Below are 467,266 nucleotides of genomic sequence, written 5' to 3'. Positions count from 1 at the left end.
GATCAATTGTGTCAAAATTGACTTGTTTGATTTTGTTTAATAGAGATGAGGTCAAGACCAATGATGTCTTTAAAAAGTATTACATTTTATCCCATGTTATTTTTAAGGCCTAAAAGTCAATCTAAGATATGCTCTAAAAATGCCGTCATCATTTCTCTCTCTCTCTCTCTCTGTGTGTGTGTGTGTGTGTCTCTCTCTCACACACACAGACGTGCGTGAGACAAGTGAGATGTGATGTGAACTGTCTCGGTCAGAGGAAATCCAGCATGTAATCCTGCTCAGCTCATCACTTTGAGACCTGAATTACGTAACACTCGGCACACAGGTACAACTGCCAGATACACACACATCCAAACTAATTCATAATACCACGAGTTGTGCTAACACATTTAAGTAAGATGTGAGATTTGAAATGTGACCTTAAAGTACATTCACACCTGATGCATATTGCACAAAACTGGAAAGCACTTTCTTGATCTATTAAGTGTAACTAGATACCGGATTGAAGCATTGAGTGCTTTAGAGGATAACTAATCACAGGACTGGCCAGGTTAGAGCTTTCAAAGGTTCGAATGTTACTGTGTGAACTGTGTTTTCTGCTATGTGAAATAGTCTGTGTGACACTGAAGACTGGAGTAATGGTGCTGAAAATTCAGCTTTGCATCACAGGAATAAATTACATTTTAATATATATTAAAACAGAAAACAATTCTTTTAAATTGTAATATTTCACAATATCACTGTTTTACTGTATGTTTGATCAAATAAATGCAGCCTTGGTGAGCAGAAGAGACTCAATTCAAAAACATGAAAAAAGACCCCAAACTTTTGAACAGTATACAAAGGTCTTTATAGAAAACATATAATCATACAATGCCATAAACAATAAGAACAAAAATAAGAGAGTGAAACAGAACTAAAAAAAGACAATAAACGCATGAATAAAATAAAACAGGACCAGCATAGCCATATAGAAATTCAATAGCATCAGACATATTGATAACACAATATGATTCCATTTGTTAACTACATCAATTAGCATGAACTAACAATGAAAATAGATTAACAAACACTGTAAATAATATTACTCACTATTTACTTACATTTACTAATGGGACCTTATTGTAAAGTGTTACTGAAATATCATGCTAGAATCTTTCTAATGATGCTTGTTGACCAAGAGTCTTCCTGGTTAAACTAGTTAAGGGATATAATCACATGAGCACCCCCCCCCCCCCCCCCCCCTCTTTTAAAAGACACCAGCAGTGATATTTGCTCTGTGTGAAATGTTTCATCATGATCTGAGATGGGTGTATTGTGATCCGGAGGGACAAGGAGGATGTTTAATGAGGAGTGTTTCCTGCTGTTCAAGTCTGCAGTGACAATGATGATGGTGAGAGAGTTGCAGAATCAAGTAAACGTCGGACTTGGACACAGAGAGCGTTGAGATCTCCCTTTGTGTCCCAGCTCAGTGTGTGTTTGCCCTCGGCACACGAGTGGACAGAGGCTTTCTCCAGTAATACCACTGAAAACACTGCGTGTTTACCTCCTGCATAATGAAGGCTTTCTCCTTTCAAACGCCGTGATCTCACATAAACACCTTATTGTTTCTTGAATGTTTGCTGAGGATTAATTAAAAAATATTTTTTTTTATTGAATCCTTTTAATATACTGAGAGAGAGAGAGTTGAAAGCCACGCCGCTTAATGATGCACACTCTTAAAAACAAAGGTTCCAAATGGATGGTTTAGCATCAATGCATTTGCACCGTTTTCAGTTCCACAAAGAATCTTTCAGTCAAACGTGTGAAGAACATCTTGAGAACCCTTTTCCACTATAAAGAACCTTTTGTGGAATGTAAAGATTCCATGAATGCTGAAGATTCTTCATGGAACCATCGATGCCAAATAAAGAACCATTATTTTTAAGAGAGCAATGAATCACTGCTGAGCAGCTTAGTGGAGTTTCTTCATTGTTGAGAAAATCTCAATAAATGCAAATTTGAATCTGAAAAAGATATCAAAAAGCATAATGTTCATTTTTCGATCCACTGCAGTTTGCATAACGCGTTGGAAAATAGTGGGGGATTTACTCGGCAACCTGCCATTTTAGGGAAAAACTAATTTAATTGTAATCATGGTCTAGTTTTATGAACTTTTTAACAGATAGACAACTAAGGGTTATGGTTAATTGCGTTTCATCGGACACATTAAAAACTTATGGTTCACCAGAAGTGAACACACTTTTTTTTACACACAAATGATTATCAGAGTTCCCAAGGTGAGACTTATTTGGTAAAATATGCAGATGATACTGTTCTTCTTTCTTTGCTTTCACATTTAGACCAGGAAAATGGGCTGGGTTTTTTGTTGGTGGAACAGTATGAAACTGGATTTGAATGTCTCAAAGACTAAAGAGATGCTCATTAATTTTAGTTGGCTAAGAAAGCACTTGCACTTCAAACTGTGATTAGTAATGGGACACAGGTGAAAGTAGGGGAATATTAGGGAAGATTTTTGATAACATGTTGAAGCTTGATCCGAATACCGGTTTAAAAAATCCCATCAAAGATTATTTTTTGTTGAGGAAACTGTGTATTTACAATTCATTTGTTGATAGTGTTCTGTTTTGTCTTTTTCTTTTATATGCTGGTTTTCTTCACTGTCTATGAAGAACAAAAATCATCTACAATCTTGGAGTCTGAATTAACTGCCACAAGGGGATTAATAAAGCTCTAAACTAAACTAAACTAAACTAAACTAATTAGCCAACCTGTGCAGGTCTGTCTTCTTTATTTCAATTTTTTTTCACGTTTCTCAGAAGCGGAAGTCGTCATAGTTGGGTAAACTTCTACAGTGGTGAATGAAAGACTACATTATATTTTTCGTGTTCCCATTTGCTCAAATAGCAAAAACAAAACAAAAAATGACCACAATAGTGGTTTCACAACTTTCAAAAGAGGAAAAAGTATAGAGAGAGATTGATAACGGTCAATTTGACCATCACTCCCACAGCCTCTGTATTAGAAACACCCTCACAGCGTTACATATAGTTTTTTGTCATTTGATGCATAGCCTAATATAATACAAATGATAGTGTTATAAATGTATATACATAAAATATATATATATAAAACTTTGCAGGATTTGCGTGGATTAGTCTGTGAAAAAGGTCCATTGGAATAATGTTTATATAGTGGAAATGTGTTTGTGCCCAAGTGTGATAGGTATCACTTGAGTAGGCCTACAGTTTAAAGTGCCATGGTATTACCATCTGATGATACCATGTAGGCTATGGTAATGCTTTTAGTAAGCGTAGGCTATAATTAGTTCTGGAGGTTGGTTAGAGAATAAAACACTGTCTACGTTGACGCATTCATTTATAATACTCTACTTAAAATATCGCGCTGTAGACAGTTGAAGTAACGACAACATGGGGTCTTCTTCTCTTCACAGAGTCTCAAACTGAAGCGTCTTTTCACGCTCACCTGAAATGCTCATGAATATTCATTAGAGCGCGCTCACATTGGTCGATTATCCGGTGACGTCGGCATTAAGGCGGGAATAACCCGAAACGTTTCTTCAGTATTCGCAAGCAGTCCTGCGCTGCAGTGAAGAGACACGCAGAGAAGAGAAACACTAACAGACCAGCTTCAGTTTACAATAAAACCTCAATACAGGAGAAAACAAGTGATAGGTGTGATTTCACAAGCGTTTCCTCGGGGTATGGTTTCATTCTCAGCTGTCTCATCATGGATCTAGTGCAGTTTTATCACCCGGAATCTTTTTCCTTCCCTTCTGAGCAGAACAAGTAAGTAACTTTATTAATTTACAACTTTATAAGGACATAATCAGGCTTTTATATGTAACGTTGTATAAACGTTGAACTTCATTAGGTGTAACTTTGTAATAGAAAAGTAGCCTATAACTGTATAAAATTCATACTAGGCCTATATTTACTATAAAATGTCTAAAATATTCTTGTACTGATTGAAGGTGATATATTAATTTATATTATGTAGTAGTTACAATAACAAGTATTTTGGTAGAAACTGTTACATTTTTGCAAGTGCACACGTGACTAGATGAGCAACACACACAACACTCATATATGTGTGTGTGTGTGTTACTCATCTATAAGTCACGTGCGCACTTGCAAAAATGTAACAGTGTCCACCAAAATACTTGGTATTGGTAATATATATTTATATACTATATAATAAAACGTGCTCATGAAAAAAATGTAAGAAGAAAGATTTGATCTTATGGTAAATATTCGTAGATAATAGATACGTTCAAGACTGATCAGTTTTATATAGTTTAATAGTAAATGGAATAAAAGTGTTTTTCCATAAATCAGCAACTTTAATATCTGTAAAAACTGTTAATAACTGTCAATCATCAGACCAAGATTATTTAAAAACAAACGTTCCAATAAGAACTTAAAGAATACAATAAGAGAACCTGTTTAAGTTCCACAGTGTCATTTTGTACATGATGTTTTTTTTTTTTTGGAAGTTTTTTTGAAAACCATCATGCTTTAAAGGACCCAGAAACCAATACGTTGATCAGAAGAACATGGAATGTACCATCAACAATTTATCAATCTTAATTTCTTGAGTTATTCCTGTGTACTGAAAGGCATGATATTAGTTGCGGTGCTCTAAACCTCACTTTGAAAGAGTTGGAAAAATCCCAAATATAATCCCACTGTATACTGTATTTACGTAATAAGGACACGTTCTGGCTGCGTTCAATGACCATCTTACTGCAATAGGATTTGCTATGAGTGAAAGAGTCACAGGTAATTCCTCTGGATCCCATACAAAAACCCTGATGGGCTTTAGGATCACGTTACTGGCCGCCGCACACTGTGTGTGTGTGTGTATGTGTGTGTGTGAGAGAACAGGTGTGTTCAGTTGCTGTGTGGCCTGTAAACACTACGTCTGACATAGTGGGAAATATTTAATTGTGCTGATAAAAAGGAAAACCACTAAATTGCTGTTCCGTCAGATTGCAGCTCTTTTCAGGTTTCATGTACTGTAAAACAAAACATCCTGGTAAATTGTCTTTCTGTGAACCATGGCTAATAAAAATACAAACATAATGAACATAAACAGTTTGTAGAACGTGCACAGTGTGACCTACACAAGGACAAAACACCATCAGGGTAACACACACACACACGTGACGTTAAAACAATGCTAGTTTTAAAGCTATATTTAAACAATAAACAAAACAAACACTTCCATTCAAAAGTTTGGGGTTGGTTAGAATATGTATCTTCTGCTCAACAAGACTGCATTTTTTTATCAGATATAGTAAAACAACAATATTCTGAAATAGTATTGCTATTTAAAATAACTTTTTTCTTTTTGAATATCTTTTAAATTGTAATTTATTCCTGTGATCAAAGCTGAATTTTCAGCATCATTACGCCAGTCTTTAGTGTCACATGATCCTTCAGAAATCATTATAATATGATGATTTACTGCTCAAGAAACATTTCTGATTATTATCAATGTTGAGTTGTGCTGCTTCATAATTTCTGTGGAATTTCAGGATTTTTTGATAAATAGAAAGTTGAAAAAAGGAACATAATTTATTAATTAATTTTGTTACATTTTAAATATATTTAGGCTATATTCTGATCAATTTAAGGCATTATTGATGAATAATTTATTGCAAAACAATCTTTATAATTTAAATTAATTGTACTGTTTTTCACTGTAAATTTTAAGGTGACTCATATTTTTTACTTACAAAACCAATGTATTTTGTGTTTGAAATCAGATACAACATTTTTCTATAAAAGAATATATATTGTTAGAGTTTCATTATAAATTATAATATAATTTATATAACCACAACATTTATGCAGTGTTATGCTCTAAAATTACATGTATTGTCTGGTTAAATCTGTTTTTTAAATATAATTTATATGCATGTATACCTAACATTTAACAGTGTAATAGTAATTAAAATTAACTGTAAATTTAATGTAATAAAGAAAATGCACACATGTATTTGTCCCGGTTTCTCAATTTTTATTATTCATCCCTGTTTCTTAATTCTCATTATTCTTTTCATTTCCAAAGCTTCCTGGACCTGGTGTCGATCAGCAGCCACTACATCAAGACCGAACCCTCAAGCCCTTCGTCCCTGTCGGACAGTCTGACCCAGCACAGTCCCGGGGCGTCGTCGGACGCTGGGAGCAGCTTCAGTTCAGTAACTAAAGGGAACCCAGCAGGTCTGGACTCGCCTGGGTCGTACTCTGGGGTGGAGGCGGGGCTCAGGCCCCCCGGCGCCCCCTGCAGGCTGCTGGAGGAGGCGCCGGTGAAGAGTGGACACGGGCTCAGCTCAGGCCCCAAACGCCTGTGTCTCGTGTGTGGAGACGTTGGATCTGGGTTCCACTATGGAGTGGCTTCCTGCGAGGCCTGCAAAGCCTTCTTCAAACGCACCATTCAAGGTCAGGATCACAGTTTCCACAAAAATATTAAGCGCTACTTAAAGGGATAGTTCACCCAAAAATGAAAATTAGCCCATGATTTACTCACCCTCAAGTCATCCTAGGTGTATATGATATGACATTGTTCTTTCAGACGAATACAATCGGAGTTATATAAAAAAATGCCCTGACTCTTCCAAGCTTTATAATGGCAGTGAATGGTAGTTTTTGTTTTGAAGTCCATCAAAGTGCATCCATCCATGATAAAAGTGCTCCACATGGCTCCGGTGGGTTAATAAAGGCCTTCTGAAGTGAAGCGATGCGTTTGTGTAAAAAAAAATTCATATTTAACACGTTTCAAAGTAAAATTCTAGCTTCCGACCAAACGCAGTCTACTTGCGCATAAAGCACAACTTACGCAACTTACGACGTCAGAAGTAGCGTAGTGCGTCGTGGCGTAGCGTAGCATTACTCGCATAAGTTGCGCTTAGACTTAAGTGGAATCTGTATGTTCGTTTGGCCGGAAGCTAGTTATTTTACTTAAAAAGTTTTAAATATGAATTTATCAAACGCATCGCTTCGCTTCAGAAGGCCTTTATTGACCCACTGGAGCCATGTGGAGCACTTTTATAATGGATAGATGCACTTTGATGGACTTCAAAACATAAACTGCCATTCACTGCCATTATAAAGCTTGGAAGTGGCAGAACATTTTTTAATAAGAATAGGAATAAGTGAGTAAGTAAATCATGGGGTAATTTTGAATTTTGGGTGAACTATCCCTTTAATATTAATAATAGCAAACTGTTGTCAACGTTGATAAAAGGTGTGTTTGTGTGTTTGATACACACAGATTTAGCTAGATGCATGTTTTTGGTCCTGAATCTGATGATGTCTGTCTGTTTGTCTCTCTCAGGTAATATAGAGTACAGTTGTTCGGTCAGCAGAGATTGTGAGATCACTAAACGGAGGAGGAAGTCCTGTCAGGCTTGCCGCTTCACCAAGTGTCTGTCTGTGGGAATGCTGAGAGAAGGTGAGTGTGTGTGTGGATGATTCTCACAAAAACTGGCACATTTCAACGCAAAATCTAAAGGCAAAAATATTCGAAGAAGGAAAATTAATTAATTATTTTCATGAAAATTAAGAAACTGTAATAAATGCGTCAGGATTTTCTACTATTGAGTTTTTTATTTATTTAAATGATTCAAAATGATAATTCCCAATGAACTCCAATTGCTGCAATACAATGATTTTCAAAATTAAGATTAGTATAAATACAATTTTAACAATTGATATGTTTAGATTGTGTCATTGGTTCACATTACAGTAAGAGAACGGACAGGAATTGTGGTGGTAAATATGCTTGATTGATTCCCATACAAATCCTAATTACGTATAATTATATGTTTTGTTGGATTTCATTATTTGCGGTCAGCATTTTGTTTTCTGCATCAGAGCATATTTGGGTTATGACCCACTATTTGAGAACTACTGCTTTAAGCAAAAAATTTTTTTGATGATACGGGCACGTTCTTGACAGGTTTTGTGAGAAAATGTAGTGCGACACACTATATGAATGACAATACATGCAGGTTCTTTTGATTTGTTTGGCTATGAAAGCATCTGAGATCAAACACATATATATTGGGCTTCTGGAATTTACTTTAGTGCTTTCACATACACAACCATAGATATAATAATTATATTCAGATAAAACTGAAGCAGTCAGCAAAAAGTGTGATATTAGTGCAGGTGTGGAGTCGTATTTTTGCTGCCCTGATTTAGTTTCAGTGCACCTGCTTTTTCAAAACGCTGCCAAAATAATTAGTAAAAATCAAACGGATGGAGATCTATTTCAGCCGAACTGTATATTTTATTATAGTTGTTCTACAAGTTCTTTTTCTTATCCCATAATCTACATTTTTAGACACAGCTGTCACGGGTATTACTTTTGACATGTAATCATTTAGCAGACGCTTTTATCCAAACCGACTTACAAATGAGGAGAACAATAGAAGCAATCAAACCAACAGCAAGGCAACAATAAGTGCTGTGTTATGGGTATGATCTGCAGCACAGACGATGAGAAGCAGAAGTAGCAAAACAGACAGTCTTTATTCAGAAATCCTAACACTCAGGAGATTTCAAGGGAAATGTAGGAGAACTTGCCAACCACAATAAACCATAAACGAGCATAACTGAAACAGGAGTTTAAACACTCACCGGCCATTTTATTAGGTACACCTTGCTAGTACCGGTTTGAACCCCTTTTGCCTTCAGAACTGCCTTAATTCTTCGTGACTGATTCAACTATATATATATATATATATATATATGATGCAAAAGTCTCTAAGTGCCATCTGAAATTTTCTTCTAGATTGATCATTTTTAAATTACCTATTAATTGTCATTTAAGTGAAATTACTTAACTTAAATATACAAGCTTTATAAAAATGATCATTCTAGAAGAAAATTTCAGATGGCACTTAGAGGCTTTTGCATCTGAACTCTTCATATATATATATATATATAAAAGTTTTAGATTATAAAAATATAAATTTTATATTAATTTAATATGATTTTTCAATTTGTATTTTTATATATTTATATATTTTTTATTTCATATTTTGTCTTGCATACTTATATTACAATATTATTTACATTAATTGTTATGTGTGTGCAAGTTATGTTTTTGTTCATTTTTTTTGGTTTTAAGGATAAATCTAAGAAAGTTTTGTGAGGCTTATTATAATAAATTAATAATTTATATTTATATTGTTTATTTCATATTGTTGTCTTGCATACATGTATTACAACATTAATGTATTCACATACATTGTTATGATGCATTACAAACCTCTCTGACTAGGTCTATACTTATATTTTTAATAAAGTAAATTCTAGTAGTATCAGCCAGTTTCTGTGTATTTTGTAATAAAGAAAACGATCCACACATTCAGTGGCGGACTGGGACAATAATTCAGGCCGGGAATTTGACTCCACTGCCAGGCCACCTCTGCTGCTGCAGTCACCACCACCCTATTCATGTAATCTACTGGACTGATAAACTTGTAGGCTAACCCTATTAATGTAACAGGTAGACTACCAGATGCAATATAAATGAATAAAAAAATAACCCTTAAAAACTCACTAGGAATACACCATTTATACTACCAAACCAATGACAAATAGAAAATTGGCTTTTTAAAAGAGATAATAAGAGACATTCACATGTTGAAATATTTACATTTTATGTATTTTCAGTGCTCAAAAGGGGTGGGCGATATGGCAAAAATATAATATCACAATTTTTTTCAGAAAAATCACGATTCACGATTTTATCACGATTCTTTTTTTAATGTTGGTTTTACTATTTTGTGACTGAGCATTACAGCCAAACTAATGTCCATATTTTAAAAACAAAGCCTTAGGTAACAAAATATAAAATAAAAAAGAATAGCAGACAGGGGCGAAGATATTTTTTTGTCATTTTCTTTGTTATTAAATATTAAGATCAAAGATACACATTACTCATACACAACTTAATATACAAATTAAATAAACATTTGCTTTATGTTTTCAGCTACAGTAGGTGTATTTAACAGTAGCATTGAAGAAAGTAATTAAAATAACAAAAATAACAAATATGAAAATAAAACAAAACATAGACTTCACTGTATAAATTATACATTGATACTTATTAAAGCTACTATTAAAAATTATCAGTCAGGAGCAGTGAGTGATTTTCTCTTTGCATTTTGTTGTTTTTTAACATTAAAGGGATAGTTCTCCTAAAAATGCTATTTGTCATAAGTTACTCTCTCAAGTTGTTTTAAACTCGAATAAGTTTCTTTCTTTTGTTGAAAATAAAAGTTATTTGGAAGAATGTGGGTAACCAAACAGTTGATGTACCCCAGTGACTTCCATAGTATATTTTTCTCCTATGGAAGTCAATGGGGACCAGCTACTGTTTGGATAGCCACATTCTTCAAAATATTAATATTAGAAAAATATTAGAAAATATTAAAAGGAAATTAATACAGGTTTGGAATAACATTAGCGTAAATAATGAGAGAATTTTTATTTTGGGGTGAACTATCCCTTTAAGGAGAAGCGGCATCGTGTTTACTATTTTACTACTGTCTCTTTAAGAGTTGCGCGCGACGCGTCTATTATACACGCATTTGACAAGCAGATTTTCTCTAAATTTTCTCAAGTTTGCGTTCACTTTAGACATAACCGACTTTGTTTATGTAAACCTTGTGTGTATTTGACAGTATTAGCACAATAAGACTCAAAGGATAACTTTGTCCAGTATCCAGGCGCTGGTAGACAGGCTTTTAGTGCATGTGAACTTCACATGTACGCGCTGAGAAACGCACACGTTAGAACAGCGCATCAGCACGCGAATTAAATGTTTAACCGACAAGGCATTAAAGCACATGCAAATTATGAACTTTTGTAAACTGCAGTGTCCCGTTCCGCAGCGTGTACGTCGCGTTGTTCAGGATGTTGGGACAGAGGCGCCAGAACAGCAACTGATAGAATGCACCACGATTCTACGATATTTCTTCAAAAGCAGATCATGGAGACATTTTAATCGTCCACGATCAAAAATCGTCATATCGCACACCCCAATGCCAAATTATTATAAATATAATGTAAATGTAATCTTGACCGACCTGTTCCCTTACTGGCGAACATGGCTGGGATTTTGCAGCAGCTTGCTGCGTCTGCATTCGTAGTTGCACACCAGCCTATCACATGCCAGGCTGATGGTCTGCACAGCGGCAGCCGGCAGGCCAGAACGACCGTCAGGCCACCGGGAAATGTCCCGGTGCTCCCGATGGCCAGTCCGCCCCTGCACACATTATATAATTTACATTTACAGAGTCTACATTATTTTCTTCATTGTGTGTGTGTGTGTGTGTGTGACTCCAGGTGTGCGTTTGGACCGGGTGCGAGGAGGACGGCAGAAATATAAGAGGAGGATTGACTCTGATTCCAGCGTGCACCTCAGCGTACCTCCACCTTACAGAAAACCCCGTAAGAAGCACATTTCACCTCAGCCAGACACATCTGCGTCTCAGTATGTGTGTTCATAATCTCCCCTGGCTCTTTCTTTAGCATCCTGCAGCATTCAGGGGGAGAATCAGGTGGTGACCCTCCTGTTGGGGGCCGAGCCCGAGCGAGTGTGTGCCATGCCTGACCCCGCGCTCCCCGACAGTGACATCAAAGCCCTGACGACCCTGTGTGACCTCGCCGACAGAGAGCTCGTGCTGAACATCAGCTGGGCCAAACACATACCAGGTACACACACTCGAAACTCACATGCCAAAGAGACTTAAATTACACACACACACGTGTTTTATCTACTATCTGTTTTGGATACAAAGAGATAAAGTGCTGTTAGTTCAGATGTGTGTCTGGTAAAACAACTGGAATGTCAGATCATTAGATGTTTTCAGAGAATAAAAATGTCTTCCTGTATTCGAGACGTCTGCCCTTTTAGCTGTTCTAAAGACACACATTTATGTATCTTAATAAGGACATCTCATAGACTTTTGTCGTTATTAAATGTATTTACTACAGACAAACTCTAACACTTACACACACACAATCTTGTACATCTATCTTTGTGAGGACATTGACACAATGCAATGTCTAGCTCCTTACCCTAACCCTACCCATCACCTGTCTAACCCGAACCTGAATTATAACCTTATCCCTGAAACAAAGTCTTGACCCTCAAACTGGCCTTTAAATGGGTCTCAGGAAGTGATGACAGGACAAAATGTCCTCACTTTACTCTCTTTGACCTCACTCCTATGGTCTAAAACTCAAACCGGTCCTCACAAAGATAGTTGTACAATTATGTACACACACACACACACACACACACACACACACACATACACGCATACAGAGAACTGGCCAGCACCTGTTTTTGTGTTGATACTGACCTCTATAGTAATGCTTACAAAACAAACCACAAAACCAGGTGTGTGTGTGTAATTCTCCATAACACGTGACTGATTATATGCCATAGTTTTGTGCACTGGATTACAGTATTTGGTAAATAAACACCATAAATTCACATATGGACAGAGAGAATGTGAGTGATTATTACACACATCTACATGAAGACACACAACAGACTTCAGTTGTTTTTATATGAGGTTAATTATAATGACTACAAAAATAATAAATGAAAAGCAAAAAATATTGTAATCTGTATTTTCTAGTAAAAAAATATATAAACATCCTTAAAACAAAATGAATTTACTTGGGAAAAAAATTGTGTAAGATATTAAAACTTATATCTTGATAAATTGATATATACTGTACAGTATGTGTTTATATTATTATAAAATGTTAGTTGTTTTAATGGTGGATCTTTTTGTAAGGAATATTATTATAATAAATATTATATATTTGATAGGGATGCACCAATATAAAAATTTTGGCCGATACCGTTAACCGCAAATTCTTTATATTTGAAAGCCGATAACCGATAAATTGGCCAATAAATATAAATCCAAGTTTTTATATAATTTTTGAGAGATCAAAATCACCATCACCATCAAAATCCATGTCCCAAGCACACTATTATAATGATATTCTCATAATTTTATGTCGCCTATATGACAGACTTGCGCTGCACATGTTGCACTTAACTGTATATTTCTTTTTTGAAGTGATTCCAGTCATATTTCAAGCAAGTCAAAATCACCATGGCGAACAGTGCACATCTGAAATATCTCAGCTTTATCGGTTTTAATATATAATATATATTTTCACATAACATTTGTGCAAGGACCATTTCATAAAATATTATATATAAATATTATAATTGTTATAGTTTTATATTAGTTGATATTTTTCAATAATTTGATCATTTTTATATGTTTTGTCTTGTGCAATTTTGCTTCTCAATTGAATTAATCTTGTCTTAAGGATGTTTAGTATTTTTTTAACTAAAAAAACAAAACATTCCTTATGATTTGAAAACATTCAAAAAATGTCGCCTTATTTTTACTATTGTCAGGCTTAGCTCACTTCTGCGAACAGCTTTGTCCCCAAAGTGTAACGCAAGCATGTTTGTGTGTGTGTGTGTTTGTGTTTGTGTGTTTTATATTCACATGAGCGGTTGTGTGTGTTCATGTCAACATTGAAATACTATGTCTGTGTGTGTGTGTGTGACAGCAGCATTGTCTCTTCCCTGGCGTCTGTAGCAGGATGTACAATAGAAGATGACATTGCTGATTTAAATGGCTCCAGGGTTGTTTATTTGCGTTGTTTGAGTGTCATGAGGGCCCTTTGATTCCGTTAACACGTTTCACAGACGTCGATACGGCCGCGTCTCCAGCGCACAGCGTGAACCCGCGATCGATCAGCGCGGAGATGCAATCAGCTAATGAACGTCACTCAGGAGGAGAGAGAGCGAGAGATACGAGTCATTACGGCCTCTGATAAGCATCAGTGATGGGTGAAAAAATCAAATCAAAGCTCCTCTCCTCCCTCGCCACACCAAACTAATCACTGGCTTTTTAATTAAGTGTGAGAGAACGTGAATGAGAGAGATTTGTCCGTCATTGACGTGGTTCTTCAGGGGACAAACCCCTGTCACACACACACACACACACACACACACACACACACACACACACACACACACACACACACAAAGCTGTCTTTCCTAACAGAGGTCACAGTCCAGTCTGAAACTGAATAGAAATTAGCTCTAAAATAAGAAGGGTTTTATCTGTCATATTAAAATCTTATTTTATGAACTGCTTCAACATCTCAGAGGCAGGTGTTAATTAGTTATATAGCTAATTATGTACTTATTTAGGTGATTAGTTGTTTTAGTTTGTTTATCTGATTAGTTGTTTAGGAAATTAGCTGAGTAAGGTGAAATTAGAAATACTTTATCTAGATAATAGATATTGATTGGTTATTTAGCTGAATATAGTTGATTAGGATTACTTATTTAGCTGATTAGTAGTTTAATTAGGTGATTAGTTGTTTTAAATATGTTAGAGCTGGAGGATTCTGGATAAACTGAGAATCACAATTTTTTTTGTTTCAAATAGAGATCACGATTCTGAACAGAATCTAAACAAAATAACATGTAATTTACTAGAGTTTCTTACAAAATGTTAATTGCTGCAGTCTTGTTTAAAGGGGTGGTTGATTATGATTTCACTTTTCTAACTTTAGTTAGTGTGTAATGTTGCTCACCAACCCTAACATTTACATAAACCCCACCCCCTGAACACGATTTATAGATTATCAAGACAGAATATGCTATTCAGTGACTAGAAGATATCTACACATAAGCTACATAAATTCATCAACTAACCATTAAGAAATGTCCTGTTTCTTCTACATGTTGTCACTTCTTCTTGAGTCTCTCCATCATTGACTCTGTTGACATCATCTGACTCCGGTTTGAACATTAAAGGCTAAAAGTTTTTTAAAATTTTCAGTGCATGTCTGTGTGATGTAAAATGACACAAGCTGTTGAAGCCCCGCCCACTGTGCCAGGAGCAGCAGCTCATTTGCATTTAAAGGAACAGACACAAAACGGTGTGTTTTTGCTCACCCTCAAAAAGTGACAACTTTAACATGCTATATAAAAATATCTGTGTGGTATTTTGAGCTAAAACTTCACATACACACTCTGGGGACATCAAAGACTTATTTTACATCTTGTGAAAAGGGCATTATACCACCATATAAAGTCCCCCTGTAGTCAATAATTTTATCCCTTTAAACTCATTTTTGATCACCAAAATGACATATTTAAAGGAACTGTATGTAAGATTGTGGCCAAAACTGGTACTGCAATCACTTTCAAATTACTGTAGAGCAGTGTATCCCCTCCCCCTCCTCCCTGACTCGAGGTTGCCAGATAGGCTGCAGGATCCAGCAGGAACGTAGGCTGACACGTTTGTAGCTGCAGCTGTGGTAACTAGAGCAGAGCTGGCAACCCGGATGCTGAAACACTACTGACTTCGTGATTGGTAGATAGGTGGAGGGTGGGGCATCAGGCCAAAACACAAGATGACAACATCAACATCAGTTGAGGGCTGCAACTATCACTTTTAAATTACAATATCCTGGCCGGACTACTGTTGTCAGTGATATAAGTATTTGAAATGAACATGATTTCTTAATGTCTAGTGACATATCATGGCCATTTTATGATTAATTGAAATACATTTCTTACATACAGCTCCTTTAATCGTTTTTTCCTTGAATTTTTTTTTCTTCATGCCTTAAAATAGTTTGAATGTAACTCTACACCCTTTCCTCATTTAGTATATGCAGTTCTATGAATATGCAAATGAGCTCCGCCTCCACTCACTCACACCAGCTCAGAGATCCACTCGTTGACGATCACACGTTGATCTGATTGGTTACATGGTACTTTCTGACGTCAGAAACACCAGCGATTTCAAACCGTGTTTTTGAGACTGTGTTTGTTTAACTGCAGTTTTAAGGAGAAAATACTCAGCAATGGTGTCGACTTATGAATTCACGCATGGTTTGTCTTAAAGCATATTAAAAACACCACATAGACATATAAACTACATTAAAAGCTTGATTTTCACCACAGGGGGACTTTAATTAATCGTAATGAATTCTTTTTTTTAAATCGGTTTGAGTGAATGATTCAATGACTCACTCATAAATACTTCACTTGTTTCATCACTGGATGATACAGCAATTTTTTAAAAAGGTTTAATAGACATAGGAGAATCGTCATTTAGTAATGAGATCATGATCTTTTAACGATTAATCATGCAGCTCTAGTTTATGTAGTTAAATATTTGTTTATTTAGTTATTTTTTTGTGTTGTTTACTTATTTTTACATTTAGCTGATTATATAGATAAGTTTAGTTATCTGATTTAGTTCTTTCAGTAACACTTTACAGTAAGTTTTTATTAGTTAACATTAGTTAATGTACTAACTAACATTAACTAATAAAGAACAATTAAAACCATTTAAAAAACAATGATCTGATCTATAATCTGAGCTTCTCTGATCAGTAACTCATCATTCCTGCAGGTTTCTCCAGCCTCTGTCTGTCCGATCAGATGAGTCTCCTGCAGAGCGCTTGGATGGAGATCCTCATCCTGCGAGTGGCTTTCAGCTCGCTGGCCTGCGATGACAAGCTGGTGTTTGCGGAGGATTACATCATGGATGCTGAACAGGCGAAATCAGCCGGTCTGCTGGAGCTCCACATGGCCATATTACAGCTGGTGCGCAGGTACAGATCCATGAGGCTAGAGAGAGAAGAGTTCGTCACTCTGAAAGCCATCGCTCTCGCCAACTCAGGTAAATGATACGGGTACTTTTTTTGCAAGGAACGTTCAACCCTTTTACACAAAAACATGCTTTAAACAAATGCAGCTAATAGCATTCTTAAAGGTGAAGTATGTAGTTTCTGCGACACTAGTGGCACCTTGGGGAATTACAGAAATAAATCATATTTTTAAAGGCATACTATGCAGTTTTTGTCAAACAGCGACCTCTAGAGTCGTTGTGGAGTACTTGTATTTAACGTTACTGTCGTAAATACCAAGTGTAAGCCCGACTGAGTGGGACTCTTGACCGGTTCCTCACGCGGTCAGTTTCTCGTTTTCTTTTCCTTGACTCTTCCGACCACGATTTCTCCGTTTTCTTCGTCGACTCTGCCATGATTCACGTCTGATATGCGTGCTAGTGTCTTCCATAGAGGCTGCTTCATATGTTGTTGATGTATGTGACGTCGTGCCGTAAAGCAAGTCGTGATTCTCGCGAGATTTGTCGGGGCGCCATCTCTCAAACCTGCATTGCTGGTTTTGCCAACGGCGCATTAGCGACTTAGCAATTAGCAGTCTTTAGACCCATTAGCACACCCGCCTCCCACACCGGAGACCCCGGTTCGAATCCCGCTCGGGCAGTCAACGGCAGCTGTCAGTTGTAACGCGACGAGCAAACCTCCGTAGGTTAGACCATTGGTTCCCAACCTGGGGTCCCTCAGGGGGGCGCCAGAGTTCACAGGGGGGGGCGCGGGAGCAGATATGCTTTGAGGTGAATAAAGATGCATAAATGTTCCACTAATAATTTTATATAAAAATATTTTTTCAAAGGTTTTAAAAAATCATATGGTTACAATGCCGATTTCAATTACAATTTCGTTATTTCAAATGTAGGTGCGTTGCGCGTGGCAAGCGCGCTCATAATGTAAGAGACGCTGGCGCGACCACGACATTGCCCAACATCAAATGGCAAACATAATGCAAGCGGAACGAAACTGCTCGTTATTGTGTGGTTGAAGGACCGTTTATCAGTTTGGACCAGTGCAGCGCGAGCCGATCGTGATCATGCGACACTGTTACTACACAGCACTAATAAGAGATCCAGTAAAGAAAGCATTTGAATTCGCCACTGAAGTAATAACATCGCTGCGAGATCTAGTGAGAAACATTCACATTTCTCCGTTATTAACGGATCAAACAGCGCTGACGTGGAAACCTGGAAGAAACATTGTGCCATGAATGTACTATCCAGTATCCACAGATCAGCAACATTCACCATGGATTTACTGTAGTAACACTAACTGCACCTATGGAAGTTTGGCAGGAATAGTAGGCTATAATGCTTTCAAGTAACATTAAGTCGGTTTTATTTTTACATTATGAATACAATTGCTGCCCTCAAATGTTAATCTGAAATAAAATAAACCAATTGTTTATAACTACTACAATATTACATTTAATTTTTTCCAAGGAGCTGTTTTGTTTTATATGCTCATAAGAAGAGTGAATTATAGCTCTAGAATTGCTCAAAGTTAAATAATATCATACTTTATGATGTTAGCTTTAATATAAAAAAAAAGAATAAAAAAAATGAAATCAAGTAAATTTCTCAGCCTCTGAATTGTGACTCAATTCTCTTTCCCCGCCATTGACGGAAATTTCCGGCTTTCCATGTTTTCACTGTTATGTCGTAGGGGGCGCTATTACGCATCTTCTGAAAGAGTACAGAATCTCCTGATCAAAACACAGGAGAAGAAGAAGCAAAAATAAGTGATATCATATGTTAGCAGATGCATATGTACAATAATGCGATAATCAACATTAAACAGAATATAAATTGAAACTGTCTAATGTTACTGAATGAAATGTCGACCCAGGATGAGCTACAGGACTGTGAAGCTTTGGGAGTGTTGATGGACTCGATCTACTCCATCTGTGTTTTGATCATCGTTCTGAATCCGATCAAGACATGGTCTGTGAAAAAAACGTGATTTTCTCAGCTTTTTGCTGAAAATTTAGCTTTTTTATGAAACTTACCAATATTCAAGTGTTGAAAAAAAAGGGATACATGAAGCTAGAAAACAGCTTAAACGCAGAGGGTCTGTTCTTTCTTTTGATGAATTGCATGTTCAAATATTCATATAACAAAATATTCTGTCGGCCATGAAACTTTTATGAAAAATAATAAAAAATGCTGGTGGTGGCTGGCAATTTTTTTTTTTAAACGCTGGCGCGGAAAGAGTTAAGCTGCGAATTGATTGACAGATCGGACCGCTCTCAATGTGAGACTCGATGTTTACACTTTTGGGGGAAATAAACCCATTAATGGCATACTAATAGTAGTCAATGAACAATAAACTGGGTTAAGAGAATGTATTTTAACATAAACAAATCTTACATACTTCACCTTTAACACATTTTCATCAACATATTATTGCAACACACTACATTATTTACTGTCAATTTTTGAATAAATGCAATGCAATTTATTGAAGACGACAGTCAACACCTGATGTTTTGATTCCCTCTCTCAGACTCGATGCATATAGAGGACGTGGAGGGCGTTCAGGGTCTTCAGGACTCTCTCCATGAGGCTCTTCTGGATTACGAGTGTGTCCATCACAGGGAAGACCCTCGACGGGCGGGCAAACTCATCATGACCCTCCCGCTCCTCCGCCAAACCTCTGTCAAAGCCGTGCGCCGCTTCTTCAGCATCAAGCAGGACGGACGCGTCCCCATGCACAAACTCTTTCTGGAACTTCTGGAGGCCAATGTCTGATCCTTAACCCGATTGGACCATCAAACTGAGGTGACAGAAACGTCTGAAAGGACGAAAAAGGGGAAAAACAGGCGCGTCATGACATAAAAAAATAGTACAGGATATACTCCAACAAATACAGTTTCACATAATTGAGGATTGATTTAACTAACAAAAAAGAAGTTTCAAATATACACTACTGTTTAAAATTGGTTGTTAATTTTTTTTAACCTTTCTTTTCATCAGAGAATCCTGAAAAATACATCAGTTTCCACAAAAATCAACATTTTTGTTGACTGTTTTCAACATTGATAATAATCAGAAATGTTTCTTGAGCAGCGAATCGTCATAATAGAATGATTTCTGAAGGATCATGTGGAGTAATGATGCTGAAAATTCAACTTTGATCACAGGAATAAATTACATTTTAAAATATAAAATATCTAATACTTTTTCTCAATAATTGACTGTATTTTTGATCAAATAAATACAGGCTTGGTGAGCAGAAGAGACTTTTTCAAAAAATAAAATAAAAATCTTACCGACTGATGGTAGTACATCAGTAAGTGCTGGATGTGAATATCGTTGAATTAATGGTGAACTTTATTTATAATGGTTTGTATTTATTTAATTTATTAAAGATAAAGAGCATTTAATTTGCAGATTTTTTTTTTCAGTTTTCATAAGAGTTCTATCATAGTAGAGAGAGTCAGCCTTGCCAAATACATAATAGTCAATTATTACTCTCCTGACACAAATATAAAGGAAAAACAGTGTTCAGCAACATCTACTATACACACAATTTTCAATTCAAAAGGTCTCAGAGATGCAGTCTAGACAGAAATATGATGTGTAGATTAACAACATTTAAGTGTGGAAACATCAAATAACAGAGGCGTACCAATGCACTTTTGAAATTTTAACTTATAGATTATGTACTAACATAGGATTTTTTAAATCTCCAGATGCTCATGAATATATCTGCACAAACTAAGCTTTTTTTTATTTATTCCATTTTTACCACCTTTTACCACATGAACCTTTTAGCACACCAAATTAAAAAGGCTCTTGCTCATTAAATGACTGAAAAGAAAGGCCATAGCAATATCTGTTCTCAGCCATTCACAGAGATGTGAAAGTATGTTTTGAAGCAATAACTGAATGTTGGTTGAATTCATCTTTAAATTAGATAGTTCACTAAAAAATAATCTGACATTTACTCATTCATGCTGTACTGTTCTGAGACATTTCTTACATGTGGTTTTATGTAATATTTATGCGCTGATTGTTGTCTGTCAGTCATTGTGATGATCAGAAATGAATATGTTTACCGTAATAAAGGAAACACTACAAGATAGAATTAATGTGAACGGGACAGACTGATCTCTTGTGAGTTTGTTAGTCACATCTGCACCAGTTTAACAATGACTGTCATTCTCTGATGGCGTTTACTCTGGATTTCTGGGTGTGTTATTTACGGCAGTCGCAGTTCTGTGTGTGATTCTCACTGTTTCTGCTTGTGAAGGTTTTGTGGATGTTGTACGATGCTCTCATGAACAATAATGTAAGTTTATCTTCTCGTTATCTGTTTGATTATATGAAATGACTTTTTTTTTTTAAATAAATGGCAAAAAATATATAGAGATATTCAATGATAATGCATTAAATAACGGACTTGACATCTGTGTTTTTCGTCTTTGATTTGTTTTTCCAGCAGAAAGTAAGCGAACGCCGGTCAGGGTTACATTCACCAAAAACAAGCAGATTATTTAGCTTATGAGCTGCGTCACATTAATTTGTGTTCAAACCCCAAAAATTTCTAATTATATTATTTATTTTTGGATTATGGCAATCTGATTGTTTTCTTTTCAGATAAAGAGCTGCATGACAAATATAAACATACAAGCGTATATTTGACTCCAAACACTCAGAGATTAGCAAATATTCCTTGTAAATAAGCAATTACTTTATTTGTGTTCGCTATCACGGTCGTTTGGTGGGATGTTCTTCCAGTGACGGTGATTTTGATCATCTACAATAAGATCTGGTATTCTGGTTGGCTGCTTACCGGTGTCCAAGTCAAAAGAGTCCAGTGTCTGTTGATGCGTCTCGTCAATGTAGGTCTGGAATTTAATTTCTCTGAGAAAGAGAGATCATTGTGATGGCTGTTGTACCTTTATGTCTATGAATAATCAAGCTAATCGATGCAGATAAATGAACAGCATGTCAGACAGCTCCTCCTGCATCATTTCACAGGCCGTCAGGAACCATCAACACATTAGTCTCTCTACACTGAGGGTAATTAATGAGGCTCGTATAAAAGATGCTTACACTGGAAGAATCCTGTACGGCTCTGCTAACAGAATGAAAATGTAAGTGTGTGTGTTGGGATTGTGGGACAGATCCTGCTCTGAATTTCTGTGACTAGCACTATCTTTGTAGTTGGGAAAGTTAACAACTAATTTTTTTACATTTTCTGAAGCATGTGAGTGATGCATGCCTGTTGAAAAGTCACTGCCATGATGCTGGTGCAAGGGGTCTTCAACCTTTTTCAGGCCTTGGACCCTTTAGCGGACAAACCACAAACAAACCAAACCAAAACTGCTCCGTCCCGCCCAGGCATGAACTCTACAAGAGGCTGAAGGTGTCCTGTGGTCTCTGGCACTGAGACGTCAGCAGATCCTTCAAGTCCTGTAGTTTGAGGTGGAGTGGACTTGTTGGTCCGGCACGTCCCACAGGTCTGGGGAATTTGGAGGCCAGAGGAACACCTTGAACTCTTCATCATGTTCCTCAAACCAAACCATTATCGTGAAAACCGTGATAATTTAAGTTGAGAAAACTTAATTTCTTTAGGTGTTACCAATTGAAGTAATTTTTTTAAGTTGATCCAACTGTTCACTTTTTACAGTGCAGTGTTTAGGAAGTCACGTGTGTCAAATAAACGTCCACATGAATGACCGGACTCAGGGTTTCCCAGCAGAACATTGACCAGAGCGTCACACACTCCCTCCACCGGCTTATCGTCGTCCCACAGTCCATCCTGGTGCATCATTACCCTTAGATAAATGTCGCACGTGAACACGTTCTTTTACATGTGATGTTAAAGAAAACGGGACTCATCGGACCAAGCGACCGTCTTCCACTGCTGCTCCGAGGTCCAGTTCAGACACTCTCGTGCCCATTGTAGGTGCTTTGGACAGTGGACGGGTCATCATAGGATTGTTCTCCATATGCAGCAGATGCACTGTGTGTTGTGACACATTTCTCCCATAACCATCACTGAAATGTAGTGTGCCTCAGTAGACCTTCTGTTGACTCTGACCAGATGGGATAGCCTTCATCGCCCTCCTCGTGCATTGAAGAGCCCAACACCCTGTTGCCAGTAAATTCTGGACTGTTGGTAAATTCTCAGCACTGCTGACAGAGATACTCTGACCCAGTCGCTCTGCCATAACTATCTGGCCCTCGTCAAAGTCGCTCAGATCTTTATTCCTGCCCATTTCTCCTGCATCCAACATGATGATTATGAGAACTGATTGCTTTCCATATATGACTCAACTCAATGAGGCCTTGTTAGGAGAATTATCAACAATATTCACTTTTTTGCTTTACCGCTGTGACTGGTGGTCATAATGTTTGGTTAAATATATGTGTGTTGTTGGACAAAATGTGAAAGTATCATTATTTTTACTCATAAATTGAAAACTGAAATTCTGACAGCTTGATTTAGCGTGTGCTTGTTCTGTCAGTCTGTAAGCGAGTTAGTGTGATTGTCTGTGATTAATTACATCTGCAGATGATTTTATCCCAGAGTGCATTAATTCACTAATAAACCCTCGGTGTCTCAAACGCGACCAGGCGAAACATGGAATGCTGATCAGGGAATTAATGGATTAGCATTTTAGCGTCATGATAAATTAAATCCGCTCTGTTTGATATAGTGCGCATCGTGCACCGGGAACTGACTCATCTAACTTACCGGCCTCATATATCTGATGATATATCAGCAGAATATCTCATGAATATTTCATTTTAAGACTTGCTGAAATCATCAGAAAGTTGACTCATCATTAAACGCGTTTCGTAAATGGCAAGTCAAAATTGTTAAAACGATTAGTATTTCTTTTATTCTGTATTTCTCTGCATGTTTTTATTATAACAAATATGGCAGAGACAAGTTTCTACTGAGAGCAATCCGCACCATAGATGTATCTATGATGTGCACTTTAATCCGCACTGGCCTCTAGTGGTTACGATACGACATTACAGCAAACCTCAATATTCACTCAATGTGTTTGAACAGAAATATACAGACAAATAAAAACCTGCTCTACACAATGCAAATCATCTAGCATATTGGACTAATAATTAATTTGAATATACATACAAACATCTGTTAGATCAAAAGTATTGCCCTCAATATATGGTTTTAACTAGATAACAAGAAGTTAACAGCAGTGTTGTTTTAAATCTTTGATATCTTTTAATATTTTGAATTGGTTTTTATTTTTATATTTTGTTTTCATTTTAATTTTAGTTTAATGTTGGGTAATTTTGTTGGGCTTAATGTGTGTTTTGTCGTTTTTATTACTTTCTTTTTAAAATGTTGATTCTATTAAGTTTTTGACAACTCAAAGCATGTTGTGGTGTTCTCGTAAACGCTGGTTCGAGATTCATATTTTGTAAATCAAGTGGTAAATTGTTGTTTTTTTGCGCAAACAAGCACTCGCGTCGATTCATAAAATTGAGGTTAAACTACTATAGTCACATAGATTTGCCTACTTTTATGATGTCTTAACTACCTTTCTGGGGCTTGAAAGTGGTAGTTGCGTATCTGTCAATGGAGGGACAGAAAGCTCTCAGATTTCATCAAAAAGATACATCGTTTTGTGTTCTGAAGATGAACAAAAGTCTAACGGGTTTGGAATGACATAAGGGTGAGTAATAAATTACAGAATTTTCATTTTTGAGTTAAAACTAACCCTTTAAATCCCACATGAAGTAGAATGAAATTGAAAGATGTGTGTCAGCTCAAAAAAGATGTTGTAGTTTACATGTTAATATCTGATCTTGTGAAACATAAGACCAGTAACCATGTTAAAAACAGTTACTTTAGTGTTTACAGGTACTGGATGAAAAGAGCAAGTGAGACAAAATGTGTGTACCAGGTAAAAAGGGTTTGTGTGTTCACTGGATTGTATCATAATGACACGGTTTTACTGCGGTAACTGATCTCTCTATCACCTCCTGTTACCATAGAGCCCTGGAGTACAATTACAGCTGCAGAGACACCTTACACACACCGTTACTGTCCTTTCCACACTCGAAGAGGCACCTCGAAGAGACGACAAAGACCGAATAGCTTCATTTAAGTGTTTTCCCAATGCACATCTATAAAATGTTTCAGGTCAGCTCTCATGGTTGATTCTCCGGTCCGTTTGAGGGCCCTGTCTCATGTCACACACACTCCTGGGGTCCCTGAACCCCTATGAGAGGAACCACGGACACAGACACTGGTGAGTGAAACTCTTTGTGACGTTTGCTCGTTTTATTTGAATTGTTTCATGCCACTGTGTGCATTTGACCTCTGAGTTTGGACACAGATGAGATGCGTACAGCTTTATTGGATGCTGTCATTTGGACTGAAATAAAGAGAAGAAAACATCAGTCCATCAGATCAATATTTCATTCTTTGCAGTGGGTCAAGATGCTTTTTTAAAAACCCACTAGTGTTTAAATGCTAAAAAGCAGGATGATGGACAAATATCAAACGTCCTCACCTGGAAGAGAGAGATATGGAGCAAACGTGTCTTGTTACAGAGACCTCTGGCTATGTGATTACTGCTAAGAAAGATCAGGACAGTGAAACTAGAGAGATGTGACGTTCAGGCTGTTATCAGACTTCAGTACTGGAGTCCTGCACACACAGTATACAATGAATACGACCCACTATGAGGTCACATGATTATTGCGTGTTATTGCCGTCCAGTTGTCATCTCAGAAATAAAAGTTATTTAAAAAAAATATTTCAGTAACGCTTTACAATAAGGTTTCATTTGTTAACATTAGTTAACATGAACTAAGAATGAGCAATGCTTCTACAGCATTTATTAATCTTATTGCTAATGTACACATTTACTTAAGGGTAGCCTAAGGCCTAGTTTTACAGAGAGAGCTTAGATTAAGCCATATTAGGCCTTAGTTCAATTAGGACATTTAAGTAGCTTTTATAAACATGCCTTAGAAAAAGAAAAGAAAACATCACTGAGACAAAAAAAAATATTTAAAAAATGGCACTGATACGATATATTTTAAGATATGTCAGTGCAAGTTGCTTTCATTTAAAACAGATCTGTTTACCAGATTTAAGTTCCGTTCAGAATACATAAATGCAAAAGTGCATGAAATGTTAATTAATATAGGCAATATGACAATTGTCCTCCCTGACTGCTTGAATCGGCTGTAAAGCAGTGTTGTGTTGTGTTGTGTGTGTCTGCTGCCATGACCTCAGGTGTCGAGGCACCCACTCCTGCCGGTGGTCGTCTGGGTGCAGGTGCGGGAGGTTCACCGTTCTACCGCGAACTGTGGTTCATCGTGCTGATGGCCGGAGTCGCGCTCGTGCTGTTGGCTCTCATTCTGGCTTTAGTTTTACACAAGGCTTTGAACAAACCACCGTTCACCCGAGAGCGGCCGCCGCTTGTCCCACTGCCACTGCATCGCCGCAGCCCGCTGACCAACTTCCCAGCCAGCAACTCCTACCTGGTGAGGCCAAGACCCCTTATTTTTTAAGGGATTTTTAGATAACAGCAATTACTTTGACCAAGAGCCGATGATCAGGGCCGACTGTCAACCCGACCGGGTCGTCGTCGGTTCTTACAATTGATTGGTTGGGTCCTTACATGCGCTTCGTGAGGCACACTAGCACACACACGCAAGGTCTCTCGATCGCTCCCTCTCTCTACACGTTCTTCCCCCGGTATACGTAGAATCCACAGCTAGATCAATGAGAAGCCCTATGATTACAACGACCATCATTTGAAGTGTCACACAGTTCTGAAATTATCGTACATTATAGGATTTTTTCCATTATTGATCGTAGCCTACATCGTACAGAGGTCAAAATTATCGTACAAATACGATAATTATCGTACATCTGGCAACACTGATATGATGGACACTTTACTATCCCATGAGGCCACGGAGAGGATTTGTGAATGGCAGTGAAGCAACACAACTGATGCTGTAGGTCACATGACAGTGACAACATGGTTAATGTAGTAGCCTACGTCTTATATTCATGCTACACACACTTATACTACATACTGTTTTACCGGTCGTGAAGTATAATAACTTCAAAATAAGTAGCCTATAATCAAGAGAATATGCGATTTCAGATGCAGCCAATGTCTGTTGAATGTTTTGAAGTTATGACCGTCTAAGTTAACGCGACACTAACACATTAACAGATTAAAAAATAGTGAAGTTAAACAGGCTCTATTTGACACTATGAATTACCCGTAGCTTAAACCAGGGTTGCCAGGTCTGCGCTTTTTCCCTACACCATGGACGACAATTAATGAGTGAGTAATTAATGACAGAATACCCCTTTAAATGCTGGATATACATGATTGTCATCATTAATACAAAGCCAACATCACCTGATCATATTTTCTCTTGGCTTTTCTTTCACACTTCTGGTTTTGAAGGACTGGTCTTGACTACACCTCTGCCTGTGTCTCGCATTTTTAGACGCAAATACACGTCCTGTCATTTGTCAATTACACAGTTACAAAACCTTTTAGACTATAATGCTTTTACATTGAAGCATGGATTTACCTGTCACCCGAAAGAGTTCTTCACTGTCATTAATGCAATACCTTCTGGCATAAAAATGCTGATGAGATGCTCCCTTTCTTATGCTAAAGTTAAACCAGCTCTTCCCACTTTATTCATTGGAGATATTAATTTTAAAAGTGTTCATTGTGCTAACAAGTATATACGACAGGTCGTCTTAATGACATGTTATCCCTGTCAAATTAAAAGAAATAAACTAGATCACATGTTTAATAAGAATACTGTAAAATATCTTAGAACAGATTATTTGAGTTTTCCTATTCCTCCTAAAGCAAAAGAAACGCACTTCAAAATTTTAAATGAAATCTATCCTTCTAACAAACTCTTTAATCAAAAATTTAATATAGATATTATCCCCTGTTCTTTCTGTAATAGCCACTCTGAAGACACTGACCATATCTTCTTTACTTGCAATTTTTCTACAGTCTTCTGGATATCAGTTCAGGACTGGTTGATAGAAAAGGAGGTGGTTGTTGATGGTTTTGCGTTTACTTTACAACATATCTTATTTGGAATTCCCAAAGACTGCTGTGCTCATTTTTATTTGATCAATAACATTGTAATAATGGCAAAATATTTCACTCACAAATGTAGATTTTTTAAATCCCTCCCACTACTTGTTGTGTTCAAAAATGACCTAAAGTGTTTTTCTAAAGCCCTTGAGAGAATGAGAGGTAGGAGTGCGATGAAGCTGATTGATCTTTTGATTTCATATAAATTGGTGTGATATTGCCCCTTAATTTAATTTAATTTATTTTTATTTATTGTATTTATGTATTTTATTTATTTTACCCTAAGTGAGATATAAGCTATGATTTCAAATATGTCTATTTTCTTTGTCTTTTTTAAGTAATTTTTTGGTTAAATTGTGTTGAGCCTTTCATTCGAATTTTTTACATACTGTAGTATGATTACATTTGCCTTGGTTGTATGTATATTTTTGTATTCAATAAAAAAAGAAAAAAAGAATAAAAATTACAGTTACACTATGACCAGAGTTTAACCCTTCCATTGCTCCGTGCCTTGACCTGCTTTAAAGGGCAGGAACTGTATTAGGCCTTGTTTCCTAAATAAGTTTGATTAGCATATTTGAAGTGCACTGACAACATTTAATACTCCTATGTTCTATCTTTCCTGAAGGAATTCTGGTCAAAGTCCTGAAATAATTCTTCACCATTTATCTATGAAATGTTAATGATATGTTTGTTCCTCGACACAGTTCGACATGGTTCCAGAAACGGTGGGCTCTCCGAACAGCGTCACACTGAAGGCCTTCACGATGCACATGGAGGTCAGAGCTTCATTTTATGCACTGTTACAAAAAGACCCATATTTTGCAGATTCAACTTCTCAATTTTGAAATTATATGTATGATGAACAATAAATAAAACAACAGTAAACGGTCAAAACAAAACAAAAAAACATTAAATCTTAAAGTAATTTCTGCACGACTAGCAGCACCAAGTGGAGTAAAAAATAAGTTGTCTCTCCATATACAATAGTACACTTTAAAAAAAATTGAGCTAACTTCAAAGAAATTAGGCAACTTTTAACTTTTTAAGTTAACTCAACTAATTCGCTCCAGTTAAAGTCAATGTAAATACTTTTGCTCATCTAATGAGTAACAGATAGTATTTTGAGCTTAAAAATTCTTGTCAAGGCAACTAAAAAAAAGTAGTTGAGCCAACTTGAAAAATAAAGCAACCTATCACACTCATTAGTTAACTCAACTAATTTGCTCCAGTTGAGCCAACTTAAAAACTTTTGTTCATTTAATGAGTAACAGGTAGTCTTTTGAGCTTAAAAATTCTTGTCAAGGATGTATAGAATGTTTAGTATTTAGCAATGCAAGCAGCTACAATCCTTGTGATTATGAAACCAAAACTATGATGTTCATGATATGAATATTATTTGCCTCTTAAAACCAGAGGCACATATTTTACCCGGGCAAATATTTGCATATAAAAGTTCAAATGAGATGCAAATATACACCTCAACACACACATCTCAAACATGGTGCTGATCAACAACTGCAATTCAGTAAAAATATGAACTCTGAACCATATGACAGCTAAATAACAGTGATAACAGCAGCAGCATAAATCAAGCCAGTAAATGCAAAGCAATGATCATTTTTAATAATAGTTACCACATAATATTTTCAAGCTGCAGTGCATGCTGGGAAATGGCACAACATTGTTCAATGTAATACATTTTTACAACTACTTTTTTGTCGTTAAAAAACATATTTTTAAGTTCAAAGACTACCTGTTAATCATTAGATGAACAAAAGTATTGGAGCAAATTAGCTGATATAACTTAAGATGAGTGTGAAAGGTTGCCTCATTTTGTTTAAGTTAGCTCAACTTTTTTTAAAGAAACTTGAACATTATTGAACAAACTTGACATTTAAATTAGTGTTATTTTAGTAGTTTTAAGTTTTTTTAAAGCCTAAAAAATATAGTTTTTATAAATGTCTATATAGTTGTTATTAAGGTTTAGTTAGTTTTAACTTAAGCTAAATGAAAATTAGAAATGTTGCCTTAGTAAATAACTAAGTGAAATAAAATAAGTTTCAGTTTTTGTAATTTTGTTTTTGTGAATGAACAAAAAAATCGTAAGCTTAAATCATCATATTTTAATAAAAAAATTATAATATATATATATATATATTATATTATAATGTATTAACATACTTTATTTTATGCTTGGTGCCTCCTAAAGTTCGTTCATAAGATTTCATTCAATAAAAAGTCCTTTCAGGAGGTGATGAAGCCTCTTCTCAGATGTTCTTCTGTTGTTCAGGAGATGATTGAGGGTAAAATGGTTGATGAAGACGGTTCTGCGGAGGGTGTGGTGACCGTCTCAGGTCGGTACGCACAGAACGCTCTACAGCGCAGCGTCAGTCAGTTCATGGACAAGAAAGACGAGGAAGCGTGGGAGCCGCACTTCAGACGCCTCGACAGCGGCCTGGTGAGAACATCAGGATTTATGATGCACTTGCTGCTGCTGGAAATGCTTTAGCTTTGGCTGATATATGATTTTGATTGTCAGTTTGAAGGTGAGGAGTTTGTGGACAGCATCAAAGGCTTCAGCACAGTCAGGAAAGAACACACCATGTTCACGGACACTAACCTTTGACCTTCATCATGACCTCTGACCCTCATCACATATGAGAGCGGGATCGGCACTTTCTCCAAACATCTGATATCAGAGGAAAATAAACTGAACTATGTTTTGGTGAAGTCAGAGCCGCTCTGGGACTCTCGTCTCTATGGACCTGCGACACTAATCGTGTCACCAACACAGACAGGAGGAAATCACAGCAGGCCAAAAAAACAAAACAAAAAACAGGTTCACATCATTATTGAACCACTGACTTGAAACTAATGTTTCTGTAAGATGGCAAACAAGTATTTTTCAAAGTTGGCTTGAATGCAATATTTGTTTTAACTGAACATTTCTTTTTCTTTTTCTGAATTTTCTTTTTGTTGTTGTTATGGCAGATGTAATATTTAAGCTTTAAAGTACAAGAAGTCACTTGATATTAATATATTAAAGACAACTTTTCATTAAAACTTTGTATAAAGTGATTATCCATCTGTTAGACGTCACCATCCCTTACATTTAAACTGAAGTTAATATTTGCTAATATTTGCACTCAAGCAGTTGATTTTATAATAATATATGATTCAATTTAACTGATCTTTTCTCATTTTTATATATATATATATATACAGTGCAATGCATAAGTGAATACACCCATGCTAAAGTTGACTAAAAAGAGGAATAAAAAATCATATTTTGGAAATTGAACTTAATGCCTTAATTTAAAAAATTAGGAAAAATCCAACCTTTAAGGACACCAATTTTCTTTGTGAATGAATAATGTATCGTAAATAAATAAATGTTCTTCCTTAAAATACATGGTGCATAAGTGAGTACACCCCTATGTTAAATTCCCATAGAGGCAGGCAGATTTTTATTTTTAAGTATTTAAAAAAAAAAAAATTTAGGATACTATGCATCCTGATAAAGTTCCCTTGGCCTTTGGAATTAAAATAGCCCCACATCATCACATAGCCTTCACCATACCTAGAGATTGGCATGATTTTATTTCAGTTAGCCTAAAAGCTAGTTTGATTTGCATTGAGAGATGATCTTATGGAAAGTACCCCATGCCAATCTCTAGGTATGGTGAAGGCTATGTGATGATGTGGGGCTATTTTAATTCCAAAGGCCAAGGGAACTTTATCAGGATGCATAGTATCCTAAAAAAAACAAAAAAAAAAAAACTTAAAAATAAAAATCTGCCTGCCTCTATGGGAATTTAACATAGGGGTGTACTCACTTATGCACCATGTATTTTAAGGAAGAACATTTATTTATTTACGATACATTATTCATTCACAAAGAAAATTGGTGTCCTTAAAGGTTGGATTTTTCCTAATTTTTTAAATTAAGGCATTAAGTTCAATTTCCAAAATATGATTTTTTATTCCTCTTTTTAGTCAACTTTAGCATGGGTGTATTCACTTATGCATTGCACTGTATATATATATATATTTTTTTTTTTTTTTTTAAATGTAACAATTTTTTGTTTGGTTTCTAAGGCTTGATTCATTTTCTTTTGCATAATTTGCATATTTAAACATAACATTTCAGGAAGTATGGGGATTTTTTTAATATAGTGGGTCATTTCAAATATTAACCATAACACAAGCTAACATACATTTTACTACTCCATGATCCCACTTTTTATAATCAAGCAATTCTGGGACAATGTTGTTTGACACACTTGACATTCAAATATTGGGGTTCATGCTCCCTAAAAATGGACAAATTAATGGGTTAATTGTGTATTTTTTTGTATTAGACAAGCAACCCCATGATAAGGAAAGTATACAACTGGACGCAAGTTATAAAATATTTTCAAGAATTACATTTTACAGTTATTTTCTTTAAAACATCTTTATGAATCTGGCCCGTTGAGAGGCACTGAAAGACAAATGCACACCGGGGTTTGATGAACAGAACAGATGCTTTTATTTGAAAACTGCCCTGCTACATACAATGCATTATAAAATACTAATTCATTAATGTTGCATTAAAAATAAGGTACAAAATTTCATGCATTCAAAAAGGCAGCGTTTCATTATTGCTTGTATAAATATATAATCTCTAGTTATTATAGTACGTGTACCCTGATTTACTGTGCTAATGTTCCTCAGAATCAGGCCACGACAACCTGACGACACAAACAAGAGCTGTAGTTCAATATTTTATGCAAATGTCGTGTTCTGCAAAACCGTTCCCTTTTAGATCAATTGAAAGTGCGTGAAACGACTTTTTCGTTCTGAATGCTTTACAAGCATAAAAACGACATGGACCCTTTTAATGCGAGGATGCATGTTCATCTGGGACACGAGACAGTCGAGTGCTTTACTTGCATTAACATAAAAACGACACAACAACTGACTGATGAAACAAATGAACACATCCTGTAAGTGTTGATAGTTCCCCCTCAGAACAGACTGATTTAGACCGAGACGTGAGATGTTTTCGTCCTCACATGCAGAAACTGCTGAGTTTAAAGGACTAGTTCACTCAAAAAAAAAAATGTCGTTCCATACCCGTATCCCTTTCTTTCATGGAAAACAAAGATAAACACTATCAAATGACTTCAGAAGATTTGGAATATGGCACACGATCCGTATGGACCTCTTCTATAATGCTGGGATATTCTTCACCTTTCCACAGAAGAAATAAAGGTTTGGAACGACATGACGACAGATTTTTATTTTTGAGTGAAATAATCCTTTAAGGTTGTGCGTCTGTGGGAACACATATGAACTCAATCTCTCCGTCAAAAAACAACATTCAGCTTTTACAGTCACACATTCAAAAATATCACCTCCGTCCGGTTTCAACAAAGACTAATAAGCCAGAGACAATCATTCAATCTTGTTACAGGACCTCGGTGAAGACAGACAGACGTGTTCATCTCTTTATGAGTGTTTTAGCTCTTCGTACCTTATCCTTCCTCCACTGTTGATATCTCACATCATCACAGATTTCACTTCAACTGGCAGCAAATACACGAGCCGTTCGCTCCTCGTCATCTGAATATTAATACTGTCATAGAGATGTTAGAAGCACAAACCCTAAAGCTGGCCAAACACAACAAAGACCATTTAGTATGTGGCAATGAAATGAAATATTATTATTCTGTTATCAATCGGTTCACTCTGATATGATTTTACAGCTACATAAATGACCTACACAAATATTTTCAACCTGTCTTTGCTGTAAAGTGTGCTTTCAAATCATAAGAAGCAGCTCAAAACGTCCTGAAAACTCATTTCATCTAAAGAGATCTAGATCTGCACTACAACAAACTCATCTGAATATGATGCAAACATGCATGGGTTACGACAGCTGCACTGTGATGAAAAGATATCAACTACAACAGAGGAAACTTGTCGAAACATATGAACTGCATTAAGAAATAAACTAAATACTGCCCTCAAGCTCACACACAATAACATCTACACCAAATAAAACACATTCAGACTGAGAAATAAATGCCACTGGCGGTGTAAATTCTGTGCATTGTTAGAGAAGAACATCATCTGGAGAGATGCAGATGACCAGATGTCCACTGTACCGATGAGATGCGCTGGTTTTCCGCTCTGGAAACTCTATGTGGGACACAACACTGAAACAACAGACACGATTGGACAGATCAGCGAAAGCTTAATATATTACACTAGCATTCAACAGTTTGGGGTCAGTCAGATTTTAAAATAATAATAATAATAATTGAATACTTTTATTCCTCGAGGATGCATGAAATTGATCAAAAGAATTATAAATAATTATAAAATATTCTTTATATTCTATAACAATATAAAGGCATTTATAATGTTATAAAAGATTTCTAATTTCAATTAAACTTTCAATTCATTAAAGAATCCTAAAAAAATATATATATCACAGTTTCCACTAAAATACGAAGCAGCACAACTGTTTAACATTAATAATAATCAGAAACGTTTCTTGAGCAGCAAATCATCATATTAGAATGATTTCTGAAGGATCATGTGACACTGAAGACTGGAGTAATGATGCTGAAAATTCAGCTTTGATCACAGGAATAAATTACAGTTTAAAATATATTTGAATAGAAAATTGTTATTTTAAATTGTAATAATATGTCACAATATTAATAATTTTACTGTATTTTTGATCAAATAAATGCAGCCTTGATGAGCAATAGAGACTTCTTTCAAAAACAAAAAAATCTGTCAGATTTTAAACTTTTAAACAGTAGTGTATATATAATTGTGTTTTTCTGTATATTATATTGTCTTCCGTAAGAGAAAATAATGTTTACGAACACACACACAGCACAGAGACAAACACAACACACACAGACAACAAAAACATATTCTACACATTTGTATTTACTTGGATAGTTTGGAGAAAAACGTATCCACAGAAGTGAGGTAAATCAGACAAATTCTCCCTTTGTGGATGTCCTTATATGGAATAACTAATTATAAATACAATTTTAATGTTTTTTTTGTTGTTTAATTTTACTCCGTTAGTGTTATATGAAATCAACACACCTCTGTCTCCTGATCTCTCACACCAGTGCTAAAGGTCAAATGAAGCGAGAGTAAAACATAAAACACACAAGATCAATGAGGTTCAGAGTGACAGTGATGGAGATGGATGAGTGTTTCAGGCGTCTCTGATACCTTTGAGGATGTAGTCGGTCAGAAGAGCGGGAACCGTGTCACTGTCCTCGCGCATGGCATGAAGAACTGCAGAGAAACACGGATACATGTTCAAAAACACACACGTGGACTCTCTTTAAATCTGGAATTATTATCAGAACATTTAATACTTTTATAACAATGCATTCAATATTAAAATCAAATATTACACATTACACACACACACATATATATATATTAGGGATGTCGATTTAACATGTTAACGATTTAAGGGAAAATAAACGCATTAATATTAATGCATTTAACGCACACACCTGCCCAAGACCAATGTAGTTCATATTACATTTCATAAAGTTGATTGGTGACGAACATGAAGCAGGGTAACAACACACTGAGTGATGGAGCCAATAGAAAAATAGCCTAAAATTCAAGATATCAGGGCAAAAATGCCCCAGTATGAGTTGTCTCACATTTCTTGAGCAATATCACACGAGCAACGAGTACAATATCAAACGAGTGCTGTTTTTATCCCGAATAGCATGAGTGCAAATGTGATACTGATTTTATACAAGAGTTGTTCAATCAATAAGAAGTTAATATTGTTTTATTTTAGACACAATATTGTCTGCTTTTGCTTGTGCTCCATTTCTGAATGAATCTGTTTTGAGCGAATCAATCGGGTGAACCACTGATTCAACGGCCCATTTATAAAGAGAGCCATTTACAATGACTTACTCATTTAGACATTTACACCTCTTACTGGCAGTTTTAGTTTCTTATTTAGAAAAAAAAAATCATATTTACTGTTACATATTAATAAAAAACACATTAAAGGTATAGTTCACCCAAAAATGAAAATTCTGTCATTTACTCACCCTCATGGCCGTTGAAGCCTAAAAGTTTATGTGTAATAAATTCTATGTTGAAACAAATATAATATTTATTTCTAAAGCTACTTTTTGTAATGTCTATTTGATGCTTTTCTAATTAAACACAATAACGACTTTATCTTTTGGGGGTAATTTCTCAACCAAATTTGATGAGCGACTAATCTGCGATTAATTAACTGACACATCATGTAATTAGATTATATTAGAGTAATAAGTAATATTTTTAAATTGCACACGCATTCACGTTGACTCACTCTTGGTCAGGATCTGCAGGTCTTCTACAGACGGTGCTCCGTTGCTCCTGTCATACGGGATCACCGTCGTCAAATACTGAGACAAAGAACAAACAAAAAAAGTAAAAAATCTAAAACAACAAAGTCCATTTTAATAGATGGATAATTTAACTGATTTTTCAAAAAATGAAAGAACATGGAAAAAAATTATTCTTGGAGAAACATACAGTATTGTTACACATATAGGAGACGTTCTCTACACACATTTTGGGGGGAAATCTGTGGATTTGTTAATAGTTTAACGCCATGCCAGCTACCCTGGCTATATTCATGGTGAGAAAGTGATTAAAAAAAGAACGATTAAAATTGTTTTTTTAATCTGGTCTTACTTCTTTAAAAATCTTTTCATAAGAGTCAACAAAAAAAGAAAAAATTCTAACAGAGTTCAGTTAGAAGGAAAAGTTACAGTTTAGAAAAAGACCCAAATATATCCTATTCATTCTTTTTCTTACTTGAATAGGGTAAAAATTTAACCTTTAGATATCACCATGAAAATTACTGAGTTGATTACTTACATCAAGACAAACAGAAAATGTATTACAAGTTTTTTTTAATTGTTTGTTAACATGGACAAACCGTGCATAATTAATTACAGATGTGCTAATTTGCATAAATACCACAACAGATCTAAACATTGGATCTTGTTGACATATAACAGTAAAATACTTAATGTTAAGGTCTGAATGGAACCCATTTAGGCTACCCATGAGCATTAATACATAGAGGCAGGAAGAAGTACTTTAGAAACCAGCCTTTATTAATTATTATTGCAGGGATGGGGTTTGGGACAATGATTCAACAAGACATTTTCTCCTGGCTATACCCAATGTTTAGATCTGTTGTGGTATTTATGCAAATTAGCACATCTGTAATTAGATTATGCACCGTTTGTCCATGTTAACAAACAATTTCCAAAAAATTGTAATACATTTTCTGTTTGTCTTGATGTAAGTAATCAACTCAGTAATTTTCATGGTGATATCTAAAGGTTAAAATTTTGACCCTATTCACGTAAGAAAAAGAATGAATAGGCGTATGAATAGACTATATTTGGGTCTTTTTCTAAACTTTTCCCTAATGGGTTTCTTCTGGACTTTTTTTCCCTTACTCAGGACATATTGAGGATACAAAATCAGTTGAGTTTGCTTCTGTTGCAATTTGTTCAATGTTGACCCCCATTTTGGCTTAAAATGACTGGACTATTGTTATACACTGATGATCCCATTCAGATCCCATTTCTTTAGGATGTAAGTGTTTATAATAGGTTTGAGGTCTGAAGGTGGAATTGGGCCTAAAAAGGTAAAATGTGTTAAAGGAAGCTGAAGTAGTATTGATATATGAAAGCATTATGAAACTAGTAAAAACATTGACAGACGTGAGGCTCTGCAGAGCTTTGGATTTTGTGGATTTCTGTGGATTTTGTGTGGGTTTGCTATTAGTAATTCTCATCCTTACGGTTCCTGGCACATACGAGCGGTCGGATCTCTGCACTCCTGTGGGCTTTATCTTCCTCTTCTTCTTCAGCAGCTCTCGATGCTCTTTCTGTCGGTTCTGCACGTCGATGAGAGCCGAGATGAACGTGTTCTTCACCTCCTTCTCATAGTCCTGCTCCTCCCGGACTGCCAGCTGATCGATGAGCTCCTCTGAGAAACCCCGGATCTGACGCTCCACCTCCTCGAGACGCTCCAGCAGCTCAGACACACACAGACCACGCAACCCTGAAATACAGAACAAACAACTCTTTCAGTCATTCAAAAAACAGACTCAAGCTTATCTCCACTTCTGCAGCACCATTATTTCATAACACCCTTCATTTCAACACTCCAGTTCTGTCTGAGATATAAAAGATATGTGTGAACATCTTCCAACATTACAGAGCTCAAAAGGTACTTGAACAGTTTCCATCTGACATTTCAGCAAAATCAACTAGATTACACCAGGGAAATTTCTCATTTCTACATACTGCCACAAAAAGTACTATGCTTTTAATTGTTTAAAGTTCAACAATTATGTGAATATTCGTGTGTATAATATGAATATTCGTGTGTCGAATATAATATTAGTATATTCGTTTAATTACTTAACTGTCAGGAATAAAGAAAAAAAAGCAATAAGAACAGTGAGGGTTTTCTAGTTTTCTATATCATTACATTATATTTTAGTGTTTATACACATACTCTGGGACGAAAATAAATAGTTGTACAAACATTTAAATTGCACATAAGGCAGTTTTTATATCAATGTTTTAATAATATAATTATGTTTTTAATCCAATTTGTTGGTGAAACAAACATTTAAATGATAATAAATTGTAATAACTTTCATGACAGATTTATTCAAACGTACATTCAATAATGAAGACATCTCTAGGATCAGGTTAAAGGGATGGTTCGGAGTAAAACCAACCTAGGGTCCTTTGCACCATGACCTCGAGCCAAACACCCCCCAGAAGCCTTTTTCCCTTGGTCGAACATTATTAAAGTTAGAGCTTATTTAGAGATATCAGGCGAATGGTTTAGTGCAGGCGCTAATGGATCCAAGTGTGTATCTCGTAAATTACCCCACTAATAATGCCCAGAATTGTACCAAACTTATACAGTAGCACAAATAGTTTCTGTACTCATAAAACGAGGCATTGGAAAGTTTGTAAGTACATCAGAAGTTTATTTAAATAACACTTGCCTGACGGCTCATGGGCATTATTAGTGGGGTAATTTACGAGATACAAACTTGGATCCATTAGCGCCTGCACTACGCCATTCGCCTGATATCTCTAAATAAGCTCTAACTTTAATAATGTTCGACCAAGGGAAAAAGGCTTCTGGGGGGTGTTTGGCTCGAGGTCATGGTGCAAAGGACCCTAGGTTGGTTTTACTCCGAACCATCCCTTTAAGTAAAAATATAATGAATTTGTAATATAGTGCATTTATTTATCAAAACTCTCCTCTCTAGAGATCATTTTACTAGCTAACTATCAAAGCTAGTCAATGAATGGCTTATCTGAGGTAAATGTGACATTATTCTCAAGCTGTTTTATTGACATCTTTCCACGGTTGAAACACCGATTGAGTGATTACAAGATACAGGATTCGTTTCAGTAAGTTGTACTGTATCTTTCAGCATACCTTCTGATGTTATTTAGTCTTTAAATAACATCAAAATTGCTGTTTCGGACAAAAACTTTCAGGGGCCCAAATTTCGGTGCATCATTAATACATACAATAATTGCACACCTTAATTATCTAATGCAGGGTTTCCAAAACTAGAACTTGTAAGTTGATGAAAATCTAATTATTAATTAAATCATAAAAAGTTCACATTAAAACAAATAATAAAAAATAAAAATATTAAATATTTTATTTGTTTCCCTGATATGCCATGTGACCATTAACCGATAACAGAGAAACATGAACGTGCGAATGCGATGTTAAATTATTGAATTTCGGCTTCGGCTGACAAAAAAAAGAGTTGTGAATAAAGACATGCAGTACTTACGTTCCTCGCAGCTGCTGCTGGATGTCGAGTGTGTGAGTGTGTGTAACTCATGCGACATCATGGAGAGGTCAAACTGAGATGGACTCTCATGTTCCTCGTCATCTGGAGACTCCTGCATGATCTCTTCAATCTCCTCTATCACCTGATTAACACACACAGGTTATGGAGATTAATGTACAGGATTGACCACATCTGTCAAGAGTCAAGACAAGTCACATTTATTTATATAGCGCTTTATATGCGCAAAATATGCGGCGTTCACACTGCTGACGCTTGCAATGAGAAACATCGCAAAATCGTCGTCATTTAGGAATAAGATTGCATGGGTGTTTGAATCGTATCATGATCTTTTAACGATTAATCTGACTATGACTGGCCCTCATTAATATACTCTCAAAGGGAGTGTGTTTTGAGTGTGAATACCTGTTCTGCAGTAAACAGCGGCTCCTCGTTCACACAGGAGATGATGATCGTGTGCATGTCCATCTGATCCCTGATCTCTTCGTCATCAGACACGTCAAGATTACGGACCTCCACCGTCTAAAACACACACACACACACAGTGTGAGCTCTGTCTGCACGGACTGAAGGGAAAGATGAATGGATGGACAGATCTCACCTCCTGAGGTCGGAGGTTCAGTGTGGGCAGGTGTAGTGAACGAGTGTGAGAGGTTTTCCAGTCCACTGGCATCACGTTGCCGTAGTTCTCCGTCAGAGCATTCCATATCCTGTGAAATAATATAAGAAAATAAATAAGACAAACAGTATCTACAACCTCTAATAAGGTTCATATATGCAGGTTATTGCTTTCTAAAATTTAACCCTGTAAAGCCTAACATGAAATAATAGTCAGAAATATATAATGAAATTAGTTTATTGAACATTTAGACAAAATATAAAAAAGTTTTGTATCATATTTGATACACCAGATTTGTATGGCTTATATATAATATAGTGAGAATATAGAGCTCATACTTGAGGACGAGGAAACATCTAGGCCTATTTTTTTTTCAGTGGCCCAAACTGAGCATAAATATGCAATTTGGTGCAGATGTTGATATTTTTATGCCAAAAAAGTAAGATGAGATTCTGACAGCTTGTAATGTAAATCAGGGATCTTTATAGCAGTATAACAGATTACTTACATAAAATGCATATAAATATACGTTGCCTCCCTGTATCTCTTAATAATATGTCTTAGTACGATGATATTTAAATACTCAGTTTTATTATCACATATAATATGGGGGGGGGGATGTCTCAATTGAGACATCTCTCAATCTCAATTGAGAGATGAACAAAAAAACTGTTCCTAAAAAGCCTGATGTTTCATATTTGATGCTCACATTTTAACATAAAGTTAAATAAAGATGATGTATGGATAATCAAGTAAACATAAGTTGCTTCAGTCCATTAAGTGTTCATCTTAGAACTTAAGTAACTTTTATATTGTTAATGGTTTATGAAAATAATTAAAGATTTCAATTTTATTTGTGTGACACTGATACGACCTTTACAAAATACTGGAACAAAATGGTACAAAATACTGGAACAAAATGGTACTTAAATGTATTTCCAAGAATATCATTGAACTACCATGGTAAATGTCCAAAAAATAAAAACGTTAACGTTACATTATTTTATAAAGAATCACAGCCACAAATGTGACTACTAAATATGACCACAAACTAATTTTCGACAACAGGGAGTTAAGTAATTAAAACGGCAACGTGTATATTTATATAAACTTCTTTACAATATAATTATATATATTACATGATATTTAAAGTAATAATCTTATTTTGAGTGTGTTGTTGTCACTCACTCGTCGTCGCGCAGCAGCTCGTGCTCGCTCACGGCGCGCACAGAGACGCTCGTGCACGCGCTGCTGGAGTGAGGGAAGCTCGCGCTCAGCGTCTCGTCGAAGGATGCGAAGCTTTGGATCTGCGGGGAATTCTCCGGTTCCGCGGTCCAGCTGGTGCTCGAATCGGCCGCTTTGAATTCGTTAAAATCCTCCCAGTCTTCATCGAGCGGAGCGACCGGGGCCGCCATAACTGTGGGGAACGGCCGAGACACAGAGAACGCGCGCGAGGGGGTGGGGCGACGCTGCCACGCAAACACGCGTAATCAAAGCCGCTTTTTTGATATTTGATTTATTTATTTGTGTGTAAATCTCCTTTTTATTTAATTATAAGTAGAATACTATCATTTTTTAATAATAAATTGAAAATACACCAACGTAGAAACTAATTAAATATAAAAAAAACGCTGCCACGCAAACACGCGTAATCAAAGCGAATCAAACGCTGCCACGCAAACACGCGTAATCAAAGCGAATCAAAGCCGCTTTTTTGATGTTATTTATTTATTTATTTTTGCGTGTAAATCTCCTTTTTAGTTAGAATAATTTAAAATAGTCAAGTCACATTTATTTATATTGCGCTTTTTACAACACAGATTGTTTCAAAGCAGCTTTACAGATATAACAGGAAAATTATGTAACAAAGTTTGTTTCCAGAAGAAAACAGCGTCACAGTCCAGCTTAAGTAAGTTCAGTGATGTTTCATTTTTGTTGTAAAAAATTATTAATTTAGTTCATTTATATATATAGCCGCTCTGGAGAAAACCGTGATGTCATCGTCCAGCTCAGTTCAGTTCTCATAGATCAATATTATTATTGAATATTAAATTTAATGTGAACCAAAACTCCATCAGGAGGCAGAATGGAGAAAAAACCTTGAGAGAAACCAGGCTCAGTCGGGGGGCCAATACACCTACGTAGAAACCTTATTAAAGCTAAAATAAATAAATAAAATAACTAGTTAATTTTTTTTTGTTCGTGTCTTAATGGTGATAATGTAAAAACAGTATTCTTTGAAGTAGTCTACATTATAGTATCAGGTAAAATAAATACCATTGTATTACCATTCATTCATTCTATACTATTACTATACCATGGTGCCACCACAGTACTTTTAGTAGTGGATTATTCTTGTAACAAAGGTAACCAAATATTCTGTAAAGGTTTAAGAATTGGTAACTACTGTTCAAAAATGTTAGTTTTTTTGTTTAGTCTTGTGTCCCCATGCAGTTCAATGTGAAATGCCTCATTATGTTTCAAAACCCTGAATGCTTTATTGAAAATATGCATACATAACATTTCCTACACAACAATACAAAACAGTACAATCACTTTTGAAATAACACATTTAATGCAAATGGGATGCCCTTCGGACAGGAGCAGTTATCGTGACGAAAACCTCTCGCACATCTGATTCACAGTCAAACATGAGAGCAACACACCTGCAGTTAGCTGGAAAAAAGAGACCCTCTTGCATATGGTTAGTAGAGTAACAGTACTACCCCCATCATCATCATCATCATCATCAAATGCATTAATAGTATGTCTACTGCTGTAATGAGCAGGCTTGTTTTTAGTTCTTTAAAACAATGAGGAATAGCCAAAGAAAGTAACAAACTGCTCTCAGATCAGCTAAATTAACAGCAAAGACGTGTCACAGTGCACAAGCATCAGCCTGGTCCAAGCAGCAACCGATTATTGTTGAGATTTTATTAGATGTGTATTTGCTAATGGCACAAAATGGTCCTCAAGTAAACAGGCAAAATTCAATGAAAACCATAACAGGCAGATGTTGCCGAGCAATGCAGAGATTTCACTGAAGCCATTCTATATCAAAATCCATTTTTACAAATCTTTAATAACTAAAATAGTCATTGGAACAATAGAATTGATCATGAATTGCTCTCAAACAATTGCTTTTATAACGAATTTCTCGTAGCGCTTTAGCGCCCAGCTGTTAAGATTCATAAAGTTGGCGAGGGTAAACCCTTAAAAATGTTTAATAAAGTGTTTGATCCAAGTTTAGAAAAGATTGTGAAATAATCTGGACATCCATTTAAACTTCCACCTGCGAGGCAAAGGCCGGGGCGTTTAGCACCATCTTATGACTGCGAAAAGCATATGTGGATGTTAATAAAATTATAGTTAATGTAATAATATACATGTTTAAAAAAAAAAAAAAAAATGCTAACAATGCTTAAATAAAAGATTTAAAAAAAGAGGAGACAAATGATCTGGTTATAGTTTAATATAATGATACAGAGATAAAGTCAACCAAAAAAAAATAATAATAATAATATTGTAAACCAAAAAAGTAACAAAAACTTCCATAAAAACAGGCAGAAAAGCATTTCTTTTCAAACATTTAATATCAGTCCATAGCAAATATTTATTTCTCTCCAAAAAGGGGGACTCAAATGCTCGATGTTTGGTGTAAACAGCTCAGATCAGGGAATTTAATTGAACTAACGCACAGGCAGAGATGAAATGGTTGTGGATATGTAGTGCGGTCGGACACGGTTTATTTTAATGCTGGTATGGCTGCTGCGAGAAACATTATATCTGGGGTCTCAGCTCAAATGTTGCTGCATAGGTCATTTAAACGCCACAAACTCCTCATCAGGAGCCGGATATCTGATTGACAGTTTGAGTGTCACAGTATCTTTTCTGTTTAAAGCTGTCGGCACGTTTTCACGCACGCTCTGAACGTGCATCTCGCTCTCAGAGTCACGTTTCCGATCAATTTTTCTAACTAATATGACAGAGTCTCTCTCCTGAACGCCACCTCTAAGGTAAGTGGTGAAAACAAGGAACTTTGCTAATAGGTTTCTTTAAAAAAAAAAAAAAAAAGATACAAAATGGTTCTCAAGTTTTTGTTCCACAGATGAAGGTCTCTGGGGCTTCGGCCAGATTCTGTTAAAATGATTAATACAGCTAAACAGGGGACGCACTCACGCTGGTGTGAAAATAGTGCCACATGCGAACGTACACCAACTTCAGGCACATTTGAAAACACACACACACACACACGGCTGTGCTACAGGATGGAGGCCGAAGCAGAATTTGAGTCCAACACTCAAACTCTCAGAGATCAGAACGTGACCTCTGACCCCTGCTGATGCGTGACGTGGGCCCGGTGGAAACAAATGCTTTTGTGTTCTGAAAGATAAAAAAAACAAAAACAAAAAAACAGAAAAACTACAGCACTCCATCATCAACACTAAAAGCCCAAGCTGATCAACTGCTAAAGGAACAAAAGAGAATTGCTAGGACTAGGATTTCGTTTTAAAAAAAGTGTTGTGTCCTTTGCCGCTGGAGGATTGAGAGCGAGAGGAAAAACATTGAGTGTGAGTTTAAACACCCGGCCGAACCCTGGTCACCCACCCCGGCGCTCGAGCCTGATGGGCGGCATCTTGTCTTCGGGCCTAATGTAAGGGTTATAATGTGGGAACACGATGGGAAAGAGATCAGATCCGTGGTTCTCTCCGCTGCCTCCGGACTCCTGAAAGCGAGGCTCTGGATCTCTTTCGCGTTTGCACTCTTGTGTGTCGTTGTGGAGGAGGGCAATGCTGTAATCGTGTTTTTCTCTGGTGGACTTCGCATATCTCTTGTAATAAGAAGCCGTCTGTTCCAGGGCTGCCATCAACTGTCCATACTGTTGCAACTCTCTGAGAAAATGAGAGAGATTGACATGTGATTGCAACACTTTTACTCAGCAAGGATGCGTTAAATTGATCATGTGACAGTAAAGACATTTATGATGTCACAAAAGATTTTGGTTTCAAATGAATGCTGTTCTTTTGAACTTTCGATTCATAAGAGAAAAAATGCATTTTCCACAAAAATATTAAGCAGCACAGCTGAACTAGACATCTATAATAACAATAAATGTTTCTTAAGTAGCAAATCGTCATATTAGAATGATTTCTGAAGGATCAGTAATGATGCTGAAAATTCAGCTTTGCATTACAGGAATAAATTACATCTTAAAATATATTCAAAGAGATCCGCTCAACAGGCAAATTGAATGAATACATAAAAAAAAAAATATATATATATATATAATAATAATAATAATAATAATATATATATATATATATATATATATATATATATATATATATATATAGAGAGAGAGAGAGAGAGAGAGAGAGAGAGAGAGAGAGAGAGAGAGAGAGAGAGAGAGAGAGAGAGAGAGAGAGAGAGAGAGAGAGAGAGAGAGAGAAAACAGTTATTTTAAATTATAATAATATTATTTCACAATATTACCAGTTTTACTGTATTTTTGATCTAATAAATGCAGCCTTGGTGAATATATAAAATACTTTTATTCAATAAAATTTGAATGGTAGTGCATATAACAGTTTTACAACTTAACAACATAAACAACATAATTACTTAAATTATTACATAATTATTTAATATTTACTCCAGACCGTTTTTTAAAGTTAACAGACTGTACTAACAAAATTCTTGTTAAATTATGATTAACGGAAGTACTATTCATTGGTAAAAAAGCTTCAGTCACAACAATATGGTTAAGAACCTGTTTGACTGACAGCATAATGGCTTTTGTAAGTCCCAGTCTTTAGAACAGCATTAGAAATACTGCTATAGTGACAGAACACTGTTTCTGTCCCTGTTCCAGAAAAGTTAGCTCATGCATTCATGACTCAGTCACTCGCAATGCACGTCCGGCAGCCTCAAATGAGATTACGTTGTAACAAAGTAGTTAAAAAAGGCCTTCAACAATGCTTAAAGTCAACATAAAAAAAGATACAAATTCACAAAACCTATTGTACTTCTGTAACATAATGTCGTCATATATGTTGAGCATGTGAACGCAATGGCCAATCAGAGGCGTTTAAGAATCCATTCAACGGCGCTCAAAATGCTAGAGGGAAATGCTGGAATCATCACATTTTTAAAATTTCAGTACCGTACCGAAGTCGGTACTTCTGACAACACTAATGATTGCTGCAATAAAATGTAAATGTTTTCAAAAAAAATTGAGAATTTTTTGAAAAATAACTTTTGATAATATAATAATAAATAATTGTTAATAATTATATAGTAATAATAATAACAAATAAAAAAATTGACTGGATTGTGAAAAGTTGAAACAGGAAAAATACAAAAATTAATGACAATATTTTTTTTAATGACATGCTGAAACCAGGAATATGTTCCACAGTCAATCCTATTTATTTAAGAATGTTATTGAAACTCATATTTAATTAAATTATTGCTGTCTTTATTGTCAAGTATTATTGAGAATGATAGTATTTTTTGCTTGTGCATCAACTAGGCTGAAACCTAAAGATCACCCAGTGAACGAAGCAGTGTAATTCTGTGACTGGATAGTATGTCTGTACCATTGAGGCCGTCCAGCTCTTGTGCGTCCAGGAAGGGTGCGGGTCCCCAGATTCGGACTGTGCCGTCATCAGAAGCACTGGCCATGAGACTGGGAATACACGGGTTCCAGCTGACACAGTTCACTGTGCGTGTGTGTCCCGTCAACTCCACGATCGGCAGCTCACTGCGCTTGTGCCAAATATATACCTTATGATCTAAGGAGACAGAGCGAGATTGAGTGACACTCAATAAAAATACACCCCGAGCAAAGAAGCGGAGGAATAAACTCAGTTACCTTCACTGCCGCTAGCGATGAAGTCCTCGTTGTGTCCACCGAAGCAGGAGTGAATGGTGTAGAAACCCTGTGTCACACCCTGAAACTTCCTGACCAACACACGGTCCTGTAGGTCCCAGAGATGAACGCCCTGAGACAAACACTTTGGTTAGGACACAGTGTGAGACACATTTGCTTATAAACACTGAACATGAGTAAAACATCACAATATGAAGATATAAAGATAACATTACTGCAATACAATTTAAAGCCATATTCTCAAATAATTTGAAAATTACTTAAAGAAACTATTATTTAAAAATAACTACTATGAAAAAACTATCATTCAATTATTTTAAGAATTATTAATAATCTTTAACAATTATTAAATTATAAAGCAAATAAGGGTAACATCGCTGCAATAAAATAAAATATTCTCGAAAATCAAAATATATTTTTTTATAAATTATCAATAATTTAAAAGCTAAAAAGGCATACAAATTAAAGGTAGTAAACATGCAAGTATTGCAGCAATAAAATAATATCTTCAAAATGAATGAAAATCAACTTAAAATTAATTAATGAAAAATAATCAAAAAATAATTTTTATTATTATAATATTTAATAATAATTATTAATGAACTACTATTCTTTTATTGTTAAAACATGAATTTAAAACAAAGTAAATGAATTAAGGTAAGTTTGAGACCCATATGCTTACCTGAGTTGCAACATTTAACAAAGCTAATCTTCCATTCTTTGAAACAGTGAAAGACATTATAGGATGATCCTCCTGAACTCTAGAGTAGAAACAAAGAGAGAAGTGAAAGTTCAGACACAGTTTCCAAAACTCAGAACCATCTGAAAAATGAACAGCTGCTTACATGTTTCTGTCTGTTAGGTCCTCGAAACTGTATCCCCGGATCCGCTGGTGCGTGTCAGAGGCGAGGACAGTCCGGCCGTCGTTCATACACCAGAGGCACTGCACACGCACGCCTTCCCACGACTCCAACAGGTTTCCGTCAAGATCCTGTCCAAGCACAACCAACAAATCAACAAGTCAAGTCACCTTTATTCATGTAGTGCTTAATACAAAGCTGCTAAAATAGTTTTAAAGGGGTGGTTGATTATGATTTCACTTTTCTAACTTTAGTTAGTGTGTAATGTTGCTGTTTGAGCATAAACAACATCTGCAAAGTTACAACGCTCAAAGTTCAAAGCGAAGTAAGATATTTTCTTTTACAGAAATCGCTTTTTAAGGACTACAACAAACGGCTGGTATGGACTACAATGAGCTTCTTCAGGAGTTAGTGACATCAATAACCCTAAAATTTAGGTGCACCGAAATTTCGGCCGCCGAAAATTCTCGGCCGAAATGGCATTATCGGTTTCGGGACGAAATAAAAAAAACAGCCGAAAACGTTTAACCGAAAATGAATGTCACCCGCCCCTCCCATCCGTGCGCAAGCGCTTAGGTTTCACTCACGGTCGAGCTGTTATCACGCGTCTGCCTATCAAAGATTAAGCATGTCAGAGGGCTGTCACTTATTGCACAATCGATCGGACCAACCAACACAAGTTTCGAAAACGAAAATAGGGAATCGATTTTAACGGCCTTCTCTCGGAGCGCGTCCAGCTCGTCACTATACGCTCGCAGCGAATGCACACAGCAACTGCAGGTTCTGACACACACACACACATAGCCTATTTCTGCATAATATAGTGCATAATATGTAGCCTTCAGTAATGCTTTTCATTGATGTTATGGCAGTCCACATTGCTGACTTGTGCGCGTCTCAAGCGCCCTCTTTACGGTCGTCCTAACGGTGCGTGTCCACTGGCACGATGCGAGCAGAGCGGAGCGAGCGTTTTCAATTCATTCCTATGGAAGTCGAGTTTCACGCTCGCGCAATGCATTTTGGGATTGACAGTGGACCGGAGAAAGCGTTGAGAGCGACCGAGAGCGTCAAAATGTTGGACAGTTCTCGACTTTATGCAAATATCAAGCGAAAAACGCGGTCGGCAGCCAATTGCTGTGTGGTTCGGGATGTGACGTCTGTTTTGAGAGTTTAAAAATATGCAAATTGTGCCGGAGTTTATGCTGTATTTAGTACGCAAATCATTTTGTTTACAAATTAGACACTTTGCAGTTGTTACATGTTAAAGATTTTATTTTGGATGTGTTCATTGTGATTATATTGGCTGGGTTTGTAAAAGTTTATAAAATTGAAAGGATCTTTGCTTGGTGCATTTGGAAACAAAGCTTGTCTATTTCTAAATGTAATCGTGTGCATCGCTGATGATTATACTGTCCGTGTGTTGAAAAAAACTTCGATCAAACACACTCGCAACAGACACACCCCAAAGCCGAGACGTTACAGCGTTGCCAGCAGCACTGAGCGGAGTTTTACCGCTGTAGTGGACACGCACCGTAATGCCTGTTTAGTTGTCCGTGGATTTGCCTATATTTGGCGTTGAAAACGGATCAACGCCAAATATAGGCAATTTACTAACGATTCAATGAACACTTAGCCTATGTCTCAAAAATCGAACAGGATTTATTTTTCACAAAAGTGACAGCCCTATACGAGGGGACACCAAAGTTACAATATGTAACATTTGTTCTGCAAAAATCTCCAAAATTGTGGATTTTTTTTTGCACAACTTTTAAAAAACTATTTTATTTGATGGAACATAAAACTTGAAGAATAATATTATTTGGTATTATTTATTGTTAAAAATATTTTATGTTTTGTTATGTAACTGTTAATAAAATCTGATTATTATATTGTGATTTTTCATTTCAGATCCATTAAATTCAAGCAGTATATACGTTTTTAAAAGAAGCCATTTTCGGCTTCAGTTTCAGTTTTCGGCCAAGAGCATCCTAAATTTTCGGTTTCGGTTTCGGCCCAGAATTTTCATTTCGGTGCATCACTACTAAAATTTACATAAACCCCGCCCCCGGGAACGCGATTTATAGATTATCATGACAGAATATGCTAATCAATGACTAGAAGATAGTTAACTACATATCAGCTACATAAATTCATTCAATTTTCAGTGCATGTGTGTGTGAGGTAATCTAAGCTGCTTAGAATGAGCTCTTATAGCTCCGCCCCCTGTGCCGGGAGCAGCAGCTCATTTGCATTTAAAGGGACAGACACGTTTTTGCTCAGCGCGTTTTTGCTCTCCCTCAAAAAGTGACAATTTTAACATGCTATAAAAAATCATCTGTGGGGTATTTTGAGCTAAAACTTCACACACACTATGGGGACATCAGAGACTTATTTTACATCTTGTGAAAAGGGCATTATATTATAGGACCCCTTTAAAGCAGCTTCACAGTAATAAACAGGAAAATAACAATCAGTAATCCAAAGTGTGAGACAAGATTCTAATTCTGCTGTAAAAAAAAAATCTGCTGAAGCTCTAAAAAGACAATAGTGTCATTATTCAGCTCAAGTCAGTTCAGTTCAATAACTGTAAAGTCCATCATTACCAAGTTAAAGAGAAGCCTGTCAAATCCTGACAATCAAACCCCTTCAAGTCCATTTTGAACTTACACATTGGTAAAACTGCCCTCTCTGTCCTCCTGTAACGAAGCGCTTGGCGTCGGGGTTCCAGGCGACACTGGTCAGGCTGTCCTCATGAGACTGACTCATCTTTGTCCGCAGTTCTCCTGTCTGACCACCAGGTGGAAGAAGAGAGTCAAAGGTCAGAGTTGGGCTAAAATTAAAGTCTTTACGCTGTGTTTGAAATTGAATACTTCCTAACACTACATAGTATTCGAAAAGACTTTACAGTTTTTATAGTGAAACATCCCCGGATGACCTACTACTTCCGGTGAGATCTTGAAGTGTGCATATGATGGACACTTTACTATCCCATGAGGCCACAGGAGAGGATTTATGAATAGCGGTGAAGGGACGCTATTGACGCTGGAAGGTCACATGATAATGACAGCATGGCGGATGTAGTACGTCTGGAATACATTCATACTATATAGAACGTACTTTTTTTAAAGTAAGTTCAAATTCAAATGTAGTGCTTACTCAAACAGTATGTGATTTCGGGCGCAGCTTCTGTCTACATCTAACACACTTCAGTGGTGAATCAACCAAAATTGGGTTTTTAATAGCAAATGCTGATATCTTTGAGAATTTAAAGACGATTTATTACACAATTTAATTTAAGGATAGTAAATAACACAATGATAACATGGCTGTAATAAAATTTAACACAACATTGTTCAACAATCATTAAAAATACATATGAAAAATAATTAATAAATAATAATATAATAATTTTTAATATTTATTATTCTATTGTAAAATCTCATTTTAATTTTAAAGATAGTAAATAAATCACTGCTACAATAAAATTTAACAGTATTTTCAAAAATAATTGAGAAGTAAATTAATGAATTTGAAAAATCTGAAATAATTTTTTTATTTAATTCTAAAACAAAAAATGTAGTAAATATAAGGATAATATTACAATAAAATCAAATAGTACTTTCATATTAATTCGATTTTTTTTAAATGATTGAATTTGAAAAAATTACAAATCAGAAAAGTATGAATAGTTTTAAATTACTATAATATATAATGATCATTATATTATTTAATTTTATATTTTCATCATTATTATTAATAAACTACAGCAAAAAAAGAACATCTTTTTTGATTTAGGATATTGTAGTAATGACATAACATGTCTAACATACGTTTTCTCTTTTTTACTTCCAACAAAAGAAGCTTCTTGCAATAAATTGAAGAGCAAAGGTTGTGTATTACACACCTAATCAATGCTTTACCTATGTATTTCATCATTTTCAAGTAACCAGAGAATGATGGAAAGTGCCATATAAACCTTTAGCCTCAAATGTGGCTGAATGATCCTATCGTGCTTTATAACAATTCTACATCAGTAAACAAAACGATCACAAACAAAATAATAATCCACATCCAGTAAAATTCATAATACAATCAATTAATAAGATAAAAATACTGAGCCAAAAGAAAATCTTCATGTGCAATCGTCATCTTGTAAATGCAACAATGACTTGAAGGTAGCATTAGATCAGCCCAGATTTAGATTAGCATATTCTGGCAAATCAAAATACAAATGCACTGTGTTTACCTGAACGTTCCACAGCCAGAGCTCAGAGCAGTCGTCTGGACCACAGGCGATCAGGTAAACGTCATCAGGACTCCAGGCAAGATACGACACGCCGTACGCGTGACCCTCCAGAGTCCGTAAGAGCTTCAGCTGATGCGAGTCCTGTGTGTGAGAGTGGATATTTATACCACACCATCCCACTTCAAACAGAGCTATTCAAGATGTCAACTCTCACTGAAAAAGTTTGACTCCCGAGATGCTCAAATGTTTCGTTGCATGTCCACGTGAAAGACGTCCTCACTCACCGGCTCCACCTGCCAGATGATCACGGTTGTGTCCTTCGAGCCGGTGGCGAGTTTAGTGCCGTCGTTGGAGAACTTGCAGAACCAGACTTCATTGCAATGCTCTGTGAGGATCTGCTGTGTGTAACAGGGAAACTGTTTCCTGCAAACACAAACATGGAGATGTTGAAATCGTTGAGAGCGGAGGAGGGTGTGGTGTGTGTGTGTGTGTGTGTTGCGTTCGAATGTGTAAACGCAGCACACCTGGTGCAGACATGATCCAGCAGTAAGGACACAGAGTCCAGACTGGAGTCCAGTTTGGTGTTGTGATAAAGGCAGCGATCTCTCTGCATCTCCACAGCCTGTCTGAGCAGCGTCTGCAGCCGCCGAGGAGGCAACATCACAGAGGGGGGCAGGTACGCTAAACGATACACACAAACACATGAGTAGAATTAAGATAGATTATATGAAGTTAATAGAAAACAGTGAAATATTGTGGGTTGTGCTTGTTTTCTAGGCTATACGCTGAAGACAACAATACCCTCAAATATGAGCTAAATCTGACAAAATGTCCATTTTGTTGTTTTTTTTCTTTTTTTTTCTAAAAGTTCAAAATCATTAAAGGGGTGGTATAATGCCCTTTTCACAAGATGTAAAATAAGTCTTTGATGTCCCCAGAGTGTGTATGTGAAGTTTTAGCTCAAAATACCCCACAGATATTTTTATATAGCATGTTAAAATTGTCACTTTTTGAGGGTGAGCAAAAACGCACCGTTTTGTGTCTGTTCCTTTAAATGCAAATGAGCTGCTGCTCCCGGCACAGGGGGCGGAGCTTCAAGAGCTCCTGTCCTTTTACCTCACACAGACATGCACTGAACATTTCAAAAACTTTTAGCCTTTTATGTTCAAACCGAAGTCAGAATGATGGAGAGACTCGAGAAGTGACAACAGGACATTTCTGAATGGTTAGTTGATGAATTTATGTAGCTTATGTGTAGTTATCTTCTAGTCATTGATTAGCATATTCTGTCTTGATAATCTATAAATCGTGTTCCGGGGGTGGGGTTTATGTAAATTCTAGGGTTCATGATGTCACTAACCCGGGAGGAATGTCGTGTAGTCTCTACCAGCCGTTTGTTGTAGTCCTTAAAAAGCCATTTCTTTTAAAGCAAATATCTCCCTTTGCTTTGAACTTTGAGCATTGTAACTTTGCAGATGTTGTTTATGCTCAAACAGCAACATTACACACTAACTAAAGTTAGAAAAGTGAAATCATATTCAACCACCCCTTTAAAAAAAATCTTAATTCTTATAAGATTTATATTTATTATACACAGAAATAATAGAAGTTTTATAAAAAATAAAAAACAATTATTATACAAATAGAATATTCATTTAAAATTACAATATAAACAATATAAAAACATTATTTTTGCATATAACATATAACATTACTTAAAGCAGTGATTCTCCAGATGGGCCATGAGATAACTTAAAATTAATTTAAATATATTAATATAATTCATATAATGTAATGAACATAGCACCAGCTCTCTCGTACGTATACTGTGAGTGTCTCGGATTTGGAGCAGCCCAAGCTGTTTCTTATTGCGTTCTGTGAAATGCAGACTCAAAACACCCAATCGCTTCATGAACATGGGATACGCAAACTACATCTCTCAGCTGGATAAAGAAAACCTGTGTCGCTAATATAGTGTTGATGGATGACGATTGTAATGAAGGTAAAAGATGATTACAGTGACATATAGGAGTCGTACATTAGGCATGGGCGAGTCTGTTATTATGTGCGTGTTTAAGTACACATGGGCATCAGACGCTCCAAACAAACACGATTGCTTGATCTGGATTGAGACACGATTGAGGATCTGTTCACTGATGACATTGACCCGCCTTCAGATTGCACATCCTCATATTACATATTGCCAACTGTACTATCAAGATTATCCTGAACGGATTTTTTTGGACTATAAAGTTAAGAATGAAATGGTCTCTGCTTCACTCCAATTGTCGCGTTTTCTGTCACCATTTGACATTTTTCTCCCCAAAAGCTGAAACGATTGTTTATTCAGCACGCAGTTTTTCCGTGACTGTCCAAAGCATGTGAATATGAGGCACGCATTTGCTTGTCAGCAGCTAAACATCTGCCATAACATTCCATATCGCTTAAAAGCAGGGTTTTAAAATGATGATCAGGTTAGGCGCAGTGTGAAAAGCCCTCAGGAGACTATGGTATGTCCTCACATATATATCTCTGTAAATGTGAGTGTTTGTATACTCACCCTGGAGCTTGTCCAGTAATCTACAACGTGATCCAGCGCCTTTTCCCTCCCATTCCGCCTTTGCCTTCAGATCCTCAGCATGGCTGCACATCAGATACCTTAAAAACACACAGCAAATCAGAGAGAGCCATCGACACAGATCACAGTGATTTTCATAGTACAAGATCTATAAAGAGCTCAATAGTAATACATTTGAGCAATTAGGGCTAAAGGAATTTCCCTTGCAGTGATTTTGAGTGGCTAATTGTCACATTTTTAAAATGATTTATTTTTGCTATATAAATAAGTGTTACAATGTGGTCAACAGGCACGAAGATGGGGATTCAAAAACAAAACAGGCTTTATTAATAAATGAATGAACACGCAGGAGAATAATGCAAACAATGCATAAACGAGAACTGAACAAGAACAACTGAAACAGGGCTATATAAACAGGTGTAGGAAAGTAAACTAGACATATGTGAAACTAATATGTAACTACATAAACAAATAAGGACATAATCAGTAACCAATGAAACCGAAACTAAAGAGAGCGGGGAAACAGGAACTAAAGGAAACAGAACATAATGTCAAAATATTGGTCCACATAACAGAACATAAACCTGACAATAAGCTTGTTGTACTATTGTTTGTATAGTGTACAGTTATTTCCAATCCTCAAATCTGACTAGACGAGAGGCTGAGACTGTTGATATTTCCCAATAGTATTACAGTATCAGACCAGTGCTGACGACATTCATGGGAAATACTCTTAAATGTTGACAGGATGCTCCAGCAAATATTTCACTTTCCTATTTGGACATGGCAAACCTTTTTTTTTTCATGAATATATGACTTGCCCTGAAGAAGTATAGACACAGGTAATTGCATGTGCTCATTCTCTCTCTCTCTGTTTAGACTTGTTTAGTGCAAATCAACAGAGCCTCTGTACAAATCACAATTGTACACGGAGTCTTAAGAACAAAAGAGCCAGTTGGCAGAAAAGATGTGTTATCATTATTAACGTTCATTACACATGCATGAAGTGTAAATCAAGAACGGCATAGCCTTATGGAAAAAAACAAGAAAACACGTGAACATCGCAGTTGTGGCGGTTACTTGCATTCCTCTGTGGTTGGCTTGTATGTATCATGGTATTACAATATTGTGGTTACCACGACAGCCATATAAGCAATAACAAATAAACCCTTTAAGACAGAGAAATTGTTTATTATTAACAATGGCAAGTATGTTAATGTGTCATGTTTAGTACCCGCTGAGCACGTGGATTCGATCAGTGTTGTATTTCAGTGGAGTCAACTCTCCTCTCAACACTTGCAGAGCTTCCAGAACTTTTCCATCCTCCAAATACTCCAGATACTTCTGCTGTAATAGCAGAAACTTCATCCGCTAGAAAGAAAGAGAGAAAGACTCACTTCAGTGACCCAATCATTTAACATACACATGGCAGAATAGTCCACTTTACATTCAAACAACAGTCAGAGCTAATATGGAGACACAACAAAAGACATGGTTACAACTAAAATGGCACAAATAAACCTGAGCCCCCTTTGAAGGACACAGACAATGTGAATGCAAAGACAACATCAGTTACAACTTAGCTTAGTAACTATAAACTAATAAATATTTACAGAACAGGAGATTCACTGAACTGCATCAATAAGCTCATGTTTTACCTGACAAACAACAATCCTTTAGACATAGAAGATGAAGTTGACATTTACACTCATTTACATGTTAAGAGAAAGAACATTTTATGAATAATTAACTTGAAAGCGGCTCTTCAAAACCAAGCCGAACTAAACACTGTGTGTCAAACAAAATCAATCATAATAAATAAATCTAATTTCTTATGTTTGTTTGTATCAGTATTTATTGATATACTGCTATTCTGAATGCTATTTACACAAAATACTTGTGTTATTTCATGATTATTCATCGCATTTCAGTGGAAATGTATTTTTACCATAAGCTATTTGAGGTAAAAAAAAAGTTAGAATAAACTTTAACAGGATAAACTGAAATTCACTGTTTCAACAACTTCTGCTCACAAATTTGAAGGCTGCTACTGGATCACTGAATGTAAACATCATATTACGCAACTATGCATCACTTTACAAAGCGCTTCCGACCTACTAGCTACGTTCCGCCTCAAGAACATATGGTGCAACCAAACTTAATACAGTTACAAACTAGCCAGTACTTACTAAGCCTTTAGTGTGGGCTTGACGTTCCAATTTAAGAAAAAACATATGACAACCCTATCCAGAATGATTTCTACAACACTTGTTCCAGATGAAGCTTCGGAAGCTTTCAGCATTAAGAGTGCATGTGGCCGGTGGTCTTACCACAATAGCGTTGGGTGAATGCATCAATGCTTTTAGCTCATTGAGGTCGTTTTCAGCCTGTGTCACAGAAAGAAACAGAAGCATCAGTTCAGCATTTTGTGGAAAAATACCATCAACCATATTACAGTCACACCACATAGATTTTACTTTAAAACCTTCAAGCTTAGTGACAAAATAAGTCAAGTCAACTTAAAACTCAAAATGGTTTGAATGAAATCTAATAGCCCCAAAAAGTATCCGGACACTTTATTCATACTTCAGTTCTCTGAATGTCTTTGCACTAGTTAAAAATCAAAGATTAAAAATCAAACTTTAAACAAAAACTGATAAAAATGTGCAAATTATTATTTATTTTTTAAAAGAGCAGCACAAATTCCATTTATAAGATGAAAAGAAGCATTAGGTGTTTGTAAAGTTGCCTGTATAAATAGAAAGGAAACTAGTAAAGAATTAGATGGAAAAACAGGATTCATCTTTTCCACTGTTAGTTCAGAAGACAAACAAAAGAAATCCCCAAATCCACAGAAGTGACTGAAACGGTTCCTCAAGCCAGGAGCACAATTTCTACATAGTTTGTTTTATCCCACCACAAACTCTCAAAAAGTCAGCATGATTATTGTTTCTGCCTGACATCTTAGAAAAGTTTCAATGGTCAAATAAACCTACTCCTCCTTCCTGTACAAAACACAGCATATCTGGATTGTTTTTATTTTTAAACTACACTGCAGACAAATATATGAATCCACTTTTCAAATGACCCCCGACTTTTCTTTCAGTTTGGTCATGAGGTGTAAAGGAAAGGGAAAGACCTGCAATCATGTACTTAAAAAAAAAAAATCATACCTGTGGTTAGAGAAAGAATGGCTGAATTCACCATGGAGCCAAAACCAAAACTCTCTATGCATGCAAAACCACATAAATCAGAAAGAATTAAGGTCTCTTTTGAAGGACCTTTCACAGCTCCCTCATATACATATTTACATGACCTTTGACCGGACGTTCACCCATCAATCAGCATGTCAGACCTTAATAAACATGACGCATTCTACGCCAATAATGTGAATTTTCCAAGTGAAACGAGATATTTAATGAGGAAAAAGGAGTCACTTTATCCATTGGGAACTGACTGGATTGGCTGTTTTTTGTTTTTTAATTTAGCACCACAGCTACCATGGATATATTCATGATGAGAGACAAGTGGGGAAAATAGAAAAAGTACAACAAATCAACAACATGTAATAAAAAAGTTTATTTAAAGTGTAAAGTTTATCTTTGATTTAAAAAAAAATTATCTAAAACTAAATCTGGCCTCACTCATTAAACATAAGAATTCAAAAGTGGTTGGAACATTAGCCAAAAGTAAAAGACTAGTTATCAGAGTTTCCCAGACACATTTCCCATTTAACAAAATCCATGCTCAAATTTCCAGAATTTTTCAGATCATATTTAGCATAAATGTCATTATTTTTGGTATATAGTACAGTGACAGTCATCTGTAAATATTTGTATTTTCTCTGCTTTATAAGCTGCATGTGTTCACCTCTGACACATCAGTTTGATACTGTAAATGTGGTTTGATGTTGCACGATCACCAAAGAGCACAGTCTGATTCAAGACGATCCTCTGCTCCTTTATCAGTGTCTGGTTCGAGTGTCACGCACACATTCATTTAATGAAGTTCAAAAAAGACTTGCTTATGGTAAAGACACGTTTTGCATAATGAAACTGTGCACTCAGTCGTGTTCAACAATCACTGAACTTTTGCCATGAAAACTCTCTTGTATGACAGATTCATTTTTAGAAAATCTTAATTTTATATTTTAGAAACTTGAATAGAAACACAAATATTTTTCCATACTGTTTTCTTTTTTCCATCCTTATCCAGACCAGAAAATTACTCTGATTCAAATTCCATTATTTTGCAAACTGCGTAGGAACCCTGTATTACTATGAAAGATTAAAAATACAAACATATTATCTTTAACATGCACTGATGCATCATGCAAAATAAAAGCACGGAATGCAATTAAGAATGCATTGAGAAAGTACATGGGGTAAAACTTTGATAACCACGATAACAGTGACTATCTTTCCTGACAACTTTGAATCTAAACCATAAAAATGACATATTCCCCCAGTTTCCCCCAGATTAAATGCATGTTTGAGCTGTTTTAACTAGAAGCAACTTGCACTAGCATATCTTAAAATATATGCTATATATAACCTGCATGTATTCACCTCTAACGCATCAGTTGGATACTGTAAATGTGGCTTTGTTGTGCCATTGTTTTGTACTCTCAAGGCACATTTATAAAAGCTACTTAAATGTCCTAATTGAACTAAGGTCTAATCCTGGCTTAATCTAAGCCCTATCTATGAAACCAGGCCTAAATATGTCATGTGGAATAAGCTCACCTTGTCCCATTCCCCTTCCATGACGTGGTTCCGAAACTTCGTGGCTGACGGATGCTCCAATCGACAGCCAGATTCCTGCATCAACAAATCCACCGTCTGACTAAAAGAGAGACAGATAACACATCGCTCATTTATTACACCTTTATCAAATACCATAACAAAAGCTTCACTATTTCTATTTGCCATCTTTGAGAAAAACCAAAGCTAGTTCTTCAAGTATTGTTGCCATTTTAAGTTAAAAGGGCAACTATTAAACTTAATGAAGGATGGCACTTAATGAATTTGTGTTTCTAACACTGATTATTATACTAACAGTTTCATTAAAGCAATAAGACACTGAGGCCCTGCTACGTAATGAAAATAATCATTTCTGAAGGGGTTCTGGGTGATTTTGTGTGCGATTACCTGCGGCACTCGGCCACATCACAGTTAACATCAGAACAGCAGCACTCTTACTTGTGTCATATTGCTTTAATATAGTCATAGTCATCCTCAGTTATTCACTCCTTTTTATTAACATATTTTTAGGTTAACAAAGACAGAAAGCCCAACAGACAAGCTGAAACATGTTGATGCAGTGAATAGGTCGTTACAGGTGAAGGTTTCTAGAACAGAGTGAAAGTGTTTTGAATGCAGGGTCCCACAGAATGACGTCATGCTATGATTACAAAAGAGAGAGAGAGTGTGTGTGTGTGAGGGGGGATGGGAAGGATGTTTGCAGTTTTCTTGATGTTTTCGGCTCGTCTTGTAGTCTAGTTCTTGGATGTGTGTGTTCAAGCACAGTGATCTGGATTGTGACTGTTCAGAATTCATGTTTGAGGTCTGAATCTGAATGGCAGCTGATGGATTTAGCAGATCTTCACTAAAATTAGATTCAGCTTCTTTCTAATGTAAACCAGCTGCTACACACACACACACACACATTCCACAGCCGCCATTAAAACGCAAAAACACACAGAGGATGTCATCCTGATTTGATGTAGCATAAACACGCATATGTCATGTATTAACAGAAATATGCTGATTTTAATTAATTCATCTTAACATTTGACACCACTAAAGCAAAAATATGCTTTCGGGCCCCGAGAAATACATGACACACACACAGCTGTCATCTGTGATCGCACCTCTCTTTGTTTGTATCTGTCTGACATTCTGGTTGAATTTTAGATATTTGTATATTATTTTGTCGGGGTATAAAGGTTGTGATTGTCATTAAACACGACATTAAAAGATCGACGTCGTTGATCACATAACGGCTGCTAGTTGAGTCGCGCGCTCGACCTGTCAAACCGGGTTTTACCAGAACCGACTCGGTCCGGTTGTGCTCCTCATTACCGCAACACTTACTTCAGCCCTAAACCGTGCAGATGCTGTCCGATGAGGCGGATCACATCCTCCTCCGTCTGAGACAGGCGCTTTTTCTTCTTCAAGGAACCCGAACTCGTCCCGGAGGCCCCCGAAGCCGAGCCCGCGTTGCACTGGAGGCCGTTGGCATCTCCGTTCGTTGTGCTGGCTGGGTGGTTTTGCTCCTGTCCAGTCCCGTTCGACTGCATGTTAGTGCCGGTTCGGCTGAGATGGGTCGCTAATGGCAGGCCCGCTGAAGCCCCGGGCTCTCCTACTCCCTCCGCCGCCGAGGCTCGGTGCTTCTTCCGCGGGGGCGGCGACGCTCCGCCGGTGTCCGAGTCGGAGGAGGAGGAAGCGGAGGCCAGAGTTTCCTCACCGAGAGCGGCCGTGGTTAGAAGCCGGTGAAGCCCGGGGGAGGGGAAAGAGGCGTCGGGCTCCCGCGGTCCAGTGCGCGTTTTGTACGAGGGTCGTTCGTGTTGTTGTTGTTTCTCTCCAAACAGCTGCAGATCTAATGGCGTCCAGACGCACTGACGTCACCGGACATTCCCCTGCTGCCTCACTTCCGGACGGCGCTCCAACCAAAAGGGGGCGCGCAGAGAAACTTAGCATCAGAGACTATTAATTCATCAATAATTATTTATGATAATTTATAGGGAGTTTTACAGAGAACAGATGATCAGAACAGCGGGCCTGTTAAAAATCCTTACAGTCACCACAGTTACCATTCACAACCAATCCCAATCAACCATCCATCCAAGATCCATCCAACAAATCATCCATCCATTTTAATCTTTCTACGGACTACCCAAGTGTACAGTCTACATAAGACTGAAATCTTCTCAATTTTTCAAATTACTCAAGGTTTATAACCTTCAAATGTCAAATATGCATTACTTTTGTAGTTACAATTATTTCCCTACTAAGGTTATTGGATGATTCGAATTCAACAAGAAGGTACTAAAGTTTGGCTCTGTTTAATGTACCTTGTTACGAGTCATTAAATCATTCTTCTCATTTGGTCAAACAATAAAACACTGAGAATGGCATAAAAAGCTGCTAAATCCACAATCTACAAAAAATTAAAATTCACACACAATCTGAGAGCCGTAACAATCTGATCTATAACCAAGATTTTCACAGAGTATACATGAGACAAACCGAATGTTTGAGCGAGACCTGGAGATGTTTGACTATAAAAAATGCCATTTGCTTCGGTAAAAAAACATTCTGACTACACGTCAATAGTAATATGGTGTTAGTGTGATGTATAAACTATATGTAAAATAAAAATAGAATAAAACACTCTGCCTTCTGTTGATGCTCATAATGTACATTTCCCACGCTCTGTTCAAAAGATGTGTGTCATCTGTGTATGTTCATGTGTGTGCCTTTAATCTGACAGTTTCTGAAAAGTGCTGTTTAGCTCCTGATAGTGTGTGTTTTTGTGTCCACAAATGAATATTACAGAATTTCCATCATGGTCTATTTTACGATTCATACTTATTTTATGTGCTTAATATAGCCAACAATTCAATGTTCAATTCAATTCAAAAGTTTACTGTAATCTATGAGCCCATCCTTATCATATGGACGCATACATTCTTTATCAGCATTTCTTTACTAAGGGAATGTGTATAAAGTATGAAAACACAACAGACCAGATGGTGTACTTTTGATCTGTTGCAATGATGGAAAGTGTGTTTTTAAAATATAACAAATGATGACAAATTCTCAGTTAATACAACCTTTGGCTGTGGATGCTTCTGAATTCTTTTCTTTTTTTATGTATCTGTTTCAGAGCTGTTGCCTGTTGGGAAGTGCATGAACTGTAGTGCTCATTTGGGAGACACGGGTTTGTGTCTCCTCTCTGTCCTCAATAATTTACTGTCCCCTTTCCTTTTTTATATCAATAAAAAGTGGAAAAATCACAACATAATAAAATATTAAAATAAAGTGTCAATGTCCTAGTCTTCATTCTTCTCATGATTTGTCTAGTATTTGATGTGGGAGAGAGACTGTGGTTGTCTTTGCTACAGGTTTGTCTTTGCCCTTCATGAAGAAAGTGAGCAGTTCTCCTTTTCCTTTCACGAAGATGGGTCCTCTTTTGACGAAACGGAAACCATACTCCTTCAGGATGTTGTAGCAGTCCTCCACCACCTGGGGAGCACCAACACCATGAAAACACACACATCTGTGTTAGAGCCAGAGCTGAGTGATACTGTGAATATTTATAATGTTCCTTGAAGTCAGTGCCATTAGGCTAGTTTTGCATCCGAAGTATAAGTATGTTAAGACAGAGATGTTTTAATAGAATCTCTAAATTACATTTCTGTCACAAAAATTGCATTAGAGGTGGGAAGTTAAAGTCATATAATTTCAGACTGTTTTAAAATTGATTCAATGATTTATTTAAATCTTCACTCAAAAATGTAGAGGTCTCCATGCAGGCAGCAATAAAATAATAAAACAACTTAAATATTATACACTGTATTTTATATATGAAGAGTTCAGATGCAAAAGCCTCTAAGTGCCGTCTGACATTTTCTTCTAGAATGATCATTTTTGTCAAGCTTGTATATTTAAGTTCAGTAATTTCACTTAAATGGCAATGAAAATTACCTATTAATTGTCATTTAAGTGAAATTACTGAACTTAAATATACAAGCTTGATAAAAATGATCATTCTAGAAGAAAATGTCAGATGGCACTTAGAGGCTTTTGCATCTGAACTCTTCATATATAGTTTATATATATTAATATATTACTATATATATTTAAATTGGTGCTGCATATAAATAATGTTGATTTAATATTGATTAAATATCAACCTTCCTTACGTTTTCGTGAAAAACAGTGTGGAAAACATGCCAATATTTGACTATATGTTAAGTTAAAATTTGTATTTTAATATAATTTATAACTATATTGGCCAATTAGTTTTAAATACATTTTTAATTATAAATATATTCACTTTAAAAAATAAAATAAATAAACAACTAAAACGTATATCACCTGTATGTTACCCATCACCCCAGTGGACTCCATACGACTGGCCACGTTCACAGTGTTTCCCCAGATATCGAAATGAGGTTTGCGCGCACCAATCACTCCAGCTAACACACTCCCCTTATTCAGACCTGACAATAAAACACACACATGATGGATTTTCAAGCTTTATGAGAATTTTTTTTTTTACTGTACAAACTGTATATTCTCTCCCCTTACACTGACCCTATCCCCAAACCTATCCATCACAGAAAACTTTCTGCATTTTTTCATTTTAAAACATTACTTAGTATGATTTATAAGCGGTTTTCCTCGAGGGGGCCAAAAATATCCCCACAAGGACAAGGATTTTGGATATTGCTATCTTTGTGGGGACATTTTGTCCCAATAACATGGGGTTTACCAGGAACACACACACACACACACACACACACACACGCACGTACACACGCCTCTGCTGGGTTTTCATGTTATGGGGACTTTCCATCGCCATAATGATTTTTATACTGTACAAACTGTCTATTCTGTCTCCTTACACTAACCCGACCCCTAAACATAATTTAGTATGATTTATAAGCTGTTTTCCTCATGGGGACCAAAAGAAATGTATATATAAAAGTAACATAGGTCTGTATTTCTGTTTGCTGACCTATGCGAAGCATGAAGTTATTGAATGACTGTTTGTTTAGGTTTCCAAGTATGACTTTCATAGCCAGCGCAAAGTCTGCCAAATCAGCGAAGTGTTGCCAGCGCTCCAGGATGCACTGATCCTCAATCTGTATCACACACACACACATCATCATCATCATCAGTATCACAGACTCCATTGTTGTAAGCATTATGCGCTATAGAGTGTGTTGTGTAGCGCACATTGCGGTCGGCGTATCCGTTAGTGTTGCTCTCCGGCGTCACGCCTGAAGCCGCCATGTATGTGCTGCCGATGGTCTTGATCTTCGTAATGTGGCGAAACTCAGTGCGATCCAGAAGCTACTCAGAGTCAAAATACACATCACAAGTTTTAAAGAGAATTTCTGCTGAACAAATGATGAGATATATAAAGAAATAAAGAGCAAGAGACACTCACACTGTCAAAGTCAGAGATGATCTCATTAAGGATTCGGAGGCATTCTATCCCTCCATTGTTTATAGTCTCCTCCGTGTAAAAGTCAGAGAAGTTGGGAATAGAGGCGAACATCACGCCGATCTCATCATACGACTGACTGTAAAGTTCCTGCAATAGACAAATAAACATCAATATGCACATTTACAGTTTTTTTTATTCGCTTTGGTACTATTAGTGCAAGTATGTGGTAAAACCTCACAACTGTTAGTACAAAACTCAAAGCAGATCATCAAAAAGTCTGTTTTTTCAAACATGTAATCACATGTTCAATTGACAACGCACAAAATTACACATTCACTTTTTCACCACACCTAATCAGTGTGTCATCAAAGAAATACCTTTCATATGAAGTAATTGTCGTTCACAATGCAATGCTCACAATACTTTTGATATGCTTCTCATTTGATTTGCATAAATACATTTGACCAACTGAACTTAATGGTTAATCACAGAACCGTTTGGTAAACCTATAGATTTTCATTTCAGCAATATACAGTATATGGATTTTGAGAACTACATACAGTAAATAAAATGTGTGTTTGTACGAACATATAAATTACGTGTAACCACACATGATGAATACTCGTTTTTGCTAATTGATTTCACATAGTGGTAACCACAATTGGTCACCATATATAAAAGTGGGGGTGTAAACACTGGCAATTTCTTTCAACATGGAGCAGGATAGACAGCAAGGAAGAGGAAGAGCTCGTGGACAAGGGATCTGTCAGAGAGGTGGGCATGGGCACCAACAGAGAGGTGGGCACCAACAGAGAGGTCAGAGAGGTGGGCATGGGCACCAACAGAGAGGTCAGAGAGGTGGGCACCAACAGAGAGGTCAGAGAGGTGGGCATGGGCACCAACAGAGAGGTGGGTACCAACAGAGAGGTCAGAGAGGTGGGCATGGGCACCAACAGAGAGGTCAGAGAGGTGGGCATGGGCACCAACAGAGAGGTGGGCACCAACAGAGAGGTCAGAGAGGTGGGCATGGGCACCAACAGAGAGGTGGGCACCAACAGAGAGGTCAGAGAGGTGGGCATGGGCACCAACAGAGAGGTCAGAGAGGTGGGCATGGGCACCAACAGAGAGGTCAGAGAGGTGGGCATGGGCACCAACAGAGAGGTCAGAGAGGTGGGCACCAACAGAGAGGTGGGCACCAACAGAGAGGTCAGAGAGGTGGGCATGGGCACCAACAGAGAGGTGGGCACCAACAGAGAGGTCAGAGAGGTGGGCATGGGCACCAACAGAGAGGTCAGAGGTGGGCATGGGCACCAACAGAGAGGTCAGAGGTGGGCATGGGCACCAACAGAGAGGTCAGAGAGGTGGGCACCAACAGAGAGGTGGGCACCAACAGAGAGGTCAGAGAGGTGGGCATGGGCACCAACAGAGAGGTCAGAGGTGGGCATGGGCACCAACAGAGAGGTCAGAGAGGTGGGCATGGGCACCAACAGAGAGGTCAGAGAGGTGGGCACCAACAGAGAGGTGGGCACCAACAGAGAGGTCAGAGAGGTGGGCATGGGCACCAACAGAGAGGTGGGCACCAACAGAGAGGTCAGAGGTGGGCATGGGCACCAACAGAGAGGTCAGAGGTGGGCATGGGCACCAACAGAGAGGTCAGAGAGGTGGGCACCAACAGAGAGGTGGCCATGGGGCCCGTCAAAGGGTTGGTCATCAGAGAGAGGGAGGCAGAACTGTTGTCTCTAATGAAGTCCGGGCCATCATTGTTGATCATGTGGTGAACCGAGGCCTTACTATGGCAGAGGCTGCCAGATTAGTTGATCCAAATCTAAAAAGATCAACTGTCAATTCTATCATCCAAACTTTTCGCCAAGAAAACCGGTAAGTGTGGAGGATGTAAACTATTATATTTACAGTAAATTGTAATGCATGTAAATTCATCAGACATGTTACAGTATTCGTACAGTATGATCTATTGACAGTATACTCTGTTCTATGCTTAGAATTGACAGAAAACCCCACAGTGGTGGCCGTGGCCGTGTGCTGACCGACCAGCAAGAGTGGGCAGTGGTGGAAATGGTGAGGGCCAGGAATGATATACGGCTGTCAGAAATAAAGCAGGCAATTGAGGAGAACAATGACACCTTTGCCAATGTGGCATCCATCAGCCTACCAACAGTAGGCCGTCTTTTAAAGAGGCACCAGGTATCAATGAAACACATTTACCTGGTGCCTTTTGAGAGAAACAATGACCGGGTGAAACAACTAAGGGCTGAGTATGTTCAGGTACTGCACTATATTTATTGTTACTATTCGATGCATCACTTACAGTATGTCATATGTATATTGGAACAACACTGTAAAAAGAACTAACCAAAATATATTTTTTAGAGGGTTATGGTGCTTGACGCTGATGTGAACCATCACAAGTATATTTTTGTTGATGAAGCGGGCTTTAACCTGGCCAAAACTCGTCGCCGTGGACGGAACATCATCGGCCAACGGGCCACTGTCCAAGTGCCTGGACAACGTGGAGGAAACATCTCCATGTGCGCAGCTATCTCTGAAGATGGTGTCGTAGGACGTAGGCCATTACTTGGCTCCTATAATGCTGCACATCTTATTGAGTTTCTCAATTAAATTGAGCCGGCCTGTCAAGGTGAAGGGGTCACCTATGTAATTGTGTGGGACAATGTCACGTTCCACCACGCAGAGGTAGTTCAAGCATGGTTTCAGGCCCATCCCCGATTCATGACCCTCTACCTGCCTCCATACTCTCCTTTCCTCAACCCTATTGAGGAATTTTTTTCAGCATGGAGGTGGAAGGTCTATGATCGTCAACCCCTTGAGCGTGCCACCCTCCTTCAGGCCATGATGATGCATGTGATGACATCAGTGTAGACCAATGTCAAGCATGGATTCGTCATGCCAAAAGGTTTTTTCCAAGGTGCATGAATAATGATAACATTCATTGTGATGTGGACGAGAATCTATGGCAAAATGCTCAAGACAGGCTTGATTGATCCAAATGAATGTAATGTGTGCACTAAATGTTATGTTTTGTTCTCATTTAGTTACATTTCATTATAGAAAGTATACCTATGTTACACTTATATCTGAAAAATAAAAACTAATTTGCCCAAATGATTGTAGAAGATGTCTTCATTGATCCTTCACTTGATTACACATAGGATGGATATTTTGGAAATTATAGATTATGTAAATGTTGGGTAATGTAAGTGTATTGCCTAATGTGAAAACTGTGTAATCTGTTTGTTATAGTACCGTAGCATATTAATTTCAGCACTTCTAAGGCCGATTTGAAACATGTATCTTGCATTGTTTGCTGTTGGATGAACTGATTGTTAAAAGTACTAAATTGAAAGAATCATCATACTGTTGATGACAAACAGATCATACTGTTGTGTTTCGGTGATTAAACCAAATGTTCTCATTACATATTACAATAATCTTGTGTTTGAAACAATGATTAGGTGGACTGAAAACATATGCAACTGACTGAAAGCATTACATCAGGTTTTGAAAGAATGACTAGCTGCGTTTCAAGTGTGATCAGTTTGGATTTTTGTACTAGGAGTTTTGAAAATGTACACCTTACTTGTGAAAATAGTACCAAAGCGAATAAAAAAAACTGTATTAAGGACTAAACGCATTACTCTGTATCCAGGAATATACTCCCATACTTCATCTCGCTTCTTGGAGCCCAGGAAGTGTTTGGCCACGTGATCAGGAAGCATGTTAGTGACCAGCGCCTCGTTGTACGTTCTCATTTCGTACACCTTCTCCTTCTGATCGTGCACCTCAACCTTCCACAGAAACAGCTTACGGGACTGTCGTTCCACCTGAGAGAGAGAGGAACAAGAATTTATATGCTAAAACAGAGGAGAGGAAATAAATAAATCGAAAACGAGATGATTCATCTTAAAGGAGCACGCCGACTTTTTTGGACTTTAGCTTATTCACCGTATCCCCCAGAGTTAGATAAGTCCATACCCTTCTCATCTCCGTCTTCTAACTCTGTCTGACGCACCCACCGCTAGCCTAGCTTAGCACAAAGACTGGAGGTAAACGGCTCCAGCTAGCATACTGCTCCCAATAAGTGACAAAATAACGCCAACATTTTCCTATTTACATGTTGTGATTTGTATAGTCACAGCGTGTACAAATAACAAGGTCACATGAGACACAGCCATCTTCTAACCGTATACATACTGGGAACTATATTCTCAGAAGGCGAAGCGCTGCTACTTCTGCGGAGTGATTTACTCCAACTCTGAGTGAAGTCTCTGCTTCTCACCACGGCGCTTCTCAGGCGCTGCGAGCAAATCACTCCGCCCAAGTAGCAGTGCTTCGCCTTCTGAGAATATAGTCAGAAGATGGCTGTGTCTCATGTGACCTTGTTATTTGTACACGCTGTGACTATAAAAAGGGTATGTATGGACTTATCTAACTCTGGGGGATACGGTGAATAAGCTAAATTCCCAAAAAGTCGGCGTGTTCCTTTAAGGGGTTAATCCCAATAAATGAATTTCTGATAAATGTAAATGTTTAAGCTGTTGTCGGACATACGTGGCGTGCAAAGTAGTAGAAACTCATCATCATGATGATAATCATCACGGTCAGCAGATATCTGGTGGGAACCACTGAATACCTAGAGAGCCACAGAAAATAATGAACAAATCAGGTATTAGCCAACTTTTTCCACTTTTGTGAGCGGCATTTCAAATGCAAAAACATTTAATTATTGCATTAAATCACTAAACTGGGTGAAAAAAGCAATAGAAATACACTATAAAAAGAACTGTGCTGTATTTAGTTCTCAGTCTCCTTTCTGTGTAAATTTGGCTCATTATAGATTGTGCCTAATTCACAAAACCCTGTTTAAAAGACATGTGTATTGTTATTGATCATAGCAGCAGTAACTCATTAAATAGTGATGGAATGATGGAGAAGAGCATCAAAAGAGCATTAGAGCATACAGTATATACAGACACAACAACTATTCTAAGTTAATTCCCTTCTGAATTCTACATTTAAAAAACATCAAGTTACAAATCTATACTATATACATTAGTGTTCAAATATCTTCTTTTTTTTAAAGAAATACTTTTATTCGTTAAGTGTTCAGTAAATCAATCAGAAGTGACAGTAAAGACATTTATAATGTTACAAAAGCTTTATATTTCAAATAAATGCTATAAATGCTGTTCTTTTGAAGTTTCTATTCATCAAAGAATACTACAAACTTGTATTGAGGTTTCCACAAAAATATGTATATATATTTTAGATTCTGTACTCTTTCAGAAGATGTGTAATTGCGCCCCCTACTGTATAACAGTGAAAACACAGAAAGCCGGAAAATTATGGCAATGGCGGGGAAAGAACCTTCATTCAAAAAGTAGTGTAACTATAAATTATATTTTGTGTAAATACAGCACTCTTCGAGTATTCAAGTATTTCTGGACTCAAGCTTGAGCTCAACTCACCTGTAGTCCAGGTAGCGAATGAAATCGTAGATGTCGTAAATGTACATCCAGCTGTGGATGTTTACAGCACCTGTTACTATGGTAACCAGCAACATGAGCGCCAGCTTGACGACATGGCTGAGCTGTACGAGCATGACGGTTGCCACCAGAGAGAGCACTGATATGTATCCGTAGTGTTTGGGGTTCTCGGCACATCCGCCGTCACCCAGAGACTCGAGCGTCACGCCGGAAGTGGAGTTCAGGAGCAACAGGGGGAGCTGAACACAGCTCAGCTAACAAAAAATAACAAGAATCTGACATTGAATCTTTAAAAGCCTAAATTTCATAATTGAATTGAAGAATGCAACAGAATTGCACTTGAAGTCAGACTTCCAACTTGCATGACATCCTACAAACATGCCAATCACAGTGAATAATAACAATAATTGGAAAAGAGGTGAAATGTGTTTTATCTCACCATATCAGCCACTTCAGCCATGGTCAGAACGAATATGGCGGCCATGGCCCATGTGTTACGAGCCCAACGTGTGCGGTCGATCCACAGCGAGAAGGACACCAGCCTCCGGGAGAAGATCTGATACACACACACATCACAATGTTACACGTATGGTCTTGAAGCATTAAACTTACTAAAATTTTTAAAAAAAATAAACAAGTAAAATAAACAAATCTAGATAAATAGCTAATAACTACATATATTTATATATATTAGATAGAGGTTATGTTTAGTTTTATTGTGTTTTGGTTTTATTTTCTCTTTTTGCCTGTGTTACCGGTTATAGACTGTGTCTACAATCGCCCTTTATACCCTTAAACAGGGCACTAATTGAGGGGACAGCCATTTGTAGTGGTGTCCGAAACCATAGTGGACGTTATCAAGCGCACTCATTCAATCCTACAATGCACTGTAATAGTGAGTGTACAACCGATGTACGATAGAAAATTCCCATAATGCACTGTGAGAGTCGCACGTCAAATGAATTCTCGCGTCTGACCATAAGATGGCGCCCGCAGGAGAATCATCCATCCATCCATTCTCCAAACCGCGGGTCCAATGTGGGTACAGCGTAATATCATACGGGTATAAATTAATTTTTAATTGATTAAATTGTTTAATTAAGGTTTATACATAGTGTCCATGACACAGTTTAAGATAAATATTTTCATCTCACTACTGGAGCTGCCAGTATTCTAAGTTTCAAACTATTATTACACAACAAGCACAAACTATGCAAAAGCGGCAGCCCTTCAGACGCACTCAATTCAAAATAAATTCACTTGTTTTCATTCACTCCCTTAAGTGAACTACACTAGTGGACTAATGTAGGGGATAGTGAATGAGGGTATGGGGGAGATTTCGGACACAGCCTTAGTTTCCATAGTTACTCATTAGTTCCACACCTGTTCTTAGTTCTGTTAATTACTCTGTGTGTATTTAAGTCTCAAGTTCTCACAGTTCTTGGTTTGGTGATGTTTGTCATTAAGTTTTACGTGGTTGTTTTGCTAGCTTTTTCCTGTGATCTGTGTGAGTGTTTCCCTTTGGATTTTGGACTGATTAAAGACTGTTTTGTTGATATTCTTGAGAAGTGATGTAAAGTCCGATTCATTTCCGCAAACTGGTTCAAAAAAACAATTAATTAGTTTCTTACGTCATCACGCAATGAGGTCACTACGCATTTCTTTTTTTAACAACTCAGAGTCATGTTATATCAAGGAAACATTCAAATAAAGTAATCTGTGTGAACGCATATTGCTGATTATTGCCTTTCACTCACTTAAGTTAATGGTGTATGTGGTCACAGTTTCATTTGCGGATCCTTTATGTCGGATACGACTGACCAATATTGATTAGCCTACATCTTGGAAAAGATTCCTAAATGTTTCGCATCTACAGCAAACATTAAAGACAAACTACATAGTATATAGTCTTTTAAACTCCTTGATTTCACTTAACAACTTAAAATATAATCTACATGCACAATAAACTATAGTAACACTTGTTTACATCTTGTTTACATTACAAAGGTTTTTGCAGGTTTTAATAAAATGTTATTTAATAACAGTAGTCATAATAAGCATATTTCCAGTACGTGCCTCAGGCTTGCATATATCGTCAACTCACTCATCAGACTCCTCTGTAATCATCGGCAAACTTCGACAGATGGTTGAACCGTCTTTTTTCGGTTCTTTTTGAGTCGGGCGAGCTACTTCGGCTGTGCGTCTTGAGTCATCATCCCGAAATTAAAATTAGATTTGTGAACTGGCTCGACTGGTTACTTCTTGAGAACCGGCTCAAAAGAACGATTCGTTCAAGAATCAAACATCATTGTTCCTAAATTGTGCGATTTACTGCAAACCGAACGTGATATGAATATGAATAAGATATGAATATGATATAAAATATGAATAAATACTACAATAGTATAAATAAAATAATATAAAATACTAAATATATAAAATACTTATATATGTACCAAGTATATAAAATACTAAAATAACACTGCTCTCTCAGGTGAATCACATTCAGCTTATATTTAACCCCAAAGCAAAAATAAAAATAATTAACATGCAAAATGTTATTTCTTTTTCTTTTGATTTTGGGGTGAATTATGACCTAAAGATGTTGTCATGGAATTCACTCTTTCATCTACTGCTGTGATGTTGAACCAAAGTCCCTTTCAAGGAAAGTCTGTTCACTCGGCGGCCATATTTGCAATGCCTCCGGGCAGCTAGTTCGGGCATACAAGACCAAGTCCTGTCTACTTGAATGGGGGAATCCTGAAATCTCAAAAGCTGCTTGCTGAACTCACAATTAAATAATATATTTCAAATCAGCAACAAAATCTGATATGAACGATCCCATAAATGTTGTTTCTTATGCCCAAATAGCGCTAAAAAAGCCAATTAGCGGATTATTCCGTCATGTTGTGCATTGAATTTCTCCCATTCATAGGTAATATGAGTGCACCGTCTTTGTATATCTAAAGTCTTTGGTTGAACTCACTCGAGGAAAGATGGCCGCAAGTGAACACAGAGTCAGAATCAGAAGTAACAGCTCACCAACAGCCAGAGTCACGTAATTCACAATCAACCTGTCAGAAATCAAGCAGACATGTAACATTATTACACAGCAGAAGTGTTATTTTTAATAAAATGTTACATGAGTACATTGATACTGATATCATTTATCACGTTGTATTAGTAATTAATTATTCATGAGCTTCACTCACTGCGGATCTATGAGCATTTCCATGGCTGAGGTGAAGATCAGAACCACACAACAGCAGATGAACGCAACACCCGTCTGTCTCTCCTTCTCTGCCGAGTAACGAGACTCCAGATCAGAGTCTTTAAACCTCAGAGAGAGAACATCCGTCTTACTTTCCTTCAGACTGAGAGAAAGAGAGAGAGAGAGAGGGGGGGGGGGATGATGTGAAACAGGGGCATAGAAGCAAACCACTGGGTTCAATTAAGAATAAACTGTCATTACGTCTCCTCTCTCTCTCTCTCCAGCAGAGCTTTATTCAACAGTTGGTTCAGATGCTCGTCCTCCAGTCCTTCATCTGTCATACTGGCCAACTGTAGCTGCTGAAAAACCAGACGCACAAGTCAAAGGTCAAGACAGACAGATTGACAGACAGTTAGATAGATAGATAGATAGATAGATAGATAGATAGATAGATAGATAGATAGATCTCACTTGTGTTTCTGACTCCTCAGGTGTGTTCTTTAATGATGTGCAGCTGTCGCTGGTTTCTGTGGTGTTGATCATCTGAGGAAAGTTTGAGATGAGTTTGAGATGAGAACAACAGATCAGAGAATATGAATGAAGCTCATGATACTCACTGTGCCGTTGCTCACTCCGTTTGTTTTGTGTGTTTCTTTGGACAAGCACACCAGGTACGTGTCAATGCCTTTCTCCAGAAGATACTCGCAGCGTTCTCCTCCACTGCCCTCCTCCAGCTCAAACTCACCATGCAAACAGTCCTTTGTGCTTTGAGAGATGTGTACACGCCTGCAAACGCAGCAGAAACAGATTCATCCACATTGTAATTCAACAAGAAACTAATTGTTTAAATTGTAACAGATTTGAGTTGATCTCACCCAGGGATTCCCCCTGACTCCATCTTGTTTGCCACCGTAACATCAGTGGACCAAACGTCGAACTGCCAGCGCTTCTGTCCCAGGACTCCCCCCAGGACAGTTCCCGTGTGCACGCCGACACGCATGTCCACTCCTGTCTGGGTTTTTTCACGGACGTAGCTGAACACAGGTGAGAAGCATATGAGCCATTTGGACTGTCTGTTTATAGCTGATTATTTAATTTTATTCAATTATAAAATCTATAATAACTTTTACAAAAATTGTATTTTAATTTTACATATTTGCATTTATACATTGAATATATAATATAAAATATAAATATGTAAACATTATTAAACAAATTAATATATATATAATATACAGAATATATATATATATATATATATATATACATTTCTGTTGATCTATTTTGATATATATTCGTTGTATGATTTATAAACATGTAAACTAGATTTAAATTTTTTTTTATAGTTTATATAATAATGTTTATAGTTTATATGATATATTTATTAAAGATATTTTTAAAAAATCTAAAATGTTTTTGTATAATTTTAAAGATTAATAAAAAAGCCTTTGAAATTATACAAAAATAAGAACATTTTTTATCATATATAAATTAGTATGTAATGTACCATAAAATTTTACTAAAAGTAGTTTAGTAAAAGTATACGTATATATATATACAGTAGAATAAAATTCTAATAAAAATCCTATAAAAATTGTAATATAAAATAATGTTTTCAAATGAACAATTATTATTATAGGTATTACATATTTGAATAAAAGTAGGTCAGCACAGAATTACTATATCAGCACAACAATTATGAAAAAAATACTGTATATACAATATATATATACACACACACACACACCTTTTTACATGATTGCTGTGCTAATGTAGTAATTTATCTACAGCCAGACACCTATCATAGCATAAAGTTGATCATCATCAACTTCAGACCTCACTTTACCTACTGTAAATACATGCCCCTCATTTACTAATAAAATACTTTAAGTGATTACTGTGAATGTACAGCACTAAACTAATGAAGTGCCCTCTTTTATTCATATTTGATCAAATTCATCATAGCGTTTCAGTAGATAAAGCGTCTCCCAGTTTATTGTATAATAAAGCCCTTCCCACTCGTGGAAGCCCCTCCCAGTGGGTGTGCGGATTAGATAAAAGGCTTGTTCGACTTGAACCGGCGCTGCACAGACCGATCGGTTTATGACATCAAAGTACTGCGAGAGCAATTCAAAAGCATAAGGAGCCGTCTACTTTCTATTCGCTCTCGCGGTACTTTGATGTCATTCACTGATCGGTCTGTGCAGCGCCGGTTCAAGTCGAACAAGCCTAAAGTTTCTCATATATTACAGATAAAACCCCTCCCATATGGCATCCACCCAGTGATTGGATACTGCAGGTAAAGCTCCACAGTGATTGGATACTGCATGTAAAGCTCCACAGTGATTGGATACTGCATGTAAAGCTCCACAGTGATTGGATACTGCATGTAAAGCTCCACAGTGATTGGATACAGCAGGTAAAGCCCCTCCCAGTGGGCGTGTACTCACGAGATGGCATCCACCATAGACAGGCCCATCATAATGGAGCAGGCCGCGTGATCTTCACGGTAATCTGGCAAACCGCAGATACAGTAATAGCAGTCTCCCAGAATCTTGATCCTCAGCTGGTGGTGTTGCTGTTAAAACATACAGTCAGATAAGAAATAAAAGTGCCTTGCCATAAGAGCAAATAAACTGCGTGTGGAAGTGTCAGTGTTTCTTGTATCCTTAATACTGGTGATTATATGCACATTTGAACCATGCAAATTGCCCATAACATATGCTTTTGTACTCTTTACGGCTTTTTTTGGTGTTTTCTTTACAAGGTGGACATATATAAATGTTTAAGATGTGTGTGTTGGCTGTTTTTACTCACTGCTGCTAGTTTGTCGAAGCGAGCAAACAGTTCGTTGAGAAGTTTGACAAGTTCTTTCGGAGTCACGGCAGACGACAGCTGTGTAAAACCTACGATATCTGCGAAAAGGATACTGGAAGAGAGAGATCATTACATTAGTGAAAAGTCAGCCTGGTTTAAGTCAACATAAAATGACAACCTGTTTTATTTTTCTGAATAAAACAAGATATTCAGCAAGGAAAAATATGTAGGTTTATTTATTTATTTTTTATACAATCATTAGGACCAATTTCTCAATACTGTTTCATTCATGGACTGACAATGTTTTTGAGTGTATTGACAAATCTGGGTGAATCTTTTGGTGAACAGATTGAAAATAATCACTGTGGTTAATCAAAATCCCAGCACTTGTGGTAATAATAGAAGACAGGATGAAAATCATGGACCGTTAGTGTTTTACCTGACATTTTCGTGGCGGTACATGTACATGGTGTTGAACTGCTGAGCATCTGATTTCTGATTGGCTTCTTTTTTCATGCCCTGAAGCATCTCATCTGCTATGTGCTTCGGCAAGATGGACAACAACAACTCCTCCTAAACACACATATAGAGAGAGTACCTGTCAACATTAACATTTTTTAAATGTTTTTGAAAGAAGTCTCTTCTGCTCACCAAGGCTGCATTGATTTCATCAGAAATACAATAAAAACAGCAATATTGCGAAATATAATTACATGTTTTCTATTTGAATATATTTTAAAAAGTAATTTATTCCTGTAATCAAAGCTGAATATTCAGCATCATTACTCCAGTCTTCAGTGTCACATGATCTTTCAGAAATCATTCTTTCATGATTATTTGCTGCTCAAGAAACATTTCTGATTATTATTAATGTTGAAATGAATGATCAATTTAATGCATCCTTGATGAATAAAAGTATTACCTTCACTCTTTTTTTAATCTTATCTTATCACAAACGTTTGAATTAAATCATTGTTTCCACAATAATATTAAGCAGCACAACTGTTTTCAACACTGATAATAATCATAAATGTTTCTTGAGCATCAAATCATTCTGGAGGTCGGAACATGTGACACTGAAGACTGGACTAATGATGCTGAAAATTCAGCTTTGCATCTCAAGAGATGAATTATATTTTTAAATGTATTACAATAGAAAACAATTCTTTTAAATTGTAATAATTTTTCTAAATATTGCTGTTTTTACTGTATTTTTGATTAAATAAATGCAGCCCTGCAAACTTTGTCAGATTCAGTATTTTTGTCATTTGGTGGAGCATCAACAGGTGTGTCTAATGTTTGAAACATTTTTTATGTGCTCTCTCTAGTTCACGAACAAAAGAGTGTTGTGGGATTTTGGGAGTTTGGGAGCACATTAGTCTCTTGATGCGGTTGCCATAGAGAGCTAAACCCGTCAGCTGTGCTCTGATTGGCTGAATGCACTCAACTCCCAGAAGCCCCCACTGCTGCTATGGCATTCTGAGTTTGATGGGGTATCTGGAGAGTGGAGACCATGTGACCACACAAGCAAGTCGGACAGAAAGAGATGCTGACAAAAAAGCAATTAAACCGGAGTTCTCTGATCAGTTTGGTGCCAGCGATTAAGGATTCAACTGAAACACTTAACAGCAAATAATGGAACATGTTGTCAATGTGAATGGGGTAAGTTGTCACAAGGGAACCTGCCATTAAATTGCAAAATTTTAACAGTAAAAAAAATATGAAACATAATCCAATTCAACAGCAAAAACGTAAAAGGTAGCATACAAAAAAAAAAAAAAAAAAAAAAAAAAAAACCTTGAAACCGTTTCCCCATAAAACAATACGCCCCTATCAATATTGCTGTTTGTTTGAATGGTCCAAAATAGCAAAATTGGCATGAGTGTTTTGGAAAACATTTTAAAACAGTTTCTATGTTTGAAATTCAGTTTTGTGAAACGAGTGGACCAGAAATTACACTTCTCTAGATCTGGAAAAGTAAAAGATGGTAAGCCATCTAGAGGAGTGGATTTTCTCCTTTTTTACCTTTTCCCCAAGGCACGCACACACACACACACACACACACACACACACACACACACACACACATAAATACTTGCTGTAAGATGTACATTGGATTATCAGTCATTTAAAAAAATATATATATAAAGAAAATCTGTAATCTAGTTGCAAAGTTTAACTTGATGTACTAAAAGGACTAAAACTGAAATACAAATATATAGACAGTTAAAAAACTAATAAAAATTGCAAAGACACAAAGCTAAATTACTAAAACTTAAATAATTTAAAGTATTAATAAAAACGATAACACTTTACAAAAGGTTTCATTAGATACATTATTCAAATACATTAGTTAACTAATAATAAACAATACATCTACAGCATTTATTAATCTTAGTTAAAGTTAATTTCTATATGCACTAATACATTATTAAAACCAAAGGTTGTTTTTGTTAACATTATTTAAAACTCTGTGAACTAACAATGAACAGCTGTATTTTTATTAATCAACATTAACAAAGGTTAATAAATGCTGTAAAAATGTATTGCTCATTGTTAGTTCATGACTAATGCATTAACTAATGTTAACAAATTAGACCTTATTATAAAATGTTACCATAAAAGCTATAATAATATCTCAATCTGCTAAAATAACACTGTTGTCAGAACACAAATCAATTTATTATAACCTCCTTGTTTTCAAATAAAAATCTTGAAAATTAAAAAGTAGAAAGTTATTCACATCTAAAATAAAAATATAAGTTGATATGAATGTGTTTTGGTTGCACCTAAAACTAAAATGACACAATGTTTTGCTATAAACTAACACAAATATCACTATGCAGCTCTTAAATAGCAAATAAATGTAAATGTTTGGATGAACTAACCCTATTGCAGTATTTTAATGAGATATTATTTATATAAAGGATAGGACTGATCTTAAAACTTAGTTACTGTGTGACCAACATAAAATAATGTGTGATGGCAAATTTGGACTCTTGGGTCTTTAGTGTCGCTGCTGTGACAATAACAGCAGCCTGGGGAATGACTTCATTACTGCAATAAGAGTGGCAACAGAACACAACCTGCTCTGTGTGTGTGTGTGTGTGTGTGTGTGTGTGTCCTTGTCTCTATTCTGCTCAGATGTGCCAATAACAGGTAACAGGACACAAGGGCTCCAGAGCGGAGCTCCACCACTGAGCCCAATTAGAGCATCTCTGTACTTTCATTACTCACACACTCACAGACATGGATTAAGCATCCGGTCCACTTATTAGAGAGATCATTTGTGTTTGCAATGCATGTTTGTGTGTACCTGTTGTTGACCCTGTTCCTTCAGCGTTAGACTGACTTCCAGAGATTGTTTGGCCTCTAGGAACGCCGTGCGGTACTTGCGGTCGGCCATGAAATATGACATCACGCCCACCAGCACAGCAGCAAAAAACAGCATCAGATTCGCCACAAGCTACGAGAAACAACACACTTCTGCTTGAATATACACACTCCAGCGACACAGAACATTATGTTTGTTTATATGGAAAATAGATGCCTGAGTGATGTTTTTGAGCCTGTCCTATGACGTCAATGTACAACTGTTTCTTCCAGTCACATTAGTGACCCTGGATCACAAAACCAGTCATAAGTCGCACTGGAGTATATTTGTGGCAATAGCCAACAATACATTGTATGGGTCGAAATTATTGATTTTTCTTTTATGCCAAAAATCATTAGGATATTAAGGAAAGATTATGTTCCATGAAGATATTTTGCAAATTTCCTACTGTAAATATATAAAACATTTATTTTTGTGAGTGAATGCATCACAATCGCGAACATAAATGGACAACTTTAAAGGCGATTTTCTCAATGTTTAGATTTTTTTGCACCCTCAGATTCCAGATTTTCAAATAGTTGTATCTCTGCCAAATATTGTCCTATCCTAACAATGCATACACCAATGAAAAGCTTATTTATTCAGCTTCCATGTGATGTATAAATCTCAATTTCAAAAAATGTACCCATGTGACTGGTTCCAGGGTCACAAATACCGTCACATTACATAAGATCCTTCTGTGAGCTCCACCTCTGTGATCATGATATGAAACACATGACACGTTTCTCTCGCAACCCTCGGGTGTCATAAATCACAGTTTAGAGACTGATAGCATAATTATACCACAGTACCACCACAGTATTGTTTATAAGGTTTGGTCAAATAAAAAACAGTTAATTTACATTAAACATATATTTAAAATTTTGGAGTTAGTAAAACTTTTTAAAGTGTTTGAAAGAAACCTCTTAAGCGCACCATGGCTTTATTTATTTGATCAAAAATACAGTAAAATTTAGCAGTAATTTTGTAAAATAATAATACAATTTAAAAGAACTGTTTTTCTATTTTAACATATTTTAAAATTTAATTTATTCCTATGATCAAAGCTGAATTTTCAACATCATTACTCTTCAGTGTCACATGATCCTTCAGAAATTTGCTTCTCAATGTTAAAAACAGTTGTGCTGCTTAATCATTTTGTGGAAATGATCTTTTGTAACATTATAAATATTACAAAAGATTTATAATGTCTTTCTCTTTCATTATACAATCTTTTGTAACATTATAAATGTCTTTACTGTCACTTTTGATCAATTTAAGGTATCCTTGTTAAATAAAAGTATCAATTTCTTTTTAAAAAACCTCTTACTGAATGGTACTGTATGTGTACATTACATAATATTATATTAAATATATTAAAGTTTCCTATAAAATTGAAAAACTGTTTTTATAGATATTATAATTGAATAAAATGATTTCACATAATGTATACGTTATCATGTGAAGTACCATTTTGATATTACCCTTTACAAAAAGTACTGTGGCAGTAACAATAATATTAGATTTGATAAACACCATGGTAAAATGATCCCAAGATATCTGAAAATGGTAATCACCTCTACAATAAAGGTACTGTGGTGATACAATGGTACAAGGAAGTGCATTCAGAACCATGATATATAGGCCTAGCTATCTGTGGCAAGTCTCGAGTCCCACGGAGGCCCACAGGAAGGAGAAAAGGAGGAGTGAGGACAGTGAAGGACGAGAGAGGACCAGGCCTGGACTATTTATGTCTGTGAGGGACTGCCGCTTTACTTTCGTTTTGTTGTTTGTTTATTTTATTAATAAAATATGATGTTGAACTTTCGCGTATTGCCTCCTTCGTCCCTGAGCCTTTAAACGTCCATACACTATAATTACTCCAAATCACTGTAAATCATTTCTTCACTTACTGAAAAGTTTTCGTCCCTGTTATTTGAAGTAGGAGTATCTGATTATGTAACCTGACAAAACAAGAAGTAGTCTAGTGTAAGTGTGTTTGTGTCACCTGTCTGATCAGCACTGTTAACTGTAGCTTTTCTTGTTGTCTCTGCGCAACAGTGAACCCCAGCAGCAGCGTGTGCGCACAGCACGAGAGCGCGCTCAGGAGCGCGATGTGCGAGAGCGTCAGCGGGAGCGTGAGGAAGAAGGAGAAGATGAAGAATATCTGCCACCCGACCGTGTCACCGGCCTCGTAAAATCCCGCGAAGTTCAAACTGAAGTAGCACAGCACGTGGACCGTGATGAGCAGCCACAGCGCGTACGGCACGAGGCTCCGGGACACGGCCTCTGGCAGCAAACGGAACCGGGACACGATGTAGAGCAAAATATCCGAAACCAGTCCACCTGCCGCCACCGCGAGCGTGTTGAGTTTATCCTGAGAGTAAACAACCGCGCACATGATGATCACATAACTGTTGAACACAGCCGCGAACACGATCAGCACCAGTAGCGTCTCCTGCCGCTGGCGCAGAAAATACGTCTGATAAACTTTCTCGAGAGACTCCGGGTTAAACTTAAGACGCATGAAACGCGGCAGAGACAGAGACTGAAACCCGCCGGACCCACGCGTGTGCGGCTCCGCCACGGTAACCGTTACCGGACCGTCCTGAATCCCGTTCACGGGCATACTGCAGCTCCAGTCAAGTTTCACGTGTTGTAATAGACTACTGCTATCTGTGGTGGATCCGTCACGGCTGTCCGGGTTTATTCCGCTCGGGTTTGAGTTGAAACACACCGGAGAGGTTCAGTCTGTCATTCCTTAATGATCTCCGGCTCCGTTTCCATGACAAACACATCTCGAGCTGCTCTTCCACATCCTTTAATCACAACAAGAACGAAGCAGAAACAAAGTAAATTGGTTACAGTTACAAAAAATGTTGGTCATAAGTTATCATGTCTTTATAACACTAATAAATGATTAACAATTCAATATTTAAAAAGTAGGCCTACACATGACCACATAAATTTGCTTAGATTTTAATCGTATTTTCACCACAAAAACGCTAGTGTTCATAAAAATAAAAAAAAGAGTATAGCGTTTGCCTCGGTTATTAAGCATTTAATGTCATAGCCGATAACGTGAGGTATCAAATTTTCATGTGATAATTGCTTAAGTTTTATCACGGTATACGGTATTTTCACGATATTTTTTTTAAGTGCTAGTCTAGAACTGGTTTAATAACTTTTTTTCTTATAACAAAAATAACATTTAAAAACCATTAAGTAGCCTAATACATAAACATTTATAAAATAAACAAACGTTTCAAACATGTTAAATTGCAAAATAATTATATATAAGAATTATTATAAAGAACAATATGTATCACTTTACAATAAGATCTCATTAAAGTTAGTTAAGTAAAAAAAAAAAAAAGTATAAAAATAAATCACATATTAACTCGAAGCATTTTAGTATTCAGTGCTGCGATGAACACAATTGCGAACACAAAAATCTGAATGGCTGTTTAAAATCATAGACAGTAAAAGAAATGGACACAGCGACCCCATTGGATTCAACGGAGAAAAGTGAAGTCAATTAGAAGCTCTCACTTCCTGATGGCTGAGCGACTGCGCAGACTCAAACTGAGCTTGACGACGTAGATGTGACGTGAGCAACCCGTCTGTCTTCTAGTAGCTGTGCCAAGCGAAATCTAAATCATTCCCTTCCGAAACTTGCAGAGACGGAGAGTGTGAGTAGGAGGTGTCCATGAGCTTGGAGCAGGAGCAACTTTTGCTAAGTATTCTGATTAATTATTTTGTCATTTTGCCTCCACGTCCCCCTGATTGCGCGCAAGCTTCTCCTCCTGTCCATACGGTAATCTCTCTACTGTGTGACAGAGAGTCGCGTGGTTATGACGCAATCGTTAGCCTATTTTTACAAAAACTGCTTCTACGGGGCCATAACGTATAAGATACAAGGTAATGGAGCCTTTTATACATTTTCGTGTTTCTTTAGAAATAAATAATGGACAAATGGAGTCGTTAAACGCCTCAGATGTGAAGTTATTCGCTGTCAAAGTGACGCCAAAATGAATGGGAGTTAATGGAATGCTAACAGCAGGTGATGGTCTGCTAATCAATGGCGGCGCCCGGGGAAGCTTCAGTTTCCGTCTGAAAGATTACCCCCTTATTTAAAATACTGTTCGGAAACAGAAAGTAGCACAGCTGCTTTGTTTACAGGGTAACCGGGGTAACCGCTGCATTTCTGCTGTTCCATCAGCGCCATCTGCCTGTCAGAGAGTGGAAGTGCATTTCCGCCATGCGCTGCTCATGTGTGTTGGGGCTTGTTTATATCAGAGTGCACAGCATAAGGAGGTATTGTGCAATTTAACAAGTTGATGGGAAAAGTATTTTTAAAATGCATTCAAATAAATCGGAATAATTCATTATATATAATTATTCACAGTATTTTGAAGTGCCCACAATAACAATATTGTGCATGTTCATTATCGTGGTATATCGTATTACCGTGTACTACGACACAATGTAGTTGTGGTCTGACTAACTGCGCCAAAAAAAAAATATTCACTTGACCAACACAGATATGATTGTAAATACATTAAATTGGTTTAAAGGGATAGTTCACCTAAAAATAACAATTGTGTCAATATTTATTCATCCTTATGTTCCAAACCCATATGCGGTTACTTTCCTCACGGAACACAAAAATAGAAATGTTCAGATCTTTACACAGAATTTGCCATACAACAGCAACTAGGAGCTGTCAAGCTTAAACACAAACAACAGCAACAAAGAAACACCACAAATGTATCATAGTCCATAAACTGAATAAACAATATTGTATCTTACCTGATTAAGGTGGAAACTTGATTTGTTAGGCTCCCATTGTTATTGTGGCAAAAGACTAACATTTCCTGTTATTCTAATCCCACCCCCCCAAAAATACATTTTAAATTGAAACTGGATTATATTAACTGAGATTTACAATTACTGCTTCTGTTAAAGGCAAATATTCCATCTTGTAGTTTTGGTAAACAATCCATGCGTCACTTATGGTTTTCTAATAATCTTCATGTTAAACTGTCAGTATCAAAACTGAACCTCAGCAACAAACAGCTCCAGCTCTCTCTCTCTCTCTCTCTCTCTCTCTCTCTCTCTCTCTCTCTCTCTCTCTCTCTCTCTCTCTCTCTCTCTCTCAGAGTGTTGCTGTAACCAAACCCAACTCTTTCCAGGTTGCTACAGTGTGTTCTCATGTGAGTATAAGGCTCATACTCAAGGGAACTATACAGAAATGTGTTGTCGCACTAAGTTTTCTATCCTATCAAATGTTGTAATGATCCATATTTAATGGGATAGTTCACCCAAAAATGAAAATTCTGTCATCATTTACTCACCCTCACGTCGTTCCAAACCCATAAGACTTTAGTTCATCTTCAGAACACAAATGAAGATATTTTTGATGAAATCTGAGAGCTTTCTGTCCCTTCATTGACAGATACGCAACTATCACTTTGTCACTTCATAAAATTCATAAGCTAAAGAGATTGTAAAACTAATCCATATGAATTGAGCTGTTTTCTGAAGAGAATTTTCCATTCTGTTTCCGAATTTTCTGAAGAGACTTGGTCGCTTTATATGATGAACAGATTTAATTTAGGTATTAATTATTTTCACATATAAAGATTCATCAATTCATACATCAGTTGTAGTAAACAGAAGCTCTATCATGTTCGCTTGATGTGCGAAAAAATCAATGAGGTTCATTCTTGTGTGACGCAGGTTCAGTTGAGCTGCTGTTTATGTTTGTTGATCAATGTTTATATGTGAATAAAAGCCTAAATTCAATCTGTTCATCATATAAAGTCTAAAGTCTTGATCAAGTCTCTTCAGAAAATTTGGACAAAACCGCTCAATTCATATGGAGTACTTTTATGATCTTGAAGCGTCAAAGTGGTAGTTGCGTAGCTGTCAATGGAGGGACAGAAAGCTCTCAGATTTCATTAAAAATATGTTAATTTGTGTTCCGAACATGGACAAAAGTCGTACGGGTTTGGAACGACACGAGGTTGAGTAATAATGACAGAATTTTGGGTGAACTATCCCTTTAAGGCTGTTAATCTTCGTTTAATTCATTTCTTTTCTTATCGTTTTCTTATAGAATCATAGAACATTCATGTTGCAAAAGCATTAGTAACATTATAAATGTATTTTTCATTATGCCTGGTGTTGCACACAAACTCATTTGTGTGAGTTTCTATACTTGCAGGACTCCACATCCGTCACAGGCATGAGCTGCAGGAGTGTAAGTACAGAGCTGTTTTATTGAAACATTTGACCTTTCTTCTCCAGTTACACTGATAAAAATTATTAAAAGTAAAGTAAATACTACAGAAAAAATCTAAACAATGTAATTTACATGAAAAAGTTAGTTCAGGCAAGAATAAAAAAAAACTAAATTTTATATTAGTACTCAATTCAAGCGTGTAGAAATGAAAGCGTAAATATCAACGTTATAAAATGAGGTAAAATTACTCTTCTGATACTGGTGTTCCCATCATGCATTGGGCCTTGAATAATTAATAAGGTTGATTTGTCACTGTTTTCCAGCTGTATTTACACTTTTGTGGTTAGGATTAGTAACTTGCCATTTTGTGACATTTGGAGTTCATTTTCTACTCAAAATGACACATTCAAACACCAAAGCGATCCATCAAATGTTACCGTCATTGTGTATTGTCTACCAAGTTTTGAGGTCTCTGCGTTCACATAACTCATAACTTCTGAAATGTAGATATGGTGTTTCACACAATATCAATTGTATTAATTACTTAGATGTTTCTAAGTAAAGCATATATTTAAAAAATGTGGTTTAATTCAATGCTATATTGTTTGAGTGAAATGTATTGCAAAGGAAACTTTTACCTTTTACTAGCCAAGTTAAAATTACTTATTTTCTTTGTTACTTTCACTTAACTTAGTTAAGTAGAGTTTACTTAATTCCATATGTGTGTGAAATATACTTAAAAAATATTCGTGCAAAAACTTGCCAAAGAAAAATTAAGTCGTTTTTACTTTTAGTTGTGATCCTCATGGCCGCTCGGTCGAACACACGGGGCTGCAAACTCTTCCTTTTGATTTAGTTTTAACAGAATGTGTCCTGTTGTTAAAGCTTAAAAGCCAAATGAAAACAGGACTGAACAAATGAATGAAGACACACCAAGTAAATACTGTTTGATAAATAATACTAATACCTTTTCTATATGGGAATTAATTTAATATTTTCTTCCAGTTTTTTTAATGAGATTTTTGAAAAAACAAAATCACTCCAAACTCATTTGTATTGTAATACAATTCATGTATTTTAGTACCTTTAGCAATTGGTGCTACTAATATAGACACGTACACGTTCTTTTAAAGAGGTATTAAAATAATGTTTACGAAAAAAAATTGGCCTTAAACAAAAGAAAATACTAGTAAGAGGAGAGAGATAAAAAAATATGTGAATAAATATTGCAGTGTAGAGGACAAGAAATTCATTAATACAAAGGCTGGTTCAAAATGGATAATATCAAAGCATGACAATTATAATTGATGATCATTATGAGACTTAAGTGATTGTTATAGCACCTGTAAAAATTCTGAAGAGACACATTTGAGAATATTTCATGCATATATATATATATATATATATATATATATATATATATATATATATATATATATATATATATATATATGCATAAGCGTTTAAAACAATTGTTCTGCTTGATGAATGAAACAGAGGGGACATTATGTTCAAATTCATGAAATGTGTCTGTATATTTTACATTTATTTATTCCTTCACAGGTGATCACAGAAGATCACAGATAAAAATTTTCCCTCCGCCACATTTGAGATATATAGCACAGCAGTTTGTACAACTTTAGAAGATCCCAACGTGTTTAGAATAAAAATATTCAACTAGAATTGTGTGTATAAAGTACATTCAGAATGTTTGACTAATGAGTCATAATAGAAAAACATTCACACATAACATCTGTGAACAGGACACACAATCAACATCATTTTCTTAGAATAAAGTCCAGTCATTTTTTTTTTTTTACATTTCACAGAAATAGAATAAAATAAACGATTGTATGAATCAGTAGACTGGTTTCTAATGAAATCTAAATTGAAAACATTCATTGTGTCATTGTCTTTGACTTTGCAAGTACAGCCTTAACACATTTGCTTTTTACAGACATGAGGTTTTGTTCTGGGATTTAACTTTAGACAAAAAACTAAAACAAAAAAACTAAAATTATATTAAGATATCATTGTCACAGAAATTGTTTCATCTGGAGGCGTTTGTTTTATTTCTATGATACTCATGATGACTTTAAGATCATTTCAATCCCCGCTGAAGACTATGTACCGTACGTGGTTAATGATTCAACCAAAGTTCATTGCCTGTCGCCCACAGGCGGGTTGCGTGCGCAGTTCCAGCGGCCCCTGGCGGTCAGAGCGGGTAGTGCGGCACGCTGATATGCTGGTGGAACGCGCCGTGGTGCGCGCCGTACAACAGCTCCGTGGACGCGCCGCTCAGGCCCGTGCACAGCGGCTCATGGTTACTCAAGACCGTGGACAGATATTTAGCCTCTTCTGTGAGTCTCTTCACCTCTTTCCTGAGCGCTGCGTTTTCCTTCTCCAAATTTTCACTCTCCTACATCACAAAGAGAAAACAAAAGATATTGATTTAAGCTCCAGAGGTCATTTTCTGAAGAATATTTAAGCAAGTATTCATTCAACAGGGCATGAATTTTGAGTTGCGTCCTCTAGAGGTCCTCAAAGTTACAAACACCGCAGAATTAGCACACACTATCCTATTAATCATGGATTACACTCATTTCTGACGCATTTATGAGCTTTTCATAATACTGGGTAATTAGTAATCCTGGGTATTGAGTATTCAAGATTTCATGCTGTACATTCACGGTAAAGGGATTGTTATCATTTACTCACCCTCTTGTTGTTTCAAACCTGTATGAGTTTATTTCTTCTGTTGAACACAAAAGAAGATATTTCAAAGAACATTAGTTAGTAACCAGACAGTTGACAACACCCATTGACTTTCATAGTAGGAAAAAAATGGGTGCCGTCAACTTTTTGGTTACCAACATTCTTCAAAATATCTTCTTTTGTGTTCAACAGAAGAAATAAACTCATACAGGTTTGAAACAACTTGAGGGTGAGAAAATTAATTTTGGGGTGAACTATCCCTTTAATGAGGTAAGAACTGTTTGGTTTATGGTTGGTTGTCTGTTGCTAAACATGGGTGTTTGATGCTACTATTTAGGGTCAGCGGGGGACCTTGTTAAATGATGTTAACCTAAGGTTTAGCGTTTCATGTATAATATTTATAAAATGTCAAAAGTCAAGTCATTTTTGTTTGTATTGCAGTTTTCACAATGCTTCAAAACAGCCCTAAGGAAAACTCCCCTACAGATGAGGAGGAATCCAAGACTCAACTGCATTGTCCTCTGCCAGGCACACATCTACATAAATGTCCACAGGTACATTTTTAACAAGCTACATGTCTAATAATAGAGGGCTAGAAATGGATGTTAGCGTGCATATGTTCATTGGCAATTATTTTTAGTTCGTTTAGGGGGTCATGAAGGTTCCCGCTCAGCGACGTCACCGCGGCCTATGATCTGCAGCTCGACTATCCGCTCCGATGCCTTCCAGTCACTAGGGTAAAACCCCTCTGACAAGCGTCATTCAACTTTATCTGCCCACGGCCTATAGCGACACATTACCAGAAATGATAACTGAACACTCCCCTTGACGGCCCACGTTTCTCAGGCAGGCCTCAACCAAAAAACACAAACGAAAAAGAAGACACTACAGGAAACGTGTCATACGGAGGGAAATTTCAGCTTCCTGTTTATCAAGCATAGCCGTGAAGAGTGAAACCACATACTACACTGAACACAGTGAGTCTCCCTTACACAGAACTGAGTTGATGACTTTCCTCTGTGACATATTCAATTGTGATAAAAAAAATCATATTAATTTTTTTTATTATTTCATATCTTTAGATTACTATAATGAATCTTAGATTAGTTTCAATTAATCTGTAATATCAACATGATGCTGCTCTGGATACTAACACTGCATGCTTCTCATTTAAAATAAACTGAAATGGCAAGAAAACCAGATTTAAGACTATTGGGTTTTTCTCTGGTTTTGATGATGAAACGCAAACAGATGCACACAAGACATGCACACCAGTGTTGTTACTGTTAACGAAAATATTAAAAATAGTTTTCATTAATTGAAGTAAAGCTGAGATAAAATCAAATAGATGAAAAACCTAAATAAATAAGAAATGAAAATTAGGACTGTTGCCTTGGCAATTAACATTGAAATAAATAAGTACTAAAATTACTAAAACTAAACCTGAAAATAAATTAATGCTAAAGAGATAATAATAATAATAACATAATTTTAGAAATTAAACAAAAAAAATGAATTAAAACTGAAAATAATAAAGATCATTTAAAATAATAATAAATATGACCTTTACTCAATAAAAGGTAGGTGTTTACACATCAGGATATCAAGCATTATCGGTGTAAACACTAAGTATTCATATCTGCTGATGTGTGACCTATGTGTGCATTTCTCAAAAGCTGTAAAACCTCAAAATCGAAATGATATGCGGTTCCTGTTAAGTGGTATGTTCCTGTCGGGACAGCGTCTCCCACTTTGCGTTTAACCGGTTGAGTTCAGGGGAACTCACATGAGGTCTGTGTGTGTGTGTATGTGTGTGTGTGTGTGCTATCAGATAACTGTTACTGAGAATTACAGCGGGGGCTGTCAGGACTGACAGCAGGTCAACTAGCTAATCAAACCAATCTCTTGCTGAGAGAAAACTGCTACTGAGTTCACTTTGATATCCGCATTTGTTCTGTGAATCAGACCAGATCTCATTCTCAAGCAGAATCCCTTCAGTAGATTCACACCAATCACTAGTGTATAGAAGCTTATTTAAAGGTATAGTTCACTCAAAAATATAAATACAGGTTTGTTGTTTTGGCTGAGGGATGTGGTAGTGCAGCCCTTGTTAGAGAAACCCGGTCTAGACCCTTCTGTCCTTTAACATTTTCGTCCTATTTCTAAACTTCCTTTCATGGCAGAATTCCTAGAAAATGTTGTATTTTGACCATGGAAACTGTGTTGGTCTTGTCTTAGACCTGAGTGTGGCGTTCGACACGCTGGATCGTGTCCTTTTGTTAGAGCGCCTTGAGCGGTGTGTGGCGGGGTAAAAGGATTAGCCTTATGTTGGTTCTGTTTAGGGATGCACCGATATGAAAATTTTGGCCGATAACCGATAATTCTTTATATTTGAAAGCCGATAACCGATATATTGGCATATAAATCTAAATCCAAATTTTTATATAATTTTGAAGAGCCTGACCATTAAAAGGCATGTCCCAAGCACACAATTATAAGTTCTCATCATAATTGTATGTAGCCTATATGACAGATTTGCGCTGTACATGTTGCACTTAACAGTATTGATCTTTTTTGAAGTTATCATATTTCAAGCAATTCAAAACCATCTTGGCAATCAGTGTGCATCTGAAGCGTCTCAGATGAAGGAATAATCCTTTATTTATCTGCTTTAATATATCGGCCAAATTTTCTCATCAGGCCGATACTGATATGATGGCCGATATATCGTGCATCCCTAGTTCTGTTCTTACCTGAGGATGGGACATTTGCGGTAAAGATTGGGAATCATTATTTTGATGCTGCTCCTGTAACTCATGGGGTACCTCAGGGCTCTGTTTTAGGGCCGTTACTTTTTTCCTTTACATGATTCTGCTGGACTCTATGTTTAAAAAATATGGCATTTCATATCATAGTTATGCAGATGATATGGAGCCGTATATCATCTTTTAAAGCAGGAAGTAATGTGTCTGCTGGATTGCCTTGAGGAGGTGAAAAAGTATGTTGTGTTTGCCAGTACAGAGTAGGGGGCAGTTTTCAACCTGTTTAAAAAGTCATGCCACTAACTTAGGCGTTGCTTTTATAGCTTTAAAAATGCTTTAAAAAGAAATAAATCAATGATTGATTGATTGATCATCTCCTCTCAGCTGTATCTATCATATCATTTCTCTCACATTTTCATCTGCTCATTTTCAAACTTAGCGTGCCATGTTTGATGTCTCACAGTTCTCATAACTAAACGTGACGCAAAATTTGAATGTGCGGAAACGTGAATGAAAATATCCTGTTTTGTGTTCCAGACAGTCAGGTGTGGAACGACATGAGCGTGAGTAAATGATGACAGAGCTTTCGTTTTTGGAAGGACTGTCCTTTTGAATCGATAATAGAGCTTGGAGGATCTATTCTTGTAGTTGATGTACTGATGTAAAGATGAGCATAACTGGGTCTGTTCTTGTGAGTCCTTAGAACACCATGTGCAGTTATCAGAGGAGAGAAAGGACATGAGTAATACCAGAGGGAAACACCCATATAAGACAGTCACACAGATGCTGAATGAAAGTGATAGAGGGTTTTGGATTTGAGTAAGAGCCAAACACAATCCAAACGGTTTGATAACTGTTAGACAGGCGTGTGCTCGGGTTAAGAGCACAGTCATTGAATGTACGGATGCAAAGCATCACAATTCTGTTAGCAGACCTAGAATAAGTCACGCAGATTTGAGGATTGTTGTTGTTGTTTTCTTGATAAATTACAGAGAATTTACTAGGTGCCGCTAGCTGAGCGGTTCACCCACGCCATGTAATTAATGCCAGAATCTGAAGCAAACAAGACCAGAGCCACAACAAGTGTGAAGCACGACAGAAGCCATGACGCATCACCACATGGTCAGTAAAGCTTCATGTAAATACAGAGCCGATCAGCATAACGCCTGTAACACAGCTGGACGCAATGATGCTGGATGCTCTTCTCCTCTTGGATTTGTCATCATTTTATTTTCGGTTTTCTTAAAATGTTTGTTTGTTTGGTTGTTTTTCCTAAAAATCTATTTTTTGTCTTCCTAAACCTTTTTAGGGTCTGTCTGCCCAGCTAAAGCCGCAGCCACACTACACTTTGAGCATGCGAAATGCCAACGGACACTGCAACGGTTGCACAATGACATGCGGCGTCTGTGTCATATCAATCTTCAATTGGTCACACATCTGTACATGATACGAATTCGCAGGTCAGAGTTCAACATACTTTAACTTTGGAACGCAGCAAAATGCAAAACGTCTTTGCTTGTGCTTGCATTTCCTGTCGCCTGCATTTGTATTAATATGAATGGAAGTCAATGGAACGAAAAGTGTGGTGTGAACGAACGATGAACAGGGAACGTTCTCATAACTTCCCCAACATTCTGGCAAGGTTCTCTCAAAGTTATGAACAAACATTCTTCCAGTAATGTCAATAGAATGTTAGTTCAAAGTTATCTGGTCTTTAATAATGTTCTCAAAACGTTAACATCATCTATAAATCGCTCATGGAATGTTTTTTTCGGCAAATTTTTTAAATGTTACTACTTGTTTCAGAATGTTCCAAAAACATTCAAAAGTAACGTTTTGTTCTGCAATATGGAACGTTCACATAACCAAGAAAATAATGAACGTTCAGAAAACATTCATAAATAGGCTAATGTTATCATTAGCCTACTTAATGGGAACGTTAGCAAAACGTTCTTAGAACATGTTTTTGTTAGCTGTGTGTATCTTCTGACTGTTCAGATGTCACAGTTTGCTGCACGAAACAATGCATTGCATGTCTGCTTTGTTGCAGAGCTGCTTATACGAGTCAGTTAGAACGTGTTTGTGTGGAAATGAATGCATCAGGTGTGTGTGTTTGAAAGTTCTCACCAGGTGCAGACTGTCGGCTTTCTGCGTCTGTCTCATTCGGCTCTTCTGCGCCGCGATACGGTTCTTTTCTCTCCTCATGACTTTCCTTACGTCATCCGACGAACCCTAAAGATCAGCACACAAGAGTTCATGCGTATGTCAGCAGAAAAACACAACTTTAAAGTTAACGTGAATGGCATTTGCAACACATTTTACTAGATGCTTTTCGTCATGATAGAATGGACCGCCACACATTTCTGAGGAAGCTTTTTGACCAGGAGGCGGCTGAAGGTCCAGAGCTTGTTCACGTATCCCAATGGAAATGTTTTTTAATTTCAAATCATATTATTATTTGCAATTTTTGCCGTAACTTCTATAATGTCAAGTGGCATTACATCACTGTGTTGACTATTGGCAAGAATTTAGCCTAAAAACTTATATTCCATGTCTGCACAACCTACTGCAGGTGATATCAGCCGAAAAGGAAAGTTGTTTCAGGGATACTATATTTGTATGTAACTTTTTGAAATGACATGCACCAATTAATTTTGCACAATAAGACCAAGAACATTTTTCTCCATCAGTGTTATTTTAGTATTATTTAATAATATTTTGAATTAGCTTTTATTTTTATGTTTTCTGATTTCTTTTAATTGTAGTAATTTTGTTTTGTGCTTTTGTCATTTTTAAAAAAAATGTTTTTTTAAATACTTCTAAATAGCTTTAATTCATTTTAATTTCCGTTTCAGTATTAGTAATTCGGTCTAATTTTGGTCTAAATTGAACTTTTTCATCTAACATTTAGATTTTATTTTTATTTCAATTACTGAAAACAATTTTTAATGGTTTAAGTTTTAGTTAACAATAACGATAACACTGTTGTCCATTAAACATATATTTTTTAAAATTTTAATATGCACCTTGAGGTCTGCACGTTTATCACATGTGGTAGACAGGTGACATTTTCAAAGACAGAAGGCAATCTTTTCCCACAACCCCTGTTTGCAATGACGTTCTTTTCTGAACCCACAAGAATCAGTGACTTTTTCCATATGACAAATTCACCAGAATTAGAGACCCTCCTCGAGAAAATGTGTGTGTGTGTGTGTGCACTGTCTATGAGTAGCTCAGTTTCAGGTGAATTTAGGATGGCATTTACTGTCATCCAGCTGTTTCATGATGAAAGTAGATTTGTCAATGAAGCATTTAGCTGCAGTTTACAAAGCTTTAAAGTATTTGCAATGAATCAATTGGTACTTATTTTTAGTAAATGTGCAAAGTCAGTTCAAAGTGTCCAAACGGTGTTTGGTGTTTTATGCCCCCAGCGGCGCCTTCCAGGCAGCGAGGGGATGGGTAGGTTTAAGGTTGAGGGTAGAGTTAGCTGCCTCTAAGGAGCCATTGGGGGCTTAAAACACCATCGAGCTGTCCAAACACTGAGGCCACTGCATTTGCATGCATAAGGCATGTAACCAAAACATGATTTGCACTGTTGCTATGTCTGAATCATGCACTCTCGGTGATAAACATCTCTATCGTCCGTCGCGGTTGGAGAGGATGTAGTGGCCGTTGAAGTAGATCACCTCTGCTCGTATGGCCTCGAGCCATCTTTAACGGCAGTTTCACAATCACTAACATTCTGTCAAACTCTCTCTCTCGCTGCATGAAGCTGTGTGCAACTCAATAGTTCTAGTCGGTTGCTCAACACTAAAGCTGATTACTTTTATAAATGTTGACAAAGCATTTCAGGGTTACGGTAGTATGTGTTTGGACTGAAGGTACAAATCACCACGAGCCTCATGACTTCCATTCAACACAATCACAATCATCTTTCATACACACATGTGCAAACCATAGAAACATGCTAGCACTCTTACTCACAGACAGAATTGGAAATGCATGTGAAATCTACAGTACAATACGTATTTAGATGTCAATCATATCATATTCAACTTAATATTTAAGTTTTGTACATGTTATATCCCATCTGGTTAGATGCATGTTGCATCATTTATTTCAACATTGACTAATTTAATTAAATTCAGTTTAAGATAAGTCATTTATTTCTGTGATAATTTTTTTTGTTTTTATCACTTTAATATATATATATATATATATATATATATATATATATATATATATATATATATATATAAAATAAAGTTAAAATGTTTATTTTTTAAATTATATATATATTTATTGTGTATAATTGTATTTTTTATCGTATTTATATATTTCTTTAATTAATTATTATTTGTAATATAATTAAAATGTTTATATAATTTTAACTACAAAATACATAAAAATATAATAAAATGAATAAAAAATAAATACAATTTATTATTATCATATATCCTGTATGTTTGTATTTCTAATATACTTAAATAAAAAATCTATTTATTTATATTATTTATCATAATAGTAATAAATAATGTAAATAAAGTAATGTTTTAAATGCATTTCCAGATGCATGGTGCTGCTGGTTAAGCCTCTCTTACCTGTCTGTTGCCCGGTGAGGGTGATTTGGTGTAGCTGGTGTCGTTATTGTCAGAGCCCTGAGCCATGCCACTTCAGTCCCTGTGAAACCTTTGACCTCCTTCAGAGTCTGTCTTCTGCTGGTGTCTTTCTCTCAGCCTGTGTATCTGTCTGTCTGTCTCAGTCTATGTGAGACTGCATGTGTTCAGAGGAGAGACGTGAACTGATGGCGGTCCACTGACGAATGAGTAAGAGACGGCAGCACTCGCACGCTTTCTTTCTCGCTCTGCTTCACTCCTCCTCTCTCTCGCCCTGCCTAATTAGCGACGTGTGATGTGGTCTTAGATAGAAAACCTCTACTGCACTAGACTGGAAGTCACATGGTTCCTGGAAACTTTGCATAAAGAGTCTTATTCGCAGCAGAGCTGATGAACCTTCACAAACAGGACAGACAGTCGGAGTATCACATCATCTCCACATGCATGCATGGTTATTGGCCTCAGAAAGTATTTTGGAAACTTAAGCAACACTTGAAAATAAGAATGGCATTGCATTAGATAAGAAAAAACATATGAAATAAAGTGCCATTTACATTAAAGAATGATCAGCACAAGCATATTTTTCACATTTATGTGAAAATATTCATATTTTGCTCAGAAAAAGAGGTTGGTTGGGTTTTAAATGCTAATACAATAGATGAAAATGCTGAAAATAAAATATATTGTGTGACTTTACATTAGTTTAACCGACTACATGCATCCATTAAAAACACAAGCTGATTAAAAATCATTAAGCAAAAATTATGTTTAGTGTCCAAATATTGTTTGGAGCCACTATAATATCTGTTTAACTTCCTCTGCGTTATATTTAACTCTATCTGAGATGAATTAACACTGCCAAGTCTGCTGTGTAGTAATGTTGGCAGACAGCATCCCTGTCTTTGTGTGTGACATTGAGATGCAGAGAAGGACAGAGTGATGGGTCTCATTTCTAAACTCATCAGTGGTGTTTACCAAGTTAAGCATCAGTATTCCTATTGCTCATGCTGAGGGTTAGTAATACTAAGTGTCACTTCACTGCTTAACTCACAGACATGAATGATTTCTCATAAGGTCAGTGTTTTAAGAACACCCTAACAACCACATGCTAAAAATACTAGCTCTAGTATCATAGTGTCAGGTTTTTGTCACGTTCATGTCTTGTTCCGTTTTTCGTTTTGTTTTCATGGTTTTTATTCTCACCATTTGCCTGAGTTTTAGTTCATTATTGGTTGTCATGGTTTCCAATCAGTTCTCACCTGTTCCCTGTTCCGTTAATGATCTTCCTCTGTGTATTTAAGCCCTGTTTCTTTTATTCATTGTCTTGCGTTAAAGGTTATGGTGCAGTGCTTGAAGTGGCACGGAAGAGGAGAATGTGGACGCGGTCATGGCTAGGGAAAAGAGGAATGCCAATTTTGCGAATAGAGCTTGAGGTAAGAAGTTTTAGCGCCATGTCGCATTGATCAATACGCCATTTCACATTGCATTTTTAATGGCTAGTCGACGTAGGTCGTAGCAACGAACACACTGTGAGATAATCATGCTAAATTTCTGACACTGTCAGGTTTACACTGGCAAGCTCCTCTTAACCTTCCCTCAGAAAATGAATGAAAATATGACTCGATCAGATGCCGAGCTCGTGAATCAGTGTATCGTGTACACGAATCTGGGCACTGTTAAGAACCCTGGTTCACTACACATTGGGACAGTGATTACTCAATTTCCTGTGACATGATGATGTAGAACGTCACCGCTGGTCTTTTTGATATTATTTGTTATGCCATTTAAACAAATCACTTTGTTACATATCCTTACAACATGCAGCCAAATATTAATTATAAGTGTTAGCTACCTGTCTAGCAATGCGTTTTAATGCTGACATATAAGAAAAATCTTTTCAAATCTTCTATCGCGTGTCATTATTAAGTTGGCTCGTGCGTATTGTTACGTTCCTGTGCACTGAAAGGATTTCGCGATTGAACAAGCCCTTAAAATGGCCGACTAGGGAGCTGATTGAGCATATTATTATATTTTACTTTATTTTATTTGACTTCTGTTTTATTTTATTTGTTAAATAATACTTTAATAGTTTCACCACTCAAATATGAGCATTAAAAATATTTTTTTTTATTTTAATTCCTTTGTTTAATAATACTTTGCACTTTACCTTATTACATTTTTATTAGTTTTATTTTATTATTATTACAATACCTTGCTATTACATCACTCATTTCACATGTATTGCACTGCACATGCAGTTATGTAATCAGTTTTGCTTTGCCTTGCCAGTAATTAATTGAAAGACTCTGAACTGCCAGAGAAAGGCAGAGCGAGAGTGTGTGTGAGAGGGAGGTGAGAGGTGCTTCCCCTTCTGATCTGGACTGTTTCTGCAGGTGTGCACTTATACATTGTATCACTTAAGCTCAAAAATTCCATCTGACTTCACCCTCCACATTACCATAGATGAACACCGCCAGAATTTCTTAAGCAGCAGATTTTCATAAACTCTGTTGATGACAGATCTCCCACCAGAAGTCCGCTAGCGATCCAGTGGCACCAAAAACAGAGCAGTTACTGTCAGTGATGCAAATGACACCCAGTGCCAAGCAGTGAAAGCAGAGATCTTCACATTTAGAGAGATTTCCCCAAAATGACACCGAAATTTAAACAAAACCAGCCTCAGCGTTTCTTGTTTTCCTCAGCGAAAGAAACCTGGAATTTCTGAGCTTTATTTTAATCATATAGCATATATACAGCGGCTGATGTAAACTGTGAAGGAGCAGACAGAAATGTTTTGATCGTGTTTGCTAATGCTTTTATCACCATTAATATTGCTCATTGCAATTAAACTGCTCGATTCAGAAGAGGACATTCGTGCTAGCACTTTAATAAGCGATAAGACTTAAAAACGCCAGATTTACTAACAGCTTGTGCCGGCTCAAACCCTCTTTTGGCATTTAAAAAAAAATTACTGTCAGGATTTACTAAAGACACGCAGTGAAAAATGAACGCTGAAAAAGGCGTGAACAGGGTTATTTTTGCGGCTGACATTATTGCATATGCATTTGTAGGAGTTTCCCATTCAGAGGCTAAATTTATGGGAGGAGAGTTTTTAGATGAATCATGCAAGATGAATTACAAAAGTTTGCGCTTGTCAATTTACTGGTATTCACAATATTATTTACCGCCCCCCCCCAAAAAAGCACGTCTTAAACCAGACGCTAGTTTGCGCTGCTCTTGCTAGATTGTGTTGGTCATTATAGAAATGATGCGGCTGTGTCTGTGTTCTTTCATTTGTCAGTAGATCACGCGCTGAACCTTCTGCACTTTAATGAAATTGCGTTCTCATGCTAATTTGCCCTGTTTAGTAAATCTGGCCCCCCAGACTGATAAAGAACTCCAGAATATAATATTATAGACTTTGGGTTGATCTCTTTTGATTTGGGCCAGATGCTTAGCAACACCCTAGCAACCACTCTGAACACCATAGCAATGGTTTAAATACTAAATAAGTTGTCAGACCAACTGCATGTTTGGCATGTTTTGCATGGCTAGAGATACTCATTCCTTCAAAAAAAAGTAAAAATATAGTTTATAAATGTGAAAAAAATAGCATATTTACATTAATATTTATTCATTTGGCAGACACTTTTAGCCAAAGCAACTTGCACATATATAGCATATTGTTTCTATATGTTTGTGAAATTAAGACCAGATCATATCATACAGTTTTGATATACAGTTCTGTTCAAATGTTTGGGGTCAGAAGTCTCTCATGCTCACCAAGGCTGAATTTATTTAATCACAAATACAGTAACAGTAATATTGTGAAAAATCATTTCAATTTAAAATAGCTGTTTTCTTTCCTGAATATATTTGAAATGTAATTTATTCCTGTGAATTTTCAGCATCATTACTCCAGTCTTCAGTGTCACATGATCCTTCAGAAATCATTCAAATATGATGATTTGCTGCTCAAGAAACACTTATTATTATTATCAGCGTTGAAAACAGGTGTGCTGCTTTATATTCTTGTGGAAACTGATGCATTTTTTCATGATTCTTTGATGAATAGAAAGTTCAAAAGGACAGCATTTATTTTTTGTAACATTATGAATGTCTTTACTGTCACCTTTTGATCAATTTAATGCATCCTTGATGGGGGGGAAAAACAACTTACTAATTTCTTTCAAAACAACAACTAAAAAAAAATCTTGCTGACCCTTAACTGTAGTGTTTGCATTTCTAGTTGCATTCCTGGTTGTGTTGTCATTTGCTGAGCGTGTAGGATGCGACAGGAACAGATCTGAAGGGAACGGATGCACTCAGATGAGAATCTGAGGATGATGTCTGTCTAGTGATCAGAATTCAGTGCAAGGCCTTGTGACAAAGCTCTGACTGATACGTGATGTGTGTGTGTGTGTGTGTGTGTGTAGGTGGAGTATATCCAGTAAGCGCAACACAATAGCAAAATATCCATTGACATCTCTGTGGCTTCTCATCTTACTCATTACACACTGCCCAAAAATATGCAATGACTTCAGACGATTAGTTAAATGTGTTCGGTAACGACTTTCCCACATTGGTCACTGCGCTAACAGAGAGATCTGATCCGATCCGATCCGATCCAAGGTCGATTCGAAAGCAGACAGAAGTGCAGTTTGTTTTCACTGCATCACTTTGATTTCACTTTAAACTTAAAGGCAATTAAAGGAATATTTCTCCCAAGCAAGAACATTTATAATTTACTCCCCATTATATTTCTTTTGAATATATATATATACATATACAGTTCTGTAATGACAAGTCTCTGAGAGTTTGGCATGGTAATGGATAGGACAATGTTAGGACAATACCCAGCAAGCAATAGCCGTCATTTCACTGTCTAGGTTAACTATAGACCCGATATAGTCCGGCTATGAGTGACCCACGTCTTGCCAAAATAACCTTGAATTTGGTTGCATGTCGTTTTTGCCAAAATAATTTGCGAGATGTATGATATTCCATCATGTAAGCAATGTGCATTTTCATTTCTTTGTTATCTGATGACTAGTCTATTCTTGGGCTATGGTTTAGACTTCTATTAAATCTTCACTGACTGCCCAAATTTTGCCTTGTTTTAGCCTAGACGTCTGGGCTGTGTTTGGATGGCTATTAGACGTCTTTTAAACGAAAAATTGCTTAATTGGCAGCTTGTGCCAGCGCAAAAAAAAACACTGTCAGGATTTACTAAAGACACGCAGTGAAAAATGAACGCTGAAAAGGCGTGAACAGGGTAATTTTTGCGGCTGATCTTATTTCCATACGCATTTGTAGGAGTTTCCCATTCAGACGCTAAATTTATGGGAGGAGAGTTTTTAAATGAATCATGCTAGATGAATTACTAAGGTTTGCGCTCGTCAATTTACTGGTATTGCGCCATTATTTAACGCCCAAAAAAGCACGTCTTAAACCGGACGCTAGTTTGCGCTGCTCTTGCTAGATTGTGTTGGTCATTATAGTAATGATGCGGCTGTGTCTGTGTTCTTTCATTTGCGTGTCGTCAGTAGATCATGCGCAGAACCTTCCACTCCCATCTGCGCTTTTATGAAATTGCATTCTCACGCTAATTTGCCCTGTTTAGTAAATCTGGCCCTTGGTCTTTGCAGACTAGATCTGCTGCTTTTAATGGTTAGAGAGTCAGACTGGTAACCCAAAGGTTGTGGGTTCGATTCTTAATACCGGCAGGAAAATGTTGCTTGGGGAGTGAATCAACAGCGCTCTCTTCCACCCTCAATACCCACGACTAAGGTTTAAAGGCAAGACACCTAAATGCAATCACTCCCTGGGTGCCGCAGTGAATGGCTGCTTTCGGGTGTGTGTGTGTGTGTGTGTGTGTGTGTGTTCACTACTCACTGCTCCTAATGTGTGTTCACTAACTTGGATGGGTTAAATGCAGGGAGGTAATCTATCAGCCGGAAACTGAAGCTTCCCCGGGCGCCGCCATTGATTAGCAGACCATCACCTGCTGTTAGCATTCCATTAACTCCCATTCATTTTGGCGTCACTTTGACGAATAACTTTACATCTGAGGCGTTTAAAGACTCCATTTGTCCATTATTTATTTCTAAAGAAACACGAAAATGTATAAAAGGCTCCATTACCTTGTATCTTACGTTATGGCCCCGTAGAAGCAATTTTTGTAAAAATAGGCTAACGATTGCATCATAACCACGCGACTCTCTGTCACACAGTAGAGAATTACCGTATGGACAGGAGGAGAAGCTTGCGCGCAATCGGGGGGACGTGGAGGCAAAATGACAAAACAATATAATCAGAATACTTAGCAAAAGTTGCTCCTGCTCCAAGCTCATGGACACCTCCTACTCACACTCTCCGTCTCTGCAAGTTTCGGAAGGGAATGATTTAGATTTCGCTTGGCACAGCTACTAGAAGACAGACGGGTTGCTCACGTCACATCTACGTCGTCAAGCTCAGTTTGAGTCTGCGCAGTCGCTCAGCCATCAGGAAGTGAGAGCTTCTAATTTACTTCACTTTTCTCCGTTGAATCCAATGGGGTCGCTGTGTCCATTTCTTTTACTGTCTATGGTTAAATGCAGAGGACAATTGACCCTTCGCAGGGAGTTTGATTGACAGGCGATCTGACCAATCATAATCCGCCATCTGCCGAATCCGCCATTTTTGTCCGACAAATCAGTCAGGAGAGTTAGTAGATTAACGTCGGTGGACTTGAACTTTAGAAACGGAGTGTACTGACGTCTTTCTGCGGTTAAAACAACATTCCTTCTTATGTTCATTCATGTTTATTTGATGGTATAAATTAACTAGAAGGAAGAGATGATCGGTTCCCGAGCAGCTTTAAGAGGCTCTACAGCGATCTGTCAGACACATCAAAGAGCCACAAAACGGTATTTATTGTTTAAATTTCTTTAAAAAATGACCAAATTTGAAAGGTGAGACTTTGTTTCATATCAAAAGTAACCTGGTCTGTCCTGTCTGTCAGTGTCCTCTTTGCTCCGCGATGTATTTTTCACTGCGTGAGAACATGGTGTGGCGTGAGAGCGGCGTCACTTGTCGGACATAGCAACAGTAACTAAAGGGGGCGGGTCTTTGCGAACGGTCAGTTCCAGGTATGGGTTACACATCACCACTGCTGCTGCAGACGGGACTGCCAATACACACAGGACACGCTGCTGTGAGCAAGAAACGCCCAAAGTATACTTAAGCCATCCGTTCCGTGATGGTCCGCGTGATGTAAATTTCGTCCGTGGACGGCTGCGCACACTGTCCGTTTTTGTGCCCGTGCAGACGGTGTGCATACAACAGCGCATGTGCGAGTGACTCGAGCGCTTAAAAAGTCTTTCCACGCTCACGGCCAGAGTAGCCTATACTTTGAAAAGCTCACACACTCAACTGTGCACAAGACGGAGCCGAACACATGAATTACCCGTAGCAGATCTACACAGGTGGAGCTGGGGGAGGTGGAGGGTTTCTGAAAGCGCGCTGTAAACTGCTACAGCAAATGCTGACCAAGTGTTTGAAGGTTGAGCAGCGAGCTCATTGGCTACTGATACAGCAGGAACCAATCAGCTGTGAGAACAATGTGATTGCAAGCAGACTGAGTTAAGGACCTATCAGCCTGTCATCTTGAGTTTCATGACAGAACTTTAGATTTTTTTAAGCAGTTACGATGAATCAGATTTTCAGCTGCACAAAGATACTTAATGTATGCATAGTATAATGTATAATATATATATATATATATATATATATATATATATGTGAAACAAGTAAAAGTGAGGCTGTGAGTGTAGAATGTACAGTGTGTTCTGTAGGTTATAGCCTACTAATGCCATAATCAATTTTCAAAACCTCTTAACCTTAACCTTTAAACTGGAATTTTAAGGGTACATTTAAACTTTTAATATTTTGTCAACAACAACCAGGCAGAGAAAAGCTCAACCCACTGAACATACTTTTTTCCATCACAGCCTCATTTTCATTCAAGTCCAAATATGTGTTTATATGACTAAGGTCCTTTGCAATGATTTGTCATTACAACTCATGGATGATTAAACAAACATGATTAGAAACATTTGGTGTCGAGTTTAGACAGCCATTCTTTAGAATATCAGTTAAATATATCAGAGCTGAGCACTTACCCAAAATTCCCATTGATTACCAGTGCTTTTCCAGAACAGATTCCCACATGGGTTTGAGATGCAAAGATGTTCTGGAAAAAAAGAGGGGAATTTTTTTTTTCTACATTATATGATTAAAAATATGAAAAATGTAAAAGGTAAGTCTATTGATGAACGACTAACTTCATTCATTCATTAATCGAGGAGTGTTAGAACAGACATCAGAAGCTCATTGAGTGTTTACATTTATTTATTGTTAATTGTACAAATTGTACATTTACTCATTACTTATTGTACAAATAAAATATTCTCTTAAAACTTTTGATGCTTGATTAAAAGACTTAAATATTGAAATACTGAACAGCCTGCCGCAATGCAGAACAATTAAATAAATAAGAATAAAAATGAAAAGCTGAATTCCTAAGTACAACAAATATTGACATGCTGAAATATTAAATTACTGAATAACATACTGAAATAAACAAAACAAAAAATATTTAAACAGTGACATGCCGAAATAAATAAGTAAACGAGAACACTGAAATAACCTGAAAAAATTAAAAATAAAAATTGAAAAATGCAGTATTCAAACACTGACTAAAATAAATGAGAAATTGAATTGCTAAATAAAAACCATTGTCACACTGAAATATTAAATTACTCAATAATTGAAAATAAGCACTGCATGCTGACATTAAATAAATATGAATGCACTGAAATACTAAAAACAAAAATTGTATCATACTGAAATATTAAATTACTGAATAACCTACAGAATAATGGAAAACAATGCAAATATATATATATATATATATATTTAAACACTGACAATAAAAAAAAAATGAATACACTGAAATATTAAAAACAAAAATTATTGAATTATTGAATAACCTACTGACTAATGGAAAATAAAATGCAAAAATTGGAATATTTAAACACTGACATGCTGACATTAAATAAGAAGAAACTGAAATACTAAAAACAAAAATATTGGAATGCTGAAATTACTGAATAATGGAAAATAATAAAACAGATTTTTTTTTTAACAATTGCATGCAGAAATAAATAGTAAAGCTCTGAAATACTAAATACAAATATAATGATATACTTAAAGGGATAGTTCACCCAAAAATGAAAATTCTGTCATCATATACTCACCCTCAAGTTGTTTCAAACCTGTATGAATTTCTTTTTTCTGCTGAACACAAAAGAAGATATTTTGAAAAATGTCTGTAACCAAACAGTTAACTGGAACCATTGACTTCCATAGTAGGAAAAAAAAATACTATGGAAGTAAATGGACACATCAACTGTTTGGTTACAGACATTTTTCAAAATATCTTCTTTTGTGTTTCAGCAGAAAAAATAAATTCATACAGGTTTGAAACAACTTGAGGGTGAGTATATGATGACAGAATTTTCATTTTTGGGTGAACTATCCCTTTAAATAATAAATGACTGAATAACCTACTGAAATACTGACAATGAAAGGCAAATACATATCAAAACACTGAGTTGCAGAAATACTGACCACTGAAAACTCTAAAAATAAAGATTAAGGTAAAGTGATATTAGATGCATTATTGACCTCCGCTTAGAAACGCAGTTTTTAGGTCATTGCGGTCGCTCTCATGAGTGATTAAGAGCTGTTTGTGTTGAAATCACACAGTTCCTGAGGTAGCACTCAGTGGCACTCAACCAACATTTTTTTCTCTGTCTCATGTGCTCGCAGAAACAGGGTGAGGAGCAGATTCTGACAACCGCCCACGTGAGAAACATGTTCTGCCAAAAAGACGCATTTTTAAAAGGCTGGAACTGCTAAGCAGAAGGTCAGACATTTGATCAAAGCAGCTTTCAGAGCGAGCGAGTCTGAAGCCAGAACTCAGGAAAGCTGATCAACCCAATTCTGACGTGACAAAAAGTACTAAAGACAGAAAATGAACAAACAACAAGCAAGCGTTAACCCACTCAACCCGCCTTAGCGAGAAATGATGAGAATATAAGGGAAAACTACAAATGCATGTAAACTTTAAGCCAAACATTTCACAAATGATAAACCGATAGATTTACCATTCGATATAAATGCCATAAACGCATCTGAATGCATTGTGGTTGTCAACTAGTTGTGTCATAAGTGTCCAAATACACTGCACTATGTATGATAAAATTGACATTTCTGAAAGGAGGAAAAATAAACAGGATTAATGGGAAACATAGATGTAAGTCAAAGGAAACCTCGGTGGAAATAATCTTGTTTTTGTCATGTAAATTTCTCTGACAACATCTAATTTCCACAAACAGAGTTTTTCTGAAAAACAATGAAAGTGAAAGAGGAAAAAGGAAAAAAAAGAGAGAGAGCGAGAGAAAGGGATGCATGTATTAAATGTACAAAATTTTGAATAATGAAATAATATCGAATCAATCCAACCATCCATTAACCATATCGCATATCCTGCCGGAGCTTAATAATGTAATTATAAAATTAGACAAAATAAAATAAAATTTTAAATAAGATTTTTTTTTTTTTTTTTTAAATAAGTACAAATATAATAAGTAAATAAAATATAATATAATATAATAAATACTTTAAAATAATAAATCAATCAATAAATACTCGTAAATTGTATTTGAAAAATAGGTTTTATTTCAATGTGCTCTCTGTAACATTATTTAGTAACAAAAGTGGCCGTTCAACAGACACTCTGAGGATAACACGTCATTCACCACATGATGTGATGGCACAATATAAAAAATGGCATATAATAAACGAGTATAATATATATACAATGCAAACAGATGTAAACAGTCCGTCCATGGAGACGCCAGCGTCAGTGAACAGTGGGGTTTAATCAGACAGCGCCACCTGGAGGCTTCTGGGAGAACGGTCACGCTCCAGATCAGATCAACTGACAGATCACGTGTTTCAACAGAACAGACACGCCGTTGAGAATATGTACATGTCCTTTACAATAGTCTGTGGGGTCGGAAGTCTGTGAGCTTCCTGGCTTAATATCCATACAAATCTGTTCCCTTTTTCTCTTCATGGTGAAATCGACACTGACAATGGTTGGTTCCTTTTAAAAGAAATCCCAGAGCACAGAGAGTTGTGGAGCGGTTCCTCTTACGGTTCAGTCGGACAGCTCGGCTCGCTGCTCGTCACTCTCGGGGCTCTTCACGCTGTCGGTGCGGACGATGCACGTGGGCCGATGGCGGTTGAGCATCACGATGAGCTGCTGTCTCTCTGATTTCAGCTCCTCGATCTGAGACTTCAGCCCCGAGTTCAACATCTCCAACCGCTCCGACTCCTAAGAGGACCGAGCAAAAAGCGTTCGCTTAATTATACTGCCTCACACCACAACACATCTTCATTATAGTGTTCATGTTACTGGTTATTTACAAAGGTTTGGGGAATTCAAGTGACATCTCTGGTATTTACATAAAACAATTATTTCATCTCTCAATTGATGTCATAAAAAGTAAACATCATAAAAATGGCATGCATAATAATTAAGAGTATCCATTTTTTTTTTTTTAAATAAACTGATGTTTTAATGACTTTTTAACCTTCACTAGTTAATTTTAAATTGTTTTATGAAGTGGCAAAATATAAAATAAAAATAAAGTAATATAAAAATGGCATGCATAGAAATTACACAAGTGTCAGATTTTTTAAATAAAACATTTTAAATAAATAAAAATTCTTTTTAATAAAAATTCTGTTTTAATTATTTTTGTATCTTCACTAGTTTTTTCAAATAGTTCTGCAATGTGACAAATTAATTTTAATAAGCACAAATATTTTATGTAATATCTCAATTAATAATTACAAAATAATAGCATCATAAAAATTACATTAAAAAATAACATTTTAAATATATTTTTGAAATAAAACGATGATTTAATGACTTTTTTACCTTCACTAGTTCATTTTAAATAGTTTTATGATGTAGCAAAAAAAAAAAAAGTATTTTTTTTAAATAAAACATTTTAAATTAAATTTTTAAATTAGATTTTACCATCACTAGTAAAATAGTTTTTTAGCTAGTTCTAAAAGTCAAATTACATTTTTAAAAGCACAAAAACTCCATGTTATCTCTCAATTAATAATTACAAAATAATAACATAAAAATGGCATAGATAAAAATTACACCAGCATCATATTTAGAAAATATTATAAAAAATGACATTTTAAATATATATATTTAAATAAAATTGTGATTTAATGATGTTTTTACCATCACTAGTTCATTTTAAATAGTTCTGCAATGTGACAAATTAATTTTAAAAAGCACAAATATTCCATATAATCCCTCAATATCATATCATAATATAAAAAAATAATAATCACCCACTGCTACTGTAGTCATTAATAATAGTAACATGTAATATGAGTAACAAGAACACTGTAAAATAAAGTTTTACTCATTTTTCTTTGCCCAAAATTACAAAATCTGAAATATTAATGAATTTTCACACTCACTTTCTGGAGAAAGTCAGTTCTTTCCTTCTTTCTGTTCCGACAGCGAGCGGCTGCAACTTTATTTTTCTCTCGCCTTCTTTTCTTGCGATCATCGTTGTCACCTTCCTGTGGTCAGAAAGTACACGTGTCAGTTTACAAATCTGCTTTTAGTGTAAACCGAACCATTATAATCAACCTATGAGCATTCTCACAAAAAAAACGAATAATTGGCAGACAATGGTGTCCACCAGGTGTCGCTCTTGACCAGGGAGTAAAAAAAAAACTTTCAGAGGAACTTCACAAACAATAGAACGTCAGTTTCACTTTCTCAAACTATTGCACATACATGTCGTTACCTAAAACTGTTTTTGCAATTCTGCAAATGTGAATGAGCAGAACTGATATCTGGAGCTGTTAAATGTGATGTTCGGTTCTCACCTCCTCACCCTGGATGACGTCGAACGGTCTCTTGGCGTGTCTGTTGAGGATGAGAGGAGACAGAACGGCGCCGAGGCTGTAGAGCTCTGCCAGCTTCAGCTGGTCTGTCAGGGTGGTGGAGGGAATGCCAGCCAGAGGACCGACACTGGGAAGAGACCCGGCCGTGACCATCGGATCAGGGATTTGACCAGGCATCATTGCTGCTTCAGAAAGAGAGAGAGAGAAATGTCATTATTTTTGTTGATCGTGCATGAAGTGCCTTTTACAGATACAAGTGCAAATGCATGTGCATTAGGCATTCATTTAAAAATAAAAATAAATGTAAAAAACACACACTTTATTGAGCTTTTAAAAAGTTTAAGAATTTAATTCTATTCACATTTATTTGTATAGCATTTTTCACAATGCATGAGTCCACATTAAAATTTAAAGTGATCTGTTATCAGACGTAACTGTCTTATGTATTTCAGAAATGTACATGTACAAATCACAGTTAGCTAAAAATGTATTAATTTAAACAAGAAGAGTTTGTTTTTGCTTTGGAATAAGTTTACTAAGGACTGATAATGTGTGTTTTCAGTGGAAAGTCACAGAGAATAATGAAGTTTCCATAAGAGGAACGTAACACAAACTCTGTAAATCTGCTTCTTAAGAGAGTTATAGGGAAACTTCAAGATTCCCAAGAGCAAAAACAACACCTACGCATGTTCAAAACCGAGGCTTAAAACAGCTCTTGAATTGTCTGTAAAGGCCATTACAGGATTATGTAACAGTCAAACATGTTTCGCAGCAGCTAACGGCTACTTTCTGCATGCCTCTCGACTAAAACTTTCCTAGCACTGAAAACTAATTGTGTTTGTGCAACATTTCTGCATGCCTTTTTGGTGATGATGCAAGTCTTTCTTTTTGCATTTGTATTTTGACTTTTTAGAAGTGAATTATTAAGTGACTCAAATAAAAAGGAGATTCGGTAACACTTTACAATAAGGTTTTATTAGTTATGAACTAAGATTGAACAATATACAGCATAGTGTTAGGTAATATTCATTTCAACATTTGCTAATACATTATTAAAATCAAATGTTGTATTTGTTAACATTAGTTGATGCTTTGTGAACTAACAGGAACAGCTGTATTTTTAAGAACTAACATTAACAAAGATGAATACTGTAACAAATGCATTGCTCATTATTAGTCAACAAACGAGACCTTATTGTGAAGTGTTACCTGACATTCTTTTCAACAAAGAAAACAATTAGAATAGATTTACATAAATATATGGAAGTATAATTCAGGTGCTTATGACCATGTTTTAAAAAGTTTTAGGTGTTTTGCAGCTGCCTTCAATAATCCTATAGTGTGATAAATTAATTTTAAGTACAAATACAACATGTTAATGCATGTATAAAAACATAAGCATATAGAAATGTTGTTGCAGAATAGTTTTAGATGGAGAGTTACACGTGTGTTACAGATTTAACCATTCAAACGCGGGGTCTCAAACTTTTCAGGAGCCCATCGAGACCCTCAGCCAACCCAATTAAAAGCAAGATTAGCAAAAACTTTCATTAATAACTTTCTATACTGCTTAACAAATCATTAATGTATATATATATAGAGAGAGAAAAAAAATACATTTTAAATATATTTTTGGATTTAAACGATAGTCAATTGAAGTAAATGCTGGGTTGTTTCAACCCATGTTTGGGTCAAATATGGACAAACCCAACCGCTAGGATTAAAACTAACGTTAATTAAAAAATGTAAAGCAACGGTTGAGTTTGTCCATATTTGACCGTTGAAACAACCCAACATTTGTACATAATGTACTTTATTGTGCAGTAAATAACCTGGGTGTTTCAGAAAAATACATTCTAGACATCAGTGATCCATGGAAATAATTTTATTCTTCTCGAGGTTTTATTTCATCTCATTGTCATTGCACTTAACGTTAAATGCAGCTCGATCGACCTTTAAAACGCGTCTTATATCTTGTCCAATTCAACTCCGCTCTTCTGTGCACGATTTTGCCAAATGTAAATGTATAAAATAACGTCAGGATAAAGCACTTACTTGTTTTGCTCTGGGAGTTGGCGGTTACTCGTCCGTTCAGCTCGTTTGTGTGTTTGTGGTTTGTTCTCGTTGCATCAGCGCGTTTATGTATCGCTGCGTGCGGTGGAATGCGGAACTCTCCGTTGAGTGACGCCAGCAGGGAAGAGCGTTAGGCCCCGCCCATAGCAACCGAAACAACACAACACAGCAGCGCGGGACTCCCTGTGTGTGTGAAGCGGGATATCCCGTCAAAGCATAAACAATTCAACATGATGAGCTCATATGTTTATCTCTCTACAATTATGAGTTTCAGTAATCAACCCACTAAGTTATTGTTGCCTATTTTCCTATCTTGTTATGTTTATGTTCCTATGTTTGAAAAAAAAAAAAAGATGTGGAAAATCTATTTGAATTCATTTTATGATAAAATGTGTAATGTTATGTTACATTGTTATATTTGTTTCTAGGCACTACTGTACTGGTAGGGTTAGGTACTGTATTGTCTAAATATTTAAATGTTTTATTAGGCTATATTATTATTTTATATAAATCGACCCGTTTTGAAAACCCTTGAATGTTTGAAAACCTATGTTTCCCTTGAAGCCTATGCTATCACAAAACAAACAAACAAACAAAAACCTATTTAAGAAATATACACTAAAGATTGTTTTCTATTAAGGCCCGTTCACACCAAGGATGATAACTATTATTATTTTCTGTCCTTCCAAGCTACGCAACTACCACTTTGATGCTTCAAAAAGTTCATAAAGAGATGGTAAAACTAATCCATATGAATAGATTGATTTAGTCCACATTTTCTGAAGAGACAAGATTGCTTTATATGATGAACAGACTGAATTTAGGCATTTATTCACATATAAAACATTCATCAATTCACACATCCGTTGTGGTAAACAAAGCGCAATCATGTTTGCTTGACGTGCGAGAACCAATGAGGTTTGTTCTTGTACAAACGTTTGAATAAATCAAATGTGAATAAATTACTGGCAAAATAGTGGTAGTTGCGTAGCTGTCAATGGAGGGACAGAAAGCTCTCAGATTTCATTAAAAGATCTTCATTTGTGTTCTGAAGATGAACGAAAGTCTTACAGGTTAAAACTATCCCTTTAAAGAGCTTAAGCATTTAAAGCGCCAGACGACAAAACTGCAACGTGCTTATAATCAACAGAACGATATTGTGCGCTAGTGTAGAAGCTAAAATGATCATTATCTTTACAGTTATCGTTCTTGGTGTAAATGTGCTAATGTCCATTAGAATACAGTCAGAAAGTCTTTGTATTGTATAAAAAAAATGTATTCTTATTTTACAGAAACACAGTGTAAGTACACGTTTCCAAGCAGAACACCTCTCAAAAGTTGATAAAATAACCAATATCTTGTTGAAGATAATGCACTGTTGACAGTTTGTGGTTATGAAACGCAGGTGTGAATTGCAGCTGTGGTTCCTCTACTATAAAACACCAGTTTGAACTTGAGAGAAACTGAATTTACATACACATACAAAATCACTTTGGTTAAAAGTAAGTCTCAAAATATTTAAAAAAAAAGGCAAATAAGGTGGAAAAGGGCAAAAATGACTCTGAAAATGGTTTGTTATGAGAAAAGCAGGCACTTTCTGTGATATTTTATCTAATGCAATGACAACTCAGACATTTTATGTGTGGCTTAAATGTCTAAGTATGAAGATATTTGTGTATTTGAGATCCAAGATAAAATACAGACTTAAAGTTGATGACACCCATTGACTTCCATAGTATTTTTTTTTCCTATTAAGTCAATGGCTCCAGTCAGACGTGATTACCAACATTCTTTAAAAATACCTTCTTTTTGTGTTCAACAGAAGAGATAAACGCATATAGGTTTGTAACAACATGAGGGAGAGTAAATGATGACAAAATGATCCCTTTAAAACAGCTCCGGTCCGATGCAATATATCAGCAAGGTTTGGGCAAACTTGTCATTGCATTTTATGAATTTATAACTGACTTTCTCGCTCCCTTTCCTTAAATTACAGTGTTTTACATGTTACTGCAGACAATTTATTGCCAGATTTAATAACATTAAATGTTATTGCTACTTTTAGAAAAAAAGGTTCAATGGGGTTCTATAGAGCTCAATTTTAAAGAACCTATATAGTTTCTATAAGGAGAAATGCATTAAATGACTGCGTAATACTTTCATGTTTAATGGTTCATTTTTTTTCTAGTGATATAAAGTGTTTACAGTCTAGTGATAAAGTATTTGTAAAGTAGGCCTATGTTTTCTAGTGATAAAGTATGTTTATTAAACCAAAATTTATTCATCAAACTAAATCAATAAAATGATCTCATGATGGGAACCCCTAATAGATTCTATAAATGATGCGCCTGACAGAACCCTTTAAGATTCTATACAGAAGCTTTTCTTCTAAGAGTGTGAAATTTATCATTTTATTACACGACCCTCTCAATATTTGACTGGTCAATCATGACATTCTCTGGTCAAACAAACCATATAACAGACAGCTGTTCTACATAACTGATTTCATCTCAAATAATAAAATAATTTTCACAATTTCAACAACTTTTATTGTGCAATGATAAAAGACTACTTGATATCACACCCACAGGCACATGAGAGGGAAACTCATCTAATAAAAAGGGCATTTAATGAGCATCTCTCGTTTAAGTATGGCTTATATGTATATGAATAAATCCATCCAACTGCTTCCTGGATATTTTGCACTGAAATATACAGCCAGACCGCAGACATGATCACCTCTGTGCCTCACCTCTTACACACAGACAAACTTCCTCTTCCACATTTATTCTGCGACAGCATTTTTGTATCATCAGAAGAGTCATCAAGATTCATAAGGCCTGGAATTTTCAGTCTCAAGTTAATTTTAATGCATAAGAACGTCAATATGCGGCTTTTTTTAAAGATTCATCACACAAAAAGTGCAGGAAAAAGTGCAGAAATATAAACTACCCAATATTAAGGACAAAAGAGTAAAAATGGCATGAAACGTGACCAGACATGATTACAGCTCAATTCCTCCTTCAATGGCTGTACATTCATATTCAGATCCTGATGAGCAATGCTGAGTACAACACTTCTGCATTTCAAGATCGTATTAATAAACTCAAGACAATGATAAAGACTGAGCAGCAACCAGACATTGTTCCAAACACAAGCCCAATTCCGACCCTGGAAATATGATATAATTGGAAAGACACCAACACAAATCAATTATGGCCAATGCACATTTATTCACTATCCACACACTTAAACAGGAGATAATGCTGCAGTATCAGTAATAGAGTATCAGTATCAGTAATAGTAATCAGTAATAGTGCTTTCATATTGCTTATCTGCAAAAGATTATTTCCTAGAGCAAAAATATGGTGGGTTTACAATGCCTTTGCACTCCTGAAAAAGTTGCTTTGTGTTTCTCTCAACATTTCATTTAACCAGGACAAAAACCTTGTGTATTGTTTGTATTGCATCACTAGTTAACATCAGGATTTAAATATGAACTCCACTGACATCTAAAAATTTGTAAGTCAAATGTAAGGGAAGTAAGTATTGTTAAAAACAAAACCTAATTCAAGCTGTTGTGAACATCTGACGCACCAGACATCCGGCTGGCTATACACTTCACTATATGCTGAAAACTAAGTCATGCAAAAAAAAAAAAGTCCAGCAGGACATCATTTTATTTCGGCCGGTTGAATCATTAGCGGTCCCACATGTTGACTAATCCACAGCTGAACCTGAACAGACTGATCGCACTGTCTATCAGGCCAAATAACTCGTATCTATTTCCCTTTTTATCCTTTTATATTTGAACAAAGTGGCTTACCTTAAATGTTTATATTGTGTTTGTGCCAAGAACACAATGTGGGCTGTCTTCCAAGAATGGCATGATCTGTGCTTCACTCAGGTGTGTGTGTGTGTGTGTGTGTGGAAAGAGAGTTTCATCATATTCCAGTTTAGATAAACAATGATACAACTGAACACTGACGCATGTTATAATATGAGCAATTATTGAATAGGCTATTAATAATCAATGATTTAATGATTATTTGAAAATAATAAAGAATCCTTCAGTATATATATATATATATATATATATATATATATATATATATATATATATATATAGGCAACACTTTACAATAAGGTCTCATTTGTTAATTAATTAATGTATTAACTAACAGTGAACAATATAGCCTACTTTTACAACATTTATTAATATTTTTTAATGTTAATAAAAATACAGCTGTTCATATAGTTCACTGAATATTAATGTTAACAAATACAACTTGATTTTAAGAATGTATGAGCAAATGTTGAAATTACTATTAACTAAGATTAATATATGCTGTAGATGTCTTGTTCATTCTTAGTTGATATTAACTAGCTGTTAACATATGAAACCTTATTATTATTTAATTTGAACATTTTAAAATGTGTGATGTAAGTTTGTCAGTCAAATCTGTGACACTGACCAAGTTCATTTTTCAGTTCAAACTATTAAACTGCAAAATTGAATGCAAAATAGAAGCGTTTTTATTAATGGCCTTGGACTTTTTATGGAAACTTGTTTCTGCCACGAAATAAAATAGACTTTTTATCTTAAAAATGTGACGTCTCACAATTGGGCGTTTACATCTCGCAATTCTGACTTTATAACTCTCAAATATGAGTTTATATCACGCAATTGCGAGGGGGGGAAAGTCGCAATTACCTTTTTTTATTTTGTATTCAGTGGCAGAAACAAGCTTCCATACCTTTTGGACCTCACTGTAAACTGCAGGTAACTAAACACAAAGGCATGCATTTCTACAATTAATGTAGTTTTTAGAAATAGTTCTTAATTTAAAAGCATAACTTATGCGTTTAACATCTTAACTGTAGACTACGCAGTGTTTAGCATCGCAAGTAAAGTTAGAGGGTTTAAAGACACACACGATGTTTTCATTTATCCTTGATATTTTTACAATTTTGCAGTGGGGCAGTGTCCATTTTATTCGAACAGTCTTTTTCCCGTTATATGAAACCATTAAATGTTCAAAATCGACGGTAGATACCACAAGCAACTCCAGCGAAACGTTTTCGATACAAAACAGTTCCCGTAACCTACCGAGAGCGTCTTCGCTCCTCTCTCTACTAGATCTTCCGGGAAAACCTTCATTGGTGAAACAGGACTCTACTGTTTCTATAGTGACTGAACAACAAGTCATTTTCATTACCAAATATGGACACGGAAGTAGAACCACGAGAGAAAAAAACTGCGTGGCGTGCAGATACGCAGTGACGTCAGGCGCTTTACGTTGCGTCCCAGGCGTAGCGAGAACGTTCCGACTGACCGTGACAACAACCTACAACCTCTGTATCGACAAATCGCTGCGGCTGAATCTCGTTGCACAGAAACCTCAGAAAGAAATGGATCGCGAAAACTCGGTGAAAGGATCATGTGCACATGATAGAGACGGATGAATGTTTATTCTTTTTCGAAACGATTTTCCTCGCAGACATTGCATGTAAATGAAAGAATGTGCTTGAATGGGAGGCTTTAAATTCTGCCCTTTTTTTAACCCAAAAGAGATAGATAGATAGCCTAAATAATAATAAAAACATCTACACGTTTCCTAATTGTAATATCAATTCTTTGTTTATTAGAAACATGCCAGACAACAGAAAAGGAAGCAGGAAGTAAAGAATAATAAATAAAAATGCATAATGAATTATTTATTTTTTTGCCACCATGGTCAGAATAAAAATTTTTGACAATACCAAAAAACAGTTAGTCACGGACTTAGGCACGGTGTAACAGACTGCACTGTACATCACCACATCAACTGATACAGTTACATGTACCTACTGGTACAAAAGTGCATGAAAGCATGTCTTTCACATGATGAACAACATACTCAACAATGTCAACATCTGGAAGAAACAAACAGGGACTTCACTGGATGTAAAGATCACATTACATCTACTGCACAGCATCCACTATATATTTTTGTAAATGTTGAACATGTCAGACTCATTTATGAAAGCATTTTTCCGAGGGGTTTTCGGTTCATCCACAGAATATTTCACACCCTTCTTCCTCAGAATATTTTACTCTTAAAAATAAAGGTTCTTTATATGGTTCCATTAAGAACCTTTAACATCCACGGAACCTTTCAATTGCACAAAAAGTTCTTTAGATCATTCACGTTCTACACACTCTTTGGGGAACTAAAAAAGTTCAGTTATGGCATCACTGGGGAAAACCACCTTTGGGAACCTTTATTTTTAAGAGTGATGTGCCAGAACCTTCATAAAGTCTTCAAGATTTCTTTGGCTGCATTAGGTTTGCCCTCTTTGCCAGTGTCATGCTTCTCCTCATCTGCATCGCTGAAGCTGAAGACGGGCACGGCGTTGTTGCTGCTACAGGTTGGGCTGCATGTAGGCGAGCTGAGAGGTTCTAACCCTCCACCCATTGACATGTACAGGGTTTCCCATTCACTCAGGCCCAGAGAGCTGGTGAGGTCGATATCTGGCACTAACAGATCCATGTCATCGCCGCTGTCCATCACGTTGCTAATGTCTTCCATGGACACATCCCTCATGTCGATGTACGGTTCCACCTCAGCGGCGCCCAGTTCGGCACTGGAGCACAGAAGGACGTCCGAGTCCCCGGAGATGGCAGTGCTGGTGGGGTCGAGCTGCTGAGGGGAGCCGGGCACCTGTTCTGGGGATGCGGTGGGACCTTGAGTGTGCTCGTCCTGGGCTTGGGTTTGTTCCTCGGTCTCCGCCTCCCTCTCCTCCGCGAGTTTACAGTGGGGTTTGTGAGCAGAAAGGATGAGTTCGAGTCGTTCTTTCTCCTTTAAAAGATTGGCGATCTCAGACTGCAGAGCTGCTTTGTCCTCCTCGAGACTGTCGGTTTCCTGGACATATGCAGATTATAGTCATATATCGTGCACAAAGTCATGTTTTTGGACGAATAAGAGTGTAGATTATGGGGATTTGTAAACTTACAGCTTGGAGACTGTTGGTTAGTTCTTGCCTACGATTTCGACACTTGGCGGCTGCGAGTTTATTCCTCTCTCTTCTGATCCTCTTCCTCTCCTCTTCCTCTGGAGAAAGCTGAAATGAAGAAACACATTCGCTTATATATATGTGTGTGTGTGTGTGTGTGTGTATATATATCATCGCTAAATGCATATTTTAAATTAGTGACTCTATATTTATTTATCTGTGGTTGATATAAACATAATTGAGTGACAGCTAGTGTACAAAAAATGACTTAAATTCATGCATATATTAAACAAATTTGACCTAAAATTTACTACACTCTTAAAAAATAAATGTTCCAATAGCAGGGTTTTGCAGCGATGGCAAATAATATTCAATTTTAGGAACCTTTAAATGAACAATTCTTAAAAGAAACATTTTTTTCCCTTCCGTTCATGTTCTCATTCCATCTGAATGACTTTTTTCACTATAAAGAATCTTTTGTGCAATGGAAAGGTTCCATGGATTTTAAAGGTTCTTCATGAGGATGCCAGTAAAAAAATCTTTATTTTTTAAGAGCGTATAAAATTTAAAACAGGGAATTATCCTGTCCACGGATGTAAATACATGTTGAAGTGCTTTCTACAGTCAGTTGAATGTGGAATTCTCTAGAAAGCCCATGCATTAAACACATATCAAATATATAACTAAGCTTAGCGATAATAGTAAAAAAAAACAAAAAAAACACATGTATTTACCTGATCTTTCACCCCCTTTCTCCGACCAGTAAAGGTCTTTCGAGCTGGTTTGGCATCTGTGGAGTGAGATGAGCTCTGTGGTTTCTCGTGTCTGCAGGGTGACACTGAAGAGATGTCAGTCGACAGGACCATCCACTTGAGATCTGGAGCTGAAGCTACAGCAGTGACCGTTGGAACAAAGGGAGCATCAGCATCCTTCAGAATACCTGTCTTCTGAGAAGGAGCATGAAAATGTGTTCATTATGTATTGTTCATAGCAAAATTGCATTTAATACAAATGTTGGTTGTATTCAAGAAATAGAATCAAATAAGCATACATCAATAATCAAATAGTCCATTTAGATTACATTCTAGGTAAACATGCAATTGATTACCTGCGTATCCTTCATCTCAGCAGCTGATGTGTGCAGCAGCTGTTCTGCAGACACCTGAGAAACACTCGCGGTTTTAGGCATCACTTCTGCCAGATCGCTACAGGAGATGCTGGGAACCAGATCAATATGTGACTAATGTCAACAAATGCTATTCTGCAGGGTTTTTTTTTTTTTATATTAAAAAAAAATCTAGATTGAGGTTACTACGCTAGGAGGCACCAGCCATCCGCGCTGCTTGTCTTTATAGTGAGGCAGATTTTTATGAATGAAATCTGTGAGACTGTACCACTGATCCGGAGGGGAGACAGTTAAGCACGAGCCAAATATATATACGGCATTTCATAAATATCCCTGGCACAAAATGGTGCTCATTTTAACTCAGTATTTTATGCATTCACTTAAAGTGCCTAATACGTAAACTTAGGTTATTTTAGTTAAGTTATAGGCTAACGCTGCAGCTTTCACATGAATGAACAAGATACGTCATTTTACGTGCCTAGTTTGCAGTCTGTCTTTTACATCCCTCTGTGAGGTTACGATTTACGATTAATATCTTTAAAAGATGGTTCATCTGCAGGTGCGTGATTGTCTCACGAGGAATATTATTATGCATTTGCCATTATCAAAGTATGCAAAATGACAAGAATTAAACAACTGAAATAATTGTTGCGATAATTCAACCGCGCCCTTTCTATTAAAAACTGTGATTTTTCGTATCCCTTGTCAATTAGAATGATGGATCTCCCACTCAAAGCGCTCCAGCAACAACCCTGTCGCTAATGTGAGCAGCCAATCAGAGAGCAGCGTGTCATGACCATATTTGGCACATCCGGTGTGGAGCCTCTAGCTGCAGCGTTACTGCGGCACAGCCTATTTTTATCATATCACATTTAATTCAGTGACATTCTTATGACGACATATTCGCCAAGCACCCAAAATATCTAAGAATTTTTTCATGAAAGTTGGCTATTTCATAACTGTCTGCTGACAGATATGATTATGTCTGCTATGAAGGATCTGCACAAACAATAAATCAAAGGCTTTCTATGCTTTAATGAACACTTGAACTGCAAGAAAACGCCGTTGTTCTTCTCCATAACCTGTGTGAAAATCTCTATTCATAGCTCAGATGAGGTAACCCTGCTCTCGGAGGGCGCGTGACTGGGGCCTCCCTTCTGTCCACAGTCCAAGAGTTTCCCGGCAGATCCGCCCCTGGTTTCTGATCTGTGAGGCTCATGAAAGGAACAGCTATAGGGTCATTTGCAGGAGGGTCATTACACAATATAAACAGCATCCAACAACGGAAATCTATCGCCATTTTTAAATGAATAATTGAATAAGAATATTATTTTGAAAATAAATTCCAGTAACTATATTATTATTTATTATTATCCCCCATGAGTATGGCCTGTCCTCAGTCCTGCATGTGTTGCTAACTCATAATGACATAATCATCTTTAGAATATTCTTCAAGGACATTTAAGTGCCCCCCCCAGCACATTTTCTTATGTGTTTGTCACAAGATGATCTTAAATAATCACTGCATGAGTTTTGTACAGTAAATAATTGATTATTTAAAACCAGATATGTGTAAAGATATCAGCAATAAAGTGTCTAAAAACACATTGTGGTCTCATGACTTGCGCACAAGGCTATAGCATTTATATAGAAAGGCTAAATAAAATAAACTGTAAAATCTTGTTAAAGGCGTAGTTATATAAACATATGTGAAGATTTAAAAAAATCAGGTTGAGATGGCACAATGAAATTTCTCATTCTTACTTTAAAAATAGGTAGGCTATATTTGTGGATTGACCCTGGAGTCAGTACAATAACGGCATCTTTATAAATGCATAAATAAATCTGAATAAATGCATCTTTCCAGTAAAATAAAGGTTGTATTTTTATTTGTCAAATAATTATATGTATTTACTGTTAATATTGATGGAAGACTTTCGTTGCTGAAAGGCGAAACTTCAGTGAACTTCATTTGCAGACGCTCGGCTCGGGTGACAGTGACGTCAGTGGGAGGGGCGTTGCTTAGACAACGAGGAAGTTCAAACAAAACACGAACACAGTAAAATATGATGACATCACATGGGAACGCTGATAGAGCTGTTTTCGTTTGTTAATCAATAAACTACCGTCAGTCATGTTTACCGTAGCCAATGGCAGAACATTAATAAAACAAGGCTAAACACGAGCAATTTATAAGCAATCCAAACATTAGAAATTGAGTGGCCTCATTACTTTTATTTTAAACACAATATAGAATACATTAATAATAATAATAATAATAATATATTATTTAATAATAATAATAATAGTAACAACATATAACGTAACGCCTAATGTGCACATATTAAATGTAATTTAAATGTAATCACGTTTTTTAAAAAAAGTTTGAAATCTTACATCACGTGATTGTTTATTGGTCCAGTGATGCAATACAAAGAGCTAAGAGATGAACTCAGCATTTTATTAAAGGAATCCCTCAGTAAAGGTGCGAAGGCAGGTTACAGTGGAAATATGTTCCTCCTCCGTCATTGGTGTGACACGCCTTTCATTGCGGTGTGTACGAACACAACCCGAGGCAAAGAATGTTTCAAGTAAAGTATGAGATTTAACAACATTGAGTGTCTGGTAAACATAGTGTATATTTGAACGTGTATTTCAGGGTTTGGATCAAATAGCCTAGTTTTTAAATTAAACTAGTCATTTAAATGTCATTATAATATAAATTATATTAATACAACAGGCTATTATAATACGGTGACATTAGAACTGATAGTACAATTCAAAATGGTTGTAAGCTGAGTAGTTAAAAAATTGTTTTTAAAACAATGAAAGTATTCTCGAAGTCTCTTTACATAATGCTGTAGCTTCACTGCACAGAGTGTTTCCCATCAGCGCTCCGCCTCTTCAGGATGCATTCCATATAAGGTAAATGACGTCGTGGGATACCCTGCTATGGAACGTCATGGATTCCACTCCGTTTTCACTCAGAATGTTCATTTGCGAACGTTTTTGCAAACATTTTGTTACGTATTAAGCTTATAAGTGTTTATTAATTACGTATCGATCATATAATCAGTAAAATGCTTTCCCGGAGACGTGTTTTTCTAACGGTCTCTATGCAACCACTGAGACTGTGAGTCCGACGCAACGCCCTCCTCTCTGACGTCAGTCGAAGCCTCCCTCATATAAACCCCGCAGAGCTGAAGAGCGGCACTCAAACTTTGGATACCGAGAGCAGACGAACAGGGAACTAACACACCGAGGCTCTTAAACCCTTCTAACTTTCTGGATACATTCGCGTTGGATAGTTCTTGCTTCTCGACTTTTGACAGGATGATGTTTACCAGCCTTAACGCGGACTGCGACGCGTCTTCCCGGTGCAGCACGGCGTCGCCGAGCGGCGAGAGCGTCGGTTATTACCAGACTCAGGTACATATTTGACAGTTATCATTATTGAATTCACTAATGTAGAATTATTCAGTCTTAAATGATGATATATTTGTAGTTTGTTTATGTATATCTCAAGTATTTAAATTATATTATAGAAATAAAAAAACTAGGCTGCACTCTAAAAAAAAAATGCTGGGTTGTTTCAACGGTCAAGTATGGACAAACCCAACCGTTGGGTTAAAACATGTAATTTACAATTTTAAACCAACGGTTGGGTTTGTCAATATTTGACAGTTGAAACAACCCAGCATTTTTGTAATAGTGTGTAATAAACATAAACTAAATAAATTAGTTGGGTAATATATGTTAAATCAATCATTTATAATATCTGCCATATATTAAATGATTTCTTATTTACATTTTAGGATTTCACAGACCTGAGTGTCTCAAGTGCCTCTTTCGTGCCAACTGTCACTGCGATCTCTTCTTGCCCGGACCTGCAGTGGATGGTTCAGCCCATGATTTCATCTGTGGCGCCCTCCAACGGCGGAGCACGACCTTACAACCCGAACCCTAACCCAAAAATGAGGGTCACTGGAACAAAGTCCAACAAGAGAGCCCGAGAACAGGTAAATAATGCACTGACTTTGTTTTTAGGGATCGATCAGCCAGTGCACCTACACTTGTGAATCAGTTTGCAGAGTTCAGAAAGTAAAATATCCATGTTATTGCTTCCACAGCTTTCTCCAGAGGAGGAAGAAAAGAAAAGAGTCCGCCGGGAACGAAATAAGATGGCTGCTGCCAAATGCCGCAACCGCAGACGAGAGCTCACTGACACACTGCAATCTGTAAGTATTTCGCAGATCTTTGTGGAAACGCCTCATTTACGCAACACATTAAAAGTCTAGTGTCTGACGTTATTTGATTTTTGTCTGTAACAGGAAACTGACATACTTGAGGATGAGAAATCTGCTCTTCAAAACGACATCGCCAACCTGCTCAAAGAGAAGGAGAGGTTAGAGTTCATCCTCGCTGCACACAAACCCATCTGCAAGATCCCCGGAGACATGGACATCAGCTTCCCGGAGGCGTCTGTCTCACCCATCACCTCCCATTCAGTCCCTGAGATCCACAGCGTCACTACCTCAGTAGTTTCCACAGCAAGCGCACCGGTTACAACCTCTTCCAGCAGCTCGCTGTTTTCCAGCACCGACAGCTTCAGCTCCACGGTGAGGATCTCAGACCTGGAGCCCACCTTGGAAGAGTCTCTGGAGCTCCTGGCCAAAGTTGAGCTGGAAACGGCTCGCTCTGTCCCAGACGGGGACCTGTCGAGCTCCATGTACACTCAGGACTGGGAGCCGCTCTACACGTCCGCTAACAGCGACCTGGAGCCCCTTTGCACACCCGTCGTCACCTGCACCCCGGCCTGCACCACCTACACGTCTTCCTTCATGTTCACCTACCCCGAAAACAACATCTTCCCCAGCTGTGGGCCGGTGCACCGGAGGGGCAGCAGCAGCAACGACCAGTCCTCCAACTCCTTGAATTCCCCGACCCTCCTCACTCTTTGAGAGCTCACTATAGACACTTCGAATTTATATTTCTGTCACACAACTTGATATAAAAAGACATTGCAGGGCTATGGAACTGACTCTATCAAGCAATCACGATTGCTTCCTATATTTATCTGAACCATATATGCCTGCCAAATGTAGCAAGATAAGCATGGATCAACTGAATTTTTTTTTTTGTTGCATTAATGATCTGGTTATTATTGTTAATATAGTTTTTTTGAGTTTACTGGTGCTAGATTTCAATTGTTGTATTAGTGCGTTCTAAGCAATAGAGAACTAATATGTTTTGACTTCACGGTTGATTTCTGAATGTGTGAATTTCATTTACTCAAATGTGTGCTGCCTAACCATTGCATTAAATGGTCTGACGTCCAAGTATGAAGTTTTCTGTGAAAACGTAGTCTCTTTAATTTATGGGATTTTTATTTTTGTACTGAATTGTGAACTTGCGAATTGTTTGCAAAACTAGAAACAATAAATATTAAATGTATACAGAAAAGGATTTGCTTGTGTGAATGTGACATACTTTTATCGCAGACAAGATTTATTGACAAAATGTTTCAACTGCACTACGGTACAAACGTTTGGAGTCAGTAAGATTTCATATATTTTGTTTTAAAGAAATATAATGCTTTTATCCAGCAAGGATTGGCTGAAGAAAGTGACAGTAAAGACATTTATAATGTACATATTTAACGGTTTTCAAAATTCAACTTTGCATCACATGAATAAATTACATTTAAATATATATCTAAATAGAAAAAAGTTATTTTTAAATTATTATAATTCACAATATTACTGATTTTACTCAATTTTAGATCAAATAAAAGCGAGAATAAGAGACTTCTTTCAAAAACATAAAAAAATTGTCCTGACCTCAAACCTTTGAACAGTAGTGAATGTCTAGTAGTATCACAATCTTTTCATAGTCATACTTTGTCCTAATATTGAGGTACGCCCTTCGAACCACACCTTAATGGTGAATGGGCATCAGGATTATTTCCTATTAATGTTTAACTGTGCTGTGTTCTGCTCTGGTTCAGACGTAAGTAGTGCTGATAAACATCAAATCAATTAATCTGAATAAATCCTAAATGTCTCAAGACTCATTGAAACCCATAACCAGAGCCCATTACGATTAGTTTGCATTATTTTATCTACTAGCCCAAAGTAATTTCAGCGGAAATGATGTTTCTCATGTGCGTAAGAGACAGTGACGCAAGCACGCCATTATACAGAGGTCACTTCCTTCCCCTTTCACACTTATCGCGGTTGCACACTTAACAAAACGTGACTGTGACCTCAAGAACATGAAGATCTTCTTCCTTTTCTATGAGCTGTATGCTTTTTATGCTGACTTATCTCATCATTAAGTTAGTGGCTATTAAAATGATACTTTTTAATAGCCACAGTTTTTAATAGCTACATTTTTACATTTGTTACCAAACAAGTATTCATTACTTCCATGAGCTCATTGTTTCTGCCTTAAAAAATCACATTTTTATGTATTTCTGAAATACATGACTTCACTCTATCACTCTAAATTGTAATGTGGACTCATGCATTTTCTGTAAAACTGCTTTGAAACGACGTGTATTGTGAAAAGCGCTATAAAAATAAATGTGAATTGAACTGAATATTAAAAAAGAGGGACAGAGATGCTGACAGAACAAAATTTAGTCAGCAAAAGACTAAATAAACGTTAAACATTGGTAAAGCTCAAAACTACTGCTTTGTATCTCCAGCAGCAGACACAGACGGTCCGTGAGATTGTGGCCCTGACGTGAAATCACGTAGCATGTAATAATTCCCTGTCTATTAATACAATCGGCAGACCCCAGAGAGAGGCAGAGACAGAAATAGCAGGTGCGCTGCTTCACCATCAGCATCAACAGCAGTAAAATTAGACCACGGTGACGCCGACCTGCGTCGATGCTGCAGCCCAGGGGAGGGAACAGACAGGCAACGTACGCTGGAGAAAAAAGCAGGAGAAAAGGGAAAAAAAGCAGAGAGAATCCAGGCTAAAGATAGACCATAATGCACTGCTCCCTCCCCTCACTGATGAAGACACACAGTTGGATCGCCGCCATTTTCTATATCATCTGGTGGATAATCACCAAACTAAGGCTCATTCAGATTGGCTGTTTGTTTAGATATAGACACATTTATGAATGTATAGCTGCTATAGATACTAGGACATGATTGATAGTTAGAATATGTCACACTGATTTTACAGTAACCCTTCACCCTTCACCCAGAGATCATATACAGTAATAAATATGAGCAGCTGTCTGTATATTGCATGACATCACACTTGTGAATAAACTTAGGTCCACAAAGGCTTGGCTTTAAAGCAAGGACCTATTTAGCTGATTTTCAATATGAATGTAATCCTCCAGATGAATGCAGATTTGACTGATTGTTCAGATCTTTAAATCTCTTTGAAGGTATCTGAGCAGGTCGCTAATGTTGTGTCAATGGCAAAACCTCTCTCCAAGGAGACCAAAAATAAAGTGCAACAAAATATGAAAAAAATTAAATATTGCTAATTTCAAGGGTAATTTCAGATTCAGCTGAATGACTTTCTGATAAACTGATTTTCAGGGGTATTTATATGAGGGAATTGTTCTAGACAGTGTGATGACATTCATTAATGGAAAAAAACTAAATCTAAACAAATTATGGATTTTACATATTAAATAAAAAAATAAAAAAGTAGCTGTTAATAATGCACGGGGGTCAAGATACCATAACCAGTGGTGGTAGTAAATGATTAGATGTAAATGTAATTGGATTATATTATGTTTTAAAATACTCGTAATCAGACTGCAGTTTTTTATGTTTAATTATGTTATTCTCACAATCAAAATAAATAAATAAAATTAAGTTCATGGCTCTCCGGTGTCGGTTAATGCAGGTAAACAAATAAAATCGTTTTTAATCTTTTTTTAGTAAGTGTTTTATTGTTTAATTCGTTTTATTTATTTTAATTTTTTATGATTTAACTACTTAATAGCTTTTCATGAAACCCCTGCAGTTCCATCATGAACTGGGAAACCATGTAATATTTAATGCACTTCATGCTGTTGATAACAAAGAAAGGCATACATTTTCTTTCTTTTTGTATTTTTATATCAATATGTTACAAGATTATCCTATTCAAACCAATGTGATAAACAAGTTAGGTCAAAAGTAATCTAAAAGCAATCGAAAAGTAGTCAGATTATATTACCTTAAACGTGTGATGTAATGGAATACGTTACTAACTAGAATTTTTGTCGTGTAATTTGGAATCAGTAACGACTACAATTTTTAAGTAATCTAGCAGCACTGATCATAACTTAGATTAAAATCATATATTTTAAATAAAATCTTCAACCACAGTATTTTCAAGTTGTTGGCAGTGTTGTTTTCAAGCTCAGTGCATCTTTCCACCGTTTATTTTAGTTTTTTTACACTAAATATGAGCAACAACACTCACCTCAGAAACAGTGAATCCAGCTACAGTCTCTGCTGAGGCAGTAAATACAATTCCAGATAGACCTGGAATAGAATACTGGTAGATCAAGTCTTAAAGGGGTGGTTGAATATGATTTCACTTTTCTAACTTTAGTTAGTGTGTAATGTTGCTGTTTGAGCATAAACAACATCTGCAAAGTTACAATGCTCAAAGTTCAAAGGAAAGTAAAATATTTTCTTTTAAAGAAATAGCTTTTTAAGGACTACAACAAACGGCTGGTAGAGACTACACGACATTCCTCCCGGGTTAGTGACATCACCAACCCTAGAATTTACATGAACCCCGCCCCCAGGAACACGATTTATAGATTATCAAGACAGAATATGCTAATCAATGACTAGAAGATAACTACACATAAACTACATAAATTCACAAACTAACCATTCAGAAATGTTGTACATGTTGTCACTTCTTCTTGAGTCTTTCCATCATTCTGACTTCGGTTTGAACATAAAAGGCTAAAAGTTTTTGAAATTTCCAGTGTATGTCTGTGTGAGGTAAAAGGAAAGGAGCTCTTGAAGCTCCGCCCCCTGTGCCAGGAGCAGCAGCTCATTTGCATTTAAAGGAACAGACACAAAATGCTGAGTTTTTGCTCACCCTCAAAAAGTGACAATTTTAACGTTATATAAAAATATCTGTGTGGTATTTTGAGCTAAAACTTCACATACACACTCTGGGGACATCAAAGACTTATTTTACATCTTGTGAAAAGGGCATTCTACCACCCCTTTAAAGACCCACTGAAGTGCCTTGAAACACACAGTATTATTCAGTGTGTAGACAACTTCCACTGAAGCAGGAAGACAGGGCGAGACATACCGATCAGCTCCTCCCCAAATAGCCAATAGCGTTTTGTTTATATCACAGCTCGGCCAAAGCCGTTGAGCTCGGTAAAGCCGCAGTTCCCTCCTAATCCCTAACCCTTTCTCCTCATAATCTCCTCCATATCGCTTTAAAAAAGAGCATTCTGTGCAGAATTCAAATGGGTCCGATACGTTTTGTGGTCTGCGCCGAACTATCTGCTATTGTGTTTTTGGACCGAAGCAGACTGTTTGCGTGACACTAACGTGAAACCAGATTTCATTCCCTTTAATGGAAAGCACATTTACACTGTCTGAATCGTTCCTTATCCCCTATAAAGTGCACATGTAGAAAACAGTAAACGTGTGAACAAGTGACCGATTTCGGCTGCAGCTTCAGCATATTTATAATGTAGGGGGTGGAGCTTCAGATTCCAGAGAGCATTTGATTGGACAGAACATCTGATGTAAAAAGCTGAAATACATGTTATCATGAAACATGAAGCTTGATGTTATCATTGATATTGGCAGAAGTGAGACACTGTAAGTTTTCAATGCTTATAGCTTATAAATGCGAATTTTGTCATTGTTTTGGAGCACACTAGCTTATAGATAACACAACAGTAAGGCTAACATATTCATACATTTTTTATGGAAAATATACATAAAAGGACTTCACATGAGCATTATTTTGTCCGCCAAAATTGAATTTGTTTCGTTTTGTCACATACGAGGGTATTTTGCCCTGAGTCCGAGCAAATTTCAGACCTTGCGTCAGAATGGATCTCAAAAAGTAAAAGAACAAACATTTTGTATACAGGATATGTGCAACGTGTTCTAGCGACGTCTGCGCTACACCCTGCTTCTCCACGAGCTGGCGCTCTCGATACACAGAGAATCGCAGAGGCAGTGCGCGTGCGCGGAGTGAGGAGTGCGCAGGCGCAGTGCGCAGCTCGACCCGGGCCTGCAGTAGTGGAGCGATCAGCTCGTCATGGCGCGGTTCCGTGTGCTCTCGCTCTCTATCTCGCTGTTGTTTGTGGTTCATTCCGTCGTGTCGATCTCATTTTACCTGCCGGTGCGCAGCAGAAAGTGTTTGCGGGAGGAGATCCATAAAGACGTGCTCGTTACCGGAGAATACGAGATCAGCGAGCAGCCGAACACGAAAACCAACCTGAAGGTGACGTCACTCGACACATATACAGGATTAACGATTATAACTATTCACACAAACAATCGTTACACGTATAATCAACTATTACATTACGTTTGACTGGAGTTTTCAGTTAATTTGTGATGACTGTAACGGTTGTGTGAGTTTAAACTCAAGGCCTTATGTTAGCGCTACATGGCGCTTCCTGGTTGGACGGTGATTTAATGATTTAATTAACTTCGTTTTTAAGCTGGTTAAATAAATTAAAACACTTGTGTAAATGATATTTTGCCTTTATTTAGCAATATAAAGTGCATAAAGAATAAATGCGGATGTAGTTTTTGTGTTTTCCTTCGGATCTCATTCACTCTAGTTATAACACGTCAGTCTTACGTCCATACTCACATGGACATATATGTATTAAGTAAATATAATAACTATTAAAGCTTATAATATACATAATAGTGTAAGAAGATTTAACTAAACATTATTGATCAGTGCTGCATTCATTAATCATTTAATTATGATAATAACATATTGGTTACCTTTCTGGCCTTTATAATGCCTTTTGATCTTACATAATAACTGTATAACGTTAGATGTTTCATATATATTTGTCTGCTGTTTGACTTTTACTGAATATCGAATGTTGTAACCCTGTTAGATCACAGACTCCTCTGGACACATCCTCTATGTGAAAGAAGATGCATCCAAGGGCAAGTTTGCCTTCACCACAGAAGACTACGACATGTTTGAGGTGTGCTTCGAGAGCAAGTCACCTATGGGTGAGTGTTTCACACATCCTCACACTTCTCCAACTGATGCTTTTGATAAAACCATAGGTCCTTGGCTGACCTTTGGTCAGCTTAAAGTGATATTTACTGTTATTACTATGGGAAGTACATGTAACATATGTAACAGGGACACTGTAGAATACAGTGTTACCAAAATCTGAATGAATTCAGAATTGATGTCTTTGTTTTAGGAACTGGAAGAGTTCCTGACCAACAGATCAACTTGGACATGAAGCACGGTGTTGAGGCCAAAAATTATGAAGAGGTTTGTTTGCTTTGTTTTCTCATGCTTAACACAAGCTGATTTTTATTTGCTATTTTATATCATTTGTCGATTTCAAAATTCTAGATTACACTGCCATTCAAAAGTTTAGGGTCAGTAAGATATTTTTGGATGAAGTCTCTTCTGCTCACCAAGGCTGCATTTATTTGATAAAAAATACAGTAAAACGGTAATATTGTGAAATATTACTACAGTTTAAAAGGGATGTTTTTACATTTTAATAGTTTTTGAAATGTAATTAATTCCTGTGATCAAAGCTGAATTTACTCCAGTCTTCAGTGTCACATGATCCATCCTTCTTTATCCTTTACTTTAAGCAAAATTGGAATATTGCATAAAACATTTGGGAATGAACTCTGATACATTTTTCAATATAGAAAGTTCAAAAGAACAGCATTTATTTGAAATAGAAATGTTTTGTAACTTTATAAATGTCCTTACCGTCACACTTGATTAATTTAATGCATCCTTGCAGAATAAAAATATTAATTTATTTAAAAAATAAAATAAAATCATACTGACCCCAAACTTTTGAACGGTAGTGCACATTGTATTTGGAGAGTATCTACACCTACTTTTGCTGGCAGATTTGTAGCTGTTGTTTTGAAGTCATCCTGATTGTGCCACTTTGTTCAGATTGCCAAGGTAGAGAAACTGAAGCCCCTGGAGGTGGAGCTCCGTCGGCTGGAGGATCTCTCTGAGTCGATTGTCAATGACTTTGCCTACATGAAGAAGAGAGAGGAGGAGATGAGAGATACTAATGGTAAGAACTAACCCACTGAAGTTTCATTCCAGCTCTTAAGCAAGATTGGATAAAAGGCCCTGTTTAAACCTGGTATTAAGATGCATTTTGGTCGATCGGATCCCAAGTAGACGAGGGAGACACATACCCATTTACACCTGGTGTTTTAATTCATCTCTTTTGTTCACTTTCAATCACTTCTGTCCTGATTTCTTCGAGGGGAGGGTCTATGAGTGGGTAAATAAATGGGCTTTCCAGATGTTTCGATCTATTGGATGAAATAAGCTCACGCAATTTACACATGAATGTGAAAGGAAACGATAGAAAAACACACGGAGATCATCAGCTTTAGTTTCTGCTCTGACAGCCACAAGACCAGCCGAACGCTGTGAGTGTGTGTTAGACATCAGGAGTGGTGAGAGAACATTGAGCTTGGTACGTTTTTCATCTTCAAACCAATCTTGGGTCTCCAGCTAAAGTTTAAATCCCGTCTGGCTAGAGCTCTTCCCATAATGTTCCCACATTAGATCAGTAGACGGAGAGTAGACGGTCTTCTGTGGCTGTTTGAACACATTCGACCACGGGCGTTAACACTACGAAAGCAATCCGGGCAAATGCCTTTTCAACTACCTCTGGAAGTGGTCGAAAGTGGACGAGCTCAAAACCTTTTAGACCCCGTTTACAGCTGTATTTAGTGTCATCCACTTGTGATCCAATCGACCAAAACGCATTTTAATACCAGGTGTAAACAGAGCCTAAGTGTCTTCTAAATGAACCAATATCGATATACATGCATTATTTTGTGTAAGAATCGTTTCTGATGTCCTGTCGTGTTTTGCAGAGTCCACCAACACACGCGTGCTGTACTTCAGCATCTTCTCGATGTGCTGTCTGATCGGTCTGGCCACGTGGCAGGTCTTCTACCTGCGCCGTTTCTTCAAGGCCAAGAAGCTCATTGAGTAAAATCTGCCTGTACAATCAGGGACCCAGAACTACTTCCTGACATCAGAACCTCCGGCCCCTGACATTTGCTTTGCCTCGGCGATCTGTTCTGGTCACCACAGGCGACCTGAAGTTTATCGGGAGTGGACGTGCATCAGGGAATTCTCTGGGGAAGCGTTTGATGCTTGACGGCCAAATTGTCTTTCAGTGCGTGTACATTTTTGATACAAGCTTGCTCAGTATCATTTGGAAAAAAACACCCAGTCTTTCAAATTTTGTTCTGATTTTTTTTGTTGTATTTATACTAAATGACAGCACAAGCCCCTATAACTGATAAAAGATGCGCTCCTGTGAGAGAAACTTTGCGGTCATCCTGTCGGTCATTGAATGTGTGTGTTATTAATTATCATTTGGAAGGATAGAATGATTGCGTCAGCCTTTAGTCACGAAGTTCTCATGAACTGGTGTGTTTAGCTGTCGTTCAAACACAAGTAGGAAGACTTGTTTTGAAAATGCAAAGTCCCACTCACTGCAAGTGAACTGAGCGAACGCACATCAGAGCTTCAAGCTGACGTTTAACATTCTGACGTTGAGAAATGTACTAATTTTCTTTTAAAGCAGTTTTATTTTGGGGGGCCAGAATCTCATTTTAGTTTGTTCATGGGAAAGCCTGAGTTCATCTGTAATTAAAGTCTTTATTTGTTGATTGTTCGTAGTTAGTTTCTCCACAGACTGAATAAATGTTCAATCCAGCTGGACTCCTGCAGTGGGCTTGAGGTTAAAGGTGTGTAAATGCCATCATTGCTGCCCCATCAATTCTGCTGTCTTTAATGGTTTGATTTGTTACAGGATCTACTCGTGATTGACAGATCAAACTAGACTTTTAGTTTTGGATTTTCTCTTCTTTTCAAATGCTTTTATGGAATAGTGGTTACACGCGTCCTGGGTGGAAGATTTGGATCAGATTTATTATTATTATTATTATTATTTGCTACCAGTGGTTTAATTCTTTGCTCCAGTGTTCAATCTTTTTCAGCAGCAATGTTTTTTCTTCTGATTAATTTTGGTGAAAGTGGATTTCAGAAATATAATTGGCTTGTCATTCAATAAAAATTGTTAGAAAATTATTTTGAGTGTTTGTCAGTTATTGTCGAATGAAGTTGTGATGTAATCTCGGACTTGACAGTCATTATCATCTGAGAGAATCGGAACATTTTAAACAAATTTTGAAGTTTGTTAGATTAATCATATTATAACCAATATATTTACACATTTTGAATAAAGATGGGAAAATAGAGGTAATAAAACAATTTAACTATTAAAAGCAAAGTTCAGCATAAACAGTATATAATAATTACAGACATGCTGTATTTAGCCACATAACTTGAAATCATAGCATACAATGCCTTCTACATAATATTTTAATAGGCAACTCGGTGGATACATTTGTGTGAAACGATCATTATGAGATGATTAATATTAGGAGCAATAACATTGCACAAAACCTGCTTAAATACTTTTTGTTTTAATTGATTGCTTTTGATACCAAAATATTAAATGTTCCTGTTTCTTGAATGTCATTAGAATGATTTCTAAAAGATAATGTAACGCTGAAGAGTAATGATGCTGAAAATTCAGATTAAATCTTAAAATATATTTATTTTAAACTGTAATATTTCACAAAATTAGATTTTAATATATTTTTGTGTATTTACGCTTATATTGTGAGCATGACAGACTTTAAAAAGAAATCTTACCAAACCCAAACTTTTAAAAATCATAAACCACCATGTTTTATATAGCCACCACTTTTAAATGGTAAATAAATAGCATACAGTGCATTGTGCACAATATTATAATAAGCTACCTGCTTAATTTTACATGCAGAAAACTAATTCTACTCAATCCCATTATAAAAATACATCCTTTTTTTAATTTTCAATTATTCTTGATTGTTTTTCATTTAAAGAGTGTTATTGTATATTAGCTGATTTCAGTTCCTAGCATCATACAATTAAACGAATGTACATTTTTGAATGTAATAAGATTTCATATTTTTATATACTATTTAATAATATAATATTTATAGGATTTTTAATTTTATTATTTGCAAAAAATGAGTTGCTAGATGTAAAATATGGGAATTGAGATGATAGTGAGTGTTGATGTGGATGGACGGTTGGTGGGGCTGTTACAACACAGTCCTGATCGCCGCTAAACAGCAGAAGAAGAGCCGGGCTCGCTCATGACCCGGAGGAGGTTCTTCTGTTTGGTTCCGTGTGAGGGTTCAAGCTGTCAGAAGAAACAACTCGCTCTGATCAGAGCTTTACTGAGACACAAGACAAAATGCCCGGCGCCGATAAAGGGACGGATCTGTCCGAGCGCATCGAGTCGTTTCTGTCCGAGCTGAAGCGCTGCGGGAGCGGGGCAGGATCTCTCCGGGGCTCCGCGGAAACTGCCCGAGAAACGAGCGCTTTACTCCGCAGAATCACCGCACAGGCCCGCTGGAGCAACGCCGGTGAGTGAGAACCGTGAGAACCCGAGATCGGATCAGAACCAGAACCCGAGCGATGCTCCAGATGCTGCTCGGATTTTTTCTTTTCTTTCTTTCTGTTTTTTATTGCTGAGAACGGAAATATACAGAAAAATAAGCATACAGCACTTATTACCTATCAACTACAACAAAACAATAGAAAAATAAATAAATAAATATAATAATACAAAAAATTAATAAAAATAATCTTGCCATCCTATGACTTCATTAATTGTGAATTTTGTAGATGTACATAAAATATGATCATCCTCATGTGAGGGACACCCATTCTAAAATTAAAAGGCAGCTATAGCCTATATTTTCATGTAACGTTATACAAACTAATACATAGGACGAAAAGTAAATAATTATTTATTTATTTTAATTATTAGTTTTATTTTAAAACTTAGTTTCTATTTAGTTACATTGTTTTTTACATTAGTTAAAGTTGTTTTCTACTTACAATAGAAATCTACTGTAACTTGAATGTAATATTTATTGCTAATTTTATTATCTATTATATCTATTGTCTAATATCCATTTTATTATCCAAGTAGTTTTTTATTATTATTTTAATCTAAAATTGTTTTTTATTTTAATGTAACTTATTTATTTTAATCTATTTTTTGTTTATTTATTAAAATATTTTTTATGGTTTATTTAAAAAAAATTGTGTTTATATTTATTTATTTTAGTCTATTTTTTTTATTTTTTTTAATCTTATTTCTATTATTTATCTTTACATTTGTAAACTTTTCGACAACTATTTTTTTTGTTTATATGTATTTATTTTAGTCTAAAAAAACATTTTATTTTAATCTTATTTCTATTACATCTGTCAACTTTTCGACAGACACCCTAGCACTCCCCGGGCCCCAGTTTGATCCCCCCTGGTTTAACAGGATCTTGAATTCTCCGGTGTCCTCTTTCAGGTGAGCTGATGGAAATCATCCGGAAGGAGGGCCGGCGGATGACAGCAGCCCAGCCGTCTGAGACCACCGTCGGGAACATGGTCCGCAGGGTGCTGAAGATTATTCGAGAAGAGTATGCGAGGTGAGGCACTCAGGATGTATCCGAAATAGCCCATTTAACTGTATTCGCTCTTCCCTTCCACTAATATATTACGCTTGAAGGAGTGAACTACAGAAGTTGAAATGGTATATGCATCATCTTTGGTACACGTGCTAACATGTTCTTTAAATGTCACTCAGACAAACCAACAAACATGGCCATCCAATCAAGTGTCAGCATTTCGTCAACATGAATGACAGATGACAGTTATAATACCAATTTTGTCCACTGGGAGTCACTGGAAAAAGAACGATTTTAGGTCTAATTGTTTTCCATCAATTTGTTTTCCTGAATTTTTCTTTATTTCCTTTCTTTATAACTATCATGTATTTTTCTAAGCGGTTTCATCAAATCCTATCATCACTGTATCAGTGGAGATTACAGACTGTTAACTTTGCAGTACAAGTATATTTGGAAAGATGCACAGTTGACACCTATTTGCTTACATTAGTCCCCTATATTAGTTGTCGGGACGGATTTCGCGGGAAACGGCATACTTTCATCATTTGTCAGCACGTTTATGCATAGGCTATCTGTAAATAAAGGAAAGAAGGTCGGTCCACTACTGTATGCAACGAAAGTAACTTGAAGCCTCAACAAATTGATCCTTGAACTGAAAAGAGTTTACAAGCGAAAAGGGAAAGCGACAGTACCGGTAGTAATAAAGCACGAATCAACATCGTTTGCATAGCATCACAGTGCAATGTTTATGTTGGCAACAATGTCAATCTCTAAAGAGTTGGAATATTAGCCTATACATTAAATAGCCTTGCTAAGTATGTACTAGTTTCCACCGTTATCTATGAACAGCAATTGTCGGCATTGACGGCAAAAGGCTACAGAATATTTTGTTTTGTATTGACAGGTGCAATATTTTGAAAATCGGTAATATTTTTTTTAATTACATTTATATCTGCATCTGTCTCGAGCCGCGAGCGTCTCATGCAGGCAGTGTGCAAACTCTAACCTGTTCACATGGGAGCCGAAATAAAAACGGACACGCCACGCAGCTGAGCTGATGGAGATTTGCCGTTCGATCGGTAAGATAGTTAACCTCGTTTAAGCCTGCATAGCCTACTACTACTACTACTACTATTTAACATATTAAACATCACATAGTCACAGGCTAACTTCAGCGCGCATGGCACAGTAATAAAGAAGTAAACCACAGTAAAGGGGTGAAATAAGTGTAATTGTGATTGTCAAAACATTTGGTAACTAAATAGAATTATAATGCAGTTTTTGTTATAATAACAATTATTTAATGACATAAGTAAAAATATAATAAATATGTAATATAGTGCTCAGCAAAATCTCCTCTCTAGCTATTTTTTCTATTCAATTAACATGCTATGGTCATTAAATGGCTTTCCTGAGCTAAATGTAACGTTATGTGACATAATTGTTCTCCTGCTGTTATACTGACCTCTTTCCATGGTTGAAAAACACTAATTGGTCGATATTATGTACACTTTCGGTAAGTTGTACTGCATCTTTAAATAAAAAAGTAACAGATGATCAAACCGAGCACTTGACTTCAACGTGCACTTGAACCATAGACTGTAAAAAAATGTTAGTGACAACATGTTACAATGTTTACATTGTACAATGACTAGTATAGGATACAGTTTTTATTATTGCTTGACAAAAATTTCAAGATTTCAATTCCATTCTTGTGATTTGATTCCGATTTTGATTCAGTATTGACTATTTTGGATACATGTTTATTTAAAAAAAAATAATCTCACCTAATGCTGTAAAAACAGAGGGCCCAATCTGCTGGTATTATTAAAGGTTAAAAATAACATTAAATTAAATATAATGCAGTTTTTGTTATAATAACAATTATTTAATGACATAAGTAAAAATATAATAAATATGTAATATAGTGCTCAGCAAAATCTCCTCTCTAGCTATTTATTCTATTCAATTAACATGCTATGGTCATTAAATGGCTTTCCTGAGGTAAATGTAACGTTATGTGACATAATTGTTCTCCTGCTGTTATACTGACCTCTTTCCGTGGTTGAAAAACACTAATTGGTCGATATTATGTATACTTTCGGTAAGTTGTACTGCATCTTTAAATAAAAAAGTAACAGGTGATCGGTTCACGTGCACTTGAACTGAGGCGCTCAGCGATCTGTCACGTCACATTTACAAGCGCCAAACGTATTTTTGTCTGAATTTCGTAATAAAATTGACGGAATCTAAGAGCTGAGAATTAGTTTAATATTAAAAGTACCTCTTTGCTCCGCAATGTTTCTGTGCGTGAGAAAATGGATGTGTGGCGTGAGAGCGTGTGAAAAGTGAGAGTTGGCAGCCCTGAAACAACGTCAAACTTGGCACTGCACTTACTCGTGCCCGTAGCAAGACACCTGTCGAATTTGAAATCCATCGGACTAACGGTTCGAGAGATATGCGGTTAACAGACACACACACACACACACACACAGACAGACAGACAGACAGACAGACGTTTCTGTAATTTATAGATAGATAAGCCACTTAGCACTTACTTACCTTATGACATATTTTCAGATATTCGTCTTTCATTATTGTGAGTTTTTGATGTTAGCTGCATTGTAGTGACACATTCGCACTGATAAGAAGGAGAACATCTGAAACATCGAGTAAGTTAACTTATATCAGCGCGTTTCAAACACAGACGGTTTCAAACCATCAGATTCATCCGCGCCGAACCACAACTCGCATAATTACCAAAACAATATTCCTCCGCAAGCAGTTGCAGTTTACGCTTCAACCGCTAGAGGGCCTAAAGTGACAGTGTAGCTTTGAGGTTAAAAAATGTACAAGTATCAGCATACACGTTTATGAACCTGATATAGTGAGTAAATTATAGCAGAATGTGAATCATCAGAGATCATGTGTCTCTCTCTCTCTCTCCTCAGGTCCAGAGGCAGCAGTGAGGAGACGGATCAGCAGGAATCTTTGCACAAGCTGCTGACGTCTGGAGGATCCAGCGAGGACAACTTCAGACAGCACTTCGCTCATCTCAGAGCCAACGTCATCGAAGCCATCAACGAGCTGCTGACAGAACTGGGTGAGAACCCAGAACCAGAGCAGTGGATAAACTACAGTCAAACCAACAATTATTCAGACACCAGATATCATTTTTGATATATTTTTTTACTTGTGGGTACAGGACACTATAGTTAATTTATGTAAGTGAGGATAGCAAAATAAAGTAAACTGACATATTATACCCAAAAATTCTTCGTACAGTGGACTACCAGTAAAATTAATAAAAATTTGGGACCAAAAATTATTCAGACACTTAAGTGTTTTTTCTTTAATTGCTAATGCTAACTTTTTACATCACAGACTGAACAAAATTGAGCATTGCTTGATAATTGGTTGACTTAAATTCGTATTTTCTTTTTGTGTACTTAAAGTTAACAGCTGACAGCTATTCAACCTAATTCATTTGTGAGACGGTCTAACAGAAGGATGGACAAAACCAGAGAAATATCAACTGATTTGATAACTCAGTTCTTGACTAAACTAAACTTCTAAACTATTGCGAATAAACTGTGATAATGTGAGAAATGTTGAAGGTATCTGAATACATTTTGGTTTGACTGTGTATGTTCTTGTAATGCTAAATATGATTGATTGAAATGTTTGTGTGTGTTTTCAGAGGGCACCACCGACAACATCTCCATGCAGGCGCTGGAGCACATCCACTCCAACGAGGTCATCATGACCATCGGCCGCTCCAGAACGGTGGAAGCTTTCCTGAAAGACGCCGCGCGGAAACGCAAGTTCCATGTCATCGTTGCAGAGTGTGCGCCTTTCTGTCAGGTGAGAACATGCTCGCATTCATTGTGTTTTACTAAAGCGGCTCTCGCAGAAAACACATCTCAGTCCTGGCGGATTTAGTAATAGCAGAAACAGACAGCCAAGAATTAACAACACTGTCATTATACATTACAATAATGTTTAATTATTATTGAATATTATTATTATTATAAGATTATAATTATTAAATATGATATTATTTAATAATTTATAATATTATGAAATAATATAAATTATTATAATTGTTGACATCATAATTAGAATGTAATAATAAATAATCAACATTTTAATATATTATTATTATAATTATGTTCTTGTCATTAATACATAAAGTATAATAATACATTAATAAATTATTAATAATAATATATTTAAACGTTTAATAAGTTTAATATTTTATATATATATATTAAACTTAATTTCATATTTATATATAAATAATATATTAATTTTTTTATTATATTGTTAAATAATATAAATTATTATAAATATTAAAAAATAATACTAATAATTATAATGTAATAATAAATAAACATTTTTATATATTATTGTCTTGTCATTAAATACATAATGATAATTGTTTTAATAATATTTAAATGTTTAATAATCTTTTAATATGATATATATTTTAATGACATTATATTTAATACATTTTAATAATTATACTATAATAAATATTAAATAATTATTAAACATTTTAATAATATTATTGATTTTTTTAATCATTATTAATAAATGAATAATATATTAAATTTTACTATTTAATTTTTTTGTTATTATCTCAAAATATTTTTTTTTATAATTATTTATTTATACTATTAGTATTATTTTTATTTATATATATATATATATATATATATATATATATATATATATATATATATATATATATATATATATATATATATATATATATAAATATATAAAAAGTTTTATATGAAGGTTTTAATAGGTTAACTTCAAATTTATTTAAGTTTTTTAAGCAAGTGTATTTGGTGGTGTTGTAAATTTTCAGGTCCTTGAAAATAACTCGACTAAACTCACATAAACTCCTTTTCGTCCATCAGGGGCATGAAATGGCCACAATTCTTTCCAAAGAGGACATCGAGACAACGGTCATCCCAGATGCTGCCATTTTCGCTGTAATGTCAAGAGTCAATAAGGTGAAATAACGGATTGGTGCACCAACAGAATATTCAAGATATAACAGTTATCCTAATTGCCTAGAAATGTACACATACTTAAAACAGTATTGTTTTGTTTCCTGTTAGTCACACACACAGGCATTAGTGTCTTGATGAATGCTGAAAGCGCTTGTTTCCGTGTGTGTTGTCCAGGTCATCATCGGCACACAGACGGTTCTGGCTAACGGGGGTCTGCGGGCTCTTAATGGCACACACACACTGGCTCTGGCTGCAAAGCATCACTCGACTCCTCTCATCGTGTGCGCTCCCATGTTCAAGCTCTCACCACAGGTATCTGACACACCGTACAATCACACACACACAGTGCAGTCACTACATAATATCCTGAAAATGCTGATTTGTGTCTTTGTTGTTGTAGTTTCCCAATGAGGAGGACACGTTTCACAAATTTGTTTCACCACATGAAGTTCTTCCCTTCACTGAAGGTAATGTCACACGGCATTTTACTCCTTTTTAATGAAATGATTTACAATTTTACACATTCAATTAAAGGGTATAGCACCTGTTATTTTTTGTTTGTATTATTAAAAGAGGCCATTTGATGCTTTTTAATGTTTACACCTGATCATGTATTTTCTCTGATCGGATAGCTATCCGTTTTTGAAAAGACCAGGTGTAAATGCACACAGAAGTAAACACTGAGAACATTAAAGTAAGTGATTACGTGTTTATTTATTGTGTGATTGCCGCCAAAGCCAGAGAATTAATGCGCTGGCAATATAAAAAACAAAGACGAGGATGCGTAAAAAGCCGAGTTTTAAAACATTTATGATACGAGCCCTCATGTTTTGCTTGTATATAGAGCTGTCACTGTAATACTTATGAGTTCTGACACATCACTGTCCTTTACTGACTCCTTTCACAACTGTCTTGATAACGTCAGGTATGTAAAATCGTTGAAGTGATTCCCATGAGCACAGAATTATGACGAATGTTGCTCTTAGTGACATAAAAGTCGCATTAATTCCTGATATGACTGTTCAGACTGAGGTCGCATTGCAAAACATCTGACCTGCATCTGATTTACTACCACATATGTGACCCTGGATCACAAAACCAGTCACGGGTCGCACGGGTATATTTGTGGCAATAGCCAACAATACATTGTTTGGGTCAAAATTATCGATTTTTCTTTAATGCCAAAAATCATGAGGATTTTAAGTAAAGATCATGTTCCATGAAGATATTTTGTAAATATATAAAACATTTATTTCTGTGAGTGAATGCAGCACAATCGCCAACATAAATGGACAACTTTAAAGGTGATTTTCTCAAGGTTTCTATTTTTTATTTTTTTGCACCCTCAGATTCTAGATTTTCAAATAGTTATATCTCGGTCCTATCCTAACAAACCATACATCAATTGAAAGCTTATTTACAGAGCCCGACCGATATATCGGCGGGCCGATATTATCGGCCAATATTAGGCATTTTCCAAACTATCGGTATCAGCATTTATAACGGCCGATAAATGAATATTTAAAAAATAAAATAAAAGCGGACGAAACACCCTGCAACCATGTTATGAGTGTTGGCGCTGCATAGTTTGTCCACCAGAGGGCACTCTACAAGGAAGACTGCTAACATCAATGAGCTTGGAAATCACAACGAACTTATTCTGCCTAAATAAAGTAATGATTACTGTATTTATAACTAGCATATCTGTAGTTCCAGTCCCTGCATTGTAAAATGTAAGTTAGGCACGCGAGGAGTGAACATTTAGACAAACATTCAGAAAAAGTATCAAACATAGCAGCTAGCCTGTGCATAAAAATTAGCTTTTCTTTTACACGCGTGTGAAATCCAAGTGTGGGTTGCTGACTTCCTTTAGCCGCAGCATTAACGAGTCACATAATGTATTTAGTGCATCACTACGTAGTAGACTTTAGAAGGCAGGCAGCAAATGATGATTGAAAATGGTTTGTTGTAGCTTGATGGAATAGATGGATAGAATTAAAAGAGTGCAGGTAAAGGGATAAGCAAGTTGACATTGTAATTATAAGGTAGCTTATAACATTGACATTTGGCATACGCTTTTATCAAAGGCGACTTACATTGCATTTCAAGGTACACATTTACAATCTTATCAGTTCTTCACACACACACACTATTACATAATTGAATTATTACTGTCAATATTAATAATAATAGTTGACTTTTTTTGTTCAAAGGACTTTGTTTCATATCTTAAGTTTGTATTTTTATACATTATATTTATCAGAACTTTAATATATTCTGTTCTGTTGTGACAATAAAACAAACAAGTTTATTTTTAAACTGCATTATCATATTATTTTAGTAAGGCTGAGGACTCTTAAATAATGACAAATAACTAATGTTAGGGAAAATCTGTTCATGTTTTGTTACGCGTTTCTGGATTTTTAAAAAATATATATATCGGCCGATATATCAGAATATCGGATTTTTAAATCACCAAATATTTGTATCGGTATCGGTCGGGCTCTACTTATTAATTCAGCTTTCATGTGATGTATAAATCTCAAATTTCATAAAATTGCTCCATGTGAGTGGTTTTGTGGTCCAGGGTCACAAATGAAAATTGAAAAGATCATGTTTCATGTGATTTGTGCCGTTCACACAGTCATGACAAAAAGTTTTCAATGCATTTACACCGTTCTGCCCATCAGGGGCATTTCGAGCGAATTATTACGCAAAGCAACTAGTTCAATTGATTGAATTTCGAAAAGCTTTGTTTCTCCCATCACTACATTTAAAGCATGATAACCTATTCTAGTACAGCCAATAAAAAAACAAAACAATGACCTTTTAAAATGGCATCATATGGCCTCTTTAATAATGCTGATCTATTAAGAAGGTGAATATGAATCTGAAATGAAATTTGTGTTTCCAGGTGAGATCTTATCTAAGGTCAACGCTCACTGTCCGGTATTCGACTACGTCCCTCCTGAACTCATCACACTGTTCATCTCCAACATCGGTGGAAACGCTCCGTCGTACATTTACCGTTTGATGAGTGAACTTTACCACCCTGAAGATCATGAACTTTAAGTCTGGAAAATAAAGAATCTCTGACTCACATGTTTGTGTCACACTTTGGCTTTCAAAACTGTGTAAATAATATTTAAGTTAGATCCACACTGTAATATGTTTCTAAAGTAAAGACAACATTCACATGTGTGTGTATTGTTTGACATTTAATACACCAAAGATATTCTGCAAACAGTTTACAGAAAGTTGCATTTTATAAAATTCATTTGTTTTAAAAATTAATCCAAAAAATGTGAAAGCACAAAAACAAAGATGTTCAGAATGATGTCAGGAGAGACGCTCTGCATGAAGAGTAGAAACGCTGCAGCTCAGTCGCGATCGATCGCTCGAGTGTTACTCAGCTGTGGGGGAAGAAACACAAGTATTACAGAAGTTTGATTCAAGTGCTTCACTGCGATCACATGTGAGTTTGCTGTACCTGCTTTGTGTTTTGGTCCATTTCAGAGCACTTCTGGGCGGCACTGCCACAGCTGGATGGTAGAAGGTACAGTCTGCTCGCTTGCACTGCGCCGCAAATCTACACGGCTGCAAAACAAACATTAAGGGATATGAGCAAATTAATAAATGCATGAGTCAAAATGCATTAAAACAAGATTCAAAAATTGAAATTTGTAATAACATGCTCACGATAAGTTAACGGTGTCAATTTTGATTTAATGTTGACTCGAGTATCAGTTAAAGTTTGGAATAATAACGATTTTTTTAAATGTTTTTTTAACATTCTTTACAAAAATGTTTAATTTGTTAACATGAATAAACAATAACCAATAAACAATACTTAAACAATAAACGACAAAAAGTTAACAATACTTCTATAGCATTTATTAATCTTAATGTTAATTTATTTACTAATACATTAAGATCCAAAGTTGTGTCTGTTAACATTAGTTAATGCACTGTAAACATTAACGGTATTAATGTTAATAAATGCAGTAAAAATATATTGTCCATCGCTACTTAGCTAGTTAATGCATTAACTAATGTTAACAAAAGACCTTATTGTAAAGTGTTACACTAAGAAGTCTCTTCTGCTCACCAAGACTGCATTTATTTGATCAAATACAGTAAAAGTGATATTGTGAACTATTACTACAATTTAAAATGACCGTTTTCTATTTGCATACATTTAAAAATGAATTTTCAGCATCATTACTTCAGTCTTCAGAGTCACATGATCATTCAGAAATCATTCTAATGTGTGTAAATGTCCACATCAAATTTCAGCTTTATCTGAGGTTGTTTCTCACTGACACTGTTTATGATGTGGAGTTGAGCAACTTCAAGAGTCAAAGTGAAACAGGCTGATGTGAAACTCACTTTAGGGTGGTAGAACGGACACTCCGGCTTTTTACACTCTGGGAAGAAACGGCACACACTGCTGGCCTGAGCTGGAGCTGGAGCTACAGGGTCAAAGGTCACAAGGTCAAATGTTAGCGGCTGTATCAAAGTGCCATTTTGAACGCATCCCCATGTATTTGATCTGTCGTACACACCTGCTCTTGGAGGGTTGCTGTTGACTCTTCGGCTGACGTGTGTGAACGGACAGTCTGGTTTGGAGCACTTCGCATCGAACTTACAGTTTGGATGAATAAACAGACACTTGTCTGCAAATTTACAGTTAGGAAACAGTCTGCAACAGAAGCAAAAAACAACATTTACATACAGTCGCTGCATATAAATGACCAGTTGTTCTTAAGGAGGCCTGTATAATTAGGATAGTTCTGAAGGGACTGGATTCTGGAATCTACTGCTGCTTTAATGTATATCTAATGAGTGATTATAATCAAGGGATTAATCAATATTTTTCCTTCTAAATATCAAATGAGTTGAATGACTTCTCTAAGCTTATGAGATTTTACTTATAGAAGTTACCAGTGTGATTGCTGAGGGTCTGGCCCATGCAACAGAGCTTGCTTATTCAGCTTCCAGAGATGAAATATGGACTCGTTTCGTGTTTGAGAAAGGTCTTCAACGTGTTAAAACATATATCTGTTCTTCTAGCTCACCATGACACCTATAGGTCACAAGGGTCATTGGAACCAATAGTTTAAGTGACCATTTCTTAGTTAAAGCATTTACTTTATGGTTCTATATTAAAGTGTCCTCTCACTGAGAGAAAAAACATGTTATCTGGATGTTTTGGGAAGAGTCTCCTGTTGATAGTTAGAGCCCGACCAAATCCAACCTTGAAGAAGCTGTGTGTCTGTGTGTGTGTGTGTGTGTGTGTTATTATTCTTGACCCCTGAAGCAATGAAGTAGCTTAGACCTTGGTGAAGGGTATAATTGCTGAGTTTGTTGTAAATGAGTCTTGAAGCTGATTTCTGCCTGATGAAACTGCAAACTATCTTCTTAATTTTCTTAATTCTGACTCTCGTCTTAAATTGACTGCAGTTCTAACTCCTGTGGCCAGTTGCATAAACTGTTAAGACTAGTCTTACAAGTTAGTCATCCAATTTTATTCCTTAAAACTGTTAATAACTTTTTAAAGTCAGTAACAAAAACGTAGATTGGTCTAATTTGACACCGAACAGTAAGACTGATTACCCCTAACTAACTTCTAGATGATCATACTAGTTCTTAAGACACAGTCTTAACATAATGGCTATGTTTATGCAACTGGTCCCTGGTCTTAATTAATCATATCTGGTCCTTGGTTCCTTAACTGTAAATCCCCTAATAGTTCAGTCTCGGCGCTCATGGCATTAGATGCTAAAATGGTCTTGAAATATATTGTTCAAGGCAGTGGATTTGATACAAAAACTCACTGATTGTGCTGGCAGTCCAGTGGTTATTGTTCAAGCGAACCGGACTAAAGCGGTCTAGAAGACAATATTCCTCATTTAAATAAATCCCGGCCAAGGCACAATAAATAAAAAATAAAAGGGCGGGGCCTGGTGGAGTTGAGTTAGTAGTGTTGAAACTGGCTGTTATGGTAAGGGCCGTGACATTTCCAAACATGGTGGAAGCGGGTGACCAATCAAAACACACTGGTCCAGTCGACCAATCAGAGCACATTATGCTTTTCAGAAGGAAGGGCTTCATAGAGACAGGAACTACACAGAGCTTTACTGACAGACTGGGAAGAGGGGTGCTGCAAAAATGTCAAATATTTGAACAGTTTTTGAACATTTAAGCATGGAAACCTATTCTAGTAAAGCGTAAAAACAAAAAGGGCATAATATGGCCTCTTTTTCTCTGTTCTCACTTGCACTGTGTGTTGGGGTGATGGTACAAACACTCGTCTCCGCTCTTGCACGCAGGCCAGAACTTGCAGCGTTCTGGAAGTTTCTGCCGTTTAGCCTGAACCGGCTCTACGTCCATGTCCTCCACCTCATCCATCTCTCTATCTGCAGGAGAAAGACAGAGAGAATGAGGGTGAGCAAGGCACACATTGGAGAGGAATGTTGACTAAAGCTGGAATAAATGAGTCATGTGACTACATTACAAGAATGTTCTGGGTTTAGTATTAAAATTAAACGGGCATAATGTCCATTACCACAGAAAAACAATGGGCAATTCATTAATAACCCTAACTTGTAACTGATTAATAAAAACAGACATTCCTTCATGGTTGTGCTTTATAAAACATTTAAGGGGATACATTTTCCAGAAAATATAATCGCATTGTGATATATACAGTTATTGCTGAACAAGATACAAGATCCCTAAAACATGAGTATCTTCATCTTACCGCCAGTGTTTAGAAAGTCAGTGCCGAGTCTGAGGTGGATGTCAGGTTTGGGTCTGTTATTTTCCGGAAGGTCAGAGGTCGTGTTGAACTCGTCCTCAGGCTCCATCTCCTGATCTGTGCGGTTGGCTAACGGACTGGGAACTCCATCTAATGTCACAATGAACTTTGGACTTGAGCCACCCGCAACCTCCGCTTTCTCTCTGTGCGGGAAGAGAACCGGATATGAGCACCAACCTCAAACATTTGAACAATACTGTATATTTGGGGTGTTTTGTGGATGATTCTGCATCGATGCAGTAATAGACCATAATCAAATATTGCCTACTCACGTTTCTCTGACGTCATTCATCACATACACGCTTGTCTCACTATCGTAAAATGGCGGAAGGAGGGAAACACAAAAGCGAGTAATAAAAAAGGCACCACTATTTTAACATTTACAGTGTGCATTTAAGTACACTACTTGACAGATTCATGCGCTTTAGTAGTGTTTATTAATGTTCCTGTCGTCTGCTGTTCAGATTTAAGTGTTGTTTGACTACATTCAGGGAGTGTACTTTCTTGGAGAAGACAAAATAAAAAGGGAGTTCATATATCTGACTGCTTGTATTCAATGACGAAAATGTAGCCATGTGTAGTGATATTGCAACGCATCATGATATCGAATCGAAGACACGATAATCGTAATCGAATTGAATTGTGAGACCAGTGACGCTTCACACCCCTACTGTATATGGATAAAAATATGGACCCGAATGTTGTTTTTGATTGAAACCTGTATGTCATACCTGGCCTGCACCATTCGAGATGTGGTGGGCGGGTCTTCATTCTGACTGACAGGAGTAAGCCTGCTCCTGACTGGTGGAGTCTGTTCCAGCTCTGGTTTCCTCATGATGAATGAACGCGAGTCCAAGGCCTTGACTCTCGCCGCCTCTAAGACCTGCAGCTCTGCATCAAAACAACCACAAATCTGAGTTAGTGACCCAAAGTTTTGGGGTTGCTAAGATTTTTTTAAAGTTTTGCAGCCATTCTAATATGCTGATTTGCTGCTCAATTTTTTTTTCTTATTATCAATGTTGAAAACATAATTAAAAAAATTCAGAATTCTTTGATGAAGAGAAAGTTCACAAGTACAGCATTTATTTAAAAGATTTTTTGGAATAATTTAAAAGTCTTTACTGTCACCTTTGACCAATTTAATGCATCCTTGCTGAATAAAAGTAAAAAACAAAACAGCTTCCTGACCACAAACTTTTGAATGGTAGTGTATATTCAAATGACTAAATGCCAAATAAAAACAAACTGGTTCGTTGCTTTACATGTTGCTCAGATAGTCTCTTCCTGTCTACGTGGGCGGTTTTCCATTCAAGTAAGCTGCACATTACGGACCATACAGTCAAAGGTCTGGCAACCTGAAACTATTGAGCATCAGAGAATGTGACTGAATGACATCCATAATACAATTAAGATGTACTTTGCCATTAAGAGGTCAAAATGAGGCCATCTCTCTCACCGTATTCACTGAGCTGCTCTTGGCTGTCCTCGTCTGGAAGCTCCAACTGCAGACGAGATGCTAAAGGTCTGGATTGGGCTGCAAAACACACAAGAGAAAGAAATGTGAAGTCTGATTTCTAGTTCCTCCTGACGACACAATATTTCTTTAAGCAACAGATTAAACTCACTATTGTGCAGCGTATCCTGAGGAATGAGAGCGTGCAGGTGCTCCTGGACCAATCGGATTGCAGCATTACTCATCTCGTCACTGGCCGAACGTGTCCGTGGCGCTACAGGGACCGTCTGCCGCTGGGGAACTGGACATGAGAATATAGACCAAAGTTACATTAACTAAAACTAATAAAATTGAATTGATTGTTAATTGAAATAAAGCTGAAATAAATTAAATATAAATATTAGACATAATTATTTAAATGAGGAACATTGTGACGTGTTCGTTCTCGGAAAAAGCTCAGGGAGTTCAGAAACAGTGCGCACTGATATCGAGAATAACTCCCTTTAGACTGACTTTGTGCTTTGGAACTTTTTTCATGATCAAACAGCAACATTACACACTAAAGAAAGTTAAACATGTAAAAAGTATAACAGGACCCCATTAAATTAAAAACAAAAATGAGAAAAGTTACCTTGGCAAATAACTGAAATAGGTTATAACACTAAAATTACAAATGGAAAATATATGCAAATTAAACCTGAAATAAAAATAAATTGAAACCTAAATAGTAAAATAAAAAAGACAAAAGTTATAAATATGTAAGAAGCTAATTCAAAATATTAAGAAAAAAGTTGAGACAGATCGACTCTCAAATATTTAAGTCAATAGGTCAATTCAATATTTAATAAATGTACTGTTAAGTTAAAACAACTGTTAGGGCCCGAGCACCGATGGTGTGAGGATCCTATTGGAATTGCTCTGTTTATTGTTAATTGTAATATTAAATGCAAACGTTGAACCTGTGTATGTAGTGGTCTTGCTGATGGATTGCTGAGCTTCTGAGATTGCTTTGAGGATTAGATTTTTGTTGGCTTGTTTGGCTGGTGGGAGAGAAGGCCTGCGAAATACACACAAAACACCAATTCTTTTTTAGGACTAAATAAATCTTGGCAATAATATCCCAAAACATCCTTATTTCAAAAATGTCTTTTCCATTATTTCAGAGGGGGACGTACTTGCGCTCAGGTTTCGATGGCAGAGACACTTTGCTGGCCATACCATAGTCCTCCTCATCTTCATCCTCCTCCTCATCCAGATCGTCAGCCTCCTGCCCGCGGTGGTCATGACCTCTGTGAACCCGGACCACTGAACTGGCCATGGGCGCCTTTCGTTTCCGGTACAAATCCTATACAAATGGCAATCACTGAGGTGAAGAGCTGTAGCATCAGAGAAGGACTGAACTGATGTTTCAATGAATTGAAATTCACTCACCCTGCTGCTCTCTGCTGAACTCCTGTAGCCCCGCTCATGGCTGGAACCTGACCTTTCCTGACCTCTCGTGACGTCTGTGGATCTGTAAGCGTCCGCCGTCCGTCTGGAAGAATCCACCGCTGGCCGAGGCCTCTCTGCTGTCGATCGGCTGTATAAAGCCTGTGTGTGACCCGAGGTCAAGCTCTGCTCCAGAGGGTCATAGCCAATGAGGTCATCGTCCAGGTCAGGCTTGATGTCAATCACAGCTTCAGCCGATGCCTCCATCAGCGGTTTGACAGCGGATGTGAGTCTGGAGGGTCTTTCAGAAGAGCCTCTCCTACTACAGTGAGTTTGTAATAAACGGTTATCATGATTAAGTCAAATGAAAATAATAATAAACTGGAAAAAATACTGATGCAGTGATGCCGTTTTTAATACTCAACAGGTGAGAGAGTTATTTTATAAATTGCCATATGAAGCTCTCTAACAGAGTTGACTGTAAAGCATTATCTATTGTGAAGGATCATTTCATTATGGTTGTTGTTGCGCTGTGCTGGAATTTATCTTCAAGGAAGTAATGTGTCTATTAATAGCTAAAGCTACAATAACATCTTAAGCAAGAGATCCTTTCCATCTAAACTGGTTATATCTCTTAAGCCTATAGTGAATGTTTTATGAGCAGCAGGATAACCATATTCATCCGCACAGTCACACAGAGCCGAAGCACAACCATATTTGTGTATTTTTGCCACAAAATACATGCAGTTTTTACACGCTAGAGGGCCAAAATTAGCATAGTCTACATTTAAAATAAGAAATAAATTGTAATACTATTGTATAAATACAAATATTTTATATAACTGTTAAATTACAATACTAATATTTATGTCAAAATGTCTTCATTTTCAAATGGTGAACCATCAAGCTTTTATTTTGATGGGTTGCCAACAAATAAAAATATGCCCTGCCAAATTGACTGTGAGTTAATTTACATGTATGCAGTTTGAAACCGGAAGTGCATATATCATGTAATTAAAGGGATAGTTCACCCAAAAATGAAAATTCTGTCATCATTTACTCACCCTCAAGTTGTTCCAAACCTGTATGAGTTTCTTTGTTCTGCTGAACACAAAGGAAGATATTTGGAAGAATGTTTGTAATCAACCGATCTCGGTCCCCATTGACTTCCATAGTAGGAAAAAAATATACTATGGTAGTCAATGGGGACCGAGATCTGTTTGGTTACAAACATTCTTCCAAATATCTTCCTTTGTGTTCAGCAGAACAAAGAAACTCATACAGGTTTGGAACAACTTGAGGGTGAGTAAATGATAGTGCTGTAGCGGTGCGTCGATGACGTCGACGCATCGACGTCAAAATTACGTCGACGTCATATTTTTTGCGTCGACGCTTCTTTATTATTTTTTATTATTATTTTTTGTACCATTCCCGGAGGTACAGCTCGCCACACACACACCGCCCGCCGTGTTATTCTGTCATGTTTTCTCCCTTTCTTTCCAAACCGCGACAAACGCCAGTCTCCTTTCTCTGCAGAATGTGATAAATCCGCTCAACCAATCACAGCGCACCATTCCACGCATTGTAAACAGTAACGGTGGCGCTTTGAATACACCCGGCATCCTAGTTTTCCTTATCTACTTTGCACTTTTTGATCAACAAACAAACAAAAAAATGAATACATTTGACGGCATTGATGAACCTGTGGTGGATTCTGCCGTAGGGAAGAAACGTAAGCCATCGAAATCTAATAATTTACGTGAGGAGATTAACAAGATGAGGCACGCGGGAGGAAGAGAAATGCCGACTGTTGCTTGTTCTCACACGACAGCGTCAAACTTCTGTCGAATGCTGACAAGTTAACCCCAGGGGATCTTTTAAAAAACTTTCAATTCTTGTTTAGTCCAGTACGTGCTAAGATTAGTATTGATCGAGTTCAGAGGCTGTCATGTGGATCAACTTACTTTGTTGTGTATTTTCAACAGTTTCAATATGAAAAATAACTTTTATATTGATTCAATGGATTAATTGCATTTAAAAAAAAAACGTATCATGAATTTATTGCATTTTTGGGAAAAAATAATCTGTTTTTATAATAAATCTTTGAAAATCAAAATCTGGATTTGAATTATTTATGTTATTATAACCTAAAGATGCTATGTGAAAGTTTGAAACAGAAAATAGTGGTTTTCATCTTGCCACTTTCTTGGTAAAGAAAATAATTTTTTTACTCAAATTAATCAAAATGGATTTATCACGTTTATTATTCAGAAGTAAACATTGTAGCTGACAGTGTTTATGTCAGAATGTTTATTTTTTAAACCACAACCTTCTAAGTGCTTCTTTTACTGATATATTTAACAATATCTTTTGCATTTCTCATCCAAACAATGTCAAACTTGGCACTGCACTTACTAGTGCCCAGACAGCTGTCGAGTTTGAAATCCATTGGAGTAACGGTTCGAGAGATATGCGAATAACAGACAGGATAATTAATTCAAATTAGTCGTTAGATTAGTCGACTAATCGATAAAATAATCGCCCGACTAATCGTTTAATAAATAATCGTTTACCCCAGCCCTAGTAAATGATGACAGAATTTTCATTTTTGGGTGAACTATCCCTTTAAAATGTCAGGCTGTGTAATTTGACAATCGCACCAAGCCATGTCCCGATATCAATTTTATTTTGCCATATCGTGTAGCCGCAAGTCAAATTCACAGTGATTTGCTGATCCACTCATGAGAATGAAATACCTGGTGCGGTTCTCGTGTGCGGAGCTCGAGATGCGTCCCTCCACCTTATCAGAGCGCGAGCTGGAAACGGCCAGAGCGCGAGGCTCCGCCCCCCTCCTTTTGCTTTCCACCGGGATGCTCGTCTCCGAGTGCACAACAGGTGGACTGACAGATGTGGGCTCTGCAAAAGAAAAAAGTTCAAGTAAAAATATGCACTATGGGATGCAACAAGTCACATGATGTGAGTGTAAACAACGTCTCCAACATGAATCATACCAACTGCAACCGATCTCAGCTTCTCCAGAACACCATGTAACCTACAACGCAAATTTTTTTTTTAAATCTTTGCTTTACTGGGTTTAAGCAAACTGTTTTCAACATTGATAATAATCAGAAATGTTTCTTGAGCATCAAATCATCATATTAGAATGATTTCTGAAGGATCATGTGACACTGAAGACTGGAGTAATGATGCTGAAAATTCAGATTTGCATCACAGGAATAAATTATATATATATTGAAATCCAAAACAATTATTTTAAATTGTAATAATATTTCACAATATTACTGTTTTATTGCTTTTGATCAGTCTTGGTGAGACGCATTTTAAAAAACAAAAATAAAAGTCTTAGAGACACCAAACATCACAATCTAGAGAGGGAGACTTTCACCTACCATACAGTGAACTTGATGGTATTATTTCCTAGAAACAAGGACAGATCGTCGGCCATTTGCTGCGGGTTCTTCTTATTGGCCACCATGACCATGATGTAATCCGGAAGCTCCTCGTCTGACAGAGACAAACAGGTAAAGTGTTTAATCCAGTGAACCATCATATTAAACAGCTTAATACAGTTATAATACAACATAATTTACACATGCATGAGGATGGAAGAATTGACTGCTAATCTAACCCTGGATAATGATGATCACAAGTAATTTGTTTAATTTATTCCAATTGTTTAAATGTAGTTGCTGCTTTCTTAGTTTACTCAATACTGTTATATTACTTAATGCTACTCATTTTGCTGGTTTATTTACTCTATTGTAATTTGACATGGCAGAATATCTCTTTGCACTACAAATATAAAGTTTCTGTCATGCCAGTCAAGGTGCAAGAGTAAAAACGTAAGCGTCTGTAAGTGTCATTTCGATCTGATTCTCTAGAAAACTTACTGAACTTCCTGTTTTGCAGACAAGATTTTCCTGTTACAGTTTTCTGGAGAAAACACTACAAATAATAACTAATGAAAACTCAATACAGTTGATAGATCCTGTTGATCTGGACTTCTTACCCACATAAGCGCCGAGCTCCTGCAACTTTCCTTTGATTGCGGCCTGAAAAACATTAGATTACAATATTACAAGAGAAAATGATTAAATAAAGAACTTTGTCTGCACTGATGCATGAGTATTAAACAGACAAACAATAAGTACCACCAACCTAACCTTGACAAAGCACTGTGGTAGTGCTATTGTACAAGTGATGCTATCACATTACAATAACATGGCATTTTAAAATATGTAAATACATGGTAAAATAAGCTCATTTAACATAGTTATTACATGGTATTCCCAACGTCCTTCAGATAACACTATGGTAACGTTACTTAGTGAACATATGTTATCAAAACACACAACCGAACAAACTCTTTACTCTATTTTAAAACACAGAAAACATTCTAAACACGCTCAATAAAAGAGAAACGGTGATAAAAGACAAAAAACGAGCAATAACATTCACACGCACTTAACAGCACACATACATTGAAACAACTGATATGTAGGTAAGCTAGCACGCTAAACAGCGCAGAATTCAACGCGTTGTAAAGTGTTTACCCTTATTTTCTTGCTAATCTCCGTTCCGATCTCCATATTTATTTGGTGTGTTGCTTTTCTTCTGATTAAGATAGAATTGAAACTAATAGAACATAGAGAAATAAGAAAGAGGAAGAGTTTTGCTGTTGCTAGGCCTCGCGTCCGGCTTGTCTATTCATTCTGCGCATGCGCAGCCCAGTAAACTCGACAGAATAATATTTTTTAATTTTATGATTTTTTTATTCATTAATTAAAATTTGAACAAATTTACGAGTGAGCGAAATCTACACTAATTTTTTTTAATGTGTTTTGGACACTTTTGCTTTGAATCCCAAAATTCAAAGTGCCTTTTGAAAAAGTTCAAATTTATATCCCTTTTGATATAAATAAAGCTACTGCTAAAATTTGATTCGCATTGATTAATAATTATAATAATTACAATTATTGTTATTATTATATTTAGTGTTTTTAGTTTTACTTTATTATATACTTGATGATTAGACCAAATGAGTCATTAAAACTTTTATAGAAAATGGTAAAAACGTTTTTGAAAACAACATGGATAAAAAAGATTATAGGAACATGGCGCATATTTTAAACTTGATTTTTAAAAATATTTCTCCACCTTATTTGTCAGTGACCCTTGATACGAATTATTATTGTAGTCTACATATTTTTTTTCTTTTTTTTGTTGTTGAAATTTTGTCATTTTTCACCTTATTTTCTGTTTTCTTCATCAATATCTATGTTTTTTATATAATGTTATTGTTATATAATGTAAATATTACATTGTAATCTGAATTATGTACAAGTTTGTAAAATGAAAAACAATTTTAGCGTCAAACCTCCTGTCCGCCAGGTTGCGCTAATGCGCCCACATACACACTCGCTTTCTCTCTCACACACAAACACGCGCATGTCTTCAGCTGTCAAAAAGCTTAAGTTTGATGCGGTTAAGATATTTAGGCATAAATTAAATAATCGAGAGTGAGAATATGAGCCGGATAAGTTTTTATATCTCTAACTTATATAATGTATGAATAAAGTGACAGCGAGTTAGATCCGCGCTAGAGAAACGCAGATGAACTGATACAGAAGGATACAGGGGGATTTTCCGGACAGGACAGGATGAGCTGGTTCGGTAAGAGCGCACTGATCGGTCTCGGTGTCAGTGTGACTCTCAGCACCGGCCTGATCGCAGTATTGATCATTAAAGAGGCTCTCAGGCGGAGAAACAGACGCCTTTTGCTGCACAACACGAGCTCCGGGTCGCAGAATGACGCAGGTATGGACCAAAACACCATATACATCATCATCATCATCATTTATGGGGAAATACTATATACATAAACAAAAATGGGCTAAAGGGAAAGCCAACTTTTTGTTATTTCAGATAGATATGAAAAATTATATTGAGTTACTAATTGGGTTGAAAAATAGTTAAGCAACACGCAGTAGGTCTCTGTGAAGCTTTTATGCTATTTATATGATGATCTCATACCTGTTCTTTTTTCTGTTTATATTATTTTCTTTCTTTTTACTTGTATTATTATTTTATAAAGTACACTGTATATTTTCTTTTCCTATTTGTTGATATTTGTTTCATATTTTTACACTATATGTCGGATTTTTGTCATATTTATTATTGATACTTTGCAGTCACGTGATATCTGGCGGGCAACGAACGCGGTTAGTGCATCCAATCGCACAACAACTATCTGGCATGTCGTGTACACCTCAAAACACCAACTTTTGTATATTAAAACTGGCAACGTCCTGGCAAGATCCTTGATTAGCTTACTGGTTTTCGTTGCTAGAGAATGACGTTCTTGCCCGCCAGCCAGTACAACTGACGTCACGTGCAAAGTATCAATTGACTGGCATTCAATAATAATAATAATAAAAAAAAAAATCATAATTATGTTCTCTCTGTTTCTCTCAAAACATTGTATATCACACGATAAATATGATCTGGCACACTGTACACATGTATATGACACTGATGAGCTACTCTCTGTGTGTGTGTGTGTGTGTGTGTGTGTGTGTGTGTTCAGTGGACTCTGCGGCTCTTTCTGCAGCAGTGAGGGGTTTGTCTCCTGAGCAGCATGTGGAGCTGAGGAAGACTCTGGATGAGGTGATGAAGAGTGTGTCCAGTCTGAGGAATGAGATCGCAGAGCTGCGTGAGGGTCTGAGGGACATCACCACCACCATCGCTGAAGATGTGAAGTGTGTGATCAGTGTTTCTTCTCATCTGATCCTCTGTCACCTCATCTCATTTGAGTCTCCATCCTGTCTCATCTGACTCTCTGGTCTCACGAGTCTTTCTCGTCTTGTCTGACCGTCTCTCCTCTCATTCTCTCTTTTGTCTCGTCTGATTTTCACTTGTCTCATCTGAGTCTCCTTCCTGTCTCACCTGACGCGTCTCATTTAAGTCTCCATTGTCTCAGCTGACTTTCTCTCCTCTCCTTTCATTCTCTTTCTTGTTTCTTCTGACCTTCTCTCGTCTCATCTGAGTCTCGCTACTGTCTCACCTGACTCTCTTGTCTCATTTGATTTCCTCTTTTCTCCTCTTATTCTCTCTCTCGTCTCATCTGAGCCTACCTTATGTCTCACTCGACTCTCTTGTCTCATTTGAGTCTCTATTGTCTCACCTGACTGTCTCTCCTCTCATTCTCTCTATTGTTTCTTCTAACTTTCTCTTGTCTCATTTGAGTCTCCATTGTCTCAGCTGACTTTTTTCTCCTCTTATTCTCTCTCTTGTTTCATATGACTTTCACTTGTCTCATCTCAGTGTCTCTCCTGTCTCATCAGACTCTCTCATCTCATTTGAGTCTCTCTTGTCTCCATTCTCTCCTCTTATTCTCTCTCTTCTTTCTTCTGACTCTCACTTGTCTCATTTGAGTCTCTCTCTTTTCAGGAAGACTGTGGAGGAGAGTCAGAGATCGCGGCGTCGGCGGACGCTCATGCCGAGGGAACGCTCTGAATCTGTGAGCTCCAGCTCCATTTATTTCACCGCCAGTGCCGGCGCCACCAGTCAATATGACGACAGTGAAGTCGGGTATGTCACAGTGTCACAGTGTCTCAGCCCTATTCGTACGGGACTAGTTTAACATGGAGAGGAGGGGTAAAGTAATAATTACCAGAGCTTCTCTGTGATTTTAGTCCCGTCCGAATGTGCATCTCAGTAATCATTAATGTCAGAGAAGATTACGGCGACTTTTACCTTCAGTAAAAAGGTCCGGAAAAATGACCTCAGGTAATCCTAATCCCGTGCGAATAGACCCGCTGTAAACATGTACGTAAATATTTCGTCATTTCGAGTTTAAAAGTAGTTTCAAGTATGGAGACGCTTGAAAAAGCATTCAGTTGTGTTCTAGACGCTGGGACAAAAACTCAAGTGTTTTCCACACACCATTCAGGTCAGAAAGAAGATCGAAAGCACTTGTTAGAGGCACGAAACTTCTTTTAGCGTTAGCTAAGTGCCTATTACCAACACAATCCAATCTGAAGTTCATTAATACATCATTCGACCGGACATAACTGTTTTATATATAGAAATATAGATTATATGTGTTTGCACACGTGATATCAGGAGGCAACGTAATACACACATGACGACAGGAGTGACGGCGGTGTGTAAATCGAGTTACTCTCCCACTTCTGCTAGTTTTACTGAGATATCTTATCCCGTGCGAACTGGCCATTAATATTACAGACGTCCTGTGGTAAATTACATTACTCCATCTACCCTAGTAAAGTTTATCCCGTCCGAATAGGGCTCTAGAGCTGCGGTGTCACACTTGATGTTTGTACATGCAGGATGATGTGTAGCTCTCGAGGTTGTGTTCATTTCAGCAGTTGAGCTCTTCCACAGATACTCCACGGCATATTCCAACGTTGAGTCCGACTACACGGACAGAGAGACGGATCGCGAGACGGATAAAGATGGGGAGGATGATGGCAGAGACTCGGATGAGGAGGAAGAGCAGAGCTGTGCCACGGTGCTCACGCTGCAACAGGACGATTCGCAGCTTGAGGAAGAGGATGATGAAGATGCCGGGCTAATGGTGGACACTGTAACGTTCAGTCCCAGCCCTGAACTCTCCCTCCTGCTCGCCCAGTGTGATCTGCTGCATGCAGGGGACTCTGGGAAAAAAGCAGAGGGCTTCAAGCTGCTGACGGAGAACAGACCACTGGTGAGCAGCTGATATGTAGAGAGCATTTATTTAATGATAACCAAAGAGATGTTTCTTGAGCAGCAAATCAGCATATAAGAATGATTTCTGAAGAATCACGCGACACTGAAGACTGAAAATTCAGCTTTGCATCACAGGAATAAATTACATTTTACAATAAATTTAAACAGAAAACAGTTATTTTAAATAGTAATAATATTTCACAGTATTACGGGTTCACTGTATTTTTGATTAAATAAGTGTAGCCTTGGTGAGCAGAAGAGACTTCTTTCAAACAGAAAAAAAAATCTTATCCACCCCATATTTTATAGTACAAATTCAAAGCAAGTGGCAAGTTAAAAAAAAAAGAGAAAAAAAAAAGTTTATTTATTGTTTGAAATGATAAAACAATAAAAATAAAGCTGAATCATAACTGTAATAAAAATTGTGTTTCTTTGTGCATGTGTGTCAGTATGCTGATAACGTGGAGTTTATGTGGCGACTGGCTCGTGCCTACAGCGACGTGTGTGAGACGACAGACAACAGAGAAGAAAAGAGAAACTACGCAGAGCAAGGTGAGGAAATATTACGTGACATTTCGTTCCAGTCACACACTAGGAAGTGGACTACACTTCCTAACATCATGCTTTGTGAGAAAGTCACTGCCCCTGCTGAGCATCCTACATTAGGAAGTATTAAACACTCTCTAGGGACCTTATGAATTGGATTGCAGCTTATAATGTACTGTAAATGCACTGACCTTTGACCTTTTGACACTTAAGGTCATTATGAAGCCGAGGCAGCGCTGATGAGGAATGGACTGAGCGCAGATTGTCACAAGTGGTATGAAAACAGCACACACTTTCTCCTATGGAAGCTTGTTTCTGCCACAGAATATTTTTTTTTTATTTTCGCAACTTTCTCTCACAATTCAGACTTTTTTTTTTCTCACAGTAGCGAGTTTATATCTCACAATTCTGAGTTTATATATAAACTTAGAATTGTGAGGGGAAAAGTCAGAATTGTGAGATATAAACTCAGAATTGTAAGAAAAAAAGTCAAAATTGTGAGATATAAACTCGTAATTGTGAGAAAAAAGTCTGAATTGTGAAATATAAACTCGTAATTGCTAGAAAAAAGTCAAAATTGTGAAATATAAACTCGTAATTGCTAGAAAAAAGTCAAAATTGTGAGACATAAACTCCTAATTATAAGAAAAAGTCAGAATTGTGAGATATAAACTCGTTGTAGTGGCCGTTCGTCAACAAAGTAACAAATAAAAATCTTAAGTCAAAGTTCAAATCAAACAAAAACAAAAGGCCACTGATGCACCGTGGGTTTTGGTGTACGCGGGTGGGAAAAACATCAGGTCCAAACAAGTATTTAAAATTCAACAAAACGTGGTTTATTTTTAACTGAAGTCGAGCAAACACAGAACAAAACAAATTTCATGTGCCTCTCCCGCTCCGGTAAAAAAACCATGTGCCTAACCTGGTGCATGCTAGTTCCTGCCGTGCGCTTAGCTAAATAACCCATAGTGCCCCCTAGCGTGCTTGAAACGAACAAAACAAAGAATAAACTAACAAAACACTAACAGAAATTTAATCATAATTAAATAAAAAAATAAATAAATTTATCATAATGAAATCTAAACACATTACTAAATAGCTCCAACACTCCGGCCCCTAATTGTGCATTAAATCACAATTACATCAATCTCCCAAAGGAGCTATTCACTCAACCCTAACCTATAACTAGATATAGCATATCATACATCAGCTTCGGTTTCCGGTCTTCCTTGTGGTGAACCTAAAACAAAACCAAAGAAAGATAGAGACAAAAAGGGAGAGAAAAAGCAAGAAAGAGAGAGAGAGTCCATGGAGTCACACCCCTGCTTCCAGCAGCAGACAGAGCTTGGTCACTGGCCTCTCCAGAATGCTGGTTCTTGTCCGAAGGCGCACAGAACGCACCAGGCCCCTTGCATCTGCTCTCACATCCAAAATTTTCCCCATCAGCCAAGATCCTCTTGGGGCGGTGGCATCTGCAATGAGGACGATGTCTCCAGGAGTGAGACTTCTCCTTGGTCTTATCCACTTTTGTCTCTCTTGCATTATTGGTAAGTATTCAGCAATCCATCTCTTCCAAAAAAGTTCCGCCATGTATTGTGCTTGCCTCCACCTCTTCCTGATGTACAGATCACTGTGGTCAAATAATCCTGGTGGCATGACTGGCTTGCCTTTTAACGTCAGAATGTGACTAGGTGTGAGTGCCTCCAGGTCATCTGGATCATCAGAGACCTTTGTAATTGGTCTGTCATTTAATATGGCCTCAGCCTCACAAAACACAGTATGGAGTCCTTCATCGTCCAGAACTTGTTGTTTGAGAACTGAAGTGAGAACACTCTTCACTGAACGAATCAAGCGCTCCCACACACCGCCGTGATGGGAAGCTGCAGCTGTGTTAAAGTTCCACTTTATGCCATCCTCAACAAAAGCTCTCTGAATGTTTCCATGATTTAACCCAGCCAGACTTTCTTTCAACTCCCTGTTGGCTCCGACAAAGTTTGTTCCATTGTCAGACCTGATGGAGGAAACTGGGCCTCGTCTACAGATGAACCTCCGGACAGCATTTATACAGGAATCTGTATCCAGCATATGTGCCACCTCCAAATGCACAGCACGACTGGTGAAACATGTGAACAACACTCCATACCTTTTAAGAAGACTCCTGCCTCTTTTAACGTCGATAGGCCCAAAATAGTCGACTCCTACGTCCGTAAAAGGGGCTCTATCAGGCAACACTCTTTCCTCAGGCAAGTCTGCCATCTTCTGTTCAAGAAGCTTTCCTCTATTGCGTCTGCAGACCACACATTCAGATATCACCTTCCTGGCAGCGGAATTTGCATTAATGATCCAATACCTCTGACGCAGCTTAGCCAGTATGTGATTTCTTCCTGCATGTCCCAGTTGATGATGAATATGGCGCAGAATCAGTATGGATACATGCAGATCTTTGGACAGAATGACAGGATGTTTGGATTCTACTGGCATTGCTGCTCGACCCAGCCGACCACCTACTCTGAGGATTCCATCATCCATCACAGGATCTAGTCTGTACAGCGGACTCCCCTTGGAAACACTATTACAGCCACTCTTCAATAATGCAATTTCAGCTTTAAACTTATGTTCTTGTACATACTGAATGATTGCATATTCTGCTTTCACAAAATCTTCAGGAATCAGACTCTGTCCTTTGAACATGGCTTTAAAGCTCTGAATTTTCCTTTCCACTGCAGGTCCTTGAGTCTCCAGCTCGTCCTTGTTGAAGTCTGCAGAGGCACACAACTCCTTCCTCTTATGTCCCAATAACACAAGAGCTCTCTTAAGCCTCAGCAACCAAGCAACAGACCTTTTTAGTTTTTTCCAAGATGAAAAGTAACAAAGCAGGCGATCTGTGGCACACTCAAAATCCACAACAACAGAGTTTGCTGTCAAATCCCTTTTGACCTCTGGGTCATTTACAGGAATTGCATCGAGCTCAGCATCCAACTTAGGCCAAACCTCCTTTGGCTCACAAAGAAATTCTGGACCATTTATCCATCTCCTGCCTTTCAGGAAAGTCTCTGCCCTCATTCCTCTTGATGCATCATCTGCCGGATTCTCCTTTGATCCGACATATCTCCACTGATGAACACTTGCTGCGTCTCTGATGAAGGAAACTCTGTTTGCGACAAAAGTGTGAAATCGCCTGGTTTCATTACAGATGTATTTAAGAACAGTTGTGCTGTCGGTCCAGAAAACTGACTTCTCCAGTTTCAGTTGCAACTCCTTTTGAAGCATTTTATCAACTCGGACTGCAAGAACCGCCGCTGTGAGTTCCAGTCGAGGAATCGTTGTCTGCTTTAATGGAGCAACTCTGGCCTTTCCCAACAGAAATGCAACCTGAACTCTGTCGTTCCTTTTCAGTCTCAAATACGACACTGTTCCATATCCAACTTGGCTGGCGTCGGAAAAGTGGTGAAGCTGTGCTGCATCAGGATCTCCAAAATCTCTGGATTTAATACAGCGATCCACATTGAACTCAGCCATCTTCTGGAGATCCTCCAACCATTCAAACCACCTTTTAGAGAGGGAATGAGGAATGGCATCATCCCACCCCAAGCCTCTTCTACAAAGCTCCTGTAACAACAATTTGGCTGGAATAGTAAACGGGGCTAAAAATCCTAAGGGGTCATACAGTGAGCTGACCACTGACAAAATACCTCTTCTGGTCTGTGGCTGTTCCTGTAATGAGGTCCTAAACTTGAATTTGTCGGTTTCAATGCACCACTGTAGTCCCAATGCTCGCTCCATTGGAAGTTGGTCCGTGTCCAAATCCAGCTCCATCACTTCCTTGGCTCTACAGTCTTCAGCAATTGACAGCAACACTGTTCGGCTGTTGCTGATCCATTTGGAAAGATTAAATCCTCCTTTGTGACAAAGTGCAGTCAGATCCTTAACCAGTTGCACTGCTTCCTCCTCTGAGGCCACTGATTTCAAGCAGTCGTCAACATAAAAATTGCTTTTGACTGTATTTACCACTTCATGAGGGAAATGTTGGGCATTATCAACTGCAGTTCTCCTCAATGCATAATTTGCACAACTTGGTGAAGATACTGCTCCAAACAAATGTACTTTCATGCGATGTTCCTCTGGAGAATGTGAAGTATCTCCACCAGGCCACCAGAGAAAGCGGAGAAAGTTGATATGCTTTCCAGAAACATGAACTTGGTGATACATTGCTTGAATGTCGGCCATCACTGCAACAGGCTCCTGTCTGAATCGAACAAGGACCCCGATTAAAGAGTTTGTTAAATCAGGGCCCTGCAACAGCTGACAGTTCAGTGATGTCCCTCTATATGCTGCTCCACAGTCAAAAACAACTCGCAGCTTGCCCTTTCTGGGATGATAAACCCCATGATGAGGAAGATACCAAACATTTCCATCACTCTGCTTTAGTTGATCAGAAGGCACAAGCTCAGCATATCCTTGCTTCACCATGTCATTTACAAATGTGATGTATTGTTCCTTGAACTGACCATTCTTGACAAACTTTCTTTTCAAGCTCTGGAGGCGCTGTTCGGCAACGCGACGATTGTTTGGCAACAGGGGATTTTCCTCCTTGAAAGGTAAATCAATGCAATAATGGTCTCCAATTAACTTTGTGGTGTTGTTCATGACGTTCATAAACTTTACATCCTCTCTGGACATTTCAAGCTGCTCATCCGACGACCTCTCATTAAAGTCATAGTTAAACTGTTTAACCAGCATTTCCTGTAGATGTTCAACAGAGATTCTGTTTGATGTTACAGCAGAGTAGTCACTTTTATTCCTGTTGCTCCCACCACGAAGTGGACCATTAACGACCCAACCAACTCTGGTTCTGACAGCATAAGGTCCCTCATCCTGGCTGTTGATTAGCTCCCAGGGCTCAATCACTTTTGGTGCATCCGTTCCAATGAGCAAATCAATGCCTTCATCAATGTCATGAAGCTTAACAGCATTGAGATAAGACCACTGTTCCAAATCTTCTTGTCGTGGAATATTGAGTGTGGAAACAGGCATATCCTTTTGCGTTAAGACGCCAGGTAACTCAATAAAATCATTCATATTTATCCCAGATACTTCAAGACCGGACAGCATATGAGCATTTACAATCTTCTTTTGACCCATTGTTCTTAACAAAATACTTGTCCTTTTACCCTTTACATCCAATCTTTTTGCCAAACTATCTGTACAAAACGTTCCCGAACTCCCGGGATCCAAGAAAGCATATGTCTGCACAGTTTTGTTGCTCCTCTGGCTCTTGACTTTGACTGCAACAATAGAAAAAATTGAGGCATCTTTGTGACCAGCCCCAATATGGCCACAAGTCTGAGACACTGAAGGTGAAGCATTTGTTGAGCTCACAGACTGTTGATTGGAGGATGTTCCTTTATCCTGCCGCTCTATATGAAGAACACTTGGGTGATTTTGGTGACACACATTGCAGTCCAAACGTTTTCTACAATCTTTACTCATGTGGCCCACTTTCAGACATCCAAAGCAGATTCCTTTTTCTTTAATGAAATTAATCTTGTCCCTGTGTTCTTTCATTTTGAACTGTGAACATTGATCCAATGAATGATTACCTTGTGTACAAAACAGGCAATTAAGAGTAGAGTGTCTGGAATTGTTTCCTGTATGTTGAATTATAACTCCTTCTTTGACTGCAGTGACATTGGTGGCAAAACTGCTCCCTCTTTTCCTTTGTTTGAAGTGACTGGCATTGGATGTTTTGGAGTTGGTGAGCTGTAGGTCTTGGATGTTACCAAAGACTGGATCAGAAGCAATCTTGACTTGTCTTTCTATAAATCCTACCAGATCAGTGAACGTTGCTCTATCACCTCTTCGTTCTTGCAGATCACAAGCAACATTTCTCCACTTTTCCCTTAATTTGTAGGGAAGTTTCAAGATGATACTCCTCATGTTTGATGGTAAGTCCAGCTCTTTCATGTGCATCAAGTGTTCTGTTAAATTTGCACATCCACGCAGAAACAAAGAAAATGATTGCAACCCTTTAATATCCTCGCTTTTAACAGGTGTCCAGTTAAGTATCTTTTCCATATATGCAGCAGCAATTTTGTGTTCATTTCCAAAGTGCTCTGCATGAAGACTTTTGGCTCTGTGGTATCCCTGCTCTGATGGTAAATGCTGACAACTGTGCACCAGGTCCTTTGGCTGCCCCCTGGTGTACTGTTCAAGAAAATGTAAACGATCACTCCATTTATCTGTTTTAGCCTCCACCCCATTTTCAAAAGCTCTGATAAAAGATCTGTATTGGAGAGGGTCTCCATCAAACACAGAGATGTTCCTAGATGGGAGGACAGCACACAGATTTTGTTGGACAAGCAAAGCAGCGATGTCATTTTGTTTTTGCATAATGTTTAAAACATCATTTTGATAGTTGTCAGTCAAAGCTTGGGTCTGATGGTGACTATGTCCCATGTGCACTCCGTTTACAGTTTGCATCACATGAACTGGAGCATCAGCCTTTAATATCATTTCATCCATTTGTTTACTTTTTCTTTGTTTAGGCTTAACAACTGGTGGTTGGAGTCCAGAAGCAGACAAACCAAGAGCATGATCATTGCCATTCATGATATCTGGGACAAAAGTGTTGGCGTTGGCATTTAAATCACTTACTCCTCGTGGCTTATTCCTTTTATAATAAGAATTCATGCCGTCTAAACATTTTGAGCCACACTGTGACCTGGTTTCCAAAACATGAAGCTTTGCGTTTGTTGCTGCCAATTCCGTTTCAAGCTCAAGTTGCTCCATTTCTCTCCTTAGTTTTTCCTGTTGCGCTTCTATTTGATGTTTCCTTTTCTGCGCAGCGATGCGCTCCTCGAGCGCTGCCCTGTCGGCCTCCGCTTTAATGCGCGCAGATGACGTCGAAGAAGTCCGTGATAGTTGAGAGTGTGCATTTTCAAAGCTCGCTTTTACACTTGAAACGTTGGAGACACTATCTTCAGGATTTACTTCATCAGCATTACATTGATCATCAGGAGTATCTTTATTTTGCTCAGCACGTGAATCATGCGCGTCAGAAAGCCATCCTTTTACCTTAGTAAAATCACGATATTCTGTCATTTTGTCCGTGAAATATTTACTTTGTCTTTCAACTTCATCTTTGGGCAAAGGTAGACTCATAAAAGATTTATGGACATCATGTGCGTCTTCGCAACACCTTACAAACACAGAAAGCTCATTCTTTATTGAATCAACATTTTCCTTTGATGTCATTAACTCATTCATGTGTTTCATACACTTTTTGGCATGTTTGCATTTTTCACTCCTTTTTTCCTGGAGTGTCATCACACTATATTCTATACCTTTAGCAGACATTTTAACAGCTCTTTTTGGCTTTTCAGTATCGTTTGCACCAACGTCGGACATTTCCGTTTCTTTTATTTATTTTCCTTTTTTTGTTTGCAAACAAATCACACAGTTCATTGATGCACAAGAGAGCAGGTTTGCAAAATACACGATGATTATTGATCATCAGATCCTCTTCATTAAAACAAACACACACTCCCGGACTTTTTATGCATGAATGAAGGCACGTGGCCATGTAAAGGTAGACGTGTGACATTCAATCGATTCCTTGTGAAATACTGTCAAACTCCACTCGTTTGGCCGTTTTCCATTACGGCTCTAAACAGTTATATCACTGACTTACCGGTTTCTATTAAGAAGGTTGAACGTCTTGTGTGGTCTGGGCCAGAATGCGTCCTGTCGCCCCCTCGGCTGAGCAATGCTTAATGTCTTTTTATCCATAAATCCACATCCAAGCGATCCGATAAGTCCAGCATTGAAGAGTTCAAAGGCGGGTTTTTTACTTGATGTAGTGGCCGTTCGTCAACAAAGTAACAAATAAAAATCTTAAGTCAAAGTTCAAATCAAACAAAAACAAAAGGCCACTGATGCACCGTGGGTTTTGGTGTACGCGGGTGGGAAAAACATCAGGTCCAAACAAGTATTTAAAATTCAACAAAACGTGGTTTATTTTTAACTGAAGTCGAGCAAACACAGAACAAAACAAATTTCATGTGCCTCTCCCGCTCCGGTAAAAAAACCATGTGCCTAACCTGGTGCATGCTAGTTCCTGCCGTGCGCTTAGCTAAATAACCCATAGTGCCCCCTAGCGTGCTTGAAACGAACAAAACAAAGAATAAACTAACAAAACACTAACAGAAATTTAATCATAATTAAATCAAAAAATAAATAAATTTATCATAATGAAATCTAAACACATTACTAAATAGCTCCAACACTCGTAATTGCTAGAAAAAAGTCAAAATTGTGAAATATAACCATGCAGTTGTAAGAAAAAATTCAGAATTGTGAGATATAAACTCCTAATTATAAGACAAAAATGTCAGAATTGTAAGATATAAACTCGTAATTGCCAGAAAATGTAAAAATTTGGAGAAATATTCTTGGAATTGTGAGATAAAGTTATTACCTTTTTATTATTATTTGTTTTTAATTCTGTGGCAAAAACAAGCTTCCATACCCTTCACCTCTGCTGTATGAGATGATTTATAATATCTGTAGTTCATAATACATCGGCACTCTCTGTCAGGTTTGCCGTCCTCGCACGCTTGTCTTCACAGTACGAGAGCATTCACGGAAAACTGAAAAGCGGCCGCGTTCTGAAGGTGAGCCAGTGATCTCAGATGAACACGAGTGTCTTCCTTCATTGACTTCAGGCGTGTGTGTTTAATGACTGTGTTTGTTCCTGGATGTTCTGACAGGAGCATTTGGATCGAGCTTTGGCTCTGCGTGACGATGATCCGACCTGTTTCTACCTGCTCGGCCGCTGGTGTTTAGAGGTCAGTTCAGACTGATCAAACAATGCCAATCTCAGCAATAATTAACAAGCCCCTATTGCATTTTTTTCAGATATTACCTTTCATTTAGTATGCAATACAGCTGTTTGTGAACGTAAAAGGTCTGCAAACATTCAAAGATAAAAGTTATTGTCTCCCAAAAGAAAGAACAGATTCTAAACTGCCTGAAACGAGTCGTCAGTAATTCCAGTCTTATTTCCTGCTTGAAACAAATTTGCATAATGCCCACCTATGGTCTTTATTGGCTGCCCACGAACAACGAAACCCTCGTTACTGTTCATATCACTGTGTTTACAAGTGCTGAGGAAGATCTGGTGCTGAAATTCAGACATGGTAATGGGCATTTGGTTTCTGTCACACACTGTAAACCAGGGTTCACCAATCTCGGTCCTGGAGGGCCGCTGTCCTGCAGAGTTTAGCTCCAACCCCAATTAAACACACCTGAACCAGCTAATCAAGGTCTCACTAGGCATACTAGAAACTTTCAAACAGGTGTGTTGGAGCTGGCTGGAGCTAAACTCTGCAGGGACAGCGGCCCTCCAGGACCGAGATTGGTGAACCCTGCTGTAAACGGTCGACCAATCACAACAGACTGGGTCGTCTGACCAATCAGAGCAGAGGAGGGGTTTAGAGAGGCTGAATCCTTGATCGAACCATTTTAGACACTGAGAACAGAGGTGATGCTGCAGAAAATTAAAGTGTTTTTTGACCTTGGATGCATGTAAACCTACTGTAAGAGAATGTTAACCACTTTCAGACGACTGTACCAAACCCTCATAAGATCTGTGTGTGTTGTAGGTGAGCTCTCTGGGTTGGTTGGAGAGGAAAGCTGCCGCCACGCTTTATGAAACTCCTCCTACATCCTCACTGAATGAAGCTTTGGAGAACTTCCTCAAGGTATCGATTGGTCGCTAGTCTTTGATCTGTATTATGAAGTGATGTGGGTCTGAGATTTACAGCTTCATCAAACATGCTCTGATGTTTCCGATCGTCTGATCTCTAGGCGGAAGAGTTAAATCCTGGATTCTCTAAAACAGTCCGGCTTTATATCGCCAAGGTATTGTCTACACAACACATAATGGGTTTATTCTTCAAGACATGTCATTCTCTTAAAGGGACAGTTCATCTAAAAATGACAATTGTGTCACTGAGATACACTCATGTCATTCCTTTAAATATTTGTGAATTCTTTAAAAATGATTTCTTATTGGAATAAGATGCATTTATATTCTTTTGTTTTCAGTGTCATAAGGAGCTCGGAAACGTGTCAGAGGCCAGAAATTGGGTCCAGTTATCTCTGAGCACACCAGCAGGAGCAAATGAGGTGAAGTGCATTCGTACTCTTAAGCCCCGTTTACAGCTGGTATTAAGATCGGATCACAAGTAGACGAGGGAGACACATACCCGTTTACACCTGGTGTTTTAATCCGTCTTTTTGTTCACTTTCAATCACTTCTGTCCTGATTTCTTCGAGGGGAGGGTCTATGAGCGGGTAAATGTATGAGCTTTTCAGATCTTTTGATCTAATTCTCTCGCGCAATTTACACATGAACACGACTGGAGACAACGGAAAAACACACAGAGAGCATCAGCTTTAGTTTCTGCTCTGACATTCACAAGACCAGCCGAACGCTGTGAGTGTGTGTTAGAAACAGGAATGGTGAGAGAACATTGAGCTTGGTACATATTTCATCTTCAAACCAAACTTGGGTCTCCAGCTAAAGTTTAAATCCCGTCTGGCTAGAGCTCTTCGCATAATGTTCCCACATTAGGTCATTAGACGGTGTTTTGTGGCTGTTTGAACACATTCGATCACATGAGCGTTTACACTACAAAAGCAATCCGATCGAATGTGTTTTCAAATACCTCTGGAAGTGGTCAAAAGTGGACGAGCTCAAAACGTTTTAGACGCCGTTTACACCTGTATTTATTTAGTGTCGTCCACTTGTGATCCGATCGACCAAAACGCATCTTAATACCAGGTGTAAACAGGGCATTAATAGTTTCACTAGGATTGGCAGCATTTGGATTCATCATGTGAATTTTTTTGTTGTAGTTTTAATTTCTCAGATTGATTGTTGTTTCTTCAGGATTCAGACAGCGCCGCTCTACAGGAGGAGCTGAAGGCTTTGATTGACAGCACTGCTGACCTATCGAAAAGCAGTATCGATCATTAGGGTGGGGTCTAATGAAAACTGTGATCTAATTTCACCAAATATTGTGCTCTATTTTATTTATTTAATGTCTACAAAGGATGTGCATTATTAAAATGAATAATTTCCCTCCAGTAATCTGAAAAAAAAAAAAAAAATTATATCTAAAAATTATTTACTATTGTTCACATTTCTACATAAAACGCTACATTTAATTCCTTTAAAAAAATATGAAGGTAACTCAGATCATTCCTTGTTTTTTTTAATATTTAACCAGGCTGTTAAATTATTTAACCGTCTAATCAGTTACATGATGTTTATGTTTGATTTCATTTAAAATGAAGTGAATTCCTGAAATATGACAATAAAATTCCACAATTGTCTCAGTATTTTGCTGTTTTTTCCCCCCATCTATTTTAATGGTTCAATCCTCTTTTGGCATATACATTCAAACAAACACACTTTTATTAGTTTAACAGATAAAACGCTTTATGAGTAGTTTTATGTACAAGAAAAAGTTTCAGTCCAGACAAAACGCACAAATATAACAAAAAGCTGTAAATAACAAAGAGGTTGACGTCACACTAAAGAGCAAATAATTACACCAGCTCAAATCACTCAGATCCATCAATCTGCACGTATGTAAATAAATCATGAATTTCACTCTCAAGGGTTCACTCTTTTTCCAAAGTATAATTCCAGACTAAACACATTTCAACCATTTTAAAGGAGTCTCTTCTCCTGCTGATGGTCTCGTATGGCTCACAGCAGTGCAGGTCGTTTCTCTGATCTGTGCAAGTTTCAGTCTTTGGCATCTCCCACTCCATCAGCATTAATGGCAAACATGGCCTCCGACTCAGGCAAACATGGGGAGTCGTAGATCTTACATATCCTCGTCTCACCTCGACCCTTCCGCAGGTATAATCTACACGAGAGACAGACATTATTAATCTATAGAGCATATGAGCATCGATCGCCACCATCGTACACTGCTAAGTCTTACCGAGTAGTCGATGCGTGTGCCAGAATGTTTCCTCCAATCGGCTTCTTGGGATCTGCAGAAAACATGGCCGCTCCGTCCACCTGTGCTACCACCTGGTTAGTGATGACAACGGCCACGCCAAACTACAAACGAGACAACACACATATCCATGAGCTCACGTCATATACAAGACACTAATGAAGGACTAGCTGTGCCACTTAAATTAAATGGTTAATTTATTTTTAAAAAATGCAAATTGATAAAACACTGTTCAAACTGACAAACATGTAAAACTTATTTAAATAGTTTAATGTTTAAAAGCTTAGTCAAATGTACATAAATAAAACGTAAAAAAATAAGATATTTAAAACTATTTAATGTTTAAAAGTGCAGTTAAATGTTAGAAACTAATGAATCACTTAAAGATATTTAAAACTTGTTTATTCATGTCCAAAAAAAATGATGTAAATGCAATAAATTCATAATTTTTTTTTAATGCAAACAGTTCAAATATAGGAGTATATAAATATATATAATTCTTATCAAGGTTTTAGTTAACTAAAATTAGAAGCATTAAAAACACATTTTTGTTAAACCGAAAATTATTTTTCATTCTTAATTTTGTATTTTTTTTTTTTTATCTAGTTGCCAAGGTAACATTCCTCAACATTTCTTTTTTTTAACTTGATGTATGAAAATAAACAAACTAGACAAAATAAATGGTAACTGTACTTAAAGCCTGTATATAATGCATTATAAAATGTAAAAAAAAAAAAAAAAATCCTCTTAGATTCTGCAATTTGTGAAGAGCTGCTTTACCTCATCGGCGAGACGGAGCAGCATGCGCAGAAAGCGTCCCAGATGCCCCTGACGGGCAGACAGCTCTCCTCGTCCAGAGTAATCTGTCCTGTAAAGTGCAGTGGCGCTGTCTACGATCAGCAGAGCGTATCTGAAGACAGATTGAGAATATTTCAGCACGTGGAGCGAGTGAAAGCAGTCTGGAGTCAGTTTCTGGCTGGATGTGTGTGTTACCTGGACTCAGTCATCATAGCGGAGGCCTGATACAGCAGCTGCGTCTGATGGTCTGTGTTGAAGGCCCTGGCGTACGCCACATTATCCAGCACGTCACTGCCCACCAGCCCGTACCTGACGCAGAACCAAACACAGAGGTCAATGTTTTGCACATACTGGATTCATATGAGTGTTTAGAAAGCGGCTCTGACCTCTCCGCTACAGCCAGCAGTCTCTCGGGACGGAAGGTTCCTTCAGTGTCGATGTACATGGCTTTTCCTTCCCCACCGCCCTGATCTATGGGCAGCTGAAATGCAAAGTTCATGTTTTAATAAAGATAAAAGTTACTGTGTTTACCAGATTTACATGGTTATTTAGTTTAACAGGGGTTAAAATACTGGATATAACTTTGCAGAGTTCTTGTTAAATCTTGTTAACATACATTTTCACAGACAAGGTTTAAGATAGTTCCAGACTAAAATGCATGTTTGAGCTGTTTTAACTGAAAGCAACTGGCATATAATATCAGTTCCATTGTTTTTTTCTAAGGCACGTTTATAAAAGCTACTTAAATGCCCTAACTGAACTAAGGCCTAATCCTGGCCTTTAATTTGTAATTTATTTTAAATGTACACTGTGTAGGAATTTCTCCCATCTAACGGTGAAATTGTATTTTGCATTCAAACGAATAGTGCTCTCTAGCGCCTCGCTTTTTCAAATACGTGTTGCAACTACAGTAGCCGTTATGTACCAAGAAGCTATGACAACATGTCTTCCAATAGCACTTCGAGTTTTCTTTCGGGAGTTGAGGTTCGTTATTTTGCTTTTTTGGCGACGAGGATTCCTTCTCCTGTGGCTCGACATAAGTATGATCCTGCATTATGAAGTACCGTGCAGTGCAGCCTTTCAAATTTGCCGGGGCAGTGACAAGCGCCTCTCTCTGATCTCCGTTTCAGCTGGTTTCAGTCACGTGACTCTGGCTCTGAACGGAAACGCGTTGAGGTAGGCTAGTGCTTTTTGTCCCTCTCTGCTATTATAGTTTTTCAAAATGGCGGAATGACACTGAAGCCTCCTTGGACTTTGGACCCGTCCAATGTACATAAAGATACGAAATTCTTCGCTTACGAGGATAAGTCCGATCATTGGCAGAGGTAATTTTACACCAATGAGGACATATTTATGAATAAAGACATTGATTTTAGCTAATAAAATACTTAAACTACACAGTGTACCTTTAAAGATAAATTTCAGCATCATAACTCTATCCTTCAGTCACATGATCCTTCAGAAATCATTCTAATATGCTGATTTGCTGCTTAAGAAACATCTCTGTTTATTATCTATAAAATTTTGCTTCATATTTTTGTGAAAACTGTGATACATTTTCAGAATTCAGTGATTAATAGAAAGGTCAAAAGTAACATCACAAATGTCTTTACTGTCAATTTTGATCAATTTATTGCATCCTTGCTGAATACAAGTATTGATTCTTTTTTTTTTTTATAGGAGGAAAAATAATGTGTGTTACCTGGCAGGTGACGGCCAGTGTGTGACACAGCTGCGTCTTTCCAGTGCGAAACTCACCAAACATCTCAGTGATGGATCCCGTCTCGAATCCTCCTGCGCAACACAGACAGAGAAAGATTCAATCAGGTGATTCAGTATAAAGTGTATTATTTTCTGCCTGACAGTTCAGTTCAGTGTCTCACCCTGCAGGAGTTTATCAAGCTCTTTAGATCCTGTGGAGATCTGGATGATTTCAGCTCTGCGCTGGTGGAACTCAGTCGCTGTGGTGAATCCCATAGGAACCATCTTAGCAGCCTCTGTCTGTTGGTTACAGAGTTAGAGGTTTGTACAAATCACTAACACATACAGTGAGGAAAATAAGTATTTGAACACCCTGCTATTTTGCAAGTTCTCCCACTTGGAAATCATGGAGGGGTCTGAAATTGTCATCGTAGGTGCATGTCCACTGTGAGAGACATAATCCAAAAAAAAAAATCCAGAAATCACAATATATGATTTTTTAACTATTTATTTGTATGATACAGCTGCAAATAAGTATTTGAACACCTGTCTATCAGCTAGAATTCTGACCCTCAAAGACCTGTTAGTCTGCCTTTAAAATGTCCACCTCCACTCCATTTATTATCCTAAATTAGATGCACCTGTTTGAGGTCGTTAGCTGCATAAAGACACCTGTCCACCCCATACAATCAGTAAGAATCCAACTACTAACATGGCCAAGACCAAAGAGCTGTCCAAAGACACTAGAGACAAAATTGTACACCTCCACAAGGCTGGAAAGGGCTACGGGGAAATTGCCAAGCAGCTTGGTGAAAAAAGGTCCACTGTTGGAGCAATCATTAGAAAATGGAAGAAGCTAAACATGACTGTCAATCTCCCTCGGACTGGGGCTCCATGCAAGATCTCACCTCGTGGGGTCTCAATGATCCTAAGAAAGGTGAGAAATCAGCCCAGAACTACACGGGAGGAGCTGGTCAATGACCTGAAAAGAGCTGGGACCACCATTTCCAAGGTTACTGTTGGTAATACACTAAGACGTCATGGTTTGAAATCATGCATGGCACGGAAGGTTCCCCTGCTTAAACCAGCACATGTCAAGGCCCGTCTTAAGTTTACCAATGACCATTTGGATGATGCAGAGGAGTCATGGGAGAAAGTCATGTGGTCAGATGAGACCAAAATATAACTTTTTGGTCATAATTCCACTGTTTGGAGGAAGAAGAATGATGAGTACCATCCCAAGAACACCATCCCTACTGTGAAGCATGGGGGTGGTAGCATCATGCTTTGGGGGTGTTTTTCTGCACATGGGACAGGGCGACTGCACTGTATTAAGGAGAGGATGACCGGGGCCATGTATTGCGAGATTTTGGGGAACAACCTCCTTCCCTCAGTTAGAGCATTGAAGATGGGTCGAGGCTGGGTCTTCCAACATGACAATGACCCGAAGCACACAGCCAGGATAACCAAGGAGTGGCTCTGTAAGAAGCATATCAAGGTTCTGGCGTGGCCTAGCCAGTCTCCAGACCTAAACCCAATAGAGAATCTTTGGAGGGAGCTCAAACTCCGTGTTTCTCAGCGACAGCCCAGAAACCTGACTGATCTAGAGAAGATCTGTGTGGAGGAGTGGGCCAAAATCCCTCCTGCAGTGTGTGCAAACCTGGTGAAAAACTACAGGAAACGTTTGACCTCTGTAATTGCAAACAAAGGCTACTGTACCAAATATTAACATTGATTTTCTCAGGTGTTCAAATACTTATTTGCAGCTGTATCATACAAATAAATAGTTAAAAAATCATACATTGTGATTTCTGGATTTTTTTTTTTTAGATTATGTCTCTCACAGTGGACATGCACCTACGATGACAATTTCAGACCCCTCCATGATTTCTAAGTGGGAGAACTTGCAAAATAGCAGGGTGTTCAAATACTTATTTTCCTCACTGTAGAATAACAGATAGCAATAGCCATGTTTCCACTGTCGGGCCAAAATTGAGCATGCTAGTGTGTGTCAGGGCCAGTCGTGTTTCCACTGTCACTTCTGGCCTTTTCGGGGCTTCCTCAGGGGGCAACGGCCAGGGGTTTTTGGCCCGCCGAATACTTTGGTCCAAATCGGGCCAACTGGGGCAAGAGGAGTGGTCATGAACAAAGGTGGAGTTTACCTGAGTCAGGAGACAGTCAACACTGCGTTATCGTACCAGTACCAAGCATTCAACATTTAAGACATTTTAAACAATTTCCAATTACCTCACGCAGACAAGCACTAAAATTGTTCTGCCTTTTATGTTTAAACTGGAGTCGGACAATGATGGAGAGACTAAAGAAGAAGTGACAACATGTAGAATGCAACAGGACGTTTCTGAATGGTTAGTTGATGAATTTATGTTGCTGATGTGGAGTTAACTATCTTCAAGTCATTGATTAGCATATCCTGTCATGGTAATCTATAAAATCGCTTGTGTGGGAACTGTTGTAAGATGCCTACAGAGTGACATGCTATTGGATTTGTGTTGCGTACTGTATTGCATGTGAAAAGTCACAGAGCAGTGTGCTCGACTACAACAACTCTTCCTCTTCTCAACATGGACTGCGTGTTCCTGGGGGCGGGGTTTATGTAAATTTTAGGGTTGGCGATGTCACTAATCCAGGAGGAATGTTGTGTAGTCCCTACCAGCCGTTTGTTGTAGTCCTTAAAAAACTATTTCTTTAAAAGCAAATATCTCCCTTTGCTTGCAGATGTTGTTTATGCTCAAACAGCAACATTACACACTAACTAAAGTTAGAAAAGTGAAATCATAATCAACCACCACTTTAACCATTGTGATAATAAATACACACGTATTTATTTTTTCCTAGCGTTAGTCCCGCTCATTTGCAGGGTCCACTTCATCTGAATTATCTGCACACACACACACACATTGGATTTGGCACAGGTTTTACGCCAGAACTCTTTCCTGATGCAACCCACACTCACACACACTCCTGCATTTTTATTGGCTGGTGAGTAGACATAGGTCATAGCAGCGAACACACTGTGGGATAATCATGATAAATTTCAGAAAATTATAACAGGCCATCTTTGGTCACAAGACAGTGACAACGGACCTCTCTCACTGTACGATGTAGGACCAGCGTTTAGGAGCCACGCCCACAGAAACCGCCATGATTGGTCACGATCTTTGGTCTGGGACAGCCCAAAATCATACAATGTGTACCAGGCATTAGACAATGTATGATTTATTTGGTTTCATCTGTCTCTTCCCTGTGCCTTTGTTGATACTGGACTAACGCATCCGCATACATTATAAGATGTGTCCCAATTTACATAATTATGCATGATTCTATGACATTTTGTAGTATAAATAGTGCGAGTAGTGTTCACACTAAAACTTTCAAAAAGAAAAAGTGCACTTTAAATACCTGGATGATGCACTTAATTAATCGAAAAAAAAATGAAGTGTGGAATGTTGGACACTCAACTATCGCAGCTTTAATTATGTAGCAGAGGGGCTATCAGACTCAGACGTTGAATGACTAAATAACCTTATAAAATTCATACACTATATGGTTGAGTACATAGTGTATGAGTACGTTGTGTATAAATGAGGGCTGGGGGAATTAAAAAATAACGCAGCACTTTTTTTGGCCTCGTTTTAATGGCTTCCTGTTGCGGCTGCTATTGAAAAGGCCGAAAATATGCCGTCCCACCCCTCCGTGTTCGGCGATCAGGTTTCATTCTCGCGCAGCTTTTATGAGCGGGTCTTTTTCCGCTCCGTGTGTGTGTGTGTGTGTGTGTGGGTGCGCTGCTGTGCTCTCTGCTCAATGTTCCGCTCCGTGTTTACGCTGCACGTTCTGCTCTGTCGTTAACGGCCCAAACGCTCCAATCATGTTCCGATCACGCTCTGGAAAAGCAAAGTCCGCTCAAATAACGTGAAATTTCTCAGTAGTAGACTTCTGTTTGCTGAGCTGTTTGCTAACAATGGTAAAATGACCTGCTCTGATCACATGCTCTGGTAATAATAGCTTTGTAGGACTATATTTTATTTTGATAATTAGTAAAAAAAAAAAAAGCTTGGGGGAAATGCAATTAATTACAGCAAATTGTGCAATTAATTAGTTAATTTTTTTTAATCGATTCCCAGCCCTAGTATAAATGCATAGTGCATCATTTGGGACACAACTATAAATTAGATATACCCTGGTTAACTGGTATCTGTTTTCTGTCTGTGAGCTCCTTCAGTTGCTTTGGCTAAAAGGATAACAGTATCATTAGATGGGACAGATCGCTCAAATCTCCTCAGATCACATAATTTCGCGGAAAATTTATAGAAATGCTCATTCTTTATAAAGAAATGTTATGTAAACATGATATTTTAGAAAATATTTCTCTAAATGTGTAAGGCTTTGGACTTAAAAGCCTTAATGGAGTTGTTTTGTGCATTCCTGTGACCTGTAAATGGAAGCAGGTGCAACTGAACAAGCATGTGTGCTATTTTTATGTTGTCTTTTTATACAGTTGTAAGTCAGCTAGCCCCATGCTGGTAAAATGGTGGGGTTGTGTGACATCGTTCTATGAAGGCGTGTTAAGTGCGTGTTTTAGGGTAGCACTGTGGGGTTACTGAGCCGCTGAGGTATGAGGCTATTTGCCCACGCCTGGCACGTTATTAGCCCTGGCTCGCACTGTCCCGGCAGTGGAAAAACAGCTAATGTTGACCAAGGTCTCACCAGGATCTTGTCGGCTTTGGCTTCGCTGATTCCTTTGATGTGCAGCAGCTCTTTCTTGGGCGCGTACGCAACGGCCTCCACGGTGTGAAAACCACCATCTTCCAGCTTCTTAATGTCACTGCTGCTAATGCCACACTGCTGCAGAGAGATTTACAACAACATCATCATCAATAAACATTTAAACATCAAACCATGTTTGTGTTAGTATCTGCCACTGCAATCGTACCTCCAGACGGGAAACCGGTTGTGGCCCAAAACTTTCCTCTTCCTCGACCTCGCCCTCCACCTCCACCCGGGATGCGTTCCTCATAGCCATATTTACTGCTCCAAAACACATTACACTTGTATATTATTATAAACCACTTGTGATGCTTGTAGATTAAGACTTCCCAAATTAATAATACACATTATCATCTTAAGAAATTGAATGAAAAGCTGTACATTTACATTTAAACCATACACTTACATAACTTAGTTGTAAACGAATGCATTTATTAGCCTAACACCAAATCAAGGTTCAAACTCAACTTTTGACCAATGCTTTAATGACTTTTCCATGCGCATTGTGACAACTAGATAAGGATTTACAAAATTTACTTACGAAAACGACAATATTATACATTTCTGGACATGTATCAAGCTATTATTTGAAATACCTACATATATTAGTAAGGTAACAACACATAAAAATACGTACAGTAATGGTATTAGATGGTAATACCACAGTACTTTGATATATAGCATAGTTTTAACATAGTATTCCAAGGTACCTCTGAGAATACCATGGTACTATTAGAAGTACCATGGTATTACAATCGGACACATCAACGTTACTGCTATCTAACGTTAATAATCAAAAGCACAACGCGCAAATTAACTAACGTTAAACTAATGCAACGATAATCGATTATTTGTCCGTTAAAGATACTAAACTATGTTTCCCCACAGTGTAAGACACTAATTTAGTCTGATCAGTCTAATGTGTTTTAAAAACCCCACAGAACACACACACACACAACTTATAGCGCTCTCATCGACATAAACAATCGACATAATCATGTTCTCACTCAATAGTTCATATAAATGTGTCAGAGTAATCTTGTAGATGTGTGATTATTTCATTTAAATGTTTAATATCGTTGTTTTTGTCACTCACCCGTTGTTTCTGTTGCTGCTGCTCTGTGCTCAATCTGAATTTTCCCGCGTGCCGCCGTCAAGCCACGTCACCAACGTCATGACGCCATCACGTCAACGATGTTTCATAACATCACAATCCGTTTTTTTGTTGTTGATTTTCTTTTCTTTTATATATATATATATATATATATATATATATATATATATATATATATATATATATATAATGTATGTTGAAATAGACCTCGCTATTCGAAATGTCACCCCTTTGTATAACATCAATTCATACTGACAGGTTTGAGGGCTACCAATATCATACCATTATTTTAGAATTAAACCATTGTGATTGATATAGATCGTTTCAAAAGTCTGTGCAAATGTAATAAAAACTCATAGGGTTCATAGTGTAATTATTTTTTTCAGGGTTTATGTTTCTGATCGTCAGTAAAACATGTTAGCGCAAACACAGTCAAAGGCATCACAGAAAGTTAAACATGTAGGGCTGTGTATACCTACCGATATCAATAGCTAATGCGCGACTGAAAGACTGAAAATATAGCAACCTATTGTCTGCATTTCTACATTTATGCAATTAGCGGACACTTTAATCCAAAGCCACTAACAAGAGGTCTGAAGTTCTAAAGTCTGATTAAAAATCATAAAAATGTCCTACTACTATTTTAGTACAGTATTCACCTTGCCCCAGAAAATAAACATGCAAAAGATAATATACAGTGTAAAACAAATACATTAGTAGCATTGTATTATAATGAAAACCTGCTAAGTGCAGTCATGAAAAAGAAACACACTGTAGGATATGAAGATTATATTATTATTCAGCAGGGTTGTGCCCCATTCAGAACTTAATTGGGAACGTCTATAAAACTCCAGTTTAGTTCCTAAATTGTAACTGAGGTAGCAAACAGGATGCAATAAAGCAAATTTCTCTTCCTGTAAATTTAACTTCCTGTGTGCCGTCAGCAATTCAATTCAAACTCTTTAAAAATTCAGAAATCAGAAATAGCTACATATGTTTACAGAGGAAATTTGCATTGAATTCACTATAATACTGCAAATGAATGTAAGGTATATAGACAGATATGACATCTCAAATGCACAGATGCAGAAGACATTCAGATGGTCTTTTTGGCGGGTGTTGGTATTTGGTTATCGTATGGGTTTTCTGTGTTGGTGTCTTCAGTAATGTCGCTGTCTTCTTTAGTGGCCGAGTCTCCAAAGAGGCTGCTCGTTTTCATGTAATATATGAACAAGAAGAATCCTATAAAAACACAAGCATGTAATACAAGTTGAATGTTGCATGTTTATTATGCATATTATGCATGTTTTATAGTATATTAGAATAATGTCTAATTCCAGTAGACATTTTCCCACAAACATGCTGTGAACAGGGATTTTGTTTCATTTTTTTAAAAGTGTATTTATAATATAACATGCCCGGCCGGCCTATGAAAACTAACATCTTCACCCTTTATCCAAATATTATTAAAAATGTGTTAAAGATTTTGTGAGCATATTGCGTATGTCATGATTCCTGTCTTGTATCCCCTTATGTGTGGACTTTTATGTTATTTCCTGTTCTGTGCCATGTTTTGTAGTCCTTTGTAGTTTTTCTTGTTGATTAGTTTGTGATTGTTCCTAGGTGTGTCTAGTTCGCCAATCTCCCCTTGAGTATATATATACTCAAGTATTTCTCATGTTCTTTGTCTGGTGTGCTTACAATGTAAGTAAATTTCCTGTGAAAATTTTCCTTTAAGCATTTTATTTTACTATGCAATAAATAAATAAATAAATAAATAAATAAATAAATACATACATACATACATACATACATATTACTATGCAAAAAAAAAAAAAAAAAATCTTAAAAAGGAACATTTTCACAGGAAATTTACTATTAGGCGTTATCACAAATAAAACAATTCACTCCAAGCACAGCTACGCTATAATGGTGGCTGTTTCAGTAAAGACAGGGTATTGGATCCAGGTGCAGTTTGACATTTATTATTAACAAAACAGTCAGAAAGTAAATCCAGGCAGAGCATAACAAGAAACCAGGCATTCAAAGAACAAAATATTGTTCTCCCCTCATATTTAAACTATTAAAAAAATCTAAAATATTTTCCTCATATTTTGATGGTTTAATCAAACTTGCAGGGCCATAAAAACAAATATCCTTTTGTGGATCCAAGTCTAATGGGTTGTTTAAAAAGTCATATTTACACTCTTAAAAAAAAGGTTAAATGGGTTTCTCTGTAGAACCCTACGGTTTTGACTCAATTTTAAAGAACCCTTTATGACCACTACTGGACTGTAATATAATTAATAAAATATAATATACTGGTAATACATTATAATATAATGGTATATAATCTATGATCTAATGTTTAAGAGCTCTACAGTTAAATGAACGCATGTTTTAGCCCATGTCTTTCAGCTTTGAGATTGTCTATATGCTAAATGTTGTTAAAATGATCATTTTAAAGTGCTTCTATTATTCTTTTTTGAATATTACCTTTCATGTAGAGTGTAATATAGTGGTAAAATGTAAAACGTCTGCAAAGTTTTAAAGATCAAAGTGCATGACAAATAAAGTTATTGTCTTCCAAAAGAAAGAACAGATTCTGAAGTGCTGAAACGAGTCGTCAGTAATTCCAGTCTCACTTCCTGTTACATACCTATGTAACAAATTTGCATAATGCCCGCATATGGTCTTCATTGGCTGCCTGCGAACGACGTCTACTTTGACCCTCAAACACTGAGCTTAGACTGGAAGAGTTTGGTTTGTGTGTCGACATGTTGGGAAGAGGCTGTTTGAGGATTTGCGCTGGAATTAATAAGGAAAAAAACTACGCCATTGTCGTATCACTGTGTATCAAGTGCTGAGGAAGAGCTGAAATTCAGATATGGAAATGAACGGTTGGTTTCCGACATGCACTTTTACTGGTAGACCAATCACAACAGACTGAGCCATCTGACCAATCAGAGCAGTGTAGTCTCGCGGAAAGGAGGGGCTTAGAGAGACCTGAATCTTTGAACAAACTGTTTTCAGACTCTGAGAAATGTATGCAATATATGCATTTAAATTTTCAGCAGAAAAGCTCTCACCTTGGAAGGAGTTTAGTATGGTGAATATGTAGTATGAGGGCAGCCTCAGACTTCCGTAGCTGAAGAAAGTGAAACTCCAGGTGAGTCCCAGCATACAGCAGAGGCCCAGGATGGTGTTGATGTCAAAGGAGGCGGTTCCTGAGCGTTTCACCGCTCCAGCTTTGTTAAACTTGCTCACCTTCAGCATGGAAAGCCATCGCAGCACCACGATGCAGGTGCAAGAGGTGAAGATGAAGACGAAGCAGTAATAACCGATGTTCACGACGTAGTGGACAGTGTTGTCTAAAATCCAGCACCTGCAGGGAAAATAGTGCAGATGGTTAAAGTTGACAAAATGACATCTGTTTGTAAATGCTCATAACTATTTACTATATACTTCCATAATGTGATGTACTATATGCCAATTGAATCATGAAACATTTCTAAATTTGATTACTGACCATTATTTTCCACACCCACAAAGTTTATTTTATTGACTAAATTTAAACCAAATCTGATTTTTACTTTAAAGTTTACACATCTAAAATTATTCTAATAGTGAGTAGAAAAGCAATACTTCAACTTAATAGAAAGTAAATATTTTCCCACTTTTTTAAGTACACCTGTTTAACTGCTCATTAACACAAATATCTAATCAGCCAATCACATGGCAGCAACTCAATGCATTTAGGCATGTAGACATGATCAAGACGATCTGCTGAAGTTCAATCTGAGCATCAGAATGAGGAAGAAAGGTGATTTAAGTGAGTTTGAACGCGGCATGGTTGTTTGTGCCAGACGGGCTGGTCTGAGTTCAGAAACTGCTGATCTACTGGGATTTTTCACACACAACCATCTCTAGGGTTTACAGAGAATGATCCGAAAAAGAGGAAATATCCCGTGAGCGGCAGTTCTGTGGGAGAAAATTCCTTGTTGATCCCAGGGGTCAGAGGAGAATGACCAGACTGGTTGATAGAAAGGCAACAGTAACTCAAATTACCTCTCGCTACTAGCGAGGTCTGCAGAAGAGCATCTCTGAAACACACAACACTTCAAACCTTGAAGCAGAAGAGCATCTCTGAACACACAACACTTCAAACCTTGAAGCAGAAGAGCATCTCTGAACACACAACACTTCAAACCTTGAAGCAGAAGAGCATCTCTGAACACACAACACGTCAAACCTTAAAGCAGAAGAGCATCTCTGAACACACAACACGTCAAACCTTAAAGCAGAAGAGCATCTCTGAACACACAACATGTCAACCCTTGAAGCAGAAGAGCATGAACACACAACATGTCAACCCTTGAAGCAGAAGAGCATGAACACACAACATGTCAACCCTTGAAGCAGAAGAGCATGAACACACAACATGTCAACATTGCCTGGTCTGATGAGTCTCGATTTCTGCTGCGACATTCATATCGTAGGGCCATAATTTGGTGTAAACAACATGAAAGCATGGATCCATCCTGCCTTGTATCAGCAGTTCAGGCTGCTGGTGTAATGGGTATTTTCTTGGCACACTTTGAGCCTCTTAGTACCAAGTGAGCACCGTGTAAATGCCACAGCCTACCTGAGTATTGTTGCTGACCATGTCTATCCCTTTATGACCACAGTGTAACCACTTCCAGCAGGAAAACACACACACACACATATATATATATACATATATATAAATGTACAGTGAGGAAAATAAGTATTTGAACACCCTGCTATTTTGCAAGTTCTCCCACTTGGAAATCATGGAGGGGTCTGAAATTGTCATCGTAGGTGCATGTCCACTGTGAGAGACATAATCTAAAATATATATTTTTTTATATTGCAGTGTTCGGTGTTTTGCGGTGATGCGCTATGAAATTGTTGTGTGGCAATTTAATTATAATAGCCTATCACTTTAATAATAAAAGTAGCCTTCCCTAATAATAATAATGATAATAATAATAATAATAATACAATAATACTAGCCTACTAATAATTTGATATATAAATTGGAAATGCTAAATCTTCTTGATATTGATAGCTGATGCTTGTTTTGACAATATCTCTGGATAGGCTACATGATCGTCCATAGGCGCAACCCGGCACGAGGATTTATCGCGCTGATTCGCGCATATTTCACACGTATAGTGTGAGCAGTGAAGTCGCAGCTCGACGTTCGGACCGTACAGTGTGAGCACATAAATCCTGAGCTTTGGCTTTACATCGCATGCGATCTACTCGTTCAGTGTGAGTAGGTTCCTTGCTGAAATCGCACAGACATCGCACAGTGTATGCCCGCCTTTACGGAGTCTGTGTTTGTGACAGTATGGCTGCCATTATATTTTAAGAATAATGTCTCATCATATTTTTGGGTCTACTTACATGGTTACATTGCTTGAGTCCGTCTGTATGGTCTGTTCACCATATTTGCCAAGGATGAAAATGATACTGACAACAACAGCAGGAGGAGCTGAAACAAATAGTTGACAATGCAATTGTGGTATAAGAATCAATAGTCTGGATAGAGGATTAGATCAGACCTTAGATCTAGATCAGATTTAGTATTTTATCTGTACATATGACATGAATTCTATGTGCATTTTATATCCCAGGATGATGATGATGATGATGCCAGGATGCTGCTATTATGGTTAAGGTAGTCTGAGTGGTTGCTTACTGGCCCATGTCAAAAGCCTTTAAGTTTATGGGAATTTTGCCAGTCAAAATTGTGCATCTGATCAAAAGCCACATAATTCAGCATGCATATGTAAAGGATTTTGAACTCACCCCACCCAGCCACAGAGATCTTGAGGATGTAATGTTTGATGACGACTGAGTGTTTGGCCATCTGCAGGCAGAGGTGTAAAGCCTCCACCGCAAACCAGGAGAAACTGGCCAGCAAGCTGTAGTGCATGAATCCAGCCATGACCTTGCAGGCGCTGTGGCTATTCGCACGTGCAACATATTCATTAGACAGGAAGGCCAGGTTGAGCAGAAACAGCGCCAAAAAGAGATTCATCAGCACGTGGGCTGAATTAGTGGCCTTCGCTTTCCTGAAATTTAAAATGCACAAACGAAATTAGCATTTTGGATCCGTGCTTTGTGAATTAAAAATGTTTCAGGGTGAGTTGCACAACTAAGGATCAACTTTGATTTAAATATTTGATCCTGGTTTTAATTTAACAGCAGGTTAGTTTATGCTGCATCCAAATGACATACTTCTGCTTTAACCCTTAATTTGTGCAACCCACCATATTCTGAGTTTAGTACAAGTCAAGCTCAATTCACAGCACTTGTGGCATGTTGTTGATTAAAATGGATTAATTCATTTCCCACTTTTTTTTTTTTAAGTGAATGGGGCCAATCTGTTAATGTTAAAATACTCAATGTTTACAAGATGTAAACAACATGATGTTAGTGTAAACAAAATTGCTTATTAATCTTTTCTGGGCAAAGTTATATGCAAGTTTGTGGCTTCATTGCCATGACAATGCAACACCTAAAACGCAGAGAACAACTTTAAAGCTCTTCACTTTCACCCCATTCACTTCAACTGTCAGTGCTTCAGCATAACATTTTACATGAATCCAAAACACTTCAGTTTTCTTGTAATAAAACATTTCAGCATCACGTTTTCTCACAGAGTCTGAAATGGTTTGATAAAGGATTCATTCTCTCTAAACCCCTCCCTTCTCTGCTATATTACACATTACATGAAAGATAATACCTAAAAATCATAATAGGTGCACTTTCAAGAAATTTAGAGGAAGCATAATGATTTTTTGTAAGATTATTTGGTAATCAACATTACGCCATAAATGCTGTCGACTGATGAGATCATATTGGGGATCTCACATTTGTGAACAGTGGTACAGAGACTCATGTCTCACCTTAAGAGGAAGTGAATAAATAATCCGACTCCCAGGAAAAACATGGAGAGGCCGCAGCCGATGTACGTGATGTAGGTGAGAGCGACAAGGTCACTTTGGGAAATGGTTTCTGGAACCGGAGCCTGTATTAAAACATTGTTCAGTTACACAGGTCTGTCTGAACGTTTGCAATACCACAAATGTAGTGAAATAAATAAACATAAATCTGAAGGGGGCAGAGAACCTACCATAAGCACAGCGAAGAAAGTCAAGTGGTTGCAATTACATGTTATCTTCTTTCCATCAGAAACAGTAGTACACCCTTCAGATGTCCAGTTTGGCTTATTTCCTATATGAAAAGGAGGGACTGGTTAGTTTTGAGTTGATTTAGAGAGAGTTAATGAATGCTAATTGGCATCATGGCTGATTTATGATTAGAAATCGACATTCATGCTCCAAAGCATGGCTTGAAGTATTCAGACTCTAGTTCTCTATATTTCTACACTCAAAACATTTTTTTGAGCATTTTTGTTTTAAGATTTACAATTTTTAATTGTGTAGTAAAATTCCATAAAATTGAAATGAATAATCCTTACATATTATTCATATTATGAATTAAGAATTTTAAAAGAGTAAACAAATAGAGCTTAATAAAACATTTTGTTTAAATCTTAATGGAACAAGGGAATGGACCATAGTTTAAGTGATTCATATTCATAAAATTTCATTTTTAATTTATGAATACGAATCACAATAGACAATTCCCTTGTTCCATTAAGATTTAAATAAAGTGTTTTATTAAGCTCTAATTTTTTTTACTCATTTAAAATAATTAAGAATAATATATTCTTGATATACTGTATGGATATTTATCATATCCATATTCCATTTAATTCAAAATATTTAAATATATAAAAACACAAAAGCATCACAGACCTTTTCCATCCCATGCGTGACAGACAGGAGTTCCCATCATGCTCTGCAGAGAAATAAATAAGAGATTTAGAAAATAAGAATATTAAAAAATACTTTTTCCCATGCATCATACATTACCTCTTTATTGCTGAAGGCCAAACTGATGTTTTCAGTCAGATTTGAAATTTGCGCCCCCATTTCGATTGCATAAACTTCATTCCCCAAAACTGTACTGTTGTTTTCATCCTTTAATAAAAAATGAAATGGGATTGTTTTTTTTGATCGCTGAGAAACAGAATCAGGCTTCTATATAGAAACATTAATTTTCATTAATGAATAGATTAAATAAGATCAATGTCAGAAGTGAAACAGGCATTTAAATGTTCAGGATACTCAGGTAACTTTAATTTTATTTTAAGCCACACATTATATGAATACAGGTATTATTGATTATCTGTTTGCAAGAAATTTGGTTTCATTAAAATCACCAATTTAAAAGAATGTCTTGTGTTATGATGCACGAGTTAAAATCATTTAAGCGCAGTGTAAAACTCGACAAAGCCTAGTTTTCCAGGTGTAGCATGATAGAATCACTGAAATGCACTATAAACCTTTATATATATTTTGCAATATAAACATAACTCTCTATAAGCATAAACTCTGTCAGTATGAAAACAAAACACAAGACAGCCTTTGTAGTTAAGCATTAATGCTTGTGTGTTACCTGTGCGTACGTCATGAAACAGGCCTAAGCTTTCATTTTTCTGTATACAGGAATTGAAAAATCAAAGTTTTCTTTTATACCTTTGACATGTTGGGAAATCTGAACACACCCAGAAAAGCATTTTCACTTTTGTTGAACGCTTGCAGTGTGGCTTCCTTTGGAATAGTGAAAGTGTTGGGATAATCTTTCAGTATGGAAAAATCATCTATAACCTGTAAACATAAGGCGATTTCAGTACATTTTTGTCACCACATTATGCAGAGTTAAACAAGATGTGTATATGTTTGTCATCTTTACACTTACTCTGATGCCAGTTTCTGCAGAGTAGATGAAAGCAGACTCCTTGACATCAGACATACTTTGAATTTTCTTTAAAACCCCTTTAATGCTACCCATGGAAATAGATGCTATGGTCAAATTCTCCATGAGAGACAGCAGATTGGTGAGATTTTTCATGGCCACTCTGAACAAGATACAAAATGATTTGTGTTTTATTTCTCTGATATAAGAGAAAACTAAAAAGAAAATGGTACAATTTACAACCATTAAGACAGCAGGTACTACATAGAGGGTTAGATGGGATAAACCCCTGTGACAACTAGCCCCGGTCTCCCCTATTTAATATGTATAGAATTGCTTATTATGAAAAAAAACAAAAAAAACTCATGTATATCCCCTAACTGGAATATTAAGTACAGCAAGTTATGATGGAAACCTCCTGAATATGGTCATTTATTTTACAATTTAAAAGATAAACTGATGCCTGGATAATAAACATTATCTAAAAAAAAAACAAACAAAAACAAAAAACTGACAAGACTGAAATCATGTATGTTTAAAAAAAGTACTTACGCAGCTGCCCCAGCATCTGTCTCTCTTTTATTAGTATTATTAAATAGATTTGCCATTGCTGGGGGTATATTTTGGATTTCTTCCACCTTATGAAAAGGACTTCCACACTTCAAACAAGCTGCAGTTCCATTAACGATCCAAATGGTGTTAATTTTACTTTCATCATCTGCATTATCATCTGTGTAAAAACATAAAAATGAAAAGAAAACAAATGAAGATATGATTATTAAGGAATGATTAAAAGCAGTATATACAGCATTGTGGTTAAATGGCACTTTTAGTGTGTTCAAAAAGTGATTAAAGCAGAAACGTCTGATTTAGAAAAATAGGCATATTGAAGCACGTTCTTACCCCTGCAGCTGGAATCATATGTTGCATTCTCACATGCGTTTGTGGTATTCAGGCAGGTCATACTACAATCTTACATACACAACACACAAAATTATAGCATATACAGCAGCTGGTGACACTCTTATACATCTTTAAGATCATATTTAGACTGTTGGGATAATACTTACTTGTACTGTAGAATTGTTCTGGAAGGGTCCAATTACAACCTTTATTAAAGAGAACAAAAATATGAACTTAACAGATACCTGAACTGCGCTTAAAGTGAATGAATGTAATTTCAGTAAATTATTTTAAAGAAAACTTTCAATCAACACTACATGGATTACAAACTTCAAAACTGAATGGTTTGTAATGATCCAAGGGAAAATTAGTATGTGGCGTTTTGGCCAGTTACTTTTAAAAGAAATGCTTTATCGCAATTTTGAGTTACTCTTTAAAAAACGAATCGCATTACTTTTTATGGTTGTACACTTGTACACTTTCAACCACTTTCGGAGGTGGACGATGTGACTACAGTTACATTTGTAATGTAAACCCATACAATTTAAATACCAAGAGTTTGCTTGAGTACTTGTGAACAGATCAAACAAAATATTGACTACCTTTAGATACTTACAATTCTTTAGATCCTTCTTTAAAATTGTTCACTTTCCTTTTAAACAGATGTTTATAATTAAGTTTAAGTTTTTAGAATATGACAATAGTCGAAAATGTTTTCGAATGCAGGTTGTTTGTCAAGTAAAGTAAACTTCAACTGATATTCTTTGCTCAGTGAGGTTATCATGTAAATATTTTTTTTCTGTATTGTTATCATATTTCTAAAAGCAGAGCAAATAAATATAAAAAATACTTTATGCACCTCCTGTGATCCAGTTTGTCCAAGTGCCATTATTGCAGGTCCCATTTATTATACAGACAAATGAGGATGTAATTGATCTGCTTATGGTGAGATAGTGTCCAGATAAAGACACAGTATTTTCTGCAAAACAACAGGTTAAAAAAAACAAGGTCACTCTGGGCTAAATATAAATAACAAATCATACGATTTTACAAAGAAAATTCACAGGTTTTCATTATAGATAGTGGTGCAAAGCAGTTCATAAAAAAAAAAAAAAAAAAAGCCCAAATACGTTCAGACTCACCGATGCTAAGGTTTCTGTATGAAAAAACAGTGATGTTGCAAAGTTTGTCAGCTGAAAGACACATACAAAAAAAAAGAACATGTTAAACTGGCCATCAAATTCAAATTCGCCTTTTTGGCATAAAGGGTTATTTAAAATTGAGTCAATAACCCTAGGGTTCTATATGGGAACCAATTGAACCTTTTTTTCTTAGACTGTAAAATTTTCTTTTTTTAAATAATCCATTACACTCAGATCTACAGTAGTGGCCAAAACTGATGCCTGGAGCTCGATTAAGCCATCAAATTATGAGGAAAATATTCAATATTTTTTTATATTTTAAATATGAGGGAAGAACGAAACGATAAATTTGTTTAAGGTTTTTATAAGACAAAAATTATTTGGCAAAAAAGGTTAAACTATAGCTACAGTTTTTTATTTTACTATACAAAAAATGCTCACATGAAACAGCATATACAGTACAACACAATTAGTCATTAATATTTAATATTCGGTTCTCTCTTTTTTTTTTGCATGTGTTCATAATTTCTTTGTATGACAGCCTGGTCAAAAAACTATGTCCACACAATTTGGCGTTTTTATTGCGTTATTACAATTAAAACAATTGATTCAAGCACAACTACTTATGCTTACAAAATCGTTAAAAAAAAATTCATTATATTTGTATAAAGGGTGAAGACGTCAATTTTCCTAGGCTGGACATCCCTTTTGGCCACTGCTGTAACAATACGGAAGAAAAGATTTGTCCATTTTATCGCAACTTCTAAAGATTATTCCTGTCCAGTATTGACCACTGCAAACTTTAAAGCATGTTTAGTTAATGACAATGAGATTTTAGACCTATTATACACTGTTAACATCACAGAAGATTTTGGTTTTCCTTTTTCTTAGTTTTGTAGATGAAGACAGGTAAAACAAAATACATTTTTCAAGGGACGTTTATACAAGTATGTAGAAAGTTTCTCTCTATACTATGGTACTTAGACTACATTTGGTTTCTCCTCACCTGGAGATGCAGAAGGACTGAACAGAGGAGCAGATTGGCCCAATTGGTTCCAGTTATCTTTAATGCAATTACCTATGGAAAGGAAAAATGATAAACAATATTAATAATAAATAAACAATTAGGCCTGCTACATAATAGCAATATTTACCCACTACATTCAATATTTTAATTAACATATTTCATGAACGTGTCTGGCTTGAATCACCTGATTTCATGTATCCCTTGAAACCATCTGTACCGAGTATGAAGATGCCTGGCCCATCAGTTAGGTCTATATTTATGGGTCTGTTTCCGTTTCCGTTTCCGTTTCCGTGTCCGTGTCCGTGTCCGTTTCCGTTTCCGGTCTGACCTCTAGCACATATGCAGAAGAGGGCAAATATGAGCAGGAGACCACAGTTATTCCACTTCATCCCTGACTGGATTTCCAGGTTCCTCAAAAACATCTGAAGAGCTGCAAGAAGAAAAGTGTAAAACATGAAGTGCACAGTGTTCTGCTTTTAAATTCGAATGTAAATGAAAACAACTGGCAAAAACATTTTGGAAAATCACTGAACGTAATAAAATGTTTAGATGGAAGCTTTTGTGCTGCAGAGCACAATGCTTTCCTGTCCTTTTTAAGTAATGGAAAACACAATCTCTGGCAATTTGTAACTATTTTACATTTTTACATTGTTGGCTCATTTGTGTGTTTTCACAGAATCTGCTTACGCCCCAGTGACGGGTTGTATAGGAGTGGGGTAAGGGGGTAACCTTCATGTATGATTCATGTCATACGAATTTATACGAAATCACCACCTCGTAACATACTTACGTTAGTTATTTTAGCTGTCCAAAAACAGTCCTTTATGCTGCTTGATATTGCAATATTTGTTATCTTATTATTTTAATTTATTTTCGTAATCATAAACACACTGGTTTTTAGCACAAATAGTCTCACACATTCACAGAAAATACTAATAAAAATAAATACTTTACAGCAAAGTATTTCTGTATATTTTTCTAAAAACATCACCGAAAAAACAAAGTGAATTTTTTTTTTCTTCAGAAAGTGAATTCTACATTTTGATTGAACTTTAAGTCTTTTCACTTTATTGCTGCAAGTGATACAATGAAATGTTCCAGTGCAATTGGACTAAATATCATCACTCTAGGAAAGCCGCTTGGCCAATCAGATTAAAGGATCAGAATTAAATGCTTTTATACCATGAAAAAAAAAGAATGCAATATCACATTCTCTGATACAGTGATATGTAATGAGTCAAGCATTTAAAATAGATAAATTAACATTAGGTACATTTACATTTAGCAAATGTTTTTATCCAAATTGATTTTAAGATATATTTTCTTTTTATCATACTAGCAGTGCCACTGCCACAATACAAAATTTCAAGAGTAGTACAAAAGCATAACATTTTTTTTTTTTTTTTAAACATCACAGTTTTTTTCCTTTACTAATATAACTGAAACAAACTTCTTACCTGGTGAAGAGACGTTGAGTCTTTCCAAATACTTGTGTCATTTCATCAGATATAGATGGAACTTCATTTTGCATGTAGCATTTCCTCCCTCCCGCTGTGGTTTTCTGTTTTTGTTAACCACATCTCTTCATGCAAACCAGCTAACGGAGAACAGCGGGACGAGACACCGTCATAATCTTTACTGTTAGATGATTATACAAGCAAAGAGTTTCGGCAGGCTTTCCAGGGTTAATGTTGTAAAGTTGAAGGTAAACATGAGGTTTATATTCAACTGGACAATGACGCACAAGAGAACAGGCATCATTATATGAACACAAGCATCAACAAACATGATAAAGAAGCAAATAAGGTGATAATAAATGTGACAGTGAAATATAAATACAGAAATGTTCAATAGACACAAGTCATGGATTTTAAATGTTGTAGTTTTATATGAATGATTATTTAAAATAACAGTGGTTTGACATGTTGGTATATTATTTGACAGTTTTGTGTTTAGTAAAAAAAAAAAAGATTGTTTACATTTTACATTATTGCTTGTACTTGGTCTGCTGATTTCCCAAATTGTTTTTTTTTATACATATATATTTTCAACTTTTTTTGTAGTCAGCACATTTAAAGTATGTGTGCCTACAAAGAAACTGACTTTCAAGAAACTTTCCCTGAAAAAGATTTACAAAGAAATATATTTGGTTCACCGTTTGCATTAATTATTTATTTTTTTAATTTATTGAGTGTTATTTTCATTATATTTTATGAAATTGTATCAATAGGATTTTTTAAACTTAGGAAATTTAGTAGTTTGTAACTTTTTACAGTATTCACAGTGACTAACCGGGACATTTTCTCCCATGTTGTGGTTAAAATGTAAAGTATTACTGACATCACTGATGATTTACTATCACTGTCATTGTTACCACAAAAGATCAGTACAACTGATTGTCACAAATAGCAGAGATAAAATCGCAGTCTTACAAACACAAACATACTCCTGATGCCTAACAACGAATTAGTAAATAGAAACCCTTGTTCATTTCAAGCTCAGAGTAAACGGTAGTTCATCTGATTAACAAATGAGGGATTAGCCATAGCCGAACAAATGCAACCTTATCAGTTTACGGGACATTTTAAAAGGCTTTCTGTAGAACTGAAACACACAAAAAATATTTTCTTACTTAGAATTTTTGTCTTGTTTCCAGTCCAAATATCAAAAATGATATTTGGAGATGAAGAATGATATTATCAAAAATAAATCAAGATGCAATTATGAGTAAAATGCCATAAGATATTATGTCTTGTTTTCCAGGGGGAAAAAAATCTAAATGAAGTGAGATTTTAATTTAAGAAAAATAATCTTAATTCAAATGGAAACAAGATTATTTTTCTTACCCCATTGGCAGATCATTTTGCTTGTTTTAAGCAAAAACCCACTTCATTTTGATTCCCCCCAGAAAACAAGACTTTACTTTAATAAATGCATCTTTCTTTAAGATTTTTTTAGATATTTGGACTGGAAACAAGCATCACGATAATTTGACAAATGACTTGCAACATTTACACCTTATTTTTCAAAACAAATATTCTTTGAGAATTACTTTAGTGTGATGTATGAAAGAGCAATATCAGTTTAATCATGTTTATGAACTGCTGCCACTAATTCTGCATACTGTCAATCACCTGATCTGGATCATTTAAAATTCCTCCTTTTGTCAATATTCAGTACACATTTTGTGTTGGTAAATGGCATAATAATTCAAAGCTTGACAATTTTATTTCAACATTCTTAATGCAGTCTGATATGTATTTGACTTTAACCCTGTAAAGCCTGACATATGAAATAGTTTTAATCTTTTTTTCTTTTTCAGTTTGTCAAACCTTTAGACAAAACCTTAAAAGTATATAGTATCACATTTGATGGATCAGGCTTTTATAGCTCATATACTAAGAATATGTAGCTAATTCTTCAACAAATCAATTTTATTGAGGCCAAAAAAAAAAAAGAAGCAATTTGGTGTAGTTGCTGATATTTATATTGCCAGAAAGCAAGATGAAATTTTGACAGCTTGTAATTTAAATAAGATCTTTATCTACAGACATAAATAAAACAGTCACATAACAGACAAAATACATATATTACTCTATCTTCAAATAATATGTCTTAAGATGGTATTTAAATGCTTAGCTTTATTATCAAAGCTCTGTATTATTTTTTATTGTAGAGGGCAAATATAACATAATGCAATATAATGATGATTGAGAGATGAACAAATAACCGTTCCTAATTTGATACTCACATTTTAACGTGATTTTCCTAAAAAAAAGAAAAAGATGGATAATCAAGTAAACATAAGTTGCTTCAGTCCAGTAATTTTCATTAGCTAATAACACTATAAAAGTGATTCTGATTATAAGAACTTATAAATAATTTTTACATGCTAAAAATGTATATGAATCATACTGCAGAAGACATGCATGTGGTAGATTGTTCAACAGGTTTTTCAGCAAAGTTTTGAACATGTTGATCATTTAGAGGCCTTAGAAACTTGCATATCAAATATGATACAGTAGGCATTATGCATGCATTACCTTATCATGGTCATATCATCCTCAGCTCATAAAACAAAACTTTTAAAACAGTGTTTAAGAATTCATTAGCTCTTTGTTTTGTTTTCTTGTTTGTGTGCTGTGTTCTGTCATTCTGAACATTTCCTCTCTTCATTTGTAGTGCTGATTCTCACTAATATCGGGTATAATGCCAGGGGTCATTGCAGGGCCGTAGCTAGAGGATTCGGGGCCCCCTGAAAAAATATTGATGTGGGCCCCCTCCATCAATATCATATACTGTAAATAGATGAGCATGGAGGCCCAAATATAACAGAAGATGGTGATGTTGTTGTAAAACCTTTATTTTAAAAGTTAAATGTTTATATAAAAATTACAACTAATAAAAACTAACAAAAAGCAAGAAATTGTTGAATAATAATAAAACCAATTTTAAAAAAGTAACAGCAAAATGTTTTTTTTCCCCCCATCAGTCTGTTATAATTCATAAATCAAAAAGTAAACATTTAAAAATGGACAAGAATGCAGTCAAATTTAAAAAATAAAATCATTTATTGTTTTATTTTTTAATAAAGATAATATGGAACTGGTAATATATTATTAAATAAAGCTAATAAATGTATTCATCCAAGTGCAGTGTGTTGTATTCGTGTTTTCTTGATGTAATAAATACTTCATCAGCCAGCAGGTCAGGTGCATAATGCAATGCGTCGTGACTCGTGTAAATGTTTTAACTCTATGTACATTAGTGTAAAAAGAGGAATTTTGACCATGTAATCATTCGGTCGATTGTGGTGCGCAGCGATAAAGAAAAGTGACAGTACCCGGCCGGCAGGCTTTAGTCGACGGTAGTTTTCTTATTCCAAGCGAAATAACAATGCAACCTGTCTTTAAGAACGTATTGATCGACTGGGATAAAACAACTCTCCTGGCCTCCCTCTCCTTCTTTTCATGGCGTTTCTGGTACCCTGATTTATGTTTTCTTTTCCCCGAAAGTTTCAGTCAGTCAGTCTCCTGCTCTTCCACCAAGTTCATCGTTGACTTCAGGCACTGCCGCCTCAACTCTGATTGGTTCTGTTCACGAGCTGGGGTGGGACTTACAATTTTATTGGGTCCATCTGATGTTTGTCACTGACTGAATAATTAATAAATACTTTAGATCGGACTAAACCATTTTTAGGGAGGTAAGAGAAGCAGATATTTGGAAAAAATATTTAACCAAATTGCATGTTTTTCTGGTTTTCATTTAAATCTCAGGCATGCAACTAATATAAATATTATAATTATTTATACAACAGGGGCCTATATAGTATAACTGCTGGATTTTGTGGGGCCCCCTGGGCAGCGGGGGCCCCTATAATTGTCACCACCTTTCACCCCACTAGCGACGGCCCTGGGTCATTCTATGAAACAGTTGCTAGAAAATATCTTTCTTAATTTTTTGATAAGACTTTCTTCGGTTTTCTTTTTCATTTCTTTATGAGCTAACAAATCATTGTTACATTTATATGTTAATATATTTTGGAATGTACTTTCAGAAAGGTGTTCAATTTGACCTTTCAATTCTCCTCAGAAAGAGAATGTAATGCTGATATTTCGATGCAGTGTCAGGGTTTCACCAGTAGAGCACGCCATAACATTTTTTTTTTGGACACTGTGAAGTGAAGTGACTGCCCTGAAAGAGGAAAATAAAGTTTAAACTAAGATCTGACCTCAATAAATAAGATTTTAAGTATTAGACGTAAAAAAATGTCCAACCCTGACACAATTTGTTCAGATTGATTACAGTTATTATAGGACACACATAAACTCTTTTGTTTGACATTTGCAGGGACACATATGACTCAACACACATCTGAAAACAAAACTGCTTATCTCACACCTCAGGAATGTGTGCTGCTTTATTTTCTATTTTTAGAGCCCAGTTGTATTTGTGGTCCTAGGGTGGTTTGACATCTGTTTTTTTCAATGAACTCGCACAGGTTTATAGGGTGCAGGTGCTCAACACAGGAGATCCCATGGGACCCTATTGGATGCCAGGCTGCAGTTTGCTGACATCACCTGTCGCCATCTTCCCTTCGGGCTCCGGCGGAGGGTGGAAATGTTTCCATTGATCCGGAGCTGCTGTTGTTGACATCATCTCTGGGATTTCCAAAGTAGTGTTTTCTATGCACACACACAGGCTACCTATATGTATTCATACAGAAGCTTCTTTTTTTTTTTTTATACTTTGGCAAATTTAAATACTATATGATTGCAGCTACCAATAAGAGTAGCTGTAGTTTTGGTACTCTCAGCTGCGTTTAACACTATTTACCATCTTAAAATCTTTGACGTTTGTACAAAAGTGGCAAGGAACATGAGCCTAAAATTGCCAGTGCCACAGCATTTTAATTGTGTAATTACAAATAAAAAGTAGCTGTAAAGTAATAAAGGACATTATGGTAATGCCAAAATTGGTCAGATATGGAGTGACATGAATAGTCTAGTAAAGAGTTCAACAATATTATTGATCTGCCTGCATTGACACCATTGTATGAGAACTGAACTGAGCTGGATGATGACATCACGGTTTTCCCCAGAGCTGCTGTACAGCCAAAACAAACTTTGTTGCATTAGTTTCCTGTTTATCACTGTAAAGCTGCTTTGAAACAATCTGTATTGCAAAAAGCGCTATATAAATAAAGTTGACTTGACTTATCTCTAGCATCAGTAGGCTAATTAACTAATTATATCATCTTGAAGGTGAACTAATGAATAGAAACATTCAAACATCAAATTTAATAATCATCGGTGTGCCTCAAGGTTCAGTGCTTGGTCATCTTCTTTTCTGCATCTACACAACCTCACTGGGCACAATCATAAAGGCACATGGCTTCTCCCACCACTGCTATGCAGATGATACACAGCTCAATCTTTAATTAAACCTGATGACCACACTGGGCCCTATTTTAACGATCTAAGTGCAAGGTCTAAAGCTCAGGGTGCAAGTTCACTTAGGGCGTGTCCGAATCCACTTTTGCTAGTTTAACGACGGGAGATGAGACTCTGATAGGTCTGATTGGTCATGGACTATTCTCATAATGAGTAATGGGTGTGTTTTGGGATTTACGTGCGTTAAACCAATCAGAGTCTCATCTCCCATTCCTTTTAAATGCCAGTTGCACTCGCGCCAAGGCAGATTCGTTATTTACATGACGGAATATGATAGTGGAAAGACCGAAGCCGTCTCCAGAGCGCAAACGGATCTGCTCGTGCGCGAGGTAAAAGTGCGCAAGCAGAACATCTACGGGACAAGCCGGATTCCACCATATCTTTATGTACACAATAATAATCTTTTACATTGTAATCCTTTTATTTTAAATATGTGGCATGTTTTTGTGCTGCTGTGCGTCCCTGTGTTTAATAAGCAGAGTGTATGCGCGTTGTGGACCCGCCTATAGGCGCACATTAATAACGTGCTTTTTAAATAACAAAAAAATAAAAATTGCCCCATTGACTTTAGACCATGTTTCAGTTGGTCAATGGCGCAGTCTATTTCTGTTGCCTCAAAATAGCAGCGCGCCAACAATGTGCCAGAACACACCTCGTTTTCAGACCAACACGCCCATGGGCGCACAAATGGGCGCAAATGCATTTGCTATTTAAAGGTGAACTAAATAACTTTTCTACCTTAACCGAACAGCTTCGGAGTCATTGGAATAGTTATATGACTTTTTTCGGGTTGAATGGTGGTCGTCTCGCACCCCCCAAGCGCTTGTGAGCCGAAAAACCACCCTTGCAACTTTGGGCCGACGGGCAGCGTCAGGAAGTATTGCGTGATATCAGGTCTCGCGATGTAACGAATTGCTTTACGGCAAAAAAATCTGCTAAAATTCTGTCATTATTGCGCTCCCTCACGCTGTTCGAACCCGAATGAAGAAGACGTTTTAAAGAATGTCCCATCTGCTTTGATGTCATTGATCTATAGCCTCTGGTATCTGAGAGTCGCCAACGAGTTTTTCGACAGTGTTGTCAAATATCTATTCCGAAGCTGTAGGGGGAGCTCTATAGAGAAACCTTCGAGCAAAAAGAGAGAATACAGCGAAGAAATTCCCGAAACTGCATAGCCATGCTTTAAACAACATGGCGCAGGATGTGAAAATGATAACTGCGTCGGACTGAAACTAGCAAAAAACACTTGCATCGCGCTTGGCGCTGCATTGCACCAGGTGTATGATAGGGCCTGTCTCAGTTCGTATCTCTGCTTGCCTTTCAGACAACTCTGAATGAAGGATGAAGGAGCGTCATCTGCAGCTCAACCTTGCGAAGACGGAGCTCCTTGTAATCCCTGCAAACCCCATCAGTTGACCACAACATCACTGTGCAACTGGGGTCCACAACACTAACCATCCAGGACAGCAAGGAAACCGGAGGAAGTGTTTGAAGACCAGCTGAGCTTTTCCACCCACATCTCAAGCAGATTTGCGCTCAATAACATTAGGAAAATCATACCCTGCCTGTCAGACTGGACTACTGCAATGCTCTACTAGCAGACTTTCCAACCAGCACGACTAAGCCTCAGCTCATCTAGTCTTCAATCAGCCTAAGAGAAATCATGTCACACCCCTCCTGATCTCAGTTCTAACGCTGGCTTTCAGGACAAACCACTAGAATAGCTCCCCCTATAATTCAACCCACTACTATAAAATGTATGCTCCCTCCCACCAGCTCAGGTCACTGAATGAGAGACGTCTTGTTGTTCCCTCACAACGAGGCAAAGAGTCACTCTCCAAAACCTTCACTCTCTCTCGGTTCCTCTCTGGTGGAATGAGCTGCCAACCTCCACCCGAACTGCTGAGATCATCACATCTTTTAAGAAGCGAATGAAGCGACTTCTTCCACAAGCACTTAATGATTTCACACTCTTAAACCAATGCACACACAAAAAATATGCATTTCTTCTCTTCTCCAGCTGGTTCTGCAGTTGTCTAATAAACCTGGCATTGTGTACTACGATTATTGGCTCTTTGATGAATGCTTTGCTCTTCTTCTGTAAGTCGCTTTGGATAAAAACATCAGCTAAATATACATGTAAATATAAATAATTTCTCATCTGAATAAGCAGAGAATATTACTGTAGAATACTATACACTGATATTTGTTTTTTTTATTTATTATTTTTATACTATTATAATTTATAGCATTTATTAATATTTTGAATTCACTTTTATTTTTGTTTTAGTGAATTTGTTATGTGCTTTTTTATATTTATTTTCTATATAGCTTTTATCATTTTATTTATTTATAAATTTATTTCATTTAATTTTTATTTCAGTTTTCGTTTAGTACTTCAACTTATTTATTTCAGTTAGTTGGTTAGTTAAAAAATGTTTTTCATATAATATTTTATATTTTACTAATAAAATATTTTATTTAAGTTTTATTTCAATTTATGATCTTTTAAAATCGTTTTAAAAAATATATATTTTTAGCTAATAACAACACTTTTTCAAGTACTGTATGAATTAGAAGTGTGACTGTCTTTTACAGGCATCCTAAACGGTAAGATCTCTGAATACTGTGGTCAGGGCAAAACAGGCAGAGATTTTCTTACAGAATCTTCCTAATAAATCAAAGATTGGACTTAATATATCTGTATAGGCACAAGTCTATTGCCAGTGTGTCTTTAAGTTTAAAGCAGCCTGCTGTACCAGTGCATTTGAAAATAATCTAATTAGCTTTAAAAAAAATGCTTTATTCATTAAACTGATTATATTTATCTAGATCATTGAGACTGCTAATTGCTTTGCCAGTTCCTTCTGGTTCAAAATTGACATAATAATCTGTCTACCTTGAAGCATGACGTCATGCAATCTTACAACCATGATGTCACTTCTGATTCGTCTCCGGTTGTGCTCATTCATCTGGGGACTCATTCTTCTTGTTAGGTGAATCACGCACTGCTCTACACACATCTAAAGTTTAAACACAGGAGAATGACAAGTTAAAACCTTCTGGACCAGTTAGACCCCAAATATGATGTTGTAAATGATAAATGTGTGATATATAGATTGTAAAATGGCTCAAAACTAAAATTAGACATAAAATAGGCTGCAGCTAAAAAGACATGGTAACACTTTATTTTACAGTGTCCTTGTTATAATGTAATTATACATTTAAGTACTCAGTAATATTAAGCAACTACATGTACTTGGGTTAGGGTAGGATTAGGATTTGGTTGAGGGTTAGTTGCATGTAAGTATGCATAATTTACTGTTATTACTATGGTAAGTACATGTAACATATGTAACAAGGACACTGTAAAATAAAGTGATACCAAATAAAAAAGTAATCAAAGACATTAACAAGTTGTTGTTTTTTCATGAGAGAACCAATGTAAACAACCAAACTGACAGATGTCGAACAGGAGCTACGCAAATATTAGCAGTGAATCTTAGCAAACACTGTTGCAGTAATACAAATATGTGTGAACAAACACAGAAGTATGAATTTTACCCTCAGAGCAAAAAGTGTGTTAATGAAGGCCTGTTTGTCACACAAAATACTTCTTAACATGAGCAGACCGGCAGCAACAACATCATGTTTGGCTAGCATTTGGATGACTGACAGAAGCCTAACCACACCCTGTTTTAGCAATTGTGGTTTGTTACTAGGAGTCCACGTTGTTGCTCGGCCAATCAGGTTGAAGAGAAGTTGACCTTCTGCTGTGGGTGTATCCCTTCAGGGCAAAAGAGAGCAGCCGCAAAAACATATGAATGACTGAGAGATCGTCATGAGCAGCCAATGAGGACGCAGCACGGATCTCACCAATCACAGTTGCTTTCTGTTCTTCCGGACAGTTACCAAGTCACTGTTACTGCCTGAGTAAGCTGGGGCTGCCTGCTATTGGTTGAAAGTGCAGAAAACTCAGCGCCTGATTGGCTGAATTAACACACACCGTTGCTAGGGAGCTGCACCAATCACAGAGAGGCAGAAGTCAGCTGTTTGGTTTCTAGGCAGGATTTACTCACTGAGATGTTTTGGCGGGAGAGCGGGGAGGAAGGAGGGGGCTGTAGGGTGAAGTGGAGCATGTGATGTGTTTGTATGTGTGTGTGTTTTGCTCTTCCTCTTGTAGGATCTTTCTGATGCAACATGCAGTTGTGAGGGAGGTGTCTCCAGGGCCTCTTGTGATTTTTTTTTTTTAACAGGTCTTTACTATGAAACAAGAACCAATGATGTAGCTGTTGCCACGGAGGCAGCGCCAGCGTTTGTTTTGCCTCGCTCTCATCTCTCGTACTTCCCCATCCACAGTTACCGTAGAAACAGAGTCACTTTGAGTCTATTTCAATCCTCTTCCTCTAGTCAGTGATTTGTCTCTACCTTATCCTCATCTGAAACCATCCCCGCGTTTCAGCAAAATGAAATCCCTGCCAGCAATGTGTCGTCCTGCACTGACTAATGAAGTTTGCATGCAGGCTTAAAACAATCGGACAGGCTTTTATAAAGCTTACACACTATAAACTAAAAGTTGCTTACATGTTAATCATCACATTCTTTTTTAGAGTTTTCTAGAACAGTAATTCATCTTTAAATTAGCCATTGCGATCTCAAGGTTGAGAAGCGCAGCAACAGTGTGTGCAGGAATGCTGAGCCCAACGGCTGTCGGAAAGGATGATGTCATTGCAAGTGAGTGAGAGGAAGACTGTAATATTCAGGTGACTCACTGCCCATTTACAACAAGTGCACTTCAACTGTGCACTTAAATTCTGGCTTAGGCGGAAAATATGCATGCACAAAAATGGAGAAAGTGTACAAACTAATCACAATAATAACTTGTAAGGTTGACAGATATCAAGGTCAGTGTATATGTCCAGTCCACTACAAAACAACAAAAGAAAAACAACAAGCTTTCCTGTGGATATTGAAGATTTGCATGGACAACAAAATCTAATTAAATTTGGAGACAAGTATTCCTCAATCCATGAAGTTCTTTCTTTCATTGAAAAAACTAAAAGTGAATATATTTACGTCAATAAATAAAAAAAGATCAATTTACACACACACGTATGTAACCAGTACTCGACCATTCTCTGAGCGGGATTCGGTCTCTGGTGTGGGAGGCGCACGCGCTAACAAGGACAATAAAGACAGCAGCCTCTAGCATCAGAAGCTAGCGTGTTGAGGCCAGGGTAGTGAGGTTTACACACACAGCTCTTACTAGTCTACGTCTGTTAAACTAACCACCCTAATCCTCACTCCCATCAGGGTCACGGCACCAATTGAAACCGGTCCTTCTCGACCCGCTCCGAGCGGGATTTGAATCGGCGTGTCTGGCGTGGGAGGCGGGTGCACTAACAAGGACACAAAACAGCAGCCTCTAGCGTCAGTCTCTAGCGCGCTTCTTGAGGCCAGGGTAGTGAGGTTTACACATACAGCTCGTACTGGCCTACGTCTGTTACATGCATACACACACACACACACACACACACACACACACACACACATATATATATACAGCATATATATGTATATACTCACACATACAGTGTTAGGGTAATGCATTACAAGTAATGCTAGTAAGGTAATCAGATTACTCTTTTCAAGTAACGAGTAAAGTATAGTATAATGCAGTAAGATGCAGAGGTTTTTACCTATTTTTTTCAAGAAAGAAAGATTTTTACAGTAAGATTTTTTTTTATTGCAAAACAAACAAGCAAGCCCAGCCCAGATGAAGAAAAGTAGCGCAAAAGTAATGTAATGCATTACTTTCCATAAAAAGTAACTAAGTTACGGAATTAGTTACTTTTTATGGAGTAACGTAATATTGTAACTCATTACTTTTTAAAAGTAACTTCCCCAACACTGAACTGGAGTGGCCATTGGGAGAATTGGGAAAATTCCAGGTTGGCCGCTCAGTAATTGGGGCGGTAGTACCCGGTAGTACCACTTCAACATAAAGTCAGTTTCACATGGGATGCGGAAAGCGCAAGTCTCTAGAAAGCATACTCCATACTTCACACACACAAAAAATGTGTGTTACATTATTAATAATTGTTAATAATTTATGCTATGCATTAAAAAGTGTCATTTTATAGATGAGCATAATCTAAATTTATTTGACTTTTTAATTTGTATATTTTTCAGGTGTGCTTGTCAATAAGTTTGATGGTAGAATGTTTGCTTAAAAATTTGAGTATGCTTTTTTGTTATTTATCTGTATATAAGATACAGGGGGTGGTCTTGGGCATTAAAATCCCAGCATTGGAAGCATTGTGTAAACTATTAAGAATATACTTTATAGGCTACTCTCAATAGTTTACACAATGCTTCCCGGAAGTACGCAATCTGTCATGTGATTGATAACTTGCCAAACACAGCAAAAAGTATGTAATTTCAAGCATTAACAAATCCTCCAAAAATATTCTATCGCTGTTAAACATCTGCAGTAATATAAATAGTTGCAATTTCCAGTTGGAAAACGTTTCGTCACAATAAGGCTGTCAATGGAAGCACGCTTTTCTCAAATTTTGATTAGTTTAAAGCACTTTAAAGTTATTCAATAAATCAACATCAAAAGCGGCATTAAATCGTTTTTTTTTTTTTTTTTTAACACGACCACTAATCTCAAAAGTTTGAATGGTTTAATGTGATAAAATTGCTGAAACGCTCCGTTTAGACATAAAAAGAGACTGACAGAGTCAACACACAAACCCTAAACTGACCTTTTCCCTCGGGCGGGCACCAACAACACACCGACTCCCGCCTCTTTGGGCTAATTATCATATCATGTTACGTCAGCGGAGATGGGCGGGACTTTCGCCGCGCTCGTGTCCGATACAAACAACTCGAGCGGAGGGCGCAGAATGAAAACGGAGCGAGTCTGTGTTAGTAAATACAATCAGAGTGAAGACGGAATAAAAGAGCTCTGACACAAAAAGCGGAATAAAAACAGCACTGACAGACACATTCAAGCGCTGGCGGTGAGTGTCTCCTGTTTCTGTCTCATTTGCTCCAGTTTCATTCTGTAGTTTTGGATTTTGGTGGTTTGCTCTATTGAAAGAAGAACTGAAGTGACTGTTTTTGTCAGTAAAAAAACAAACAAAACAAAGTTTCAGTGTTTTTGATCTGTGAAAGAAAGTGTTGAATTACAGAATAAAGATCATAATCTAATACAATGAAATATTCCCAATATGATGGTCTGATTCAGATGTCCATCTAAACTTTAAAAAATCTGAAATATCAAAGAGTGACATTCACATCAAGTTTCATGCCTTCGTGATGCTTTCAGGTTTGGCATTACCTTATGGCATTACATTTTGGTTTGTATTCCCTGCTGAAAACAACACCTTAACCCAGACTAAAATGTTTTTCTAAATAATTGGAGGGATTGATGTGGTCTTCAATTGTTTTTCAGCCCAACCCCCCCAATACCAGCCAACAGACCAGGCTAACCAAGCAAAGACCGGCAAACCATATTGGGCTGGTTCACAGCAGGGATTAAGAGTGTTATTCGCATTGATATGTATCTGTCCATGTGATAATCAATCTGTTAACACAATTATAATTTACAAATATAAAATATCTTTGTCTTTTTGACTTCAGACTTCATGCACTGCAAACAAAGTACACATCTATGCATTTCTGAAAACTCTTCATGCAACTCTTTATGCTTTGTCAATTTGACCAATTTCACTGTAACTGCATCTGTACTTTAACTCTCAACTGATCAGATTATTCATGAAGTCATTAACTGACTTGTTATGATGGTACAGATTTGAAATGTATTGTTTTCTGGGAAAACTCTTTTGAGCACAAGCCTTAAACTTCCTCTACATTTCTATGAGGCTCCTTTGAAATGTTGCCGGTTGACGTTTTAGCGGTTTGGGTTGTGACTATCTTAGTCATCTCACTGCACTTTGATGCCAGAAGTTGCACTCATGTGCTGATCAACTGTCTGACCGTAATGATTCATTGTTAAACCAAATAAAATGCATGTAATAACTAAAACCTATTTACATCAGGCGTGTTTGGTTGTTCTTGTGAACGTGGGTGAGCTCTCTGTGAGATTCAGTGTTTGCATAAGGCCAAGTGTTCCTAAAATGCACTGGAGAGGAGAGGGAGGAAAAACAATGCTCTAAATGCAAATTATAAAAGGCTTAGTTAATATGATAACTGTACATGGTTTGGGTTAGGAAACAAATAAGCTTATCAACTTTTAAAAGGGAAGATAAATCACCATGTTTTATGTTGTTTATGTCCAAAACTGTGCGTCCAATCAAATTTTGGGACAAATTCTTCATCTGTCACTTAGTAGTAAACCAATAAATAAACAATATATTGAAATGTTTTATTTTGTTTACTTTTGTAACGAATCAACATTTTTGCCGCCACTTAATATCCCATGTTGAATATGGGTTCTGAAGCAAAACCACTGCACTAGAAAGAAAAACAGAAACAAACTAACTTTTTTGAGGCCCTGTGTAATATGCGGAAAAAAACGAACAGCATGTGAATGCCATTATGGCACTGAGTGACAGTCTGTGTTATATTTCATGGCAGATTTGCTGACTCCGCCGATGGATGATGAGGAGGAGGAACAGCTTCCTCGCTGCTGTGAAACACCACTAAGAATCAAGAGCTCAGAGAACGGAGACGCCCACCGTCGAGCGGTTAACAGACACACACGCTTTGAAGACAGATCCACGCAGACACTGAGCTCTGTCCTGAATTCAGTGAGAGTCGGAGATATGGCACCGTTCCAGGGTTCAGGGAGAGACACATCATCGCCCTGTGGAGCTGTGGATGCCAGGACTGCATTCAGGGCTCACTGTAGATCCAGGGGCCTTGCGTCACTTTCTATGGCCCCTGGGGCTCCAGGGCCAAGAGCACTTTTTCATGGTAGGGATACATAATATGCATCATATCATTATATGATTATATCATATGATTATGAGATTGTATTATGGCCAAACACAAATTTAACCTCGTTCACATTATAGTGCCAGAACAATTTTTCCCCCCATTTCTTTATATGTATATATTTATTAGGGATGCACAGATATGCAAATTTTGGCCGATTCCGATAACCGATAATTCTTTATATTTGAAAGCCGATAACCGATATATTGGCCGATAAATCTAAATCCACATTTTTATATCATTTTTGAGAGCCTGATTACAAAAACAAAAGTCTCACCATTAAAGCCATGTCCCAAGCACGAAATTATAATGATGTTCTCATTATAATTTTATGTCGCCTATATGACAGATTTGTGCTGAATTTGATTTGAACAGATTTGAAGTGACTCCAATCATATTTCAAGCAATTCAAAACCAGCATGGTGAACAGTGCACATCTGAAGTGTCTCAACTGAAGCAAATATTCCATTATTTATCTGCTTTAAGATATCGGGCAAAAACAATTTCCGGGCCGATAACGATAACATAAAAAAAACCTATGTAGGCCGATACCGATATATCGTGCATCCCTATATACATAAATATATAATATAATACAGATAAATTATACAGAAAAACGAATTAAATTAGATTAGAAAAACAGATAAATTATACAACTTTATAATTAGAATTAAATAATAAATAAAAAACTATACCTAATGGAATTTTCAGTGGCGTTTTTGCCCTGTGCATTTTTATTTATTGACCTTGGATCGCATGTAAAATTTTGTTGAACCTGAAGTTAAAAATTAGACCAAAGTACTAAACTGTATTAAAGATATTGATTTTCATTCTTAAATATTTTATATAATATTATAATATATCCAGAATAATTATTATTATATCACTATACAATAATAATAGAAATATGGCTTTTCTCTTGAAGGAAATGCTGGATTTCGTGCACATTTCCCCGCGCTGTTCGAACCTGTCCTGGATGGCGTACAAAACGTCGAAGAAAGGGAGGCCGACGAAGGGAGACCAGAAGAAAAAGAAGACGAACGTGACATGGGAATTAGCGTGGAGATTCAGATTGGACGTAAATTGCGTGAAATGGGGGATCAGTTTCAGCAGGAACATCTTCAGCTGGTAAGAGTGACTTCAGATCATGCTAGTCAGGTTTCCTTTCCTCACGGCCGATGTGAATCAAATGGGTAAAAGAGTTGCACAGGTGTGTGACAGTCGGTGGTTTCATTGCAGTGGTTTCTGTCACACTGTGCAATGACACCATCATCTGTTGTTATTTCAATGCCTCTCATGCAAATGCTCAGAGGGAGCAATGACATCATTATTGGTTTGCTCATCCTGTTTACTCAAGTTCTCTTAGATTTTATCAATTTTACTTGAAACGATGAATACATAACATATACATATACATATACATATACAGTACACCAATAACCTTTCAGGAATGATGGAGGAGTTTAATTACTAGATTATGTCTGTATAGCAAACTTATTTATAAAGGCTGCATGACTATTGAAACATTATTATTTGGTTTTAATTAAGGTTTGTGATAAAATCTGATTAAAGTGTTTATCTGGGTAAGTAAATAAATAAGAACAATATGGGAGATACATGTCAAAAAGTTTTGTAAATTAACTTTTTATTATATAATTTTGAGAAGTGCCACATTTTATCATGTAAATATGCCCATCGGAGGATTTTTTACAATGATTTGTTGTAGATGTATTTTAAAAAGTACATTTAAATTACAAACAGCAGATGAAGACAACTTGGTCTTGTTTAATAATATGTGACTTTTTGTTTTTAGAGGTAAACATTTTCCATGTGTGAGACTTATCTAAGTTAACATTTACCCAAAGTGACTTTTACATTTATAAGAGAGGCATATTAACTCACACCCTCTACATGATTTTAGATTTATCAAGGGTTTGAAAGTTGTCAAGTTCAGCATCTACACAGGCTGGGTATAGTTTGTGTGTGAGCTCAGAAAGAGGATGTGAAGTGTGTTTATACGGCAGGCTAAATTTAGACAGACTAAAATTCCACGTCAGCGGACATGTGACCACAATCTCAAATGTAACACCTTCTTTAGTAACACTGTGTGTGTGTGTGTGTGTTAAATGCTGAGCCGCTAAAACTGAGATGTCTTAATGAACATGCAGATTGTACGCTTTATAGACCACGGAAATGCCGTCATGAGATCTGATACAATCAAAAAGCTGAAACTTCAAGTTCTCACAGATGGCCCGAAGGGCGGTTGAATAACTTAAAAACTTGAAAGATGACAATACAGTTAAAAATAAATGGGTCAGAATAATTTAAATCTAAATTACTCTTTTACATCTAGCATGCCTTCGGTAAGAGTAGTCGCTTATGCAACGTACTGCAATAGTCCAGGCTGAACTACAACACCGACTTACAACACAGATGGTCTGACTGCTGATTGGCTGCTTAAACTGTCCATCAGGGGGATTTAGAGGGAAGGGGAGGAGTTTGAAGTGAAGCTTGAGGCCACAGCGCCATCTCATGGCAGATACCTGCAATTTAAAAACAAACATGAAATCAACATTGACCCTATTTACTTTCTTAAAGGAATAGCTCACCCAAAAATGAAAATGTTGTCATCATTTACTCACCCTCAAATTGTTTACAACCTGTATGAGTATCTATCTTCTCCTGAACACAACAGAAGATATTTTGAAGAATGTTCAGTTGACGGTAGCCATTGTTTTTTTTTTTTCTCCTATGGAAATCAATGGTTATCGTCAAGTGTTTGATTACCAACATTCTTCAAAATATCTTCTTTTGTGTTCAACAGAAGAGAGAAACTAAAACAGGTTTGGAACAACTTGAGGGTGAGTAAATGATGACAACATTTTCATTTTTGGGTGGACTATCCCTTTAATAGACGCTCCTGGTCTTATTGTGCATTATTTATTTAAAACAACTTTGCTTTTTGACTGACAGGGAAAATGAAGTCATTGTTTTAGGCAACTGATGTAAGCAATGCAGCCTTCACTTGGAAATATGTCAAATTATTGAAGAAAAATGGGTTGTGAATGTCAATTCAGTTGTTATATTTCACCTACAACAGATACTTCACCTGATGAATAATCATTTTTGTTTTATTTTTGTGCAGTTCACTCACAGGGGCCAGTTGGGTTTGTTCCAGCTAGTGACATCGATCTACAACTTCCTTTTTCCTCAAGAAGGAGCCCAAAATGCAAGAGCCCAGAGATGAGAGGCCACAGCCCAACTGTTCAGGACCCAAATGAGTTTTACACAGCACTGTAAGATCGCAGATCTGGATTTATGTGGCTCAAAAACTGTTGTGGAAAGAAGGTTGCCGCTGGTCAGAGACTTCCCTCCTTTTCCCGAAGAAGCCATTCTCAAAATGGAGCATTGGAGTAAATTTTCTGCAGGTTGCATATCAATATAAAGATATTCATATTCTGCCTTATGTTTTCCAAACCTACGTTCACATATGAGCGGATCTCAGCGCAGTGAATGCCTTAATAAAACCCTCAGAAGAAGGAAGAACTGCTTTACTAGGCAACGAGCTGTGAGAATACTCAAGGTCCACACTTATGTGTGCGTTTGAGTATTTGTGCTGACTTTAATACAACTTCTGAACTCTGACCGAATCTTGATCTTTCCCTGCTGGTGTATCACGGATAGTGCTTAATTCACTGCTGTTATCAGTGTTATTGGGACAGAGTTGAAGGACAGAACAGATGTGACGATACGTAATCCAGAGGCCAGTAACATGCATCAGAAAGAACTGACAAAGTTTTGTTTAAATGCAGAAAAACAACTTGAACATCAGGTTGTACTACCTGTATATCAATAATGAGCCATTTCTGAGAACAAGAAGACAGATATGATTTTTGTGATTTTAAAATGCTGAAGAGGATCATGTTTTCTCGTACCACAAAATCAATTTTCCAATTTTACCTTTTCTGAAAGATTAGTTTGCCTTAATGAATTAATTCTGCTATTCTGCTGTCATGTATCACATACATTGCATAATGACATGAATTCTCTCAGGCACTGAAGTATTACTTTATATATCAGTGTTTAAAGCATCTCTATAGAAATTGGTGATTATCAAAATGTGCTCAAAGAGCAATACACCAAATCATCTTTTACAGTTCAACTCAAGCGATAAATGCAATCAATAATATCTAACAAATATACAAGTTACATAATGAGAATTAATCAAAGCTCTAGGAAGAGTTGTGTTAGTATGTATATCAATCAATAGTTATTATAAAGAGGTTTTTATAACTGTTAATGTCTTAAGAGGGAAAGTGTCCTATAGATAGCAAAAACATGCTTTAATTAGAGGGATAGTTCACCCTAAAAGTAAAATTACGTCATCACGTACTCACCCTCATGTCATTCCGAACATTCCTGTGTAATTTTCTTTCTTCGCCGCTAAAATGTTATCGATCGCCAGTTTAATTTTGGCGCGAATAAAAACATTCTGTGAGGGATTGAACAAACGACAATTTTTTTTTTGAAAATTACATGTGATATAGGACTTTTATATAGTGCATGCCAAAACTCGTTTCATCCGCGTAAAATTCTATACGACGCCTGCCCGGGTTTGTATATGATGACAGATTTTGCATTTTTACGTGAACTGTCCCTTTAAGGATAAGGACAATAATGAACCCATAGGTAAATTCGATTTAGAGCGGCGCTGCAGACAGATCGGTGTATGACATCAAGTTACTTTGCTACTTTGCTGTCATGCGCTAATCGGTTTGACTGCTCAGCGCCGCTTTAAGTCCAACACACCTGTAGATTTCTACAGAAATGTCCAGTGAGACGGCCAGATCGCATCACGTGACTGGCTCATGATCTGGCGCTGATATGAATATTTAAGAGTTTGTATATGGCGTGCGATAAAGCGGGGGAATTTATTTTATATATTTGTAAACCCATATTGTAAAGTAAAAATATAAATATAAGATAAATAATTTAAGTTATAAAGATAGATATCGTTCCATTGCTGGTTTCTTAAATGCTTTCTTTCGTGGTACAATCTACTGAGGTGCCTGTACTTTGCGGTTTACAATTTAACATGGTTTGCTTGTGCATTATCGATAGATTTTATAACGTAATGTCGTCAGTATAGTGTTGGAGACCATGAAGACGGTGTGAATAGACTGTCAGAGTCCACAAATCCACACGATTCCTCTGCAATTATTCCGATTTCAGACCATTTTATTTCCTCACCACATTCCACGGAGGTGATGTTCCAGTGCTGTGATGTATTGTTGTTCTTCTGACAGGTGTGCCTCAAATGCTTGTGTATTGGGAACGATGACACTTGCAGACAATCAAACAGCTGAAGGTGCCTTAGAACAGCAGGCCAATTGAGGACTTGATGTTACCAACACACTGGGCTTCAGTCACGAGCACCCAAACAAACACGTGAACACATAAGAGAACACGTACTGCAGTTGGATGAGTAAATACCTCCACACAAACCACAGGGAGCTCAGACTATCAAAGAGAACAGGCTGCGACTGCTGCCTCATTTATCTGAAATGCCCTTTCAAATGCACTTGTCGTCAAATGAGTAAAATATGTTAAGCTGTTTTTACTTTGTTTGGAATGTGTACGGGACGTTACTGCTGGTTCTTTTTTTAATTTTGTTACTTAAAATAATTATACAGTTTGATAAATATATGAAATGCTGTTATAAAATTGTGAAATAAGATGTCTTTTTTTACATATATATGCTGTCATATAAATGCTGACACTTTTTCTGCAATGTCTACTGCATTAAAATATTTATGAATACTCATTTGAGAGCTCTATTTGTGATTATATATATATATATATAAACATTCTGCTACAAATGTTTTAATTTTTAAAAACAAATAATATAACAGAAAAGTGCTTTAGATGTTAGAGTTGTTTTAATCATTACAATTGTTCAGATAGACTTTACAGAACTTTAAATATAGGGTCAAAATACAAAACTGTATAAAAATATTGAAACATTTTTCAATACATATTACTGCACAGATGGAAACCAACATTGCATATTTAGCTGTTCTTCGGTTTCTATCTGGAAACGGATTCAGTTCCTATTCCTGTTTCCTATTTCAAATAATACTGAAACATTCCTCGTTCCAATAGGTTTCATTGAAGAATTTGTCCTATATTCCATAAAAAAAAGTGCAAGATTTTTTTTTTTTTAACATTAATAATTTAAATTGAAAATAGAAATTGATAAACTAATTCAAAATTAGAATATGTCCTATTGAGATGATTAATCAATTAATGAACACCATATGAACAAACAAAAAAACACTTAGTCCCTGGATGTTATAGACATTTGACACAATCCAAATAAACAAAAATATTACATCCTGATTCAAATGTCACAAAGGTATGTCATACTTTCATTCTCAGGCAAAATAAATCGAAATTCAAGGCTGGTTACAAACTATAAAACATAAACAGTGTCACACAAAAAAAGTTACATGCTACACGATCCATTTTATGATCACATTAGAGTTTGGCTTCAAAAGCTTGTGCTGGAGATGTTTCCAAATGGCTCTAAAAACACAAAACACATCATTAGTAAGATATCAGTGAAACGGCGCCCCCTGACGGCATTAAACCAGATTCATGCAAACATCCACTGGAGGACAGTTAGTGTGTTAGTGGATTAAATAAGGGTTAAATGTTAGTATAGACCAAACAACGAATCTATAGTTAAACACACACACATGAAACATCGTTTAGTATGCTTTTTAAGAGATTTTAATTGCGAGAACTCAGGAAATGTCCTCATAATCCACGTTTACGTTGTAATACCACTGTCATTATACAAATTTGTGTTCTCATAAATCATATAAACAAGCACACACACACAGACACAAAGCTCATGGGCGAAGCGTTTAGATAGAGAAGACAAAAATTATTAACATTGGACTACTGAGATCCAATTGATTGGACACTGAGAATCAAAAGCACATCTGAATCACTTTATAAGCGATAATTAAAATGAAGCTATCAAGTGTGAATCAGACGGGCTAATCACATGTGCCGCCCATACCTGAACCACAGTGCGCAATAAAATCAGGCAGTGATTGATTGGTCACATGTGTGTGGATGGAAGGAGAGACGTCCCACTGTGATCTTGAACGTATGACCTGCCCAACGCTGCCTGTACACACACATACACACACACACACACTGATCTATGAACAGATTTGAAGAGGACGGGTTGAGTAGAAATTGGGGAACAAAACGAGCAGAGAAACAGGTTGATTAAAAAAAAAAAAAAAAAAAGTGGAAAAGAGAATGGCATAAGTGGAAAATTGGAAAGGGAAAACAGGAAAAGTAGAAAAGAGAGATGAGATGAGTGGAAGTTATGAACCAAAGCAGAAAGAGGATGAAATGAGTGAGAAGAGGAAAGCGAATTTCACTACCACTGAAATGATGTGTGTGATGATGCTGAAAATCCAGCTTTGACATCACAGAAATAAACTACATTATAAAAAATATCAAATAGAAAATGGTTATAGTTTACTGTAATATCATTGCACATACATTACAGGGAAATTGGAGTGTGAATGGGATGCGTGGAACAAGGGATATAGCGTGTAAAGATGAGCAGGAGTGATAGTGAAGAACAGGATTGAAGTGTGTTTATAGGGCTGGTATTTCCCACGTTTCATCCAATCACAGCGCTGGAATGTCAACACAATAAAAAGTTCAAAGAAACTGCTGGGATCCTGCTGTGAACCTTTGAAACAAAAGCTAACAATCCAAACCGACCAACTAATAAACACATTTAACAGTCCAATTGAAAAGACTGGAGTTCAAGTTAAAACACAACAACACAGAAACATGAGGAAGAAACAACAGGAGTCATTTTCTCTAGCATCTGCTAGTGATGCACGATATATCGGCCACTATATCGGTATCGGCAGATATATGTTCATTTTTAATGTTAACGTTATTGACCCAATAAGAACATTTGACCGATATATTAAAGCGATAAATAATGTATTATTTCCTTCAGCTGAGACACTTCAGATGTGCATTGTTCGCCATGATGGTTTTGAATTGCTTGAAATATGACTGGAATCACTTTGAAAAGGAAAATCCAGTTAGTAGTTAATAGTTAGTTAAATAGTAAACATGTGCAGCGCAAGTCTGTCATATAGGCGACATACAATTATAATGAAAACATCATTATAATTGTGTGATTGGGACATTACAAGACTTTGTTTTTGTAATCAGGCTCTCAAAAATGATGTAAAAATTTGGATTTAGATTTATCAGCCAATGTATCGGTTATCGGCTTTCAAATATAAAGAATTATCGGTTATCGGTATCCGCCAATATTTTCATATTGGTGCATCTTAGGGACATCACATGTTAGTGGCTGTAAACAGTTATCTGCTGCATCAATCGGCCAAACAGGAAACACACATTTGCAGGAAACACAAAACATGACCTTGTTCCTGGATGAGGAGGTCATGTTAACCGTAATCTGCTTTCTATCACAAATATCTCTCATAAAATCTTAATGTGTAACTGTTTTGCAAGTTTGGTTTGATACTTACAGCTGCCAATGCTTGCTCGTTTGCCAACTGTCTGCGCAGATCTGACTTAATAAAGGCTGAGATAAAGAACAGAAACACGAGACACACATTACGATGGCGTTAACATTAACATCTATCTACTGTAATGACTGATGCATCCTGTGAGCTCTAGTCTATTTGAATTGTGTGTGAATATAAATGGATGAATCCCTCAAAGAACATGTCCAGTTCATATTTAATTCCAAAAATCAACAGAAATAAGATTTTTTTTATGCATTGCAAAATAATTAAATATTTCCTAACTTACAAATGCAATAAATACTGAATGGCCCTAAAATAGATGTAATTTTAATTAGGCAATATATAATAATAATTATTATTAGGTTTAATTTCCATGGGTGACACATCCATGATGATCCATCAAAGGGTTTGGCTATGTTTACGTGGAAGATAATTCTGGTTGGACTTTTGAGATATAAGTCATTGCTCAAAGAGAAAGTAAAAACTTTGTACCTCTACACATCAATGTTATATGAAGGACTATATAATTTCTCCACATGAACTCTTATTGCCTGGAAAATGTGTTGAATATTAACTAGGAAGTCTTTAAATGATCCACAACAACAATCTGGATAACTGCAGCGAACATTATTATTGTAATTATATTAGATTGTATAATATAATTTTATAACATGTGACAACTTTCCACCCTTGTCTTGAGAACACAGTTCATCTGACTAAAATCTACCTCAAATTGAATCTAATGGGACAGGCGAGTCACTGAAGGGGTACCGAGATCCGGTTCTGTGTTTGTACTGTTAAGTATTTTTGCTGTACCTGTCCCAAAACAATGTCACTTATTCTATATTTACACAATCCAGTGTTTTTTCTGTGTGTTTAATAGCTCATATATTAACTGAAACATTAGAGGACACTGCAGCTTTCATAATGTCACTCATGCACATGAATGTTAATACAATGCTTTCCAAGAAGCATTATCATCACCGGGAATCAAAACGTTTGAAAGCAACTACAGTTCATAGGACCAGAGTAAAAAATACAAAGCAGTTCCTCAAGTGTGAACTCTGTACTGGATCAAAGAGGAACAACTAGTCAGGTAGACGAGCATTGAGCGATCTGCACCTGTAATGAAGGTTCCTATCAGCAGGAAGGCACATAAAAAGAGATTTCCAGTCAGCGTATTGAACGAGTCCATAATTTTCCCCTGACAGATCGTAAATATGATCCCAAATACCTGTAGTAAGAAACACAATGTCCATTAGGGTTGTTGGCAACTTTATATAAACTCTATAAAATAATATAAAACTCCAAAAATAAGACAACTGGAGCCTAGGGGTGTGACGAGACGCTTACTCCACGAGACGAGACGAGACACGAGATTGGGTTCACGAGAACGAGACAAGACGAGATTTTTACACAATTTTTAAGAAATCCTCAATGATGAAATATATGAATGGAAAATAGTCTTTTATTCAACTGAAAATCACAAAATGCAAAACAATTTAGGTGCATTTTGAAATCAACTTGTAATGAATGTTATTTTACTTCTATTTTAATGAATTCTATGCAGTAAAGGACATGCAAACACTGCAAAATGTTTTGCTATAAACTCTACCGTCTGGCTTCTCCCCTGTACGATTTCACATGAGAAATCTAACTCCTTTCCACAAATCGAACATAAAAAATAAATAAAACAGTATAAATAAAATAAATATAAATAACTGAAATAACACTTTAAATGCAAACAGTGTGTATCCATAATCAAAGTACTGCTCTCTCAAAACTACAAGTTCAAACAGAAACCAATTTTTTCTTCAAGCATGAAAAAGAGATAAATTAACTACACAGAACAGACTAAGATTATGGTCATGTTCTTTTTCAAGAATATAAGCATGTCGACGATTTCTGGCAGCAGTTGAGACCTTTGGGCAGTAACTAGGGCTGCACGATATGAGGAAAAGCTGCGATGTGCGATAACATTGTTTAATATTGCGATGTCGATATGACTTGTGATATGTGAATGTTAGCTATACTGTTCCCATGTCTTAGTGCTTTAATAGGTTCTTTGCGCGATAGGTCAAATGTTTATTACCTGCCTGTTTCAGATTACACTATTTTAGCGCGATTTTGGCACGATCCGTTTCGTGGAGATTCGTAAAGGACAACGGGCGTCGGGACGCAAGATTCGATCGTTTCATTTCGTATAGTGTGTCATAGTGGGCGACAACCTACGCGTCTGCGATGCTTCAGGACATCACGACAGAAAGACTAGCTTGTTTAATTTTAACGGTCCTCCACGACGGGTTGAGTGTGAGCGAGAGTGAGTGTGCGCGAGTGAGTGAGAGTGCGAGCAACAGTGAGTGTGCGTGTGTGCGCGCGCGAGTGAGCGTGTGTGTGTGTGTGTGTGTGCGCGCGAGTGAGTGAGTGAGTGAGCGAGGGACAGTGAGTGTGTGTGTGTGCGCGGAGTGTGTGTGTGATTGGCCCGGCACACAAATGATTTAAAAGTGGCAGGGGCATCTTCAATACTAATTTCACCCTCATGCTGCATCACGCTGACATCACAACAACTCACGAGACAAAGTTTCACCTCGACGAGAAATCTCGTCGCGTTTTAATCTCGCGAGATCTCGTAACACGAGATCTCGTCACACCCCTACTGGAGCCTCTTATAAACAGTTTATAAAACGCATAATTCTGGTCCTTGCTGCTGATTGGTCAATAGCAATGTTTTATTTAACATGAAGCTTGACTATGACCGCTTCAGTGAAAATATCTGAAGCCGGGCTGAGGCTACAGGAGTTCAGGACCCTGGAGTCAGGATTCAGGATCAGGATCGTTCCTATGTTTGTTTCCTAGTTATTCTCCTTGGTTACTGATTACATTCTTCAGTAGGGGTGTGACGGTTAGTATATAACCGTGAGACCGACGGTTATAGTTGAACACCGTCATTAGAACTCTATAAACGCCAAAACCGTGTTATTAAAATATTTTTTACAAACATTTTTTATCATAGAGAATGTTTAAATACTAATTAAAAACAATTGTTAACAGTCTGTGTCATTAATGGTCTACGTCGTTTCCAACTGTATTTGATTCTTTGCCAAGTACCCCCTGACCGACCGCCAATCATTTGAGATAGAAATAAAAGCTATGATATAGTGATGTGCCATCATTATGAGATTTATTAAACAAATGAAAAACATTTGCAATAATAAACATTAGCAATGAACATTTGCAATGGCGAGACATGGTTTTTACCACTTAATGAAGTTTTGCTTTGTAGAAAGCCTTTCTTTAAAGCGAATTTCGTTTTGTACAAATTGTATATTAATTTGAATAAATGTTTAATCAACCAATTGCATGTATTTAATAAATAAAAAGCAAATATAGGAGACAATATAATAACCGTGACATCGAGGCTCCGATGCGCCACGTTCACTTGCATTGCATTGTGAAGTTGAACTAGAGCGCATCTCATCGTAAATGAATGAAACTCAGCGTAGGCCTATGCCTCATACATTAGCATTAAATATCTTTGCTGCATCCTTTCTAGAACAGACAAGGGCTTTCTTGCGGCTCGCATCAGCAGAGCACTGCATCGTCCATAGACCGCAAAACAATCAGCGGATGGCGGGCGGGTGCGGCTTTGAAATCTGGTCAAAAAACGTTGGTGCTGATGATGAGTTTTGTGATGCGGTTGCGGATGAACTAATACCCCATCCGTGTATCTCTATTGATAACAACATTGAACACTACACAAATATTAATTTTATTCAAACTAAGTTGTCCTATAACAGACGAGCGTCGCCCCCATCAGATTTGAGACCATCTGTAAATATTCTCCTTATATGCGTGATGCAACCAGAATTCATAATCGATTTAAAAACTCCTGTAGTCTGAGCCTGTCTTTAGAAACATAATACAAAGAGGTTTTGACAGTATATTGTTTATGTATTTCAGCAAAAATAACTGTTTATTTTTTATTTAATGAAGTATGAGAGACGTTATGTCCCATCATTCACCTTTAAATGGTTAGTTCATCCAAAAATGAAAATTTTGTGTCATTAATTGCTCACCCTCATGTAATTCCAAACCCGTAAGACTTTCGTTCATCTTCAGAACACAAATGAAGATCTGTTGAGCTTTCTGTCTCTCCATTGATAACTACGCAACTACCACTTTCAAGAACCAGAAAGGTAGTAAAGACATCATTAAAGTAATTCACGTGACTTCAGTAGTTTAACCTCAATTTATTTAAGTGCTTTGTTTAAAAAAAAAAAAAAAACGTGATTTACAAAATATTAATCTCCAACTAGCGTTCATGTGTACGCATGCATGTTGTGTTGACACGAGAGCGAACATTTTTACGTGAACGCAGCTCGGAGATTAAATTATGTTTTTTTGTGCAAACAAAGCACTCGCGTCACTTCAGAAAATTGGATAAAATTGGTTTGGAACGACATGGGGGTGAGTAAAAGATGACAAAATGTACATTTTTGGGTGATCTATCCCTTTAATTTTGATTTTCTTGTGTAATCCATATGGATATTTATTTGGCTAGCCTTTTTTTTGTAATGTTTTTAAATAAATATCACACACATACCTGTGCGGAGCAGTTCAGAAGTCCTGAAGACGTCCCCTCAGACTCTGGGTAAGTCAATTCGACGGCAAACTCAAAACCGAGGGGAAGATAACCCGTCATGAAGAACCTGCGTCAGTAACACACAAACAAAAAGATTTTGGGCAAAACGTTTTGCGTTTTTCAAAAAAAAAATTAAAATGAGAAAATATATGTATTTTTTTGTTGCAAATTTCATCTGACCATTCACAGCATGAACAACAGTAAAAATCTTCTCATACCCGAGGGTTCCCGCTGTGATAAAGACCACCCACAGGTGACCCAAATTCAAGGTAAAAGCATAAATCACCATGCCCACCAGGGACATCAGATACACAGCCAGAGTGGTTTGTCTGTGGAGACATCACATAACAGAGACATGGGACAAATCCTTCATCAGGATCCAACATGTCCTAGTATGACTGAAGGAGTGAGATCATATCATTAATAGCAGCTGAAAATAAATGTAGATCCAGTTGCTTTAGTACAATAGCATCTGCTAGATATCTGGGCATTTCTTCAACTATTAGCACTTTCAAAAATTATATTTTTTTTGGATGGTTAAAGTAGTTGGTTTTGGTGGAAATTATGGCACAACTGTGGGACAATCGTAATTTGTGTAACAAAATATAATTTTCACATTTATATAATTTATGATTGCTTTACACTTTGTTTAGATCATGGGTTTGCTTTAAAAATGCTATATTTTTATAATGGATTTTCATATAATATATATATATATATTTTAAAAAAAAAGAAATTAATACTTTTATTCAGCAAGGATGCATTAAATTGAATTGAAATCCGTAAAAATAATATTAATAGAAATTCTAAGTGTTTCTTGAGCAGCAAATCAGCATTTTAGAATGATTTCTGAAGGATCATGTGACACAGAAGACTGGAGTAATGATGCTGAAAAACCAGCTTTATCACAGGAATAAATTATATTTTAAAATCTATTCAAATAGAAAACAGTTATTTGAAATTGTAACAATATTTCTCAATACGACTGTTTTTACTCTATTTTTGATCAAATAAATGCAGCCTTGGTGAGAAGAAGAGACTTCTTTCCAAAACATTAAAAAAAGTGTACAGATCCCAACCTTTTGAATGATAGTGTATGTAAAAGGCATTTGAAAAAAAAAAAGCAAAACTGTTTTAAATGAATTCCATTGACACAAAACGGCCATTAATTGTATTATTAATCTGATATTTCAGTTCAGTAGTGTGAGTGTGGTGGTAAGTGTAAACAAAGCTGAGTAAAAGAAACATCACAATGCCCAGGAGGGGAAGACATGCTGCATGGGGTCAAATGCACTGAAGCAAAAGGTCACCGAGGCCTAGGTTCATGGATCAAAGAGGCAAACACCTGGAAAAACACACTAAACCAAAGCATATGAACAGACTCACAGGGGGGAAAGGACTCAATAATACACTTATCTTCAAGGAGGAATGAAGACAAATATTTATCAAGCACTGTCACTGCCTGAAGGACATTTGAAGATTGGTTAGGATTGAAGTCCAGCCTCTTACTTGTATGTCTTAGATCGGTCTAACCAGATTCCACAGATGAGGGAACCCACCATGCCAGCGATCACGATGGTGAGGCCGATCCTGCCGGCGTTCACCTCCTCTCCCTGTTAAAACCAGAGCAAACTTTCTCTGTTTTACCACAATATGTCAGACTAAGGTCAGTTCTTCTGGATTAATGAATAAAAGGAAAAATGGAAACCCACAAACTTCCACCAGTAATGCTAATGATGAAGTTAAAATTCACTGGAATCAATTCAGTTATGTAAATTGAGTGTAGGTCATGGGCGCTCATGATTGGTTGGACAGGCGGAGGGGCTTACAGGATAGTGTTCAATGATCATTCGGTTGAGAAGCGTACTGACAGCATAGAAACAGCCAACATTCAGCCCTGAGGAAAGACAGATGAAGTCAAAAACATAAAAAAAGCATTTTTAAAAAGCCTGCCAAAAAAGACTTAACACAGAACATCTGGATTCAGACTATAGATTTGATGTGTATCTAGTAAGCAGTAAACGTATTCACATTTCTGAAGCAGCTGTGAAGACATAAAGAGCTCTGCATTCCTGCAGGTTTATTTCTGTCAATGTTCAGCCAGGTCAAATGCAGCTACAGGCTTCTCGTGCCAGTGTTACACAGCTGTTTGTGTGTGTGTGTGTGTGTGTGCAGATGGATCATAAACTCAGTGTGCAGCGTTAATGTAGTATATGCTCACCAAGCAAAGCAAAGATGACAATTCATTCGTTCAGCATTAGCTTTTTACTTTAAAAAAACCCAAAAAACATCACGAGCTAGACATAAGCATATCAATCAATCAATCAATCAATCAATCAATCAAATATAGAAATAATATATTTATATAATATACCAATTTTTTTATGTTTTAGAAAGATCTCAGAGGATGCCTTTATTTGATAAAAAAATCTGTAAAAAACACTAATAATGTTGAACATTATTACAATTGAAAATAACTGTTTTCAATTGTTATACATTTTAATCTATTCCTGTGATTAAAGCTGAATTTTCAGCATCATTACTCCAGTCTTCAGAGTCACATGATCCTTCAGAAATCATTTTAATATGATGATTTGCTGCTCAAGAAACATTTCTGATTATTATCAGTGTTGAAAACGTTCAAAAGAACAGCATTAATTTGAAATAGAAATCTTTTGTAACATTATGAAAGTCTTTACTGTCACAATTTAATGTGTACTTTCTAAATAAAAGTATTAATTTCTTTCTTTTTCTTTCTTTCTTTAAAAAAAAATAAAAAAATGTAATTGTGGTCTTACTGACCCCAAACATTTGAATGGTAGTGTATATTTGTATATTTATATTAGTGTATATCACTTAGATTTGGGTATCACAATATATATATATTTGGGTTTAAATACATAACAAGTCAAATTCACAGCAATTAATTAAAACATGATGTAAATAATATTTTATTTTAGACAGACAGGAAAAATAACATGGCTGAAGCTGCTGTGTAATCCTTGGCTGTCTGGTTTGGGACTAGCAGGTTTGAGGAACTGGTGCGAAAACAATTTTAACATTACCGCATTTTTAGCACCAGCACCCTGTTTACGATATTATGGATCGAGTCCCTTCAGTGTAAGACTATGGATTTTTTTTTTTTTTATAGTGCACCATGTGACTATGACTGTAATAAAAGCACATGCGTGATTGGAGGAATCATTTATGTCTGAAGTTTAATAATTAGTGTTAGGAGCATGTTCGAATCACAAACCCCAAGTATGAGCAACAGTAATAGAGATGTTTACATTAGCAAACAGCACTGACTATAGAACTATTCATGTTAAAGCTCTCAGTAACAAACTATGACTGTGTTTAAATGGCAGCAAGCATAATGAACCCCAGTTTGAGGTCTTGAATGGCTCCGTTGTGCTCAGAGAGATATTCACCATAAGTGATGACGAGGAGGATGAAGGCTTTGTTGCGGAGCAGCCTGAGAATGGAAGCTGTATAGGAGTAGCTCTCCGGAGAGATCTGCCGAGCCGCGGCCTGAGAGTGGGTGGGAGGGATCTCCGGACGCTCCTGAAACACTGACAGGAACATAAAACACAAAATTCAAACTCATCCAATCACCAAAACTCTTCATTTACTGCAGCACTGATCTGAGTCCAGTTTCATTGTGTAACTGGACACTACAGCTCTCAAGCTTACTGTTCAAAATAGTTTTCAGTAATTCAAATTAAAATGAAATTAAAATGAAATATTAGATGAAAAACTAACTGAAACAAATAAGTACATGTAAAGTACTAAATAAGTTCCTAGTACTAAAACTACTAAAACTGAAAATTAAAGCTAAATAAAGCTATAAAAAATAATAAAAACGTTGCATAATAAAACTATGTACAGGAGCAAATCACAAATTTACAAAATCTTTAACCAAAACCTATTTTTAAAAAATAAATAAAATCTAATTCAAAATATTAATAAATAATATAATAGTAAATAAATAATACTAAAATAACACTGCAACCATCATAACAGCAAGGCTGTTCGTTTAATATAAAATATAAGAAGGCTGTAACAAAATATAGGCAGCAAAATAATGCCTTCTAGGATACACTCTTTTTGGGGAAAATGTAAGACAGGATTAATGCATTTTCAGGCAATCCCAGAATGCATTGGAAAAAATTCATCCAAGATGCCTAGTTTTTGATACAAAGCTAATATGTTTGCTAATTTAAATCATTTAAAAAGAAAAGAAGTTTGAAAGAAGTGAATGCTTAAATACTAAAGAATGAAATGATGGTCAGTTGTGTCAGTGTGTTAAAGCGAATGAATTCACCATGTTATAACATCTGGGAATGTTTGTGTTGGAGTAAAAATTTAGCCTGCTGTCCCCAAAACTGCAGGTGACTGAACTCTGTCATGTTTGCTTTTTTTAAACATGCACTAGACATTAAAAACTCTGCAGTGGGATTTAAGCTGTAGAAACATTAGACAGAAACACTAAAATCTGCTAGACTTGTTATTAACCAGAGAATTAAATAACAGACCGCCTAAACTGTTTATTTCAAGGGAAATTAAGAAAAAAGTTCACCTAAAAATAAAATATGTCATCATAACTCACCATCATGTTGTTGCAGGCTGCATGAGTTTGTTTTCTTCCATGGAACACAAAAGGAAAAGCTAGCAGAATAACCCCAGGTGTTCATTGATATACAATCAAAATAAGGAAGGGAGCTCCAAAAATTACAAAAAGCACAACATGATGAATTAAAGGATTAGTTCACTCAAAAATGAAAATGATCCCATAATTCACTCACCCTCAAGCCATCCTAGGTGATTATGACTTTCTTTTTTCAGCTGAACACAATTGGCGTTATATTAAAAACTATATACATCCTGGCTCTTCCAAGCTTTATAATGGGAGTGAATAGACTCTGAGTTTTTGAAGTGCATCCATCCATCCATCATAAAAGTAATCCATACGACACCAGTGGCTTAATAAAGGCCTTCTGAAGAAAAATATCTATATTTATAACTTTATAAACTATAATCACTGGCTTCCGGGAACGGCCATATGCAAGTCGGGAGAGTGACCTCTGACCCGACGTACGATGTATTGACGAACGCAGAAGCGCAGAGGATAGAGCAAAACAAAAATCACGAATTAGAAGTCTAAAACGAATTTTTTTAAAAGAGAAATGTCGAGGAGCTTGAGTTTGTTGCCCAGCACTATTAGTTTGAACCGTGAGAGCGGTCTACTCTCACCTAAGATTACACTACTCCTACATCCTACATACGTCATGCGTAGGGTCAGAGGTCACTCTTCTGCCGGAACTAGACTTGCATACGGCCTAGGGGTGTGTAACAATACATCGATATGGATCGATGCATCGATCAAACGTCTAACGATACGATGCATCGACGCCACACGTAAAATATCGATATAAGGTACCTTTATTTTGACACTCTTCACATCCTCACATAACGTCCGTCTACGCATTTCTTCCCCAGTGTGTCTTTGAAACATTAATCTCCTCAGCTGAAATAGCCTGACAAGATTGACTGAACCCTAAACACGTTTTGTCACAAAGGCCGGTATTGTCCATTGTCAAGGGATCATGAGTTCATGTTTTACAGCAGAAACAGACAAGCACCCTTGGTGTTTGTGAACACATCCTGATAAGTCCGTTTTAGCGAATCAGCGCACAATATTCAGGTCAGGTGACAAGACTGCTAGGCACTTCGAAAAGACGCACTAGCTGAGAGGAGTTTCGTCAAAGCTGACTAAAAGTGATCGAGGATGGATAATTTCAATGAACTTGATGATACCTAAAAGCTGAAACGGTTTCACAGAACCTTGCTAAAGCGTTGGTAGTTAGAGGTGAGGGAAAAGCTCCCTGTAGTGCGTGTACATTAATCACAACAACAAAGTTTGTCAGGCGTGTATGTCAGAGGACGTTCCAAAGATTAACTGAGTGTTTTATTATATATCATGGCAATTACTTGGTTTTGTTTAACTCTGAAACATGAAATGTGGAGTCATCTACTTTTGTCAAAAAATGACTATTGGAGTTATCTGCCTGTGCAATTTTCACAAGTTTAATAAAAGTTTAATAAAAAGTTAATGTTATATATTTTGGTTGCATTTGTGAGTTACTGGTTGTGTAAACTTGGCACATAATATCTAAAAATCGATATAGCCCTGAATCGAATCGTATCGCAGAATTTTGATTGAGGTATCGGCAAATATCGTATCGTGATGAACTGTCCGATTTACACCCCTAATACGGCCGTTGCCGGAGGCCAGTTATTATAGTTTATAATGTTATAAATATGGATTTTTTTCTTCAGAAGCCTGAAGCCATATGGATTACTTTCATGATGGATGGATACACTTTTTTGAAGATTCAAAAATTCGGACTCTATTCACTCCCATTATAAAGCTTTGAAGAGCCAGGATATTTTTTTAACATAATGCCAATTGTGTTCAGCTGAAAGAGGAAAGTCATAATCACCAATGATGGCTTGAGGGTGAGTGAATTATGGGATAATTAATTTTGGGGGTGAAATAACCCTTTAACAGACAGACTTTGAATAAATTCAAAGTCATAAGGAAAACTTTTATGCTACTTTTGTTGAACTTTTAACAGGCCGTAACATTTTCTAAAATACCTCCTTTTGTGATCCATGGAAAAATAAGTCATTCATGTCTGGAATGACATGAGGGCGAGTACGCTTTTGGCATGCAAATATCTTATGCAATAAAATCTTCTTTTTATTGTCTAGGCAAACATTTTAGCTTGTGAGAACAGAACTGAATGCACGTGAGTGTTGCTCAAAATGTGACAGGAGGCTTTGTGGTCACGTCATGATAAAAATCGGAAGCTCAGCATTTAAAAGGCCACATAAAGGCATATAAAGAGTGAGCAAAATATGTTGAAAAAAAATCTCATTTCCCCTTCTGTCATTTGTACTAAAGGTCAGATAATCATCAAGCAATAACATGCTCCATTTCCACTCATACAAGCAGACTTACAATATAACAGGCACATTGATCATTTATATATTTGTATGCATAACTATTAACAAATTTATGTTTTTGTACATGCAGGAAGAACACAGCAAGACTCAACAGAAGAGAAACAGAAACAGACACACACTAAAGAAAAAGAGGAACAGACACACAGTAAAAAACAGTCAAATATAATCACACCAATCTAGTGAGCAATCTCGCTGCCTAATGCCTACACAGGCTTCTGCCTTCTAAGATAGCACCCTAATCTTCACGGAAACTCTCTATATAGGGAGCAACTCCACGTGCCACACAAATAGACTTTTTTTAATCAAGTTTGATTTAAGCATTTTTCTAAGATAGTTTTCAATAATCAAACAATAATCAATTTTAATTTGATTCATTTATAATCAATATTTTTCTTGCATTATTTGCTATCTTCGATTTATGTTTCACTGAATTCATCACAATGCATTGTGGGATTGTCTTTTCTGTGAAGGACATGTGCATTATTTTGGCTAAAAGAAGATATAAGGCATCATTATAATTAAAGGGATAGTTCACCCAAAAATTTTAATTCTGTCATAATTTACTCATCCTCACGTCGTTCCAAACCCATACAAATTTTGTTCATCTTTAGAACACAAATTAAGATATTTTTAATTAAATCTGAGGGATTCCTGTCCCTACATTGAAAGTCTATTCACCCAAAACTCTGAAGCTTCAAAATGTCCATAAAGAGATTGCAAAAGAAATCCATACGAGTCTTCTGAAGAAACTTGCGTGATGAACAGACTTTAATTTTGAACTGAGTTTTGGGTGAATAGACTTTCAATAGAGGGACAGAAATCTCTCAGAATCATTAAAAAGTTAATAAGATGAACAAAAGGCTAATGGGTTTGGAACGACATGAGTGAGAAACTGATGACATAATTAATTTTTTTTGATGAGCTTTCCCTTTAATTTCTATATCTTTTGGAACAACCTTCATGTCAGGAGCACGTTTTAAAATACTCCCTCGGTAAACAGCTCACTATGTTTTGGAATAGAACAATATTGTGGCAATAGTATAACTAACGTTTGCACTTACCAATGACAACCAACACAAATAGGAATGTGGCCAAACCCGCTGTTATGTAGAACATGACTCTGATGTGAGACGCTAACTTGTCCAGATCGTCCACATTTGGAACCAGTATTGGTGGAACGAGGAAGCCGATTGCAATCCCCAACTGAAAAACACAAACATCTGTGAGGTTCAAAATGAAGCAGTGCAGGACATACATACTGAACACAAGTACATAAACGTACATAAATTGCTTGATTTCAAACAAACTTGTGATTTTAAAATTGCACTCGCTAGCAAGGCCTTGATCTACATGGGACACTAAAGACTCTCATGAAATTATATGTGGTTGCATAAACATCACATTTATCAACATAATTGTTTCAACCTGCGCTCATTCTTAATTTTTCTTGGCTTTAAACAGAGGTTTTCAAATGGGTTTCAGGAACCCATGGAAAAGTTTAGAGAAAAATAGCATGAACAATGTAAAAAAAAATAAAAAAATTTATATATTATATAAGTTTAGGGGCCAGATTTACGAACAACTTGTGCCGGCGCAAACCCTCTTTTGGCGTTAAAAAACTACTGTCAGGATTTACTAAAGGCACGCAGTGAAAAATGAACGCTGAAAAGGCGTGAACAGGGTCATTTTTGCGGCTGACATTATTGCCATATGCATTTGTAGGAGTTTCCCATTCCGACGCAAAACTTATGGGAGAGTATTTAAATTAATCATGCAAGATGAATTACTAAGGTTTGACTATAGTCAATTTACTGTTTTTTTGCACCATTATTTATTATTCTTAGGTATGCAAAGATCACATTCTCTAGGTGACCTTATAATTGTGTTAAGATTACATGTTAGACATAGTTGTATATGATGAAATATATTTAGGATTTAATAACTATGTCTAACATGTAATCTTTCATGTAATCTTTCATCACTGTCAGCAAACATATGATGCTCTCTGAAAGACACACTGAAACACAAACCTTGAAAGAGTAAGATAAGCTTCAGTAAAGCTCAAGCTTCAAGGTTTGTGTTTCAGTGTGTCTTTCAGAGAGCATCATATGTTTGCTGACAGTGATGAAAGACTGTAAAGCAAAGGTTGTGAGGATAGCCCTTATATGGGTGTTTTAGGCAAATGACCTTGGGACCTTGCACCTTAGAACAAGTTTAAGGACAAATTCAGGGGTGTACGCATGATGTGATGTGAAGTTATATTATGCTTTCTATTGACAGCTGTAGTTTTTAATGTTTTTTATCAGTGTTTCCCAACCTTTTTTGTGTGTGTGTGTGTGTGTGTGTGTGCCACAGAACAGTTTTAAATTTGCATTGCTTCAAATGGCATATTAAAACTAGATATTATATTAAAAGTAGTACTCACATTCAATGTGAAACTTGAGTTTAAGTCAGGTAGGAACACAATAAGGTCATATAGGTAGCTATATGATGTTGATGGTGATTTTTTTTGGATAATTTCCAAGGCACAGTGGTTGGGAAACACTGCATACATTTAACAGTTCTCCTAATGTTGGGTAGACAAAAAAGTTAATGTAAAAACCTCATATATTAAAACATTTGAAATATTTTTCCAAGTAATATTTCATAGTATTTTTACAGTATAAATTGAGTCTTTATACATGAAAATATATAGTTGTCTTTTACATTTTAGGAAGGGGGTCCCTCGCAAGAGGATCATCTGAAGGTCCATGGCATTAAAAAGTTTGAAAACCCCTAGCTGATGAAAAATAAAGACTCAGACTCAAATGTGACCCTGGATCACAAAACCAGTCATAAGTCGCACTGGTATATTTGTGGCAATAGCCAACAATACATTGTATGGGTCAAAATGATCGATTTTTCTTTTATGCCAAAAATCATGAGGATATTAAGTAAAGATCATGTTCTATGAAGATATTTTGTAAATTTCCTACCGTAAATATATAAAACATGTATTTTTGTGAGCGAATGTAGCACAATCATTAACATAAATGGACAACTTTAAAGGCGATTTTCTCAATGTTTCGATTTTTTTTGCACCCTCAGATTTTCAAATAGTTGTATCTCGACCAAATAGTGTCCTATCCTAACAAACCATACATCAATGGAAAGCTTATTTATTCAGCTTTCAGATGATGTATACATCTTAATTTCAAAAATATGACCCATGTGACTGGTTTTGTGGTCCAGGGTCACAAATGAGAAATCTCAACTTGGCCAAACATTGGCTCAACCAATGATGAAAGATTGTGGGAAGGACTCTCTGTTTGCGGACCAATAGCATATGAGGCGTGTTCAGGATACCTGTGTGGAAACAGTCATTATTTTTGTAGTTACGTTTAATGCCGCTAGTGGCGCAGAAATTCCGCTTTAATTTTCACAGTACAGTACAGATAAATGAGCAATGACTTTATTCTTTTGAAACCCACCTGATTTCCGAAGACCCCGATGGAGCATGCAGTGGACACCTCATTCGACCCGAACCACACCGATGCGATGCGCGAGGGCATCCCGAGAATAAACACCTGAGCCACGGAGCACATGAACTGACCCAAAATTGTCACGGGGAAAAGGTCCGGTCTCGCGCTGGCCACCTTGATCCACGTGCCAGCACAATTCAGAGCCGTGGCCACGAGCGCGATGACCCTCAGACCTTTTTTATCCAAGAGCCACGAAACGGGGAAAATGAGAGGAATGTACGTCAACATGTAAATCATGGACATCCAGTCAATGGCGAAAGAGTCCACGCCGTAGAAGCGCATGAAGATATTGTTGATGATTCCGTATTGAATCCATTGATACGAGTTACACAGCGAATATGAGCTGAATAATAACACCATGATCCATCTCTTTCTATATAAATGCGTTTCCGGCGGTGGGTTGTGATGTTCAAGACTCACCTCAGCATCAGTCATGGCTGCTTTTGAGAAATATATATTATCATTTACCTCTCCTTCCACTGACTTTGATTCATCTCCCATTTTCACTCGATTCAACCGCGTTCAGAACTTTTTCGAGGTAATATTCATTCATTCAAGTTGAATCACAAATGTCATGTTGAGGATAGTTACGCCTGTCAATCTACTGGAACTCAGTGCGGTTCTATAAGTCATGTCAAACTCTGTTCTGATTTAATACTTACTTGACATGACATACTAATGATATATCACCTGAGTTTAAATACTAGTGGATAAACTTCCCATAATACTTCGATGTATGTTCATCCGCTGCTCTCGCACGAGAAACTCTTCCAACATTCGTTGAAAGTTTCGCCACAGTGATGAAGCTTCTGACGTAGAACAATAACTAACTAGATGAGAAATTACAAACGAAGAAATGCTAGAAAGGGGCGGAGCTTAACTGTAACGCTGTCATGTGACAAGTAGAAAAACTTACCCTAAATATTTTCTTTCTTTCTTTCTTTCTTTCTTTCTTTCTTTCTTTCTTTCTTTCTTTCTTTCTTTCTTTCTTTCTTTCTAGTTGTAAATCTAAGACCAAATAAAAAAAGAAAGCATTTAAAAAAGAAAGAAAGAGGGGAACTCGTTACTTTCGTAAAGACTTAACATACTTTTTTCTTTAATTCTTTCCGAGTTAGGGACATGAAGAATTATTAAGCAATTTTATTAAACACGAATACACAAATGAAGCCAAATCTAAGCGCACATCACAATGGATATATAAAAAGTACTTGACGGTGGTACAGCAAAATGTGCCATTTGTTTAACAAATTAAACGCCATCTAGTACATCACGTGGTATCTGTTACTTTTCTCAGCGCTGTCAGGGTGAACAAGTCGGTTGTTAGGGCAGAGTAATTTATTGAATTATTTTACAGAAATGCCTGGTGTGTATTTCGCTTTTTATTCCATTTACCAATCCTTTAAATTAATATATTTAAGATTATCATTATAATTTTGCCCCAGTAAGGTAATAAAAAAAAAACTTTGACCTTTGAATGCGACTCAGAGCGATCATTCTACTTTATGATCCGTCGAGCGCCTCCTGGAGGAGAACACTGTTAGTCGCATCGAACAACATTAATCGCATAGAAAACATTTAAATTAGTTCCTCTAATGCCTCCATTTAGGTTTTGTGGCGGATAAAGCGGAGAAGGCGCCCTCTGCTGGGATGGAGTTAGGCTACTGGTGAAGTTTGTCTAGGCCTTTTTTCTTTATAAATTATACATTTAAAACAATTGATGGTAACACTTTATTTCGATAGTCCACTTTAGACATTCTACTAACTATAAGTAACTTTGCAGCTACATGTCAATAACTGTCATTAGAGGATTAGTAGACTGTCAGCTTAATATCTGCTAACTCTTTATTTTGTTTGTCCCCCAACAGATATTTTATTGACTATAAGTAACTTGGCAACTACAAGTCAACTTATTCTCCTAACCCGAACCCTAACATCTAACCATAACCATCAGTCTACTACAGCCTACTAATACTCTAATGAGAGTTAGTTGACATGTAGTTGAAAAGTTACTTATAGTTTGTAGAATGTCTAAAGTGGACTATTTAAATAAAGTGTAACCCATTTGATCATTTGCTATATTTGTTGGTCAAAGCTATTTTTTGTTACTTTGGTACACTTTCATATTTTTTTGATCTTCAACATTTCTGTTTATCACAAACAAAAAGAAAAATCTGTGAGGTGTGAAATACATGATTGAAAACAATATTGTCTTCACAGTCATGTTTAATAATGACAAAATAATGTAATAATGAAATTCTGTCTTACATTCAGCAACTTACAACACATTCATCAGAGAGGAGTCTTTATTAAACACTTTAAATGTGAAAATTAATTTTAAGCTTTTCTGAAACCAGGGATAGAATAATGCGTAAATGATGGGATTAATGGTGGAGTTCAGGAAGAAAACCATTACAGTAACATCTCTGACATTAAACAAGTCATCATTACTGTACGGAATCACTAAAGAACAAATATAATATGGCAGTAAACACAGGAGAAACACAAAGACCAGAATCCCCAGCAGTTTCGCAGCTTTTCGCTCTGATTTGTCACTGACTCTGTTTTTAGAGGATTCTTTGCTGTTGTGAACCTGAAGAGCTCTTATAGCAGTCACATGTTTCCTAACAATGACAAAAACACGAGTGTATAATATTATGATGAGTGTACATGGCATAAGAAACACAACCAAGAGATCAATGAGGGATGAAACTCCATCAATAATAGCAATACACACTCCTGGACACGTGACAGTGAAGTTTCCATTAATGAAGAGCAGAGTGAAGTTATAAAGGAGTGAAAACAGCCAGTTAAATAAAGTTGCTATGCAGATCACAGTGGGTGAGATTTCCTCTGAGTAAAAAAAAGGAGAACGTAAAGCCAAAAACCGATCAACTGCAATTAGAGCCACAGTGTGAACAGACACGCTTGTTGCTTGAAAATTCACAATTTTTAAAGCAGAGCACATCACTGGTCCAGAAATCCAACACGACTCAATGACCCAAGACAAATGAAGCGGCATCACAAAAACTCCGACCAGCAGATCAGACGCAGCTAAAGAGAGGATGAGGATGTTAGCAGGAGTGTGGAGCTGCTTGAAGTGACTAACAGAGATGATGACCAGCAGGTTTCCACACACGGTCAGAAGAGCCACAGCTGCTGCGGCCACATACAGAATCACATAGACAGAGAAAGAAACAGATCTCTCTGGACAGGAATATTCCTGACAGTCATCAGTTTGGTTCACTGCTGTAAGATTCATTCTAAAGTATTGTTCACTGTTACTTCCTTTATATAAAGTTCAGTACATAACAACATATAAAGATATCTGAAGATGCTATTTGTCTCTCCAGCAGCTCTGAACTGCTCCTCACTGAAACACAGTCACTTCTGGAGGCTCCACAACAAAGATGTGCTACAATCTATGTTGCTTTTTTATACACTTGACATGTTGACTCTTTCCAAGACTGGCAGCATCAAGGGAGAAGAACATTCAGCTGGGAGATCAACTGATTTACAGTCACATGGAATTCATACAATAACATAGATGGGCTTAGCCAATATGAAAAGTATAAATCAAAAACTAAGCTGTTAAAAATTCTTTAACATCCTGATGTAGGCCTACACATAACCTTTCCACGTTTACTTCTACGTATTTTCACACATTACTATCCGATGAGGCCACGGGAAAGGGTTCATAAACGGCAGGGAAGAAACATGCATATTATTGTAAATCACAACAACACCAACATTGTGTCATACTAACTGGATAATGCATGTTAGTATGCTAAAGACAATTGTGTATTAGGCAATGGGCCAGTTAGAAAAGAGAAGCAACAGTTGCTCATTCAGTGAAGCAACAAACATCACAGTTGTTATGTAACCCACAGCTTGAGCACAAGCGCCTCTCTTCTGTATAATGGTAACCACACAAAATTCTCCAACAACTGAAACTTTACTAACTCTTCCATATAGCTGAACATTAAACACTACAGTAAGTCTTTCTCTTTACTGTAAAACACACAACAAATTACTCTCCTAATTCAGTCTCAGAACTACAGAACTACAGGTCCTCTGTCCAGTTAGTTATGTGAACAAAAATGAATTCTGTAGCCCCAACACAAAATTATTCCAATTACACAAAATTAAACCTCACTGGTTCTTCCGGAAGCTCAAACGTTGCTGCGTAACATGAGAATGAACCTTATTGGTTCTTGTGGAACATGATTGAGCTTCCGTTTACCACAACTGATATGTGCGTAGATGAATGTTTATATTTGAATAAAAGACTAAATTAAATCTGTTCATCATATAAAGTGATCGAATCTCTTCAGAAAATTTGGACTAAACCGCTCAATTCACATGGATTAGTTATACGATCTCTTTACAAGCTTTTTGAAGAGTCAAAGTGGTGCGTAGCTGTCAGTGAAGGGACAGAAAGCTTTCAGATTTCATTAAAAATATCTTTATTTGTGTTCCGAAGATGAACGAAAGTCTTACGGGTTTGGAACGACATGAGGGTGAGTAAATGATGACAGAATTTTAATTTTGGGTGAACTAACCCTTTAAACTGAACTCAAACAGAGTGGCTGCGTCCAAAATCGCATACTCTCCGAGGTACTTATTTTGAATAATGGTATGAATGTGTATAGTATGAATATAATCTGGAGGTACTACATTCGCCAGGCTGTCATCATCATTTGACCTACAGCATCAGTTGCGTTGCTTCACTCCCTTACAAAAAAGAATTATACTTCAAGTTAATTTTATGAAGTATACTTAAGTAATGTTCAAGTATATTTTTAAGTATACTTTAGGTAGTAAGTATACTAATATCAATGTGCACTTGTAGTAAACTTGTAAGTGTACTATTTCAATACTGCTTGGGACTAAATTGGCCCACTTTTAGTATATAAAAGTGTAACAGTAGTAAACTTTAAGTACACAACTAGGTTTCTTATTTGTAATGCATCTGTACTACAAGTGAACTTATAAGTATACTAGTAGTGTACTATTTTAATACAAGTAGTAAATTTTTTAGTTTATGACACTGAAGTGTACTCTCAGTAAACTACTATAGTTTAGTAGTTTTTACTGCAAGTATACTTGTAAGTTTTCTTTAAGTGAACATAACATTATATGTATAGTTTATTTATATATTATTTTTGCACTTGCAGCATAGGCCTACTACTATGTTCAAATATCATTCTTTACTTGAAAAATACCTTCAACTGTACTTTAATAAAAAAAACAAAAAAACATTTTATTAGCTTCATGCATCCTTTTTTATCAACACTTGAATGTCAGTAAGTTTCATAAAGAAAGGCAACATTTTAAACAAAAAGGTTGAGAAAATCAAAACACAGATGGAGTAGATCGTGTCCATCACCCCTAAAGCTTCACAGTCGTTTTCTCTTCACGGGTTACGCTTCATTTCATTTGGTAACATTAAGCAGTTTTGATTTACACGCTGTTTAATGTTTGATGATCACGTTATTTTACATTTGAGTAAGCAATCTTCTATCACTTGTTTCACCTTCTTCTTCAAAGTAGAATTAGAGTAAATTCCTACACACTACCAGTGGACTAGCCTACACAAAAATTCAGATACGCAGAATTAGAAACATATCTGTTTTATATCAATATTCTAATCAATATTTTCAAACAATGTAAGTTTCATAAGACTGTATATGAAAAACTATGTAGTAGTAAAGATAGTAAAGAGTCCATCATATGCATACTTCAGAGTCTCGCCTGAAGTAGTAGGTCATCCAGGTACTTTTTGTCAACTCTTTTATGAGTACTGTGAACTCAGAAATACTTCTTTGTCACATTTTCACCTTTTTAGTAAGAAAGTAATGCTATTTCAGATGCAGCCAATGGGTTTTTGGTTAAATGGCTGAAATAAGGTTGAAAAGTGTGAGTGTCGTCCGGATCTATTCTTCAATTTAAAGAACTTTAGAATTAACGGCATTACAGTTAAACATTTATCAGTTAGTCTGATCTTTTTTTGATTAGCCAACATTGATTATCCCCTCAGATTAACTTTTTTGGTGTGGATATTCGATGGAATAATACAAAATTGCAAAATGCCGCAAAAACGTGGGGATTTGTTGAATTCGCATTATGCCTGATTCCTGCGAAAGATAGAAAATACTATCTAACGAGGAATGAACTACAACAAACATTATGAAAATAACCATAAAACATACAATAAATCTTTCAGTATTCATTATTTCCTTGTAAAAATGTAAACATGACACAATAAAAATGCAATGGCAATGCAATGGCATATCCACAGCCAGCAAATGAGAGGTCCATAGAGCCTGTTGTCAAAAAAGATCAATGTGTGATACTGATAACTGAACTGTATTTCGGCAATATTTGAGGAAATGATCAATAGCTGTTTTGTAGTCAAGACTCATGTTTAATATAACAAAATAATGTAGGCCTTACATTAACCTTGACAAAATATATATATAAAAAATAGACAGGAAAAAACAGGAGAACATTTTGTCTTACATTCAACGACTTACTGCACATTCATCAGAGAGGAGTCTTTATTAAACACTTTAAATGTGAAAATTAATTTTAGGCTTTTCTGAAACCAGGGATAGAATAAGGCGTAAATTATGGGATTAATGGTGGAGTTCAGGAAGAAAAATATTACAGTAACATCTCTGATAAAAAACACATCAGCATTACTATAAGAAACCACTAATGAACAAATATAATATGGCAGTAAACACAGGAGAAACACAAAGACCAGAATCCCCAGCAGTATCGCAGCTTTTCGCTCTGATTTGTCACTGACTCTGTTTTTAGAGGATTCTTTGCTGTTGTGAACCTGAAGGGCTCTTATAGCAGTCACGTGTTTCCTAACAACGACAAAAACATGAGTGTATAATATTATGATGAGTATACATGGCATAAGAAACACAACCAAGAGATCAATGATGGATGAAACCCCAACTACAACAGAAACACATACTCCTGGACACATGACAGTGAAGTTTCCATTAATGAAGAGAAGAGTGAAGTTATAAAGGAGTGAAAACAGCCAGTTAAATAAAGTTGCTATGCAGATCACAGTGGGAGAGATTTCCTCTGAGTAAAAAAAAGGAGAATGTAAAGCCAGAAACCGATCAAATGCTATTAGAGCCACAGTGTGAACAGACACGCTTGTTGCTTGAAAATTAACTAATTTAAAGACAGAGCACATCACTGGTCCAGAAATCCAACATGACTCTATGAACCAAGACAAATATAGTGGCATCACAAAAACTCCGACCAGCAGATCAGACGCAGCTAAAGAGAGGATGAGGATGTTAGCAGGAGTGTGGAGCTGCTTGAAGTGACAAACAGAGATGATGACCAGCAGGTTTCCACACACGGTCAGAAGAGCCACAGCTGCTGCGGCCACATACAGAATCACATAGACAGAGAAAGAAACAGATCTCTCTGGACAGGAATATTCCTGACAGTCATCAGTTTGGTTCACTGCTGTAAGATTCATTCTAGAAGAAACATCCAACTTCCTTCATATTCCTTCACTGACTTCCTTCACATAAAAAATTAGTAACCACAGATAAAGATCTCTGAAGATGCTATTTGTCTTTCCAACAGCTCTGAACTACTCCTCACCGAAACTCAAGTCACTCCTGGTGGCTCCATAATACCAGATAAATATGGGCTAAAACCCACGCAGCCTTTTATACACTTGTTGACTCTTTCCGAGACTGGCAGCATCAAGGGAGAAGAACATACAGCTGGGAGATCAACTGATTCTGTTCATCCAGAAGAAAAGAGCTAAAGAGTGTCACATAGAACTAAACGTGGTTATGAAGCATATTAAATGTTCTGCTATTCCAACAAATCTCTGTCTGAACACACAGCTAGTTTTCAAAGGCCTTCATTAGAGGAAGATGATCTTTGACCCCAGAATGCTGTAATTACAGCATCTACCAGCAGGGGCTGACCGAGCCACACTAAACAACCAAACCTTCACCTTGAGCTAAACTGGAGGTGGACAAAATAAAAACACAGGACAGCATCTACAGAGTGGTACAAGTATGATGTAAATTTGTTGACCAAAACACGGAAAAGAGTTAGCATTTTAGCACTTCCGGTTTCATCGTCCCGATGTCAAAGGTTTTTTTGAATGGGGTTCAGTGGAATTGGTTAAATGGCTGTAAGAAGGTCTGTGGTGAACACAAGCTCAAGACACTTTCACATATTATTCTACTTCATAAAATACATCAGTGTTATCCCACTCGTGGTTTTTGTTAAAGCTGTTAAGTGTCTTGAAAAATTCATAAAATTGTGTTCATCTGTGAAAATTATCTTGATGGAAAAGCCTGTGGAAAAAATCCTATAGGGTTTTTGTCAAAGGGAAACAGTGTGATGCCAGATAAGTCTCTAAGATGTCTGCTAAAAAGCCTAAATCTGGAAAACATTTAAACATCTGATAAACATCTTAAGAAGTTTTTAAATACATTCTAAATCATAAACATGTTAAAAAGACATTTTCTAAATGTCTATTTAACATCTGACAGGAAAAGACTTAGAGACATATTGCAGATGAGCAAACACTCTAAAAAACACATCTTGCAGATGTTAATAAGACATCAACGTCTCCATGATGTACGTGTGCTATGAGGGATTCCGGTTGGCCAACAAAGTAACGTCATACCTGCACATCTCTATAGGCCGTCTCTGTGTCTCTGTCTTTAAGTTGCATTTGAACATATTCCCCCGGTTTCACAGACAAGGCTTAAACTACTCTTAGACTAAAATGTATTTTTGAGCTGTTTTAACTGAAAGCAACTGCCACTGATATACCTTAAAATATGTCAGTGCCATTGTTTTGTCTTAAGATGCACACCAGTAATGTTTTTTTCTAAGGCACATTTATAAAAGCAACTTAAATGTCCTGATTGAACTAAGGCAAATCCTAGCTGAATCTAAGCCCTGTCTGTGAAACCGGGCCATTACGTTTTAAGATGTTGATATTTAGTCTACTTTTAATATTATTTTATGAAATCACATTGGAAATGTATTTATTCTTATAATGAAGGCATAGCCTAAACTAAACAAGAAAGAATCTGGACTTTAAACGGAAAAGATTCTAGGCCCTATTTTAACGATCTGAAACACAAGTATCAAACACGAAACGCAAGTAACTTTGTGGGCGGATTTCGGGCGCGTTGCTATTATACCGGCGGGATAAATGACTCTTGCGCCCAACGAAAATCTAAAATGGGTTGATCTGAAGTAGCTACATTACTCATAGGTGTGGTTTGGGCGTAACGTGAAATAAACCAATCAGAGCGTCATCTCACATTCTTTTTAAAAGCAGGAGCTTGTTCCATGGCGGCTTGCTATTATAACGGCGGATTTTTAAAAGACAGAGAAGTGACATTGTATGGGGAAGGGAGAACCCCACCCAAATTAGCTTCGTTAAACAGGAGTATAATAATTTGGGTAAATGTGTAAGCTAGATTTATGCCTATTTTTTCACATCTTCATGGACACCACAATGATTTCCCTCGTGTGGTAATATTTTTCCAAAATATAATTCCAAAGTGTATGCGCGTTGTGCACATGCTACATTATGGCCAAGCATGCGCCCTTAAAATAGCATCTGAATAATGCTCCACAGACTAGGTTTTTCCTGGTCTGTGGCGGAATTGTTTTCTGAAACTACAAAATAGCATCAGGGAACGTTTGCGCTGGAACACGCCTCCTCTTTTCGCTGAACCGCCCCCGGGAGCACAAGTTCATTCCCTAATTTACCGACGTGCGTCTGTGGAGGGAAAAGTCCGCTGTGCGTCGGGTGCAAAATAGGAATGATACATGCGTCAGTGTACAAAGTCATTTGCACTGGGTGCAAGATAGGGCCCTCTAAACCTTTATTTCGTATCAGGCTTAACACGAAAGCGTTTCACTTCACAGTAGCGTCTCTCTCTCCCGGTTTAGGAGCATCTTCTTTACATGGTAATGGTCGGTCCAGCCCAGCTCTCTTTAGAATTTACGGCAGTATAGTGGCACATATTTACACTTAAACACATATTTATCAGTTTGTCTGAACTTTTCTGATTAGCCAATGTTGATTATCCCCCTCAGATTAACCTTTTTTGATGAGAATTTGCGTTAGAAAAAAATACAAAATTGCAAGCTGTTGCAAAAATATGGGGATTTTTTGAATTTGCATTATGCCTGATATCTGCGATAGATAGAAACTAGACTGACAATGTGTCCCACACTCCACTCAATGTACAAAAAATTAACAAACATTATGAAAATAACCATAAAACATACAATACAATTGCTCTTACAGTATTCACTATTTCATTGTAAGCATTTAATAACACAATATAACACAAAAAATAACAAATAACACAATATAAAATGCAGTCTGTATTGGCATATGCACAGCCAGCAAACAACAGGTTTCAAATGCGATCACGTGTATAGGCTACTCTGGGTCAGTCTGTTGCCAAAAAAGGTCGATATGTGATAACTGAATTGTATTTCGGCAATAGGCCTATTTGAGAAAAGATACAGTAGCTGTTTTGTAGTCAAGACTCATGTTTTATATATAACCTATTTTTTTAACCTATAGACAAAGTACATATACAAAAATAAACAACAGGGAAAAAAAGAGGAGAAACATTCTGCCTTACATTCATTGACTTACTGCACATTCATCAGAGAGGAGTCTTTATTAAACACTTTAAATATGAAAATTAATTTTAAGCTTTTCTGAAACCAGGGATAGAATAAGGCGTAAATGATGGGATTAATGGTGGAGTTCAGGAAGAAAAATATTACAGTAACATCTCTGACATAAAAGAAGTCATCATGATCATATGGAATCACTAAAGAACAAATATAATATGGCAGTAAACACAGGAGAAACACAAAGACCAGAATCCCCAGCAGTATCGCAGCTTTTAGCTCTGATTTGTCACTGACTCTGTTTTTAGAGGATTCTTTGCTGTTGTGAACCTGAAGGGCTCTTATAGCAGTCACATGTTTTCTAACAATGACAAAAACATGAGTGTATAATATTATGATGAGTGTACATGGCATAAGAAACACAACCAGGAGATCAATGAAGGATGAAACCCCAACTACAATATAAAAACATTCTCCTGGACACATGACAGTGAAGTTTCCATTAATGAAGAGCAGAGTGAAGTTATAAAGGAGTGAAAACAGCCAGTTAAATAAAGTTGCTATGCAGATCACAGTGGGTGAGATTTTCTCTGAGTAAAAAAAAGGAGAGTGTAAAGCCAGAAACCGATCCACTGCTATTAGAGCCACAGTGTGAACAGACACGCATGTTGCATGAAAAGTAAAAAAATTGAAAACCGAGCACATCACTGGTCCAGAAATCCAACATGACTCAATGAGCAAAATCAAGTGAAGTGGCATCACAAAAACTCCGACCAGCAGATCAGACGCAGCTAAAGAGAGGATGAGGATGTTAGCAGGAGTGTGGAGCTGCTTGAAGTGACTAACAGAGATGACGACCAGCAGGTTTCCACACACGGTCAGAAGAGCCACAGCTGCTGCGGCCACATACAGAATCACATAGACAGAGAAAGAAACAGATCTCTCTGGACAGAAATATTCCTGACAGTCATCAGTTTGGTTCACTGCTGTAAGATTCATTCTGAAGTACTTGGAAAAAACACTTAAACATAGTGTTGTTCCCTCTGACTTCCTTCATATAACCACATGCGTAGCCACAGATAAAGATATCTGAAGACACTATTTGTCTCTCCAGCAGCTCTGAACTGCTCCTCACCGAAACACAGTCAGTCCTGGAGGCTCCACAACAAAGATGTTCTACAATCTATATTGCCTTTTTATACACTTGACATGTTGACTCTTACCAAGATCAGCAGCATCAAGGGAGAAGAACATACAGCTGGGAGACCAACTGATTTACATAGTATTCATACAAAAACATAGATGGGCTTAAAGGGTTAGTTCACCAAAAAATGAAAATGATGTCGTTAATTACTCACCCTCATGACGTTTCAAACCGTTTCAAACCGTAAGAACTTCATTAATCTTCGGAACAAAAATTAAGATATTTTCATAGAGCTTTCTGACCTCCCATAGACTACAATGTAATTGCTACTTTCAAGGCCCAGAAAGGTAATAAAGACATTGTTAAAATATTCCATGTGACAACAGTGGTTCAACCTTAATGTTATGAAGCGATGACAATACTTTTTATGCACAAAAAACAAACAAAAATAACAACTTTATTCAACAATTTCTTCTCGTCTACCTCAGTCTCCTATATGCTGTTCATGTTAAAATTACAGTACATCTCTGTATTGGCTGATGCTGTTCATGTGAGCACCACAAAGCATGTGTGTGATGCTGACGCAGGAGCTGGCCAATAATGAGGCGGCGTTCTGACGTAGAACCAGGAAGCGCTGCACTGTGTTGTAATTCATGTAGTCCCAACACAAAATGATTACGGTTACACAAAACCTCATTGGTTCTTGCGGAAGCTCAAACATGCTGTGTAACACGAGAATGAACCCTTAGGTTCTTGAGGAAGCTCAAACATGACGTGTAACACGAGAATGAACCTCATTGGTTCTTGCGGAAGCTCAAACATGCTGTGTAACATGAGAATGAACCCTTATAGGTTCTTGAGGAAGCTCAAACATGACGTGTAACACGAGAATGAACCCTTAGGTTCTTGAGGAAGCTCAAACATGACGTGTAACACGAGAATGAACCTTCACTGGTTCTTGCAGAAGCTCAAACGTGCTGTGTAACATGAGAATGAACCCTTATAGGTTCTTGAGGAAGCTCAAACATGACGTGTAACACGAGAATGAACCACATTGGTTCTCGCACGTCAAGCAAACATACTTGAGCTTCCATTTACCAAATCTGATGTGTGCGTTGATGAATGTTTATATGTGAATAAAAGCCTAAATTCAGTCTGTTCATCATATAAAGCGATTGAGTCTCTTCAAATTTTTTTGACTAAACTGTGTTTGATTCGAATGGATTAGTTTTACAATCTCTTTATGAACGTTTTGAAGCGTCAAAGAGGCAGTTGCGTAGACTGCCTGGTTGTCTGGTTTATTTGCTTTGTTCTCAGCTGACATGTGGCATTGCTATGGCAATTGACTAAATTTACTTATTTTTGCAGTTGAGTCAGAGGTCACTGGAAACCTCACTGACAGATGTGCAATTATATCTGCAATATAACTGATCACATTTTTTTAATGCTGTGTAATGACTGAACCACGCAATCATATTTTCATATCAAAGGCACAGACTGATTCAATAATACATGACAATGTTTAGAACATGAGTGTGTGCTTGTGTATGTCCTAAAGCCCTCTTTCTCTGAATATTATCCTGTGTTGCACTCAAAAATAGAATGTTGGATTTACTTAAAGAAGCTATGTCAAGTGGTTCCACACAAGTTGTAAGAACTAAATAAAGAAATGTATCACTTGGAATGTGAAACTAACTAACTAGGCACTGTCTTAAATGGCACGCTAAACACTCACTAAATCAAATTTCTTTTCACTCACTAAATTTCTTCCTAATCAAATCAAATCAAATCAAGTCAAAGTCTCTGAAATGAGTCGTCAGTAACACCAGTCTCACTTCCTGCATAAACCTACTTTGAAACAAATTTGCTTAACGCCAGTCTATGGTCTTCATTGGCTGCCCATGAACAAGGTTTAGTTTGACCCTCAAACACTGTTGCTGAGACTGAAGAGTTTGTTTGGTGTTGTTGACATGTCGAGAAGATTTTCTGTGCTACAAAAGCAAATCCACTTTGCATGCACTTACCAAAGGATGAGGACTCTCGATCAGATTGATACTGTAAAACTGATGTCATTGTTACTGTTCGTATCACTGTGTATCAAGTGCTTAGGAAGCCTCCGGAGCTGAAATTCAGATATGATGATAGGCGTTTTATGTTTAATAATCTGTTATGTTGGAAGTTTGAAAGGGTTTTTGTTATGGCTGAGTTTTGGGGGGTTACCATTGTAGGGAAGAGTAGAGCCTGTGATCAGGTTCAGGATTGGCCTAAACAACCTTGTGCTAAGACTACATATAGCCTTATTTATTATTACTGTGTACACTTTTTTTATTAATTGACTTTTATTATTACTAATTAAGTTAGTTTAAAAATCTGTGGTTTTAATGATTTTATGTATTTCAATTAAAATTCAGCTACACAAAATATTTTAAGTGGATTTATTGCTTAACTTAATATTGAGAAATGTTCTCTTTATGTTGACACAAATGGAATAATGGGTCAAGTGGACCGTGTGGGAAAACTCACAGTGCTCCAGTTCAGCCCTGCATATTGGCCTAAATGATGCTGATATATGAGAGATGTTGATTGCATTATGAACAGAGAAAAGATAAGTTAAGTCTCTACAGACTCTTTGTCGTCATTACTTACATTTAAGTTATAATATTACAGAATTGATTATTTGAGTCAATATAGAATAAAAACCTTAATGTCAATACCTAAATAGCGATTATGTTGTTTTTTGTTGTTGTTGATTTCAATGTATGCTTGTTTAAATATTCTATCATGAAGTACAGAAAGCTACATTTTAATGTTGTTGGTTTACATAAAAATGAAGTTATGAGTTATGCGCTATGAGAGGGTTGGCTACTATATCTATAAAAAAGGCTTTACATGACATGAAATTGCAGTCAAATGTCATAAATGGGAAAAGTCATTCACGTCCTTCACTTATATTGTCTTTTCAGTCTGTTCGCTTCCAAACTGAGAGAAATGTGGCTGTGCAAGGGATCCATTATATTTACATGTTAAATGTGTGGGACAAAATTGACGTATTTAGAGGTTTATTTTTCATTATTAAACTAATACTGAATATAATGTATATTAGTCATCAAGATGCCTAATTTCACCATAACATTTTATTTACTGGAAATGCACTTTTATAATATTTCGAGTGAATGCAATCAGGGAAAATACTATTATATATTGTAAAAAAATAAATAATAATAATACAAAAACAGTATTACAACAATAAACAACATGATATAATTTAAAATGTTTATTACATTAACGTTTTGTAATACATTCAAATAATATAAGAATTACCGGTTTGCAATATCAGCATAATGAGCTGTTTTTGTACAGCTAAACATAACTTGAAGTGGGTGACACCAGAAGTATTGAAGTTACAAATGGCCGCATCTGCTTTTACGTTTAAAATATGAGTCACTGATTACACACACTGATTACTGATTCAGTGACAGTGTGCAAGCTGTTGTGTCTAACACAATTCTGGATGTTCAGCAAAGCAGAATTATGAGTATATCTATGCTGGTGTAACTATTGCCTTGAGCATGGGGGACCAGGGTCACAATTTCAGTAATTATAAGTAAACATATATATTTAGGTAATTGTCTTACGGTCACTAACACTAATTTCATAAGTACATGTTTATTATATTCAATAATTCATTTTTTTACATAAAATAAGTGAGTTGTATGACTCATATTGTTATACAATACTGTCATGATTGAAAACAACATACATGTCTTCACAGTCAGGTTTAAAAAAAAAGCCAAAATAATTGGTCTTACATTCAACCACTTACTGCACATTCATCAGAGAGGAGTCTTTATTAAACACTTTATATGAGAAAATAAATTTTAAACTTTTCTGAAACCAGGGATAGAATAAGGCATAAATGATGGGATTAATGGTGGAGTTCAGTAAGAAAAATATTACAGTAACATCTCTGACAAAAAACACATCAGCATTACTATAAGAAACCACTAATGAACAAATAAAATATGGCAGTAAACACAGGAGAAACACAAAGACCAGAATCCCCAGCAGTTTCGCAGCTTTTCGCTCTGATTTGTCACTGACTCTGTTTTTAGAGGATTCTTTGCTGTTGTGAACCTGAAGGGCTCTTATAGCGGTCACATGTTTCCTAACAATGACAAAAACATGAGTGTATAATATTATGATGAGTGTACATGGCATAAGAAACACAACCAGAAGATCAATGATGGATGAAACCCCAACTACAACAGAAACACATACTCCTGGACACGTGACAGTGAAGTTTCCATTAATGAAGAGAAGAGTGAAGTTATAAAGGAGTGAAAACAGCCAGTTAAATAAAGTTGCTATGCAGATCACAGTGGGAGAGATTTTCTCTGAGTAAAAAAACGGAGAATGTAAAGCCAAAAACCGATCAACTGCTATTAGAGCCACAGTGTGAACAGACACGCTTGTTGCTTGAAAATTCACTAATTTAAAGACAGAGCACATCACTGGTCCAGAAATCCAACATGACTCAATGAGCCAAGACAAATATAGCGGCATCACAAAAACTCCAGCCAGCAGATCAGACGCAGCTAAAGAGAGGATGAGGATGTTAGCAGGAGTGTGGAGCTGCTTGAAGTGACTAACAGAGATGATGACCAGCAGGTTTCCACACACGGTCAGAAGAGCCACAGCTGCTGCGGCCACATACAGAATCACATAGACAGAGAAAGAAACAGATCTCTCTGGACAGGAATATTCCTGACAGTCATCAGTTTGGTTCACTGCTGTAAGATTCATTCTAGAAGAAACATCCAACTTCCTTCATATTCCTTCATTGACTTCCTTCACATAAAAAATGAGTAACCACAGATAAAGATCTCTGAAGATGCTATTTGTCTTTCCAACAGCTCTGAACTGCTCCTCACCGAAACTCAAGTCACTCCTGGTGGCTCCATAATACCAGATAAATACGGGCTAAAACCCACGCAGCCTTTTATACACTTGTTGACTCTTTCCGAGACTGGCAGCATCAAGGGAGAAGAACATACAGCTGGGAGATCAACTGATTCTGTTCATCCAGAAGAAAAGAGCTAAAGAGTGTCACATAGAACTAAACGTGGTTATGAAGCATATTAAGTGTTCTGCTATTCCAACAAATCTCTGTCTGAACACACAGCTAGTTTTCAATGGCCTTCAGTAGAGGAAGATGATCTTTGACCCCAGAATGCTGTAATTACAGCATCTACCAGCAGGGGCTGACCGAGCCACACTAAACAACCAAACCTTCACCTTGAGCTAAACTGGAGGTGGACAAAATAAAAACACAGGACAGCATCTACAGAGTGGTACAAGTATGATGTAAATTTGTTTACCAAAACACGGAAAAGAGTTAGCATTTTAGCACTTCCGGTTTCATCGTCCCGATGTCAAAGGTTTGTTTGAATGGGGTTCAGTGGAATTGGTTAAATGGCTGTAATAAGGTCTGTGGTGAACACAAGCTCAAGACACTTTCACATATTATTCTACGACACTCGTGATTTTTGTTAAAGCTGTTAAGTGTCTTGAAAAATTCATAAAATTGTGTTCATCTGTGAAAATTATCTTGATGGACAAAACATGCATCATAAACTTTTGTTTTGTTGTTGTTTTGATCAGAGAGCTTGTTTTATGCGATAATCCAAAAGCCTGTGGAAAAAATCCGATAGGGTTTTTGTCAAAGGGAAACAGTGTGATGCCAGATAAGTCTCTAAGATGTCTGCTAAAAAGCGCTAAATCTGGAAAACATTTAAACATCTGATAAACATCTTAAGCAGTTTTAAATACATTCTAAATCATAAACATCTTAAAAAGACATTTGCTAAATGTCTATTTAACATCTGACAGGAAAAGACTTAGAGACATATTGCAGATGAGCAAACACTCTAAAAAACACATCTTGCAGATGTTAATAAGACATCAGCGTCTCCATGATGTACGTGTGCTATGGGATTCCGGTTGGCCAACAAAGTAACGTCATACCTGCACATCTCTATAGGCCGTCTCTGTGTCTCTGTCTTTAATTTGCATTTGAACATATTCCCCCGGTTTCATAGACAAGGCTTAAACTCGTTTTAGACTAAAATGCATGTTTGATCTGTTTTAACTGAAAGCAACTGCCACTGATATACCTTAAAATATGTCAGTGCCATTGTTTTGTCTTAAGTTGCACACCAGTAATGTTTTGTCCTAAGGCAAATTTATAAAAGCAACTTAAATGCCCTGATTGAACTAAGGCCTAATCCTAGCTTAATCTAGTCCAGTCTGAGAAACCCGGCCATTACGTTTTAAGATGTCATTTATTTTCAATATTATTTTATTTAAACTGTACTATACAGCCTACATATTGAAAATGTTTATTCTTATAATGTATATAGCCTAAACTAAACAAGAAAGAATCTGGACTTTAAACAGAAAAGATTCTAAACTTTTATATATACAATAGCTCTTACAGTATTCATTATTTCCTTGTAAACATTTAAAAATAACACGATATAAAATGCAGTCTGTATTGGCACATGCACAGCCAGCAACTGTGGTTTCAAATGCGATCACATGTATGGGTCCATATTAGAGCCTGTTGCCAAAAAAGATCAATGTGTGATACTGATAACTGAACTGTATTTCGGCAATATTTGAGGAAATGATCAATAGCTGTTTTGTAGTCAAGACTCATGTTTAATATAACAAAATATTGTACATTAACCTAGACAAAGTATATATATATGAAAAATAAACAACAGGAAAAAACAGGGGAAACATTTTGTCTTTCATTCAGTGACTTACTGCACATTCATCAGAGAGGAGTCTTCATTAAACACTTTAAATGTGAAAATTAATTTTAAGCTTTTCTGAAACCAAGGGTAAAATAAGACGTAAATGATGGGATTAATGGTGGAGTTCAGATAGAAAAATATTGCAACAACATCTCTGACATAAAAGAAGTCAGCAATGTCATATGGAATCACTAAAGAAGTAATATAATATGGCAGTAAACACAGGAGAAACACAAAGACCAGAATCCCCAGCAGTATCGCAGCTTTTCGCTCTGATTTTTCACTGACTCTGTTTTTAGAGGATTCTTTGCTGTTGTGAACCTGAAGGGCTCTTATAGCAGTCACATGTTTCCTAACAATGACAAAAACACGAGTGTATAATATTATGATGAGTGTACATGGCATAAGAAACACAACCAGGAGATCAATGAGGGATGAAACCCCGTCTATAGTATAAACACATTCTCCTGGACACATGACAGTAAAGTTTCCATTAATGAAGAGCAGAGTGAAGTTATAAAGGAGTGAAAACAGCCAGTTAAATAAAGTTGCTATGCAGATCACAGTGGGAGAGATTTTCTCTGAGTAAAAAAAAGGAGAGTGTAAAGCCAAAAACCGATCAACTGCTATTAGAGCCACAGTGTGAACAGACACGCTTGTTGCTTGAAAAGTCACGAAATTGAAAACTGAGCACATCTCTGGTCCAGAAATCCAACATGACTCAATCAGCAAAATCAAATGAAATGGAATCACAAAAAGTCCTGTAAGGAGATCAGACGCAGCTAAAGAGAGGATGAGGATGTTAGCAGGAGTGTGGAGCTGCTTGAAGTGACTAACAGAGATGATGACCAGCAGGTTTCCACACACGGTCAGAAGAGCCACAGCTGCTGCGGCCACATACAGAATCACATAGACAGAGAAAGAAACAGATCTCTCTGGACAGGAATATTCCTGACAGTCATCAGTTTGGTTCACTGCTGTAAGATTCATTCTAAAGTACTTGGAAGAATCATCTAAACGTCATTTAACCCCCTCTGACTTCCTTCATATAACCAAATGCGTAACCACAGATAAAGATATCTGAAGATGCTATTTGTCTCTCCAGCAGCTCTGAACTGCTCCTCACCGAAACACCGTCAGTCCTGGAGGCTCCACAACAAAGACATTCTACAATCTATGTTGTCTTTTATACACTTGACATGTTGACTCTTTCCAAGATCAGCACCATCAAGGGAAAAGAACATACAGCTGGGAGATTAACTGATTTAGAAAAGTGTGATACAAAAACATAGATGGGCTTATACAGGCTAAAAATGTATAAGATCAAATACTTCTAATCTTTGAATCCTGATGTATGTAATCATCGCTGTATTCAAATATGCCTATACTTTCCTTTGAAATACTATGTGAAAAGTTCCTCACACTTTATTATCACATGAGGCCACAAGAGAAGATTGGTAAATGGGAGAGAAGCAGCATGCGTATAGAGTAAGACACAACATTCATCTGACACCGCCCTGTCGGATCACATAGGATACCACAGACATGTTGTCCGAGCGGACTAGCACATGGTGATCCTGTATGAATGGGAGGAAGCGCTTGAGCGCGTTCTCGACCGCTATCATCTCCAAACAGTTTATGTGGAGGCATTTCTCCTGGTCTGACCACAGGCCAAAGACCGGTTTGCCCTCGAAAGAGCGCCCCAACCTGAGGTGGAAGCGTCCGTCGAGATAACTTTGCGGTGTGAGATGGCTCCCATTGTCACTCCCCGCTGGTACCAGTCGGCCGCTAACCAGGGCTTCAGTGCTGAAAACGCAGCTCTGAGTCACTCTGATTCGAATGCCGCCGGAAGCCCAGGCTCTATGAGGCACTCGGGCATTCAGCCAGCGTTGTAGCGGGCGCATACGTAACAGACCCAGCTGAAGCACTGCTGCAGCTGAAGCCATACAACCCAGCATCCTCTGAAATGTCTTGAGAGGTGCGGTGCTGCCCGGCTGGAAGGACGCGGCCAGGTGTCGAATGCAGCGCGCGCGCTGTGTCGACAGGCGGGCCGTCATTGCCACAGTGTCCAGATCCAAACCCAGAAAAGAGGTTGATTGACTGGGCACTAATGAGCTCTTGGTCCAGTTGACCGTGAGCCCCAGGCTGTCCAGGTGGCTTAGAAGCACTGTTCTGTGGGCGATGAGTTCGGCCTCTGACTGTGCTAGAATTAGCCAATCGTCCAAGTAGTTCAGAATTCGCATTCCCCGACCCCTCAGGGGAGCGAGAGCCGTGTCCATGCACTTCGTAAATGTACGGGGTGCCAACGACAGGCCGAAAGGCAGGACGGTGAACTGATATACCTGACCGTCGAAGGCGAATCTCAAGAATGGCCAGTGACGGGGTATTATCTGGATCTGAAAGTACACGTCTTTTAGATCGAGAGATATAAACCAGTCCCTCGGGCAAATTTGCGTGAGAATTTGCCCGGTTGTGAGCATTTTGAACGGTCTTCTCATAAGAGCCTTGTTCAAACATCTTAGATCCAAAATTGGTCTGAGAGCTCCGTCCTTCTTGGGAACGAGGAAATAACGGCTGTAAAAGCCCGACTCGCTCATAGAAGGGGAAACCGGTTCTATAGCCCCTTTGCACAGAAGTGTAGCTATTTCTGCTCGAAGTAGATGTACTACTTCTCCATTCACTCTCGTCTCGGTACGCGCCTGAAAGCGCAGGGGGCGGCGAGCGAACTGCAGAGTATAGCCCTTTTTTACTGTGCTTAGCACCCATTCTGATGCGCCTGGAATAGCTTCCCACGCTTTGAGTGTGAAGCCAGGGGCAGAATGGCCTCCGGGCTCTGATTGCCGCGCGTCGCGGGCTCGAGAGCTCGAAACGGAGGGGTGGGCGCAGTGCGCGCGCTCTTGGTGCTTAGATACGGCGGATCGCACGCAGCGATAGCTGGCCGTTTTACACACGGTGTCCCGGTGGCTTGGACGGGGAACATATAGTGTGAGGCGCGACGCGCGAGGGCGGCGTCGGGGCGAAATGTTCGTTAGTATGTGTGAGTGCTCGAAGGCGGGCACAGGACTTTCATTTAAAACATGACCGGTCGTGAGAGGCCGTGTGACAGAGCGGGCAGTGAGTAGGTGTGGGCACAGTGAGGTGGACACGTGACCTACTTTTAACACTCGAGCGGCTTCTGCCTGCTTTGTGAGAGTGGGCTCTGTGAGAAACACGGGATTTATAGTGCTTGTGTGCAGGGGTGAACACGGAAACGTGGGCACATTCACTGCATTTGAAACACATACGGCGTGAGCCGTGCAACCAGACATTATGCTAATTTGAGATTTCTCTGGGTCGCCGTGAGAACGGTGGTTGAACTTGGGTGAACAGCTCTAGTTCTCCAGCTCCGGGAGAGCCATGGTGGAGATGACTTGATGGAGGATGACCGACGAAGATGCAGCCACCAAAGATGGAAACACTGGCGGAGCCAATGAGCTGGGCTGGGTGCAGCTGGTAAACTGAAGACGCTGGACAGATCCTTACAGCGTGTTGGAGATGAAGAGGGGATGAAGGACACCAGCAGTGAAGCAGTGATTTGAAATCACTGAGGTGTTCACATAACATGCAGTTAGATTACAACCTTTAAACAATATAACATCACATATAAACTTTTTCGTAGTTAAGACTTTGAAGACTTTGGGCCCTATCTTACACCCGGCACAATGCAGCGCCAAGCATAAGTTTCAGCAAGTTTCAGCCTGACGCAGTTATCATTTTCACGTCCTGGGAGGTTACTGAGCATGACAAGCCGGTCCCCAGTCTCTCTGAGGGGGAGCGCGACTCTCCATACTCTGCTTCTTAACCTCCCTAGATCTTGAGGGACCGGGGAGAGGTTGGGTGGCCGATGGCCCCTGCCCTTGAGTGCGGCGAGGAAGAAACTGGACAAATGCTTCCTCGTGTTTCTTAACTTCTCTAAATCTGGTGACTACAGAGTTAACTGCATCACCAAATAAACCAGAGGGGGAGATCGGGGCATCAAGTCAAAAGACTCTCTCTTTGTCTTTAATGCCAGACAGATTGAGCCACAGATGCCTCTCCGTGCTCACCAAAGCAGACATCGAATGGCTGATGGCGCGGGCCGTTTGCTTGGTGGCACGAAGAGACAGGTCTGTGGCTCTGCGAAGCTCAGTGAAAGCTTCCTCATCAATAGTCCCCCCCGCACTCAAATCCTTCAAGAGGTCAGCCTGGTATGCCTGTAACACCACCATGGTGTGCAGCGCAGCACCAGCCTGACCTGCAGCTTGGTAAGCTTTACCCACGAGAGCCGACGTTGTTCTACACGGCTTCGAGGGGAGGGTAGGTTTCTTCAGCGAAGATGCAGACCCAGGCTAGAGATAGCTCGAGAACGTCTCAACCTGGGGCATCTCCGCATACCCACGTGACTTCGCACCCACGATAGTCGAAAAAGGTGACGTCGAAGGCACGAGGATACGCGAGGTATATGGTTTACTCCATGATTTAGATAGTTAATCATGGAGGTCCTCGAAAAAGGGGAGAGACTGATGTCGTGGTCCCTCCCCCTTGCCACCGGACAGAAACCTATCCTCTTGCTTACTGTGTTTGGGGGTCTCTTGTTTGCGAGGTCAAGCTGTAACCTGGCCACCGCGCGAGTAACCACCTCGAGTAATTCCTTGACGGATTTATCATCGTGCAAGGAACGCTCAGAGAATGGCTGCTCGAAGTCCGCAGACCCAGGAGATTCATCATCGTCCCTCGCGTGAGCCGAAGAAGCACCGGAGCGCACTTCGGGATCACGAAAGGAAACGTGGATCTGGTGAACGAGCAAGCGAAAGGGACGGACCCGTCTCTTGCTAGTTAGCCAAATTCATTTGGGAGCACCACGATGGTAATGCGGGTGCGGACTGAAAGTAGCCAAGACGAGCACAGAGCATTTTGACAGTGAATAATTCGCAATGCTCGCACTCGCTTTACTACATTGCAGCGACCGCATGCTCCTCCCCAAAACACACAATGCAGTAAGCGTGTGTATTAGACCCCGAAGCCGCCGCCAGGCGCCGCCATTTGCGCCATTTAGAATTTCAGCCGCCGCCAGCCAATAATTTCGTAAGCCAAATTGAGCCGCCATCTGATAAAGTTTGGCTGAGCTGGCTAGAATTATTTGCATCAAATAATAATTCTATCACATAGAGACATACACACATGAAATATATAAACAATACACGAGATCTATTTTCCCACTGGATTCATAACAGCACAGTCTTGTGCTCGTTGCTACGATACACAGACTCACAGTGAATTGACGACCAATTAAAATTGCTCGTTTTCCATACAGAAGAAGCGATGCATTTATTTCTCGCACTGAGGTGAAATGGCGGAAAGAAGCAAGCAAGGTAATTTTGATCTCACTTCTCACATACTTTCCTAATTCCTACTTACTTTTTTTTTTTTAACTTAGGCCTACCCAGACTTTTGTTAAATCTTCAGGGCACGGTTGCACAAACACCTGAATCAAAGATTGATGTTATGAACCAAATATTCTGGAACGGAGAGATTTATAGCACTGAACGTGATATTACTGCAGTAACAAACCACTGTTTCTAATTCACGATGCATGCTTCAGTGTACATTGAAGTGAAATGTGCAAAACTTTGTCTAAAATAATACTGATAACAGTGTGTGTTTATATTAAGGCGAGACACGGCAGGCAAAAACATCGTTTTTTTTTTTACTGGTCAATTTTGAGATTTTTGGATATTTGTCTTCAATAACATGTCTTCTTTCAGACTTGAAAAAAAAGACTTTCAGAGTGAAAAAAAGTCCGAAATACACATTTAGGTCTTTATTTTACTACACTTCGTCTGTTTGCGTCTGTAGATTTCTCATAAATTCAACAAAAGTTTGCGTTCTTAATCAACATACTTCTCCGCGATCTCTGCCGTCACCCTCTCATCACATGCACCGTTAGGAAGCTCTCTCTCTCTTCTGTAGAATCCTGTTGGATCCAAATATGGTCATTTCCTTTTTATCAGCAACCAATCGTGAAAGTAAAAATCATCTGTAGACATGAAGTGGCAGCTTCAGCCATTTGCAGCTATGAAAAGTTTGGCGGCTGCAGCAGCCATTTAGGTTTTGGCTGAGCCGGCTAGCCAGCCAATAACTTCATCAGCCAGCCATTATTCTCAAAACAAATGGCTTCGGGCTCTAGTGTGTATCCAGTTCTGACATAGGACGAGAACATGGAGGGACACAGTGCTTATTCTGCTGTTGACTCATTTTTAACCGGATTATTTATTTTAACTTGTTGAGATGAGAAAGAGAGGAATCTGCACACCACCAGTTATGAACTCCTAACAAAGATCTGAAGTGAGTTTTGTAGAGAGATAGACGCACTGACGCGCTTTTGAAAGGGAACAGCCAGTTAAATAAAGTTGGATAAAGCCACAGCTGCTGCGGCCACATACAGAATCACATAGACAGAGAAAGAAACAGATCTCTCTGGACAGGAATATTCCTGACAGTCATCAGTTTGGTTCACTGCTGTAAGATTCATTCTGAAGTGCATGGAAGAATCATCTAAACATAGTGTTGTTCCCCTCTGACTTCCTTCATATAGCCACATACGTAACCACAGCTCTGAACTGCTCCTCACCGAAGCACCGTCAGTCCCGGAGGCTCCACAATAAAGACATTCTACAATCTATGCTTCCTTTTATACACTTGACATGTTGACTCTTTCCAAGATCAGCACCATCAAGGGAGAAGAACATACAGCTGGGAGATGAACTGATTTAGAAAAGGGCTTATACAGGCTTTCAATGTATAAAATTAAAAACTTCTAATCTTTAAATCCTGATGTATCGCCGTGTTCAAATATGCCTTATTTCCTTTTATATAGTATCCGAAAAGTATCTTAACTACGCTTTGCTATTACATGAGGCCACAAGAGAAGATTCATAAATGGCAGAGAAGCAGCATGAGTATAGAGTAACACACGACATTCATGGCAGATGTAATCTAAGGCCATTACGTTTTAAGACGTCATTTATTTTTAATATTATTTTATTTAAACTGTACTATATAGCCTACACATTGAAAATGTTTATTCTTATAATGTATATAGCCTAAACTAAACAAGAAAGAATCTGGACTTTAAACAGAAAAGATTCTAAACTTTTATATATACAAGAGCTCTTACAGTATTCATTATTTCTTTGTGAACATTTAAAAATAACACAATATAAAATGCAGTCTGTATTGGCACATGCACAGCCGGCAACTGAGGTTTCAAATGCGATCACGTGTACTCTGGGTCCATATTAGAGCCTGTTGCCAAAAAAGATCAATGTGTGATACTGATAACTGAACTGTATTTCGGCAATATTTGAGGAAATGATCAATAGCTGTTTTGTAGTCAAGACTCATGTTTAATATAACAAAATATTGTACATTAACCTAGACAAAGTATATATATGTAAAAAAACAAACTTTTTTTTTTCATTTTGTCTTACATTCAATGACTTACTGCACATTCATCAGAGAGGAGTATTCATTAAACACTTTAAATGTGAGAATTAATTTTAAGCTTTTCTGAAACCAAGGGTAAAATAAAGCGTACATTATGGGATTAATGGTGGAGTTCAGATAGAAAAACATTGAAGCAACATCTCTGACATAAATTAAGTCAGCATTACTGTACGGAACCACTAATGAACAAATATAATATGGCAGTAAACACAGAAGAAACACAAAGACCAGAATCCCCAGCAGTATCGCAGCTTTTAGCTCTGATTTGTCACTGACTCTGTTTTTAGAGGATTCTTTGCTGTTGTGAACCTGAAGGGCTCTTATAGCAGTCACGTGTTTCCTAACAATGACAAAAATATAAGTGTATAATATTATGATGAGTGTACATGGCATAACAAACACAAGCAGGAGATCAATGAGGGATGAACCCCCATCTAAAGTATAAACACATTCTCCTGGACACATGACAGTAAAGTTTCCATTAATGAAGAGAAGAATGAAGTTATAAAGGAGTGAAAACAGCCAGTTAAATAAAGTTGCTATGTAGATCACAGTGGGATAGATTTTCTCTGAGTAAAAAAAAGGAGAATGTAAAGCCAGAAACCGATCAACTGCAATTATAGCCACAGTGTGAACAGACACGGTAGTTGCTTGAAAAGCCACAAAATTGAAAAACGAGCACATCACTGGTCCAGAAATCCAACATGACTCAATCAGCAAAATCAAATGAAACGGCATCACAAAAACTCCGACCAGCAGATCAGACGCAGCTAAAGAGAGGATGAGGATGTTAGCAGGAGTGTGGAGCTGCTTGAAGTGACTAACAGAGATGACGACCAGCAGGTTTCCACACACGGTCAGAAGAGCCACAGCTGCTGCGGCCACATACAGAATCACATAGACAGAGAAAGAAACAGATCTCTCTGGACAGGAATATTCCTGACAGTCATCAGTTTGGTTCACTGCTGTAAGATTCATTCTGAAGTGCATGGAAGAATCATCTAAACATAGTGTTGTTCCCCTCTGACTTCCTTCATATAGCCACATGCGTAACCACAGCTCTGAACTGCTCCTCACCGAAGAACCGTCAGTCCCGGAGGCTCCACAATAAAGACATTCTACAATCTATGCTTCCTTTTATACACTTGACATGTTGACTCTTTCCAAGATCAGCACCATCAAGGGAGAAGAACATACAGCTGGGAGATGAACTGATTTAGAAAAGTTTGATACAAAAACATAGACGGGCTTATACAGGCTTTCAATGTATAAAATTAAAAACTTCTAATCTTTAAATCCTGATGTATCGCCGTGTTCAAATATGCCTTATTTCCTTTTATATAGTATCCAAAAAGTATCTTAACTACGCTTTGCTATTACATGAGGCCACAAGAGAAGATTCATAAATGGCAGAGAAGCAGCATGAGTATAGAGTAAGACACGACATTCATGGCAGATGTAATATGTCTGGATTGTGTTCACATCAGTTCAGTTCAGTTTATTTCAGTTTATTTGTCATTGTTACAGGATAACAACGAAATGTTGTTAGAGCAAAAACAGACAGGCATATAGTTTTAAGTTGTTCACCCATTTGCCTTATCAATATATGTCCCCATAAATTAAATTACCCATGACTTTGTACCTAATTTAACTCCCCATAAATACCCCTAGAAAACCCCATAAAGTGCTATGTCCAAGTGCATGGTGCAATTAATAAATCTAATAGAGGTAAGGTTGATGGAGTGTTTTTGCAGCAATGCAAAGTCCAGGTCACAGGTATTGAGGGTGTATGGACAGAGACATTATGTCACAGAGGGATGTTTGATGGGGAATGGGGGTGTAGACTGCCCATTAAGCAGCCTGACTGCATGGGGGTAAAGACTGTTGGCCAGCCTGCTGGTTTTGGCCCTGATAGATCTATATCTTCTCCCCGAAGGCAGTAGTTGGAAGAGGTGATATGCTGGATGTAAACGGTCCTGGAGGATGTTCTTCACTCGGTTCATGCAGCGGGAGGTGTACACAGTTGGAATGTCTGGGAGGATGACCCCAATGATCTTTCCTGTGGCTCTCACCACTCTGTGTAGGGCCTCCTTCTCTGCGCTGGTGCAGGCAGCAAACCACACCAGTAACCCATAGGTCAACACACTCTCCACTGCACAGTGGTAAAAGTTGACCATGAGTCTCTGGGGCAGTTTTGTCCACCTCAGCTTCCTGAGGAAGAAGAGGCGCTGTTGGGCCTTCGCTGTGGCAGAGGCAATGGTTTTCCCCCTTGACAGATCCTCCGTCACAGTCACACCTAAAAACTTAAAACTAGAGACCCTCTCCACCACCTCATTCCCAATGAGGAGTGGAGAGTGGTTTAACTGTCCAGTCTTGCGGAAATCTACGATTTCTTTGGTTTTCTTTGTGTTGAGGGTCAGGTTGTTGCTGCTGCACCATGCCGCCAGCAGTAGGACCTCTCGCCTGTATGCAGTCTCGTTATTCCCGGTGATGAGGCCGAGCACTGTTGTGTCGTCGGCAAATTTTATTACGTAGTTGGATGGGGAGGAAGAACTGCAGTCGTGTGTAAAAAGTATGTAGAGAAGTGGGCTGAGCACACAACCCTGGGGGGCCCCGGTGTTAATGATCAGGGTGGAGGACGTGTGCTTGCCTACTCTGACATATTGTGTGCGGTTTGTTAGAAAGTCCAGTATCCAATTGCATAATGTGGTGCCTAGTCCAAGTCCATGTAGTTTGTTACGTAGTTTGTTTGGCAAGATTGTGTTAAATGCTGAGCTGAAATCGACAAAGAGAACCCTCGCATATGTGTTCCTGTGCTCTAGATGTTCTAGCAAAGTGTGTAACACAATAGCTATGGCATCCTCTGTTGACCTGTTCTTCCTGTATGCAAACTGGTATTGATCTAGTGAGGGCAGTATGGCAGTTTTTATATGTGTGATGACCAGTCTCTCAAAACATTTTGCAATGATGGGGGTGAGTGCCACTGGCCTGTAGTCGTTCAGGCTTCACATAAACACAGCTACTTTATTAAACATCTTTTATGGTCACAAAATAAGTGCTTCATAGCCTACCGGCCCTGATAGTAACATGATTATTTTTGGAGAAGTAATTCATTAAGCCTATTGTTGAAAATATCTAGGTGTAATGATTATAGAACTCAAACAGCTAAGTGATTTTGCAAAAGTATTCATTATTTCTGAGTAACAATAAAAAATAAAATAAAGAACTGACATGACAAAAATACAGCCTGTATGGCCGTATATACATCTAGTGATATATAAAAAATGTTTTATTATATTTTTAAGGGGTTGTAAGAACGACGAAGAGTTGTACTCGAAGAACTTGCTGAAAAAGAAAAGAAGACCTTTTCTCAGACGACGTTGCACGTGCGGAAGAGCAAAGTGCGAGTGAGCAGTAGACGTGAGATTGTATGGACGGCCCTTCTATGAACATGGTTTGAATGTATTTTATTAAAGTCTTCTGGTCAGCGCCCTTCTTAATTAACATTAACTAAGATATTAGATCAAATTCATGTGCCTACTCACCAATCAGGCTAAAGCCTTGCGCTTTTCTCTGTTCACATAAATACGCAAATCGTACAAAGTTATGAGTGAATGCTGCCATTTGATGCGCAAACATAGACTAATGGGTGCTTCTCAAATGGAAGGCTGTGGCTGCTTCAAAAAGCTTACAAATGCTGCCTTCGGAGGACGCATTCCAAGGTAGGAAGGCATCAGGGCACATCCGAATCCAAAGTTAGATTCACTTTCTGTCTCCTGAGATACATTCATCTGATCGATTTTTGAAGACAGCATAGATGTATTCCTCGTTACCTCTGATATCCCACAATCCTGTGCTTTCCATTCTGTGACAGTTAATATGAAAAATAAAGATGGCGTCTGACATTTGCGGTTGGTTGTCAGTTTGTGTGTAAATGTACATTTTTAAACCAATGCTTTCCACTTTTGATGTCATTTCTGTCGAGAAATTACTTTTGTCATAATTAAATATTTGATTAGATTCTATTTGCTTGCTCACACCACAATGACAGCAGAGCACATGGCGAACTGTCAAACAAAGCCATGTGACAACGAACATAATGACAAGAAAACAGGTGAATCAGACCGGAGACATGACAGCACCCCCCCTTAGGGACGCCACCTGGCAACCCTGGGAGGGGCTCACCTCGTCGCCGACTGAAGTCCTCGATCAGCGCCTGATCCAAGATGTCCAGAGATGGAACTCAGCTACTTTCCTCTGGGCCGTATCCCTCCCAGTCCACGAGATACTGGAAACCCCTGCCCTGACGTCTGGCATCTAGTAACTTCCTGACAGTGTACACAGGAAAGCCATCCACTAGACGAGGGGGAGTTGGGGGCAGGAGTAGAGACAACAGGGTTTAGGGAAGAGCAAAACACATGTTTGACCCTGTTAACATGAAAAACAGGTTGAACCCGACCAAGAGTAAGAGGAAGCTTGAGACGAACCGCCACTGGACTCGGGACCTTAGTGATGCAGTATGGACCAATGAACATGGGGGCAAACTTTCGGGAGGCCACCCTGAGAGGCAGGTCCTTGGTGGATAAACATGCCTTCTGACCACACACATAACGAGGGGAAGGAGTCTGAAGGCGATCGGCTGCTGCTTTGGTTTGTCTAGAGGTCTGGGCCAGGACCAGGACCTTCTCTGCCTTCCTCCAGGTGCAACAACAGCGCTGGATGAAGGCTAAGGCAAACCAGCAGCATTGGATTCCTGTGAAGGAAACAGAGGAGTTTGGTAACCAACAGAACACTGAAATGGTGACAAACCCGTAGATGCTACCAGCCGGGAATTTTGGGCATTTTACACCCACGTCAACTGTTGACACCAACAACTAAGATTCTGGGAGGCCAAGCAGTGGAGGGCTCTTTTGAGATTCTGGTTGGTTTACTCACTGTAACGAGGTTCAACAGTTATGGGAAGAAGGAGGCGGGAACCGGCGAACATTCAATATATTTTAATGACAAAAATAAACCAAATACAAAATGAAAGTAAAAGCCAGCAGCCCCTCACAGACGACTGCTGGCCACACAAAACAGAAACAAAACACAACATAAAATCAGGCCTGTCCTCTCTCGCTCTTCACTGTCGTCGCTCCTCCTTTATGCTTCCGCTCCTCCGTGAGAGATTCGAGACCGGTGCGTCTCGCAGGTGTCGCTCATCAGAGTAATCACGCCACCGGCCTCATGCCGCTCTCTCACGGCCCTCGGCCTCGTCCTGCTCGCCACATACCCCCATCGCCCCTCGCAGGCCGGGGGGTACCCACGAGACTGCGCTCTACTCCCCCCCCTCCCCCTCCTCCGGGGAGACCGAACACGGCGGCTGCGGTACCTGGGGGTATGGACAGACGAGGCGAGAGAAAAGGAGACGGAAGCATGAGGAGCGACAGAGACGAGAGAGGGGAGAGAGGAAAAAAATAAATAAAAAATTATTAGTCCGGTTCCCACAACGCGCTGCCATCTGGCCCTGCACCAGCTGGGCGATCTTCTCCGCGGTGCCTGGCGGTGGCGCTGGATAGCCCTCGGTGGACGGCACGAGACTCCTCCGCCGCCTGTTGGACGGCGACGGCTCCTTCGGATACGGGTAGACGGCAGGAATCCCCCGTTCCCTGCTCCTCCCCATCATGGCGGACGACAGCAGGCTCCGGCCCACGGCGAACGGCGGCGACTCCTCCTCTCCCTCACGGACGGCAGCCGTCCCTCCAGCACCCAGGCGGCCAGCAGCGAGCTCGACCGTCCCCCCGGCAACTCACTCCAGCGCACCGCCTCGAGCGTCCATGGCGACGGACTCTGCTCACCATGCTCGATGGCACCGCGGATTCCCCACAGCGGCGAGGGCTCTTTGACAGCGCGTTCCTCCTTCTTCCCGGGTTTCGGCACCAATGTAACGAGGTTCAACAGTTATGGGAAGAAGGAGGCGGGAACCGGCGAACATTCATATATTTTAATGACAAAAATAAACCAAATACAAAATGAAAGTAAAAGCCAGCAGCCCCTCACGGACGACTGCTGGCCACACAAAACAGAAACAAAACACAACATAAGATCAGGCCTGTCCTCTCTCGCTCTTCACTGTCGTCGCTCCTCCTTTATGCTTCCGCTCCTCCATGAGAGATTCGAGACCGGTGCGTCTCGCAGGTGTCGCTCATCAGAGTAATCACGCCACCGGCCTCATGCCGCTCTCTCACGGCCCTCGGCCTCGTCCTGCTCGCCACACTCACACTGCCTGTTGGTCTGGGGATGGAACCCTGAGGACAGACTCGTAGAGGCCCGAATCTGTCGGCAGAACACCTTCCAAAACCGTGAAACAAACTGGGGTCCCCTGTCGGAGGCCACATCAACCGGTTGGCCATGAATCCGGAAAACATGGACGACCACCACCTGAGCTGTTTCCTTGGCTGAGGGAAGCTTGGGCAAAGGAATGAAATGGGCTGCCTTAGAGAAGCGGTCCACCACCGTCAAGATCACAGTGTTACCACTTGAGGGTGGAAGGCCAGTGACAAAATCAAGGCCCAAATGTGACCAAGGATGAGAGGGAATGGGTAAGGGCTGGAGCAGACCAACGGGTGGATAGTTCAAAGTCTTGTTCTGGGCACAAGTATAGCAAGCCAACACAAACTGCCTGACGTCCGGGCCCATGGAGGGTCACCAAAACCGCTGGCGGATGGCAGCAAATGATCTCCAAATTCCTGGGTGACAGGTCTGCTTGGATTTGTGTCCCCACTGTAGGACTTCAAGGCGCAGTACTGCTGGCACAAAGAGTCGACAGGCAGGTAACTCCCTTGGCACCCTCTGCTGATGACGGGCCTTCTCCACTCGATGCCCCAGGGATCCCACCAACACTCCTCTAAGGAAGATAGTCTCGGTCAGTGTTTCACCCTCGGGGGCCCCGAACAGCCGAGAGAGGGTTTCGGGTTTGACATTCTTAGATCCTGGTCGGTACAAAAGTGTGAAGCTAAACCAGCCAAAAAAGAGTTCCTAGTGGGCCTGATGAGAAATTAACCTCTTGGCTGAGCAAATATATTCAAGGTTTTTATGGTCAGTCCAAACTAAAAAGGGTTGTGCCGACCCCTCCAACCAGTGGTGCCACTCCTTCAAAGCCAAACTGACTGCCAACAGCTCCCTGCTACCAATGTCGTAGTTATGGTCTGCTGGGCTCAGTCGATGGGAGAAGTAGGCACAGGGATAAACCCTCCCATCCTTAGGGGACCGCTGAGACAGGACCGCGTCTTGATAAAGAAGAACCCCGCACCAGTAGGCGATGAAGAGGGACGGATGAGACCGGCATTGAGGGAATCGTGAAAATACTTGTCCATAGCCTCTCTTTCTGGACCAGACAGGGAATAAAGACGACCCTTGGGCGGAGAAGTGCCTGGAAGGAGGTCAATGGCGCAGTCATACGGCCGGTGAGGAGGTAGAGACGTGGGCTGGGACTTGCTAAACACCTGGAGAAGATTTTAGTACTTCGCCGGGACCCCGGTCAGATTCGGGAATTAGAAGAGCCCTCAAATGGATTGTGACCGGCAACAGGTTGCGAGACAAAGGGTAAGACAAAGCGCCCACCAGGATCCCCATCTACTGATTGGCCTTGGCTTTTAAAGGACACTTAATGGCTTGGCGACGAGGCTGGAGAGCAAACACCAAGGAGCATTGAGAAATGCCCGACAGGAATTAGGATCACCGTCGTATGGTGGGGGGTTGTTGGCATGGGGCTCTGGTTTGTGGTGAGGAGGGGGGGTTCAGCAGAAAATGTATCTGATCTGACTGATGCAGCGTGTGAACCAAGGGCGTAGGTTTGATTTTGGTGGGGACGGGGACATCCCCTGAAGCTGAGCTGCATCTGTCATTAAAGGGACAGTTCACCCAAAAATTAACATTCTGTCATCATTTACTCTCCCTCAAGTTGTTTTAAACCTGTATGAATTTCTTTCTTCTTCTGAACACTAAAGAAGATATTTTGAAGAATGTCGGTAACCAGACAGTTGATGGACCCCATTGACTTCCATAGTAGAAAAAAAAACCTCAATACTGGTTACCGACATTCTTCAAAATATCTTCTTTTGTGTTCAGCAGAAGAAAGAAATGCATACAGTTTTGAAACAACTTGAGGGAGAGTAAATGATGACATAATTTTCATTTAAAAGTGAACGTACAGAAATTAACTGTTGGCATATTTGTTTCACATCAATAATGTCCAGTTTGTCCTGTTGGACATGACACACAGCAATACTGTTAAGTGTCACTTGTGCCATTGTTCTGAGCCGTGTTTTCAGTGTCCTAAGAGCACTGACACTTCTTTCAGCCTCAGCTGATGAGACTGGGATGACAAGGGTTTCAACTTCATCAAACATTCCTCTCATTTCAACAAGACCAAGCAATGTTGTGTTTTTATGTTTTATGGGGACTTTTTACAGACATAATGATTTTATACTGTACAAAGGTATATTATATCCCCCTACATTAACCCTGCCTATCACAGAAAACTTTCTGCATTTTTACATTTTCAGCTGTTTTCCAAAAATAAATAAATAAATAAATAAATCCCCACAAGGACAAACATTTCGGATATTGTCATCTTTGTGGTGACATTTTGTCCCTATAATGTAGTGTTACACAGACACACTTAAGCATACACAATCTCTCTCTCTCTCTCTCTCTAACGATTGTTCGCCACTTATCCCGCGATTGTAATACAGTAGTAAAAACTGAATTGTCCCGCATTTTTGTGCACAGAACTGTTGATTTCTCCCTAGCTTACCCGCATCTAGGTTTCCTTCGAGCATTACCGCTTCACACCAGAGCCTCTCACAATTTAGATAGAAAAAACAAAGCCAATCAGTTTAGCGATGTGTGTTAAGCAGGCGGGACTCAGATATATATTAACCATTTGTGTACCATGAATTGCGCATTTTTCTCAGAACGCTCTTGAGATTTTAATCTAAATGAGATGTTTCCTGATTAAATAAAATAAGCCTAATACATAAAAACCACAAGACACAACCAGACAACAGTGGTTATATATTTATATTTTAAGTTCTGATCGAAATTTTTGCTAGGGACATATCTGATGAGAGGCAAGAGACTGAAGCGGAAAGACGGGACCAGTGAGCTGAAACCCAGCCGGCAGCAGAGAGAAGGCCTGGAGAGATCGACAGAGGAAGATGCACAAAAGAAAACAAACGGCACTGGAGCCTCAAAACAGGACTGAACAAGACACCACTGGAGTTAAATATTAACAGGCTGGTCGAAGCGTAGCGGGAAGCAAACACAACGATCTGACACAAGACAGAAGACATGAGGAGAATAAATAGGGTAATTAACAAGAAAGGTAATCATTAACAGGTGCAGGGACGGAGCAGTGATGATGAATGAGAGGGTGGGGAAACAAACCACATCACAATGACAGCAAAGCACGTGGCGAACTGTCAAAACAAAGCCATGTGCTCCGAGACAACAAACCACACAGACAATGAACATAAGGACAAGAAAACAGGCGAATCAGACTGGAGACATGACACCTAAAGCTGCCTATCTCAGCTGCCATGTCATCAAGCGCCTTCGAAGGCCGCCTCAATTTTAAGGATCCTTATGTAACGGGACTGTAAGTCTCGCCTCGTAGGGGAAAATTAAAACACTACCTTGGAAGACTTAAAAGCGAAAGGATCTTAGTCCCCGCTCCAGTGCTTTGAGCCTCAATATGCAATATGTTATGTATATGTTTTCTCTTACACTATTTTATACTACAGGAATAGGTAGCGTAGGCTTCAGGTGAGTATGTCGACACGGTGGATTCCTGAAGTGTATGTGGTGAAAAATAAATTGAAATTCACATCCCCACCCACCTAATCCTAATAGTGCAAGTGAGACGCCCCTACCCCAAGGTAAGTTAAAAAAATAACTGTCAAATGTCTTAATTTGATCAACTGGTAATTTATTTTCCTTCTCTTTGTAAATTATATTTCTGTTGGAAGGATCTGTTTCAATAGCATAAAATACCAAAAAGTAACAAAAAAAATAAAATAAAAAAAACACAGTTTTGAGATTGTTTTGTTTTCTTGAAAGATCTTCAAATAGTTAACACTTTCAAAACAAGCCTCTTTTAACACCTCAAAAGTGTTTCCCAAAATTAATATCAGTATAGGGCACAAACTTATTTACAGACAACACTGGATGTAGATGACTCTTATAGTTCAATCCAAATGATTCACTTCATAAACTCACTCCACTTAAATGACTCACTTCTAACAACTCATTTCGAATGTAGGTAACCTTGAAATCACTTAAACGATTCCCATGAATCAATTTTATGATTCAGTTTCCAAACAACTCAGTTATCACAAACACAGTTCAAATTGACAGTTGAAACCCTCAGTTTGTTCAAACACTCAATTCAGTTCACACTATATCAGTGAAATGTTCATGTGTGTGTGTGTGTATGTATCGAACTGTAGTACCAGTCTGTGGCAACGACAACTTTGATGTGATGACTTGCGATGACTTGCAATGACTTGCGATGACTTGCGATGACTTGAACAACAGCTGTAACGATTTAATGAACAGCTGAGACAGGACAGTGAGATGTCGTAAGAATGGCAGGGCAAATAAAAAAAAAATAAAAAAAATAAAAAAAACACAAGAAAGTTTCAGCGCGGCCCAGGAAAAAAACTCAGGAACTTTCTGGAACAAAATGGCGCAGCTCAGCCAGCTCGCACGCGACACGCATAGATCGAATGATCTGAATCACACACAAAAATGTCTCTCAAAAACAAATCTTCACCATTGACGATCGTCAGTTTCCCAAAAACGAATCACTCCTTCAAGTTCGATCGATCAGCTCACTTAAGCATTCTCGCGCACTGAAAAGTGCACTCAAATGATTCTCAAAAAAAATAAATGTCTCTCGTTCCAACACGGTCTGTAGATCAACAGCAGGACGCTCAAAAATTCTTAGTCAGACTAACGGAAAAACAAGTGTTCTGAATGAAACTCACGGCTCTAACGTTAGCAACTCTCTCTCGTGCTCTCAGCCAGTCTCCAACACCGTTCTCCGTCCGATGACGCAATCAACCAAACCTCTGTTTCAACTGCGTCTACAGTTTCACATGACAATGTTGATGTACACTAAACTCACGAAACTTAATCCGAACGTGCACCACTATTTTACATTAACAGCTTCAACGGAAAAATATCGACTTCTTGTACAGCAATCATGGCGTGTCGTGTCTCTCTCGTAAAACTATTGCGCTCTCTTCTTCTTCCCAGACGTCTTTGCATCTCCCGCGAACACGCCAGAGAAAGAAAAAAACGTCAAAATAAAAGTCCCCATAGAGAAAAATACCTCTGTTACATTCCCCCCTGCTAAACCCTGCCATACCATCGACATCTCCAGACAGCCTGCCCCTGGAACATAAACAGAACACAATTTAAAAGTGCAACATTGTACAAAATACATTCTTTTCAATCTCAAACAAGTTCATACATATTTCTCATCACAACCTCAGTTAATTTTTTCTTCTTTCTACCTTATTTCATAAGATAATCAGCTCTATACCTCACAGGTAATTTGCCACGATTTTGTCTTTGAGAGCGTCTGAGCTCTGGAACATTTTCACATTCAACATCTGAAATGTCAGCATCATCAGAAACTTCTTGTACTCCCCACTCTACTTCAGAGACCACATCTTCCACTACATTCTCCTGTTCTTGTGTTACACTCCCTCTTTGTTCTACATCATTGGTTTCCATCTGTACCACCCCTTTATCTTTACTCTGTCTATGTGCAGTGGCTGGAAAACAAACAAGATCTGGGAATTCGGTTTCGGAGTCTGACTGGTTTACGGGTCTACATGTGGTTGTACGTGGCGTACTAGGTGACAAAGGAAAGGTGCAGTGACGGAGCTGATCTCTGTGTACTACTCTGGACGGACCCCCCTTTTCAGGTTTGATAGTAAATACAGGTATGACTGAATGATTCTGCTTTACTACAATGTACGGTGCATGTTCCCACTTGTCTTGAATCTTATTTCTGCCCCTATGTTTGTGATTACGTAGCAACACACGGTCACCAGGCCTTACAAGCGCTCCAGAAGATTTGCGGTCATACACTCTTATCCGTCTCTTGGAAGCTTCCTGTGCGACCATATTTGCAACTTCTACGGCAGTCTTTAGTCGACCATGATGACTCTTCACCCATTCGTCCAAGTCTTCTGCATCACTTTCCTCAACATCCTTTCCACCTAACACATCTAATGGAAGGCGCGCATCCCTCCCAAACATCAAGTAAAAGGGAGAATAGCCAGTGGATGAGTGGACGTGATTGTTGTATGCCATTACCAGCTCAGGTAGGTGAGTTTTCCAGTCTTTCTTTTTCTCAGGTGTCAATGTTCTCAGCATATCATGCATTGTGCGGTTGAACCGCTCACACTGAGAGTTTCCTTGAGGATGGTAGGGACTTGTACGACTTTTTCCAATACAATAGGCTTTACAGAGTTCCTTGATCACTTGCGCCTCGAAACATCTTCCCTGATCTGAATGCAGACGAGCTGGGCACCCGTAGCAGACGAACCAATGTTTGATGAGGGCCTTTGCAGTAGTACTCGCTGTTTGGTTCTTGGTTGGGACGGCAACTGTAAACCGGGTAAACATATCAGTTAGAACCAGTACATTTTCATACCCTCCTGAGGACATTTCCAGCTGAGTATAGTCCATTGCCAGCACTTCTAAAGGAGCAGTGACATTGCTACAAGTCATCGGAGCTCGGATTCTTGGAAAGACATCCTTTGCAAGGGTACATCTTTTACACTGTGCTAGCCATCCTTGAACATCCTTAGACATTTTAGGCCAATAGTAGCTTCGCCTCATCAGTGTCAGAGTACTCTTTTCTCCGAAATGACCCCCATGCTCATGTTGACTGTCATAAACTGATCGCTGTAATGGGACCGGAACAACCAGCTGCTTAATTTTTTCTCCATCCCTTGGATCAAGAATGCATCTAAACATCACTCCGTTATGCAGTTGAAGACGTTCAAACTCTCTGTAAAGCTTTTTAGACTCTGGTGGCATACTCTGTTGTTCTGTCCTGCTTAGTTTTTTCTCTTTGAACAGTGCATTGTACACGGGACCCATCAAGGCATCAGTTCTTTGCAGCTCCCTTATTTCATTCCAGCTGTAACCATTCAGCACTTTCTTGATGGACGCTTGTACAGCCACTTGAACCGCCACTTGAACGTCAGTCTCGCCCTGCTTTGACTCTTGCGCGGGCCACAGGCATGCACGCACTTCCTCAGAGTTCAGTCTGATGAAATCCTTCTCTGTGTCTTCCTGTTCAGGAACTTCACTGGAGGGAATCCTCGACAGAGCATCCGCATTGGTGTTCAGTCGTCCAGGCTTATACAGAACCTCGAAATTAAGCTCCGCTAACTGGGCCACCCAGCGTTGCTCAACTGCACCAAGATTTGCGGTCTCCAGATAACGCAGTGGATTATGGTCAGTGATTACAGTGAACTTGGAGAACATCAGGTACTCTTTAAATTTTTCTGTTGCAGCCCACTTAAGGGCCAACAGCTCCAGTTTGAATGCACTATAGTACTTGTCATTCCGCTCTGATCCTCTCAGGCCTCTGCTAGCAAATGCAATGACGCGCTCTGCTCCACCTTGTTTTTGGCTCAATACAGCTCCGAGGCCCTGTTGACTTCCATCTGTAGTGAGGATAAACGGAAGGCCAAAGTCGGGGTAAGCAAGGACAGGTGGTGACATCAGGTATTGTCTCAATTTGTCAAACGCAGTCTGGCATTCGCTACTCCACATGAACAGTTCAGAGGCTCTCCTTTTGTCTTTGCTGCCCATCAACGCATGCAATGGTTTTGCTATTTGAGCAAACTTTGGTACGAACCGCCGGTAATAACTCATGAATCCGATCAATTGTCTCACTTCTTTCACACTTTTAGGCACAGGCCAAGCATCCAAGGCACTAACCTTTTCACTGTCGACTTGGATTCCGTCAGAGGAAATCACGTGACCCAAGAATTTTACCTCAGATCTGAAGAGAAAGCATTTGCTTGGTTTCAACTTTAGGCCATGCCGCTTCAGTCGATCAAAGACCAGCTCTAGTCTCTCACAGTGACCCTTGAAGTCTTTAGAAAACACAATAATATCATCAAGATATATCAAGAGGACATCGAAGGTCAAATCCCCGAGCACTACTCCCATAAGGCGCTGGAAGGTGGCTGGCGCGTTGCACAGCCCGAATGGCATCCGCGTCCACTCAAACAGCCCAAACGGGGTAGTGACTGCTGTCTTTTCGCGATCACGCTCATTTACAGCTACCTGGAAATAGCCGGCCGTAAGATCTAGGGTGGAGAACAGCTGAGCATTTCCCAGTGCGTCCAGAGATTCTTCCACTCTGGGAAGTGGATATGCGTCTTTGCATGTGACTTGATTTAACCTCCTGTAATCACAACAGAAACGCACACTGCCGTCTTTCTTCACAACTATTACTGCTGGGGATGCCCAGGGACTTGCACTCTCCTTAAGGATGCCTTGTGAAACTAGATCCTGCACGTGTTTTTTTAATTCTTGGAAAACATGTGGTGGTACTCTACGGTGCCTTTGTTTCACTGGCGGAGCATCACCGGTGTGAATGTCATGCGTAACTGACTGTGTGTACCCGTAGTCATTGTCACTTTTGGAGAATATGTCTCTGTACTTTGCCAACAACTGGTTAAGTTCCTCTCTTTGTGCAGGGGTGAGCTTTTCGTAATTCACCTGGACTGGTACTGGGGGGTTATCAGAGATTTCGACTGCTTGGACATGCGCCACTCGACGGACATGAAGGGTCCCTTCCTCCTCCTCAAACTCTAGTGTATTCTCAGTTAACACCTCCTGTGGTTTAGACACTACTGCCACTCTGCATCTTGGGTTAAGTCTGATTGTCCGCTCGCTCGAATTCATGACACGTACAGAAACTTTACCACCCTCAGTTTTTGTTAGCACATTAGCCACTAGGAGCCCCTTGGGTAGACTCACACCAGTGGTGGGCTCAATTAATACTTGGCACTTCACTTTAGGTGGCACTCTGCAACGACCTTCAAACACCTTTTCACTTAGTGGAGGAATGGTGACGGCCTGTTTTCCACCGACTTTGACAAACCCAATCTTACCATCAGGACTCAGGGTTTCGGTTTTCTCCACACTGGCTAACATCCTTCGTATCTTTGCTTCTGCAGGTTGTCCATATTTGTTGGCTGACTTCACATTCTCTCCTGTGACAAACACTGACTTGAACTCACTGATTATATTCATTCCAATGATTCCTGAAAGTCCTTTTATCTCCTCTGCTTGTGAGCTTGTGTCTGTCAGCACAAAGATGCATTTTCCTGGGAGAACCTTCCCCATACACTCCACATCAGCTTGCAGACATCCTAGAACCGGAATGTCAAGTCCATTAGCTGCAGTGAGTCGTACCCAGTGAGCAGATGACAGTCTCAGCTCTTGTTCTCCGAAGTGCTTCCTAAAGTGTGACTCTGTAATAGTGGACACTTCTGAGCCTGTATCCAGTAAGCAGTTTGTCTTAACACCAGCTATTCTAACTTCAACAGTCAGACAATCTCCAAATGCACCACTTTTCAACTTCTCTGTCACGTCGTCAGTCCATTCAGCTGTATGACTTCTTATCATAGATGGCCCAGGGCTGGTTTGAGCTGTACTTGATGGAACGTTTCTTGTATTAGTTCCTGGCATCACTGTAGAACGTCGGGACTGATCAGTTACTGTAGTTGCTTCAGTACCTTGTGGACAGTACCTGCTAGTGTGCCCAGGTTCACCACATGAATAACAGATGTATCTGCCATCACTGTCCTTTAGGGGTTGTCTTTTTGGACGACTCTGTTGAAGTTGTACTCTGCTATTACTGTGTACTGCTTGGTAAAGTTCATCTTGACGGGCGGCAATCTTCTGTATAGCTTCGTGCAGTTTTTCCAGTGTTAACGCAGAGGAAGCTTGCTCTGCATCAGCACTTACAACTCTGACACGGGGGCTGTGTTTTGGAATGTCTGGCGTTTGAGTCTCTTCTTCTTCAGCCCAAGTGATTGCGGCTTGCATTACCTGAACAAAAGTCAAACTTGCATCCTCTTTAACTCGCCTTTTCATCTCACGCCTCAGAAAATCATCTCGGAGGCCCAGGACAAGTTGTTCTTTTAACACACTTTCGGCCTCTGGAACTCTCTGCGCTGAACTCGGCTGAGTCTTTCTTGTAGGTCATATGCGTATGAGCGTATCATCTCACCTTGCATTTGCTTTCGTTCGTAGAAATCTTTCAGTCTGGTTCCAATTGGTACTTTGTCTCCATAGGTGTCTAGTAGGACTTGAAAGATATCATCGGTAGATTTTTCACCATCACCCAACATGAACCTCACAGTCGCTTTGGCCTCATCTTTGAGATGCTGTTTCGCCAACTCTACACGATCTTCTGCAGGTACTCTCATCACTTGGAAGGCAGATTTCATTGATGCAACCCACTCTTCAACGCTCAACTCTCCAGTTTTGGTCGAACGGCCACTGAACTCTGGCAGTTTTCTGTCCCTTGGAATATAAATGGTAGCTGGGGGTGCTTGAGCGGTGGCTTGATGCTCGATGACAGCTCTTGCTAGTGACAGGGCTTCTCTTTGTTCGGTTCTTGCTTGGTCGAGTGCTCCAGCCTGCTCGGCAAACCGCCTCTGCATCTCTGCCATCTCCCTCTTCAGTTCCTCAAACTCTGCCATTCTTCAGCTTGTAGGCCTGGGACTTGTGACACACAAAAAAAAAGGTAAATACAGTCTAATTCTATCCTGTTCGTGACGCCAAATGTAACGGGACTGTAAGTCTCGCCTCGTAGGGGAAAATTAAAACACTACCTTGGAAGACTTAAAAGCGAAAGGATCTTAGTCCCCGCTCCAGTGCTTTGAGCCTCAATATGCAATATGTTATGTATATGTTTTCTCTTACACTATTTTATACTACAGGAATAGGTAGCGTAGGCTTCAGGTGAGTATGTCGACACGGTGGATTCCTGAAGTGTATGTGGTGAAAAATAAATTGAAATTCACATCCCCACCCACCTAATCCTAATAGTGCAAGTGAGACGCCCCTACCCCAAGGTAAGTTAAAAAAATAACTGTCAAATGTCTTAATTTGATCAACTGGTAATTTATTTTCCTTCTCTTTGTAAATTATATTTCTGTTGGAAGGATCTGTTTCAATAGCATAAAATACCAAAAAGTAACAAAAAAAATAAAATAAAAAAAACACAGTTTTGAGATTGTTTTGTTTTCTTGAAAGATCTTCAAATAGTTAACACTTTCAAAACAAGCCTCTTTTAACACCTCAAAAGTGTTTCCCAAAATTAATATCAGTATAGGGCACAAACTTATTTACAGACAACACTGGATGTAGATGACTCTTATAGTTCAATCCAAATGATTCACTTCATAAACTCACTCCACTTAAATGACTCACTTCTAACAACTCATTTCGAATGTAGGTAACCTTGAAATCACTTAAACGATTCCCATGAATCAATTTTATGATTCAGTTTCCAAACAACTCAGTTATCACAAACACAGTTCAAATTGACAGTTGAAACCCTCAGTTTGTTCAAACACTCAATTCAGTTCACACTATATCAGTGAAATGTTCATGTGTGTGTGTGTGTATGTATCGAACTGTAGTACCAGTCTGTGGCAACGACAACTTTGATGTGATGACTTGCGATGACTTGCAATGACTTGCGATGACTTGAACAACAGCTGTAACGATTTAATGAACAGCTGAGACAGGACAGTGAGATGTCGTAAGAATGGCAGGGCAAATAAAAAAATAATAAAAAAAATAAAAAAAACACAAGAAAGTTTCAGCGCGGCCCAGGAAAAAAACTCAGGAACTTTCTGGAACAAAATGGCGCAGCTCAGCCAGCTCGCACGCGACACGCATAGATCGAATGATCTGAATCACACACAAAAATGTCTCTCAAAAACAAATCTTCACCATTGACGATCGTCAGTTTCCCAAAAACGAATCACTCCTTCAAGTTCGATCGATCAGCTCACTTAAGCATTCTCGCGCACTGAAAAGTGCACTCAAATGATTCTCAAAAAAAATAAATGTCTCTCGTTCCAACACGGTCTGTAGATCACCCAGAAAAACAGCAGGACGCTCAAAAATTCTTAGTCAGACTAACGGAAAAACAAGTGTTCTGAATGAAACTCACGGCTCTAACGTTAGCAACTCTCTCTCGTGCTCTCAGCCAGTCTCCAACACCGTTCTCCGTCCGATGACGCAATCAACCAAACCTCTGTTTCAACTGCGTCTACAGTTTCACATGACAATGTTGATGTACACTAAACTCACGAAACTTAATCCGAACGTGCACCACTATTTTACATTAACAGCTTCAACGGAAAAATATCGACTTCTTGTACAGCAATCATGGCGTGTCGTGTCTCTCTCGTAAAACTATTGCGCTCTCTTCTTCTTCCCAGACGTCTTTGCATCTCCCGCGAACACGCCAGAGAAAGAAAAAAACGTCAAAATAAAAGTCCCCATAGAGAAAAATACCTCTGTTACACTTAGAAGGCAGCCTTCGATTCAAGTCCTTCATTCAGCTCATTTTGAAGGATGCATCAAGTGTTAAATCATCCACAATTCTTTGCATACATTCCAATTCACGAATAAGAACTGATGGAAAACGAGTCGGCACTGAACTTGTCTGAATTCATTTTGAAATGTAAGACAAAAATAATGTTTTCGGAGATGAAGGCATACATGTAATCTTTTGTTTTGGAGTAAATTAATCACTTAACACTAAACTGCCAAAAATGTAAGCCAATGGGAGACCACAGACGATTGCCATTCACTTTATTGTATTAGTAGAAAGTCAGTTAATATAAAGAGTTTTAATACAAAATTAAGTTTTAATGGTATTTTCCGTGGGGGCGGGAACGTGTGACGTGGCCATGCACACTTACAAGACCATCTCACTCTAGCATCTATTGCTGAGGAAGACTCTACAAGCCTCTAAATTACTGGACTGAAGAAGGACACAGATTCACTAGGATGCAGCCTTCAGTTTGAGAAGCACTCTGTGACTCTTACGATTCGCCTCCCATAAAAGCATTGATTGTAATAAGAAATATTTAAAAAATCTGAACGGTTATGCGAGTTAATGAAATGAACTGAGCCTTGTGAGGCTTGAAATCACTGAGATGTTCACATAACATGCGGTTAGATTGCAACCTTTAAACACTATAACATCACATATAACATATAAATTTTTTTTGTAGTTAAGACTTTGAAGACTTTGGGCCCTATCTTGCACCCAGCACAATTGACTTTGTACACCGACGTATGTATCATTCCTATTTTGCACAAAGCGGACTTTTCCCTCCACAGACGCACGTCGGTTAACTAAGAAATACACTTGTGTCACCGGGTGAAAACCTGGCAAATCCAAAAAGATTCCTCATTGGTTCTAAATCTGGCTCTGTTGAGTGTTGGCCATAACGAGTGCCAGCTGAAGCAAATCAGCTGCGCTTCATTGAAGCATGTGCTCAGGAAAAGGAGCATAAAAAGGGAGTGTTTGAGCAGTGTGGGGGGACGGGTAGGCAGCAGTGTGTGTTCTGACAGCGGCGGTGAAATAGGAAGGCTGAAGGTTTAATGCCGGATCGGAGTTCTACTGTGAGATTCCCCGAGGCATGCTCATTTAGTGAGTTTTCTGAAGAAACCACAAACAGCAACGCAATGAAGTGAGAGAGGAAACCACTGCAGGATATTGAGTGATTCACCGAGGAAAAGTTAAGTGCACCCTTCCATTGATTCCCTGTTGAGAAAACCACATTTGAAGATTGACCATCACCAGTGTGCAACTAACCTTTGTTTGCGGGCAGTGTGTGTGATCTTGTTGACAGAACGAAGCGTAGTAACTGGAACAGCTGGGAGGATCGCTGATGTGTTCATGCTGATCTTCTGAAAACATTATTCTTTGAGTCATTCACCCTTCAGAGAGAAGAGAAACGAGTCGATTAATCACTGTGGAGATGAAGTGAGTTTGCAGTGTCTGAAAGAGTGAAATGCGCACGTGTGAGGATTTACAAGAGTGATTTATGCACAAGTGTGGTGAGATCAAACGACTGCGTTTCCTCTGAAACTTTGATGGATGAATATTGACTTATGACTGTGAAGATTCCTTCAAATTGATCTGTCTAAAGCTGTGTCCAGGTTCCCACTTGAGTGTACGGTGTAGAGGGAAAGAGCTCAACGCACCCCGAGTACCACACTCCACGAGCACTGTCTCTCACGTCCACGAAAGTCCAGTCTCACGAACTCTTCCAACGATGCCGCTCCGCTACGCACGGAACGAGAGTAAAGGCGGGTAAAATACCACAGTCCTGTCTCACTTGTTATTGCCTGATCCACCGTTACTGTCTGTCCCTCAGAAGAGGTGGGGAAGCTGCTGTTCATTCGATCGGCTGTCCTAAGAACATCTTCACGAGCCGAATACTTACCTGCTCTGTCCGTGGGGAAAGCTGAAGGCGAGAAGAAGCCTCTGTCCATCCTACAAGCACATTCTGATGAGTCAAAGACGAGAAGAAGTCATTGTTCCACCCATGAGCCAGTAGAGAAGAGGAATATTTCCCCCCCCCAGTTCCTCTTCCCAAACCGGGTTCCAGCCATGAACATTCTCAGCACTGTTTTTATTGTTTTAAATGAATAAAAACTGACCTTTAAAAGTCATTCTGTTGTCCGCCTCTTGGTGTCCTCTGGTGTCTGCTCCTCCGGAGTGTGGTAATCGTCCCTCGGCCCTAACATCGGTTACACTTGCGCTCCCCGGGGTGGTTCAGCGCAAAGAGGAGGCGTGTTCCGGCGCAAACGTTCTCTCATGCTATTTTGCAGGTTTAGAAAACAATTCCGCCACTGGCCGAAAAAAAACAGTTTAAAGTCAGTGGCGTGTTGGCATGTTATTCATATGCTATTTTAAGGGCCATAATCAATGTAGCGTATGCTCAACGCGCATACACTTTGATTCTCTCATCTACACACAGACGCAGCAGTTATCATTTTTGCAAATCATACATTATTACGATAGATTATTATAAAAGCATACATCTAGCTTACACATTTACCCAAATTATCATACGCCTGTTTAACCGAAGTTAATTTGGGTGTGTTTCTCCATCCCCAACGTCCCTGACGAGAACGTCGGTCTCCCCGGCTGTGAACTGCTCCTCGTGCGCGCCTGGCAAATCCGCCGTTATAATAGGAATCCGCTTTAGAACAAGCGCGCCTGCTCTTAAAGGGAATGTGAGATGACGCTCTGATTGGTTTATTTCACGTTACGCCCAAACCACACCTATGAATAATGAAGCTACTTCAGACCAACCCATTTTAGATTTGCGTCGGGCGCAAGAGTCATTTATCCCGCCGGTATAATAGCAACAGTGCCCAAGACCCGCCCACAAAGTTACTTGCGTTTTGCGCTTGATACTTGCGTTTCGGATCGTTAAAATAGGGCCCTTTATCTTTGAAAAACCCTTTTGTATTCATAGGCTATAAATAAAGCACTATATTCAATAATTCTAATTATTAATTTCATTAAGTGAGATTATTGAACTATTATTGCACCCACTTACATTGTTATACAATTTACTGACACAATGTGTTCGCTGTCATGTTTAATTTGAAAAAAATAATAAAAACACATTAACCTATGCGAAGTACATCTGAAAAATAGACAACATGAAAAAGTCTGATGTAATTTTTTATTGAATTACATTCAATGACTTACAGCACATTCATCAGAGAGGAGTCTTTATTAAACACTTTATATGAGAAAATTAATTTTAAGCTTTTCTGAAACCAGGGATAGAATAAAGCGTAAATGATGGGATTAATGGTGGAGTTCAGTAAGAAAAATATTACAGTGATATCTCTGACATAAATTAAGTCAGCATGTTCATATGGAATCACTAAAGAACAAATATAATATGGCAGTAAACACAGGAGAAACACAAAGACCAGAATCCCCAGCAGTTTCGCAGCTTTTCGCTCTGATTTGTCACTGACTCTGTTTTTAGAGGATTCTTTGCTGTTGTGAACCTGAAGAGCTCTTATAGCAGTCACATGTTTCCTAACAATGACAAAAACATGAGTGTATAATATTATAATGAGTGTACATGGCATAAGAAACACAACCAGGAGATCAATGATGGATGAAACCCCATCAATAGTAGAAACACATTCTCCTGGACACATGAAAGTGAAGTTTCTATTAATGAAGAGAATAGTGAAGTTATAAAGGAGTGAAAACAGCCAGCTGAATAAAGTTGCTATGCAGATCACAGTGGGAGAGATTTTCTCTGAGTAAAAAAAAGGAGAGTGTAAAGCCAGAAACCGATCAACTGCTATTAGAGCCACAGTGTGAACAGACACGCTTGTTGCTTGAAAAGTCACAAAATTTCAAACCGAGCACATCTCTGGTCCAAAAATCCAACATGACTCGATGAGCCAAGACAGGTGAAGTGGCATTACAAAAACTCCAGCCAGCAGATCAGACGCAGCTAAAGAGAGGATGAGGATGTTAGCAGGAGTGTGGAGCTGATCTAAAATGGGTTGGTCTGAAGTAGCTTCATTATTCATAGGTGTGGTTTGGGCGTAACGTGAAATAAACCAATCAGAGCGTCATCTCACATTCCCTTTAAGAGCAGACGCGCTTTGCTCTAAAGCGGATTCCTATTATAACGGCGGATTTGCCAGGAGCGGTTCACAGCCAAGGAGAGCAACGCTCTCGTCAGGGACGTTGGGGATGGAGAAACCCACCCAAATTAACTTCGGTTAAAAAGGTGTATGATAATTTGGGTAAATGTGTAAGCTAGATGTATGCTTTTATAATAAATTGTCTATCTATCTATCTATCTATCTATCTATCTATCTATCTATCTATCTATCTATCTATCTATCTATCTATCATAATAATGTATGATTTGCAAAAATGAAAACTGCTGCTTCTGTGTAGATGAGAGAATCAAAGTGTATGCGCGTTGTGCACACGCTACATTCATTATGGCCAAGCATGCGCCCTTAAAATAGCATATGAATAACATGCGCAACGCGCCACTGACTTTAAACTATTTTTTCCTGGTTAGTGGCGCAATTGTTTTCTAAACCTGCAAAATAGCATGAAGGAACGTTTGCGCCGGAACACGCCTCCTTTTTTGCGCTGAACCGCCCAGGGAGCGCAAGTTCATTCCCTAGTTTAGCGACGTGCTTCTGTGGAGGGAAAAGCGCGCTTTGCGCGGGTGCAAAATAGGAATGATACATGCGTCAGCGTACAAAGTCAATTGCGCTGGGTGCAAGATAGGGCCCATAGTGTTGTTCCCTGTGACTTCTCTCATGCAAGGATTCATGGATTCAAATGCAACAGCTTTGAACTGCTCATCATCTGAAACAGATTACATTGACTTCTGGAGGTTCCATAATAAATACGTACAATCTATGCTGCCCTTTATACACTTGACATGTTGACTCTTACCAAGACTGGCAGCATCAAGGGAGAAGAACATACAGCTGGGAGATCAACTGATTTTGTTCATCTAGAGGAAAAGAGCTGAAGGCTGTAATACAGAACTCATTCAAAGACATATGTGGGCTTATATGAAGCATATGCAAACTTAAAAAAAAAAAAAACAAAAAAAAAAAACAACCTAATATTTGCAATGTACAACAAATTTTGCTTGCAAAATAATTTTTTTATTCAACTACTTTTATAGGGATAGTTTATCCAAAATTCCCCCAAAAAACTTGAAGTGGCCTTCAAATAAGACACTCATTCACTACCCATATAGCAACATTGTGTAGGCTCAGATCTACCCCACACCTGACACAGCATTATAATTCAGCCCACATACATGCAGTAATGGCACTACGGCAGTCTGCTCCTGTTTGCCAGACCTGGGCCACAAGCATCAATAGTTACCATCAGCAGTTAGCCAACATCACCTGATCACATTTTGTTTTGGTTTTCTTTGCTATTGCAGAGTGTTTTACAAAGACATTGTTACAGCTGGCAGAGAAAAACTAAATATAAAGTCCAAGAGCCCAACTAAAGGAAACACGAATCACCATAATGGTGAAACTAGAGCTAAACTAAATCTATCTAAATGTAGATACAAATCCAAATGGCCCGCGGGCTGCCAGTTATAGGCTTAACACACTATAAATACTCTTTGTAAACAAGAACAACTTATCAACAATGGAGATGTTTGACTGTTTTAGCCTTGAGGTGAAAGACATAGAGATAGCAGAATTATGCATTTCTGTATGCGAATATACACTATATTGCCAAAAGTTTTGGGACATCTGCTTTTACATGCACATGAACTTTAATGACATCCCATTCTTAATCAGTAGGGTTTAATATGGAGTTGTCCCATGCCCCCTTTGCAGCTATAACCGATTGAACTCTTCTGGGATGGCTTTCCACAAGGTTTAGGAGTGCGTTTATGGGAATTTTTTACCATTCTTCTAGAGGCGCATTTGTGAGGTCAGGCACTGATGTTGGACAAGAAGGCCTGGCTCGCAGTCTCTAAACCTAGACTTGTCCATCGGATTGCCAAACAGAGAAGCGTGATTCGTCACTCCAGAGAACACGTCTCCACTGCGCTAGAGTCCAGTGACGGCGTGCTTTACACCACTGCATCCCACGCTTTGCATTGCACTTGGTAATGTAAGGCTTGTGCAGCTGCTCGGCCATGGAAACTCATTCCATGAAGCTCTCTACTCACCGTTCTTGAGCTAATCTGAAGGCCACACAAAGTTTGGAGGTCTGTAGCTATTGACTGCAGAAAGTTGCTGACTTCTGCGCACCTCAGCATGTGCTGACTGTGATTTTACGTGGCCTACCACTTCATGGCTGAGTTGCTGTTGTTCCCAATTGCTTCCACTTTGTTATAATACCACTAACAGTTGACTGTGGAATATTTAGTAGTGAGGAAATTTCACAAATGGACTATCACGGTTTCACGGTTGAATTCAGTGAGCTCCTGAGAGCGACCAATTCTTTCACAAATGTTTGTAGAAGCAGTCTGCATGCCTACAGCATGTGCTTGATTTTATACAACCTTGGCCATGTGACCATGGAAGTGATTGGAAAACCTGAATTCAATGATTTGGAGGGGAGTCCCAATACTTTTGGCAATATAGTGTAACTTTGCATTTGTACTGTTTGTATGATTTTTGTAAAGCCAAACAGTATGACATTTAGATGTCCATTCAAAACGTTAAACTTCCATAGATTATAGATTTAGGGCCCACAACTTAAACGATTTCAAGTATTTATTTGTTTATTTGTACATAACTTGGGCTTCCAGCTCATAAAACCCACGAAAACAGGATTTCATAAAATTAGAATATTACATGAAATCACACAGTAATTACACAGTGATACCATGGTCATTGAACCAGGTTTTGGTTCTTTTGGCAGTGTGGGCAGGTGCAAATCCTGCTGGAAAATGAAGGAAGCATGAAGTGCTCTGAAAATGTCCTGGTAGACGGCTGCGTTGACTCTGGATTTAATAAAGCACAGTGTTATAAAGCACACTCTTTTCTGATGAGAGCAAATTTTGCATCTCATTTGGAAACCAAGTTCCAGAGTCTGGAGGAAGAATGGAGAGACACACAATCCAAGATGCTTGAAGTCCAGTGTGAAGTTTCCACAGTCTGTGTTGGTTTGGGGAGCCATGTCATCGGCTGGTGTTGGTCCACTGTGCTGTCCACTCAACGCAGCCGTCTACCAGGACATTTCCAGAGCACTTCATGCTTCCTTCAGCAGACAAGCTTTATGGAGATGCTTCCTTCATTTTCCAGCAGGATTTGCACCTGCCCACACTGCCAAAAGAACCAAAACCTGGTTCAATGACCATGGTATCACTGTGTAATTACTGTGTGATTTCATGTAATATTCTAATTTTCTGAAATCCTGTTTTCGTGGGTTTTATGAGCTGGAAGCCCAAATTATGTACAAATAAACAACTAAATACTTGAAATCGTTTAAGTTGTGGGCCCTGAATCTATAATCTATGGAAGTTTAACGTTTTGAATGGAATTATGGAAATAAATAAACTTTTCCATGATATTCTATTTTTTTTGGAAAGGGTCTGTATATGATAAAAAAAATTTCAAACAACATAGCAACCAACAAACATTCAAACATTTTACTTTTGATAAACATTGCAGATAATAAGCTCATGCTTCTTGAATAAGATGCCTGGTTTTATTCATCACAATATAAGATAATATAATACTATTGAAAAGACATTATTTAACAATAATGATGAAAAAGAACATCAGGAAAAACTAAATATACAACTTAAAAGCAAAGACATTTGTTTGACATTATTCCTTATTAAGAGCTTAAGGAGAGCACATTCATTAGAGAGGAGTCCGTGTTAAATACTTCAAGAGTTAGAATTATTTTTAAACTTTTCTTAAACCAAGGGTATAACATAGCGTAAATAAGCGGATTGATAGAGGAATTAAGGTAAAAGAGAATCAAAACACTGTTGATATCGTTATAAAATGAGTCATCTCTTAAGAAATTTGTTAAAGAAAAAATATAATATGGCAGCAAACACAGGAGAAACACAAAGACCAGAATCCCCAGAGCGAATGCGGCTTTTCGCTCTGATTTGTCACTGACTCTGTTTTTAGAGGATTCTTTGCTGTTGTGAACCTGAAGGGCTCTTATAGCAGTCACATGTTTCCTAACAATGACAAAAACATGAGTGTATAATATTATGATGAGTGTACATGGCATAAGAAACACAACCAGGAGATCAATGATGGATGAAACCCCGTCTACAATATAAAGACATTCTCCTGGACACATGAATGTGAAGTTTCCATTAATGAAGAGCAGAGTGAAGTTATAAAGGAGTGAAAACAGCCAGCTGAATAAAGTTGCTATGTAGATCACAGTGGGTGAGATTTTCTCTGAGTAAAAAAAAGGACACTGTAAAGCCAAAAACCGATCCACTGCTATTAGAGCCACAGTGTGAACAGACACGCTTGTTGCTTGAAAAGTAACAAAATTGAAAACCGAGCACATCTCTGGTCCAGAAATCCAACACGACTCGATGAGCCAAGACAGGTGAAGTGGCATCACAAAAACTCCGACCAGCAGATCAGACGCAGCTAAAGAGAGGATGAGGATGTTAGCAGGAGTGTGGAGCTGCTTGAAGTGACTAACAGAGATGATGACCAGCAGGTTTCCACACACGGTCAGAAGAGCCACAGCTGCTGCGGCCACATACAGAATCACATAGACAGAGAAAGAAACAGATCTCTCTGGACAGAAATATTCCTGACAGTCATCAGTTTGGTTCACTGCTGTAAGATTCATTCTGAAGTACTTGGAAGAATCATCTAAACATAGTGTTGTTCCCTCTGGCTTCCTTCATATAACCACATGTGTAACCACAGATAAAGATATCTGAAGATGTTATTTGTCTCTCCAGCAGCTCTGAACTGCTCCTCACCGAAACACAGTCACTCCTGGAGGCTCCACAACAAAGACGTTCTAGTCTTTTATACACTTGACATGTTGACTCTTTCCAAGACCAACAGCATCAAGGGAGAAGAACATACAGCTGGGAGACAACAATCTAACAATCTCTCTGGACAGGAATATTCCTGACAGCCATCAGTGTGGTTCACTGCTGTGAGATTCATGTGAAGTACTTTGGAGAGACATCAAGTCTTGGTATTTCCAGCAGAATCAGTCTCAGTCAATCCTCAGTGTAAAGGGTTTGCGTTGTTCCCAGTGAGATGGATGTTCTGAGACAATAATGTTCTGCTGATTTTTATACATAATAATCACTATAACTTTTTTTCATTATTTAAAACTCAATGCACAAGTGTTTCCCACTTTTAAAACAAAAAACAACTTTCCACTATGTAGTTACCGTATTTTTTACAGTTTTAATCGGATCTTTGTCAAACTTAAGTCACCAAAGTTATATTTACGTAATGTGGCACTTTCATCCAAAGCCATTTGGGAAGAATTTGAGGAGAGAGAGAGACCAGAGTGATGTAAAAGACATGAAAGTGACACAAATATATACAGTTATTCCAGAGAGCTGTGTAATAATAAGTTTCTGTTAATGTTATGGCCATGAATTGTCTCTTTTTGAATATTAATCTTTGCAATAGCCTACTTAAAGGGTTAGTTCACCCAAAAATGAAAATTCAAACAAACAAAAATAACGACTTTATTCCACTATTCATTTCCTTCTCTCTGGGCCTCGTAGTGTTTTTGCGCAGCGCGTCTGTGTTACACGTCATCACGCATCACACACATGACCAGCGTCGGCCAATAGTGAGCCTACGTGGTGACGTGTAACACAGACGCGCAGCGCAAAAACACTACGTGAACCAACTAGAGGCCCAGAGAGAAGGAAATGAATAGTGGAATAAAGTCGTTATTTTTGTTTGTTTTTGCGCACAAAAAGTATTTTCGTCGCTTGATATAGGCCTACTTAAGATTGAGCCACTGTAGTCACTTGGACTATATTAACGATCTCTTTAATAACTTTTCTGGGCCAGCAAGTTTCGGTCACCTAGCAGCCTATGGAGAAGTGATCAGCTCTCAGATTTCATCAAAAATATCTTAATTTGTGTTCCGAAGATGAACGAAGGTCTTACGCGGTTGGAACAACATGAGGGTGAGTAATTACTGACAGAATTTTCATTTTTGGGTGAACTAACCTTTTAACTCAGACAACATTTACTCGGACCACAAATTGAGTTTTATTAATTTCAGAATTAAAAGAAATACACCTCTGGATTAACCACATATAAACTTATATTTGCCATCATTTATCGCCACATAAACATTTCAGCTTTTGGGTAAATATATATATATATATATTATTTTGATTTTTTATCCTTTTTTTAAAATATATATATATATATTTGAGATATATCTAATGACAAAAAAAGATACATGTTTGCCTTACACAATAAATGAATTAGGCAGCTCGTTAGCAAGCATTTTGCATTTGTTACTCATTTTTGTAAGTTACAGAAAGCAACCCTGTGTGTGAGCAGGTCAAAGGTGAACCGTCTGCCATTAGAGCTGAGCTGAATATGCAACTCCACATTTGATAATATCTCCATCTAGTGGATATTTCCTTTCACAATGAGTCAACTGGGTAAACCTGATTTAGCTTGCGTTAGTGACTACCTGTTCAACCCTTTGTACTCTTTTTAGGTTATATAACATTTGTGTAACACAACATCATAGAGACAGACAAAAATGTAGTAACATTGTAAATTTTAAATCATTGCAGCATCCATTTCAGAATAATTTTACAAAGAATTTTTGGCACAGTGAGACAGGATACATGGTTCATGATTAAAAGATTAATAAGATTAAAAGGAATTGGGAAGCTTTACATTCTCCTGGATATGAGAGACTTTTCTGGGTAATATAATGAGCTGAACATTTCTGTAATCCATTTTTTGGATTTTGGATCAACCTTTTCATTTTCATATATATATATATATATGTATGTATGTACTTACACAGTGGACATGAATGAACCTGACACTACCAGTCAAATTTTTTTACTCATTCTTTATGACTATTTTATATATTTTAGATGAATAGTAAAGTCATTATAGCTATGAAACAACAAATGGAAGTAAATTATGTAGTGACCATAATGTAAAAAAAAAAAAAAAAAAAACTTTCGGTAACACTTTAATTTAGGGTCCAATTCTTACTATGAACTAGTTGCTTATTAGCATGCAAATTACTAGGATATTAACTGTTTATTAGTAATTATAAAGCACATGTTAATGCCTTATTATGCATGACAATATTCTACATCCCTTAATCCACACAATACCTGAACTTAATAACTACCTTACTGACTATTAATAAGCAGTAATTAGTAGTTAATATAATTTTATAAAACTTTGTAATATTATACATTTTTTATTATTGCATAGATATTTATGCATTAACACAATTTTTATTTGTCTACAAAACTAATTTTGAACATTTAAGCAAAAGCCTTCAGATCAAAAAGTTAAGATGATGAGAAATGGTTTCAAGTGTCAAGTATCTAATGTTTTGACTGGCAGTGTATTCACAGAGTCTTTCTTCAAATAAAGTGTTTGAAAACAGTTTAAAGGTCAAGTGCCCTTAAACATCTTTATAGCAGCAGTTTTATACTGACTGACAGAGATAAAATAAAAAAAAACATTCATTTGTGCCATTTTCAACCACTGAAAATGTATCTTTAGGGTATTTTACTATAAGGAATGCTTGCTTCTAGAACAATTCAGATGGGTGGAAAATGCACAGAGCTGACAATGGCATCATTATTGGTTAACAGTGGCCATGTTAAAATAATTTTCTAGGTTAAACAAGTTAGTTTGCCCAAAAATGAAAATTTTGTCATCTATTCATCCTCAAGTTGTTCCAAATCGGTATGAATTTCTTTCTTCTGTTGAACACAAAAGAAGATATTTTGAAGAATGTTAGTGTCACAAGATGAAGAAAATGAGGATGAAGGAGAGTCCAAAAAGGGTTCAATAAACAAAAAGGATCCTTTAATGACAACAAACTCAGGTAATCCACAAAGATAAAGGCAAAGTGACAAACTAAAAGTCCATAAAAAAAAAAAAAGATAACCGAGTGTTCATGAAGGTTGGTAACCAGAGACAGTTGATGGGCCCCATTGACTTCCATAGAATGAAAAAAAAATCCTATGGAAGTCAATGGGTGCCGTCAACTGTCTGGTTACCAACATTCTTCAAAATATCTTCTTTTGTGTTCAACAGAAGAAAGAAACTCATACAGGTTTGGAACAACTTGAGAGTGAGTAGGCTAAATGATGACAGAATTTTATTTTTAGGGTGAACTATCCCTTTAAGCTTTATGTACAGTCTCTGTGGAATGTTGTAACTCAATGCATTGTTTTTTACTTTAAACTAAAAAAACTAAAAAAAAATTTTCTGTGGAAATGGATTGCACACCAAAGATGCCCTTCATAGAGTTAAACTGTTATTAAATATCCCATTAATGACAATATCTTAACTGCAGCTAAAAGTCAAGTCAAGGCAGCTTCTCTTGGTGACAAACCTCTCCAAGTCATTAACAACATGCCAGTGCAAATGCTGCGGGGCATCAGATGGAGTTGACACACACTCATTTTTTCTGAGACGCCCAGACAATCAAACCAATAATGACAGCCACCACAACCAGAATAGCGATGAAGATGAAAATCTTCTTGCGGAATGACGTCTACAGGGAGCAGAAGAAATGAGTCACTAGTATAATAGTCAATTTAGCAATTGTCAATTTAGCATTTTTAAAAAAACAGTACATTTAATTTATTATAGCAATTTATTTAAAAAATATTTAATTAAATAGTAATTTAATTAAAATATATGAATGCAATATACAATATATCAGTAAAAAAGTAGCATATGAGTAGCATAAGCGTAGGCCATACAAGTACAAGAACTCAAACACATGAGTGCAAGGGAAGCTTTCAAGCAAATTACAACTTAAATTTGCATCTGTTTCTCAAACAAAGCTATTGTATGACTTAGAAGCTATTGTGAAGATTTGGAATATAGTACAGAAGTCATATAGGCTATTTTCATGGTGCATTTTTGTGCTTTTTGGAGCTTGACAGTGTCCATCTACTTTCATTTAGATGAATTTCTCCTTTTGTGCTCCACAGAAGAAATAAAGCCATACTGGTTCGAAATAACGTGAGGGTGAGTAAATTATGTACCTGGTAACTTGCTGCTCTATTCAGATTTTGTGTTGCTGACTGCACATGGATCTCTGCGGTCGATACATTGGCCTCTATACTGTCTGCAAGACGAGAGGGAGATAAAACATCTCAGGGTTAAACACAGAATCAATTTCTTTCCTACAGTGAGAACTGATCAAATATTCTGACTCCGTTATTTGCATAAAAAAAATATTATTTTAACAACATTGTTATTTATGTTTACATTAAAATGTTGTTTAAGGATAATGCACAGTCCCTCAGAACTTCATTAAAAATCCCTTAGTGAGCAATATTTCATCATTCATTCAGTTATGCATCTCAAAGTTTTGGTGGGTAGCACAAACAATGATGCAAACGGTTGTAAATTGGATGAAATATGCAATACATGCAAACAACACCAATAGGTGCTTGCTAATAGCTCATGTCATTAAAAGTTTAGTGCTTGAACAAACAGTCCCACTGAGCCGGTGTGTGTGAAGCCTCGCAGGTCTTCATTATCAACATCTGCTTTTCCCTTTAACACCTTTAATTGCACTTTCCTGTCTAAGAGTTTCATCACTAAACACACACTCCCTCAGAGCCAAGTCTAAACAAAAACACAGATTTTATTTTAATTGAAATATATTTAATATAATTATTAAACAAGTATCATACTTATTTATAATATATAATTAGTGTATATATATATATATATATATGAGAGAGAGAGAGAGAGAGAGAGAGAGAGATCTCCAGGCCAAATCTGCAATTATACAGGAAAAAAAGCTAAAATATTGTTATAAAAAATACATTTTCCTACAATCTTATTAAGCATCTAGTTAATAGACAGATGCTTACAGAAGGAGAGATTTATTTACTGTCCACAAGATTGTGGCTCATAAGTCACAGGACAGCCTACATGTGTTTACTTTTCAACAATTAAAGTACACATGAGCACATTAAAGCATTTGGAGAGACCTAAGTTGACTAGACATCAGTGTTCAGTTTGTTTAGTGAATGCTGTCTTCCCAGTGCCAGTCCTAGACTTCTGGAGGCCCTAAGCAAAACTGTGAGAGAGGGCCTCTGTCAGTGCGTAAAAAAAAGACCCCCATCTGTTTAATCTGTTCTTTCAGAGCAGTTTCACTGTCAATCAATAACAGTGAGTTGAAAGCCGCCTGGGGAATAGTGTCTCATTTGCAACTTTTTTAGCATCATGCATGTTCGGCAGGAGGCTGTATATCACGGCAGTGGCGTTACATGATTTAACTGATTTGGATGTTAGGAAGGACATAGGAAAGCCAACAGCACACCACTTGACAACGCGTTTTCATAATCATTGGAAGCCAAAATCAAAACGAAACTGATTCAACTTCTATTAATCTCACAGCCCTAGTCTTAAAATTAGATTTAAAAGCTATTTGAGAGCAAGAGGGCCCCCTGGTGGTTTGGGGGCCCTATGCAACTTGCGTACTTTGCATATAGGGAGGACCGGCAATGTGTCTTCCAAACTCAAGTGTCCACCAGCAAACTTTTTAAACAGTTTATTTGGCCTAATATATGTTCGAGAGTCAACTATTTTGACTTGGGTCAGTAACCATTTAGCATTGCCCTGATAGCCTTCTTGTATATCCTAGCATCATGTGGGAAGAGCATCATGTTTTGTAAGTGTAAAAAACTAGTTACCAATCATGTCTCCCTGTTCATGCACCATCATGCCCAGATCTCTGAAGATGTCATTAATATTTGTAATGTCCGACTGAAAAACAAGAGTGTGTGTTTTACACATGCCTTAACTATTCAAATTGTATTACATTAGCACAATGCTTGTCAATTGTAAGATTAGTAGTTCTTTGATGAGTTGGGGTTTGAATGAGTCTCACCTCCAGCTGTCTGATTGCTGATTCTCTCTCCTGAATGAGATGCAGATCTTCTTCTGTGAAATTCTCCTCATAGCTCTGAGTTTGAGCCTGAATCTCACTAAAAACACACACAGAGAACAGTTTTTTTTAATGCATAAATGTGACAGGACAGCAGAGATTTAAAGTTCCCCTATTATGCCATTTTAAAGGTTCTTCATTTTGTTTTTGAGTTCAACTACAATAGGTTTACATGCATCCGCTCCAAGGTCAAAAATCACTTTAATTTTCTCATAATATACATTGTAACATCTCTTCTTTTCTCTGTTGTCTGAAACGGTTCGATAAAGGATTCAGTCTCTCTAAACCCCTCCTTTCAGACAACCGGCTCTACTCTGATTGGTCAGATGGCTCAGTCTGTTGTGATTGGTTGACCGCTTACAGTGCGTGTTGAAAACTAAACGGCCATTACCATATCTGAATTTCAGCTCCAGAGGCTTCCTCAGCACTTGTAAACACAATGTTAAAGGGTTAGTTCACCCAAAAATGAAAATTACCCCATGATTTACTCACCCTCAAGTCATCCTAGGTGTATATGACATTCTTCTTTCAGACGAATACAATCAAAGTTATATTAAAAAATGTCCATCAAAGTGTATCCATCCATTATAAAAGTAATCCACAAGGCTCCGGGGGGTTAATAAAGGCCTTCTGAAGTTAAGCGATGTGTTCGTATAAGAAAAATATCCATATTTAAAACTTCCATATTTATCAATATTTACTTAATATCCATATTTATCAACTAACATGACTAGCTTAGTGCAAATTTTTCTTACACTAACACATCGATTCACTTCAGAAGGCCTTTATTAACCCCCGCAGAGCTGTGTGGATTACTTTTATGATGGATGGATGCACTTTGATGGACTTCAAAACCATAAACTGCCATTCACTGCCATTATAAAGCTTGGAAGTGCCAGGGCATTTTTTAATATAACTCCGATTGTATTCGTCGTGTACACCTAGGATGACTTGAGGGTGAGTAAATCATGGGGTAATTTTCATTTTTGGTTGAACTAACCTTTTAAGGACAGTAATGATTGGGTCGGTTTTACCGTATCAATTCGAGCGCGGGAGATCTCCAGGAACAGGATTGTGCACCCCTGCATTACATTAACCCTCTGGGGTCGGCTGTCGTGCCGGCGTGACAAGCTCGATTTTTTTCTTATCAGTGCAAAAGAGACTCAAAATACTCAATATAAGTGTTATACATCATTCGATCCTGTTAAGTGTCAATTATTTTTGTGTGTATACTCACAATAAAAACAAAGTGTTGTGCTTTTCGCCAAATAAAGAAAAATGAACATGATGCGAGTTCTGCTTTCTCTCTGTTAGTGAAGTCCATTTTGAAACACGTCCGAAAATGAACTGTAACTCAGCGAATACTCAGTCACACAGGCACGAGAGATATGTCTTTATAAAGCTTGAATTCTCTTCTTTTAAATGAAGTAATTTATATAAAAAACAAATATTCTCTGTTTATGTAATCTGTATGAAAAGAGAAAGATGTCAGTCATTCTCATTTCAGCTCATTATCTGCTAATGTGAACACGCCTACGGAGAGCACGTGCTATTCAAATGCAAATGATCTGAGGCAATCCATTCAAACCTGTGAACGCCCACATCAACTCCATAAAACACATCAAGTTTAATCAGCTTAACCCTCTGAGGTTGGCAATCAGGCCGGCGTGATTTGCTCGTTTTTTTTCCTATTAGTTCAAACGAGAGTCCAAATACTCTGTTGACTTTGATCTTACAAACCAGTTTCATACATCAATCGATCCTGTTAAATGTGTATTATTTTTGTGTATACTCACAATAAAAACAAAGTGTTGTGCTTTTTGCCAAATAAAGAAAAATAAACTCAAAGCGAGTTCTGCCTTCTCTCTGTCAGTGTAGTCCATTCTGAAACGCGTCCGAAAATGAACGATAACTCAGCGAATACTCAGTCAAACAGACATACAGACACACAGGCATGAAGCTTGAATTCTCTTCTTTTAAATGAAGTAATTTATATAAAAAACTAATATTCTCAGTTCATGTAATCTGTAAGAAAAGAGCGAGATGTCAGTCGTTCTCATCTCATCTAATTATTTTTAATGTGACCCCGCCCACGGAGAGCGCACGCTATTCAAACGCAAATTACTGAGGCAATCCACGCAAACCTGTGAAGGCCCCCATATCAGCTCGAGAAAACACAAGTTTAATCAGATCATTGTACTTGTTTACACCGTCTCGCAGCGCTGTGAGGAATAATAATAATGGAAAATGTACCTCAGAAGTGCGGGTATTTCGAGGAGCAAGGATCCGACAGAGCTGAGGAATACTGAAGTAAGTTTTTTTTCCTTCTCAAGTGAATCGCGTTTCTGTTTGTGAATGAATGAACGGCAGAGATGCGCGCTGTTTACCACAGCTCGCAAAAAGACAGTTTAAATCGCGTTTCTGTGTGTGAATGAATGATGATGTTTTAGCAAACTGTATTGCTATACTGAGATGAGTAAAAATCGACTGAAATATGTTGAAATAAAATGTAGGCTATTTGTATAAGCAACGTATTAAACTGCAAATTAACATTTATATGCCCTAATATTTCATAAAAACAACGTTACAGTCAGGCGTTTCTGTGTGTGAATGAATGTTTTGCTTTTAGCAAACTGTATTGCTATACTGAGTAAAAATCGACTGAAATATGTTGAAATAAAATGTATTTGTATAAGCAACGTATTAAACTGCAAATTAACATTTATATTTCTTATAATAAAAACGAAAGACCTATGTTACAGACATATGAAAGACAACATTTCGTTGATTAGTTTTGGATAGATTATACATTTTTACTGTAAAATATCTGCCACCTCAAATAAGCTTTTGTTTGCCAATTTTTGCTCATATGTTAAATATAGTATGTTTTGTCAAAAATAAAGTAATCAAATAATCAATCAAATCCTTAACTTTGAAATATGTATGATAAAATGTATACTTTAGTTTTTACAAAGAAAGATTACACTTGAATTGTTGTTGTAATTGTAACCTTTTTAATAAAAAAATATATTTACAAGGTAGATGTAAACAAACTATTAAAAGGTAAATATAAGCCTTTTCTTTAAATAATTTTTATTGTGTTTTATTAGTGACAAATTTGGGGAGAGGATAAATATTCCAAAACTGAAAATACAGTATGAGAATTAACTGCACAATTACTAGACATGTTTTCCTTGGATATTATAGGCCAATTTGCAAGCACAATTTGTGGAAAAATATATATTTTTTTAGATGCTTCCAACTGTTGCTCTTGCATTCTTTCTTGTGGCTATAGGTGACACACCTGAATGAATGGCTCATTAAGTATGCGGGCCCCATTGTCTCCTCAGGTGCGAACCACTAAATATGCATGATGGTGTCATTGGATCGTTGACGCCCACTCGAATATTGCCTTTCCAAACAGAAAGTGCTTTGCAAAATTTAAATCAATGTATTGTGTTATGTGAATGATAAGGCAGGGTGATTTTCACATCATTTTGAAGAAAAAACTCTAGGCGACATCCATTAGTCAAAAGTCTTATTGACACATATTTAGTATGTGTTTTGTGGCCTTATTTCAGAAACTTTAGTTTTTAGTTTTTTCAATGACCATGCATAAACATTATTCTCTCAAAAATAAAAACATGTACATACATGTTGCTCACATATTATAGTAGCCCTGTTTGTGCTAAATAGAGTGTAATGACACCTTTGCCATTAATATGTTTATAAGCAACTGAAAAAAGCACAAATGTCAGGGCATGTCAAAACATCTCAAGGACCCAAAAACACCTTAGACCCCAGAGGGTTAAAGGGTAATGTCCGAAAAGCATAATGGGGCATCTTAAAGTCAGTGTCTAACCTTTTAAAGGGTGACGCAATTCCTCCAAAGTCATCATTTAGATCACCAGCCTGTAGGCAGAAAGAGAATTCTTTGAGAAATCTGCAACATGCCAATATGCCACCTTTTATTACTCAAAAAAAAAAACATCATTATACTTCAAGCAAAGGATCATCTGCAGTATAGAATGATACTGCAACTAAATTGTGATTCACAATCATACTATATTAGATGCATCCTAGTCTCAGCTTCAGACATCACGCCCATGAACTGTTGGCTTAAGCTCACAAAACGGGAAACACTTCGGACATTTCGAAGTCGTCATCTGATTGGATGAATTAGACGTGCGGCGTGTTCTTTAACGGTCCGCCTGGAAAGCAGTCATGATGCCAAACCTCCTCATGGTAGAAGAAAGCCGTCGAGTTTACAACTGTGACAATAAGCGCTTAACAGTGTCAACTAAACACTGGATTTTAAAAAATATGTAAAGTTTATGGCTCCATTGTTGCAGAAAACTTGCACAACATTCTTGATTGAATAATTTAATATATGCACTACGGTCTGTATCGCAAAGACATTGACGTTACATTTTCACGCCCCTAAACATGATGCTGAACATGATGCTTAACAAAACGAACTGTGATTGGTTGCTTTACATGTCAGCCGGCCTCTTTGTGCGGTCCTTGGCCAATAAAAGCTGCGATGCAGTCCAGACCTTCTGCTGTCAGTCTGAAGGTCTGGCTATGCAAGACTAGATGCATCCTAACTGGGGAAACACGTGGATTTAAGTAGTGTGTATTACTATCAAAGAAATGGACTATAGAAACTGGCCTTTACACGTTAGATATTTGTGTCTGTATAAATCAACAAAGCATTTTACCTTCAATTAGGTGGATAATATCAATTTATTTATGTAATTCTTTCATTACAATTGTAAAAGATGACACTTACTGAAACTCTTGAGCTCGCACGGACACGTTCCACAAACTCCTTCTCTTTCTTTGCTACCTCGCGCTGAACTTTCTGGAAAACACCCAGTGCGTTGGAGAATTCAGTGATGAGACGCTCTCGCTGGATTTTTCTTTGCCGCTGTGTAAGAAAAGAGGAACGTCACATTTTAACTGTACTGGTATAGGTATAGTTCAACCAAAAAATGTAATTAGGTAAAGTCAATGGTAATCCAAAGCCATTTAGTTATCAAGATTCTTCAAAATATATTCTGTTGTGTTCCACAGAAGTAATAAAGTCATACAGGTTTGGAACAACATGAGGGTGAATAAATGACAGAATTTTCAATTTTGGGGTGCACTGTCCCTTTAAGTTAATACTGTTATATGTCAATGTTTAAGCCCTATCCCAACACTGAATATTTGTATTTCTTTACTTATAAAACAAAGTTATGGACGCTGAATGTTCGACCATATACAAATTCTATAAAACAAAAGTCTATTTAAGTACTTTCATAGGAATTACTGTGGTGAATTTGAGGTTATACAGTGGAACAGTTTGATTTCTGTACCTGTTCTGGGCTCACAGGTAAAGAGCTGAAGTCTTTCATGTATTTATCTGTCACTTTAGCAAGATGATTGACATTCTGCTGTTTCTCCTGTCTGTATGTTTTGACAAATAAAAACAAATATATTTTGTATTTACATATATAACTGTTTTATTTATTTTATGCGTGATAAATTAAAGGGAAGGGAACTAGCTGCTTGTATTCGACTCACAATGTTTGTCGCAGGATAGTCGTGTCTTGTGCTGTTCCAAAATGTCTCATCATCTGCTGGATTTCATTAGCTGGTAAAAAAAAAAGAAAAAAAAAGGCAAGACCTAAACAAACTGGATAACCACTTTTAAGCACACCTCCCATGCTATTGGGTTATGTAAAAGTGTGTATTATGGTTTTTCATAACCATCCATTTATTATTGATTCCTCTTATACTTGATTTTACATGTTGTGGTTAGTACATGTAGATTTTCTCATTAAACTGCATAACATAAATATGGCCAACATTTATGTGCAATGCACGCTTCACAAGTAACTGAAGTTGTGACAAGAGAAACCAGACAATTAACTTTTCCGGCAGGGTTAAACGCCCAGGTGAAGACTAATCTAGACATAATGTAGTAGTTTAAAATGGTCTTGTTCCTTGCAAGGACTGAATCAGCAGTTTTCTAGTTAGTTTTAGTCCAAAATGGATGGTTATTTAAAATGTATTTGGCAAAACCAGTGATTCAAACTCACACTTTTTATGTAACATTTATGCAAACAGTCCACACATCACATAAATAAAGAGGTATAGAGTAAAATTGACTCACTCAGCAGTGTTATTCTCTGGATATTTGAACTTATATTCTGTGCCAGCAAATTTGCATCAACTCCGCTTGACCCAGACATGATGGAGATCACAGAATGAGTCACCAAACCTAGAAAGATTACCGATGTTAAATCACATGTACTCTCAGGGATACTATCTCTTTTTCTGTATGTATAAATATATAGTAGCTATATATATATATATATAAGGTTCGCATTCTCTATATATTGATATATAAAACATTACATAATATATTTTTTTCACATAGGCTATATTGCTTTAAATTGCTTATTTACATTTTTTTGCTTTGTGAATTCTGTCCTCCAATAACATTCAAATGTATCTGTGTGCTATAGTTCATACATTCATACAATAGTATAATGAAGATTTTAAATGAAATGTAGAATTTTTCATAAATGTCATGACGGGACAAGCGGTCACAAATTGTTTGCTATTTTATCATAATGATTTTACTGTTGAAATGTTTCTATAAAGCCTAATGTGTTGCCTCATGGTTCCCATTGTGACAAGTTACCCCATAGTGTGACTACGTGCCTTGGTTTACTCACATTAGTTATTAGTTCGATAATGATTCGAAAAAATCTAGAATAGTGTTGTTCAAACGTTAGCAGGCTAACTAATGTTTACCGACCTCCGCACCTGCAAAACGAAAGAATGCGGAAATCACAGCGCCTAAACTCACAAGCACATTCATTTATTATAAAATTAGACAGTTTCTATATTTACTAACGCACACCAAACATACACCAAGAATGGTCAGGAAAATGACATTGTCGTATTGTTAAATAAATGTTCAGATCACGAGCTGTCAAAGACTTTCACATTGAATGAACTTCAGAACCAGCGACGTTTGTTCATCTCTTCACTGACTTTTCCACGTAAAATTACTCTTAATTAAGTCAACACACTTGCACTGTGTATAATGACATGCCTTTTACTTTGATATGTACTTTCGATGTTCAGTTTACCTGGATTTCCTGAGTGAAACTCTGAGCCCTCAGCTGATTTCTTGACGCCTGAGTCACGTGATTTCTGTTCAATCTTCCGCGTGCGTTCAGGAATATGCACTACACATTTTCAGTCGCAAATATTTTATAGCTGTCTCTAAATATAGAACACTTACCTTAGTTAAAAAATAAATCATAACTTGTTCTTGTGTTTTGTGTGTGTGTGTGTGTGTGTGTGTGGGGGGGGGGGGGGGGGGGGGGTAACTAGTTAGCAAATAAGAAGCAGACTTTAATATTATGTTATTTCCACATGTGTTAATTAGGCTTATCATTAAAATTCACAAAGACAGTTACAGTAGGCTACTCTTCACACTCTGATATCTCCTAATTATAATGTCTTTCATTTTTGCGAATTGTAATTCTTAACAAAGAGAATGAAGCATGTATAAAGATTGAAGAATTTTTTTAATCAAAAGGCCAAGAAGATCACCAATGCAAACATATTTTTGTAACAAATACATGCATTTTCATATTAACAGTCTTCATGAAACAAGTTAAACTGGTTAGTTGATGTCTGCAGTATTTTTAAGCTAACAATAAGCTTCACTGACCTTTTGAACCAGGGGTAAGATATTGCATATATAAATGGATTAATGCATGAATTAGTGTAAAATAAATACAGTACAGCAGAGACGCTCACAGATGACTTTTGAAATTGTTTGATATTAAGCATACCTATATACCAGGGAACCCAGCAAATGAAATACACAAAGACAATTGTGCTCAATGTTTTTGTTGCCTTCACCTCTGATTTCCTGGAGGATTTTAGATTTTTCTGAGAGACTCTTTTCTTTGTAAATTTGGAGATGGATTTTGCTTGTCTCAAGGCCACTGTCAGAATTCTTACATACAGGATTAATATCACTATACACGGAGTAATGAAGCTCACTATCAAGTCGGCTGAACCCCAGGCATTGCTGATAGCAACTGCACATTCTCTAAAACAGATCACAGTTGTCCCCGTCAGGTTTAAGTTTCCATAATTCACTGATACAAGATTATAAAAGATGGATGCAGCCCATCCTAAACTTATGCAGATCAGTGTTTTTCTCATTGTCATTTTGGACATATACAGGAGTGGATCACACACAGCAAAATAACGATCAACAGCCACAAGAATGATGTTCATGAGGGACACAGACAGAAGAGTGGACATAATTATATGAAAGATACGACAGTGCGACTTTCCCATGTAAAAACACGAGTTAATGCTCCTGACGCTTTCAACAGGCATCACACAAATTCCCACCAAGAAGTCAGATCCGGCTAGTGAGAGGATGAGGAGGTTGGTCGGTGTGTGAAGCTGCTTGAAAACTGTTATAGAGATGATGACAAGTAGGTTTCCACACACCGTCAGCACAGAGATTGTAGATATGTACAAGAAAAACAATACATTGACATAATTCAAATGAAAGTCCAGAGAGCAGCTTGTATTCCAGGAAGGAAAGCAGTGATGCTCAAGATATTCCATGGAGAAAGCCTTCACTGCTTTAAACTTCAATGCCTATGTGATATGGCTGCAGATCCAAAATCCTAAAGATGATTTCACTGCCAGTTTGCTTATATAAGTCCAATGACAGGTGTCGTTTATGGGAGTGACCAAGAATTTTAAGCATTCTACAGTCATGAGAGTTTACAATTACCATACAACAACTACAATCTATTTTTATGTATCAATCTTATATTGTGTCATGTTGATAAAAAAAGTAATATTGCAATTAAAATTAAATCCCCTGGTTTCACAAACAAGGCTTTAAAGGGATAATTCACCCAAACATTTAACTTCTGTCATCATTTACTCACCCTCAAGTTGTTCACAACCTTTATGAATTCCTTTCTTCTGATGAACACAAAAGATCTTTTGAAGAAAGTTGGGAACCAAACAGTTGATGGGCCTCATTGACTTCCCTAGTATTTTTTTTTTCATACTATGGAAGTTAATGAGGCCAATAAGGCCTAATCCTGGCCTAATCTAAACCCTGTCTGTGAAACCAGGCCTATACTATTTGTTTTGGATTTACTTATTGTGCTCTTGGATACATAATTGCAATTTAATTCCTGAATATTCCTTCCTAATAGAAAGGACTCAGACACACACACACACACACACACACACACACACACACACACACACACACACAAAGATCAGCTACTTATAACAAAACAAGCTATTAGCGCTGTAATAAGAAAGCAGAGGATCACAGTCTTAATTTTTTGAGATATTAGAATTGTTCGGCTACTTGATTTCATTCTCAAAAACCATAAAATGTTAGTAAATAAGTTTTTTTTGTGAATATCTGTTAACTTTCATCAGTGCATGATATTTGACATTATATAAGGCTTTTAAAGGTGCTCTAAGCGATTTTGGGTGACGTCAATTCTTGTTGACCGCCAAAGTATTGTCAAACAAAACAGAGGCTAGCTCGACCCTCCCTCCTCCTCATCCCGTCCCCTCCCCCTCCCTTCACGCATTCCTTCTCCTTTTCCCTCTTCTTTGCTATTTGTTCATCGGAACGTCGTCTCTTTGGTCGTGTGTCGGCCATATCAAAATTCAAGAGAATATAATTCTAACGTTAGTAGTTGTCTCCCTTGACTTTATCGGACTTCATGCCTCCACATCCCCCCGATTGCCTGCGAGCTTCTTCTCCTGTCTATACGGTAATTTATCTACTGTGCGACAGAGAGTCGTGTGGTTATGACACAATCGTTAGCCTATTTTTACAAAAATGGCTTCTATGGGGCCATAACGTAAGATACAAGGTAATGGAGCCTTTTATACATTGTCGTGTTTCTTTAGAAATAAACAATGGTCAAATAGAGTCTTTAAACGCCTCAGATGTAAAGTTATTCACTGTCAAAGTGACGCCAAAATGAATGGGAGTCAATGGAATGCTAACAGCAGGTGATGGCTTGTTAGCCAATGGATGCCCCCATAGAAGGTACGCTTTCTGGATGCCGGATTACCCCCTTGGGGTTATTCGCTCGGTGCAAGACTCTACTTCCGTTCTACTTCCGCTCCCTTGAGTGTGTGGGTCTGTACTTCCGGCAAGATGGCGATGTTTTACACCAGATGTCTCCAAGACCTGCCCAAGCTACCTGCCCAAACCATATCAGATGTCCACAGACTCGTCCGAAAGGGATGCACTGTCCCCAGGAGTAAACGGGAAAAGGGGTTTACTCCGGGGGTTCAAAAAAAGGGGTTCAAGTTTTATTGACAACTATGAAGGTAAGTTTGAAATTGACAGCAAAACACATTCACATTGTGGTATCGCTAACTAGCTAGCAGTAGCTATGTAGCTAACATTTAGGTCAGTTGTCCTGTAGAGATTTTAGATTTGTAGAATTATCAATTGTTTTTAACGTTTAACGTTTTTTAGTTGAGGTGCATACGACCAAAACAAAAACACAGCACCATGAAAAAGCACTAACTTTTCAGAACGAGAATAAACGATTCAATCGGGCGCAGAGAAAACATAACCTATTGCTATCGGACACTACGTTTAGACAGCTGTCAAGTTAGAATTAGTATGAGATTGTCAGAGGTGGGCCTACCGAATAGTGGTTTGAGTATTTCTTTTTGGTTTGTGTTGTAATGTATTGGGTCAGAAAACTAGAGACAAGTACTCACCAATGGCGATCAAGATTATTTACCACCCTTTTCTGTGCATCAGGCTGTTTGATTGACTGTACCGTGTTGAAAAGCATTCCAGTGTGTTTTGTCTAACATTACTTACATGAATGATGTTGAATTCCCACAGTGTCAAACAAAGTCCCTGCAGGGAGGGTGACCGTCAGGGCTGTATGTTATAGGTTAATGAGGAAGCATGAGAAGCCTCACAACCTCAGAGTAGGGGGGAAAACATGTTTAACCAGTTCAAGTCAGATTCTGGGGGATTTTTGTGGCTATAGTTGGTGATGTGGATGTAGAATAACAATAATAAAACTTAAGTCTGTTTATTTGATTTAAACCTGAACTATACTTTCATGGACACCCCAGAAACTGGTTGTTACTGCTCCCGTTCTTTGGAGCATACGTTTAAGTAGGCCTGTTCATGATGGGTACATTAGTCAGTGTGAGGTAAGAGCTGATTTTGTACCCTCAAAATCTAGGCTATACTAACCTGTTCAATGCTTTACTAACACTGTTGTTCTAACTGTATATAATACCAAGAAAATCTTTTAAGAGATTAGTGAGGCTGGCTTATTTGTTCTGGTAGCCTAATGAATCATACCGCTACTATTTGAATAGTTAGCCTGCTCTGACCTCTCACCTTTAGTGGGTTTTTTATAGTTGTTATCTAATGACTTAGTCTAATTGTAATACTAAAATCATGTTTTATTCATAGATTACTTTTGAGGACAGCTCACCAATTCAAGTTGCTGTGGCTGAGTGCTCCTGTGTGTCTGGAACCGCTCTCTGCAACCACAGTGTTGCACTACTGTATCAGACTACGAAGTACTCTACGTTGCAACTGAAAGCAGTACCGCCTGTCCTCAGCTGCACAGAAACTGAGCAGCGATGGCATAAACCACGAAGACTGGTAAGTACTTAAGAACTTAGGCTAATCACAAATTGTTGATTTGTTCATTTATGTTTGAAATTGGATATAAACTCTACCCACCTTGTTTAAAAAGCACAATGAAGACAAAACAAGCGCATCATTACCACATCTATTACAGTTAGCTATGGTAGCTCTGCCAATCGCATTAAGAGGGGATTGGAGAAACTTGTGAAGCCTGTCTGGTTGTAACGGTCACCAGCTGGAGTGCCCTTGAGAACCACCAGAGGGCACTCCACACCAGACTCTCCTATTCACTCACTAACTACATTTCCCATAACTCACTGCCCGGACTCATCATCTCTGATTGCATTCACCTGTGTCTCTTCACCTGTGTCTCATCACCCTGTTAGTCTCAACCTATTTATACCATGTTCACTCATTCACACACTGCGAAGTTTTGTTTGTGTTACACTGCATCTCTGAGCGTTTTTCCCTGGTTTTCTTGTTTCTTGGTTTTTTGGATATCTTGCCTTGTTCCCTGGATTACTCTCTTGCCTCTGGTCCCTGCCTGTTTTGTTGGTTTGTTTATTTGTTTGTTTGGACTGCTTACCTGTGTTTCTACCATTGCCTGTTTATTGGATTTCGTCTTTGGATTACCCCTCATTAAAGCTGCATTTGGATCTCTACCTTCGTGTCTCGGAGCAGTGCGTAACAGAAAACTTCGCCACACCCAGATCCAGCAGCTATGACCTCCAGCAATCCAGCAGTACGGATCTCTCCTGATCTTCCCAGCATGAGCCGGGAGTTCGCTGAACAGATCGCGGCCTTGGCCCTGGATAGCCTCGATCTGTTCCAGTACACCTGGGGGTTTGTTCCTCTCGCTGCCTCTTGCTCTCTAGGTGACGAGGCAATTAAGTTGTGCTACCGGCTGGGGGCTAAGGAGGTCGACCCAAGGGAGCTCCCCGATCTCTCTGGTCTGGATTGGAGAGAGGCACTCTCCAGATGTCTGGAGAGCTTCCTTCCGTGGCACGCCATGTCACCGTCTGCACTTCACGCCAGTCCAGCCGAGCCCGCACTTCACGCCAGTCCAGCCGAGCCCGCACTTCACGCCAGTCCAGCCGAGCCCGCACTTCACGCAAGATCTGCCGAAGCCAAGGCAGTATGCGTCATGCCCGCCGCCCCTGAGACTGAGAGCGTCATGCCCGCCGCGCCTGAGACAGCAAGCGACATGCCCGCCAAGCTAGAGCCTTCACCACTGGTCTCGTCCAGCACAGAGCCCTCTTCACCACTGGTCCCGTCCAGCACAGAGCCTTCTTCACTGCTGGTCCCGTCCAGCACAGAGCCCTCTTCATCGCTGGTTCCGTCCAGCTCAGAGCCCTCTTCGCCGCTGGTCCTGCCCAGCTCAGAGCCCTCTTCGCCGCTGGTTCCGTCCAGTTCAGAGCCTTCTTCATCGCTGGTCCTGTCCAGTTCAAAGCCCTCTTCATCGCTGGTCCTAACCAGCTCAGAGTCCTCTTCGCCGCTGGTCCTACCCAGCTCAAAGCCCTCGCTGCTGGTCCCGTCAAGCTCAGAGCGTGCTGATCCTGATCCAGAGACTGTTCACGTCACTTATGCCGAGCCAGAGCTTCACGTCAGTCCTGCCGAGCCAGAGCCAGAGCTTCACGTCAGTCCTGCCGAGCCAGAGCCAGAGCTTCACGTCAGTCCTGCCGAGCCAGAGCCAGAGCTTCACGTCAGTCCTGCCGAGCCAGAGCCAGAGCTTCACGTCAGTCCTGCCGAGCCAGAGCCAGAGCTTCACGTCAGTCCTGCCGAGTCAGAGCCAGAGCTTCACGTCACGTCCGCCCATCCAGAGTCTCGTCCAGCCGAGACTGAATCTGTTCCTGAGCCTGAATCTAATCCTGAGCCTGAATCTGATCCTGAGCCTGAGCCTGAATCGGTTCCTCTTCCTCTTTCTACGCCGGTGTCTTCGGACAAGATGGCCGACTCCACGCCTGTGTCTTCGGACAAGATGGCCGACTCCACGCCTGTGTCTTCGGACAAGATGGCCGACTCCACGCCTGTGTCTTCGGACAAGATGGCCGACTCCACGCCTGTGTCTTCGGACAAGATGGCCGAAACCACGCCTGTGTCTTCGGACAAGATGGCCGAAACCATGCCTGTGTCTTCGGACAAGATGGCCGAAACCACGCCTGTGCCTTCGGACAAGTTGGCCACCGCCGAACCAGTGTCTCCGGACAAGATGGTCTCCGCTGAGCCGGTGTCTGGTCCTGAGCCAGTGTCTGTTCCTGTCCCTGTGTCTGTTCCTGTTCCTGAGCCGGTGTCTGTTCCTGTGCCATGGTCGCCTGGAAGGTCGTCTCCTCCCTGGCCGCCTGAAGGCTCGTCTCCACCCTGGTCGCCTGCACAGCCTGCTCCGCCCTGGTCGCCTGCACAGCCTGCTCCGCCCTGGTCGCCTGCACAGCCTGCTCCGCCCTGGTCGCCTGCACAGCCTGCTCCGCCCTGTTCGCCTGCAGAGCCTGCTCCGCCCTGGCCTTCCGCCCTGCCGGAGTCTTCAGGTCCTCTTCCGCTGCACGGGCCTGGCCCGCCATCCCGCCCCCAGGTCCGCCTCCGCTCCACCTCCCTCCTGGAGAATTTTGAGCGTCTGGAATCCGCTCCTTAAAGGGGGGGCTATGTAACGGTCACCAGCTGGAGTGCCCTTGAGAACCACCAGAGGGCACTCCACACCAGACTCTCCTATTCACTCACTAACTACATTTCCCATAACTCACTGCCCGGACTCATCATCTCTGATTGCATTCACCTGTGTCTCTTCACCTGTGTCTCATCACCCTGTTAGTCTCAACCTATTTATACCATGTTCACTCATTCACACACTGCGAAGTTTTGTTTGTGTTACACTGCATCTCTGAGCGTTTTTCCCTGGTTTTCTTGTTTCTTGGTTTTTTGGATATCTTGCCTTGTTCCCTGGATTACTCTCTTGCCTCTGGTCCCTGCCTGTTTTGTTGGTTTGTTTATTTGTTTGTTTGGACTGCTTACCTGTGTTTCTACCATTGCCTGTTTATTGGATTTCGTCTTTGGATTACCCCTCATTAAAGCTGCATTTGGATCTCTACCTTCGTGTCTCGGAGCAGTGCGTAACACTGGTGTATTAGTGTGGTTAGTTTGTGATGGTATGTTATGGTGGCTAACCAACTTCTGTCCTTAAGTTTTGTTTGTTTGTTTATTTGTTTGTTTACTTGATAGGGTGTGAAACCAGGCAGAGTGGGTAACATGGTCTTCATCTCAACAAAACCCAAGTCAAGATCCAAGTGTGCAAAACCCAAGTGTGACGTGTCCGAGGTCACAGCTCTGCAGAGAACCTTGCAGAACACATCCGCAAAGGTGGGGTTCAGACAGCCTTTATGAAGAGGGGGCTGGCACTGGAGCCAGTAGCTATTCAGGAATATACTCACATTAAAAACGTCAACTACTGGCCATCAGGATTTGTCATCCATCCAGATGCTCCCTGGCTCGGATCCTCTCCAGATGGTGTTGTTTTTTTCCAGAACGTGAAGAGCTATGTGGACTCTGGGTACCTGCACATGCAGAGTGGTGCCTTGTGCCTGAAGCCAGGCCACAGCTACTATTGGCAGGAGCAAGGCCAGCTGCTTATCACCGGAATGCAGTGATGCGATTTTGTTGTTTTTGCAGAGGAGGACCTTCTTGTTCAAAGAATTTATAAGGATGTGGAGGTCGCTAGGGTTATAAGGGAGAGGGGGATTATTTCTATTTCTTTCATTACTTGATCTGATCTTTTAAAAATCAATGGTTCATTCAATTAGTTCTGTTTCAGTCAGTTGATAAATGTTCTTGTTCTGGTTTTATTGTTCATCTTTATAAATCTATATGAAGCCTGAACTAATTTTAGGTTTTATTGTTCATCTTAAAAACCTTCCCCCTCTCCCCTGTTGTCATCGGCCCTCAAACCAGTTCTGTGTCTGATTAGTTCAGATCTGAGCTCAATCTCTTTGAGACAACAGTCTCATTCCGGCAACTTCATCTTCAAGTTAACTTCTTTGTATTCAACGTGGGAGCAAGTTAATTTCTTTGGATTCAACATGGACCACACCAAGAACCCAAACGAACGCTTCAGCCAAGAATCTCAAAAGTCTCCTGCATCTGGACTTGTTCAGCAACCAAAGTCAATGCAATTACCTGTTCGCAGCCTTTAGATGCGTTTCTAAATTATTGTGCCCCTTTAAGGTGACCCGGATTCTCTGATGTTTCTCGTAGGTTGTGGTTAACTGATTGTAATCTTGCCATTGTCTTTTCTTCTCTCTCTTTCTTCACTTTTCTTTACTTTCTTGATTCTGTAAAAATTCTAAAAATAATTAAACTATTTAAAACAATCCGTTATAATCCGTTAATTATAATCTGTTAAAACCCCTCCTTGAACTGCCACCTTACTGTGGTGGAGGGGTTTGAGTACCCGAACGACCCTAGGAGCTATGTTGTCCAGGGCTATATGCCCCTGGTAGGGTCTCCCAAGGCAAACAGGTCCTAGGTCTCCTCAATCCCACCAACACGTCTTCCATTGAGGAAGCAGAGGCTGAGGGCTCGGAGGTGGTCTTGTCCATCACCCAAGCTGAAGTCACAGAGGTAGTCAAGAAGCTCCTCTGTGGCAAGGCACCAGGGGTGGATGAGATCCACCCTGAGTACCTCAAGTCTCTGGATGTTGTGGGGCTGTCTTGGCTGACACGCCTCTGCAACATCACGTGGCGGTCGGGGACAGTACCTTTGGGCTGGCAGACCGGGGTGGTGGTCCCTCTTTTTAAGAAGGGGGACCGGAGGGTGTGTTCCAACTACAGGGGGATCACACTTCTGAGCCTCCCCGGGAAAGTCTATGACAGGGTACTGGAGAGGAGAATACGGCCGATAGTAGAAGCTCGGATTCAGGAGGAACAGTTCTAGCTCTATACCCTCTCCAGGGTGCTGGAGGGTTCATGGGAGTTTGCTCAACCAATCCACATGTGCTTTGTGGATTTGGAGGTGGAGGGTGCTCTGGGAGTATGGGATCCGGGGCCCTTTGATAAGGGCTGTCCGGTCCCTGAACGACCGGAGCAGGAGCTTGGTTTGCATTGCCGGCAGTGAGCCCTTTGTCTCCAGTTCTGTTCATCATTTTTATGGACAGAATTTCTAGGCGCAGCCAGGGGCCGGAGGGTGTCAAGTTTGGGGACCACACGATTTCATCTCTGCTTTTTGCTTATGATGTTGTCGTGCTGGCCCCATCAGACCAGGACCTTCAGCATGCACTGGGACGGTTTGCAGCTGAGTGTGAACCGGCTGGGATGAGAATCAGCGCCTCCAAATCCGAGGCCATGGTTCTCAGTTGGAAAAGGGTGGCTTGCCACTTCAGGTTGGTGGAGAGTTCCTGCCTCAAGTGGAGGAGTTCAAGTATCTTGGGGTCTTCTTCACGAGTGAGGCAAGGATGGAACTGGAGATTGACAGACGGATCGGTGCAGCTTCTGCAGTAATGCGGTTGATGTACCGATCTGTCGTGGCTCAATTTACCGGTCAACCTACGTTCCTACTCTCACCTATGGTCATGAGCTGTGGGTCATGACCGAAAGGACAAGATCCTGGATATAGGCGGCCGAAATGAGCTTTCTCCGCAGGGTGGCTGGGTGATCCCTTAGAGATAGGATAGCTCGGCCACTCGGGAGGAGCTCAGAGTAGAGCCGCTGCTCCTCCACATCAAGAGGGGCCAGCTGAGGTGGCTCGGGCATCTGTTCTGGATGCCTCCTGGGCGCCTTCCCTGGAAGGTTTTCCGGGCGCGTGCCACTGGGAGGAGACCCCGGGGAAGACCTAGGACACGCTGGAGGGACTATGTCTCCTGGCTGGCCTGGGAATGCCTTGGTGTCCCCCTGGAAGAGCTAGAGGAAGTGTCTAGGGAGAGGGAAGTCTGGGCATCTCTGCTTAGACTGCTGCCCTCACGACCAAGCCCCAGATAAGTGGAAGAAGATGGATGGATGGATAATTATATATATATATATTTATTTTGAGCTAATTTGCTACATCTTTACAAATCTATACAAAACCTGAAGTGATAATTGTTCAGTCGGTGTTGAGATTTCATTGTTCAGTTTAAACAAATCTCTATAAAACCAGAGCTAATGTCACTAATGCAGGCCTACAATTGACCTGAGACCATACCTTTTGTACTGATTGAAATTAGAGTCCGAGTGTAAAAAGCTATGTGGATTGTTGATATTGGATAATTGAATAAGTGTTGTTCAATATTTCCTTATTAAATTCTACATGTTCTAATGTCATCTCTGGTGCATTTTAATTTCAAGTCAGTAAAAACCCAAAGCTAATGTAATGATGACAATAACACAAATAATGTTTTTTAAGAAGCAAGATAGATCTTTAATTCATTGCTGAGTTGCCCATGCCTTTACTAACGGCCCATTCTGATAATTGACCAGGAAGCAGGCCACACTGAACAATTCATCAACGTTCCTGCATATTGACAGTGGTATGTCCTTGTCGAACAGTTTGTTCTCTTTCACTCTCCTTATGCACCTCTCCACATGCACTCTCAGATGTACAATTAACTGTGTCTGTCTGACATCCTCTCGACTCATTTGGCGTTTGTTGCTGAGAAAGGCAGGCCGGTACACCTTACAAGGAGCAAGGTTGTCCACAACAAACCTTTTGTCCACCATGATCACCATACCTCACTTCAAAAGCTTTACAATCCCAGACAGCTTGAAGATCTCGTGATCACTCATAGAGCCTGCATACAGTCCAGACACAAAGGTGCCAGCATCATGGGGTGCCATGCCAATCATGACCTTGAATGTAGTGTGCGATTTGTAGGTAGAGAAAACCTCACTCTGAAGGAGCAGAGAGGATGGCGTCTGACAGAATATCTCTGTACAATCAAGGACCACCTGTGTATCAGAAAAAGCTGCAAACTCAGGTGGCAGGTGAGCTCTCACTATGGAGGGAATGGAGGAATCCAAAGGTGCTGACTTCCCAGCAGGCAGTACAGGAAATGAGTTCATGTGGAGATGATCCGACTTGCAGTAGTGCGGTGAATGCTGAAACTCTCTGCAAGGTCCCTGATTGGAAAACCCACTGACAGGTACATCAGGAACAGCAGAAACTCGTCAATGGGTCTCAGTTTCTGTTGAGATATAAAAACAAAAACCTCTGTTTAGTTACCTTGACATTGACATTGTTATTACAAAGTATAAATCAGAAAATAATACCAACATCAGCTGGTTGGCTTTTACTTTTTAGTAAGATGTAGTTAACTCCACAAACCAACAGGGGCAATTACGAAATAAAACAGTTTGTACTTTCAGAGTTACGCCCGTTTCACACATACTCCGTTTGCAGTGCGTATGCGGTGCGTATTTTTTCCCGTACCCATGTTAACAGGTTAGAGCTTTCACACTGCACGCGGATGCGGTCCGGCGATCCGTTCCAGGTGCGGTGTATATACAGCAGTGCAGTGATCGTTTCTGCGATCGAAAATAGATCGAGTCTATTTTTGCTGTGCTGCATGCGGAGAATTAAAGTGACATCGCATGGTTTGTGGTCAAAATGAACACAGATTGAAATGAAAATATAATAAACTCACCATAAATGCATTTAATTAAATAAAATGTAGTAATCTCACCATAAATGTATTTAATTAAATACTACTATTTTTCACAGTCATCCTTTTAATTTAAGACCGGGGTAAAGCAAGGAAAACTATAATTTACAAGGATGATGCATGAAAGCTGACTTCTTTGTTGTAACGTGACAAAACGGTACATAACGGCACACAACAATGAAGTGCTGAGGCTGTCACCCTCTGAAAGGCAAATCGCCTCTCTTGAATCCTAAAAACACTCGTGAAAAATGATCTCTCTGGTAATTGAACTCGTAATGTTGTCTCTCGCTCTCGCGTTACAGCTTACAGCACTTTTCACACTCTATTATCTCCTAATTATAATGTATTTTAGGTTACAATCAAGCGTAGTGTTAGTTCTGGCAGGTCACGTTAGTCAAGCTCGCATCAGCTGACTCTCAACTGATCCACATCTACCTATAGGAATACGACGCCAATCACTGTATACATAAGCGAGAGGCGGTATTAACATTAAGTGACATGACATCTGACGCACAGAAGCCAATGGCACATGTCACTATGCATCTTGGCACATCCGGTGGCACATCCGGTCTTCATTGGCATGTGCCAGTGGATAGTGGCATGTGTCACTGACATTATTGACATGTGTCAGTGGTGGATAGTGGCATGTGTTACTGACATTGCGACACACTGACACTGACATGACACCTGACTGCCACCGAGTCGCGGAACATGTCACCGTGTTGCGACACCTCCAGTAGTGACTGACAGATTAATCGAACACCTATAGCCTACTGACGTAATTGTGGCACAAAATCCTAAATAAATAGCCTAATTTTGTGATATTTAAAATATCAATTAAACGAATTAAAGTGCATTAATATTTTTTCAAACGTGTTATTTGTGTCACGTCTGTATTTGATTGGTATGTGCCACTGAATGTTTTGTAATACCAGTGCTACTTTATGTTGTTTATCTCGCAAAGTCACAAACTGCCCATTCTAGGAAAGACACGAAATAAATCCATCATGGGTCACTACGAATAACGTATTAACAGTTGCGTCCGTCACTGTAAACCTTTATTTTTGCGTGATGCTGCACAGACGCACGCCAGTAGGTGTCAGTATAAGTGAGTGTAACACTGGCCAGCGCAAGATTCTCATCTGAGAGGAACAGGATGATATTGGGACCGGGCTTGGTGTGTGGGGCTGTATGGGTGAAATGTAGGGCTGGGTATCGTTCAAAAAATTTCGATACTGATACCGATACCGATACCTTGATTTCGATACCGGTTCCTGAACGATACTTTTTTCTATACCAATTTTATGAAATCCATTTTAACAAGATTACATAACACATTACCTCAGAAAAACTTTGGTTTTATTTTTTCAGTCTGACTCATGCTCCTTAGCCAGTGCACAAAGGAACAAAAAAAAGCACAAAGGAACACAATTTTTTTTTATAAAGAGCTCATGCTCACCAAAGCTGAATTTGTTTGATCAAAAATACAGCAAAACTTGTAATATTGTGAAATAGTATTACAATTTAATATCTTATTTGAATATATTTCAAAATGTAATTTATTCCTGTGATGTCAAAGCTGAATTTTCAAAATCATTACTTCAGTGTCACATGATCCTTCAGAAATATGAAAACAGTTTGCTGCTTAATATTTTGGAAACTATGGTAATTTTTTTCATGATTATTTGATGAATAAAAATTTCAAAAGAACAGCATTTATTTGAAACGAAATCTTTTGTAACATTACACATGTTTTAAGGTCACTTTTGATCACTTTAATGCATCCTTACTGAAAAAAAATTCTGACTAACCAACAAATTTTTGAACGGCAGTGTACATTCGAATGATCTGATCAGTAGGTCATTATTGCAATATAAACACTGTCAGAGTGATTTCATTTACCAGTCGAAGACGGAGCAACTTTCTGCTATTATGTTTACTCCGTGCACTGTCAAGGGCTTCATCATATTTGTCGTGTTGTGCTCGCGTCTCATATGTGTGCGGAGAGTTTGTGTGTGTGTGCTCGCGTCTCAATTGAAGTTGGAATGGAGATGATGTCCAGTAGCTGTTGCTCAACTTCAGTAACTACTTGTCCTCTCCTGTCACGTGCAGGTTTTGTTTGAGATGAAGTGCTTTGTCTAGTCTCTGACAGAATAGCTTGAATGCGGGGGTGGGCTGGAGAGGGACTAGCTCGGGAGTGGGGTGTTGATGTGATTGGCCCAGATGGTGGGGTTGGGGTGTTACACCTCTGTGATGTTGAAGTTGCTGTGCGCTCCACATCCTCCTCTATTGCGCTCAAATAAATGGGGTCCTGTGTGTCGTCCAGTGGCTGTACTGGATCCAGTGAACATCTTGAGCTAAAATGTAGTAACAGTGGTCATTGTAATAATCAAGTAACACCTAACTTTATACAATTAATAAACAACCTGTGTGTATAATGTAAACAATTAAATGTTTTGTGCTAAGAAGTTATTCAGTATCTCTATTACCAAAACAAGGAAATTAAAGTACATACTAACCTTCTTGGATGCAAATGAGGCAGCAGAAATGACATTTCTACCTCATATTTCCATTCCTTGACTGTCCCACCTGCAGAGCCACTGGGAGGATTCTTTTGTTTTTTATGCTTTACAAAAGCATCTCTCAGGACTTTCCACCTTCTTTTGCTATCATCACCTATGAGGAGTAAATATAATCTCATCAATACTACTAACACTTTGTTGTAATATTATTACTACTATATTATTATTACTCATTGACAATGACATATTTTTCTTTCTGACACAGATACCTTTCAGCAGGAGAAAGCTTTTCTAGCCTGGCCTATCAATACCGTGTGGGGGCAATTACTGTGTGCTCATCTGTGCACATGACGTGCAGTGCCATTGAAAAAAGGATGATGGCAACCCACATTCCTCCACCAACTGAGGACCAGTGGAAAGCCATTGCTTCCAAATTTTGGAGCAAGTGGAAATTTCCAAACTGCTTGGGTGCGATAGATGGGAAGCACATCACCATCAAAGCACCTCCCAATTCTGGAAGTCTGTTTTTCAATTATAAGAAGACATTCTCCATTGTTCTTCCGGCACTTGTGGATGCAGACTACAGGTTCACCTTCATCCAGGTGGGAGACTTTGGCCGGGCCAGTGACGGGGGGGTGGTGTACGCCTCTTCGCGGCTTGGCAGGGGCATGGAGCCCAAAACACTGAATGTGCCCGAAGACACCCCTTTACCAGGTGTGCAGGGTCCCATGCCCTACATCATTGTCGGAGATGCAGCATTTCCTTTGAAAACATACCTTATGAGGCCTTTCCCGGGTCATCGTCTCCCAAGGTGGTGTGAAAACTTTAATTACCGACTGTCCTCGGCCAGAATGGTAGTTGAGTGTGCCTTCGGCATCCTCACTGCGAGATGGAGGGTGCTGCTCTCAAGGCTGCAGATGACACCGCACTATGTGGACACTGTAGTGATGGCTTTGTACATCCTGCACAACTTCCTCACCAACCCATCGCAAAACCAGAGATGGCAGAACGAGGCAGAACAAACTGGAGACAAGCTGCTATTATAAAGAACATGGGAGGGAACAGGGGCAGCAAGGATGCCTATGAAGTGCGTGAGAAATTAAGCACATTCTTCAATTCTCTGGAAGGGAACCTGTGATCACATCACAACATGGTTATGGATCCATGGCATGCCAGACTTCGATGTGGGAAAGTAGTGTTCATTGTAAATTTAACAACATGGTTTTCTGTTCCTGTATATAGTTTGTCATGTTTGTGTTGTGTGTAATCTAAAACGTTCTGTGTGGCACTTCAGTTAATGACCTGCAAACATCCTTTCTCTGTTCCTAATTATAAGAATCATCTTAAATAAAGAATGACATGTTGATCTCTACAAAACAACTTATTTATATTATCACAGTCAATAGGCCTGCACTGAAAACAGCTTTGTTTCATAGTCTGTTGGGTGACTTGTGTTTTGAAAGGTAGGGGAGATTTTTCTGTGGCATGTGGCAGATGAACACATCACTTCAAACAAACTTTTGAAATGCTAATTATATTGTTAGGACAATGTAATAGTGACAAAAATTACACAAAAATAACAACTTGACGTTGACATATTCCAACGAACAAATAAAACTTTGCAGGGCTTGACATTAACACCCACCAATGAATCCGCCAAATGCGGGTGGATTTTGCTCGTGGCGGGTAACAGTCACTCCAACTAGCCACTTTGGCGGGTTGAATAATTGTAGTCTTTTCAAAAGGCATCTGAAATAAGCCATATTACAGTGACACTACGACACTACAACTCCCATGAGTATTACATGCACACAGTGTTGCCTTGCACGCTAGTGACCGACAACACAGAAACGAAGAGACAGCTAGCTGCCCTGCTGGAGTTACGTCGTTGGATCAGTGTTGCCAACTTAGCGACTTAGTCGCTATTTTTAGCGACTTTTCAGACCCCTTTAGCGACATTTTTTCAAAAAAGCGACTAGCGACAAATCTAGCGACTTTTTGGACAAACCTCAGTAACCTTCAGATGTTGCCAATACTGTCCTGAGAGCGCGAGGTCTTGCTTTCTCCCCGCCGTCACTCTCTCTAGCTGCGTCTACTTGTTCAGTGAATGGCTGAGAGGAGCAGCAGCACGTTCATCTGTTGAGCGCACGGCTGCTGACAGACGTGAATGAGTAGTGTTTTTCCACGGACTTATCACTTATCTGCTTTTCTTTTGTTTTATATTTAAAGAATTTGGTTTAACCATTTTAATTTACTTTCTTTTCTTGTGCTTAATACTTGTAATACTCACTATCCCAGAGCTTTAGTTCATCCGGTTCCCGAACTCTCTCAATTCAGATAATTTTCCACATAGGCATATAAAAAATGTAGTATGTATTTTCGTTAAAATGATGTCTCACTTGCAGGTACCTAAAAAAATCATCTTTTCTCAGTCCATAATCTTTCTGTAGGGTTTCAAAACTCTGGAATGCCCCTTTGTGAATAAATGAATAATAAGTAGTTAAACCTTTTGAGATCCGTATCTTAAATCTGCCATCGATCCTGTTTGGTGCAAAGTCTGAATCATAGGCACACCATCTCATAATTTTAGATGCTTCTCCTAATCTGCAAATTTTAACTATTGTCTGCCAGGACTTCAGAGAGCTGCCTGTTATAGAGTCTTCCAGGATTTCCTGTTCTTCTAGTAATTTGCTATCACTCAGTAGGGCTGTTATTGGGATTCCGTTTAACATTGTACTTTCTATTTCTTTCCATGCTGCAGTGTATGTTGATGAACACAGGCAGACTAAAGGTCTCAGTTGGGCTGCATGGTAGTAATCCTGTAAACAAGGAAGGACATTCCACCCTTCTCTTTTCTTAATTGCAGTGTCTTAAATTTAATTCTGGCCCTTTTCCCTTGCCACAAATACCTTGCTATCTCTTTCTTTCTTTCTAACTGCAAACTAAATTCAAATTTTGACAGTTGGAGAGGCTCATTAGACTTCATTAGCTGCCGCTCTATGTACTATTTCTAAACAATCGAGACTTATTTAAGCTTCCCTTCTATCTAATATTTCTAAACTGAAAACCTTCAAACTTCTACAAACTTTTAAAACTACTTAACTAAAACTTAAACTAATTAAAACTGAAAACATTCAAACTTTTAAAACTGCTAAACTAAAACTTAAACTAATTAAAACTAAAAACTTCAAACTTCAAGCTTTTAAAAATTCTTCAAACTTTCTGGCAAGGCTTTTTCATGCCAACTTAAAGTTTGCCTACAAACTTTTTCATCTAGTTCACTATATCACAGCTACCCGTTCTTGTCAGACAAAAAAAAAAAATATAGGAAATGAGAACAGCTTTATTTGACATTCGGCTATATTATATTATATATTATATTATATGAAATACAGTATGTGGAGCATTAATTTAGAGAGAAAACACATTAGGCAGGCAGAAGGCAAGTACGAAGCGATTATGTCATGAATATGCTAATTGACGTATGACGTCATCTAGCGACTTTTAGGGAAGGTGTTAGCTACTTTCCTGTGAAAATAGTTGCAACACTGCGTTGGATGCCGGTGGAGCTATGTGGCTACATATGATACATGGTTTTATTTTTAAAAAAAGGAGCTTTACACACAACCTTATCAGAGCTAATGATAATGACCTGTATTGTTATACATTTATGTAGTCTTGATTTGGGTGTGTACAGTGGTTTTACATTTTAAAAGGGTTGTAAATCTAGTTCAAGTAGATTTTAGCACGCCATAGTCAACTTTTATCAGGTAATTTCACAACAACAAAAATGTGGCTAGTAAAAATGCTGTGTGGCTAGTAACTTTGCAAAACCACTAGACACATTGGCTAGTGAGCAAAAAAGTTAATGTCAAGTCCTGAAACATTGTAGGTCAATTAGTTAATTAATTACGTGGTGAATGGATTTCTGAATTTATGAAATGCAAGTGCAAGCAGGAGACAGCAGTAGGTGTTTACTCACACCTAAAGTGTGTGCTGGTTGACAAATAATAAAGGAGGGATAGATAACGTACCTGAAAAGATCAGTAGGCTATAGATGTTTTTTCTACACCCTGCACCCTCAAACTTCGATCGGAGCTGAAAGACCACATGTAGGCTACCGGTAAGTTGCCAATGACAAAACATGCACATGTAGGCTATATATCGTAAACCTACCATTACAATCAATAGCTGTGGCAACTGATCCCATGCCTTCTCCTTTTTTTGTTGATCTTTATAGCAAGGATCCTGTGGATCGTACAGTTGTCGGTGTTTCTCCACTTCTTCAATTAATCTGCCGTCGTCCATCGTTGCAAACTCGAAGTGTACTTGAAAGTGTCAAGTCACGTGATTTGGATCACCCTTGTTCGACATAGGGGGAGAGATTAGTGGAAGGCCTACTTCATGTTAAACATAAATATAAAGCCTACTGATAAAGACACCGTCGGCAGTACTGACGGCAAAATAGACTACAGAATATTTCGTTCTGTATTGACAGGTTTTTATTATTATTTTTTAAAATTGCATTTATCTGAATTTATGTCAAAACCTATGACTTTCAAACATCAAAATGTCATTTATTAATATGTATTCGTGTCAAAATAACATATAAACATCTTTTCCTATTCTATTTTGCCTGGAAACGCTTCCAACACCTTTGCGTGTCGCGTGAAAAATAGGCGTCGGTTCTATTTCTAGCATGCAGGCGTTTTCCGCGCGGCACGAGCCTCGCCTGAGAGATGCGCGTCATGCTAGGGGCGCCACTCATCCATAGGGGCGCCAGAGTGAGTGAACGAGTGAATTTTTATTTATTTATTTATTTATTTTTTAATTTAAATATAATATTTTAAAACCATTCATTCGAAATACTACCAAATAAAGCAAAAAAAGTCCGGCTCATCAATCTTCCTCCGCCCAGCGAGTGCTTGAAGTTAGTGATGGGCGGATCGATCCTGAAGTATCGATACTTCGATACTGACGTGGTATCGAAAAGGATCGATCCTCACATAAAAATATCGATCCAAATGTGTGTTTTTTTACCAGTAATTTTTTATTAATTTAGCATAAGCTTAAGTGGAAAATAAGCTTCTAAGTGTAAAAATAAGCCAATGTTAGTGGATAATTGTGTAGGATAGAACCTTTTCTCCTAGTCATTTGGATACAAGACGAAACCAATCAATCACAGAGAGCGTTCGATGCTAGTGCTCACAGGCCCAGTGCGTTTGGGAAACGAAGCCTTGCTTAGATGACAGAGAAACAATCTGGAGTTATTTCGCAATAAACAAACCAAAAGTGTACATAACGGTTCAAAATGTTGACATCAGTAAGATTTTTTAAATTAAATTAATATTTTTATTCAACAAGGATCGATGCATTAAATTGATCAAAAGTGACAGTCAAGGGTTTTACACTGTTAAAAAAAAAATCTACTTCATATAAATGGTGTTCTTTCAACTTTGTTCATCAAATAATTCTGCATAAAATGTATCATGGTTTCCACAAAAATATGAAACTGTTTTCAACATTGATAATAATAAGAAATGTTTCCTGAGCAGCAAATCAGCATATTAAAATGAATTATCATGACTGGAGTAATGATGCCGAAAATTCAGCTTTGATCACATGAATAAATTACAGTTTACTATGGCATAGAAAACAGATAGCCTATGTTAAATTGTAATATTACAGTTTTTACTCTATTTTTAATCAAATAAATGCAGAAGAGAATTAAAAATCTTACAGACCCCAAACTTTTGAACAGTAGGCTAGTAGGCTATAACTAGTTTTGTAAAAGTCACTGACTAATTACAGGCGAGTTGAGAGCACAAATCACAAAATATTTAGGCCTAGTAGTCATGAAAACATATTCAGATTTAGTATATTAATGATGCATTCACCTCATAAATCATGACACACTGCTCTAGCACAGGAAAGTGCATACAAGTTCAAGTGCATGCTTTTAAAATGAAAAAGTATTGGTATCGGTATCGATATCGGCGATACTGGCCCTGTATTTACTTGGTATCGGATCGATACCGAAATTTGCAGTATCGCCCATCACTACTTGAAGTGCGTCAGAAACAGAGCGCGCGCGCGATCAGTTGTTGGTAATTTGTTGTGTAGCGTGCGCGACGCCGCATCCAATGTAGACAGCCTCGTAGAAACGGGCCTGGCAGCTCGCGCCAGTTCTAGACACGGTGAAAGTTTCCTGATTGTGACGGATGGACGAATTTACATGACACATATTATAAATGAGCATAGTCTGCAATAGATACAGTGCCAAAAAGAGAAGAGGATGAAAAGGGGTAAAAACAGAGGTAAAGTGATGTAGTGAATGAACAGTTTATCTAATTGCATAGGAGTAAGATACTATAATTTCATTTTCATGGCAGTTATTTTTACCTTAAACTTAATGTTAGCAGTTGTTCTGAGTTCTCCAGAGGCCCCAGACTGTGTGATTTTGTAACAATCAAGTCAGTTTTAAGACGCATTTTTTATTATCACTTTTTTATTTTTTCATGTTTTACTCTACAGTTGTGCAGTTTTGGGGGGGATATATGGAGCTATTCTTGTGCCAATAAAAATGAACGTAGCTTTTCAAGAAACTAATGAAAATATAAATTGAAACTAAATAAATTACACATGACCCTTCAGAATTCATTCTAATATTCTGATTTATTATGAGTGTTGGAAACAGTTCTGCTGCCAGCCTATTTGATGAATAAAATGTTAAAAATAACTGCATTTATTAAAAATTAAAAAAAAATATTTTCTAATTATATAAATCTTCTTTACGATCACTTTTTTTTATCAATTTAACACATCCTTGCTGATTAAAAGTATTGATTTATTTCAAAAAAAGAAAGAAAAAAATTACTGACCCCAAATTACTGACCAGTAGTGTATATTGTTGTTATGAAAGATTTCTATTTTTAAAACATTTTCTTCTTCTTTTTTTTTTATTCATCAAAGTATCCTAAAAAACTATCACAGGTTATGAAAAAATATTAAGCAGCAGAACTGTTTCCAACTTTGATAATGAATCATCATATTAGAATGATTTCTAAAGGATCATGTGACACTGAAGACTGGAGTAATGATGCTGAAAATTCAGCTTTGCATCACAGAAATAAATGATCATTTAAAGTATAATAAACTGAAAACCAATTATTTTAAATTGTAATAATATATCACAATATTCATTTTTTTTCTGTATTTTTGATCAAATAAATGCAGGCTTGATGAGCAGAATATATTATTTAGCCTATATATATATAGGCTAAATAATCATGAACACAATGACGGGGTGAAATGGGCTGTGATGCATGGGGCACCAGGTAAAATCTTGCCTAGGGCAGCAAATTGGTCAGGGCCGGCCCTGGTTGCATGTAATTATGCATAATTTACTATTATTACTTTGGTAGTACATGTAACATATGTAACAAGGACACTGTAAAATAAAGTGTTACTGTCTTATTTTTGGGAATTGTTATTCTAAGAAAAGAGAATGAAGGATGTATAAAGATATTTTTAACAAAAGGCCAAGAATATCTACAATACAAACATATTTTTTGTAACAAATACATGCATTTTCATATTAACAGTCTTCAGGAAACAAGTTAAACTGGTTAGTTGATGTCTGCAGTATTTTTAGGCTAACAATAAGCTTCACTGACCTTTTGAACCAGGGGTAAGATATTGCATATATAAAGGGATTAATGCATGAATTAGTGTAAAATAAACACAGTAAAGCAGAGAGTTTCACAGGTGACTTTTGAAATTGTTTGATATTAAGCATACCTATATACCAGGGAACCCAGCAAATGAAATACACAAAGACAATTGTGCTCAATGTTTTTGTTGCCTTCACCTCTGATTTCCTGGAGGATTTTAGATTTTTCTTTGTAAAGTTGGAGATGGATTTTGCTTGTCTCAAGGCCACTGTGAAAATTCTTACATACAGGATAAACATCACTATACATGGAGTAATGAAGCTCACTATCAAGTCAGCTGAAGCCAAGGCATTGCTCATAGCCACTGCACATTCTCTAAAACAGATCACAGTTGTCCCTGTCAGGTTTAAGTTTCCAAAATTCACTGGTACAAGATTATAAAAGATGCATATAGTCCATCCTAAACTTATGCAGATCAGTGTTTTTCTCATTGTCATTTTGGACATATACAGGAGTGGATCACACACAGCAAAATAACGATCAATAGCCACAAGAATGATGTTGATGAGGGACGCATACAACAAAATGTACATAATTATATGAAAGATACGACAGTGCGACTTTCCCATATAAAAACATGAGTTAATGCTCCTGACGCTTTCAACAGGCATCACACAAATTCCCACCAAGAAGTCAGATACGGCCAGTGAGAGGATGAGGAGGTTGGTCGGTGTATGAAGCTGCTTGAAAACTGTTATAGAGATGATGACAAGTAGGTTTCCACACACCGTCAGCACAGAGATTGTAGATATGTACAAGAAAAACAATACATTGACATAATTCAAACGAAAGTCCAGAGAGCAGCTTGTATTCCAGGAGGGAAAGCAGTGATGCTCAATATATTCCATGGAGAAGGTCTTCACTGCTTTAAACTTCAATGCCTATGTGATATGGCTGCAGATCCAAAATCCTAAAGATGATTTCACTGCCAGTTTGCTTATATACTGTAAGTCCAATGACAGGTGTCGTTTATGGGAGTGACCAAGAATTCTAAGCATTCATACAGTCATCAGAGTTTACAATTATCATACAACTATAATCTATTTTTATATCAATCTTATATTGTGGCATGTTGATTAAAAAAAGTAACATTGCTATTAAAATTAAATCCCCCGGTTTCACAGACAAGGCTTTATCATTTACTCACCCTCAAGTTGTTCAAAACCTGTATGAATTTCTTTCTTCTGATGAACACAAAAGAAGATATTTTGAAGAATGTTGGGAACCAAACAGTTGATGGGCCTCATTGACTTCCATAGTATTTTTTTTTTCATACTATGGAAGTTGAAAATGAAAATTTACTATTTTACTATGATTTTTTTTTTGAGATATTCGTATTGTTCGGCTACTTGATTTTATTCTCAAAAACAATAAAAGGTTAGTAAATAATTTTTTTTGTGTGTGAATATCTGTTCACTTTCATTAGTGCATGATATTTGACATTATATAAGGCTTTTAAAGGTGCTCTAAGCGATGTTGGGTGACGTCACTTCTTGTTGACGTTTGAAGTATTGTCAAACAAAACGGAGGCTAGCTCGACCCTCCCTCCTCCTCATCCCGTCCCCTCCCCCTCCCTTCGCGCATTCCTTCTCATTTTCCCTCTTATTTGCTAATTGTTAATCGGAACGTCGTCTCTTTGGTTGTGTGTCGGCCACATAGACTGTAAAAAAGAAGTGAGAAGTGAAGCCGCCAGTGTCCCGATATGGTGCTGACATCTCGGGACCTGAGTCTGCGCAGTACTGAGCAGGAAGTAAAGCCACGAAATCAAGGCCCCGCCTTCACTCTCGCAGAATCAATCGCAAGCACACGCTCCTGAACTTATAAAAAAATTAATTATAGAAATTTAGATATTAAATTTAAAGCTCCAATCTCCTCCTCCGAAGATCCCGGAAAAAAGTCTGTTGGTGCTTCAGTGACTACTTTTTCTTTATTGAACACCAAGAACGGAACAAAAACAGAATATACATCTACAATAGCATTGGTAAATACAGATAAATGAGTGGTCGGCCATATCAAAATTCAAGAGAATATAATTCTAACGGTAGTCGCTGTCCAGCACATCTCTCCTCTAGCTAACTTCCCTCTTCATGCTTCTCTCTCCTCCACTCCCAGTGCACGCGCACTAACCCCCCAACCCCCACCCCCAAATCATTCTTTTCGGTTATTGGCTGGAACACTGTTTGTTATGTTTTGTGGTCCAGGTTGGCCCAGTTTGTTTTTGTTGCCGTTTGTGGAGCCTGGGCTGTCTACAGAGACTGCGGTTTTTTTACAGTGTGTTCAGGGGACAGGCAGCTAGCGGACAGTGAGGAGATGTTTGCTGTATGTGACAAAAAATGTTTCATTTTTTCAACAAAAATATATAAAAATATATTTGATCTCATTCAAAAAATATGTATTAGAAATTATTTGTTTTCTCCAATCAAATAGATATAGATTTAATTATACAATTTTTTAAAATACAAGTTAATAGAAATTATTTATTTTAAACAAACAAAAAGATATGGATTTAATAAAACATGTTTCCACTAAGGAACATTACTTAATATTTAATCTTGTCCAAAATCTAATAAAAAAAGACAAATAATTTTCATTACATCTGTATTTATTAACTTATTATACATTACTTCCACACATCCACAATTTCAGTACTCAAGTGTCAGATTTTCAACTTCTAAGAGCTGGCAAACACTGACCTTAGAAAACAACAGCCTTAAGCGAGAACAATGGAGAGATCAAGGTGCCCAGGAAGGTGAAGGTGTGGACCCTCTCCATGCAGTCTCCGTTGATGTAGAGGGGGCTCTGATCTGCCCTGTGCTTTCTGAAGTCCAGAATTATCTCCTTTCTTTGCTGTGTTCAGAGTCAGGTTGTTAGCCAAGCACCACTTGGACAATTCCAAGACCTCTTCTAGGCTGACTTGTCTCCCTCAGAGATCAGCCCCACCACCGTTGTGTCGTCAGCAAACTTCAGTATGGTGTTGCAGATGTGGACAGGTCTGCAGTCGGTGGTGTAGAGGATGTAGAGCAGTGGGCTCAGCAAGCACCCTTGTGGGGAGCCCTTGCTCAATGTTCGAATGGAGGAAAGGTTGGGTCCAAGTTTAACTGACTGGGGTCTGTTAGTAAGAAAGTCTTTGATCCAGGAGCAAGTGAGTGGGTGGAGTCCCAGATCAGACAGTTTGCTGACCAGGATGTCGGGAATGATTGTGTTGAAGGCTGAGCTATATTCAATGAAGAGCATCCTGACATAGCTTTCTCTGTGCTCCAGGTGGCTCAGTGTGTGTAGGGTGATGGCTATGGCATCCTCAGTTGATCTATTTGCTCTGTAAGCGAATTGGTGGGGGTCGAAGGAGGGAGGAAGGCAGTCTTTGATGTGACCCAAGACCAGCCGTTCTAGGCACTTGGTGATGATGGGTGTTAGTGCCACTGGGCGGTAGTCATTGAGGCTGATCGTATTTGATTTTTTGGGTACAGGAATGATGGTGACCGACTTCAGACAGGCTGGGATAGTACCCTGTGTCAGGGAGAGGTTGAAGATGTTAGTGAAGACCTGTGAAAGCTTGTCAGCACAGGCCCTAAGTACTTTCCCAAGAATACCGTCGGGTCCTGCTGCTTTCCTGGGGTTCACCCTGCTGAGCACCTCTTTCACATTTTCACATCATGTACCTGCACAGTCAGTGGTTGAGCTGGTTGAGGCTGAGGTGGTGTGACTGCAGACTGTTGGGCTGGGGTCTCAAAGTGTGCGAAGAAGGTATTCAGCTCTTCCGCCAGTGCGTTGCTTGAGTCCACAGCTGAAGATGGTGATCTGCTGGATACCCTGCCATACCTGCCGAGGATTGTTATTGGAGAGGTGACTTTTTATTTTTCTCCTGTAGTCGGACTTGGCTTTCCTGATACCTCTCTTCAGATCAGCTCTGGCAGTGCTGTATATAGTACTTTGTTTCCTGACCTGAAGGCGGTATTGCAGGTTTTTTTGAGTAATGACTTGACTTGGCTGGTCATCCAGGGCTTCTGATTTGGGAATACTCGGATGCGTTTATCCACCATAACATTCCCTGTACAGTACTTGATGTACGATAGCACAGCCTCTGTGTATACCGCCAGGTCCTGATGTTCAAAAACACTCCAATCAGTGTGTGTGAAACAATCTTTTAGCTGAGGAAAAAGATTGGCCAGGTGGTGATCGTCTTTGTCAGTGGGGTTGTGCTTCTTATGAGAGGTTTGTATGCGGGGGTGAGAAACAAACAGAGGTGGTCTGAGTGACCTAAGTGTGGAAGCTGTGTGACTTTGTATGCATGTTTAATGTTGGTGTAAACATGGTCTAAAGTGTTTTTCCCTCTGGTCGGACACTTTACATGCTGATAAAATTTGGGCAGGGTAGATTTCAAGTTTGCCTGATTAAAATCACCCGCAATAATGTGTATGCCGTCGGGGTGAGACTTCTCTTTGTAGCGGTGTCAGCAGGGCCGTAGCTAGAGGATTCGGGGCCCCCTGAAAAAATATTGATTTTTTTCACCCCCCACCACCCTCCACCAATATCATATACTGTACAATAGATGAGCATGGAGGCCCACATATAACAGAAGAAGGTGATGTTGTTTTTAAAACCTTTATTTTAAAAGTTAAATTTATATAAAAATTACAACTAATAAAAAGAAATTGTTAAATAATAATAAAATCAATTTTTAAAAAGGAACAGCAAAATAATGTTTTTTTCCCCATCAGTCTGTTATAATTCATAAATCAAAAAGTAAACATTTATAAATTGACAAGAATGCAGTCAAATTTAAAAAATAAATTGAGCGTCAGCGTCAGTTCTGGCAGGCCAGGTAGTCAAGACGCTGCTAATGCTGTTTGCTAACAACACTGTCCCGTCAGCTGATCTGCTCCAGCTGAGCTGCATTAGCTCGTTAACTCCCCTCGCTGCTCAATGGCCAAAGCTCAAACAAGGCGCCCTATTTAAAGCACATTCAGTTGCTCATACATGCTTGCTGCTCGCTTCTGCTGATCTGTACGCTGGTAAAAAGCTGATTAATTCCTTTATCTAGCTTGTTTCTCAGAAGGTGGCTTAGTCATCTCTTCATAGCGCTTACACTGTAGACTGTCAAAACAGTTCAAAGACAGATAATTCTAGGTAACAGCATGTTTTAGCTATTGTGGTCTTGAATAGTCATTTCAGTAATTAATAAATAATTTTTACCATAATATAATTACTAAATTAGGGTGGCTCAGACGACACCATTCGAGACGCTCAATTTCTGTTTTGGGGGGAATAGCTCATCCAGTCAAAATAATGTGAGAGCCCTTATGCTGCTGCTGCATCCCCTCATGCTGATAATGCTGTCCCTATATGCGGCTGCTATCTCCTCATACTGTGCTGTCCCCTGACTCTGCTAATTCATGAATGGTCAGGGGACTCATCTGATCAGAACATACTGCTGCTGCTGTCCCCTGATTCTGCTAACTCATGGGTGGTCAGGACTCATCTGATTATAACATATTGCAAATTATCTGTGTATATTTGTAGATTACTAAGCATATAAATTGTTAAAATAAAATCATCCTCTGTATCTCAGAGGATTGCCAGGTGTGGTTTTGTTTGGGGGGATATTTTAGCTCTCACAGTCCTAAACTGTGTGAGCGTTCCCTAATGCTGCTGCTGCTGCTGTCCTCTGACTCTCTGCTATTTCATGGTGCTCATGAAAGGTCAGAGGACTCCCTGAACAGAGCCATACTGCCAAATTTCAATTCAGGAACATCAACCTGTTTGCAATCTATTCAATATAAATTCTTTAATTATTTTTATTGTCTGTGTTCTTGACTTAATGGACCTGGCAGAAAGTCATTTATTGTCTTATTTTTTAATAAAGATAATATTATTAAATAAAGCTAAAATGTATTCATTCAAGTGCAGTGTGTATTCGTGTTTTCTTGACGTAATAAATACATCATAAGCCGGCAGGTCAGGTGCATAATGCAATGCGTTGTGACTTTTTAACTCTATTTACAATAGTGTAAAAAGACAGGAATTTTGACCACGTAATCATTCGCTCGATTGTGGTGCGCACCAATAATGAAAAGTGACAGTACCGGCAGGCTGTAGACGGTAGTTTTCTTATTCCCAGCAAAATAACAATACAACCTGTCTTTAAAAATGTCTTGATCGACTGGGATACAATAACTCTCCTGGCCTCCCTCTCATTCTTTTCATGGCGTTTCTGGTACCCTGATTTATGTTTTCTTTTCCCCGACATTTTGTCAGTCAATCTCCTGCTCTTCCACCAAGTTCATCGTTAACTTCAGGCCCTGCCGCAATTTATACTGCCCGCGAACCTGTCAGTATTTGCATGCTTCGTGTCAATTGGCCAGCTGTCCCCAGCTGGCGTTAGCCCATAAGATTTCAGGGAAAGTGGAGAAGGGAGGAGTTCCCATATACGTCACAGCTGACGTAATGTTGAGTTACCGCTTTGAAAGGGAACCTCTTTTAAGCACACCTCCCATGCTATTGGTTTATGTAAAAGTGTGTATTGTGGTTCCCTTTTGAGAGGTCTCTCCTATTGCGTAAGTAGCTTAAAAAGTATTGAACACATGAAGAAAGGGAGGTGCAAAAAGGCATGGAAAGCCAAGACAACTGCTGAACACTTACAGTAATTAAAAAGCAATCCAGCCCCCTGTCAGTGGAAATGAATAACAGCTGGTTCAGTCCCAAATGATGGCCTACAAAAAGGTCTCATTGCCAAGGTGTCACACAAGACACATCTCATGATGGGTAAAAGCAAAGAGCTGTCTCAAGACCTTCGCAACCTAATTGTTGCAAAACATAATGATGGCATTGGTTATAGGCGCCATTCTAAGCTTCTGAATGGTCCAGTGAGCACTTTTGGGGCCATAATATGGAAGTGGAAAGACAATAATTTCACCATAAATTTGCCTCGACCAGTGCTCCTCGCAAGATTTCTGATAGAGGAGTGAAAAGAATAATCAGAAGAGTTGTCCAAGAGCCAACACCAAGTTGTATGGTGTTTTTAGGGTAATGTGCACTGCCATTTCTCCTCCAAATATGGTGTGTATTATGGCATCCAAACAGTTCAATTTTGCTCTCATGTGACCACACTATATTCTCCCAGTATTTCACTGGCTTTTCCAAATGTTGTGCAGCAAACTTTAAATGAGCTTCAACATGCTTTTTTTTCAGTAATGGAGTCTTGCGTGGTGAGCGTGCATACAGGCCATGGCGGTGGAGTGCATTACTTACTGTTTTCTTTGAGACAACAGTACCTGCTATCTGCAGGTCTTTTTGAAGCTCTCCACAAGTGATCCTTGGCTCTTGGACAACTCTTCTGATTATTCTTTTCACTCCTCTATCAGAAATCTTGCGAGGAGCACTGGTCGAGGCAAATTTATGGTGAAATTATTGTCTTTCCACTTCCGTATTATGGCCCCAAAAGTGCTCACTGGACCATTCAGAAGCTTAGAATGGCACCGATAACCAATGCCATCATTATGTTTTGCAACAATTAGGTTGCGAAGGTCTTGAGACAGCTCTTTGCTTTTACCCATCATGAGATGTGTCTTGTGTGACACCTTGGCAATGAGACCTTTTTGTAGGCCATCATTTGGGACTGAACCAGCTGTTATTAATTTCCACTGACAGCGGGCTGGATTGCTTTTTAATTACTGTACGTTTTCAGCAGTTGTCTTGGCTTTCTATGCCTTTTTGCGCCTCCCTTTCTTCATGTGTTCAATACTTTTTCCCTGTGTCATTTCACATTATTACACATAACTTAATTTCTGAACTTATTTTTGTTTGTTTCTTTGTATGTATGGCTTACTTGGGTTGTTACCAACATCTGGTGAAAATTTCATGTCAATAGCACCTTTGGAAATATATTTACTGAGAAAAATGATGACGTGTTCAATACTTATTTCCCCCGCTGTATATAATGTATAATATATATGGGAACTGTAGTTCGTGTAAAACAGGACCGGATAAGTATCGGGCCCAAGTTTTATGGGGGTTTTGTGCTTATACATTTCATATCGAAAGTACCCTAGAATGCAGAGCAGGGACTTGTAGGTTGTAAAACCTGATAAATGTGGACGGCGAGGCCCAGCCGGCTGCCGCACAGTTATCTTCGATGGGTATTCCACTTGACCAAGCCCAAGACAAGGTCATGCCTCTTGTGGAATGAGCTCTAATGCCTAAGGGGCAGTGAAGGCCCTTAGATTCATAAGCCAGCGCTATAGCGTCAACTATCCAGCGCGATAATCTCTGCTTTGAGACGGTGAGACCTTTGGTCCGGCCGCCAAAGCACACAAAAAGCTGTTCTGACTGTCTGAACGAGGCAGAACGCTCTAGATACACTCTGAGAGCCCTGATGGTACAGAGTAAATTCGTGTCTCTTTCGTCCTCTGGTGAGGAAAGAGCTGCTAGGGAAATAACCTGTGCTCTGAAGGGAGTGGAGAGCACCTTAGGAATATAACCATGCCTTGGCTTAAGGACGGCTCTGCAGTCGTTAGGTCCAAACTCAAGACAGGACGCGCTTGAAGACAGCGCGTGTAAATCGCCCACTCTTTTAACTGAGGCGAGGACCAGTAAAAGAGCGGTTTTGAGCGAGAGGTGCTTCAGGTCAGCAGACTGAAGTGGCTCAAACGGGGCGCCCTTCAGTGCTTCCAGGACCGTGGAGAGGTCCTGGAAGAGGGGGGTCACGAAGAGTTAAGGAAGCGGACAACGAGGTAGTTTCTTCCTAGTGATTGTCCGGCCACAGGAGCATGAGATGCTGTTATGACCGCCACAAAAACTTTGAGCGTGGAGGGGGTGCAACCCGCGTCCAAAAGCTTTTGTAAAAAGGCGAGTACACTCGGTATCTCGCAAGAGTGGGGGTTCAGGCTCCGAGCAGCGCACCAGCCAGAGAACACCCTCCATTTCTGAGCGTAGAGGCACCTGGTTGAGGGCGCACTTGCTTCAGTGATGGTTTTCAGCACCCTATCCGGGAGGCACCCGGGTACCCATTGAGGGGCCGTACGTGAAGGGCCCATAAGTCTGGACGGGGATGCCAGATCCTCCCGTTCGCCTGTGTGAGGAGATCTCTCCTCAGTGGAATCGGCCATGGGACTGATTTCAGCAGTTGTGTCAACTCGGAGAACCAAAGCTGGGTCTTCCAGAGAGGGGCTATAAGAAGCACTGCACATTTGCTCTCCCTGATCCGTCTGATGACCTGAGGTAGCATCGTGAACGGAGGAAAAGCATACAGCGGACAATTCGGCCATTCATGGGCAAGTGATGAGGCAATATTTGGATATGAAAATAAGCGTCTTTCAGATCCACTGAGAAAAACCAATCTCCCGGGTGAATTTGCGCGAGGATTTGTTTGGTCATCAGCATTCTGAACGGGTGCTTGCTCAGCGCTTTGTTCAAGTGTCTGAGATCTAGGATGGGTCGGAGACCGCCATCCTTCTTCGGGACAAGGAAATAGCGGCTGTAGAAACCCGGCTCGCTTTGCGAGGGGGAAACTGTTTCGACAGCTCCCTTCTCCAGCAGTTTGAGTACCTCGGTGCGGAGAACGTGTGAAACGTCTTTTTCTCACTCTTGTCTCGACCACGGCTGAAAAGCGTGGGGGTCTGCGAGCAAACTGTAGCGAGTAGCCTCGTTTTATTATGTTCAACACCCATTCTGATATGTCGGGGATAGCCTCCCAGGCTTTGGCCCGTATATAGCTAGGGGTTGAATAAAGGCTGGGGACGGGCCATCAGGTTGTCTTGAGCTTTTGATGCCGTGTGAACAGCGCTCATAAGCGGGGGCGCGCGCTGCACAGCGGGCGTACCCATAGTCACATTTCCAGCGTGAGCTAGAGGGAAAACTGATGTGGGAACAGTTTTTATGTGTAGAGGTGTGTGTACTGAAGAGTGGGCACACAATCTACGTTTATTGTCTCTCCCGCGTTGGCTGGGGGGAGAGTGAGTATCGAGTTGACAGTGTTTGTGTGTAGGGGTGCGTGTTGTAAAGCAGGCACACTCGCTACTTTTATTAAACTTCCAGCGTGAGCTGGGGAAATATTTATGATTGTGGGAACAGTGCTTGTGTGTAGGGGTGCGTACATGACAGTAGGCATGCGCGCTACATTTATGAAACTTCCAGCATGAGCTGGGGGAGTGTTTGAGACTGTGGGAACAGTGCTTGTGTGTAGGGGTGCATACATTGTCATGGGCACGTTACCTACAAGTGACACAGACAGAAAAGGGCTCTTTTCGTGCTTTATCTGTGTCGCTGTTAAAACGCCGTTTGTTTGCAGGTGAGCGTGTTTCATAACCGGCCCATTGACTGCAATATAGACATTACCGGCCTGTGAGGAGGGAACTGGGGAATGTTTGAGAAGCTTTAGAGAGATTGGTCCGGCCTCGGCGGGACTCAAATTCTCAATTTTTCTTCCTGTGGCTAGGAAGGCTTGCAAGGCTCGGGGTCCAACGCAATCTTGGGTCAGGGTCCCCGCCTCTCAGGGAACTGCTGGCGCCTAGCGGAGCGAGAGCGGTGACGGACTTCAGTCGCTGGGCGGGGCTGAGAGGCCGTCGGTGCTGCCTTCACTTGCTGAGGCGGCGGCACCTTCTTCTGGCGGCTTGAAGCGGAGCTGGAGCACTTTGGCAGAAAGTGGCGCATAGCCTGCGACGCCTTCTGAGCCTCGGTGAAGCGCTCAGCAAATCCTTTGACGGCAGGACCAAACAGCCCACTAGTAGAAATAGGGGAGTCAAGAAACGCTGCCTTATCTGCATCCTTCATATCCGTCAACGTGAGCCAGAGGTGCTGCTCATGTACTGTCAGGTTCGCTATGCTACGGCTGATGGATTGGGCTATCGACTTAGTTGCCCGCAGGGCCAGGTCTGTGGCGCTGCGCAGATCCTTAAATGCCTCCGGGTCAGGTCCAGACTCGTCCATAGAACGGAGAAGCTTCGCCTGAAACACTTAGAGGACAGCCATCATGTGAAGTGCCGACGCAGCTTGACCGGCGGCGGCGTATGCACGGCCGGCAAGAGCTGAAGTAGTGTGGCAGGGCTTAGACGGATGCGAGGCTTTGGCGTTCCATCCAGCAGCAGTGGGCGGGCAGAGGTGAGCGGCCACGGCCTCTTCGAGGGGAGGAATCGCCTCATAGCCCTTGTCCTTCGCGCCGTCCACAGAAGAGAGCGTCGAGGAAAAAGAGTGCTTTAGGCGCGCTGAGTGTGGAGCCTTCCATGACTTAGTGAGCTCGTCGTGTACTTCTGGGAAGAACGGGGTGGGTCTCTGCTGAGGGGCGTGCCGGCGCCCCTGCAGGAACCACTCATCTAGTCTGCTGCGTGCAGGCTCTTCCGTGGAAGACCAATCGAGCCCGAGGTCTTCGACGGCCCTGCTGGTTTGAGTCGAAGGTGCGGGGCGGGAAGCGGAGCCTGCCCAATCGTCACAGTCGGATGCAGCGATAGAAAGGCTGTCATCCTTGTCCTCGTCGTCATCCGACGCTCCGAAGGAGACGAGACCTGCCGCACACATAGAGGGGCGTTGGTCCGCCTGCGTGAACTGGACAGGCGAGGGGGTATCATCTAGAGAGAGCGAGGCACGCGGGGACTGGGCCGGAGTGAGATCGCTCGTCTCCGTCCGCTCAGGCATCCTTTGTGAACGGTGCTTTTTCTTGCACGGCTCGAGCAAAGGCAAAGAGAGAGCGGAAAGGGCGGGGTCGTCCTCGGTGAAGATGGCAAAACGAGCCCGCAGTGTGGGGAGATCCATCAGGTCGCACTCAGGACAGCCGCCCTAGGCGAGTGCAGCTTCTGCATGGTCACAGCCCAGGGCCTCTGAGGGCCTCTGCACGAGGCGCAGTTGGTGCGTGGCATTTGAAACAACGCCCGCAGAAATGTCTCTTTTAGAAAGGTGTGTCGCAACGGCGAACACACAGCTTTGAAAAGGATATGGCGCGCCGGATGGCACAGCAGAACAGCGGGCTGAAGGCGGCGAAGCCAGCGTTCTCAAATCTGCAAAGCAGGGGCTTATTCCGCTGGATTGCTCGTCAACAGAGACGAAGGCTTGTATTCCAGAGTCAGCGAAGTGGTGATTCACTGAAGGAGATTTTAATCTGAGGTCCCTGACGGATGATGGGCTCAATTTATAGCCTCTGGCCACGCCCATTCTGGCGGGCTCTGACGTGTCAGGGCGCGAAATGCCCTGATTGGTTTACGCGTCTGAGCTGCCCTGTCATAGGTTCATGCAGTTGCCGCAGCACAGCCAATGACCGCTCTCGCCGTTCATCTGTGTATGCTGTGCAGCTGCACTGCGTTTTAAAAATTTGGCTTCAATATTCTTGAGAAAAGGAGTTTTCCTATAGCCTAAGCTACTTACGCAATACTCGTTCCCTCATCTCAGGGAACCGAGATTACATTAGTAACCGAGACGTTTTTCATAACCATCCATTTATTATTGATTCCTCTTATACTTGATTTTACATGTTGTGGTTAGTACATGTAGATTTTCTCATTAAACTGCATTACATAAATATGGCAAACATTTATGTGCAATGCATGCCAACTTCACAATTAACTGAAGTTGTGACAACAGAAACCGGACAATTAACTTTTCCAGCAGGGTTAAACGCCCAGGTGAAGACTAGTCTAGACTAGTAGTTTAAAATGGTCTTGTTCCTTGCAAGGACTGAATCAGCAGTTTTCTAGTTAGTTTTAGGCCAAAATGGATGGTTATTTAAAATGTATTTGGCAAAACCAATGATTCAAACTCACACTTTTTATGTAACATTTATGCAAACAGTCCACACATCACATAAATAAAGTATTGAGTAAAATTGACTCACTCAGCAGTGTTATTCTCTGGATATTTGAACTTATATTCTGTGCCAGCAAATTTGCATCAACCAGACATGATGGAGATCACAGAATGAGTCACCAAACCTAGAAAGATTACTGATGTTAAATCACATTTACTCTCAGGGATACTATTAACGTATATTGTTCATACGTTAGCAGGCTAACTAATGTTTACCGACCTCCGCACCTGCAAAACGAAAGAATGCGGAAATCACAGCACCCAAACTCCCAAACACATTCATTTATTATAAAGTTGGACCTCAACAAAACCATGGGCAACTGCCTTCGTCCGTGAAGGGGCTACAGCTGCCAGGAGCAACTCCACACCATCAGAGAGAAGCCAGCTGTGCCTAGCACGCGACTGGAAGATGCTGGCAGACATTGGGAAACAGCTGGTATTCCCCTCAGAGATTGCCACTACCTCCCTGAGGCCTGACTTGGTGATCTGGTCCCCCTCCACAAAGAAGGTATACATAATCGAACTCACCGTACCCTGGGAGGATTCCATGGAGGAGGCATATGAGCGGAAGTACCTGCGGTATGCCGACCTAGCCGCCGAAGCAAAACATTGTGGCTGGAACGCGGAAGTCCGCCCAGTGGAGGTTGGGTGCAGAGGGTTTGTGGGAACATCCACCACAAAACTGCTGAGGGATCTGGGAATTAAGGGCCAGAACCAGCGCACAGCCGTTAAAGCTGCATCAGAGGCAGCAGAAAGAAGCAGCCAGTGGCTCTGGCTGAAGAGGAACGACCCCAGCTGGGCCCCCAAGTAGTGTGCCAGGAGATAAGTCTGCTTTGGCGTGAATCAGGGAACAGGACGTCTCTGCCATGCACAGTCCCCTGAGATGTCCGCCAAGGACACCTTGACAACAAGGTGACTCTCAAGGCTAATTGGACTTGGGACGCAAGCTGAGGTCTGATCAACCTAGAGCTGGCCACCTCTGGGGAGGGTGTATAGTGTCAAAGGCCGAAACATCCCATGACCCAGAGGAACACTACTGATGATGCGTCCCGTAAGTCCAATCCTTCTCACGAATTTACCATCCACCATTCACCGACAAGTCCACCAGTTACTCGCATGTGCTCGCACAGGGAGTCTCCATCTCAGCCTGTGTTTTCTAGAATCTGGACAGTCTCTGTATTTACTGACACACACCAAACATACACCAACAATGGTCAGGAATATGAAATTGTCGTATTATTGTTAAATAAATGTTCAGAAACACGAGTTGTCAATGTCTTTCACATTGAATGAACTTAAGAACCAGCGACGCTTGTTCATCTCATCTCTTCACTGACTTTTCCCCGTAAAATTACTCTTAATTTAGTCAACACACTTGCACTGTGTATAATGACATGCCTTTTACTTTGATATGTACTTTCGATGTTCAGTTTACATGGATTTCCTGAGTGAAACAGCTAATTTCTTGACGCCTGAGTCACGTGATTTCTGTTCAATCTTCTGCGTGCGTTCAGGAACATGTACTACATATTTTTAGTCGCAAATATTTTATAGCTGTCTCTAAATATAACACTTACCTTTTAAAAAAAATTAATCATAACTTGTGTTTTTTTTTTTGTGTGTGTGTGTGTGTGTGTGTGTTTTTTGTGGGCAAACTAGTTAGCAAATAAGAACCAGACTATGACCAGACCAGATTATGATGTTATTTCCACATGTGTTAATTAGGCTATTCATCATTAAAATTCACAAAGACAGTTACAGTACTCTTCACACTCTAATATCTCCTAATTATAATGTCTTCTATTTTTGCGAATTGTCATTCTAAACAAAGAGAATGAAGGATATATAAAGATTGAAGATAATTTTCTGATCACCAATGCAAACATATTTTGTATTTGTATATTAACAGTCTTCAGGAAACAAGTTAAACTGGTTAGTTGATGTCTGCAGTATTTTTAAGCTAACAATAAGCTTCACTGACTTTTTGAACCAGGGGTAAGATATTGCATATATAAATGGATTAATGCATGAATTAGTGTAAAATAAACACACTACAGCAGAGACGCTCACAGATGACTTTTGAAATTGTTTGATATTAGGCATACCTATATACCAGGGAACCCAGCAAATGAAATACACAAAGACAATTGTGCTCAATGTTTTTGTTGCCTTTACCTCTGATTTCCTGGAGGATTTTAGATTTTTCTGAGAGACTCTTTTCTTTGTAAATTTGGAGATGGATTTTGCTTGTCTCAAGGCCACTGCGAGAATTCTTACATACAGGATAAACATCACTATACACGGAGTAATGAAGCTCACTATCAAGTCGGCTGAACCCCAGGCGTTGCTGATAGCCACTGCACATTCTCTAAAACAGATCACAGTTGTCCCTGTCAGGTTTAAGTTTCCAAAATTCACTGATACAAGATTATAAAAGATGGATCCAGTCCATCCTAAACTTATGCAGATCAGTGTTTTTGTCATTGTCATTTTGGACATATACAGGAGTGGATCACACACAGCAAAATAACGATCAGTAGCCACAAGAATGATGTTGATGAGGGACACAGACACAAGAGTGGAAAAAATTATATGAAATATACGACAGTGCGACTTTCCCATATAAAAACATGAGTTAATGCTCCTGACGCTTTCAACCGGCATCACACAAATTCCCACCAAGAAGTCAGATACGGCCAGTGAGAGGATGAGGAGGTTGGTCGGTGTGTGAAGCTGCTTGAAAACTGTTATAGAGATGATGACAAGTAGGTTTCCACACACCGTCAGCACAGAGATTGTAGATATGTACAGGAAAAACAATACATTGACATAATTCAAATGAAAGTCCAGAGAGCAGCTTGTATTCCAGGAGGGAAAGCAGTGATGCTCAAGATATTCCATGGAGAAAGTCTTCACTGCTTTAAACTTCAATGCCTATGTGATATGGCTGCAGATCCAAAATCCTAAAGATGATTTCACTGCCAGTTTGCTTATATAAGTCCAATGACAGGTGTTGTTTATGGGAGTGACCAAGAATTTTAAGCATTCTACAGTCATGAGAGTTTACAATTATCATACAACTACTACAATCTATTTTTATGTATCAATCTTATATTGTGTCATGTTGATTAAAAAAAGTAATATTGCAATTAAAATTATATCCCCCGGTTTCGCAGACAAGGCTTTAAAGGGATAGTTCACCCAAAAATGAAAATTTTGTCATCATTTATTCACCCTCAAGTTGTTCCAAACCTTTATGAATTTCGTTCTTCTGATGAACACAAAAGAAGATATCTTGGATATTGAGAAGCACCCAAGATTCCCTATGACTCTGTTTCATGGACTCTTATTTTGATATTCTTTTGTCTGGTTGTGCCTATGTTCAGTTCCTGTGTATTTACTTCCTGTTTCCCTTTTCTCCATTGCTGTATTGTTAGTTTGTATAGCAACGTTTATTACCATGACAACTAATCTTCTACACCTGTGCTTAATTTAGCCCCTTGCCATCTTGTGTATATAAACCCTCAGTTATATTTTGTTCTTTGTATTGTGTTAATGTTTCCTGCTGTTGTTTCTATGTGTGGTTTCTGATGTTTATTAAATGACAGGACAGGACAGGACAGGACAGGACAGGACAGGACAGGACAGGACAGGACAGGACAGGACAGGACAGAGTATCGCCATAAACTCTCTGCCTGCCCTGTTATAGCCAAGGAGGCTGTTCTTGAACCCTTTGTCTGCCCAGTCATGGCCACGGAAGCCGATTCTGAACTCTCTGAGCTTCCAGTCACGGCCACAGAGGCCGATTTTGAACTTTCTGAGCTCCCTGTTATGGTCATGGAGGCTGTAAATAATCTCTCTTTGCTGTTTCAATTTGCCACGGTATCCAGCATGGCCAGTACCGTCATGGTTCCATGCTCCACTGTTTTCAGGATCACTGGCTCCCGTTGGTCTTCAGCTTCGCCTGCTCCGCCATGGGGGTCTTCATTTCCGTTTGCTCCACTGTGGGGGTCTTCAGTCCTGTCTGCTTTGCTGTGGTGGTCTTCTGCTCCGCCTGCTCTAGCCAGAGAGTGACACACATAGTATTACTACCAGTGAGATGAATAAGGTTTAGGGCAAGTATTGACAATTTATCAGCATTCCGGATGCAATATGTATTTTGTCATGCATAAAAGGGTGGTGCAGGGATGATGTATTTTTGTAGGCAAAAAACCCAGAAACGAGTTAGTATTTTAGCACTTCTGGTTCCATTGTCCTCCCCAAGTCATTTTTTTTTTTTAAGTGGGTATTTGGTTAAGTGCTTGAAATAAGATCTGTGGTGAACACTAGCTCATTTTTTCATGTTTTATTCTACCAAATAAAATGCAGCAGTAATACTCTCTAGGGATTTAAAAAAAAAAAAAAAAAAAAAAAAAAACCTGTAACTTGTCTTGTAAAAGGTGGTAGCTAACAAGTGTCTAAATGGGTCTGTACAGAGGTTGTCGGGGACATTAAACATCATCAGGCCGAACAGGAAAACTAATCTATACTCACAACTCTGCTTTCACAGCCACATACACATACTGTTTATAAATGTGTGAGGATTTCCTGATGTTTGCTCATACAGGCCTACTAAACGAGTGGGCTGTTTTTGGACCTGGTATTTATGTACAGTTTATATTTAAAATAGTCACGTCTGCTTCAGAATGTACTAAACTAAGATGGGTGGACTGCTTTTGCTTGTTTGTTTTTTTTAAAGATTGAATTTTTATACAGGCCACTGTTTTGATATTTTTAACACATGAAACACATTGTATTTTACACTGGTCTTTATATATGTGAGGTCAGATCGCAATTAAATAAAGTCAAACAGTGAAAACATTGATATCAGACAAGTTTGGTTCAAATAGTCTCCTTGTTATGAGAAAAAGGTTTTTTTTAAACCATGGGTAGAAAAAAAAAACATATATGATGGGGTTTATGGTTGAGTTAATGTAACCTAACCAGACAAACACTTCAAAAAGAGCAATTGGGGTGGAAATGTTGATGTAGGGATTCATCATAGAGCAAATAATAAAGGCAACCACGACCACATCTAGAGTTTTTGCTGCTTTACGCTCAGATCGTTGAGAGCTTTTAAACACATTCTCATTTTCATCATGATTTGCCTGACCGATTGTTCTTACATGTTTTTTGCAACTATAAAAATCCTTACATACAGTCCAACCATGTCAGAACAAGGTAAGAAAAAAGTTTGTAATGTGTCTAAGACTAACCACAGTTTACTGAAAAGTGGACTGCAACTTCCTATACAGTGTCTTGATTTAATGCAATTTGTATTTAATGTTATGCATAATACAGAGTAAGACACTATAAGTGTGCCAGAGATCTGATTTTAGATCACCCTTTAATTTATCACAGAATAAACATCTGATTTTACACTGTCTTTTATGTGATCTGCAAAAGGAAGCATCAGTGTGCTGCACAGTGAGATCAGAAATCGAAATCAAACAGTGAAAACAGTGATATCAGACGAGTTTGGTTCAAATATTCTCATTGTTATAATGAGAGAAAGGGTTTTTCTAAACCATGGATAGAAAAGGCCATATATGATGGGGTTTATGGTTGAGTTAATGTAACATAACCAACCAAACACTTCAAAAAGAGCAACTGGGGTGGAAAAGTTGATGTAGGGATCAAGCATAGAGTTAATAAAAAACGGCAGCCAGCAAAGAATAAAGGCACCCACGACCACACCGAGAGTTTTTGCTGCTTTACGCTCAGACCGTCGAGAGCTCTTAAACGTGCTTTCATTTTCATGCTGGTTTGCATCACCAATTGTTCTAATGTGCTTTCTTGCAATTACAAAAATTCTTGCATACAGTCCAACCATGACCGAACAAGGCAAGAAAAAAGTTAGTGACGTGTCCAAAACGGACCAGAATGCATTGAAAAGCAGAAGGCAACTTCCCATACAGTATATGGATTCAATATATTCATCCAGTCCTTCCACATTAGTTACACTAAACCATATGAATATAATGCAGCCATGCTCCAACTTATCATCACCATGACCCATGCAACAGGGATGGTTATTCTCGTAGGGTATTGAAGTGGATAACACACAGCCTGATGTCGATCAATAGCAATAAAAATGAGATGAAAAATAGACACAGATGTGAGAAACATGTCGAAACTGGAGTGGAGCAAACAGTAGGTATCTCCATAGTACCAGCAACCACTGACAGTACGGATCATACTGAAAGGCATGACCACCAGTCCAATCAGCAGGTCCGCGAGAGCCAGAGACATCACCAGGATATTAGTGGGAGTCTGAAGCTGTTTGAAGTGCGCTATGGAGATGATGACCACCGAATTTCCTAGAATAGTCACAGTCGTCACCGACACCAATATGAGATACAACACAGTCTGAGTGGACACAAGGTGTGTGCCTTTAAGACAAGAGTTGTTCACTGCAGGAAAACACAACTCGGTGGGATCGTATTCTTGTGAAGATAAATCCATCCTGCCTGTCTCAGAAAACAGAACCTATAAAATGCTGTTTTATTTAGTCTAGTTAGGATTTTAAATAGTCTTTATACTCTTCTCTGACCCTCCCACATCATCACAAGGCAACAAATGACAATCAAGGAGTTAAAATATACAAAATGAAAGACATTATTTCAAATTTCTGTTTTGTCCATTACTCAATAATCATTCATCTTCGTATATAAAAATGTATATTTCAAATAAAATTGTGTAAATGACAGGATAAATGAAAGCTATACCATTTATCTCATGGCAAATCCAAAAAAATATCTGGAACTAATGAGCAAAGATGGCAGGAAACCGTTCACATTGTCAAGATTCCCTATTGCTGCGTCTCAATTCGCCTACAGTACTTATATTACGCCCTAAAAGTATGTACTCTTTTTGTGAAGAAAAAGTAGATACTTTTGAGTGTGTTGCAAAAAGTAGACAAGCTTTGGGACATACTATCACGTCATACAATTGCGCTTTAATGGTTGCTCTCTGTCGCATCCTGTCATGCAAACTGGCCTGTCAGTCATCTCGTCACAGTTAAAATCCTCCACATTTCATTTCATTTAATTTCATTTCCTACCGTATCGAAGATCGAAGATATTGATCTGCAGTCGCGGGTCTTTCATGCAGAGACTTTCCTCATATTAATGCATAATGATGCATTTAAAATTTAATGGCCAAACGGATCTTTATAAAAGTCCACATTGTTATTGCAGATGGAATATAACACGGATAACATTAAATAAATATTTTTTTTTATCTTTCTTTATCTGAACCTCTCACCGTCAGTTGCGCATATCTGCCATGTTTTGTAGTTTTTTAACACTTTTTTTCTTGTGTTTGTAGTTACTCCTCCTAAGCCCAATGGATTGTGGGCAATATTAGCCTTTAGAGTGTGCACGGATCTACACTTCGAAAATCCACTGGAAATTGTAGACAAACTTATTTCAATCTCACATACTGTTTAGGATGGATAGTATGGACATTGAGACACAGGGTTAGTCTCTGTTTCATGGACTCTTATTTTGATATTCTTTTGTTTGGTTGTGCCTATGTTCAGTTCCTGTGTATTTAGTTCCTGTTTCCCTTGTCTCCATTGCTGTCTTGTTAGTTTGTATAGCAACCCTTGTTTATTACCATGACAACTAATCTTCTACACCTGTGCTTCATTTAGCCCCTTGTCACTTTGTGAATATAAACCCTCAGTTATCTTCTGTTCTTTGTCTTGTGTTAATGTTTTGTGCTGTTGTCTCTATGTAGGCTATGGTTTCTTATGTTTATTAAATGTGATTTCGTTGTTCTTCTGCATCAAGCCTATTTTGTGGCCTTTAGCCTGCGTGTTTGACAGAACACAAGACCTGCAAGAAAAAAAAGGCATGGATCTAGTAGCAACCTCTCTCTTTAGCCTTCGCCAAGGTGACAGGGCCATTGAGGATTTTGTAGAGGACTTTTGTGGACTTTTAATCTGGAGGATTTTAATGACGTGGCACTTAAATACATTTTTCGCATTGATTTAAATGAACATATATTTTGTTTCATACCTCAACATACCCCTCACTGGACTTTTGTTCAGTATATTGACTTTGTCTTAATGCTGAGCGGTTCGTAATTTTCTGTTGGAGTTGCTGATGAGTAAGTAAACGCCATGCCAGAGTCTCATCTCATCACGTCATGGCTGCCACATCAGAGTCTGGAAATATATCAGGTACAGTACTTGGCAATTTTTTCAAGAAAAGAAATCTCTTAACTTGTGTAAACTTTATAACCCTGTCAGTTAGTACATTACTATTAATGGTTGAAATTAACAACGGATTGCACATAAGGTCGTTTTTATAATACAAAAGTTATATTACTACATTTTTTAATGATATAATAATGTTTGTACTCTAATTAGTTTTTTTTAAATATGAACGTTTAAAAAGTGGCTCATTAACACATGTTTACATGACCGATTTACTTAAACATATATTAAATAATAAAGAACAGGTTAAATAAAAATATAATGAATATGTAATATAGTGCATATATTTAGCACTCCTCTGTGGAGTTCCTTTATTTAGTTAACTATCAAGCTATGTACATTGTAATGGCTTTTCTGAGGTAAATGTAACAGAGTGACATGTAAACAAGCTGTTTTATTGACATCTTTCCTCAGTCAAAACATTGCTTGAACGATTTATTGTCATAACTCAAAAGGAAAAAGTCAGAAGGATCCAAATGCGAGTGAACAGTGAACAGAGAACTGGGGCAGGCGGATTAATGTGAGAATGAAACACAGGTTTTAATTTGGAAACATGAAAAACTGAATGAATTCTCCTGTAAGCAGGAGGGAGTTTGAGGCGGACTGCCACTGGGCTAAAGATCTTAGTGACAGAGAACGGGCCGATAAATTTGGGAGCCAGTTTATTACTAACGGAGCGAAGAGGAATGTTCTTGGAAGAAAGCCACACTTTTTGACCAACAACCTATACGGGAGGCTTCAGCCGGTGGCGATCGGCCTGAGCCTTGGTGCGCGCTCCCACCTGGAGGAGAGTCTCACAGGCTCTTCTCCATGTGTGACGACACCTCTGGACGAAGGCGTGAGCAGAGACTTCGGATTCCAGACTAAGAAAAATAGGTGGCTAGTAACCTAGACTACACTCAATCGGGGAGAGGCCAGTGAACGAAACTGGTAACGAGTTATGGGCGTACTCAACCAAAGAGATTAGCTGGCTCCAGGAGGAAGGATTCCAGACATCGTAACACTCTTTCTAAATCTTGGTTGGCTCGCTTAGCTTGACCGTTAGTCTGGGGATGAAACCCAGAAGACAGACTAACACTCGCCCCCAGCAACCGACAAAACAACCACCTGTCGGAAACCATGTCTGTCGGGAGGCCATGAATGCGAAAGACGTGATCTACAACAGTAACCGCTGTCTCCTTAGCTGAGGGTAATTTGGGTAAGGGAATAAAATGTGCCGCCTTCGAGAACCAGTCCACTACAGTCAAAATTACTGTATTACCCCTGGAGGGTGGGAGGCCCGTGACGAAATCTAGCGCTATATGGGACCAGGGTCTCGAAAGGACAGACAGCGGTTGAAGAAGCCCATCTGGAGGTCGATTAGAAGTCTTACCATGGGCGCAAATTAAACAGGCCAAAACAAAATCCCGAATATCACGAGCCATAATGGGCCACCAGAATTGTTGCTTGACCAAAAAACTGGTACGACTAACTCCTGGATGACAAGCCACATTGGAACCATGACCCCATCTGATAACGTCAGACCGGACTCCCTCCGGCACGAATAACCGACCCGGTGGGCAATCGGGCGGAGGCATTTCCCTAAGGTCGTGCGGACCTTCGATTCGACCTCCCATGTGAGTGTAGAGACAATAAGTCTCTCAGGTAGAATGCACTCGGGAGTAGATGGGCGTTCGGAGCGATCAAAAATATGAGACAACGCGTCGGGTTTGATGTTTTTGGAACCTGGGCGGTACGAGAGCGAAAAGTCAAAACGACCGAAAAAAGTGCCCACCGAGCCTGCCTGGAGTTCAGTCGTTTGGTGGACCTGATGTATTCAAGGTTCTTATGATCGATCCAGACGATAAAAGGTTCCCCTGCTCCCTCTAACCAGTGGCGCCATTTTTCCAATGCTAACTTGACTGCCAACAACTCTGTTACCAATATCATAATTACGTTCGGCAGACGATAAGTGATGAGAAAAAAACGCGCAAGGGTGCATCTTGTCGTCTGCAGGAGACCGCTGGGAAAGTACTGCGCCTACCCCCACCTCTGATGTGTCGACCTCCACCACAAACTGACGTGAAGGATCAGGGGCTACGAGAATGGGAGCTGAAACGAAGTGGCTCTTGAGGTTGGTAAATGCCGCTTCCGCAGCATTAGACCACCTGAACGTCGTTCCGGTGGAGGTCAAGGCGGACAAAGGAGCGGCTAGTTGGCTGAAATTACGAATAAAACGGCGGTAAAAATTGTCGAATCCCAGGAACCTCTGCAGGGCCTTACAGGAATCTGGAATTGGCCAATCAACCACAGCCTTAACCTTGTCAGAATCCATGCACACTCCCCTCGGACGAGACAATGTGTCCACAGAAAATGGAACACTTGGTCAAAAAGGTTCTGCAGAGATTAGACTCGCCGGAATACCTCTCTGGTGTAGGAATGCGCGGTTCCAGTTGGTTGATGTTGGGTGGATCTTGGGGAACGGGCGGCGGGGGTGGCACAGTGGGAGCTCTCAGTTGTTGTAATTGAGAGGTGAGCTCGGACACCTGCGTTACCAGAGCCTGTTGCAGTTGCTCGCGAGAATTTCCTCTAGTCCAGGCGAACTCGCTGAATCCATCGCTTGGTCAGATCGTTCTGTCATAACTCAAAAGGAAAAAGTCAGAAGGATCCAAATGCGAGTGAACAGTAATGAGTTGATTGAAGAAAGACAGAAAGAAGAGATGCTGGTCAGAGTCGAGGTGGGCAGATGTAGAATCCGGGCTCGGTAAAGCAGGGATGCAATGGGCAGAAGTAGTCACTGGAAAAGCAGCAAATCCATAAGGAAACCTCGCTGATGAGCCGCACCCATACACACAAACACGCACACACATAGCGAGGGCGAGTCAGTGAACCCATGAACCGTGACATTTATGAGCCATGATACATTTCGGTAAGGTGTGGCCTACTGTATATTTCAACATACCTTCCGATGTTCATTCATGTTTTTTCATGTGATAATTAGTATTAAATTCTTCTTTTTTTCATCATTCGGTATGCAATATGTATTTTATGTCATGCATAAAAGAGTGGTGCATGTATGATGTATATTTGTAGACCAAAACCCAGAAACGATTTAGGATTTTAGCACTTCCGGTTCCATTGTCCTGAAGTCAGTGTGTATTTGCTTAAAAAAAGGTCTGTGGCAAACACAAGCTCATTTTTCACGTTTTATTCTACGATATAAAATACATCAGTAATACCCTCTAGGGATTAAAAAAAAAGAAAAGCTGTTACTTGTCTTGTAAAAGGTGTTTTTTAACAAGTGTTTAAACGAGGTTGTCGGGGACATTAAACGTCATCAGGCCAAACAAGAAAACTACTCACAACTTCACTTTCACAGCCACCTTGAGTGTATAATTGTTGTATAATTGAGTGTATAATTCATAAAAGTTGTTCATTTGTGTAGATTATTCAAATTAACAAAACATGTAAGTATCATAAACTTTTGTTAGCCACAGAGCTTATTTTCTGCAATAATTCAAAAGCCAAGGGAAAAAATCCTATTGGGTTTTTGTCGAGGGAACCAGGGTGATGCGAACTTCTGGGTTGGCCTAAAAAAACCAAAACATCTTTACTGCAGCACTTTATGCAAATACTGTTTATAAATGTGTGAGGATTTCCTCATGTTTACTCGTATACAGGCCTACTAAACGAGTGGGCATTTTTTGGACCTGGTATTTATGTTCTGTATGTTTGTTTAAAATAGTCATGTCTGCTTTGCAATGTAGTGAACTAAGGTGGCTGGACTGTTTGTTTTTTTGTTTGTTTGTTTTTACAGATAAAACGCATTGTATTTTACACTGTTCTTTATTTATGTGAGGTCAGATCGCAATTAAATAAAGTCAAACAGTGAACAAATTTGATATCAGACAAGTTTGGTTCAAATAGTCTCATTGTTATAATGAGAGAAAGTGTTTTTCTAAACCATGGGCATAGAAAAAACATATATGGTGGGGTCTTATGGTTGAGTTAATGTAACCAAACCAGACAAACGCTTCAAAAAGAGCAATTGGGGTGGAAAAGGTGATGTAAGGATTCATTATAGAGCCTTTCGTTTTTGCAACTATAAAAATCCTTACAGTCTAACCATGACAGAACAAGGTAAGAATGTTTGTAATGCGTCTAAGACTAGTTTACTGGAAAGTAGACTGCAACTTACAGTATTTTGTTTAAATGCAATTTGTATTTAATGTCATGCATAATCCACAGTAATACACTGTAAGTGTGCCAGAGATTTGATTTGATTTCACCCTTATTTATCACAGAATAAACCTCTGATTTTACACTGTCTTTTATGTGATCTGCAAAATGCACAGTGAGATCAGAAATGGAGTCAAACAGTGAAAACAGTGATATCAGACGAGTTTGGTTCAAATATTCTCATTGTTATAATGAGAGAAAGGGTTTTTCTAAACCATGGATAGAAAAGGCCATATATGATGGGATTTATGGTTGAGTTAATGTAACCTAACCAGACAAACGCTTCAAAAAGAGCAACTGGGGTGGAAAAGTTGATGTAGGGATCCATTATAGAGTTAATAAAAAACGGCAGCCAGCAAATAATAAAGGCACCCACGACCACACCGAGAGTTTTTGCTGCTTTACGCTCAGACCGTCGAGAGCTCTTAAACGTGCTTTCATTTTCATGGTGGTTTGCATCACCAATTGTTCTAATGTGCTTTCTTGCAATTACGAAAATTCTTGCATACAGTCCAACCATGACAGAACAAGGCAAGAAAAAAGTTAGTAACGTGTCTAAAACAGACCACAATGCATTGAAAAGCAGAGTGCAACTTCCCATACAGTATATGGATTCAATAAATTCCTCCAGTCCTTCCACATTAGCTTTTGAGTACACCAAACCATATGAATATAATGCAGCCATGCTCCAACTTATCATCACCATGACCCATGCAACAGGGATGGTTATTCTCGTAGGGTATTGAAGTGGATAACACACAGCCTGATGTCGATCAATAGCAATAAAAATGAGATGAAAAATAGACACAGATGTGAGAAATAAGTCAAAACTGGAGTGGAGCAAACAAAAAGTATCTCCATAGTACCAGCAACCATTGACAGAACGGATCATACTGAAAGGCATGACCACCAGTCCAAGCAGCAGGTCCGCGAGAGCCAGAGACATCACCAGGATATTAGTGGGAGTCTGGAGCTGTTTGAAGTGCGCTATGGAGATGATGACTACAGAATTTCCTAGAATAGTCACAGTCATCGCCGACACCAATATGAGATACAACACAGTCTGAGTGGACACAAGGTGTGTGCCTTTAACACAAGAGTTGTTCACTGCAGGAAAACAAAACTCAGTGGGATCGTATTCTTGTGAAGATAAATCCATCCTGCCTGTCTCAGAAAACAAGAACCTATAAAAATGTTATTTAGTCTAGTTAGGGCTTTAAATACTCTTCATGTTCTTCTCTGACCCTCCCACATCATCACAGGGCAACAAATGACAATCAAGCACTCATTAAAAATTAAGAGAAAAAAATATATGCCAGTCACGACAGGATTTTATTTTCGAAATACACTTTTAAACGCAAGTATTGGGCTTCAACTTACTCAAATATCTAATGATACAAATAAATAAAAAATAAAAAAATCTTCATGGTTCAAATGTTGAAATATCTTACTAAGATGTGATTCTATATATTTTATACTCTTCTAAACAGAAAATTACCATGGTGAACCCTGTTTTGAACTTTCAACCAACTTTAAAAAAAGTCTAGTACGTTACTGCCGCTTGTCAATCGCAGCTGTCACAGTTGCTTGGCGACAAGAACAACCCTTCGTAGGCTAGACCGTCCCATTTAACAATGCTCATTCCAACCTTTGTGGCCTTCAAAGGTGTAGCCTTTGAAGTCAGTGTCCTTCGAAGGTTGCAGCCTCTGAATTGGGATGCAGCTTATATCTCTGTTTCATGGACTCTTATTTTGATAATCTTTTGTCTTGTTGTGCCTATGTTGAGTAGTATTTAGTTCCTGTTGCCCTTGGCTGAATCTGACATCGCCCCTTAAACCCTCAATCACTATTCCCTACATTAGTCCATTAATAAAATTCACTTGAAGGAGTGAATGAAAATGAGTGAGTGAATTTGGATAGCCGTTGAGAGTACATCGTCTGTACCCTCGTTATTGCGGTGCAATGTGGGATAGAATGAGTGCACTCAATTACATCCACTATTGAGAATGAGGAGATGTCGTCACGACACAGCGCCCCGCCCTCAGAGACCGCGTCATCCTCCCCTTTCCGCCATTTTGGGAGGATACCCGCCAGCGCCGTTCATTGGGTCTCATTCATGAAACACGAGCAGAACGAATTTTTGTGTAAATCGTGTGTAAAGTGGTTCTGGCGTAAATTTTCGGATTCATTAAAATGTTCGTATTTCCCAAATGTTAGTTGGTACGAAAGAAATCTACACCTGCTCCCAGCCACGCGTAAATAGTACGTTTAACATCCGAACGTTTTGCTCATTAATAAACTGCATTTTAATTCAACGTAATCGGGTACATATTTACACAGCATTTTGAAAAAGTATTATATATAGTAATTACATACGGTTTTTCTTTTTACTTGTATTACGAGAGCCAGTAATAGCATCTGCAAACGGAACACAAGTCCACAAGTTTTTTTTTTTTTTATATTCAAGCTGTTTTTTTTTTGTTTTTGTTTTTACAAGTCCGCAAGTTACAAGTGTTGCAGTCAAGCTTCATGTCGAACCATTTTCTTTTCACTTCTGGGACTGTTCGATTAAAAGATGAAACTCCATTAACTGCATCTGTAATATGCTGCCATGCATTTTTACCTAAAGCATGTAGCCTATTACCTAAAAAAATCCTTTTTTTTTAGGACCTGATACGCCACTATGTACGCTTGAAAATAAAATGTGGCGTTTTGAATGAACTTCTGATAATAAAACTTCAATTTCTGCATCTGAGAAATTTCTCTTCTTCATTCGCTTTTTTTTTTTTTTTTTTTCCAAAATTATACATGTAATAATACAATAGCATTCGCTTTTGAGAAGACATGTTGAAATCCTTCGTTTCGTGTCATAATATGATGCCCATATATAGCTGTCAGTCGGTTTTAATTGGCGGGATTTATGGTAATTGAGAATGAGCGTGCACGCGCGTCCCATTTACAAGTGATTGGAATTCATTAACCCACACACACATTTCACTATCAAATCTGACGTTTACGAAGTATTTGTGAATCAGGAGAAGAATTTTCGGGAATGTCTCTTTACGCGCAAATCACTCACATATTTACTCGTATATTTACGAATGTTTCATGAATGAGACCCATTGTTTGTATTGGTAGTAGAGGAGGTTGTCGCACTATTTTAGAATGCCTGGAAAACACTGATGTGTAAAAAAACTGCTCCAGTGTCTCACACGATTGTCGTGGAAACCGTAGCAACCATGTGTTACAGTTTTTTCGTATTTTAAATTTTAAAAGTAAAAAAAAAAAAAAAAAATGTTTGGCATTGGTAGTAAGTTTCTCCCTGTAAGGACCCTTTTCTTTTGCCGCATTCATCTCCATTTCTTAATTTTCTCGTAATTTCTATTATAATTCCTCGAGCCGTCTTTCCTGCTCCGTCTCTGTATTGCTCTTGCACTGTTGCCCCTGGCAACCGATAGCGTATCCTCCCAAAATGGTGGACGGGCTCAATTCGTCACGTGACCGCAAGCTACCTATGAGTATGTCCTCATTCTCAATAGTTTTGGACATCACTGCAAATGGCTGTCCCCTCAAATAATGCCCTATTTGAGGGTATAGGGGGCGATTTCGGATTCAGCCCATGTCTCCATTGCTGTCTTGTCTTTCTATAGCAACCCTTGATTGCTACCATGACAACTAATCTCCTAAACCTGTCCTTCATTTACCCCCTTTTCCTCTTGTGTATATAAACCCTCAGTTATCTTCTGTTCTTTGTCTTATGTCAAAATTTTGGGCTGGTGTCTCTGTCTATGGCTTCTGATGTTGATCAAATCTGATTTCATCGTTCTTCATCGTTCTTCTTCCGTTCTGTTAGAACGGTGTCGTGTTAGCGGCCCCTAAGTTAATAACTAATGATCTTCACAACGGAAGTGAATCAATCAGTCATAACTTTAGCTGGAAATTATTTTATCCTAGAGCTGCTGTAAAGCCAAAACAATCTCTGTTACTGTAATTTCCTATTATCACTGTAAAGCTGCTTTGAAACAATTCATATTGTCAAAAGCGCTATATAAATGAAGGTGACTTGACTTGACTTCTGTGCCAAGCCACTTTTGTGGATTATCACATCTAGCCAGCATGTGACAGAACACAAAACCTTCAACTAGGGATGGGATTATTGCATCGAAAAATGATTCAGTTTCGAAGCGTTCAAAATGCAGCACGCTGGTGACACCTGCTGGTCAGAACAGTGTAAATGAAACAAAAACATGGGCCAAACATGCATACACCTTTTACAAACCTATAGCAAATGTTTTATTGAAAGTAAAATCTATGAATGTCTGTATAATATGTGTTCTTTTAACAATTTTCAGGGCTTGTTTCGTTTGTTCCATGGCTCAGCTAAACAGGCCAATAAGAGACTATTAACTACTATTATTCCTTTTAATTATACTAATGTCTCATTAAAATGTCTACAAATGTATAAAACTGATGAGAGATCAGGTAAAAACCATACACACTTGTTCAATGGTTCGCCGCTAGGGGGCGATCTCAGTGAATCCGCATGATTCATGTGTTCACAGAGACCGCCCAACAGCGGTGAACCATTTAAATTTCTAAACGTTTCGAAACATTTATGACGTAACGATGCCTTGTTTACTGAAATCACGTGAGTTTGGCAGTTTGATACATGCTCCGAACCACTGATTCGAAACAAAAGTTTCGTAAAGGTTTCGAAGGTTCATGAAGCAGTTTTTCGAAAGCACCTATCACAACCTTCAACAAAAGAAAGCTTGGATCTAGCAGCAACCTCTCTCTTTAGCCTTCGCAAAGCTGACCGGGCCATTGAGGATTTTGTAAAGGACTTTTGTGGACTTTGTATTCAGGTTGATTTTAATGACGCGGCCCTTAAAGACATTTTTTCGTTTTGGCTTAAATTAACATATGTCTCGTTTCATGCCTCAACATACCCCTTACGGGACTCTTGTTCAGTATATTGACTTTGCCCTAATGCTGAGTGGTTCATCATTTATTGCTGGAGTGGCTAATGAGAAACTCGACGCTCCAACAGTAAACGTCACGTCAGAGTCTCGTCTCTTCACGTTATGGCCGCCACACCAGAGTCTCGTCTCGTCATGATATGAACTTTCTGTCTACCTAGTCACTGTCACTGTTTTGAACTTTCTGAGCTCCCTGTTATGCCCATTGAGGCAGTAAATAATCTCTCTATGCTCTTTTTCAGTTTTGCCACGGTATCCATCATGGCAAGTACCGTCACTGTCCACTGTTGTCTTCGGCTCCACAGTCGAAACATTGCTTGAGCAATCATTTGAGGCATGAATCATTTTGGTAAATTGTAGCCTACTCTTTCAACAAACCTTATGATGTTCATTCATGTTTATTTTGTGTTATAATTAATATTAAATTAATATTTTTTCCATAATTCGGGATGCAATATGTCTTTTATGTCATGCATAAAAGAGTGGTGCAGGGATGACATAATTTTGTAGGCCAAAACCCAGAAACGGGTTAGCATTTTAGCACTTAAAGTTCCATTGTTCTGAAGTCTGTTTGAGTGGGTTGTTGGTTAAGTGCTTGAAATAAAGTCTGTGGCAAACACAAGCTCATTTGTTCATGTTTTATTCTACAAAAAAAAAAAAAAAAATCATCAGTAATACCCTCTTGTGTTTTAATTTTTTTTAATTTGTTTTTATTGTTACTTGTCTTGTAAAAGATGGTTGCTAACAAATGGGACTAACGTGTCTAAATGGGACTACAGAGGTTGCAAATTAAATGTCATCAGGCAGAACAGGAAAACTCATCTACTCACAACTCTGCTTTCACAGCCTCCTTGTGTTTATAATCAGCCTCTTGCAAACTATTATAACTCTAAATTTCAGGGAAAATGTTTTTAAACAAAGACTGAACGAGTAACTTGTTGGAAGCTTAGTGGTGATGCGATCATGGTGTAGTTTGTTTATAGTCTATGTTTAGGTTTTGACTTCCGCCGGCTGTCTTTACACTTGAAAATGTATAAAAGTTGGGTTAATTTGTGAAGATTATCATGATGAACAAAATATGTGAGAATCATAAACTTTTGTTTGTCACAGAGCATATTGTCTGCAATAATCCAAAAGGAAAAGGAAAAAAAAATCCTATTGGGTTTTTGTCGAGGGAACCAGGGTTATTCGAACTTCCCGATAGGCCTACAAAAAAACATCATTACTGCAGCACTTTATGCACATATTGTTTATAAGTGTGCGAGGATTCCCTCATTTTTGCTCATACATGCCTACTAAATGAGTGGGCAGTTTTTGGACCTGGTATTTATGTATGTTTATGTTTAAAATACAGTCATGCCTGCTTCACAACATACTGAACTAAGATGGACTTTTGCTTTTTTTCTCTAAAAGTTTACATTTTTATATAGGCTTATCTTTTTCACAGATAAAACAGTTGGGATTTTACACTGTTCTTTATTTATGTGAGGTCAGATCGCAATGAAATGGTCAAACAGTGAAAACAGTGATATCAGACGAGTTTGGTTCAAATATTCTCATCGTTATAATGAGAGAAAGGGTTTTTCTAAACCATGGGTAGAAAAAGCCATATATTATGGGGTTTATGGTTGAGTTAATGTAACCTAACCAGACAAACACTTCAAAAAGAGCAACTGGGGTGGAAAAGTTGATGTAGGGATCCATCACAGAGTTAATAAAAAACGGCAGCCAGCAAATAATAAAGGCACCCACGACCACACCGAGAGTTTTTGCTGCTTTACGCTCAGATCTTCGAGAGCTTTTAAATACATTCTCATTTTCATGATGGGTTGCCTGACCAATTGTTCTTACATGCTTTTTTGCAACTACAAAAATCCTCAGATAAAATCCAACCATGACAGAACAAGGCAAGAAAAAAGTAAGTAATGTGTCTAAAACTGACCACAATTTACTGAAAAGTAGACTGCAACTTCCTATACAGTATATTGATTCAATATATTCATCCAGTCCTTCCACATTAGCTTTTGAGTACACCAAACCATATGAATATAATGCAACCATGCTCCAACTTATCATCACCATGACCCATGCAACAGGTATGGTTATTCTCGTAGGGTATTGAAGTGGATAACACACAGCCTGATGTCGATCAATAGCAATAAAAATGAGATGAAAAATAGACACAGATGTGAGAAATAAGTCAAAAGTGGAGTGGAGCAAACAGAAAGTATCTCCATAATACCAGCAACCACTGACAGAACGGATCATACTGAAAGGCATGACCACCAGTCCAAGCAGCAGGTCCGCGAGAGCCAGAGACATCACCAGGATATTAGTGGGAGTCTGGAGCTGTTTGAAGTGCGCTATGGAGATGATGACTACAGAATTTCCTAGAATAGTCACAGTCATCGCTGACACCAATATGAGATACAACACAGTCTGAGTTGACACAAGGTGTGTGCCTTTAAGACAAGAGTTGTTCACTGCAGGAAAACAAAACTCAGTGGGATCGTATTCTTGTGAAGATAAATCCATCCTGCCTGTCTCTGTCCTGTTTTTCATTTATTTAGTCTAGTAAGGGCTTTAAATACTCTTCATGTTCTTCTCTGACCCTCCCACATCATCACAGGGTAACAAATGACAATCAAGTACTCAAATACTAAAAATAAATATACAGACTGAAATTACATTATTTAAATGTTCTGTCTATCTATTAATAATGTTTATACCATAGACTGTAAAAAAAATATGGACGTAGTGTCCGTGACGTCCCCCGTAGGTTTCTGAAGAGCATTTTTTCCCGGATAACCGAAAATGGGCAAAAAGCCGGGGATTAGCTGAGGTGACGTGACGCTAACAGACAGCAGACAAACGGCTAGTAGTGACAGTAGTGACAATCCACCTGTCACTCAAGTGGCCACGCCCTTAATTATGCAGAACTTTAAGGCTTCATACAATTTAAATTGATGAGTCATAAAAAAATTCACCCCCCCTCACAGTTTTCATGAAGGGCAAAATTAGCTATATAGATCAAAACCACTTTTTGTACCAGGCTGTAAACATTTTTTTTCTCCTGCTAAGTTGGGCATTTTAACATGGGGGGTCTATGGGATTGACTCTAGCGGCCAGTCGATGAATTGCAGTTTAATTCACTTCCGTTTTGAATTCAAGAGAGAGACCGGAAGGTTGCCGCTTGGTTTATACATATAAAAGTATGGTTATAATCAGTGTTATTTTTTGTCATTGAGATAGTTGGTTTAGATAGGTTGGATAGATGGTTGTGGTTTGCTTTTGGTGGATCTCATGTGTGACAGATTGCCCCACCCTCGTGCCAGTAAACACGTGATCAGAATGAATAAATTAATGAGGCATTTATTTAGCACTTTTCTTTTGTACTACTGTACACCCAAAGTGCTTTACATTCATATCAGGGGGTCTTCTCCTCAACCACCACCAGTGTGGTGTGGATTTATGAATGGAGGTGTAGCGACACAACTGATGCTGGTATGTCACATAATAATGACAACATGGTGGATGTAGTACATCAGGATTACATTCATACTACACACATTCATACTACATAGAACATACTTTTTTAACGGTCAAGAAGTAAGTTCAAATTCAAATCTAGTACTTGCTCGGACAGTATGTGATTTTGGACACCGCTATAGTTTTCCCAGGAGGTCTCCCATCCGGGTACTGACCAGGCTCAACCCAGCTTAGCTTCAGTGGGTAACCAGTCTTGGGCTACATGGTGATATGGATGAGAAAAGATGTCACTGCCAGAGGGAGGGGAAGTTTTTTTTTTTTAAGATTATGAGGGCATTGGAATAAAAAACAAAACAACAACAAAAAAACATATGTGCACAGAAAAATTATTTATAATAAATGCTGCAAAATTCCATATAAAATTGTCAAAATTGTTAGTTATATTTATTTTACTTCAAGTAGTGAAAATGTTACTTGAAGATTTTAGTTTTAGTGTTTAAGTTAACTATAAAAACACTGGCCTAAATTAAATAGTGTAAATGACTATGCCATTTTATCCCATTGCAAAGCTGAAAATCCATCCATTTGTTACAAGCAGAACTGATTATGGTACTGATCTGTTTAGTGGCCTCCCCAAAAGACAAATACATCCTATGAATTAAAATGCAGCACCATGGATCATAACATATCACCCCATGTTTAACAGACATCACTGGTTAACTATATACATATATATATATATATATATATATATATATATATATATACACACACAGTGGGGAGAACAAGTATTTGATACACTGCCGATTTTGCAGGTTTTCCTACTTACAAAGCATGTAGAGGTCTGTAATTTTTATCATAGGTACACTTCAACAGAAAATCACATTGTATGATTTTTAAATAATTAATTTGCATTTTATTGCATGACATAAGTATTTGATCACCTACCAACCAGTAAGAATTCCGGCTCTCACAGACCTGTTAGTTTTTCTTTAAGAAGCCCTCCTGTTCTCCACTCATTACCTGTATTAACTGCACCTGTTTGAACTCGTTACCTGTATAAAAGACACCTGTCCACACACTCAATCAAACAGACTCCAACCTCTCCACAATGGCCAAGACCAGAGAGCTGTGTAAGGACATCAGGGATATAATTGTAGACCTGCACAAGGCTGGGATGGGCTACAGGACAATAGGCAAGCAGCTTGGTGAGAAGGCAACAACTGTTGGCGCAATTATTAGAAAATGGAAGAAGTTCAAGATGACGGTCAATCTCCCTTGGTCTGGGGCACCATGCAATATCTCACCTCGTGGGGCATCAATGATCATGAGGAAGGTGAGGGATCAGCCCAGAACTACACGGCAGGACCTGGTCAATTACCTGAAGAGAGCTGGGACCACAGTCTCAAAGAAAACCATTAGTAACACACTACGCCGTCATGGATTAAAACCCTGCAGTGCACGCAAGGTCCCCCTGCTCAAGCCAGCGCATGTCCAGGCCCGTCTGAAGTTTGCCAATGACCATCTGGATGATCCAGAGGAGGAATGGGAGAAGGTCATGTCGTCTGATGAGACAAAAATAGAGCTTTTTGGTCTAAACTGCACTCGCCGTGTTTGGAGGAAGAAGAAGGATGAGTACAACCCCAAAAACACCATCCCAACCGTGAAGCATGGAGGTGGATACATCATTCTTTGGGGATGCTTTTCTGCAAAGGGGACAGGACGACTGCACCATATTGAGGGGAGGATAGATGGGGCCATGTATCGCGAGATCTTGGCCAATAACCTCCTTCCCTCAGTAAGAGCATTGGAGATGGCTCGTGGCTGGGTCTTCCAGCATGACAACGACCCGAAACACACAGTCAGGGCAACTAAGGAGTGGCTCCGTAAGAAGCATCTCAAGGTCCTTGAGTGGCCTAGCCAGTCTCCAGACCTGAACCCAATAGAAAATCTTTGGAGGGAGCTGAAAGTCCGTATTGCCCAGCGACAGCCCCAAAACCTGAAGGATCTGGAGAAGGTCTGTATGGAGGAGTGGGCCAAAATCCCTGCTGCAGTGTGTGCAAACCTGGTCAAGAACTACAGGAAACATATGATCTCTGTAATTGCAAACAAAGGTTTCTGTACCAAATATTAAGTTCTGCTTTTCTGATGTATCAAATACTTATGTCATGCAATAAAATGCAAATTAATTACTTAAAAATCATACAATGTGATTTTCTGGATTTTTGTTTTAGATTCCGTCACTCACAGTTGAAGAGTACCTACACTGTAAAAAAAAAAAAGTTGGGTCAACTTAAAAAAATTAAGCAACTTATCGCAAGCTCTTTTTTGAGTAAACTCCACAAACGGGGACTGAAGTCCACGCAACTAAAAAGATTACGTTAAAATCATAAGTTGCTTCAACATAAATAGTCATGTTTAGCTAATGAATAACAGAACAAAGTATTTTTAGTTGGCTGAACACAAATGGGCCTATTATCTTATAGGCCTATATTGATTTATTATATATTATTTAAATAGTTTAATTAAATAAGAGACAGACCATAACACGAGTCAGATAACTTTTTTTATTTAAACAGTTTGTGTCTGATGCACAACAATGACATTATCGTAGCAAGTCTTGAATTTGTTAACTCAATGCATGGTACTTACCAATGCATGTTAAAGAACATTAGCCTGAAGGTTCAGTTCACCCAAAAATGAAAAGTCAGTCATCATTGATTCACCCTTAAATTGAAATTGAAATTAAAATGAAGATATTCTGAAGAATGCTGGTAACTAAACAGTTGACAGTAGCCTTAAAATACTGCGGCAGTCAATGGCTACTATCAAATATTTGGTAGTAACATTCTTAACAATATCATCTTTTGTGTTCAGCAGAAGAAATAAACTCATTCATGTTTCGAACAACATGAGGGTGAGTAAATGATGAAAGAATTTTCATCTTTGGATGAACTATCCCTTTAAAGCTAAGGTTGAAACCAATTAATACTTAACATTAATCAATACATTGCCAGAGCAGTATTTTTTTTTTTTTTTTGGTCATTAACTATAAAAGAACCAGTGTCCAGTGGAGGAATGTCACACAAATTTTCCCATGACATTTGCAAAATGGCTTTGTCTTGCAGAGAAGGTACCTCCAAGATCCATGAAAATCTTCTGAATTACTTTGAAAGTATACTTCAGTTCTTTTGGATAATCCATATTCAGTGCATTCATGAGTCCGAACAAGCGTATACTGCTGGTAGATCTGTAATGTCCTCAAGAACAATGGCCTCTTCCAGTATAAGTTGGTCAGAGTTGGTAGTGATGTAACAGCGGCATCTTCGGCCACAGTAAGGATTCCGATCTCTACATCTTTGGTGCCGTGGTCTAAAGGATCAGTATCCTGAGAGAATAATTCATGAGATAGGGGTATTAATTGAAGTGTAAATTTAAAAATAATAACAACATTATTATTATTTATGTTGTTGTGTAAATAACCTGAATACATGTAAAACATAAATAGATTAAAAAATGACCAAGAAATGAAAATGGTAATTTACCAGACGCATCCTGGGTAAACTTGTAGTTTTCATGCTGGAAAAGTGGCAATCCCTCAAGATTTGTTGTTTTCTGACGTGTGGTAATGTCACTCACCTAAAAAAAAAAAAAAAAAAAAAAAAAGTTTTATTTTAATCTGCAGATGCACTATGACCTTAACTCTTAATAATTTAACATAGGGATCTGCTTTGGGAGTTAAATGTATACAGCACACCCAAAAATGATAATTCTGTCATCTTTTACTCTTCCTCATGTAATTCCAAATCCATATGACTTGGTCCATAACAAAGATTTTTTTTAAAGAATGTACAGATTGCTCTTTTACATACAGTGGAATCAAAAAAGATGTAAAATCATAAAATTTGTCAATAAAGCATGCACAGTTTCCCAATTGACAACTGCATGAAAAACAGACTGATGTCATAATTAAGTTTATGATATTGATAACTGATATTATAAAGTTATTTACTTACTATTTTCCTATCTATATGTGTTAATTCAAAGTAGATTCTCATGGTCGACGTTACAGATACACGAAAACACCATGGAGATCTGTAAAAAACGAGTCAGTTGGAATCACCACAAAGTTTTACTACTATAAGTATTCCTAAAATGTTCTAAAGAAATAATAATTAATAATAATCTTTAGAAATAATAATTAAAATAATAATAATATTGACAGTTGCTATTAAATGGTTTACCTCATCCTTTAGAAAAAGTGCAGGTGGCAGGCCATCTCTCTCTGAACTCCACAACTAGTGTAAATACATAATGAGCAAACATCTCATTTGATATGACAAAACATTCAGTTGATTATAAAAATTATAAATACCAATACCCCATGTTCAAGTCCCTAAAGGCCAAGTCAAGTCTAGTTTGTACCTTTTTTAACAATATTTCTTTCAGCTAACCTAGTAATTGTAATTAACAGTGTTTTAAACTTTCAAAACGGATTTCTACTTCAAAAATGTCTAACATAGCACATCAATTATTACTTAAATCATTAATGAATTAGTTTAAAATAAAAATTTTATTCACAATAAAAAATATTATTTTTAAAATACATAACATTATGCCATTTGGAATGCAGGGAGAGTCACCACGAGAAAAAAAAACTAAACGTGCTGTGTATTTTGCTGTAGTTCTAGGCAGTGATGGGTAATGTAGTCTTCCAGAGAGCGCCGGCGGTAACAGTAAACAACACAAAGAGCAATATTCCCGTCAGTGTGTCGTTAATACATACCTGTGACTCTTTGGAAACGCTGGATTGAATAGGCCGGATAACATCAGCATTGGCCTCTTCCAGTATTAACGTTAGTTGGTCAGAGTTGGTAGTGATGTAATAGCGGCCTGTAACAGTGATGGTGAATTACATCAGGCCATCAGTTTGGGAAGAGCACAGAACATCATATATGACAAATAACATACAATCGATTATAAAAATGATTAATACATACCAGTGATTCTGCAGAAACGCTGAACTGAAGGCAGCACTTCGCTACCGACTTCTCACCAGCTGCAGACAGAGACCTAACCGCCGAGTCTCACACTGGGCATGCGTTCAGGGTTCAAACTGCGCACGCGCTAACAAAAAACGCGGACTTCAATGAAAACTAAAACGATTTAGTTTGAACAACAAAACATTGTACGTTTTCATCATTTAAGTAACGAATTTGTTGAATCAACTTAGTATGATGCATGAACACTTCCAAAAAAAATATCATTTTACTGTTTTATGTTTATTTGGAGAACTTTCAGTAAGTTGGCTTTTTTACAGTGTAGGCTATGATAAAAATTACAGACCTCTACATGCTTTGTAAGTGGGAAAACCTGCAAAATCGTGTATCAAATACTTGTTCAAACACTGTATATGTACACATACAATACATTTTCAGCAACAAGAAAATCATGTATTTCTGGCCAGCAGAGCAAATGCCATTGACATGAATAAAAACGCTAAGGGATATCTTTCTCCTGGAAGGCTGATTTATAGACCTCCTTGGGTTAAAAAAAAAATACTAAAACCTACTGAAGAAATATGCACTAAGCTTTACACAAGCATACCACTTTTAAATGTGAACTGAAAACTGATTAAAACCTAAAAATGTTTGAAACAAAATCAGAATTCAAGTAGGCATTTCATTATTATGCATGCAATTTGTATTTAATGTCATGCATAATGCACAGTAATGCACAGTATGTGTGTCAGAGATCTGATTTTAGATCACCCTTTAATTTACAGCAGTACAGATTAAATCTGATTTTACACTGTTCTTTATGTGATCTGCAAAAGGAAGCATCAGTATGCTGCACAGTGAGATCAGAAATCGAAATCAAACAGAGAAAACATTGATATCAGACGAGTTTGGTTCAAATATTCTCATTGTCAAAATGAGAGAAAGGGTTTTTCTAAACCATGGGTAGAAAAGGCCATATATGATGGGGTTTATGGCTGAGTTAATGTAACATAACCAGCCAAACACTTCAAAAAGAGCAACTGGGGTGGAAAAGTTGATGTAGGGATTAATCATAGAGTTAATAAAAAACGGCAGCCAGCAAAGAATAAAGGCACCCACGACCACACCGAGAGTTTTTGCTGCTTTACGCTCAGATCGTCGAGAGCTTTTAAATACATTCTCATTTTCATGCTGGTTTGCATCGTCAAGTTTTCTAGCATGCTTTTTTGCAATCACAAAAATTCTTGCATACAGGCCAACCATGATCGAACAAGGCAAGAAAAAACCTATTAATGTGTCTAAAGCCCCCCACAATGCATTGAAAAGCAGAGTGCAACTTCCCATACAGTATATGGATGCAATAAATTCCTCCAGTCCTTCCACATTAGCTTTTGAGTACACCAAACCATATGAATATAATGCAGCCATGCTCCAACTTATCATCACCATGACCCATGCAACAGGGATGGTTATTCTCGTAGAGTATTGAAGTGGATAACACACAGCCTGATGTCGATCAATAGCAATAAAAATGAGATGCAAAATAGACACAGATGTGAGAAATAAGTCAAAAGTGGAGTGGAGCAAACAGAAAGTATCTCCATAATACCAGCAACCACTGACAGAACGGATCATACTGAAAGGCATGGCCACCAGTCCAATCAGCAGGTCCGCGAGAGCCAGAGACATCACCAGGATATTAGTGGGAGTCTGGAGCTGTTTGAAGTGCGCTATGGAGATGATGACCACCGAATTTCCTAGAATAGTCACAGTCATCGCCGACACAAATATGAGATACAACACAGTCTGAGTGGACACAAGATGTGTGCCTTTAAGACAAGAGTTGTTCACTGCAGGAAAACAAAACTCGGTGGGATCGTATTCTTGTGAAGATAAATCCATCCTGCCTGTCTCAGAACCTATAAAATGCTGTTTTATTTAGTCTAGTTAGGATTTTAAATAGTCTTTATACTCTTCTCTGACCCTCCCACATCATCACAAGGCAACAAATGACAATCAAGCATTCATTAAAAATGAAGAGTTAAAATATACCAAATGAAATTACATTATTTCAAATTTCTGTTTTGTCCATTACTCAATAATCTTTCATCTTCGTATATAAAAATGTATATTTCATATAAAATTGTGTAAATGACAGGATAAATGAAAGCTATACTATTTATCTCATGGCAAATCCAAAAAAAATATCTGGAACTAATGAGCAAAGATGGCAGGAAACCGTTCACATTGTCAAGATTCCCTATTGCTGCGTCTCAATTCGCCTACAGTACTTATATTACGCCCTAAAAGTATGTACTCTTTTTGTGAAGAAAAAGTAGATACTTTTGAGTGTGTTGCAAAAAGTATACAAGCTTTGGGTCATACTATCACGTCATACAATTCCGTTTTAATGGTTGCTCTCTGTCACATCCTGTCACGCAAACTGGCCTGTCAGTCATCTCGTCACAGTTAAAATCCTCCACATTTCATTTCATTTAATTTTATTTCCTACCGTATCGAAGATAAAATGCAGAAGCACGTTGATCTGCAGATCTTTCATGCAGAGACTTTCCTCATATTAATGCATAATGATGCATTTAAAATTGAATGGCCAAACGGATCTTTATAAAAGTCCACATTGTTATTGCAGATGGAATATAACACAGATAACATTAAATAAATATATATATATTTTTATCAGGTTAAGCTTTGATTGGTCACTCAAACCTTTATCTGAACCTCTCACCGTCAGTATCTGCCATGTTTTGTAGTTTTTTAATACTTTTTTTCTTGTGTTTGTAGTTACTCCTCCAAAGCCCAATGGATTGTGGGCAATATTAGCCTTTAGAGTGTGCACGGATCCACACTTCGAAAATCCACCGGAAATTGTAGACAAGCCAGAAGGCATACTCTTTTCAACATACTATGCTTTGGGACAAACTTATTTCAATCTCACATACTGTTTAGGATGGATAGTATGGACATTGAGACACAGGGTTAGTCTCTGTTTCATGGACTCTTATTTTGATATTCTTTTGTCTGGTTGTGCCTATGTTCAGTTCCTGTGTATTTAGTTCCTGTTTCCCTTGTCTCCATTGCTGTCTTGTTAGTTTGTATAGCAACCCTTGTTTATTACCATGACAACTAATCTTCTACACCTGTGCTTCATTTAGCCCCTTGTCACTTTGTGAATATAAACCCTCAGTTATCTTCTGTTCTTTGTCTTGTGTTAATGTTTTGTGCTGTTGTCTCTATGTAGGCTATGGTTTCTTATGTTTATTAAATGTGATTTCGTTGTTCTTCTGCATCAAGCCTATTTTGTGGCCTCTAGCCAGCGCGTGTGACAGAACACAAGACCTGCAAGAAAAAAAAGGCATGGATCTAGTAGCAACCTCTCTCTTTAGCCTTCGCCAAGGTGACAGGGCCATTGAGGATTTTGTAGAGGACTTTTGTGGACTTTTAATCTGGAGGATTTTAATGACGTGGCACTTAAAGACATTTTTCGCATTGATTTAAATGAACATATATTTTGTTTCATACCTCAACATACCCCTCACTGGACTTTTGTTCAGTATATTGACTTTGTCTTAATGCTGAGCGGGTCGTAATTTTCTGTTAGAGTTGTTGATGAGGAACTCGACGCTCCAAAGTAAACGCCACGCCAGAGTCTCATCTCATCACGTCATGGCTGCCACATCAGAGTATGGAAATATATGTCAGGTACAGTACTTGACAATTTTTTCAAGAAAAGAAATCTCTTAACTTGTGTAAACTTTATAACCCTGTCAGTTGGTACATTACTATTAATGGTTGAAATTAACAACGGATTGCACATAAGGTCGTTTTTATAATACAAAAGTTATATTACTACATTTTTTAATGATATAATTATGTTTGTACTCTAATTCGTTTTTTTTTTAATATAAACATTTAAAAAGTGGCTCATAAACACATATTTACATGACTGATTTACTTAAACATATATTAAATAATAAAGAACAGGTTAAATAAAAATATAATGAATATGTAATTGTCAGGGATCACAGAGGATGCAGACAAGATGGTAAGGTTAATGCTTTTATTGCAGATAGTGCGGAGATGCAGACAGAAGGTGAGTTAAAGCAACACAGAATAACAGTGAATGCTTAGCTAGTTGGTAATGTCTTTCTTTCTCTTTCTCTTGTAGATGATTTTGGGTAGCAGGCTGAAGAGGATGGCAGGCAGGATGGAACGGAGAGGAAGCGTAGCAGGTAAGTATCCAGGTAAGTGAAAGGGAGTCTGTGGGTCATGTTACGACGAGACCAGACCCTGAGTGAAGGGTGACTGTGGATTATATGGGGAGTGCTGGTGATGGGACACAGGTGACGGTGATCAGTAATCAGGGGATAGTGAACGGGTGACTTGATGAGAGGGCGGAGAGAGGGAATGAGTGGGCGGAGGTGAAGATGAGCGTGGTGGTGGAGATGGAATCCTGACAGTACCCCCCCCTCCCGAGGCGGCTCCTGACGCCTGAGAAGAGCACTGCCGGCGGCGAGGTCGACCCCGACCTCTGGGTGCTGGACAGTCAGGATGGTCTTCGTGGAACTGGGATAACAGGGCTGGATCCAGGATGTCATCGCGAAGAACCCAAGAACGTTCCTCTGGCCCGTAGTCCTCCCAGTCCACCAGGTATTCCAGGCGGGGACCTCGCCGCCGGGAGTCCAGGATGGTGTGGACACGGTAGACTCGTTCCTCTTCTACAGGAACGGGAGGAGGAGGTACGTCCGAGGAAGAGCCATCTGTGGGAACAGGAATGACAGGGTCAGTGAAGGGTTTGAGCAGGGACACATGGAATGAAGGGGAAATCCGATACTGGGGAGGAAGGTTGAGCCTGTAAGTGACTTGGTTCAACTGCCTCTGGATGGTGAAAGGTCCGATGAATCGAGGACTCAGCTTACGGCAAGGCAGTCGGAGGGGGATGTCTCGAGTTGAAAGCCATACCTTCTGTCCTGGCCGATACTGAGGTGCATCAAGTCGACGACGGTCCGCATGTTCCTTGTGCCTCCGAACTGCCTGTTGGAGGTGCACGTGAGCTGAGTCCCATACCCTCTCACTCTGATGGAACCAGAAGTCGACAGCTGGAACCTCCGAGGGCTCACCCGACCAGGGAAAGAGTGGAGGCTGATATCCGAGGATACATTGGAAGGGGGTGAGCCCAGTGGTGTTCTGCCGAAGTGAGTTCTGAGCGTACTCCGCCCAGGGGAGGTAGCGGCTCCAGCTGTCCTGGTACTGATGGCAGTATGTACGCAGGTATCGTCCAATCTCCTGGATCTTCCGCTCAGTCTGACCGTTCGTCTGAGGGTGGTAACCAGAAGAGAGGCTGACAGTGACCCCGAGGAGCTTAAAGAAGGCGTGCCATACCCGGGAGATGAACTGGGGTCCCCTGTCCGAGACGATGTCCTCAGGGATGCCGAAATTCCTGAAGACATGATTGAAGAGAGCTTCTGCGGCTTCAACGGCTGTGGGAAGACCAGGTAGAGGAATTAGTTTACAGCCCTTGGAGAACCGGTCCACAATGACGAATACGCAGGTGAAGCCCTCTGAAATGGGTAGATCAGTCATGAAATCTATACTTATATGGGACCATGGTCGCCGAGGAAGAGGTAGTGGCACTGGCTTGCCCTCTGGGAGCCTCCTCGGGGTGTTGGTTATGGCACAGACTGAGCATCCGCGGACGAATCGGGATACATCCTGGGAGATGGACGGCCACCAGTACCGTTGACTAAGGAGCGAGAGGGTACGCTTGCTACCCGGATGTCCAGAGCCCGGAACGGTGTGAGCTGAGTCCAGAAGGGGTGTCCGAAGATGTGGAGGTACGTAGATGCGCCCTTCTGGACCTCCCGGCGGAGCGGGTTGGTGTGCTACTTCCTGGGTGATCTGTTGGTCGATGTCCCAGAGGATGGGACTGAGGATCATGGCTGGAGGGAGGATAGGTTCAGGATGAGGGTCGGCTTGAGATGCGTGATGAAGCCGGGAGAGTGCGTCCGCCTTACAGTTCTTACTTCCAGGTCGGTACGACACTACAAAAATCAAACCGGGTAAAGAAGAGAGCCCAGCGGGCCTGACGAGGGTTCAGTCTTTTGGCTTTTCTGAGGTATTCGAGGTTGCGATGGTCCGTAATTACCTCGAACTGATGGTTAGCTCCCTCCAGCCAGTGTCTCCACTCCTCCAGGGCCAGTTTGATGGCCAGCAGTTCCCGGTTGCCGATGTCATAATTCCGCTCCGCCGGGGACAGCTTCTTGGAGAAGAAGGCACATGGAAGGAGTTTACGTGACTCACCCTGCCGCTGAGAAAGGACAGCTCCTACTCCTGTGGAAGAGGTGTCCACCTCCACCACAAATGGAAGATCCGGATCTGGATGGACGAGGATAGGAGCTGTGGTGAAGGCTTCTTTCAGATGCTGGAATGCTTGAATGGCGCTGGGGGATAAGGACAGAGACTTGGGCCGGCCCTTGAGAGCAGATGTGAGAGGAGCACTGATCTGACTGTAGTTTTGGATGAATCGTCTATAGAAGTTCGCGAAGCCCAGGAATCTTTGAAGATCCTTTACTGAAGAGGGTTGTGGCCAGTTCTGAATGGTTTCCACCTTCCTCTGGTCCATTTGGATGCCGTGTTGATTGATGATGTAACCCAGGAATTGTACGGTAGAGATATGGAACTCGCACTTCTCCAACTTCAAGTATAATCGGTGCTCTCTTAGTTTCTCCAGGACTTAGATGACATGATGACGGTGCTCTGACATGGAAGATGAGTAGATGAGTATGTCGTCAATGTAAACCACTACGAATCGGTTGAGGAACTCACAGAGGATTTCATTCATGTAGCCCTGGAATACTGCAGGAGCGTTGGACAATCCGAAGGGCATAACCCGGTATTCGTAGTGGCCTGAGGGGGTCACGAAGGCGGTCTTCCACTCGTCCCCTCGTCGAATTCGAATCAAGTTGTAAGCACTACGGAGATCAAGTTTTGAGAAGATGCAGGCACCACGAAGCTGTTCCAGGGCGGCTGGGACCAGAGGAAGGGGATAACGGAATTTTATGGTCTGTGAGTTCAGCTGACGATAATCGATGCATGGCCGCAAGCCTCCGTCCTTCTTGGCCACGAAGAAGAAACTCGAAGCGGCAGGGGAGGTAGATGGTCAAATGAACTGCTGCTCCATGGCTTCCTTAACGTACTCCTCCATGGCCTTCTGTTCCGGGATGGACAGAGGGTAAATGCGGCCCTTGGGAAGGATGGCTCCGGGTAGCAAGTCGATAGCGCAGTCCCATGGCCGGTGAGGTGGTAACTTCGTTGCCAGGACCTTACTGAAGACATCCTGGAACGCCCGGTACTCCACTGGGATCTCGACTTGAACCTGAGTCTCTGGGCTTTCTACCGAGGTAGAACAGACAGGGAAGCTGATCTCACCCATAGATGACTTGGAACGAGCTGAAGGTCGAGTTTTCTTGATAGAACTAAGACAGGATACGTGACAATCTTCACCCCAACGAAGAACCTCTCCGGATTCCCAGTGGAGTGTTGGCTGATGTTGCACTAACCATGGGCGTCCCAGGATGATATCTGCGGTGGACTCCTCCAGCACCATAAACGATATCTCCTCAGAATGCAAACAGCCGATACGAAGAATTAACGTGGGAGTGAAGTGACGAACACGACCTCGTCCCAGTGGCTTGCCTTGAATGGTTTGTATGGGAAGATCTTGGGCAAAGCGACGACGGCGGATATTCAGCTTCTCGAGACACTGGGTGGATATAAAGTTCCCCGCTGACCCGGAGTCGATGAGAGCTTGTGCTGGGAGACACACAGAAGACGTCAAGATATGTACTCTGGTACGGTTTAATGACTCAATTTTAGGGGTTAGCTGAATTGAACTTACCGCCGGACGTGGTGGGCGAACGGGACAGGTACTGAGGAAGTGCTTATCCGATCCACAGTAAGGGCAGAGGTGGTGCTGAATTCTACGCTGGCGTTCAGCGGGTGATAGATGAGTGGAGTCGACTTCCATAGGAATTGGTGCTGGAGGAGTGTCGGAAGTGACCGTGGGCGGAGAACTTACAGTGGGTACTGACTGATCACAAGCTGAGAGACGTTGGGAGATGCGGATGGATTTCTGAATTAGATTCTCTAGACCCATGCTGTCCTCATACACGACCAGCAGATGGCGGATGTTAGGGTTAAGGCCATGTCGAAATGCGGTGATCAGAGCAGTTTCGTTCCAGCCACTGGATGCGGCTAGAGTTCTGAACTGTAAGGCAAAAGAACTCATCGATGAATTTCCTTGACGGAGATTATACAGTTGATCGTGAACAGACAGATCAGAAACAGTTTGACCAAAAACCTCCTTGAAATGCAGCGTGAATTCAGTTATGGATTTTTCCACTGTAGATTCAGAATTCCACAAGGACTGAGCCCACTGAAGTGCTGGGCCAGAGAGGAGAGAAATCTTGAAGGCGACTCGGGCTGCATCGTTGCGAAACAGATGTTCGTTCATGGTAAAATAGAGCGATGTTTGGAGAAGAAACCCACTGCAGTTCTCCGCCTCGCCGGAGTAGGTCGCTGGCCGGGCCATGGGACTCGCTGAGGCAGTGAACAAAGCAGCGGGTGAATGTGGAAGTGGACGTGTTGACATGGATGGAATGGAAGTAACGGATTCCGCTGGGAAATCCGTGTACAAGTCCTCAGAAGACTCCGCCTTCTGCATGTTGGATCTGGTCTTCTGTCAGGGATCACAGAGGATGCAGACAAGATGGTAAGGTTAATGCTTTTATTGCAGATAGTGCGGAGATGCAGACAGAAGGTGAGTAAAAGCAACACAGAATAACAGTGAATGCTTAGCTGGTTGGTAATGTCTTTCTTTCTCTTTCTCTTGTAGATGATTTCGGGTAGCAGGCTGAAGAGGATGGCAGGCAGGACGGAACGGAGAGGAAGCGTAGCAGGTAAGTATCCAGGTAAGTGAAAGGGAGTCTGTGGGTCATGTTACGACGAGACCAGACCCTGAGTGAAGGGTGACTGTGGATTATATGGGGAGTGCTGGTGATGGGACACAGGTGACGGTGATCAGTAATCAGGGGATAGTGAACGGGTGACTTGATGAGAGGGCAGAGAGAGGGAATGAGTGGGCGGAGGTGAAGATGAGCGTGGTAGTGGAGATGGAATCCTGACAGTAATATAGTGCATATATTTAGCACTCCTCTGTGGAGTTCCTTTATTTAGCTAACTATCAAGCTATGTACATTTAATGGCTTTTCTGAGGTAAACGTAACAGAGTGACATATAAACAAGCATGTCATGTTATTGACATCTTTCCTCAGTCAAAACATTGCTTGAACGATTTATTGTCATAACTCAAAAGGAAAAAGTCAGAAGGATCCAAATGCGAGTGAACAGTGAACAGAGAACCGGGGCAGGCGGATTAATGTGAGAATGAAACACGGATTTTAATTTGGAAACATGAAAAACTGAATGAATTCTCCTGTACGCAGGAGGGAGTTTGAGGCGGACTGCCACTGGGCTAAAGATCTTAGTGACAGAGAACGGGCCGATAAATTTGGGAGCCAGTTTATTACTAACGGAGCGAAGAGGAATGTTCTTGGAAGAAAGCCACACTTTTTGACCAACAACGTATACGGGAGGCTTCAGCCGGTGGCGATCGGCCTGAGCCTTGGTGCGCGAGACCTCTGGACGAAGGCGTGAGCAGAGGGAACCGTGACTTCGGATTCCAGACTAAGAAAAATAGGTGGCTAGTATCCTAGACTACACTCAAACGGAGAGAGGCCCGTGGACGAAACTGGTAACGAGTTATGAGGGTACTCAACCAAAGAGATTAGCTGGCTCCAGGAGGAAGGATTCTGAGACACCAGACATCGTAACACTCTTTCTAAATCTTGGTTGGCTCGCTCAGCTTGACCGTTAGTCTGGGGATGAAACTAACACTCGCCCCCAGCGACCAACAAAACTGTCTCCAAAATTTGGATATAAACTGGGGCCCCCTGTCGGAAACCATGTCTGTCGGGAGGCCATGAATGCGAAAGACGTGATCTACAACAGTAACCGTTGTCTCCTTAGCTGAGGGTAAACAAGTCACATTGGAACCATGACCCCATCTGATAACGTCAGACCGGACTCCCTCCGGCACAAATAACCGACCCGGTGGGCAATCGGGCGGAGGCGTTTCCCCTTCTAAGGTCGTGCGGACCTTCGACTCAACCTCCCATGTGAGTGTAGAGACAATAAGTCTCTCAGGTAGAATGCACTCGGGAGTAGACGGGCGTTCGGAGCGATCAAAAATACGAGACAACGCGTGGGGATTGATGTTTTTGGAACCCGGGCGGTACGAGAGCAAAAAGTCAAAACGACCGAAAAAAGTGCCCACCGAGCCTGCCTGGAGTTCAGTCGTTTGGCGGACCTGATGTATTCAAGGTTCTTATGATCGGTCCAGACGATAAAAGGTTCCCCCGTTCCCTCTAACCAGTGGCGCCATTCTTCCAATGCTAACTTGACTGCCAACAACTCTCTGTTACCAATATCATAATTACGTTCGGCAGACGATAAGCGATGAGAAAAAAACGCGCAAGGGTGCATCTTGTCGTCCGCAGGAAACCGCTGGGAAAGTACTGCGCCTACCCCCACCTCTGATGTGTCGACCTCCACCACAAACTGACGTGAAGGATCAGGGGCTACGAGAATGGGAGCTGAAACGAAGCGGCTCTTGAGGTTGGTAAATGCCGCTTCCACAGCATTAGACCACCTGAACGTCGTTCCGGTGGAGGCCAAGGCTGTCAAAGGAGTGGCTAGTTGGCTGAAATTACGAATAAAACGTCGGTAAAAATTGTCGAATCCCAGGAACCTCTGCAGGGCCTTACAGGAATCTGGAATTGGCCAATCAACCACAGCCTTAACCTTGTCAGAATCCATGCACACTCCCCTCGGACGAGACGATGTACCCCAAAAACGGGACTGACTGTGCATGAAACGTGCACTTCTCCACCTTGACAAAAATCCCATTCTCGAGCAACCTCTGCAGCACTCGCCTGACGTGTTGAACGTGTTCCTGGAGAGAAGAAGAAAATATCAATATGTCATCATAATACCTCTCTGGTGTAGGAATGCGCGGCTCCGGTTGGTTGATGTTGGGTGGATCTTGGGGAACGGGCGGCGGGGGTGGCGCAGTGGGAGCTCTCAGTTGTTGTAATTGAGAGGTGAGCTTGGACACCTGCGTTACCAGAGCCTGTTGCAGTTGCTCGCGACAATTTCCTCTAGTCCAGGCGAACTCGCTGAATCCATCGCTTGGTCAGATCGTTCTGTCATAACTCAAAAGGAAAAAGTCAGAAGGATCCAAATGCGAATGAATTTGATTGAAGAAAGACAGAGAGAAGAGATGCTGGTCAGAGTCGAGGTGGGCAGAATCCGGGCTCGGTAACGCAGGGATGCAATGGGCAGAAGTAGTCACTGGAAAAGCAGCAAATCCATAAGGAAACCTCGCTGATGAGCCGCGCCCATACACACAAACACGCACACACATAGCGAGGGCGAGTCAGTGAACCCATGAACCGTGACATTTATGAGCCATGATACATTTCGGTAAGGTGTGGCCTACTGTATATTTCAACATACCTTCTGATGTTCATTCATGTTTTTTCATGTGATAATTAGTATTAAATTCTTCTTTTTTTCATCATTCGGTATGCAATATGTATTTTATGTCATGCATAAAAGAGTGGTGCATGTATGATGTATATTTGTAGACCAAAACCCAGAAACGATTTAGCATTTTAGCACTTCCGGTTCCATTGTCCTGAAGTCAATGTTTTTATTTTTTTTTAAGTGGGTATTTGCTTGAAATAAGGTCTGTGGCAAACACAAGCTCATTTTTCACGTTTTATTCTACGATATAAAATACATCAGTAATACCCTCTAGGGATTAAAAAAAAGAAAAGCTGTTACTTGTCTTGTAAAAGGTGGTTTTTAACAAGTGTCTAAACGAGGTTGTCGGGGACATTAAACGTCATCAGGCCGAACAAGAAAACTAATCTACTCACAACTCCGCTTTCACAGCCAGCTTGAGTGTATAATTGCTGTATTATTGAGTGTATAATTCATAAAAGTTGTTAATTTATTAAGATTATTAAAATTAACAAAACATGTAAGTATCATAAACTTTTGTTAGCCACAGAGCTTATTTTCTGCAATAATTCAAAAGCCAAGGGAAAAAATCCTATTGGGTTTTTGTCGAGGAAACCAGGGTGATGCGAACTTCTGGGTTGGCCTAAAAAAAAACACACATCTTTACTGCAGCACTTTATGCAAATACTGTTTATAAATGTGTGAGGATTTCCTCATGTTTGCTCGTATACAGTGGACATTTTTTGGACCTGGTATTTATGTTCTGTATGTTTGTTTAAAATAGTCATGTCTGCTTTGCAATGTAGTGAACTAAGGTGGCTGGACTGTTTTTTTGTTTTGTTTTGTTTTTTACAGATAAAACGCATTGTATTTTACACTGTTCTTTATTTATGTGAGGTCAGATCGCAATTAAATAAAGTCAAACAGTGAAAAAATTTGATATCAGACAAGTTTGGTTCAAATAGTCTCATTGTTATAATGAGAGAAAGTGTTTTTCTAAACCATGGGCATAGAAAAAAACATATATGATGGGGTCTATGGTTGAGTTAATGTAACCAAACCAACCAGACAAACGCTTCAAAAAGAGCAATTGGGGTGGAAAAGGTGATGTAGGGTTTCATTATAAAGCAAATAATAAAGGCACCCACGACAACACCGAGAGTTTTTGCTGCTTTACAGTCAGATCGTTGAGAGCTTTAAAACACATTCTCATTTTCATGATGGTTTGCCTGACCGATTGTTCTTACATTTTTTTTTTTTTGCAACTATAAAAATCCTTACATACAGTCTAACCATGACAGAACAAGGTAAGAATGTTTGTAATGCGTCTAAGACTAACCACAATTTACTGGAAAGTAGACTGCAACTTACAGTATTTTGTTTAAATGCAATTTGTATTTAATGTCATGCATAATCCACAGTAATACACTGTAAGTGTGCCAGAGATTTGATTTTTAATCACCCTTTAATTTATCACAGAATAAACCTCTGATTTTACACTGTCTTTTATGTGATTTGCAAAATGCACAGTGAGATCAGCAATCGAAATCAAACAGAGAAAACATTGATATCAGACGAGTTTGGTTCAAATATTCTCATTGTCAAAATTAGAGAAAGGGTTTTTCTAAACCATGGGTAGAAAAGGCCATATATGATGGGGTTTATGGTTGAGTTAATGTAACCTAACCAGACAAACACTTCAAAAAGAGCAACTGGGGTGGAAAAGCTGATGTAGGGATCAATCATAGAGTTAATAAAAAACGGCAGCCAGCAAATAATAAAGGCACCCACGACCACACCGAGAGTTTTTGCTGCTTTGCGCTCAGATCGTCGAGAGCTTTTAAACACATTCTCTTTTTCATGCTGGTTTGCATCGTCAAGTTTTCTAGCATGCTTTTTTGCAATCACAAAAATTCTTGCATACAGGCCAACCATGACCGAACAAGGCAAGAAAAAACCTATTAATGTGTCTAAAGCCCCCCACAATGCATTGAAAAGCAGAGTGCAACTTCCCATACAGTATATGGATGCAATAAATTCCTCCAGTCCTTCCACATTAGCTTTTGAGTACACTAAACCATATGAATATAATGCAGCCATGCTCCAACTTATCATCACCATGACCCATGCAACAGGGATGGTTATTCTCGTAGGGTACTGAAGTGGATAACACACAGCCTGATGTCGATCAATAGCAATAAAAATGAGATGAAAAATAGACACAGATGTGAGAAATAAGTCAAAAGTGGAGTGGAGCAAACAGAAAGTATCTCCATAATACCAGCAACCACTGACAGAACGGATCATACTGAAAGGCATGACCACCAGTCCAAGCAGCAGGTCCGCGAGAGCCAGAGACATCACCAGGATATTAGTGGGAGTCTGGAGCTGTTTGAAGTGCGCTATGGAGATGATGACTACAGAATTTCCTAGAATAGTCACAGTCATCGCTGACACCAATATGAGATACAACACAGTCTGAGTGGACAAAAGGTGTGTGCCTTTAAGACAAGAGTTGTTCACTGCAGGAAAACAAAACTCAGTGGGAACGTATTCTTGTGAAGATAAATCCATCTGCCTGTCTTAGAAAACAAGAACCTATAAAATTCTGTCCTAGTTGGACAACTGGTATTTAGTAACTTTAACAGTGTGAGAAGAGGCCCTTAAATACTCTTTATCATCTTCTCTGACCCTCCTACGTGACGAGGCAGCAAAAAACAGCTAAGCACTTGAAATACAGTTTGCATTATTTCAGCTTAATAATTCTTCATCTTGGTGCATACACTACCATTCAGATGAAGTTTGCATACACTACCATTCAGATTGAAATTTGTAGGATTTTTAATGTTTTTGAAAGAAGTCTCACTAAGGCTGCATTTATTTGACCAAATGCTTAATATTTTTGTGGAAACCGGAATACACTTTTTTTTTAACATTTAACTTTTTTTTTTACTTAAAAGAACAGCATTTATTTGAAATACAAATATTATATCATATAAATGTTTATATAACGAACAATTATATAAATATTTTAATATTATATCAATATATAATACATTACAAATCTTTATTGTCACTTTTGATTAATTTAATGCATCCTGACACTTTATTTACCTGTTTATTGGTTCATATCTAGCACTCAACATGGACCTCAAAGATACAAATGGAAGATTTATTAAGATCATTTACAATCCCATAATGCATTGCGATATACTCAGTAAAATATATCCAGGATGTTGAATGAAGTGAGAAAAGTGTCCATTATAGTTCATTCCAACACTGAAAAGAATATTAAAAAATAAAATAAAGTTTCCAGGCTTTAGAGCAAGAGCAAAATACTATTTTTTAAATCTTGTTTATGAATTTAACCCTATATTCTGGGCCTAATTCTTGCCCTTAGCATTATGTCCAATTCTACACACAAATGTTTTATACAAAAACACAACAGGAACACCATATTAAAAGGCCATTTAATTTTCTATAAAATTTTTCATTCATATGTTAATTTAGTTTGTTTTAACTCCATAAATTGACTTTTTTAGCTTCACTAGACATCTTGGTTGTTTGTTGACTATTATCTAATTAGCACAATCACAATGATGCAACTCCAGGCGCTCTGAGGTGCGGGTGAATGTTTTCACTCCTGTAGGGATCAATCAGAATAAAGTGTGATTCTTTTGTAGTTTAATGAGGACAGGTGTAAATGTGCCAATAAACAGCAGAACATATTGCAAACATGTTTAACACGTTTAATAAGTCCCTCTGCTCACAATCCTTTTTTAGATGAAGAAAACAAAACAAACGTAGTTATTTCCACAGAATTTCTCTAGAGACAGGTATGATGTCAGTTTCACTGGAGGAATCAAAAATTATTATTATTATTTTTTTTTTTGATTTTCAAAAAAGATTTTTGAGCATATTGTAGTTGTACACTACTGTTCTGAACATATTATATGATGTGCAGCTTAACACCATGTTGTGGGTAATGCATTACTAGTAACATGACCTGTGGGGACATGACAAAGGCAGGAGACACTGCTTGCATTAAATTTTTTATTGATTTCAGAAAAAGAATAACAAATCAAAAATAACATAAACAAAGACACTAAAGGTGACCCTCCTCACGGAGGTCCCTCACCAGAACTGACTCGAACAGACAAAATAAATTATATTATACTGAAAGGTTCAACCATTTCATAATAATAGGTAATTTAAATAAAATGTACACATACATAATACATATATAAACTTAAATGAAAATAATATTCAAAATACATTAACATAAATTTTACAAGGAAAGAAATACAAATAATAAACAATACATTTCTACATAATATCAAAATAAACACAATGAAACAATAACCCCCTGCTCACACTGGGAAATGAACTATGCCTACACTACCCAGAATTCCTTGGGATGGCATAAAATGAGGAACAGGAAGGCCACACTTCCTAGTAAACCCCAATCCCCGGAACTATGCTGCAGACATGAACCCAGAAGGTACGTTTTGAAAATGGGGATATAAACTAATATAGTTGATGTAAATTCTAAATAAAGAAAATAAAGAATAAAACTCTGGGTGTCTTTTGTCATCAGTCTAATGTGCACCTTAGACTAGAAAAAGTTACCAAACTCATATTTCACCAAACAATGAGAAACAAACAAACATTTATGCAAAAAATATAAACCAAACAAACACAGGGCATACACCGGAATCAGGGGTAACTTATGACATCGTCACAGCGAGTTAGTCAGATCAACAAAACAGTTTTAGTTTTTCAAGTAACGCATTCATTTTAAATTTAGAGTTAATTTTTCAAATCAGTAACACAAGTTACTGTGTTTTCCCATTAATTGACTGACATTTCTCCTGTCCTCATGTTGAGAAAAATCGGGACTAAGTGCTGAGGTGTTGTGTGTAAACATGATGGTTATTGTAGTTCTAAAATAAATGTGAGCACTGAGCAGGTATTTACTCATTTCACTTGCACCTAAAAAGGTAGGGCTGCGTCCGTCTTGGCCGCAAAGCAGCAGAAGTGGATGTAATCTTGATTGAGAGCGTCTTCGATATACTCCTCCATGGCCTTCTGTTCTGGGATGGAGAGTGAGCACACTTTTCCACGGGGCACTGGCTCACCCAGTATCAGGTCGATGGCACAGTCCCATGATCTGTGTGTTGAAAGTTGTAAGGCTCTTTTTGGGCAGAAGTCTGCAAAGGGGGAGTATATATACAAAATATATTCCTGGCAGATTTTGTTTAGGCGTTATATATATATATATATATATATATATATATATATATATATGTATATATATATAAAAGATTGATGGAAACTGCATTTCTCATCCTTCAGGAAGTTCTAGTCATTTTTCCTGGAATACTGAGGAGGCGTTGACCAGGCCATACGGCATGACGCAGTACTCAGTGTCCTGAAGGGGTCACAAAAGCTGTCCTCCACTCGTCCCCCTCATGTACCCGGACCAGCGGGGACGAGAGATTTACGGAAATATCCACTTCTGGGACGCACAGAGTTGCTGGCTCATGCACCTGCTCAGACTTTTCCTTAGGCTCGGGCTCTGGGGCGATGATAGGCTCAGAACTCTTGTCTGGCATACTCATTGTGGCAGGCTCTGGCTCTCCGTCTGTGGTGGGCTCTGGCGTTCGCTCTGTGCGAGGCAGCTGGGTGGGCTTTGGGTCTGGAGTGGGGCTGGAGACGTCCTCCTAAGTGGGGCAGATGGTGACCCACAATTCAATAGGACCCACTCCACAAATGCAGCGAAATCTCCTCAATGACCATTTTCACTGGCAGGCGTGCCATAGTGGGTTATGCCAAGTTCACACTACACGATTTTAGTGCCGATTTTAACTCACAGATTCAAGTTTTGCAAAATCGCAGACAAATGCTTGAAATCGGCTGGCAAATCAGTGCTCGTTCACGTTAGTGACAATCATGCAGTGTGCATTTATAAAGAAGCAACCTGAGAGAATCGACGATGCGTCACCGACGCCTGTGAGATATTTGGCATGCTAAATATCTGGACCTGTCTGCGATTCAAAATGTGAAATGTGTTCTAACTGAAAATTACATTGGCGATGACCTACAGCCAGGGTCCGAAATTAACTTTTTGGCTCACCTGCCACGGGGACTGATAGATGAAAAATCCACCAGCCAAGCATTTTTTACCGGCCAAAATAAAAAAAAAGCCTTTTTTTGTCACATATAGGCCTACATTCATTTCAGTACATTTAATTGAGATAATAAGGTATTATGTTGAATACATAAAAAATTGTCCAGAGCAAAATTTGAAATGTATAATAAAAAAAATCTATATATTGATCAAAATTAGAGAAATATATGAAATATTACTATCATTGGGGTGAAATAAAAACTTTTTTTGTCAGTTTTGTTACCTGACTCATGTGGAAGGGAAGGCAGAACGTACTCGGTTACTTACGTAACCTCGGTTCCCTGAGAGATAAGGGAACGAGTATTGTGTTGCAAACGCTATGAGAAAACTCCTTTTCTCGAGAAAAGAACGGCCATGGTGTGTAAAGCAGAAGCAGCCTGGCCAGCGGTGGAGTATGCACGATCCGTGAGTGCTGAAGACGTTCTGGGGTGCGTTTCCCGAAAGCATCGTTAGCCAACTATGGTCGCAAGTTCCCTCGTTACCAATAGAGTTCAATGGACATTGCGATGAACTTGCGACCATAGTTGGCCAACGATGCTTTCGGGAAACGCACCCCTGCACGGCTTTTAAATGAAGAGCTCGTCTTCACTGGATGATGATGATGAAGTGTCCATGTTTTCTCAGCTGTCGGCTCGAAAGTTTTGGAATGTTGAAGCTCTGAACGTCACAGACGTCGCAAATTCGCGTCGTGGCTGATGTGAATGGTTCTGATGCGAACTATTCACACACGAACTATTCGCTTTTCCGTTTCGCTTTTTCGTTACGCATCCGGTGTGAAAGGGCCTTTAGATGGGTGCGCGGCCTTTGCTCTCCTTTGCATTCCAACTGCCAGCAGTGGGAGGACACAAATGGGCGGCGACCGCTTCTTCCAGTGGCGGGAGCTTCACATATCCTTTTTCCTCAGCGCCATCAACAGATGAGAGCGTTAAGAGGCAGAAGAGCTGAAAAGGGCGCGCTGAATATTTCATATTTTGGTATGAACATTCACCCGCCAGTGTGGCGGATAGCCTTTGAGATTTACTCGCCAAACGGAAAATCTACCCGCATTTGGCGCTTGGCGGGTGTTAATTTCGGACCCTGCCTACAGCCATTTAGAGAGCAAGATACAGGGCAGCGGGGAGTTCGAGGAGAGGTTATAGATCAGAATATCAGAATTAATTTGCGTACACAAAGTAACATACAGGAGATCGCAGGAGCAAATTAACAAACAACTACATAAAGCAAAGATGAGACCGAACAAAGAACTGAATGAATTGAAGGCTTAAATGCACAGACTGAGTAATTAATGGAAAACAGAACGTGCGTAAATTAGGAACTATGGAAACTAATAATCCATCTGTCAATCTCCTGTTCCATCCTTCCCTCATTCGTGAACAAGACCCCAAGATACTTGAACTCCTCCACTTGAGGCAGGACTCTCCACCAACCTGAAGTGGGCAAGCCACCCTTTTCCGACTGAGAAAGATCGGTGCAGCTTCTGCAGTAATGCGGTTGATGTACCGGTCTATCGTGGTGAAGAAGGAGCTGAGCTGCAAGGCAAAGCTCTTGATTTACCGGTCAATCTACGTTCCTACTCTCACCTATGGTCATGAGCTGTGGGTCATGACTGAAAGGACAAGATCCCAGATACAGGCGGCCGAAATGAGCTTTCTCCGCAGGGTCGCTGGTCGCGCCCTTAGAGATAGGGTGAGGAGCTCGGTCACTCGGGAGGAGCTCAGAGTAGAGCCGCTGCTCCTCCACATTGAGAGGGGCCAGCTGAGGTGGCTCGGGCATCTGTTCCGGATGCCTCCTGGACGCCTTCCCGGGGAGGTGTTCCGGACACGTCCCAACGGGAGGAGACCCCGAGGAAGACCTAGGACACGATGGAGGGATTATGTCTCCTAGCTGGCCTGGAAATGCCTCGGTATCCCAGCGGAAGAGCTAGAGGAAGTGTCTAGGGAGAGGGAAGTCTGGGCGTCTCTGCTTAGACTGCTGCCCAGGGATAAGCGGAAGAAGATGGATGGAAACTAATAATCACAGGCAAACTAGAACAGGGAAAACAGAACCAAAACACAATGACACAAAACAGACATAGAACTACAAGTTAAAGAAACACAATTTTCAGTTTTACAGGATGAATTTTGAGCGTTTAAGCTTTTGAATGATACCTAATTTATGATGATTACAAAAATATGTAATAGGGAAAAAAGGCAATAAAAAAGTGGGACACTGACAGGTTAACAGACTGCATTCTTTGTTTTTTGCAACTCAGTATCCAAATAAAGGGAAAATCTCATGGGAAAAGCTCTGTTGTTGACAGGTGAAGGATGTAGTGACAGTAGTGAGGCAAAGCAGGAGGGGTGAGAGATATAAATATGTGCTTTCAGCACATTCACTCTTGCATGGACAGGTAAGGTCTTTGTCATAAATGTCTAATGGTATTATTTCTGTTGAAGCTGCAGGGCTGATAATGTTTTTGTGTGGTTATAGCTTTGAAATCTGATGTAATAATTATTAGTGGTATTTTATTGCGGGGAAAATCACATTGCTGTTATGATGAAAAACATGTCATTGTTGGCTTATGAATAAATGTAAAACATTTTTTCTTTTTGTTTTAAACAGACCATGTCTAGATATGGACCTGAGACTGGGATTGACCATGGGCCTGTTCTCTGCTTTGAGTCATTCAACAACTCATGTGTTAAATTTATCTACCCGTCTGAGATTCAGATTTTGTTCTATTTGTTCTTCAGTGCCATAGCGCTTACCACAGTATGTGGAAACCTGCTGGTCATCATTGCCATCATTCATTTCAAGCAGCTGCACACGCCAACAAACTACCTGATCCTGTCGCTGGCCGTGGCTGATCTGCTAATCGGAGGCTTTGTGATGCCTCCCAGCATGCTGCGCTCTGTTGAGACTTGCTGGTACTTAGGAGACATGTTCTGTAAAATACACAGCAGTGTTGATATTATGTTATGCATCACATCTCTCTTGCACATATCTTTTATCTCTATTGATCGCTATTATGCTGTATGTCACCCTCTTCAGTACCGGAATAAAATCACACCACCCATTTCCCTCATTATGATTTCCCTATGCTGGGGTCTGGCAGCCTTTGTTGGATTTGCTATGGTTTTTCTAGAACTCAACATTTTGGGTTCAGAGGAGTTTTATTTTGATAATATAGCTTGTAAGGGAGCATGTATTATCTTTCAAACCTACGCAGCCAGCACCATTTCCTCAATTCTTGCTTTTGGCCTTCCTGCAATAATCGCTGTCTGCATATATCTAAAAATTCTTCTTGTTGCACAAAGACAATCAAAATCTATACAGCATTCAGCACATGTGGGCAAGAAAACCAGCATATCTATAAATAAAAATGAGGGGAAGGCAACAAAAACACTTGCAATCATCATGGGGGTATTTTTTGTGAGCATTGCACCCTTTTTCTTCTGTAATCTAGTAGATCCGTATCTTGATCACACAATACCTCCGGCTGTATTTGATGTTTTGTTGTGGATTGGATATTTGAATTCTCTGTGTAACCCTTTTGTGTATGCATTCTTTTATAGATGGTTTAGAAAAGCTCTAAGAATTATTCTTTTGGCCAAAATATTTCAAGTTAATTCTTCTCGACTTGACTTGATGTAAATACGTGATTAGAAATGACAATTGTTTGATAAATAATATATAAATGTAAATAAACCAAAATATCCTGGATATGTTTTATGTGTCCACGCTATGTAACTAGAAATAATTACACCCCTGTACAATAACCATGACGCAAAATAACCAGATCACACATGCATTATTTATAACCTAAACATTTGAGTAAAAAAAAAAAAAAAGTAATGTGAGATCAGAATTTAGGTATTGCATTACTTTTTTCCCCTCACTGAGCCAATACATCAAAACTGTGCAGGTTAAATGTAGACTATATAATGCTTTATAACATTACATGACAAATGTGAACTAATGTCAAAGTGCATCATGTATCATGCTTTGAGACCCATCCATTACTTGTATACATAATGTTCAGTTTTGTAAGTAATTCTTAATATTTTGATATGTCAAATAAATCACATACTGTATTCTCAATATTACATAATACATTTATTTTTATGTTTGTCAAGAATAGAATTTTCTCCTAAAACCCCCCCAAAAAAACACTTTGTGCAACTTCCCAAGAAACACAGGAGGATGTAGCCTCAGCAAGTGAAGCCTCCTCTTGTTGTAGAAAATTCAATTAAAGATATCCAAAATCCAATAAAACAATATATATATATATATATATATAATACAGTGCTTTCAGAAAGCATTTAATCCTTTGCATTTTTCACATTTTATTTGAAATACTCTTTATTTAATAACACAATAATAATATTAATACACACACACACACACACACACACACACACACACACACATCCTTGTATATGTGGTTTTCATAACAGAGGACTTTGTGATGTACAGATCCAGCAGCCGAATGAGACCCAGGCCTATTATTGACCCAGTCGATCAGTTACTGCAGCTTCATCAGAAAAAATGTGATGGGAATGTTTAACCCATTAAATCATGGCTCCCTGGAGGGGAGATTAATTATAGTCTATGTGACTATGCACTAATACTGAGTGGCGCTTCTTTCACTGCAGGAGTGGTAGAGGAGGACCCTTCCCCTAAACATTTTTTTTTGAGGAGGGGGGCAGTGTGCATCAAGCCCCGGTGGCCACAGAACTTGGCCCACCAGTTCCCAGCACTTCCCAGTCCAATGATCCCAAGTCCAGAGACTCCAGCCATCATGGCCGCCATGCCAGAGTCTCCAGCCGTCATGGATACTGCACCAGAAGCTACTAAGGCGGTCCCTAGGTGTTTAAGACTGGCTTCCAGTTTGGTGGACCCACCGCTGATGTCTGTGCGAGCAGCTGGCATCCCGGTAGTCCCAGCACTTTCATGTCCGGCGGTTCCAGAGTTCCTACCACTGTCGTTTGCACTGCCGGTGACGGCAACAGCCATTCTGTGTGTCTGGGCGTTCAGTTTCTACCGAAGCGGCAGCACCTGATTTAGTTTTGCCTGAGGCGGTGGCATCCACTTGTGAACTCTCAGTCTGCCCTGAAACGACCTAGAGGTCGTCCATAAACTCTCAGTCTGTCCTGTCACGATCACAGAGGTCACCTATGAACTCTCGGCCTATCTCGTCACGACCAGTGAGGCCGTTCTGGTCCCGAGTCTTGGCCAAGGAGACTGAGCGTTATTTCTGGTTTTCCGTGTCATGGTTTTGGTCTTCTGCTTGTCTCCCTGGGTTTCCCTGTTTGCCTGTGTCTTGGACTCTGTTATTATCTGGATTGATTGCCCTGTGGTTTTGACCCTATGCCTGTTATATGGATTACGATTTTGAATTACCCTCAGTAAAGCTGAGTTTGGATCTCCAACCCAAGTCTCAGAGCAATTCGTAACAGATACGTTGTAATACTCATGTCATTACACAAATTTGTGTCCTCATAAACCATATACAAGAGCACACACACACATGATTCATCAATTTCGATAATGACAATTATGCAATTATTTACCCTCTCTCATGTCGTTCCAAACATATATGCAGTTATTTTTGAGATAATGCTTTAAAGCTGACAATAGGCCATGATATTAGAGGTATACTGCCCTAACAAAAGCCAAATTTAGAGCAAATAGATCTTTATTGATTTATGCGCATCCATACTCTCATTTTCTTTATAGTAAAATGGCAGTGACGCACAAAGAAAATATGTTATAGACAGTATACATAAAACGGAAATTGTAACGTGAGCACGCAAAAAAAAAGGAAAAGTTTCTCATGCACACGCAACATTTTCTTGTGAGCACAAGATAAGTTTCTCATGCGCACTCGAAAGTCTGTATATTTAGAATTTTTGCTAAGGTCCCTTAGGGGCTCCGTAGGTAATTTCTGGTGAAGGTTAAATGAAGCTTTGTGAAACACCGACACATTCCTCTCAAGCTTTTCAACATGTGACGGTGTACGTTGTAGCCAACTGGTGGTCAAAAGAAAGAATAGCACCTACCAAATGGCTGTGTCCCGTTACAATCCATAGTTTCACTTAAAGGGTCATGAAACCCTAAACTAAATTTTCTGAGATTTTAACAGAGGTATGTGTGTGGAACATCGTTGAAGACAATGTTAGCATCTGTTTGATTTAATTATAGGGGAAAACTGGTTAATTTAAATGTTTTTTTTGTTATTTTCATATTCCGGGATTAAAATCTACATCGTGTCCACGTCACAACACTATAGTACTTCGATGACTCGTCTGTGTCTCATAATTATTCATGAGAATGAGTTTTCTTATCCTATTAGTAGACACTGTCTCTTAAAGGTGCAGTATGTGAGATTGACAGCTAGCGGTTGAAATGGGTACTGCAGTCCAAATTCAAAATATTTGACAGAGGAATATTTGCTCAAAAATATTTGAGAGAGGGAAAACTTGCGCGGGTTCCCAGATTGAGGTCACGCAACAGGAACAAGGGCAATTGACAATGGAATGCGAGACTTACACTGTAAGTTCATGAGTTGATTTATGATGAGTTGATATCGCGTTTTAATATGCTCCCGTTCATAGAGATTTTTAGATGGTTGCGGAGGCTTTTCAGGTGGGGTAGAATCTGCGATCTTTGACCAAGTTTGTTCGCTGGCTTCCATGGCTGCAATATGCTGTGTTTTCTGCCAACTGGCAAACTATGGTGGCGAAATACTATTGGGTAAATTGGCAATGTGCGGTATCACACACATCAAAACAAAAACAGACATTCCGACATGGAACACACATTTCAAAGTAAAATATCTGGCTGTAGCATTGTTTTTCAGAGAAACAAGTATGTGAACTCAGCATGTTTCCTAAATATCTGCACACATATTACGCTATTTTTATGCTTTAGTACAGTCAAAAACTTAAAGGAGCTGTATGTAGTTTTCAGCGGCCTCTAGCGGTGATGTTTCAGATTGCAACCAATAAGTTTACAAGCGCGTGCTCTTACGCGTGCTCGAATTTATGAGCGAGCACATGGGTACCGGCCAGACTGAGACGCAACACACAAAGCATCCCACAACATGCTGGAAACTCAGGTAAACTCCCACTGCAACGTTACAATAATAGGCTACTTTTATCAGCTTGACGTTGAACTAATGCTCCATGCTCGTACTATGATAAGTATGGAACCCTATCAACCGTGCCGAATTTTGGCACTGCAAGCACCACTTCACATTTTCTTCAGTAAATGTACATTCTAGGTTTGTAGATAAGGTTTCTCCATGATTCAAATGCCCTGCCGATGTTGATCCGTGTTTTTTACCCGAAGTTCATCCGATTCACGTCTGGCCTTACGAGCTTCAGCAGGAAAAACACTTTTTTTTTTATCAATATGTGGAGTTTGTGTTGGAGTCGGTGTTTTGCTGGGCACAGGTCATTTCTTAGTGTTATCAGACATGTCATAAGTTGCATAAGTCATAAGTCCATGTCATAAGTTGCAGTGTCGTCGCTGTTGAGTGCAAAGTCAGTAGGCTAGACGAGTCGAGAGGCTCGGGAGCGCGCATGCAGGTGACGTCACTGGCGGTAAATCCGACCCGGGACCTTCACATAAAAATAAGAATACTTGCTTTCAGAGGTAAGAGCAAAACCCGCAAAGTGGATAATTTTAATGTGAGATTACAACCCCTTCACACACAGGCAATAAAAAAAAGGATTCGTTTTGCTAAAAAAGCTACATACAGCACCTTTAAATACAGCACCTTTAATTATTCATGACACCACATGGTGCTTTCTAGTACAGATGTGTCAAACTGTGAGATCGCAGCGGCATAATAGATGAGAGCGGTGTTCATGGGTAGCAAAGTGTTTGTTTTTCCCCGCGATGCTGCCATGCCTAGACTCTGGCTATCATCAAGAGACACATCAAAACTGTTTGTTTGTAGCAAGCATTTTTCTCGAGAAGTGAATGTGTTTTGTCGTTTAAAAACCTTTATAATGATCATGTTAGCTTATCTATAATGCGAGATGGGCACCGCAGTTCAGAGAATCGGATCTGTCGGACGTCAATTCATCCACTTCTCTCGAAATACGTGAAAGTTACTGGCGAAGTTGGAGAAGAATAGAGTAAACTTTATAGTTACTTACACAATGTGTTTCTGATATGAATAAAACACATCATCAATTTATAATTGAAAGGATTGATATATCGATGCTTTCTGTGTTACAGACAATGAGGTGACAACAGGTGTAATGCTAATTAGAGAAAGCACTGCATTTTTTTCTTCTTTCTTTTGTCCATCATAGAGATAAGGCCATCCAATTGGTGAGAAAAGGGATGTACTATTGGGATTTTGCTTTACTATAAATCTGGTCTCTCAGACTCCATAAGGTGCCTTTGCCACTTGAAAAAAAGAGGTACGGGTCTGGATGGTAAAGTCATGCTATACTGAACTTTGTTTGCAGATAAATATAAAGTAATCTGTGATCATTATTTCATCGAAACCAATTTACAGTTTAGACTTTCTCTTGTTTTTGTTTTTTTTGTTTTTTTTAATATGCCTTAACTGATTTTATTGTACATTTGCTATTTGTGTGCAATTAGAAAACCAATTTAAAAGCTTATACTGTCATTATGATTACAGTAGTATAGAACAACTGTAATATTTGATATACACAATAAGCTTAAATGTTTGCTAGTGTTGGCAGCTAACCTTTTTCTTTACTACAGATCGGTGAATCAGAATTGTGTAAATGGATGCGCAAATCAACATCAGCCAATATGGAATCCTGGAAAAGCCTTTTCTTTGTTATGAGCTTAGTAACACGTCTTGTCAGAAGTTTGTCTATCCTTTGGAAACTCGAATATTACTCTACATCCTTTTTAGTGTCTCGTCGATTGTCACAATCATGGGAAACCTGTTGGTGATCATAACGGTCATTCATTTCAAGCAGCTTCACACACCAACTAACTACCTCATCCTGTCGCTGGCCGTGGCCGATCTGCTTGTAGGAGGAGTTGTGATGCCTCCCAGCATGCTGCGCTCCATCGAGACGTGCTGGTATCTGGGAGATTTGTTCTGTAAAATACACAGCAGTCTTGATGTGACTTTGTGCACTGCATCGATTTTAAACCTCTGTATCATTTCTTTAGACAGATATTATGCCATATGTTACCCCTTTCAATATCACAGTAAAATGACATCACTGGCCACACTAGTTATGATTATTATCAGCTGGACTGTTTCAGCTGCTCTGGGGTTTGGCATGATCTTCATGGAGCTTAATATTCTTGGCATTGTAGATTTTTACTATGAGAACATATATTGTGATGGAGGCTGCTTTGTGTTTCAGAGTAAAGCTGGAGCTAGTGTATTCTCATTAATCTGTTTTTATGCTCCCGCTTTTGTCATGCTCTGCATGTATCTGAAAATCTTACATGTGGCTAAAAGGCAGGTGCAGGCCATTCAGAGTGTGAATTCTGAATTAAAAAAAGAGGGAAAAGCCACTAAGACTTTAGCCATCATCATGGGGGCGTTTCTGACTTTCTGGATTCCCTTTTTTCTTTGTAATCTTATAGATCCCTACATTGGGTATTCTGTACCTCCACTGCTGTTTGACTTGTTCCTGTGGGTCGGCTACTATAATTCTACATGTAATCCCATAGTGTACGCCTTCTTTTACAGCTGGTTCAGAAATGCATTCAGAATCATTCTATCCAAAAGAGTATTTCAGACTAATTCTTCAAGAACAATGCTGTTGTAATAATGAAACACTTAAAAAAATGCATTTCTTGATGTTTCACTTTTTGAGTAGGCCTAGTACATATATTGCAATTTAACTGAACCTTTCTCAAAGGAGTGCAAAACTAATCTGTTTTTTAAGTCTCTTGTAAGTGATTGTTTGTGTCTGCATATGAGTGCTGGATGTCTTTGCATTCAGGGCTCTTCTGAGTCCACCAGTGTTGATCTTTGGCCCTCTCATGGACCCTCATAAATTAAATTCTAATAAAGTGTGTAAAAACATCATGGTCAGTGCTAGAATAATAATTAATAACATATAAACCGACCCGTACACATATTTCTAAATGGCTGTGCATTTTATATCATTTTTTTATTAACAAATTCAACATGACAGAAGCACCAAGTACATATTTCAGAAAATTATTTTTAAGATGTAAGATGTACAAAACACGTTTACTAAGGTATTTGTAATTATACTTATTGTAGTTTGTCAACTGTAAATATTTCAGGTTATTTAAAACCAAATAATATACTGTATTTCATTTTATTTAAATAATTTTCAACTTGCTCAACTAGTTTATTTTGGGGGGTGTTTACGTGATTAGGTATAATTTCTTGAATGCAGTGGTTCTCAAGTCTATTTCTACAGGCCCATCGCTATCTGACATCCAGTCAAGTTAGTACAGCACTCAACTATTGAGCTGATGAGTTGAATCAGCATGATAGATAAGGGAGATTTCCTATAGGAATGCAATGAGAACCACTGCTTTAATTAATCTGCTGTTACAACAAACTTGGTTTTTTGATGGCCGATGCCGATATCTTAAGAGAGCAGGATGGCCGATGGCCGATATAAAGCCGATATTTTTATTATATACTTTATATTTATTTGAATTAATATTTTATACATTTTAAATAAATTAGAAAACAAATCTTTAAATTAAACATGCTTAGATGGCAACTTCTTGAATCTGCAATCCTATTACAGTATTTTTCACAAATAAAGTAATTGTTTAAAAATATATGAATATGTGAATAAAAAGGAAGTAAACACTGTAACATTGCACTCAGTAATCTGGTAATATTGTGCACACTGGTAATCATATTTTTTCAAATAAAGACAAGGTAATGCTACTACATACAGCACACAGTTAAAATAAATGATGTGAATATGACACAGTGGGCAACTGGATATAGCACAGCATATTAAATTTTCATTAAAATGAAGGATTTAAAGTTTTTCGATCGCGTCTCCTGTGAAGCTGATCTTCTGTTTGCATTCACTCACTTTGCACGGACCGACCGTCACTGCAGGCTACAAATGCACACTTCACAAGATATCACAGCTGGATTCCATTAAATCTGCAAGGTTTGTAAAATTAAATGTTTATTAGATATTCAGAGATTTGTTTAAATGATGTAGATGCGCATTTGCTGAATGTTGACAGTAAATGAGAAAGTATTTTAGCCTAATTGTTTGCCTTTTCTTTAAAAAATAATTTAAAAGCAACACTTTACTTTTTCGCATACCATTTACTTTCTTTGTTTACCAGTTCTGTCTTATATTCTGTCTAGTATTAGATATGACTGACAGAGATCGTAAACTAATGAAGACGGAGAATGTGAGTGAGCGCTGTGTGATCAGGCAATGCTGTTCTCTTCTCAGGCACTGTGCCCGGTTGCATAAAGCACCTTAAGTGTAATTTTCCCTTAAGTTCACCCTTATGTTTCCCTTAAACCTAAGGGTGTTGCAGAAAAAAAACCCTTAAGTGTTACTTAAGGGTTTCTTTAAGTGAAACGTCATTAACCCTTAGAATTTCCCTTAAATGCTGTTTTTTCACTTAAGTAATCCCTTAAAAAGCATTAAGTGTTGCATAAAACCCCTTAACGGTCATTTCCCTAAGTATAATGTAAGGTTTGGAAATCGTAACCTTAAGAGTAACACGGACAAAAATAAGACGACATGGCTGAATTTATGGAAACAGCTGAAGATCATTATGTGCCAAGAAGAATTTTTAGGGATAGAGAGAACCCTTTAGACCATCTTAGCAATGAAAAATTGTTGCAAGAATAGCTACCGATTTGATCGACGCGCAATGTTTGACATCGCTAACAAACTAGACAGCGACCTTGACCATGTCACACATCGCAACCACTCTTTACCTGCGGTGTTACAACTGCTTATAGCACTCTGTTTTTTTCCAACTGGGAGTTTTCAGACGGTAGTGGGAGATGTTTTCCACGTGCATAAATCGGCTACCATTAAATAAATGTACAATTAGTGTGTATCGGATCTTCAGGTGATATTCTCAATTCATTCAGTTAACGGACACTCTGAGGTAAAGTGACTGCAGACTTAGCAACGATTATATTTAATTGTACAGTACAGTCATAACATAACGTACAGACATTATCTTAATTCCATAATGTCCTTAAACATAACAATATTGCTGTGTCCATAAACTGAGAAAGTGCGCGTCCGGTGTGCGATACCTCGAGTTGTCCTAGACGCGACGCGGCATGTTAGTGTTTTACATTTACATTTACATTTACATTTAGTCATTTAGCAGACGCTTTTATCCAAAGCGACTTACAAACTAGGTCTAGATTAAGCGAGTCATCATGAAGAGGCAAAAACAAAAACAACGCAAGAAGTGCTCAAGATACGAAGTTCAGGCATTATTCAGAGTAGCATAAGCCCGATAAGTGAGGTTTTAGAGGGAAGGGGAGTTTTTTTTATTTTTTTATTTTTTTATGCGGTTAAGTGCTCACGGAAGAGATGGGTTTTCAGCTGTCTTTTGAAGGTTGTCAGGGATTCTGCATTCCGGATGAGGGTGGGGAGAGCGTTCCACCAGCATGGAACTGTGAATGAGAATGTTCTGGAAAGTGATTTTGTGGCTCTCTGTGATGGAACCACGAGACGTCGCTCGTTGACCGATCGTAGGCTTCTGGTAGGGATGTAGGCTCATAGTAGTGAGTGAAAGTAGGAGGGAGCTGAGCCTGTGATAGATCTGTAAGAAAGCGTCAATGCTTTGAACTTGATGCGAGCAGCGAGTGGTAGCCAGTGCAGAGAGATGAACAGAGGAGTGACGTGGGCCCTCTTGGGCTCGTTGAAGACGAGACGAGCTGCAGCGTTCTGGATCATCTGTAGAGGTTTGGTTGCACATGATGGAAGTCCAGCCAGAAGAGCATTGCAGTAGTCAAGCCTAGAGATGACCAGGGCCTGGACGAGAAGTTGTGTTGCATGCTCAGTTAGGAAAGGCCTGATCTTCCTGATGTTGTACAGTGCAAACCTGCATGATCGAGCTGTCTTTGAAATGTGATCTGTGAAGGTCAGCTGGTCATCAAACGTTACTCCAAGATTTCTGACCGACCTTGATGGGGTGATTGATGATGAATCTAGCTGGATAGTGAAGTCGTGCTGTAGAGACGGATTGGCAGGGAGGACGAGAAGCTCAGTCTTTGCCAGGTTGAGCTGCAGGTGATGTTCCTTCATCCATGCCGAGATGTCCGCCAGACAGCTTGAGACCCGTGCAGCCACTGTGGGATCATCTGGTTTAAATGAGAGGAAGAGCTGTGTGTCATCAGCATAGCAGTGGTAGGAGAAACCGTGTGCTTGTATGATGTGTCCCAGTGATGTGGTGTAGATGGAGAAGAGGAGGCGACCAAGAACTGAACCCTGGGGAACACCTGTGGTCAGTCGATGAGTTCTGGATACCTCGCCTCTCCATGCGACCCTGAAGGACCTACCTGTGAGATAGGACTCAAACCAGTGGAGGGAAGTTCCTGTGATGCCCAGTGATGAGAGGCTGGACAGAAGGATCTGGTGATTCACAGTGTCGAAGGCAGCAGACAGATCCAGGAGAATGAGGACTGAAGATTTGGAAGCAGCTTTTGCGATCCGTAGGGCTTCTGTGACCGACAGTAGTGCAGTCTCAGTAGAATGCCCTTTCTTGAAGCCAGATTGGTTGACATCTAGCTGGTTGTTTAGAGACAAGAAGGATGTTACTTGGTTGAAAACAGCTATTTCAAGTGTTTTCGCAATGAATGGTAGGAGAGAGATAGGTCTGTAATTCTCTACATATGATGTGTTTAGCATTGGTTTTTTAAGCAGTGGAGTAACCCGAGCCTGCTTGAATGCTGTAGGGAAGGTGCCAGTATGGAGGGATGAGTTGATGATGTGTGTGAGTGCTGGGAGAAGTGTGGGAGAGATGGCTTGTAGAAGGTGTGAGGGGATGGGGTCAAGAGGGCAGGTGGTAGGATGACTGGAGAGGAGAAGTGTAGATACTTCTTCCTCGGTTAGCTGAGAAAAGGTGGACAGAGGGTTATTGGCTGTGGAAGGGGTCAGTCTGGGTTCCTGTGTGTGTGGAGCTGAGAACTGACTGCTGAAAGTTGTTGTTTTGTTGGTGAAGAAGTTCGCAAAGTTGTCGGGAGTTAAAGAGGAGGTGGGTGGTGGTGGAGGTGGACAGAGGAGAGAGTTGAATGTCTTGAAGAGTGATCGTGTGTTGGAGGAGCTGTTGATCTTGTTGTGGAAGTATGAAGATTTTGCAGCATGAACATCACCAGAAAAGGAAGAGAGGAGAGATTTATACATACTCAGGTCAGATGTGTCTTTTGATTTGCGCCATTTCCTCTCCACTGCCCTGAGTTCGGTCCGGTGTTCTCGAAGAACCTCAGACAACCAGGGGTTAGAGGGAGTAGCGCGTGCTGGCCTGGAGGAGAGAGGGCAGATATTGTCTAGAGAAGAGGTTAGAGTGGAGCATAAGGTATCCGTTGCGGTATTCACATCCAGAGATGAGAATTGTGAGGGTGGGGGAAGAGAAGAAGACACGGCAGAGGAAAGATGGGAGGGAGAAAGTGAGCGCAGGTTTCGCCTGAAAGTGACTGGTGGGGGGGTTGGTGGTGCAGGGGTAGAGAGATGTAGACTGAAGTAATGAGGAAATGATCTGAGACATGGAGAGGTCTCACCAAGATGTTGTCTGTGATGCAGTTGCGTGTGTAAACCAGGTCCAGTTGGTTGCCTGATTTGTGAGTACTTGTGGTGATGAGACGTTTGAGATCGAAAGAGGCTAGGAGAGAGATGAAGTCAGTTGCATGCGGCTTTTCGAGATGGATGTTGAAGTCACCGAAGACTAGAAGTGGGGTGCCGTCCTCAGGGAAAGAGGACAGCAGCACATCCAGCTCCTCTACGAAGTTACCCAGCTGACCTGGGGGGCGATAAATGACTACAATATGAATCTTATTGGGAGTTGTAAGTGTAATAGCATGATATTCAAATGAGTTGTTGTTGCATAGAGAGGAGAGCGCTGAGTATTTCCAATTGTTAGAAATGAGAAGACCTGTACCCCCACCCCTCCCAGACTGGCGAGGAGAGTGAGAGAAAGAGAAGTTGTTAGAGAGAGCAGTAGGGGTTGCTGAGTCTTCTGGACGAATCCAGGTCTCAGTCTTGCGTATCTATGGCAACAATAGACTTTTATAACGTGAATCCAGGATCGCTGTCGTGAAACATTTAAATGTTTCGCGTATCTTCGCAGTTTTGCGTATCTATGGCAACAATAGACTTTTATAACGTGAATCCAGGATCGCTGTCGTGAAACACTTAAATGTTTCCCTTACCTAAGAGAACCGTTTAAGAGATTATATGCAACACCCTTAAGTTATTCTCTTAGGTAAGGGGAAATCGCCCCTTAAGTATCATACTTAAGGGAAAAACTTAAGGTGCTTTATGCAACCGGGCACTGGTGTTCTCAGCACTATATCTGTATAGTGTTAGTAGACCATTCAGTCAATTAAAAAAATGCTGATTTATTCAGGAATAAAACAAGGTTTTAAAAAAGGAAATTGCTTGAATTTTGCACGCCAGACACCACTTACGAGGCTCAATCAACAAACAACATGCCGCGGGGCAACGCTGTAGCTGACACTTCATTTAATAGAGATCAGTGCATTGGCACAAATTTATGACTTGACCAGAATGAAAGCTTTAAAGGGGTTCGCAAACCAGACGAGAAGCGCAGCACTAAATTCGACGACTGTCCGCACCGCCCAGTTAGGACTCAGGAGCTGTTCAAAATCCTGCCGCGTCGCAGAGCACCACTAAGGGGATCACACCGGACGAGAAGTGCAGCACTGCACCACACTAAAATTTGAACACATTGGCTGTGTCAAAAGTCGCCCCCTGTACCCTTAAATAAGGCGCTATTTGAAGGGACAGCGATTTTGTAATGGTGTCCAAAAACATAGTGGACGTTATCGAGTGTACTCATTCAATTCCACAATGCACCACAATAACTGCTAAAGAATACCCATGCACTGTGAGGGTCATGCTGAATGAATTCCTGCATCTCGCCAGAAGATGGCGCCTGAAGGTGAATCATCCATTCATTTTCCAACCACTGGTCCTTTTTAATTGATTAATTGTTTAATTAAGGTTTATGAATGCTAGTTTCCATGACAGCATTCTAGATAAATATTTTCATTACTACTGGAGCTGCCAGTTTGCTAAGTTTCAAATGATTATTAAACAGCAAGCACAAACGTCTCAGGTTACGACTGTAACCTATGTTCCCTGAGAACAGGGAACGAGACACTACGTCAGAATGACGCTATGGGGAACGCCTCAGGCGTGACAGGTGTCTGAAATCAAATATCATCTCACAGCAATCATGCTGACCGGCGACAGCCCGTGAATCATTAGCGTGAATGATTAACGTGCAACCTGCAAGTATAAAAGGGGCGCTTTGCAAACATGACAACATCCTATCGTCTGAAGGGACTGTTGCAGGCAGGCCCCGAGGCATGGCAGGAAGACGTAGTGTCTCGTTCCCTGTTCTCAGGGAACATAGGTTACAGTCGTAACCTGAGACGTTCCCTTTCGAAAGGGAACTCTACACTACGTCAGAATGACGCTATGGGGAACGATATACCAACGCCACCATGCTAAGGGGAGTGCATGCCAAAAGGCAGTGACAACTGTCAGAACCGGCAATTCAAATGAACGCTAGTACCACTCACCCCCAGGTCACACTGAGCTGTCAGTGACAGCACTCCCTACGGTCATAGCCCAAGCTAAATGACACCACAGAAAACCTCCATAAACATAGTTTAGTGAAAGGTCTACCTGGGCCTGCTCAAGGGCCAAGGACCACAACTTCAACTTCTTAGAAGGGGTCCCTTCTAGGGAATGTGGCTAGGGAACCTGAGGAACCCCAGCCAGTCACTATTCAGGGGAACGTGCCGCCTGAAACGCCACCAGGCAGGCCTGACCTGGTGTCACTATATAAGACACTACAGTCTGGCCACTTCCTGTCTGTCCGAAGACAGAGCCTCTGGACACTTGCCTTTAGGAAGGCATCCAACCCGAGGGACTGTGAAGCAGGCAGTGAACCACTCGGACCGGATCTCAGAGACGGGATATCCTGGAGAGTATGACTCAGCATAGTGCTTTACAACCCTTGCCAGCGAGGGGAGTTTCTCTACTCAATCCACGGATCAACTCAGTGTTTGTGTTTCAAAACACTGAGGAGGCCTGTGAGGGCCTAAGGGCTGATCTAACTGGGAGGCCTCAAGAGAGGCCTACGACCGACTGACCAGACTCAGGAGACCACATACTCATACTGACCCTCAGTGAGGGGAGGAGCATTAGATCTACCTGGTAGGCAACCAGGCTGTAGCAGGAAAAAGAGGTTCCAGGAGGGAACCCGTAGCAGAGAATAAAAACTTGAGTCGAGCCAGGGCGCAAGCTCACCTTCGCTAGCTGCCTGATAAGGTCTGCTAAACTGAAAGTAAGCGGCCACTAGCTTACAAAAACCCAGCACCACTGTGAAACTACTCTCAGGGAGACCTGGAGAGGCCTTACTACCTGACAACCACAGTATGTGGGAGCTCACTTTCAGAGAGGCCTGGTGAAGCCTACTATCTGATAGCCACAGAACGTGGGAGCTCACTTTCAGAGAGGCCTGGGGAGGCCTACTACCTGACAACCACAGTATGTGGGAGCTCACCTTCAGAGAGGCCTGGTGAAGCCTACTATCTGATAACCACAAAACGTGAGAGCTCACTTTCAGGGAGGCCTGAAGAGGCCTACTACCTTAAAGACCATGCTAAGTGGAAACGCACAGTAAGTGGGAGCTAACCCTCCAGGGAGGCCTGGTAAGGCCTACTACATGACAACCACAGTATGTGGGAGCTCGACTTCAGGGAGGCCTAGTGAGGCCTACTACCTGATAACCACAGTGCATGGGAGTTCACTTACAAAGAGGCCTAGAGAGGCCTGCTACATGACAACCACAAAACGTGGGAGCTCAACTTAAGGGAGGCCTAGTGAGGCCTACTACCTGATAACCACAGTGCATGGGAGTTCACTTACAGAGAGGCCTGGAGAGGCCTACTACCTGACAACCACAGTATGTGGGAGCTCACCTTCAGAGAGGCTTGGTGAAGCCTACTATCTGATAACCACAGAACGTGGAAGCTCACTTTCAGAGAGGCCTGGAGAGGCCTACTACCTGACAACCACAGTATGTGGGAGCTCACCTTCAGAGAGGCCTGATGAAGCCTACTATCTGATAACCACAGAACGTGGAAGCTCACTTTCAGAGAGGCCTGGAGAGGCCTACTACCTGACAACCACAGTATGTGGGAGCTCTCCTTCAGAGAGGCCTGGTGAAGCCTACTATCTGATAACCACAGAACGTGGGAGCTCAAGAAAAACCACATTAAGTGGAAACTCAAAGTATGATGGAACTCAACTCCAGGGAAGCCTGGTGAGGCCTACTACCAGAGAACCATGACATGAAGGAGCTTACTTTCAGGGAGGCCTGGAGAGGCCTACTACCTGAAAACCACAGCTGACAGTGGGCCAGACTGGCAGTCCAGTTGACTGTCTATGGGGCTTTGACTTCAGGGAGGCGTTATGAGGCCTACTACCTGATAGTTCAACCTCAGGGCCACTTAGTACCACAGTATGAGGGATTCAGCCCTCAGGGAGGCCTAGTAAAGCCTACTACCTGATCCCCACAAAAAAATGTGGGAGCCCATCTTCAGGGAGGCCTGAAGAGGCCTACTTCCTGAAACGGTCTAATCAGCTGGATGTGTACTGCTGCTGGGGACTCGCCTAACAGGGAGGCCCGGTCGAGCCTACTAGCTGATAGCGAGTCTTTCTGCTACTTTAATGAACACTGCTGGAACCATACTAATAAAAAACTTTCCTAAAGTTTTGACCTAGTGGATGCTCCACAATGTTGTGACCCACCTCCGAGGAGGCCTGTTAAGACCTACTACTCGGTAGTGAGTCTTCTGCCCGAACTACCAGGGCCAACCAACGAAGGTGAGCTGGCCTAGGAGCCCTATCTTAGGGGCTACCCGGTCAAGGAGGCCTGCTGGGGCCTACTACCTAACTGTGCAGCCTTCAAGGCAGAAAAACTGTTACTACAGCGCTTACAGCATCCTGGTACCTAACCACATCGCCAAAGGCAGTGTACTCAGCACAAAGCAAAACCCTCATAGCAGGGGAGTACAACATACGCCACTCTGCCTAGTGGAGGCCCCATTTCAAGGGCCTACCTACTAAATGCATGGGCGTCAGCTCATGGCAATGCCCTGGCTTCAAGGGAGCGGAGTTCAAATACCGGAATGAAATGTAGTTAGAACTCCCTGCTCAACCGGAGCCATCGTGGTGTGAGGTAGATAATACAGAGCTGAGAATGGATTACTCAAAACTACCCCGCGTTTAGTGGGGGAGTAACACCATATGCCCCTGAAATGTTAGACAGGGAGCGGGCCTGCAAGTGGCTCCAAAGGGTAACAGGGATTTGTCCTGTGCCCAGCCTGGGGAAGCGGGGCTTGCTTGCAAGCCAACCAACCTTCACCCCTCGTTCGAGTGGTTCAGCTCAACGGGCTGAGTGGAGCCAGCTCTAGAGGCCTAATCCAAGTAGCTCTGTTCGGCAGGGTCTGGCAAACTATCACATCGCAGAGCGAAAGACAGCCTAACCCTGCCTGAAGGATCATACCTCAACTACCACCCTGCATTACTCTACCACCCCTGAATGCAGTGAAAGGGGCGGGCCTTGGCCAACAACTCCCATTTAAGGGAGGAGGCTGAAATCTAGGGGAGGAAGCCTAACACATAATGAATGTGGCAGCTATACTTAGCAGAACGCCTCCAACATCCCAAACCTAGCCTAGGCCAGCTACAGAGGCGGCCCGGGTTAGGGCCGACCTACAAGCATAGATCTACCTGAGAGCTCGGAGGAGCCACAGCCTACTTGATTGAGAGGCTGTAAAACACTCACCTACTGACACCTTACAGAGCTCAGGGGAGCAAAGTACTCAGGATACCAATGTCACAAACCAATAGGTAAGACATAAGATCTATCTGAAGCACCAGCGTCAGTCTAAACCTAAAGCAAAAAAGTTATTTTTTTTTTTTTTTTAGGAAGACCAACTACTCTACCCCAGGGTGGCTAACAGCCCTGCGGCTAAAAAGAAATGAGCGGTGGCCCACCACGCATAAAAAATGTTATGACAGGAAGGCCATCACATACTCAAAACGGAAGCCAATTTTCCTTGAGCTTCTCGTTAGATCGTTCCAGCCACCAACTGGGGAGGCTTCAAGTCTCCATACTTTACCTTTTTATTCTAAGAATGACCCCTAGGTCTATACAGGGAACAAGGATTCTGTAGAGAGATACAAATAAGTGTTAGTTATACACACAAATTCTCCAAAAACCAAAAAAGTTCACCTGCGGCGTGCGGAGTGAAGACTTCACCAGAAAGGTCTCAACGAACCTGGGGTCCACCACTTTTACATGCCTAAAAGAGGCACTCACATCAACCAGTTGCTACGGCGGGCCATCAGAACATAGTTCTCATCATAGGCCCAACCCCAGGACTGGTGTAACGCAAACGCCTGGGGAGTAAAGAAGAGGGAGAGGGCCGGTAGAAAAAGCCCTCCAGGGAGGTCATACCCTTACTTCCGCTGAGCGCTGCTCCGCTTGCGCTGAATGACCTCCCTTAAGTCCCTCTTCTTGCGGGAGGCTCGCCTTCTCTGCGTCCTACTCCTCCCTGGAGGGGGCGCACGAGAGGCAACACTAGACCTCTGGCCCTGTCTATGGTCCTCGGACCAAGACGGACCAGGTCCTCCCGCCTGCCTGGGCCGGGGCCCGGATCTCAGCGGTATACAAGTTTTAAATGCGGCTGAGCGCGCCTTCGCCTCCCTAAACTTTCCAACCACCGCCTCAACGGAGGTGCCGAAAAGTTTAGTGGGCGAAACTGGTGAATCAAGGAGAAGGGCCTTTTCCTTCTCCCCGATATCAGCCAAGTTGAGCCACAGATGCCTCTCCGTGGCCACCATCGCCGCCATCGACCGGCCGATCGCGGCAGCAGTCTGTTTAGTGGCCCGGAGAGACAAATCTGTGGTCCGGCGCAACTCAGCGACCGCCTCAGGGGACAGCCCCGTCCCCTGGTCGAGATCCCGCAGCAGATCAGCTTGGTAGGCTTGGAGCACTGCCATGGTGTGAAGGGCAGCACCAGCCTGACCTGCTGCCATGTACGCTCTGCCATTCAAGTGAGCCGTGACTTTAAGAGGCTTGGATGGCAGAGTCAGAGCTTTTAGTGTCGACGCCCGCCCAGATACGAGATAGTTCGCAAACGTCTCGTCAATGGGCGGCATCGACACATAACCATACTCCCCGATCCCCTCAACATCAGCGAAATTACCCCGCTGATGTCGATGAATACGGGCCGAGTATGGTTTCTCCCATGCCCTCTCGATCTCAGAATGAAGATCCGGAAGGAATGGGAGGCTCCGTTGAGCTGGTGGTCTATGTTCAGGGAGAAATCGATCGTCTAACCGGCCGCGAGCGATCTCTTTCGCTTTTCACTGATCTTATGAATATCTTTAAATCATTTTGTAGCCTACCTGATTTTTCTGGGTACAAGTGAAATAGTATTTCTTTATGTAGTTTAGATATTGCCTGAAATTATAATAAAATATAGTTAAAGGGTTAGTTCACCCAAAAATGAAAATTATGTCATTAATGACTCACCCTCATGTCACTCCAAACCCGTAAGACCTCCGTTTCTCTTCTGAAGACATCTTAAGATATTTTAGCTTTATTCCGAGAGCTTTCTGTCCCTCCATTGTAAGTCAATGGACGTGTCACTGTTCACGTCCATAAAGGTAATAAAGACATCATCAAAGTAGTCCATGTGACATCAGTGGGTTATTTATAATGTTTTGAAGCATCGAAAATACATTTTGGTCCAAAATTAACAAAAACTACGACTTTATTCAACATTGTATTCTCTTCCGGTCTGTTTTCCATCCGCGTTCACGAGTCCACATTGACGCTGCTGACGTAAGACGCTGCTGACGTGTTATCTGGTGCGTCAATGTGGACTCGGATGGAAAACAGTGTCTGTCAACACTCGTGGGCGGGGCCTGTGGCTTTAGTGACATCACTAAAGCCACATTCTGAAAACAGGTCGTTGGGAGACACTGCGTATGATTTATGGGGATTAATAAAAAAGGAGTGAGTGAATTTTTATCACTATTGGGTAGTTGTGTACACATACTGCCAACATACATTTATGTCCAAACAGCATGCAAAAGTGAATTTTGCATAATAGGTCCCCTTTAAATTCTAAATTTCAAAATAGCAACATGCATGGCAGTCCTTTCATGGAATGACTCCTATCAGAAGGTAATTCTTTTTAGTGAATTAACTTTTCTTTTCAGAATAAAAAGCTGTTTAAATGAAGTGCAGTTTCAGGGCCTTGTTGATCTTTTGAAAGGCATTTTGTTGACTGTTAGGAAGACTATGTTACCTTGGAAGCTCAAATGTTGTGTGATTTGACAGGGGGGAGGTTGTTATGAAACTCTTGTGCTATAAATGTGCAGCACTCAAAATCTGCTTCATGATGTAGTTTTGGTTTATAGAAGGAAAGGTAAGAACATGGATGAGTCTGTGAAACAGATTTCATGTAAATTAACTGACTTTATGACTTTCTTGACTTTATTCAGACATTTTATGTTCTAAATTTTATGTAATGATCATAACATTATTGAAATTTATGTCCTTTTTTTAAACAGAGAAGCTGAATTGTGTAAATGGACGTAATAATCAGAAGCCAAAACGGAATCCTGGAAAAGCCTTATCTTTGTTATGAGTTTAGTAACACGTCTTGTCCGAAGTTTGTCTATCCTTTGGAAACTCGAATATTACTCTACATCCTTTTTAGTGTCTCTTCGATTGTCACAATCATAGGAAACCTGTTGGTGATCATAACGGTCATTCATTTCAAGCAGCTTCACACACCAACTAACTACCTCATCCTGTCGCTGGCCATGGCCGATCTGCTTGTAGGAGTAGTTGTGATGCCTCCAAGCATGCTGCGCTCCATCGAAACGTGCTGGTATCTGGGAGATTTGTTCTGTAAAATACACAGCAGTCTTGATGTGACTTTGTGCACTGTGTCTATTTTAAACCTCTGTATCATTTCTTTAGACAGATATTATGCCATATGTTACCCCTTTCAATATCACAGTAAAATGACATCACTGGCCACATTAGTTATGATTATTATCTGCTGGACTGTTTCAGCTGCTCTGGGGTTTGGCATGATCTTCATGAAGCTTAATATTCTTGGCATTGAAATTTTTTACTATGAGAACATTAAATGTGATGGAAGTTGCACATTGTTTCAGAGCAGAGCATCATCTACCGCAATGTCATTGGCCTGTTTTTACGTTCCCGCTTTTGTCATGCTCTGCATGTATCTGAAAATCTTACATGTGGCTAAAAGGCAGGTGCAGGCCATTCAGAGTGTGAATTCTGAATTAAAAAAAGAAGGAAAAGCCACCAAGACTTTAGCCATCATCATGGGGGTGTTTCTGACTTTCTGGACACCTTTTTTCCTTTGTAATGTTATCGATCCCTTCATTGGGTATTCTGTACCTCCACTGCTGTTTGACTTGTTCTTTTGGGTCGGATATTATAATTCAACATGTAATCCCATAGTGTACGCCTTCTTTTACAGCTGGTTCAGACATGCATTCAGAATCATTCTATCAAAAGCAATATTTCAGACGAGTTCTTCAAGAACAACACTGATGTAATAATGAAACCGATCATATGCAAATTCATCTCTTGATATCTTTTTTTCTGATTGGTGCATAATGCAATTTTCTTTTATTGAATTTTCTATGAGATTTCTTAACTGAACTTTTATACTTAAAGAAATGCAAAACTAATGTGTATTAAGAAAACCAATCCACCAGTGTGGATTTTTGCCTATCTAAATTAAATTAGAATAAAGTTTGACTGTGTGAAAAATACACGGTCAGTGCTATAAAACCTCTCCCCTCCATAAATACACTTTCGGTCCCACTTTATATTAAGTGGCGTTAAGTACTATGTACTTACATCAAAAAATAAGTACAATGTACTTATTGTGTTCATGTTGTATTGTAAAACACTTTTGCTGCTATTGAGGTGTGATACGGGTAAGGTTAGGGACAAGTGTGGTGGATTGGGTAGGTTTAAGGTGTAAGGGAAGGGTCAACTGTGTAATTACAAATGTAATTACATAAATTATTTACAGCTGTAATTACCTGCAGGAATTTTTAAAATGTAAGTACAATGTAAAAACATGTAGTTACACAATAAGTACATTGTATCAAATGATTAATTTCAATGTAAGTACATAGTACTTAAAGCCACTTAATATAAAGTGGAACCACACTTTCAACGTAAACCTTAAAAGCACATGAGACAAGATGAAAAATAATTTGACCCTTATGCCTGGCTCACACTATAGTGTGAGGCAGGCATTAGGGTCAAATTCTTTTTCATCAAAAAAAACAAAACAATCCTCATCAGTTGAATGTATATTTATCATGTGGCAAATTTCCACATACAATTATTACATTAATAAAGCTGTATGAAATCATGTCTGTTGGATGTAATCAAACTATGTCTATCTGAATTATCACAATTATATTGACCTAATGTAATTTTTCTTAAAATCAAACTGAGCGTAATCGGTTACTAACGTAACCTCGGTTCTCTCTAGAAGAGGGAACGAGTATTGCGTAAGTTAGCTTACGCTACGGGTAAAGTCATCTTTCCTCGAGATATGAAGCCAAAAAATTATCCTTAATTTTTATAATCTTGTCAACGCAACTGCAGCAGCCTACCACTGAGCCTGGCGTGACGTGGCGCCCTCACGCGTCACAGCCCGCCAGAAGGGGCGTGGTTTAGCGTATATTAGGAAGGGCTCGGAGGCTGCTCCCCTGGTTTTCGTCGACTGAAGCGAAAGGAGCTCGTGGCGCGAGAACGGCGGGTTACGCAATACTCGTTCCCTCTTCTAGAGAGAACCGAGGTTACGTTAGTAACCGATTACGTTCTCTTACGAGAGGTTCTCTTGTATTGCGTAAGTTAGCTTACGCTACGAGAACCCCTTGTCAACTCCGTGCGCGCCTAGCATCCACTACATGAGTCCCAGGGGAAGTCCGGGGAACACCGAAAGGGGAAACAGGCAGCCAACAGAGTGGGCCAGCACATGTTCATAAGCACACAGTAGGGGGTGTAGAGCGGCTTGGCCGGTCTATACAGGACTAACACAACCCTTTATAGTGCAGCTCAACCAGGAGAGCTAAATCGAGTAAGGGCTGTAGAAGCCGGACCTCATTTCGGCTGGAGGGACAGTCTCGATCGCACCCTTCGCCAGTAGGGTGGCGACCTCCGCTCTCATGACAGGGGCATTGCCACCGACCATTGTGAAGTGGACTCCCCTGAAGCGGGGAGGAGACCGCGCGAACTGGATTGCGTAGCCGAGCCTGATGGTCCTCGCGACCCAGCGGGACAGACCGGGAAGCTCTAACCAGGCTCCCAGAAACTGAACCAGCGGGGTCATACGGACCACAGACGTACCGTCGGTGGTGCAGCGAGGCGGAATGACCGGCCCAGGCGTGGGTGGCATAGCGGCCCGGTGCGGGGGCACGGTCATTAGCCGCGTCCTGCCAGAGGAGGCCAGGGGAGGACCAGCGTCCCACGGGGGCATGCTCTGGCAGGGGTCTGGCGACAGAGGGGGATGAGAGTGGCGGGGCTCGTGAGCGGCGCGCACTGTCATCCGAGAACTCTGTGTGCTCAGAGATGGGGGTGTGAGTTCTTTCTTTAACCATTTTAGGGTGCTGCCCGTCGTGGGACGAGCAGCGGGAATGGGATAACCAAGGATTCTCCCCCGGCCCTCCACCGGGGGAAGGAGCGGCCCTGCTACCGTCTCCTGAAAAGAACTCAGTGCCATCTCTGAGCAGCCCGTCTCAGGAGCGCCGCTTGGCCTGGCGTTTAGCGGGGCGCGGGGCGGGAGAGGACTGTGGCGCCTTCCTGCGGCTTCCTCCACGACGCGACCCGGAAGCAGCGGACTGCTGGGGCCGATCGGGAGGGGCGGGAGCCGCAGGAGGGCGCCCTCGGCGGCGAGCAGGCTGAGGCACCTGTGCCGACGACTGCGCTGCCGGAGCAGCGGGCCGCCGGGGCAGGACATGTTTTAAAGCCTCAGTCTGCTCCTGAGCAGTCGAGAACTGCTGGGCAAAGTCCTCGACTGCACCGCCGAAGAGGCCAGCCTGGGATATGGGGGTGTCGAGGAACCGGGTCCGCTCGGCCTCCCGCATATCAGCCAGGTTAAGCCACAGGTGTCGTTCCTGGACCACACATGTGGACATCACCTGACCCAGCGAGCGTGCGGTCACCTTCGTCGCCCGGAGAGCGAGGTCGGTGGCGGCACGCAACTCATCGAAGAGTGCTGGGTCAGTCCTCCCCTCGTGCATGTCACGTAACAACTGGGCCTGGTAGACCTGCAGTGTCGCCATGGCATGCAGTGAGGAGGCTGCCTGCCCCGCAGCTCTGTAGGCCTTCGCCACAAGGGTGGAGGAGAACCTACAGGCCTTGGAGGGGTGCTTTGGGTCGCCACGGGAAGAAGCACTCTGAGGACACAGTTGCATCGCAACAGAGCGTTCAACCTGGGGAACCCCAGTGTACCCTTTAGCAGCCCCCTGATCGAGAGGAGGAAAGGCGGAGGAGGTCGCCGAGCGATCACGGGAAGACAATGGTGCCTTCCAGGACCTCGTGACCTCCTCATGCACATCCGGGAAGAAAGGTATTGGGGTTGGGCGGCGACGAGGGTCAGCGGCCGCTCCCAAAAACCAATCATCCAGCCGCGAGCGCACTGGACCAGGTGGCGGGGACCACTCAAGACCAATGGCCGCGGCTGCCCGGGAAAGCATGGCCGTCAGCTCGGGATCAGACTCGGGCAATGCTGGGACACCCGAGGGTGGCAGCACAGCCGAATCGTCACTTCCCAAGGACTCCTGCCCACCTTGTGATGCAGCGATCGACATACGGTCCTCCTCTGGAGCGCCAAATGAGACATGCGGCAAGTCAGAGGACTGTACCGCAGGCTCATTTGAAACACTCGCGGTTTGCACGGCGCTAGAGGACGGTGTGGAGCGTGGAATAGTCGGCGCTTTGTTCCACACCGTAACCCTCAGGTCACCCTGGCCGCCAGCCGAAGTACCAGCTCTCGTGGAGCTCGTAGATCGGGGTGCGGGTGAGGGGACTCTACCACGAAGGTCATTGAGTCTCGATCGCAACCGTGCGATGGGCATGTTCCCGCAATGGGAACATGACTCATCCACAAACGCTGCCTTAGCGTGTTCAACACCCAGACACACAAGACAGCGATTGTGCCCATCAGAGTCAGACACATACAGACCGCAACCAGAAATACACGGGCGAGGCATCTTTAAAAAGACGTGCCGCGTGCAATGCTCTTTTGTGAAAGGAGATTTCTCCACAAATGTTGAAGCGACCAGGGAGATGAACACACAAACTCTGGCAAATCACTGCACAGATAAGCAGGGAATGTGCACTCGCTGGAACTCGCTGTCACACCAACACTTGGAGAGAGGCTCGTCTCGAAGAGAATGAAGAGATGAACTCAGAATTGGCTGTGGAGTGAAGAATCAACTTGGCTCCGAAGCGAAAACATATCTGCATGTTGCTCGCGCACTTCCTTATATACCCCCTGCGTGGGGCGGAGATACGCTATGCAAATTACGCAGACCCATGGCATTTCATTGCCATTGGCTCGTTTTATATACTCGAAGATGATAGGCTTTCTAAGCGAAACCCCATTCGTCGTCATCCGACGTAACTCGGAGTGACAACGAAAGGGAACAATAATACTATGGAAGTCAGTGGGTGCCGTCAACTGTCTTGTTACCAACATTCTTTAAAATATCTTCTTTTGTGTTCAGCAGAAGAATGAAACTCATACAGGTTTGGAACAACATATGGTGAGTAAATTATGACACTATTTTTCATTTTTGGGTGAACTATCCCTTTAAAGCAGGCATGGGCAAACCCAGTCCTGAAAGGACTGCTGTCCTGCAGAGTTTGCAACCCTAATCAACTAATAAAAATCAATAATAAATAAATAATAAATCAACTATCCCTAATAACTCCTGAACCAGCTAATCAATGTCTTCAGGATTACTAGAAAGCTTCAAGCAGGTGAGTTTTCTCAGGATTGGAGCTAAACTCAGCAGGAAAGTGGTCCTCCAGGACAGAGTTTACCCATCTCTGCTTTAAAGTAATATATTTCACTGATACATTAAAAATCCGTCATCATTTACTGTCCCTCAGGTCATTCCAAACCTGTATGACTTTCTTTCTTATTTGGAACTCAAAAGAAGATATTTAGAAAAATGTCTGTTTTTATTTTTTGTTCATACATTGAAAGTCAACAATCCAATGTTGTTTTGACCCCAGCGTTGCATGGTCTGACGAGTCTTGGTTTCTTAGTGCAGCGTGCAGATGAAGGTCTGAATTGAATGCAGTGTTATTTTATCAGTCTCGTATTCTGTCCAGTGTCCAAACACACCGCGTCATCTACGTCAGGTGACCTGTAAATGCGCAAAAACTGTTTCCATTGCAGTCTTGCGAAATTTTTCTTTTTCGAATTGCCTGAAAAACCACCTCATGCGAGCGGAAAAACTTTTTTGCGATAAATGGGAGTTTTTGCAAAATTGATGTGTTTCTGTTGGCCGTATTCTCAATTCGCAACTTCAATTTGCGCAATTTGAAGGTTAATGGAAATGCGGCTATTAAGATACTATTATACTTTTTATTATTATTTTAATTTAGTATTTATTTTTTATTTTCTGTTTTCATTCTAGTTGGTTTTAGTCATTTTATTGTTTTTGTCATTCTAATCAGTTTTTGTTTGTCAATATCATTAGTTTTATGTGAACACCACAAATCCATTCTGCCATGGTCCAACGGTTCAGGCTGATGGTAGTGTAATGTGTCTCCAACCCATCCATTGATCTTCAAATCAGTTTATAAATAATTTTTCTCTATTTAATCTCCTGGGCTCATGTTGTTTTTGTAACTATGGACTGGTGTACAGGGGTTTCCTCGAATTCGTGCGTATATATGAACAAGACTGAGCAGCTCTGAGCCCATTTAGGAAGTTAAACTAGATGGGCATGTACTATGTTAACCTTTCTCTGGATATTGGCCTTTACCAACCTATCATTTACAAAATTATTTTGCTTATCCTTTGCCTTATTACAATTAAAGAAATCATCTCATCTGGAGTAGACGTGATGATGTCAAATGTGACTGACACTGAAAATGTGCTTCTCTGCTATCCACTCCTGCTGGACTCCTGTCCTAAAGTGCATCGTCTTACTGTAGTTAAAGGGGTGATGAACTGAGAAATCAAAGTTTCCTTGAGCTTTTGACATATAAGAGATCATCATACTATAATAATATCCTGTAAGTTTCAGAACTGAAAACTACCTTGTTAGTCCAATAAAAGCTTTTATAGACATCAGGCTCAGCAAACGACTCGTTTTTCAAAGTGGGGAACTATGACGTCAAAGAGGATAAAACACCGCCTCCACAAAAGAAGATCAACGCCTACTTCAACACGGCCTATTTAGCCCCGCCCACCGATTCGCCCAAACATGCTAAATAACATAGGACGACATGATGATTGCTTACCGGATCGAGCTACTTCCAAGCAATAAACATGCTGTTTACTAAATATTGTGCAGCGCCAGTTTGTGGAAGAAGACAGTCATAAGCTTCCTTCGGATTCCAGCATGGTTAAACTTTATTAAATCAGTCAATCACAATTTCCCGACACGGATCTGCCAGCAACATGTAAGTAACCATGTGTATTCTAATGCCTGATCTGCGATCAGTGATTTCGGTGTAATTATTCAAGTTCAGATATTTCTCTTAAAATCGTTCAATACTGTTTATGCATCAGTGACTAAACGATCAACTTCACATAATTTCTCGTAGTATTATGAAAATAATCTTTTTTTAAACTGTTATTAAATTATATAGCCTAGCCTACAGAAAGCGATCAAAGAACGATCCCTTTCGCCCAAGCTGTCAATCAAACAGCACAGCGCGAGCCGCGAGAGCTTATCTGGACACTTACCAAACTCGTGATGACATAATGACACTGTTACACTACACAACGAAGCTCTTACTGTGTATTCACATCGTGTTTGCATTGTGATTTGGTGTAAGCATTTGTGAGAGTGCAAAAATTGCGTTGCAATGATAAGATCTTTATTCACGCGATCAACCGACTGTCTGTCATCTGCTCAGTGCTCATCATGCTGCAACCTTTCATGTGATGGAATAGATTTAAATATAATGCTTTAAACGATACTTTTCACGATTTGTTAATCTCGATAGCTGTAATAGTAAAAACGTAGTAAAAGTTTTCGAGAGAGTTCCTGTAATACTAGCTATTTCATTGCAAGCATGTCAGCCAATCACAGCAGTGGGCGTTTGCACTGCAGTCTCACAGCAGACACGCCCCTTAAAACGGAGCGTTCAAATCTGAGGCAGAAATCAGGCTTGGAAAAATGGCTTTTATTTATAAATTATGACAATTTTTTATGTAAAAATCATACTAACATTATAAGGGCACCCCAGGGAACATTATAAAATAATAAAACAATCCAGTTCATGACCCCTTTAAAGTGGCAATGTATATTGTCATGGTGCTGATGATCCTCACAACAGTTTTTGGGAATCTGCTGATCATCATCTCCATCACTCACTTCAAACATCTACAGTCTCCAACTCATCTGATCGTTCGCTCTCTGGCTGCCAGTGATTGTCTGCTGGGCTCTTTGGTCATGCCGTACAGCATGGTGCGATCTGTTGAAGGCTGCTGGTATCTGGGAGATTTTGTTTGTAAAGTACATTCTAGTTTGGACACGACCTTCTGTATCTCTTCCATACTGCATCTCAGTTTAATATCTATTGACAGGTACTGGGCCATTTGTTATCCTTTAAGATACAAAATGAGGGTCACAAACAACACTGTGACTGTATTTACTACATTTACATGGCTGTTTTCATTTGTGTACAGCTTTTCTGTTGTGTTTACAGTGATAAATGCAGTTGGAATAGAGATGCTAATATTGCAGATTTCCTGTGTGGGGAATTGTGTTCTGTTTTTTAACAAACAGTGGGGTATTATATGTACAATTCTCACATTTTTCCTTCCTGGAACGATCATGAGCTCTCTTTATATGAAAATCTTCCATGTTGCAAGAAAGCATGCAAAGGTTATGTCAGAAAGAGTGACTGTGGCGGCAGCAGGAGGGTTGAAGAGCCAAAGCTCTGCACAAAGAGAGATAAAAGCAGCGAAAACTCTGGCCATTGTCATGGGTGTTTTTTTGTTCTGCTGGCTGCCTTTTTTTACTGTTACTGCTCTTGACCCTTTTTTCAATTATTTAACCCCAGCTGATGTTTTTGAGCTTGTAATTTGGTTTGCATATCTTAACTCCACTTGTAACCCCTTGATTTATGGATTTTTCTACCCTTGTTTTCAGAATGCGTTTAAGGTTCTTACATCCACTTATGTCTGTGGCATCAAGGATTCAAACACCTTGACTTTTAAATGAATACGACACTGACACTTATTTCAGTGATCAACAGTGATCTGTGATCTGAATATTTTTAGTAATCTCGGGGAAGATGAGGGGCTTACATGACACATGCATGGCTAAAATCAATGTTCAAAAAACTTTTTTTTTAATATTTTTGGTAACACTTTATTTTGATGGTCCCTTTTGAACATTCTACTAACTATAAGTAACTTTGCAACCACATATCAACTAACTCTCATTAAAGTTTTAGTAGACTGTCTGCTTAATATCTGCTAACTCTTTCTTGTGTTGGTCCTCCAACAGACATTCTACTGACTATAAGTAACTTTGCAAGTGCATGTCAACTTATTCTAACCCTAACCCTACCAGTCTACTAATACTCTAGTGAGAGTTAGTAGACATGTAGGTGCAACATTACTTATAGTCAAAAGAACGTGTTAAAGGGACCATCAAAATAAAGTGAAACCATATTTTCATAGAAATTCTAGAAAATTCTAGAACTATGTTCAGAAAAATACGTTCAGTTATAATACAACATATAGTCTGTTTTTTTTGTTTTTTTTGTTTTTAAATATGTGTTATGTTGATTTTTAATTGAATCGACACATTACCTTTTATTATTGAAAAATAAGTAAAAAAAATTGCCGTCTACTGTCAAATCCTTCAAAAGGTATTATATTACCTTTACATCAAATTACAAGAAACAAGTTGACGCTGCTGTGAGGGTGTTTTTTACAGTGGCTGTGGGAGTGACGGTCAAATTTACATATTTCTCTCTTCTGACTGACATTATGAATATCTCTCTCTTTTTTTTTCTCTCTCTTTTTGAAAGTTGTAAAAACACTATTGTGGAATTTTTCTTTTGCTATTTGAGCGAAAAGGAACTAAAAAAAAAAAAAAAAAAAAAAATAGCCTATTTAATGTAGTTTCTCATTCACCGCTACAAAAGTTTACCCAACTATGACCACTTCCGCTTCTGAGAAACCCAGAATGTGAAAACGGTCCAGAGGGATTTTAAAGACACTCCGTGCTTGTTTAGTTATAGGCTACTTGTGCTGTCGAAGTTCAAACTGTATATTTGCAATATCACACTCGCAATCGTGTGATATGTCTCCAAGCAGATATAACAGTGTTTAGTAATTTTTCTTCTATTTACAAGTGGCATTGTTGACTCATTAATGCTTTTTGTATTTCTGTATTCCCCACCACAATAAATTCAGTGTGAAATATCATAGCAAGCACCAAATGATGTTTTATTTAACAAAGTTCGGGAGGAGCACTTCAGATAATTAAACCTAATTAAACACCTGTGGAGCACATTCAGATAATCAAATCTAATTAAACACGAGTGGAGCACACTCAGGTAATCAACCCAATTAACGAGTTAAGAGGTGTATATACAGAAAGCGTACCTCCGTACATAAGTTACAGTACTGTTCAATGGTTTCAGTCCCTCCTATTCCTCCATGGTTTTTCCCTATACCAGATGTAGATTTAGGCATTCATAAGGAAATCAAAAATAAATCAAAGGAAGTAGCAGTGAGGGATATTGTTAAATATTATCTGGATATGCATTTTTCTGACCATACATTCATATTTACAGATGGTTCCAAGGATCCAAAGACAGGACACACTGGGTCAGCAGTATATATTCCAAATGGGGTAATATGTCAGGAAAGAATAACAGATAATTGATCAGTATACACAGAGCTGGTTGCAATTTTGTTGACCTTGGAATAGGTAGAGGGAAATGATTCTCTAAACCGGACCTTTTAATAATTCCTGCCATAGAGAAATGGACAATAAGGCAATGCCGCCCTCTTCACGCGAAGGAACGGGCCTTCCTCCAGCGTCAGGCCGCCGCAGCAGGCCCTAAGTAAGCCGCGCCGCAGATTCAGTCCCGGCCACTCCACACTCTCAACATCTGCCGGGACAACTCCGTGAGTGCTCAGCTCAAAACCTTCTCGTTTTCTGTCCCCGGTTGAACTTCGCATCGCTTCAGTTGTTGAATCACAAGCCAGTTATGTCATCTGGATAACGTTACTCATTTTGATTGGGGAATAGGCAACACGTTTTTCTGTACAAATGATTTGCCGTCATTAACGCGATGCTTCCTCGTGGCATAAACTCACACGTTGACGTAAACAGTAGGTCGCACATTTTGTCAATAATAACCGACTGCAGAACCGCAGAACCATACGTCATAGCAGTGTGAGGATGACAGCGCCAGCCTAACAGTCTGATGCCGGAAGTGGGCGGAGTTCAGGTTAGACAGTAAAAGGACAGTAAAAGGTTAATTGTTTGTTCATAAAAGATTGTGACTGTTAATTGTTTTACATGTTCAATATATTTGTTTTATTTGTAATAAATGATTATGGCAGAGCAGTATTGTCTTAATTATTCTTTATTGCTTAAGAAGTGGTTAGGTATATCGCTGGTTTGAGGTGATAAATATTCTACTAAAGTGTCGTCTTTCTGGCTCCTTCAGACACAGAAACCGCTGATTAAATAGATTCATATATGTTGTGTGTGCATACTCTGTAGTGAAAGTTTATCTAGCCCTGTACAGCCTCCTTTTTTAACATATGAAATCATTAATTACTCAGTCGGCACATACAGTTGCATGAAAGGGCATATTCAGGTTACCATATTTCAGCAATAACACATCAGAAAATGTTGTAATGCAGGATTTCGTTCAAGAATTAACTTATCTATACCTCTACGTGCTTGTTTTTTTTTTTTGAGAACTTGTGAAACAATAAGGAAAGGACACCCCCAGTTTGCTTTGTAGGCACATACCGTTGCATATTCAGGTTACCATATTTCAACAATAACACATCAGAAAATGTTGTAATGCAGGATTTCGTTTAAGAATTAAATTATCTATAGGCCTACCTCTACGTGCTCGTTTTTTTGAGAATTTGTGAAATAATAAAGTAATGACATCTACAGTATGCTTTGTAGGCACATAAAGTTGCATGTTCTGGGTAACATATTTCAACAATAACACATCAGAAAATGGATTAAAATGTGTTTGTGTGTATTATATATATATATATATATATATATAGAGAGAGAGAGAGAGAGAGAGAGAGAGAGAGAGACCTATATATATATATATATATATATATATATATATATATATATATATATACATACATACATACATACATACACTACTGGTCAAAAGTTTTAGATCGGTAAGATCTTTTATGTTTTTAAAAAAAGTCTCTTCTGCTCACCAAGGCTGCATTTATTTGATAAAAAAAACAATAAAAAAGTATTATTGTGAAATATTATGACAATTTAAAATGAAATAAGAACATTTTCAATCTCTCAACCCTGCTCAGTTTCTGTTGAGCTCGGGATTCCTATTGGACAAGTTGAAACCATGGGTTCAGCCTCGTCCATTGAATTCTGGGCATTAACTTGGATACAGTTGATTTCCAGGCCTCACTGCATAAGGAAAATCGATAGGATATTTCTGATCTTGTCCACCTTCCCAGACAGTCTAAACTGTTCTAAACGCGAACTGCTATCTTTTCTCGGCCACTTAAACTTCAGATGCGCATAATCCATAGACTGTAAAAAACATATGGACGTAGTGTCCGTGACGTCACCCGTAGGTTTCTGAAGACCGTTTTTGAAGCCTAAAGTGGGCGTGGCCGACCGTCGCCATCTTGGCAGCGTGTCACTCCTGAATTTATTTATTTTTACAGTCAGAAAATGAGCTGAGGTAACGTGACGGCTAACAGACAGCAGACAAACGGCTAATGATGACTAATGACCACAGCAGCGGGAATCCACCTGTCACTCAAAAGTGGACACACCCTTAACTATGTAGAAATTTAAGACTTAATATAATTTAAACGGATGAGTTATAAAAAAATTCACCCTCCTCACAGTTGTCATGAAGTGCAAAATTAGCTGTATAGACCAAAGCCACTTTTTTCTCCAGGCTGTAAACATGTTTTTTTCTGCTGTAAAGTTGGGCAATTTAACATGGGGGAGATGCAGATTTGACTCACTTTTGCAGCCAGCCTCAAGCGGCCAGTTGATGAATTGCCGTTTATTTCACTTCCGTGTTGGTTTCAAGAGAGAGACAGGGAGGCTGCCGCTTGGCATAATCCTGCAAGGATTTTATCTCTCACCTACTCTTCCTCGCGCCTTTGATTAACGCGCAAGAAGACTTGATTTCCCAACGGACACAGCGAGAAATCCCCCGGCCGGGCTTCCGAAATTCGTCACTCCTCTGTCAGTCGGTAGGGCCCAACACCGTGAGCTGCTCCCGTCGGAGGCTACATGGGCCCTCTCGGTCGGCAGTCTTCGATCTTGCTGCTCCCTGCCCATTGGTCGGCAGAGCTCACCCGTCTGATGCCGTGAGCTACTCCCGTCAAGAAGCGGCGTGAGCCCTCCCGATCGGGCATTTCCAAATCTTGCTGCTCCTCATTTGTCAGCCAGTAGGGCCCGTCCGCCTAACGCTGCAGTGAGCTGCTCCCGCCAGAGGCAACACAGGCCTTCCTGGGCGCGTGCCCTCCCGACTGGTTGTTCCAAATTATTACTGCTCCCAGTTCGTGGGCCAGCAGGAATCAAATGTCCAAGCTTCTTCTCAAAAGATTTCTCCCCCGGACAGCACGCCAAATATGCATAATCTTTACTCCGTTTAATATGATGTAAGTGTGAACTCGTGAACCACTTACTAAGGTCACTGATCTTATGATTTTTTTTTTTAAATCAGTTTGTAGCCTACCTGATTTTCTCTGTACAAGTGCAATAGTATTACTTGTATTAAATGTAGTTTAGATATTGCCTGAAATCATAATAAAATATATAGCAACAGCCACCATTTCTGATAAGGTGGAATAAGTATTATGGTGGATGTTTCTAGAAATGAAGGCTATTTTGGGTGCTGTTGTTGTTGCTATTTTACAAGTACACATTTTGTACATAAAAAAGTGTATTGTAAACTATGATGTATAAAAAGGTATTTTTTCTTTATATTTTAAATTTCAAAATAGCAACAAGCATCGCAGTCCTTTCATGGAATGACTCCTATCAGAAGGTAATTCTGTAAGTGAATTAACTGTTTTATCAGAATAAAAACCTGTTCAAATGAAATGCAGTTTCAGGGCCTTGTTGACCTTTTGAAAGGCATTTTGTTGACTGTTAGGAAGACTATGTTACCTTGGAAGCTCACATGTTGTGTGATTTGACAGGGGGGAGGTTGTTATGAAACTCTTGTGCTATAAATGTGCAGCACTCAAAATCTGCTTCATGATGTAGTTTTGGTTTATAGAAGGAAAGGTAAGAACATGGATGAGAGTCTGTGAAACAGATTTCATGTAAATGAATTGTTTTTATAATTAAATAACTCATAAGATTTCAGTATCATATTTATTCTCCTAAATTGGTAATTTAAGTGGCACAGAAACAAAATTATTTAAAAGTATTTTTTATATTTTTTTTATATAACAACATGGTTTTCTTGACTTTATGCAGAGCAATGCTGTGTATAGTTTATGTTCTGAATTATATGTAATGATCATACATTATTGAACTTTATGTTGCAGGCTGAAATTAAGTTTCCTCTTGTTTTAAACAGAGAAGCTGAATTGTGTAAATGGACGTAATAATCAGCAGCCAAAATGGAATCCTGGAAAAGCCTTTTCTTTGTTATGAGTTTAGTAACACGTCTTGTCCGAAGTTTGTCTATCCTTTGGAAACTCGAATATTACTCTACATCCTTTTTAGTGTCTCGTCGATTGTCACAATCATAGGAAACATGTTGGTGATCATAACGGTCATTCATTTCAAGCAGCTTCACACACCAACTAACTACCTCATCCTGTCGCTGGCCATGGCCGATCTGCTTGTAGGAGGAGTTGTGATGCCTCCCAGCATGCTGCGCTCCATTGAGACGTGCTGGTATCTGGGAGATTTGTTCTGTAAAATACACAGCAGTCTTGATGTGACTTTGTGCACTACATCAATTTTAAACCTCTGTATCATTTCTTTAGACAGATATTATGCCATATGTTACCCCTTTCAATATCACAGTAAAATGACATCACTGGCCACACTAGTTATGATTATTATCAGCTGGACTGTTTCAGCTACTCTGGGGTTTGGCATGATCTTTATGAAGCTTAATATTCTTGGCATTGAAGATTTTTACTATGAGAACATTAAATGTGATGGAAGTTGCATATTGTTTCATACCAGAGAGGCAGCAACTATAATGTCATTGGCCTGTTTTTACGTTCCCGCTTTTGTCATGCTCTGCATGTATCTGAAAATCTTACATGTGGCTAAAAGGCAAGTGCAGGCCATTCAGAGTGTGAATTCTGAATTAAAAAAAGAAGGAAAAGCCACTAAGACTTTAGCCATCATCATGGGGGCGTTTCTGACTTTCTGGATTCCCTTTTTTCTTTGTAATCTTATAGATCCCTTCATTGGGTATTCTGTACCTCCACTGCTGTTTGACTTGTTCCTGTGGGTCGGCTACTATAATTCTACATGTAATCCCATAGTGTACGCCTTCTTTTACAGCTGGTTCAGACATGCATTCAGAATCATTCTATCCAAAGGAGTATTTCAGACTTCTTCTTCAAGAACAATGCTGTTGTAGTAATGAAACACATTAAATGCAAATTCATTTCTTGATATCTTATTTTCTGATTGGTACATAATGCAATTTTCTTTTATTGTATTTTTTATGCAATTTCTTAACTGAACCTTCATACTTAAAGAAGTGCAAAACAAATCTGTGTATCAAGAATCCTGTAAAATACACCAGTGTGGATTTCTGCCCATCCTTTTGAATTAAATTCTAATAAAGTTTAACTGTGTGAGAAATGCATGGTCAGTGCTATAAAACCTCTCCCCTCCATAAGCACACTTTCAACGTCACTCGTCACTACAGAGACAGCACTCGTAAAAGTTTTAAATTATGTTTTAATGGCTACTGACACGGGTGACTCTGTTGTACTGGTGCTTTTGGATTTAAGTGCTGCATTCGATACTGTTGACTATGATGTCCTGCTTTCTCGTCTAGAGCACGTTGTCGGCATCAGAGGAACTGTTCTAAGTTTGGTTCACTCATACCTTAAAAATAGAAGCTTCTCGGTCAATATCTGAGGATGCCATTCGGGTGTGTGTCCCCCTGACTTGTGGGATCCCCCAAGGCTCAATTTTGGCCCCTTTATTGTTTTCCCTCTATATGCTTCCTTTACGCTCTATTTTTATCATTGCTATGCAGATGATACACAACTTTACTTGCCCCTGAAGCACAAAAATGGCTTGTACTCTGTCAGTGCCTGTCTTTCCGATGTCTAAGCCTGGATGTTGTTACATTTTTTTAATCTAAATGAGAGTAAAACAGAGATCATCATGTTTGGCCAAAACATTTCTCATTTAAATTCTGGTGTCTTATCTTGGGTGTCTTATTTGATAGTGCACTTAAATTTGATAAGCAAATCAATTTAGTGGTCAAATCACGTGTTTGTTTTTTTTTTGTTTTTTTTTTACCAACTAAGAGCACTGGCTAAAGTGAAGAGTTGTCTTTCTTTTAAGCACTTTGAAAGTGAAATCCATGCTTTTATTTCTTCTAGAATTGACTATTGTAACGCCCTGTATTTGGGAATAAACAATTCTTCCTTATCTAGATTACAAATGGTCCAAAACGCAGCTGCAATACTTTTAACCGGTGTTCGCAAATGCAAACATATTACTCCTGTTTTAATGTCTTTACATCGGCTCCTAGTCCACTCTAGAATTGACTTTGCTTCTGCATGTTTTTAAATGTTTACATGGCCTCATCCCCTCGCACCTTTCAGACTTGTTGTGTATACACCATCCATTGAGAACTCTTAGGTCTGTCAACCAGAGTTTGTTAACTGTTCCAAAGTCAAAGTTAAGGGTTACCGAGCTTTTTCCATAGCAGCACCTAAACTTTGGAACAGTTTACTGATTCATATTAGAACTGCACCAACATTACATATTTTTTAAATTAAAATTAAAAGTGTATCTCTTCACTGCTGCCTATAACTTGTGATGTCCCGTGTTGCCTGTTGTTGTTTTGTTTTATTTTATTTTTGTTCATTGTTTTTGGTTAGAACATTGTACAGCACATTGGTCAACTGTGGCTGTTTATAATTGTGCTTTAGAAATAAATTGAGATTGAGAACGTAAACCTTCAAAGCACGAGACAATATGAAAAAGAATATGACCCTAAGATACAAATCTATACAACTGTCCTTTTTTATTCATTTTTTAAATATACGACAACATAAATTCTGCATGGCGGTCAAAAGTGGTAAAGCACTAAGTACTGTATATCTTGACTATCAGGACACCTGAGACTGCGCTCTACTCCCCCCCCCACCCACCCTCTCTTCCGGGGGGACCGGTCACGGCGGCCGTGGCACCTGGGGATATGTATAGACATGGCGAGAGAAAAGGAGACGGAAGCATGAGGAGCAACAGAGACGAGAGAAAAAAAAAAATTCTTGGTCCGTTTCCCACAACGCAATGCCATCTGGTCCTCCATCAGCTGGGTCTAGGTGCTGGATAGCCCTCAGTGGACGGCTCGACACTCCTTCTCCGCCTGGTGGACGGCGACGGCTCCTCCGAGTTCGGGCAGTCAGCAGGAGTCCCCCGTTCCCTGCTCCTCGCCATCATGGCGGATGGCAGCAGGCTCCGGCACGCGGCGAATGGCGGCGAATCCTTCGCTCCCTCACGGATGGCAGCCGCCCCTCCAGAACCCAGGCGGCCAGCAGTGAGCTCGTCCGTCCCCCCGGCAACTCACTCCAGCACACCGCTTCGAGCGTCCATGGTGATGGACTCTGCTCACCATGCTCGATGGTATCGTGGATTCCCCACAACGGCAAGGACTCTTAAAAGGCTGTGTTTACACTTGGCATTAACATGCGATCACCGTGATCCAATCAAGCAGATCGGATCATAAACCAATCAGGACACTGTGCGTTTACACCTGTCCACATCAAGTGGCTTCTGTATCTGGATAACAGATCGGATCTCGCATTTCCGAAAAAAAAAAAGAAAAAAAAAGGATGGCTCCGGTGCAAAGTCAACCTGAAGTGGTGGGTTTTCTTTTAAAAACAGTTTTCAGTCCGGGGACATTTTACAAATCTTGCAAAATGAGGAGGATGAAGAGGCTGCAAGTACTACATGTAATAATGTGGATAGATGCCATAATGGAAACGGAAACGAATGGGTCCGAGAACATTGCCAGCTGTGGTGGGACAAATGTGCGTTCTTTACAGAAAATGAATGGTTCTGCAACTTTCGGGTGCGAGGGCAAACATTTCAATATATTTGCGATGTACATCGCACTCGACTGTATCGCAAAACCACACAGCTCTCAGTTCCGGAGAGAGGAGGGGTAATAAAGAGAGTGGGCGGGGTTTTGTGTGACGTCCACCTGTGAATGCAGACACGATGGCTGGATTGCGTTTACATTACACTGAGATCCGATCACAATGCGTCCTCGACTACCTCCGAACCCGGACACGCTGATATATTGGGATGGGATACCATTCCGATCAGAAGCGCGTTTACACTTGTCTTTTCAATGTGTATGTGGACAACATCCGGATACTGGTCGCATGTTAATGCCAAGTGTAAAAGCCAGAGGTGGGAGTAAGTCACACATGTGCAAGACACAAGCAAGTCTCAAGTCTTAACCTTCAAGTCTCAAGCAAGTCCAAGTCTATTTTGTGAAAAGCAAGTCAAGTCAAGTCACTGCTTTATGTCAAGCAAGTCAAGTCAAGTCATAGCTTGGGTCACAAGTCACTGGCAAGTCATACAAACGTTTGATGATTTCACTGAATTTATATATTAAAATAAGTTAAAACTACAGAAGTTGTGGACTATGGTTTTATTTGCAACTTAAAAAAAAAAAAAAAAAAAAAAAAGCATTTCCACATACAGCTGAGTGGTTACTACAATAAAAATCTAAAAAATAAAAAATAAATAAAATTTCAAACTACATAGCCTAAAATGGAAATGTAACTGAAATTAGGCCAACATTAAAGCAAAAAAAAAAAAAAAAAAAAAAATACCTCAAACATTGCAGAAGACCATTAAAAGGTAGGCTATTGAACAATTCACAATTCAAGTATAATGGTTCTTATGCCACCAAATAGCATTCTTCAAACTGGCATCCCCTTTAAATAAGTTATATATTTTTAATTATGAAGTTAAAACCGCCAATAGGTGGCGCCAAATCACCGTCTTAATGTACGAGTCATAGAAGCATTCATTCAACTGATTTGTTCAAAACGGCAGATTCGTTCTGGAACTAAGCAACTAGGTCACTGAATCACAAATATCAGAAAGATAACTCTTTCTGTGGCTTGTTTGGAACTATTGTCATTGGAGAAATAGAGCAAAAACAGAGAATATTTGGAATATTATGTCTAAAATGTCACATCACAATATTCACTCTTTGTTTACTGAACTGTTTTATAAAATCATTATCACATTTGCAATCGCGTCAATATTCTGGAAATATTTTTTAATATCATATGTTATAGGATAATTATAAAAATAACTCATACTAGGGCAATTTTTCCACCACATTTTGAATTTTGGGTGCATATTAATTCTGCTGGCATTTTGCCCCCAACCACCTGATAACATCTAACCCTGTTTTAAGAGAAACATAAAACACAAAACATGAACAGTTTTCTATGTTGTTTTTTTGTCACTGGAAAGAACAACATATTTGGCTTTAAAGCATGATTGGAAAGAAATGTGGCAAATGTTACACAAAACATATGCCATCATTAATTATAATTTGAATATTGACAACAGTAAGCTACATTTGAAAACATAATTGTGTATAAAGAGGCATGCTGTTTTGACCAATATTCTCTCTAGATTTAAAGATAGTCAAATTAACTATAACAAACAGGTTAAACAAGCCATAGCTTACTTTTAGACGTGGTGAATGTTCCAGACTGTTCGACTGTTCGAGGTTGTGATGGTCGTCAGATATCCCTTGCCTGTTATCATGCGTACAGCAAATCTTCTTGTATGAATATGGTCAATTTCTAGTGTTTATATCCAAAAAGAAATGATGCTGGCCTGGAGATGGTTTTGTATTTAGCGCGCGCTCACCGCAATGTATGTTTTTTCCTGGGCTTGTGTAAATCGATGATTTATATTAAAATGTATATCAAGTCATTCTCGAGTCATACAGTTCAAGTCAAGTCAAGTCAAGTCTCGAGTCATTGGATCTCAAGTCAAAGTCAAGTCGAGTCATTTTCTTAATTTAGTCAAGCAAGTCTCAAGCAGTGGTGTAGTCTAGTTTTTTGTAGTGAGTATACTGTAATATACCAACCTAGCCTTAGATGTTATATGAATATGGTCCCTGAAGCACAGGTTTAATCAGCTGACAATAAAAAATAAAAAAATTAAACATTATAGGCACAAATACAAATTTACTTTTAGAAATGGTGTTTTTGAAAAAAAAAATGGTGTTATTGTTTTGGCAAGTTTAGGCTACTCTTTAAATTAAAACATGTATGAAAACTTGTGTGATATTCCCTTAAAATAACGTTTTAATAGATTTTATTATTATTATTATTATTATTTTAAAATTCATTTTTACTTCTTTTTCATGTCTTTGAGTTAGACCGAACTTTTATTTTGGTGGGTTGTAGGCATTTGAGTTTCTGTGTGTTTTAATAAACTAATATTATTATTATTAGGCCTACTTGAAGTATACTCTACTGTGCAATAGTAATATATTTCTGTTATAATTTCTTCAAGTTATACCGAACTTTTATTTTGACAGGTTGTCGTAAAGACATTACAGTTTCTATGTGTTTGTATATGAAACGAATGAATGACTTTTATCAAATGAAATGGTGAACTTCTCGTGAAGTGACTCTCATAGCAGCTCTGCGATGAAGTGCACATGTAGTAGCTCATGTCTCAATACAGTGAAACGCTGAAAACACCACGAGCGTGATCACTTCGTGTGTGTGTGTGTGTGTGTGTTTGTGTGTAGTGGAGCACACATTGAGCGCTCATTCATTCCCAGAGACGCGTAGAACAATTGCAGTCTCTTTTAACTTTAATATTCACAGATACTAGTCCATATCGAGATTTGGTTCATTGTACAGCCCTACTTTTGATTTATTCATTCAAAAATAGCCAAATTCGGTGACGTTCTGCTTAGCAAGCTCCATTTGTGACTGGATTCCGCGATTCGGTGTCGCTTCGCAAACACAGACGGGGTGAATTTATGAATGAAAGTGAAAGTTCTGACACAAAACGAAGTTGTTACGCATCCTCACGATTTTTTAATGGGTATACGGAAATCCTTGGCCTTTTCTAGTGGGTATACGGCGTATACCTGCGTATCACGTAGACTACACCACTGGTCTCAAGTCCTTAAATTTGCGACTCGAGTCTGACTCGAGTCAAGTCATGTGACTCGAGTCCCCCATCTCTGGTAAATGCAGCCTAACAGTGCGTTCCTCCTTCTTCCCGGGTTTCGGCACCAGTGTAACGAAGTTAGATGTTGTGGGAAGAAGGAGGCGGGAACGTGCGAACATTCAACAGACTTTAATACAACAAATGAAACAAATACAAAACGAAAGGGACGACTGCTGTCAAATATAACAAAATAAAACACAACGTAAATCCAGGCCTGGCCTCTCTCGTTCTTCACTGTCATCGCTCCTCCTTTTATGCTTCTGCTCCTCCGTGAGAGATACGAGACTGGTGCGTCGCGCAGGTGTTGCTCATTATCAATCACGCCACCGGCCTTGTGCCACTCTCTCACGGCCCTCAGCCTCGTCCTGCTCGCCACAGTGCAGAACTATTTCCTTCCGCCATCAAGGCCGCATTAATGCACGGGCTTACCTGGGCTGAAGCCCAGGGGCCTCCCAAGTTCAGGGGCCTCCCATGTTCAGGTTCATGATGAGCTGAAAAGGTCATATTGTTTTAACTTGTCAGATTTTGTCGCTCTATGTCGCTAGTCGCTTGTGGACGTTGCTGTCGCTATAATGTTATTGTTATGGTGCGTTCACACCAAACGCGAATAGAGCGTCTGGCGCGAGTGATTTCAATGTTAAGTCAATGTAAAGACGCGTTTACGCGCGTCTAGAGGTCCCGCGGCGCGAATGAGGCGGACGGTGCGTGTCCACTACAGCGGCAAAAGTCCGCTCAGTGCCGCTGGCAACGCTGTAACGTCTCCGTCTCCGCTTTGGGGTGTGTCTGTTGCGAGTGTGTTTAATCTAAGTTTTTTTCAACGTATAATCAGCAGCGATGCACGCGATTACATTTAGAAATAGACAAGCTTTGTTTCCAAATGCACCAAGCAATGATCCTTTCAATTTTATAAACTTTTACAAACCCAGCCAATATAATCACAATGAACACATCCAAAATAAAATCTTTAACGTATATAACAACTGCAAAGCGTCTAATTTGTAAACAAAATGATTTACGCACTAAATCCAGCATAAACTCACTGAGACTGTCGACAGTTTCTTTTCCATGCATCATTTTATTATATCCATGTTTGTGATTAGTTACATATAAAACAGTGAAATCGCCCTCGAACTCTTCTGTCTCCTGCACTCGAGACGGTGACGGGAGCTGAGCTCCACTGAAAGGCTTCTTTCCTATTGGTTGTCGCTCGCGAAAATCGCTTCTCATTTTATAAAGTTGAAATTTAGTTGCTGTGTGTGGTTGTTAAATAAAGTGTGTTGTGTTTATGTGCTCAGTGATATGTTAATAACAATATTAAAATTGAAAACAATACTGTTGTAGGTCTCGAAAGAAATTAATGCATTCTGTGATGTAGATTTCCTAGATATTACACTTTTTTAAAATGACACTCTATAAATCGAGGGGATGGGGGGCCTACAAAACCTCTCAGCCCCAGGGCCTAACATTAGGTTAAGGCGGCTCTGTCCGCCATCGATTTAAATCTCAAATGGACAGTTTGACAGTTGAGCCCAAGCTAAAACGTTACTTTAGAACTAACGTTAGGATTATGGTATTATGTTACTTTAGAACTAGTAACGGAGGAACGTTGAGTCACTTCATTAGAGTAGAGTATTATGGTATTATGAGAGAGAGATCGACTAAACGAGTGTATTACATGCATCTGATATAGCATTCATTCTTCAGGTCGATGAAACAAAGGTTATTTAAAAAACAATGATGCAACTTTCACAAAGATATTTTAATAAAAAAATAATTGGAATTGTAAAAAACACTTAGCATTTATTTGATTTTCCTAATTCGTTTAATTTAGTGCTTCTCAGTCCATCCAGGCCCTTCGCTAATCTGACACACAGTTAACTTAGAGCAGCACTTAACCTTTAAGCTGGTGAGTTGAATCACTGTTAGACAAGTGAAATATCCAAAACATGAAGTGCAGATGCGCCTATAGGATTGAGAACCAAATGAATCCCTCGCTGCTACAGCATAGACATCACATGCATACATGCTGTATAAACATAATAAACATGCTGAATCATTGCACGAAAGAAGTGCCATTTAAGTCCACAACATCTGATAAAGTTCACTAAAACCAAAAATCTGCTATGATGTGTTTTGCATGCCTTATTCTGCCTTCACGTGCTATCGGATTTTCGCAAATGCGAGTTTCCTAGTTAAAAATTGGACATGAATGCTCTCTCAAGAATTTCACCTTGTCTTGTTGTTACAATTATACATGAATGATCATTTGAAGCATATTGTATGTGTTATACACAGCGAAAGTAGCCTGTATTTGACACATTCCAGAATTGTCAGCAAGCTGAATATCTAGATAGCTCGGTGAATGTTTATGTGGTTGTCAATGAATGGGAAGGTAAATATAATTTTTGCTTTAATAATTTTTTTTCTCCAATAAACAGGCAAGAATAAATTTGGTGTACTCCATGATTCATGTTCTTTCCTACAACAAAGTTCTTTAATGCGACAAGCTCGTAATCATAACTTCAGAAGTGGGGAAATTTATGATAGCATGTGAAGGCAGAACTAGTACACTCACCGGCCACTTGATTAGGTAGACCTGTTCAACTGCTCATTAACAAAATATCTAATCAGCCAATCACATGGCAGCAACTTAAAATGCATTTAGGCATGTAGACTTGGTCAAGACGCTCTGCTGAAATTCAAGCTGAGCATCAGAATGGGGAAGAAAGGTGATATGAGTGACTTTGAACATGGCATGTTGTCGGTGCCAGAAGGGCTGGAGTATTTCAGAAACTGCTGATCAGTGACCTCATCACACCACTTATTGACCTCAAAATAATAGTGAACTATCACTTTAAATCATATGATCAAGAAGAAGTGATATCATTGGACTCCTCAGCGAAGCCATGTATAAAGTTTGACGTTCAATTCTCAATTCACATTTATAATTTGTTAACCAGATTTTTCAAATACGTTCACCACATCACATGTTAGTTACTATTTGGGTGTTTGTTTTGAAATGTTATTTGGGTTATGTTTTGAAATGTAGGTTTTGTCCGTATTTAGTTTATTCCAAATTCAGCCATTGTTGAGATGCAGCTTCAGAGCCTTGTTGCGCTTTTTTGTAGACATGTGGGAAGACTGTAACCTTGGAAACTCAAATGTTGTGTGATTTGACAGTAGGGAGGTTGTTATGAAACTATTGTGCTACAGTATATATGTGCCCTCTCTTTAGCTTTGGTTCATTGTAGAAGGAAGGAAAGGTAAGAACATGGATGAGAGTCTGTGAAACAAGTTTCCATGTAGATGAACATGATTGGAGTATTGTTCCAAAAATAAAACTTCAGCGCAGATTTATTCTCCTATATGGTCAAGTTAAGTATTGCATTTAAAATCCATTGAGCTTTTAACATGTAATTCATTCATAAAGATTAATAAATGTAGCTGCATTTTTGAAGGCTGGAATTGACTTCACTCCCTTGTTTCAAACAGGGAACCTCCAGTGAGTTGTGTAAATGGATGCACAATTCAACATCAACCAAAATGGAATCCTGGAAAAGCCTTTTCTTTGTTATGAGTTTAGTAACACGTCTTGTCCGAAGTTTGTCTATCCTTTGGAAACTCGAATATTACTCTTCATCCTTTTTAGTGTCTCTTGGATTGTCACAATCATAGGAAACCTGTTGGTGATCATAACTGTCATTCATTTCAAGCAGCTTCACACACCAACTAACTACCTCATCCTGTCGCTGGCCATGGCCGATCTGCTTGTAGGAGGAGTTGTGATGCCTCCCAGCATGCTGCGCTCCATCGAGACATGCTGGTATCTGGGAGATTTGTTCTGTAAAATACACAGCAGTCTTGATGTGACTTTGTGCACTGCATCAATTTTAAACCTCTGTATCATTTCTTTAGACAGATATTATGCCATATGTTACCCCTTTCAATATCACAGTAAAATGACATCACTGGCCACACTAGTTATGATTATTATCAGCTGGACTGTTTCAGCTGCTCTGGGGTTTGGCATGATCTTCATGAAGCTTAATATTCTTGGCATTGAAGATTTTTACTATGAGAACATAAAATGTGATGGAAGTTGCATATTGTTTCAGAGCAGAGAGGCAGCGACTATAATGTCATTGGCCTGTTTTTACGTTCCCGCTTTTGTCATGCTCTGCATGTATCTGAAAATCTTACATGTGGCTAAAAGGCAGGTGCAGGCCATTCAGAGTGTGAATTCTGAATTAAAAAAAGAAGGAAAAGCCACTAAGACTTTAGCCATCATCATGGGGGCGTTTCTGACTTTCTGGACACCTTTTTTCCTTTGTAATCTTATAGATCCCTTCATTGGGTATTCTGTACCTCCACTGCTGTTTGACTTGTTCCTGTGGGTCGGCTACTATAATTCTACATGTAATCCCATAGTGTACGCCTTCTTTTACAGCTGGTTCAGACATGCATTCAGAGTCATTCTGTCTGGAAGAATATTTCAGAGCAATTCTTCAAGAATAATGTTATTGTAAATGTGATATCACAGTGATCCAAGCCATATGTGTTTATTGGAACTTAATGAAACAAGACATTCTGCATTTGTTCATCATGTTTGTTAGCTCTCACATTGCTGTATTTTGATACCTGGTGGACCTCAGAATTTTGCCTCAGCAATGCAGAAATAAGGTCCATCTGCAATGTTTCCTGATCATCCCCTGATTCATAACTCGCCCACACCGCAAAAACTGATATGAGTTTATAATAAGTGTTTTTTGCATCATTCAGTAAAAATAGCTCTTTATAGAAAGTGCACTTTGAAGATTTTTAGACTTGGTTTTGGAAATTTAATCTTGAATAAAAGTGTATCATTTCACATGGAAGTGAAACAAATGCCACTGAAACGAGACAAAGTACACTTATTTTCAAGATTCATTCTCTAAAAACAAGTCTTAATATGTTATACATTGTTTTTTTCATATGTTATGCATTATTATATATGAGCGGAGGATTTTAGATACTTGGAACATCCCAGCTGGCATTCGACTGACCTTAAACGTTTAAATGTGGTTGAAATAATGTCAGTTTATGGAAAAACATTAATTCAACGTCAAAACAATGTTGAACACCAAATGGTTGAAATGGTGTTGTTAACTCACTGTGGATTCAACATAGAAATATAAATAAAATTTGAGTTGTACGTCAAATCAACATTATTTTTACAACCATGACTTTTAAACATTTTGTTGAAATATATCAGTAGAAAAATAACGTTGTTCCAACATCCAAACAATGCTGATCAATTAACTGTTGAAAAAGTGTTGATGCATGAATAATGATACAACGTTGAAAGATCAACTCTGAATTAAACGTTTGTTAAGTAACATTAATTCAACGTCAAAACAACGTTGAACACTAAATGGTTGTAGTGGTGTTGTTAACTCACGGATTCAACATAGAAATAAAAATATTTGTTTTAGTTGTACGTCAAATCAACATTGTTTTTTTACAACCATGACTTTTAAACATTTTGTTGAAATATATCAATAGAAAAATAACGTTGTTCCAACATCCAAACAATGCTGATCAATAAACTGTTGAAAAAGTGTTGATACATGAATAATGATACAACGTTGAAAGATCAACTCTGAATTAAACGTTTGTTGAGTCGTGATAAAAGCGCTTTCTAACGTTACATCTTTTCTTTTTTTTTTTTTTTTTTTTTGCATAACACATTTGTTACAATTTGCCGAAAAAAGAAATTGATCTTGTAATACATCATTTAGATACAATTCATGTTTTCATAAGGAATAAAAAATAAAAATAAATACACATCAGCCAAAAGAGAATTGAGACGCTTTCTACATCTCCTGGCGTACTTTGAGAGCAACTCCAGTCTGATTGATCATTTTGGAATATCGTTCAACACAAGAGCTTGATTGGAGGACGGCGGTTGTCCATCACACAACTGTGATTCTATTGGCTCTGACGGTTCCAGACAACACCCGATTGCGCATGCGCGAAGTGGGTCTGTGTTGTCATCGTCAGGCAGATTCTGACCTGGACGGGTTCGGAATGAATTTGGTGGTAACATCTCAAACGGTAAGCAAAGTTTTTGAAGTCACATTTTATAACTAGAAAATTCCTAAATAAATGTTGTGTGTGCCTGACTCTGTCACATATATTAATATGGGCGTCGTGACGTCATACTTGGCGTGGCGGCCATGTTGATGGCCTCGCGAATGTAAACATACAGCAAGTCGAACGAGGAGAAACAGAGTAGGGAGAAGAAAAGAAAGAAAAAAGATGCTAGAATCCCGAAAAGGATGTGGAATTTACCGGGATACGTTAAATGGGGAAACCAGGGACCAGTATGTGGACAAATTTTCCTGTAAAATATCCCGTATTTTAATACCTTACTCTCATAACATTAATGTTAGCCCTTCCATCGGACCTGTCAGTCTCTGCACTGTTGTCCTGTTTCTACCCCCTTGCCCTTTCAGCGAAACAGATGTTTTCAAAGCATCGTTTTGCTTACTTGAAGTCAACCTTAGCGTGATATTGGCCTTTTTAAGATAACAGCGTGGTTGTTGTGAGAGCACGATTTCATGCCAATCTGTAAGCAAAGTCACGTTAGACCTAGCTTCACAACTCGCATAGTTAATGCTGCAGTTTTGTAGTACGAATTTTTGCTGTCAGCAGAGGGATAGCAACAGAAAGATGAATGTTGAAATTTTCATTTTTCGGGATATTTTATAGGAAAATACTATACGGGAAGACAGCGGGACAAGAGCTCTGCTGGAACAAGTTATGAAGTGAAGCCGGCAAACACTGAAGAAGAGCTTGAAGCTTTAGAGAATCACTTGGAGGACAAGAATGAGGGAGTAGAACTGGTAAGTTTTAAATAATTAATCTTGTAAAGTGCTGGCAAAGTTTCATTATGACAATTGGCTTGTTCACTTTGGTGACCACTACAAACTCCTCGTCCTCATCATGTGCCTGCTTTGTGGAGGTCTGACTCTGACCACATTTTCTGGTTATAATTTTAATTTCTTGTTTCTTGTTCTTTTCCGAGTAAACAACTGAAGATGTTGGGAGGCGTTGATGCTGCAGACCATGTGAAGAAGTCAATGGCTGCGTAAGTAACTTTATGTTCCTTTTTTGCATTAGTTTACAGTGATGTTCCCTGTCATATACTGTCATGCACTCCCCCCACACACCCACTTACTCACTCTCTGCTACATTTTCATAATGAACTTGATTGCAATATAATATTCTAATATAAATCTGTTTAACCATGGCAGAACTATGACAAATAAAATGATGGCCATAATGAGCCTCAGAGGAAGAAGTGGGAAGGTTGCCTTCATGAAGACCCGTCTCTACAAGATAATCTGTGGTGAGTTTGCTTTAACATAGTAGTTTTGTAACAGTGTTTTAAATAATTGAATATAGTAAGCAGAATAATAATTCATAAGAAATGAAGAAATCATTTTAGTTGGAGGACTCTACAGAGCATGGTCAAATATTATATACAGTACTCCATTCTGGGCTCTAGACTAACTTCTCTACCGGCAGCACTGGTTACTACCAACTGCCTTTTGTTGCTTGCCCAAGCACATGATTATCAATGACCTTGCACATTGATCAATACTAATTTATATACTTGAAACATTGGCAATTCCACAAAAGTTGATATTTGCAAAATATTTTAATTTGAGAGGTTAACGTTTGCTAATACTGATCTGTTTCCCCCCCCCTCATCAGACGCTGTCTTGAGCTCATTTGATACAACTACAACAAAAGTAGACGAATACATGGCCAAATACTTGAAATATGCACCAGAGAGGATAGGTGGCGGTGGCAGAAAGAAGTAACAAGAAGGGAAGATTTAACCAGCCGTGTTCAATGTTGCCCAATGTTTGGGCCGTTTTTCTAAAGGTTAAAGTTCGACACGTGTAAAATGATGTTGTGTGAAATGTTGGCACACTTGCAGCCATGCAATAAAGCATGTTTCTTACGTCAGTGAAATGTCTTTATTAATCTTCTTCCTGGTCTTGCTTTGACCAATTGGCTTCTTCCTAGCTGACTGTTCAACGTTGATTAGATTGACGTTGTAATGACATTGCTATTTCAACGTTGATTAGATTTGCAAAATCTAAACTAAAATCAATATTGATTCAACGTTGGCAAATTCACCTATGTTGAGAAACGTGACGTTGGAATGACATTGCTATTTCAACGTTGATTAGATTGACGTTGGAATGACGTTTCTATTTCAACGTTGATTAGATTGACGTTGGAATGACATTGCTATTTCAACGTTGATTAGATTGACGTTGGAATGACGTTGCTATTTCAACGTTGATTAGATTTGCAAAATCTAAACAAAATCCAACGGTTATCCAACACTGACACCTGACGTTGATTCAACGCTGACTCTACGTTAAAATGCCAGCTGGGATTACAAAAAAAAATATTCATTAAGAATTGGATTTTTTTGCAGAGCAAAGACCTACTTGTGGTAAAACTGCATGATCAGTGCTTAATCCAGTCTATCTCTGTCACACAAACTGAAGTGAATATACATAAGCAATCTCATGTTATAAAAAGCCTTAAGTGAGTTTGTTCTTGTGTCATTTTTGGCCAGTGTGTAAACAGAGTGAAGAAATACTTAACTTCAACTACACTTACAACAAGCTCAGTCTTAAAGACCCTATCAAGATTTTTATTTTATTTTTTATTTTTACAAATTCAACTTTTTTTAGTGTGTAATGTTGCGGTTTGAAAATGAAAATGGTCTGAAAAGTTACAAAGCACAAAGTTCTAAAGGGAGTTATTCTCTATATCAGAAAGCATTGTTTCTAAACTCCCTGAAACGCCTCCATTGTAGTTCTGAGTTTTCTTCCAAGAACGAACATGTCACATTGTCACAATATTCCTCATTTAAATAATTCACGCCCAAGGCATATACAATAAAGGGGCAAGGCCTGGCTGAGCTGCCTTAGTAGTGTATTGAAATGCCCTGTCCCAAATGGCACACTTCATATTCACTTTCGGTCTTGTGGACTTACAATGGCTGCCACGTGCGCATGTCCGTTAAGTCTGTGAGACCGAAGAGTGTCCCATTTGTCATTTTAGGCCTCAGAAGAGTGCTCGCGAGCGCCCCCTTTGAGGTCGATATGCGCCCTCGATGCGCACTTTTGCCGAGCCCGCACTGATGCACTTCTTCCCGACAGTCAAAGCGGCATTACATCACGAAAGTGCGGACTCATAGGAAGACCACGAGTGCTTAGGGTGCCATTTGGGACAGGGCCAAACTCGTGTTTATGGCAAGAGGCGTGACATTTCCAAAACATGGTGGAAGCGGTTGATCAATCACAACACACTGGTCCAGCTGACCAATTAGAGCACATTGTGCATTTTGGAAGGAGGGGTTTCATAGAGACAGGATCTAAACAGGGGATACCCTGTACAATGATGTAACTCGCTGCTTAACCACCATAGTATGATGCATGATTGTAGAAAGTCACAACTTTCCCAAATATGGTCACACTGGTCACACAATAGAAATGGTCACACTTCTGTCGTTTTAACATTATAGTTAATTTACATAACCAATAGAAAGCCGTTAATTTTTTTATGTTTCTATATTAACGTTAATATGCAGTATTTGGCATACTTCCATATACATAATGTTCATTCTGTCAGCTTTCTCCACATAATGTAGTAATGAACTTAGGACTACTTCACTGTTTTGTTCCCTGTTGATTTTTAAACATGACTTATGTAAGTCCACGTCATACTAACAAGAAACTATGCTTCTAACCACAGCTCGAGAGAAGGGACGAAGACTGAGGCCTTGTCCACACAGAGATGCATTTAGCTGTATACGTAAAAATTTTGTATCGTATCTGCATTTCATCCAGGCGGATCCGGTGGTTTGTGAGCCTAAAACCGCTATTTTTTTTTTTTAAATCGGGTTCCAGAGTGGATAAATCTGAAAACGACACACTTGTGTCAATGTGCGGGGCGGGCTTTAGCATATTGTTAACTGCTGCGAAGCAGTGTAGTCTTTAAGAGGAGACAGGTTATCTGGTATATTTTTCTGGTGATATGAAAAATCGGGTACATTTAGCAATATAGCTAGTGAATTATGTATATCAGGGGTGCCCAATCCTGCTCCTGCCGATCGACTGTCCTACACAGTTCATCTCCAACCCTAATCAAACACACCTGCCTTTAATTTTCAAGTGATCCTGAAGACGTTAATTGGTTGCTTCAGGTGTGTTTGATTAGGGTTGGAGATGAACTGTGCAGGACAGTCGATCGGCAGGAGCAGGATTGGGCACCCCTGATGTATATGATGTTATGAATATTACGATGTTATGATGAACTAAATGCTTTTCTCCACTTACGTTCTATGATGTTCAAAGCATTTCTAAGGATGCAGATTTTTAGAAGGCAGCTGTCTGACTCATCGTGTAGCGTTTACTACAGTAAAGTTGCGCCATTCTCTCATGGCCCTCAGCCACGGCGGCCGCGGCACCTGGGGGTATGGATAGACGAGGCGAGAGAAAAGGACACGGAAGCATGAGGACCAACAGAGACAAGAGAGAAAAAAAATTCTTGGTCCGGTTCCCACAACGCAATGCCATCTGGTCCTCCATCAGCTGGGTCATCTTCTCCGCGGTGCTTGGCGGTGGTGCTGGATAGCCCTCAGTGGATGGCTCGACACTCCTTCTCCGCCTGGTGGACGGCGACGGCTCCTCCGAGTTCGGGCAGTCAGCAGGAGTCCCCCGTTCCCTGCTCGTCGCCATCATGGCGGATGGCAGCAGGCTCCGGCACGCGGCGAATGGCGGCGAATCCTTCGCTCCCTCACGGGTGGCAGCCGCCCCTCCAGAACCCAGGCGGCCAGCAGTGAGCTCGTCCGTCCCCCCGGCAACTCACTCCAGCACACCGCTTCGAGCGTCCATGGTGACGGACTCTGCTCACCATGCTCGATGGTATTGTGGATTCCCCACAACGGCAAGGACTCTTAAAAGGCTGTGTTTACACTTGGCATTAACATGCGATCACCGTGATCCAATCAAGCAGATCGGATCATAAACCAACCAGGACACTGTGCGTTTACACCTGTCCACATCAAGTGGCTTCTGTATCTGGATAACAGATCGGATCTCGCATTTCCGGAAAAAAAAAAGAAAAAAAAAAGGATGGCTCCGGTGCAAAGTCAACCTGAAGTGGTGGGTTTTCTTTTAAAAACAGTTTTCAGTCCGGGGACATTTTACAAATCTTGCAAAATGAGGAGGATGAAGAGGCTGCAAGTACTACATGTAATAATGTGGATAGATGCCATAATGGAAACGGTACAGAGAAACGAATGGGTCCGAGAACATTGCCAGCTGTGGTGGGACAAATGTGTGTTCTTTACAGAAAATGAATGGTTCTGCAACTTTCGGGTGCGAGGGCAAACATTTCAGTATATTTGCGATGTACATCGCACTCGACTGTATCGCAAAACCACACAGCTCTCAGTTCCGGGAACGTGCGAACATTCAACAGACTTTAATACAATAAATGCAACAAATACAAAACGAAAGGGACGACTGCTGTCAAATATAACAAAATAAAACACAACATAAATCCAGGCCTGGCCTCTCTCGTTCTTCACTGTCATCGCTCCTCCTTTTATGCTTCTGCTCCTCCGTGAGAGATACGAGACTGGTGCGTCGCGCAGGTGTTGCTCATTATCAATCACGCCACCGGCCTTGTGCCACTCTCTCACGGCCCTCAGCCTCGTCCTGCTCGCCACAGTGCAGAACTATTTCCTTCCGCCATCAATTTAAATCTCAAATGGACAGTTTGACAGTTGAGCCCAAGCTAAAACGTCACTTTAGAACTAACGTTAGGATTATGGTATTATGTTACTTTAGAACTAGTAACGGAGGAACGTTGAGTCACTTCATTAGAGTAGAGTATTATGGTATTATGAGAGAGAGATCGACTAAACGAGTGTATTACATGCATCTGATATAGCATTCATTCTTCAGGTCGATGAAACAAAGGTTATTTAAAAAACAATGATGCAACTTTCACAAAGATATTTTAATAAAAAAATAATTGGAATTCTAAAAAACGCTTAGCATTTATATGATTTTCCTAATTCCTTTAATTTAGTGCTTCTCAAGTCCATCCAGGCCTTTCGCTAATCTGACACACAGTTAACTTAGAGCAGCACTTAACCTTTAAGCTGGTGAGTTGAATCACTGTTAGACAAGTGAAATACCCAAAACATGAAGTGCAGATGCGCCTATAGGATTGAGAACCAAATGAATCCCTCACTGCTACAGCATAGACATCACATGCATACATGCTGTATAAACATAATAAACATGCTGAATCATTGCATGAAAGAAGTGCCATTTAAGTCCACAACATCTGATGTTCACTAAAACCAAAAATCTGCTATGATGTGTTTTGCATGCCTAATTCTGCCTTCACGTGCTATCGGATTTTCGCAAATACGAGTTTCCTAGTTAAAAATTGGACATGAACGCTCTCTCAAGAATTTCACCTTGTCTTGTTGTTACAATTATACATGAATGATCATTTGAAGCATATTGTATGTGTTATACACAGTGAAAGTAGCCTGTATTTGACACATTCCAGAATTGTCAGCAAGCTGAATATCTAGATAGCTCGGTGAATGTTTATATGGTTGTCAATGAATGGGACGGTAAATATAATTTTTGCTTTAATAATTTTTTTTCTCCAATAAACAGGCAAGAATAAATTTGGTGTACTCCATGATTCATGTTCTTTCCTACAACAAAGTTCTTTAAAGCGACAAGCTCGTAATCATAACTTCAGAAGTGGGGAAATTTATGATAGCATGTGAAGGCAGAACTAGTACACTCACCGGCCACTTGATTAGGTAGACCTGTTCAACTGCTCATTAACAAAATATCTAATCAGCCAATCACATGGCAGCAACTTAAAATGCATTTAGGCATGTAGACTTGGTCAAGACGCTCTGCTGAAATTCAAGCTGAGCATCAGAATGGGGAAGAAAGGTGATATGAGTGACTTTGAACATGGCATGTTGTCGGTGCCAGAAGGGCTGGAGTATTTCAGAAACTGCTGATCAGTGACCTCATCACACCACTTATTGACCTCAAAATAATAGTGAACTATCACTTTAAATCATATGATCAAGAAGAAGTGACATCATTGGAGTCCTCAGAGAAGTCATGTTTAAAGTTTGACGTTCAATTCTCATTTATCATTTATAATTTGTTAACCAGATTTTTCAAACACATTCACCACATCACATATTAGGCAGACAAAAGTGTTTAGTATTGTTGTTATTGTTGTACTATTTGGGTGTTTGTTTTTGAAATGTTATTTGGGTTATGTTTTGAAATGTAGGTTTTGTCCATATTTAGTTTATTCCAAATTCAGCCATTGTTGAGATGCAGTTTCAGAGCCTTGTTGCGCTTTTTTGTAGACATGTGGGAAGACTGTGTAACCTTGGAAACTCAAATGTTGTGTGATTTGACAGTAGGGAGGTTGTTATGAAACTATTGTGCTACAGTATATATGTGCCCTCTCTTTAGCTTTGGTTCATTGTAGAAGGAAGGAAAGGTAAGAACATGGATGAGAGTCTGTGAAACAAGTTTCCATGTAGATGAACATGATTGGAGTATTGTTCAAAAAATAAAACTTCAGCGCAGATGTATTCTCCTATTCGACATTTTTGAAGGCTGGAATTGACTTCACTCCCTTGTTTCAAACAGGGAACCTCCAGTGAATTGTGTAAATGGATGCACATTTCAACATCAACCAAAATGGAATCCTGGAAAAGCTTTTTCTTTGTTATGAGTTTAGTAACACGTCTTGTCCGAAGTTTGTCTATCCTTTGGAAACTCGAATATTACTCTTCATCCTTTTTAGTGTCTCGTCGATTGTCACAATCATAGGAAACCTGTTGGTGATCATAACTGTCATTCATTTCAAGCAGCTTCACACACCAACTAACTACCTCATCCTGTCGCTGGCCATGGCCGATCTGCTTGTAGGAGGAGTTGTGATGCCTCCCAGCATGCTGCGCTCCATCGAGACGTGCTGGTATCTGGGAGATTTGTTCTGTAAAATACACAGCAGTCTTGATGTGACTCTGTGCGCTGCGTCAATTTTAAACCTCTGTATCATTTCTTTAGACAGATATTATGCCATATGTTACCCCTTTCAATATCACAGTAAAATGACATCACTGGCCACACTAGTTATGATTATTATCAGCTGGACTGTTTCAGCTACTCTGGGGTTTGGCATGATCTTCAGTAAATATTTTTACTATGAGAACATTAAATGTGATGGAAGTTGCATATTTTTTCAGAGCAGAGAGGCAGCGACTATAATGTCATTGGCCTGTTTTTACGTTCCCGCTTTTGTCATGCTCTGCATGTATCTGAAAATCTTACATGTGGCTAAAAGGCAAGTGCAGGCCATTCAGAGTGTGAATTCTGAATTAAAAAAAGAAGGAAAAGCCACTAAGACTTTAGCCATCATCATGGGGGCGTTTCTGACTTTCTGGACACCTTTTTTCCTTTGTAATCTTATAGATCCCTTCATTGGGTATTCTGTACCTCCACTGCTGTTTGACTTGTTCCTGTGGGTCGGCTACTATAATTCTACATGTAATCCCATAGTGTACGCCTTCTTTTACAGCTGGTTCAGACATGCATTCAGAGTCATTCTGTCTGGAAGAATATTTCAGAGCAATTCTTCAAGAATAATGTTATTGTAAATGTGATATCACAGTGATCCAAGCCATATGTGTTTATAGGAACTTAATGAAACAAGACATTCTGCATTTGTTCATCATGTTTGTTAGCTCTCACATTGCTGTATTTTGATACCTGGTGGACCTCAGAATTTTGCCTCAGCAATGCAGAAATAAAGTCCATCTGCAATGTTTCCTGATCATCCCCTGATTCATAACTCGCCCACACCACAAAAACTAATGAGTTTAAAAGTGTTTTTTGTGTCATTCAGTAAAAATAGCTCTTTGAAGAAAGTGCACTTTGAAGATTTTTAGACTTGATTTTGGAAATTGAATATTGAATAAAAGTGTATCATTTCACATGGAAGTGAAAAAAATACAGTACACTAATTTTCAAGATTCATTCTCTAAAAAAAGTCTTAATATGTTATACATTGTTTTTTTTCCATATGTTATACATTACATTTTGTTTCATGGGATTTTAGATACTTGGAACATTAAAAAAAAATATTCATTAAGAATTGGATTTTTTGCAGAGCAAAGACCTACTTGTGGTAAAACTGCATGATCAGTGCTTAATCCAGTCTATCTCTGTCACACAAACTGAAGTGAATATACATAAGCAATCTCATGTTATAAAAAGCCTTAAGTGAGTTTGTTCTTGTGTCATTTTTAGCCAGTGTGTAAACAGAGTGAAGAAATACTTAACTTCAACTACACTTACAACAAGCTCAGTCTTAAAGACCCTATCAAGATTTTTTTTTTTTTTTTCAACTTTTTTTAGTGTGTAATGTTGCGGTTTGAAAATGAAAATGGTCTGAAAAGTTACAAAGCACAAAGTACATTCCAAAGGGAGTTATTCTCTATATCAGAAAGCATTGTTTCTAAACTCCCTGAAATGCCTCCATTGTAGTTCTGAGTTTTCTTCCAAGAACTAACATGACACATTGTCACAATATTCCTCATTTAAATAATTCACGCCCAAGGCATATACAATAAAGGGGCGAGGCCTGGTTGAGCTGCCTTAGTAGTGTATTGAAATGCCCTGTCCCAAATGACACACTTCATATTCACTTTCGGTCTTGTGGACTTACAATGGCTGCCACGTGCGCATGTCCGTTAAGTCTGTGAGACCGTAGAGTGTCCCATTTGTCATTTTAGGCCTCAGAAGAGTGCTCGCGAGCGCCCCCTTTGCGGTCGATATGCGCCCTCGATGCGCACTTTTGCAGAGCCCGCACTGATGCACTTCTTCCCGACAGTCAAAGCGGCATTACATCACGAAAGTGCAGACTCGTAGGAAGACCACGAGTGCTTAGGGTGCCATTTGGGACAGGGCCAAACTCGTGTTTATGGCAAGAGGCGTGACATTTTCAAAACATGGCGGAAGCGGTTGATCAATCACAACACACTGGTCCAGCTGACCAATTAGAGCACATTGTTCATTTCGAGAAGGAGGGGTTTCATAGAGACAGGATCTAAACAGGGGATACCCTGTACAATGATGTAACTCGCTGCTTAACCACCATAGTACGATGCATGATTGTAGAAAGTCACAACTTTCCCAAAAAATGGTCACACTTCTGTCTTTTTAACATTATAGTTAATTTACATAACCAATAGAAAGCGGTTAAATTTTTTTTTCATTGTATTTTTTACTATGTTAACGTTAATATGCAGTATTTGGCATACTCCCATATATGAACTTATAAGTCCTATAGGACTACTTCACTGTTTTGTTCCCTGTTGATTATTTAACATGACTTATGTAAGTCCACGTTACACTAACAAGAAACTATGCTTCTAACCACAGCTCGAGAGAAGGGACGAAGACTGAGGCCTTGTCCACACGGAAACACATTTAGCTGTATACGTAAAAATTTTGTATCATATCGCCGTTTCATCCAGACGGCTCTGGCTGTTTGTGAGCCTGAAACTGCTATTTATTTTAAACCGGGTTCCAGAGTGGATAAATCTGAAAACGACACACTTGTGTCAACGTGCGGGGCGGACTTTAGCATATCGTTAACTGCTGTGAAGCAGTGTAGTCTTTAAGAGGAGACAGGTTATCTGGTATATTTTTCTGGTGAAATGAAAAATCGGGTACATTTAGCAGTATAGCTAGTGAATTATGTATATGATGTTATGAATATTACGATGTTATGATGAACTAAATGCTAAAGGATCAGGGCCTGAATTTCATTTTAGAAAATGGGGGGGAAATCCCCCCTTAGGTGATTCTTATGGGGGGGGGGGATTTTTAATTTGATGGGGGAGTTTAGACCTTTTTTTTTTTTTTATTACATTTATCTCGCCTAAATGTATGCTCACTCATTGCATTTTTACAATGGGGTAATTTTGTTCTTAAGAATTTACACAAATCAAGGAAGCTTGATTTCAATCTTTGAATTAAATTGAAAAAAGTAGCACAAATAAATACAATATAATAAAGATACCAATAAAGAGAAAAGTTTTTGCTTAGGTCTAACACTATAGTATTCAGAAATACTACAGAGACTGAATAAAGTAATCAAATGTAAAATAGCACTGGGTAGTATTTTAGTCCTGATTAAATTAAATACATAGGCAATTAATCCGGATTCCTTAAAATTAAAGCTATGTTTTGTTGTTTTGACAACCAAATTAATGACAGACACATATGGCTGCTGTCCCTTTAAGAGCTATTGCATGGATCCTGTTTTCATTATACGGTCACGTGCGATTTATTCTTATTTAAGACATAACCGACTGTGTTTAGAGGATACTCACCAAGACCGAAATTGACATAATTTTCGCATGTTTTTGACTGTTAAAGCGATATAATCCACGAAAAATAACTTTTGTTACCCGCGAGCTGTTTGTGAGGCGGCTTTACTCTATGTATGTGTGCAGAGAAAAAAAAAAAACATCTCTCAGACAGCGCGCAAGTACCGAATAGTTTTAAATTGCGTGAATGTTTAAACTGGTAAGACTTAAAGGCACAATATGTATTTTTTTTTGCTTTAAAAATATAAAAAAATCACTATATCTATGTTATATATTTTTTAAAGTTGTGTATTTACATTTTCCCGACAGTTCCAATTAACTTCTAAATCCAGATAAATTAATATTTTAATTCGAAGACACGGACCGTGTCTTTATTTCCGTTATGTCGCAGTCAATGGCGTCATATCCGCGTTGTCCCTGGTTTCCGCTCGTGCTGCCATGGTAACCAGAGCTATGAACCAGAGCCCTCTGATAGTAACCAAGACGACAGATGTGGACCACTGTTCGCAATGTCTATTTGCACGCTGTTGTTGTTTCGTTCAAACATTATGGACCATGGCAAGCAGACTTTGGATAAAAAAGGAGAACTAAAACGAGAATCAATATCAGCGCGGTGTTTTCGAGATGCCGAGAGCTCCCATAGACAGTATAAACGAGAGCTCCACGTCCGAGACTTCGACTGCTCCTACATGTACTTTATTAAACAGGTGAGCACATTTACATAAAACTAATCAATGTTATATAGTTCAACAATGATAAAATGTCAGAATATGATCTGTATGTTATTCTAATGTTGATCTAGCTTAACGTTACTGCTAACGTTAGTCTCATACAGACAAACTAACACATAAGTTACATTTCAACACATTCAAATGCAGTTTAGTGTGCTAGTGTAATGTTAGACCAAGTGAAACAGCGCTGCGTTACCTCACAAGTTTAATTTGTCTAATAAACTGACCTGTGAGTAGTGATTCTGCGTGTAGTTCGGTAGAATGAAATGTCCATATTCCTTTTATATCCGCGGGACTCGCGTTGCGTGTGGAGCTGATAGCTGTCTCTTAGCAATCCCGACCTGCTTCATATCACAGTCATGATAAAAACATTGATGTATTCAGTCATCCATAAACATTATTAGATCGGTCGGCTTGACGTTGACGACAACATCCATAATTCTTAGCAAATGTTGCGTCATCAAACTACGTCTTTGTTATTGTAAATAGGTTAGCGACCCCTAGTGGAGAAAAAATCCCATACTGTACGTTTAAAAAGACGTGCAAATGGTAAACTTTAGTTACTCATGATGCAATGCTGGCCCGATTATGCAAGTGACAATTCCGTCTATCCCGACTCCCGAAACGCGAGAGTGTATTATCGCCGCCTGCAGCACGCTTAACGATTGCCTTGTGCAACCCATTTTGAGAGACGAGAGATAGAAGATGCAGCACCGCTGAATCACTCACGCTGTTTGTGAAATTGCGTCTCGCAGACAATTTTAAAATGACTGATTTGATTTTATAATCTGTGTGGATTCATTTACTAATACAACCTACATGCTAAAGTGAATCAATGTTTGTGGGAATTTCCCGCATTATAAATGGGAGACCTGTGGGAATGATTAAAATTATGCGCAATACCCGCAATCCTGCGCCGAAATTCAAGCCCTGAGGTTGCAGATTTTTAGAAGGCCGCTGTCTGACTCATCGTGTAGCTTTTACTACAGTAAAGTTGACAGAGTGGATCAGGTAGTCTGAGCTTGTTTGATTGAGTGGAGGCGGGACTGATTCGCATATTCATGAATCTGCATATACTAAATAAAGCAAGTATTACATTCAAGCTAGTTTAAGGAATGAAGACATTATTTCATAGGTAAAAACTAAATATGTAATTTTGGTGACCAAAGATGAGTTTTAAGGGATAAAATTATTGACTACAGGGGGACTTTAAAGACTAAGCATTTTATTTACTGATTCTATTCATATTTAGTCACTTCCCTCAATGCAAGGCAGTGTGAATACACGTCTCATACATATGTTGAGACGTGAGCTTAAACAGCTGGTGCGCCGACAGCCCAATTCTACTTTATTAGAGGTGAGGAGTGAAGCCCTCCGATGGGAGCAGGAAGGGATGCCGGGGGGTGTGAGGGCCCGAAGTTTATCCGTTCCAGTGGCACATAGAATTCAGTATGGCGTTCACGGAGATTCATGGGTGGGTGCTCGTAGTTCACCCCAGACGTCCGAATTGGGTGAGTTAAGGGAAATGCTGAAAGCACAGCAAGAGCAGTTAAATCGCCTCACTCAAAGTTTCGCTCGACTGTCAGGCCCAGAGATGCGTAATCGAGTCCCTCGTAGTGGACCTATAATCTGTAGAAGGTGTCAAAAACCAGGCCATTTTGCCCGAGAGTGTAATGAGGAGCGGGTTCTTCAACGCGCTCCTCATTCCACCGTACCTATTGCTGGAGATAGGCAGTTATCTACTTCCGTGCAGTCGGAAAACTAGTGCCCATCGAGCTGCGGAGTCACAGCTCGATTGGGGACATTACCGGCTCAGTTTTACCGACGGGTTCTGTTTCGGCGTCTAGTTTAATGTCGTCCTGTCCTCATCTTGTTGTTTCCATAGGTGGAGTATCGGTGCCGTGCTTGGTTGACACCGGCTCAATGGTCTCCACCATTACAGAAAGCTGTTTTCAGCGACAATTTGCAACATGGGGACAGGAGCGACTTAAGTCATGTCAGTGGTTACAGCTTCGCGCCGCTAACGGTTTTGCCATTCCTTATATTGGTTACATAGAGCTGGATATTGAGCTCTGTGGCCAAGTCGTTTCCAATTGTGGGGTTCTTGTTGTTAAAGATCCTCCTGGTGGCTTGTGTGATCGGATTCCAGGGGTCCTTGGAATGAATGTTTTAAAACGATGCTACCAGGATCTCTTTAGTCAACATGGCCCCGCTCTCTTTAACTTGCCTGATGTGTCTAAAGCTCCGCAACTTGTATCTCAAGCATTACAATATTGTAGTGTTAATGTATCTGGCACAAACCATATAGGTAAGGTCCGTGTACGGGGCCGTAGGCCTTGCCGTATCCCAGGGGGCATGCTTAAATTTGTTCCGGCAACTTGCTCTGATGAATTCTCTGTGGGAACCGTACTCTTTGAGCCTCCTGAATCCGGTTTGCCCGCTGGGTTATTGGCTTCTCCTGTAGTAGTTCGGGTGAGCCAAGGGACAGCTTATATACCTGTTGTTAATGTTGGTGTGACTGATGTAGTGCTCTATCCACGGTCAATTATGGGCACGTTGAGCAGTGTTTATGTGATCAGTTTACCCACAGGTGTTACAGAGGTCCAGCCGGTTGTTGCTCTTGTGGGGTCGCAAAGCGCAGAAGTAGCACCTACTGTGCAGGAGCAGGTGGAGGCCATGGACTTGTCGATTTTGTCAGAGGGAGAGCAGAGTCAGGTGAAGTCTTTACTCCATAGATTTCAGGCAGTGTTCTCTACTCAGGAGACGGATTTAGGTTGTACAAATTTAATTTCACATGATATCCCCTTGGTGGATGAGACTCCAATTCGGCAGCGTTTCCGGCGCATACCCCCATCGGAGTACGAGGTAGTAAAGGGCCACATAAATCAGTTGCTTGAGGCTGATATAATTCGAGAGAGCTGTAGTCCATATGCCTCACCAATCGTACTGGTTAAAAAGAAAGATGGTGGACTGCGCATGTGTGTTGACTACCGTCAACTTAACGCCAGGACTAGGAAAGACGCGTTCCCTTTGCCCCGAATAGACGAGTCCCTTGATTCTCTGAGTGGTGCAAAATGTTTTTTGACCCTCGATTTGGCCAGTGGGTATAATCAGGTTCCAGTCACAGAGAAAGACCGGTTTAAGACAGCTTTTTGTACACCCTTTGGACTCTTTGAGTGGAACCGTATGCCATTTGGCTTGTGTAATGCCCCTGGCACCTTTCAGAGGTTAATGGAGCGTCTGTTCGGGGACCAACAGTGTCAATCCTTGCTCTTATACTTGGATGATGTGGTAGTATTTTCCACCTCTGTAGCACAACATCTGGAGCGGTTGGAGGTGGTGTTGAGTAGGTTAGAACGTGAAGGACTTAAGGTCAAGCTAGGTAAGTGTGCGTTTTTCCAAAGAGAGGTGAAGTATTTGGGCCACGTTATATCAGCTGAAGGGGTATCAACAGACCCTGCGAAGATTGATGCGGTAGCTGATTGGCGAATTCCATCTAATGTGGCAGAGTTGCGCTCGTTTCTGGGTTTCGTCAGTTACTATCGGCGTTTTGTGGAGGGGTTCGCCAAATTGGCAGCCCGCCTACATAAGCTGGTTGCAGTGTGTACTGGTTTGGGATCCAGAAAGCGAGGGGATCAGGGGTTTGCTGGTGCTTGGACTGAACAGTGTCAGCTAAGCTTTGAAGGGTTAAAGAACAGGTTGTCTACTTCCCCCGTGCTGGCATATGCAGACTTCTCCCGGCCCTTTATCTTGGAGGTGGATGCAAGCCATAGTGGGCTTGGTGCCGTCCTCTCCCAAGAGCAGGGGGGTAAGGTACGCCCTATTGCTTATGCCAGCTGCGGCCTGAGGCCCACTGAGCGCAACATGACTAACTATAGTTCCATGAAGTTGGAATTTGTGGCGCTCAAGTGGGCAATGACCGAGAAGTTTAGGGAGTACCTATTGGGTCAGAAGTGCATTGTCTATACTGACAACAATCCCCTTAGCCACCTGACATCTGCTAAACTGGGAGCTACCGAACAACGTTGGGCGGCCCAGTTGGCCGCCTTTGACTTTGAGGTTCGGTATCGTTCTGGCAGGAGCAACCGAAATGCTGACGCTCTTTCTAGACAGAATTTGGGTTGTCAGGAGATTCGGGAGAGTTTCTTACCGGGGACCATAATTCCAGCTGTGGTAAGGCAGGTGGCAGAGGCCGAACCGGTAGTACAGGTGAATCAAGCAGTAATTACAGCATTGCCCAGTTTTTCTCTTGAGGATTTGAGTTTGTTACAAGAGGCGGATCCGGATATTCAGAAGGTTTTGGCATTTTGGGAACCGGGTTCTTTTCCCAGCTCTGCGGTGCGCCAGCAGCTCCCAAAGTCTGTTCTAACATTGCTTCAGCAGTGGGACCGTCTTTTAAAAAAGGATGGGGTCCTTTATCGACGTGTGTCACGCCCTGATGGGGGTGAGGAGGTGCTACAGTTGATTTTGCCGGCAGCTTTAAAGCATGAGGTTTTGACTGAGTTGCATCAACATCATGGACACCAGGGTGTTGAACGCACTACTGAATTAGTGCGTCAGCGGTATTACTGGCCAGGGATGTCGGCAGAAGTGGCACAGTGGTGTCGGGAGTGCGAACGATGCCAGCTGGCTAAAGACGTCCAGCCAACTGCCCGGGGTTTTATGGGTCATGTTTTGGCGTCTAGGCCAAATGAAATCCTAGCTATCGATTTTACCCTGCTTGAGCCCTCCAGTTCTGGACATGAGAATGTGTTGGTGTTAACGGACGTGTTCAGTAAATTTACTCTGGCTGTCCCCACTAGAGATCAGCGAGCTGAGACAGTAGTACAGGCTTTGGTGACCGAGTGGTTTTTCAGGTTTGGGGTTCCAGGTCGTATTCACTCCGACCAGGGCCGGAATTTCGAGTCTGCCCTTATGAAACAACTCTGTAGGTTCTATGGGATCGAAAAATCTCGAACTACACCTTATCATCCGGCAGGCAACGGCCAGTGTGAACGGTTCAATCGAACCCTTCATAACTTTCTTCGCACTCTGCCGACCTCCCGTAAACGGGACTGGGCATCTTGCCTTCCGCAGATCTTGTTCTGTTACAACACCACCCCTCACCAGAGTACAGGTGAGTCTCCATATCTCCTGATGTTTGGTCAGGAGCCTAGACTCCCTGTGGATTTCCTGTTGGGTAGGGTCCAGGAATCTGGAGGGGGTGGGGTTCATGAGTGGATGGTAGAGCATCAAGCTAGGATGCACGTGGCATTTGAAGGGGCACGAGGGCGTTTGAAGGCTGCTGCTGAGCGACGTAGGAGACTGCATGACCAACACGCTCGCGATGCACCACTGAGGGAGGGTCAGCTGATTTATCTCCGGGATCACAGCGTGAGAGGCCGTCATAAAATTCAGGACCTGTGGAGCTCAGTGGTGTATCAGATTGTGAGAGCTCCTATAGATGGAGGGTCTGTATATGCTGTGGCACCTACGGACGACCTGAGTAAGATCCGGTACGTTCATCGTTCGTCAATGAGGACTCGTATCCAACGAGAATCTCCAAGAGTTGTACCTTCTAACAGCCCTTTAGTAGGGACGCCGTCGTCATTGGGGGATGTAGAGGAAGTAGACCTTTGGGTGGCCGTTTCTGACAATTGGCAGGCTGGGTCAGGCCAAACCGTAGCATTACAACCAGCAGCCGTATCTAGGTGCCAGCCACCGGCATCACCGCCGCCGGAAATGGTGGGGCCACCTCCAATAGTGTCTGCTCCCTCTGTAACTGGTGAGTTGGCACCTGATGTTGATTCGAGCCGGGCAGGGGTGTCTATTCCCCAGCCAGTTCAAAGAGAGGGAGATAGTGTTGGAGCAGTACGACGGACGAGACGAGCTACTGCTGGTCAACACCCTAATCTTTACCATCTTCCTCGATCAGTGGAGAGTGTGAGGGATGTCCCGTGTGTTCCAGGGTCTATATCCAGCATAACTTCTAGGTTGTTTAGGCCTTGGGACTAATACGTAGTGATTTGTAGTCTATCGTCGGGGCGACGACACAAAAGGGTGGGTAAAATGTGGTGAAGTGAGTGACTCGTTGCCACGTCACCCTCATTACATATATGGCCAATAGGGTTCTGCCCCTTGGTGTATATAGACTCTTTGGATGCTCCCTGGGATACGTCATTGAAAGCCCGCCCCTTTGTCATTCATTCCAAGAGACCGCGGAGGTATGTGTGTCAGCCGTGCAGCCGGTTGTTTTGATGTTAGTATTAAGTGATGTTTCATTGTGCCTTCGTCTGTATTTGTTTAGTGTGACACTCGGCCATCGAGGCTGTGCGCGTTCTCGTGGCGACACCTACATCGTGGTAAGTTCTAATGTTAGTTTTTAACTTTTTGTGTAGTTCGTTTGTTTGAGCGACCTGCAATGCGTTTTAGTGTGGCGTGCCTTCGGTCTCCCATTGGTGTAACGTCTCCTCATAGCTGCGTCGGAGTATCAGCTGTTTATTGACTCGCTAACATCAGATGACTGTCATATGATTTCCGTGTGCCTGTGATTGTGTGTGTGCGCGCCGAAATTGAATCAGGGTGAGTACATTTACGATCGTTTCTGTTAATCTGCAACTGTTTTTAATTCGATAGTTAATGAATATTTGTGTTTAGGAGTTCTCTTTTGCCCGTGTTAAAGCCAGGCAGAGCAGCTACTTTAACAACTTGCTGTCAGCAATCCATGCTTCATTGAGCCACGTTTGCTGCTTTGTGGAAGCCGAATATTACTGCTGGACTCCACTTTATCTATTGCTCAGGCAATTTATTTGTTCTTTCGGGCTCAAGTGGGCCAGAAGGATTACTTTATTTGGTCTCATAATTTCGTGTTTTTTTTGTTTATGTCGTATGAATGTGGCTGGTTTTGTTACCAGTCCTTAGCCGCATGATCATCACTGTTATAACTGTGATTTATTACATGGAGTGATAATTAGCCTACCAAACCGGTCCCATCATCTGTGTAGGTTGGACTGATTGTGTGATTTTTGTGTTGTGACCATTTGAATGGTTTATATTTATTTTCTTTGTCTTTATTATAGATGACCATTTATCTCATAATTTGATTTGTTTTCATTATTTGTCTCATTGTGATTTGGTTTATCTTTAATCATTTCTATATTTATTTCTTTTCTGTATTCTGCAGGAGCTGGGTTTTCCTGGATGCAGGCTGGTGGTTTTAGCTGCAGGCCTTCACCCTAAGTAGGGGTTATAAGTGTGGTGTGATTTTTAATCACTATTTTGTAGTGGAGTGATTCTTCAAAGTGTGTTTGATTGCCATATGCAGCTATAGCTAGCCTGCTTCTCTGTGGTCTCAGCCCCTGCAGTGATCATATTCTTTTTGTTTTGGTTGCCTTTTTGATTACGAAATGACACAATTGATTGTGTTATTTGTTTAATTGCTTTCTTTAATAAAAATTGCCTGTTTCAATGTGAACTCACGTCTCTTGCCTCTCCTGAGTAAACGGACTTGTGTCCTATTTATTAAATTATTTCCCCGGTAATTCGGGGTGGCGTTTATTACATAAATTAATTATTCTATCATATTACAAGTTTGTTATTAATAGCAAAACTTATATTAGATATCACAAATTATATATATATATTTTGGTGACAATTTTTAAATATAAATGACCAAGTATTGTGATATTTTTATTGGGATTTAGTGATAACATACTCTGCTGTCAATGAAAATGTGGGGAAAGGGCCAAAGATGGGTATAGCCAACATATGATAAGAGACAATAGGAAATGATTAGGAGGCTATCAAAAGGCCTCAGTTGACCTTTATGGAATGAAAACATACCGAATGTCATATTTTATGTATTGCATGATTAAAACACAAACACAAAGGTTTGATGCTCAAGAAGCATTAAATTCCTTAGATTATTCAGGAACAAATTATTAAGAAAGAAAGGCAGTAGGAAATTTGCATCATTAAAGCAAAAAAGCATTCATCAAAACACAATAGAAATAGAAACATGGTTAACAGTGACTAAATAAGTGCATGCATGTTCTGTATATTAAATTAAAGTATCACAGTTAATAATAATGATTTATAATGAATAGTTTAATGATAACGATTATAATGTGGTTCAAAGACATTTTATAATAATAGAAACTTCACTACACTGAAAAGGACATGTTAATGAAAAAAGTAGAAAACATTTAGAATGAAAAATGAAATAACATGTGCTTCTAAATTTCATAATAGGCCCTTTAGCACAATTTATATAGTTTTTTGTATAAAAGTTTGGATTTTTCTCTGAACCAGCTGTAAAAGAAAGCATAAATCAACGGGTTAAACACTGCATTCAAATAAGCCACCCACATTAGGACCTCATATAAAAGTGCTGGAATTGTGTGGTTAACAACAGGATCTATGATGTTACACATGAAATAAGGTGTCCAGCAAGACATAAAAACTCCAATGACAATAGCAAGCGTCTTAGTGGCTTTCAGATCCTTTTTACTAACTGATGAGCTTGAAGGGTAGTTATTTATAACACGAACATGTTTCTGTGCTATAACAAAAATCCTGCTGTAAATGCTGACAATTATTAACATGGGGAGGAAGTAAAACACAATCGAATATGTCACTCCGATTTCTCTTCCATGCAATGCTAAACACCCTCCCTTACAAGCAACATGCAGCTCCTCGGTTCTTTTTACCTCGATTTTCAGCTCTGAGAATATGATGCCAAAGCCAATAAAGGCAGAGAAGCACCAGCTGAACAGGATCATGGCTATGCTCACACGCATGGTAATTCTGCGGTGATATTGCAGTGGTTGGCAAACTGCGTAATAACGGTCAATTGAAATGAACGTGAGGTGCAAAACAGATGCGTTACACAGCGTAAAATCAGTGCCGGAGTGAAACTTGCAGAAGAAGTCTCCAAAATACCAGCATGTCTCCAAAGAGCGCACCATACTGGGGGGCATGACAAAGCTGCCTAGGAGCAGGTCGGCTACGGCCATTGAAACGATCAGGTAGTTGGTGGGTGTGTGGAGCTGCTGGAAAAAGGATATGGTGCAGATGACCCACAGGTTGCCGAACACAATCACAATGATGGTTATAGCAAAGAGGAAGTAGAGGGGAGCACGAATGACAGGAGAATAGACAGTCTTTACACACGAGTCGTTCAGTCGTTCGTAACAGAGGCCGAAAGACTCTGCTGTCCACAATTGACTCAGAGTCATTGTACAGGCACTTGAATACCTATGAAAAAACAAGTTGATATTAGGTCTCATTTTTGGTGTTAATGGAAAATGTTAAATGTTAAATATAAAATATTGTATAAAGACCCAGTGAGGCAATTAATTAAATTAGTAATTAATTAAAAAATATATATAGTTTCATTACAAAAAAAGTTACATTACATACTTAAAATATAAAAATAGTTTGCTGAATTTACATCTGTAAATTCGATATGTGAGTGTCTTGTCTGTGTGTGTTTTTTTCTTTTTTGTAATCTTACCACAGAAAGACTTCCTGCGTCCTGAGCAGATGATGGAACATCTGTATTTTCTTCCCTTTTGAATACTTTCACACAGATAGTGTGTTTCTCTGAACCAATAAAAAGGGCTTTGTCTTGTCATGGAAAATTCCTAATTGGCTTTCGGGTCTCAAGATGCTGTAAGAGTAAACCATGTGTGTTTCTAGTGGTCAGTTTGGCTGGTTGTTCAGTAAGCCCCTACTGGTAGGTAATGTAACTGCACCATCTGGATAAAAAAGCATGTTTTTCTATTGATGCCTATTAAAAAATAAAATAAAATTGTTTTGGAATATGGAAATGTGTAATTATAATAAAGTATGTTTTGCTTTTTTTTTTTAAAGTATGTTTTGCTAGTTTTTTAAAAGGCTCTTACACGACACTGTTTTTACGCGTTTTGGGGGCCTGGAAACGCAAACTTTTTTAAACGGGTTTCAAAGTTAAAGTTTTTGAAAACGATTGCATTATCTTCATGTAAACTACAAAAACATTTGGGAAAACAATAAAACACAACTAAATCAAGCCACAGCACAATGGAAATGCTCCCGACCACTACTCGGAGCATGGTAAAGTTAGATTTCTAGAGTCGGCAGTCTTACAAATATATCAATACGAAGATTAGTTTTAACAGTATGTAACCATTGTATATCGACATGAAATATTAATTCAAAATCACCTATGTGTGTTATAGCTGCATATTTATACCTGAGAGAATACTTTGATGTGCCACCATGGCGCATGATGCCTAAGGGAGCGTCTGCCAATTCCAACAAGTGGTTAAAACGTATAAATTGTGACTTGTGTCCGTTGTGTTGTGAACTTATGTTCTCTTTTTAAATGTCATTGTGTTGTGCACTATACTGGGCCACAGTATCCTACCCTTAAAGCATGAAATAGACTTTTCTTTAAATATTAAATATTTTAAATACTATTTTTTTTTTCCTTGTCTGCTGTCTTTGAGACTGTCTTGTGGTGCCATCCATAGATATCTTATAATAAAGGCTAGATGTCTCGTCCGCGCTGCTGGCCAATGGAGGTCGACGTCCGCACACGGCGGCCATCTTGCCACAGGGTGCTCGCTCACTCATAACATGGTGCATGTGCTTTTAAATAACCAACTTGCTCAATTTTCAACCGATTTTCAAACGGTTTGGTTTGTTATAAACGTCAGAGATGTAGTTATGACACTGCATACATATGAATAATTATAACAATGGACTTCCATATGAAAGAATTATAGCCACGTTAATAACGTTTGTAAGAAACCAAACCGTTTGTAAATCCGTCAAGATTTCAGCGAGATAACAGGATTTGTGTGCGTGCTGATCACTCACCTTAATTCACAGCTTCCCTGTGGTAAGATGGCTGCCGGTGATGCCGGAAGTGACTCCGCCGTAAGACATCTAGCCTTTATTATATGATATCTATGGTGCCATCAGCCAATCAGCATTGTCATGATGTCACTTTCTTGCAGTTTCAGAAATTGCACTCAGTTCCAGAAACATTTGTTTTGAGTTATAAATCCCATGTGACTAATATTTGAACACCTCGAAACTTGGGAAAACACATTTAATGCCTTTAAAGTGCAAACTGTTCACTGGTGAAGTATCTGTAATGTAATGAGATTGCTGTAATGTAAAATGAGATTAAATCCTCAGGTCTAATTAGGAGGAAATGAAGAATAGTTATAAAACAAATTTCTTTGCTGAAAAAAATAACGTATTTTGCTGGTTTATGAGGTGGTACTTGGGCTACAGTACATTTCCCATCATTGTCTGTAGCAGCAGCGCTTTCTGCTGCATTTTTTTTTTTTTTTTTTTTTTTCAAGTAGAAGGTTGGAAATTGTTTTGGAAATGATGAAATACAGATGTTATCTAGTTATATGGTTAACATATATAACTAGATATATATTTCCGTTCCTGAATGATTGAATGTTCTTTAGGACAACCAAGTTAGGTTCCAGTCCATTGTGGCCATGCTTTTTTATTCCTTATCTCCCCTTTCACTTATCAGCATTGTGTATGCTAATAGTGTGCTTTCATGGAGATGGGAATGGAGCTTCTGAATTGATTTCTTAACATGCAGCTGTTTGCTTTTGTAGTCCACATGTGCATGTAAATGCAAACAAACTTAGTTACAGTTGCTATTTTAACATGACTCATGGAAAAAATATATAGACAGTTTGACTGGACTTTGCCCCGTTAGGTGTATAAAGCAGGTGGAATAATTTAATATGCAAATTAGTTGCTAACAGAAGCTGGAAAGACACATTCAGTTCTAAGTATCTCTATTTATATTGTATGAGAAAATTTGCTGCTTGGAGAGACTATAGTAGCTTCTTCTATTGGAATTCCTTAAAAGGAAAATTCTGGAAAACTCATGTCTCCCTTGGGAGAAAGTATGTTTGGACTTTAATTTAAACCATGGCGTTATTTATAGCCGTTTTAAAATGTAGATGGTACAAATGTCAACAGAGCTTTTTGAATTAAACAGACTAAAACCAGCCCATCCACAAGACTATTAGTTTTCATGAGTTTCTGCTTCATGTATCATTCAACATCGGATCAAGCTCAATGGACTATGAAACACTAAAATGGATCTCTGTTATGAGGTTTTGAATGGATCCTGTGGGAAGTATGTACGACCGAACAGTGTCCACGTTCCGATGCTCATCGCTGTGATGTTGATCACTTTTGAAACTGTTATTGGGAATTTACTGGTCATCATCTCCATAGGGCATTTCAAGCAACACCAACAAACCAGCTGATTCTGTCTCTCGCTCTGTGTGACTTTCTGCTCGGGCTGTTTGTAATGCCGTTGAGTGCCGTTCGTTCCATTCAGGGCTGTTGGTACTTTGGTGATTTCTTATGTAAGTTACACACATGCGTTGACATTACTCTCAGCACCGCTTCGATTTTCCATCTTGTGAGTGTGTCTGCTGAGCGCTGTTGCGCCGTGTGCGGCCCATTAACGTATCATTCCCGCATCGGTTTTCAAACTGTGCTGTTAATGATCTCTACCAGCTGGCTAATCCCTGCCATATTCGCTTATGCGATTACCTTCTTCGAGCTCAACCTCCAGGGCGGCAAGGACTTCTACGAAACACATGTACGCTGTGTGGGAGGGTGCCACGTCTTCTTTAGTCACGGTCCGGCGGTGGTCACCTCCCTGGTTTCTTTCTACATCCCTGGCTTCATCATTATTGGGATCTATTGTAGAATCTACATGGTGGCCCAAAACCAAGCAAGATCTATTAATCATCAACTGAACCAGCTGAGGAGAAGTTATCCATCAGGAAGCACACATTATCGGGCACGGAAGGCTACGAAAACGATTGCAATCGTCGTTGGAGTTTTCCTGGTTTGCTGGACTCCCTTTTTCCTCTGTAACATCCTGAATCCTTTTATTGGCTACACAACACCACCAATGCTGATTGATGCACTTGTTTGGTTTGGCTATGTTAATTCCACCTTAAATCCTTTTATTTATGCATTCATGTATTCTTGGTTCAGAAAGGCTGTGAGGATTGTTGTAACTGGAGAAATATTTCAAAACAATAGCAGCAGAAAACAGTTATACATGTAACCAAGGCCTAATTCGGAATAGCATACTAGAATACTACTCTTGAATCATTTGGGTCAATTCGTTTAATTTGCAAAGTGATTCACTGGCAGCACTTTCTGGTCAATACAGTATAAATGTGACCAAACTCAGCCCAAACTTGCATGAAAACACTTATTATAAACCAATTGCAATTTTTCAAAAGTTGTAATGTATTAAACACAAACTCATTATACTATGAAATATGAAATGTCTGTATAATATGTGTTCTTTTATTCATTTGTACATTTCAGAATTCAATGTATTTCAGAACTTTATTGTAAGAAAGTCATTACAGTAATTCATGCCAGAATAACAAGTCAATTTTAGAATGGTTACTTTACTGAAACAAGACATTCTCACGCAAACAAATTCAACCTTGAAATTTGAAATTGAGATCGCTCCCCCTAGCAGAGAAGCTTTACGAAACTTTCTGAAACAGCTGTGACATTACGAAGCCTCACTTGCTGATTAAATCATGGGACTTAAGCAGTTTGATTCCTAAAACCGGTTCACGAAGCAGTGTTTCAAAAGTGCCGTACACTAATCTTAACATCTTGCCGTATCTTCTATATGTGGCATGAATAATAAGAGCAGTTTTCATGTATGCTATTACAAATTCAGCATTAGCAATAAAATCAGCTCCAAAGATATATTTTTTTATGTGCCTTATGCAATGTTGTTGGTAAAAAAGGAAAAAGATCTCATATCTAACAAACTTTATCAAAAAGAATAGTTTATAAATAAAGTGACCCTCCTCTTGTCCTCTGCATTTAACCCATCCAAGTTAGTGCACACACATTAGAAGCAGTGAGTAGTGAACACACACACTGTAAACTGTAGACACACACCCAGAACATGGGGTAACCATTCAGTGTTGATTTCGTTAATGAAAACTATGACGAAAAATGTTCGTTGACGACCTTTTTTTCCCTGACTAAGACAAGACGATGAGAGACGACACCCACGTCATTAAACGATAACTGTGACTATATCAACACATGCAATATCGTTGATGAAAAAAGACGAGACTGAAATGTGTTTAATTTTTTTCAAAAACTTGACCAAAACCACTTGTTTGTGTCAAATAAAGGATATGACAACACATTGACTTTTTACAAGCGTTCAGGTTTACGGTTGCCAGATTTGGTACTATACGGTTATCTGGACCACACGTGACCACACGTAAATAACCCCTCCCCCACAACTAATCCTAAACCTACCAATACTAAGGGGGTAAATGTCCTAATGTTTAAAAAATGTCCTAATTTGTTTAAAAAATTCAGAAATAGGTGTGGTCCGGATAACCGTATTGAACCCCAGATTTTAATAATTAACAGTCAGAGCTTTTCTGTTAAAATAACACGTTTTCTACCCGGTCTTTTCAATACTATCTGGCAACCATGTGTGCGCGATGTTCAGCGGTCTTCATTTGAGATGTTCTACTTAAATTAAAGTGTCATTCTGTCGGTCTGTGTTCTGCTACGAGCCGCTTGCACTGTGCGACTAAATCTGCGATCAAAATACAGGCTGATATCCAGCAGTGTTTTTAATGTTGATCATATTATACAAGCAAGAATGCAATGTTTCCTGAATATCCACACGATTTCACATGATTTTATACAAGAGTTCAACAAACAGAAGGGTAACATTAAAGGCACAGTATGGCATTTTTCACCACTAGGGGTCGCTAACCTATTTACAATAACAAAGGCGTAGTTTGATGACGCAACATTTGCTAAGAATTATGGATCTTGTCGTCAACGTCAAGCCGACCGATCTAATAATGTTTATGGATGAGTGAATACATCGATGTTTTTATCATGACTGTGATATGAAGCAGGTCGGGGTTGCTAAGAGACAGCTATCAGCTCCACACGCGGCGCGAGTCCCGCGGATATAACAGTTAAAAGGAATATGGACATTTCATTCTACCGAACTACACGCAGAATTACTACTCACAGGTCAGTTTATTAGACAAATTAAACTTGTGAGGTAACGCAGCGCTGTTTCACTTGGTCTAACATTACACTAGCACACTAAACTGCATTTGAATGTGTTGAAATGTATGTGTTAGTCTGTCTGTATGAGACTAGCAGTAAACTAGATCAACATTAGAATAACATATAGATCATATTCTGACATTTTATCATTGTTGAACTATAAAACATTGATTAGTTTTATGTAAATGTGCTCACCTGTTTAATAAAGTATGTAGGAGCGGTCGAAGTCTCGGACGTGGAGCTCTTGTTTATATACTGGCTATGGGAGCTCTCGGCATCTCGAAAACACTGCGCTGATATTGATTCTCGTTTTAGTTCTACTTTTTTATCCAAAGTCTGCTTGCCATGGTCCATAATGTTTGAACGAAACAACAACAGCGTGCATTGCGAACTACAAAGTTGTCCGCGTCAGTCGCTTTGGTTATCAGACGGCTCTGGTTCATAGCTCTGGTTGCCATGGCAGCACGAGCGGAAACCAGGGACAACGCGGATATGACGGCATTGGCGGCGACAAAACGGAAATAAAGAAACGGGACGTTTCTCGAATTAAATTACAAATTTCTCCTGGTTTGAAAGTTGTTGGAAACAGTCGGGATAATGTAAGTACACAACTAAAAAAAATATATAACATAGATATAGTGATTTTTGCTATTTTTAAAGCAAAAAAGTTACATATTGTGCCTTTAAGTGATGTACTACATTTAAAACAGTATTGTCAGTAGGCTTATTGCTCTATTTTGCAACGAAAGCCATAGCACAAATGCAGCACACAGCGGTGATTCATGAAAGAATCTGTGGCTTTAAACGAATCGTGAGATTCAATGACCCGTTCATAAATATAGCAACTTGCTTTGTTACTGAATGAATGAATGATAACTCACTCCCAAAGACAGTGACTTACCGCCACCTACTGGCGATTTTAATGTAATATTTTAAAATATCACTTCGTTTTTACCATCATTTCATATGTATTGAACATTGTTTAATTTAAAGCATTATTTATTTTATAAAGGTACTTATAAAGGTAGAAAATGAACTGGAAAAATCGATCAAAGTGGGCAAATATTGTCCCTTAATGGAAAATGTGTGAGTGTGTGCAGTCTAAGTGGAAGAGAGGGGGTACCAGGGGGTAGGGCACTCTAAAAACCACTGACTGAACCACTGAACTAAGGAAAAGGGGTATGAAGAATTGCACAAGTGCTACTGCTAAAGAGTGCAATGTCAATACAGCCTGTTACCTTAATTTAAATTTCTCATAAGCTTAATTGAATTGGCCTCGAGAGAAAAATTATAATGACATTTTTTGTCTAAAGACTACATATAAATAGCTACCAAAATTAATGTCGGTAACTGCAGTTTGAAGTAATGACTAAAAGTTGACAAAAAATGCAATGACTTTTCGTCAGCTAAAACTAGACTAAAACTATGAAAGACAAAATGACAAAAATGTGACTAAGACCAATAAGCATTTTCGTCTGAAGATGAAGACTTAGACTAAATCAAAAATGGCTGCCAAAATTAACACTGCAACCATTCACTTTGCTCAAGGGCACCTCAGTTGTGTCCTGCCTGTATTGAGAATTGAACCCATGACCTACGGGTTACAAGTCCGACTCTCTAACCATTAGGCCACAACTGCCCCATTAATATTATTAATTTTTTTGGCAAAAAAATAAACACCATAAAAACATAAACGTAGTCTATACAGCTTGTTCACTACATTTCTAGTCCTCTGAAGTTTGTGTTGTGTTGTGTTCATGTTAGTCTTGTTTTTAGAGTCCAAGGCCGTCTGATGATTGTTTGTGTTAATTCTCTCTTAATGATACCAAACTCTTTCATTCTACTCGTTTAATCTGCTGTTGGATTGGAAAATTTGGATTAAAGAGCTGGTGTGTGCTGTTCGTCTCTTGACTGGCATTTCATTTCATGCCTGGGATAAAGATCAGTGGGTGATTATGGGTAAACAGGCTGATGTCATACTGCACCTAATGGGTTATTAGTGCTGAGGAGGCTGTTGTTGTATTCGTCCTAATGACTGACAGTGTTAATGATGGGACTTCACACATTTGGATTTTGAGGCATGTTTTAGAGTCATTAAAACGGCGTGGCTGTTGCAAGTCTCATAGGAACTTTTGCTCTCCAAAAAAACCCAGAAAACATTACATCACTACAGAGGAGTGTGTTTGTGTGTATGGGGAGTTTGTTTAGTCCTTATGCATGTGTGTTTATGTGATAATAGACATGAAGCAAACGCAAATGCAATTTAATGTGCATCCACAGATGCTCATATGGATTGAGATTTGAGGAATTTGGAGGCCAGAGCAACACCTTGAACTCTTCATCATGTTCCTCAAACCACTCTAGAACAATGTGTGCAGTTTGACAGTGATATTATCCTGCTGAAAGAGGCCGTCAGGGAACACCATTGTCATTAAGAGGTGTATCTGGTCTGCAACAATGTTTAGGGAGGTGGCATGTGTCAAATTTACGTCCACATGAATTGGGCTGACCCAGGGTTTGCCAGCAGATCATTGACCAGAGCGTCACACACACTCCCTTCCACCGTCTTGTCGTCTTCCCACAGTCCATCCTGGTGCATCACTTTCCCAGGTAAATGGCACACATGTAGGCCTACATGGCTATTCTCGTGATGTAAAATAAAATGGGACTCATCTGACCTAGCGGCCTTCTTCCACTGCTCCCATAATCTTCATTAAAATTTTGTGCACTTGTGTCAAAGTAGACCTTCTGTTGGCTCGGACCGGACGGGATAGCCTTCGTTTTCCTGATCAGGGTCCGAAATTAACACCCGCCAAGCGCCAAATGCGGGTAGATTGTCCGTTTGGCGAGTAAATCTCAAAAGGCTATCCGCCACACTGGCGGGTGAATGTTCATACCAAAATAGTAATGTAATAAAATGTTTATTACAATTGCATTTTGTAATGTTATAAAATATCTGGCATGATGGCTCGGAGTTGTTGTGTTTGCCAGTCACTAATCTGGGGACAAGGTTAGCTAGCCACAGAACGTCTCTAGCGCTCCATGTATCGGGTACTGTAAGGTAAACAGTGCCGCGAAGCTTGGAGCACTAGAGACGATCTGTTGCTAGCTAGTACTGCAGCTGTTATGTGACGACATTTACCAGGAGTGAGCCAACCTTTGAAACGAAAACCCACAGACGAAAAGGGGGATGAATTACATAAAAAAGAAAGTTTTGTGAGAAATGGAGGTTTGGAGATAACAGAGTTTCAAGAGGCTGGCAACAATATGATTCTGACGCTGTCGTGATGAGTTGTTCTGTGTCGCCAGTATGCTAAAGATAATGCACTCTGTACAGCACTTTTGGTCAACTACAGTTTCTATAATTGCTTTATAAATAAAGTTGATTACATTTTGATCAATATATAGATTTTTTTTATATATACATTTCAAATTTTGCTCTGGACATTTTTTTATGTTTGTATTCAACATAATACCTTATTATCTCAATTAAATGTACTGAAATGAATGTATATGTGACAAAAAAAAAAGGCTGTTTATTATTTTGGCCGGTAAAAAATATGCTTGGCTGGTGGATTTTTTCATCTACCAGTCCCAGAGTTCTTAGACAGTTCTTAGATTGAAGCACAAAGAAGTTAAAAGTTTGTTTGTCCTGTCTGTCTCCCAAATGACGAAAGTTCAGCTCTGTGGGGTATTATGGGTAAACAAGTTGGCTGTGATAATAATGTGACAGGATACAGCTAATAAGCTTCATGTGTAAAGCAGGTGAGAGGTGGTATTAACACCTTTGATTGGTCTCGACTCCTTTGAGAGTCACTCCAATGAAATGGAGGACTTATAACAAGTCTCATGGGTCCAAGACACAAAGCATCATTAATGAGATGTGTCTGACTGGCAGCTGTGGATTTGAAGGCCAGATAGACATTTACTGTGCAAATATCTCTGGAATGGTTTTAAATATATAATAAAAGTGTTAAGCAGAGCATTATAACCTCTTCTGAAGGATAAGAGATAGGCAGGCCATTGCAGAAGTTTACTTACTGTAGGCCTTATATAGTTTGTATACTTAAGCAATTTAAAGACAGATTAAAAGGACCTAAGTCTTATACTGTAAAGGCCATCAGACTGCTCCGATACATAGGTTTTGTTGGATCAGTGTTATACCCGTTGGCGTCAGTTGGCGCTGGTCGGCGCTTGTTTTCACTAATTGAACATGTTGAATCTGTATTTCTCGGGTCATAGAGTGAGAAGTGACGTGCTGTAATCTGGTGACTGTCCGTATTGGTCGCCGTCTGATGGAGTTTTTTAAAAGTTGAAAATAAAGATTTTTAGAGTATGTTTTTACGAGAAAATACTTTTTCAGTCTTTATACTTCAAAATTGCATGTTTAATTCAATGCGTTACTTACTGTTTCTTTATTTGAGAAATTTAATAGCAATTTCTGATTGAAAATTGTTTCAAAGTAAATCCTACACCAATTTTTTTTCAGTGTAGATTTAAAAGGCAGTGTGGTTACTATTGTTCTCGGCGGTTGCTTTGTGGTTGCTAGGGCGTTGTTGTGGTGTTGGTTGATTTTTTGTTGTTGTTATAATCTCCAGAGTTCATGATGTTTTTGTAACCATAGGTTAAATTGACAGGTGTAGGAGAGTTACTTTGAATATGAGAGTATATATGGACACAAAGCAGCTCTGAGTCCATTTATGGAGTTAAATTGGAAGGGCATGTACCATATATGTGTATATCTTTCTTTGGATATTGGTCTTTGCAAAACTGTAATTCATGAAATTGTTCTTTTTATACTTTTGTTTATAATTGTCAGCCTTTTATGATTACTAAGAAAATCACTTCAGGATTTGGGACAAATGTGATGATTTCAATTTCAAATGTGACTGACACTGAAAATATGTTTCTCTGCTATCCACTCCTGCTGGACTCCTGTGCGAAATTGCACCGTCTTACTGTAGTTAAAATGGCAATGTATGTTTTCATGGTGCTGATGATCCTCACAACAGTTTTTGGGAATCTGTTGATCATCATCTCCATCTCTCACTTCAAACATCTACAGTCTCCAACTCATCTGATCGTTCGCTCTCTGGCTGCCAGTGATTGTCTGCTGGGCTCTTTGGTCATGCCGTACAGCATGGTGCGATCTGTTGAAGGCTGCTGGTATCTGGGAGATTTTGTTTGTAAAGTACATTCTAGTTTGGACATGACCTTCTGTATCTCTTCCATACTGCATCTCAGTTTAATATCTATTGACAGGTACTGGGCCATTTGTGATCCTTTAAGATACAAAATGAGGGTCACAAACAACACCGTGACTGTATTTACTACCTTCACATGGCTGTTTTCATTTCTCTACAGTTTTTATATTGTGTTTTCAGGAGTGAATAAAATTGGCTTGGAGTCGTTTATCATGCAGGTTTACTGTGTGGGAAGTTGTGTTCTGTTTTTTAACAAACAGTGGGGTCTTATATGTCCAATTTTCACATTTTTCCTTCCCGGAACAATTATGAGCTCTCTTTATATGAAAATCTTCCATGTTGCACAAAAACATGCAAAGGTTATGTCAGAAAGAGTGACTATGGCGGCAGCAGGAGGGTTGAAGAGCCAGAGCTCTGCACACAGAGAGAGAAAAGCAGCAAAAACTCTGGCCATTGTCATGGGTGTTTTTTATCTCTGCTGGCTGCCTATTTTTATTGCTACAATCATTGACTCCTGTCTTAATTTTGTGACTCCAGCCAGTATCTTTGATGCTTTGGTTTGGTTTGGATACTTTAACTCCACTTGTAACCCATTGATATATGGTTTTTTCTACACTCGTTTTCAGAAGGCCTTTATGATTCTCATATCATCCTGTATATATGGCTTCGGTGACTCACGCACCTTGACATTTGAATGAATATGTCAGTCATTTTTACATCAGGATATCATGTTATGCTTCACAATAGGGATTTTCCTTCACTTATTAACCTACATGGTTTTATAAGTTATGGTAACGTCATTTATTTTATGATATTGTGGACAATAAGAAAATGTAAATACGATTTTAGAAACATTGAAATAAACTGATCAATGAGGTGTTCTATATCTAAGAACCTTTGATTTAAAGTTGTGATCTTATTCTTAATATTCTTTACAACTGGAAGTTAGAAATGCAACAGTCACTCTTAACCTAAACTGTTGCAAGGTTATGCAACATTTTAAGCTAATTTAGAAATGAAGTAGATAAAGATATAAAACGATGTATGATATACAGATGCAAAAATATTGATCACATATGCATGTTTTTTTGTTTGTTTGTTTTTTTACATTGAAACAATCCCTTTAGAAGTACAAGTGTCCATTTGATTTACTTTTAATGGATAAAATGTGTAGATAAAAGTAAATATTGTATTATTCAATATTTTAGACAAAAAACAAACAAACAAAACATCATTATATTCTATAAGCTCCAAGAAATCTGTGCAGAAAAACTTTTCCCTCTGGATCAACAGGGCTGCGTTCCAGTCCAAAATTGTCATGCCCTTCACTCGCTAACTTCCCTCTGTCTCGTTCACTCGGATGTACGTCATTGCTTACGTTGCACGAGTGCCCACTACTGGCGGAAACTGCAATGGGCTGAATTGGAACGTCCTAAGCCCTTGATCACTTGGAATCAGCTATGGAGTTGATTTATTATTTAATTTTTTCTCCCTTTAAGAATTTGTTTAATTTCCAAATGTATATAGGTGTGTTTTGGTTGTTTCAAATTAAAAATATATTCATATATCATAGAGTTGTTTGTTGTGGTGGATTGTACTGCATTGTGGGACATATTAGGTGTCTGAAGTGTACATATGAAGTAGACTCGCTCCCTCGGTCAAAATCGAGGGAACGAGGGTCTGTTCATATAAACTTCCCTCGTCCACTTCACGAAGTGGAACGCACTTCAAAATGGCGGCAGGGATTCCCCCGAGGGGAAGTGCTTAGGGAAGTTCGCAAGTGCATGTCTAAAAGTGGACTGGAACGCAGCCCAGGTGCCACTGTGCCCTACGGTTAAGGGTATTTTCAAGGCATGACGCTAATGAGGCTTAAAGGGATAGTTCATCCAAAAATATTTTAAAAAATGTATTCACCCTCAAGTTGTTTGAAACCCGTATGAATTTCTTTCTTCTGTTTAACACAAATGAAGATATTTAAAAGAATTTTGGTAACCAGACAGTTGACGGTAGCCATTGACTTCCTTATTAGGAAAAATAATACTTTGGAAGTCAATGGGTGCCATCAACTGTCTGGTGAGTAATGACACTATTTTCATTTTTGGGTGAGGCATGGACTTTAAAGCAGGCATGGACAAACCCAGTCCTGAAAGGACTGCTGTTGTGCAGAGTTTAGCCCCAACCCTAATCAGCTAATAAAAATCAATAATAAATAGGGGTGTAAAGATATTCAAACCGAACCGAAAAAACGCGATACACCACCCACGATACGTATCGCGATACTCTCATGGCGTACCGAGGACGCCCCGGCCCAGCTCAATGGACCTCATGTCTTATGTGTACACAACGAATACAGCGTTATAGCCTAACCACCATTAACACCCTATAATAGCGGAGGACCCGGGAGCGGGATGGAGGGCCAGGCCCTTGAAGTGGAAGAGGACCTGGAGACTGCGGCAAGACGGGAGGCCAGGGCAGATCAGGCTGTGCAGGCGACCAGGGCGGAGCAGGCAGTTCAGGAGGCCAGGGAGGAGACGACCCTGCAGGCGGCCAGGGTGGGGATGACCCTGCAGGCGACCTTGGCACAGGAACAGACACCGGCTCAGGAACAGGAACAGACACCGGCTCAGGAACAGGAACAAACACCGGCTCAGGAACAGGAAAAGACACAGGCTCAGGAACAAACACCGGCTCAGGAACAGGAACAGACACCGGCTCAGGAACAGGAACAGACACCGGCTCAGGAACAGGAACAGACACCGTGGCAGCGGCTATCTCTGCTGAGGGCTCAGGTTCAGGCGTGTCGGCGGCCATCTCTGCTGAGGGCTCAGGCGACGTGGCAGCGGCCATCTCGTCCGGAGACACTGGCTCGGCGGCGGCCATCTTGTCCGAAGACACTGGCTCGGCGGAGACCATATTGTCCTGAGACACTGGCTGGGCGGAGACCATCTTGTCCTGAGACACTGGTTCGGTGGCGGCGGCGGCCATCTTGTCCGGAGACACACTGGCTCCGCGGGCGTGACGTGAACAGTCTCTGGATCGGCAGAAGTGGCATGAACAGTCTCTGGATCGGCAGAAGTGGCATGAACAGTCTCTGGATCGGCAGACGTGACGTGAAGCTCTGGATTGGCAGACGTGACGTGAAGCTCTGGCTCGGCAGGGCTGACATGAAGCGCAGGCTCGGCAGGGCTGACGTGAAGAAGCTCAGGCTCGGCAGGGCTGACGTGAAGAGATTCAGGAATGGTGGCCATCTTAGGATATGGCCCTGGAACGGTGGTTGTGGCAAGACGAGACCCTGGGACGGTGGTCTCGGCGGAACGAGACTCTGTTCGGGCGGCCCTCTTGGCAGTACATGCTGACATCAGCGGTGGATCTGTCACGTTGGAAATAAGTCCTGGACGCCCATAGACTGATCTGGTGGCAGGCTTTATGGTTGGCGTGACGTGAAGATCAGGCTGAGGGGATACTGCTGGTTCACGGAGCTCCTTCTCCTCCATGCCCACAATAAACGATGAACCACTCAACAACAGGGCCAGATCTATATATTGTGCTACTGTCCCGTGAGGATCATGGTCAGGCATCAATGACCGGAGCGGTTCAGATAATCCTCCGCGGAAAAAGATCATTAAGCACTCGGTGCTCCTTAGCATGAGATGTGCCAGTTCAATAAAATCTGCGACATAGTCTTCGATGGACTGATTCTCCTGACAGAGACGCACGATATGGACATCTGGACACATGGTTGGCATGGCTGCTGGATCTCGGTGTGGCGAATTTTTCTGTTACGAACCGCTCTGAGACACGAGGGTAGAGGATCCAAATGCAGCTTTTATTAAAGGGGTTATCCAGAATCATAATCCAACAAGCAGAGGGTCAAGCACAGGAAGACAGTCCAAACAAACAAACAAACAAACAAACAAACAAACAAAACAAAACAGGCAGGGGTCAGAGGCACAAGAGTAATCCACAGGACAGGCAAGAAATCCAAAAAAAACAAGAGACAAGAAAACCAGGAAAACGCTCAGAAGTACAGTGCAACAACATGCAAAACTTTGCAGTGAGTGATGGGGTGAACCAGGCTTATATGGGGTGAACTAAACGAGAAGATGAGATACAAGTGAATGTGATAATGAGTGCTGATGAGTCCAGGCAGAGAATGATGGGAGATGTAGTCTGTGGGTGAACATGAGAGTCTGGTGTGGAGTGCCCTCTAGTGGCTCTCAAGGGCACTCCAGCTGGTGACCGTTACAATAAGTTAATGAGAAAACTGCCTTATGTGCAGTTTACATGTTTTCATACAATGTGTTGAGTGTTGATTATTATATCTAAAAATAAATAGTATCTGAAATTATGCTAAAAGTCTAGGCTCTGTTGTTAACCTTTAAGGTTATAGTAATGTGTGGGCTCCCTATATAGTTTACAGCATTAGCAGATTTTTTTTTTATCCTTGCGAAAGGTTTAATCGTAATTGAATTAATTTAAAGACAAAGACAGAATTTGTTCATTAAACCACTGTAAAAAAAAAGTGATGAAAAAAGTGATTTTTTTTTTTTCTTCTTCGAATTGCCTGAAAAACCACCCCATGCAAGCGTAAAAACTTTTTTGCGATTAAATGGGAGTTTTTGCGAAATTGATGTTTCCATTGGCCATATTTTCAATTCACAATTTCAATTTGTTAGCAATTTCAATTAGTTTTTATTATTATTTTGATTTAGTATTTATTTTTTATTTTCTGTTTTCATTCTAGTTGGTTTTAGTCACTTTATTGTTTTTGTCATTCTAATCAGTTTTTGTTTGTCAATATCATTAGTTTTATGTGAACACCACAAATCCATTCTGCCATGGTCCAACGGTTCAGGCTGATGGTAGTGTAATGTGTCTCCAACCCATCCATTGATCTTCAAATATTTTTTCTCTATTTAATCTCCTGGGCTCATGTTGTTTTTGTAACTATGGACTGGTGTACAGGGGTTTCCTCGAATCTGTATGTATATATGAACAAGACTGAGCAGCTCTGAGCCCATTTAGGGAGTTAAACTAGATGGAGATGTACTATATTTATGTTAAACTTTCTCTGGATATTGGCCTTTACCAACCTATCATTTACACAATTATTTTGCTTATTCTTTGCCTTATTACAATTAAAGAAATCATCTCATCTGGAGTAGACATGATGATGTCAAATGTGACTGACTCTGTGTTTCTCTGCTATCCACTCCTGCTAGACTCCTGTCCTAAAGTACATCGCCTTACTGTGGTTAAAGTGGCAATGTATGTTTTCATGGTGCTGATGATCCTCACAACTGTTTTTGGTAATCTACTGATTATCATCTCCATCTCTCACTTCAAACATCTACAGTCTCCAACTCATCTGATCGTTCGCTCTCTGGCTGCCAGTGATTGTCTGCTGGGCTCTTTGGTCATGCCGTACAGCATGGTGCGATCTGTTGAAGGCTGCTGGTATCTGGGAGATTTTGTTTGTAAAGTACATTCTAGTTTGGACATGACCTTCTGTATCTCTTCCATACTGCATCTCAGTTTAATATCTATTGACAGGTACTGGGCCATTTGTGATCCTTTAAGATACAAAATGAGGGTCACAAACAACACTGTGACTGTATTTACTACATTTACATGGCTGTTTTCATTTGTGTACAGCTTTTATGTTGTGTTTTCAGGGATAAATGCAGTTGGACTAGAAATGGTAATATTGCAGATTTCCTGTGTGGGAAGTTGTGTTCTGTTTTTTAACAAACAGTGGGGTCTTATATGTCCAATTATTACATTCT

At 39.0% G+C, this 467,266-nt stretch overlaps 43 protein-coding genes, 3 long non-coding RNA genes and 2 pseudogenes across 59 annotated transcripts in view; 20 read left to right on the top strand and 28 right to left on the bottom strand.

Annotated features, from left to right (window-relative positions):
- Positions 1–3,609: 3,609 nt before the first annotated feature.
- Positions 3,610–21,203, top strand: esrrgb (estrogen-related receptor gamma b). The gene is made up of 7 exons (XM_084091852.1): positions 3,610–3,809; positions 6,097–6,467; positions 7,363–7,479; positions 11,388–11,492; positions 11,574–11,756; positions 16,526–16,795; positions 19,296–21,203. The coding sequence occupies exons 1-7, from the start codon at positions 3,751–3,753 to the stop codon at positions 19,538–19,540; spliced, it is 1,350 nt and encodes a 449-aa protein (XP_083947978.1). The 5' UTR covers positions 3,610–3,750; the 3' UTR covers positions 19,541–21,203.
- Positions 21,204–26,009: 4,806 nt separating this feature from the next.
- Positions 26,010–28,789, top strand: LOC311068764 (usherin-like). The gene is made up of 2 exons (XM_084091392.1): positions 26,010–26,281; positions 28,593–28,789. The coding sequence occupies exons 1-2, from the start codon at positions 26,021–26,023 to the stop codon at positions 28,731–28,733; spliced, it is 402 nt and encodes a 133-aa protein (XP_083947518.1). The 5' UTR covers positions 26,010–26,020; the 3' UTR covers positions 28,734–28,789.
- Positions 28,790–30,182: 1,393 nt separating this feature from the next.
- LOC311068753 (usherin-like) lies at positions 30,183–30,741 on the top strand. The gene is made up of 2 exons (XM_084091381.1): positions 30,183–30,346; positions 30,428–30,741. Exons 1-2 carry the CDS (start codon positions 30,197–30,199, stop codon positions 30,512–30,514), a joined length of 237 nt encoding a protein of 78 aa, XP_083947507.1. The 5' UTR covers positions 30,183–30,196; the 3' UTR covers positions 30,515–30,741.
- A 1,654-nt stretch (positions 30,742–32,395) lies between these two features.
- On the bottom strand, positions 32,396–42,918 carry fez2b (fasciculation and elongation protein zeta 2b). Of its 2 annotated transcripts, XM_084091851.1 has the most exons (9): positions 41,619–42,918; positions 40,413–40,521; positions 40,217–40,333; positions 39,794–39,935; positions 37,754–38,016; positions 36,260–36,335; positions 35,137–35,202; positions 35,005–35,032; positions 32,396–34,091 (listed from the first exon to the last, which is right to left on the bottom strand). In XM_084091851.1, exons 1-8 carry the CDS (start codon positions 41,843–41,845, stop codon positions 35,022–35,024), a joined length of 1,011 nt encoding a protein of 336 aa, XP_083947977.1. In that variant the 5' UTR covers positions 41,846–42,918; the 3' UTR covers positions 32,396–34,091; positions 35,005–35,021. The 2 variants fall into 2 exon arrangements, with proteins under 2 accessions (XP_083947977.1, XP_083947976.1); XM_084091850.1 differs by lacking the exon at positions 35,005–35,032.
- A 968-nt stretch (positions 42,919–43,886) lies between these two features.
- wdr26b (WD repeat domain 26b) lies at positions 43,887–61,649 on the bottom strand. The gene is made up of 14 exons (XM_084091849.1): positions 61,102–61,649; positions 59,752–59,851; positions 57,337–57,393; positions 56,241–56,377; positions 54,989–55,086; positions 52,953–53,109; positions 52,713–52,851; positions 52,429–52,569; positions 50,850–50,969; positions 48,168–48,313; positions 48,005–48,083; positions 47,305–47,434; positions 47,030–47,224; positions 43,887–45,322 (listed from the first exon to the last, which is right to left on the bottom strand). Exons 1-14 carry the CDS (start codon positions 61,305–61,307, stop codon positions 45,297–45,299), a joined length of 1,731 nt encoding a protein of 576 aa, XP_083947975.1. The 5' UTR covers positions 61,308–61,649; the 3' UTR covers positions 43,887–45,296.
- Positions 61,650–61,766: 117 nt separating this feature from the next.
- Positions 61,767–82,644, bottom strand: adcy3b (adenylate cyclase 3b). The gene is made up of 20 exons (XM_084090750.1): positions 82,120–82,644; positions 80,055–80,204; positions 77,178–77,311; positions 76,739–76,850; positions 76,372–76,499; positions 74,797–74,955; positions 74,539–74,707; positions 74,393–74,464; positions 74,183–74,280; positions 73,923–74,084; positions 73,697–73,784; positions 71,150–71,266; positions 70,693–70,964; positions 69,776–69,857; positions 68,890–69,048; positions 65,189–65,335; positions 64,975–65,091; positions 64,754–64,880; positions 64,111–64,235; positions 61,767–63,255 (listed from the first exon to the last, which is right to left on the bottom strand). Exons 1-20 carry the CDS (start codon positions 82,636–82,638, stop codon positions 63,079–63,081), a joined length of 3,114 nt encoding a protein of 1,037 aa, XP_083946876.1. The 5' UTR covers positions 82,639–82,644; the 3' UTR covers positions 61,767–63,078.
- A 5,137-nt stretch (positions 82,645–87,781) lies between these two features.
- batf (basic leucine zipper transcription factor, ATF-like) lies at positions 87,782–96,739 on the bottom strand. The gene is made up of 3 exons (XM_084091023.1): positions 96,437–96,739; positions 93,963–94,067; positions 87,782–88,777 (listed from the first exon to the last, which is right to left on the bottom strand). Exons 1-3 carry the CDS (start codon positions 96,500–96,502, stop codon positions 88,574–88,576), a joined length of 375 nt encoding a protein of 124 aa, XP_083947149.1. The 5' UTR covers positions 96,503–96,739; the 3' UTR covers positions 87,782–88,573.
- Positions 90,743–98,323, top strand: LOC311068526. Its single transcript, XR_014603390.1, has 3 exons — positions 90,743–92,957; positions 93,145–93,295; positions 97,787–98,323. It is a non-coding gene; the product is annotated as an uncharacterized lncRNA (long non-coding RNA).
- Positions 98,324–107,213: 8,890 nt separating this feature from the next.
- jdp2b (Jun dimerization protein 2b) lies at positions 107,214–111,681 on the bottom strand. 2 transcript variants are annotated; one of them, XM_084090838.1, is made up of 4 exons: positions 111,563–111,681; positions 109,490–109,692; positions 109,073–109,177; positions 107,214–107,897 (listed from the first exon to the last, which is right to left on the bottom strand). In XM_084090838.1, exons 2-4 carry the CDS (start codon positions 109,685–109,687, stop codon positions 107,721–107,723), a joined length of 480 nt encoding a protein of 159 aa, XP_083946964.1. In that variant the 5' UTR covers positions 109,688–109,692; positions 111,563–111,681; the 3' UTR covers positions 107,214–107,720. The 2 variants fall into 2 exon arrangements, with proteins under 2 accessions (XP_083946964.1, XP_083946965.1); XM_084090839.1 differs by having other exon boundaries at positions 109,490–109,689; positions 111,563–111,654.
- Positions 111,682–117,200: 5,519 nt separating this feature from the next.
- Positions 117,201–122,766, bottom strand: LOC311068524 (protein c-Fos). 2 transcript variants are annotated; one of them, XM_084091021.1, is made up of 4 exons: positions 119,685–122,766; positions 119,311–119,523; positions 118,577–118,684; positions 117,201–118,485 (listed from the first exon to the last, which is right to left on the bottom strand). In XM_084091021.1, exons 1-4 carry the CDS (start codon positions 119,763–119,765, stop codon positions 117,874–117,876), a joined length of 1,014 nt encoding a protein of 337 aa, XP_083947147.1. In that variant the 5' UTR covers positions 119,766–122,766; the 3' UTR covers positions 117,201–117,873. The 2 variants fall into 2 exon arrangements, with proteins under 2 accessions (XP_083947147.1, XP_083947148.1); XM_084091022.1 differs by having other exon boundaries at positions 119,311–119,520.
- Positions 122,767–122,996: 230 nt separating this feature from the next.
- Positions 122,997–125,168, top strand: fosab (v-fos FBJ murine osteosarcoma viral oncogene homolog Ab). The gene is made up of 4 exons (XM_084091020.1): positions 122,997–123,131; positions 123,518–123,721; positions 123,833–123,940; positions 124,034–125,168. Exons 1-4 carry the CDS (start codon positions 123,036–123,038, stop codon positions 124,661–124,663), a joined length of 1,038 nt encoding a protein of 345 aa, XP_083947146.1. The 5' UTR covers positions 122,997–123,035; the 3' UTR covers positions 124,664–125,168.
- A 4,437-nt stretch (positions 125,169–129,605) lies between these two features.
- tmed10 (transmembrane p24 trafficking protein 10) lies at positions 129,606–134,024 on the top strand. Its single transcript, XM_084092106.1, has 5 exons — positions 129,606–130,163; positions 130,801–130,921; positions 131,122–131,195; positions 131,850–131,976; positions 132,797–134,024. The coding sequence occupies exons 1-5, from the start codon at positions 129,978–129,980 to the stop codon at positions 132,916–132,918; spliced, it is 630 nt and encodes a 209-aa protein (XP_083948232.1). The 5' UTR covers positions 129,606–129,977; the 3' UTR covers positions 132,919–134,024.
- Positions 134,025–135,127: 1,103 nt separating this feature from the next.
- On the top strand, positions 135,128–144,588 carry eif2b2 (eukaryotic translation initiation factor 2B, subunit 2 beta). Its single transcript, XM_084091936.1, has 8 exons — positions 135,128–135,415; positions 136,363–136,483; positions 139,414–139,565; positions 140,163–140,326; positions 141,391–141,486; positions 141,661–141,798; positions 141,887–141,953; positions 144,401–144,588. The coding sequence occupies exons 1-8, from the start codon at positions 135,244–135,246 to the stop codon at positions 144,556–144,558; spliced, it is 1,068 nt and encodes a 355-aa protein (XP_083948062.1). The 5' UTR covers positions 135,128–135,243; the 3' UTR covers positions 144,559–144,588.
- Positions 144,589–144,687: 99 nt separating this feature from the next.
- Positions 144,688–155,928, bottom strand: zc3h14 (zinc finger CCCH-type containing 14). The gene is made up of 17 exons (XM_084091935.1): positions 155,762–155,928; positions 155,218–155,260; positions 154,598–154,712; positions 154,199–154,239; positions 153,944–154,103; positions 151,191–151,509; positions 150,935–151,104; positions 150,719–150,816; positions 149,932–150,060; positions 149,763–149,840; positions 149,038–149,197; positions 148,250–148,449; positions 147,764–147,905; positions 146,052–146,188; positions 145,876–145,958; positions 144,977–145,083; positions 144,688–144,899 (listed from the first exon to the last, which is right to left on the bottom strand). Exons 1-17 carry the CDS (start codon positions 155,795–155,797, stop codon positions 144,896–144,898), a joined length of 2,022 nt encoding a protein of 673 aa, XP_083948061.1. The 5' UTR covers positions 155,798–155,928; the 3' UTR covers positions 144,688–144,895.
- A 679-nt stretch (positions 155,929–156,607) lies between these two features.
- Positions 156,608–171,887, top strand: rmdn3 (regulator of microtubule dynamics 3). Its single transcript, XM_084091845.1, has 12 exons — positions 156,608–157,025; positions 157,795–157,966; positions 158,658–158,798; positions 159,615–159,936; positions 160,388–160,490; positions 160,698–160,758; positions 169,081–169,156; positions 169,253–169,330; positions 170,147–170,245; positions 170,352–170,405; positions 170,592–170,672; positions 171,439–171,887. Exons 1-12 carry the CDS (start codon positions 156,869–156,871, stop codon positions 171,523–171,525), a joined length of 1,431 nt encoding a protein of 476 aa, XP_083947971.1. The 5' UTR covers positions 156,608–156,868; the 3' UTR covers positions 171,526–171,887.
- Positions 171,888–171,963: 76 nt separating this feature from the next.
- On the bottom strand, positions 171,964–180,998 carry rad51 (RAD51 recombinase). The gene is made up of 10 exons (XM_084091846.1): positions 180,903–180,998; positions 179,973–180,067; positions 179,747–179,884; positions 175,204–175,321; positions 175,023–175,114; positions 173,707–173,801; positions 173,516–173,629; positions 173,303–173,432; positions 172,505–172,626; positions 171,964–172,426 (listed from the first exon to the last, which is right to left on the bottom strand). Exons 2-10 carry the CDS (start codon positions 180,060–180,062, stop codon positions 172,303–172,305), a joined length of 1,023 nt encoding a protein of 340 aa, XP_083947972.1. The 5' UTR covers positions 180,063–180,067; positions 180,903–180,998; the 3' UTR covers positions 171,964–172,302.
- A 285-nt stretch (positions 180,999–181,283) lies between these two features.
- Positions 181,284–197,922, bottom strand: adgrg11 (adhesion G protein-coupled receptor G11). The gene is made up of 19 exons (XM_084091848.1): positions 197,695–197,922; positions 194,309–194,448; positions 193,036–193,281; positions 192,831–192,902; positions 191,825–191,875; positions 191,542–191,661; positions 190,850–190,888; positions 190,683–190,751; positions 190,332–190,509; positions 189,783–189,942; positions 189,560–189,691; positions 188,894–189,001; positions 188,777–188,819; positions 188,089–188,189; positions 187,862–187,983; positions 186,759–187,024; positions 186,354–186,441; positions 184,010–184,305; positions 181,284–182,162 (listed from the first exon to the last, which is right to left on the bottom strand). Exons 3-19 carry the CDS (start codon positions 193,271–193,273, stop codon positions 182,017–182,019), a joined length of 2,229 nt encoding a protein of 742 aa, XP_083947974.1. The 5' UTR covers positions 193,274–193,281; positions 194,309–194,448; positions 197,695–197,922; the 3' UTR covers positions 181,284–182,016.
- Positions 197,923–206,670: 8,748 nt separating this feature from the next.
- Positions 206,671–214,595, top strand: bmf2 (BCL2 modifying factor 2). The gene is made up of 4 exons (XM_084090637.1): positions 206,671–206,832; positions 208,412–208,750; positions 209,697–209,899; positions 211,917–214,595. Exons 2-4 carry the CDS (start codon positions 208,429–208,431, stop codon positions 212,016–212,018), a joined length of 627 nt encoding a protein of 208 aa, XP_083946763.1. The 5' UTR covers positions 206,671–206,832; positions 208,412–208,428; the 3' UTR covers positions 212,019–214,595.
- Positions 214,596–214,691: 96 nt separating this feature from the next.
- On the bottom strand, positions 214,692–233,397 carry flvcr2b (FLVCR choline and putative heme transporter 2b). 7 transcript variants are annotated; one of them, XM_084090634.1, is made up of 13 exons: positions 232,519–232,561; positions 231,755–231,827; positions 231,474–231,614; positions 230,110–230,251; positions 225,451–225,591; positions 223,849–223,916; positions 223,529–223,632; positions 222,238–222,348; positions 221,981–222,086; positions 218,500–218,611; positions 217,378–217,433; positions 215,859–215,969; positions 214,692–215,356 (listed from the first exon to the last, which is right to left on the bottom strand). In XM_084090634.1, exons 3-12 carry the CDS (start codon positions 231,600–231,602, stop codon positions 215,901–215,903), a joined length of 1,038 nt encoding a protein of 345 aa, XP_083946760.1. In that variant the 5' UTR covers positions 231,603–231,614; positions 231,755–231,827; positions 232,519–232,561; the 3' UTR covers positions 214,692–215,356; positions 215,859–215,900. The 7 variants fall into 7 exon arrangements, with proteins under 7 accessions (XP_083946760.1, XP_083946761.1, XP_083946762.1 ...); XM_084090635.1 differs by lacking the exon at positions 231,755–231,827 and having other exon boundaries at positions 232,519–232,632; XM_084090636.1 differs by lacking the exon at positions 215,859–215,969 and having other exon boundaries at positions 232,519–232,565.
- A 1,447-nt stretch (positions 233,398–234,844) lies between these two features.
- LOC311068763 (trace amine-associated receptor 13c-like) lies at positions 234,845–235,828 on the bottom strand (the record flags this gene model as incomplete). Its single annotated transcript, XM_084091391.1, has 1 exon — positions 234,845–235,828. One exon carries the CDS (start codon positions 235,826–235,828, stop codon positions 234,845–234,847), a length of 984 nt encoding a protein of 327 aa, XP_083947517.1.
- Positions 235,829–239,098: 3,270 nt separating this feature from the next.
- On the bottom strand, positions 239,099–240,082 carry LOC311068752 (trace amine-associated receptor 13c-like; the record flags this gene model as incomplete). The annotated part of the gene is made up of 1 exon (XM_084091380.1): positions 239,099–240,082. The coding sequence occupies one exon, from the start codon at positions 240,080–240,082 to the stop codon at positions 239,099–239,101; it is 984 nt and encodes a 327-aa protein (XP_083947506.1).
- Positions 240,083–243,261: 3,179 nt separating this feature from the next.
- Positions 243,262–244,245, bottom strand: LOC311068710 (trace amine-associated receptor 13c-like; the record flags this gene model as incomplete). Its single annotated transcript, XM_084091314.1, has 1 exon — positions 243,262–244,245. One exon carries the CDS (start codon positions 244,243–244,245, stop codon positions 243,262–243,264), a length of 984 nt encoding a protein of 327 aa, XP_083947440.1.
- A 3,964-nt stretch (positions 244,246–248,209) lies between these two features.
- LOC311068699 (trace amine-associated receptor 13c-like) lies at positions 248,210–249,193 on the bottom strand (the record flags this gene model as incomplete). Its single annotated transcript, XM_084091306.1, has 1 exon — positions 248,210–249,193. One exon carries the CDS (start codon positions 249,191–249,193, stop codon positions 248,210–248,212), a length of 984 nt encoding a protein of 327 aa, XP_083947432.1.
- A 2,021-nt stretch (positions 249,194–251,214) lies between these two features.
- LOC311068701 (trace amine-associated receptor 13c-like) lies at positions 251,215–252,198 on the bottom strand (the record flags this gene model as incomplete). The annotated part of the gene is made up of 1 exon (XM_084091308.1): positions 251,215–252,198. One exon carries the CDS (start codon positions 252,196–252,198, stop codon positions 251,215–251,217), a length of 984 nt encoding a protein of 327 aa, XP_083947434.1.
- A 6,528-nt stretch (positions 252,199–258,726) lies between these two features.
- Positions 258,727–259,710, bottom strand: LOC311069071 (trace amine-associated receptor 13c-like; the record flags this gene model as incomplete). The annotated part of the gene is made up of 1 exon (XM_084091997.1): positions 258,727–259,710. One exon carries the CDS (start codon positions 259,708–259,710, stop codon positions 258,727–258,729), a length of 984 nt encoding a protein of 327 aa, XP_083948123.1.
- A 20,871-nt stretch (positions 259,711–280,581) lies between these two features.
- Positions 280,582–286,792, bottom strand: LOC311069013 (trace amine-associated receptor 13c-like; the record flags this gene model as incomplete). Its single annotated transcript, XM_084091933.1, has 2 exons — positions 285,738–286,792; positions 280,582–281,113 (listed from the first exon to the last, which is right to left on the bottom strand). The coding sequence occupies exons 1-2, from the start codon at positions 286,193–286,195 to the stop codon at positions 280,582–280,584; spliced, it is 990 nt and encodes a 329-aa protein (XP_083948059.1). The 5' UTR covers positions 286,196–286,792.
- Positions 286,793–287,834: 1,042 nt separating this feature from the next.
- On the bottom strand, positions 287,835–299,742 carry stx7l (syntaxin 7-like). Its single transcript, XM_084091934.1, has 10 exons — positions 299,674–299,742; positions 298,686–298,793; positions 298,094–298,163; positions 297,886–297,976; positions 297,318–297,455; positions 296,388–296,437; positions 292,469–292,565; positions 292,272–292,344; positions 290,607–290,689; positions 287,835–290,107 (listed from the first exon to the last, which is right to left on the bottom strand). Exons 2-10 carry the CDS (start codon positions 298,762–298,764, stop codon positions 290,012–290,014), a joined length of 777 nt encoding a protein of 258 aa, XP_083948060.1. The 5' UTR covers positions 298,765–298,793; positions 299,674–299,742; the 3' UTR covers positions 287,835–290,011.
- Positions 299,743–300,184: 442 nt separating this feature from the next.
- LOC311069012 (trace amine-associated receptor 13c-like) lies at positions 300,185–301,183 on the bottom strand (the record flags this gene model as incomplete). The annotated part of the gene is made up of 1 exon (XM_084091932.1): positions 300,185–301,183. The coding sequence occupies one exon, from the start codon at positions 301,181–301,183 to the stop codon at positions 300,185–300,187; it is 999 nt and encodes a 332-aa protein (XP_083948058.1).
- A 20,789-nt stretch (positions 301,184–321,972) lies between these two features.
- Positions 321,973–322,956, bottom strand: LOC311069037 (trace amine-associated receptor 13c-like; the record flags this gene model as incomplete). The annotated part of the gene is made up of 1 exon (XM_084091961.1): positions 321,973–322,956. One exon carries the CDS (start codon positions 322,954–322,956, stop codon positions 321,973–321,975), a length of 984 nt encoding a protein of 327 aa, XP_083948087.1.
- A 13,840-nt stretch (positions 322,957–336,796) lies between these two features.
- On the bottom strand, positions 336,797–337,795 carry LOC311068762 (trace amine-associated receptor 13c-like; the record flags this gene model as incomplete). Its single annotated transcript, XM_084091390.1, has 1 exon — positions 336,797–337,795. The coding sequence occupies one exon, from the start codon at positions 337,793–337,795 to the stop codon at positions 336,797–336,799; it is 999 nt and encodes a 332-aa protein (XP_083947516.1).
- Positions 337,796–340,379: 2,584 nt separating this feature from the next.
- LOC311068709 (trace amine-associated receptor 13c-like) lies at positions 340,380–341,398 on the bottom strand (annotated as a pseudogene). The gene has a single exon. The product of its transcript is annotated as a trace amine-associated receptor 13c-like (transcript).
- Positions 341,399–347,508: 6,110 nt separating this feature from the next.
- Positions 347,509–348,534, bottom strand: LOC311068698 (trace amine-associated receptor 13c; the record flags this gene model as incomplete). Its single annotated transcript, XM_084091305.1, has 1 exon — positions 347,509–348,534. The coding sequence occupies one exon, from the start codon at positions 348,532–348,534 to the stop codon at positions 347,509–347,511; it is 1,026 nt and encodes a 341-aa protein (XP_083947431.1).
- Positions 348,535–353,863: 5,329 nt separating this feature from the next.
- LOC311068237 (trace amine-associated receptor 13c-like) lies at positions 353,864–354,889 on the bottom strand (the record flags this gene model as incomplete). Its single annotated transcript, XM_084090555.1, has 1 exon — positions 353,864–354,889. The coding sequence occupies one exon, from the start codon at positions 354,887–354,889 to the stop codon at positions 353,864–353,866; it is 1,026 nt and encodes a 341-aa protein (XP_083946681.1).
- Positions 354,890–358,396: 3,507 nt separating this feature from the next.
- On the bottom strand, positions 358,397–360,924 carry LOC311067990. Its single transcript, XR_014603323.1, has 6 exons — positions 360,844–360,924; positions 360,630–360,736; positions 360,088–360,141; positions 359,860–359,938; positions 359,389–359,482; positions 358,397–359,231 (listed from the first exon to the last, which is right to left on the bottom strand). It is a non-coding gene; the product is annotated as an uncharacterized lncRNA (long non-coding RNA).
- Positions 360,925–361,719: 795 nt separating this feature from the next.
- Positions 361,720–362,745, bottom strand: LOC311069181 (trace amine-associated receptor 13c-like; the record flags this gene model as incomplete). The annotated part of the gene is made up of 1 exon (XM_084092172.1): positions 361,720–362,745. One exon carries the CDS (start codon positions 362,743–362,745, stop codon positions 361,720–361,722), a length of 1,026 nt encoding a protein of 341 aa, XP_083948298.1.
- Positions 362,746–374,052: 11,307 nt separating this feature from the next.
- LOC311068932 (trace amine-associated receptor 13c-like) lies at positions 374,053–375,078 on the bottom strand (the record flags this gene model as incomplete). The annotated part of the gene is made up of 1 exon (XM_084091788.1): positions 374,053–375,078. One exon carries the CDS (start codon positions 375,076–375,078, stop codon positions 374,053–374,055), a length of 1,026 nt encoding a protein of 341 aa, XP_083947914.1.
- A 6,220-nt stretch (positions 375,079–381,298) lies between these two features.
- Positions 381,299–382,389, top strand: taar10 (trace amine-associated receptor 10; the record flags this gene model as incomplete). The annotated part of the gene is made up of 1 exon (XM_084090749.1): positions 381,299–382,389. One exon carries the CDS (start codon positions 381,299–381,301, stop codon positions 382,325–382,327), a length of 1,029 nt encoding a protein of 342 aa, XP_083946875.1. The 3' UTR covers positions 382,328–382,389.
- Positions 382,390–387,447: 5,058 nt separating this feature from the next.
- On the top strand, positions 387,448–388,458 carry LOC311068109 (trace amine-associated receptor 1-like; the record flags this gene model as incomplete). The annotated part of the gene is made up of 2 exons (XM_084090338.1): positions 387,448–387,775; positions 387,848–388,458. 2 exons carry the CDS (start codon positions 387,448–387,450, stop codon positions 388,456–388,458), a joined length of 939 nt encoding a protein of 312 aa, XP_083946464.1.
- Positions 388,459–401,547: 13,089 nt separating this feature from the next.
- Positions 401,548–402,555, top strand: LOC311068362 (trace amine-associated receptor 1-like; the record flags this gene model as incomplete). The annotated part of the gene is made up of 2 exons (XM_084090748.1): positions 401,548–401,872; positions 401,945–402,555. 2 exons carry the CDS (start codon positions 401,548–401,550, stop codon positions 402,553–402,555), a joined length of 936 nt encoding a protein of 311 aa, XP_083946874.1.
- Positions 402,556–408,105: 5,550 nt separating this feature from the next.
- Positions 408,106–410,439, top strand: LOC311068361 (trace amine-associated receptor 4-like; the record flags this gene model as incomplete). Its single annotated transcript, XM_084090747.1, has 2 exons — positions 408,106–408,192; positions 409,498–410,439. 2 exons carry the CDS (start codon positions 408,106–408,108, stop codon positions 410,437–410,439), a joined length of 1,029 nt encoding a protein of 342 aa, XP_083946873.1.
- A 5,605-nt stretch (positions 410,440–416,044) lies between these two features.
- LOC311068360 (trace amine-associated receptor 1-like) lies at positions 416,045–417,052 on the top strand (the record flags this gene model as incomplete). The annotated part of the gene is made up of 2 exons (XM_084090746.1): positions 416,045–416,369; positions 416,442–417,052. 2 exons carry the CDS (start codon positions 416,045–416,047, stop codon positions 417,050–417,052), a joined length of 936 nt encoding a protein of 311 aa, XP_083946872.1.
- A 9,355-nt stretch (positions 417,053–426,407) lies between these two features.
- On the top strand, positions 426,408–427,418 carry LOC311068359 (trace amine-associated receptor 1-like; the record flags this gene model as incomplete). The annotated part of the gene is made up of 2 exons (XM_084090745.1): positions 426,408–426,735; positions 426,808–427,418. The coding sequence occupies 2 exons, from the start codon at positions 426,408–426,410 to the stop codon at positions 427,416–427,418; spliced, it is 939 nt and encodes a 312-aa protein (XP_083946871.1).
- Positions 427,419–427,919: 501 nt separating this feature from the next.
- Positions 427,920–430,908, top strand: LOC311068410. Of its 3 annotated transcripts, none has more exons than XR_014603372.1 (5): positions 427,920–428,985; positions 429,643–429,776; positions 429,959–430,021; positions 430,188–430,282; positions 430,651–430,908. It is a non-coding gene; the product is annotated as an uncharacterized lncRNA (long non-coding RNA). The 3 variants fall into 3 exon arrangements; XR_014603373.1 differs by having other exon boundaries at positions 427,920–429,254; XR_014603374.1 differs by having other exon boundaries at positions 427,920–429,776.
- Positions 430,909–436,705: 5,797 nt separating this feature from the next.
- On the top strand, positions 436,706–437,695 carry LOC311068409 (trace amine-associated receptor 1-like; the record flags this gene model as incomplete). Its single annotated transcript, XM_084090837.1, has 2 exons — positions 436,706–437,033; positions 437,106–437,695. The coding sequence occupies 2 exons, from the start codon at positions 436,706–436,708 to the stop codon at positions 437,693–437,695; spliced, it is 918 nt and encodes a 305-aa protein (XP_083946963.1).
- An 11,593-nt stretch (positions 437,696–449,288) lies between these two features.
- On the bottom strand, positions 449,289–450,380 carry taar11 (trace amine-associated receptor 11; the record flags this gene model as incomplete). Its single annotated transcript, XM_084090744.1, has 1 exon — positions 449,289–450,380. The coding sequence occupies one exon, from the start codon at positions 450,378–450,380 to the stop codon at positions 449,400–449,402; it is 981 nt and encodes a 326-aa protein (XP_083946870.1). The 3' UTR covers positions 449,289–449,399.
- A 2,886-nt stretch (positions 450,381–453,266) lies between these two features.
- taar1b (trace amine associated receptor 1b) lies at positions 453,267–454,258 on the top strand (the record flags this gene model as incomplete). Its single annotated transcript, XM_084090743.1, is given in 2 exon segments — positions 453,267–453,417; positions 453,420–454,258. Coding segments are annotated over 2 exon segments (990 nt in total).
- A 6,885-nt stretch (positions 454,259–461,143) lies between these two features.
- On the top strand, positions 461,144–462,178 carry LOC311068852 (trace amine-associated receptor 4-like; the record flags this gene model as incomplete). The annotated part of the gene is made up of 1 exon (XM_084091598.1): positions 461,144–462,178. One exon carries the CDS (start codon positions 461,144–461,146, stop codon positions 462,176–462,178), a length of 1,035 nt encoding a protein of 344 aa, XP_083947724.1.
- A 4,472-nt stretch (positions 462,179–466,650) lies between these two features.
- The window catches only part of LOC311068356 (trace amine-associated receptor 4-like), a 1,055-nt pseudogene continuing 439 nt past the window's right edge, over positions 466,651–467,266 (top strand). Inside the window, exon 1 of the transcript in view lies at positions 466,651–467,266. This exon is cut by the window's right edge and continues 439 nt beyond it. The product of the transcript in view is annotated as a trace amine-associated receptor 4-like (transcript).

The sequence above is a fragment of the Abramis brama genome, assembly GCF_963993115.1.
Source record: "Abramis brama genome assembly, chromosome: 18".
In the NCBI taxonomy this organism is placed as follows: domain Eukaryota; kingdom Metazoa; phylum Chordata; class Actinopteri; order Cypriniformes; family Leuciscidae; genus Abramis; species Abramis brama.
The sequence above is the reverse complement of the archived record's forward strand: the minus strand, read 5'-3'. Positions and strand labels throughout refer to the sequence as shown.

Bases quoted from the DNA above. Each gene is read 5' to 3' on its own strand.
- esrrgb (XM_084091852.1), top strand. From the start codon at position 3,751: ATGGATCTAGTGCAGTTTTATCACCCGGAATCTTTTTCCTTCCCTTCT. The intron at 3,810-6,096 runs GTAAGTAACTTT...TCATTTCCAAAG, and splicing joins TTCCCTTCTGAGCAGAACAA to CTTCCTGGACCTGGTGTCGA. The intron at 11,493-11,573 runs GTAAGAAGCACA...CTCTTTCTTTAG, and splicing joins TCCACCTTACAGAAAACCCC to CATCCTGCAGCATTCAGGGG.
- LOC311068764 (XM_084091392.1), top strand. From the start codon at position 26,021: ATGACCTCAGGTGTCGAGGCACCCACTCCTGCCGGTGGTCGTCTGGGT. The intron at 26,282-28,592 runs GTGAGGCCAAGA...TCCTCGACACAG, and splicing joins CAGCCAGCAACTCCTACCTG to TTCGACATGGTTCCAGAAAC.
- LOC311068753 (XM_084091381.1), top strand. From the start codon at position 30,197: ATGGTTGATGAAGACGGTTCTGCGGAGGGTGTGGTGACCGTCTCAGGT. The intron at 30,347-30,427 runs GTGAGAACATCA...TTTGATTGTCAG, and splicing joins GACGCCTCGACAGCGGCCTG to TTTGAAGGTGAGGAGTTTGT.
- fez2b (XM_084091850.1), bottom strand. From the start codon at position 41,845: ATGGCGGCCCCGGTCGCTCCGCTCGATGAAGACTGGGAGGATTTTAAC. The intron at 40,334-40,412 runs GTGAGATCTGTC...TGTGTGTTTTAG, and splicing joins TGAACCTCCGACCTCAGGAG to ACGGTGGAGGTCCGTAATCT. The intron at 35,203-36,259 runs GTGAGTCAACGT...GTTTCTCTGCAG, and splicing joins CCTGCAGATCCTGACCAAGA to TTCTTCATGCCATGCGCGAG.
- wdr26b (XM_084091849.1), bottom strand. From the start codon at position 61,307: ATGCAGTCGAACGGGACTGGACAGGAGCAAAACCACCCAGCCAGCACA. The intron at 56,378-57,336 runs GTAAGACCACCG...CTTTCTTTCTAG, and splicing joins ATTCACCCAACGCTATTGTG to CGGATGAAGTTTCTGCTATT. The intron at 53,110-54,988 runs GTGAGTATACAA...TGTATCGTTTAG, and splicing joins ATTACTGGACAAGCTCCAGG to CGTACCTGCCCCCCTCTGTG.
- adcy3b (XM_084090750.1), bottom strand. From the start codon at position 82,638: ATGCGTCTTAAGTTTAACCCGGAGTCTCTCGAGAAAGTTTATCAGACG. The intron at 73,785-73,922 runs GTGAGTGAAGCT...GATTTCTGACAG, and splicing joins GAAATGCTCATAGATCCGCA to GTTGATTGTGAATTACGTGA. The intron at 69,049-69,775 runs GTATGTCCGACA...TCTCTCTCTCAG, and splicing joins TCTACTACTTTGCACGCCAC to GTGGAACGACAGTCCCGTAA.
- batf (XM_084091023.1), bottom strand. From the start codon at position 96,502: ATGGCTCAGGGCTCTGACAATAACGACACCAGCTACACCAAATCACCC. The intron at 94,068-96,436 runs GTAAGAGAGGCT...GCTGATCTTTAG, and splicing joins CCTCACCGGGCAACAGACAG to GGTTCGTCGGATGACGTAAG. The intron at 88,778-93,962 runs GTGAGAACTTTC...TTTGTGATGTAG, and splicing joins AAGCCGACAGTCTGCACCTG to GAGAGTGAAAATTTGGAGAA.
- jdp2b (XM_084090838.1), bottom strand. From the start codon at position 109,687: ATGATGCCTGGTCAAATCCCTGATCCGATGGTCACGGCCGGGTCTCTT. The intron at 109,178-109,489 runs GTGAGAACCGAA...TTCTGACCACAG, and splicing joins ACGTCATCCAGGGTGAGGAG to GAAGGTGACAACGATGATCG. The intron at 107,898-109,072 runs GTGAGTGTGAAA...CGGTCCTCTTAG, and splicing joins GAACTGACTTTCTCCAGAAA to GAGTCGGAGCGGTTGGAGAT.
- LOC311068524 (XM_084091021.1), bottom strand. From the start codon at position 119,765: ATGCCTAAAACCGCGAGTGTTTCTCAGGTGTCTGCAGAACAGCTGCTG. The intron at 118,685-119,310 runs GTAAATACATGT...TCTTCATTTCAG, and splicing joins GAAAGGGGGTGAAAGATCAG to CTTTCTCCAGAGGAAGAGGA. The intron at 118,486-118,576 runs GTAAGTTTACAA...GCATATGTCCAG, and splicing joins TAACCAACAGTCTCCAAGCT to GAAACCGACAGTCTCGAGGA.
- fosab (XM_084091020.1), top strand. From the start codon at position 123,036: ATGATGTTTACCAGCCTTAACGCGGACTGCGACGCGTCTTCCCGGTGC. The intron at 123,722-123,832 runs GTAAATAATGCA...TTGCTTCCACAG, and splicing joins ACAAGAGAGCCCGAGAACAG to CTTTCTCCAGAGGAGGAAGA. The intron at 123,941-124,033 runs GTAAGTATTTCG...TGTCTGTAACAG, and splicing joins TCACTGACACACTGCAATCT to GAAACTGACATACTTGAGGA.
- tmed10 (XM_084092106.1), top strand. From the start codon at position 129,978: ATGGCGCGGTTCCGTGTGCTCTCGCTCTCTATCTCGCTGTTGTTTGTG. The intron at 131,196-131,849 runs GTTTGTTTGCTT...CACTTTGTTCAG, and splicing joins AGGCCAAAAATTATGAAGAG to ATTGCCAAGGTAGAGAAACT. The intron at 131,977-132,796 runs GTAAGAACTAAC...CGTGTTTTGCAG, and splicing joins GGAGATGAGAGATACTAATG to AGTCCACCAACACACGCGTG.
- eif2b2 (XM_084091936.1), top strand. From the start codon at position 135,244: ATGCCCGGCGCCGATAAAGGGACGGATCTGTCCGAGCGCATCGAGTCG. The intron at 141,487-141,660 runs GTGAAATAACGG...TGTGTTGTCCAG, and splicing joins TAATGTCAAGAGTCAATAAG to GTCATCATCGGCACACAGAC. The intron at 141,799-141,886 runs GTATCTGACACA...TTGTTGTTGTAG, and splicing joins TGTTCAAGCTCTCACCACAG to TTTCCCAATGAGGAGGACAC.
- zc3h14 (XM_084091935.1), bottom strand. From the start codon at position 155,797: ATGGAGATCGGAACGGAGATTAGCAAGAAAATAAGG. The intron at 151,105-151,190 runs GTGAGTGAATTT...CCATTTGTATAG, and splicing joins GTTCAGCAGAGAGCAGCAGG to GATTTGTACCGGAAACGAAA. The intron at 148,450-149,037 runs GTATGACATACA...CTTCCCGCACAG, and splicing joins TCTCGAATGGTGCAGGCCAG to AGAGAAAGCGGAGGTTGCGG.
- rmdn3 (XM_084091845.1), top strand. From the start codon at position 156,869: ATGAGCTGGTTCGGTAAGAGCGCACTGATCGGTCTCGGTGTCAGTGTG. The intron at 158,799-159,614 runs GTATGTCACAGT...GCTCTTCCACAG, and splicing joins TATGACGACAGTGAAGTCGG to ATACTCCACGGCATATTCCA. The intron at 170,673-171,438 runs GTGAAGTGCATT...TTGTTTCTTCAG, and splicing joins CACCAGCAGGAGCAAATGAG to GATTCAGACAGCGCCGCTCT.
- rad51 (XM_084091846.1), bottom strand. From the start codon at position 180,062: ATGGCTATGAGGAACGCATCCCGGGTGGAGGTGGAGGGCGAGGTCGAG. The intron at 179,885-179,972 runs GTACGATTGCAG...ATCTCTCTGCAG, and splicing joins AACCGGTTTCCCGTCTGGAG to CAGTGTGGCATTAGCAGCAG. The intron at 173,630-173,706 runs GTCAGAGCCGCT...GTTCTGCGTCAG, and splicing joins CTGCTGGCTGTAGCGGAGAG to GTACGGGCTGGTGGGCAGTG.
- adgrg11 (XM_084091848.1), bottom strand. From the start codon at position 193,273: ATGTTTTTGAGGAACCTGGAAATCCAGTCAGGGATGAAGTGGAATAAC. The intron at 190,752-190,849 runs GTAAGTATTATC...TGTGTATGTAAG, and splicing joins AGAACAATTCTACAGTACAA to ATTGTAGTATGACCTGCCTG. The intron at 189,943-190,331 runs GTAAGTACTTTT...TATCTTGTTCAG, and splicing joins ACAGATGCTGGGGCAGCTGC to AGTGGCCATGAAAAATCTCA.
- bmf2 (XM_084090637.1), top strand. From the start codon at position 208,429: ATGGATGATGAGGAGGAGGAACAGCTTCCTCGCTGCTGTGAAACACCA. The intron at 208,751-209,696 runs GTAGGGATACAT...TTTCTCTTGAAG, and splicing joins GCCAAGAGCACTTTTTCATG to GAAATGCTGGATTTCGTGCA. The intron at 209,900-211,916 runs GTAAGAGTGACT...ATTTTTGTGCAG, and splicing joins AGCAGGAACATCTTCAGCTG to TTCACTCACAGGGGCCAGTT.
- flvcr2b (XM_084090632.1), bottom strand. From the start codon at position 233,070: ATGGGAGATGAATCAAAGTCAGTGGAAGGAGAGGTAAATGATAATATA. The intron at 223,633-223,848 runs GTAAGCCCCTCC...TGGTTTTAACAG, and splicing joins TGATCATTGAACACTATCCT to GGAGAGGAGGTGAACGCCGG. The intron at 215,970-217,377 runs GTAAGTATCAAA...GTGTGTGTACAG, and splicing joins ACGAGCAAGCATTGGCAGCT to GCAGCGTTGGGCAGGTCATA.
- stx7l (XM_084091934.1), bottom strand. From the start codon at position 298,764: ATGTCTGGGTCAAGCGGAGTTGATGCAAATTTGCTGGCACAGAATATA. The intron at 292,345-292,468 runs GTGAGACTCATT...CTTGTTTTTCAG, and splicing joins CAGCAATCAGACAGCTGGAG to TCGGACATTACAAATATTAA. The intron at 290,108-290,606 runs GTACATAATTTA...TGCTCCCTGTAG, and splicing joins ATAGAGCAGCAAGTTACCAG to ACGTCATTCCGCAAGAAGAT.